The 488,094-nt window shown below is 44.2% G+C and overlaps 4 protein-coding genes across 15 annotated transcripts; 2 read left to right on the forward strand and 2 right to left on the reverse strand.

The window, feature by feature from the left end:
• Window positions 1–2,344: 2,344 nt before the first annotated feature.
• Window positions 2,345–134,768, reverse strand: HIPK2 (homeodomain interacting protein kinase 2). 3 transcript variants are annotated; one of them, XM_054189996.1, is made up of 16 exons: window positions 129,949–132,273; window positions 127,825–127,893; window positions 90,610–91,708; window positions 37,324–37,447; window positions 35,091–35,210; window positions 34,296–34,382; window positions 33,041–33,225; window positions 29,057–29,219; window positions 26,209–26,335; window positions 24,492–24,613; window positions 19,694–19,836; window positions 19,139–19,318; window positions 16,242–16,523; window positions 6,001–6,248; window positions 4,830–4,990; window positions 2,345–3,054 (listed from the first exon to the last, which is right to left on the reverse strand). In XM_054189996.1, exons 1-16 carry the CDS (start codon window positions 130,106–130,108, stop codon window positions 2,587–2,589), a joined length of 3,738 nt encoding a protein of 1,245 aa, XP_054045971.1. In that variant the 5' UTR covers window positions 130,109–132,273; the 3' UTR covers window positions 2,345–2,586. The 3 variants fall into 3 exon arrangements, with proteins under 3 accessions (XP_054045971.1, XP_054045961.1, XP_054045980.1); XM_054189986.1 differs by having other exon boundaries at window positions 26,209–26,428; window positions 129,949–132,270; XM_054190005.1 differs by lacking the exons at window positions 127,825–127,893; window positions 129,949–132,273 and adding an exon at window positions 134,510–134,768 and having other exon boundaries at window positions 26,209–26,428.
• A 22,091-nt stretch (window positions 134,769–156,859) lies between these two features.
• TBXAS1 (thromboxane A synthase 1) lies at window positions 156,860–423,769 on the forward strand. 6 transcript variants are annotated; one of them, XM_054188252.1, is made up of 14 exons: window positions 156,860–156,947; window positions 169,556–169,754; window positions 222,484–222,577; window positions 249,168–249,220; window positions 272,301–272,397; window positions 298,975–299,091; window positions 307,141–307,229; window positions 309,670–309,818; window positions 311,519–311,649; window positions 332,374–332,688; window positions 394,154–394,242; window positions 396,677–396,814; window positions 399,661–399,823; window positions 400,447–404,100. In XM_054188252.1, the coding sequence occupies exons 2-14, from the start codon at window positions 169,657–169,659 to the stop codon at window positions 400,519–400,521; spliced, it is 1,608 nt and encodes a 535-aa protein (XP_054044227.1). In that variant the 5' UTR covers window positions 156,860–156,947; window positions 169,556–169,656; the 3' UTR covers window positions 400,522–404,100. The 6 variants fall into 6 exon arrangements, 5 of the variants coding, with proteins under 5 accessions (XP_054044227.1, XP_054044216.1, XP_054044248.1 ...); XR_008464443.1 differs by lacking the exon at window positions 156,860–156,947 and adding an exon at window positions 423,754–423,769 and having other exon boundaries at window positions 169,521–169,754; window positions 400,447–400,611; XM_054188241.1 differs by lacking the exon at window positions 156,860–156,947 and having other exon boundaries at window positions 169,522–169,754.
• LOC128904208 (protein mono-ADP-ribosyltransferase PARP12-like) lies at window positions 405,367–421,819 on the reverse strand. 2 transcript variants are annotated; one of them, XM_054188226.1, is made up of 12 exons: window positions 421,426–421,635; window positions 420,127–420,204; window positions 418,694–418,988; window positions 417,602–417,700; window positions 416,021–416,144; window positions 414,241–414,436; window positions 413,512–413,632; window positions 411,887–411,983; window positions 410,831–410,909; window positions 409,387–409,517; window positions 408,556–408,707; window positions 405,367–407,736 (listed from the first exon to the last, which is right to left on the reverse strand). In XM_054188226.1, the coding sequence occupies exons 1-12, from the start codon at window positions 421,486–421,488 to the stop codon at window positions 407,462–407,464; spliced, it is 1,710 nt and encodes a 569-aa protein (XP_054044201.1). In that variant the 5' UTR covers window positions 421,489–421,635; the 3' UTR covers window positions 405,367–407,461. The 2 variants fall into 2 exon arrangements, with proteins under 2 accessions (XP_054044201.1, XP_054044193.1); XM_054188218.1 differs by lacking the exon at window positions 410,831–410,909 and having other exon boundaries at window positions 407,462–407,736; window positions 420,127–420,262; window positions 421,426–421,819.
• Window positions 423,770–426,303: 2,534 nt separating the features above from the next.
• On the forward strand, window positions 426,304–456,453 carry SPIC (Spi-C transcription factor). 4 transcript variants are annotated; one of them, XM_054188819.1, is made up of 7 exons: window positions 443,568–443,606; window positions 443,903–444,098; window positions 446,993–447,019; window positions 447,643–447,736; window positions 449,338–449,450; window positions 450,730–450,838; window positions 454,297–456,453. In XM_054188819.1, the coding sequence occupies exons 3-7, from the start codon at window positions 447,017–447,019 to the stop codon at window positions 454,722–454,724; spliced, it is 747 nt and encodes a 248-aa protein (XP_054044794.1). In that variant the 5' UTR covers window positions 443,568–443,606; window positions 443,903–444,098; window positions 446,993–447,016; the 3' UTR covers window positions 454,725–456,453. The 4 variants fall into 4 exon arrangements, with proteins under 4 accessions (XP_054044792.1, XP_054044794.1, XP_054044791.1 ...); XM_054188817.1 differs by lacking the exons at window positions 443,568–443,606; window positions 443,903–444,098 and adding an exon at window positions 426,304–426,426; XM_054188816.1 differs by lacking the exons at window positions 443,568–443,606; window positions 443,903–444,098 and adding an exon at window positions 445,147–445,426.
• The last annotated feature ends 31,641 nt before the right edge of the window (window positions 456,454–488,094 follow it).

Below are 488,094 nucleotides of genomic sequence, written 5' to 3' on the forward strand. Positions count from 1 at the left end.
GGGTAAGGTGCATAGGCTGCTGGGAGACCGCATCCTCATCTACAGTGTATTGAGCTGGAATGAAGGACAGGCAGGAGAAGAAAACTGTGTGAGGAGAGCCCAGGAACCAGAGCTGGCAACCAGGGAGGTTATTTGGTGGTTTGCCAGAAGACAACAGCCTCGTTGAACTGTCTATGCATAACGGGATCCCACCTTCTTCCAGGCCAGCCAAGCACTTACCACCCAACAATGTATTTTTCCTTGTCTTTCTGTCAACTTTTCCCGCCTGAGAGAGCCTCCTTCCTCACTGCCACCCAGGGAACCCATCCCTCGCCACCCCGCCGACGGACCTGCTATTTTCCAGCATCTTGTGAAATACCTGAATACTCCCTGCTCTAGTTACAGGGAAACGTAGAGCGGAACCGAGCAGCCACGTAGACTTCAGCTTTCACGGAAACACGGAAACATTCTATCAAACTCTCTTCTCTCCTTCCTCCCCAGGCCATCCACAGACATGGGTACCCCAGAGACACTTCCAAATATTGGTACACTGCCGTTAACAGCAAAACTCCCCTCCGAACCACACTCAACTGTGGAAGAGGATCTCTTTAGAAACCTGTTGGAAAACAAGACGACCACGTAGTGTTCCTCAGCATGGAGGGCCCACAGGATCACTGTGCTCTCCAGTTCGGGGGTCACTCTGCCGCTGCAGGCAATCTTTCAGGGGGCGGGTGAGAAGGGAGGAGGGAAGGCGCACACGGTCACAGCTATGTTAGAGTGGGTAAGGCCCGATGTATTACAATACTCTTTTCACTTAAGAAACCTGAGTTTGGCTCTCTCAACTGGATTTTCTCGTGCTTCCTTTGGGACTCCAGCCCTTTCCCGTCCCTCCTCCCATCGACAGACGTAGTGAGAGATGTCGGCAACAACTAGTGTTTCCCCCTTTCATGGGCTAAAGTTTTGTTCCCATTTCAGACACACAACCGGGACAACCCGACCGACAACTTGGGAGGACGCTGCCCTCCCACTCCACCGAGAACGTCGGCAAACAGCAGAATGAGAATTCAGTTTCTGGGGAAGAAACCTGCTACTTCAACAGGATAGAAACAGACCAGTCCACAGACGAATCCCCCAACCCTCTGGGAGACACCCCGGGTCTCACAACCGACCTGGTTGCTTCCAGCCCATCCAGTGCTCGACAAAACACCCAGCTATCCACACCTCCAACCCCGACGAGCCTCCCCAACGCCTCGCCAAGTGAGCTAAGATTGACGACGTGGTAAAAAAAACAACGAACCAACACCACCAGCAGAAGAAGAAGATCTGCAGTAACAACCCCCCCCAAAAAAAAAGAAAAAAAAAAGAAAAAGAGGTGAGAGTAAATTCCGACTAGCCTCAGTCAGTTCCTAGGAGTACCAGTGGAAGTAAACCCTTAAACCGCGTCTGTAGTTCGGTAAGGCACTACGAGGGAATGATGTAAAACTAAGACTGTGACAGTTGTAATGGCTGTGCCGAGGAACACACCACAGAGAGAAGGCAGCATCTGCACGCACACGCACGCACGCACACGCACACACACGCACGCACATACCCGGACAATCACATTTGTTACATGCCTATGTTATATCACTTTTCTTTGTGCAATCACATTGAGGAATAGTCTATTGGTATCGTTGAAGTTCAACACAAAATAGTAAAAAGGGCGTATGACCTGTATAGTGCTACATTCTACCGGGGCTGGGGGGAAGTGGGGCAGCTAAAATGTTTCCTCCTATACTAAAACGGCTAGGGATTGAAAAGGAAAATTTACGAATAAAATAAAATGAAACGCAACTGAAATCCAACATACATTATTAGAGATCTCGTTTAGGAATAGCATTTCTCAGGGATTTATCCAGTGTGTTCAAGGAAAGGGAAAAACATCCCCATTGCTTCTCCTCTCGACCAGTGCGGCGCGGCCTGTTTTGCCCGCCTGTGTTTAAGCGTAGCAGGGCTAGATCCGAATTTAGAGCACTGGGACAACATTTTCTCCTCCTCCCTCAGCCTCCCTTACCCACTTTCTATTTCCAGAAAAAAAAACCCAAACCTCATGTATGCTTTGGGATACGGACACCACTGCAAAGATGGGGCATAAACCCTTTGAAATGCTGGATAAATCCCTAATCCATATACCTACTGGATTAAAAACCTAATGGATTTCATTTTAGGTGTTCTGGACAACAAATTTCTAAATGTAGCTCACTATTGGATGAAAATAACCTTTAAAAGTCTATTGGTGAAGTTCTCCAAAAGACAGGACCCGCTGGAGGGTCCTTCTGCTTCTCTCTCTCTCTCTAGTTTGGTGCAGAATGGTTGGTTTTTGTGGTTTTGTTTTATTTTTTTTTTCTGTTCTTTTTTTCCATTTTCTTTTTTTTTTTTTTTTAAATAAAAAGTGTAGAATTGGTTCTCCCCCTTCTTTCCTCCTTCTCATTTCTTCCTTAAAGTCTCCTTCGTTCAAGTTTCGCGCGAGCCTCCCCATTGCATTGTTAGTTTGCCATGTTCTTCAGTACAAAAGCGGCCGCCTCACTCCCCCGGGACGGGTGCGTCTCTCGCTCCTTATTCCAGTGTTTAGATGTAAGGGTACTGGTTGACCTTGGTGGGGCTCAGTGGGTATCCAGTGTAGACTGTGGAGGCTGGAGAAGCACTGATATAGGTCTGGTGGGCAAACTGAGCCTGGTACTGACTCGGGTGGATGGTGGGTGAGGGCAGAACCCGCGGGCCCATGCTGACAGGGACCTGGTGGACGATGCTGGCGGGGTAGGTGGTGTGCTGCACGGCGTGCCGCGCCGACCCTTGGGAGGCCACCAGGTGCGCGACGGTGCCCGTGGAGCCCAGGGCGGCAGGGGCGGTGTATGTGTAGAGGTGGGGCTGGGTGGGCAGGTGAGCAGCGGCAGCCGCGGCCAAGTGAGGATGAACTGTACCATGGCTGGGACTATTGTGCGGGAAAGAGTACGGGGCCTGAGCTATCGTTGGAGTGATGTAGGCTTGCTGTCTCCGGTGACTCCCTGTGCGATCGGTCGTGATGTGCTGCTGGGCCTGGATAAAGACAGCAACAGTGATAAGCGGTTACAAGACAAGAGACGGCTCTTTACCTCCTGAGTGGCGCCTGGGAGCCTCCCTACGACACCAGGACGGCCTCAGAAAAGTCCCTTGCGCTCCTCCTGGCACCCTCAGCATCACCACAGTCCTCCCTTGGAAACAGGTGACGGCAAAGGGTCCCTCCCAAGCCCAGGAAGACCCTGCGTTTTCACACATTCACCAAAATGGCCCCCCAAAGGACAACAGAGTCCCCCACTTTGAGCCACGACCTGCTGGCACAGCTACCACGAAGACCCAACCTTGGACGCCCGGCTCCTAAGAACATCTTCCACGAGTCCAGCCGCTCACACAACAAACGCACGGCTTTTGCTAGTGAATTCTCTGCTGACAAAATGTGGTGTGCTGATAGCTCAGGGGAATGGACTTGCCCAACTACGCCTGGAACAGGCAATTTATTTTTGCTCAGTTAGGGTCTTTGCGGTTATCATTTCCTCGGTTAGTAAAATAACTACTTTATTTTTAAAAGATAAAACCCTTGGCTTGATCAGATCCTGTTGGTGCCTGGTACCCTCATGTAATCACCTATAGTTACTTGAGTACAGGCAATTTCTTGCAGTGGGGCAGGAGCAATGTAGTTTTTCAGGGATTTTTCTAAGTTTTTTTTGGCATTGTACAATAATGTCAACGAGTTTTCCCGGTCATTTGTAGTCACAGTATTACATAGCCAATAAAGTAGGAATTAGAAGGCAAGAAGGGCAATGCTCCACGTTATTTCCTTCTAGTCTTCCAAGCCTTCTCATCCTCTTTGTAAGCAGTCCCTGCGCTGTCATTGTGGTCTAAAATGCGGCAGCCACACGCCTCCCCCACTTTTGGAAACAGCACCTCGCCCACTTCCTCCATTTTCACTCACTTTTATTTCAAGTTTGCTTAAATTTTTAAATTTCCACTGCATTTTGAGGGGGAGGGGACATTCTTTTTATTTTTTTTTTTTTTTAAAAAACCAAACAGTTCTGCTTATATCCCGATCTGGATGCAAACCAGCGCTGTCCTCTGAACTCTCCAGGCTTTTTCCTCTTGAAATGTTGGTAACTGTGCTGTAACTTCCCTACTCCCATTACCTCACCTCAGGGTAGAGCGAGGCCCCAGGTGCAGTACGTGAAGAGGGTGTTATTTACTGAAGCTCCTGGTGAGCCCCGGGTGTTTTGATCACAGACTATGAAACATCTTGAGAACTGCATGCTGCCAGGCAACGGGATTTGCCCAGATCTCAGCCCAGGTTTATCATGGGATGGATCAAACTCATTACATGAGGTCATGTATATGCAGAGAGGCTCTGCTTTGCCTTGTCACATCTGATGGGGACTTCTCTCCCAGTCCTGCAGCCAGGCTGATGCACTCCCTTCACTTGGAAGATACTCTCCCCTTGGTTACCTCTAGCTGAGGAGAATTCAGTCCTTACAACAAGGTCCTGCGTTACTTCTTTGTGCCTGAGCCACTGCGCCTTCTCTCTCGCATTATTCCCACTTACAGTTAGATCGTCTGTCTTCAAAACACACGATTAAGAGTACTGCCAGCCCACTCGGGGGCGGGATCTGCACTACCTCCACTGCCCGAGCTGGAACATCAAAGAATGCAGTGAAGTTGAAACACAAGTTGACCAAACTTGACATGGGGCCCAACTATCATTAGGTCAGAACAGGACAGCCCATGCTGGAGGAGCGGTAGGTTACAGCTGGATGACGCACCACCAAAATTTGTCTCGGTTGACTTACCTGACTTAGATTAAGAGGCTGCTGCTGCTGGAAATGTGCTCCTGGTCGCTGCTGCCTATAGGCAACGGCTCCAGACGAGCTCCCTGAAGAGTGACCGCTGGTGGAGGTCACGGTGCTGGAGGACTTGGACTTGTAGGAGGATGAGTGGTGACTGGTGGTGACTGTGCCAGGAAAGGAAACACATTTGTAGCTTACATCACATTCTTTAATTGCTCACCCTACCTTTTCCTCACTGAATCTCCTCCTGAGTGGCTTTTGGGAGGAGACATACAACAGAAGCAGGATAAGAACATGGCTTCTCTTAATTAACAGAATACCTCAGCAGTGCTTCGTATACACGACCAGCCTGTTATTCTAGAGGCAGACAAGCAGACCCGATATCTGGACCCAAACCGGGCCCGGAGAAGGCTTTATAGATCCTTCAGAAGTGTGAGAAACTGTTCTGCCAGCAGAACTGTACGATGCAGGTACAAATCCCAAGGAGAGGAAGGGAAGTATAGTGTGCACAGCACAAAAAAGGCCTGGCTTGGCTGACCTCGCGGTGAGTAGGAAGGGAGGAAGAAGGAGCTAGTGGGGAGCTCACCCTCTGAGCCTTTGTGTTCACCAGCAGTGCGTCAAAAGAAAGGACTGCCAAGTAGCTCCAAGCCAATTGCTTTGGGCCAGACTTCCACCATAAGCCCCTTTTCAACACATCGTACTACCTAGCATCGCGGAGGCTCTGGGTGAGCAAACCTCATCAGTCCATAATGAAGATCCTGGGGGAATGTTCTTCCCAGAAACGTCAACAAGTTTGGATGAAAATGCACATGTGTTTTCAATCTCTTACCCGTTTTAAAGTAAACCTATGGAAAAGCAAGGCAGCAAAGGTTCACACTTGCATTTGGGAGCCTTTCATGTCAAATGTTGAGCTAAAGGCTGCATTCTGTTCTTGGGTTTGCACAGAAGTAACTGGGAACGACAGTTGCCCCCATGACTCCTGACTGTACCAGGGCACATAAATAATGCAATATGGCTCCCAAGAACAGATGTGTCACTTGAGAGAAGGGCAGGAGCACGGTTTCTTTGGAAAACAAAACAAACAAACAAACAAAATGAAACCGAACAATGAGATTCTTCCAAGATAAATCATTTATTTCTTACTAATTTTCTTGACGGAAGAGGTGCAATTTACCTGGTGCCAGGCTATCGCACTCTACCAACACCTCACTGGCCTGGGTTTTCAGTGGTGGCACGATGATCGTTCGGGGGTTCCCACTGCAGTGAGTCTCTGGAACCCCTTTGGTGTCGTAGGTGTTCCCGTTATTCTGCCCTGCGCGATGCTGCACGGCGTACGGGCTGTTGTTGCTGGAGGAATCGGAGTAGGGGGAGTCATGCACGGTGACACAGCTGATGACGTTCTTCCTTTGCTTGGACAAGGTGCTGAAACAGAAGCACACAAGTGGAAAGAGTGAATGGGCAACGGTCGACTCAGAAGCCACCAGAAAACTCTGCCTGCAGCAGACGAGCTCCGTAAAGGCAAAGCAAACTCTTCAGTCCTCTGCCAGAGAGGGGCTGCTTAAGCCAAATCCCAGGCTTCAAAACTCACTCGCTGCTATTCCAGGAAAACCTTCATGGAGGTCAAGGAGTGAGTAAGACATTGTGGATGGATCTTATATTCACACTGCCTAGAATAGCACTGAACCAGACTGCCAGATTTATTTTCAGACTGCTTTTTATATATGTGTGCAGTAGCAGCCCAGCAGTTATACTATGCTTTGTTGCAAGTCTCACCACCCACACAAAAACGCGGCGGTTTCTCCCAGCCTTCCAGCAATGATTTAATAATAGATGCTACGACTTTTCATGATTAAATCCCATGAATCTACAAAATACACTCCGTTCTATTTACTAATATGGTACAATAGGCATATATTCTCAATAAGCATTTGAAACTGAGGAACGAATGAAGAAAAAAATGAGCAAAGTATGCAAAGCTTTTGGTTTTCTTTTCTTTCTCTGAATAAGCACTGGGTCTCCTGACTCTAGCGTGCATTATCAAGGTCCTGCTGCAGCTAATCCATCTATGACATCAAAAAAGTGATTAAAAAGGAACATCAACACTTCCAAGATTAGTGCTAGAAGTTCATTAGAGTAGACTGCATGAGTACGATTGGGATTTGCTCTGCTATTGTGTCTAATTATTCCTGATGGTTTCTCCTTCCTGTTATGAGCTTGTTTAGGGAGAAAAAGAGAGAGCGAGAAAGAGGAGGGAGGAAGGGGGATGGTGAAGATTTGCTTAAATGGCTCACATCCTTGACAGTGCACAGACCTTGACTACAGAAAATAGCTGCTATGTTTCACTGATTGCATTATGTTGTTATGGCAACTGAAGTTTTTAAAATGATGAAAAGAAATGGATAGCACATAAAAAGCTAAGTAATTAGGCTTAATGGTGGAAACAGCCCCAACAGGAACAGAAATACCATGGAGAAAAAGGAATCCATCTCTTAACTTCTTGAGCGTGCACTTTAAAAAGAGAGAGAACCCTTTCCCTCCTCTCTGTTCACTCTGGCTGGTGCAGCCCAGGAAACAGCTGATTAATGCCGTCTTAATCTGGGATGGAGCCCTTTGTTCCCTAGTCTCAGCATCGCTTCTTACCCAGGGAAAGCTGGAGCAGATCCTGAGAACAGTTTCCTTCCAAGGACATTGTTTGCCGCATTTATTTTTCACAGTGCACTGGTCCACAGGAGCACTGGTGGGTTCCCTTCAACTTGTCTGTCCTAAAGCCCCTCCGCCAGCGTTCACAAGCTGCAACTCACCACCTCGCTCCCAAGACTTGTAACTGAAAAGCCATCTCCTCTCCCATCAAGAACGCCTTGGGGTGCTGCAGTCACAAACAAGTTACCGTCACACAGACTTTCTCTGGGCTATCATCACAGGATCCTGGCGTGCCCCGAAGAGGACATAGGACCATGTTGTTCTACGCACAGTGAAAAATATGTCTTGAGAGGTTCCTGATATCCTAAAGCACTGACACTTGAAACAGGGCAGATGACAGAGCAGGAGGGGAAGCAATTGCATAGCAACCTGGAAGCTGAAAGCAATCCTTGCGGGGACAGGTATCTTTTCGACAGGGAAGGTGTACCACAGCGAACCCTCGTATTCCAGCTTTCTGCAAGGAGCTGGAGAGCGTTGGATTAGAAATGGAAAGAGCAACAGCCTATCTTAGATGGACAACCACTGTATGTGAAGAAAGATGTAGCAGTTTGGATATGGTGCTAAGAAAGAAGAATATTAAGCTAATAAAAATGACGAATATTGCATCAATATTCCCCTCTCCTTCAGTAGAAATGCCTGTAATCACACATTTATGAGTACCCAAACTGCTTGCCCTTTGCAGCTACCCTTGGCTGCCAGTTGGGAAGAGATATATATTCTCTACCTCTGACAGTTATTACATTTTATAAAGAAAAATCAAGTCACTAAAGAGTTTTCTGACAACTGATAAGGTCTAGCTATTCTTTTACAGTCCCTTCCTTACATGAGTGGCTGAACTGCTGAACTGGAAATACTTGCTCTCGGCTGACACTTGACATGGGAAGGCTGAGCAGTAGAACTGGGAAGGTATTTTTCTGTGTAATCTGTGCTATTTATTGTTTTAGAATGGGCATATTTTTCAGCAATTTGATTGAGGGCTTGTCAAAGCAGGGACCATGAGAAGTCCCCTTCCAATATTATAGCTCCTTGGTTACAATAAGAAAATCAAGCAGATCTGTTTGGTTAAACAAATAAGTGACCCAAAACCCAAATCTTTCCAGAGAAAGGGACTGCAGCAGGATATTAAACTCATCCCATGGATGGGAAACTGAAAAGGACCAGAGTTACGGTCCTGCCAGGCCTTACACAAGTGCTCAGCAATACTAGAATGTGTCATCCACCGCAGTCAGATGGACTATTCCAGTAACAGAGCTAAAGCACATGGGTAAATATTTGCGGGATTGCGGCCCAAGTGATTAGCCTCTCGATTCATCACGTTGCATCATTTCAAGCGCACGAGGAGCCGCATCGAAAGCAGCTGGATTTTTGTCTTTAGGAAAGGTAACGACTGCGGTTAATGTCAGAGCAGGCAGTCGGGACTATCCACACGCCCAGCGCTTGGCACCTGCTGTGCCACAGCCTGCCCGGGAGACTAAGGGTGGGAATTTCAAAAGTATGAAACGCCCAACTCACGCTGAAAATCACCTGATTCACAGGCTTAGGGATACACGTTGAGCCAAAATGGGGGCTTTTGAAAATTCAACCCAGAAGAGCGAGCGCTCTCCCTTCTCAAAGCCTTCTTGCTAGCCAGCAACTGCCCTTCCAGCTCCCTCTGAGGACTCAGCTGCTCTCCCCACCTCGCAGTAACGCAGGAGTCGTCTGTGTGAGGCCCAGGCCGATGTAGCGCCTTCCCTGCTCACAAACTATCGGGACTGAGAGCTTTTACCTGTTGACACAGCACTTGCCTACTCAGCAAGCTTACTGTATTCCCATAACTCAGCCACAGCTTTTGGGGATGTTTGTGCTTACACAGAAAAATAGTATTGAAAGTCTTGCCCCCTTCCTACTAAGCTGATTCCGAGCCTGGTAATTGCTTTCCCTCCCGCAAGCACAGTAGCAGCAGCTTACGTGATTTAGTAGTGTTGAGAGTCGGCATGTGTTCCTGGTCAGCTTGTGTGCCTGCCTGCATTATGTGGGCAGGTGTATTTTAATTCTCCAGAGAAGGAAGGGGGGAAGATTACCAAAGTGGCATCTACGCAGACTGAAAAGCAATAAGCCAGGAAGGCTTTTTAACCCTTACCGGCTGGAGCTGCATCCTCCCTTTCAGAACAGCAGTTGGAAAAATATACATTGCTTTGTAAGTTTATTATTAGTTTATGAGTGGTAGCCCATTCCCACCTGGTCCTGAAGGGCTTGTTCTCAAACTTGAAACAATTCATGTCTGTCCAACGTGCAGACACAGAGCACGACCGTGCCTTCGAACATGCAGAAGCAGCTCTCGGAGACAGCCCTCTAACATATACCACGCTGGCGAGCGCACAGCGGAGAGACAGACGTGGGTCTCTATTCCCCACAGCAAGGAAAGATCTCCAGGAAAAGTCCAATGGAGGAAAGAGAAGATAGTCTGTGCACAGGCACAGGGCAAGAAACTAAGGTGGGCATCTCAGATACTGTCAATGGAAAGGTGCCGAAGGCAGATGTTGAGAATGAAAAGTGAACGGAAATTAAGGAAAAGAAGATTCTGAATTAGGTCTTAACAACAACATCGGAACCCTCTAAATAGCCAAGGACAAGGACAGGGACAGCAGCTCTTGTAATAGTGCAACTTGAGATGATTTCTACTTGCTGAAGGCCCAGCCCAAAAGCTCAGTATGTGATAGCATTGCAGGAGCAGGATCTTTTTTCCCTGAATACCTCAGAATATACCAGAATACCCTGAATACCCCAGAATCCCAGAAAAAGTAAATGGAGTCAAGCAGGGGCAATTTTTCAGCGTTTGGTTCACCCAAAGAGATACAAACCTTTCAGTGTGGCTGACACTACAGCAACAGAGGCTTTCAGCTCTCAAGGTCACCAAGGTGGCCTTCTAGTTTGGGGGAAGAAGGCACCCATCCCACAACTGTGCCTTTGAACTGGTGTGCATGTATACCATGGCACGTTAGCTTTACATCACATCACAAAAATTCTGTTCCAGGTCTCTCCAAACTTAATAACACGCAACCTTTTCAGTTTGCTGCTTCGGAATAATCCACCTATTCTAGGAAAGGATAGAGTCAGCCAACAAAAACTCCCACTACAACTGCAATCGCTCTCTTCACGTTGAAATCGTATGCCATGCATAGCTCAGGGTTGAGAACATGCCCCTCTCTCTTCAGCTCAGCCTCCATCCCGACCTGTTAATCTGCTCTCACCTTCTTTGTGAATATGTGATGGTAAAAAATATTTCCCGAGTACTACACTGAGGCCATTTTATTAGGGCCATACAGCACGTGCTGGAGCTATTTAAGTCATATATACTGAATTGCTTAGCAGGTTGTAAAGGTTCTGCTGCTGAAGGTTTGATCAGAGAGCTACTGTCTATCTCTGTTGTTTTAAGTACTAGCTGCGTGTCGGTGTGTCTTCTGGAGATAGAAGGCAGCAATCTTTTTACGAGATGACTGTGGTTAGTCAACGTATTGCTATGCAGAGTCAGTTCATTACTCTGCACAGCATAACATAGCCACAATAGGCCAGATGTCAAAGGAGAATTACAAATGGTATTTTGACCCTCACACATGCACATCAGCAAGTTGGCAAAAACACCTGGTTTTCGCCTGCCAGCGATTTCTGTGCGTAAGGGGAATGAAAGACCTCTGAAGTAGACTCCACCACCACTGCACTACAATGGGAATACGGCGAACAACTTGCATCAGCTCACGCTCAGTTATAAAGGTGAGACTCACACAGAGACTTCACCGTACAGTTTACTATTTTAAGAAAAAGCAAAAAAACACCCCAACCCTGCAAGAATTTTGTGCCAGTGAAGATGGCCAATGAGGCAGTTCCTCAGTACGTCCACATGACAGCTGTGGTCAGTCTTCCTTGCCTACAAAGACAGCGATTACTGTGAGGATCCCATGGAAAGCCAAGCTTTCCCACTTATGACACGAGTGGGGAAGAATGAGGGGCTCTCCTGCCTCTTTGGGGTGGAAGCACCCTCAAAACCACCCACCTCAAGGCCATTATGATATTGTTTCAAGAAAAGAGTCAGGTTTTCCTTGGCTTCTGCACTTATTGCTTGGATGGGAAGTCATCTAGGCACATCACAATGGCCACCTCCACTGCCTTTCCTTCCACTCCTTCCTCCTGCGACGTGGCCCTTGGCAGGACGTGGAAATAGCCCTTGTTGCATCACCAGCACAGCCCGGCATGTCCCTCACGCAGGACCGCGTGTGCCCTTCCTCCCTCCCATCACAATTCAGCCATCTCAGGGTGCAGTTGCGCCTCTCTGCTCTGCCTTTAGGTTGTTACTTTATTTTTCTCTGCTTCTAAGCTTCAGAAACATTTAATCAAGGGAGGATTTACATTTAAACCACTGCACCATGTGAAGTTGCGTACTGGGGAGTACTTAACCCCTACTACTTGCTACTTGCTGAACGGGTGCCCTGATTACTGCAACTGCAGTTGCACTGTTGGGCTGTCTGTCTGTCTCCTTGACTTTCTCGCTAGAGCAAGTAGAGAAACTTAAGAGGAATAAATTTGTAAGAAAAATATCAAGTCTATGATCTGTTTTCACTCTCTTCAGTGCTTTACAGGTCATGTTGAGACCTAAATTCTTCTTTCCAGAATAAGTAACAGTCAGGATATTCTCTTACAGCACAACAGTAAATAACTCTCTGGCCTATAAAGTCTCTTTGTAAAGGAGGCTCAACTGAGAAGTCTAGAAATTCACTGATGACAAATAACCAGGGTCACAAAATTGTTTCCCATTCATGTAATGCTTTTTATATGCAAATTTTTTTTTCTGCAGTTCTACAGGACAAAATGTCACATGCAAAACCTTGTGGGCACGTGTTTTTACCAGGTAAAAACAATTTCATTCAGTAAAAATGTTCCCTCTTTATTTTGAACATTTCAATTTTTTTGCTATTATTTCCTTACATTTTGAAAGAAAAAAACCCTCCTCCATTAAATCAGAAAAGAGAAGTCTTCCCCTTAATTAGCTAATCCCCTAACACTTTCTCCCCTATAAATAAAAGTTAAAACTTCTTGTAGTTTTGAAGCTTGTCCAGATTTCCCTGTGTTGGAGATATTACTAGAAAAATCTCAATGTAGCCTGCAAAAAGCCTTAGTTTTGCCAAACTGACTTTTTAAATCAGGAATTTGCCCCCTGAAAATCTCTGACCGTTTCTCTTGAGGACTGCCCCTGCCGAACTGTACCTGAGGTCCCTCCTCCGTGATTTCGCCCCAGGCGCGGGGGCCGGGGCCCAGCAGATGGCCCCCTTTGACAAGGCTCCATCCAGCAGATCCTCCAGAGCCCACCTCGCACCAGCTCCCCAGCACCTTTACCCAACAGGAGCCCAACATTTTCAGATGACTATTGATTTTAAAAAGATTACACCAAGCTACACTCATCAACAGTGCAAAACACATGCGAGCAAAGGAGGATCGTGCTGGCCTGCCTGCCTGGTCAGCTGCTATTTCATAAACATCCTACTCGAACATCTGTGCTTTTCATTAGGAAAAGGAAAATTCTGCCCATATCACACCGAATTCTTCAGATTTTTCTTTCACCAATAAAAAATTTGCATCCCCTGTACAAGAAAAACACTCTCTGCTGCTCTGATATTACAGAGAGGCTTTTCTGTCGGAGTAAATCCCAGCTGTAGGGCTCCGTTACCGCATCAGCAATATCATAATTTATCAGCATTACCAGTCCTTCTTAAACTGAGACTTACGAACTCCTACATCCTCGAAGGATCTACCACTTCTCACAGCCACAGGTAGCTCTAATCTCTCTTTGCTGAGCAATCAATAAAATAAACATTTTTAGTCTCAGGGGTCAAAAAGACATTTCTAACCCCACAGGAAATAAGAGAAGGAAGTGCTGTCTCAAATTCAGGAGTTGATCCAACGTGAGTAAAGTTAATGCAAAGATACCACTGCTATCAATAAGATGGGATCAGGCAATTAACTTGGATCTGTCAAGTGCCATATGACTTTGTATTCTAATCTAGAAGAAGCGAATATTGTTAGGATGTGACCAACAGCATGTTGCAAGTCATTCCTTATTTTTCACCCCCACACCACAGCTCTTGCCCAATAGAGTAATATTTGCATAAATATGGGTGAGACAACACATTCTTTGCACGGTTTCATTTTTGACTCAGATCTTGAACCTTTGGGCACCGATTATACTAAAGCACATACTTCACTGTCCCTCCCATTTTTCTTGGAGGAAAAAAAATAGACCAGTAAGAAAATTTGGAGGTACTTTCCCAAATGTGATGCGCTTTCAGTGAGAAAGACCTCAACTTTGGCAGGGGGAAAGTTCATTGGCATTAAATGCTGATTCAATTTCCTTGACTGGAAGCTACGTTGTTACTCCAGCTGAGAATCTGGTCTTAGACACGCCCAGGTTGAAAAGCACTGAACGAGTTGATTTCACTCTCCTGGAGACTTTAACCAAAAATTCTCATTCTGGACGTGCTGTTTTCCATCTGTGTGTCTGCTCCTAATTCTCCACTTGCTCTGGTTACATCCGCACCGGCAATTTAACTCACTCTGGAATTCCAAAAGGTGCCTGAGAACAGCCTGTGTCCGTGCAAAATGTCTCTACATGGCTCAGAAATTAAATCTAGTTCTTAAGCTTTGGCCTTCCAGGAATGCTGTCGCCCTGGCACTCTGCATAGATATGCCATATGGATACAAAAAGTAGCCAGGGATCTGATCCCAGGCAGGAACGTGTCCTGAATATGCTCTACTCATATCAAAGCCAGTTTGTTTATGTAAGTCTGGCTCCTGGGACTACTTTCCTAGCCCCTCGGCAGACCTTGCCTGAATATTTAAATACCCCAAATTCCCAACTTGATTTCCAGGTATTTTCCAGAACTTTGTTCTGTCTGTCCCCCTGGAGAGATGCCAAGTGAAGAAACTGGTCAGATGGCAGCAAAGTTGAAGCAGAGGAGACAACAATTAGCTGAAGTGGCTGTAGGATCCCAGCTCTTCTCTCCACCCAGCTCTGGACCCAAGATGATATCCAGGCGGTAAGTATAAGTATTTGCATATAATTTCCCAAAGCCTGGGATCAACAGCATGGGTAAACATGCTTGCACACAGCTCCTATGGCCCTTGAGATACCTGTCCTCTTCGTGCTGCCCAACCTCACACCCTTAGTTTTTAGCATCTCTTTTATCTTGCCCTTCCTTCCCCAGAAGAGCCCTGGAAGCGGGAACTCCTTATTTATAGTCCACCTGACTTCCACCCTGACCTTCAGCTCTGTCTGGAAAGATGCTTTCTTCTCCCTGTCACACTAAGGAATACTGTAGCAATTTTTTTTATTTTTAAAAAGCGAAATATTTTACGCTGCCCTGGGATCAATTCCCCACGATAACCATTGCATTCATGGCAAGCCTGAACGTGAGAGGCACTGAGCTCCCGCTGCCCGGTGGAGTTCGCTGGTAGGGAGAAGGGGAATGGGGAGCGACTGGCAGGAGGCAGGCTGAAATTGCAGCCCTTGGTGCCTGAACCGTGTGGCTCCTCTTTGCAGATTTTTAGCTCCTTGAGGCCAAATGCATCTCATCTGCTCTGTGCACATTTGTGGTGCTCTACTTATCACCGCAGTGCAGAGATGCAGAGATACAGACAGATATCTCCACTGATTAAAGGAAAATCTGCCATAGAGCATGTCCTAAATAAATAAAAAAACTAATTCACTCTCGACAATACGGGAGGGATAAAGTTAAAAAATTCCTAGCTCAATTACCAACATAAAGATGGTATAATTATTCAGCTGTCTGCAAGGCTACTTCTCTACAACTTATAAAGCAGAGTGATGTCTTGTGACTGGCATCAGATGGGAAACCTATACTGCTTGCATGTGATGAAAGGTGCTGAAAAGCCAGTCCTGGAAAATTAAGTTCTCTTTCATCCACAGTAGATGATCAGCAGTGGCAGCGGTCCTGGGCCGCACTGTTCACTCAGGTGAGTTAATTGTCTGAGGAGCAAACTCGGTCACCACGGTCTTTACAGCCTCATCTCTGCCTCTGCAGCGTCAGTCGAAAAGCCATCAGTTTCTGCCACTTAAGACAATAGTTCGGGGATGTGTTGGCAACACAATCAGTACTGAGCAAACCTCCTGCAATGTATTTACCATTATTGAGTGTTTATGAAACAACCACTGACTGGTTTTCAGGACCTTTTTTTGGAAAATAGCACATATGGAAGGTGTCATTTAATGCTCTTTACAGATGCCTAGATCACTCAGAAAGAGAAAAGGGAATTTTAAGCTACCTTCCTTCCAAGCCCTTCTTTTTGTCATTGTTATAAACAGCTATCTGACTTAAAGAGGCTCATCACTACAGGATCTCTACAGTTTCCTTTCAACAGTCCTGAGAGATAGACAAAACTATTATTTCCTCTAACAGATGAAAGACTACGGCACAGGGAGACTACTACACTTCTCCAAGGTCACACAGAAAATGTATAGCATGGTAGGTAGCGTCACCTAAGTCTACGGAGTCACTAGCTAGTATTTTACCCTCCCCATCATCTTTCCTCTCAAATGAAAGACGACCCAGGTGCTGAGACCCAGCTGTAGCTCCTGGGACCCTACAGCAACTCCTGGGATGCTCCAGTACTTCTCCGCCCCTGCTTCTCCCTCCTGCACACAGAGAAGTGCAGAGAGCCGCTGCTCACCTGGTGGGTGCATGTTTCTGCTCCTCCTCTTCATCTGTGTCGCTGCTGATAGTGATGACACTCACTGCGGGGCTAGGGGTGTCGGGAATGATTATCGTCTGCCGCTGCCGCTCCCGCGTGGTGCTGGTCGCCACATCGCCCCAGCCGCAGGTGACGGAGGTGCTGCAGGCAGGGCTGTTGTGCACCATGGCACAGCGGGGAGGCGTGTTTTCCTTCACTCGTTTCGACCGCTGAGGCGAGCTGATGGATTGAGAGGATGAAACTTCATAGGTGGATGCATTTCTGGAAACGGGAAAGCTTGTTAGTTGGTTAAAACTCAGTTTGCTCAAGTTGCCCGTCACCGTGGCTTTTGATTCCTGGTCTCTGATTCAGTGGCACTGATTTATGGAGTCTAGGAAAACTGCAAAATTGGCATAGTCACCTCTTCAAAGGACAGAGTGCCTCACATGAATTATTCATATAATTGGCTGAAAAGTAGTTTCTCCTAGTAAAAAAATTCAATTTTGTTTTCCCCAGAAATTTCCAAATGAGCAATGCTGCCTCCCAGGAGTTTGCGCTGGGAAGCAGAGGCTAGTCACACAGCCCAGACATACAAAACACAGGCAGGCACAGTATGGCTGTCACAGAAGAAGGAAGAATCCAAATGATAATCTCTTTCTCCTGTATCCTGCATGGATGCATCGTGACCAGATATTTTTTGTCCAGAAAAAGCTAAAGGTAAAATTAGAACTTGTTGTGGAAAACAACAATCATTTATCAGGAAAACTGCTTTTCTTAGCTGAAAAGTTAATTTTCTGTTTAAGAATCTTTTCAATGAACATTTCCTTCCCAACGCTTCATCCTCTAGGACAGTGGAGTCCCATGGATGGGAGCACGCAGATGGGAGGACAGATACTGTTTCATTTCATTCCCACGTGAGGCAGCAGATACAGCATATATAAATCAGAAAGAAAAGAACAACCTTTTTATTATGCAGTAGAAAAACATTCCCAAGTCCTGTTTTTTTTTTCCCCAGTCTTCCTACTTCAGCTTGCGGGCCTGACAGTTGGAAAGGGCCCACTTGGATCTGGGATACAAACACAGAACCTGTCCACCAAACAGTGCACCACAGGTCTGCAGATGGGAATATTTACCAAAGCACACTGGCTAAGCCCATTTCACTCATTTCCCACCTTTTCTTTCTTCCCTTTGTTTTTTTAAACTTGTATTTCTTCTGCCTATTGCAGAACATTCGCAGGTTCCGAAAGGAAACAAACAAAGTTCTGGTTTTGTTCTACAGTGAGGCCTCGGCGGCTGCATGTTCAGCTTGGCCCAGAAGCTAACAAAAGGAATAGGTGGCATCCATCAAAAGGAAGTCATTATGGACGTATCACGCTATATCAACTTACACAGGCTCTTTTGCATAACAAATGGCTGCACAGTAGCATTTGCAGTGCTTTTTGAATACCAATGAGCGGCACGGAGTACCCTCCTCTCCAGAGGAGCACGTTCCTCATTTGGCTACAACAGCATCACAATTAATGAAGCTGTAGAAACCCCGTTGCTCCGAAAGTGTCCAATTCCTCCTGGATACTGCCACCCTGCCCCTGGAGAGGGAAGGGAGAGGGGAGGCCCTGCGCGGGCACACTGGTTGCAAAAGCCTCTCTCTTTTGCTGGCTTGCTGGGGACGGAGCTGCCTCTGCTCTACATTACGAATGGACTAAGACAGCTGGAGCCCACCCAAAGTAAACGCAACACTAGAGAGCAGATAAATGGGAAGGATTTAAATAGTGGCCTCTTAACTAGAGTCAAATTGGTTGTGAACTCAGAGCTCCTCTGGCCCCAGTCCAGTCACCCAGGAAAACCACAAGCTCCTCTGTTTTTGCCACTGCACAAGTGGTGACCCATTTTGGTTCTCTCCCCTGCACTGTTTTGTTTTGGTTTGGTTTTTTTTAAAGAAATGTGCTAGTTTCGCAGCCCAGAGGACTTTCCCCAGAGCAGCTGCACATACATCTTAAACAGCCTTGTCCTCTAGGCAAGATCCCAGGCCTGCGACAGGCGCTGCAATAACCCTGCCGTTTGAGTTGTGCCACACAGCATAGCACGAACCAAAACCCAGTCTCCTCCTCCCAGAGTCAAATGGTCCTACTGAGAGTTGACAGATTTAGGTGTCTAGGGACACCCTGTATGAGATAGATACCCTTATAAAGTGCTCTCTGTTTTGAGCTGCCATAATAATAGGCCAGCGTGGGTATCTGTTGCTGGTGTGTACTGTTGAAGACAGGGGCCAAAACCCCACGTTAGGGGCTAGAGAGCTTGAAGATGGCCTAAAGCCACCCCAGTCCTCCACTCCGCATGGCATTAAAGCGCAGAAGGTGGCAGGTCATCATTCCATTGCTTTTGAAAGGGCAGATGTTGCATGCACACGAGGCAGGTGCTCCTGAAGATGCAGCCCCCGGGAGGTGCGCCACCCTGGGGAAATGCAGGCGCTGCACTCAGGAGCGCTTCTTCGAGATGATGTGGGAAGAAAAGGCGTGGCAACTGGGCACTGCGCCACGCTGACCTGAGAATACAGTTACATTTCTAATTACGGTGACTACAAGGCCTCAGGTAATCAGAAGGGCATAACGAGCTGAACAGGGACTGTGTCTCCCACCCTGCATCCCCTCCAGCCATTGACTCCCCCACAAAATGACGCTCACTGGGTATAAAATGCGCCTGGCTACCTCTTACAAAAGGTAGCTCACAAAAAACGTGATCTTATCACTTGTGGGCCACAGAACAAACTGATTCTTGCCCCAGAGATGTCAGAGACGACCGCCCTCGTCAGCACACCTGCACTGCAGGGACTGCGTTCAGAACCACCCACCTCCCCGATGCCACAACCGAGGCCATCGCCGGGAGCCGGGCACACTCACCGGGGCGCCGACTGGTGCTGCTTACTCTTCCTGGAGGAGGTGGTGGCGGCGGGCGGCTGTCGCATGACATGGGCAACACCCACGTTGACGGGCTGGGCTGCGGGGAGAGTCACATGGCTAGCTAACAGCGCGGGCTGCTGCATGATGGGGTTATAATGGCTGCCGTGAGCGTGGGTGTTTCTGCAAAGGGGGGAGACAGGCACACGTTTAAAATGCAACCGGCGGCTCCTCGGCAGGCGCTTCCATGGGCTCCCACCACCTTCACCAAGGCACCCTCCTCTGGGGCCCGTTGGGCTCCCAGTCCCCCCAGGAAGGAGCGTTTCCCTCAGGGAATTGACCAAAGGGAGCAGCGTGGGCACGGCACTCCGCTTCAAGGACCGGGAATGGAGAAGCTGCCCATAGCTCCCAGACAGGATGGCTGTAGGCTGCAGCCTCCTACCCTTATACTTCCAGTCTGCAGCCTTGCAAGACCCCATCCCTCCCACCCCAGCTCTTCTCACGCCTCCTCCAGCATCGATGGGTACTTCAGGGAGCCTGCCAGCGCCTCCAGTTTACCTCCAGTCTGCCAGTGGTTGGGTGCCCGCCATGGACTCCGGGATGACGGTGGCATGCTGGACAGAAGTGTGGGTGGCCACCCCGGTCAGCTGCTGCCAGGCAGGAGGGAGCAGGATCTGCTGAGTGCCACTGGGCCATGCTTGCTGTGGGACAGAGGAAAACCATTTCTTAACAAGAGGCATCCTACACCGAGTGTGGTGGTGGTCCATGCTCAGCTGGGGGGCTCCTAATAACGATCACGGTCATACTACCTAGCTCTTACCACTTTTCAGTCATAGATGACAAATACTTTTAGGAAACCACAGTAAAAGCAGTAAAAGTTATCAATATAGAGAGTGCAAAGGAGGGGAGAAAAAAAACCCTGCGATCCAAAGCAGCAACTGTGTTTCAGGTTAAACTGGGAACGGGAGGGATCGAAACTGATCGGCGTTTCAACCCAAACATCAAACTCTTTAGCACCTGTCAAGTTTGACTCTCCAGATCAGTTGGGCTCTATGGTGCCATTGTTATTTTCCCCCTCCTACAGCAAAGTTCCCTTCCCACCCCAACAGGACCTAAAAGACTTCAGGAACCTAAAGGAACTTAAAGAAGAACCAACTTTTCAAGGATCAGGAAAGAGAAAAGGGGGCTGCAAGACTTCAGTGAGGAGTTAAAAAAAGAGGAATTTGGGCATACCAAAAAGGAGTGCGTGTCGGTCACTGAGTGCTCCTCAGGAAGAACATCTTGCTACACAGGCCAAAGAGCCCAGTCACCTGCTTCCAGCTGACCAGGAGCCCCCCGGCCAAAGCAGAGTGGAGCCATGCATAGCTACACATCACGTGCCTCTCCTCTCCGTGTGCTCTCCAGCTGTTTCTGAGTGGGCCCCCACGCTTGCAGGGGTGGAAATCTCTGCCCTGTGAGTTGAGCCATCGTTTTGCTATGCAACCATCCCTCCAGCTGCGCTGCCACAGGCATGACTCAGGTCGTCCTGCTCCTGTGACTCCACACTGCGAGTCAGATGATTGGTTTTTTGACTTGGGAAACTTTTTTTGCTATGTGCTGCCTGAAGGTAGCTCTGGCAGCTTCTCACAGCCTGGGCTGGGGAATGCCAGGGTACTGGCTACGGCTGTCCTTAGTCCCAAACAGCACCCCTATATTGGACCCATGTTGTGTTATCTCACAGCTCTAAGCAGGCTAAATTTCAGAGGAGAGGCTTCTTCCAGACATGCATTTGTCCCCATCACCATCCTTCACAAGAATCCTGTTAACTATTCCTATATTCCCCTCCTATCCCCCAGTAAAAAAAAACAACCACCACATCACACCACTCCTCAACGCCCCCCTCCCCCTTTTCCCACTTCTGCTCCAAAGTTTGACTGTCTTGTAATTTTCCCTGTTGCTGAGTTAGATGAAAAGGCTGCTACGATGAGGCCTCTCGGCACCATCTGCAAAGGATGGACAGTCACAGGGCTCCTGAAAGCTCTTCATCTAAGGAGCCACAACCACGGACTGGTGCTGCTTGGAGGAGGTAGGAGGAGGAGGCAAAGACACAAAAAGATCAGGGAGCAAAAAAGCTTTTTTTTTTTTTCCTTTTCTTTTTTTCACTTTTTTCCCCAGCTTTGATTTAAAAGAGGAGACTAAACTACTGTTGCAGTCAGTCCCAGGGGACTACCTGGATTTACTTGCAGAGCGAACTGCTTCCTCCCTTTTCAGGAAGAGAACTGAACAAATCTAAGCTCCCTTCCCGACTGCAGTGCATAAATTTAGATGCACTATCAGGGTCCAGGCACAAATTCCTCACTTATTAGGTAAGGACCACTGAATCATTTAATCTGCAGATAAGACTTGTCTAGGCTGATGCACTAGCAGAGTGTGCTGTGCTTACACGCGGGAGGCTTGTGCCGGCAGCCACAGCCTGGTCTCAGTTATTGCATTACTGCGAAATTGTGCCACTGCGGCGCAGCACGGCACCGGCCCCTGCGCTCGGGAGGTGGTGGGTCCCCCAGTGGGACAGAGCTCCCGCTTCAGATGTACAGCAAGGATGACTAATGGAGTAAGCATGTTTGTTCTGAAAGCCGGTGGGCAGGACCTCCGTGGGAAGAAGTGGTGCTGGGAAGGCGTTAAAAGGAGAGAAAAATCAAGAATTTGGGGCATTATTCAAGGACAGGGGACAGTTCTGGGTCACGTTATGGAAGCCTGCCAGAAAACTGTACAGCTTTGTCTCTTTCGAGATCTGAAGCTGCAGAGAGCTATTTGTAAAGACAGGATCAGTCTCCTTTGACTGGTCTCTGTGCATACAGTACGTGAACCACACTTGCTTGAGAGGGTGAAAATAGACGCAGGGAAGTTACAAATAAGTTACTTTCACCACTGGCTCTGCATCTTGCAGGCTGCTTGCTCTGTCTAGCTTCACGCCACAGGCTGTGGACACACAGGTGCCAGAGATGATGCTCCAAATCCATCACTGCCTCTGCCCTGGGTCCCTCCAGCTCCTGGAGCTCCTTCCCCTGTCCCTCCTCGGGGACTGCTGTTCTCATACAAAATGCGCAGGGAGAGCTGGACACCGGCTGCACTGGGGTGCAGTAAGGCTTTGCCAGCCACGGCCACCCTGATGCGGGCAAGCACAGTGACCTGCACCGTGTGCTGGGCAGGGGAGAAAGCCCATGGCTACTCCACAGTGTTGGGAGCACAAGGAGCGGCATTGTGCCGCATCAGGGGAACAAGACAGGTCCCCCTGATGAGGCACAATGCAATAAGACAGGTGGAAAGACAGAAGTGGGCTCCGGAGGTGCTACGCTCTCTGCTGGGAACAGTCCCTCTAGTAGCTGCAGCAATCGTGCGGTCCGGTCTGAAGAGCTTTAGATAAGCAGCTGTGCATGAGAGGAATAGCTCTCTGCTGAGAGAGACACACGCAGCCGCTCAGAGATCAGATGTGACTACAATGCATTACAAAGAAGCTGTGTTTTTCCACTCAGGAAACTGGAATTGGGTACAGATTTGTTTATCAGACCAGCTGCTCAGCCCGAACCGAGCGAGGCCCGCGGACACCAGATGCCACCGGCATCAATCAGAGCGCCTTGCCATCAGAGCGGCAGCTAGCATTTCTCGTTGCGTGAGACAGACAGATATATCAACAGGCAGACTGCCTCTCTTTTATTAAATCAGAAATTAAAAATCTATGCAAGCGAGGAGTATTTCTCAGAAACAGCTGAAATTCTCTTGTGGAAGTGACAGTGAATAAAACGTCAGTAGAAAGTATGAGAGGGACAGCCCGTGAAATGGGAGTTCATGTAGCAGGGGCAGCACAGAAATTGGTAATAAAGCTCCTCCTGAACACTCCCTCCCTCCCACTGACCGCGTGGTGAACCCAACAAGACCACCTCGAGAAGAATGGAGCTGGAGGTACCAAGATCTCTCAGGATACTGCCGCCTTTGGGATGCTTCAGACCCGACCCTCACTCCTTCAGGCCCCACGTAACAGCACACCTCGGGAGGCCTGGCAGAATGGCGGGGACTTGCAAAGCTCTGTCACCTCCTTCACCCACTGCCTTGGCTGGCTTCTTGCACAAGCACTAGGTGCCTGCAACGGTGCCGGCACAGACTGCTTCTTGCTTTGCCATTGTTTTTATTCCCCCTGCCTGTCAGGCTCTCCCTTCCTACCAAACAAGAGAGGTGGCCACACAGGTTGTTAAGACAGGCTACAAGAGAGGTAGTAGGTTTGATGTTTCAGATGGCCCTCTAACAAAGATTCCGCTATCGGGAAGGGGCAGGGCACGTTAGCTAATGGAAGTCACACAGGCTGCAAGTTGTGTTTTGATCCGTCTTCACCAGACAAGTGTGGTTGGCAGCTGGCAAAGAAAGGCAACTGCACCAACAGTCTTACCCCAGCAATGCAACGCACGGGCATAAACCCTGAAGTCTGCTGGTACCTGATTAGGTATGAAGGCACTGGCATTAATTAAGGGACAGATTAACCAATCCTGAGTCAGAGGCATGCATTTTTGACTTGTAGGTCACCTTTTCCAGTCTGTACAACTTAAAACTAACTATACTAGGTGCCTTTTTTTTTTTTCCTGCCAGCAACATGCCTGATACTGGCAGAGATACCATGGCATCAGCTGAAAACCAGTAGGGGCAGATTCACTGAAGCCAGCGTAAGCAGGAATGAACTTCTCCTCCTTCTTGAGGAGCCGGAGTTCCCCTTGAGGATGTGCATGTGATTGGTGGTACCCATTCCCGTTCGGGGCTTTTCTGGGAGGAACCATGCTTTTCCTGTGAGTGCATTTTGGACAATTGTGCCAGTAAGCGCTGCTGCCAAGGAGAGCTGCTGGGCTGTGGGGCCCTTGCCTCTGCCCCCTACATCTCCCTCACAACTTAAGAGCAGAGGGCAGCTCATAATACAGAAGGGCGCAAACTTAAAGCACAAAAGATATTTATCAGCAGCGTGCAACTCCCTAGCACAACCCCTGGCCACAAACTACCACTGAAACCGCGAGTTCAGGAGGATGCAGGAAGGTTATTACTGGTTCCTCCTCAGCAGAGGCCTGACACAGCTTCCCCTGAAGCTTCCCACTGATTCCAGTGGAGAAGCAGAAGGAAAGAAGGTCTTGCCAGAGACTTTTGCAACATTGTCTTTGAGCTGAACAATGAACTGGGGGAGGTTTGGACATTTTGGAGAAAGCTGGAGACCGTTATATGGCTGCCCAAGTCTCTGAGCTGCACCGTAGAAGACTCTCAGAGAAAGCTACTCTCATGAGCCTCCAAGAGCTAAACAATACAAAAAATACCCACCAAGCTCGGTGTGTTCAGAGCTACTTACCTGTGCGAGGAGTCCTGGCTGGATCTGAAGAGGCTGGGCCCCAGGAGCCTGAGTGACAATGGGAACGGCGTTCTCCATCCGAACTGAATACCCAGCATGCTTCGAAGGGGAAGCTTGTAACCCTGTTCCACCAATACAAAAGGTACAGCATTAGCCATCAACAACACTGCTAAGAACAGGGGTCTGGTTTTCAGAGGTGCCGAAGGGCGTTTGCTGATGTCCGCTTGAATGTGGACTTGCAGTGCTCAGTCCCTCAAAAAAAATCAGGTTCTCAGAGCCTCACCTATTTCACCCCAGCCCAAAGATGCCCATCAAATGTTGATAAACATGACATACGCGTAAGGGTAGAGCAAAGATATTTACAAAGATATTAAGGGATTAACTGAGTTTCTATTTTTAGGGTACCTCAAATCTGTGGGAAACATCTCAATACAATGTGCACAGGGAGAAAAGGAAGAGAGGGAATGGCTTCTCTTCCCCCATGTTTTCTGGTTTGACAACAGAAAATGGTCCTTTCCAGCCAAAAACCATTGGTATGTGAGAATGCTCTCTTGTGACCCAAGTGGGACAGCGGGATGGGAATCCAGAATTGCGCACTCACTCAGCCTTGATCGGAATAGGTGATTTTCTCTTGCACAGCTTCTCAGGACTCATATTAAAAAGGCTCTGATTTGACTGCATAATCTAGTGCACCCCAAACTCCAACCGTTGCTGACTCCGCCACGCGTTAGCCTAACTGAGCTGGAGGAAACTTCCCTCTTGACCACCTTAGCATGTGGCACAGCCTATGCTACCTCCTCTGCTTTAGAGCTTTCTCAAGACAGCAAGTGGAAGACGTTAGCTTACATATTCTAGCAATACATTTCTGAAGTCAAACCCTTGAGATGCATTTTAACTATGTAGAAGAGGTCTAGCTAAACTCTCCTAGTTCAAAAGAGCTTTGATAATCTTGCAGAACATTTAACAAGTGTCTAGAGACTGATCCACAGACAGGCTTGTAGAAATGAAGAGCAGAAGTTGCACCAGCTGAACCAAGGTCTATTTAGACCACTTCCTACAGACACCTGGCTAGTTTTTCCAAATTGCTACAGCATGTAGAGTCAAGAGAAGGACAAGTGGCTGAATCTGATCATCACACAAGTTGTCTGACAATGGTACCTGCCACCGGTATACACAGGCAGAGCTGTTTGCAGCAGGGCTGGAGCTGAAGGAATGGTAATGATAAATTGTCATGAGTGTATGTTACAGGGGCAAACTCTCATCTCCACCAGCACCACAGTCGCTGCTGCATTAACCTCCTGAGTTCCTCTTTTAACAACTGAATCACTGAGAAGTGATGAACCCGTTACTTATGTACTGATTTATCGTTGTTGTGGGGGAAAGTTTTCAAGTTTACCAAAGTGACGTAGATGAGCCTCACACTCTGTTCAGGGCAAAGGATGAAAACTATCACATATTCTCCCCCAAGCCCTTCCCAGTGCCTGCCCCATTGTTTTAGAGCAGCCACCTCCAACTCATGATGTTGGAGGTGCCTGCAAGATCCTCTGTTGTTGCAAACGTTTCCATCTGCAGCAATCTCATTGCACTGATTTACTAGGCCAGCATTTTTCCTACCATACGATCTGCACTAAAGAAGCTTGTTTCCAACAGGAGCTCGCTGAAACAGCAGTGGGGAGGGAGCAGCAACTGGCCAAGACCTGGTGAGGCCGTTACTTACCTTGGAAGCCCGGTGGGCAGACGATGAGAGCTTGCTGGAAGGGGTCGGGCCGGGCACAGATCTGCGCTGTTCCTGTCTGCAGGGGCATGCTCCGCTGGGCCACCGCAGCCATGGACGCCGCTGAGGGCTGGTAGAGTGCAGATTGGTAATTTAGTATGGAGACCTCGGGGTTGGCTAAGGAAATAGTGGCACTGGAGGAGGTGGGAGCCAGGTTGGTGGTCTAAAGGAATGACGGGAATTAAACAAAAACAAACAAAAAAATGAGGGAGATGGGTACGTTGGAAGAAGCAAAACCCAAAAATAAAATAAAAAAGTAAAATAGAGTAAGATAAAGTAAAAAACAAACAAACAAACAAACAAAACCAACAAACAAAAAAACCAGCAAACCAAAACCAAAGAAGGGGGTAGAACAGGACACTGAGGAGTAGAGAGGCAAGGGCAGTGATGGGGAAAGGAGCACGATCTGCCTGAGTAACTGCAGCTGTACCACGCCACGGGACCTCCAGCCACGCAGCGCTGCTGTGTACCGCTTGGAGACACAGTGCCTTCTCCAAAGCAGAACTGTAGCCCCTTTTATCGCCCAACTGGCTCTGATTTGCAGCATACAGAAGATGGGTTCACAAAATGCTACTATCCCCAAATCATGTTGTTCTCTCATCATGCACATAACTCTAGAAGAAACGTACATTTCTTAGGTAAAAAAAACTCAGCACCTCCATGCCCTGTGGAGCCTCATCCTGCGAGAGGAGACTCATTCCAGCCTTTCCTCTACTAGCTATCTAAGACGGCACATGCCCCTTGAAATACGTTTTGAATTTGAAGGAATCAGAAGGCATAACGGTAGGTAATACTTTAAAAGTCCAAACTCCCCTTGGCTTGACTTTAAAACCTCTCAGAGCAGAAACTCCAGCGAGGGATGTTGCAAAGCCACAAAAATCAGCCCAGTGTACTGCAAAACATCTAGAAATCTGAGGGTGATTTCCTTTTCATTTGGATTGAGTTTGTAACAGCTGCAGACACTAACAACCCCTAAACAGCTCTGCCACTGCTCTATAAAAATACGCCCTTAGCATTCATGTCTAGGCAACTAGGCTCTACCAGACCAGAGCCCACCTTTCCCATCCAAACGTACCAGCATCACTGCTGGAGACAGGTGAGACAACACTTTTTCATGGTGAACATATGAACCCAGGATGAGGCTTTGATCAAGGCTGCAGGAGGCAGCAAGCTCAGTGTTTCGTGCTGCCCCAGTTGCCACTTGGCCTGGGAATGGTACCCATGCTGCACTGCCACAGCCACAACCACAGCCACAACCACAGCCACGAGGGATGTGATGGCAAAACATTTCTTCCTCCTTCTCCTCTCTCTGTGCAGAGGCAGAGAAGGGCAATCTGTTCCCCTGTGCAACACACCGAGTAGCAACCATGACAGGTCCCAAACTCCTGATCTCAGGAGTTGTAACTGGAAGGAGGCAATCCCCAGATATTTCGCCAAGACAGGGAGCACCAGCAAGCCAAGATGAGCGGTACGTTGAAGAGAATGGTGAAAGGTTTAGAGCTGGTTCAAATTAAAACACCCTTCCTGGAAATGTTTCTACCACTTCTAGAAACACTGGAGATACCGGTTCTGCTCACAACACACACTGCTTATGAGAACTCAGAGATTTCCACGGACCTCCCCAGCCAACAGCCAATCTTAACATCAAGGGAGTTGTGAGGAAACGAAAGCAAGTCTGCATTTCCTACTAGTGGTACAAATGGTGTCTCTGCCCTGCAGCTGGGACCTAGGCGAGCATGTAGCATGCATTTCGTTAGTCAGCATCTTAGAAACAGCCAAGAAAGGGAACTGGTGTTTGTAACTAATACCCTATCACACCAAGCCATGACCTATCTCTGTCTGCATCTGCTTAATGAATTGTTCCAGAAGACCTTCTGTGATCACATGTATCGAGAAATGAGTCATGAAGTCTGGCTTTCTGAGTGACACAGGAACACACTGTACGTTTACACAGAATCCTTTAGCTCCCTTGCTTTTCCAAGCACCATTTCCGCAACGCCACCTGCAATCTCTGGAGTGAATCTTGAGCAGCCGGTTCCCAAAAGGCTTAAAAGACAGTAGCTATTTCTTGAGCTTCAGTCTCCTAGAGTGCTGTCCCTGGAGAGTTTCCTTTCACTGCTGTAATACAGTACCGCAGTAAACAACTTAGCCTGCTAGTCACATCAAATCTGTCAGCCCAGCACCCCCCAACACTGGGGCACGTAAAACTAATACAAGAGTCCAAAGCATGATTACAAAGCCAGAGCCCACCAATGTAGAGTGCAATTTAGTCAGAGCGGGGGTACGTGCACAGGGTTTCCACGTCAACTGTGGCACCTGGAGTAAAACCAATGAGACATAAGAAGAAACATAACCACTAAACTTTTCTTTCATGTTGATCAGTTACAGTGCTGTGTCTGTTACAGAAGGGTTTAAATTCTTTTGACTTCAATGCCAATTTGAAGAAGTGCTTTAAGACCACAAATACTGCTGCCTGACCCAGGGAGCGCAGTCCTGCTTGCTGCATTAAGGGACTAATGAGCTTTTCCCCATAGCAACTTCCCAAGTAAGCAGGATTTATCACTCCCAACAACAACATAAACAATGAGGGCAACATTTCACCGTCACACAAAATGTCAGAAGATTACCGCTTGCTTGAAGAAAAGAGAATGAGGAAGAGCGGAGGAAGGAGAGTAAAAAAGTACCATCTATTTGCAGGCACGTTAAATGGGATGCTACTTCGCTTTTCATCGTCTAGACCCTACTGACATAATCATTTCAAGCACTGGCTGCTTCTGATCGATGCCCTTACCTGGTTGTGGACTGTGTTCAGCTGGTTGTTAAAAGTCATGGTCAAGTTGGTCGATGTGCTTGGGGCTACATGGGTGATGAATGGCGTCTTGCTCTGGTTCACTGTGTCATACATATTCACCCGCCGCTTGCAAATCTCCATGTTCTGGAAGCAGGACTTGACACTGTGTAAAAGGGGGACAAGGAAGAAACAGAAAATCAACCAACCGACCAACACAGGCAACAGTTCATCATAGTGGCCCTGCATTAGGTCTCCACGGCAGGCTTGGCACTTTCTAGGCTCTTAAAGCCCTTTGCTATTTTTTTGTAGGTCTCTCTTAACCAGTGAGAGTCAGGTTAACCCTGTACTGAAGAGGGCCAAATGGGTGTCAAGATGAGAGTGGCTGCTCTGGGACTCCTCGGTGCCCCCATGGGTCTGAGCACTGCGACGTAAGTCACAAATAGCAAGCAAATCTGTCGGTCTTCAGGTGATGGCAAGAAATACAAAGCGGCTATTTTAAGATAGTGAAAGAGACTGAGAGCAAGACAGAAAAATACTGGTTTCCCTGATGATTGAGCCTAAGAGGAAAAGACAGCTCATGCTTTCTGCCTTAGTGTAAGCCTGAAGGTAATTTTACAAGTCTTTTGCAAGGAAGAATTTTACTATTCTTGGTCACCAAGATCTCTGAAAAATCTTCGTTGTTCCTTTTAAAAAGTAGTTCACTGACATCTAAGTCCAGCCAAGCGGTTAAAGCATTGCCCCTGTCTGGCTAAACACTTCCGTAGATGCTTATCTTAAAGCACATGAGCTGTCCTCTGGCAGTCAACGGGACGATTCATATCGCAAAAGGTTATGCCAAATCAGATTCATCAACATCTCGAGGGAATCAGGTTCTGAGGTTATCTCAGACTGAGAACTGGATCTCTCGGGGGGGGGGGAAGATTACAGCTTCTTCCTCTACACAGATCTTCCTTTAAATGTTATTGATATAGCAATGGAAAAATTGAGAAGTATCATATTCTGTATCCCCAGTAAAGGAGATGAAATACTCTCTGCATTGCTAGAGCACTCTAGGTGTCTGGTACACGAAACTGCTGATATTTCATTTTTATAATTGGGATACCAAAGCATACGGAGTTTTAAGAGATAACAACATAGCAATCTTGAGCAAAACTGTATTTTTAATAAAATCTCATTTTCCAAGGACTGAAAACCAAGAGAGGTTTTCCACAATTCTTCCATAATAATTATTTTTACAACTGTGACCTCAGAGTCTGAAACACAACCCAAAAAAGTATGAAGGCATTTATTTTATTTCCGTTATCCCAATCCAGAAAAACAGAAAATCCAAGCAGTGAAAATCAGCTGTAGCTGTAAAAAATCAGCTGTATGCGTAATTTCTTTTGTAACGATCTAAGCTGTTAGAGGTAAGGGAGGTAAACGCATCCTCACATAACTTTTAAGAAACAAAATGTCCCTTCAAAAGGAAGACCCTTATATGATCCCTAAGGTTGGTCAGGAAGAGGACCTAGATCTTTTTATCCCTGTCTTGTCTCTTACTCACATGGTCATCTTTCTTCTCTTACAGGTAATATCTTGGTAACTGGATCTGTCCCATAAACACCTGCAGACAAGACAGGCTCAGGACACTGTGCATAGCGGTGCATTATGTGCATTCATTTACAGAACTATGAAATATCTGTAGGTCGCAGAACATTCAGAAAAATCAAACACTTATCAAACAAATATGGAAGACTAAAAATGAGCTGCATTTTTCCAGTTAAGTATGAATATAATTCTCCCTCCAAAAAGCAGAGAGCATTGGAAAGAGTATATTTTCTGTACATGGTAAACTGCGTGTTACCAAACGCTTTTATATAACAAGGTATAATCTCTACTAATGTAATACTGTGTTCTCTGTCTCTACTTTAAAGCGAAAGAAAAAAAAAAAGAAGGCAGTGACAGAGCAAAACAGACAGAAAGACTGAGGAGTACCCAACAATTTAAGAGCCAGGCAGTTAAATATGTGAAATGGGGAGCTTAACGCGCTTTGCTGTGTGCTCGGAAGTAAGCGGAACAGCCCCTCTCGGGCTGCTCAAACTTGCAGCCTCTCTGAAGCATGCCACAGCAGAGATTCCTTCCAGAAGCTACATCTTCCAAATATTCTCACTTTCTCTGCTGCCTGATTTACTTTCAAGAGAGATTACAACTCCCTGCATCTCTCGAGGCTTTGAAGTTTCTATTCACAGAACCACAGGCAGTCACAGACAAAATTTCCATCAGCTTGCCACGCTGGTTACGGCTTATTGCTCTCTTTACCAATCACCGCTTCCAACGCGGAGGGGCTGCGCAGGGTTACGCACCCGGCTGGCACAGCATTTAGTATTCAGAGATCTGATGCTAATTTTTTTTATTCAGGTAAAATTCTCACTGCTGTTGGCCACAGTGATATTTTCAACCTTTCTGGGGCTTTGCCTGAGCAGCCACAAGTGAGCACTTCAAAAAAGAAGATGTGATTATGGTCTGCTGCGTTAGCGGAAAGATTTCTGATGGCAATGCATTATGCCACAAATCTCTCGTATCTTGCGCAATCAGTTGTTGCACAGTAAGAAGGACTGCTGCGAATTAAAAGACTTTTGTACATGATGCTAACTAACACTGTTAGAAAATACTGTCATTTTTTTTATTTATGAATGTTCTTACATGAAACTTACTTTCTCTCTATTTAGCACAACAATCTCCCATCTTGTTTTCATTACATTTACCACTTACTATCTACTTATAGATAACAATGCTCAAAGATGTCTGTGCAGGGTAAGCCTGGGTGTATACAGACTGTGCACCCACTACCTTCTGGTAAGCAGCTGCTCTTATCTTGTGATAAATGTAACAAAAAGGCAGCTACAGCTCCTTCACAGAAGGAAAATTACCTTAAATGAACTTGAAAAGTAAAAGCACACATACGGACAGGAGAGGTGACTGACACCCAGTAACCTGTTGCTCTGCAGCATCCACACAAACATACTCTACGGCTTTTTAAGCAGTCCCCTTTCTTTTTGTACCTGAGCTCCTCACAGCCTTTAAACACGTGGTGCCCAATGAAGTACGGTGCTGTGCCAGTAACTGTTCTCTGCTGCCTGATTTACTTTTGCACAGCCTGCAAAAGCACCTTGAACTGCAGAGCGGGATGTAGAGCAGGATGTCCAAAGCTGGGTGTCCCTTGAAGACTTCGGAAAACTCCTGCTACGTGTCTGCCTTCACTTGCACCCGAGAAGCCTGGCCCTACGTGAACTGCCCAGGGGACAAGAGCAATGTGCTGGGCGCGGGTTTCCTGCATTTCAGGCTGCTGCGCTCCATGACACAGCCTTAGGAGAAGGGGGAGTCAGGCTTGAAGGCACAACACTTTTTCATATCTCCACCGGGCAGAGGAGTCCACCTCCGTTCCACAAATGTGTCAGCTGAGGTCAAAGCATGGCATTTAAGGTCACATAAGCGGGCAACAACAAAGCTGAAAACTGAACCCCTTGTCCTGTTGCCTGCGCCTGTAAACCAGCCTGCTGCAGAAAAAGCTCTTCCCTTAAAAAGCAAACAGCCCCAAACTGACCCTTGCAAGATGGGAAGGTTCTGGGAAGAAGGGTCGGCTCCCCACTGCAGATAAGGCTGATTACTGCAGTAACAATCAGGACTATATTACTTTGAGATATACTGATACTTTCAGCACTAATTGCATAATTTCTTCTGCATTTTAATGCAAACATATGTAATTATTGAGTATTTACATAATGAATGTAGCACACTCTGCGGTGTTTTAAATGCCAAGCACCTACAACACAACTCTTGCAACCTTAAGAATTGGCAATCCTCTTTTTCTTTTTAACCAGAAACAATTAAAACTTAGGGGTTAAGTATCTTAATAATGCCCCTCAGATACATTTGGTCTCCACCACAACCAGCTCTGCTCTTCATCCCTCAATTCAAAACCCAAGGGAAATGAAAGCCACGTACTGTGTGCTGTGAGGGAAATCGAGCAAGTGCGTCATGGTGACAAAAGGGTGGTTCAGAGTTTCAATGGGTGTTATTCTTTTATCTGCATCTATCGTCAGCATCTTCTTTAACAGATCTATAAACTCCCGCCGGTCCGCCTTTTCCACCAACATATCGCTTCCTTCCAAATCTGTTGTCATGTTCACCTAAAGGAGAAAGGACAAGGGTGAGCGCTAAAGGGAAAGAGCAGATGGTGAGGTCTCCAGCAAACCGTGTTTACTCCTCGCTGAAGCACATGCCCTGCAAGCCTCCCTGTCTAAAGGGGTAGTTGCTGAAGTCACACGGCAGACTCCGCGGTGGCTAGTCATCTGGCTTGTGCATGTCAGATCTCTAGGCAGACTGTTAAGTGTTCAGCTCGCTTGGGTCAATGGCTAATGAAACACTTAGTCACCCTCCACTGAAGATGAACAGCTTCCATGTGGTAGCAGGCAAGCTCTGATAATCAGTATATTTATCATATACAGGACTGTGTTATCAGACACTTAACTATGTGTCCTGTGAGCAAAAAAGACATATAAAATAAATAAAAATTGTCAGTAGGTTTAGAGGAAACATCCCATTCATGTATCAGGTGCCAGGAAAACAAAACCCCTTTATGTTATTTCATCCATTTATACAGTCCTCTGTTTCTGCATGTTCGCTTGTGTATGCTACAACACCTAGACTTTGCTAGCACAAGCTCCAGTTTTGTGCTAGTGTTGTGCCAGTTTTGCGCACTAGTTTGTTTGCTAGCACGAACTCCAGCCGCAGAAGTGGTTACGCTGGAATTAACTTTCACAACCCCATGGAACCGACACAATCAATTGGTACTCCCCGTTCCCCCAGATAGCCACGTTTTACAGGCAGCACACTCTTCTGCGGCCACCGTGATTATTTCCAATGTCACTGTTTTACAAATGGAAATCTTAAAGCACACAGAAGTAAGTGACTTGCCACTGGCTGCACGGAGGAGCGCTGGAGAGACAAGAGAAAACACAGGATTTTGACAGTCAGAGATTGACTTCGCTGTTTTCCAAAGCTGCTTTACTACATGGAGCCCACATGCCCCTATGTGCAGCTTTCCCTACCAACAAGCTGATTTGGTAGACCGAATTCTGGTATGTCTCAGGAGCTGGCACAAGAATAGCACATACAGAAAAATCATGTAGTTCCCCTTGGTTAGTGTTGCCTGAAAGCATGTGAAGCAGTCTGGCTGGTTACTCACCAATGCTCTTACCTGTGCCATATCATCCAAACAGTTGAAAATATACTTTCTTGCTTCCTTCGACTTAATCCCTGTCTCTGCCTCATGATCATCCGGTGTCTGCTCAAAACAGGAGACAGGCATTGACCAGAACTGCCCTGCAATCAGCTGTGGGTTTTATGCCACTTCCAGCTTCTGCCTTATCCTGCCCTCATCAGAGACCACCGTGTCTCTCTTGCCTGACCAGATAACATTTACACTATCTCTGCTATAGATATATGACATCTTTTGTGTTACAAGGTGATTCATCTCTTCTTTTTCAGAGGATCCTCCCAAGTACGGCGTGAGTCCCAGAGGTCTCTCGCGCTCACCCCATCCTTACAGCCAGAAGCCCACTGGCCTGTCCCCTTGGGACTGAATGCAGACAAAGACGCCGGTACAAGAGACTCAGGGCTCACTTGAATTACTAGCGGGTTTGATTGTCAGAATTAAAATGCTTTCTGTCCCCCCCCCCGCCCCCCAATGCATTAGATACTAGAGCAAAGTCTGCCCAGGGCTTGTTTCATTTAAACTACACATCAATTCATTGACGACTTAGAGGGAGATTTCCAGGTCAAACCCAGACTTACATTTCCCACAAAGCAGTGCCAAGCAGGTGGGCTGAGCGCCACAGACTTTGGGGATGGCAGTTTCACCTCAGGCTGTACCCACCCCAACGCCTGGGCTGCATTGCAAAAAGCAGAGACCTAAGCTTTGAGGTGACCTGAATGTCTCCTTGCTTCTGACCAACAACCGCAAGGTAAAAGAAACAAGGGAACGTCTTCTTACCTTCAGCCTCCACAAAGGATATGGTGAGTCTGTATCCCTGTTGAAAAACCTCGTAGTCTTTGTCCCTGCACTTAACAAATACTCTGCTGGTAAGCCCTGCGTCTGTGAAATATAGCGAATCTGTAAGAGAAGGATGAGAGGTCACTGTTCATCCTGTGAAGATCTCTGGAGGTCTTCCTTAAAGGAGAGCAGGAGGCATTTAAAACAATAGAACAAAGAAAGAGAAAATGTAGCGCGTAGTTAGAATTCACCAAAAAAAACCCAGTGCAAGGAATGACAGGAAAGAGAATTCCCGTACGGCATCCCTCCATTTATCACGTACATCACTGGAAACTCACCCTTACGGTACGCTACCACAAAGCCTACGGATAAAGGGAGGAAAGTCCCTACATTTTAGAGGTCATAGAGGAAGACCCACACTCAGATTTCAATGGGGCGTTTCACCGCTTTGCACCTTTTTATGTCACGCTCTCCTCTCCAGGAGGTAATTTCAACAATTTGATATTTGTGCTCTAACTTTTGCTGTTTTTTCCCCCAGCTGAGAGCACAGCCATAACAAGGAGCAGTTTGAAGTTCAAAACAGAGGACTATGAAGTGACTATCTTTGAACTGAGATGAAATATACACTCAAATGAACTGACACCCTCATGGTATGTAAAGTACTTCATCTCTACTGCCAACATGACTTCATTTGTTATTTGGGTTACTTCCATGAGTATGACCTCACTGTCACTCACACAGCTAAAAGATGCTACATGTGTGTTTCCAGGATCTCAGACTTTAATTTGTTTATTCAAAGGAGAAAGGGTCTGTGATTACACAATTAGAGTCTGATCTCACACACACCTGGGGTGCCACACGAAACCTTAACTTTGGCGTCTCCTGACTCCTGAATGTTTCGCTCTGTGAAATGGCTGCAAACTCAGCAAAACTACTAAAAATAGTCATCTACTCAGAAAATTATAGGGAAAACAATGAAAAGGCGTTTTTGAGAGAAGAGACGGGTAAAAAAAAATTAAATAAATAAAGGCATAAAAAGCAGCCGTGGTTTCTTCCAAGCACTCAGGATCTGGTTCACGGAGCGTGGCTTGCTTGGCTCTGCAGCTCCTTATGTCCATCAGAGCTCGTGCACCTGAGAAGCACCAGGATCTTGCCCGCAGCCCAGCGCCAGCGCTGCAGGACCACTCGAGCTGCAGCGAGGGGCCAGCATCAGCCCTGGCCCCTCTCCCAGCTCCTCAGGAGCCCTCACTATATTTCAATGGAGGAAACTTTCTGCTGGGCAGTTCAGCTGGGCAGGTAGGTATCATGATTTCTTTTTCAGCTGCGTGTTTTATGGCTTTTCGGGTGAGGCAGGGAGGAGAAAGAAATCTACTCTTCATGCTTGGTCTGTGATTTTCAAACGCTTGTTAGTTTTTCAGCTACTTCTGATTTCCTCTGGAATTGCTAAGGCCCCTGCTCTTCACTGCGGGTTATTTACCGTGCCAAATCTCACCTTTAAAGCTCTGACTAAAAAAATACTAGCGACCAAAAAAAGTCAAAGAAACATTTTCATATATGAAAAAATTATTTATTACCCTGCTCTTTTCTTTTAATTTTCTAAAAGAAAACAGACCCTTTCCAGGCTGCATTTACAGACAGTTACTATCAGCCTGAAGAAGACCATGGGAATGGAATGTGTTCTGCAGCCCTGGCTCTAGCAGCCGCTGTGCTTTTAGAACTACAAAAGGAGCATAAAAGCCTATAGGGAGAGAAGTACGACAGGTTATATTAACTGGAAACCTACACCGCTGTGAATGTTCTCCTTCTTGTCATTGCTTTTAATATGCACCCTCATAAAAGGGGTTATGAAAGGCAGCAGAGTTCGTGCAGTTTCTTCTAACAAATAAACCTTTATTCAACACTTGCTGTTGCAGCAGAGGAAGGGTGCCTGCTCTGCTCAGTGAGGAGAGACACGTACAGAGCTCTCCAGTCAACAGCAGCATTGACTCTTGATTGAGATTTCACTTAGTCAGTTCTTAAAAGCCAGTGTACCAAAGAGCACACGAGTTACCAAGAGTAAACACCCTGGGTGGAGAACTAAAAATTTGACTTTGCGGGGGGTAAGCATCACGTATCCCCTATTAGCAAAACAGAAAAAGTTTGCATCTGTTCACTCTGACAAAAGATGGGAAAAAAACTCCAAACCGTGAACATCCGTGCTCTTACCAGCATCCAGGGCAATGTCCGTACCCACCTGATCATACTCTGAAGCTCCCGGGTACAACGGCCAGCCCAAGAACAGCTCTGCAATGACACATCCCAATGACCACATATCGATTGCTTCACAAAATGGTAAACCGAGGATGATTTCAGGGGCTCTGCAAAGGAAGAGGTTAGAAAACATCAGCAATGGGAGCAGATCCCCTCGGCTGGCACAGGGAGGCCGGCGCGGAGTGCGACGCCCATGGAGCTGCCTGCTGCCAACAAGTGCCATGGCTCCTATGGAGCTCAGGGTCCCACTGGCCACCGGCAAAGCGTCTGCTAACCAAGCACTAGCCGGTGAATATCTATCCTTGCAGAAGTCCTCTGCCAGCGTTTCACCAAGAGACAGTCCTACGTATCGCAGCAGTTTGCAAAGGAGAGAACTACCATTATTTTAATTCGGCAAATTTAATTCGGTGGGCAAATAAAACACAAAATGAACATTGTGTGTTCAAGGCCACCCAATTAAGGTCCCCACTCGAGGCTCTCAGGCCCAGCTTGTCGGCCTGTGGAGGAACCGTGCGGACTCCCTGTGGTGAAGCATCCTCCCTTCACGCAGCTCGGCGGGCTTCACAAACAGCCAGACATTAAATAATCATTACAGGACTGGTATAAAAGGATTACTGACTTTTTAAACAAATGGATGCAACCATAAAACAGAGAAATAACGTAATTAGATCTATTAGACCTAAGCCTTTTCCTCAGGAGGAAGCAGCCAAGAAGCCTTCACTTCCCAGTCTGTCCCAGGCGCCTGATTAGATTCCCTCTTCCCTTACAGCCCAAACAGCCAAAATGTGGCAGCACTCCTGCTACGAATTTACTGCTGGCTTCAGGAGATGGCCTCTGAGGCACCTCTGTTCAGTGAGTTTCGGTGTTAGCCCTGCTGAGGAAGGAGAGGACAAGGTTGAAAAGGCTTTGCTTCAGCTCTCCAGGAGGAATACCAGCCAGGACGTGGAGGAGGTGCCCAAATAAGCAAGACCAGTCTCAGCTCAGACTTCCACAGGACCTAATGGTGCGGGTCATGTCACCTTTCAGGCAGGTAGAAGTTGGTGCCGAATCTTAGCCACGTACCATGCAGACCATGCAGTCAATGGAGAGAGACACACACACACACACACACACCCCCCCAAGAGGGATTTGTCCCATTGTCTTGGGACGGTTTGAATCTTTCTTCACTGAGGCTAGACAAGCTCCCTAAACTCCAGTGGCCAAGGTGAGAGAAGATGAATCCCCCTCCTAGTGCCACAAATGCTTTGCATTTCAAAAGCAACTTCTATGTGGAAGAATCAAAAGTATCTTACAAATACTCAAAACCTTATACAAAACCCACCTCTACGTACAAACACCTTCCTTACTTTCCCTACCTCAGCCCAGACTTCCATATGCAGTTAAGTGCCACAGTTCCTATTTTTTACACAGAGATCACCTAAGGCTTCTCTCCTGCTCTTCTTGCAGATCTTGCAACACTTTCTTCTAAAGACCCAAGTTCTGGTGCCAGGTGATATACAACAGAAAAAAACCCTTACTTTCCCATGCTCCTCTAACTATTAAAAAAAAAAAAAAGGGCGAAAAAAAGAGAAAGCAGAAGACAGATAAAAGAAATGAACATGCATTGCTTTAAAACTTTCATCATTTTAAAAACAGCCGTGGGATTTCTCGGGACATGAGGCATATTTTGGGAATGCCTGGGGTTGACTATTGAGCAAATCAAGTGCCACCATCAAGAGCTGGAAATAGGGCCCATGGTTCCCAGTTTCCCATCTGTCATCAGGATAAGATCTGACACTAGTGAGATCATACTAAGGATTACCAATTGCAGTGGAAAATATTATGTTTTAATCACGCCATTACATAGTCATGTGAAGACAAATCTTTAGCCAAGAAACCAAGCAAAATGGGTAATTTTTTCCAAGGAAACAAGCAAAGGCCCTGTAGCAAGAATCCATGCCCCATCTTCAGTCCACAAACCTCCCCAATTTTGGGTTGACCAGCAATGATAAAAGCCCCAAACTATCTGTTCTCAAACCAGCAACGCAAAACATAAAAATTACGGGAAATTCTGGTATTTTAAGGTTAGGATGCTTTGTGCCATTCCCACAGAAAACATGCCAGAAACTTAAAAAGCGGCTACCCTTAGCCCTTCTAGCTTCATCTGTGCTTGTTGTTCCCATACCCCACCGTTCTTTAGCCTTTCGTGACAAACTTTTTATTCTAACACCAATCTCTCCTTAGGAACAAGGGGTTAATTTTCCTCCCTTCTCCCCCATTCCGTCATCCCTGCACGCTACTCAACACCTAGACAAAATGCAGAGAGAAAAAGACAGCTATGGTGACCTGAATCTCATTACTATGTAAATCCTGCATTCAAAGCCATCTGCCTCTCCCTGTCTGCCTTCCACATTGTGAGCGAGATGTCCCTGGTCACTAATGAGAGCTCAGCCACGCATCGCCTGAACTTCAAATCCCTCCCACTAACTTAAGCGGAGGGGTGGACTATCTGTGGGATATTCCCAACGTGATTTTGTGTAGAAACCTCCCTGTTCATAAAAATCACTTGCACTGCTGTCACATGCAGCACACACCTCCTCCCTTCTCTCTCCACACTTGTGCTGCCAACACCTCCAGACCCCTGCAAAAAGGGATGACCTAGAATTTGAGATTCCAAAATTTCTAATTTTTTTTTCTCATGAGTCTTAGGCTGTCCAGAGGGTTTTCCTTAAAGCTCCAGCTTCTGGAATGCAGCAATTAGGAGAGAATTTCTTTTTCACACACAAAAGAAGTTTCGCACCTCCACTGTTGGGAAGAAAACACAAAAGCAGTGTCCGTACCACTTAGACATATAAAAGGCAATTAAACAGAATGTCATTCATTATATTAACCCACACCTATCATTGTAAGGAGGGGAGGTGGTGAGATAGTTTTGTTTTATTTTACCTTTTTGAAAGCTGGTATTTGCATTACTCAATCAAGCCTAAATATTAGTTACGATTTTTGCCTGGTCAGCCCCTAACAGACGGTGAGAGTGATGAGAGTCTCTGCAAGAGCGGCGCCAGATCAGAGTGATACGGTGCCCTATGCACACCACCGCCAGCGTTCGGTGCGGCTTTCTCCCAGCCCTGCCTTCGCGTCGTGACTGCAATTTTTCCACGGGGAGGGAGTGGCCCTAAGACAAAAAGACCTTGTTAACTTCATTAAACAATCATTAAGGCATCAAAAGAACAACAGGTATCGGACACCACACAGGCTTCCAGATTTTTCAGCTAGCAGACACCTCCCGTTTGCCGTGCGAAAGAGAGCTGGAGTCACCCCAGGAGGAGCAGTGGTCTGCCTGCCTGCTGGCACTCTCTGCTAATGGCCAACAGCAAGCGTTCTGGTGGAGGATACTACAAGTTCTGTAATGAAACAACTTGTCCACTGATAAAGTGCCTTCTGAACCTCTATCAGGTGGAAATTGTTCTGTATGGACAGCTATGGATGTATAGATCCTTCTGCACATAGACCTTTATCTAACACATGGAATTCCTCTCTTTCTTAACACAAACATGTCAATTTTTTATGACAAGGTGAGATCTTGACTTCAATCACACACTGTGGCACGGAGTTCCACAGGCAACCTTCTGCTTTCAATAGCATCTTAACTCAGTTGTTTAAAGACTGATTTTCCTTCATCAGGTTTAAATTTGTCATCTCTCACTTCATGTTCACATGGATTGTCCTAGAGGTGAAGACAGAAGCACTTTAATCACCTTTCTTTTAGCACAAGGTATTTTTAATTCTCTGCCCTGTTCTCCCTTGTTTGCAGCAGCTTCTGGCATCTCAGTGGTCCATCCCATGGATGTTTCAATCCACTTCCACCGCCTGGCCCTGCAACTCCTCTTCCTGACGTGACTGGCTGGAGACAGGCTGAACAGACCCAGAAACAGTTAAACACGAGGATATTCCCCAGACTTATTTTACACTATTTGCAGAATGCTTTCGCATTCCAGTCTTCCCTAAGCCTAATATTTTGTTTGCTTTTGGAGTGACACGAGGCATTTCAGCAGACGTTTTATCTGGGAGATCCTCTGAGACACATAGTCCTTTCTCCAGAGGAGCTACAGTTAATTTAGGACATAGAATTATGTAGAAATTGTTCAGTTTTCCTCTTCCAGTGTTTACTGTCTTTCAGTACTGTGCTGATCTGGCATAACGTTGTCGGTAATCTAGATCAAGACCCTTAAATGTTCCTCTTTTCTCCAGGCTAACCTAAGCAAGTCTGTGGTACCTGCACACCTAAGCACTTCGCTGCTGGTCCACCACTTTTTACAGATAATTAATATATTCAATAACTCTGATCCTAAAATGTGCATGCAGGCCACTCCATAACAGACCCTTTTATTCCTAAAAGCACTCAGATTTAGCTCAGCTGCTAAAAATGGTGTAATTTTCTTTTCCAAAGGGAAAGAAAACATTTCCATGTCTTAGCCAGTTCTTATGTGGCGTTTCTCCAGTCTGCAGCTGCTACCACTATGTAACAGGGGAAAACACCCTATTAAACGCTGCACATCAGAGTATTGTAATTATAAATCAGAAGAACCATTCACATGGCGGCAGGTCCTCCCAGAACAGCCCTGAGATCTTCAGCAGATCTCTCTCTCCATGGCTGTACAGGGAAGTGTTTTCTGCCCCGATAATCCTGCCTGTTTTAACACAGACTCACCAAACCTTGCGATTGTGGTGGGGATCTTGCTTGAAACCGCGCAAAGGCAGGCCGCTGCCAGATACCTTGGTACACGCAGGAACGTCCCCATTTAATGCTCTCTACCAGTTTTTTGGCTGTGCATCCACAGTGCCCTCAGCACAGTAATTCCAGCCTCCGGTACGAGACACACAGAGGGAAAACAGAAAACTTGGCCCTCCCGTCCTCCCTCTTCTGTGAGCTGCCTTCGACGTCTCCCAACGAAAGGCACTCCCCTTCTGTACACGCAGCCACAACCTGCTCTACAGCTCCCAGAGATCTCGCCAGCACAGACCAAAGATTTAGAAACCACTCACCATGAATCTGGGAGAGACCGAAGAGCCCCCCCACCACCAAGAGCCTGTATCTCCAGGAAAGAAGCAGCCAGCCTATGTCCACTCTACCCCTTTCCCAGACCAAATTAATCCCCTGGCCAGCAAAGAGCGACCTGCTCCTCAGTTCAGCACTGGGTCCAGCAAGTCTCCCGTCACCTTGGAGCCCAGCTTCAACGCGCACGTGTATACCAGAGAGACGCTGGTGCTGGATGCCAGGGACCCAGGACGCGCGGGTCCCCATGCTGGCAGCACCTGCAGGTCCCCGGAGGCAGAAGTGCCATCTCATCATTTGCTTGCACCTCACATATGACCCCATCCTGCTTTCAGGCCTGCCGCTGGCAGAGTATTTACTTTAGCAACCCTGCTTTGTGGCAGGGTAATTTCATTGTCTGGTGTTTCTGTCAGGAAAATTAATTACCAGTCTAGCTCTCTGGCTTTTTCACCCACACATCACAGGACATCATTAAAAACAAATGCCAAAAAAATTCATTTCCACAGACTTGGATTCGGAGAGCTGGGCTCTTTCTGAATTTTAAAACTACCCTGCAAATGGCCCTCCTCAGGGATAATATACCACCTCTGGTAGGGTCCCGTGGCCGAGCGTGATTGTCTCATGGACAAGTATACGTATCAGACAAAAATATAACTCAAAACTTGATACTTGCTGGCACCTTGAGCTGAGAGCGTGCCTGCTCCTTGCCTTCTAGAAGAAGGTTGTGGGCAGCTGCCAGCAGCGCAGACAGACCTACAGTGATGCTGTCTGCTGAGTCGATACACACAGCCCCCATCTTCTTCTACCTGTTAGTCTCTCCTGCCAAAGCCTGAACTTCAGGAAGCCATAGCTTTCACATCTCCATCCAGAAAGCCCTGGGCAGAGGCAGGGAGGCAGGATCTGGACCCCTGGCCTAAGCAGGCACGCTCTGACCAGGTGCATGCCCAGGGCTTCACCCCTCACAGCGCTTGTGCTTTCCCGTGCACCAAGATACGTCCAGGAGGCAGAACTACATCCTTCACGTGTCTTACAAAGAGGCTTTTATTCAAACGATGTGCCTCCATCTTCCTCCCAGTGGAAGCCTTTCTTCAGCATCTTTATGGACTCTTTCTCATACCTGCTCACTTGACCCTTTTCTATTTTGTGGAGGTATCCACTTTTTATTGCTGTATACTGTAGCATGCAGAGTACCCTTAGCTCTTAGTTAATGGAGATAGAGAGCATATAGCGCCTTTTTTTGTCCCTCTGTACCTCTCAGACCCCAAATCACTTCTTAAGTGCAAGGCTGTAAAAGGAGACAGGCTCATATTCTGGGAGTAAAAGGTTATAGTTGCTATTTCCCTCACCCCTCTACCTCTCCATTAGCACAGACACCAGGAAGGGATGCAGACATCTAATATGGATGACCCCCAGACTCAAGGCCTTCCTCCACTCCCGGGCTGGGCAGTTGCAGGCTTCCCACCTGTGAAAGAGCCAGCCATCAGGGCCAGAGATTAACACCTACAACCACCAACAGCTCCTGCTCGCTCGCTCACTCCCTGTCCCATGCAGCAGGCAGGAGAGCAGCTCCAGACCCCACCTGCACTTCTCCCACCCAGGGACGGTCAAGCTCATCCTCACTGCTGGCCTGGCTGCGGGACCTCTGCACTCCCCCTGCATCCCCAAGTGCTAGAGTTTGCTTGGACGTTCAGCTGAAGTCCATACAGAAGTGGTGCAGCCCTGCAGACTGCTCGCTAAGGCCTCAAGGGCTGCCATGATCTCTGGTCTATGTTGGGAAGCACCAACCCAACAGAACTGCAGCAAGGGACAGCCCTGGGGGTCAGGACTCATCCCAGAACACACAGGCACACCATGCCTTTCAGATTCCAGAATAAACTTCAAATCCTGGAGAGTTCCGTCAACACAGGGATATTCATGAGGGAGGGAAAGGGCCATTGAGGAATGTCACCCAATCTATCAGAGCACACTGTTTACCCACAAAGATGTTTCAGTTTGAGTTGTAAGGAGGGAGGGTGCCTCTAAAGGGCCTACTACAACACTCCCTATTTCACAGGTCAAACACAGCAACACCCAGTTTCTGGAAAGGACTGTGGGTGTAGCCAGAGCCATTTACAGGGCTGTCAGACCACCAGGACAACCACCACTAGAGGGTAGCTCCAACACTGCATTGCTCGCATTGCCCTCACCCATCCCTCAAGATTAGTTTGCAACACATCAAAAAATATCTGTATCAGCTCAGAGGACTGGAAGCTGGATCCACTCAGCCTTCGGTGATGGTTTATGTTACAGGACATAAATATAAACTGGAGGTTGGTAACAAGTGAGGTACCGCAGGGGTTTATCCCAGGACCGGTTTTGTTTGACATCTTTATCACTGACCCAGGGGAGGAGGCAGAGTGTACTCTCATCCAGTTCACGGGTGACACCAAACTGGAGAGGTCTGGTGATGCGCTTGAGGGCAGGGCTGCCACCCAGAGGGACCCAGACAGGCAGGAGGCATGGGCTGATGAAGACTTTCTGAAATGCAGCCAGGACAAATGCCAAGTCCTGCCCATGGGATGGATGAGCCATGGTGACAATACCTGGGAACCACTAGGCAGAAAAGGCCATGAGCACCTTAACCTGGGGGGTAGTGGGCTGAAACAAGGACCCTGGTAGCAGCTGGACAAACAGCCTCCCTGGAGCGGGGCCAGCAGATCAAGGAACATGATGACCTACCTCCAGCCACACTTGTGAAACCACATCTGGATACCATGTTCGGCCTGGGGCCCCCAGTGCATGGGCAAACTGAAGCAACCTCAGCAGGGGGAAAGACAGCCATGGGGGACCCGACAGCAGCCTACCCCCTTCTCCTCTGCCACGTAGAGAAGATGGTGCCAGGCTCTTTGTTCAGGTGGGCAGCAGGATGTGGAGATGATAGACATAAACTGAACCAGGGAACGTTCCCACTGGGAACAGGGAAAACACCTCCACTGTGCAGATAATGAACCACTGTCACAGGCTGCTCTGAGAGGCTGTGCAGTCACCATCCTTGGAGGCTTTCAAGACCTGACAAGACAAAGCCCCAATCTTGATCTCATGGCTGGCCCTACCTTGAGCAACAGGCTGGGCTAAATGACCTCCTGAGGCCCCCTCCCACCCGAGCTACTCTGACTCCATATGGTGCGGTAACTATACGGTTGTCAATAGGAAGGTCACCATGATCCTCCTACATCCAGGCAAAACACTACTTAGCTAGGAGTGTTTCAGGGGGTACAGGTGCAGGTCCCAGGGTGTTTTTAGCAAATATACACACACAGTTCTATCTGTCTTTTAAAAACAGAGAGCAAGTTACACAAGAATTACTTCTGGACTTGATTGGCATAATTATCAAACAAGCCTCGGAAGCCTATCATTACTAAGGGTATTTAATAGCAAATAAATCACAGAAGCAGACTAAACTACCCGCCCCTTGACACCGCTCATGTTCCACCAGGGTGCTGACTGGGAAGGGTGAAAATACTTCAGAGGACGGTGTCAGAGGCTGACAGGGCTAGCCCGGACCCCGGGAAGTCACACGCTCCCTCCCTGCCCTGATACCAGGCCATCCCATGCCTGTGTCACTCCTGGCAAGCGTTTAGCCAGTTTGTCTTACAGACCTCCCATGGTGGAGAGTCCATAAACTTTGCTGTGCCCCAAAGGACCTCACCCCTTGTAATTTTAAGGAATAATACAGCTGTGCATAGCTGAGTTTACATCATGCTTAATTACAACTTGTTGTCAATCTGGCATCTATGTAATACATATGGAAAAACATAACTTTATACATCTCACTTGACTTTGCCTATACCCAGCCTTCTGCCAGGCTGCAGCTCCTCCCTATCTTCACCCTGCCTTGGCCTCATTGCATACTCGGTACCTATAACCTTGTTTCTTTTTCTCTCCTGCTTACCTCTGTCTCCTTTTTCTGTCTCACCTTTTCTGCTATCTTCCTGCGCTTACCGTGGATGAATGGAGAGGTGGACATCACACACAAGGAGCACTGAAATGCCCGATGCCCATGGAGGTGGTGCAAACACAGCCCTATGCTGCTCTGGGGGCAAGCTGGGCAAGCACAGATCATGTGCACCCATCTTTAAAAATGGGGTTTCATGCAAACGCTTACACACCAGGCACCCCGATGGGATCCTGACGCTCGCTGTGACCGTCAGCACAAGGCTCTTAGGAAAAGCAATTTCCACGGGTTAATCCTGGAAGAGTTTCAAGCAAAGCACACTAGCATATCCCAAGCACTTGCCATCGGTACGCACCTTTCTTGGGATTAAGAAAGCCGGATTCAGCCACGAACAAAGCCTAGGTTTAAATGGGGAGGGAGGAGTCCCTGCCAGGAGGCTGTGCACCACTCTGTTCTCCTGTATACATTGCATGCATACATTCCTTTTAGGTTGGAGCCTGAAAGAAAACCTCCTGCTCTCTTCAGCGAGAGCATGCGAGCAAATGACTGAAGCCCTGAGCTGGAGAAAGCAGCGCAGCTGTTTGTGGAAACAAGACAAAAGATTTAGAAACAGTTGCTTTTTTCCCCCCTCTTCCGTGTCAGGCTGTTTACAGAAACCAAGGGATGAAATTTTGCAGACAAAAACACTGAGAGCAGCCTGTCAGTCTCAGAGGGAGGGCGGGAGAGGGAGAGGGAGGGGAGCGTAGGCTTCTTTCGGGATTATGGATCATTGCTAAATTGCTCTATCAATTATTAAACCCATCACTCAAAGCGCAGTAACCAAAATACAGCAGATAAAGCCTTTCTCATCCACTCTCTACCAGCTGCTCTTCTCCTCCTAAAGCCAGAGGGGAAGGAAAATTCCCGTAGTTTATATTTTATAAACATCATTTTCCCTGTGCCTTGAAAATAAAAGCTTTTTCGGACAAGGTACAGTAGAGCCGAGCCTGTGGCAGGAAGATATGAAAGGCGGACTCGCCTTTTCGATTACCAGACCCAAGGAATAAAACAAGGTCTCTCCAATCAATATGATTTCTTAGCGCTGACAGGTTAAACATTTATTTGTGGATAAATGAAGAGGCAGGCCCCAGCCATCAATAGCCGTTAGCTGCCATTTGCCTTTGCCGCTGGGCGGATCTGCTAGCAACGTCAGGGTGGGTATGGTCCCAGGAAAGGATGCGACATGTCTGAATGGTACGTGGCATTTGGTCTGGCCAGTGACTCTGTGGAGGGAGAAGCTGCAAACACCCATCCAGGATGAGAGAGGAAGCCCCGGAGCGGGCAGTGATGACAGTCAGCCATGCTGGGAGGAGGACCAGGACCTGACAGCCGGAAAGGCTTCCACGTGGCTGCCGATGTCTGAATGGACATGAGATTTTTAGCAGCTTGCTGAAGGCTGCGGCTCCAGTTCAGCGGAACCCTTCACCATATGCATCACCTGAAACAAACGCGTGCCTGAGTCCCAGTGAGGGCACTGGATGCAGCTAAAGTTAAGCCTACATTTAAGTGCTTTGCTGAATCTGAATCCGCTAGCAAGTCCTCGTTGCACTTGAGCTGGAAGTCTTAAGAGGCAAGAAAAGCTGTTAAGCCCAATAATGGAAAAGAAAGCCAGGTCCTGGGTCAGCCAAAAGACGTACTAAGCATGTCCCAGCCAGAAGTGCATCTTTGTACATCCCTGGAGGAAGCCCTACTGGACTGATCACAATCACGCTCGTCTCTTCGGACTCAGAAAAGCAGGACTCTCTAAACTTCCGAGGAGGTGCACCAGGCTGAGCACCACGACCATCGCCCCCGGGGGTCATCAGCTCCACGCTGACCCAGAAGTGCAGAAACAGGCACGGGGAAGGGGGGGGGGGGGGGGGTGATGCAACAACAGCTACATTCAGCACGGCGTGACCTCTGGTTGTTCTCCGAAACAAAGAGTAATGCACAGGGGGGGAGGGCTGGGGCTTTCCCAGGTTATGGAAGAAATCAGAGAATAGAAAAATCATAATTTGAAAACAAAAGGCTTATCCACGCCAGCCGGTGAATGGATGAGCCCCAACGTATTGGGTGCAGAGATCCCCTGAAGGAGGCATCTGATCAAGAAGGGAAGAATGCCAATTATGTGCTCCCATTCATGCCACTGCAATGAAAGCATAATTCTGACTCCGCTTTCTGACCTGCAGTATGCAATTTATGCAAATCCAAGCTGTTATCGCTTCCCTCAGAGCCAAATGTCCACCAATGCCAGAGCTGGCTCTAACTTTTTGTTTTCCTTTTCAAATCTATTGTTTTCACTGTTGAATATTTAAGACCTTTTGTTGTTGCTGTTGCGTTTCTTTGGAAATGAAATACTAATTTAAAAAAAATCCCAAAGCACACAGAGACAGTCAAGAGTTTACTTCTCTCCGACAGCCTCCCATTCTGCCATGCTTAGCTCCATCCCAAACCCTTATCGTTCCAGCCCAGAGCCCTGCCATGTACCGGCCAAGTGAAGCTCCTCGCGTCAGGTCTGTAATGTTCCCCGAGACTTTTGTTAACAGCAAATACTGAAAGTTGCACCAAGTCGCACGGTGGTTTTATGGGATTAGCCCCAACACCGAGCCAACTGCCAATATAAGGCTCTGAAAGGATTTCTACCCCTGGCTAGGAACCAGACTCAGGCCATGATCCTAAGATTGGCTTCACAGAGCAAGTAGCAGGTCTGAGGCTAAAAATATCAAATTACTGCAGCCTCCTTTATTATTTTTTTTTCTTTTAATCATGTCTACTGGCTGCTTGGGTTTTTTAATTAGAAAAAGACAAAGACAAAAATAAAGTACTTATCCTGCCTGCTCCTCGGAGAAAGGAGCATTGCCCTTTACTTATCTCTGAAAAGCCACGCAGATTTAATATTATTATTAGCAGCAACTATTTGTATTTCTGTAGCCCACAGAAGTCCCGGTGGAGACTGGAGCCCCATAATGCTAGACGCTAAAAGACGACGTGCTAAGGGACTGCGTCTGCTCCGGAGAATTGATGATCTAAGGCGATGTGTGGTGACAGGGGAACAGATTGGTGGAGCAGTTCGCCCAAGATCATACGGAGAGAGCACAGCAAAGCCAAGAAAAGAAGCGGGGTCCTTGCGAACAGTGTGCTGTATCTGTTGGACCACAATGTCTTCTACTTAGGATATTTGGGAACAGCAGTAATAATGCAGGGATTAGCAAGCTCTTTCAGAAGAGATGGGTATTAGTGAGGCAAGGCAGATTTTGAGGGAAAATGACCTGTAGATGTCACCCAGCAAGACAGTGTGTTGGGAACAGCTCACGAAATCCAAGGCCCGCTTTAATGCCCCGCTCGGTGAGTCGCAGCATCCCACCTATACTGTGAAGATCTGCCTGGTCTACAAACAAGTTTTAGGGAAAACCTGGGAATGCCTGCCCACCTGCACACGGAGGTATGCGTGGCTGGGAACAGCAGGGACGCCCCGGAGCCGCCCCACCTGGCTATTCCTGCTGCAGATTTCCACCTTTAACTCAAGCCCTGCTCGAATGAACACAGCTCGCAGAGCGACCTGCGGAGCAGGTGACAACAGCCCCCTGTACAAGCACGGCAGAAAAACATTCCTCTTCCACAGAATTGTCGAAACTCGAGCCCACTCCGAATTTAACTTATTTTTATTGTATTTATGCTAGGGCTAAAATCGGGAAGGTTTAAGCAGGGCCCTACTACACTAGATGCTGTAAACAAGAAAACAGTCCCTTCCCTAAAAGACTCACAACCTAATCAGGGATCCCTCATCACCCTGGAAATATAAACTATAGGGCTTGCTGGGGATCTGCAACCAAGCCTGCACAAAACATGGTCCCTGACCCACCAGGGTGACCACTGACAGCCTGGGTGCTGCAGCTGACAGGGACAAGAGCAAGCCCACGGATGCGAGCAGTCCCGCTGGGAAGCCCCATCAGCCTGGGCTCCTGGTGTCCTGCTGTCGGTTACGTAAAGAGTATAGTAAAGTAAGGCTTAAGCAAATCTGCAGGAAGGACAAAGGATCAGCGCTGAAATCTCAGGCTGCTGCTAACACATGCCTGCCCTCAACAAGCCAGCGCACAAACACCCTTCCAGCACGCACCGCGTCAGCGTGGACCTGTGGGGAGTCCTGCAAGGAGCAAGGAGTTGGACTCGATGATCCTTATGGGTCCCTTCCAACATGAGATATTCTGTGATTCTATGGTAAGTGCCCGAGGTTCTCAAGCACAAACCTGAGCACTGAGGGGTAACTGGGTACCCCCTGCTCCTCATGGAGCCCTGGGTACAGTGATAGTCACAAACAGCATCCGGAGGGCTCAGAGGGACCAGTGCCTTGACTACAGTGAGTGGGGCCCTGCTCCCCCCATACCATATCTCCCATGCTAGCTCCTCTAGTCTCTGCCCTAAACTCCAACTCCTCTGCCAGCCCTTGCTCCACTTCAAAACTCCACTCATCTCACCTGCACACTCCAAACAGCAGTTTATCTCCTCCTGAGATCCCCTCCTTCCCCATCCCTCCTCCTAGGTTTCACCCTTCCTGGACTAAGTGCCTAGGGAGCAAAGGGATGGACAGCACAAGCCTGAAACACCATCTCTGAAATGGTGTTTTCCGTGAAATGTCCTCTGCTCCCACACACACCTTATCTCACATGGGGATGTAGGCTACCACATTTTAGGGCCAAAGACTGCAATTCCCCAATTGTCCAGACGTGGAAGAGAGCCCTTGCAGCTGTTAGCAGAGGAACAACTCTGACTTTAATCTTTAATGCCATGCATCTTACAGGAGCTGGACAGAAAACCAGAATACAAGCAAGAATGCATGGGTGGTGTGCAAACAGTCCTGAAGGAACCATGATGCTTGCAGGAAGAAAGGGAATGCTTCAGAAGGAAGACTTTTGAAATAAAGTCTTCTGCAAAGCTAAGTTCATTCTTTATTTAAAACCATCACATGGAAAATTCAATTGTTCTCCAATGCATCTCTGTACCAAATCAGGAGACTAAATTCAATCATTAAAGTGTGAAGCTGATGAATTTAAATCCATAGTAAGTGCAAATTTCAACACAATTTGAAGTAAGGAGTCGCTCCCAACACCTTCATAGCATGTCAACACATAGTCATATATTTGTTTCTAGGACTCTTCAAATGTCTCCTTTTACAGTTTCATTTTTTTCTTGCCAAAACAAATTCTTAAAGCTATCCTAATGTTCTGAAAAAAATATAAACATTTCCCGCATGTTAAAATTTTAGGTGGCCATGACAGAAACTTTGGAGAGACAAAACTTGTGGAAAAAAACATCATACAAAAGAAACTTTTCCTCCTCTTCGCCGTACATGAGGGGAATTTGGAATGATTCCCGTCTGATTAATTTTAATTTCTAATTCGTCCTTGGATTGCACTGCAGTACGGATGTCATTTCTTAATTTGACTGTTTTGCAAGTAGCCAGTGCCGTCCTTGTAAAGGGCGAAGAAATCCCCATCCATCAGGAATGCTTTTGGCTGAGGGGAAGTTCAGTAATTACTCCAGAGAAATAAATACAACAATCAAAAGTACTTCCCAGGACATGAAGGCAAAGATCCACCCTTTCTTGAAAGAAGGGGCTCTCTTATGTATACATTTGTATCTTCAATTATCGTGCCTGCCTGTAACCATTTTAGCCCTCTGCCTAAGTCAACTGCAGGGTTCAAGAACATTTCCTGGCATTCTTTACATTTTTTTACATGCTGCAATTTTATCTGGTGTATATCATATGTTTCCCTGCAAAATGCTTGAAGCAAACCATCTTCCTCCTGACGGAGGAGTTCAGGGTTCTCAAACTTGGCTGCAGCTCTCAGAAACCTTGTCACTTGAGGGCTGCGTTTGAAATTACTGAAAAGCAAGTAAGGTTGGTTTTGACAGGTAAAACCGGAGTATATTCATGCAGCAGGTGATGCAAATTGAACAACATTTCCCCTTAAAGACACTTTCACCCAGGCCTGTGCCACCATTTCTAAGTCCATGAATTTATCACCCCAACGTCTTGGAGCTTGCCCATCCCTCCACCAAAAATCTTAGGGTGCACCTTTGGTTTCGTCACCTCCTTCACTGCACCCTTCCCCACCTCTGTGCCCGCAGGTCCCCCAACACCTATTTTAGTTGTGGAGGGTGGTCTTTTTGGTTTAATCGAGACCGCGACGGAGTCGGTGCCATTGCCCGCACCACGATGGGTGGGCAGCCACCAGCTGGGCAGAGGGAGGACCGAAAGGCCCCGGCATGAGGTGCAGCTCATTACACATCGTGTGATTTACTACCAACACACAGCAATATTTAGGGTGCAATAATAAGGCGGTACATGAGTGCTTTACCAACAAACATGATGGGGAAGGGAATAACTGTATTTCCCCTGTTATTCTAAGGGGAGGTTCACCAAAAGGTTAGCGAGAAAACAATGTAGGCCATCGATCACAGGCACAGCTAACCTAGAAAGGTTACCGCATGTTCCTGCCTCATTTTTCACATCTATAATTACCCCGCCACTTCCCCTCAGGTCCCACCCATCGCCAAGCACCAAATGCAAACCACCACTGCTTTATTAATTATGTATTTTGTTTACGCTCATTGTCACCGCCCTGCAACATGCCACGGCGGCTGAAGGATTAAGTGGCACAACTTCTGTGATCCCTGCAGGATGGCATGGCTAGGGGAAGGCAACTTGAGGGCTTTCCTGCCTTTCCTTCACCCAACGTGAGAAGCTGCCACCTCTCAGTGGAGGTTGAGGTGGGATGGAGGTAGGAGGGATGTGGGTCTTTACATCCACCACATGAGATGGAGAAGCAAGGCAGGGGCACGCAAGGGAAGACTGTTTCCATTCATGAACAGCTCAGATTTGCTTTTGGATCTCCATCCAACTGAAACAAAATGCCAATATTGCTGAACATACTTACACCTCCTAAAGCGCAATCTTTCTCCGAACGGTGCCTGTCTAAAAACGGCAACGCCAGGCTCCTTGTTTACTGCGTCTCCCTGATGCCTGATCTGAATTTCCCAGTTTAAAAGAAGAATTACATTTTTTTTTTCTTTTTCCTATCTACCAGTCCAGCAAACCTAACCAAGGCTTCAGGAGCCACTGGGGACTCATTTCTTGCACATTTATGCACGCAGACGCGGGCAGCCGAATTAGAGTTACGCAGAGATGGGCAGGGGAAGCGCAAGGCAATGATTTGAAGACAATGAATTTGTAGGCAACTTGGTATGTTTCTACTCGAAGTACGGCATCACGTTTCTGACGCAGGGAAGCCTAAGGGTCTTTTTTCATTTTTTTTACTATTTTTTTTTTTTGCTTTGGGGAAACCTAAAATAGCTTCCTTTGAGAACCTGTGCTCTCTAATCACCATTTCCTCGTTCTGCAGCATTTCTGGATCCAGGCTTTTGAGTTGTAGAATAATAGTAAATATGTATAAAATAAACTGCTGCTGCAGCAACAATAGTGAGAAATACTTTAAGCCCTCGATCTGAGAACTATTTTCTGTTCTTGCCTTTTTCTGTTCTACCAGAAATTATAATTAATTTATGCTCTAACAATACTAAAACAATTATTTTCTATTTGTAACCATATCTGCAATAGAAATCCGTACTGATGCAAAGTGGAATAGAAAAAAAAAATTGCTGACAGGAGTGAAAAGCTTGCAGGACAAAAGTCATGTAATAATATGCAGTTGTATGCATGTCCTGTTTTGGACTCCAGAAAAGTTCACACCCATTGAATGCTAATAAAGAGAGAATCACTCTGAAAAAGCCAGCGCAAGTAGTCTCAAGAAGAAATTAAATACAGAATTTCTCTTGACAAAGAAACACAGAAAGGTGAGAGCTTTTGCAGTGCCTTTGAGGCTACTGAGCTCTGAGATGCTCATCCCAGGGTCCTGATAGAAAACAAGGCACAGGTGGGATCTAGAACAACCAAGGAGGTGTAGGTCTCCTTCACACTGACAGGGAAAACCAAAAGCATGGCACCTGCTGCCCTCCGAGGCTAACTCGCTGTATCGAATGCAACCATGCTCAACCACACCATAATACTCAAATGCGTTTCCAAATGTTTGTGAAGCGTCCAAAAAAAATTAAAAAAAAATAAATCACAGCGCGTCAGCCCATCCCTAAAGCTTTATTTCTGAGTTGGATCCACAATAGACAGTGAGGAGAGGATGCTGGAAAAAAACTACAATGGACCACAATGGGTCTGGTTGTGGTTCCCATGTCCCGGAGGTGCCATGCAAAACCTCTCCTTCTCCACACACTGTGAGAGCCAAACCCTTTCTCAGCCAAACTCCCCACTCCCAATGCCAAGAAGCGCATACTGCATTCAGATGAGGCTTCCCTCAGCCAAACCCTCAGGAAAGAAGCATGGGATGGCTGTAACAGCGACCTGCCATCTTCGGCATTGACCGTGGCACAGATGTTCTGGCTATAAGCACCTCCAGTTCAGCTTTCACCCCCTGTTTATAGTTTCCCTCTCCACTCAATGGGGTATCTCATTACTGAACCCTTGTGGTGCTCCACGCCGCATCCCTGTGACTAGAGGTGATCCTGGCACCTCTGCCAGACCTGTCTGGCGGATGAGATCAAGGGAAAACCCGCCAGGACCACTGGCTTTTTGCACTGATGCCCATTCTGCACACAACCAAGGCAGGGGTGGCTCACGACCAGCAGTCAGAGCTACCACCAGTATAAAACCTGGATCCAGCTCAGGAAGGGCAGCCAGAGCTCATTTGAAGTCAACAGAGTAAAATCCACCTACTCCTACTGTGCCCTCCTCCCATCCACACCCATTGTGCCGACTTCTCCACAGTCAGGCCTGGTTTATCGTTCTCATCTCTCACCCAACGGAGAGGAACAGTGTCAGCGCAATGCTCATCCTCCCCCAAATCCACGAGGCAATGTTGACTCATCACACCAGCAGCAGGACCGACACTGTACCCAAGTGCAGTTTGCTGGACCAAGGAGGAGGAGAACTGACGAGGAGATGTCTAAAGCTTCTAGTTTTGACAATGGCCACAAGATCCTCAGGGACATCAGGACAAGAATAGGAAGTGCCCTTACTGTGTTTTCAAGGTAACTTCTGAGAAAATGTGAAGATCTCATATGTGATCAATTTTGAAGATCTAAAACTAAATGACGTGAATTTTCTTTCCCTCCTGATTAAGCCAATTTACAGTTTTTTTCAGGTTGATGGTTTGCCCATATGCTGGGGTATATATGTTGAGGAAAATGTCTTGGTTGTTTCTTTGAATTCTATTGTTTATTTATTTGCTAAAGAAACAAAGAACAAACAACAACATGGTACAGAGCTGCATGCTGTGGAGTGGAGCAACCGCCGCAGACCCTCCAAGACTGAGATGGGCCCTCTGAGGATCCATCTCACTCACTTTTAGAAAAATCCCTGCTTTTCCACTCTTCCTTGAAGCAGCAAACTAGATGGGGGAAGGATTAATTAGCTGATGTTTGTAAAGCCCTTTGAAGATGAAAAGTGTTATATTTATTTTCAAGTCTCACCAAAGGAAAAAAAAAAAAAGAAAAAAGAAAAGAAAATTAAAAAAGAAAAGGCCAGAGAAAGACTTCTGCTGTTTCCTACAGACAGGAGTCTCAGGACTGGCCTCCTGTGTGGAGACACTCCTCCAAGAGTATATATTAACTGGCGAGCTGACACTGCAGCCCTTCCCCCGGGGCATGCATTAACAGGGTCTCTGCCCAGCTGCCTATTTTCATGAAACATGTAGCACTCAATACCACTGAGACCTCTCCCCCTGCATCAAATTTGCTTGAATTTGTCCACCGGATTCAAAAGTTAAGGGGAACACAGCGGCAGTGTGATCACACACATCTCATTTCCTTAGAAAAGCAGACTAAAAGCAAATGAGGAAGGCCCTTGAATACAGATGCGGAGTGCCTGGCTACCCAGAACCCAGGTGGGCTATTTTTTCCTGAAGTGTAAATTACAGAAGTGATTTATCTTTTTAAAACACTTTACACCTACTGTGAGAATTTCTGTGTGTCCCTTTTATTTTTTGCAGGGTTTTTTTTTTGTTGTTTGGGTTGTTTTCACTCCCTGTGTCCTTGGCATCAGGAGGATGCACGCGAGGCAGGGGCCTTGTGGTGCAGGACAAGGATCCCCTGGCAGCTGGAGAGCAACAAGCAGCTTACAGGTGGGTGCCCTGCTCTAGGAAGACAAAAATAGCAAGAACACAGACAGGACTGCAATGGATTAGCAGAGCTGTGCTTAACACCTACGACAAGGACGACGACACGCTGTTACAGGTCAGGCCTGAAGTGAGCTGGCAGCCCAGAAGGGGAAGACTTGACGGCCCCTAGCCCATTACAGCTCCTTCAACTCCACACTCTCATCAAAATCTCATGACCACCAAAAATAAACAGCACGCTAGCTCTGAGTTATCCCATTGGATAACATCCGAATATTCATCTTAATGATGATGCCTAATGTCCAGCTCCAGATATCTTTGATCCCCCATGACCAGGGCTAGCAGCACCTGTCCTGAGCCTGCTTTCACCTGAGTTCCTTTCCCTGCTCTCAGCTCAGCAAGGCACAATGCGCAAGAGCTGTGAGGTCCTGCATAAAAACAGCCATCTGGTGAAGGGGCAGGCAGAACCAGTTAAAAACAGAGTAGCTCCACCATATGGAGAAAATAATTCAGTTGGGCAGTGTAGGAAGAAGCAAACCCTATTATAATAATTGTGTTGCCAAGTGATGTTGCAGACTTGTTTTTCCCCTCACGGCTTCTGCACTGATTAAGAACAGAGCTTCCCCCATAATGTGGCACCATCCCCACAGCAAGATCAAACTGTTCCCCCAAGCAACTTGTGGGATTACCAGGTTACCACCAAAATGTCTACAGCGTGAACTGAGCACAGAGACAGGAACATTGCACACACCCCCACCACCACCACCTTGCTTATTCTTCCATTGTGAGCTGAAACACCAAGACATTGGGAAAAGGTCATCCAGTTCAGCTGGACGGCACCCCAAGGAAAACGGAGACCTCAGAATTAGCACAGGAGGCAATTACACTAGTGGCAAGCCTGGGTTTGCAAGATTCTAGTCCACCATTGCCAACAACAAGCAATGTAAACCTGCTTGGGGCTAAGGCACCTCTCTTCCTCAGCACAGGAATTCTGGCGCTCCTGTACTCCCCCACAGATCTGGGACAGAGCAACCTGATCAAACTCTGATTATAAACAGGTCCTTCTGGAACAGGTCCCCTTCTTCAGACATTTCTGGGCTGTTGATAAAAAGGTACCAGGTGTGCAAGCTCCAGAAGTACTCTGTACCCTGCAAAGTGAATGCAACCCCTCCCTGGAGATCATGTTAAATGGCTGCCCCCGCAGGAGCCATTACTACTTGGGCTCTGAGGGTCCTACAATCAGACTATCATCTCTAGGAGCTGAGGCGAGTCTCCCAAGTCCCACCCAGGCTCTGCTGGTCACAATGTGCGCCCCTCTTGGGAATTCAGCTGGCAACAGATCCGTCTCTCCTGCTGCTCCCTGCCCACTCGCCACGTAGACTAACAGGTAGCCCCCCAGACAGCAGCGTAAAATAAGGTGCTAGCACCACGACCTGGGTTAGCACATGCTGCTGCTGAGCCCTGCACATGAGGTGGAACAGATGCCCAGGCTGGGCTAATTCTGGGCAAGTATGGATCTGGATGTTAAGTGCAGCCACCACGCTGAATGATGGCATGTAACCCCAACTCTCCGCCTCTGAGGGACTTACCCTTCTACCAAACCATTCGCTACAGGCGTGCTCTTTCAAGTAAGAGCAGCTCAGGTCCAAGTTCAAGGCCGTAGCTTTGTCTTGGTGAAGAACTTGCTCTTTCCCACTTTTTCCTTTGTTTCCTCCCACCCCCTTCCGCCTTTCTCCCTCTCATCTATTCCCATGCTGTGGCTTTCCACTGGGCTGCATTTATTTCCAGACATGCACAGTTGTAACCAGAGTGATTTCCTTGCACGAGCAGCCTTGCAGCTCCCAGCCGAAGTTGGACAAACCCACTAATGTCTCCGGAGGCGTGGAAGACAGAGCGGGAAGCACAGCCTCTTGCTGCAGACATCATTCCCAGGCAAGCAAAATCCCAGACCGAGGCCAGTTAACGTATTAGTCATTAATTCTGGATAAAAGGAAATTTATTTGCATGGCCCTGCTTAGACAAGACTGAAATCTTAACTTGCCCCTCCCCCTTCCCCTGCTCTCCTTTAAAACCTTATTAATATTGTACACCAGCACAAGCCAACATGCAAATAGAGCTCTATGCAAATACGGCTCAATGCAAAGACAGCTGCACTTAGCTCGGTGCGTTACTGCAACTCCAGAGGAACAGCCAGGGGAAAAATAAACCATATAGATGATAGAGAAAGCATGTCTTAACTTCCAAATTTCCATGGAGAAAGCCATGTGTGCGCATCTGTCAGAGTAGAGTTTACCAGGTTTCATCAAGGAGATAAGGTAGTTAATACTCTGCTTAATTAGAGGCTGCAGTGTTCTTTTTGGGACTCTGAGGGGATTGCCCTCCTAAGTGTCTAAGGCTCTGTCTTGCAAAACCTACTTCTAAAGTGGACTTAAAAGTGCAACTCTGCTCAGTAAAAGCAGTACTGTCAACTTTCCTATTCATTGTTTCTCTGTAATTCCACATCAGATACGCTTAGTTTCTAGACAGAAACCTTTTTATGGGTTTTCCCCGAAGCACAGTCCTGCAAACAACAGCCCCGAATATGAAAGTCATCACTTCCACTCCTTCCCAAGCACTGCTACCAGCATTACATTAATTGCTGCTGGCAATCAACAGGTCCCCAGGTGTAATGCTGATGAGAGCCAGAGGTATTTCAACCAAGAGTTTTGAAGAGATAGCTAACAGAATGAAAATTTTACCTTGACTCGTATGCTGTCCGCCCCCTTGGAGCAGGGTCTAGGTCAAGGATGTTCCCAAGAGCTGCTGATAACTACCATACTTGCCTGCAAGCAGAATAAACTTCCATTCGACTCCAGCTGTGAGAAGCAAGCCAGCGGGTCAGCTGTTGGGGTGTGGGTGGTATCAGAAAGACCCAAGCACTTCGTATTTCCATAAAGACAGCTGTTGGACTTTCAGAAACTTTAATATACCCAGGTAAGGCAAGCACAGTTTACTAATCCCACTTTATAGCTGGGAATTCTAAGAGAGATAGAAGAAAAATAATTTCGACAAGTTCACACAAGCAAACGAGAAAATAACTTCCTTTGTCCCAACCTTGTACGTTAGCCACAAAACCATCTTTAGATCCCATTGCCAAGTTTATTAGTAATACATATCACTGCAATTGGTGACCTTGCATTTGGAAATATTTCTCGCCTGTAAAGGACAGCTGAGAACGCATTAAGGTCACTTGGAGCACTTTTTGAGAACAAGCAGTCCAAGGAATGTCATTTTTGTTGAAGAACTATTTGGAAACAAGGTTCCCATCTGGAAAGCTCATCTGCTAGAAGTGACAAAGGAACAAGGGCATCTGCCTTGCCCAATAAATACAGAAACAACATGTCCCTGCTCTTAGCATAGGAATCATGAGTCTCCAAGGAGCTGGAGTTTAGGAAAGAATTAAAGCCCAAGACAGAGCATGAGCACCTTGCACCCCTCACCAGCGCCTCTTCCAGCTGACACCGCTTCAGCAGTGAGCCCGGAGGAAGGAATAAGGCTTCTTTCTGGATTTAGCTAGGCAAAAGGTGACATCCAGGAAGAATGCAGGCAACCTCTCTTTTTCCTCAAACAAAGCTACTGGGCCATAGTTGTAGAAGTTATCTCTGCGTGCTTCCTCCACGCATTGGGGTTTAGATGTTATGCAAATATCAGCTTCGAAATGAGGGAGAGAGGAAGGCTACAAAACAACGTAACAACTGAAATCTTTACAAAGCAATGTCCTGTCATCAGTGATCTTTGATTCAGGCCCAAGATGCATTACTTTGCTCTTAACTGTACTCTGTACTATTATCCCATATACTGCTCTTTATTACAGATAACTCTATAGATCCACGCCTGCTGCCTGGCAGTGCTTTTATTTGGAAATAACCATAGGCAGACATCTGGCATGTAGCAACACACCAGAAAGGGCCTCAACGATTTTTTTTATTTTATTTTATTTTTTTTTAATTTCAGCACAGCCACTCTTTCAGCGCTCTTCCTTCTTTATGTAACTGGGAAAGGGCTGAGGTGAGAAGGATCCCACACAGAAAAAGAGCTGGCTTGCAATGCAGAAGAATGAAAGCACTGCTAGGAAAATGAGAAGACAGCTGGCTTCCACAAAGGGTGCCAGACCTCCCGTCTAAAATTAAAGAATCTCATGTTCTGAGGAAAGCACCTAGTCTCACCCTTAAGTAGAAAATTAAAAAGCAAGAACTGGAGCACACCACGCGATTATTAGTGCCCTATAAAAACCTTACACAGGTTGGGAGCAGATTAAATCCTACGCATGTTGGTAGCAGCTGCTGGACTTTATTTTTCAGTGGTTTGTTTCAAGGCCTGCATGAATGGAGTTCAAAAATGGTTGGTCATCAGCCAGGAGCTGGACCCACCTTACAAAATCAGTCACTTTGGTAGCACTGTTGCGCAGCCGTGGAGAGGCCAAAGACCAAAAGAGTCATGAGGTTGGCTTAGCCCTTTACCATCTCTCCAGACCATGCAAGAGGGAAAAGAAAAAGAGGAATGGGCATTTCACCCCTGCTTCAACACCAGCCATGTTACCACACTGCTCACCTTCCTCAGCACAAGCCTAACCATTCTTGATCGAAGGGAGGCACCCTGATTAACTGAGACAAGTAACAAAGCAGGTACCAATATGGGCAACTCCTGCAGAGCTCTAGGCCAACGTCAACAGCATGCACCATCTGCAGACCTGGAGTCCCACCTCCACGGGAGGCATGGGGAAGCACACCCCTGGCTTGTCTTGGCTGTTTGTGGAGGCTGTGGTCTCCAAGTACATCTCCTGGTGGCACTGCTGGTTTAACCAGCCTCTGCCCCAAACCCCAGGTCCCACCCCTGCACTTTCCCTTGGGACAAGCTGGTACAAATGCTCACCGGGTCACGCAGCTCCGATGCACTGTGGAGGTAAGACGGGGAGAGGGAGGCAGCACTGTCACCAAAGGGCACCTATGTGAGCATGCCCTGAGAAGACAACTGCTGCCTTGGTGAGCTCAGGACCAAGCTATCACACACAGGTATGTAAAAATCAAGCCAGAGAAATGAGCAGGGTGACAGAGATCAAAGTGGGGGAACACACCACCAGCCCACGACTCATTTCTCCTACGCTCCCGGCAGCGTGGTCTTTCAGGTGGTGCTCAGTGGTTTGGACATTAATCACAGATGAAGGGTATTTTCTCTCACGTGAAAGCAGAAACCCCCCCAGAAGGCAGCCTGCCGGTGCAGTCGCTGTGACTCACTGGGTGCCTAAAGGAGGGGCTGGCAGAGGCACGCACCTCTTAAAAGATCACGGACCTTACACTGTCCCCCGTCCTCACCTGCAGAGCTGCCAGGGAAACAAGCTTTGCTTTTCATATTAACGCACAGTAAATTAATCGTTTTCTTTTAAGAAGGAAGGGGGAAATTGCATCACCTCCCCAGTTTCTCAGCACTTGAATCCTGAATGTATTTCTCACCAACACCACAAGCAAAGTGTCTCACATCCAGAAGGTGGAGAACAGCACAGAAAGGGAAATATAGAACTTGTCACTCCCCGTCAGATAACAAATATGGGGGGAAAGCATCCCTGGTAAACAGTCAGAAGGACTTGGGAGAAAATCTCTTACGCTTTACCAACCTCTTCCCAGATCGCTTCTGTTTAGGAAAAAAAAAAGTCCACTATCATTGAAGTAATTCTGAAAAATTAGTTTTGCACCAACCCTTCTTGCATTGCTTTTGCGGTGGCTGAGGAGACCACATACTACTTCAGTCTTCGTAGATTTTCTTTTAAGACATATTTTCTCCCTGGCTTTGGGCCAAGCCCTGGTATTCTTTTTACTTGGGGAAAGTCCTCACAGACTTGGGGAAGTCTGTCACAGATTTGTCTTGAATTATGGGTCTTTGCCTGGAAAGATTCATCTCTTCCCATTACTGACTAACACATGAAAACAATCCAGATCTGGTTGTTGGGAATTCGGTAGGATCACAGAAATTTCCTAGCCGCGGCAACCTTGGAAGCAACAGGCTGTGGAAATAACCTTCGCACCCCATGGGTCAAACTACAAGAAGCCACCTGAGAATTAATGTATGCTATTGATATTAATATGAGGATGAACACTTATTTCCCCTGCTCCTACTTTCCTGGAAGCTACACTCCTACTTTCCTGGAAGCTAACTACAGAGACGAGGCCCCAGGCGGCTTCACCCGCTTGTTTGGAGGGCAACCAGCAGAAGGTGGGTGCAGACGCTCTCCCTCGCTCCCCATCCCTCCGTGCCCCCCTGCCCAGCCATCCCCCAGTTCAAAGTCACTGGAGGCCTTGGTTCTTATCATGAAATGTTCTGCCAAATCAAATGTAAACAAATGACATGCACAGTTGACATGGCAACAAAGCAGCCCTGCACGCAAGGCGGCAGCGGCAGCATTTAACTCTGCCGGGCTGGGCACAAATTTGCAGGAAAGACCAGAACCATGGGGAAACTGCAGAGGTAGAAGATAGTATCTCCTCTCCTTTCCCTAGGTGCCTGGAAAAACACACTGCTCAGCACCCAGGGGTTTGCAGAGAGAACGGCCGGGCCATCTTCTGTGAGATGTCTCCAAATTTCCAGGCAGTTTTGGGTGCTATGGAAGAGCTCACACCCACTTATACATCCCAAAGCCTCTCACAAAGGAGTTCAGCATCTCAGACTAATCTTTCCTACTTGGAGACGGACAGTATATCCCTTTTCCCACGTGGCTCACCCTCGTGTAAGGGTTATTTGCGGGAGCAGAGCCTGGGCATCCACCACAGATGCAAGAATGATAAAAAGCAGCAAAAAGAATGAAAGGGCTCAGGGAAGGGACACAGCAGCACACTGGAATGATCACCTGGTATACAATAATGCGCTATTCGTCCCCTTCGCAGATCTCCCACCAAAATACAGCCCTAGGCATATACATATTTAATAAAAGGAGTCAGAACAGGAGTCACCACTGCTCTTGGGCTCCCCTTGGATTGTGCAGTTTTGTCAGCTCCCTTATAGTAAGTCAGATTCAACGAAAGCTTGGGAGCCGCAGTGGGCGTCTAACTGGAAGCACATTGGGACAGGGACTGCAACTGTGTGATTTGACACTGCTTTTCCCTACAGACCTCATCATCTTCTAATTTTAGATGCCCAGGACAGTTTTCATGCTCTGACCTAATAAAAAATACCGCACACTGTCAAAGAGCATCTCACTTTTATTGTGGTGGCAGCACCGTTCCAGGGAGAGGTGCAGGAATCCCTGCAAAGCCTGCACAGGGCACAGGTAATTTGGGAGTGTCAGCACTGGGAAACATCCTTTTTGGAGCAAACTATTTTAGTTTCGCCTCTCTGAGGAAGGCGTGCAATCTCTGAGCGCCCTTCCAGAAGAGCCTAGCACGGAACGTCAAGTCTGCAAGGCAAAGTCCCTTTAAATAAAAGCGGCTGCTGATGTTAAGATAAGCATCCAAGCAGTAAAAATAATGAAGCTGGCTCTTAAATAATGAGTGCTGATGGCCCCCTCTGCTTGCATTCCTAGCCTAATTACTTACATGGTTAGCTCAGCCCTATATGCCTTTCAAATGCTGCCATTTAAAAATGAAAGTTAAATCCACTTGGAGCAGACAGGAACTAATGGGAACTACCGTGTGTGCACACAGCTGCCAGAGGTGAGGGTCCTGCCACAGGGGCCCTTCCCCTCAGTCTCTACCATCAAGAGGAAAACCTGATTTAAAAATCAAACAAGTAGCCAGCTTACAGACGGAAGAATAGCTCTTTAAGATGGAGGAATCTGCAGCTTGGGAGCTTGGGAATTCAAATCGCTGCCTCGCGTGAGGCATTTAGAGGTTCAGGTTATGATGCTGATGCCAGGGAAGTCAGGGGGAGGAGGTCCTGACAAAGGAGCCCCGAGGTCGGGTCACAGCTCTGCTGCTGCCCTTTGCTGGGACCTCCTTCAGCTCTGTCCAGTTCCAGGGGAGCTCCTGCAGGTGTCTTCACACCATGTGGCACGTGCCCCACCATGTCGCTGCCACGCGGACAGGCCGTCCACTGCATACATACACGTACATGAAGTCCCACCAACAAATCCATAGGGTTCCTCGCACAACTTCTGAGACTGAATTAGAGGGTTAAGGGTTGCTCAAAAAAACAAAAAAAGAAAAAAAAGGAAACAACAAAACCCCAAGAATGAGACAGGACTGCACACACTGAACTGCGTCTAGAAACGGCAGGAAGGATGAGGGACAGATGATGGTTTTGGTGAAGAGGTCAGGGCCCAGAGTATTGCACCACCCCTCGCCCCATCGCTGCAAGAGGGGGGCCCACCAGAAGAAAGGCTGCAACCCCACAGGGTAGCACTCCGAAGGGTCTCTTGCACGTGCTCTTCCCATTTAGTTTGGCACCAACATTTTGGCTCCAGAAGCTATCCTGGCAACAAATTCTTTCCTGAAAATTTATCACATGCCTTTATACAAAGCTGCCAGAATCATTTATAGCCACTTATCTAACAATATCTGCTTTCGCTTCAGTCATTAAGGAAATAAACAGAGGCTGGAAAGAGTCAGTATGGAAAAGGGGCCTCTACTTTGGAGAAACAACAGCCTCGGACTACTGGAGAAGAGTAGATGCTGCCCTGCCTCAGGAACAGGCTAGTGTGACAACAGTGATGGATTACGGAGAGAGATTGCTTCTCAAAATGACGTCCAATTACTCTTCATGCCCAATCAAATTGGTTTTAAGTTATCCCTCAAGTGAAAGAAGCATTTCTGACCTGGAAGAGAAGGCAAGGGCTTTCCGTGTAAATAAATAATTAGAAATAACCATAGGCTGATGGTGCAGTTGCTGGGGTCTATCAGGGAAGAAACAAGAAAACGCAGCAGTAATGCATTGCTTTCTGTCTCACATCCGTAAGGATTTTTTTCAAGATCTGTAATTTATGACAGATTGTTTTTATGAGCCAGCAAACAATGATTTATAACATTAATAAGCCATGATAGGTAAGTTCCCCAAATACGATTCCCTTGTGTACTTCTCCACGACAGGGATGGAAAAGATTTTCCTTTTGAATAAAAAGACTGCATCTCACAAAAGCATTAGCGACATCCAATAACTATGAGAGCAAGTCCTGTGCCTGTCAGGGACACGAGCCCTGGTTGCAGCCTGCCTTTGTCCCCTTCCCCAAGCGCTCGCCCTGGAGCGAGGAGGAGGGAAACGATGGCTGGGCTCACTCACGCGTACAAGTCTGCAGAACTAGGGCTCCTGGATTGCGAGGTGCTTGGGGATGTGCTATGCCTTTTGTAAATAAAGCTCCAGCTATACATCCATGTCTCTGGATAAATAATGTATTCATTGCAAGCACTGCATATCTCTGGCGCCAGTTTTCCTGCATTTAACAACTCCAGAATGCCCCTGACCATTTCAAGAAGGGATACCGAGGCAGACCTGACAATTATTTTTCTTTTACAGCCTAGATTTGGAATAAATGGCTTGGAGGAATCCAGAATAACTCCCTTAGCCCTTTTCTCGCAAGTCCTCACAAATTTCATACCTGATAAAAGCCCCTGCGACCAGCTGAGAGCTCAGACATAAAATGTGGCCTTTAATGAAGATGTGCCTCTACTTCCAGAACGCAATTCGTTAGGAGAGGAGTGAAGGGGAGGGCAAAAAGAGGGAAATCAAAGGCAGCTCCCATAATGTTCACAATTACTCTATGAACCAGGAGTCCGGTTCTGGGGAATATGAGCAGTAAATTGCTGAGTGGCTTTCTAATCTAATTATTTCACTTGCAATTCAAATTATTTTCCAATTAAAACGAAGCTAATACATTCTGAAATGTAAATCAGACTCTATTACCTTTTTTTAATTGCAATGCCTACACTATTCCCCCTTTTCCCTTTAATTGATAAAAATCAGGGGGAGATTTCCATACGTTCTCCTGCAGTCCTGTAGGGTTATTTCATGCCAGCCTTGCTGGTCTCACCAACCTTCACCTCCGCCCTTCTTTCCACCACAGCAGAGGCCGACGCTCTCTGCTTAATGAAAGCAAAAAGGCTTCGAGAAGGAGGCAGAGGAACAGCTCTTTTCTCTTCATACGACAGCAAAGCCTTCCTGTTGCAGCAGCGCAAAGGTACGGACAAAAGATGCCCGTCAGGTGCCAGCTCTTGCCCTAGAAACAGGGTGTTTGTCCCCAGTCGGTGTGGACCAGCCAGCCCTGGTGCAGTTCTCCTGCACTCGACAGCTGCCTTCTTCCGAAAAAAGAAGAGGAAATAAGTACAGAACATTTTGTCCATCGAGCCAGCCAGGTCAGATATAAATACATAAAGAACAAGCAAGGAAGCCTCTTCCGCAAAGGGAAGCTATTTTCGATTTAGGCAGGGCCCTTTCCAGACTGACAATTTCTGAATAAACTTGCAACGTCTATATTACTTCCCTTTTCTATCTGATTGACAAAACTCAAGGGCAGAGGTAGTGTGCAGGGTTAGTTTCTCTTGCATCCTTTTCCCCCGAGTTTCTAGCAAGTACCGATATTAATTTTGAGCCCAGCAGTCACTCGTGAGCCCGTCCTGCTCCAGGGTGGGCATTCCCACTCTCCTCCAGGGCCACCAGTGACCTCCGCAGGAGCTGGGCCACCAGACCCCCGTGCAGGGCTGGCCAGCAAGGGGCTGATCACAGCATGCCCACCTTCCTGTAACACTGGCGGAGGGGCACAAGGCATTCGTTGTCGCCAGTGGTTTCATCCGCCCAGGATGGGAGCAGATATAATAGCAGGTAACTAACTGCCTGTTGACTCGGCAGTCCAGGTCTGCGTAGCCCCAGCCTTCGCTCCTGACCCCCACTGATCATAACGCGATGGATGGACCTGAGCAAGCCAAGGTGCCAGGCAGGGTGGGTGCCCATTCCAAAAGCGAGAGGCAGCTCCTACTGCCCACAGGAAAAGTGAGTGAAAACCAGTGGAACCAAGCAGGGTTTCATGCCCCCATCAGTGCGGGCAGCTGCTCCAGCCTCTTAAGTTTTTCCCTTCTTGAGCCAGAAACGTGAATCAAGGAGAAAAAAGAAAAAAAGACACAAGAATAAAGAGTGGGAGACGTTCAGCCTGGCAAACGGTAACTGTACTGACAATAGTGGCATGAACACTCACCTTTGTTCCACTGTTAATGGAATGAATTAATAGAGTCTGCAGACGTGGAAAGGCTTGCCCCGAAACCAGAAGGCGCCTAATCCAAAATCAGTGTGGATCTGTACTTCCCACAGCCACACTGCCTTCAACAGGGCTAATGGAGATATAAGTCAAAGAGAACTACCCTCCTCTCTGCTGCAAATACGCTCTTTTCTGTTGTTTAACTTTTCAGCATTACTTCTAAAATGCTGTGAGAATTTTCAAAATTCAGCTCCACTACATTCGGCAAACATCCACACTCTACCTGTGCTTTTCCTACAGTTTGATATTAATGTTTGGATTGCTTTGTAGTTTATATCACTGCAACATACTAGAAACCATTCGGAGAATACAAATTATTAATTAATTGCCCTCACACATAAGACAGAAAAATCAATGGCATATGGTTATTTTTTTCAGGTTAGTCCTCAAATGAAGAGTTTAATCTGAAAAAAAAATTAATCAATATTCTCTAAATATTTGAAGTATTTAATATATACATATAAAATAAAATAATTGAACTATGTATTATGTATTTAGATTCCTAAGGCAGAGAACTAGCCAGGTAGTTCGAAGGTGGGAAGCCTTTTGAGTCTGAGTTACCAGCACCCTTTAAAAATTATACGTGGAGATACTTAAAAAGACCTGTCCATAAGATACAGTTTTCTATAAATCATTTCAGCGGGTGGGTGTTGATCTTTTATTCCTACAGAAAGCTTTTCAGACGTCTATTTTATTTTATTGTTTAAGGAAGGTACAAAACAGACCCAAATCTTAGCTGTGGAAATCCCCATTTTCAAAGTACCGGGGGGAAAAGAAGAAGGAGGGAAAAAAAAGAAAAAAAAAGACAAGCATCCAACTGGAGGAAATTTTCTTCAAGTGTCAAACCTAACATTTTCTTTACATACAGATTCATCTTATTTGGGGCAAACTCATCTCCGGCAGAGCCCTGACGATTCTAGTAACCTGTCATACTTCAGGGACTAGCGGGATTTTTTATGTGTTTATTAACTCACTGGTAATCTCTTCATCATCCAGGTGACAGCAATCCAGCCTCTCTCCCTCTCTATGATTTCCAGTGGCTAGCTGCAGCCCTCCACACAGCAAAGACAATCCTCAAAGCCACTACACCCTGTTATGTTTTTGTCTTCTTGTTTTTAAGCCACGTGTTGCCTGCCACGGCCAGCCCGCAGATGCAATAACACTGCATGCATCCGAATCCCTCCTTCCCAACCGGTTTGCCGACCGCGGGGCGGTTTCGCACTTGCCGTCCCTCCCGGGTACCGGTGCATTCTGCGTTTTATTGCTTTGATCTCTTCAACACCCTCTTACTACAAACACATTTCTGAGAGAAGCAGCAAAGCATGGGGGCGAGCGTGTGGGGAGGCGGTGGCGGGTTTGGTACTCCGCGTTTGAAAACAAGGAGGTTTGAGGGAAAGATCAGAATGGGAATGACCCCATGCTTCCCTCCAGCTTCAGGGTTTTGTTTTGCACCCGGCAGCCCATCGTGAGGAGTTTCTGGCACAGGGCACATCACTTTCACCCTCTGGTTCTTCCCAATTTCTTCCCCCATGGAATGCTGAGGATTTCAAGGAGCCAAAAGGCTCTGGGGTGACTGTGCATGGAGACAGGATTTCCGCCTGAGCATCCCTCCGCTCTCCAAGGCCAGGGCTCACACCTAACGCCAACGACCCCTTTGTGTAGGGGATGCCCCAGGGCCTGCTCAAAGCAAGAGATATAGAAAGAGCGCTGGCCCCAGAGAGGAAAGTGCAGGCTGGGCCTATAAGAAGTAGACAAGCGTGGAAAAAAAATAAATAACATAGCCTAGACTTCCTCGGCAGCTCCTTGTCAGAATTCGGGGAAATTTTGGAAGAAGATTTTCCAAGAGCTGTCACTGCAGTGAACCTGAACCACAAATAACTCCACAGCTGCTGCACTGGAGATGCAAGGATTTAAATCAAGAGAGAAGCAGTTCCTCTGACTTCACTATCATGGAGAATCATAGAGGTATCCTTCTCCCACCTAGGCAGTTCCTGCAGGTTTTCTCCCGAGAAAGGATAACCTAAAAAGTCACCTGCCAACCTCCAAAATCACATGAGATTTTTTTTTTTTTCTTAAAAGAATGTATTCAGTCTCTGCTAAATTTAGCTTGTCTTGAAACTCTTTCTTGCAATAACACTGAGGTCTAGAAATGCCTCTCACCTTTTTCTAAGTTAAAAAAACCCCAGATTCTCCCAGGTAGGTAGGATGTAAAAAAAAAAAAAAAAAAAAAAAGAGCATTATAAGACTTGATGAAAACATAAGGAACTAACAATACTGGGTGCATCTACACCAGTGTTTCAGCTGAGCCCTTTTGAGACGGACGTCCCAGTCACTCCCACTTTTTCTGTGCTCACATTAGAGAGTGGTCTCAGAGCACAAGAACAGGCATTCACCCACTGAACAAGACCTAGTCCAAAACGGCCACCCCCAAAAACGCCCTAAACGTGGCTGTCAGGTCCTTGGCGCCAACTGATTTACTCTACTGCCCTGTTCCCACCAGGCCACGCTGCTTGCTAGGGCACACAGAGCCACCACCTCCCGGACTTCTGCATGGGAAGCTTGTTCTCTGCTGTCACCCATCAAGAGTCATTTTATGGTTTGCATCTCAGTGCCCACGCCTGGAACAGCCCAAGTTTCATTGTGCATCCCTCCACATGGGAGGACAAAAGCACTGGCCTGATTTATCACATGACCCTTCGTTAAACCCATTAAAGCAGTAAGAAAATTAACTGAAAGGGTTAACACACATCTGTAACAGGCTATCCTGGTTATGACATTTACCTTCCCCGCCACAAGCGAGTTATCCAGTCTCTTCTCTGGAGTAAAGATAAATGTCAGCAGAGATCAACAATCATGTATTATAAATATACAATGCATAATTTTTTTTCTCCTGCTGTTTTGAAGCACTGAAACTGCTTTAGATGACAGGCATGAAATATTTAGAAACCGTTGGAATAGGATGCTCTGAATCCTCCTAAACTTTTAATAACTTGCAAATTGTGCTGTCACCCACAGGACAGCACCGGGAAGGTGCCTGTGCCAAGCAGCAACAGCCGAAAACCAGCTCCACTTGCGCTGCACCGAGCAGGTACCGCTTCCCACAAAGCGGGCGTTGCGGCCCTTGGGTGTCGCTTTGCTACACCCAGACGGTGGGGTATTAAATGCAAAAGAAAATTTGCAGAATAATTCATCCGAATTCAGCAAAATCTTACAGAGAGCTCTCAGTTCAAGCGACGTTAACTTCTCCCCGTCCGGAGAAGCACACACAGCCCGCACAGGCAGGATCTGCTTTACAGTAGGCACACATGTGCTAGATGATAGCTGTTGTTTACTAGGTCATGTTGATTTTTGCTTTCAGCTATGTTTTCTTAGGCACCCACGTCTCTTCATGTAGGAGTGCCTTCGAAATTACAAAATATTACTCCCACTCAACATGCACTCGTGTATGTATACATTGGGTCTGTGTGTATATAGCTATAGAGATGCCCGCCACAAACAAACATTTGCATCCATGAGCTTTCGGAAAAACAAAGGTATTTTCCCATCACAGGGAAGTACCGCACCCGAAGCGAGGAAGAGCTACAGCCTCACCGCCCTCATCCATCCCCCTCATCCCAGCAGCGCTCTGGGATCCCAACTCTGCTGTGCCTCACTTCCGAAGGGACCACGCTCAGCACAGCCCTGTCGGCCACCTCCCTCCTGGGGCAGATGGAGGAGCAAAAGGGGACCCTGCCCCGCTGAAAGCCTTTCCCTGCAATGGAACTCGCTTGCAACTCAGCATTTCCCCACAGAGGGGCCTCCAAATGCACGGATAATTTCACTCTTCTCCTTCCCTGCCTTTGAAGCATCCCTTCTGCTAGCTGTGGAAAAGCCCAGTTTCTTGGAAAGCAGCAGATTCTTGCTTAAGATAGGAATTCCTGTTAAGGAAGCTGATCTGGATCAAGCCCTTCCCTTCTGCCCTGACCTCCACCCCAGTTTAGGAAACTTACCTTCCTGGAAATGCCTTGCCTATAAATACAGCCCTAAGAACAGCTTGTGACATTTTTTTTTTTTCCCTTTACTACAGAAACTTTCCGCTTGCCGAAACCATCCCAACGAAAGGCACCGCAGAATATAAGCCAGGGAAAGCGGCGCTTGGCCAGAGAAGCAGGGCGGGTGGCAGCAGGCGATGCGCAGGCAGCCCATCGGCACACGCCTCGGCACGGAGCTGCCTCGCGTGGGGATGTGCCAGACCATAATATAACCTATCCTAAGGATTCATCCCCTTCCCTGCCACCCCTTCTGCTCGGTACCCTTCCCCCCTCCGCGTTCCCTCCCTCGCTGTCACCCCAGGTTTGTTTCATTTTGTAAGCTATGGCTTACAGAAGCCACTCGGCGGAAGTTATTAACGCCGCTTTGGTATGGGGGAAATCTCATTAACGTCAGCAAAAGGAGGAAGAGTTCTGAAAAGCTCCCAGCTAATTTGCTTTCTTTTAATTTTCTTGCAATTACAGTAAGCAGTGTAGCGCTCTCCCAATAAATGAGTCTTTAGCATTGTGGCAGCAGGCTTCTCCCCGAATCAATTCTCGCTCAAACTTTTAACCCTTCGCTACATTGCCAGAGAGGAGAAATGACTGTGCCGTGCACCTTCCCAGAACAAATGGATTTCAGACATTTCCAGTAATTTATCCACACGGTGGAAAATCCCTGTTTTGGCTGTGCTTTTTCATTTTTTATTTTAAATTTTTGCTTTGCAGTCATCACAGCAGTACCAAGCTGGTGCTTCCCACATCCTTTACTTGGTATAAATTCAGTTTCTCTTACAGTAAACACAGTTCCTAAAGGCTGCAATCCAGTTCTTTTCTGAAAAGAGGTTCAGTGTAGCATATCCCACACACTGGCTGATTTTTAAAACTCGCTGTGTGATCTATTTTCCCTTACTGCTTTGGAAAGTTGAAGAGCAACAATTCTATTTCAGACTGCAGCTTATTATTTTTACTCCACTGCAAAAAAATAAAATTAAGAAATAAAAAAAAAAAAGGAAGAATGTTGAAGAATGTTTAAGCAGACAGTCTGAAGGGTAGTAAGAGGACAGGGTTTCGGTTTGCATTGTTTAAAAAGAAAGAAAAAAAAAGGAAGCAAAAATTGTCCTCTATATAAACTAAAACTGGATTGATTTTTCAACGACCAAAAATGTTATAATAAAGCCCAACACTAAAATTTCATGGTGGCAGGTTTCAATTAGAATGGAAAAAAGGTTGGGTTTTTTTTTTTTTTTGCTAAAAAATGTGGAGAAGTGGAATTGTAGAGGGAAGTCATGTTCTGATTAGCCCTAAATTAGATCACTTATCCACATCAAAACAAGTCAGGGAAGTCCAAATACCATTATTATTTGATGGCTTTTTTTTTTTTTTAAATTCTCAGCTGTAGATTCATCCAAGAATGTTAGCTTTTCATTTTAATTAAGTTTCTAATCGTTAAGGCTCCAACTCAAAACTTTACAGTATCAAGCCTAAAATCTAAAAAAAAATCCCAAACAAAAATAAAGAAGAATCTGTTATTTTTTTCTCCCGCAGTTTGACCAACATTTTTCCCCCGTTCCCATGACAGCACACAGGGGAAGCAGGGACAGCAGAAGCCCCTGGGTGGGAGCAGAACTCCTGCTTGGACATTTGGAAGTCTCTGCCCAGGTCCCACCAAACACCTCGAATGTCCAGCCCTATGTCAACACGCTGCCGACACTGGAGTGGAGAGAAGGGCTGGATCAAAGCGGGATGAGAAGTTTCTTGCCTTCACAGTTAACAGAGGCCTCTCCACAAAAAAACGACCTGCCTGTCCTGGGGACTTCATAAAGCAAGAAGAAAAAGCCTGTCCTGCCGCATGCTACAGTACACCGATTTTTTTGCAGAGCTCTGATCAGCACACCAGAACGTACGATGAAAACATTGTATTGTTTAAAAATTATATGTGGAAATTAGGTGGTTAAAGAACGGGTGTTTGACTGGACCCTTTGCTGAACACATTTCAGCCAAGGGAAGCTTCTTGCACTGATTTGCAAGTTGCAGAAAACCCGACTGCTGCCAACATTTGAAAATAATTAAGTCGGACCTTTGTTGTCTGTGGAAAGAAAAGAAGCCAATAAAGACACATTTTTAGCTTCTTTTAAAGGATATTTGATGATCACAAGCTTCTTGCATGGATAAGACTGTGCCTGCACAATGAAAAAGGGTGTCCACCAGTACATACATACATGTACCAAGCTCTGCGCTGTGAAACGATTCCTGCATCATTTATAGCTACTCTATGTACTTCATAATGTATGCATGGATAAGCTATACCGAATGCAGGATACTGAAACTGTCTCATTTGTCCAGGCCAGTCGCAATCACATAATTAAATGACGGCCATAAAGAAATCCTTACTCAAACCAGGGACAGCGGAGAAGGCTAATTTTCATGCTTGTTAGAAACGTGCCCACCCCATTTACAAGTGAAACCCAGGGGCAATGGGGACTTTCAGCACTGCGAAATCAAGAAATCTGAAGTGGGTTAGGAAGAGCAAACTCAGAGGATTTCACTGAAAAGTCACGCACCAAAACCCAGGGTTGGCACCCCTGCAGAAGTCGCTGTCGGGAACCAAATGCCAGCTCATGTTTTCCTCTTGGCTATGGAGATATGAAACCACCGTAAACACAACTCTTCCTTTCCACGCATCAGTACTCCATCCTCAGAGCTGACAGCATTTCGAAATGAACCCCATCTAGCCACGAAAACATACGGCACCAAACAAGCACATCTTCTGGTGGTGCAGTCACTGGAGGAAGGGTCCCTTCTTGCCACCCCTTCCATCTCAGGACCTAGAGCTCCTCAGGAGGCATTAGAAAACCCCTGCTGTCGCACAGCCAGAAATTTCTGCTTTCACTCAAAACACCGGGCTTGCTGTGCTCCTAACAAAGCGGTGTTCAAAACAAGCGTTGGCATGTGCATTTATGTGAAACGACTGAACGGCTCTGCAGGTTGATAAAAGGTTCTGGAGTCTTTCACGTACAACTAAAGTCGTCAGTTTGAACCCAACCCGTATCAGTGGTGCCTGAAACTGGCTGCAGCTGGTGACCTATCTAATAGAGTTGGTAGTATCGCTCTAACTCCTGCAAGACAAATAGAAAAGCTGTTTGGGGTACTTTGCACAGAGAGGTCAAATCTTGGAAAGGAACAAATTTTGAACCTCCTCTTAGTGTATGCTGTTTGTCCCACCAACGCAGCCTGCGGTGGTAGCTGGCAGGCTCTTCAAGCACATACAAGGCTTTTCATGGATCATGATACAACCTCCACAGCTAACTTTTAATTGAAAATATCCTCCATGTTGCCATTTCATACACTCCCACAAACCATCTACCACAGCCTCGTGAAGTGGGGCTTACGGAAGGCACTGATGTCTCCAAGAGAAAATGCTGGAAGAGTCCATTCCTCCTGCACCACGCAATAAAATCCTGCTACTGTTAAAACTGAAGATCATCCCTGAAGACGTAATAAAAAAAACCCAAACAAACTAAAAACCCAACACCACCCATCTGTAATCCGCCCTTCCCTTCATCTCCCAAGGCCATGACCAATTCTGCCAGTCAAGTTTCCCACGACAGCTCAACATTAGTAAACTCATTCCCCCACGAAAGATAAACACAGATACATAAATTCCCCATCCTGTTTGTTTGCGTACAAACGCTTAGCCTTAACAAAGCAAAACTGCATCCCTGCTGCCATAGCCCCTCTGAAACTCCCTTCTGAAACTCCCTTCTGAAACTCCCTACCAGGCCACCGTGGGACTGCCTCGCAAGATGGGGCAAACCCAGTGGTAAAGTCATATCGAACTAAAACACAGTTCAGATTAAACCTCATTTTGCTGGGATCTTCAAACCTCCTACTTGCCTGGTCCGGTTTTAGCCCATTTTTACAGCCCCACGCTGACCACCTTAAAAATCTTACTAACCTGATGAAAAGTGCTCCCTAGGCCCTACTTTCTAAACAGTACCAAGCTGCTCGTCAGCCCTTACTAAAATGACAGAGAAATAGCGATCCTCCCTGTGTGAGTTACAGGCTTCGCCCCTGCCTCGCTGGGGCGGCAAACCCTGCTGGCTCGCTCCCGTTCACACAGCCCTGCACATGCTCAATAACACCATTGATTTTGTTTGTGCAGGCAGAGAGAATCCAATTTTAAAAAGCCACATTGATTCCCACCCATTAAAAACAGAGGAAGCTGCAGTATTTGCTAAATGGATAGAAAAAGACTGAGGTCAGGGTGGAGGGGTGGGAATAATGTCATTACGCCGAGCTCGTTCTGAAGGATGGAGAATTACAAAAAAACAGACAATAAAGTAGTAACCGTTTGACTTTACATTATTTGTCGTAGTTTCTAAATCGCAAAAATAGCAATTCAACAACAAGGGAGTGCCCGGGCGCAGAGACAAGGGATGCACAACGGAAGGCATCCAAGAGCATGTAGCTGTGATTAGTTGCATTTAGAGCATGAAGACACGCACGCAGCGAGCGAGGGCACAGACACAGGAACTGAGAGAGAAGCCCTGCGAGTATCTGTGAGGGCCCTGTCTGCTTTTCAGTTCTTTGTTTTAGCACATTAAACAAACAGAGCCATCACACAGGTCACCGAGGACCTTCCTTCTGCAACTGTGGCCCCAGCTGCACTGCACACAAAAACTATTATTCTCTAATGGCTGCACCTTTTGGACAATGATTCAGTGTTCTTTTTTTTTTTATCTCCTTTTGTGCAGTGCCACTTAGTCTTTTGCTTCATTTTATGTTTTATTTGCACACTCTTGAAATCTTCATGTAGTGACTAAAAATTCATGAGGAAGCCATAAGTAGGAGCCACCCCCCCCTCCCCCCCACCTCCCCGGCCTTTTCTAAGCATAGTGAGCAGCTAAGTAGGTACTGGGCATATACTGGTGCTGCCGCAGCAGCGAGGGGGTGGGAGAAGCTGCGGTCTGGGGAGGGAGATGGTGCTGCAGCCCTGGGGGTGCTTCCTCATCCCGCATCGGGGAGCACGAGCTACAGACGATGCCCATGCAGGGCACCGTGGCTCATCAGAGCCCAGCAAACGTATCCCAGAGCGCAGACGCCCCACGCTCGACGCGGTGGCTGGGCTTCAGCTCAACGCTGTGGCACCACCCCACCATGAGCCTGCCTGTGCACAGCAGTCACTCATCTCTTCAACTTCAATCCGGCGATGCGAACAGGCAAGTGCTTGCTAGCATTAGTGAGGCTTTCATAATTGGCCCCAGCTGGTTAGTTGTAACACGCCTTGTTGTTGAGCAACTACCTACTAACACTGTCAGACATCCCCTGGTTGCATAAGGAGGGTTAGTATCATTATTAACTAGGAGCTGCCAGCAGCCTGTGCCACGCTCTGCAGATAAGAAAGCCTTTAAGCTCCTGGTCAGTCAAGGCCTCGTTGGAAAATCTCGTGCCAGCTTCAAGGAAAGCAAGCTCAGACCGAAGCCACAGCAGCCTCCTGCCCTTTCTATCACACTACGCTTCCTGCAGTGCCCTGGTCCTCTCTCCCCTCTGGCTGCTGCGGGGTCTGCTGCCAAGGCCACCTAGCTGCCAGCCCTCCTGCCACCACGCCGGCCAGCGTGCAGAGACCCTGGCTCACCGGAGAGCTGCGTGTTTGTGCACATTGGTATGTGCAATGCAAGCATGGCAGACATTTCAAAGCTTCATGAAGAAATGTACCCCAGTGCCCAGCCATGCCACTGATGAAAACTGTGATGGCAGCAAATACGATAGTGCGGCACAGCTTCAAGCATGACCTAAAAGCTAAGCAAGGCAACGCGATATCAAGCAAATGCACTGTTCCTGGTGTGGAAAGGTGTCCTGGTTTGAGGAAACGCACAACAATTTGGATCTTTCTCAGGAGGCAAAAGCATGGGGGAAATATAATGGAAGTGGCTATTTCGCAAGCTGCTTGAGCATACCAATGGCTCCGATGACTTTAAGCCAAAATTTGCAACCATGCCCACTCCCCAGCCTTCACTCGCCATTCAATTTAATCTCTGCAATACAGAGTCAGGGGCATTTTCCACAGAAAAACAAGCAGCATCCCCTTATTTCTGCCCTGTCAGGGGGCTGCTGTGACACCCCTCTTACAAAACTAAGGGCTACAGTTACATTCTGCACATAGGATTCTTACAGGACTTAAAACACCATTTTGAGGCCAGTAAACAGATCCTGTAGCCCCAGCCTAATGTAAAAGCTGTTCGTGTGTCTAGGAGCTAGAGCTCCAGAGTTACTCAAAAGCACAGACCCTGAACTGGAAATGAGTCTCCTCAAATCCCACATACGCCCACACTGCAGAATTGGGCTGAGAGGAGTGGTCCACATGGCTGTATCGGCTGTCTAGAGCAACTCTGGCCTTTCCCCTTCACGGCTTTCATCTGAACCAACCTCCCATGCTCTGGGTTTGCTCCTGCTTCTTCTCTCTCCAGCTTCTATTTTGACTGCCTTTAGGGCTGGAGAAGGGCATCAAGGCTGCTAGGAAAATGCCCCGGCAAACCTACAGGTGGGACAGGATCTGCTGTACTTCTTGAGCTGCCGCGGAGAAGCGGCTGGCAGTTCTCCACATCTCTGATGAGGAGGTTGAAGGCTTGGGCTCGATCAAGGTCCACATGACAGGACACTCCCCACCAAAGTGGGGATTGATCCTTTTTCTAAGGTGTGAGCTATCACCTCGTGGCATGCCCAATGTCTCCAAAAACCACACAGGAACAGCAAATACACTGCAATGCTTCATGCACGTTACCACCATTCCTCATTTCAGTGTAGCAGTTCAACACGTGCTTTAATGTTACCCATGTCTCTGGAAGCCAAGACAGCCATTCACATAAGCTTAAGCTTAGTTTCTTTTGCTGGATCATAGCTACTGATGCTGGAAGGTAGTTCTCTAAATCCAGTGTAAATGTTTAAAGTTTATCCCCAAAGGATTTATGTAGACATAAATATACAGATTAAAAACAAGCAAGACTTTGGGGGCTTTTTATTACCTTCTGAAGTAGCCAGGCACATGGATATTTTATCTCTCTTTTCTATCTGCTTTCTTCCAACTGCACAGTTCAGAGACTTCATACAGATCAGAGGCAAAGTTCAGACTAGCACTGACAATTTCATTAAAAAAAAAAAAAAAAGGAGAGAGAATTGTGTTTTCTTATGTTCTCTGCTCTTTTATTGCTATTTTCAAAATGAAGAACAGTCCCTATCAAAGTGCTAAGGGCTGAAAACATAACTCTAAACGATACAGGAAACCCAACTTTGTGCCAGTCCATTTTTATCATCTCTTTGTGGCCATAACAAAGCTGGGAAGAAGAGCTAAACAATAGAGAAAAAAGAGTAATTTCAACATAATTTTTTTTGCTGAAAGTAACATTGGTGACAATAACAAGAATCCATTCAAAGGACAGAATGTTATCTTCCAACCCAGTTAACATGCCTTTCTTTCTCTTGCTCATTATATATCTTACACATCAAGCTGTATTTTGACCTCGCTTACAAAGGAATTTGTTTGGAACCACCACATCTCTATACACATATTGGCATTGCTAAGTAAAATCCATCCCATGCTACCTTTCCCTTCCCTGGTCCCTCACGCACCTGCCAAGAAGAGACAGGTTATCAAATTGAGCCTCTAGAAAAGCGATCCCAGAAATAACAACATGGATATCTTCTGCTTTTGCTTGTGCTCATGCAACCTTCCAGAATCCAGCCCACTAATTTAAGTGGCTAACAATGGCAGGAGCTGTATTTTTGACAACTGTGGGGATGAGATTGCTTAGGTAGGCTTTTATTTTTGAAACAGACCTTCGCCATGACTTCCTTTTACCTGCTGAAATCAACTGGCAGTATTTCATCATTAACTTTTTAGCATAGTAACCAGTAAATTCAGCTAGCCTCAGCTGAACCTGTTTACCTTTTAGATTTCATCTGTCCCTCTTAATATTGTTGTGAGCATCCTCCATTTTCCTCTTGGATGATTATTCTCTGTTTGCAGTCTCCCACTGGCAAGTAAAACACTCAGATAAAATAAACTGAAACTTTTTTTAAGCCATCAGATACTCCTTCCACCTCACCACCCTTTCTTCCAAGTGCACAGCTCCGCATGGAAGCAACTAGTTGAAACACGAATTCTTACCATGGTGGATCTGAAAAAGGCCATCAGCTTTCCTTCTGCACACCAGCTGTCACATTAACGTGCGTGCTAGCCCTCACGGTCACGTGTACCATTATACTCTCTACTACCCTTTTGTTTAAGGGCCTCAGCCACAAAAATCTTTGTGCGTTGGGTGCTGTAAACACAGCCCCACTTCAGAAAACACGGCATCTGAGGAGCACGGCATAAGGTAAACGGTGACAGACACCTACACCTGGACTGGAGAGGACTGGGAGAAAGCATGGTATTGCTCAGCAGTATCACCACAAATCATCTAATCGTACGATCAGCACACAGTTAAAACACAACTCATTATAGTACTGCTCCTCCTGTTGTCAAGTTAACTGAAACATCGCTAACTTTTCCTTGTCTGCCTCCACATGAGCGCGAGCATCAGCTGCTGGAAAAGACAATTCTCTTCCTTCTCTAAAGGCTTCAGCTAGTGAGCTTCTTGGGCTCAGGAGCTCCACAAGTCACCAGGGTTACCTGAAAACTGTCCCAAGCCTCCCACAAAAGTTCACTGATGACACTGTGAAACTTTCGGCACTTTTCATGTCTCCCCAGGCCCAGGGTACTACAGAACTGTTTCAAACCAGCTAGGAATGGCAGTGGTTGGCAAAATGAAAAATAACAACAGAGTCAGCCCAACTCTTTGTACCATGTACTTTGTAGAAGTCCGCTACTCCCTGGCTAACGTAAACTAGTGGGGACAGAACCTGAAGGTGCACCCAAGCACTGATCCCACGCAGTCGCAGCAAAATAAAGTCAAAACCTCTCTGCACAAAATAACTTGTGTCTGTGCAAGTAAAACAACAGCTGCAATTACTTCTGTCCTTCAAGAAGGGGAAGGCAGAGGTCAAGCTGCCACTTAGGGACTCACAGTTTACTTTCCAGCCCAGTGCAGGAGAAGCACATTTTCCTGTTTGGAAATCAGCTATCTCTGGTTTTGAAGTCTCTAGATAGCAAGAAGAGTGAAATCTCATCTTCCTTCCTCCCACATCTTTCCTTATATGGGGAAGAGTGACTTCCAGGTACCCATCACCTGTAAGAGGATTTCTCCTCTGCCCTTCCCCTCTCCAAATTCCTAGAGTCACTTCCCTTTTATTTATTCCTCTTAGAAGCAAAAATTTCCCACAGTATACACAACGCATGCCTTTCTTCTGTCTTTTTTTTTCCCCCTTGTAAAGCACCACAGAATAACCATTGTATAACCTTGCCTAAAAGGCAAAGGATGTTTCCTTCAATCCTTCCTCCTTAAACAGGTAACAGCTGTGGCTCTAACTCCGCTTAAGTCAGGCCACAAGATTAGTGTTTTTCAAGCAAGATAACCACTCTCAACTGCTTGAGAGTTGCTCCTTTTCCCCAGCGTGACCTCGAGAAGGAAGCAGCTACTGAGCCTTCACCTGAGAATTAGGTGCCTTTACATTAGCTTAGGCTAATTTGAAGCATCAGTGCAGCAAATGGCTTGAGAAGATAGAAGCTTTGGGGACTGAAATCACAGCATTCAAGGGGGCTGAAGCTGGGAAATGTATAACCCCACACTAATTGTAGCATCTTTAGGTAATTTCTCTCTGCTGGTAATGACTCATTCGTTTATAAACCAACGTCAGTCACTTTTCTAACCCCATTGCCTATAAGCAGCAGAGCAGAAACACTTCCCAGTCACAAAATGCTCTTCAGTGTAATACAGCTTTTCAGTCTCACTGTGCTGGGGCCTGAAACTTGTGAACCAAATGAATGCACAGACACACGCAGTAAGCTTCCTCCATGTTACATTTAAATCTCTTGCCTGCAGTGAGGAAATGTACAGGGGGAGGCAAAAAAACTGATAGGATTTAAATACGTGGTACTTGAGCAAAGCATCCCTGAAATCCTGTGCAAACTCTGTTGCTAATGCTGCTTTTTCATATTCAGAAGTGTGGATGATGAATCTCACTACTTGTAATTCTTCTTATTTTCACACTTGGAGCACCGCTCTCACGCCAACAGCCCCTCACCTCCTTCTGCTTCTCAACAGCCACTGCTGCCATTAGCCAGCTACTGCCCTCACCCAAACGAGTGTCGAAATAAGCGGAGAGGGATGTGGAAAATCAGAATCCAGTGTGCGACTGCAGTGCCTTCTCCTTCACTGACCACCTATTGCCGGAGTGACATCCGTGGGTCACCACACCGCTCTTCCGATGAGCGGCTGCTGCTGCTCTGTCATCAGAGCTGAAAAAAAGAGCACCCTTTCCCCGCTCTGTTTCCTTGCGCTTGGCAAGGAAGCGACTTGAGTGGGAGGAGAGAAAGGAGAGCAAACACAAAACCACAGAAGTAAGCAACCAGGAGCAGAGACCAAACTTTATGTCTCTCATATACATGCAAGCAGTGGACTCTGATTGCCCTGCTAATTGTACCGTCACTCAGAAGTATCACTGCAGAAGCAACTCCTTGTCACCGTACTGAGCTAGGTTATTTCCCTGACCGTGCTCTGAGCACAGGCATCTTTACCAAAAGACAGTATGTCTTTTATGTACTACAGAGACGGAGTCTCAAGCGCTACAGCCAATAGCTGCAATAGGAGGGTTTTGATTTCTCTTAGGTAAATAGCTCTTTTAAAGTAAAACAAGCTAGCCATTTGTAGCTGTTTCAGACCTGCCCTGGTACGGTAAATACAAGAGCGACCTTGATTTTTCACATCAGTTCACAGGGCTGCAGCCTTAAAGGGACTTACTGTGCTTATAAAGTTTGAGAGAAGAAAAATAGACAGCAGGAAATCCTGTGACAGGCTTGTTTTGGTGATCATATAGAGATAGTAGCAAGAGAAACAAAAAAATACACCAAAAAAACTCTAAACACAAGAACACCTGTGGCCAACCTGCAGGTGGGGAGACTGGGACTTCCGAGCCTCTCGCTGATCCTGCTGGCATTACCAAAATGACTCTGGCAGCAAGTGTAGACACGGTAGGGATTAGTTTAGGATTCGGCGCTGTGTTTAAAAAAACCCAAAGGTTCATAGTTGTTTGCGTCAGGCGTACCCAGGTGACTTCAGGTAGCAGTATGTGGACAGGTAATGGAGTGTATCTGCAAGCTACCTCCTCTCTGCAAGCCCTCTCGAAAGCATGCGGGAACTCCAGCTCAGCCGCATTTGAAGACTATTTGTTTCCAAACCAGAAAGTTTTGCTTTCGGGGAGGTCAGCCCCAGCCTGGGGCTGTGTGGCACTGGGTGGTGAGAATGCCCGTGGAAGAAAGGTGTGCTTAAACAGGAAAGTTATGGGGGAGAGGGAGCGGAGGGGAAGGGGGAAGAGGAGTGCTGTCCTCTAAAACCGTGTCCCTCCAGAGCTGATGTGGAGAAGGGTGAGGTGAGCTGCCCCAGCGTGGGCAGGACACCTGTGTCAGAGCTGATGGTCAACCACTGAGCTCTGCTCCTGCTCCCTGCCCACGCAGCACTGCCCGGGCTGCGGGCAGCGCTACTGCAGGTGGGTGGGGCTGCCTGCATCCAGAGGGCTGCTTTTGCCTCCGTGGGGATCACTGACACGCTTGAAAGCAGCAGCAACCTTGGGAAAACGCTCTTTTTTTTTAAAAGAAAATTTGCATTTACCTTCTTTTCCCCATGTTTTGCTTGCTCTTTTGCACAACTGCCGTGTTCCTAAAAGAGGGATCTGTTTAGCCATTCACCTGCTCCTGGTGCTCATCCCCTCACTTGAGACCATCATCATCCTGTCACTTGCATTGGTTCCACTGGCAATCCTATCCCCTTCCCAAATCTCCTGCTAATGGGAGATTGTAACTTCAGGTGGGGAAGAGCAGCAGCCGGAAATTAGGAACTCTGAAGAAACACTTTTTCATGCAAGAATCTCTAGCAGTGACGAACAAGGGAAAAGCAACGTGGGAAGACAGGGTATGGTTAACAACAGGTGGCTCAAAGCCCAGATTTCAGGGTGCTTTTAGGGTCTCTGGTTGTTCCAACAATTAACAGTGAGTGTGGCAGCCAAAATCTTTTTATTTAATTTGTTGTTGTTGTTGTTAATCTGTGCTTAGTAGGACTTTGACAACCAGTTCCCTGTGGTGTTTCACCTTACTGGACCATGGCAGAGGTTTTGCAACTTCAGCTGACTGGTGAGCACCAGAGCCCCTCACCCGTGGGGTGGCACCAGCTGATGGTGGCCAAACAGTGGTCCCAACTCTGGTACCTGCCTCTGTCTGCCTTTCACGTACTTGTCTCTGATCTACAACACCCTTAATGGATTGAGCCCTGCCTGGATTGAGCCCTGCCTGTGGACACATAGGTTCCTTCCTTTCCAGCCACCAAGACAAAACTGCAGGAGGAATTAGTGTCAGTCCCCCTTCTTTGCCATATAGGAGTTGTTTTGGGAGAGGGGACAGAAGGGACTGGCCCAGCACTCAGTCGAGATATTTGATCTTCCGCCACTCAGACACGGATAAGTCAAAAAGGAGCAGCATAAGACTTCTCCCCCTCCTCAGGCCAACAGCAACTTCTCTTTGCTGGGGAAAGCCTCCCTGTTGGGTTTCTTGCAACCAGCCCTTTGTTACAAATAATCTTGGGCCACGAGGCATATAACTGAGCATATTTTATACACTTGGTTAATAAATAAACAAAGCCCTCCTGTGACGGCCATTCCGATTCCACAGAGGGACATGGGGCTCCTCTCGGAGTGAGGCCAGCATCATGTGCTGGAGCCGGGCAGGGAGATGCTGCGGCATCACAGGGAAAGGGGCAGTTATTGCTAACTTTGACAAGATAAAGGAGGAGCTGGCATCTCTGCTCAGAGCAAAATAAAAAACATCAAAGGATACTAGGGAGACTCTGGTCTGAAGATTGTTTAGGCTGAAATACTAGCTCTTCTGTTTTAAATGAGACCCCAGAAAGGGAGTTATTTTGGAATATACAGTGTGTATCTTCTGTTGGATGCACCACGGGCACAACACCAGTTTACCATCCCTGCTCTGGGGTGATTTATACACAAAGGAATTTGGCGAAGAACTATCTTTGCTTGAGTTTTGTAAAACCAAAAGCTACCCTGGCCTGACTATCACACAGATGGGACAAAGCCAAAAGTTTTCAGCTGAATGTCTGTTCCCTTCCAAGATCGGTGGTCTGGATGCAATGAAACCGAGATTCAATAAATCCTGGTGTTGGTTTTGCAAAAAAGAATTCTGCTGAATTTTGGTTATGAAAAAAACAAGTCCAAACTCCAAATGTCCTTGGGAAAGAAACAAAGAACTGCTTAAAACAGTATAGCTTGAAGTCTGCTTTCCTCCACAAAGTCTTCTACAATGTATTGCCTGTTCCCCAAGCCTGCAGTCCTACCAGGCGTGATCATCACTAAGTGAAACTGAGCTTAGACTTCATCCATGAACTTGGTGGTTTCGCTCCAGTACCCAGAAGAAACATTCCTCCTCAAACCATCTAGCCATCCTCCTCTTTACCTTGGAGAGGCAGAGTCAGTAAAGCAGCGAATGTTGCAGGTAGGACTGAAGCAGACTGGCAGAGCAGTGAGGCTCCCACAGCTGCAACAGCAGTCAAGTCTGAGATAGAGATGTTTTTGCATGTCTGGAATGGCAGAAGATTTTGAAATGTAAGTGCACTAACACTGTTATACAGGGACATTAACAGATGCCAATTCACTGAGTAAACTTACAAGCACAGCCTATCCCTGCTGCCATTACTACTGCCTCATTTAAAGGGCAGTTTTGGCCAGAATGACGCGTGCTCTGAGTCACACAATTGGGAAGAGGTCGTGACGCTGCTCGGTAATCTACCTTGCTTTGGCTCCCTGTCAGCATAGCTAGGGGACTGATACCTGTCACGGCACCATGTCCACATGTGGCAGACGGATCCAGTTTAGTCCCCTGCATCCCTCAGGACCCACACTCACCCAGCTAAGCATGTACAGCCAGTTAAAAAACACACCTGCAACACAGCCTCATATATACTCTGTATGGGCAGCTGACAATGTGCACATAGGTCTTTATGCCTGCATATTTTCTTGCAGTGTCTGAAATTAGACTGATAAACACCTCTTCAAACTGATACTCAGCTTCATTCTCTGTTATCCAAATATTTCATCAAAGGCAACTTACCTACAAAGCAGACATCTCAACCCATGGCCAGACATGCCACATACCAAAGCCTTTTGAAAACAAGGCACCAAAACTACATTTATCCCTTTACAGAGCAGGGGTGACAGCCATTATTTTATATCTGCAATATTTTGAAAATTCTGAAACACTTAAATCTTATAAGATGATTATGCCATTAATAAGTGAAATGCACTCATCCCTGGGGTGCAACACAGCAGCTGTTTCAGCTGAGCAGCAAAGAAAAGCCACGAGGGCAAGGCAGCTTGGTGGTAGTGCCCCAAGGAGAAGCCCTCCTGCTCCAAGCATCCCAATGCTGCCACCCCACGCTAGGGAACCGCTCTGGTGCCAGCAAGGGAGGACCAAAGCTCTACCACCACCCCAACCACACCCTTTCCCAGAGGTTGCTACCCGCTCTTTCCACCTGAGCGTGGGCTCTAATGGAGGGGGTGTCTGCTGCAGCCTCGTCCCGGCATTTCTCAGGACACGCATTTCCCTGGGAAGCTGTTCATACATGGATTATCAACCCAGAAGGCATCTCTCTGGTCATTCACTCCTCTGACCGCCTACAAAATGGAGATCACAGGGACTACCTCAATGATATCCCCTTCAAAATGCAGCATAAAAAAGGAAAAAATAAAATCCCATGAAGATACTTTTTCATCAGTTGCTCTGTGAAGAGAGCTTCATTTCTAGCCTAAGCACGTCTGGCTAAACCTGCCAGCTGCAAAGCCTGGCTCCTGCCCTGTGAGCTGGGCAGAGCAGCCCTCCATCAGCAGCTTCGGTTCCTCCGACAGGCACCTCCAAGACCATGGGTGTATCACCACATACTTCCATGAAAGGTCACCGATCAGGCCCAGGCTGACTTAGCTAGTGATAAGTGACAAGATGAAGGACTACGGTGACTGGGGGGCAGGCTGGGACCACTGTCCCAAGCAAGGGGAAACGCTTGGATGGCCACATGATCCTTTTGCACCACAGGCTGGAGATGGGTGGGAGGAAGGAGGCTGATCCTCTTCAAAGCACTCCCCCTTCAAGATGACAATTCTGACCACGGTGCTGAGAAAACCCCCGAGCTGGCCGGAGCAGCAGCCCGAGGAACTGCCGATGAAATTGGGATGGGGCAGGAGAGCCCCTGGCCTGGCAGGGAGCGAGGGGAGCGATGGAGTGTGACAGCCATCGGGGCCAGGAGACATGACGACGTGCCAGTGCAGGCCTGGTGGGCAAGAGGACTCTACCCTGGTTCCCAGCCTGCTCTGGGGTCATTCCCCTTTAGGAGTGGACACAGGACTGGGAGCTTTAAGCTCTCACAACAGCCATGTTGTCAATTCGGTGTGGAGCTGGTGGCAGGGCCCACTGTCCCTAGCCCTCCCACGCTCACCCTGTGCCCTTGGCACAGGCCTGGGGCAGGCACTGGGGATGCGGCCATGCTGCCCGACCAAAGGAGGACTCTGAGCCGCGAGGGGGAGTTCCTGCAAGGCCCACCTTAGCCTGGCATGTCCTGCCTCTCTCAGGCCCCTCCACAGTCAGGAGCAAGGGAGAAGAATCTCCAGAGTATTGATTATGGCAGCAGATACAGCCTGGAGGAGGCTGTCTCCTCTGACAGGGATGGGAGCTAAGTTTTTCTAGACTAAAGATATTTTGGTGACCATTTTTGATACCTTCTGTCCCACCCTGCCACCTCAACACCATTGTGATCCTTCTGGAGAGCACTGCCTTAACGAGAAATAGCCCTGGTGGGACAGAGACGTCCTGATGTTGGGGCGCCCAGTGAGGCCCCCGATACCAAGTCTGCCCACCATTCCTGTCACAAGAAACTGGGGTGAGGGATCCGGTTTTTCTTCAGGGCCCGTTACAAGGCAGCAGTGGTATATTGCTCACGTAAAGTCTGCAGGCAGCCCTGGGACTGTCTTAGCTTATGCTGGGCTATGCAGATTCGGGTCAAGAAAGAGCATGGAGTTTGTTTAAAGACACTCCTGTATTCCACCTCCAGGAGAAAAAGACCGGCCTATCATTTTATATCAAGAGGAAAGGCCTTACATTGCTCTGAGAATGAGCAGGATCCCACGCAACTTTCCTCACTTGAAAGGATGTGGCCATCGCATTCTTTGAGAGTAGTGTTAAACAACAAAAAAAAACAAAACCCAAACCAAAAAACAAAAGAGGGAAAAGAAAAAGCAAGTTGCTAATAAAATACGAGGACGACCTGCAAATTTGCTCCCAAAAGCCCATGATAAAAAACCTCCAGCTGAGAGCTGACCTCTATGTTATATTCCCCAGCACTCTGCCTCATCTCTCCTCAAATGCATGGGGCACAGGGCTTCTGTCACTTCTTTGGCCTGCCTGCTTACAGTCTGAGAAGTTTTACTCTGAAGAAGCTTTTCGTTCACATTCAGCTTAAATGTGCCATTTCTTGAAGTCATCCCCATGTCTTTTATACTCTAGCAAGCAAAACAAGTGTAAATTAAATGGAAGACACATGAAATCTTTATAAAGCCCTGTGTTTCCTCTAGCATGAAAGTTCCTTCTCTTTGGAGTGGAATGGGTCTTTACTCTGTGCTGTATTTTTCCCCATCAGAAAATGAAGAAGAATATAAATTTTCCTCATGACTTGAATTTGGCTTCATCAGCAGCCCCCTGCTGATGTAATTCAACCCAACCAGATTTTTCTTTTTCTTATTTTTTTTTCCCGGTGAGCTGCTGCCCCTTTTCCCCTCCTTCCATCAATTCAGACATGGAAAACAAGGGAGGAATTAGACAGACAGAACTTATTATCTAACAAGCTACAACTTCAGACTGGGCAGGAATAACATTTAAAATATAAAAAGCAAATTTTATCAAGCCTTTTCCTCCCCAGAGACTGCCACAAAAATATTCCTTGTTTGTTGCTGAGAATGAACCTTTTTTCTCTTTCATTTCTGCTTTCTGTCACATATTTCATTTTGGCTGCCCCTTCTGTCTTTCAGCTAGGGACCTAGGCTGCTAATGCAGAATCACAGATAACAACAAAATGCCTGTATTATCTTTTTTTTTTTTCTTCTACTCTGCCAGGTAATTGCAAACCTAAAAGCTTTTGCATATTTACCACAGAAACATGTCTCTCCTGGAGGATGGGACTGTCATCAGGTAAAATATTTCATTTAATAAGCCTCTTCTGAGGTATAAACTCAGGTTGGGGATTTTTTTCTGGCCTCCTTCAGAGCAAAGGACAAGCAGATAAAAATCAGCTGCTGCAGTGCTACACTGTCAAAGTTCCTGTTCCTGTGAAAGTTAACTCTTCCCAAGCTCAGAGCTCAGGTGGGCTTTGCCAGTGTGATGCTTATGAAGTAGGAAAAGGGTCTGTTATCAACTCGTCGTTTTTCTGTCCCCAGTCCTCCCCATGTATAAAACAGATTTCTTTCCTATTTACAAACAGAGCAACCACCCTGCTTTTCTGTAACCCATCTGATGAGTTGTGGATGCTGCCAGGACTGATTTTCATTAAATCAGTCATCAAGAAGGATCACATTTTCCCTCTTTGCCCCTGTTTCACAGTATTACAACAACAAAAACATGGCTCGAACAGTCCTAAATTCAGCTGTCATCTAAAGACAAATTCCACACACCCTCCCCCCCCACCCCTGAGGTAGCAGAAGAATTGCTTTTCTTGGTCCTTGTTATGTTGAATCTAGCTCCCTGGTACTGAGCAGAGGGAGGGTCTGAGGACAGCAACTACAGAGAGACTTTGTGTCTTGGAGTCAAGACAGAGGGAGAGCATGACTTCCAGGGATTACGGAAAGAGGCTGCTTTGCTGAAACTGTTCAACAGGCTGAAGAGGGATATAGCCGGTTCACACGTTTCGCTTTGGTCCCCCCTACACAGAGGTCAGAACTCCATTCTAGTACATAACATACCTGTAGTTAAAAGCACTGTGAGTGGGAATTGACTGTCTACGACAGGTCCTCGGTCCAGCTCTCCAACACCAAATTACTGACAATGCTCATTCATCCCTGCCAACAGATTCCCACACAAAGAAAGGTGTCTCCAGCCTGGCCAGGCTGCCTGCTCACCTGGAGCAGAGCCAACGGGAGCCAGCCAGAATACTCTCATTGATTCTAGTGAGCTCCACAGCCTGTATGAAAACAACTCCTTGACAAAGCATCTTCTACATCCATACAGTTTTCCCGTGGGCCAACCTTACTCCTGTAACGTCCCTGGTTTTACATATAAATAAAGAGTGTAAGACAGAGCTGATACATGGATTGATTGTTTACTGAAACCAAGAACCTACTTGCATTGACTTGGAAAGGAAATATGGACTCTCCAGATCCATGTCCTCTTCTGGAAACAGTCCCAGAGAGAACGAAGTTCTGACAGAGCTGAAAGGCTTTCTAAATTGTCACTGGTAAACGCTTGGGTTTTTACAACATTTTATGGTTATTTACAAATTTACCACGGTTTTCAATGCAAGTAAACTCCAAGAGGTTAGGATAACCATTTTTTCTGTCACCAACAAGGCATTTGAAGAGCCATCCCCGTTTAGGATTAAGGGATGACTCTCCTTCATTTACAGGAACACAGGAAAATTCCCATAGGTAAAATATTTATCCTAGTAACATTTCATGAGCCCAGTCTCTTACCTGTAATATCTGGATTGAAGGTAGGTAGAACACACAGCTTTAGACACGTGGCTAGCTGAACCAAAGTCTATGACCTTGACCCTATATGGCTGTCGGGATGGGTCTACCAACATGATGTTCTCTGGTTTGAGATCAGCATGAATCAGTCCCAGGCTTTTCAGCTTCATTAGGGCAGTTGCTACCTGCTGGAGAATTGGTCGAATGTACTTAAGGGGCAAGGGGCTGAATTTGTTTTGTTTTAGGAAATCATAGAGATTCTGCTCCAACATTTCAAAGACCAAACACGTGTGATTCTTGTGCTGGAAGCACTCGTACGCACGGACAAAGTTGTAGTCATCCGCACTTTCTGTGCTCAGCCGAGCCAGGATGCTCACTTCAATTTGGCCTTGCCGGGCATAGGAAGGATGGTTCTTCAGGATCTTGATAGCCACAATTTCATTAGTGCCACGTTTCCAGCATTTGACTACTTGTCCAAAGGTTCCACGGCCAAGAAACTCTAACACTTCGTACGTGTTGGTCATGGAACAGAGCACCTCATGTTGCACCAGCTGGTAATCCCCTTCGCTATTGGAGCCACTGTTTTTGGAGGTGGCCGTGGAGGTGGTGGCAGTGGCTACAGTGGCCCCACTGGCATTGTTCTGAATCATTGGTGGATGCTCTTCGATAATCTGCACGCTGCTTGTGTTCTCGATCTCCTCACTCTTGCGCTTAAGTCCACATTTTTGGTAGGTGTCCAGAAGGCTCACAGTGCTGCGACGCATCAGGTTGTGTGGCCCGCCCAGTGTTTGCCCAGACACTGCAACCACACCAGAAGTGCTGTTGGCGGATGTCACCACGATGTGCCCCGTGCTTGCTGGGAAGATGATGGTCTGTTCGTAAGGGATGCTTGGATTGGGGATCTGGAGGGAGGCGTTGACGGCTGCTGCGGCGGCTGCTTGGGAGGACTGCACGTTCTTGCTCTGGCTGTAGACTTTGCTGTGTGTGCCGTACCCAGTCATATCCCAGTTCGAACTCGGCTCCACTTTCAGTTTCTTCACGCTACAGAAGGCACTTGACTGAAGGGTGTGAGGAGAGAAAACTTGCACATGCGAGGCCATACCTGCAATACAACATCAGAGTGAATCCACAGTGTCAAGATGCCTTCCCCAGCTTTCTTCATTTGTTCAGTGGCAGGAAGGGAAAATGGGATACAGGCTTCAGATATAGCACACGCACACACACAGAAAACCAAAGTTCTTCCAGAAATATGTATTCAACACAAATAAAATATTATTATAAAATAAATCATTACCCCTGATTGAACTATGCTAACAACAACCAAGATTCCTGCTCTCTTGCTCTCCCCATTCTCATTTTTCATAACAGGAATGTAAATGTTATTTTTACCTCCTCTGCTTAAAGAGACTCCTATTCCCATTGTCTCCAGGAATATATCTAGCTCTCAGGAAGAACTGATGTCAAATACTGCAAAGTATTCTGCCTGTGGAGGCCAAATCTCAAATCCTCGGGCTCATCTTATACTAAACAGTTTGGTGGAGCTGACTTAAGTGCTCTGATTATTCCCATAAAACCGCCGTGTAGCTTCTGGCCTGTAGAGAGCCAGGATGGGACCAGGAGATGGTACACCATGACAAAATGGAGGTGCGCAAACAAAGTTGAGGAGCCAGGACAGAAGCGGCAGATGATGTTTCAGGTTGCTTGCCAAGTCTGCGTGTGGGAATCGCGCACAATGCTGGTCTGTGCTCAGGGACACTGGAGATGGGAGTTACACAACATGAGCTTCACTGTGTGCTCTCAGTTCTCCCAGATTTATAAAATTGTGTTCATCTATTCACAGTGGCAATACCATCACTGGAAAGCAGATCCCCTGGAAATGAACGGCATTGTTAATGAAGCAACGTACACATTAGCATGGGGCCGAACTAGGTCTGAATATAACTTTACTTTTTAAGAAAAGACTAAAACCTATTTTACTGCAAGCTTCTTCGGTCCTACAAGAGTTAATGATCTTCTACATCTTTATGAAAAAAAAAACCCCACCAAACAAACAAAGAAAGAAACCCACAACCTCATAACCAAAGTGAAAATAAAGTATCACTGAGACAGACTTACTGAAGGATTCTGAGTAATATTCCACTGAAACAGAAAACGTTCCTATTCAGAAAAAAAGTCGTGGTCCACAGAGAAGAGGGCATCTAAGTCCTGACTTGCTGACAGCTTTCCCTGCCCAGGGTAAGGATGGTACCGCTGGGACAAAGGTATTGTGAAGGGCACAAATCTATGGGGATTCCTGGGGAAGGAGTCAGCGCCAACGGGAGTTAAAGCAGAAAGGCACAGCCTCCTTCACCCTTCTATCTGTCATCAGTGTTTCTTTTTAATAAACCAGAATGACTAGGGAAGAAAAAGACAATATGCTGAGCTGGCACCGTTGCTGAATTATTAAGCACAAACATAACCTTGACTTGTTTTCAACTTTAAAAAGTTAAAAGCTGAATGAATGCTTCAGTGACAAAACCACAACAAACTCCGCAGTGCACATGGATGACTTCTTCCTGTGGAGACCTGAGAGTATCTAACACTCAGCTCCCTTTCCTAAAAGAAACCCGTTCTCCACTAGTTCGTGTTGCTCTTTGGAAGATTTTCTGTAGCTCGGGTGTGCACATACACGCTCACACAGATGATGCATAAACATATACACCCAGATAGAGAAATACAAATGTTACTCCACATAGCCAATGCTGAGTAGCGTGGTCAAGCAAACACACACAAAAACCATTTTCCACTTAATTCCCAGCAGCCCAAAGCCCAGGAACTGCTCATGAGAGGGGCGTGCTGGCGAGCCAAAAACCACTGTATGAAGCTACACAGAAGTAACCAGCAAGGCAATCGCTCTGGTTTGCTTCAACACCCCCACCTTCATCCCTGACGCAGTGATGAATTTGTGAAGACAGGGCAGACGCAGAAGAAAACCCCTATCAGGACACATGGGGAAACCCTCACCCCTGCTGGAAAACGCAACGCAAAACCCCACTAACCCCACTCTAGCAATGAAGCCCTGGGAAAACACAGCCCTGCGTGCCCTCCTTTGCAGACGTGACCCCTGACTTTAATATGATTTCTGATGCTGTTTGCTGCAACTCGTATTAACACACCCCCACCAACCTCCTTGGCAGCAACTTCCAAGGTCCCTATGACTGGGTCCATGAACCCCCGCAGCTCCCTGCCCCTCTAAGTGCCTTCTCTCCTTTCCACGGGGCGATGATGTTGCCGTGAATGCCGTAGCGTGTGGCACGCAGCGAGCTCAGAGAACCGCAGCGATATTACTCAACTTGTCATCCAGACACAAATATCGTATGTGAGTGAGCCGAAACTCTGTTTGTTTTTCCACTGATTAAGAAGAGTCACGGTGTTCCCTACAGTACAGTACCGACCTGCCTGGAGAGTGGGGTTGGTTTGATGTATGTTTTCCCCCTGGACGCGAATAATAAAGCAGATGTAATTGGTAACATATTGTGGACCTAGCAGAGGTGTAATTTATAGTTTTATGGCTTTCATTCCATGGCGTGCTTGAGCAATATCTCTTCATACAAAATAAAATGGGAAAAAAAAACACAATTGATGCAGAACAAGGAGAGAAGTTCTTCTCACACACTCCTCTAAAGATAACACCAGAAGACCCAGGCATCCCAAATTAAAGTCAGGGATGTGAAGCACGGCAGCTGCAACTTCCTCAGCGCCGCTGTAAAAATCAGGATAATTGCCACCATTAAGAGACAGACTTTCAACTGGTGCAAACTGGCAGGGCTCCAGTTGATATCAGCTGACACTAGAAACAAGGTCAGCAGTCACTCAATGTTGTCAACGTCAGATGGTCGCCTGTGCCCCTTGGTGAAACGAGCTGTTGTTAGGGACTGGTTTCCACATCAACAACCAGCCCCTTGCTGTCCCTGCCACACTGCTGGCAGCCTCAGCAGGGGGACAGGAACAGGGGACAAACACTGACCCACCCTGGTACCCCAAAAACGGAGGCGGTGGAGGAAGCAGGCTGTCTTGTGGCTAAAGGGAGGCCTCTGGGCTCCTCGGCTGCCACTTCCACCCTCCTCAGAGTTTATGTCTCATCACATGAGAAATATTTTTTTTTCCCCTAAAAGAAGAAGTATGAAATCTTCTTCCTTCCATCCAAAATAATTTTCTCACATTTAAGGTTTTAGGGGCACGTTGTAAGGAGAATAACTCGACCAGCTCTTCAGCATAGTCCAATACCAAGAAATTACAGGCTGATTGACAGCTTGGTGATGGGAAAAGAAGGCTTCTGCAGCGAAGTCATTTTTATTGCAAATTTGCCTGTGCAGCTAATGTGAGAAAAACACAACCCTAAATATCCTGAGGACACTATCAAATTGTGCTGGTGGCGTGTTCTTTTTTTTTTTAAAAAACAGGATCTTTACTCCACGGCAATAGCAGAAATAGTAATATATGTGAATAAAAGTTGGATGGTTTGTTACAGGGATCAAATTCCTCATTACAGCCTATAATATGATTTATAATTTCAGCCTTTTGATTACATAGGCTGACAATAGCTTGCCATGACGTCCATGAAGAAACAAGCTGGCAGTAACGGGGTGATCCATGCCAGCCAAGGCCTGTGACAGCGATGCCCCCCTGAGCATCCCCCAGGGTGAGTGGGGATGTTCCTGGGGAGCATCCTCACTCTTGGGGTCCTGGAAGGATGGAGGGGCCATAAACAGTGGAGGGACTGAAAATGGCCTGTTTCGCTTGAGAAAAGTCCTCTTAAACCCCCGCTCACAGGTCTGCCAAGAAACACCCTGTGGGAGGCTGGGCCTCTTTTGCTGCCTCCCTTTGCTGCAGGATGATCCTAGCAGACACCTTGCCACATCTTGCATGGGATGGCCCGAGGCTGTCCCCTAGCTTCTTGCCTTTTTGCTCTCCGCCAGAAACGGAGGGGGTGAAGATGCTCAGGATGAGCAGCCGTGCCCACTGAGCGCTCCCGCTTGCCCAAATCCTGGCTCAGCAGCCCCACCTGCACTAGCAAAAGCTTTGGCCGGACTAAGGCAAGTGGTGACTCGGACTGAACTCGCCTGGGCTCAGGCTTGGTCCCCGCTTTGGCAGGGGTGCAGGGCAGCCTCCCGCAGCCCCAGTTAGCCAGTCAGGCTGCAGACAGGACTCCGCAACAGCTAAATACAAGCCCTAAAGAGTGCAGGTCTAATTTTTATATCACCCTTGCACATGGCAAGTCTCTGGGCTGGGAGCAGAATCAAGGTTGGGCACCATGCATTAAATAAAATTGATAGTTCCTTTCTTTAATAATGAGTTTTAGTGTAGCCATTTAAAGCTGTCACACAATTGACAGTAACTGGATTTAATGGGGCCTCCCCGTCCTTGATACGACTCATGTAACTCCCCGTAGCATCCACATGAGCTGAAGTACGTAGTGTGCAGCCAGGGAAAGTGTTAAAACAGCCTGAATGACTTTTAGTAAAAGACTTGACTTTTTTCCTTTTTTTCCTGAGAACTCCTCCCACGTTAGCTTTCACTTAATAATAATTTAGCAGGTGCTATTTACAATTCAGATAGTCCTCTTCTGCATGCACACACAAATCACGCAGCCGCCTCACTTGTACTTCCAACAGGTTTCAGGAAAGCAAATGAGGTAAAGTTCCCTATCCACCCACCTCACCCCAAAGGGCAAAAAATACACTTGGGAGACTAAAGAAAGAACAGTTTGAAAGTCACTGATGTTTTCTTCTGCTTTACTCCTAGCACTTACTGCTGATTTATAAATGTGGCCTTTGCGGTGGCAAGAGACCAAGCCCCTGCCCTGTATTAAGTAGGCAGTAAGACCTTTTGCAGTACCTGCAGAGCTGCCAGTGCACTGTAACCAGAGGCTGCTTGCTGACTGCCGCCAGAACGACAGTGCCTGCTTGAAAAATACCGTCGAAAGCACATGGCATGTGTTCAGCATATAAATGATGCACACAAGACACTCCTGAAATAAATATCTTCCACTCCTCCCCAGAGAGGCACAAGCCTGCAAACTCATATCCACGCCCAGGTTAAGAAGGCAATGTAAAGGGGATCTGCCAGGTATGGTTAACCTATTGCACCTTGAAAATAGCCGTGTCTCCAGCACAGTGCTCCTCTTCACGGTGGCCCCTCTGTGGCCCCTTTTGAGGCATTGTCCCCAGTACCACTGTGCTTTTGGAACCTCCTCAAAATTTATGTCCATGGAGGATACACAAATTCCTTCCCTTGTGCTACTGAATGTTTGGAGACAACCTCAAAGTGGAGTTCAGACCTCAACAGCCTCAGCTCCTTCCTGTTCCTGGTGAGCAGAAGATGTCAAGGGAGCCTTTGTTCCAGGTGAAAATCTCCGTGCCTTCCTGCTGTGCTTTTCCTGTCCTGCTAGTTAAACTGTCTCGTCCTAATTAGTAGTTTCCTAAACACTTACGTAGCGGGTGCAGTTCTCAAAGATGTTACAGAGCCTGTTCCCCACACTGCTCCAGACCTGGCTTCACGTGGCTCCAAGCTGCCACATTTGATCCATGCCCCATAGCCAGACGAAAAAGCAAGACTTTCCAATGCACAGAGTAGCCATAGACAAAACCAACCAAAGCAAGCTAAGCATCCTTCTACACTCCCCCGCTCCTGAAAAGCACATCTCCTACTGCAGCGTGATGGTCAGGGAACTCTCATCACCATCACCTTCACACCCTGTATCCCCCTGACTATCCTCCTACTCATCCCTCTCCTGCATTTATAGCATCAGCAACCCTGCTTACTATTTCATTCTCCACACCATGACTTTCCTTTATAGGTAGGATAAAAGTTATCAACCAGGACCTTAGTTAGTACTGATGGGCGTGGAGGGGGTGTAGGCAATTGCTCCCTATCATGGCTTGAGCAGGTTATTTTGGCATGTGGCTCAGGATACTGCTGTCTCCCCTCCAAAACCATCTTTATTGCTTTCTTCACTTTCCTTTTTGACTCTTTAAATCCAGGGCGACTTGCCTGCTGGGTATTGAAAGCTTTCTCAGCTGACCAGGGCAAAGAGGACGCAGCTAATAAAACACTGGGGAGACCTTCCTCTGAGCCAGCCCTGTCCCTCCTGCTCCCTCCCCTGAGACTTTAGCTCCACTGCACCCACCCGCGGACACAGGAGCTGCTGGGAGAGGTGGTAAGCGCTGGCCGGGGCTGCTAGTGCCTATGTACCAATGCAGGATGAAGGCTGGTGAGATGGCACACACCGGCTTTCCCCTCCAGGACATCTCTGGTGTTGGGGGTGGTGGGAGATGGGTGCTCTCCACTGCAGAGACCCCACAGGGCAGCACTGCTTTTCCCAGGGCTATGGCATGGAGACTTTGAGATAGGCACAGCTGGCCACACTGGGTCCATATGCTCAAGGAAGAACCCCTGCCACATCAAGTGAGAGCCCTCGTGAGCAGCTCAGGGGCAAATGGGCTACCCAGAGCCCTGGCGCACCTCACACAGACCAAATGAGGCAACACTACCCTGAGCCCGACCCTGCGCTGGAGTCTGGAAACATCTAGGCTGCTCCAGCCTCATCCGCCCGCACTCCCCACAGCTGGTGCATCACTGCACAATGCTGTGTGAGCTGGATTTGGACTGTGGGCAACCACTTAAATAAGCCTGCTACACATCTGAAACACCAGACTCTCAGGAATTAGCGAATACAAGCCACCAGCAGCCACAGAACGCCCTTTGAACCACGTATGCTGTCTTTATTTTGTCTCTATAGAACAGTCTGTTACAGAGTCCCTGCAATATCAAGCCTTTCCTTCAGTGCTCAGTGACCACAATTTCACATCTTACCACTACAAAACTCCACTCTTCCATATCCACTGCAAGCCACAAAGCCCTAATATCTTCTTTAATCTAGAAACATCACAATTCTTATTCATCCTTTTGATGTGGGTTCAGGTGCCCACGAGCCTGAGTAACAAGCTGCAGGCTCCTCTGACATATTCCTGGTTTTAGGGACATGAAACAAAATCTCAGGGACAAATATATACACTTACATTTAAATCCTTGATTACACCTCAGTGAAGGATTCTGTCAGGGTCACCTCCATCTCCCACTTTAATGAATTGCAGTAATGACAAGAGATGTTACAGATTTCCTCAGTTAATCATGTGACTAGTTTATGTTTCACATTACAGTTAATTAACAATGCAACACCTGAGAACGCAGGTTAAAATATTCCTCACCAGAGGCTTGGCTGCCTCAGTACTTCCCTGCGGATGCTGCAGCAACTGGACCTGACACCAATTTCTAGATCTTGGTGTAAGAAGGTCCAGCAGTCAAGTCCGTGCTCCCCTGAAGTGGAAGGTAACCCCTAGATAACTTCCTAGGGGAAAACCCAGTGCAGTTGGAATAGTGCAAAACTTCCTCTCTCCAGGACACCTCAATGTCACTGAGTGGAATGCAAATGAAGGCAGTAAATGAATACCTTTGATAGGCTACAGCTTTGACAAAGCAGAATCAGACCCCTGTAAGTAAACCCCCTTCAGCATACCTGTCAAAGCTGACAGGAGGACTGTTACCTCTACAGAAATCATGAAATGATGCTGCAAATGCCAAGATGTCCAAGTGCTCTCCAGACGTATGTAAGAAACCTGGGAGTTTGCTCTGCCCATGGCAGGTCTTGGCAGCTTGAGAAGGCAGATACGTAGCCCTGCTGGATATACCTCAGTGAACAAAAGTCCTCCCAAGCCAGGGAGAGAAGCCTCCAACTCCTGTGATGACTTCTGAAGTGCCAAGAACAAAATGAGGCAATGAACGATAAAGACAGAGGCGGCAGCAGCACCCGAAAGCTTTCAAGGTCTGGATGAGCATGCAAAGGAAGTTATGCACAATCTCAGTGCAAAGACGTTTTAGGAAAGTGGGTGTCAATGAAGTCAGGAACAAGTTTTCTACCAAACACTCAGTACTCCCAAGGGCCAAGGAGGAGAAGAAAGTCTTCTCTGGTGTCGGGATGAGAAAAAAAGAAGATGAAGTCAGACAGGCAGGATCGACAGAAGCCCTGCTTTGAAGCTTTATCTTTGGAGGACACTGAAGGTTATCTAATAAAATGCTCTGCTGAAGAAATCCCTCCTTCAGTTTTCTCAGAGAGGGGCCCAGCAGAGCTGAGACATGTGCTGGGTGATGGGGGGACCACGAGGTGCACTGCATCTCCTTAAAGAGCAGGAGAGCATGGTAACACCCGCAGCACCACTCAAGATGAGGCATGACACACTGAGGGTTATATAATACCATGGTTAAATGAGCTCCTGAAATGCTGGGAATGGTCAGAGGATATGGGGAAAGCAAGCTACCGAGGAATGTTTTGTGCCTTCCTCATCCTGAAGCTGAAATGGAGCCAGATGAGCCTAAAAGCAGTTACTCAGATCAATGTGCCAGGTAGGACTGTTTAGCAACAGCACACGTGTTCTGGCCACCCTCCTCCCTCCCATCGTATGTCCTCCACGGAGGGGAAGTGGAACAAACTTTAACTAAGGCATTTCTACACCACCCAAAGTTCCCTTCGGAGACCTACACAAGATAGCCTGAGCAGTAAATATGAAACTGGCCAGGGCTTGCCTTGTAGGCCAGTTTAGCATGCGTGTGGGTCCGTAAGTTTAACCTCCAAACAGATCTGTAATGCAATAGCCTACAGTTTCTTACAGGCTCCATCTCTGATTGCTACTTGCTGACAGAGTTGCATCCTGAAAGCAGAACTGAAAAAAAGAAGGATCTCGGCACGGCTCTTCTTTCCAGGCAGCGTGCGTCAAGTCACTCAGCTGGGTCACTTCAGTTTCCATCTTCCAAACAGGGATTGACTACAGTATCCCCATCTTACAGGGGAAACCAAAGACTTCCTCAATTCCTGACCCCAGGTCCTACACCCTTCACTGACCACCCCACCTGGCCCTCTGTGATCTTAGTTCCCGCAAAAAGGTGCCAGGGCCTCTGGCAAAGGGACCAAAATCAATCAGTGTTTCCTTTTCCTGCCCTGGCTGTGCCCCCCTCACCCACGCAGCACTGGCACACTCGTGGCTTCCCACAACCGCCCCGTGGAAAGGATATTTTGGCTTTTCCCATCTACCACAGCTGCCTCCCCACCTGGATGACTTCCTACCTGTAAATATTAGCTTTGTAATGTCAATGACTCCAACTTGCCCACAAGTGTGGCGAAACCACAGGGAATGGCTGGCACCTCGCATACCTCACTCGTTAGAAGCAACCCTACTTGTGAAGGCAGGGCATGGGCAAGGCTTGCTGGAGTCCCAGGCTGAGCCTCTCCCTCCCACAGGATTTTTTCTTAAGTGTTTAATTTGCAAAGAGGCCATTGCATGACATTCAGCCCCTGCTTTGTTTACGAAATCTGAAACTCAGATCAAGCACTAGCTGGGCTGAAAAGGTCAGTTTGCCTGTTCGCAAAGTCCCTCCCTTCATTTCATTTCCATCAGGACACAGACCTGTTGGAGAGAAACAAGTCTCTGGTGAGGTCTGGATGAAACACACGCGATCTGGGCTGCAAAGGAAGACGAAGATGCAAGGGGAAAGGTGTGGAAGCTGGGCAGAGGGATCTGCCAAAGCAGAAAATTGAGATAGACTGATTTGATGACCTCCCAACTATCCCAAAGCCAGGGTTAACTACACCTCCTCGCTTCTGCAGCAACGTCTCCCTTTCAAATAAGAATGACCAAACACAGGGTTTACAGCACTCTCATACATTGAGGGCTATGGGGTGCTTTCAGAAATTAAGACAAAGAATACTGCAGGTTAATCACCTGACCTGCAGTTTTAGTAGTTAAAAATTCTGTAAATAACCTGCCCTCACACAGGCACGCAAACACACACCCGCACATAGAAGAGCCCTTCAGTTCCTCAAGGAAACACATCTTGAGCATGAATTTTTGACCCTGTCTTCCAGACTTTACCTTCCTTGTCACTTAAGACCAAGAAAACATCCCCAACATGATGGCCAAACAGTCAGAAATCTTTTTTGCTGTCACTCATGGCTTTTGGTTTGCATTCCAAAGTAAGACTATAAACCCAGAAACATATGACATGAAATGGGCTGGGGCCATGAGCTAGAACCAGGAAGGGCACAGTGGGACTGAGCCACCTGCCCCACACCAAAGACCGTTGGGGAGACACAGGGTTTAGGGTTTTGGTGTGGACTCATTTCTCCCCAAAATAACCCTCTTTGATTCACAGGCTGTGCCTGAGAAAAGTAACCCTCTAGAAAAGCGCCACTTAACTGTTTCTCTTACGATCCCTTCTCCTTTGAGAGTTGCGAGTAGCTCGTAGGAGACCATAGCGAGAGAGAGCTGTAGCAGTCTCCATGAGTCTCCCCTAACACGGAATGTTTGGGAGCGTAACCTTGGGAACACTGGTAACTGCAAGCATGTGCACAGCCAGCAGATGACCCATGAAGGCAATGAATCTCTTCTCCAAAAGAGATGAGAGATGCTGCCCCAAGTGATCCCCCAGAAGTGCCGCTGGACACCTCCCTGCCCCACTGCTGGCTGGCTGCTGGGGTTGGGGGCTGGCGGTACCTGCCTGATCTCCCACACTGCCTGATCACAGCAACTTTCTTTTTAAGCAAGGTCTAATAGGACAGAGGCCACTTCAGCATGCAGAGAAGAAACTTGTCTGGCCAAGGAAGGGCACCCCAGGCGATGCAGGAACCTCTTGCTAACACAGAAAGAAAACTTGATTTAGGCATGAAGCTAAACTACATGAAGGATTTCAGAGTGTTGAAGAGTAAACAGGAGCTCAGGAAAGGATATCTACTTGAGAAAGAAGGATATAAGGCCCTTGTGTGCGATGAAGAAGCCCAGGGACACCAGTAAGTGCCTGCTTCCCCTCAAAGCTCTAAAAGAAAAGAAATCAGAGGAAGGGAAGTCATTAAGAGAAAGAAAACAATAAAATCCTCCACCTGTATCAGCAGAACTCCCTGCCTACCAGCAGTCTCTCCCTCAGGTTTCTCTTTTGTGCAGGATATGATTATTTATCGACATACTTATTTACTGAGCTCTACAGTGCTTAATGGCATGGCTGCTGGGCTTCTTGTGCTGGCAAGACTAGATCATGACAGAAGAGGACCAAAGCTGAACCTGGAGATCACATGCCAAACGCTTTCCGCAGTGCAGCCTGAGGCATCCTACCGCTGTGATGGGCTAGAAAATGGGACCAAGCTTCAAAACCAGGCTCTAGGTGGAGACAGCCCCACAGCCAGACTGGGCGTACACGCTCCTCTTTGACCAAGAAAGAGCAAGCAGGTGATAACTTTGGTGGGGTGTACGGTGAAAGACAATCCTTGGTGTAACTTTGCTGCAGACCGCTCGGTGCTTTTGAGAGCTGGAAGGGCACCCTGCAGAGACAGGGGCAGCTGAGCATGCCTCACGCTGTGTGCGACTGCACTCACTCTTCGCTACCAGTACCTGCTGTGCGGCACTCACAGGTATGGCACAATTGCTGAAGCCAAACCCACAGAATCAAAAATCCACACTAGAAAGGACAGCTGGCTACAGATGACAAGACTAGCTAAAGAGGCTGTCAGGCCTCCTTCTCATCCATGATCCTGCATTTGTGAACTGGCGTGTCGCTATGCGCTTACCCCATCTCTTCTACAAGCATCTTTTTGGCGCTATTACAGCTGTTTTGCAGCCATGTCCTTTCAATCCAGAACACTCAACTCCTTCCTTTTCCTACAGCAATGAAATTAGAGGACTCATCCTAGATGCAGTGGGACAATGAGTTCAGAATGATCGATGTGCCGGTGATATCGCAGCCAAGCTGTCCACAGTCACACCTACGGGTTTCAACTAACGATGAAAAGGAAGTCTGGCCAAACTGAGTCAACGGGGAAAGCAGAGTTTCTGGGAAAGTAAGCTCTGTATGATCTTCTCAGAAGGAGCAAATACACCGCTGTTTTCGCAGGATCCAGAAAAAACAAATTAGTAACATCTTGTGGTCAATCACAAGAGCTTTCAATAGGTCTGTGAGAATCTTGGGCGTCTTAGCTTTGTCTAACATAGGAACGACTAGGGAAAAAAACGGCCTGGGGTGGGCCTATGGTTGTTAGTAAAATGATTGTGAGAATTCCAGTAAATGATGAGAAGGGGGAACTGCCAAAAAACCAAAACCAGCTAGGGGAATTTAGTACCAAAAGTCCTGTGAACTTTCATCAGACCGTATGCTCTCACTGACAGAGAGCTTTCCAATATCCATATGGATGAAGAATAAGAAGAGACTGGAAACTAGATTCCACAGAAGTACAGTAACTGGGGAAAGAATTTCAGTGGGAAGGGGTGAGTTTACACTCTGTATAAATACCCAATTCATTCGATGTTTGCAGTACTCTTTTGTGGACATACTCCTTGGGTTTGGTCGTTTTTCGTATCTGAAAATAGCCACGCTTCCCTCTTTAGTCTTTCCTGGGCTCATGGAAGACTGAAATGAGTCACCAGAGGACCAGCTGAGTCATCCAGCCAAAGCTTGGAAAGCGATGCAAAATTGGTCATCACATCCACAACTAAAACGTGGATGACAGCAGCCCTCCTAGCAACCAACCATGCATTAGGCAGCAGGGGTTGGAGACCACTGCCACTATGAGCCATTATTTTAATCCAGACAGAAAGCGGTCTTAAATGAAACTAGTACAATGCAAAACACGTGCTGACCCCTGGTTCTGCATCTGACACAAAGCCCTTCTCCATTCAGCATCACCATCCCAGTCACATTAAGGAAAAGGGAGTTCCTTATCTCAGAAATGGCCATTTCCATCTTCCAGATCACAGGCAATATCTAGGCAATTTTCCAGCTTCTACAAACCAAAGCCCTAATTCATTCCATTTCTTTAGAGTATCATCGAATCTTAACCAAACCTGTTTCGAAATGCAGTCTCCCTCAGGATCAAATAACTATGACCTTTTAAGAACACAGGTCTGTATTTCATTTTTACGTCTATTATCTTCAAAACAAAAAGAACTGCGGCAATTGCTTTTGGGCACAGAAAATGTATTTACCTAACAAGTTTTTTTTACAGTGATTACGAAAGTTTAGCGAGTGAATTCAGGAGAGCAGGGGACTGTTAGACCTGTCCCGAGGAGCTGGGCACACTGTGAGCAGATTCAGTGCAAGCTGCCTTGCCCCACACATCACTTGGACAGTGACAAGTGGGACCTCAGTCCCACAAATGTTAGTCACAGGTGTGAAGTTTAAAACAGACGTATTTATACCAGCACCTACAAAATCAGCATCCTGCCAACACAGAGCTCACCTTGATCTCTGTCCCCCTTTACGGAAATCTGGTAAAAATAGAAAACAGGATGTAGCTGAGTGACAAAACCACCGAGGGCCACAGAAAGCACTGGTATTAACTATTATGGAAATATTCACAAAGGAGATAAGTAAAAGGGAGAAGGTGTAACTTTAGAGCAAGATGAACAGTCGTTAGATCTCTAGGGTAAACACCTGTTCTCCCTGTGCTGTCACGGAAGAGCAACACTGACTTGCAAGAGCTGGGGCACACTGCACAGCTCCTCAGGGAAACCCGTCTCAGCACAGCTCGCCATTGCCCTCCGAATCTCATGCCACAAGCTACCACCAAGCCAAGCGTGGAGGGCTCCAAAGCAGCGGGCAGTTATGGGGACAGCATGTGTGGCAGGTCAATAATGCAGGTCCCTCTGTAGCTCACCCAGAAAACCTGCTGGCTTGAGGCTCCCGACCACACTCCTCTCACCTGCCCCTGGCAGCGGCGAATGGCACTGAGGGACTGCACGGGAGATGGCACCAAACAGGTTTTCATGAAACTGCTCTAAATTTCCCAACTAATGATGTCACTCCTGTTTCGTCTCGGTCTTTCCCTCCAGCTCATGCCTGGGTTTCAGCAAGACCATGGTGCATCTCCCTTGCTGTGCCTCTGCTCCCAGCATGCTGCACCTTCTCTCCTTTTTCCTTTACCCTACCCCCTCCAAAAAAAAAAAAAAAAAAAAAAGAGCTGAGAGGTTCAGATTGGCATCAGTGAATGAAGGACCCAATAAGCCAGTGTAACATTCAAGCCTTAGAGAAGACGGATGTCAAACAGAAGGAAGTGTAACTGAACATCTAGTCTTTTAAAGGCTTGGTGGTAGAGAGTCCAAGCTGTTCAAATGAAATGATAACCTACTCCACATTCTGCAGGGGCAGAAAATAAATATGAAACTGGATCCTGGCAGGATCCCAAATTGACCCTCCTGCTTTCTGCTCTGCCTGCTCCAAGGAACAGGCTATTCCTGGAGCAGTTCTAAAAAATAAAGCCCAAGCAAGTGTTCTCACATCCTCTCCACTTCCCAAAGCCAACGCAAGCAGCTCGCTTGAGTGGCCCTCCTACGCACGGCACCCTCTGGGTCCTGGCACTTGCTACCAACCCAGCACCAGCACCATGGGCTGCCCTGGTACCAACCACGAGCAGTGCAGCAACCGCAGCGTGCAGCTCAGCACACGCGAGCTCCAATAAACTTGTCAGACTGTGCAAGACATGAATCACATGGATTGCCACAACGGCAACACACAGTGTGTGCAGCCCTGCTAAAACAAACAAACAAACAAACAAAATTCCTAAGACATCCCAAAACACAGATGTAGGTAAACAGCCACTCTCCTGAGGCTGCCAGCACAGGGCTTGCCTGAAAAATAGATACCCTCCTGATGTGCAACACTTCAGAAATGCTTCAGCATGGCTGTAGCGGGGAGCCAGGGGAAAACAAGAGTAACACTCAGCCTCTTCTCACTGGGAACCTGGACCCTGACCAAGCAGACGGCTGGGTTGCGCGGGATGCTGGAGGTGTGAGAAAACACTTGTGGCAAAGGCTGCTCATCAGTCACTGGGGGCTGTGGATGCAGAGGTTGCGCAGGGTCTTTTGGAAAACACATCTCCAAGTGTGCTTGGTCAGCTGGAGGTGCTGCCTGTCTTACACTGTCAGGGAACTTATGTTGGAGAAACAGCAATGCCTTTTCCTGCTCCAGGTCCTCTCGGAGTCCTTGGTGCAGCCACGAGACTGAAACATGGAAATAATGCTCCAAGTGCATCTGAGGACTTTCCAGGCTGCCTTTGCCCTTTGGGGCCACCTTCAGAGTGGATCAGATGACTACTCCATGGCATGTTTGCAGGCCACCAGGACATACCGTTTCAACAATGAACCTGTCGCCAATAACTAGACTTTGGAGGTACATATATTTTTCACTTGTATCACTGCGATACGGTCAATGGGGACATTGACCATTTTACTATTCTGTTTTCCCCCCTGCTCTTTAATGATCTCACTGTGTCACCTCTTAAGCCACAGTCCTTCAAACACTCTCAGGCGTGCCTCACCTTCTAACCAGCAAACGCCTGTGACCCAAGAGATGAATCAGGCAGACGAAAGCAAAGAGGAAAGGTGTAAGGCCAGTTTGTTTGCTTTTCCTGGAAGATTCAGGCCAGAGACTTCAGCTTCTCCAGGTCAAGACAGTGTCTACATTAGAAAACATTCTATAAATTCTTTATTTAACTGTTCCCCTAGGGCAGCCGGCTAGACCCTCACACTACAAGCACGTGGGCCTGTGTCTGAGTTTAAGCACATGAATTGTCTTAACTGACTTCAGCAGGACAACTCACACATTGAAAGCTAACCACATGTGTAAGCATTAGCAGGATCGGGACATTAGTCATCTTCCCTTGTTTTCTGCAAGGGGGGTTGTGTATAAAAAAAAAAGACGCAAAAAAACCCCCCGCAATACTTGTGGATACACTTAAAGTATCCTAGTCATACTTGGATCTAAATTAAACCCCTCTCTCCCACTCTCTCTTTTTTAAAAGTAAGTCATTTTCTAACAGTTAAGTATTTGGTCTGCTGTCAACTGATTTCAAAAGAAATCCTGCGAAAGGCAGAGTCTCCAGCACACCCATGCCCACCCTAGAAGCTGCACACTCTCCTAAGACCTACACAGGCATTCCACGAGTTTTCTTCTCCTGGGTTTTCTTGCAGATTTTTCCTTCCCATCTTTCTTCATGACTAGCAATATGTATAGTCAAACATGCTCTCTGCACTTGGTAGAGCTTGTCTGCGGCTGCTGCTGCACACTCTCCACCTGGAGTGAAAACTCCTCTTTGTGACACCACGTTGTCACTGCAGCCAGCGGTGATGTCACAGACCGAGTATTGTGACTTCAGCTGGAAAAGGAGCAGCGGGAGCAGACGAACTCCGAAAACAAAGATATTGTTTTGGTGTAAACAGTCTTCACAGAAAAGAGGGAACAAAATTTAAAAAAAGAAGAATATATTAATAGATAATAAATAAAGCTTTCTCAAAGAAGCATAAATAACTATATGATAAATAGAGTTTTCTCTAGGAGATCTCTCAAAATCCCAACTAGGTACTGAAAAGTTTGTCATTTTTTTTCTGTCCTATTAAGAAACGGGGCCCTTGTTAGCTTTTGAAAGAAACATTTTCTATCCTTTTTTTAAATTTTGTTTTTAGTACCTTCATGTTTCATCATTGTCCCAGAATAAGCAAACACCATTGCTGAGTAAAGAAACAGGTCTCAGGAAATAACGTACAGTGTGTTTCCACACGCTTCATAAATCCACAGGCAGCTTGCAAATACTGCCTGCATTCCTCTGTGAGGGTGGCTGATTGTCATATAAGTCACGTATTAATTCATATGTCATGTCACGAATTAATTCATATTAATTCAATATAAGTCACATATTAATTCACGCAATTCAAAAAAACCCCAACCTTAACCCCATTCAATCACATCCCCTTCCACCTTTATGCTGAAACCCAGAGGTTATAATTACACCCAGGAGCAGGAATAAACTAAAACAAGCGCTAGCGCTGCCTTGTACTCTTTTTCGGAAAGAAAGGTGATCCCGTCCACCCTGCCTCGTGTGCTCTGTCTAACTCAGAACAGGGCTGGCTGGCAGGCAAAGGGGCAAAGAGTAGGTTTTCACGAGGTCAGAAATGAAAATGAGGTCATTTTCAGAGGTCAGAAATGGAGTTAAGCATCCGGTGTCCTAACACGTACCAGATCTTCAGAGGGGGGCGTTACCTCCACTACCTCCCCTTCTGCCGCCCAGGACATCTTCAAGCTGTGGCACCCCAGGAGCTCTGCGGAGGGGAGCGGGAGGGAGGGCACAGGCTCTTCACAGGTTAGACACTGTCCACTCCTTAGTAAGGGTTATTTAAAAAGTAGCACACCGTGACAAAGTCAACAGCCGGCAGTTTGGGTGGGAAACATGGGAGGTTGGGGCAACAGAGTGATGCATCGCAGTGGACTCCCAGCTGGGCCATGTCTGAGCCTTTCCCTTGCGCAACTTGATGCCATCTTTCAGAGGAAAAGAGCCTCTCCCATGGTAACAGCACCTTTTTACCAAAATCCCTGCTCCAGAGCAACTCTGCTTTCCCTTGCTAGGGTTACAGGAGATGGGACACTGGTGGTGATCCACACTGAGCATAGGTACAACCTGGAGGCATCCAAAGATGCCCACACCAGTGGCTGGCCTCGACACATGGGCACACGGTGCGTGAAGCAAGACCAAGGGAGTACAGCCCCCTCAATCCTCCCTCACAGGGCCCTTGACTGGAGCAGGACCACCCGCTCTACCCCAGCTTCTTTTCCAGGGTTTGGGCAGGGCTGAGAGATCTCAGCTCAGAGTTACACACTGAAAGCTACCAGTTAAAAGGGGGAGACAACAGTAGGGAATGTGAAAGGCATTTGCTATTAAAAGAAACAAAAAAGAAAGAAAAAGAAAGAGAAACTATCATCTTGCTAAAACACAATTGCCTAATGCTTGAACAACTGCAATAACCAGCCAGTGCTGGCAAAGCAGCGTCTGTCTTGACAGACCTTTCTGAAAATTCACATGTAGAAGAAGGGGAAATATTGGTAGGACTTCAGTTATCAGCTTCTCAGGGGACACCACAAATAATAAGCAGTTCCCTCCCCAAAGTACCCTAACGGCATCCTAGCTTTCCAAAAAATGATGCTTGAATATTTTTTCTGAAATATAAACTTGCCACGCACAGTCAAAATTAAAAAGAAATATAGGGCATTTTTAAGAGAAACTCCATGGGGAAAAGCAACTGTGAAATAGCCAAACATCAATTATGAAAACCACATCAAGAAGAGGCTCTTGTGCACGGGCTTTAGAGTTTAGGGATTTGAAGAAAATGTGCATCCTGGTTTGACTCATAATGTAGGCAGAGAATGAGCAAGTTTCCTCAACTTGTGCAGCTCGGTGAGTATGCTCCTGTGCTGAACCGTAACCCTTTCAAGTCAGCGTATCTATACAACTCTCCTGCATCTCATAGCTCCTGGTTCATGGCAATCTTTCCTCTCCACTCCCACCTCCTCTGCAGCATCCGAGCAACCAGCTCACTCCCATCCTAAGCTAGTGCAGAAGCAACAGCTGATACTACCGTGACACGGACAAACTTCTGCTGAAGTGTTCATCCCAGCCATCTAGTAGCTTGCTCACTGGTGGCATCATCATGATTTTTTTACTTCAAACTCTCAGAGCCACCTCCTCCTCCCCTGCTGCTGCCCACATATAACTCTCAAGCAGTAAGGGGCTGCAGGCAGCCCTGCTTCCTTCTACCTGATGAAACACATATGGCTAGAAAAGCAAATGATAAGAAAGTGAACAAAAGCAGAGGGATTTGGGCATGATTCTGCCTGTGAGTCAGGACTGGATCATTTTCCCAAGCTTGAAGATGACGGTCTCATGCATGTACCGCTTAGGATTTCCACAGGGCAGCAGCTGGGAAAGGGGGTGACCAGAACTGTGAGTAAAGCCAGGAAACACCTTCCCACAAGACCCACAGCAAAAAGCAACGTGAGATGATCTTGTCTTTCTTTAAAATAACTTGCAGGTCTGTTGGTTTGTGGCACTGCCGTTTAATGGTACGCAGCATTATTATAGAAAAACAGCATAAACTGAACAGTTGTCATAAGGGAAAAGAAGACATCTCTGTTTGTTTGCTTTTTTCCCCCCATCCCTGACTTCTCTCTATCTCGAGGGTCACACATGCTCCTATACGCAATGCCTGGATGCAAGGCTTCACCAAGAATTTTCCTCTCTGATGATGGATGGCACCAGGCGTTTCCCTGTCTCTTCTTCCAGGAGCAATGGCTGTTTATTATTCCTCATGCCCACTCCGCGTGATAGACAACTACACAGAAAACAGAAAAAAAGTGAAAGCAGGACTATTTAAAGCTGCAAATCAAGAACGCAAGGCTTAGGAAACCTCAGCTTCATGATTGCCTGTGTAACCTTCCTTTGCCCCCCCCCTTCTTGCCTGTGCTCGGTGGCAGAGCTGTTAATCACATAATCACAGGCTATTTTTCTACAGGACCGTGGCCTCACCCCGTACAGCAGGATACATGGTGCTCGCTTAGTGAGCAACTAGTCACTATTTCGTCTTCTCCGCACTGTTCAAGGTGTGGCCCCAAGCCTTGTTTACTAGGTACCAGCCACACTCTGCTTGGCAGACGGAATTAGCAATTTACTCACAGGCTTTCCTACAGTACGCGCCATTAGAGTAACTGAATGTTTCACAAACATAAAAGAATGTATTTTCACAATGCCCTCATAAAGCCAACACACTGTATTATCCATATGTCATGGGCAGGGAATTGAGGCACAGAGAGATTAACATGAAAAGCTTCCACTAATTTTAACTGCCTATTTGAAACTCTTAGGTCCAGATTCTTCAGGGATTTGTTTTGCCTGATGAGGATGTGAGGACAACCATATTTTAAGGCTTAAACCTTGGCCAAGTTTGGGCTGATGTTCTTGAAGACTGCAGAAGTGGTGCATCTGACATACACCATGTGAATTTTATTGGGTCGTTAAGGTGGGGGGTTCTTTTCTTACTTATTTCTACATTTATTATCTTTAGTCTCCATCAAAAATTTCAAAAAAGGTATAAAAGAGCTGTTTTCTAAATACACATTCTGAGGCAGGTAGCTGGGATGGAAAATTGTAGCCCAGAGAGCTTAAGTTTGGTAAAGTTGTGAACAACCAACAAGGGGGTCTTATAACAGGGAAGCTGTTGGATGGCCTCGACAGCAGGTCATTGCCATGACATACACTTTTCTTTCTCTTGGATTATATTACCCAGCTGTTGAAGAAACCACGCATGCCAGATGTTACGCTAATAGAATCATGTCAAACTTAAATGCAAACTGTAACTAAAGCTTTATTTCATATCCTGGTTCTGTTCAGATAAACAAGATTCGTTTATTTTTAATCGTAATGCACAACACAGTCTTGTTACTCGGTTCCAAACAGCAACTTTTTGCACTGAGCCCCACCTTTCCTCCTGTTGTCTTGGAAAGAGAAAGCAAGTTAAGAATCAGGTATTGTTGGCAGCAGCAGTCATAAACTGGATATAGGACAGATGGAAAGTCCTCAGAGGTAGTGACTCTTACATTGTTATAAACGCATCCTTTCCCTGTTTATACAGAAGGAGATTCACAAAATCCTAAAAAAAGACCCATCTAAAAATTCCAGACGGTGATTTTTCTGTGTTAACACCAGGAAAGAAAGACTGACAGACAAAAAGACAGATGGGGGGCGGGGGTGTGGGGGGGAAATGAGAAAAAAAATCAACCAATCCATGGTGCCAGCCTTCTTCAGAGCAATAAATTATTTTTAGAGACACTTTTGTAGAAGTGTAAAATCCAACCTTGCAACTGTCCACCACGCGCACGCAGGACCCGGGTGAAACAGAGTGCAACAATATGGGAGCTGGCAGGAGAATCAGTTCCTCTGCCACCTTGTGAACACGCAAGGACAACCCTGGGATAACTCCCGATGATTCCTCTTTCCCACCCAAGCTGTATTCCTGGTGAATGATGTTATAAACTGTCCCTCCCCTAGACCCATACCACACGCACGCAAAGGTGAACACAGACCCAGTTTCTCTGTTCTGCAGTGAAAACTCTTGCCGTATATCCCTGCTTTTCAGCTAGCAATGTCTCCTGACTGCACTCACATCGACTAATTTAGTATTTTTAATCACAGAGGGATTTACAGCACTGCACTACAGCGCTCTTTTTTATTATAGCCACTGTTTCTACTAGATCTGGGCACACTCTACATACAAAGTTGCACATTAGACAAATTACACTGCACATTAAGTAAATCTCTCTCTAGAAACAGGATTAGATGAAGAGGCAAATCTTCCTCATTCCTAGTGTATAAATTAATATCTCCAAAATCAATATGAAGTAAGAGCGCCACATCAATTTACGAAAAAAACCCCAAAAAAATAGTTTAAACGTTTTCCACAATGAATCAAATTTATGTAGGAGATGCATTCTTTTTCTCCTATTTTGCTTAATAAATAAAACAGCTGGTCTGAGGAATCAGGTCAATCAGTGTCTGGAAAAAGCCCCATTAAAGCTGCTATATAACCTAGTTTCTCAAGCTGCATGAGGCATCCTAATATTGGAGAGGCAGAAGTCCATGCAGAAACAGCCCGGATGGCTCAGCTTCTGGCCCTTCAGGGTTACCGAGGATATTAATCACAAAAGGTAGCTTTAAGTGAGGTATCTTGCAATCGTTCAAGGAGCAAGGCTCTGGAGGAGCACAACAAAGACAACATGATGCATCTAGACTTATACGTTAGATATGGCTAGTGATCTTGGGGATCTAAGTTGAGGTCATCCAACACGAGGGGATGGGAAAAGACCAGGTTTTCACATATGCTCAGATCCCCTCAAAGCTAACCTAGCCCTGCTGCCACGGTGGGTGACAGCACCTCTTCTCACGGCACTCGATGGCTATGCGGTCCCATCCCTTCCATGACGTGTGGCAGGGTGAATCCAGCAGTGCCCAAAGCCTATTCCAGTGCAGGCAGAAACCCCCCCGCATGAGCCTTCCTCCTCCTGTACAGTACGTTGCTGTCGTTGCGATGGCCCAGACCTGGTCGCCTTGGAAAATGTAGCCCTTCCTTTCCTCTACAGGTTTGTAACTGCATTGCAAAGGGCACCACAGACCACAGCGTATAGAGACAAAGATGGAGCCAGAAGAAAGCAAAGTGACTTGCTCAAGCTTAAAGAGCGAAGCAGCAGCAGAACTGGTAAATGAAACCTCCTGACCCACAACCCTAGGTTTTCGCTTCTTAAATAAGGATTCTGTTTCCTCATTAAAAAACTAAAAATGAGAAGAGGGGGAGGAATATTCTGTAGACACAATGAACTTGGCCCTCAGAGGGCTTATGACCTGATATAGTTTTTTTTTTTAACTTTCACCTCCATTTCCCCTGATAAAGTTACCGTTAACTTCAAGGACTATCCTTCTTTACTGGTTTACTTTAACCTAGCACGTTGACTCAACATACTTTTCCCAAACATCTGAAGCCCGAGACCGTCCTTCCCAGGGCAGAGATTACCTTCTCGCTTTCAGTCTCTCTGGATGTCCTCACAACGCCCTGGACTGAGACCACTCCGCTTTCTAGATCGTGCTGAGGGACACCAAAGTCCTATCTGCTGGTCTCAGCCTGCAGCACATGGCAGCCTAAAAGGGTACCCTGGAGGTAAAACCTGGTTCTTCTCTATTAATTTTTCATTTCAAGAATGGCTCCAGGGAAAGGAGGGAGATATAGGTCAGAGACTTTGGGGGCTGATTAGTAACTCTGTACATCTTTCTTTCTTTTTTTTTTCCCCTCTCTTTTTTTTTTTCCCTTCCAAATTCAGAAACAGAGGGTTTTCCCTCTGTATTTCTCATTTACTCCTTGAACATCATCAGCATTAGTCAGCAAACTCCTGCTGTTTCCTCCGCGAGCCCCTGACACTTGCAGAGTGACTAACCCTTCTCTCCACACACTTTGGCTCCAACAGTTGCATCTGTTTCCCCCCTGCAAAGAAAAACAGGTCTCCGCGTTGCACACGTGCAGTACTCCCCTATGGTCTCTGCCACATATGCTCCTGCTGCAAAAAATACAATTTTTTTTATACAGAGAGCTGAAGAGCCAGGAGGGGATGGCAGGGCCTGCATTTGGGTCACTTCTTAAGTCAGCATCACGGTAGCAGCGTCCCTCAACGTGGGAAGAGGTTAGCTACTGCCCCGAGCATGGGCATGTGAGGAACACAATGGAGGAAGACTCGACCGACCTAGCTGCTCTTTGTGGCCCTGCCAGTAAGCTGGTCTGTTGGGTCACGTTGCCTCCAAGTGCCTGTATTGGCCTTTCCTTCCCGGGACCAAGACTTTCTGCCCTCATCAAGGCACCGGGTGCCTGACAGCGTAGAAGGTCTCAGCCGGGCTTCTGAGGCATGAATGCAGGGTGAGTAAAACCACAGCTCCTCGTGACTCAAGGCTCATCAGAGCATGACAGAAGGCTCCTCCTGGCCAGGTGGGCTTGCACAAGATGTCCACCCACAGCCACGCGCACAGGGGACTTCGCATGCAACTCATGCTCACGGAGGCAATCCCACAGACCTGCCCACACTTTGCTCCCGGCACCATGGCTCAAGCAGACAGCAAAGTTGTTGCGTTCATCTTTCCAAGGTGGTGCACAGACCACCCTCCCCTACGTCCAACATGCAAAGAGGACACCTTGCCCCCAGAGCAAGGCCATGCCCTCAGGCTACGGTAGGTAACTCCTGCCACCCTTAATGGGAATGACCCAGAGCAGAGCACGTCAGTAAGGATCAGTGGAAAGGCTTGCCAGCTTGGTGATGAAGAAGTCCGTTCCCTGTTTAACCCTGACACCCTGACCCTGGCACCGACCCTGCCCCCCCGCTGTTACCTCCATCCCCATGGTAGGAGAGCCTTCTGCATCGCTGTGGAGGGAGGCATGAAAATAAACCACCGGCTCCAGTGCCACACTCCCTCCTGGCAGATCTGTTTCTCTCTTCTTAACTGTTTCCAAGTGCCTGGCTGTTTTATAATCCCCACTGAGCATTCCCTTAACTCCTTCCTCACTGAGCCCTTCCACCCTCCCTTGCCTGCTCTCTCTTAAAAGGCAGAAAAAGCCAAGGCGAGGTAGGGGGTACAGAGAGTGAAGGAGGGGGCCTGAATCAAAGAAGGAACAACTGAATCAAACTGCACATATAACAGAACCAGCAAATTAGTCATTTCCCCAGCCTTCTCTTACGCAGACAACTGACTTTTCTATTAAGATATTTCTTTTTTTCCCCTGTGGACATTTGTGTACCTTAGAAACTTACTTCTTTGCTAATCTCCTCCTTTTTCGTACCGTGAGGTCACATCCTTCTGCTGGCAGCACAACTTTGAATCGCATAGCAGCTTGCGCTTTGAGGTCTGAATCGAAATTGCTTTCTGAGATCACAAGTAAATATGAGTCGATGGCTTCGCGCCCAGTGTCACCACCGCCACATTTGTGCATGTTCCAAAATCCAAGAAGAACCGGATGGAAAGGACCTTGGCAATCACCGCGAGGGCTGTGAGAGGGCTGCGTGGAGGAGCTTGGTCAGAGGGACACAGCCGTCCCGGTTCTGAGATGTGGGACTTTGCAATTGCCCTGAAGAGAACTGGCGAGAGCCGCACGCACTGTCGGTGCTAAAGGCTGCGCATTGCACGTGTGTGTGCATGCCTGTAAACAAGAGCAGGTGGTGGGGAAGAGGGAGATATCTGGCCTGAGACATTTTAGGAGACCCATGGGTCAGATCTACACCAGGATAACCACGACGTACCGCAGGTCGCTGTGTGCCGAGGTACGCTGGCAGCATGGTGCGGGGCAGGACAAATACAGCGACCCAGCAGCTTTGGATTTCATAACCGCGATTACGTGCAAAGCAACGTCACAGAACATTCCGGTCCATACGCTGCTCCTGCGAGAGGATGAATAAAGAACATGGGGGAAAAGCAATGGCTTTCACACGTCTCCTCTCAGGTGGGAACGCGACACCTGCAGCTGGCTGCTGCTCTTTCCTCAAAGCCTACGGCTGCTTCTTCCAGCGTCTTGAGGTTACCCCTGACAGCTTACACTCAAAAGTTTGCCAAGGTATCTTTTTCCCTGACAAAATGAGCTATTCTGTCACACAAGGCTGGGCCGCAGGGCTTTTAAAAGCGGTTCTGCTGATGTTCAAAGGGAGCAGCTTGCTGTGCAGAGGAGTGGTAGAGTTAATAGTAGTAGGATCAGCACAAGCTCCTACCCTGCCATCTGCCTTCAGCTCAGCCAGGCCTTCTGCTGAACAGCCAATGCGGGCTGGGGCCACTGGAGTGAGCAGCAACTCAATGACATGAAAGACTGCCTGGGTTAGTTGATTAAGAATAAGATTAGGAGCACGGGAATCCTGTGTAACGCTGGTACTGACTCAGTCTGGGGACTTCATGGGGATATTTAAGCCCGGTTTTCGAAAGAAGCCTTTTATGTTGCGCAGGTGGGTGTTCGCGTGCCTGCTTAAACCAGCTCCATGAACCGATGATCCCAGAAACCGGGGTCACCTCTGAAACTCTTACGCTTTTCTCTTTGGTCGCCCCCGCTAGAAAGTAGGGATAAATACTACTTAACTACCTCACTCCCCTGTGATGTTTAACTCCACATTTATAAAGCTCTGCAGGAAACGCAGGAAAGCCCACTGGAACGGATAGGGATGCCCCTCATCCACAACTGTGGGTCGCACATCCCCCTTGTTTCCCCTGTGGACTTCTAAGTGCTGGCCCCTGCCAGCAGAGACCGGCAGAAGCTGCTTGGCTCTGCTCCTGCACATACAGATGGACAGCTGCCTCAAAAGCTTTCCCTCTTCTTTTTTTTTTTTTTTAAATAATAGAAGAGTCGCTTAAGGCTTGCAGATGACCTCAAAGTACCAAACTGCTTGACCTGCCACCGAACTCTGAGCTTGCCAGTGCAACCATGAAGAGCAGGGCTTGGTCCCCTTGAGATATGGTGAGTGCAAAATGGCTTTGTAGACCCACAACAAAATGCTGAGGTCCCCTCTGACGTCGCATCATTCTGTGATGATATCCTGCAGCACTTTAAAAGGACTGCTGTGGCTGGTCTCCAAACCCAGGAGGGGACAGGTGGAGGGACCAGCGGAAGGGTGCTGGTCTGGAAGGGGCACGGGGGAGCTGGGATGAGCGAGGGCACAACCTGCTTCTCCAAAAGCAAAAGGAACGGAGAGGCCCCTCCTTCCACAGACAGAGGAAGGGAAAAAGACAGAGAAGCGAAAAGCCTGGATTTAATAATGAAAAACAATAGCTCATCATTTATTTTCATATCCCCTCGCTAATGCTGGAATAATGCTAACAGTGGAATTCTTATGGCATGCATGTCATGCCTGCAAATACCAAGTGAATTACTTCTCAGCTAGGCTATGGGCTATGGCACTGAGCAGCACATTCGTTACAAGCGACTGGATGATGAACAACAGTTCCCAAATTCCTCCTTCACAATGCTACTTGCATTAGTTGTAATTTAATGAGAGAGAGAAAGAGAGAGAGAAAGTTTTGGCACAAACCACTGCAATAATACTGCCTGCCGCTGCTTCCCACTGGGCCTTGTATTAACTCACACCACCACCACCTCCACCTCCTCCTCCTCCTCCACCTCCTTCACCTCCTTCCTTTTCACACCTATCCTCAGGTGCTAAAAGTGGTGTCATGAAACCCATCAGCATGGCATGAGAGCATGGCAGGAAGCCCCCAGGCACATGCATTCCTTCTGGCTGAAAGGCAGGGGAGGACACAAACCTCTCCCTTTCCTCTGCCAAGGCATGGAGAGGCCTCCAGCTTTTCTTTGGTCACTTCCTCCTAGAAAGCTGATGCAGGTGAAAGACACTGCATTGTCAGCTCTGGAAACAGAGCACCAAGCACGCACAGCACGGCCCACGTTGGTGCGGAGCTCCCACCACGCACCCTTGCCAGCGTGTTCCTCCTGCCTCCTTGATGGAGCCACAGCGGGGTAGCCCAGACCCGTCCCTGCCCTGCAGGCTGTCTTAGCTGGTTTGTCTCTCTTTGTAATGATTTTGAGATCTGGTAAGCAGCCAGTAAATGCAAACAAGAACTTTGCTACAGGTAAGGTGGTGTGTGTGCATGTATATATATATACACACACACACATATATATAAATAAAAAAAAGTGGTACAAATGTGCCATCACTGATGACCCCCAGGGAACCTGGGAATCACTGCCACGGCTGCCTCCTCATGAGCTCTCGGGTAGGTCTGTACCTCCCGCGCCTCCAGGGCAGAAACCAAGTCACTTTTCTCTGCTCCACAGAGCCTGCTACAAAAGGGATGGCCTTTTGGGGGAGCCAGGGGCATCTTGCAGGTTTCTGTCCTGGAAGGAGCCAAACTGGCCAGCATCGCCTCCCACTCTTGTGGCAACATTGCCACAGAGCCGGTCCCCCTCCACATGGCAGGACATTTATCCACCAGATGACCCTACACCTAAGGTTCACGCCCGAAACATGACCCAGTGTGTGGGGTCTCATATGCTGGGGCACAAGAAAGCTAAGAGGTCTGATCTGTGCAGCAGACCCACAAGTAAGAGGCTGCAAATATCATTGCTGCTCTCCTGGTGTATCCCGCCTCTTCAGTGTTCCCCTCCGACAGCGTATAAATGACAGACATCCACAGATTCCTGCCACAAGGAGCATCCAGAATCCTCCTTATCCCCTCTGTGCCAAATATAATTTAAAAGCCCTCCACCCTCAGCCACATTTTGTGGTGTTTTGAAAAAAAAAAAAAACGAACCCAAACTAAATTTACCTGTTTCTGAAAGGAAGGTATAGGCAGGGGAAGGTAAAATACCCTCAGGATTGGAAACAAATGTTTTTGTGCAAATGAGACCTAGGATTTACAGTTACCTTCCATCCCCCAGCATTTGCTACAATCTTAGCTTTGGCTTAAAAAACACCTGTTTCCTTGTAAAGGTTGACAAACACCAGTGATCCTTTCTCCAGTGCACCGGCCGAAGTCCCATGGACCTGACCAGGGGAGGAAGATGGGCAGGATGCTCCCAGGGACATCTGTATGGGCACAGAGATGCACGTGTGTGCCTCCCAGCAATACAGCTGGCACGATGCTGGGAACCACCTTCAGGACCCACCCGACCCCCCCCCCCCACAAGCCCAGGCGTAACACGGCACACTCTGGGGCTTTCCTAAAACTACGACTGTGTTTTACGTGGTGACAGGGCTCTGAAGTAAATGAAAGCATCCAACGCTGAGGTGACCCCAAGTGAACGCAACGGCAATTGTTGCAAATAAATAAACAAGGATCACAGTCGCAAAGAAAAGGAAGAAATGGTGAACCTCAGGCTGCTGCGGCTACCCCTGTGCTGGGCGGCTCACCCGCTCCCATGGCATCCCCCGAGGGGCACCAGGCGAAAGGGGTCCCTGTGCGGAGACCAAGCGTGGGAAGGAGGGGACACAGGCAGGAGAGGGAAGTGGGGGGCTCCCCCGACGGAGGCCCACCACAATGGCTACGTGGCCTTTAGGAACCCAGCACAGGGGTGGTGTTACCTGCTACCACCTGCAAGCTGAGCCCGTTGCCCACAAAGAGAAGCAGTGACCAGGCTGGGGAGATGGAGAGTGGTTATAAGGGGAAGAACTACAGGCACGAACATACGTAACCAGACGTATGGAGACCAGCTGGGCTGCAGGCAGAACAGGCCCATTACTGCAGCAACTTCTTTGGGCACACAGTGAAAATCGCAGAGGTCAGAACCTCCAGCCACGATTAATCACATTTACAGTTTAAAACCCGACCAAATCCAACGCTTCTGCTGGGACCAAGAAGTTCAGCTGGAGGTTCCTGGCCCTGCCGGGAAGGCAGAGGCTGTCCTGCCCCTCGGTTCCCCTCTTGGCATGCTGTCATGGCTCAGGAAGGGTGATGCTCAGCCACAGCACTCGGTGCCACACTTCAGTTCCCTTTAAGCCTTCAAATTAGGGCTTACACGGGGCTTAAGTGCAGCCCGGCCCAACACAGGGTTGGATTTCACAGTTCTCATGTTGCCACCTCCAAGCAAAAAGGGGATGAGCGCCCCACAGGCAGCCCATCTGCCTGGACACCCCAAACAGGGGACGGGGACCGCCTGCCCCTTGCAGCCCTCCCCACGTCCCTGGTGGGCAAGGCAGGAGGGCTGAGTCCCGCTTCCCTTGCCTCGTTTAGCCAAATAACTCCCAATATCTGCCTTTTCAGCAAGCACTTCGTGGTGACCACAGAGTGTTTTACCCATGCGACTATGCCAGTGCCTCTCCTCCTACACACACCCGCCAGCCCCCCGGGGCTCACCCTGAGCCCCAGGGGTGACCACAGAGCCCCTGTTCTCATGGGCCCATGGCTCAGGCCATCTGACATGCAGCATTCAGCTTCCACAGGAAGTCAGCATGTTCTTGATAGGTGGCACGCTGTATCCATGGCCATGAACACCTCAGGGAAGAGGCTGGTGGGGACAGGAGGAAGGACAGGAGGACGGACACAAAATACACAAGCAAAGTAAAAGCCCCATCCCTTTCCACAAGCCCTACCATGACAACGGGCGAGATGGACAGGAGTACCAACCATAGTGAAACCCAAATGAGAAACTATCACCTGCAACTTGCTCCAGTGATGCCAAGTGACATGAGCGTGTTTCCTAGCTCACCCCCAGTGCTGCCACAAGCATCTGTTTTATTGCACCCGGTATCAAAAGCATCAGGCATTCCACCTGAAACCCTGCCTTACCCTGCCATTCACTCATGTCCCAACTTCTTCCCTCGCACATTATCTTCTACAGGCAACGTCTTTTTGGCAGGAGTCTCTGTGTCTGTTCGCGACAGGGCATGGCAAGGGAACGCAGACGTCTCCTTGTAAAGCATCCTCTTCCTGAAACTCCTTCAACCCTTCCTGGCTGAGAGGAAATGCAGGGATTCATAACGACTCAAGTGCTCCTCTGGGAAACAGCGATGATTTTGGAGGGACAAGAAATAACTTTTAAGCCAAGCTCAGTCCTAAAGAGGGGAACTCCACAGTCTGCAGGTCAAGTTCGCAGCTGAGCAAGAACAAAACCAGGGCTCGGGCACCTACCTGCAGGGATGCTGAAAAAGATACAGCTACTTTACTGAAGTGGTCTCACCTACATTAGATACGGTATGAGTGACACGGTAAACACATCTAAATGGATACAGATTCTCCAGGAGATATTGCATTTGCATACAGATGCCAGCTACACCACAGGACCAGGTCAAGACTGAGATAACTGAGGATACAGCAGAACAGACCTGAAACACATTAGCAGAGCTGCAGAGATACCAAAGAACTGGTCCAGGAGGGCCACCAAAACCTGGCACTGGGAGAGATGCGTAAAAGACGCCAGCCACATGGCTTTCCTGGGTCAGGATGGAGACGAGCTGGTGGATGTGGATTACAGATCACTCCCAGTAAAAATGTCTTGAATGATATTTTTCTCAAGCTTGGATTTCTAGTAACCCTTTTGTTCGGCCTGAAGAGAGTCACACATTGCTTCAAAAAAAAAAAATCTCTCCCTGGCTTTTGCAGGCAGAGTGGCAGTGTTCCCTCCTGAACACCCTGTGATTTACAGCCTTCCACACTCACACCGGCGACACAACCCCTTATGCAGAGACTGCAGACAGCACTCCTGCCAACACATACGCTGTCACAGCATCGCTCCACATAAACACCCTGCATTCACCTTGTTTATATTTCCTCCCGTACAGGCTGTGACAGCTCACAAACACACAGAAGGCCTAATTTATATTTATAATAAATCTCCCTTCTTCATTCCCCACAGTGGAAAAGAGCCCTGGTAGAAATGCAATTTGCTGAGAGAATGGCGTAATAGCTCTAAGGAGAATCAGGCCCACGTTACCTTCTGTAGACAAAGGGGATGAGGCCACACGAACACATGTGCATGCTGCTACACGTGCCTGCAAACATGGAAAGAGTCCCACATACACATACATACACACATATACTCCTCCATCTGTATTCTCACACAGACGGCCCAATAACAGTATCTGCCGTCCCTTCCGACTCACCCGTGCTTTCAGGCAGCACAGGCATTTGGAAGGTGCACTTCCATTACCCAGGTGCTCACGGCCTCAGATAAGCGAGGAGAAAAATGACACTACAAGAGAAGTATTGTCACCACCAATGGGACATGCTCGTGTCTAGGTCTCACACGCCCTTGTGAGGTAGTGCAGCTATTTTAAAATGGGGTTTACAACGTGTTTCCTATCCCCACTTGCTAAATACATACGTATTCTGCTGTTGAGAGAATGCAGAGGGGGAGTTTGATGGGAAGGCAGGTTTCTGGTGGTGCAAGTGATAGTGCTAGAAGAGATGAAGGGATTTATAATTGTACTTATGACTAAATGTGATCCCCACTTGCTTTGTAGGCACATGCCTTGGAAGAGTTATGAGGTCTTGGGTTTCTCCACGGTGTCCACAAACTCACTGTGGCCAAGAGTTGTCCTTTTGTTTCCCTATGGCTTCAGAGAAAAGGCTGTGATCTCCCTTCTCTCTGCAAAGGACCTTGTTCCAGCTTCCCTTGCCCCCACCACCCTGAGGCCTGGCTGTGGAAGTGCATTCCCTGCAGGACAACGTCGTCAGCCTGCTCAGAAAGTGGGGCTAGCGCGCCGTGCTGGCGCCGTGCAGGGGAAGCACACCCAACCAGTCCTCTCTGGTCTCTACTGGCTCCCAATAAGCTTCCGTGAAGGTGACCTAACTATTAATTCCTGCCGAAGTGTTCTGTGCTCACACACCTTCTGAGGAACTTTAACCCCTGATGGCACTGCAGAGTTTGAGTGACTCATGCGATTCCTCCTACATGCCAACTTCTCTCCATCCTGGCAGCACTAAGCTGGACCAAAAACTCTTTCATTCAACATGGCCACCAAGCTCACCCACTGCCAGCCCAGATGGCAGAAAGCTCCTATGCACTGACGTATTAGGAGCTGGAGGCTGGGCATCACCTAATCACAGTGCTGCTCCTCTGCTGACCCAGGGCTTGTCCTGCGGCACGTTGACGAATTCCATAATGGAAAGAGGCCCATTATGTGCTCCCCTACGCCATCACATTGCTAAAGCTAGCTGACACGTTACCTGTTACTGCTCTACTCACACCCCTCCTCTGCACTCCTCCCTGGGGCATCACAGTGCCTAAGTGTGGGATCAAAATTGTTTGTCAGTATTAAGGTTCTCAAGAGCATCACCAGAGATTTGCCATGTTAGAGATGACCCTACTCTGGGTATTTTAAAGACTAGCAATGGCCATTTAAGTCCCCAGAAATTTTGCCACAAGAGGAAGATTAAAGATTGCACACACACACACAGAGTTATGAGGACACCTAAGAGGGTTTTCTCAGATTTTTTTCTCCAGGTTCTGGAGTCAATCATCTAAATAGGAAAGTAGCAACGAGGGCCAGAAATTACCGCTATTTAGAGGCAAAACAGAGACCTGCTGAAAATCCTTGCCAAACTATTTGGAATTTGTCAACACTAAATGCTGCCTAGGAGAAAATAAAACCCCATGCATTTTAGCTGGACGTTCTTCACCTCCAGCCTTATGCTTTAAGCAAACAGATAGCCTTCCTACCAATGTAAGCACGAAGCAACGCGGATACTCATCCTTCTGCAATCCTGCTGCTGCCAGCTCCTGTTGGAGTGACAGCCTGAAGCCATGGAAGAACTATGCAGATGGTCACAAAACAGACTCCTGACCCACTACCGGCACAGCTCTTCCAGAAACACCACTGTGAAAAGCTAACACCCGGGTGAGGCTCAGACCACCTCCACCACGACCACTCTCTGGGCAGGCTGGAGCATTGTCTAGAGATCATTCTTCTGATAACACCCTTCTTTGGGGTACTTCCCTCTTCTCCCCATGACAGCTCTGGCTGATTTAAGCACCTGTCGCATCTTTTCTCAAGTACAGGTTGTGAGCTCTCTGGGGCAATGCCACACCACATTTGTCCATCTTTTGGAAAATCTGCAGCACAGAGATCCTTGACTTGAGATCCCAGCTGCTAGTAGCTACAAATAATTTGTAATTAAAATAAAAGTGAAGCTGCAGCAGGGGATTGCTGTGCCTCCAAGTTTTTTCCAGACTAGATTACCCTCAGGAGACACAGGAGAGCCACCACTGAGATAAAAAAAATAAATCTTAGCTTACTAGGTTTACACAGAGACCATCAAAAATATGCGTCGATATTGTTCTGACCTCCAGATCTTTTTTTTTTCCCCTTCGCTTTTTCCTAACCTTTAAAAAGCATGTAAGATAAACAGAGGAGAAACCAGGCAGACAACATCCTCGAAGAGATGTAGGAATATAATCAAGCCCTCAGACACACGCACACAAACACCATAATTTATCTCTTCCTCCTCCTGTTTGATATTATCCTCTGTTCTAGTATCATAATCTGTTGCTATGGAAACAGCTATGATGTCACTACGAGAGGTTTATGGATGCCTTGAACAGGAAGGAAAGGTACATGATGATGGGAGAGAAAAAAAAAACCACCTACAAACAGCTGCTGAGCAGGAGACGTTCCAGGAACGGCAAGTGTTAACAGGGAGAAGATAAATACATTGACGGTGCTGGCGCTGCTGCAGACAAGAGCAGAATATAAACCGTGTTTTAAAAATAAAGAACGCTTACAAATTTTGCCTACAAGTAAAAATATTCTGGGAAAGCTAAAGGAGCTTCCTGAAAAACTAAACTTTCTCTGAAATGTTCTGCAAGTTTTCTGGGACTGGATATTTTCTGAGCCTTGCTGCTGGAGTCCAAGTCTCCATCAACCCACTCCATCGTCTGCTGTAACATTCCCTCCAGCAGTGTTAGCGTAACACCCCACCAATGCAGCTAATAGTTAGGGAGCTTGCTGGCTACTCGCCATCCCGTGTGCCTTTACGATCTGTAACTAGAAAAAAAAAAAGTCATGTCTTCAAGCGAAAATAAACAGAGACACGCTGAATCCACTGGATCACATCCAGTAGCAAATAAACACCCTGACCCCAAACTATAAGCAAAAAAAGAGCTTTTCTTGATCTCTCCACCCAAGAGAAAAACCATAATCTTATAGACTCGCTGCCAAACTTACTGACATACCTGACCTGCTACTAGAGAAAACAGTATGTTGAGCCTCATATGCTCGAAACGCACCCAGCCTTCCGGCCACACACATCTGTGTGCGGCACGACACACATGGCGTTCTCGCCCATGAGCTCAGTCTCCGATGATTGTGCCTCTGCGCTCGTACCCGTTTCAGTCACCTGGACTGACGGTGAGAGTAGGGCAGACAGGGGAAAGAGGGTGGGACAGTCACACATGCCCTTAAAGACAGAAAGGCTGTGGGAAAATCTAGCATGCGGGGCCTGCCGGGGAGGAGGAAGGAGGATGCCAGATCAAATTCGTCCCACGTAGCTGCCTTCATTAGGGGAAGGGTAATGGCAGCGACCACAAGGATCTCAGATCAATGAAAAGTGACGGTGTTTCGGCTAATCTCTGCCCCATCAGAATTTCCTGAGCATGGACAGCAGAATCAGAGATCTTACAGGAATGCTATAATATCAGTTTTGCCTCTGGTCTCAGCTCCAGCTGGGGAAGGCCCAGGCAGACTCTGTGTCCCACCTATGTGCATTACAATATAGGTGGTATCTCCCATCCTCACCCACCTTCCCTTCCAAAGATGTTAGAGACAACTGCAGGGAGAAACCTGTGAGAGACGGAAGTCAGTAAGGACAGCCGCAAAAACAGTCCAAGCCGGGATCTCCAGCAATTCACCCAACTTTCTGTTCCTGCCGGCCTGGGCTGCCACAGCCTCAGGCCCTGTACTTTTGAGGGATCATCTCCCTCTCTCCTGTTACAGTCACTTGCCCTCATCTTCCGTCCCCACTTGTCTCTCTCACCCTCTTCTCTCCTGTTCCTGACCTATTTCCTTACTTCTTCTCAAGCTCCAGCCCACCCTTCCCTTCCCCCAAACAAACTCCTGTCAAAAAATGTTTAAGGAAACCCACACATTGTGACTTCCTCTCCACGAAGAGCCCAGCCGGTTTGTATAATCCACCCTCCTGTGTCTTCATCTACATAAAATGCAAATCCTTTTGGCGTGGGAACTATCTACCCCTTCCTATCGATGTCATGGCTAGCGCAGTAAGGTACTGCTTTTGTTTGGCACTGGCACTACTATAGCAAATACTACTGTTCTTAGGAATATTTCAAAAGCACCAAAGGAGAGTAAAAGTATAGAAGGCGTCAAAACAACGCCAAGTGTTTTTGTGGGTTTTTTCAGTTTCTTCTATATTTTGGGGGCAGGGTTCTGTTCCTATTTTTTAATGAAACAGTTTCTTCTCTTCTGTGCTTTCGACTTGGGACTGCGCAGTGGAAAACAAAACTGATCTTGGTGAAGAAACAGAGATTGTGCTTTTTTAAAATGGGCAGGTGACACCAAGCAGGAAGGGACTGCAAAGTCAAGGGAAATAAATTAGAATTCAAAACAATCCTGACAAATTGAAAGGTACAGGATGAAATTCAAACAGGACAGATACAAAAATCGTATGCTTAGGTAGGAAAGGCTAGCTCTGCACATACAGGACAGAAAACGGCTCAGGAGGCATCACACCTCTTGGACAGGATCCGGGATTCATGGCGCATCAGAAGCTACACACAGATGAACAACGTCACGGTGCAAAAGTTAAAGCAAACAGGAGCACTGCCTGTAAGAGACATGAAGGAATACTTCTGTAGATAGGACAAGGGATCGCAGCAAGCAAAGCAGAGTGGAGTTACAGAGGAGGTAAAATCTTTTTGATGGCAAAGACAGCCAAAGGCAGCGATGACAGCCTGGGCAGGCTGTGGACCCTCCATACATGGGGAATATGTTGGACACGCACGTTAGGAAACACGCTGGACATGCATACATTTGGTATAGTACATCCTGCTTTGAAAAACTCTTTCCTATGAAAAAGTTTTTTCTATGGCCAGTTCCTATGATTTCAATGATTTTGATGAGAGCTAAGTTTCTTCTGCATTTCAGCATAGCCCACTGACCAAGATAAACCTGTCAGTGTTTAGGATGAGGAGACATTAGTCTGCAGGGTAATGCTGTGTAACACCGTTGTTCCAGGTCTTGCTAATGCTTTTAAGGATTAAAGGTTATAATGAAGAGGGAAGACAGCTGCCCTTCTGAGGTTCCCAAGTATCTCTGGCAAATACCCCTGCCTTGCGGGGTGACCTTTCCCACCTTTCAGCGTAGGAGCTGTAAGCGATTGCTCTTCCTTCATCCTTCCAGAGACGGATGCCAGCAGAAACCCTGAAAGGTGAGCAGGACAGAGAAGGAGGCATGAATAAAGAGTGAGCTTCAGCTTCTCCAAGCAAATGCCCCATTCAGTGGGAAGTGCTGAAGAAAACCAAGGGAGCAAACCACGCCATCCTTCACTCAGCATAAAACTCTCTCTCCCTCCAGAACGCGACGCAGACAGGCCAAGGCTCGTCGCATGGAGAGCAATGTGTAACTCCCTGGGTCTCAGTAGCACTGTTGCTGATCTACACTATGATCACGATCCCTGAAATCAGAATCAAGCTCAGGAGCAGCTTGAAGGGCTCACACCTCGAGGACGCTTGCCTCCCACTGCCTATTTTGTACCCCCCACTGCAAATAAGTAAAAGACTCTGTTCCTTGGAATCATTCTGTCAGACAGCTTCTCTCCCTATAGCCCCTTGAACATGCACAGCGCTGTATAAACACACAATTTTAGTTTATTATTACTTCCATTCAGTAAATAAATTCTAATGGCATGGCTGTTTAATTTTTTTAGCCCTGACTCTGGAATCTCCAAGGCATTTTGAGATGTGGCAATGCCTTTGCCAGCCTGCGGAGATGGGGGCTGCTCCTCCGCTCAGATACATGGAGAAGTCTTAGAAGAATAATTTCTACCCTAGAAATTACCCAACTCGAAAGGCTACCTGAATTCAAGAGTGGTCCCAAGATACACACACTCGTGCTTTCCAGAGGAAGGACCTCAGTTGCTGATGTGGCCCAATGAAGGAGGACTCAGGTGCGCTCTCTGGGCTGTAAATGGGTGGAAGCAGTAATGTGCCTCTTCTCTTCCCCCATGACAAACAGACAAACTGCTAAATGCCCTATCTGGAGTGAAATTATCACCTGGGTTTATTTTCAAAACAAAAGCTGAACTTTGCACTGCTAGGGGGAATAGTTTCAAAAGAGAAGGCCTCCTGTTAAGCACCTAGGTTCATGGTAGGATATGTAAATAGCTGAAGAAACAACCTTTTCTCTAAATAGCGTTTAATTCTCACTTCTTGTTATCCACCAGTTAACCTCCCAAAAGCAAGAAAAAGCCCTATAAATAATATTTCACACTCAGAGGGCAGAGATTTCCTAGTAAGGGTGAGGAAACAACCTCATTTTTATAAATGGACTGATTAAGCTATAGAGGCCATGAGTCAGAAAGGTACTTCAGCGTGTGGCCAGCTTTAAAGACATAAACAACTCTAATGAAGTCAGCAGCACTGCCTGCGAGCTTAAATTTAGGCACAGACCTTAAAATATCTTCTTAAATTGGGATCAGAGAGGAAAAGGGTGGAACTTTCTAAAATATCCAGTCTCAGCCTACCCATCCTCTACGGACACAGGGATGGGGACACCACAGCAGCTGTCCGCCCAACATGGAATGCCTTTGCAAACTCCCCTTCTCAGGAGTCTTGCCCAAAGGTACACCCTATCCCAGTTATCTCAACTCCTGCACCTAAGAGAAGTGGTTTAGTCTGCCTCATACTGGTGTCTCAGCCTAGTTCGAGCAGAAGGTGGCTGAACTTGCCCCTGACCTTGCCATCCGGCAAGGACTGCTCTCACACCATCACCTGGGACCCACTTGGTGAGGCCCACAATCAGGACAGGGATTTACCTCCACGCCCAGAACACTAATCCTTCCATGATATGACTTCCTGGAACTTTCCTCCTGACCGAACATCCACATATTTTCACATGCCATTGCTGCGATGTGGCCAAAACTGAGGCTTATTTGTTTAGCCACCCAGGTATGTTATCCAGCTCCAAATAAATGGTCTAACTTCCAGGGTTAGAACAGGAGTTCAAAACCCTCACACGCATCAAAGAGGTCTCCGGGCTGTCCCCCATCAGTAGAAGACCTACACCCATCAGGGTGTACAGCCAGCCCTTACCCAATCTGATGAAATCACATTCAGTGGTTTCAAAGCACCACGTGAAAGTGGGCGGTAAATAGCAACCCCTGGGTAAGCGGGGAAACCGAGGCACGGGAAAATGAAAATGACTTCATTTTCCAGGCCAGCAGAGGTGCCCAGCTGAAGCCAAGAGGGTTTTCCCCACCTGTTACAGCCACGCAGAAGAACACGCTGCATGGAGTCCAAGGGACAACGATGGTGGCCAGTAACTGTGCTCGCCTCTTTGTCCAAGGGCGTTGTTTGTCTGCTCGCCCCGGCCCCTGGTCCCGGCAGTGCTCTTTCCGCTTCCGAAAATAAAACAGCATTTTTCACCCATTACATCTCAAAACCATTTAATTGCTAGACGCAGCAGCATGATAAGAACAATAATTATAACTGGTGGGGGCTTCCTGTTGTCCTGGCTATAGCCATATCCTGAGCTAATGAAAACTTATGCTTTTGGTCCCAGCATTGACTTAAGTTCTGGTTATTAATTCATAAACAGGAAGCGCCTCCGAGTTATCATCTCCCTGCACGAACTTTGGGGTAAAGACCTTTACTCCGCCTCACTGGTGCCGCCTCCCCAGCAAGCAAATTTTGTGTGCTTTAACGAGATTTTGAGGCTGCATTCAAAACCCAGCAGGGCTGGCCTGTTCCTGGCGTTAAATGGGATCTGATCCACGACGCGTCCGGGGTCAGAGTTTCAGGCTTCCCAGCCCCTCGTGTGACAAGGACGGTGTGCAGGCAGGTCCCTGCCTGCGCCGAGCTCCAGCAGCGGCACCGGTGGCAAGGTGCAATTTACAAATATTACCGAGATTAATTCCATAAGCCACCCACATAGAAAACTACCGACGCGGCTGCTAAAAATACACCGTGGGTTGCAACAAAGTTGTCAGGAATAAGTAAGAAAGCAAAGCAAAGAGGAACAAAACCAAAACAGAGGTAATAGCTGTTTAGAAAATAAAGGTTAAAGCATATAAACACCTCTTTTTACCCAATTCTGAAGGACGCCAGGTATGAGGCACCCAGGAAATCAGTGTGGACGCTTCCCCAGGGCAGAAAGCTACCCACCGCCCAGGCACTGGTGGTGTCTAGCAGTAAACTCTCTTAAAACGGGCTTTCTCCTAACCCACTGAGGCTGGCTCTGTTCTCTGCCCAGGAGGAAACGTCACACGACGAGCGCGCCGATGACGAACATCAAGGGCAACATCACCTACAGGAGAGTCCAAAGAACCAGATCCTTGCCTGCCTCAAGCCATTCGCCTCCTCTGAAACCGACACAGCCACCTCCGAGGAAGCCGCATCTCTGGTGCTGAGCAGGACGGTGGCCATTAGCGTGCCCCAACTCTGGGGCCGAGGCCGTACAGGAAGACACCTGACGAGGCCCGCTTCAAAGCCCAACGCATTTCCCCGCGTGGCTCTCAAATTGAAACGAAAATCCAGGTCAAACATTGCGCGGCGGTATTATTTCTGTTTTATTTCACTTGGTAGGTTTTTATGTCCTTCATTGTACTGCTCAGCTCTGCAACACTCGGGAAAAAATGAATGAGAAAAACCCATCACAGGAGAAGACGACAGCAAAAACTCCAAATTCCTTACAATGAATGGGAAAATTCTCCTTGCACAGTGCATGGAGGGGAAGGATTTCACACCAGATATTCAGTTATTTATCATGCCTCACCTATTAAGATCAGGTGAGGCACCGTTCTGCTTCCCAGAACCGGTACTTAAGCCAGCTGCTCTGCACAGGCACACACCGCCCTCACCTCCACGTCGAGAATCGCGGGTGACTTTGTGCATGTGCTCTGTGTTATCACCCACTTAAATTTCTACTGGAACCATTTCATAAGGCCTCTGAGGTGTCACATTTCCTCCCCAGGGCGCCTTTTCTGTCAAAGAGCCTATGTTCTGAAATCCCTATGGTGGAGATACTGTTTCACCAACCCCTCTCCCGCCTTGCGGTGGTGGCGGTGGGCGTGCAGGTGTGCCACCACAGACCCGCTCAGTCAAGGGCAGGAGCAAAGGATCCACTGCCGGCCGCGGCATGGATACAACCCCTCGGCTCCTGCGCTCTCCTCAGTGGCCTGGCTGTACCTGATGCTCCGGAGGAGGGATACAGCCCAGCCCAGCCCGGTCACACACGTAACGTGAGGCTCGTCAGGGAGGATCGCAGTCCTTGCCTCCTTCCAAGGAGGAAATCGCATCCCCTGCGATAAGTTAAGTTTTTATCTATGCACTGCGATATTGCAGGGAATTCTAAGGACCTCTTATGGCAACTAGGAGGCGAAAAACATTCATTAACCCCTCCTCCGCCTCCCTCGAAGCCAGCCAGCAGCAATTCAACCCGCAAACACATACTGCAACACAAAACAGAAAACTGATAACCCCTTATCAGCCTTTATGCTATCCACTGGCTCCTGCCATTTGGGATACGCACCCACTTCAAGGCTGGAGACACGCTGTAGAGCTTGGCCGCGGACGCTTCTGTACCAGCGGTGGGGGCATTTGTTTTAAGGGCATTTTTCTTTCCAGGGCATTTTTTTCCTCCGCTCCCTCTTCCCCCCCCCCCCCCCCCTCCATTCAGGCAGGAGCACGGGCGCCGCTGAAGTTGGGATGCTCTAAGGAACCGCTAAACTTCCACCGCACGCTTCGGTGCGGCACCGCCGCCACCTCCTCCCCGGGAGGAAGCCGGCGCCCTGCCCGCCCCGGCTGCGGCCGAGGCCTCCTCCTCCTCCTCTCCCTTCCCTTCCCCTGCCCGGCTCCGGGGAGGCGGCCGTGCCGGCGCTCGGCCGCGGCGCGCCGGGAAAGGGGGATCGCGGCCGGGTTGACCGCAGGCCCCGCGCCTCACTTCGCCACCCGCCCCCCGCTCCGCCCCGGCCGCTGCGGAGCCGCCGGGCGCCGCCGCGGGGGCACCGCACCGCCCCGCACCGGGGGATGCGGGCCCGGCGAGGAGCGAACTTCAGAGAGGAACCGCCGCATTACCCACCCTGCCGGCGGCGCCCGCTCGGGAGGGGCTGGGCAGGCGCCGCGGCCGGCGGTGCGGTGCCGGGCAGGCCTCACCGGCCCGCCGGTGGGGCCGCGCCGGGGTGGGGGGCGGGTGGAGGACGGGCCCGGCCCGGCGGGGAGCCGCGGGAGGGGGCCGGGCATGTAGGCGAGCCCCCGCCGCGGCCGGAGAACGGGGCGCGGCGGCGGCCAGGCGGCGGCCTCCCCCCGCCCGTTGCCGGACCCCGCGGCCGCCCGCTGCCGGTGGAGACGCCGGGGGCAGCCCGGGCGCGGAGCCGGGGCGAGGGGGGTGGGGGGGGCTGCCCGGGCCCGGGGGCCGAGGCCGCTCGGCGGCGCGACCGGCAGAGGGCGCCGGCGGCGGGCCGGCCCCGACCCGGTAGTCCGGGCCCGCCGCGGCCCCTCCGCCGGCACCGGCCCGCCGCCGCGCAGGGCCCCGCCGCCGGCACCGCCGCCGCGGCCCCTCTGCGCCCGCCATCCCGGAGGCACCGCCTCCCCCGGGCTCCGGCAGCCCGGTGCCTCGGCGGCGGCGAGGGCGGGGAGGGCCGTCCATCCTCCCTCCACTGCCGAAAACGTTCCTCTTTGTCTGCCTGCCTCTCGCCGGGTCCCAACTCCGCACCGGCGGCCAGCCCGGGGCTGCCCAGAAATCAATCACCCGGCGGGCCGGTAACTTTACACCGCCCGCCCGAGCGCCCTCCTCTCGGGCGCTGCAGCCCGGGCTCGATTTTCTCCTCAGATAAGTTTTACCGGCCTCACCATAGGGAGAAAAGTACCGTGTCCCCCTGTGTGTGTGACCCCTCTCCAACCCCCACCCCCCCCCGCCCGCCCGCCCGCCCGCCGCCGGGCGCCCGGGTCTCCGCCGCCACCGACCGAGCGGTCGGTCGGTCCCCGGGCGGGATGGGTCTCCCGGCGGGTGGATGGATGTCCCCCCGGTTTATGTAACGCTCCCCGGCCAGCGCCGAGCCGGCAGGGGTGACGGGGGAAGATAAACGCATGGCGGGGGCATTTAAATTAACCCTGATATATATATATATATATTTTTAATTGCTTTTTTTAAACTGCCACCCTGAAATACGCACCGATCTAACACACGCAACCACCACCTCCCCTATATATATATATTTATTTTTTTTTCCAACCCGAAAAAACTAAGTTGGGGCACTCGGGCTTCTCGCCGCAGCCCGGTCTGGGATGAAGGAGAAGCCGGAGGAGCTGACAGGCGGCGGCGGCCGGCAGCCCCGGTGTCCCCCGGTTCCCGGGCGGAGAGCCCCGGCGGCTGGGGGGGGGGAACTCTTGGGAAACCGGCGAACGGAGCCGGGGTGGCCGGTCCTAGGAATAGAAACTGCAGCGAGGGGCAGGGACACACACAGACACACACACACGGAGGCGCAGGGCAAGCTCCGTCCACCTCATTGTTCTGCTCGGCACCGGCACGGACTTCACCCACCGCCCCCCGACCGCCCGGGACCGCGGGGATGGGGGGGGGGGGTAGGAGAACGGGGGGCAGAACCGGGGGGGGCGACCCGCACCGCGCCCCGCTCCCCGCCGGGCAGGGCGGGGGTGCCCCGCCGCCGCCAGCGGCCCCCCCCCCCCCCCCCGCAACAACGCCGGGAAGGGGGACACGGCGAACCGCGGGCGGCCGGGGACCCCCGGTTCCCCCCCACCCCCCGTCGGCGGGGCGAGGGGTGCCGGCAGGGCGGGCCGTGCCGTGCCGTGCCGGGGCTTACCTTCGTACATGGGGGCCATCGGTGCAAGGACGCCTGTTATTCATGGCAACGCCGCCACGAACGACGCGAGATCGCAGCCCCCCAAACTCAACACACATCTGCCATCTTGAGCGGGTGTCTCTCGGCGGAGGCGAAGCTGCCGCCTGCCTTCTGCATCGCTGCCCGCCTCAGCGCGGGGGGAGCCGGGCACATCCAGCCCCGCTGCCGGCCCTCCGACGCGGCCAGGGCGGGCGGGCGAGCGGGCGGGGGGCGGCGGCGCCGGGCCGGGCCGGGCCGGGGCCGGGGCCGGGGCGAGGCGCGGGGCCGGGCAGGGGCGGCGGGCGGCGGGGCCCCCCCGGCTCGGGACGGCGGCGCTGGGGAGGGAGGGAAGGAGGGAGGGGAGGGAGAGAGGGAGGGAAGGAGAGAGGGAGGGAGGGAGGAAAGGAGGGAGGGAGGGAAAGGAGGGGGGGCTGGCGCGGTGCCCCCGCTCTCAGCGCGGCATGGCTGCGTGTGCCGGGGCGCCTGCAAAAGTTGCACTGGGGGGGTGAGAGAAAGGAAAGCGAGAGAGACGGAGGGAGAGAGAGGGAGACGGAGACCGAGACGGAGAGGAGGGGAGAGAAAAAAAAAAAAAAAAGGGGGGGGGGGGAAAAAAGCGAAGGGAGTTTGCAAATAATCAAGCGCCGATGGCACTGATCGCGGCTTCCCAGAAGGAGAGGGAGCGAGCGAGAGAAACCCTCTGCTGAGATTATGTGGGATCTTGTTTAACAACACATTTCAATCAGGAGAAAAAAGGAACAGTCAACAGAAGTTGGTGAAACACTTCTGTCTTTCCCCCCCCCCACCCCCCTTTATAGAAAAGAGAGGAAAGGAAAAAAAAAATAAAAAAGGCAGCTGATTGAAGCTTTGCAATTCACTGGCTGTGGGGATCATATAATTTGAGCTCGTGTTTTACAATAGCATGGAAAATTCCTACCTCTCCCCCTCTCCCCAAATAAATCTTCTATTCCCTCAAGGCATTTCACAATCTGGTTCACTGACAAAAGTTCCAATTTATCCTTTTTTTTTTTTTCATTTAGCTTGCTTGCAGTGTAAATATTTAGCGGATGCATTTAAAATAAACATACGTTGTTGCTTTTAGGATTCGGGTTGTGTTTTTGTTGTTTGGTTTTTTTTTTAAAAGGAACCACATCAAAGAAGTGTTTACTTACTGAGATTGACAGCCACTACTTCCCCCCCCCCCGTTTTATTTTAAAAGATCCATCTCTCTGGTTGAGCTCTTGCTGTAAGAACACCAACCTGACCAGCATCATTTTTGTCGGTGCATACGAAAAAGCTGTAGGTGAAGCCACGTTATCCGGAGCCCCCTTTGCCTGACAGGGGCTTTACAAAGGAAGGTCAGTCACCAGGTACCCATTACACAGACAAGGAAGCTGAGACTCACGCAAAGCCTCTGGCAAAAGTGGAAACGAAACCTCGGGCTGTGATCCTGCATTAACTCCCTTCTGGATCTGCCTGCCTGGAGCTCCTTACAGGCGAGCAGGCTGGGACCAGACCGGTGAAGACGTACTCTCTTCGTGCTTGCTGATACGGTCCCCAAAAAAGCTGCTTCTCGCTGCTCCTGGCACCAGCCCAGACCTCTCCCACCGCAGGATTCGATTGTGGCAGGGCTCCGCACCCAGCTGCTGCTCTTCAGAGGTCTCGAGGAGGAGGAGAAGGCAAGAGGTAACTTTTATTTGGGGATTTCAGTGAGAGCCAAGCGCTCTCATCAGCCTGGCCCCTAATCTCAGGGTGCTCAGAGGATGTCTACGCTGGCGGATGAAAGCCGTCCAGGGACTGACCCGTCCTGACCGGCTGATGGAGCAGGATGGCCGTGTCCGCACTGCGAAGGAGGTGATCCCCAGGCTCCTGCGGGCCCCCTTGTTTGCAAGGTATCTTCAGTGTTTTGCATGACTTTTTTCTCCCACTGAAAAATGCCTGAAATAACAGGAGGGCTGTCTCACGGCCCATTAGCATTCTGTTTACAACATGAAGCTGAGGAGACGTGTCGGGGAGTGGCAGGCAGGGCAGGTGGAGGTGGTTGAGGGCGCAAAGTCGGCTGGGATGGCACTGGAGGACTGTGTACAGCAGAGGGAGCAAAACCTGCTGCCGTCTCGTCTCTGCTTCATTTTGAGAGTGATCCCAAGACCAACCACCACCAAATCTTAGGAAGTAATGGAGCTGCCTCCAGCTGGACCACTGGGGAAGTCGAGGCCGGAGCTGAAGGGTAAGCGGTTCAGACAGCAGCGGGTGCAGTATTCAAACATACTCCTTGCCCCTCTTTTATTTAGCCATGGAGACCCTCAGGGTTCAGCTCTAGGCACCAGGTCGACAACCTCCTGTTTTCCTGAAGCACATTTCCAGTCATTGTCATTCTGCGCTGCTCTCTTCGTGTATGATGGAGGGAATTACCTGCTTTTTGAGGCTATGGATGCTTCTGATCCCAGCCTGCCTTCTTGCCCTTGATCAGTGGCAGTCATGGAGCCCTATTTCAGAGCCATGGAGGAGACATGGAAAAGCATGGGAGAAGAGCAGAGGACAAAGCCAGCGGGGAGCAGCAGGCTGCTAAAGGAACCGGCTTTGCTTCTTGTCATTGCATTTTGCTGCAGCATAGCTCCAGGTTAACCACGTCACCCCTGCTCTCCTCAGCTGTGAAGTGGGGGCAGCGGTACCAGCCTCTGCTGTGTGAGGCTGCGCTGATGGGTTCTTCTCCCTCTCCGTTTCACCCTGAGCTATCCCATAGCCCTCAGGTCTGCGTTAACTCCACGTCCATCGAAGCTAGTATGATGCGTGAGCTTAAAGCATAAGCCAAACTCACTCCTCATCCCTTTTGCCAGAAGAAAAGAGGAAGGGGTCAGTAGAGGGGTCTGCAGGACTCCCTCTGTGTGGCCTGGGCATGGAAGTGGTGCCTCCTGGCCCGGTGGCTGGTGGGTGGAGCACGGAGGGGGACGCAGGAGCAGCCAAACCTGTGCTGACATACTTATGCAAATGCTAAAGCTGCCTGGCTCCAAAGCACGGGTTCTCCTGCCTCTTTTAGGGGCAAGGTGCTGAACTTGATGGACTACTTGGCTGGCCCAGGACGACAATTCCTGATTGCCTTTCAGGTTCAGTACTGCCAAGGACGTGACCGATTCTCATCTGCTGTTAATACATCCGAAGATAGGAAAATTAATGGCGATGTTTTCACCAACTAGGACCATTCTGGTCTTACATATTTTTAAATGTTGTTGCCAAATGAGGCCAGAACACATTTGGTAAACAAAAACCAGCCGCAACAGGTCCTGACCTCGGCCCAGCTTGGCTGCTAAAACCCGGTGCACGGAGGAAGCTCACGGTGTGTGGGCAGGCAAGAGGGAGCAGGGGTTCATCACCTTCCTCCTTGGCTCACATGGGGGCCTCCCTGATGGAGGGGACTTGGGGCATGGGATTGGAGCTGAGGGGGGGGAGGGTGCGGTACAACCCCTTGCTGTGTTTTCCGGCTGCTGTGCACAGACAGGGGTGGCCCAGCTCTGAGCCTACTACCTTCTTTCCATCATCCCCAAAATCGAGCATCCATGCAATGATGCTACACCCTTGGACATCTAGGCCCCCCTCCGTAGAGTGACCGTACCGGCTGGCAGCATGGACGCAGCACCCCTGAGGCAAGACTGTTCTGCAGGAGAGATTGTGGTCCACTCCGTGCACACCTGAGACCACAGGACGTGTCACTAAAATTTTGAATCACAGAGACTTTCCCACCCCAACAGGCTATTTCTTCTCTTTGGCCCCTTCCCTCGGGAGGGGATGGTGAGCCAGTGCTGGAAAAGCACCTTTTAATGTCTCCTCTTACGATTTTTCATTTCTCTATTTGCATATTTGGGTCTACCATAAACACACCCGTAGTCTGTGTGCAAGTACAGGGCGCGCCCAGCCTTGTCAGGGAACGACGTGTACCACGGAGGCGGGAGCATCCTCAGCTACATCCGCCGCGGCTCCCAGGTGATGGTGGCAGAGACTAAGCCAGAGAAAGGAGGGGTGGCCTTTTCACAGCGCTGGGCTGGCACTCAGGGGGGGCTCATTTCCATTTCTGCCTCACATACATACACAAATCTCGGTGGTCTTGGGCACCGGAAAGGCACACGGTGTTTGACTGGTGTGTCTCAGGGGGCTGCTGGTAACAAGCCCAGCCTTATACCCAACTGCAGTAGGAGTAGCGGGAGTTACTGTTTCTTGATGGAAATGGTGAGGACTTGAGGTTCTTTTTCTTTTTTTTTTTTTTTTTTAAAGTTAATACAGATTTTGGAGGTCAAGGTGCAAGAAAGAAGGCAGGTGAGTTTTAAAACGTAGTTGTTGGGCACCATTCCTATTTTAGGGGGATTGCGCGAAAGGACACAAGGTGCCCTTTGGTCTCTCCGAGCCAGAAACGCTACGGTGGCATCACCTCCTCCTCTCTGCTGCCTCTGCCAGGCCCCAGCTGTGCCAAGAGCATGCGAGGGGCAACGCCAGAGGTGCCTGCTACTGACGTGCGATTTCTTCCTCCTTCTCCCAAAGAAAGCCGAGGGGGTTTGTGGCTCCCAGCTTTCTCAGCTCATTGTCCATCCACTCCATTTTCTTCTTCAGAAAGACCGAGCCTAAAAAATGTACTAATAAAAGACTGTAAGGTACTTAAAAAAAAAAACAAACAAACAACAAAAAAATATTAAACCCGAAAAGACAAGCTGTAAGCACGCAGGGTGAGCACGTCGCCTTCAATGACAACCTTTAACACCTGTTTGCCTTCATGGAGGAGCTGGAAGGCAGCATGTTGTTAACAAGAATCAGGCCCCAAATCTTTCCCATTAAGCAAAGCAAAATATTTTTGTAAACACCAGGGGAAGGTTTCCCAGTGAAATACACACAGATGTTTTCTTTTTAAATGTAAATCAGTGCAGGAATGGACAGTTTAATTAAAAGCAAAATTATTAGGTAAGTGCTGAGGGAATCTGCTTTATTTATTGGGTACACTCACATATTTTTACTGGTGAGTCAATTGCAATTTTTAATTTCTTTCCTCCTAATACGATCAGCTGCAAGACTAGCCACTGTGATGTGGAATATTTGGGGGAGGATTTTTCCACGGATAGCAGGAATGTCTGCTCTGTGTGCAAGTTGCGGGCACTCGGGCAGCCTGCTATGGTACACCCAGTCCCAGCCTTACGTCTCTGCTAATCGTTAGCAAACACTCAGCATGGGCGTCCCCCGTGGCATCACCTGGAGAAAATCCTGTCCCTTGCGACCGGGATTTTGGGTTGCTGCTAGTGACTGAAACACTGGGGCTTACTGCTGGCTGGGATGCGAAGGGAAGAGGGCTACAATATTAACTGACTTTACACCCTGCTGCTGCTCCATCGCTAGATTAAGCTCCCTTCGGTACCTCCAGACGCAACCATTTTCGCAGGCAAATGTTTTGCAGGAGACCCCCCTGCCCCTTCCCTCCATCCTGCATCTCCCTCTTCATCATGACAAGCGATACAGACTGGCTCCTAAGCACGTCAGGAAACAGTCAGCGTACTGGACTGGGACCATGACTGCTTATTTTTTAATGTTTTGGGTAAAAGCCCTTATCTTTGAATGCACATGGAAAATACGCTGCATACTCTAGTGGGGTTGAGGACTGATGGCCCTGTCATAGCTTAAGTTCAAAATAAAACCATAAAAACCCACAGCAAAATTATCCCCTGCACCAGCGAGTGGGACTCTGTAAGAACACAGATATTTTTACTCAGTCTGAACACCAGCGGCATCCGCAGTGCAGCTCATGTGATGCAAATGCCTCTTTCAGGGGGTAAAAACTGGATTTACGGTGCGGACATACAGAGGGATGAGGCTTAATTCCCGATATGAAACCAGATGATGCTGATATAACCTCAGTGGCTTCAGTACCCCGATACAGACGGGAGCGTGGCAATGAGAGACGGGACAGATGTTGGTAAAACGCTTTAGGTACCACGGATGGAAGAAAGGTGGGATGAAAGCGCACAGTCTGATGAGTGCCCCAGGGAAGGCAGAGATCTGGGTCAGCTCATCCATGCCTACCACCACATCTGATCACATTTCTGAACCTTGCTTCCCCATCAAGGGTATCGCTGAAATAAATGCCGTGAAAATGATGTGGCCTCTCCGTTTGAGGGGTTAAACACAATTTCCCATCATCAAGCTTTTGCAGTTGGCTCAGGTATTGTTGTCAGGGTCTTGGATCCTTTTCTTCTTATTATTAAAAAAGAAACTTTGAAATATGTAAAAAAAAAAAAAAAGTGCTTATCAGATAATGAAATTCTAGCTGTGGTCAAGTCTTTCAAACAACCAGGGCCATGAATTAATTGGAAGTAATTATAGTCTTTTCTGAAGTATAATTTTTAGGGTATTTTTTCCCCTGACATTTGCAGTGTGGAAATTAAAAATAAAACGATGTCAGAATCACAAGATTTCAATCTGCCTTCAAACAATAATGTGGGCTAGTGTCAGAGGTTTGTCCTTGGCTGGAAGGAGGAAAAAATCACGGGAGAAGATCCTCTTGGTGAAAACTGCCAACAGCACCTAGTCGTGCATTTGCTGTGCTCAGAAATTCCTGGGAGACCCCTGCTTCCCAGAGCTTGCTAGAAACCCTCCTGCCTCTGCAGCAATGGGAAAGGGCGCAGCAGTACCCAGCTCCTGAGAGCACCGCGTTTGCGATGCAGGCTTTGTTAATTATTCCACCAGTAAGGCTGTATTAAGAGACACGCTCACAGCAAGGAAAAAAAACCCCACACCATTCTACACAACAAAGATTAAATGCAGTCCTTATATCCTGATGAAAATAACCCAGAGCGTAACAAAGTTATTTCTATATTTCCCCGCCCACCACTCCAATATTTTCCCAATTTTTAAAGGAGAAATTTTTCAAATGATCCTCTTCTAAATTTTGCCCTGATTTCGCTTCATAATTTCTCAGCTTCCTTTGGTGAAACCACCATGCCTCCCCTAAACTCCAGCTCAAACACTCCCTCTTACCCAAACTGCCATTCCCAAGGGAGGGACAGCCTCCACCAGCGTAAACTCAACCTTTTTGGTGGCCAGTGGCATCAGCAGGGCCCCGTAGGCAGAGCCTCAGCTGCTACCAGCCAGCGCAGCTCTACTGGTATCAGTGACGCTGTTATGCCCGCAACAGATACGCATCTCCAAACATGGCCACTTGGAAGGACAATTTGGCCCAGCCTTTTACATCAGCTGCTCCAGACTCTGAATTTTTCCTGAAGGGATGCATACGCGCACGCGAGGAATCAGCTTGCACTCCGAACCCCGTGCTTCTGGATCTGAAATTTCAGATTTAACACTCATTCTAAACCCGTTCCTGAACACCAGTCAAAGGGAAAGGAGGAAACTATTTCAGATGAAAGGGCCAACATACATAAAAAAAAATGTCACTTACGGTCAGGCTGTGATTATAGCACTGCCTAAAGTGCCTGTAGAGGATTGTCTGAGGGATGCTCTGTTCTGCAAAGCGTGTTGTATTTTTGATGAGGCATTAGGTGAGGTCCCCTATCATTATAGACTCTCTGGAGTTATTCACCAGCTGAGTTACAAGCCAAATTCCCACTGGGCAACGCCTGCCTGGCCCACGCATGTACCCCACCTTGCTGCTCAGCTTTATTTATCCCATTCTCCGCATTCCATCTTAAAAAGACCCACTGCATGGCCTTACTGGCACAGAGCAGATATGTTTGACCCCAGATGTGGCTTCAGCAACAAGGGAAGGGACTTCCCTCTGCCCTTCAGCCTCTGAAACAACCATTTCAAAGAAAGGTATCAGAGAGTAATGTTAATTATTTTATTATACTGGAAGTTATGATAAGGGAAAAAAATTATGCAGACTGAGGTAGAATTTTGGTCAGGCTGTACGAGACAAACTCAGTGACTTCGAAGTAACAAAACTTTCTGTGGGGCTTTGCCAAAGCTGATCTTCCATACTTCAGGGATAAGTACAGATGTGCTGACAGGAACCTCGTGGCTTCCAACCCATGTGCTGTGAAGAGCCTCATGGGATTTTCTGGAAAGCAACCACTTTTCCTAAGTTAAACATTTTTATCCCCCCTCCCCAAATGGCCAGAAGACTATCAGTGTTTGAAAGACAAGCATGAGTGTTTACTTCCATGACTTTCACGCTGTCAACAGAAAATACTTGAAACTGGAAGCAAAGTTTCCAAGAAAGCAGAGATGGAGATTTTCTTTGCTTAGATTAAATTTCCCAGTACCTTCCAGCTGTCCTTTTCCTGCCTTTGCAGGGCTCTCTCGCTCAGCTGGGAACCTGGAGATCCGAGCCCATGACCTGACCACTGATTTACTCGGGGACTTTGTGCATGTAAGTACTGGGGGCCAAGGAGCACATTTGGTACACGTGGTGCCTGCCACGACACAGCCCTGAGCTTGGCGGCAGCCTCTTGGCCAGTGATGGGAAACCCTTGTAATGTTTACACTTACTTGACTATTTAATGGAGGTCATCTCCTTTTCCAGCCCAGATCTCCGTAAAAGCCAAACCTGGCCATGAGGTCCATCACTGTTAATGCTGTACTAATATTATTAGCTAAGCGATGGGTGATGGGTTCACACAACAGCGCCGTGCCTTGCTGGTTGGCCGCAGCTTGTGACTATGGCTTTAAAAATCGTGCTGATGAGGTCTTGTCTGGAGACCCCGCCACCCACCCGCCTCCATGCTGAGAGCGCCAAATAAATATTTACTACTTCTCATAACAACACCCAGCCACACTCATCCTTACCGCTGCAGAGTAGTTCATCTAATTGAAATAAGAATATAAGTAAACTGTTTGTCAAGGCAGTTTATTAGGAAAAGCATTGCTGTGTCAGGAGCTCCCTCACTGTGAGAGATGCTGTGTTGTCTCTCTTAATATTTAATGCCATTTTAATAATATTTCCCAGTTAGGGGCGCAGGCTGATGCTACAGACTAAAGGCCAAGCCTGCCAAAGTGTGGAGGAAGGAAAGCTCAGGGACTGAGGTCAGCTCAACTCCATTGACTTGGAGGCTGGGCAAAGGGCAATCCTGCTCTTCTTCCAGGGGACTCAGCTGCTCCCGGGTCCCCCTCTGGGCAACTTTATCTCAGATTTGTAGATATTGCCTTTCCTCACTCAGAAGGACACTTCAAAAGTTTGGGGCCACCATGAGATACCCACGCTTTTCCCTTGGCAAACCCATTTCTCATTGCGATGCCGCTCCTGTTGGGCTCATTAATCAGATAAACCATAAACTACTGAATTTCTCTCAGGCTTGCGATTGCAGCCGCAGCCACAGCTCTCTTACCTGTCTTTGGGAAGTCTTGTTTTGGAAACCTCTAAACCTCTGGGTTAAAGCCAGAGGTGTTTTTGCTGAAGGACTGGGGAGCAGCAGCTTAAGTAGCAAAGGTCCCTGCTAGTAAAGTGTCCACTGACGCTGCCCCCACGTCGCCCTCCAGCCCTCACAGACCTGCCTTGGCCACAAAGCTGCCACTTAGGTGGCACCCCAGTCCCCGTGCCACCCCCAGGTCTTCTCCCGGCAGCTGTGCCCAGCTCAGGCTCTTCCTTGTTGTGAAAGATTCCTGGCTGAGGGACCGGGGAGTCAGAGCCTTTTGAAGCTGCTGCATAATAAGCTGTATTTCCTTTTTTTTTTTTTTCCCCCAAACATCACCAGACAGTTCAATAATAATTACATGAAGTTTATAATCAGCCAAACCAGCGTAGGCATCCACCTGGCCTACACGTAGCATTCGTGAGTAATTTTACAGAAAGGGCAGGCACTTTTGAACTAAGTGCTCAGGACTTGCGCGCAAGCAGCTACGGGAGGAGGGCCCAATTATAAATAAACCGTCCTTAGTTGTCACTTTGCTGTCTCTGACTTCCCACGCATTCAAATGGTGAGACTGATTCATTTAATCTTACTCTAAAGCAGCAAGCCACAGAGGCAGTTTCCTGACAGTTGCTTAAAAAAGTGTGGCTGAGCTCTCTTAAAAATTGTCTTGCCTTGTATTATATTTAGACATTGTGATTAGGGTATCTGCCACGATACGCTTTGACTTTAAGGCAGAAGTTAAAGCCACCCTCTGAAAGCAAACAGAGAGGCTCCCAGGAGCCAGAGGGGCACGAGCGCCGGCGTTGGGCGTTTGTAGGTGCAGAGCTCTTCAGCGCCGCTTGCGCTGCCGGCTCCCCCGGCGCAGCCAGCCTTAGGAAACCTGAGTTTTCATATAAACGCAACATTATTTGCCGTAATGAGACTACGGGGAAGGGTGGAGGCAGACAGTGAAAGGCTTAGCGGCTGTTCCCGTGAGTCTCGGCAATATCAGCTGAGCAATTCTTACGGTCTTCCCTTCTCCCCTCCTTCCCTCTTCCCCCCTCCAACCTGGCTTTCCTTGGCGAAGGCTTGGATGCAAAATCTGGACGCTCCTGTCATACAAACAAGGCTTATATATGTTTGTGTTGCTGCAAAGCTGATTATAATGACTACACTTCATGCATTTTACTCTAATTAAGTCGGTGGAGGTTTCAACACAGATACAAACTCGATGTGCAGCTCTGCCCTTGACAATTACATACTGAAGAGAGTACCTGAAAGCTCTTGTTTTGATAAATATGCCATTTAATATTTTGTAATGCTCAGGTAAATACAGCCGGTGAACGCGAAGTCTTCCGCATTTCTATATTATTATGGAGGAGGTTATTACAGTTACGCTGAATGAGGTTTCATCATTACGTGATTTGCTTTGCCAGAGTGCTCGTCAGATACTGAACTGCAGGTTCCAGTCCTACTGACCACCACCTGTGAGGAGAAGACCACCCAAATTCCAGCAGGCTCTCCGCCGCTGCTCTGGATGCAGGAGCTCTACAGCAGGGCAGCAAACGTGACAAAAAGCTGGCAGGCAGGACACGGTGAAAGACCCTCTGGGCTCTACGGTACACGGGGAGACGGGGAGGGCTCTGCGTAGAGGGGGAAGGGTAGGGAGCAGATGCCGTACCTCCAACGCCTTTTGTTAACCTGGGATAAATACTGCTGTGGAATTTAACGCAGTCAATTGAAAGGTGAGTTTCTCCCACGTGCCAAATGCTGGTTTTTTAGGTTGGTGTAGGATGTCTGTCTTCCTCCTCTAGCTGCTCTACAGAGATCTGTAAATCTGTTATTGCTTCCAGATACCCTCATAGAAACTTGTGCTTTTAGTTTAGTATGTAGAAAACTTGAGGTCCCACATCCAGATCTTAATGTTGGTCCAAATGTGATTGGATTACCATTCTTTTAAGATCTGCTGTATTCCTTTTCTCTCAGATAAAAATGTCATGCTAGAAGCTTTCCACTATCCCCGTGTCTCTAGAGAGAGTCTTGGAGACGTGAAGGTGACTTTTCTGTGAAATGGTCTCAATAGAATTCCAAAAAAACTTCATAATTTGGAGCCTGCTCCTCAACCTCCAGCAGAGATCAAAGGGATCCCAGAAAAAAATTAAGCACCATGCATTCCTAGGAGCTGAGCCTTTAGCTGTAATGAATCAACCAACTACCCTTTTATCAGCCAGATATAAATTGACTTGGGGCACTTTGGAGCTTAAGGCTAGTATAAGGCTGCTGGTTTAGGCTTTATTTCCATTAAAAAGTTTGACTCCAGAGGAAGACCTTGGTTTTCAAATGGTGGTTTTTTTCCATCTTCTTGTTATTTTCACCTCCAAGCTTGCTTGGCCAGTTGGGTATGAAAAGCTTGTTCTCACTTCCTAGCGGCAAGATTATCTGTTGATGGTATTTATGGGGTGCTAATTACTATCTGTCATTGGTATTTATGAGGTTCCAATTGCTACAGTACCTAGGCACCAGGTACAATATTGAGATAAGCATAAATGTTATTGAATGTGGACTCTGCTCTTCCCATCCTTGCGCTTGGACCCTTTGACTTGAATACTTTTCTTTGTCCTCTCCCTCCCGCTCCTTTTTATATTTGTGAGGCATCTGAGAAAAGGTGAGTTTTGTGCTCTGCTATGAAACAACCCCGGTTCGTGAACTCACCCGGGGGGTACCCAGTGCCTGTGGCTCCATCTTGGAGCATATCGTGCTTCTGGCCCTCACACTGGTGGGTAAACCAAGGCACCGGCGCTGTGACCGGCAGCACCAGCAGCAGAGCCCGCAGCAGCCTGGGTCTGCTTTGCCTGTTGCCTCCATGCCAGCTGATGCCGAATTGTTTTCTGTAGGATGTTTTCCAAAACCCATCAAACTGCGGCATCTGGGAGAGCTGAAATCAAACCAGGCGCTGCTTCCCAGCCTGTGCACAGTCACAGAAGGTGTCCCGGTCAGAGAGCACGGAAGGCTTTGAACTCTTTGGACCGGGAGCTGCCTAGAAGCAAGTAGAGAGCCACTGGAGCCTGGCTGGCATTAATGTGAAGAATTTTTTCTGGCTAGTGGTGCTAAAGAGACAGTTTCCTGCTCAGACAAACTACAGTATTTGACCAACTTGACCACCTGCTGTGGCCAGAGACTGAGTCTCAGCCTGATTCTGAGACAAACACATGCCTGGGACTCTCTTTCTACCACTACAGAGAAATTAAAATGATCCCACAAGAAAGTAGAGATGAGATGAAAAAAATGCAGGTCACTGTAGCAGCCAGTTCCTTAGTGGGGCAGGCATAAACTTCTTTAAGGACATATGTTGTTTCTATTATTACCTGATTATGGGAGGGTAGAGGGAAATGTGCTCACAACCTCAAGAAAGAAGTGTTCAAAACAAGTTTTGAAAACATCTGAATTAAAAAAAAAAGCTAGGAAGGAAATTGAAATGAAGTATCTGTGAACATTTTTTTTCCTCTGCTTTTTGATCAGTTCTAACTCCTGTCCAAGGAGAAAGCTGGAAATGACTTCAAAATGCAGAAGAAAGAGAGTGCACCTTTGCTAAGTGCTGCATGTGGGACAGCAACCCCGGGACACGATGGAAATGCATAAATAAGGAAGGTGCCACAAACTGAGATTTATCTCCTGCTTACCCTTACAGCTATTTCCTTACCCTCAAATTTTCTGGAATGAAAAGTTGTAAGGATCAGTAATTACACTAAGGCTTTTCCTTTATGTATCACCGCTCACTCAAGACTTTCAGCCCATTACACAAATAGCAGCGACGTGCTTGGCCAGGAGCCCTTTGAAGCAGGTAGTGCCATTGCTGCCAGCTTGGCTTCCCCAGCAGAAAAGCGGCGGCGGTGGGAGGTGGAGGGACGGCGCTTGCAGCACCGGGATGCCCTCACCTTCCTCACCCCAGCGAGTGACTCGTGCCTCTCCTGATTTCCCCCTGCGCAGGTTTCTGGCCTCGTAACCCATCTGAGGGTCGGCTCTGTCAGGATGAAGGTGCATTGCCAGGTGCCCTGGTGCACCAGGAGGACAGCGAGTGGGTGCCCAGCACCCAGGGCCAAGCAAGCCGTCGATCCTGCCCCTTGATCGCCGAGGGCTCCTCCATGACGCCAGGAGGTTTGCAGAGGACAAGCCGGGCCGGAGTCAGGTTACGCTGACTCCAAAGGACCAGGCAGCAGCTTCCCAGGGAAAACACATGCCCGCGTAAATAAAGAGGGAAATAATTATAAACGACTAATTAACTGAGCAGAAGTAAAAACGGATAGCAGAAGCAGGACTGAAAGACAGAAGGAAAAGAAACGCGCCTGCGATTTATTTATTTATTTTTTTTTATACAGAGGTTTGCATTTTGCATCTAAAGAAATAGGGAGAGAAATTTAAATACATATTTAGGAAAATAAATATCAAATGGGAAATGTGAAAGGAACCGTGAGCTTTTGTGAGGAAGCCACCGAAGAGACAGAATTATAAATGCATAAATCCAAATATCAACCTTTGTTCCTTCAACAGTAAAAAAAAATAAAAAATTCATTTAGTACAGAGTGAAAGTAAGCTTTTGGGAAAGCACCTGAGGACAGTGCTGAGCATTGCTTACCCTGTTATCTTTGCTCCAGTCACTGGGCAGCATAGTGAGGTAGTTATTAGAAGTGTTATTTATTCCAAGAAAAATTGCATTCCTTTCTTCTCACCACTACCTTGCTTATAATCAGGTGTATTTATTGAAATGTGCTCAAAGCCCTGAGCTGCACCACCACCAGTCTCCCAGCACCGTTGGCTCAGCTGGCCAGCAGAAGGATAAAAGACCCCTACCTAGTGAGATACCCTTCTTCCCCATAGAATGGTTTGGGTTGGAAGGGACCTTAAAGGCCATCTAGTCCAACCCCTCTGTAACAAGCAGGGACACCTTCAATTAGATCAGGCTGTTCAGAGCCCCGTCCAACCTGACCTTGAATGTTTCCACGGATGGGGCATCTACCACCTCCCTGGGCAACCTGTTCCCGTGTTTCACCACCTTTATCGTAAAAAATTTCTATTTATATCTAATCTAAATTGACTCTCCTTTACTTTAAAACTAGTACGCCTTGTCCTGTCGCTACAGGCCCTACTAAAAAGTTTGTCCCGTCTTTCTTATAAGTCTCCTTTAAGCACTGAAAGGCTGCAATAAGGTCTCCCCGGAGCCTTCTCTTCTCCAGGATGAACAACCCCAACTCTCTCAGCCTGTACTCATAGGACGGGTGTTCCTCTGATCATTTTTGTGGCCCTCCTCTGGACTTGCTCCAACAGCTCCATGTATTTCCTGTGCTGAGGGCTCCAGAGCTGGACACAGTACTCCAGGTGGGGTCTCACCAGAGCAGAGTAGAGGAGGAGAATCCCCTCTCTCGACCTGCTGGCCACGCTTTTTTTGATGCAGCCCAGGATACAGTTGACCTTCTGGGCTGCGAGTGCACATTGCCGTCTCTTCCTTCTTCTTCTTAAGGAAAATAATAACCCCAAAAGCTAATAGCTGCCAGTGACAAATCTCCCTTGGACTCAGATACAGAAGATCGTTCCTAGTCCCTTCCTAGAGGGACGTCCTACCCTGTTAAACAGCAAAGCTGGTGGGGGGTGAAAGTGGGGCAAGGAGGTAAGTAGAAAATGGCTTGTCAGGGAAGCAGGATCTCACTTACAGAACTCCTGAACTGAGAGCCCAGCCTTTAACTTTCTTCCAAAAGGCTAGATGGAAAACAAGTCTAAATATGCTTTCTTTGCTCAACATCACAAGGTACCTTCTGTACTCTACTCTCTTATGTTTCTGGATGAAAGAAAATTGAGCAGGCCATTTATCACCAAATTAAAGTCACCGCTATCAAAATCATTCTGTATCCAAAAGAGCCGAACAAATTTGATCTTACTTGTAGAAACATATTTTGGGCAATGATAAAGAGCCTAGACCAGCTGCTTCTCGCTTAGCTCTTATGTGGGCAACACCTGCACGGATTTCAGTCGCAGACCAGCTGAGTGAGGGCTGGCCAGGGGAACTGCAGTGCAATGAGCTGAGCTGGAGATGGAGGGGCTGGCGCTTGGAGATCACACTATGTTCCTCAGCCTGGGATGCTCCCTGGAGACACGGCGGCCAGGTACGTGCTGCCTTTTTTCCAGCCCGGTTAGGAGATAAAGGGAGTGACCCTGTAGGGAGAAGATTCAGGCAATGTGATTTAAAAAAAAAAAAAAAAAGAAAGAAATAAAAAATCCCCTCCATGATTTTGTGGCTCTTTGAGCACGCTGGGTGGTGGGGCTGGAAGTAGAGGAGCACAGGCACAGACTTTATTAGTTTAATAAACTAGAATGACCAGCATATTTTGACACTCCATCACTGTAACTAGACTTCAGTGAGACAGGGTCTTCAGCCAGTGCTATTTCTGAGGATTTTCTTGTCCTTATGCTTGCCCTGCCTACCAGGCACATGGGGGCTGTGCTGTTCAACCCTCCTTCCCCTCCTTTATGTTCCCCATCCCCACACAACCCACAGGCAGAACTGCCCAGCAGAATTACTCCCCTCCCCCAAACTCTCCCTCTTTCAGTTGGTGTCACCACAAAGGAATAGATTATTACTGACACTGATCCAAATTTAATCCTTTCAATAATCTGATTTTTCCAAGCCTATTTATATCCTTGAAATGACAGTGGGGTTTAAAGTGATACAAATACCTGAGCCTAAGCACTGGTACTATCCGCACTAGCCTACTCCAGTTTTGACTCTCCACAATAAAGCGTAACCCCAAAGATTATGTGACAAATTCCTTCCCAAGTGATGGTAGCGCTAGACTGGTCCTTGGTCCCTCTTTTTGGTGAGCAATACTTTTCATGTATTTCATACAGGTTTATGCTGCGTTACACTGGTAACAAGCTGAGGTCCTGAAATAAGTTTTAAAGCTCATATAAATGTAGAATTTCTTTTCCCTTTGTGGATTTTTAATAACCTTCTGGTGTCTGGAAATGATCAAGAAGGAAAGCTTTCATAGCAATGTAAGAAGTATAAACCCATTCTAGTTTGTTATTTCATCCAGCAACTTGAGAACTTTTTTTATTTTCCTGGGCTTTAAGGTGATCAGCCAATGTTTTCTCCCATCCCCAATCTCCTTAAGAAGCTTATTAATGTTTTACATTCAAAATAAAGACAAACCAATCTGAAAACAAAGCCATCCTTAGGGCTGCATATTCTAAATTTGCTTGCTGGACTATTTCCACTATTTGTAACCAATTCATTTTAATATTGCTCCTGCTTTTTGCTAGATCTGCAGAACTTCAGTTCACACGTAGCCAAGGAGTAGTTCAACCAGCAGTCAGCAGGTTTTTGTTCTCTCTCCTCCCCCCCACTTTTTATAATTCAACGCAGTGACTTGTTTATATAACCAAATCCTTTTGTTTCTCCAAAAGGGACTTGGATATTCCACTGAGTGACGACACCCATGGTAGGTGATGGTCTGGTCTTTCCAAAGCAAAGACCTCAGTTTTCAGCAGAATTTACATTCCCGTAATAAATATTTAAAGGAATTATAATGGCACTGAAACAAAGAATGTCCCTCTGAAACACACACATGCGCGCACACACATACACACACACACGTGTGTGCACACACACTCAGAGTCCATTAGTCTGGGGTCGCTTTGATGCAGATGGTACCTGTGCTCAAACCCTGAAATAATTTACGTTTCTCCATTAGAAAACTTGGCCACTTTGGATTTTTAATACCCCATAAAAAACTTATAAAGTGCTATTCCTTACTGTCTATGTAGCAGATCACTCAAACATCTACGTCAAAGGCATTTGTGCAGCAGGATCCCTTTTTGCCCCTAAAAAGGTATAAGACAGAATACAAATCGTGCTGATTTCTTTTTGTCAGGTATGAGCTTTAAGATTTTCAATCAATCATCTCTATTTTTTCTGCAATGGGCTAAAATAAATGACAGCAGTATGGCAGTTTTGGAACATACCGGGGCTACACAACTACCGTTTGGCTTCGAATGTGTAGACTATTATTAAGCAAATGAGATACTGATGCACTTTTCCATTTACAAAGCTTGTATTTGCCCCTGTGGGCATAACACCAGGTGATGTCTTAATTAATGATGGTAAAGATCATGTGTATGACATAAACAAAAGAGCTGCTCTTTAAAAGTAAGGAAAAAGGAAATATTCCCACTCCCTTGAGGAAGAAGAATGAACCGATTCCAAAAAGCAGAATAACGAAAACCAAAAGGGAAAACAGGGAAGAATGCGGCATAAATATGGGAGCTACCCGCAAATGTCTCCGTCTGCAAACGAGATGGTATTTATTCTGTACAGTATGTTGCATCCTGCACAGCAGTTCACATTACTCATAGCATAACCTGTCCAACTTTAGCATTGACCCATGCCCGCATTAGCAGGACCGTGCCTGTATTATCCGCTGGTTGAGTATAGTGCCCACTGAGTGCTGCCCGCTGAGGAGGAGTCAGAGCTTGCTGTCCCTCCTCGTGCCGTGGACCCCCTGATTTCACGAGCAGCTTCACCATGAGGAGGCTGCTACCTGCGGAGGAGTTACTTTTGCAGAACTGACCCACTGAGACAACACGGCTTGATGGGGTCTGACATGTCCCTCTTCAGATTGGGAGGTGAAAATGCGGTGGTCAGTACTCGCCTTCACCCACTGTGTTATCCACATCTGCAGTGGTCATGTGATGGGAACAACAGTGATGCGTGCTTATCAGGGGAAAACTATTATCTCTGACTTTCAAAGCCTGAAACCTATAGGATGGGTGGGAGCTGCAGAAGGACCCGTGTCTCAGTGTCTCACCAAAAAAGCAAGTGAAAGGGATGAAGAAATGGGTGTTCGGGGGGAATCAGTCTTGGAGAGGGCCCCAAAGGTAAAAGGGCAGGAGGGAGAAGGCTTCATGTTATTTTTCCATTCATTCCTGTGTCCAGGGCTAAGGTAGAAAAGAGTACTTTGTCTCCATTTCCACCCCTATCTCAGATTTTTCACCTTGGGAATCTGGTCATTCTTAGCTCAGTAGGTTTAATTTGCTGTCTGACGTGAACGTACCCATCTTTCATGTTGATCCTGGCTTAAACTCAGAAACAGAAGTAAGAGTGGAAAATAACCTACTTGGCCACTACAGACAATAACACCAAACCAGTTTAGGAGAAATGGAAGGTGAGCACAGGTATGTGGGAGGTCTCCAGCTAAAGGTGGTGCACAGCCAAACAGCAAAAGGGTGGATGTGTGTCTGTGGACATGTGAGCATGGATACGCGTGCGCCATCAGAGAAGCAGGGATAACTTCCTACATATTCATCAACCCTCCTTGATGCGTTCAGCTTTCTGCAGGCACCAGCACAAGGAGGCAGCCCTGGAAAAGGTTTACCTTCATCTCTAGAGAGCTTTGTGATAAATCCTCCATCCAGAGGAGAGAAGGAGAAAGACCTCCTGCAAGAAAGGTGAGATGCCTCCAGGGCAGGGCAGGAGAAGTTCCTCCTGGGAGAGGGGCAGGTGTGGATGGAGGCAGGAGGACCTCCTGCTCCTGCAGCTGGCTCTTCCCATGCCATCCCTGCTCCATCTGCTGGCAGGAACAACACGGAGCCTCCCAACATTTGCCCACCGGGATCCAGCTCCTCCTGTGGCTTCCCCAGCCCAGATTCCCTCCATGGCCTCAGTTCATCTGCCGCAAGGGCCAAGGGTGGGAAGAGCAGAGGCTTCCCCAGGAACAAGGAGGGAGAACAACCCTTTCTTTTGGGTCACAGGATGAGGAACTGCCCTCCCATGAGCTTCCCTCTACTTTTGCTTCTAACATATCGAGGTTACAAAGGAGCAAATTAGGTATTGTGCATGCTGCCTATTTGCCATCTTATCTGCTGGCTGGGAACCTGATTTCGCTGCTCACTTGTGGCCAGCCAAACCCCCGTGGATCAGCTCCTGTCTCAGCAAGTGCCCAGGAAACCAGGGTGCAGCTGTGGAAGGTATTCAGGGGAAGCAGGGGCACTTCGGCTCGCTGGTTTGCTGCTCAGCACTTTGCAAGGTTATTGTTTTGGCTTTACCCACATTTTTTTCCCATGCCTACTGGGTGTTTAAGAGAATGTGCTGAGGGTAGCTCTGGTCTTTTAAAAATACGGAAGCAACACGGAAAGCTTTTACCATGTACGAGGCTGAATGGCATTGCAAACTTGACTCACTCTTCCCTGTGCAAGGAGACACAGGCTGGTTTAAGAAAGCTCCCCTGTGCAAGGCAGTGGGATTTTTTATCTCTGGCACTGCTGGCATTAAATGGTTTTTCCTCTTGTCCTGCCTTGTGCTATTGGGAAATCATCTGCACCTGGATTTTGCTTCTCTTTTCCATATGGGAAAAGAATCGTGTTTATCCTCCTGTGGTCCTTGCAGATGGCATCTCTTTCAGCTCTGCGTTGGAGGTGGTCAGGTGAATGGGGTGGGCTGAGGTTCCCCACATCAGCCGTTCCCTCACAGAGGGAAGAAGGGAAGCCAGTGTCAGACCAATATTTACAGAAAGTTTACTCTCCAGTGGATTTCCGTACTCCAACAAAACAATAGGAGGGTCTGGTACTATATTATCCACGCTTCCTCTTTATTCTGATTTTATCTGTGAATTCTTGCAAATAATAGATGACTGAGACCATTATTGTTCTGGGAAATAGGAAGATGAAAACACTAGAGAGACCTTAGCAATTTCAATGGACTTATTCATGGTGTATTTAGTTATGCAAGTCTTTGCAGAGTCAGGAACTAAAAAAATACCTGTTGGAATAAGTGATAATTCTGTGTGTTCACAGTTCTCTTATGGCTCATTTTTAATAAGACATACTGCCCGAGTCAACCAAATGCTATGGAGTTCAGAACAAAAAAAGAAAACAAACATCGCTCCACTCTTAATGCCACAAGATCTTGGGAAGCAATCCATTCCAGCTCTTCTATGTCTCTGCTCTAATACAGGCATTCTTGATGTAAATTGCATGCTGGTGATTAATAGATCTTCTATCAATTGAACTTGAACTGAAGTCAAAAGAACATACTCTTTCTTTTTTTTTTTTTTTCTTTTCTAAACCTGCATTAAAAAAGATTATTCAGAAATCTTGGAATGAAAAGTGCTAGGTCAAAACTCACATTTTTCTAGCAAGCCTATGAAAACTTACTTTTAAAAGTCATATACTGTAGAATCTCAATTATCCTGGAAGGCTTATCCGGGTTATGGCTTAAGTATGCTATTCATGTGCTGCCAGCTTGTTCTAGAAGTACAAGACGAGCTGTAGCGCCTTCCAAAGCGGCAAAACCCTTCCCTGGGCCAGGCGGAGTCGTCCAGAAGCAGCTGGATGGTTTGAATGGAGCGGAGGAGTCCTGCCGCCGCCCAATGGTCCTGCAAGGAGCAGCGTGGGTCCTCCACAGTTCTGGCAGGACTCTGTGTCTGCCTCCGCACGAAGTCCCAAGCTCTGGGAAGTCTTCTTCAATTGGGAACATTGCCATACGGCTGCACGGAGCCGGCTGTGGTGTGGTGCTGTGCAGAAGCTAAGAAGTCTTCATGGGTACCACCTGTCTGTGCACTAGAACCTGCTGCATCACTCATGTATTATTATTTTCCATTATCTAGGACCTTTCCTTCCTCTCCTGTTCACCTCAGGTAAAGGGGAGCTGTTTGTATATCCATGGGCTTAATACCTACTGATCTCGGAAGAACTCCTCTGCCTTGTTGTACGTTAACATTGTTCACATTTTTGATGCATATGCAGTTAATAAAATTTGGGCAAAACTTTCAAGCTTTGACTATACTCTGGACAGACGATGAATTTTATGTTCTCCATGAAGAATCATTAAAACTTGCTACCCACAAGGACTGATTACTAGGAGGAGATTTTATTCTGAAAGGAGAGCTTTCCCTCCTCTGCACAGCCTTCCTCTCGGTGTTAAGATAAACAAACATTCCCCTTTAGGCAAATCGGCCCATGCTCCCAAAGGTTTTTTTGTGGGTCTCATGGCATTTAGTGTTCCTATTGATCTCCCAAATTCAGGACAGCAGCGATTGTGTGAGAAACTTCACCTCTAGTTTTCAAAAGAAATGCCTAGCTTTTGGGAAGAGATGCCGAAATAAAGGCTAAAACCACAAGGTAAAGCCAGAACGTGCAGTTTAGGCTCACCTTGCCCAGGTCCATCAATTCAGGTGAAGGTAGTTTGTGAAGTGAAAGCCCGAATGGTGCAAACTAATTCAGAATAAAAGCAGTTTTGGTGTGAAATACATGTCCAGCACAGGGCAGGGGAGTTACGCAAGTGAAGCTAGTCTGCAGCAACTCCCACTGTGGATAAGCCCTTAATTACTTCTAAAATCTCACCATTACTAAGCCATGCTTATAATTTCTAGAGGCCTTGAGTTTCTGGAACAACTGGAGTATGAGATTCAATTGCATTCACTTCAGTGGACGATACAGTTAAGTATGGGCACGTTCGTAGGCTTGAGGCCAGTCATTAACTAATTAGTGTATGGGAACATTTAATTTTTTCCCATCTGATTTTGCAAAGTTATTTCGCAATACTTGTTTATGAGCCTTTTTTTTTTTTTCCCCCAGCTTTTTCCCCCCCCCCTTCCTTCCCAGCAAACCAAACCCCCACCAGAATCAGAAAGAGCACTGCAAGCACTTCCCGTTTTCTCCTACTGTTTGCTGAGTTTTGCTTTTTTTTATAAATACATATGTATATATAGCTTTTTAAAAAAATAATTACTGGGTTTCAGAGTGTTTGCTTCCTCTGCGGCCATGCAAAGCCTCTCTTCCCAGTACGGCCCTGTCAGCGGGAGCGGCGGGGGTGTCCTGCCCCGGAGGAACTACAACCCCCGGCGTGCGTGGCGAGGGGCAGCCGGGGAGGGGGAGGGCAGGGAGGCGCGGGGCCTTCTGGGAGTTGTAGTGCCGGCCGGCCCTTCCCAAGGGCGGCTCTCCAAGCACCTGTTTGGTTTTGTGGGAGGCAGCGATGACTCGGCTCCCCACCGCTCCCCTCGGGCGGTTGCAGTGCTGGCAGCCCGACCAGGAACCGGTGGAGGAGGCAGGGGAGAAACTGAGAGGTAAGGATCTCCCAGCATCTGCCGCGGAGTCGGCGGGGAGGGGGCTGTAAACCCTATTGCCCCCCTCACCCCACCCCACCTCGGTCCTCCTCGCTCCCGTCCTTTTGGGCTGGGAGGTTTTGCCCTGTCGCATCGTTGGGCAAAGTCGTCTGGCTTTGGCTTGGCTCGCGGGAACGTCTGCAGCATTAGCACGTGGGACCGGCCGTGTAGGGCTGCGGTTCTCCCTCGCAGCTGGGGTTAGAAGTGTGGCCGTTGGCTCCTTCATGTACAGGTTAGCGGGAATAAACAATCATTCCATCTTAGAAGAAGGTCGGGGAGGGAATCCCGTTCCCCATAGGGACCGGAAATCTTTCTCCAGTGAGTAAGGGTCTTATAACATCCAGCTTCTTGCTGAATTTAAGCTTGCTTTTTAACCTCTTTTAAATTTCTTTTTTTCCTTTTAAGTTGACTTTCTAGCTCTTAGTAGAGAGAAATAACCACATACAAATTCTGCGTAAGTGGCTGCAGCAGCCCCTGGCTGCGTTCTTTTCCTTGTCGCCGCGTTTCTGCTGTTTGCTGAGCTGGAGGCGACTGAAAGTCTCAGGCTGTGCAGATCGCTACAGTGAAAATCCTTGGAAACGCTTCAGTTTCATCCTGCTGCTTCATAAAACAGCGCAAGCGGTCAGGGTGGCGCGGGGAGGAGAAACAGCTTTGTGCGCTTCGTGGGTCAGGTAAAACGCTCTCTGGAACATTTCGGCTGTGATCCTCTGACAAGTGGGTGCCTGGGAAACTGTTCCAGCCTTGCTGTTCGTCCTTACGCCTGAGCGTAAATTTGCCAGAGAGTTTTGGGAAATACTTTGCACGAGGATGCTCTGCTGGCCTTCCAGGGCTGAATGTACATCAGACGGTGATCCCCGAGGCATGGGGACTGGATTCGATGACACAGTTATACCCTGATGCTCCTTTCCTACAAATAGTTCACTAATCGTGCTGAAGACTGCAGATTTGCCGTATGCACTACTTATGGCGCCTTGAGGGTGGTTCTCAGCTACTGGTTCTGGGGTGGGACAGCAAGCAGCGGGCACGCTGAAGACCGCAGGAGCTGAGTAGAAGGTTTTCAGCTAAAGCTACCGATGCAAGACTCTGTTTAAATGAAAAAAAAAGTGGAAGCAAAGACAGGAGTTAGTCCTATTAAAGGTCTCACCCAAGAGAAGCTGGGAAAGACATTTCTCAGTTCTGCTGGGAATTGCGTTGCCCTTTTAATGGTAATAAAGTAGCTTTGCCGTTAATCTCCCCAGAGGCTGCCAAATGCTGAACAGGTCTGGACAGTGAGGCAATTCCCTTCCTGCTGGCAGACTTGCTGCCTCTGGGTCAACGTGGGGGTAACAGCTTTTGGGCGTGTTGGGTTTGTGGACCGTGGGCAGCAGGGCTGCTGTCGTATGGAAAGGCGGAAAGGCAGAAAGCTAACGAGGAGGTGTCCTTCACGAACCAAACATGCAGAAATGCTAAACACGGTGCCCTCGAACAGTTACCCACAAGGAGGGAAAATACATCTAAAATGAGGATGCTATAGCTAACGTTAGAGGTGTTGGTAAGAAGTGCTAAACTTTCTGTCAACTAATCCATTACCTTAAAAAAACCCCAGCTGCTGTAATGGGGAGGGCTCGTGGGCTCCTTTTCACATGAAGTTTTTCATACACCTCATAGACTTTGGGCATAACTGATGCTTGCCCTGTTTACAGTGTTAGAGACGCTGCTAATGTGCAGGTAATAATAGAAAAATAATTTAGGGGGGCAGTGGCACCAAATCTGTAAACATTCCCTACACATTGAAGAAACTTTCCCAAATATGAGCAGCACTAATATCAAAAATGGGGGACCGTATCTGCGTGCAGCCTTGCTGAGCTCCGGGTATTTCCCTGTACAATGACACCACATAGCCCAGTTTAACCCAGGCGATGGGAGCCACCGCAGGGCTGGCAGCTCCATCTCCAGAGCAGGGACACGGCTGGGGCTGCCACTGCAACCCTGGGGCAGGTTCCTGAGAAGGAGGATGATGGTGGTGGGACCTCCTGTTGCACCGAGCCCTGTGTGTGGGCAGCGGCAGCGGCAGCGGCATGTGCCTCTCCCTGCTGGCGGCGAGGGCTGTGCCAGCAAAAACGCATGGACCTTCCTCCTCCACCTTCCCCTATCTGCCAGTCAGGCTGCAATGTCAAAAACTAGCATGGATTTTCCTGTTTACCCAACGTCAGCGTACCTCCCAAAAAGCAATTGCATGGGGTTTGTTTTCCTTTCCTCGTACATATCACAAGTCAAACAGCGTGATGTGGCTAATGGGATTATATTGACCCACCTCTGCCGTTGCTATTAATATCTGAAGATATTCCCAAATGCCACAGCCCCAATGACAGTACAGTTGCCTGCCCGTCTTTGTCTTGCCAAACAGATCGGGGTCTTTTTACGTTAGCAAGTCCAATAATTGCTAGTCCGAATTTTGGTCCTTGCTAGTGTTAAGAAGCTAGGGACCAGATTCTATATAGAAGAGAATATACAGAGAATATTCATTTTTGCAATGGATAGCAAGTTGATTTGTAATGCCATTTGAACAGTATCAAATAGTCAATTTTTTTTAAAAAAAAAACAAAACAGGAGGCTGAAGGGGTTTGGGAGGGTGGGTCGTATCTTCTTCTTGCTGACTGTAGAAACATAACCCACCGTTTTAAAAAAAGTGCATTCAGAATCCGACCCCGGTGCACAGGCTACTAAATTTCAGTTGCTGTTTTTTTGTCATTATTGCAATTGCAGTAACTCTGTGAAAGACAAGACAAAAGGTTGCTCTTTCCACTTTGAGCTCTTTCCATCCTCCACTTTTACAGCAAAGGTTACCCTGAGCAATGTGTACATCTGTCTCTTCTAAGTGTAGAAATACATATTATTCATACCTTGTCAATGTATATGCTGGAAAACAGAAGCTGAATTTATAGCTATATTTCCTCTCTGCTGGGGCTTTTAGAGTTGAGTGTTTCAGTGTTTCCATTATAAACTCCTATTTTCCGAGGTTTATAACAGTCTTCAAGAGTGTAGCGGTCTTGAACCATAATAGGAAGCATGTAATGTTGCATTTACAATACAGCTGTAACAGCACATTAAGGAGTGTAATCTTCTCAGTGTACCCACAATGCTCCAATAAGGTTAATTGGACTTACATACACTAAGAGAAAAACAATATTTTACCCTTGGAGTTGGTGTTCTCCATCCAGAGAGCTGAGAGCATCACACAGGGACAGAGTGCACCTGCCTGCACCAGATGTACAAAAATGCTGTTCCATGCTACACCGCTAAAACACACGTGTGCATCTGCAAAGGCCCCTCTCAGCACCCACTTCCCTCATTTGATGCTTCACTTCTTTACGGACTTGGCCAAGGGAAACTAAGGCAAAGGTGACTGGAAGAAGCAATTATTTTATCGACTGTAGGGTGAGGCTTTCGTCCTGTGCGATGTCGCTGCTGTTCCTGCCCTCAGCTTCTAGTCTTGCATAAGTATAGGTCCCATCTGAAGCCCATCTTCTCCATTTCCAGTCAGCTTACTCCATCTGGCGTCTTGCATTCATGTGTCACTTTGCTTACAAATACACAGTAAAGGAGTCACACTTGAGCATAACATCCCAGTGACCCCGGGCTGTCTGAAGTGGTCCCAGCTCCTTTGCCACGCACCGGGGTAGTTGCTGGCTTCTCTAATTAGCCTGAACTGCCACAGACAGAGCAGGGGCTCTTAAGGAGAAAGCCACCCCACACATTGGGGTACCTGTCTGACAGGTCTGGCTCTCTAAGCTGCATCTGTTCCAATTCACCCACTTTAAATTTTTATTGATGGCTGTAGGACTCTGTGCTGGACCAGAGATCCCATCGCGACACTTGGGTTGCCGTGTGAGTTTAACCATCGCAGTCGGGCGAGGGGGAAGTGACTGCAGGTAGTGGTGTTCTGAGTTAAAGTGAATACTTTAAAATGGATGGCGAGGAAGAAGAGCTGAAGTTAAAAGTGGACAGTTGCCAGGGCTGCTGGTCGTGCTCATGCTAGAGCTGATGTATCATTGCAGTTGCTCACTTGAGCTTGTTGGACTTAATTGGCTGAAGGTAAAGAAAGCAGCAGCACGTTCACAGTAGAAAGAAGCTTCTAAATTGCTAAAAAAAACACCTTCCAAGACTCTTGGAGTTTGAAGACTTTGTTAGGCTCTGTGGCGAGTACAAAGCAGTCCTCTCAGATCGTCACAGAGCCATGGTTTTCCACGAACCTTAGCTCTGAGCAGTAGCCAGTAAAAAGATAAAGTATGATCGCTAAAAGTTTTGTTCCATGAATTATTCTTTTTTATTTTTTTTTGTATTTCAGTGAAACTGAGAAGGATACATATTTCATTTTTGCGCTACCCCAACTAAAGTCTAAGGTTGTGCTTATCTGCCACTTGGTAGAGGCAACAGAAGGTAGGAAGGAGGTAGGAGGCTGAACGCGCTGTGAACCTTAGGCTCAGATCCCATCTACAGTCTGAGAGGGCAAGTTAACATGAGTGTCAGCAGGGTTGAAATCTTGTTGAGACTAAGTTCTTTTTACTGTTTCAACTCATATGTCACATTATTTAGTCTTCCACTTAACCTCTCTTCCCATGGCTAACAGGTCAGCTTATTGGGTTCATGGCCTTTTGCAACTATTGCTAACCTCAAGCATTCAGAAATCACAAATTTACCCTCAGATTCATAAGACCACAGGAAAAACATGCATTTTTTTTAACTGAGCAATTAAAATAGTTTAATTAGTATTTTATCCCTGATTCGAGTTTTACAGCTTTGGAACATTTTTTTCCTTGTTTTGAGGGCTTTACTGTCTTTGCCCCCAGTAGAATCGTATTTGTCACAATTGCACGAATGAAGAACTAGTGCTTTAGAAAAAACCTGAACTAAGCCAAGACTTGCAGTAAGAAGCTGAGATTTGGAAACGCTGGTTTTTGTGATTGTGTAAGTTCGCTTTTTCACTTTTTCTTTTTTTTTTTTTTGCCCCCTCACCAGTTATGCCTGCCTCTGTTACAGCATATCTGCTGAGAATGAGGGAGCTGAAAGGATTTCTGATTTGCTGAACTAGTGTACAACGGGTCAGCAGAAAGGGCTGCAAAAAAAAGTTATGAATGGGAGAGCACAAAAGGCTGAACTAGAGTAAAGCCATGGGTATGTTACCTGTGCTCTTCTCAGCACGTAAAGGGCTGCAATTTGCATGCTAGTTATCTGTACTCCCTTTCATATGGGTAAGAAGGTCTTTGGAATATTGGGCATGATCTACCAAGAGTTATTCATCATGCGATGCATAAGTTTAGGCAGTGAATATCCTGTGGGTAGGGGCATGTGTGAAGATAAGGCTTTTCAATATACTTTTTATTGCTCCCACATTTGCCCCATAGTGTGAAGGTGTTATATGTCTTCCTGCCACAGCTCCGTGTGTTCCAGTGCCCCATACGTTTTGTGTTCCTACTGCCATCTGAAAACATCCGGCATGATTGTTCACAGTGTAGTTATTGCCATTTTGAAATATTTATCACAGGGAACGGTTTTAAAGGCAAGAGAGGGCAACAGGGCACCAGCCTCCCCCTGCCTGTCTGTAGGAGTCAGAGCAGCATCACCAAACCCTGCACCTGGTGTTTGCCAGCAGAACTTCCCACATCCCATGAAGGGGGATGTTTCTGCAGCCAAAAAGAGAGGCTCTGTGGATGCCACTAAGGAATTGCTGAAGAACTGGGACTGGTCCTCAGTGATTACTTTGAACTGCCAGGTTGAGTCTGTGTGCAGTCATACTGCCTTTCTACATGTGGATGTAGACTAATAGCTCCTGGGCTTCTTGAATTATGAAAACCATTACTGTGGCAATGGTATTAGTCTGACTTGGTGGCTTTTGACCTTTTTCCTTTGTGCCAGCTTACTGCCTCTTCTGTGCTTAGACTAGATGGTGGCAGTACCTGAGTTGTAATGCCTGTCCTGATTTTGGCATGTTTGTATTGTCTAATACGCTGCACATTCTTTTGCCATTTCTTTTTGCTATCTTATTCATCTCAGAGGGATAATTGCATCCAATCCCTCTGATTTTAGACAATTAGAGATAAAGCATAAAGGCAGACCTGATACTGTCCACAGTTCCCAGATGGGACCTGACTGTACTATTCTTGTCAGCCTGAAGGCCGTAACCCATGGGGATGTTCTTTCACATCTGTGGAGCTTCTTCTGGAAGCATGTGCTATTTAAAAAAACAGTGGTGGGCCTCAGGTGAAGAACGCTTCTTTACGTCATCTGAGGTTCAAGGTTTTTTGAGACTTTTGGCGACTTACCCCTTTTGTCATTTTGACAGGGAATTTATAAATGTGTTATGTTACTCTTTCAAATACCCTACTCCCATGTGTCTGTCATTATCTTTTTACCTGTTCCAGGCCTTATTACTGAGCCTGTGAGGTCCCTAAGAGCAGCAATAGATCTCAATTGTCCTGATTGGCCTCACCTGAGACCTCCCCCCTACACACCCTGCCCATGGGCCCAGGAGCCCCATTGGAAGTTGACTCTGGAGCTTCAGTTGTTGATTTGACCCCTTGGTGGTCCCTGGTCCTGGCTCACCCCTTGCTGTGCTGATGGACCCTGTTACCCACCTCCTACGGTCATCCCGGTGGGCCTGCACCCCTTGGTGAGAGCTGGTCTATGTTGGGGGCTCCTATCCCCGCTCCCGGCCCTGAGACCACATGTGCAAGCTATTGATGGTCTGTATCAGCAACCTGATACTTTTGAAATAGGTACTAAGCAGCATATTCATCTAACTTTTGGCTTATCCTTTGCACAAGCGAAATACAAAGCGGATAGTCATGGCGGTCCTCCCATGACAGGGTGGTCAGACCTACCTTTCCTTGGCTGCTATTCTCCCCTTTGTCCTTTCTGTTTGTTGTTTGACTCCCCTTCTGCAGTTAGGGAAACTTGAAGGATGCAATGGCCAGGGTTTCTCCAGCTGGCAATCCAGGAGCCGTCGCACTGCTCTGTGCAATGCCGGCTGCTGTGGCTAATTGCCTCCGCAGTCACTGCCCCGCTTTTAAAGGAGGCTGCGGGTATTCTTTCTCCAAAGAAATCTCTTTGTTTCATGTTGAAAGGATTCCACAATAAAATTACTGAACCGCAAACTGGAGAGGTAAGGTGGGCAATGTAGTAGCTAGAGATAGAACATTGAGCTCTCAAAATATTTCTGTTGGTTGGGGAAAACCAGCGTTCTACATTTTCCTATTTGCAAAGTGCGGAGGAGGGCTGAGCTTTATATGTTTTGGTGTCAATCCCACGAGCTAATGGATGAAAGAGAAGTTGATAAGCACAGTTTAGTTAATTAAGTTATAGAACGAAGTGCTTCTGTGAAGTTTTTCGCAGTTCTTCTGACCCGTGGTCCAGCACTGAAACATGGTTTGGAGAATTCAAGCCTGGCGTTTGCTGTCTGGAGTAGCTTTTCAATCAAAGACGGTTAGGTATTTTTCATGGTGTTTAAAATCAGAACTTCGCAGAAGAAATTTCTTACCATGATATTGTTACAAAGGCAAACATTTATATGGCTCTCTGCAACTACAAGACTAGTCTAGGCAGGGTTCTTTGGCTTTTGCTGTCAATATGGAGCTATTGATCCACGAACATAAATCCTTACTTATCTCCAGTGAAGTTTATAGGACAATGAAATTATAGGATTGCTTGAATCAATCAATGTTTCTAAAGCAAGCTATAGAAATATAAACAAGTTACCGATTATTTAATAAAGTCAATTTGCTTAGAAATGCTTGGCCATGGGCAGCAGATGTTACATTAATTTCTGCTTTCTCTGGAATTTCACTGGGGCTGCAAGATCTTAATGTCACTATTAGCAAAGGTAACTTTATTTTAGAAACTCATTGCAAGCTCTCACAGCAAGAGGAAGAAACTGTCATTCCTTTTGACCACAAAATCTGTGCTATTTCTAAGTGCAGTTCTTTGAAATAACTAGGATATCTCACAGCTTGTTGCTTTAGAGGGGACTTAGTACAGCGGCACTACGTTTAGTTAGCATAATGAGTTTTTTAGCCCCTGTGATATTGACTGAGTTTGAAGTACCGTAACTTTCAGTCATCTAAGATTAAATTTGTTAGTGAAGTACAAGCTGGCATAATATTTTAGCTTTCCTAGAATTTTAAGCTGGGTGCCTGTTTTCTGAGAAGCATTTAGGTTAATATAATCAGGTTCTGACTTGGCAAAACAATTTGAGTATAAAAGTGTGTCTTTCTGTTTCTCAGTAGGAAGCGTCATGAAAGTGTCTTCCTCAGCGTGATTTCACAGTTACCATGTTTGCCTTTCGACATCCTGTTCGCTGGAGTGATTTTACTCAAGGTGGTTCAAGAAGCTTTCATGAGCCGATGGTGTTCTTTTGGTGCTCCCATCCATTTTGAATGCAGAGCAGTGTCCTTGTAAATGGACTCCGATGCCTCGGTGGTCTGTCTGTTGAGTAGTTTGTCATAGTTTATTACGGAAGAGTACAAAATCATCTGATTAATCTGCTTGGTCAGTCCTTGAACAGGGATAGTAATAATGAAGTCATAGACGGCCACTGTAAATCCCTCTGTTCCAATACATTAATATTCCCAGTACTTTGTCTATTAAGGTTGTTTTAAATATAAAAAATCTCTCTGTGAAATGTGCCTTTGATCTTTTTGATTGGTCTACCTTAAAGACGTTAAGAATTCATTTTGGCTTTGGAAAGGTTTTTGTCTTTAAGATAAATTAATATCATACATACTTACATAGTTTTGTACATGGGCTTTGTTAAAGCTTATTCATAAACTAGTCTCTGATTAATCTCATGGGTTTTTTTAAGCTGTTCTGTGGTATTTCATTTGCAGTATTTTGTGGCCAAGCTGTCTATAGAACAGAATTGTCTTGATGTGAAGACTATACTAAAAATTTCTATAGAGAAGGACTGCTATAAAATTAAAAATTAACACCTATCTAGGTTTCCTTCATCTATCATAAAGTTGGCGTGCCTCAACCTTAATTAGATTATTATAGACCTAAAACATACGAGGTAGAATAGCGTGAGGGGAGTTGAATTTTGTCATTAGCAGGAGTTCGTGGTTAGTCTACCTGGTTAGTCATTAGCCTCTGAAATACATGAGACTGTTTTCCATTTGATATGCTTTGAAGACAGGTCAAAATCCTTAACATGATTTAGGTCTACTGAGAAGGTCTATAATCCTGCTTTTTAATAAGCTCTATAGTGCATGTCCAAATGATACTTGTGTATGTCAAGCATTGCTGAGGCTCACTGCCCCACTTGTATTCACTCTGAAGTTGAAATGCATTGTTTTGGGAGAGCATTTACAGAAAATATTCCTGGAGTTAGAGCAGACAGGGCTTTAAGGCATGAAGGCTTCCTGGAAAACCTGGATTGTCTGTGTGCTGGGTTTTCTTTCTTTTTTTTCAGTGGAAGAACACTTCAACTTCTCACACTTTGAATGCTGCAATGTACTTCCCTTTTTTTAATATTTACTGCTGCGAATATCCGTGCAAGCTGAAGCTCTGTCAGTTCGGGATTGAACTGCTTCTGTCTTGTAGGTCTGCCATTTGCTGGGGAGCTCCAGGGCTGCAGTTACAGCAGTGCTGGGGAATGAAGGATGAGATGTGTGTCTTGAGCATAAGTTTGTGTTGAACACGGGGTTTTTTGTTGTTGTTGGAGTTAGTGTTGAACAAGTTGGTGATCTGCGGATTTTACTTGCTATGGAGGAGAAGAGCTCGGACGGCACCGCGTCAAGGAGCTGTGAACCTTGGTAGATGCAATCTTGAGTGAAGCCTTGTGGAGGCAAACGCAGACGGTGCTGCTGACTCATAGCAGACTGACAGGAAAAGGCTCCCTTGCACTTCTGCTTGTCTCTGGCTTCCTCCAGCATGTGATTAGTGAGAACTTCATATCTGCCTCTGGTAGTTCTTTGATACCCTTATCATCATCAGCCTGACCCGCGTGGCTGCACAAAAAGAACGGGAAGGTTGGTGAAAAATATCTGTGCTATTAACTAGTTAATTAGGATGGCATTTCTCATGTAAAGGACCTGTAGAGAGAGATACAGGAGTGATAAATAATCTGTTTTCATTGCTGTCCGTATCCCTTACTCCTTTCCCGCTGCCCACAAAGCATCATGTGGATTTTTGTGACCCTTCAGGGAGCTGAGATCCTTAAGTCTGGGATGATAACTGTGAGCAGGCGGGTCTGTGGTGAGGAGTGCTCCAGGTGGGTTTTAGGGTCAATGCTGCATGCCACCCATCCTAATGGTTGGAGGTGCTGAGTTAAAACCCTCCAGCAAGAAACAGGTGCTGAGGCTTAAAAAACGAAACAAAAAGAAAACCCCAACATCAACAACAGAGAAGGATAGTTGTTGTTGTTGGGAGCTTGATTATGTGTTCTCTTCCAAATTGGATGCTGATGTAAAAGCCTATTTTCTTTCATAATGTGTGTGTTTAAGAACTATTCATCCCACCTACCTCCCAGCGTGACTGGGAAAAGATTCCAGTACCTCTTAAAAAAATAAGTGAGGTCTGTAGTTGACTCTGTGTTTGCTGATAGATTTTTGCCGTTGGCTTTAATAGGATCACATCAGTTCTCTCCATGCAGAAAAATATGTCCTTTAATTAAAAAGTCAAGTCAAGGAAAGCACAGTGAAATTGGAATATTATTTTTTACCTCCTACACTTGTGGTGATCGGTTTAGTTTTTTGAGGAGACTTTAGTGCATCTGGATATTTGACTTTTTTTTTTTTTTTTTTTTTTTCTTCCCTTAAAGTCCCACGGGATCAGTTGCTGGTTGGGATTGGCCTGTGCCCACTGATTAAGTCCTTGCATCGCTGGTCTTGAATCTTGTTGCAGTTGTTCCTGGAGAACTTGGCAGCGGCAGGAGCAAACCGGCAGAGCTGTTATTGACCCAGAATAGCAATAGCATTGTTAATACAATAAGCAAGGTTTTCTGTGAACTACTGTGCTGTTCTGCGGAGCTGATGAGCTGGTTAACACCTTTTACTTAATTCTGCAAGGATCTGAGGCTGGAAGGGCATTAATGCAGCTGTGAAGCACGGAGAACCAAAATAGCGGTGATTCAGTTAGAGTGGAGCCAAATCTTCTTAAAATTAAACTCCATTGTGTTAGAGACTTTACTTTTTTGATACCTATATTATTAACTTCTCTGATAAGAGCAGGAAATGTAATACAGTGATATTGGAGAAGCCTTGCACATTAAATCTAAGCTATTATCTTGGGGTTGTATGAGAAGAAACCACTCTTCATCTGGTGTGTTATGGGAATCAGATGTTGCAGAATTTCTGTTTCTGAAGGTTACCATATAATTCACAAGCCTATTTTTTTGGGGTAGTTTTGATTTCCTTAACTTTCAAATAGGTTGTATGGAATAGGTGGGAAGGTTGCAGTACATCTATGGCTATTTCTAGTTTCATAATTAGAAAACGATACTGGACAGTTTGGGGAATTTTGTCCCAGGCAAGAGTGTTTACTTGCAAGCTGCTGCTGCTGCTGTTGTAGTCCTGAAGATGTTTTTGATAATAGCATTCGGTAATTTTGAGTGTAACAGGTTGATGGCCTTCTCTCACATAAATGCTTCAGGGTCTGCTTTCAGTTGACCTTTCTTACTGGGCTGAATCAGATGCTTGAAACAGGATTGAGGTTTGCACGCAGGACAATACGGAAGAAAGCTGAGGAAACCATATATGATGGACAAACCATTTCCTGAACTGCAGTCAAAGCTTGACAGCTCGTGTGGAGGTTGTTCAAGGTAGTGTGACAGCTTGACTGTGCCACGATGCAGAGATGGTAGATGTTAACCCTGATACTAGAAGTACAACGCAGGGGTAGCCAAAGTATCTCCGGAGAGGCCAGTTAATGGTACCTGGCACTGCATTGAGCCAGGAAAATTTGCTGTTATACTCATGAACCTGAGATGATACAAGCAAACAGTGCTGCGTGGACTAACCAGTGTGACAGATAATGACTTACCGGTACTACAGTTGGGTTTTCCTGCACATAGGTTTTTCTTTCTATATGTGTCTTCTAGTAGTCACATTATAAGAGTTTTCCCCTAATTCCTCCATTTAGTTGTGATAATTTAAAGTTTACTTTGTTCCATTCTTTTAAAGTATAATGAGTTTGAAGATCAAGTGCTAATGAAGTTTGATGTTGCAGCAGTGCTCTATTTTTGTTACTTCAGAGAATGCCGCTGTTCGTATTCCAAGGTACCACCAAAGGGTTTTAGATTATTCCATCACCTCTACCACGGTCAGGCTCTCTCCCCCTTTTTTCCTCCCCACTTTCCCGTTTCCCATCCTTGACGTTTAAAAACCTATTCAACAGCACTGATGTCTCAAGCGGTGGGTATGTAAATATTTACTGCCATGACAGTCAACAACAGCAGGAGGGGGGAAATTGCTACATCCTATCATTCAGGGAACCTTCAAGTTCTCTCTCAGAGTGTGCAGTCGACGAGAACAGGAAAGGTTTGCAGTTTGTGCTTGACTTGATGTGTTTTTGGTCTCTTGGTTCCTGTTTTGTTGCAGCTGTCATTCATATAGCTGTGGAAGGCTTTATCAGCTCTTGAGGAGACTTTCCCCTGCACACAAACTTGCACCACTCAAGGCTGGAGCTGCAGTGGAGGAAAATGGAGCCTGGAGATCTCCTGGCATTTGTCTCCACAGAAATGAATCGTACAACGGTCACCCTGGCTTTGCTGGTGGTCTTCCTGGTCCTGCTGTATTGGTAAGTGATGGTGATATGGGCTGCATATCAGACACAAAGCCTGCTGAAGCTCCCCCAACATCTATAGAGTCTTTTATTCTTAAAGTGAAACTGGAAGATGATTACCTACAAGGGACATGAAGGGAGAGTTGGTTTGGATGCAGAGGTTGGAATAAATACTCACAAAACTGATGATGCATTTTAGAGAATTCTCTCCTTGCAATATTTTCTTCTAAGTCCTTTATCAACGAACTGAAAACAAAAATTGTCTTCAAAATTAAGAACTTATTATTGTTGGTTTCTTATTAATTTCTGTAGGCAGCAGGAACATTGGTGCCGGTTAGAAAGAAACAGAGTACTTGTTGCAGGGTCTTGTTGGACTTCTCTGGACTATGCTGCACACTTGCCCCTCGCTAGGTTTCTTAGCTTAAGTGTACAGACACTTTAACTGCTGCTTGAATTTCCTCTCTTGTTCTTTCCACACTGAGTAGTGGATACAAATCAGAATAACCGCAGCCCTAATGGTAAGCACAGCAGGCATTGCGGTGAGCTGTGCTGAAATTAAAAACAACATCGCCCTGTCCAGATAATTTATTTCAGAAATTCAATAAGCTGAACTGGGAGTGCTTTTCTGTTTTTACTTGACTACCTCTTCAAGTCCTGCTTTCCAGTCAACCAATGTTTTTTCTGTGTGTTCAAGAAAATGTTTCAGGGACAGCAGTAGAAAAAGAACCTCTGACAAAAACCCAAAGCTAATGTGGAAGAGAATGGTGATGGCACCATGAGTTTAGCACAATTGTTGTGATAGTGTAAAAGATGGATCATTTCTGCACATTTCTTCATTCTTTGACCCTCTTGAGCTTTGTTCAACTTCCTTGTGTGTGAAGGGAGGGTCTAGATAGGCTAAAAAAGACTCTTTTTTTAGTCCAACCCATATTTCATGTGCATTGCCATAACAAGTAGGTGGGTGAGCCCACTTTCTTAATAAGACCTGCCTGAATCATCACAAAGGTCCAAGTCCTACTTCCTTTGAACTTTTCTGGGAAAAAGAATGGCAGGACTAGATCTTTCAGTAAAACCATGCTGTTTAGCTGCTGACCTGTGGTTCTCTGTAAGCTTAAGGGGATGAGAGGGAGGGCAGAGGTGGCACATCCACAGTTCAGAAATGCAGCAGATCAGCTGGTGAGACAGCTGCAAGAGCCTGATGCTTCCACAAAGTGCATGTCAAGATGTGCTGAGGTCTCTGAAGATGCAGAACTTCTCCGTGCAAATGTAGGGTACGTTCTGGTGGAGCCTTCTCCAGAGCCTCATTATCTGGTTAAATTTAAGGAAGGCTGTTCCTCCCCTTGAAGTAAACATGGCAGCTTAGTGCAGAATTTGGTCTTGTCATAAACAAACCTAGCTCTAATTGCAGGCTTAAGTCAAAGTTAAACGAGGCTCCCGGTTGTGGACGGTCAGCTGCTGAGTTGAGTGCTTACCATATAAGTTTCAAAAAGCCCAATTTGGGAGTGAGCTGGGAAATTGCCTTACAGTAGAGATGCTGTCTTTCTGCTTTTCTGTCTGAAGGTGAGTTCTGTGAAGGCATGAAGTAAAGGAAGCTGGAGTTTTATATGAGAAAGCGTTTTATACTTTTACCTACCAATGGTTATTACTAACCAATCTTGTTGATCTACAGATACAGGTTGATTTTAAGTAGTTTATTAAATACAGGTGCCTATACCTCACACTTCCAGTGAGAATCTGGTGTTTGTTAAACTTGTGATGAAATATACTGGGCAACATAGGTAAGTTTGCCTGCTGGCTAAGCTATTCAGATCCATTTATTTCAGTAAAATGCAGAGACTGAACCTGTAAGGTTAATGGCTTGAAGCACATCTGCAGGTGTGGTGGTTTTTGTTCAAACGTGCCAACCTATTCATTTGAGAGTCTGTTTTTCCTAAAGTTTTTTATACTGCATGTCTATTTAAACAAATGAGTAAAAACCAGTGCATGCTCACAGCTTGCATCATTCATGGCTGAAACCTTGGGTTCAAGGAATAATTTAAAGAGTACAGAAAGGGTTGCTAATAGAAATGCAGGTCCCTAATTCTAGAGAATGTTTTTATTACAATTATGTTGCATACACAATTGTCTGTCTCTTCTAGAAGTCAGAAAACACAAGTGTTATGTATGGCAAAAGTAATAATAAAGTAATAACATTTCAAGTTCCTTTGACGTTTTCATTCTAAGCCTTACTCTCATTTTTTAATAACTTCTGAATTCTTTTTCTAGTTTTTTCTGCCAGTGTTGTGTCTTTTCAGAAGGGCAGTCACGGAGGACGGGAGGAATGAATATTTGCTGTTGTAAATTTTGTTATGGTACTAGCTTATGATTGATCGGGGTCATATTGTGTCAACTGTTGTGTGAGTACAAAGGATAGGCAGTTTGTCCGCCGCGTTGGCTGTAAAAGGCTTACAGGCTAAACAGAAGGCAGTTGCAGGTAGAGGAGAGAGTCGATAGATCTAATGCACACTAGAATAGTAACGTGGTGAGGGCAACCGTTGTGTTATTGAGCTATTTCCTTAGCGCGATTTTTGTGGGTGGGGCTACTCTGTGGTTTAAATGACAGCCTTGAGCTGCTGCCTGTCAGCTTAGCCTTAGCCGCAGTTAGCATGTGTATTGTAAGGCCAGCCGTGATTTATCACAGTTCAGCTGGCAGGTGGTATCTTGCTAAGTTGTGATAAGACCAATCTCTTCACATTTTTGGGTAAGGTGAGGTCATATGAAGCAGGGAGAGAAGGAAGGGTTGATTGGGAAAGGGAGGAGAGGCTGTAGCTGCATAAGAACAAACTTCTAGAGAAGATACAGGTCTTAAGAGGAAACTTGGATGATTTGATAATTTATTTTTTTTAGACTGTTATTTATGGTACAATGCAGATCATCAATAACTCTTTACAACAAATCCTCTAGTAGCACACCTCTGATTTCTCATGCATTGTCATCAGTGTAATATGAAGGTGATGCTTGTGGTGCATTGTGTTGATTTTAAGTCAGTGGAAAATTCAGCGACTACAATGTCTCGGTGTTTATCCTCCACATGACCTTAAGTAAGCTATAAGGAGAGACTTTTTAAGGTAGTCGGTTTAATGTTGGGAGTAGAAAGAACAGAGAAGCTTTTGTGTACATAGTCTCTTTAGATTTGAAATGGGAGGAACAAACCTGAAGTTGCGTTTTTGGTAATCTGTTAATTTAACTGATGTTAATGCTCATTGCAGGGGGGGCTGGATTTGATGACCTTTAAAGGTCCCTTCCAAACCAAACTATTCTATGATTCTGTGTGCTCAAGTCTGCTTGCCATCCCCCATTCCTGAAGGACTTAGTTGTCCGCTACCCTCTCCATCCTTATTATTTGCTCTCAGTAGGTCAAAATCTCTTCTTGCAGACCTCATATCATGGATTCTTCAGTGGCTCTTGCTACCTCATTGCTATTGTGATAGACAATGAAATTACTGCTTTACCGACCACAAAAAGGCATAACATGTCTAAATATATAAAGTTCAGTAATACCAGTGGCACTACACTGAGCATCTCTTGTCCACGTCCCTCCCACCCCCTGTGATTTCTGCTAGGCAATCTGATTATCCGAGCAGTTTCTTTTAAGAGCACTTTCTTTTGCAATTGCAAGTACTGCTGTCTCTATTCGCTTAATCTCCGTGAATCTCAGGGTTTTTTTTCAGGCATGAAATAAAAACAACCACTTAAGGGAGGAATGAGGTTAACATTTACAAATCCCAGTGATATTCTCTATTGAAAAATACAGTAGTTTATCTATGCAACGTATTGTTCATTTTCATTTCAAACATACGCCGAGTTGGGTATCCCATGCTTGGCTGTAGCTGCAAACATTGCTTTGTGTCTTTCTTTTTGGTGTCTGGGAAGAGGTTTGATAAAATGAAAGCAGGAGTTTATCTTGCTTTAAAGTTTAATGTACCATAAGCTTAGCATTATGAAGAAGCTGTCACATCATTCAGATACCTGTGTTCAAACTGGATTATCAACTCCTTGTCTAAACAAACCTGGGTTTTTTTAGAAACATGGAGGTTGGATGGGAGGTGTTTGTTTATGTTTGTAAGATACGCGTCTAATTGCATGCTTTCAAACATAGCAAAACATACACTAGCTGCGTTCTTGACTGCTTCTGAAAAACTAAATCATTCAGAAAGATGCCACTTTTACGTTGAGGTAATATTGACGATCACTTGTGTTACAGAAATGTATGGAGAGATTGAGAGATTTGGGTTCCATTGGATCTAGATGCTGTCCACCCATTGCATAACAAGTCAGTCCTGACCCAAAGCATTTGCAGTCTCTGGTCAAAAAGAATGAAAACTAAACTTAGTATTTTTTTTTTTTCTGGCCTTAAGCCTAGACAGTTGCATACATTTCGATGCAGGAGATACTTAGACATGGGGAACAGTGTGTTAGACTTCATCACTTGGTACCGCACCTGTACTAGACCACATCAGAAGTTAATCTCAGGACAGGTAGTATTTTGATACAGGTGACTCCAAAACCACGGATGTAAAGTAATGCCAAACAAGCAATAGTATCGTAAAGTGCTCTGAAAGAGAAAGTTTTGAGATAATCTGTCTTTAAATAAAACTTCATTCTGGTTTTGCAGAACCTTGCTATTTGGGCTTGAGTTAGGCAAAACTGAGATCAAATAGATCTCGGGTGTTATTTTTTAATTCCAACTAGATGCCACCTAAAACTAGGTCTTGCAGCATTTTTTGCTCCTTAAAAAAATTAGTATTTACAAGAGATACTTGATTGCTAGAGCTCTAGGCTTATGGTTTGAGTGCAGGTATAGGGTGAGCAGGTTATTCTACATAACGCATCCAAATAATGGATCAGTATCCAGTATCAGGCAGTACAAAACTTGGATCCTTTCTAAAAGTAGCACCAAGTGTGGGTGGGTAGTCCCAAACTTTTCCAGCTGTCCCTGCTGCCATGAAAGGCACAGGGCTGCAAGGATGGCTATGGCTGGAAACAGGCCTGGGTACGGAGCATCAGTGTACGTCCATAAAGATGTACACAGCTCTGCTCTCACGTCAGGCTCGTTGACTTGAGAGGTTCAGAGAGGCATCCTAATCCTCGGATGTCAAAGCATGCTAGTTTCTCCCGTTGGCAGAAGGCACAGCTCCGGAGATGGGGAGTGCTGGGCTCTGCCTGCTGAACGCTCCTCCTCCATCTTCTACATCCCTCCCGTAGCCATGGCTGACCTCAGAGCTGAGCTCTAAGGTTACGGTCCCTAATGAGTCTTCCCTTATTACAACCTTGTAGCTTCTCAGTTTGCAGAGAACCCCACATCATGTTTACAGGGTCAGATGGCAGGGAAGCTTTATTTTTTTCATATTCTGTTAACCCCAGCTGTTTTTTTTCCTGAAATGGCTATTATGTCAGTGGAAGTCATTCTGCTTTCCTCCCCTTCATTCAAATGGCTTATGAAAGCTAGAAGGATCTGACTCAACAGGAAACATCAGCAAACTGCTGTTGATGACAGAAAAAAACCTAACATATTCGGAATTGTCTTTGTCACACAGCTTTACATCAAGCAAATCTGGAATTCCCACTAACGTGTCAAACATAATTTGATCCCACAGCTGCGCAATGTATGGCCTCCTCTTTGAGCTAAATCAAGCATCTCTAGGTGAGCCTAAGAAGGAGCAGAGTAAGCTACTGAATTAAAATTTGGAAAAGTGCCAGGCCACAAGTGACTAAATGCTTTCTTTCTCCGAAAACAAGGTAGATTTGATCATCCAGAATGAAGTTCATTCAGTGCCCTGATTATGCTGCTTTTAGGTAAACAAAATTCCCTTATTTTTTTGGGAGGAGTAGAACAGTTCTCCACCATAACTTTTGCAGCTCCAGAGTTAAATTCTCTGGGTTGTCCTCAGAGGCTGTTATAACACTTTGGTTATCCTGATAAATGTAGCTCAGCCTCTAGTGCTGTGCAGCTTTGGTTTTGCTTGCTTGCACTTCACTGCAAAACTCACAGGCCTCTTACGTTCAAGTTTGGTGTTTGGTTTTTTTTTTTATTTTTTTTTTTAAATTCAGAGATTACATGGCCAGCCATGTTTATTTGAAGACACTCAAGTGCTTCCTGATTTTTTTTTTTTTTTTTTTTGCTTTTGCAAAGGTGCATTTTACCCTAACAACTCTGTGTAAAGGAGTAAATCCTTGGCCTATGCATTCCTCATCGTCTTTGTTTTTTTACCTAAACCTTCTCATGCCTCTCCCTGTAAAATCCCTCAAGCACAATTTGGTTTTAGCGCATGGAGATTATAGTGTTAATAGTATGTTAAAGTTAGGGATGGTTAGGGATAGGCTAGCTTCCTTTCACAAAACAAGTTTATTTGCCTATCTTCTGGCATCGTCTCCAGATCTAGTGTCCAATGGAGCACGCTGTGAAGCTGGCTAATGCTCACAAACGCTTCCAGGCCAACAGGAGCTGGCTGCAGCCCTTGAGCAACCCCACTTCTCCTTTCCCTTTCTCTAGGGCTTGGAATGGACTAGGTCTGGTCTGGACTGGGTTGCACGGGCAGGAGAGACTGGCAAGGGGGGCAATTACTCTGGTTTCTCCCTCAGGCACCTTCTGCCTGAGAGTCATCTTTGGATCTTCATTTAGCTCTCACGGACTAATGCTTTGGTTTTAACTTCTGATCTGCTGCTTGCCTTGGGGCAGGTATTTTGTTTATCTTGGGTATTCAGGCACCTCGGAAACTAATGTTAGGTGCTCTGAATCAGCTTGTAGGAACTCCTGCCTGCATCTACTGACTGCATTAGGAACCCGAGGAACTTAACGCACTGCTCTTGGTGCACTAAATGGAATTGAAATTAGATGATGAAAGAAGGCAACGTAAACAACATCCTTAAAGAAGACTCTGCCTCTGTGAGCAGTGGGGCACTCCATCCCACTGCACGGGGGCTCTCTCCTGCTGCGTCTGTGCATTTAATTGCCAGGCTCAGAGGGGCCTCTCAGGACGGCTGCAATTCCTCCAAACAGCACCATGAACTCTGCTCTCCCTGGAACCCCAAGGGAGCATATTGGCAGTTCCTGTGACCGCCCTGCACGGGGGGTGACTAGTTTTACATCCTCATGTGCTCCGAGGGACGTGGACTTGTCACTTCACATCTTTCAGACAGCGGACCAAGTGTCCTGCCAGCCTGGCTGTGCTCCTCCTTAAATGGAAGTTAAATCAATGGGCAGTTTTGACAGGTTAGACTTCCTCAGAGTGCTGAAAAGTAAATCTGTGTTCTCCCTTCTCCTCTTTCCTTAAACACTGCTCCCATCATTAGAATAAGGTTGCCTGTATTCTTCTTCACTCCTCTTTGTCTTTGTATCAGGCTTGGTCAATAAGGGTGTTCAGTGTGTGTTGTCCTTATTGCTGGGGCACCGGTAATTAATGCCTGTGATTGCCATCCCTTGTTATTCTGTAAGGAAGTTTTATACAGTGTTTAATGGAGCTGTCTGAAAACTTTTTAAAAATAAAATATCGACATACTATTGAGAGATTGTCAAAATTTATCAGTTCCCCTTGACATACCCGAAACCTTTAGATGGATTTTTCTATCTGTTATCTCCCTAGGTTTGTTTTTGGCTTTTTTCCCCATTGAAAACAAAGTTTACTGTTCCATGAGCTCATTGTGTGCTAACTGCTGAGAAACAGCCCGCAGAAAAACCTCAAAGTATTTTCTGGTTTGGGTCTGGAAATGCATTTATTTTTTTTTTCACTTTCACAGGAATACTGGAGGAGCTTGAGAAAATGATGTTCAATGTCTGTGTCTCTATTCCCTCACTTTATGTGCCACTGCTTACACTGGTGGCAATTTCTTTTAAGTTCTGCGTATTTATTTTATGTGTATTTTCTATGGCTGGAGTGACTGTGCAGGTCAATAGGGATACAAGAGTTTTAATGCCAGGGTCATCTAGCATGTGGTAGATTCTTCATATCCATTCTTCTGAGAGTTTCTTCCCTGGCCAGTTGCTTCTTCCACGGTTCAGCAGAACCTGTGGGGTTGTTGGGGGAGCAAGGAAGCAACAAAAAAGGGAAAGGGCAAAACCTGTTTTATTGGTTTGTTTCTTGGATAGGAAAAGGAGGATACCCAGCAATGGATGGAGAAGGGCTGGAAAGAATAGGTGGGAACAGAAGGATATGATTCCATATGAGTTTGAAGTGGGTTGTTACAGACTGAGGCCAAGTAGGTTTGGGAAAGTTGAGGCTGGAGGAAAGTAGCTGAATCGAGATGTATGTTGGGAGCAGGGCATGCGGCAGCGTTCACAAAGTGAAGTCTACTGCCTTGGAAAGAATAGTTCCTTTCAGCTAGTGGAAACCTTGTGATTACATGTTGTGAGTTGAGGGGTATGGGAAGGATGAAAAGGCAGTGGACTCTAGAGGAGATGGGTAACTGGTAACTGTATGATCACAAGCTCCTGCTGTATGAATGTTCTTGGATGAGAACCACTGGCAGAGTTTTGAACCTGTAACCCTAAGTATTCTTTTAACTTATTCAGTAGCAATAAATCTGATGTAATCTGTGCATGCATGTTTGTGGTTTCTCATCCAAAAAGCTCCAAAGAGCTTTTATGTAAACACCCTCTCAGTAGAGCTATAACAAGATGAAGAGGTCATGGAGGCACGTGGTTTGAAATGTGGGAAAGACGTGAAATATAGCTACTCTGGGAGAGGAAGGAGCAACTAAAGGATCTTCAATGTGTCACATGCTATTATGAGGGACAGAAAAGGATGGTGGTCAAGACTGCAAGGGCCTCCTTCTAACTCTCAAAATATCGATGTGATCTGTTTGCTCTCTGAAGACTTTAAAAAGATGGTGGAAGGACTGTTAGAATCTGTGCCTTCGCATGAATCTTGTAAGGATTGGTGTATTTACAGTCTAAGGATGTTCATCCTGCCAAGACTCAGGCTGGGATTTGAGACTTGGGAGTTGAGTAGTTTGTCCCTACCTGGTGCCTCAGCTTTAGTAGAAACTAGCTATTAACAAGCATGGGAAGGAGACCCTAATTTCTATGATAGATGGTGGGTCAGTTCCTCTTTCAAGCCCTGACTGTATCGCTGATGGACATTTTTCTATTTAATTTTTGACACTGCTAGGGATTCTGTGCAGTAAAGCCTTTTTTCCCTCCTTCCCCCCCTTTTTATTTACGTTCCTGAGTGAGAGCATAGCCAAGCAGTGAGCTCAGTGCCATGGAAGCATTTTATATTTTGAGCAGAGATAAAAATCTCATTCCTTCTATAAACAAAACAAATCAACAGATGATGCCCAGGAGAACCATTTCTCTATAGCCATTTTCCTCCAGCTGCTTTCTATTCCGTGCAGCTTGCAATGCACCATATGAAATACGTGTGTGCTTTTCTGTGTGTGCAAAACACAGGTTTCCTCCAGACAGTGGCAGCTCCATCATAAAAAAAAAAACATAAACCAAACCCAACAAAAAACTCCACATTTTTTCTTTTACAATGCCGTAATAATAAGTTTGCTAATAAGGTTGAGATGTTTGGTTATTTAATAGTGTATATCTTAGCAAAGCACCAGGATATGTGGAGGAGCTCTGCAGTCACAGATGCTGTGTCTTCACTCTGAATAGGTTTGGACTATTGTTGTGGGAGGATGCGGGCCACATGAGTTTGAGTGCATCACAAGCATGGGGACATGAGGGTACAGCCAAAACGCCTTCTCGGAGTTTGCTGCCCTGTGTGTGCTTGCGTGTATCCCTGTGTCGGTGAGGAGTTCCTCTCTGGTGCTGCCACAGCTTTGTGGCCGGGAACAAGCCTGTCGCAGGAATGAGCCTGGTGGAAGGCAATGAGAAATGGCCCCTCCAGCCTGTTGGAGGCCCTTGGCTGATGCCACCTCTTGCTTTCCTGCTTTCATTTGGCCGTGGTGAACAGTTGAGAGGCTCAGGTGAATGGCCGAAAGCTGCAGAGGGTGAGACCCAGCAGGACCATGGAAGGAGATTGCGCATGGGAAAGAGCAGAGGGTGCTGGATGAGGAGCCGGTAGATAAAGTGCACGGTGAGGTCTCACGTGCTTGGGAACAGTTGCAGGTCAGGCCCTGGCAGAGATGCAGCTGCAGGTGTCTCTTATCTCAGCAGCATCTTTCTGCTCATCTCCCCCTCCTGAGATGTGCTTGTGTGCAGGAGAAGGGTGGCCAAGCCATATGTTCCTAAGGTGGGGCCCGGGGGAGTAGTATTTATCCTTGCAAGGGCAGGGAAAGCTGGTAAAAGTTTGAGCATTGCTAGGTTAATGGACTGTCTTTTTGCCATAAATAGTCAGTAGCCTCTGAGACGCTGAGGAACTTGGAGCTAGCAGGAGGGCAGTAAAATTTGGCAAGGCTGCTTCTGGTCGTCTTGATAAAGTGTGGTTTAGAACTGAAGGAAAATACTGTGGTTTCTCATCCAAAAAGCTCCCGAGAGCTTTTATGTAAATAGCCTGTATGTATACATGTATGTCTAAACATATGTATATGTTTATATTTATATCTATAAATACGTGGCAAGTGACTTGGAGCAAACAGCTTCTAAAAAAGCAGCAGAACAGAACTGATCTGATCCTTGGATAGATCGCACTCAGTGCCCAAAGCAACCCCCTTATCCCATCTCTAGCCAAATGACTTCTGGCAGCTAAGGAAATAACCTTGGGTAAAACCAATAGAACTTTTATAACAGGGACGTTAGCTATTGACCCTGAATGTATTTTACGACACCGCCTTGGTTTTGCCTTGTATATCTTCATTCTGTGGTTGATATGTTGTTCTGCGTTGTTGAAAAACTGCACTCTCCACGCAGCGCTCCAGTATCTGTCATTGCGGCACTCGGGCTGCGGGTTCACACATCAGCCCTGGATCATTCTCTAAGGCTGATCTGATCTGGACCAGGGTGGGCACATGAGACAATTTTAATTTAATTAATCGGAGTGCAAGGCAAGTGCTACTGGGAGAAGATAGGCTGTAACTGATCTGGTTCAAAATTCACCTTACATATTAACAAATGTGAGTTAACAGAGCTTGTTTCTACCAGATCGATGCTTTGGGTGGTTTTGAGCAGAGGCTTCTTGCCCTAAACCTGGATTTACTGTATCATTAATAGAGGGTCTCAAACTCTTTTGAGAACTCGGGTCCTTTTACTTTGTTCAATTGCCCTGGTAAAGTTAGGGAGCAGCAACAAAAGGTCACTAGAAATTTCACCGACTGCCAAGTGCACATGAATCAATTTTTTAAAACTTGTATTTGGGAATGCGTTTCCCAAGGTGATTTGCTTATGCCTGAGCATTTAGGCTTGTAGCATCTACGGAGTTTGAACTCAGAGATTTAAGGAAATGAAAGGTAAACATTGTAACATAGCTGATTCCTTTTTTTCTTTTTTTTTTTTTTTTTTCTCTCCAAAGAAGCAAAATATTTTAGGTGCTCGGTTCTTTTGAAAATTTTTCTTTAAATGGGGGTGATTAACAGTCAGAAGTCTTGTCCCAGTTGTTGGTGGCAATGGCTGGTTGTTTTTCTGCGTGACACCATTTTGTGTCAAGTTATAGAGCTGACTGTAAAATTTAAAAATGTTTTGGTAAAGTTATATGGACAGCTTGTCTTATTCATTATCCAAGAAATTCTGAACTCTTAAATAACTGCTCTAAGCTGATTTACTAGTGCAAGCCCTTTAAATTCATAGCTTGAATTTGCCTTGTATTGCTTGGACCAGTGATAAAAATGTTTGTTTGTTTTTTTTTCTTACCTGAGAACCATTAGAAATAATTATCTCACCTTTCAACTTTCACGTGGACCTTTTTCTGACTGAAAAATGCTGTTAAACATAATATTGATACAACAAAAGAGCAACCCACGCAGAAACCCAAGCTGCACCATAAATCCTTCTCTGAAGTTGCTCACACTGGTTATGTAAATAAAGGAAAATTGATGCTGTTTGCAGAATTGTAATGATACAGGGGAAATTGCTCTTACATGATAGAAATTGCGTGCGTGTATGTGTGTCCATCTATCTGCCCACCCGCCCACCTCCCCAACTCTTTGTTGTTCCATTTGGCTCTGTAGCTGGCGTACGTACCACGGAGCCGCTACCTGGGGCAGAAAATGTCCTTTTTCAAGGTTTCAGGGAGGATCATTACAGTGGTGGTTCTGTCTTTTCCTTGCTTGGCAAAGACCTTTTGCCTGAAAAATATATTGCTCAGTTCAGGAGGAATTACTGTATGTAGTCAGACACTAAAGACTTTCAGTCGAGTGTGGTGGTTTTGGTTCCCGTTCCAAATAGTTTGTAGAGATACAGTGCACTAAGGGACGTTTCAGCCCCGATGACGGTTGATCCCCAAGGATGCAGTTGATCTATCTATGTTTTTGTTTTGTTTTGTTTTGTTTTGTTTGTAAATTGCATTGCATTTGTAAATACCTAATGGGCAAAATCATTATCAGTGTGTTAATTTAAAGATCAGTCAGCATTTTCAAAGGCTGGACGGTTTCAAGAGCTTTCTCTGAGCAAGTTGGAGGCTTTGTCTTGTGGGCTGCGAGCAAATTGTTACAAAACACGAGAGAGTCGGTAGGAGTTTGTGGAATCATAATTAATTGACAATGGTTTTTCAAAAACCACATTTTCCAATTTAAAATAAACTGTTAAAATAATTTAGAACAGTGTTATGATAGTCCCTTGACACACGTGGGTAGCTTTGGGTTAAACATATAAATAAAGCTGAAAGGACTATATTTAGTTCCAGACTGAAAGAAGGACAACTGAAAAACTGAAGGTCAAATAACAAAACAAAGAAAAGAAAATTATAGCCCTCCTTGTTCTGTTCTGCAGCATGCTGCTTGGCAGCCGTGAAGGTTCAATACTGGGGAATTTGTCACATACAACTATTTATGATTTGTACTTTAAGTAAAGCAAGTAAGCATGAAGTGTGTGTACTTATTGACAATAGCACATCACTGAGTCTTGTCACACTGGATCTAGACAGCAGCTCCCGAGTATTACAGAATTTCTGAGGCCTGGATGTTAAAAGATCTGTGAAAGACCAATTAATCAACAGCTTTCCCCACACTCTGTCTTGGCTCTTGGGCTCTAGCAGTTTTTGTCTGGAACTGAGATAAAGCGTAACCAGGTGCTAAATGGCGAGCGAAGACCGTTGCTTGATTTTTACTTTTATTTTTTTTGTACAAGCTATTAAAACTGTGGAGCAAGAGGAACTTCAGAACTTCAGGTCACTACTGACTTGAGAGAATAGGAGTCTGTGCTTGAGCAGGAGTTTGTTTAAAGCGCAGAGCTCAACGCTTCCATTTGCAGAGATACAGCAATGAGCTTCAACCCATCTAAGTCAACCCTCTGCTGGTGGTGTTTTTTTCTTCCCTGGCAGGGGAACCAATCCAGGCAGGATCCAAGGTAGGTGCTAGGCTGTATTCTCTTCCCCTAGGCAAAGCATTTCACTTATGTGGCTGCAGGTAACACAGTCACTGTTAGAGCCACAAGACCAGATCTCGGTGAGTCGTGCCTATATGTTCAGCTGAAGATATGCACAAGGACGGCGAAACTCTGAATGCTCAGGCTGACGATAAATTCATGGAGATTGTCAGTGATGCAATTTGTGCAATCAGGTGTATGCGGTATTTCACTTGACCTAATCTTGCCAAGCCTGATCATGCCTGCCTGTCCTCTTGCGCAGCTCCCCAGCATGTCCAAAGCACTTGCCTGCTGGGCAACCAGGCCACGTTTCCTGGGGCCAGATCCCTTCCTTGGGGTATCCACTGGCCACTTTGCTCCAGCCAGTTGGCACGTTCTGACTGCCATGCTTTTATTAAGGGATTTTGGTAGTACACAGTGTAATTAACAGTTCTCAGGGCCTTTATTCCCTTTAAACTGCTTTCACACTAGCCTTCCTCTCCCTGAACTGCTTAAGAAACCTTATTTAGTTGAAACTGGAGGGTAGTATCTCACAGAATAGTGGGGTTTTCAAATTGGGTAATATACTTTGTATCAAATGTGTGCGTTGTATGGACAATGCCTATTCAGAGAAAACACTGGCTACCAGTTGGGTTAATATCAAATTCATCCTCAGTGGTCCTCAAAAATGAATGGGAATACCTGTGGTCCAACTTGTCTAGCAACTTGTCTGGAGATGGATGCATTCAACTCTGAAACTGCAACATTCAGAGAAACTGCCTTCTTTTCTTAGATGGAAACCACGTCCGTGTTCTTGTAATTTCACTTTAAATCTAGGATTTGCATGTCAGAATAATAGGAAACCATGATTTCTTTCCAACTGTCAGCTGGCTATCATTTATATTTCCTATGTGCAAATCTCTCCCTCTCTCTTTTAAAAATATTTTTGTGGTGGTGCATGCCGTGTCTAGAAATAAATTGAATTAGAGGCCCAGTAATTAGGGCCATCCCTTCAGCAATGAGTTAATCTCTTTGAAGAAGTGAAGAACAAATTGGGATTTTCCTCAGCCAGAGTCCCAGCTGATGCATCATTTTTGGGTCTGGTTGTTTCTTCAGCTTCTGAATTTATGATGATAGATTTAATCTTGATTGTGTTTCAGAACAAAATGTAAACTCAGGTATGGTTTAGGAGATGGGTTGAAGTCTTATCCTGGTGAGTGCCAGTGTAAACTGAAATACGAAATTTGGCCTTAGGAGGTTGTGTAAAACACTAACTCTTGCAAATGTGTGTCTTAACAGACAGTTTTCTAACAAATTGCTGTTTGCTCGCCTCTTTTTTCTTTCAATAGTAGAAGAAATACTTACATGAATGGTGTACCTTTTCATTAGTTTAGCTGTGCTGCTCATTTATAGCTTCATTTCCTTTACCTCAGAGTTTTACAGATTATTTACAGACTAATTCATTTCTGAGTTCATAAACTTAGATATGCAAACAGATGATTTTTTTTTTTTTTTTTTTAAACCACCAGATATTCATGATATGGGTGAGGAATCCCTGGGCAGAACAGGGAGCTCAGCAGTGCCACAAGTGAATGTTGGTACAGCTCTGGCTTTGCTTTGGTGTAAGGAGCGTGACACTTGCATGTGCGTGCACGAGAGGAGGAAGAGAAGATAAAGTCCCGAAACCTCCATTTCCCTTGCTGTTGACTACGAAAAAAAGGAATTAAAAAAGAACTCCCGGCCCTCACTATTTATGGTATGCCACCACAGCATGTTTTGGAGTTGTTTTTGAAGGGCCATTAACCTCACTATCTAAAAGCAAGCAAGCAACCAGCATGCTTTGAACTGCCAAATGCATGTTAAATGGATGCTTTTAAATTAGTTTTCATCTATGATGAACATTTTGTTGTTCATGTTTAGTCTGTAAGGGTGCTCAAATGCCGCAGTTAAAGTCAGAGCCAGCCGCATCAGGAGAAATAATCTTTACACAATGTCCTATCTAACTATGCATGCCTTTGTGATGAGAGGAATATACCTTTCCTAACAAAACCAAGTCAGAAATATCTTAGGAACATAGAAGGCTTGATTATGATCTTTATTACCTTGCGGTAAAGCGAGAGCAGCACCGCTGAACTCTGTGGAGTTGCTCTAAATTGAAGTGTGAGCTCTGAAATACAGAGAAGAATAAATTCATTTTATATACTTTAACTTGGAGAAGACAAGTCTCTGTGGCAGTCCCAGCAGGATTACCAGCGTTCAATCAATTCCGGGGCTTGTATATCCCGGCACTGTAGGTAGGCTTGAGAAGCTTATTTTGCGGTAGAAATGTTCCTGCTCTTCCACAGAATGCTCTGATAACAGCCAAACTTCCTAAATAATCGTCACCCCTACTGTTCAGTGTGTGAACGCTGGGAACAGAAGTGTTGGGGGAATCTTTCATAGTTTTGGCAGAAAACGTGTCTCTCGGAGAATAGGAGTCTTTCCACTGGCGCAAGTACTTACTTTTAGAGACCTGTCTCTTTGCTGAGACAACCATCTGGCCATCTCTGAGGGATGGGTTGCTGCTGCGGGTGGGTGTTATCTTTCCAGGTGGCTAGGAAAGCCTCTTACGCTTGCATGCCATTGCCATGGGCAGAATCCACAACTGCAGGATTTCGAATGCTTATTCAAACTCCAAAATATTGTGCTGTTTTGTTTTTTTTTTTTTTTTTGGGGGGGGGCAGGGAGGGGGTGGAATCCTAACCCTGATGACTTTCACTGTTGCTATTTAAGCCGTAAACAAGTCTTTACTTGCTCATAGTTTTTGGGACTTTGAGATTGCTCCAGTTCTACCTAGCAACCACAAGCCTAGAAACAAGTTTTTGTTGGAGCACTTTATCCATGCCCAAACTCCACTTCCTTATGCAATCATGCAGCTTTAATACTGGTGCTTTCAGAAAAATCCAAATAATGAGGGATTCATGATAAAGCTGTGAGATTTTGTTGCCACGTTTATTCTTGCAGAGCAGAACTAATAAAACTTTAAGGAAGAAGCCTTAGCCAAGTTTTTAAAAGTAGGCTATTTTTATTGTGAAAAACAAAATCGAAAAAAAAAAAACCAACCAAACCCAAAGCTTGGAGATTGAAACTCAAGTTAATTTAATTCATATGGCCAGTGTAGGCTTTTTGCTGAGCTGGAACCAAACAGGTGTCAGGTGCGTAGAAAACAAAGTAGTATCAGTATGTTGGCTATGAACTGAGCCCTGCTTCCTCCTCCTTGCATGCATGATATTATGTTGAAAGTTGGCAAAAGAAAATACGATTGCACGTGATTAAATGTTGACAGCCGAGGAACTTGGCTTTCTGTTTACAGAGGTAAAAACGACAAAAAAGTTGGGGAGTAAAGCTTCCTATGTGTCTTTACACAGTCCTGGAAAATATGAGCTGAAAAAATGTACGAAAGGCTGTAATAGCAATCTGATCTTTTTAAAAAAATAAATGTTTAAGATCTCCAAAATATTCTAATGAAAAAAATACTCTGATACAAATTGCAAGGGAAAATCACTGCTCCCCCCCCGGGGTGTGTGTTGTTTTCCAGAGCAATTGAGAAATGCATGCTAACGGGAAAGGGGTGACAAGTTTTCCCCTTTCCTGGACTTTTGGTATAATTATTTAGCCAACACTGAGAGAATCTCTGCATACTCTAAAACTTCAGTCATTTCTGAAAAATTGATCTGGGAAGGTCACTAAATTCCGGAGCTGGTGAGGTCAGGGTAATGAGATCAAGTGACAGGCCCAGTGGTACCCACTGATTTAGTTGTTTAGACACTGTAACCAAACCATGACCTTCTTGTTCTGCAGCCTCTTTGATCTAACTATGTGAAAACACAGCTGCTTACTGGATATCGCATGTTAGTATGCATGTAGGCGTTAGGGTAACTTTTTTGTGACATTTACTTCAATTATTCTGGGGTCAGATTATAAAAATTAGTATCGCCCACCTGCCCAGCCTTATCTGTTACTCAGAGCCCTGCTTTGCTCTCTGTTGGTATAATTAGAGAGAACACGACCATGCAGGGTCTGCAAGGTATTCCCCCATCTGTCGTGGGGGTGATGGGGGAAGGTAGAAATAAATCCTCCCGAATGATGCAGGGAGCAAGACCTAATCTCCCCAGTCCTCTAGATAGGTGTTGGTGGGAGGCGGGTGGAAATTACTGCTATTTTCAATCCTGGCAGCTTTGCCTGAAGGCTAGCCCTGGATCGAAGTCTCTTCTAACAGAAGGATGGCTTCAGGTCGCTGTGACTTGTGCAGTGGGCGCTGGCAGAGGACCCTCTGGCTCACAGGCTTTGCGTGAAGAGACTCATGGATGCCCCATTCCCATGCTCAGTGCCGATTCCTCGGTGTCTGCTTTCCCCTGCGATGCAGCCCGTGGTCCTGGTGTTCAGCAGGCAGGGTGAAGCCTCCAGCACAGGACCCGGGTCTGTTCTGGGCTCTGCCTCCATGTAAAACTGCCTGTAGTATGGGTCTGTCCAGGCATGAACCCGTGTTTTACCGTTCTTTGTCAGTCTTTGTATTTCTCTGGCTTTTGGATAGCTGTTCGGTTTTCAACATCTCTGCAACACAATGGTTCCCTCTGGAGATACTCTGCCATCAACTCTCTACTGCCTGTGCCAGAGTCCGCGTGGCATTTCCTTCCCCAGGCAGGAAAACACAGGTATGGAGCAGAAATTAAGCCTGCTAAAAGCTGCACCATGCTCCCGTGGAAATATCTACCCAGATCCATATGAGATCATACACTGGAGCCCAGCTGCTTCCTGCCCCAAGTTTAAACACCGTGAGCACAATAGTAAAGTTTCGTGATGTATGGATGTGACCTGGAATCACTTAGAGCACAGGAGCGGGATGGAGAATTTATGTCTAGCCCAGGGCAGAGCACATGGACTCCTGGCTGTTGTGTACTGTTGCCTTTCCACTTGCACACAAGCTTATCAAAATGTTTTTGCAGGCTTGCTCCGACTTTCCCGCACAGCTTTTAACTCTTCATTTGAGGACCTTTATGAACTAAGCAGTAGCAAAGAGGGTGCTCAAAGAGGGTGAGCAGGGAGAGGTCAGCCAGAGCCGGGCTAAAGAGCCAGGTTGCCGCTGAGCTCCGCAGGAGCTGGGACCCCGCAGCTATGTCTCTGCAGGCATGCTGACTGGTCTCCTTTCCCCACAGGCATAAGGGTAGATGGATTTAAAAAAAAAATAGGAAGGCAGCCTGCAGTGCCACTGTGTGTATCCCCCTGAGCATGGTTCAAAAGTATGCACTGGGGGAGTTTAGAGACTATTAGATGTATGGACTGGCATCAGAAATACAAAGTGCATCCAGAGAGGCACCGCAACTCCCTGCGAGGTCAAGCAAAAATAGTCCCGTGATAATTTCTCTCCCCACACACACACATTTCCACAGAGACTGGTGTGGGGGCAATGTGGGGAATGCTGGGGGAAACCCAGCCCCTCAGTACTGCATGCTGAACAGAAGATGGTTGCTGGCCTAATAATCTCAAATACATGGGAGTCCAGTTTAGTTCATCTTCTCTTTCCTGTGTACGTGTACATAAGGTTCAGATCCGTATGTACTTAAGGTTCAGATCCTTAAAGCATGTTTTGTGTTTAGTAGGGAGATGGTTGTCTTTTGAGGAAGGCAGGCAATACTTCAAACTTTCATCCACACTGAAGTAAAGAACTGAAGCACCTCCTTTATATGATTTTTTTCTGTTTGGTTTTAAAAAAAAACCAACGCTGTCTCTCCCACTTTGCATGTAACATTTGCACAGTGCACACATAAAGGGTGAGCAGAACAGTCACTCTAGGCACTGGCAGATTTTTGCACAAAGGTTTGGAAGAAGCAGTTTTGGGAATGTCTTCCCTCCTACCACAAAATGTCTCTTAGCTGCAGAAAAATAAATTATTTTAAAGTGGGAGGTTTTTTTTTTTTGCATGAGAGTGTAGATATTTTATGGTAAAATTAAGTGATTGAAATGCTCTGGTCGTTTTCTTTTTTCTATTTGTGTTTGTTCCTTGCTGTGGTTACCCATCAAGCACCGAACAAAACTGTTAAACATAGTACAACACCAAAGCAAAACTGCCAAATGTGGCCCAACTTCATAGCAAGGCAGCGAGTATGTGTGTGTGTGTATATATATATATTTTTTTTTTTTTTAAAGTTGTGGATATCTGAGGAATCAGCTGGGCATTTGTGAAGTACCCATCTGAGCTTTTATCATGTTGATTTCTAATGTGGATTTATATCAGAATTTGTGTAATGAATGAGCGTGGAGGAATTATTTCTGCTGCTTAGCATTATCTGTATGAAATACTCACCTAGAACAGAAGACCTAGTTGAACATTTCAAAGAAAAATAGCTTTCAAAGCATGCATTTTCTCTCTGTTCTAGGTTACAAGTGGTATGCAGCGGCTTAAATAGCTAGCTGTATTCTGCCCTTTCATATAATGCAATAGGGAATGATAATTTACTTTTGTGTTTAATATTGTGCAGCTGTAAAGACTGGAAGCGCGCTTACACCCATACGAGAGGTGGGTTCCAATTCCACTGTCTGTTGAAGAGATGGAAGAAATATTGCTAGAAAACTCCACAGAGTGCTATAAAACTGTGTCAGGAGCGTGTTGCTGCAGGGATCAAATAACTAAACCTGCAAAAAGCTGTTGTCTGTTCTTCTGATATGATGTGCGTAGATAATAGAGCACTTCTCAGAGAAAATTCTGAAATAGCCAAATTTGAAGGGACCGGAAAGTCACCTTGCAAAGCGGTGTGCAGTTCATGTTTACTTGCTTTGTTACTTGTATGCAAATTGAAAACACACACACACACATATATGTAGCCGGGAAAGTATGGCCAGAGCATTTTCACATGTGGCTCTCGAGGTGTTAAATCAGCCAGCACCTTGAATTGCTGCAGCGCAGGAAATTGGAGCTGGGTCCTGGTGCAGTTGAGGGTGAGGTGGCTCTGCCCAGGAGACCTCTCGCTGGAGTCAACGGGAGCTTTCATGGAGCGAGGTACCTGTCTGTAACGCGCCGTATCGTGGCCCAGTACACATCAAGGAAATGGATTTCAAAGATGGTGTAGTCAAAGGGAAAACTGGGAGAACGAAGGAAGAAAGTCGGTCAATACTGAGGTGCACGAGCAAGTCACTGAAAAAACGCTGTTGCAGTAGAGGGGTAACAGTTTTAAACTGAAAGAGGGGAGATTTAAATTAGATGTTAGAAAGAAATTCTTTACTCTGAGGGTGGTGAGACACTGGCACAGGTTGCCCAGAGAAGCTGTGGGTGCCCCATCCCTGGAGGTGTTCAAGGCCAGGCTGGATGGGGCTGTGAGCAGCCTGGTCTAGTGGGAGGTGTCCCTGCCCATGGCAGGGGGTTGGAACTAAATGGTCTTTAAGGTCCCTTCCAACCCAAACCATTCTGTGATTCTATGAAACTCTGGGGAGTGCTGGTAGTATTTTCTGCTTTACTAAAGATGGAAACACTTTGTTAAATTTAAACTCTTCTCTAACTTTTAGCTATCCGGTTCTTATAGCAACCCCATGAAGTGCGTATGTGATACTGAAATGGATGAGATGGGTTGTGATGGAGATTGCGGGATTAGAGTTCACTTTCCCACAGTGATCCTCTCGCTCTGGGCTGCCTTTTTGCCCCCTGTGCAGCTGTACCTGGCTATGGGCATGCTCCTGCTCAAACCCACCCTGGAGTTCAAAATGCCACAGTCTTGCTGGCATAACACTGGTGCGTGTGTCACCCCAGCAGGCTGTCGGTACAGATTCTTTCTTGGGATCCTGGCATTAAGGCAAAGTGCAAAACACACGACGGGAAACCAGGCAGGAGAGGGGAGGGGATGCTCAGGAGGGAGAGGGTGCTGCCATGAGAGGTCACATTTCTGTAAGCTTTTCTGTCAGCTTTGCTCTTCCCCAGTTTACAGGCTGTGCTGGAGAGAAGGGCCTGATGTACAGAGATGTCAGACTGTGCCAGGGCAGAGTTGTGTTCTTACATAGCTCAATATTATGCCGTATCTGGGAAGAAAGCCTGAATTATTCAGTCACTTGCATAACTGCGCATAAGAGTGTTTATAATCAAGGACTTGGGTTCTGTCCATATTTATGAATGACCAGGGCTGAGTCTGGGCCTAATTCCAGCACTGATACTGTGTGTGAGTTGCACAACTGTTGTGGATACATGACATTGCTGCTCCGTGCTAGGCCACGGGACAGACGGGACATCTGGCAGAGGTTGTGCTCCCTGCTTTGAACAGCTCAGGCACAGTGGGGACGGCTACTGTACAAGCATGCAAGCCCGGCGCACTTAAAAGTCCTTCTCTTGATTCCCCCACCGTCTCTGGTTAAATCAGAGATCCCTCTCCTTCAGATAATTTAATTAGTTACAAGCCACCTCAGGAGCCTATCTCCAGCAAAAATACTAATAACCCCCCCCCCCCACCCCAGCTATTAACTTCCTTGAGTACTAATTGTTGACTCTTTTTGCCTTTTATTAACAGCATATGGATACAGGGTCTTTACTGTACTTGATGAAATATTGGGCAAAGTGTTGCAATTAGTTCCACAGCTGCTTTGGTCGTTGATGTTAAACACTTGTACTTCTCTAGAGGCCACTTTAAATGGGAACCTGATCCAGGCCATTATTACCAAAACCTTTTGCTTTCACCTTCAGCTGAAGGAGTGGAAGCCTCGATGTTACCTGGGGGAGAAAAGCAGCAAAACTGCCGTGTCTCTCTCTCACTCACACCTCAAGGCTCTGCTCCGTAATGTGCTCTCCCTGCGCCACTACTGGGCTCCACCACGTCAGTGTATTGCTTCCATCCCCTCGTTACCACTTTGCAATGATCTAGTCATAGGCTATCTGTTTGTTAGTTGTGTTTTCCTTCTCTTCAAGGTCCCATGTGTCAGGTGGCCGGGTGAGAGCCACCGCTGACAGGACCAGCTCCCAGGGCTGGTCTTCAGCCCCTCCTGGAAGTAATAAGGATCCTCTCAGCCCCCTGTGCTGAGACCTTCTTGCTCTGCAGATCCTACGGTCTAAAGGAGAGGACTGCTGGTAGTGCTGTATTCATTATCAGCTAATAGCTGTTGGCCAGTGTCCTGGATGAAGGCTTTGCCTGCTGTACTGACATCCATCCAATTTGGGTAAATACTGGATTAAGCAAGAGAGAGGCAGCGAGAAAATGTCACGCTGATCTCCCAGAAACAGCCTGTGATGTATGACTTCTTTGCCTCGTCCTAAATGAATTAACACTGCTGTAGAAGAAAATGGAAAAAACAAGGCTCTCTATGCTTTCCACTTGTACGTAATAAGAGAGGAAATTTTCCTTCCTGACCACACTTTGGCAGGTCAGTAGATCCCTTTTGAAATGACACAGAATTAAGGATATAGAGTAATATTCCTGTGGTAGCACAAGATACTCTAATTTCACTTCCTTACCCAAAGTAATCTGTTTTTTTCAAGAAATGCAATTCCAAGTAAGTGGGAAGTTGCCCTATGTATTTCTAGCAACTATGAGTAACTACTGACAACACAAGAGGAGTTTGTTTCACAATTCTAGCATGTTGAGGGTCATTTGGCCATAAAAATGTTCTGTTGTTTCTCTTCTGGAGATACAACGGAGCTCCCTCTCTTGCTTCTAGAAATGTGCATGTACAAAGCACACAGCAATGGAGCTCTGAAGGAGCTCATCTGTCAAAGTAGGTGCTTATCCAGCTCCTTTTCATGTGTATTTTTGTCCAAAGCCAGGATGTAGCATGTTGGTTGTGCACTCTGCTTGAGGAGTTTTAATTCTTGAGAGTTCTTCAACGCCTGGAGCAGGGCGGCATGTCATTGTTCCCGTCCGGGGGCAGGGACACAGTCCAGCCCTAAACGGTTAACTTCCTCGCAGTGGTCTGTCACCAGTTATCAGGAACGGCACTTCTCTTTGAAGACTAACTCTCTTTGGGAGGAAAATGGTGGCTGCTGTTTTTAGAAAGCAAAAAATGCAATTACCTTTGCCCAAGGAAGGGAGCAGCTCTAATAGGTTTTTTTTTATCAGACTATTTTTTTAGACTATTTGGGTAATTCAGTGATTATTACTGCACAGCTCTTTTTCCTCAGGGGATGCCAGACTGTTCCAAAAGCGTTTGTTAGTTTACTTAGACATTAAAGGGGTCCTTATGAATTTAGATTATGCTAAAGTACTTCAAAGTGTCCCTAGAGGTCCAAGCTGCTTTGAACTTAACCTTTTCTGCCCAGTCTTGTCATATGTGTGAGCCCAAAGACTGTAAGCAAGAGGTCGGTGATTCTCAGTCTTTTGAATACTTTGACCTATGTTACAACAGGAAAAAATAAACAAACCAGATTCTTTCTGATCTAGCCAGGAAGAAAGAGAAGATGGTTTCAGTGGGCCTCTTTGTAACCCTCTTCTTAACCTGCTAGCTCTCTTGACCCATTAAATAGGACAACCAGGAAAAAAAAACAAACAAAACCCAACTTTAAATACCCATTGCCTTACTTGTAACTGCTTTTCTTTAAAATGTGTTTGGTCCTCAGGGAACTTTGAGATCTTAATGGTTTTTGGGTTTTTTTTATGTATAAAATTTGAATAATGAAGCATGTGAGACACTTGCGACTGGAAAAATATGAACTTTTATAAAGCTGGTCACGCTGCTTGTGAGCTGTATATATCACACAAAAATGTGTGGCTAGATCCTCCGCTGGGGCTGTTCAAAATAACTGCAGTGACTCCAGTGGCGCTGTGCTGATTTACGTGAGGTGAGAATCTGGCTCGCATCCCGTATTATCTTGCAATGTGACCGTGCAGCTGTAACGCAATCTTATTCAGCTCGTTGGGTTCAGGGGCAAAATAAGTGCCCATGGTTATTTTTAGAAAAGCACGTCATCAGAGGGGTTCATATGATTCTCTCTCATATATTTATTTTTTATTGCTGTTGACCTACCTGAGCTCTTTTGGAGACTTTAAAAAGAATAATTCAATATTCTTCTCCACTGAGGTAGCTGGATGGTTTGTTTTTTCCCCTTCCTATTGCTTCATGGTGTTGGAAGCTATACAGGCAAGGCATTATTTTGCACATGATGCAACACAGCTCTTGTTTTTCTTGAAAGATGGGTCTGACTGCACCTCTTTTGGTTTTCAGGTGTCTCTACACAGCCCATATTCTCCTTCACTCTTTAAAATAGAAATTGGACTGCTTGAGGGTTTTGTGGGTCATGTACTTCTCATTTTCCCATCTGAAATCTGAGCCCTCAGACCTTACAGTCATCCTGGCTACAGATAATCGTGATGGTTGTGTTTCCCATTTTGACCCTTTGCTTCAATCCCTGGGCTACAAAGGGAGCACGAGGGCTATCGGTGTCCTTGGGATCAGGGTCTGTTACTGATCAAGAAGCCTCTTGGACATGTGCATCCTGTTTATATGCCAATATCTCCCCTAATAGCATTAGGGAGGCGGAAATTTGGAGTGTCAGTTATTTTTGTAAGCAGAAAGTGCTGCCTGTTTCCCCGCGAGGCATGAGCAGCTCTTTAAGAACGTTTGGAAGCATGAAGCAACAAGGTACTACTGGGCATTATCACCAGCATTCTTCTTTAAACTATTTTTATTTGCACGTACTTTATCTCCAGCATTTCTTCAGTCTGAGACGATGAAGCAGACGCCACATGTACAGCGTAGCCCAGACAGCTAGATGACACAGTACTGTTTTGACTCGAAAGTCAGACTTCTGCTAAGCATCAAGGGGCAAACCTTTATCTCAGCACATAGTGCTGAGGGGTGTAGGGAAGAATGCATTCCCTCAGTCAGTGGAGCTGATCTAGATTTTCCATTGCAGTCTTTGACTGCGAGCCTGCTAGCTACAAGGTTCTTTTCTCCAAAGTAGCTCTGGGACCCCCCACGAAACTTAGATCCACCAGCCCTGTACAGGTTCCTCTCCCTCATCTATTTCTCCTCTGAAATTCAATTGCTGCAATGAAAGTGCAGAAGCCTCTGCTTGGTGCTCACATAAAGGTAAATGAAAAGTCTTTGCGTTCTCTTTCTGGCCCACCTCTTAATTAAGTGTAATCGCCACCTTGGTCCTGCTGGAATGAAGATTGCCAGCGGCCCGAAGGAGGTGACTGGCTTGCCCCCAAGAAATATGTAAATCATAAAGGTGGTTCTTGAAATGAAGAGCTTTGAAATCAGAATTTGTCAGTAGATTGTAATGTATTGAGTCATTTGGACTGACGTGGGTTCTGGGTTGCAGCTTGCTGTTGAGGGCAAAGTCTTGTCCCTTACAAAAACCCTTAAAAAAATATTTCTTTTTAAAAGCATGAGGTCATCTTGTTCTGTGGAAAGTTTAGTACATTTGTCTTCCCGGCTGCAAGGTAAGCATAAATCAGACTGTGTTATGATAGAGGTGCTCACTGAAACAAATTCCTAATAAAAGAATAAACACGGAAGCAATCCATCTGTACCCTCCGCATTCCTCAGTGAAGTCTTCCTAGAAGCAAGACTTGGAAGGGAACTGGTGGGGTGGACGGGGGATACCGCTTGCCAGTAAGGGCTGACAAATGAGGAGAGGTGTGTTAAAGTTAATTCTGTTTCTCAAAAAGTAAACCAGATTCCCGCTGTACTTTCATTTTGCCAGCCAAGGTAATCCAACCCCCACAAGCCTTTCCTTTCAAAAGCTAGGGTGCTAATGCAATGTGGAAAGCTCCTCCCATTAGCTCAGATGTGCGTCATCTGGACTTGCTGGTTGCAGTATTGTCCTGAATTTAGCTATCGAAGCTGGCAACCCTGCATATTTATAAATGCCTTTATTAACCTCCTTCCCTGCCTACCTTTTCTCCCCTTCCAAGAAAACCCCACCATCAGAAACAAACCGCCTTGTAACAGGTCCAAATTCAAGTACGCTATTCTATCTAGGTTAAATTTTGCATAGGCTTTGCCTGGGTTTGGTTTTGGCTTGTGGTCTGTCTTGTCCGACCAGAAGACTACATTTAAATAACGCCTGACAAGTGGATACTTACGACAAATGTCAAGAGCTGAAGAGGAGCATCCATGGAGGAAGCATGGAAGAGGCCTGACCAGTTTCATCCACAGTTTCAAGTTATCAATCCTAAAAGCTAAATGGATTACTGAGCAGCATTTAGATTTGAAAGTGTGGTCATTGAGAATGAAGAGAGAAGTGGCTGTCCTTTGTGGAAGAGGAGGACACAACTTCAGCGCAGAGTTATACTTCTTATACTGGTTTCTGCAGCACCTTTTGCTTTAAGACTTCAACTGTTCCATAACAAACCTGGAATTCTTGCCAAGAGCATTCTTTTTCCCATCTAAAGGTGGGAGAGCTTGAGCACAGAGAAATGATTTGCCACTGGTGCACAAGTCTATGGCAGAGCTGAGAGCGGACCTAAAATTTCAGGCTTTCTTGGCAGCGTACTAGCTCTTACGCATTACATTGTGCTTGTATGAAAAACGAGTACCATGAAACTATCTCTCCTCCCCAGTGTAGCTGCAGTGTTTCCTGCATATTGATAACAAAGCAAAGCATCTATAATAAATTCCAGGAACCCTATTTCATTTGTTCTGCAGGCGGTGATTACAGAACAAGGGGAAAGTTGTGGTAGCAATGAATGCCTTGTCACTCTCTGAAAGCTGACTCGGCTTGTCTGCGCCTTTCCTGCCCTGCATCGTATGGACTGAGCCGAGTTCCTAGCACGTTTGATGCACGTGTGTTCTCCTACATAAATGACTTGGACTGCAAGGAAGAATACGCAGCGTTCATCTCAACTCCATGCCCATCCTGGCCTGTTTTTGAAAAGGCGGTCTGCAGTGTTAGGTGGCTGCTGTTATTCTGTATTGTTAGAGAAAAGATAGCTTCTTCTCAACGTTTCATCGCCTGCCTACCTGTTGCTGCTTCGTGTAGTTTGTTTTACCATGAGGGCCCCCATGCTGGATGATTAGCGCAGTTATTTACCCTTGCAGACTGGGGCAGGTACCCAGAAGAGGTGGTCTGGAACCGTGATGGGAAAAGGGGGAGGCAGTGGCCCGAGGTTTGCTGGTACACTTTGTGTTTCCTCACCTATGCGAGTGGTGAGGAGCCACCACAGACGCTCCAAGGTGTCCTTTGTGCCGTGCCCGTGTCCTCGCTGGCTCTTGCAGCTCTGGCACAGCAGCATCGGTCCCTCAGTACCGTGGTGTGACAGCCAGCTCTGCCCGAATCCTGCTTCACCTCTCCCTTTGTAGGATCTGGTGGTACCTTTCCAGCCATACCTCACAGTACTGAGAGACCTTTCAGAAACAGCGTGTGTATGGGGGGGATGGGATGGCGGGAGAGAGGGGGAGGGTTGTTTAAACTGCCTGCAAGTAAAGATTTGCTCCCGCTGTCTGTGGTTAATATTGATTTAACATATTTTTGCTACAACTCAATTTAGTCTTTACTCTCATCCAGCTGTGGGAGCTCTGGTTTGCAATTGCCTGCGCGATTAATCCTTTTGTGTGTTTCTTTCGTTGTATGCATAGTGTCAACTCTCACCTAGCACATCACATGCTGAAAAAATCCAGAAACCTGCCTTGTTTTCATTTGCTCTGTTGTACATACACATCAGTGTGGTTTTTTTTTTTTAAACAAAAATATCCGTGAAAACAATGCTGTAGTGTTAAACTTATATCCCTCCCTCCTTCCCCTTTTCCCACACCCTTCCATCCTTCCTAAACCCGTTAAAGGCATATATAATCATTTGGCTTTCCTGGCTTACTGCCATATTTATTACACGAACAGCAATGCACAACAGCACCTGTGAGCTTTATAAAGGTCTTATTCATCTGATGGGCTTGCACGGCATTCGGCATGGAGATGAGGAATACGTACACACGGAGCGGGAGGAAATACTGAACGTGTGCTTACGGGAGAAACTACGAGGAGCACGGGAGGTAGGGTGAGGGGTTTTCTGGAGTTGAGGCCTCTTTTGTGTACTTTCTACTGATTGATGAAGGCGAGCGCTCACCCCAGCCGCTGCCCGCAACTCACTCCCACATAGGCACACATTCTTGCCTAGAGATCATGCTCCCCTCTGGATGTAGGCGTAAAGGGAAAACGCAGCCGTCAGCTCTTACCCCTGTCCCCTTCGGGAAAGGCACTGTCGCCCTGCCGCCACGCGTGCTTGGGAGAGGTGGCAGTGGGAAGCGACGTCTGGCTTTCTGTCCCCACTGTCACGCTTGTGCATCGGCAGTCAAACAGGACAGTAGTCTTTGTTGTGTTTTGCTCTTTCTTTTTTTTTTGGCACATAAGCAGGGGCTCATATAAACAGGGAAAATAGTTCATGGAAGCTTTCTGTTCCTGCAGGTATGCACACACACCTGCAGAGGTTTATCTGGAAGTTTGACATTCTTTGTACTGAATTAATAAAATTGTCACAAGGTTTTGTTGGTAATTTTGAGAAATAATCTTGCAATATTTTTTTTCAGTCCCTTTAAGGAAAGCCAAAGTGGTATAAATTAATTATGAACTGGTATAAAGGTGTCCGCAGTGTTGTCTGCAATGAATTTAATCAGTGGAAGTTTTATTTGAAGAACAGGATCTACTGAAATTAAATGCTCAACATCCTCCTCCTGTATTCTGCTCTGTTCTCATAGTTTACATACAGGTAGCCCTTGTTTTAAGATCAGTGAGATTCTTTTGCTTGCAGACAATGCAATTAATTAACTGAGGGGCAGTAATTCTGTAATCAGTAACCAGTGCAGAGTATTAGTAGCCCAGATGAAACAGCCTGCTTGTGTATCCTCCGGAGCAGCATCATCGGCATTTCTCCTTCTACAAAGAGAGCCTGCGCTGGTGCTGTTAGGCAGCAGAGTCCACTTCTGGAAGGGGTGGCGAGGGATCGTGGTAATGAAATTACCAAGACACAACCTAAAGGCAGATGTTGCCTTCACCGACTGGAAGCCGGGCACGAATCTGAAGCTCTGCAGTGATGTGCCACCCCTCTACTGCGAGTTCAAACTTTGATGGAGGAGTACTTTAATTTGAGGTGAAATGATTAAAAGAGCTGCGGATTTTTCCTCCCCTCTGCCAGAAGAGAAGCATCATCTGGCCAGGATAGGATGTGTCCCACCTTTCCATAGCAATGCTCCTTCCTTGCTCTCGGGGAAATAAACTGGGCTTAATGTACGATTCTATACTACAAGATGCGATGTGCAGGGAGTATGAAGGAGTGTGGTCCTTGATGGATGCTGGCAGAGCCTTGAGTGCCCTGATTCCCCTGGTAGAGCTCCACTTGGTCCTGGGGATGGTGGCCTTGCTACTCTGCAGTGGAGCATGGCTTTGCTAGTGCGTGGTGTGTGGTCGATGTGGTGCTCTGGTGATCAGTAAGGTCTTGTACTACAGTCATAGTTTTGCCATGGCTGTGTGAAGGAGAGCAGGAGGACAGCGTAGGTTCAGTCTTCCCGTTGCGACAGTTTTAAGAGCCCTGTGGTGCCTCTCCTCCGATCCCAGGCTCAGGCCTGATGCAGTTCTGGGTTAAACCCTCAGCAGAAGAGGAGAGACTGCTCAGGAGAGCAAGTTAGATAATATGAGGGTTGTAGAGTTTCTCAAGAAGCAGTTATGGTTTTGTTTGCCCTTAAACACAAATTAAGTTTTGGGGTTTTTTTTTTTCTGTAGAAGTCAGTGGAACTACGTTGTTATAAAATCCTATTAAGAAAGATCATACTTGAACACCGTCTTCTGGTTTTACTGGGGTTTTCTGGGTCTTTCTTAAGATTGTTTTCCCGTTGGTATGTCAGTGACAAAGACATGCATTTGGAATCTCATGTAGTTTGAGAAGCTTTAAAGGTATTTTCCACTTGATAAGGTCTGGGTTTGGGACCATAATGTGTTTATTACAGGTTATCAGATCACATCACTTATAATTTTCTCAGAAAAGCGATCAATTTCTTAGAATAAAATGGCATTGAAAAAAAAAACATATTCAAGTGTTTCCTAATATAGTGCCCCTTAGCCTATCTGTCGAAGTTTTTTTTTTTTTGTCTTGTAATATCTATTTGCACAGTGCCTAAGTGGTGAAGTGCATTTTCCTAGTGTTATGGTTTGCATGAAGTGTAACTCAGAAAAAGTGCAGCACACCCTCTATGAAGGCTTAATATAAGATCTAAGCGCTACTTAGAGTTTAATGTAAGCCCTGTTTTGATGGGCTGAAGTAGGATACCTGCTGACTCTCTGCACAGTGATGAATTTCACCTCTACAGTTTGATTTGCAATTGACGTTAATAAGGGGATGGCTTACAGGTAAAGCAGTCAGCGTGAAGACAAGTGTGGAGGCCCTACCTTTGACTGGAAATGATAATAGGTGTGGTGCTTTAAATTTGACACGGCTTTTTTATAGCTTTTGAAATACAGGAATGGTTAGGCCTGTCAAAAAATAAGCGAAGGCATGTCTTCTGCTTTCCAGTGCTTATAGTGCAGCCCAGGAATAAACAGCAGGAAGCAAGGCAAAGGTGGGTGACAGGGTAAGTCTGGAAAGGGGGCCCTTGAGACGCTGAGCCCAGTGCCCTGCGATTGCAGGCACCTGTGTTATCCCCTAAGACTTTTCATAAACTGATGAAGCTTTAAAGCTCTACCTTATTAGGTGATTTTGGCTCCCCTATGTGAATAAGCTCAATAACACATGTCCTTGTCTCCATGCCTCAGAACTCATTAATTTGAGGAATTTTTTTTTTTAAGAGACCCGTGAGAGATATTGTTAGGAAAGAGGTAAAGGAGACAAAAAATCCAGCTTGGTGGCCAGATTTTGGGAAAACTTTTGCAGGGGGGCAGAGAGGCGGATGGCTTGCTCATATCTATGAAAACAGGAAAAAGAAAAGATGGGAAGACTAATGTCTTCAGTAGGACAGCAAGGAGGGGAGACATAAAAAGAGACTAAGCGAAAGGTGTAGGAAAGAGTTGTGTGATTTCCCAATCCATAAAAGCGAAGATGAGAAGACTTAAATTTTTAATTCTGTTTGCAGAATATAAACACTGTGTTAAAGGTGAGGGGTTTTTTGATTCACTGATTGCAACTGGAAATTCAGGGACAGTCTTATAAAAACTAAGCACTGAACAGAAGGCAGCAGTGCTGACCAGTTGTGTGATAACAGTGACAACCGGCAGATGCAGAATGCAAACATCTGCTGCGCTGCCCAGCACTCACGGGCCAGCTTCTTGCCTGAAGAACAGGCCGGGGTCTGCGTGTATATGGTTAAGACTTTGAAATGTCATTGGCAATGGGGAAGGAAGCATATCTGAGTCCTCTACGGCATCTCCATAGAGTGGACCTCTATGGCACCAAAGTGGGGTGCGTCCACCCTAAGGGATATGCAAGAAAATCCGTTCGAGTGCAGGGAAAAAATTTTTTTTGTACCATTAATTAAAAAAAACCCCAACACTACTACATCTTTATCTCATCCTTTCTTAATTTCTACTTTTGTGTATGCTTTGTAATGTACATAATTTATTAATACAGTAGTACATGTATATAATCTATTAATAAGTACATATATATATTGGGGGTGTGTGCTCAAAAGTGTGTTAGTGTTAGGGTTGTACAATCAAAAAGGCTTGGAGATCGCTGTTCTATGGACGCCTTGGAAACAGCAAATGTAGTAAAATAATTGATAAAATATAGTATGACAACTTGGACAATGCATTTTTTAATGCAACTCCATAGCGTGCTGCAGACATTACTGCTCTGAAAGTCTTGCATAGCGATGTTCATCCATCAGAGAAGGCCAGAGGTAAAAGGGCTTCTTCATATTGATTTGGGATGTGTCTGAGCATGGCAGTGAAGCTGGAGTGTCGGTGTTGCCCATTTCTACATCTGGCTAAAGCCTTTACAAAGGAGGGGGTGTTGGGAACAGGATAACTGTTGTCATAGTAAATTTAAGAAGTGGGTAAATCACTTACTTGCTGGTGGAGAAGTAACCTTCCTGTTGCGCAGATTATTTACATGCTTCACCCTCGATCACACTAGTGCCTGCACAGCAAGGGCAAAATCCTCATATTGCCTTTATCATGCTCGAGCCTTGCTGCTGCTTTCCGTAAGTCAGATTTTGTCAGCCCTTCTCATGCTCTGCAATACTTTTTATTCCAGCAGCACAGCCAATTAACACAACCATATCAAATGAGATTACTTGCAGAGTGCGTCTGATCCGAACCCCACTGAGGTCAGCTGAGGAACTCCCATGGTCTTCAGCACATTTGGGATAAAGAGCTTGTTGGAATAGAGCAGTTGAATGAGTCCCTAGCTCTTTTCAATAGATTTGATTGAGCTGTGCTAACAGTTTTTTTCCAACTGGAAAAAAAATAGATAACAGCATGTTTGCATACGGGCTTGTGCTCTCCTCCTTTCTCTCCCCCTCCTCCCCGCGAGCACATGTATTTAGCACAGAGGCAGACGCGTGGTTGTGTCAACTAACTGACATGAAGCAGCATCTCTCTGATAAAACTGGGACTCTGTTTGATGTAGCTGCAGTCAAATGTGCTTGATTTGAATAAGAGATTTTTTGAAATCTATTTTTATGCAGATTTTAAAACCTGGAAGGTAATGAGTCAATAAGACAGCTATTAACGCTTCAATCTTTCTGATACCCAGAATAAGAGAAAGAGATGGATGAGATCTGGCTGTTGTAGATTTATCCAGCCTTTTCATGCTTGGGTTAAGCTAACCCTGCTTTATATGCTGAGTTTCGTGTTTGACTAGTTCCAGGTTTTTGCAAATGTGAGGTTCCACTACATGAAAGACTGTTTAGGTGCGCTGAGATGTGCACAGTGATATTTCTTGACTGCATCCTTCTTCCACTTCCACATTTATATTTCTCTGATAATGTCGTTTTTTCAAGGTAGTCACACAGTAACTTAAACTGACCTTAAAAATTGTGTGCTAGGACTGCCTGCTCATGACTGTCCTCGTGCTTTCTCTATATTGATCACAGCAGGCTTGAATAATGAGCTTCAATTTCTGTCATTAGTGCGGGCTGTGGAAGCACTGTGTCCAATTATTTAAAAGATAAAACACAGAAACCACTTGTTTATATATTTTAGAAAGGAATTTTCTGTTTTCATGTAAGGTCCCGGGATAAATGACATATACACTAAATCTTTTTTATTTATTTTGCTTGCCCTATTCAGGGTATGATCTTACTTATACTTACAGAGAGTCGCCTGCGTACAAACGCAGGATGCTATTGAATGTATGAAGTATGCCTAACATTCACATATTTACGATTACTACATGTTCAGACTGAGTAATTATACATGACAGTGCAGATAATTAGGGGTTCGTGTAGGCACGCGCTTGGTAAAATTGTGCAGACAGTTGGGTGTCTCAGCTGTGTGAAAATTGTGTCTCTACTCTGCAAATGAAAGCTTTTGAGGGCCAAAGAAATGTTATACACAGAACAGGTAGGGCAAGCCCAACAGTTGGGTTGTTGCCTTGCAAGGCACACAGCAGACATGCAGCCGTCCGCTTCTTGCCGACTCGGCGTTTCTCGGGGCTGACCTACGGGTCTGTCTGTCGGTGAGATGGGGCACCCCGTCCCCTGGGCCCTCTCGAAGCTCTGGCCCCCTTTCTAAGACAGACACACTTAACAAATCCATCCTTGTTCTCCCCATCCTTCCTCTCTTCTCTTTTCCGCTCCTATATATTTTTATTTCTTCCTTGCATTACTGGTACAGCTGCAGACAGTTTCAGCTGGGCGTTTCTGTCGTCTTAACTCTTCTGATCATTGTGGTCACAACTCCTTTCCTCTGCTATCCTCAGGGGTCTGTAGTTGGACACTTACATGTACATAATGTGGTGATTTATTCTTTCCTTTAGAAAAAGTTGGGTGCCTGCAACTTCCCTTTGTTTCTGGAGAATTTGTGTGCAATGGCTAGCTAAGCCCCTTTATTGGCTAAATGGCTAGCCCCTTTATTTGAGTAGCCAAATATAGATTTAGGAGCTTTGTCTTTTGACACCCAAGTTAGTTTGAAAAACGTGGCTGCAGGCAGCGATGCAAACTACATAATCTCTCTCCTTTTTAATGAGGGAAACACTGAAATACGTTTCTAATAAGTGAGGATAATGTGATGTGGAATATGCAGCCTCTGGGTTACCTCTTGTTGTTCTTTAATTAAATCCAGGAAAGTTTGTTTTGTTTAAGAACTTTATGAGCTGAGAGGGTTGTAGAGTACCAATTGCACGCAAAACTGCTGTTTTGCTGCTTGAACAGAAACAAGACCACGGCCAATTCACTGGCAAGGTGGAGAAGCCCGAGCAGCTAACACGGATGCTGTAATTACTGTGTACTTGGGGTGCCTCGGCTGCCTGAGCTCACATAGCATCTTTCATAGGCACTAAAATATCTTAAAAACAAGGAAAGGCTAACACATGCTTGCACTATCTGAGAGACGCGCAACCTATTTTATCACCAGCCGCAACTTGCTAATGGAACAATAGGAACCACCGTAGCCTCGGATGACTGGTCCGAGGATGTTTCATAAGGGCCTCTGAGTCATCTCCCATCTATTCGTTTCAGCGTTTCACCAACCAGGTGCAGGCAAGTAAGATACTCATCTGCCCTTTTGCCAACATGCCAGCAGCTATAACCGTAAAAACCTCTTTGGCTAAGCTCAGTCACAAGCACTCCAGATAACCCAGTCCCCAAATGTTGTCCCATCACCATGTACTGCCATCAAACTCTTGCTTTTTCTTTTCCTTTTTACTTCTCAATGCTGGTTTCTAACACCATAGGTCAGTCTTTCACTGCTTTGTTCCGTAGGAAGAAAAGCTATGATAGGGCACGTGTGGAAGCCTGTGCCAGTGGTCAAGCAACAGGAGGCAAATTGTGCACACACAAAAAAAGGGCTGTGCTCTGCTGTAAAATACAACTCTGCTCGAATAGACTTGTTTCCGAATCAAAAAACCAACTGTTATTCTGGCTCTTATTTGTCAGGAGAGACAAGTAATAGCACAACTTTAATTTTCATGAGGCTGAAGCGCACAGGTCACCTGCCCATAGCAGTAAGTCTCAGGTGCTTTGTATGTTGCTAATGGAATAATTAATCCTGCCTAATAATTAATAATTAATCTCACAGGGTGGTAAACTAGCGTGGGCACGGCTGCTGAAGGATATGTGGTCTCTTCTGGATGCTTGTGTTTTGAAGTTGAGAGTATACCTTATGAGGTCTAGTACCTAGGAGCAGGTTAGAAGAATTAGTTGTTTCTCAGTTTGTGTTGATGAGGAGACTTGGTTAGTGGTTCATTATATCAATATGTCTTCTAGAAAGTTCTCTACTTATTGGAAAGTGTGTCTGGGTGCACTGAAATGGTAGGTTTTGCATCTTTTTTTTCTTCCTTAAAAGTTGCTTTAGGTTACTGGTACTTACTGTGAGTGGAAACCATTCTTTACAGCTGTTTATACACCTACGCATGCTCATCCCGCTGTACAACCAGAGGGTTGCATGAAATCCTCCAACGACGTTGTGCTGTAGTTGTAAGGTTCAATTGTTGTGGTCTTGCATCTCTGTGATTGTCCCCTTTAATAATAGACATTCTCAATGCACCTGTAGAAGTGTTTCTTTTGTTGTTTCCCCCTCTTTCCTTCAAAAAATCACTGTTCACAATAGCTGCTTGGGGTTTTTTTTAATTGTTATGATTTTTATTTTTTTTTTTAAGTGGAAGTGGATGATTGGTTTCCCAAATAAGCTTTATTTGGTATGAGGAAGGGAGACTTGTCTTTCCTCACAGAGGTCTTTGTGGTGTCCTTAGATAGAAGGCTCCATGCTCTAGAACACATTTAATGAAACTGCACGGTAGGATAAGGTGCTAAAATAAAAGCCAAGTGCTAGATTCTAATAAACCTTTCAGTATAGAAAAGCCTAAACATGTCTGGGACTGTTTGGCTAATTGTTAGCTGGGTTGGTATCTTTGCTTAAGCTCCCATTTAAAGGGGTGAAGTATTTGTCTTTGCAGATAAGCTGTGGACAACTTCCAGCCAAAGCTTTTTTGTTGCTGTCTTTAGCTGCGTGACTGTATTGGTGTGGAAGGGGCCAGTTCCGTGAATTTGTCACTGATTTGTATTGGTAGCAGAAATCCCTCCCTGATGGAAGAGGAGGAAAATAGTCCCTCTTCCATCGATAGCAAACAACAATTAGAGCAATAGTTAATTGCTTGTTTATTTATAGACCAGAATGAGCTATGCTTCCATCTACTTTGACTTCCTGTGTATTCAGGCTGTGTGTTTTCCTTTAAACTTTGTAGGGGGAAGTGCTGTGTGCTGTGGGTTTTTGTTTGGATGTCTCCCCCCCCCGCCCCCCTTAAAAGAAACAAAAGGAGGGAGTTTTCTTCTAAAAGCTGAGTGCTATACTGAGTCCACTAGCTTCCCTGGTAAGCTGTTTTAATCTTTATGTGCCCTCCACTCCAAGAAATGGCATCTGAATTCAAGGTTGAGTTTCCATAATGTCCATACCCAACTCTGTGAGTGTTTTGGTTGCCAGGGAGGGTGGAAAGCTGCTTGCTGTCAGAGCGTGTTCCTGCGTTAAGTATTTGCAGGCAGCAGTTAAGGCACTTCAACTTTCTGTTCCCTGTGCGGCACTAACTGCGCTCCTTAGGCTTCCCATTTAAAAGTTGTTTTTTGTTTTTCTTCCCCATCCTTCGATCCCTTTCTTCAGGTGTCCTTTGAGCTCCCACGCCTTTCCTGAACAGGACTGTGTCTAACAGTTGATGGTTGTCTTACCTAAATGCTCTAAATGTTGTTTCCTTGCTTCTGCCTGGTAGCCCCTTTTTTTTATACCCCTGAGGATTACGTTGGTGCATCTAGCCCCACCAGCAATGCTTCCAGCTCCAATTGAAGCAGTGACCAAGGATGCATCTGTGACCTTTCCAAGCAGAGCCTTCCACCCTGGAGGTGTGATCTGTGTTTCTGCTTCCTAGATGTATCATTATACTGCCAGATGACTTTTCTTCCCTGCTGCCTGTCCTTTTTGCTCTGTGCTATCCCACCCATCTTTGTGTCGGTGGGTAACTCTGCCAGGAAAGAGCTTTAGAGCCACTGTGTCTAAGGGAAACATTTCACATAGTGACTGAGCTGACCTAATCGCTTGCAGCTGCCAAAAGGGATATTCCCCTTCCCATCACCCACTTGCTGGTGCTGAGTCCAGCGCTCCTTTGGCCCCTCGGCAGACTTACCCGGCTAACTACGCGGGCACCCCCCTCTCTCCTTCTAGATATAAAACCACCAGCAAAATAATTTCATTTCTCCTGGGCTGGTTTAGTGGCTGCATCAGCTCAGGCAGGGATCAGATGAACACAGGGAAAGCAGCAAGAGGGAATATGTGGAGGTGGGTGGCAGGGGGAAGGGAACAACTTTTTTCAGCGGCAGTGAGCTCTCAGATCGTCTCAGCTGCCTCCTGCAGCCCTGCTTTAATAGATGACCTGCTGCCTGGGTTGTACCCGTATAAATGCCATGGTGAGGATGGCTGTGTCATCGTTCAGGTGAGTGGGACCATTGCTGGCGGTCTGATGCCCAAAAACTATCAAACAGCTACCGGGGCAGATTTTGAACTATCAAGTCCCATGGCCACTCCAAGGGCTCTATGGCAGCAGGATGCTAGAGAGAGACCTGTGGACACATTCCTGAGCACAGAAAATCCGGGGTCAGTTATAAGTGGCTGTAACTCATGATTGCTTTTATTAGTGAGTAAGAAACTATACCTGTAAATCCTCCTAGTAAAAGTCCCACTGATTAATACCTCATGTTTATTGGCCGTGTTTTCTGGCGAAGATTTGAGCCAACTTTTAGCTTGTCTACTTTGGTATCGCATCAGTTCTCCGTGTCGTGTGAGGTCTTTCAGGCAAGATGTTATGTGGTGTAGTGATTGTAGTGCATTGGACTAGGCCAAGTACATGCTATTGGAAGAGTTGTATTTAGCAACCGTATCTATAACCCTGCCAAAAAAACCACCCTAGCCCAAAATGAAAGGCTCATTTGACAATACTGAAAGGCATTAATTACATTTTTAGCCTCTCTTCAAATTCCTTGTTGATGGCATCCCAAATTGATAGTTGTATTATTTTATGTAAGGATGATGTCAGGCTAATTGACTTATTACCTCTGCTTTCCTCTTGTCCCTTTACATTTCAGGATTATGCTGGCAGTCCTTCAAATGCTCTGAGTTGTATTAGTGTTCCAGGATTTGTTAGAAATCAGTATTGTTAGTACAGAGCATCTTAGCTATTTTGTTAGGCATATGTTATATGACGCTACATAATTTTGAAAATGTTCCCCTTCAACAGAATGCTGCCTCATTTTTTCTTTAGTTACAAATTGTACCTTTTCTATTGCATAAGTTTAAGAAATGGTTTTTGAAAGTATTGTTTGTCTAAATGCTGATACCTGTGGATGCAAAAGTGAAACCAATCAATCTTCTAAACCGCTTCAAGTTTGCAGCTACCCAATTCCTTCCTCACATGACTTCCATTTTCCGCTTTCCTCTTCCAAGAATCCATAAAGTTTGTTATCTTTTTCTGTTTTATCTTGAGGACAGGGAAATTACCACAGCAGAGAGCCTTTACACCAACTTGCAGGTCCCAAGGCTAATGTGGAAGTCATGGGCGGGTTCTGGCCCTTTGTACAGATTTGAAGTAAGAGGAGTTGAGGAGGGCCAGGTTCTCCAGTGGGCTGCCCAAAGAATACAATAGAACAAAACTAACTGTAGCTGGTGGGACTGTAGCATAGAAAATCTTCAGCCTTGCACATTAGGCTTTCCTTGAGCATTGTTCAGTAGGAGAGTTTCCCCAGGAGAAGGAAAACAGCCCTTTCTGAAGGGGGCTAATGAGAATGCTCTATAGCAGAGCGTCATCTTAACGCACCTCTGCTGCATGTGCATCTTCAAGGGACAGATGCATGTTAAAGATGGATGCTTAGTGTGAATAAAAGCATGAATGTTGTACAGAACCCCTTTTGGAAAAATGAACAGTATCCAAAACATAAAATTGTTAGGTGTTCGTTTTGTTCTGTGGGGAAATGAACGGATTTAGTGTGTGTGTACGCATGCACATGAACGTACGCATATGCTTGTGTACATAAATATAGAAGTATGGTTTCCTAAAGGATTCGAAAGTCCCTTAGCTTGAGTTAGCTATTCCTAGTGTATTGACAGAGTAAGTAAATAAAGCAGCCTCTATGCAGTGCGATATGCCAGGATGGGAGTGCATCCCCTTACCTGGGCCTTTACAGTGCAACCACTGTTTTCACTCACCACTTGGGACAGGCATTAAAATCAAAGTTTACCTTCAGACCTCTGGTAGGGGCCAGTGAGGGTCACCTTTTCCCAGGCTGCCGTGTTTGGCACGTGCTATATTAGATTTGTGCGCTACTACACTTTACGTGGTTCAAGTGGATTGTCCTAATGCTTTCCTGAGTGTCTTTTTCATATTCTTACAATTCAAATATTTCTGTCCATTGGTTTTTTGCCATGACTGGATCTTCCAGTCTAGCTTCTCTTAGGACAGGCACTGAACTCAAACTCTCCAACGATAAACAAAAGTATTTGTCTTCAGGCCTCCAGCTTCATGTCTTATGGTTAGATCCTAGGAGACAAACTAAAGCTGGAAATAATGATACAGATCTGTAATGAGCCTTAAAAGAATTTATCGTTGTTTTAGTTAGCACAAGAAATACACAAATCCAACTGTAATCATTAACAAACCCGTTTCATTGCATCAGAGTCTCTTCCTTATATGTGGCTCAAGGTAGCGTTGCCATCCTGCATCCCCTCTCCAGTACATGACTTCTCTGAGACTTTGCCTGGCTGAGCGGCCCTTTCCTTTCTCTCCACAAGCCTCTTTCTTCCTGCCAGGATTTCTGTAATTTGTCTCGTGTTGTGCTCTTATTCTCTTCTGCTCTCGATCCCAGTTCTGTTGTCAGTCCTTTTGTTTTTATCAGCTTCTTAATCTCTTTTAAAGCCTCTGTGTATCAGCATCTAGTTTCTTTGTTCTGCCTCTGGAAAATATCACTGATCTGCATCCAGGCGCTTGCAGAGAGAGTGAAGAAAACTCTTCTCTGGGCTTCAGCTCTCCTCTTACCTCTCTTTGAAGGTGAATCGTTCATGGTAGTGACTTGCTATCATTACCTCCCTGGTGAATTTTAGTTCATTGTGGTAGTTAAAAAGTAATCGAACGATAGTGTGCAGACTTCCCTCCGCTTTAGTTTTCATTTCAGCAGGAGCTACGAACCCCTGTCAAAGATCAGGGCTCCGCTGTGCACATGAAGGCTGCGCGATGTAATGGAAAGATGGTCGCTGTCTCAGCGAATTTGCAGTTGAGGGCTTGAAGCGTTTTACTTTCATGTGCCAGGGGCATTTGAGACGGTTTAACTGAAGGAGAGAGGGTGAGCTGGGACAGGGGTGCAGTAGCAGATCCTTTGAGGGACGCTGCGAAGGGGGTCTTTAACGGATTCGCATGGTACATTACTTGTGCAACAGTATGTCAGATGTTAAAAACCCCGGAGCCAAAGGAACGGGCCACAGTAATGGGCTTTCCTTTGCGAGCGGAGAGCAACGATTACAAATTGCATCCAGGGGCCTGCCAGATAAACAGCTCGAGAGAGCACACGACCGATCCGAGAGCAAAGACGCTTCATTAAGACGAGCTCTTCCTGTCATGTGCACAGCGGCTTCGTGGAGAAGAGGACTGCGGCTGTGTGGATTATGGACGATCCAGACAGGCAGGCTGCGGAGTAAGCTGTCATGTGCTATGACACGGGGTAATGCAAATCAACTCCTGTTCCGGGAAAGCCATTTCTGTGTCAGCCTTTACATGAAAATTATCTGACTTGAACAAGGGTTTCTTTATAAAGTTGAGAGAATTATTCTTAAGGGTTGGAATTTGTCTGTGTCATGGAGGAATGGCCAGAATGGACTTCAAAGTGCAGTCTGAAGATGAGATAATGTGCAACAAGCACTTTTTTTTTTTTCTTTTTTATAACTAGCAGCCCAGAGAGGAACATGTCAGCTTAAAAAGTATATTTCTGTCTGAACGGTCCAACCTGCTGTTTTACAAGTAATGCACGGTGTTACTGCATTTTTCAGTGATTAAAGAAGGAAAATACCTTTCAGTTCATTCTGCTCTGGATTTGACACTTCGTGCATACCCAGTGTTGCTATTCCCGCATGTAGTCAGTTGCTCAGTCTCCTTACAGCTTGAATGGGTGAGTCAGTGCTCCAGGAAACCCCAGTTGCTTTTGTTTTGCTTTTAATCTGGATGGTACTTGGGAGCAACACTTGAGCCCACTTTTTTGAGGCAGTTTTTCAAGTTCAGAGAATCTCCTTGAAGTTTGCTTCCTGCGATCCTTTCATTCAGTCTGTTTGAAATTCTGCTTTTCCTTCGGCTTTGTTTGGCATCTATTCAACTACCTTCTGTTTTGTAGTAGGTATCAGCCTTTGTTAGTGGCCCACGATAACTTACTCAGGCTGGTGATGGTGACTGACTGCTCAAGCACACTGAAAGGTGATTGAAATAATTAATTTTGCTGCTCTTTCTGTCTCACACCTATGGTTGCTAAGGGGTATTCTGCTAGTGCTGGGAAAGGGAATAAAAGTTATGCATATTCCTTGCTCTATCTACTTTGTCTCTTACAAGATGAATTCATGTTACGAAAAGGACTGAGTTACTCGTCTTTCCTGTGGGCTCACTTCTTGTCAGTCCGTAGGTACTCAAGATGTCATGAATAAGGTGCAAGGGAAAAAAGGAGGCTGAGTTTATCTTCTGTATTTCCACAAGCCTTTGAATCCCACTTCTGTAGTTCCACTCACTGTCTCTGTGCTTGAGCCTTGAGGAGGGAAGGATTGTCTCTTCTTCCCTTCAGGAATTAGTGATATTCTTCCCTGGTGACCGCAGTGCTTTGCTGCTTTTCACAAAAGGGAGATCCGGACACCCTTCACTTTAATTCTAGTGGTATTAAATCATGCAGCAAAACACAGAGCTCTGGACGCGCACTGTTTAGATGCATGCATGGTAGCTTCTCTTGTTTAATTCTGGGGCTTTTCAGCCAGCGCTGGTGCTGTTTTGTGATGTAGCAGACTGTCATTTGTTCCCTAAAGCACTCTCGCTTCCAGTGGGTCCTTCTATGCTGCTTCATGTGTCTGGTTTGGTCACCTGCCAGGACATGGGATCACTTCTTCAGAGGTGTTTGCGCCTCCTTTGTACCTGAATGATGTGAAAATGAAACGTGCGTCAAATGTAATTTAATCATTTGCAGTGTTTTTTATTTGGTTTTGGGAATGATGGAAAACGAGGGAAACAGAGGAATGAAAAGATGAGCAAGAAAAGAAAAACAAAGAGGCATCCTCTCTCCTTGTGGCATCAGAGTACTCCCAGTTTTCAAGTCATGGGGAGCAGGCAGAGTCTCCAGTATTAATTTCAAGTTTGTCATAGGCTGTCTGGTATGTACAGTATTATAGCATCTTTCCTGTAATTAAGGGTCAGACAACGTTGTCATTGTCACCCCTCCACTACAATGGATTAGAACTTGCATAAAATAACTAGCTATGAGCTGAGATTTTTATGTGCACTCTCAGACTGAGAGCCAGCACTTCCTTTATTTTTAATCTGGCGTACTTAATTATAGGCGGGTCTGAGAGCACCACAAATTAAGGCTGTGTGATGCCCCCATTATACAACTCTATTTTCAATTACTTACTGTTTTATCAAACTCTAAGCAGCCGGGCTTGGAGTTTTCCAGGGCTAGTGTCTGCCTTACGTGAAATTATTTAAAAACTTCAGTTAAAATGATCTCCATCATTTCTGAGACAAAGGCTAAAAAAAAATGTTGGTTTGCTTGTTTTATTTTTGAGATCTTTCTGGTTTGTGGTGTTTCGTTGTTATGGTGTTTTTTTTAATTATTATTATTACTCTTTAGAGGTGGTGTTTCATTTTTATATTAGCTTTGATGCAGGGATTCAATATTTGGTGAGAGGAGGTGTTTTTTGTCACTGGATGTACTTTTTGCCTTTCTCATGCAAATTTGGGCAAATTGTCAGTCTTTGAAAAATTGCAGTTAGCACACATTCACTGGAGTCTCTTATGTTTATATATAACTTTAAGCTAATATTTCTGATTCTGTCTTTGCTAAACATATTCTCACCCTGTGTCTGTGCTGAGGGTTGACCAGGCAGCGAGTCCCTGAGAGCGGTTCAGCTTGCTCCAATTACAGGGACTGAGAAAAACACTTCTGTAATGGATCCCCCATGTGATAGCATCAGTGAGGCTTGAGCACAAGAACTGCAAGCGGGGAGCCTGTCTCACCCCCTCCACCAGCCCTTTTCCCCTCGACTCACCCACCACCTGTGTGCAGCGCTGCCGGGGAGGAGAGAAAGGTTGTGTGCTGTGGGTGTCGAAGCGATAAGAAAGGAGGGCATTTGTGCAAGCGGTCCTGGGATGAATTGCTGCACGGAGGATGGCGAATGGCTGATATGAAACAGCATGGGTCTGTGTTGGGAAGGGATCGGTTGGGGAGCTCATGATGGGCGGGGAGGCAGAGGCTGGGCGAGGGCAGCAGTGCAGGTCTGCTCAAGTGAGAAGCAGAGACTGGGGCTGGGGTTGGTGGCGGGTCCATGGATGAGGAAGAGCGGGGAAGTGGCGGTGCTGCCAGAGGAGCAGATGGAGGCTCACTGGTAAGGTGTCAGCACCTAGCAAGGGGCCTAGCATTTTGGTTTAGGAACTCTTCGACTCTACTGGTTTTTCTCTCTGAGGAAGTATTAGTAAGACCCTCTGTCAGGCTGTGTCTCGCAGCTCCCTTGCGTGAAAGACAACCTGCTGCTTCCGTCAGCTCCGCCATTAGCTCACTTGGCAAAGGTCTCTGCCATAGTCCTAGGGTCTTTTGATGACCCCTGGGGATGCAAAACGATGCAATGTGATGGATTTTTAATGAGCGTTAAAAAAAACTGAGAACTTGCACAGAAAATTGCATTAAAGGCACATTATTGAGGTTGTAAAGTCAAGCACACACAAGTTAGAAAATGCCAGAACAAAGTTGGACTCTGGACCATTAATTTAGGCTCTGCACACTATGAAATGATCTCTGGCGCTCTGATCACATCTGTTTCTGATCAGCAGGACCTCTGCCACGTTCAGTGCACTGGATGGATGGTGGCCCCTTGATACTAACTTAAAAATAAATACATAAAATGATTATTTCATGTGCTGTATAATTATAAGGTCTGTCTGCATTTATCCAGAACTGTTTAAAAGGAGGTGAATTGTCCCTGCAGTCTGTCAGAGCTGCTCATTTGAGACTATAAATGGGGAAGATGTGTGGAGGTTTGTTCCAGTAACTCTTTTTGTCTATGCTTTGGTGCCTGCCATATGTATGCTGACAGGCTGGTCTTAAAAATGGAGGAAGGACTGTGTTCCCCACCTCGCCTTCAGTCAAGGAAGATGTCTCAGGCCCAAAATCACTGGGAGGCATTAAGCCTCTTGAAGCAATTTTGTCTTTCTGGGGCTTTCCCTGGTACGGTGCAACTCCATGCAGCCCTTGTGCCAGTTGGTTCATAATAGCACTGAGTGGCTCTGAACCTACTGTTGCTGTTGAGGAATGTGGACTTGAACTCTAAAAACAGTTCCCTGATAGCAACAGACATCAAGCAAGTTGTCTGATAGGTCAGAACTGCATGGATTAAAAAATGAAAGGCAGCCGAGGTACGTATGTGCTAGTGGGAATACAACTTGGCTTTGCCTGCACAGCACATCACTACTTGATGTGCTTGCTAGATAAGGTTTCAGGAATGCAGCCACCATACCATTGCAACCCCTTTTTAACCCTATGAAGTAATGGGCCAGTGGCCTAGTCAGGACCTCCTTTATGGCAATGAAAAGCCAGAATGATCAGGCTCCCAAGCAGACTTTCCTCCCTCAATTTAAACATGAAACTGCGTCCCTCGTCCATACCATTATTCCTGGTATGTAGGAATGGTTGAGATGCGTACAGAAACAGGTGCCATGTTTTCTGCAAATGGAGTTGCATCACTAGGATATGAACTTGCATCACAATTAGGAAGACTAATTAAGCTGAAACTTCATGTCCTTTTAATTATGCAATTAAGGTGTCCAACTACAAAATTAAGATATGTAATTATGTGGGGAGGAAGAAAAAAACTTTATGAAATTTTACTGTGGTTTCTGAAAACTGTGTTTCTAGCAATGTACCTGTTTATGCAAATATCAGTCTTCCTGGCTGGAGCAAGAACGTTTATGGCCTTGAGGTGGTACCATTTCCTTCTGTGTGCCTCACAACATCTGTGTGAATTAAAGGTGGGAAGAGGAAGTTGCTCCTTAAGAAAGGTATGGTGGCAGTGGTCCTAGGGAGCAAAAGGAAGGCTCGGCCTGTGGTTAAGGCAGCGGAGCAGTGACATGGGAGCTGCACTTAGCTATCAGCTCTGACCCAGGCTTCCTGTGGGCATCATGTATGGCCTCACATATGCACCAGACCTTGGATCTGCTGTGGGCACTCCTCCTGGTGAGGAGACCACCCTTTGCATCCCCAGGGTGTGGAGGTCCCACCTCCTTTCCTAAAGATATATGTTGCTATAAGGAACTAAGAAACTTTTCTGTGGTTGACCTCCATCATCTTGTTTAAAGGTGTTGAGCCAACAATGAAGGGCTGAAGCTGTGGATTTATGACTCTCGTTCATTTGCTCTTTATTTGGAAAAGTCACCGCCCAGTGTGAAGGGGCTGCACTGTGAGAGAGGTGATGAAATATTGTCATTGGCCTGCTGTACAGACCATCTGTTTCTCCCAGGGCTACTCTGGAGCATGGTGAAGTGTGTTGCTTTTCTGTATAGGCTTTTGGACTTTTTCATTTAATTGGCTTTGATTCACTGCTTTTTTTTTTTTTTTTTTTTAATCAAAGCAATGCCCGAAACTTTAAACACAGTGACACCCTGCATCCTTATTACAACCAGTCCCTTGAGCCTATCAGTTCTCTTGAGGTAACAGACACTAAAAAAATTGTTCAGCAGACCAGAACAGTATGGATTAAAAAATTATTGTCAGCAGATAGATGATGTATAAATTTAATATTGGGCATATAATTTGGCCTTTTCTGCACGCTATTCCTGGTGCATTAGCAAGTGTTTCAATGAAATAATCATCCTATGGTCATTTAGCTTTTGCACCTGGAAAACATTTGCCCCTGTGGAGGCAGATGGTGCAAGTGTGTAATGTCTGTCTTTTTCTTGTGCAATTATGTCAAAATTAAAATACTGGGAGTGTATGCAAGTGATTAAGGAGAGCAAGCATTACACGGATGTTCTCATTATCTCTGAAATTTGTATTACAGCCCTACAAATTCATAGTTAAAAAGTATAGACTCGTTGGGCTTGAAAATGAAACTGCAGTACTCAAAATAGCCTTATCCCAAACCTGCTAAAGTCTCTTTTGAAGCTTACTTCTAGAATATACTGAAATTATACTTGTGGATATTCTGTATCTTGGGTTTTTTTTTGTTTGTTTTTTTTTTTTTTTTTCTTTTAGGAATAGTAATAATTCTTTGCTTTGAGCCTGGTATTTTACATGATGAAGTGTACTTCCTTTCAGCAAAAACCTCAATTACCATCAGTGGTACTGCTAGGTAACAGTAAAGGGCAATTTGATGACCCTTGTTGACCAAGGTTGGTAGAACAGGTTATGAGGGAGATTTACTTTCCCTATTTTTCTCTCTTTGGCTTTGTGAGAGAGTGCTTCAGGACCTACCTGTCTTTTGGGGATGGACAGCTGATATAATTTAGTGTTTTGTTTTTCTTTCAGTGAGTACGCTTTCTGGAGGTAATAACCAGAGGTGGTGGTATACATCTGGGGTGGCATCCACTTTCACTGCAATATTCACCCACTCGGAAGACCTGGGTTTTGCGTGTTCCTCTATCAGAATGGGACCAGATAATGATTTTCTATCTTAAATATTCTGAGCATCAGACAGGAGGAAAGACTTGTGTGATGGCAGCTCTCCAGTGACCCTGCTGCAGTATTTGTAAGGCAAAATTTCCCAGGGGGAGCCAAGAGCAGAAAGTCCAGAAAGCTCTAGCTAGCCCAGGGATGATATCAATGTTTTGGTGAGACTGTGCTTTCTAGGCAGTGCTCCCAGCAATGCTTGTATATTTTATATGAGCTATCATTGTACTGTTGGGGAGGCTACCATTATTTTGTGTATTATCACTACTTTGTGAGCAAAACAAATCCCAGTGTTTACTGGGAGCTGGTATGGGTATATGTAAATAGAAGCAAACAGGTGAAAATGCACGATGATTATCTCTTGTTTGGCAGGAATGATTTCCATTATCTCAGCAAAATACTTTGTTTTCCCACTCAGTCTTCCAAAGTAATGCACCTCCCAGCTCCCAACAATGAGATTGAATAACATCACTTTTTAATCTCCGAGTGTCCTAGTTTATAGCTTTCAGATATTATTAGGTTGTACATTACTTAGATGTAGAAGGAATGACGCACTTTCTCTATTGAGAGAAATTTGGAGTAATTTCAATGGTATGTTGAACTCTGATGCAGAATTGGCAACTCTGTAATGTTATCTGCTACACAAATTGATTGCACTTAATGGTAGACTGTGTAATACTTTTTCTTGCAGTACTGATCAGTACTGACCTGGCTGGGCAGATGTCTAGTTGTGTTGATTATATATCCATCACAATTTATGTTAGTTATCTGTTGATTTTTGACTCTTTCTCCTTATTTTTTGCATGGTGCTTTGCGGTGAGGAGTTCGTATTTCTGAGAGCTTAAATCCGTCGTGCTGGCCTACAGGAATGTATTTGGCATGTTAACTTTCTTTTAACAGTCATGTTTAATATATACAGAGAGCATCTAGCTCTGAGAGGCCATTTGAACGTCTTCAAAGAGTTATTGAATTGTTTATTGATCTACTTCATTACTGCCTTTCCTCTGGTTCCTTTTGATGTCTTGTCACTTTGTTCAAAATATAATGCCAGGGTTTTAAATTAATAGTTGTGCAGGAAGCCCTACGTGTGTAAATATTAGGGTATGTTTCTCCTTTGAGTGAGAATGTGCTAGATTGTCCAGTAAATATTGCTGCCATCAGAATTTTATCCTCTTTCATGCTCCTCCCTGTGCACAAAGGCTCCTTCCTCTCTTCCTCTTAAGAAAACTGAAGTGTCTGAGGTTTTATCTTTTAGGTTTTATAACAGTCTAATCTCTTATTCTGCTATTGGAAGCTTACCAGACTAGCTCCCTGCTTAGGAAAATAAATTTGATTAATTTTCCCTCTTTCCCTTTAATCTTCCCATATGTCTCTCTTACATTTGTTAAATTCACGAATTAAAAGTGCCTACTGATTTTTTTCCTTTCATTAATTTATTTAATCACTTTTTGAAGCTTTTTAAGCTTCTGGAAGAGACAACATCCCATGGCAAGGAGTTCCATAGTTAGTATATTGGTTACTTGGAAAAGTGCTTCATTTTTAATCCTGCCACCTGAATATTCATTTGTGGGGTTTAATCATTTTTATTTAATAGTGAGTAATAATTCTTTACTTATTTTCTCTAAGCCATGCGGGATCTTAAACATATTTGTCATATCTTGCATCAGTTGCATTTTTTTCCAGCACTAAGATTATTGCCTGTCTGATTATTCCTTGTACGGAAGTTGTTCCATATCTTTGGTCATCTTGGTCAACTCTCAATGTCTCTTGTATTTCCAGATTTTGCATTTGACTTTGGTCTTCCAGTCCATTGGCTGGTTGTCTACCCTTAGTGTGCACCCTCAGCAGCAGCAGGAGGTTGCCTGATATCAGATTAATTTTTGTGATAAATTAACACAGAAGTGTGTTAAGTGGCAGAGTGAGAACTAAGACTTCCTGCTGGTTATAAGGCAGGCTCAGAACTGTTTCGTTCAGATGTGCGGCTTCTGCAGATGAACACGTTGTGACTGCCTACAAGGCCACCCTGCCCGTTTGCCCTCTTCCAGCCTCTGTCCCACTCCCCTTCCTAGCAACAAAACCCGGCCACTGTTTTCCCCCCGCGCTTAGCACACAGCTCGGCGAGTCACTGGCCCAGTGTGTGTCATGGGTGTGCTGAGTAGCCCAATCACATAAATTAGCCTGTTACAGTTAGCGGTTGCTTCTGGCTGAAAAGACAAAGGTTTGTTCCACGAAGCTGTCAGATTCACGTATTGCTGATGTTCATCGCGTGTTACGCTGGTCAATTTTTATTTTCTTCTTTTTTTTAAAAAAAGCCCCAAGTGACTCCTTCCTCTCTCTTCCCCCACGCAAAATGGTGGGAATGAGCTGAAATATTGCAGAGGTGGGAGAAAAGACTCTTAAAATACTATTTAAGGTTGTAGAACGTAAGCTGTTACGTTAGAAATGGCCAAAGTCGAGATTACCTGTGCAATGTTAGATCTTCCTTCTTTTGTGCATGCAGCACCATCAGTCTTTAAGCACTTGCATACTGTCATCTTTTCTGAAAAACTGCAGATATTTTGACAATACCAGAAATATTGTGAAATCATAGGGTAGAGCTAGGTGTGTTTATTGATGAGATTTCTTTTTTCCTGCTGGCCCTGCACTTTCGTCGTTGTATTTCAGTGTGTAGCTTGACTACAGTGCTTCTGTTTCCCATCTCATTGTAAACCGTATTTCCTTACCTTTTGAAAACCTACTTCAAATGTAACTGAATAAAAAACATCGGGGAAAACCACATTAGGAAGGGAAAAAGGAAAGCAACTCCTCAGCCGTATGGAGCTGCCAGTAATGTTCAGAAGCTGACAAAGATGAACTGCTCATCTAAGCATAAATTGTCTTCTGAATCTGGGTGTTTCTTGTCTTGTGAAACTGGGTGCACTGTACTCATTATTTTCTTTCTTTTTTAAATATTTGGCGATCATATAATTTACTTCGTGTAGCATAAGGCTCTGTTACAGTCACATTTCACTTTGCAGGACATGAAGATGAGGAGTCTGTAGAGTGTCCAATCTACATTGAAATGAGCAGTTAACTGTAGCCTGGCCTGGTGTTTTCTCGTCTGTGATGTATTTTACAGTGAAAACATCCAGGATCAAATGCTGCAAAATTGATGGGTTTCCACTGAGAGAGATTTTCATCTTTTCCACTGTTTACATACAGAAGATGAGGATTTTGCTATGACACAAAGACACTTTAGGAAGATTTTAAACAGCAGCAAAAGATCCTCTCTTTGGGGAAGAAAATGTATTGTGTAGGCTGTTTGTCGTTTTGAAGTTAAAACAGTTTTTCCCCCAGGAGTATTATCTGTTTCAATAAGGAAAAACTCTTATATTTTTTTAAAGCGGTTAAGTAGCCAAAAAGTCAATAATATGTATAAAATGTGTAATAAATGTCAACTTCTGTGCCTTTATTCCATAATACCCTGTCACACTGAAGTAGTGCCCTGGCATAGACTGAAGACACATCATTTCTATTGAAAGGGTTTGTGTTTTTGAAGGTTTGTACTGCCCCATAAAAAGAACATTGTTGCTATTTAAGAATCATCAAATCAGTATTATGTCAGTATGTTCAAGTCAAGCCTAGTATTTGGGCCAGATTATGATTTTTGTAAAATAGCTTCACAAAAGAAAACCCATTAAGAGAATCAGTACTGTGCTGCAAGAAATCTTCACAAGAAACAGAAGTAGAAAAAGCTACTAACTCAAGTCCCATTCTGCTTTGCTGGCCATGTGAGATTTAATTCTTTTAATTTTATATATTTCATTTCAGAGCATCATTCTCTCCAGCTGGAGGAAAGGACCATTTTCTGACACCAACTGTTCTTTTCTCTCCCCCATCCTCCATGACCCCCAGGAATTGTGCACTGTTTGCCCATTAGGTTAAACCAGAATATTCCTGCCTGCATCATAAAGGGCATTGCAAATGGGGGATGTGTCGATTACGGGACCTGAAGCAGGAGAGATCCAAGTCATGGCAATGGGTTAGCATAGTCTTCAGAGTCCACAAGGCTGGACACTGGGATTAAGAGGGAGTCAGCCCATTGGGATATGAGGGTACAGCTTCTTCTGTCTCTCTATTATGGCATTCAGATGACTTGCAGACTTGACAGACTAAAGTCGTTGATATCGTGACCCCTACAGTATATGCAGTCCACAGTTTCCATTTTGGGCTAGATGTAATTTGCTCCCCAGGACTAAATGGTCTCTCTGCGCTTGGGGTTCAAAGCTGATGGACTGTTTATTAGTTCAGACCTGCCTGGCGGAGAGATGGATTGGAGCAGAGCTTCAAGTTCAGTTTCCTCTCAAAAAAGTGTGGTTGCGTGTGCCAAAACTGCCCCAGACGTGGAACCGTCATGCAGGGGGAGAGCTTTAAAACTATACTATTGCTCTGAGCTAAGGTGTTAATATAGACACAGCCTTTATTAATCTTAAAAATCTTTTGCCCTGATCCTCCTAGTGATAGTGTTCAGCATGATAGTATTCAGTATTATTGTGTCTTTGGCTAATCAAAGCTTCTGCTGTTAGCTCCTGCTCTTTCAGGTTTCATTAATTGAAGTCCACTGACGTAAATCCATTGTTTGTATTGAGAAAGGGGGAGGGGAGAAAAGAAAAAGACTTTGGGGTTGGGTTTTTCTTTTTTTCCTTTTTCACCACTATTGTCCCTGTCAACATGCCACAGTTTCATCTGAAACAAGGGATGCATGAAGCTTTTCAGTCTGGGTTTTGTTTCCCTGTATTTTTTATCTTTGTTTAATTTGCTGACTGGCAGCTGGAAAATCACTTAATCAGCATATCTGGCCCAAATACGAGGCTTGACTTGAACATACTGACAGTGTCTTGGCTCATGCACAACTGAGACTAGTTTGAATTCTTGTTCTGTGGTCCGTATAGGTGGAGGTGATAGAAGAAGACAATAATAGTCTGAAAATCTGTCTTGTTCCTTTCCCAGCTGCGCCATAGCAGTCAAACCCCAAATGCCTGTTTTGATCTTGTTTGTAACCTCACGTAGCTTTGGAGACTCACTTCTGACTTACAAGACCCTCTGTGGGAAGATGGGCAACGTGCTATTTCCACTGCTCAATTTTCAGGCCTGTGTTTGCATCCCTTCATTCTTTCGCTCCCTCTGAAGCACCCGTGTATTGCAGTTATTTCTGTGACCTGAGGAGCTGCTGAGCAATGTCACCACATTGGCAGTTCTGTGTGACCAACGCAGAAAGCATTTTCTACCTCTCTGAATCTAGGGAAGTCATCTGAACTAATTATTATGGCAAGTCCTATCCAGACAAGATCCAAAATTAACTTACTACCTTATTTTTTCCAGGTACTCCACATCTGCATTCTCCAAACTAAGCAAAGTAGGGATCCAACATCCTCCACCTCTTCCTTTCATTGGAAACCTGCTCTTTTTCCGCGAGGTAAGACATAATTTTCTTTGTGTCTGTGAAAGTCATGGGAAGAGTGCATAGGAGGTAGGAGGAATTGAAGGGAATCCTACACTTCAACAGTACCATCTCTTCAAGCATCTCCTTCTGGAAAGAACAAGCAAAACTCATCTTTTTGACTGAATATGTAGAAGAAGTTGTGTGTGAGCAGCTCTAATTTCAGGGTAAAATAAACTTAAGGGAAAGAAAATGTGTAAGCGCCTGCAGTTAATTACTTGAGCTTTTCCAAGAAAGTTCATGCCCTCAGTGAAACAAACTTAGTTATGTGAACAGAGCAGATTATGTTAACTAGCCCCAACTGGTTTGTTCTGAGTGGTTTTGGCTCCTGTGACCTTTCCGTTTGTTTGTGCTTTTGCTGATTGTACACATTTATTTTAAAGCTTGTAATGTTGCTTGCTTCTAAGCAGTAACTAGAATTAGGTACCACTGAATGCTGTTGCTCTGTGCACCCAGTGTTGCCATCCCAGACTGGAAGGAGGGAGGGAGGGGAAGTATTGGGATTCTGCCTCCAGATTTTGTTCCCTTGGTTTTTTTTTTGCCCATCCCCTTTCATTAGTCTGCTGATGCTGTGGGTTTGTTCTTTGCACAATTTCAGTAATGCTTCCGAGGGTCCACAATCTCTTAATAACAAGGAGCTGCCATTTCTCTGGTCAGATCTTACAGTAAGATCTTTCTTGTGCGTTGCTCTTGCTTGCAACAACTTTTCAGGAAATCTAGGCTAACTCCAGCTGCTGCCCAATTTCCTCTTTTAAGTGCCTGGTCATCAATATCCATGCTGAGATTTGAATTATTAATGAGAATATAGTGCCTCTTACTTTGGTCTTCATGGTGATTGTTCTGTCAATATCTGACTCGTTATTAGATAAAACGCATTTAAATACCAGTTTTACATGTACATCTGATTTCATTTAGAAAATAGCATAAAAGGTAGACTTGATCTGCTCTTTATTAATCTGAACTGGAATTGACAGGGTGGCTTTAACATACAGGGGATGCTGGTGGTATGGTACAGACCAGCTCACCCTTGCTGTTCTAGTTTAAATTCAGCTGGATGGCATGAAGTTACTTGTTCTGTAGCTCCTTGGTGACAAAATCCAGTTATCATTAGTCACCTGCTAACACTTGCTGTGGGAAAAGGTGTCTGGAGACTGTTATTTTGATATGTTGCAGATAGGCTTGCCCTGTACCAGCATAGAAGTGGAAAGTTTTTGCGAACTCTTATCTATGATCTGTTAGGCAAATTTCATTACCAGAGCTGCATCCACTTAAAGCAAGCTAATGAATAAAAGATAAACTTGATTTTACTAACTTTTAGGAAAAAAAAAATATTGAAGGTAGCTGTGAAATTGTGTCTTGGAGTAGCAAGAAATGATTCCCGACAGGATTTTTAAACATAGTTGAGTGATGCAAAACCACAAGCCCTACCAGGCTCTATGTCCAGCAGTACAACATTTCACCGTCTGTCATCTCTGTAGTCCTATCGCTGCCAGTAGGAAGAGGCAGGGATGAGTCCAGGCTCTCTGTAATTTTTCTTTCTTCCCTCATGTATTTTGCCATGTTTTCTGGATCTGATCCTATGGCTGATTTCTTGGAAATAGTGCCCATAGCAACACGCTGGTAATAGGAGGGCTGCTTTTATACTGCAGGCTGTACTCTATGAGAGCGTTTTCAGGGACACAAGTGCTCTTGCTGCACTCAGTACAGGACAGCTTCCACTTTCTCTTCCCCAGCAGGGGAGAAGCAGAGGCTGCCCATCACCTTCCTGGGGACGCGGATGGTTTTAGGGGCATAGCTGCGAGGGGCACCGCTGTGCACGAGCAGTGTTTTGTTGGGGCTGGGGTTACCCTTTTTATAGGAAGCAGCAAAACGCTGATCTGTCCTGTCGCTACATCTGTAATGTTACAAAGTTCTTGCAGTTGCGTGTTCACGCAACCATGGCTTTTCACTGAACTGGCTTTTTAGAGAGTCTTTTTTTAAGTAAGTTCCTTCTTGGCATCAGTAATGCTGTGCAGGGAAAATGCACAAGCTACACTCTGAAATCACACACATTAAATCATTAGACTAGCTGTTTTCAACCCATGAACCCTTTATTTCAGAGGAGTTCGTGAATGGTGACTAAGAGGAATGAATCGACATGTGCTGTATGGGAATCTGCATATGTGTAACTTATACGCTTCCAGTGATGAATTTGGTCTCCAAATCAAGACGGGTTGAAAATCCCTGCACAACGATGAGATCTAGAAGAGAAAGCAAAATCAAAACACTTCAACGTATACAGCTTTCCTGTCCAAAAACTGTCCCGATATCAGGCTTTCCTCTTAGAATATGATTGCTAGAAACTTAAGGAAAAAATAAAGGAGGAGAGGGAGTCTCTTTGATATAATCAGGTAAATCTAGGAACTGGGGATTGAAGAAAAAACATTAGATATCAAAAGCTCTCAACAAAATTGTGGGAGTAAGCAGTATTTTTTCAATAAATTCAAGGATTTGCTTGTCTTCTCTCTTTCATGGGTGTAACTCTATTCTACTGAAGTGAACAGGGGTTCCTGTTTTGCTCAACTATACATGTGAACAGAGCATCAGGCTGTATCATCCTTTTTTTGCTATTCTTCTTCTGTCAGTTTGCCTGAAAACAAATGAACAATGCAAGCAGGATTTGGCCAACAGTGCTGCGTTGTGAGGTTTTTAATAAACTTTCAAATGTATTGTAAACAAGAAAATGATTTCTCCATGAGATTTTTTTTTTGAAAGAGTTATTTCAGGGATTTCTCAAGTGGTGTATTTTCTTTGGGTAAAATAAGAGTTGCTGTTAATGTAGTGTCTCCGAGAGAGGAAAAGGAACTGCTGGAAAGTTAAGGGGCTAAGGGAAATGCAACAGGAAAGACCTGTCTCCATCAGAGAGAAGCAAACTTTAAGAGCTGACTTGGGGAAAACAAAGTTATTTTACTGTAAGTCACCCCTTCTCTCTCAAGTACAATAAAGGGAGGTAATCGCACCCTGAAACTAAAATGTATCCAAGTTAATCGCTTATCTCAAAAATTAGAAGATAGGAAATTATTGCAGTTCTGCAGCTGGGAAATTATCCGAGTCCAAGATATTAGATTAAAAATTCTTCTATTGCATGAGAACAATTTGTGGTGGGTAAGTCTGATGTATTAGTAAATATGATTAGGCTATTTTAAAAAAAAGCAGCATGTTCAATTTTCCCAATAACTGAGTGGACTTGCAGCAGACAGACCACTGTTTTGCTAGAAACTCCTGACTGTTCCCCCACCTCCCCACATACTGCGTTTTTCCTACCAATCTGTGGAAAAACATGAGGTTTGTTTGTGATAGCCACATTAAGAGGAGACAGAAGGGTATACACAGCATGGACTTTCACACAGGGATCTGCATGGGCTTCAGAGCAGCAGGTTGAAGGGAAAAAAAACTAAACAAAACTCTCCTATTAATTCCCAGGCTAATGATTTTATTATGTGACAAATGCACTGAAAACCGAAAAGCCACACGCGCCGCATTACCCTTCCTCCCATAGAACCGCGGCAAACACTTGACCTGTTGCTATGGCTGTGTTGTGTTCCCCCCCCGCCCTGCTTTCCCATCCCATTTCTAAAAAGGCAGCGAGGCTGTTTTTAAATGTCATTGGCTCTGACATTTGCACGGTTCTGGTCGGTCGCCTGGTACTGTACCTGTGTGCACCGTTCCCTACTCAGCCTTCCGGAGTGCAGCGCTCTGCTGCTGCAGCCCTGGGGATGGCGTCTCTGGTGTTTTGGGGCGGTGGTAGGTGTGCGGTTGGCTGCCTTGTTTTGGTCCTTGGTAGGCGGGACATGCAGTCGCGCCCTGCGTACAGCTGGGTGCTGTGCTTTGGGTCCTTATAATGGCCCGATCATGTGTCGCTTTCCTCCTCTTACTCCTAGCAAGCTCCAGCGATGCTTTTGACTGGCTGTGTGCTTGTATCCCTGCCTTGCATTCTAATGAAAGACATCGCTCCCTTTAGCCCCTCTCCGCTCGGACAGGATACTCTTTGTTTACTCTGTTTGTTTCTGTCTGACCTACTTGTAGAGCCTGGGCTACCCTGGAGCGGCCCATTTCTGCTGAATGGAAGTGGGGGCTGTGTGGGTGCTTTGTCTTGCCTTCACTTTGGGATCTGGCTGGGCTGTGTTGTTTTATGGCTGATGGGTGGGAGTGGAGAAAGGGGGGAGTGCAGGGAGGAAGCAGAGAGCAAACAAGATCTTTTTTTTCCACTACGCAGCTGCCAAGAGCATCCTTTGAGTTGGACGTAAAGAAAAATAAAAGGCAGAGTCCTTGCAGGAAAGAAAATTAACCCCATGTCTAATTGTCAGCCTAGCAGTGTGTCAGTGCTGAGAGAGCGAGGCTGCAGTGTTTACTGTTCTGGAATTTAATGACACAGCATGTAAACCCAAACAAGGTTGGAGAGAGGCAAATGGTGAGGGGAGCAAAGAGGGGAGGAAAGGGGGAAGGGAAGAAGAGGAGCTCTCAGATAGGCTGTGGACTGGATTTAATTACAAGAATAATACGGCTTACACTGACAGTGAAAGCCTGCCTGTGGTTTTGTGGTGCTTCGCACAGACACACAAGAGACGAATGAGGTAGGGAGCGTGTGTTTTGCCACTTGATAGCTATCGGCATGGAACCAGAAAGGGCAGCCATGGCATCACCAACCAACCTGGCTTTATCTCCCCCAGTCGGCTGTGCACATCTGCCGTGGGCTGCTGACTGCCCAAACAGACCCCACGGGGTACCTCAGGTCTTCTCTTACACCCTGGGGAACCCCACGTGAATGGGAGACCTGTGTGTGCATGCAATTCATGTGACACGAATACATGCGGTGCAGATCTAAACCTAGCCATGTCACAGCCTGCAACATGACAGAAAACCTGGGGTTAGACGTGTTTTTATGTGTGTATTCATACGTCTATAAAGCCAGTCTCTCTCTCCTTCAAATACGTGTATTTTCCTAGTTTCAGCTGATACTCTGTGCTACCTCCTTTGATCAGATGTTAGCGTTGTCAGATACCCTGACAAAGTTGGTGCAGTATCTGTTTGCGGGAACCTAACGCAAGGAATCAAGACATCGTAATTAGCTGTCTCCCACGTGACTAAAAGCTAAGTGCACCCTTCAGCGAGAGCTGGACCTCTGGTTTCTCAGCAGGGTGTTGGACAAGGGTGTGCTGTGGCTCGCCCCGGCTTCTCCCTGAGCTTGTGGGACCTGAGCAGGGTGAGCCTGCCTCTGGGGGAGCAGTGTGTACGCCTCAGGAACCCTTCTGTAGAGGCATGATGTTCACGGCTTTTTTTGCACTCAGTGTTTCTGGTAGCAAGGTATCCCTGAATGTGATGTCAACTTTAAATAACTTTTATGGAAGCTGGAGACAGCGTTAGGATACACAAAGCATCTGGCAGGTTTTACGTGACAGAAAAAGGGGGAGTGAGTCATTGCTGCTTTGCTGGTGAATAACGATGACCCAAGCGATGAAGGTGGTAGTGGACGTGACAAATGCTTTTGCTCTTTCGGGTGATACTGTTTTTCCTTTGAGGGAAGAAACAGGTCCCCTTCATATTCCAAAGAATGCCATGTTGACTGTGTGGCTTCTGCCTAAAGCTGCTGCCACATCTATTTGCTGTGAAGGGCGGAGAGAGCGTTTCCTGTGGACCTCAGCAGTTGCCCCTAGAAGGAGATGCAGACTTTGTTGACGAGCAACATCATAGTTCTGGTATTCTTTAAGTATGTTTTGGTGGCTCCTTTTGGCATACTTTACGCTTGCTTTATTAAACATTGCATGAGGTGAAGAGGCAATGGCTGAGGCAATTGTTAGCTCTATGTGAAGGGCTTTACCTGTTAAGTGGAAAGGGGATGATGTTCTCCATGTCAGTACAGCAAGTGAGAAGAGACATCATGCTCCTGGCTTTCCAGCAGGATGGGATTGGACTAAATAAAATCTTTTAGTCCTTGAAATTAAAAAAGAAAGCAATAGACTCAGGGCTGCAATGAATAAGAGCAACCTCTGCTGTTTTAAAGGAAGTTGTAACTTGCTCACATTACCTGTAAATCTGGACTTCAGTGGCATCATATGCTGCTCACCTTCTTATTGTGATGTGGAGAAATCCATAATCAGAAAAGCAGTTCTATGTCAGCAGGATCAGTACATATAATAATGGCCAGGTATCAGTTGTAATGCTAAAATTATAGCAGGCTCGCATTGGTTGTTGAGAACAGTTGTTATCCATGAGCCAACAAATTTAGCTGAGTCTTAACTTCATTAGCAGTGTCTAAATGCATTAGCCATATGCTCCTCAGCATATGGGTAAATACATAACAATTTATTTTCATTAAGGTTTTCTTACAAGTGCTGCTAACCCAAGCTCTGCTAGAAATGTTTACAACATGACACGTCTCTTCAGATAAGAAGCTGGCCTTCTGTACAGCAAGTCAGCCTGAAAGGGTGGCAAACAAGATACTTCCCCTGCCCTTTCTGAGAGTAGGAAGGTACAGCTGCTGTGGGTCTGATCCGCTGCAGCTAGCCAGGCTCAGTTTCTGCAAAGCTTTATATTAAAATGAGTAATAGAAGGCTTTGGAGAACTGCCTGTTCAAACGTGTGCCATTAAATCCCCGGTATTACAGAATCACCAAATGGTAGGGGTCAGAAAGGACCTTCGGAGATCATCTGGTCCAACCCCCCTGCCAAAGCACGTTCTCCTAGAGCAGGTTGGACAGGAACGCATTCAGTATTCACGTATTCATTGTGTGCTGTCTTCTGGACTGCCTACGGTGCACCTTGGGTGGCATCACCTCCTGCTAGCTTTATCTGGATGTAAGACTCATGACCCTCTGGGTTCTCCCCCCTTCCTCCCCTCCCAGTCAGGATGTAAAGATGAAATACAACTTTCCCTAAGAGGGGCTGAGTGTGAAATTGGGTCTTAGTCATGGCCTGTAGTCAAATGGATGCAGTGCTGGCAAAGGCAGGGTGGGTTTGCAGGAGGGGCACTGGGGCAGGGCTTTAAGGGCTTCAGTAGCTGTGGAGATGGGACAGATGCAAAGTAGCCACTGCGTGCTTGACCTTCTCTTAATTTTTCAGAAATATATGAAATATTATTTTCTGGAGCGCTCTTTTTTTGGTTAAATATTTATGCAATTTGATCCAGAAATGCAAGTTGCCTACAAAGGTGTGGAAGTGTAAGAAAGGCCCAATCTTGTTGAAGAGGTATAAAGATCTAAAGCTACTCTAATTCTCCACATCCTCAGAGGCATCAGTGCATGTCTAAGTGTAGATGATAACATGAAACCAGAGTTGGATTCTAATCAGGTTTGTCTGAGAACCGACTGGGTTTTTTGTGTGGTTGGTTTTTGGTTTTGTTTTTGAAGAAAAAAAAAAAAAGAAAAAAACCCCAAATTTTTCAACAGGAAGTCTAAACAAACCCTTGTGCTTTTAAACCAGGTATTTCAAATTGCTGGTTTTTCTTTCTGTTTTCACCGTGCGATGCAGTGAAATGGATGATACAGGCTTGGGTTGTCCTTGTACTTTTTAACTTTTCATTTTGTTTCTTTGTTATTAACCTTTTTCTCCTGCTTCCATTTTGTAATTTTCAAATATTTCATGAATTTTAGATGATTTCTATTACGGCAGAAGGAAAAGTGAAATGTTCTTTGGACAGGTGCACTGGTGCAACTTTGAATATTCAGGTAGAAAAAACAACCCACTCACTGAACATTAGTGATTTTTATCTCACCCTCTGACAAGAAAAAAATAAAATTACAAGCAAGAGAAAAATAAACTGAAACCTCTCTATATATATGTTTAAAAATACTCCCAACTACATATTTTCATAATAAACTATGCAGAAAACCCATTAAAATAATTGCAAATTAGTCTTTACTATTTTATGAGCTTCCATAGCTTCCGTGCATTATATCTGATGGCTTTTTTCAATTCTGGGCATATGCAAAGCTGTTAACTTTTCATAGGTAGCATGGTGCCAGAGGTGATTTAGGTAGGGTTAGTGAAAGCTGGGCTACAGGAGCCATAAGAAGTCACATGTGATGCTAAGTTAAGGAGTTTAAGTATTCTCTGGGAATCTGAGTGGGAGATTAAACATGGTGATTACATTCCACTCAAGGAAAGGGAAAAAGATACATGGCAAGAGCAGGGTTTGGAGGGAAACGTCCCTTTGGACACACAGGAAAAGGGGATAGGGAACCCCAAAATCTTAATTAATTTGCCTCTGTTTGCTTTTATGTCTATATATTGAGAGGAAAGAGCAAGCCCTGGATAGGATGAGGCACATTGTGGCTTTAGATGGTGGCCTAGAAAAGAAGTACAAAGAGGTATTAACAAGAAAAGTGTGATTGATATATGATTTTTACAAAGGTTACAGCTTGCAAAGGGGTGAACAAATCTACCTTGATCTGTTAATACCTGGCAACATATTATGTGTTGTGAAAAGAGTGTGGCAAGGCAGCCGGAGAAAGGGTGGCATTTGAGTTATCCTTCTTTGTGTTCCACATCTGAGGACAGTCTTGGACAGGAGCACCTTGCAGCCAAGGTGGGGTGGAAAAGGTTCTTGACTCGCACACAAAGGGGAAATGGGAGAGCTTTGGGGAAAAAAAAGCTACAGTTAATGACCTTATAGCAGGGGTCTCTATTTTAATAAAGAGTCTCATATAGTTCACGACAGATAGAATTAGGGACCATGCAAGTATCTTGTAGTTATATTTGTGTTTATATTTTTCACTACCTTTTTTTTTTTTTTGCCCCAATGCCCCAGGGAGTCATCTCAAAGACCTCATAAACGCAAGATTTCATTTTCTAATGCTATTTCATTTCCTGGATGGAGGACCTGCCACGAGAAGACCAGACCTCAAATTATAATAGCCCTATAAATAACTCCCTAAGGCAAAGGGAAAAAAGAAAGCCTTTGAAAGACAACCACAAATGCAAAAATGGAGGTGTTTGGGTTCTTGCAGAACCAGACTAAGCAACTCTAGTTAGGACATCATTAATTTAGTGTAAATTTTTTTTTGGTTTCCCTGTTTCTCTCTGTGCGCTGTTTACTTATAAACCTATATCTAAAAAGTCCTGTGAGATCTTTTGCTTGAGTTTAATTTTCTACAGTGTTTTGTTGCCTCTTGGCCTGTCTTTAGAGCCTGCTAGAAAATGGAGTTTCCAGGTAAAATTGAAAACAATCCAACAAACTGACTAAAAGAAATACAATTGTGAATCGAGTAAAAATAGTCTGAAAACACAACTTTTTCTTCTTTCTGGGTGAAGTCGTTTTATTTCAGCAGACCCAGACTGTCTGCCTGCTTTCCACTGGAAATCTGTGCAGAATTGACACATCGACTAGAATAAAAACATTCCCGAGGAATCGGCATATTCTGTCAAAACATTTGAACAGCTCCCGTCTCCCGGCGCACAGTGCTGCTGCGGAGCCGGCAAAGGGAGCTCTGCAGTGCATGGTGCCGGCTTCCCCCCCAGCCTCCTGTGTCGAATCCACCTTTTTTGCGTAATTATGGGCAAAGTGCTTCAGGTTAAATTATGTTTAGCTGTGGTGGGAGTAGAGAAGGTTTGTGGGGTGGCCTATGTAAGGGCTGTCCTTTGTCTGTTCCCACTAAGGCTGTGTTGTATATGTGAGGAAAAGTCAGGAAGGTCAGGCTATAGGAGCCCAGTACCTTCCCGTAGAAGCCTGGGTCAATGTACTGGCCAGGGACAAGCCAGGCTGGCAAAGCTGAGCTCCAGGAGAAGTCCCGCTGTGTAGGGACAGGGATCCTCCTTGACAGATGCCTCTGTGCCATGCTTCTCACCGCTCCATGACTCTCTGCCACATGTGAGTTCAACCTCCAGCAGCAAAGTTCAATCTGTGTTGTGTAATAATGATAATTTATTTTTCGTTATGACTTGATTATTTTAAAAAAATAAAAAAAGAAAGAAAGAAAACTGTAATCTTTGGCTAGAAGATACACAGCAATTACAGAATGTAACTAAGGGAAGTGTGATTAGCCTCAACCTTGGCAGCAGGACACTGACTACTTTACTTTTGCTAAGTAGTGTCTTAGTCCTCTAGCACTGAGATGGAAGGGGTCTCGCCAATAGGCTCTACTCGATGTGAATGAGAGCAGTAAAATCAGGCCTGCAGCCAATTTACTGGAGGTGCTGACTGCCTGTTATTGAGACCAATTGCTTAGGAATGTAATTGTATCATTCTTGTTACCAAAATTGATATCCCCCTGACTGACAGCAGCTAAATGAGTTTTTATTTTGCAGAATTTCTGGGCTGTTGCATGATAAGGCATTGTGGTGGACAGCGTGCAGTCAGTGGTTTGAAACAAATGAAGTTTTTCTTCATATTTGAAAATGGGATGTGTATTAAGCAATGTTTTACTGTGCTGATGAACTAGCAGATGGTGTCCTTTAAGGCTGCACATGGGAGAGTAGCCTGTTTGAATGAGCATCGTACCTACTTGTCTAAGCTCCATCCATCAGAAAAAAATCCGTTATAAAATAACATAGAAGTAAACAAGGTGGGAAGGCGAGCAACCCTACATATGTGCTTGTCTTATAGACCGTGGCACATGCCCACATAGCAATTCAGGGCCATTTTGATAAAAGTGGCATCACTGAGAAATGTGGTGGAAGAGAATTGTCCGTGCCCTACAGAGCAAGGAAGACTTAAAGGGGTGGCTCATAACCCAGCCCTAGCTCCGCTCGGGGTAGTGGCAGCGCAGCAGCCTTATAGCGGGTGGGTTGTGAATGTTACATTCCTAACTCTATTACTTATCCCCTGGGCCAGAGGGGCCAGATGTGTTGCATAGGCAACATATTTAATCTGTGAATGATCATTCCTAATGGATCCCCTCCAGCCAGTCCAAAAGTTACATTACTGGGCCCCAGCCCACTTCAAGTAGAAAGACAAGACCACCCAATCCAGAGCCTTCAGGGAAGGGAGAAGGTGGAATTACTGTGATTACTATGATTAATAATTTCACATTTTATGCGAGCAGTTCTACACTCTCTGGCCAAAATGCTTATATACTGGTGCCTAACCCAAGGCAACTAAAGCCACCCTGTGGCACCTAAAAGCTTAATTAACCATATGATTCTTACAGGAATTAACAGGCATTCTTACTTTCAAATGTTGCTATAACTCCCTTTATTTAGTTACGCAAAGTCTAGCATGCTGCACATGTAAAATTTGGCCTAAGCATAAACTACGCTGACAAAATATGGTCACCTCTGGGGCTGAGGTGAAGGCAATTTACCACAGTATGGCTATGTTGGAGAGGAAAAACCTGTTAAAATCCTTCTACTGACAATTATGGCAAATATATGTTAAAAGGCTTTGAGACGTTGCACAATGACGAGCCCATCTTTTCCTAGGAGAGGGAACAGGCTGGAATGACGTTGTCAGTATTTAAGGCTCTTAATATATTATATTACTGCCTCACAGAGGTCTAACTGAGACTCAGGTTTGTGCAGGATTACTACTGTCCTAACACCGGAGCAGTCACTTGATTTGTGAAAAGCTTATCCTCTACAGAGGCAGGTGTGGAAGAAAGGAAGAAAGGGCCGCCCTGGGCCTGGGCTGGCGCAAAGATGGCGGAGTTGCAGGGGGCCGAAGGCCTGCAGTGCCTCAGAGCCCCCAGCCCCGGCACAGCCAGCCAGCCCCGGCTGAAACCGATCACCAGCAACCGGAGGGGCTGCATTGTTGGGGTTGGAGGTGGCTCCGCAGGGGGAGGGAAACAGCAAAAGTGCCATAAATGCTGACCTGGATGCCTTTGTTTCACTGGAGCTGTCGGCCCAAACCGAGACCCCGCTGGGGCCAGTTGTGTGTCAAAGCTGAGGCATGTTTAGAGCACAAGTGTTATGAGGAGCGGCTGAGGGAACTGGAGTTGTGTAGGGTTGTGTGTGTCCTTTTCCTGGAGGAAAGGAGGCTGAGGGGAGACCTTATCACTCTCTACAGCTCCCTGAAGGGAGGGTGCAGCGAGGTGGGGGTCAGTCTCTTCTCCCAAGTAACAGGCAATAGAACAAGAGGAAGCAGCCTCAAGTTGTGCCAGAGGAGGTTTAGGATGGATATTAGGAAAAACTTAATCACTGAAAGGGTTGTCAAACATTGGAACAGGCTGCCCAGGAAGTGGTGGAATCGCCATCCCTGGAGGTATTTAAAAGATATGTAGACGTGGTGCTGAGGGACACGGTTTAGTGGTGGTTTTGTCAGTGTTAGGTTGATGGTTGGGCTCGGTGATCTTAAAGGTCCCTTCCAACCTAGACGATTCTGTGATTCTACGAAGTGTTCTCGTGGTATTATGGTCAAGGAGATTAAGGGCTGTGGCTGTAACAGTTTTGCTTCACCACCCATTGAAACCACTGGCCAAGTGCCCGCTGTCTTCGCCGGGCACAGGAGCAGGTGGCCAGTGCCTCCTCCAAGCCTGCGTAGAAAGAGGTGGTGGCAAGGCTGAGAAATGCATTTGCATCCAGTGGGCTCCAGCTCAGCGCTGCAATCACTGCCGCCTTCTCAGAGCCTCCTGTTGCTGCAGTAAAAGTTTATATTACATGGAGGAGGATAACACCTCAAAACATCCCTACTGGTATAAGCAGGCACCTTAAGTCGAGAATTCAAGCATAACTTGCTTTTCTACTACTTCTCTAGTCAGTCCGGTAATTTTTGTTTGGCTTAGGAAAAATAGGAATAAGTGTTAAATTAATGCTTAAAAGATTGCCTCTCTTCAGAAAAATTTGTTATCCTTTTTCTCATTTTCAACAAGGAAAACTTGCTTTTGCAGCAGAGATTTTGACATTAAGTGCCTTGATAGAATAATAGGCGTGAGATGGATTGCAATCTATTGCCTCCAGACTTTGCCAATCATAAACTAAAATCAGTTAATGCATTGAGTTAAATCTTGCTATATTGTACAATGTGCTAGTAGTATTAAAAAAATCAATCCAGAAAATATATTGATTATATTATCTCCATAGCAACAAACAATAATGGGATAATGTTAGCTTAATAATTGTGCTTTGTGAAAACCTTTCAGAATAATTACTGCATTGTGGTCTTTTCACAATGTGGAATGCAATAACGCTTCTTCCTTGACTGCAGTCACCATCAGCACTGCGTCAAGAGATGCTGTTTTTGTGTGCATGCATATGTATTCATGGGTAATTTTGCTCTGGGTGAAACAATTTAGCAGACTATTTTGGGATCCATTTTTAAATGGTCAAGACCACAAATTGGCAATTGTTTTCGGTGTGGTTTGTTTTCTCCCACCTCCTCTGACAACTGCCTACTGTAAAAAGAGGCTATTAATATTCTTTATCCTGTGTCTTTCTTTACATGGCACAAAGATTTTGGCATGTCACAAAACTAAATGTCCGGCTTCAAAGCTGTTCCTTTAATTGAATTTCATCTGCCATCCTCTAGAAATGACCTGTTCTACAGGACCTGAGATATTTGCTTGTGTATTGGAGGACCTGATTCTCTTGTGCATCCTTCATTGTCACATAAATAACTTGAGGTTGTTATGAATAAATATATATATATATTCTTACATATAAGTAGGGGGGTGTGTGTATAACATTTTTAGCTTGAAATTTTAGCAGGAGAGTCAGAGGAAGAGACATATATGCTCTTCATCTGGGTCTTGCTTTAATTTTTACTTCCAGATCCACCCCATAATTTTGATCTTGAATGAAAAAGAGGCACTGACCCAAGTCTACGATGTTTTTAGAGTGGTGAAAGAGAGGCCAAGTTTTTAAGAGTAGTGAAAAAATCCCCAGTTTAATCCCTGAAGTTTAACCAGCCCCTAAACTGTCCTGTCCCTGTGAAAGCTCTCACGGACCTGGCAGTGGATCAGGAGTCATTTCACCTTCTGGTTGTGCCACTGTTTCCTGATGTACCTGTTGCACAAGGGCTGGGTTTAGAGATCAGCCAGCAGACAGGAGGCTGCTGCCACATCTTGCACCAGCAGGAGATTCTCTGTGGCTTTTGTAGGGTGCCCTTCCACCCCCAGTGATATGATGGGATGCCCCTTTACTTCCCAGGGTACGAGTGGATGCCCTGTTCTCCAGCAATCACTCCTCCAGCCCTTTTTCTGGGGGACAAACCAGGGACAAATTGATGTCTGATTAAATTTTTAGTGTAACTTTTGAACAGTGCATCATATTATTTAGACTCTTATTTCTGGATGGAACTTGTCCTTCAAATGGACCATAATTTGATTTCTTACCATTTACCAGACAGGGGTCCCTTTTTCTTTCAGGACCCCCAGCAGAAAGCCCCTACCTTGGAACTACTAATTACAAGATGGGGCCATCTTGGAGCCAGGAATGTGCAAACCCTGAACTCTGTAGGTGGTGGCACTTTGGTACCATATACGTAAGAAATGCAGTACAGTGCAAGCGCTGACAGTTTTTCTCTCTGAGATGATGTCTTCATGAGGAGCTTGATTGTGCTGTTGTCCCCTGCCGTTGTTTTCCTCTACGCTCCCTCCAGATTGTTGCTTTATGGGGAGGGTGGGATGGAGGAGTTGCTTTCTGTCCCAGGCAGTGGTTACTTTCTGCCAGTGCCCCGGTCCCCTAGGAATGTGGTTAATTCAAAAGGAGAGAGAGGAGCAGTGGTTGCTCTTGACTTCGTGCCATGTGCCAAAGCATCTAGTTCTGTATAGCTGTTGTACTGGATGAGGGTGCCAAGCCTCTCTTTCCTTTCCTGGGTACAGATGAATGCAGTTGTGAAAGGGCAGCTAAATGTATCAGTTCCTCTGGAAAATATCTGATATTTGCAGGTGTGTAGCATCATTCATTAAAAAAGAAAAAAAGCTCAGATGGATTGACAAGGTGCTTTTTCTGATGCTGCTGCAGAATCCAGCCCTGTCTGGTGATCTAGAAACAGAACCGAATGGCTGACACGATACAATTAAATCCCCACCTCCAAAACCAAGCTCTTCTCTCTATGAAATTGTCTCAGTTGAAGCTATGGCTGCGCTTTTGCTTGGCAGCCCCCGTGCTCACCCTGGGTGCTGGCCAGTGGCCTTGCTGATTGCTAGAGCTGTCCCAAATTCTCATTCCATCGTTCCACTGCAGCCTCCCGTTCAGTTTCCTTGTGCTATCTCAGCTCCTAGTGCTCTCTGCAGTCCCTCTCCAGCCCACACAGGGGTTGGCGCTGTGTGTTTCTGTCTGCCTTCTTCCTAATACCTTGTTCCAGGGAGGCCTGATAAGGCTTTCTAGTGCATCTGTTTTCCATGCTTGGATCCTACCAGCTGCCACATGGGTGGCTGGGTCTTAAATGGTGTTTGGCTTCAGGACAGAATATGAAGAGTAACTTACCGTATGAAAACAAGGAAATGTTGGAATAATTGTTTTAAGCTAGGCAAAGAGTCAACTGCCTGGTGTGATGTGGCTGTTAGGGCTGCAGCTGGTCTTACTCTCAAAGGGATAAAACTATTCTGTTCTGTGTAGGATCTCACAACACATTTCTGTCCATAATGGTTTAGGGTAGGTCTGTCCTACCTGGCGGACTGTCAGTCTGGGAGCAGGATGAAGCACACCGAGTGTCTGTTTACATGGCTAGGGTGAAGATGCTTGTAGCTTAGCAGCCACGTGTCCCCTTGTGCCCTGCTGAATGTATGGACTCACCTCAAGGCTTGTGTGTGCATCAAGCTGACTTGTCTGCCCTTAACCTTGTGGCTTTTACAGAGGTGCCATGTGATAGACGGTAGTAAAAAGGGACCTGTCATGCCTATGCCTGGCCTGTCCATGCTACAGATAGCAGCATGCTCTGTTCTGCATCAGAGGCCAGTACAATCTATAGGGACACTTTTCTGCTTTCATGCTTGAGAGCCTGCATCCATACAAGGTGGGAATTAGACAAGAGGAAGCTGGGCTTGTCCAGCTATGTTAAAGTACAGAAATAGTCCTAGTATCTTTCAGTAATGCATTAAGTGGCACGATTAATGTCTGTCACGTGTAATGCACTTTCCAGGTCTCTTCCCTTCATGGGGTACTCTGCATGCAGCGTACTGCTTTGATTTCAGCACTGTTTTGTGTCTTAGTGTCATCATGATAAAAGATCGAAATTTGGGAGTTGAACACAGATGGAATTTGTGATAATCTTTAGTTCTTTCAGAATAAATGTTTCATAGTTTCAAACTCAGTGGTCACAGATAGTTAAGTGGCATTGATTCTATAATCAGTTCATAAACAATGGTAGAGACCCCTAGCACTATACAAGGGCAATGTCTCTAAGGAGGCCAAGGTATTATCACCCACTGAATGAGTAATGTTGCTTCCTAAAGCTGAGGTTTTCTTGAAATGCACCTGTCTAAATAGTATCTGCTTAGGCACTAGAGAGTTAAAGCAATATGAGATAGCCCAGAGTTTGCATCAGAAAAAAAAAAAAAGCTTAAACACTGCGATCCTAATTCTGTAGGCAAAGATGCAAGATTTGCATGTGGACATGTAATTTTTCCAGTACTTATTTCAAAGTCTGTTTGCACTCTATGGCACCTAAGAGACACTACTGCACAATGGGGTTGATTAATATTTTTTTATCCTTAGAAATGACATTTTCATAATCTGAAGGAATCTGCTATTAATGGATCTGAGAAGGACGGGGACACTCTTCAGAAGTGGAGAAACTCCTTGGAGAAAAAAAGAGACTCCCTGTCTCCCTTTCTTGGGAAATAAGTCAACTTTCATTTCTCCAGATGCTAATTTGTTGCCCCCTAAAACAGTGCTGTGTTGTCAGAGTACTCCCAAAATATTTGCTGTCCTTAGATTTAGCTAGCATGTCTGTCTGTCCTACAAGAAGTTGTTTCCATTTCTTTAAATTATGTAATTACTGTTTTGCTTCCCTTAAGGGAGGCCAACCAAGAAAACTAATAAAATTCATTCACCATTAGTAAGATGTGCTGAATGCTTATGCTAATTCATCTGAGAGACATTGAGCACACAGTGAAAATACACATTGCGATGGTCTTCTATTGCACAATGAATTCCCTCCTATAGAGACCACTGCAATTCTCTGCTTTTCTGTTGTAATTTGAGGATGTGGTAATATTAAGAAAGGCAAAAAAGATGGTTAGCGATCCAGTGGAATTACATCCAAGAAGAGATTGTGTGGGACAGAATTACACTCAGTTTGGAAAGAAGACAACTTATAGAATCATAGAATAATTTGGGTTGGAAGGGACCTATAAAGGTCATCTAGTCCAAGCCCCCTGCAATGAGCCGGGACACCTTCAACTAGATCAGGCTGCTCAGAGCCCCGTCCAACCTGACCTTGAATGTTTCCAGGGATGGGGCATCTACCACTTTGGGCAACCTGTGCCAGTGTTTCACTACCCTCATTGTGAAAAAATTCTTCCTTATAGCTAGTCTGAATCTACCCTCTTTTAGTTTAAATCCATTACCCCTTGTCCTATTGCAACAGGCCCTGCTAAAAAGTCTGCTCCCATCTTTCTTATAAGCACCCTTTAAGTATTGAAAGGGTCCTGTAAGGTCTCCCCGGAGCCTTCTCTTCTCCAGGCTGAACAACCCCAACTCTCTCAGCCTGTCCTCATAAGGAGAGGTGCTCCAGCCCTCTGATCATTTTTGTGACCCTCCTTTGGACACGCTCTGACAGGTCTGTGTCTTTCCTGTGCTGAGCGCTCCAGAGCTGGACACAGTAACTCCGGGTGGGGTCTCACCAGAGTGCAGTAGAGGGACAGAATCCCCTCCCTCAGCCTGCTGGCCACGCTTCTTTTGATGCAGTCCTGGATACTTAGAAGGGATTTAGTGGAAATTACATAGTCTAGTAAAAAAAAAAAAAAAAAAATCCATCATTCCTTTCTCTTTTTTCTAGGTTTTTTTGACTTATTATAAATATATGTTTATCACAGAATCAGAAATTGCAGTGAGCCTGTAAGACCTCATATAGAGCCTTTCATGAACACACATTGCACAAATTGTATTTCTCTTTGTAAATGTCTTCATAATGACATGTTTTCTGTTTTTGATAAAGGTTCCTAGAAGCCTGAATAGGTGTCTTCTGTGACATTTACTATTAAGTAAAATGAGGGCCTAGCAGGTTTAAGTGTTATCTAGACAATAGTCCTAATAAAAATAGTAAGGTTGCAATTATAGCTCTGCGGCAGATATAAACAAGGTCTAAGCTAATGTCATGCAACTTCCAAATAGATAAAAAGGAGTATTATTTTAGCCAGTGTAATCAGTCTGGAGAATTCATCATTGCGAGAATCAGGGAGTCAAACACAGCAACTGGAATAATTTGAGGGTCTGGATAATTTTATGACTAATTACATTTGTAGCTATGCATATTGTGATAAGAGTAATTGAATCTTAAGCTAACAGCTGGGTGAGGAAGAAACCTCCCTCTATTTAAAGCATTTCAGAGTTAACCATGTACGTAGGGTTGTTTACCTCTTGCTTTTCTCCAAAGCCTCAGGCACGTGATATGTCTGAAAACTTGGAAATAGATCAAATTTGTTGATATTCCTATCTCACATGCTGTCTGTGTTTCTGTGGCAGAGAAGGAATGGTTTTGTAAGATACCAAGAAGGAGGACTGAGAAACCTGCAACTTGTCTCTGGCTCTGCCACTGACTTCTTGTGTGGCATTTGGCAAATTGCTTAATCTTGCATACTTCCAACTCCCCACCTGTGACAGAGGGGCAGTTACCATCCCAGAGATGTTGTGGAAGTGAAGTTTGTAAAGTGAAATGAGATTGAAAAGAGAAAGACAAAAAGAAAGCAAGAATCATTGCAGTATGCCAAATTAATGTCTGAAGCCATATTTATGTGAGAATGCTTTGTAAAGTTAAGGTGAATCAACTAGAAGTGTGAATGCAGCGTGCACATATGAAAGTGCAGTAAATCTTTTCCACAAGAAGAGTTTCTCTTATTCTGGAAGTGGCTGTGCATGTATCACCCTGAGGGGCTGGAGTAGATGGGCTAGGTTATTCATCCTACACTCCATTTTTTGTAAGTATCTACATCTTGTCTCCTGTGCCTCAAAACCCTCCTTGAGATTCTTGCCCCTACTATTCTGACTGGGAGGCTGTTCTAAAATCTCACTACTTTGATAGTCAATAACTTTCATCTAATTTCTAGCAACATTTATCCATGGCCAGTTTATAATCATTTGATCTTTTAGTAATGCGGATCTTTATATTAAATAGATATTTTTCCCTCCCTGATGATTACTCCCAGTACATTTATAGACAGCAAGCGTGTCTCCTCCCTTTGGTCTTCTAAAATGAACCTTTGGTTTGCTAAAATGAACTCTCCTAATTACTACTTGTAAGACAGGCCTTCTGTTCCCTGAGGATCCCTGTAACCCTTTTCTCCACTCGTTCCATTTTTAATTCATTCCTTTTGAACGTTGCTCATCAGATTTGCATGCAGCATTCCAGAGAAAGCGTATCCCAGATATTCTACATCTGTAGTTTCCATCATACTTGTTGTTCATCACTATCCTGTGGTTGATGTGTCCATCCAGGTTTTTCCCTTCTCTGTCATTTTCAAACGATAATCTACTACTGCAGAAATTCTTGGAGTTAACATGGTCCCTCTGAGGGCACGACGCTTTGCTTTCAACTAAAGACTCTCCTCTGTTGCAGTTGTTCAAGTTCTTTAGGCCATCCAGTTCTTCTGATATGACAGTCTCAGTCTCTCTGCATGCTGAGGAAAGAATCCGTCTTTCAACCCATAACCATGAATGTACTTCACTAAAGTCTGTCTGCTTTTTGTGCCTAAGTCAGTCCTCAAAACACTGAACAAGGTTTGTCCCAAGACTGACCCTTGAGAAATATGAGTTTCTTCTTTTCGTGCCTGTATTTTTTCTTTCAACTCAATCCATGCTTATTTCCCTACAGCTTGCATATTTACTGTCTCTCAATTTTTATCTTCATCCTTTTGGGTGTGATGACTGTTCGCCTGCCACCAGACCAAATGCATTACTTGAAGACTGAGTACGTCTTCCACTGCTCCCTCACCTTGAAGATGTGTTATCTTCCCAAAGAAAGATAATGTGCAGTGTATCCCATTTCCCATTCCTCTGACCCTCTTTCCTTCAGGTATTTGCAGTGCAGCAAGGTGCCAGCTTGTTACCGGTGGGCCAGAAGTGGTGCCTGAGGGACTGTCAACTGGCTGCAGCTGCTCCGTCCAGCCATGCCGTTTACGCAGTGCTGGTGCTTACGACTCAAATGTTAAAAACATATGGTGGGGTTTGTGAGAAAATCTGAGGACTGTAGGACTGTGTGTGTTCCATGCACTGGGAAATCTTGCATGCTATTGAGGTCAGGCTCGCAATTGTGTATTTACTTGCTTGGCTTCCCCACCCTCCCGCCGTCTCTTCAGTTACCAGCCTATTAGAATCAGCCATTAACCTGGTTAATGGGGAGAGACAGCAAATACCAGAAAGGATGATGTGCTTTTCTTAATTCCCTCTTGGAAACCTGACTGTTTTAAACTGTAAATGTCTCAAGCAAAGGCTGAAAAGGGTCCAAAACATGTCTTGCTTTTGTAACGCAGGCACACCCAGGCAGAGGAGAATGAGATGAGGCTGTGTTCTCCTTAGGACTTCACTGGGAAGGTGAAGTCCCTTTGGGGGTGAAAGGGTAGTCCCCTGCCAAAACTGCCCAGGAGGCTTTGAGCTGTCTGCATGCAGGCTTTGGGGTGGTGAATTGGCATGGCTGAATCGTATTGTGCTTTCTGACCCTTTTGGGTGATATAATAGGCTAAGGTGATACCTCAATGCCATCTGATCCTTTGGGTCGATCGCAAGAGCCTCTGCCCTCCTTGACCAGGCCAGGTGATGGACAGCAGAAGAGGACGATGAAAGGCATGGGGTCAGGGCAGAGTGAAAGGGAGAGCTCATGCAAGAGGGAAAACAGCCATCTTTGTGGGAAGGACCAGTTTCTCCGAATGCTGATACGACAACTCCTCATTTCAGACAGCAAGGGCTAATACAGCACACAAAAATAATCCTGCCCACTTAGTTTTTATTAAAGATCTGAAAAGGTAGAAGGAAAAAATTTACAATTTGTTTGGTATTTAATTCAGGTAATTTTTTTTTAATTGTGTAATGAGAACACATTGTCCAAATTTTCATATGCAGATTCAATTAGTGTTCGGTTAATTAGCCTTTACAGATGAGGATTAACTTAATTACATAACACTAACCTCTCTTAATAACTATTAAGGGTAGGAAGGCTGCTTTTAATAAATTTGGAAGGGCTATATGTGTTTTTTAAAATCTGAAATGGCATACACATAAATTAAACCAAATTACACACAGAGGACAGCCATTAAGGGTAACGATCAAAGGAAACAAACTATGTACATGGCTTGAAATCAGGCTGGTTAGAAGTTCATGCTGTTTTCCTCCTCTTGTCTGCTGGCATCCTAGTGTTTTCACTCGGATTATTACTGGAGATGATGTACAGTCTGGGGTCATTCCTTCAAAGTGGGCTGCAGTCTGATACAAGGTTGCTTTAATTAAAGGTTAGCTTGTATTAAAAAAAAATCAATTTGGGTACTAGGTTATTAGCCGTTGTGTTTTTTTTCCAGGTGGTCTAAGGAAAAAAGACATGTGAAGCCCATTGAATACTAAAAATCAGATCCATACATGTAATTCATTGTCATTATGTACCATAAATAACTGCATAGATTTTTGTCTTCTGATATGATGTGTGCACTCAAAGAATGATGCTTTGATTATTAATATCATAGTGAAATAGCACATCGTGTCTGACTTACAGGGTGGTGAGAGTGGAGCGTGTATGGGACTAGTGATGGGATGTGATGTCTTTGGCTTCTGAGTCACAGGTTTGAATCCAGGCTGTTTTGGTAAGTGTAATGTGTGATGCTCTTCAGAAAGGGGCAACAAAAGAAGCCTTTCTTTTTCCCTTGGCTGTTCTTCCATGGGTAATATTTTCTACTTGCAGTGGATTTTGATGGGCACACCACATCACTCCCCACATGGCTCAGTAGCTCTTGAAGCATTCATTACACTACAAAATTCAAGGGCAACCCTCATGCATCCTGGAAGTCACTTTTTTGTGGTCCAAATTTTGAGCTACTGTCAGGAGCATGCATCTGCTGGATCCCAACTGTGTCCCCTTTCAAACTGTTTTATCTAGTGACCCTTAAGGACTTAAGGACCCTTAAGGCCAAGTTCATAAACCACGTGATTTGTTTTCCAGCTGCAGCAAGCTGAAATGTTACAAAGCATCCTCCAATGCAGTCTGGGGCACTTCAAGCTTGAGCTTAAGCTTAAAGTCGCTTAAGTTCCCATTTGCAGCCGCGAGATCTGCAAGTATTGAGCAACAAATAAGAATAGGTTGTATATGCCTCATGTTAGACACCCCAAAAATTGAAATACGTGGTACAACTGCCTCGTTCTGAAAACTTTGGCTTAGTGCCTACACCCATTTTCAGCAAAGAGGGAGGATGACATTGCTGCAGATTTTTCCTTGCTGTGAGGAGCTAGCAAGGTGAATATGCAACAAGGAGGAAATTGCTGAAGGATCTGTCTTGCAGTGGCAGAATCTACTGAAAAAAAGAAAGGGGATACTTGAGCCAACAGAGGCCCTTCTGAAGCCCTTTCACGTATGTGCTGCTCAGGCTGGAGTCTCAGTGTTCGATATCTCAAGATAGATGGCTGGCAACGGCCAGGCTTGGCTCTGACTGATGCGGACCCAAATCTTGTTCCCTTCCATAGGGGTTGCACCTGTATCCCTGAGAGCAGGATCTGGCCTTGGGAATGGTTCTACCCACAGATGCAGCTGATGATACATGCTCAGAGGAAGGGGAGAATGCAAATTCCCTGTAGGGAGGCAACCGCCAGCCATGTAAACAAAGAAGCCTTCTGGGTGTGCAGCAGTCAGCCCACTTGAGCTGCTGTTTCCATGGTGTACCAGATGCTGTAAAATATGCTTTCTTCAGGGAAAGAAGCTTTTCATACTCCTGCATTATCTTGTTTGATAATGGGCTGTCATCAGGCGGGTACCTCACTGTAGGGGCCACACGCAGCAAGTCCCCCCTGCCCCAACCCTTTTCTGAGTTGTTGACAATTCATATTCTGCAGCTTCCAAACAAAGAAAAAGCTAAGTGATTTTTCTGACTTGGAACAGCATTACTGACTGTGTTTTTACATTTCATTGTTACAATTGACTGTTTAATGTGCTACAGCTCCTCCTGATGCACATGGTGTCATCTCGTAATACCATGCATTGTTTTGCTTTTCAGTTTTCTTCTGTTTTCCTAAAAAAATTAGAATAATGTTTCCATTTTTCCCTGTTTCCTCCCTTCCTAACCCCAGCATTGCTTCATTATAGCTCCTGCCATAAGACAGGCTGTTTAAGCCACTGGGTACATGTGGCCACTGGGTACATTTCTGAATTTCCTTCCTCTCCTTGCGTTCACCCTTTGGGTGGTCTTGAGTCAGAGAGGTCTCTATCTCCATGTTCTTGTCGAACAGTTGCTGCTGGTGGGCGGGTACTTAGTTATCCTGTACGTATTAAGTACAATTGCAGTTATAAATCTGAAAAAACCTGCAATAATGAGCCTTGGAGCAGATCGACCTCAGCTAGTGTAAATAAGTTACCAAAAGCACTTAGGAGGCTTGCTGTGGTTCTAACATGACTCATAGGAGGAGAAGGACGTTTTGCAGCTACCTGTCTACTGGAAGGGATGTTCAGGGATGATGCTGCAAAACTGGCAGAGCTATGTGGACGTGGCATATCCCCTCACTGTGTACTGAGACCATCACAGGTTCATTGGCCTTCCTGATGGCTATTGAGGAGAAACTCAAGTGCCTTCATATGACCTCCAGCTGAAAGGCATGCCTTGGCTTGTAAAGGATGCACAAACATGTTCCCTCTGCATTGCCCGTGCTCCGGCCACCGCAGCCTTGCAAGGCTCTGCGCCGGCTATTTGCTCATCTTTCCCAGGTGTCCCAATGAGACCTCCTCCCGGGTGCTCACCATGCCTGTGGAGAGGGCCAGGAAAGCAGTGGGTACTGGGGGTGGATGGCAGAGGCAGGCAGTGGTGTGTATGTGCATGCAGTCATGCAGGATGGGAGAAAAGTGTCCCAAAGTGTAGAGAACAGGGCTTTTTCTTACTCCTGAGGATGCTTTCTCACAATCTCTCCCAGATACTTTTCAACTCCTTCCCTCCCCCCATCCTGTAGGCTTGTACTTCTCACTTTAGGGAAGAAAAACTAAGTGTGGTTAATTTTAAGCCAGTGCAATCATTTAGGAGACCTGGAGGTGGAAAACCAGTTATTGGTTAACAGGTCTGATTTGAAATGTGTTCTGCCTGACCCCTCTACTGTAGTGAGCCAGGAGCAGCGTTTCCAAGAAGCTGGCTTTCTGGAAGCCTTTTTCACTGAATCATTTAAAGCCTAGGCTTCTTGTAAATGTTAATATCCCGCTGGCTTGCTGGAATGCAGCTGGTGGATAGAGCAAGTGCAATACCTATGTGCGTGCTCTCAACCAAAGCAAAATTTAGTAGGCGAGGTTTAGGCTGTCGTTGCGGGTGGCCTCACTGAAGGCTCAGGCTAGGAGGAAAGCAGGATGGAGGGCAGACCTGGTTCGGCATCGTCTCACAAGACTGGAGGTCCCTCTGCCCTGTGCAGCCGGTGGCGTTGTGAAGCGGCAGTGCTTTGCACGCCCCGTGTGTGACTCTGCCCGGTAACCTCGAGCAGTGCCCTGGGTCGCACTGGTGCCTCAGGGGGGCTGTAAATCTGTCAGCGGGGTTTAGGCAGGTTGGAGTCCCTCTGCCAGGCAAAGCAGTCAGACGAGCAGTGACGAGCTGAGCCTGCTTCATGCAGTCTTAGATGGCCGCTTGGAGAATAGAGCTGGGGTGGGGGGATTTGGCCCCAGGATTTCCCCTTGCACCAGCGGGGGAAGGCAGTAGGCAACCTCTGTAATGCTGAAATCATAACAATTGCAAGCTGAAATCCTGCTACTGCTGAAGTATCGCTCTAGCAAAATGCAGATCGGTGTGAATGCATATGTACCTTTTCCCCTCCCTTGGCGTCTACAGATAAAAGCCTTTTTGAGTTAGCTGTGTGTATTTTTGTGGTATCACAAAGGCTTTGTCCACCTTAGTTTTTGTGTGCTAATGGATGAGACCTTTCTGCTTACCTTAGTAGTAAAGTATTTTTCAGGTGAGAATATATTTTTTTTTTTCAGGCAATCATCTAAAACACCTCTTTCGTTATTTTATCTTTAGTGTGTTTTCTTATATGCCATCCAGTGCTTTAGCTTTTTGTAGCTCAAGGAAAACATAAAGTTCTTGCCTTAACCTGGAGACATATTGTCCTGTAGAATAAACATATTGAAAGTGCAGGATTAAAAAAAAATGAAAAAGCACAACTGTATTAAGAATAAAAAACAACTGAAGGGTTCTATAAGAGGGGGACTGTAGGTCGTGGCAAGTACTTTGTTAATTTGGGTGATAAGTTAGCACCCAAGGATGATAAGTAGGATAACTACTTTTGATCACCAGATTTTCTTCCGCTTAGTGTGGTAAAATGCTTCCAAAGCATACACACATTACACGGTCTTGTTTATTTATGTCTATGGTTAATGCATTTACAATAGTTCATATTGTTCTAGCTAATGTTCTGCAGTGTGTCATAAAAAATAAGAAAGATTCAATATGAGGCGTAAGTATTCTACTTTGTTAGTGAATTTTCTCTGAAGAATGAAGATAGATCACAATAGTCTTTCTTGAATTAATATAAATGCAGATTAATGCAGTCAAATGTGTTATTTTTCCATAGACAAGTTACAAACACAATGCAGTATGATTCTCAAATATCGCAGTTTTGTTAAAACAGATTTTTTTAATATTCATTTTTTGGGGATACATTTTGCACGCCTTCTTTCGGATTAATCAATTTGAATTCATTTAGGACACCAACAATTTAGTATAGTGGCAGGTTTATTTATATAAATGGATACCAATTTTCATCAATTATGAAAATGAAACACACAGTAAAAATTCTAAAAGTTTGTTAAAATAAATCTGTTTACTATTCTGCGGAGTGTCCCAGGTGACTTCCTCACGCTAAACTCCAACTTTGCAGGTTTGGGTAGTTTTTTTTAAATAATATAACTAAAACAAGACAAACTCTCCACATTCTTTGTATTTTTCTTGTGTGTAGTTAAGTCATATACTTATTCTGTTATTAATTTCCCTGTCAGTTTTTCCGTCCGCACACATATCAGAAAAAAATTGTGAATCAGGACATCAATCATGGTATTAGTTTAAAAACAATAATCATTAAGTGGTAACACATTTTGGAGTGTAAAACCCTGATGAAAACATGGATTTCCACATCTTTTTTGGGGTTGGGATTTTTTTTCAGTCACCATTTCTAGACTCTACTGTTACAGATGGACAACGAGAGAAAGTTGAGGTTATGAGTTAATACCGTGGTTCTCCTAGTTGAGGTTCAAAGCTTTGGTATGGGTGTTGGCAACACTGTGTAATAGAGTTTCTGTTAAGTACTGCTCTAAAATACTTTGTTATTTTTCTTTTATCCAGGGCTTTTGGGAAAATCACACAAAACTCATAACGGAGTATGGACCTGTTTGTGGGTAAGCTTACCTGTGCCATCAGCTTTCTTCTTTTCTGACTGTTGCTGTTTGGGTTTGTTGGGTGGAGAGGAGAAAATGCCAAGATAAGATGTTCACCAAAATGCGGAGTGCGGTATTTCAGTCCAGGGGACAGAGGTGGAGGTCGTTTGATTACATGCAGAAAGTAACCGTGGCTTATTTTAGTTCAGCATTTGGTGTTGGACTTCATTCTTCTCTTTCTAATTTTAATTATGCACATAAAGTTTAGTCTTTTTCAGAGCTAGACAAAGCTGCCAGCCTTCAATATTCTCTTTTCATCTGCATATTCTTTCTACTTATGGTGAACAGTGGAAATAATAATTTAACATCTTAAAACCCCTCACCTAGTTTATGAAATAGTATGAATTTGGTTCAGCTGTTGTTATCTATATTTATGCAAAATTCCTAAACTTAAAATACAATGAAGTACAGATCAGAAATGAGGCATTCCTCTCTTTATAGCTCAGCTGTGCTATCTTAGCGGTTTATTGCGAATAAAGAAGGTTTCAGAAGTATATACCCTTCATACAAGCCCATCCACATTTCTGTGAATGTCATTTCTGTTCCAAGAACTACATTCCAGTTGTCATCGTTTTAAGCAGAAATGCAGTTATTTCATGGTAGCTTTTATTGTTGTGGTCAGTTGGTGTTTCTAGCATAACTGTTATTTCATTATATAAGTACCAGGCAATATCCACAAAGTACAGACAATGTCAATGTTGTTTTCCTGTGTTCTGCAAGGGGTTTAAGGCACTTGTAAGAGAGTATATATGAATGTATGTGTGCATATCTGATCATAAATGATATAAATATGCTTTGTATGCTCTTCCAGCAAAAAAGCTCTATCAGAAAGAAGTCAGACTCAGGCATACGAAGCATTTGATGCTCCAGTCACAGCCGCCTTGTGGCATTTATGCTCAGCCCTAAGGACAAAGTGCTGTAAGAAGTGATGGAAATAATGAATTCCGAGGGTTAGGTACTTGTCTAAGAGGAAATAATACAGTGTCTTGGCTGGCCAGGATTGGAGAAAGATATTAATTAACACTGTGGCAATTTGTATGTTGTGTAACAAATGGAAAATGACTGAGGCTTATTATCTTCGTGACCTTTGGTGTGATGCCCTTAAATGACAATAATGTAAGAACACTGGCATTCATTCCTCAGTATATTTCCCTCCTTATTAATATCAGGCCTATTTTTTTCTAAGCTGAATTCAAGACAAGTTGCTATTTAGTCGTCTGTCTGCTCACTCAGCCGGGCAGAGGCTATGTCATCGGGGAAAGAGATGTGTAATTACAGCCTGTGAGTGGATAGATAGAAAGTTTCATTTTTCCAACCTACCCACAGCTGTTAGGGAATGAGACCTCTGTGAGACTTGCATGGGCTGCAAAGCTGGATGACGGTGGTAGTGGTCACTCATGACAGTTCTGCCTCTTTGGGATCCTGTAGATAGGAGGAGTGAGCAGATTGAGCATAACTATGTCCCATTTATTGTGTCTATGAAAAACTCAATTTGTGAGGGATCTAGGAGGCTGGCAGAGAATAAATGCTGCTTTTTGATATCTCCCAGGAAAACAGAGCTGGCCTGAAACATTGCTGTACTCGAGGTCAGCTTTATTTATTGTTGAAGGAGGATGTTTTAAAACCTGGCTTGTGAGCTGCTGTTCAATAGGTGTGGTATTTGTTGGGGGGTATTTATCATGGTCCTGTCAATTAAAGAAATTCCTTCTCCTTGCCTATATGTCTTCTGTGTCCTTTGAAATAGGCAATAAATGGTAGGTATGTTTATGTGTACAGTCTCAGCAAAGTATTGGATTTGGCAGTTGGAAGAAGATGTGGCATTTTGCTTTTTTCAGATTGAAAACTGCTTTCCAATAAGCATAAAGAGCAATGATCTTTATTTCTACAGTGGTGAAGTGAGTTGAATACAAATCTTTGGAACTGAAGCCTTTTTTTCTTTCTAAGGTCACTTGAATAGTCTGAATGATACCATCACAACTGTTTTCTTTTGTGTGTGAATTGGTTTCCTTGACAACAGGATGTCAAATCAACTTTTCAGCTTTAATCAAGTCAAAACAATATATCCCTTCCATTCCAAAAGGCCTCAAGTCGTAGAGAATTATTTCAAGTAAGGCTTTTGTAGGTCACAAAAGCATTTTTTTTTCTTTGCTCCCGTGTGCGGATCCAAAGGAGAGGTGATGGTATTACTCTTTTATAGAGAGAGACAATGCAAATAGTCTTCAGTTGTGAGTGTGTGCTGTGAAAACTGTCTGTTTTCATACAGACATGGCCCAAGATGGAGGCCAAGGCAGAAACAAGCAGCTCTGTTTTGGTGCAAAAGCAGAGCTGGAGCATTTCTGTTCAATGGGGGTGTCCGAGCCACTGACACGACTTTTGAAGCAATCCTGCAACAGAGTGGTAGTTTTTGGTTCAGCTATAGTTTGACGTATCTTCTATAAAAATACCTCCTCTAAAATATGTGTGCTGATTATCTATACCAAAAACAAACAAACAAACAAAAGTGAAAAATATCCTATTTGGAAAGCAATGTATTGATACATGTTAAGATTTGTGTTGAATGTTCTCCTTCTTATGGTAAGAGTTTTGCAGGAAAGTAGTCTTGGTTTCTGTGGAAATTAGTTACTTACGTCACTTATTTTTTTGGATGAACTTTGATGTTTTGACAGGTTATTTTCACCTATACCATGTCCAGTTGTTCGATTTCAATTTTAGCTTTTGGCTACTGATTGGAAATAGGTGGTAAGAAGAGACAGAGAAACAAAGAGCTTCTGGGTTGAAGAGGAGAAATAAAGGAGGACAGTATACTTTATGGAAGCAGAAAAGCAGCTGCTACAACATGAGCAGAGCTGTAGAGGGGCAGTGAGTTGATTTTCCTTTATAAACACACTTCATATGCATTTGACCACTCTACTGTGATTGCTTCATTATGACTTTACAGCATACAGTAAGCATGTATGGCTGATTTGGAGCTGGAGAATAGTGCCAAAATAAGTAATATATTCCTGGTCAAACAACACACCACGAGTGAAGGAACAGAAAATATGATACAGCCCCAAGCGGGCAGGTGATTGCCTCTGGGATGAATGAAGCTGTTCTGCCTTCAACTGCAGGAATGCATTTGGATGTGGGGAAGAGTGTTAGAGTTTGTAACATAGACCTCAGTGTGTATAATCAAAGAGTAAGAGCAGAAGATTAAAATTCAGTGCAATTTGTTGGTTGACACTCTTTCTTCGCTTTCTTTTGCATCGGAAACAGCTTGTAGCCGGTCAAACCTTATTCTTATTCTTCCTTCACCTGAACTCTCAACTTCAACCTGCTGTGAGGAATCTGACCAACTATGTAGTAGAATAAGTGCTAGGAAGGACAAGAACAAAGTAAGGTAGAGATGAAGAGATGGATCTAGGACAAGCAAGACAATAGGGTTTGGATTAAACCACCTCTAGAAAGCAGATGACAATCACGTCATTTGAGCCCAGCGTTGTCAGGCTGTGAACTGGCAAGGAGAGTCAATGATCTCAAAATCTGCATTTTTTTGATGGTGGGAGGAACTGATGAGAATGTTTCTGACAAGACCCAGTACTTAGCCACTCCCAGTCCCTAATAAAATCACCAGCAGCAAATTGCATGTACCCAAATGGAGCCTCTGCAGGGCTCCAGCATAAGCATCCCAGGATCAGCACAGTGCCACAGAAGGAATGTCAAAACAGAAATGGGTGCATGCATGCACTGCTGAAGCATCTTGTGAAAATACGGATGTGAATGGAGCTCCATTTACATATAAAGAGTATCTTGTTTTGCAGTGGGTTACTTCAACACGTTTTTAAGTAATACGCAGAAAACAACTTAAAATAGGACAGGTGATTTTTCTTAGGGTGTCTATGGAATTACTCAATGTCTGATCTGCGGGTGGTGGTGTTTGTTTGGGTTTGTTTTTTTTTTTCTTAAAGACTTCCTGATATTCCTTAAATGATTTTCTAATAAGTCATTATTGGAACCAAGATCAAGCCTGGTCACTTAAATGGTTGAGTGGTTTAAAGGATTAGGCTAGATCACGGAGCCAGTCACTAACTTGAAATGTGTCCAGGGGTGAGTTGTGATTGTAAGCTACGCTGGCAGCTGACAGCTTTTCAGGAGTCTATGCAGCCAGAGTTGGTTCTGTCTTAACGCTTGACTTCTCCTCTCCCACAAAAATGTCGCTGCAGATGGCACTAGTTAGCATTTCTGCAGATGAGTCCATAATCAAACGGTTGTGAACAAGAAATAGGCTTTTCTCGCTGCTGCCCCTGGCCTCTGCATCAGGGCTGAGGCACACTGGTTAGTCACTATGGAGGTTTGAGGCTTTACCCTTTTGTGGACAGAAGAGGGACATGCGTTTCTGGGATTTGGGCATCTGGAACTTTTCTGAAAGCCTTATCCTTCCTTCTGCTTTCCTCAAGCACCCTGGGGCAAACCTGCTGTGGATAGGGGCAGGAAACAACTGATGTCTTCATCATACAGTTAACTTAACCTGAAGAAACAGTGTCTTTATTGCCCTTTTAATTTCAGAAACTTTTTTGTTTTTTAACCTCTCTGTTTCCAGCCAGAGTAATCCCAGGACAGGTATTCTCATCTTTGTCTCTGAAGGCTCATGTAAAGAAATAATTTGGTTTCATGAAACAATCTTATCCTGTTTGATTTCCTCTTTTACACTGGCGTTCTAATGGACTTACTCCCTCTCCTGTGGTCCTTCCTTTATTTTGATATTTTAAACAATTTACTTTTCATATTTCAGCTAGAGAAAATCATGCCTGGGCAAGGAATGGGGGAGAGAGAAGAAAAACAGGCTTCCTATTTCTGATCTATAGCTCTTCATAGTCTGTTTCACATTTAACCTGATAAAGATTTTTGGTAGCCTCATTTGCCTGGATTTTTGTTTTCTTAAAGAGCAATATACTTTTATGGCCAGAGTCAAGTCTTTCATATTCTCTTAAGACTTTTTTTCCCCTCACTGTGTTGCCTCATTTATGTGTTGTGATAAGGTTCTCTGACTCTATAGGATTGTTGATCATCCCAAGAATTGCTGTTGTGAATTACAGTTATCTTTTTCCTTTAAATACCTGCAGACTGTGGACACAGTACAACAGAACCCTTGAACGTGTGTCTAACTTCGAGCACATGAGTAACCCCATTAAAGTCAATGGTGTTACTCAACATGCTTCAAGTTAGGCAGAAGTTTATCTACCTTGCTGAATCAGAGCCATAAAAGAAACAATTGCATTTGTGCCTGAAAAATATTTTAACTGCTGTTGGTACACATAAACACCTAGGTTTATTGTAGCTGAAAGAAGTTAATGGGGAGAAAAATATTTCTTCCGCCTCCCCACCCTCTCTTTTGACAGCACTTTGCATGTAGGCAATTTTATTGCTCCTCTGTGTAATGTGCTAGCCGTTCTCTCTGAAATAGAAATGATTACCTCAAAAACCGACTGAACAATAGGAGAATCTTAATATTCTGAAGGTAAACTTGCAGAGCCCTTCTTTCTGGTTTGTTTTTTTTTTTTTTAATTAACACTTCCAGAATTTGTTAATAGTAACCTATGTTTTAAAAACTCTCTTTTAAAAAAGAACCCAAACCCAACAGTATTCCTGGCTAAAATGTAATCTCACGGTACAATGCTACACCTCCATCTGACTCCCCACACTTAACCATAATTAGGTATTGGTTCTAGTTAGTTTAATGGTTAAATCAAGCTGTTGGAACAAGTCCTGTGAATTACTTGTGGGTATATCATCACCAGTTTCTCCTCTTCTCTCTAGAGCTAATTGGTCCTAAAAGCATAGCCTTTTATGGGACTGATGCCTAAAGATTACCCAAAAGGTGGCATACCACACTATTTTGAGAATTGGAGTCTAGTGTTATTGTTACAGTTGTAATAGTTTTTGTGGGTTGCCTGATCATTATGGAGCATTTTACATTCTGCATACGGAGTCCTGTGGGATGCAGTTTATAGGCAGAATTTATGGTAAATTAGTTGACTAGTTTAATTCTGGCATGTTTCAAATGTACTTAGGTCTCTGGAACATTGAGAATTGATGCTTAGTGTACTAGTAATGTTGAAGGCATTCATTAATGAGCTGCTCTCAGCCATGGACAAAATCTTATGTCTTTACTATGACCTCCCATGAGAACCATGTCTACTCTCTAACGGCTGTTGGTTTGTCACTGTGACTTGCTGTCCCAGTCAGGTCCAGGGACGCTCATGTTCTAGGTATTCACAAACAGAGACTCAAAGGCCCACCAAAATGGGACAGGCCCACCCCTCAGCACAGGCGAAGCCATTTGGGTGGAAAAGTTTGATGCAAGTGCTGAACTCTTCTTTGTGCAAAGCTCTTCATCTCCTCTCTGAGACTCCAGACGTTGTCCTGGAGTGGCGGAGGTGCAGGCTTGTGCTCCCTGCTGCGCTTTTCCCAAGTTTCTTTCCTCCATCCATGACTGCTCCATGACTCTACTGCAGCTGTTTAAGCCAACGTAAGTCAAAGACCTGATGTAATCTTTTACACCTCTGGAAAGCGTGTGCAAAATCCAACCAAATGTGACAGACAACACTTTATATGCAGTTGGCAAGGCAGCAAAGGACAGTGCCTGTCACTTGCGCCATGTTCCTGATGCTTGTTTCTGTACTAACAGCAGTTTAAATTAGTGTTTACATAGAGGGAAATCCCCTAGTCAGCGTGGCTCCACTGAGACAGTGTTGGCCGTATGCAAAAGGCTCTATGAGATTGGCCAGAACTGTGTCAGCTCTGAAGATTGACAAGGGAAGCAGCGGAGCGGGCCCATGTACTGAATCTTACCTAATTAAATCAGAGAATATTGGATTGGAAGGAACCTCAAGGATCATCTGGTCCAACCTTTCTTGGCAAAAGCATGGCCTAGACAAGATGGCCCAGCACCCTGGTGTCCAGCTGAATCTTAGAAGTGTGTCCCATGATGGGAAATCTACCACTTCCCTGGGGAGATTCCTCCAATGGCTGATTGTTCTTGTTGTGAAAAATTTTCCTCTTGTGTCCAAACGTAATCTCCCAAGGAGTAACTTGTACCCACTACGCCTCATCTTTTTCATGTGACTCCTTGTAAAAACGGAGTCTCCATCGTCTTTGTAACCACCCTTTAAATACTGGAACATGGTGATAAGGTCTCCCCTAAGCCTTTTTTTCTCAAGGCTGAACAAAACGCAGATCCCTCAGCATTTCCTCACGTGGCAGGCTTCCCAGTCTTTTGTTTGTTTTTGTGGCCCTTCTCTGGACCCTCTCCAGTCTTGGTCTGCTTCTGCATGTGCAGGTAGCAGCTTTGGCTGAGAAGTGATTTCACCTCTGTTTGCTCCTGGGGAGGTGTTTCTTAGTTCCCCTGTTTCCTTGAATGTTGGTAACGTAGCACTTAGCTGTTAAAGCATAGTCCTTGTGAGCTCCAGGTTGAGATTATTTGAAAACTGAAGTTTCTTTTGAAAACATGCTGCCTGAGGAGCATTTTACACCTAATGTATGACATGGGTGATCCTTGGTCTGTACTGCCTGCTTTTTAGCTAATTAATGCTTAAAATCATCATTTTAAGGGGCTTGGGTTGGGACTACTAAACAGATTGCTTTTTCTTATCATGTAACACTTTTATCATCAGCACCTGCGTACCAGACTGTGTCATCCTAATTTAAGGCAATGGGGGGGAATATTCTGAGTGAACCCCACAGTTATAAAAACTAGTTTGCTAGGCTAAATTTCACCTTGATCTACCCTCTTCACCGTCTACCAGAGCCTGAATTTGTTAACCTTCTTAACAGGCTGTAAAGTCCATCTTGTATTTCTTTCCCCTCTTTCCACCAATTGGGAAGAAGCAAGCTGAGGGCTTTTAAAAGGCTGAAAAATCTGGCCATTATTTTAGTATACCAATTCTTTTTGAAGATTTTGCTGTGCATATTAAATGCTTTCATTAGAATTGCCTACAGCACCCAGAAGTATTGATGCAAACCTGAAATGGATACACACAATATGTAATGTCCAAGAGGTATTAATGCTGTCTGACTTCACCAGCTGTGTATATGATTATGAACTGGTGTTCCCAGTGTCATGCATGGCAATTTTTAAATAAAGTCCCCGAGACATTTCCCCCTGCTCTACACAGAGGGAGGAAAATGCATGATCTCCCCATGTCCCTTGCCCACCCCCTTCCCTTTCTTTGCATCCTTTGAAGCAGATAAACTTTAAACTAGTGCTGCAATTCAGGAGCTTCTGCTGCCCTCCTTGGTCACCCAACTCTTCCCAGGAGAATCATCTTACTGCCTCTCCATGTTATTCCCTACTACTGGTTTACCCTTCTTTGTGGCAACCTGAAGAAATCCAAAAGCAGCTTGTGACTGCCTTCTCATGTGGGATGAGAAGCATCAAGCAAAAGGGATTTCCCTTCCCCACATATCCCCCACTGGGGGCTGGAGAAGAAGGATGCAGAGACGAAACTGCAAATCAGCAGCCTGTTGCATGTTCTGGTTCTCTGTAAGCCCCAGCACAGGCTGGAGCATCCATGGCTCTGTCCCATCCTCATGACCACCTTGCTAGGAACATCAGGAAGAAGACTCAGATGCTGGTTAGAACCTCTCTCCCCATGCTGGGGAGTCCTTAGGCAAGACCTCGTGGGGCCTCTGCCCCTTAGGACACAGGAATGGATGGGGGATGCCTCTTATTTAGTTTCTTAGTCATATTTGCTGCTTTGCCCAATAAGTACAGAGGCACTTCCCATTCCATTGGTGTCTGTTGTCCTTTGATGGTGCCACCACTTTGTTGGCTCTAGGGTTTGTTCTGTTCTTTTTACTTTGACAACATTGTCTTGTGGGCTTTGTATTCATGCTTCTTGCTGGTTTTCCCCCTCTTAAATATTTGCCCTGGCTTTGTTTTCTTTCTCATGCTTCTCTCCGTCCTCTTCACCCCTGTGCTATCTTTCCTCCATGCTCTAATTTTTATTCCTCCCTGGTTTACTTACCCACGTTGAGCCGAAAACAGTAACATGACCTGACAATTTTTACGTCATTCCAAGGTTTTTATGTACCTCCGTAAATCTCTTCATTACTTTTTTATTGTTTTGTCATATATAGGTTTTAGTTTTTCCTCTACCTTATTAGTCTAGGGATCAATTTAAGTCTACTATGTTTTATTAGTAGTAAGGAGAACAAAATATCTCCTTTTTCTTTGTTGGTTTGGCACCATCTTCAAATTACCCTTTTTTCTCTGTTCGACTACCTCTCTTCTTTCCCTGGAGAGTCTGCTTTATGTCAGACCCTTCTGCCGATGAACTGGGTATGATTTCATCAGGCAATAGGCAAAAGTATACCCCGCTGCAGAGAAAGAAGTTGTTTTCAGCTGTTATTCTATTTATTTTTTTTTTCCTAACTTGGGAAATGTGGAATGAGCTGAGCCACCATTACCCTGGGGATTGTGAATCTTTCTATCCTTCCATTAAATCTGGTGGCTAAACCTGAAGGCTTGTCTTGAAGGAGGATTTATTGTAGTCATACTGATAAAATTGTACTGGCATAATTAAACAACTATAGTAATGTCAAAAAAAACTCCCATGCACAGACACAGCAGTTCTGGAATGACACAAACATCAGGGAAAAAACTGACCATCTCACCCAGCAATTATCGAATCAATAGGGGTGTGCTCCCATAGGAGATTTTGTAGTCTAACTTTATTAAGATTCAAACCACATCTTGTCCCAGAATCTCCTCTCTCCCCTATGTAAACAAGCCTGAAAATAGTGGTCTGGACCTTCAAGCTGTTGTTTACTTCAGTGTAGCTCCATTAAAGGCATAGAGCCGTGACTATTTGAGGATCTTGACCCAATGTTTCTAGGTCTCTCTCATGTTATATAACTTCGATTTTTGGATGATGGTGTCTATTGAATAAAATTAGGTTTTGTACAGCAAATTTTAAGATGTATCCAGACATCTTAAAGTAGTTTACAGAAAAAGGAGTGAGTTGGGAGCAATGTTCTGACTCTGTAAGGGCTAGCAGTAGACATTTTATCACTCAGCAATAATCCAAGCTTTTCTGTCAATGTTGGAATCTATTTTATTGAAAAAAGAACTTGGCAAGGACACTGGGAATAGCTGCAGAGTCTTTCAAAGTGACATTATGAGAAGATCTTGGTTCTTTGGGACCTTTTATCGCATGGAACATCTTATGAAATACTCTGTGTGAAGGGCCAAAGTAAAATGTTATCAAAGTAGCTTAACAAATTTTATATGTCCACTGCCTGTCCATTTGGCCCAGTAGGAAATAAGCTACGCGTGGGGCAGAAAAAAGAAAAAGTAGGTCTACAAGTGCAGCACAGAGGCAAATGTTAAAATAGGTCAGATGGTAAGATAATGTCACATGGAAAGGCATTAGCTGTTAAATACTAAATTATTTTCTATTCAAATAATTTAAATTCTGATCTTTGAGGCAGAGAAGTGTGTTGCAAAATAGGAAGATTAATACTTGAAGTTCCTAAACTTATTCTTACAACAGACCCAACTTTGCTCCCACGTCAGTGGCATTTTATTTGCTTTTGCCCAGTAACTAACACAACTGGATTTTCTTGAACAGTGAAGAACAGGATTGAGTTTGTGAAATTTCCATAATTTTCCTCGTGTTCATTTTCTTAGCGAAATATTTAAACAAATACACAGTTTGTAAGCCCTCAAGTAGCCCCTCATACCCCTTTGATATGCCACTGTGTTAATACGTACTCACAGGACTGCTCTGGGTGTTGCACTCAGCGTATTTCCCCATCCCGTGCTTCTTTTGAATGCTATTTTGAATATTGGATTTATGCAGGCAGTTGTTTACATGATTTGCTCCAGCTCGCACCCCCAAAATCGGGAGGCTGTCCTTGTCGGAGGAGTTGAAACAGTGGATGGTGCGGAGGTCGGAGGAGAAGCGGGTGTTTCTGGCAGCACTAGAGCTGCCAAGCAGGCAGCGTTGCATATTTAACTGTAAGGTCTCTTCCGGATTAAACAGGCTCCAGGAGAGGAGAGCATGATCGATAATTGCAAATATTAAAAGTGGTGCCTTCTCTTGCTTTCCTACCTTTTTCTGCTCCCTTCTTTGCCTACAGGACACGAAGCATCTGAATCCCCCAGATGATTGCTCGTGCATTTACATTTTCATTTGCTTGGTTTACAGCAAGATTGTTCCAGCTTTTGGGAGGGGCAGCTATCAAAGATGTACAGGCGCTGCCATTGTGTTTTACTGTTCCAGTCCATTTTTCCCTGTGAATGCAGGTGGGAGTTTTTCAGTGGGTTGGTTTTGTGTTTTTGCTTTCTCTTTCTTCTAAGCATTTATAACCCTTTTATTGTCAGTTTTCAATCATTTTTGATAGATCAATATATTTACTTCAGTGATGGCTCATCCTACAGTTGTGCTTGTGGGTTTTTTTGCTTTGTTTATAGGAGTTATGAATAGATTCAGTGGGTTGTATCTCTGCTATACCTCTATTGTTGCGTGAGGATCAAGTCGCTTGATCTCGCCCCAATACCTCTATATTTAGAAGGAATATGAAGTGTTTACATTGGTCTGGTTTCATATCTATTTGTTTTCCCTTTTTCCTGCGTAGACTTTGAGCAATTAAAAATGCAATTTTTTGTTCAGAAATTGCCTCCTCAGAAATCCTAAGTACCGCTGCTGGTGTTTTATGTGTGCCTTGAACTTCTGGAGGGAAGGGCGCTAGGAAACAGCTCCAGCAGACTCCAGAGATCCAGAGGGCTTGGGGAGTAACATAGCAAAGCAGTATTGGGTGATGACATTTACTCAGATGACTTAGAAATCAGGCTGGTCCACGGGAGTCCTGAGATCTTTAGCCACGCAGCTACGACCCAGACAAAGAGGAGATATTCTTGGGCCTACACCTCGCTCATGTCCCTGGGCAACCAGATGCAGGCCAGGGACAGATGTTCAGTGCAGCTGTGAAGAGAGCTCCAATGTGTGCAACGTACACATGGCAACTGGGTCCCAGCATTGGTGTGATACGCTGCGCCTCGGCTGGCCATCAGAAGAAGGAGGGGGGTGAACAGGACCTGCTGCACCTTGGTGGAAGGGTACGTCCGTGGAAGAGGAGAGGGATAAATGTGCTCCTCCATCCTCCGGGATCTGGGTTGTTTCAGAATGCGGTGATATATATACCATCTGTTATACAATTGCTCCCATCTACCCCCCCCAATAAAAGGGACCAGCAAAAGAAGCGTGTTTGTAACAACTGATAATATGTACAAGGTGGTAAATGGAAAATAGGTCAACTAGGTAGTGCTCTTACTAATATTACTGTTTGAAACATGATCTATGTCTTATGACTGCGCATTAAATATTGTGAAAAATCCCTGAATGTGCATAGATTTCAGTGAGGTTTAATAATTTAAACCAGGTGAGCATATTAGCTGTTTGCAGGGTGTTATCCCCGTAGTTGCCTTACCAGAGCTGTATACATCCTGTTTTTCAGTATGTCCATTTTAAGGCTGAAATAATTTGCCGTGTTATGAACGTCGTGACTCAACTGCTTCTCAGCAGTGTGTTGTCCATTTGTAACAGCAGATTTTCCTGGAAGTTATTACTTTGGAGTGCCATTGTCAGCTGTACACATCACTCCTGCTCCTCTCGTCCTTTGTGGCGCAGATTTGTCCATTGTTGTTAGCGAGGATGTTACCACTGATGCACAAGCTATCAGGTTTTTCCATTCTTTTCTTTCTTTTCTATCTCTCTTGAATTGCAGTTTCCTTTGTCTTCTGCGTGGTGCACTGAAAGAGGTTAGGAAATTTATCATGGTTATTTTTAATGGGTTTTTAAAGTCCGGCACAGCACAGATTGAATTGATTCAGGAAAATTTCCTGGAGCTGCAGCATTTTTTACTATTAAAAATATTTTTATCATTGCAATTTTTCTGTAAGAAAAAACCTCTATTTTTTTCTTCTAGTCCTGTAACAAAGCCCTGCTTTCTAGCGTTTCCACATGGTCAGATATTAGCCATTTCCCAAGATAATTTAGTTTGGTCATGTGTACGGCTAGCATTTTTATTGTAAAGAATTCTGCTAGTGGTTTCATGATAAATGCATAAAGCTTTGGGAAATGACTTTTATTTGGCTTAGTATGCATTTAATAATGCATTAATAAAATTAAATGATTTTGTGTGTATGTGTGTAGATCTTAAGAATGTATAGAAAAAGTACACACTACCATAGGTATGCAAGGATTTTAAAAAATAAATCTCTCCTGTGTGCATCTTGTATGCTGTAGCATAAAAAAAGTACATTCCCAGGAGCTCAGTAGGTGGTTACTATCCTTTTTTGCTTTGTTTCAACATATATATTTTTTTTAAGGCAGATTGAGAAAGAAATGTTAGTCCCAGTGCTGTCCCCCTCGTGGCCAGTCTGGCAAACCTTTACTTGCCCAAGTAAGGCTGCCCACTGTTGGCTGGGATCTGTGTCTTTATTGCACACAAACCAGACGAATGGGTTGCCTTGCTGGGGCAAGGCAATGGGAAGCCCATTGCTTCCCACTTATGGAGCCCTGCTTTCATTTCCTTAAACTTCAGCTGTCTTCAGGCTAGTAGCCATGACAGGGTCGAAGAGTCTTGTTTCTTATTCAACAAAACAGTGTATGCATGTGTAGTTACGCAAAACTCAGTTGGGCTTACTCATTTCATCATGTTACGTTTATGATGCAAAAAATCAGTATATTGATCCCTATCTATCATTGAGGAATTAAAATTTTCTAATATTAAGACAGTATTATTTCAGAAATGCATGCATCTGCATTAACATAAACAGAGCAAAGGAATAAAAAGGGATGGTGTGCAATATATTGTTACTCTCTCATTGATTTAAGATCAAAATGTCAGCAAGGAGGAGTAGACTGAAAGAAAATTATGTATATGTTTATTTCAAACACACGCAAAAGTAAAATATTGTATCGTCCACCACTGCTGATCATATTTACAGGAGGCAGATGAGCTGTCTTGCCTACAAAGAAATAAAAGATGAAGTGCAGAATTAAACCAAACAGAAACAGCCTACTAGTTTTGAATGCCTCTGTTTTGAATGCTTCTTTTGAAGATACGTATGAGGACATGACTTCTCAGCAGATAGAGATACTCAGTGTTTTTTGAAAGCCTTTTCTTTCCTTTAGGGTGAAAATGGCTAGCCAAAACCGGAGATGTGAAAAACTCTGATCACACTTGAGTCCTGGCCATGACACGTAAAGTATATATGAGATGAAGGTTGCAGAAATACTGGCTTATGGATGGCTTTTCTTTATACCCTGATGTCAGGTCTCAGGAAGGAAAAATAATGAACCCCTCAATTTTCCCGTGGTCAGAAATGCTTTCTGAGAGGCAGAAGTCAGATCACACAGGTTTTGTTTTAGTCATCTTGAAGTGCGTTTGCTTATACAAAGTTTGGTGATGGGCGTGTAACTAGCAACTTTATTACACTTGTGGTTTTATTATAGTCAACCCATTTTATAGCTTGCTGTATCTTGCGATGTCGTAGTATCACAAATTATATTTAAATCCTTTGACCTCCTTCCTGTTTTATTTTCTCCGTATGGTGGTACATATGCTCTCCTCTTTTTGTCCCCTGTCCCCAAATTTTCCGTGGAGCCTGCACCATGGCATGTGCATGCTCTCCGCCTTTCTGGGACACCGAGGATCCTCCCTGGCTTCATGGCCACCTGCTGGGATGGGTTGTCCCCCCCTGCTTTGCTAGAAAGCAGCCTGGCGCTTGCACGCCCCTCTTCTCCATGTTCTCTCAGCCATATTATTCGGTGTAACATCACAGTCCCATCCCTCATCTTCTTCAAGTGCGCTGCTCTGTCTCCATTTATCTTGTCTGAAATGGCTGTAGCCCTGCCAGGGTAATACTGCCTGTTGTTTCCCAGAAATTGCTTACCTGTCTGTCAAGAGAAGCTGCTTAGAGCTTCTGACTAGAAATCAGGATAAGCGCTGAGCAGATCCCTCTCCCTCCTTTACGTGGAAAAAAAAAAGATGGAGAAAAGACTGCCTGTGTTTAGCCCGGGTAACATTGTCTGCTTATCCTCCTCAGCCATCTTGTAGTCTTTTTTCTTTCTTCACTGCACTGATAAAAATAGGTAGCACTGTTGAATATAAATAATAGACTCATATAAATCCATACAAATGAGCAGTGTGTAAATGGTAGCAAGCAAAATTGGGAGACACAGAAAGTTTGCCATCTCCCAGATGTACCCTTCCCTAGAAATAGTAATCCCATGTTCTGGAAATAGTTTTTTCTCTCAGGGTATGGCAGAAGGTGTACTTTGGTAGTGAATTAGGTGCAAAGAGCCCGAGATGAGACTGCTCTCACGCTGCATGTTGCGAACCCACAGAAAGGCCGGGCACAGGAATATGCTGAAACCCACAGGAAACGCCTGCTGCACCATCACATGAGGTCAGTCAGGCATACCCTGCTTTAACCAGCGCAGACAAAACAAGCTTTGCTGCAAATGTTACAGTCTAAACACGGGTAACAAAACACAGACTAACACAGCCCAAGCCTGGTGGGAAACACCATGGGAAAAGATTTAGAAACCACCTTCTGGCACTCGTGCCGAGGTGAAGAGCTATGAGCGCTTCCAGCGTCACCCAGTAGCAAACAGCACCGCGCGCCCAGGCAGGAGGAGCAACTGGTTTCGTATTAATATCGCAGTACTTCTCATTTCCAGTAGCATCCTATAAAAGCAGTACCCTATTTACAGCTTTCATTTCGCATTAATGAAGTGGAATACTGATGTTAGCTAATCAGCGCTAGCGGTATGATGCAAGCATGCAGAGTGGTGGCGGTGGCAATCATCTTAGCCCAGGATAAAAATAACCCCTGCCAGCCCTGGGATGCGGCAGCTCCCCAGCTGTGGAGGAGCACAGCCCAGGACCCTATGGCTCCGCGCTGCCCCGGCACCCGGCTTCTCCCACAGCCCACCTGGAGCAAGAAAAGAAATTATTCTCTTATCCCCGTCCATCCCCTTTGTCGCTTCTCTTCCCAAACCCTAAACGTGGGCATGAGTTTTTGAGCTTGCAGTTGGGTCTGGATTCAGATTTTCTCAGAAAACCAAATGGACATAGATTGCCAAATATGCTTGTATAATTCAGAGGGGCTGGTTTTTTACAGGTTTTGGGTTTTTTTTTTTTCCTCTTCATGGCACTTTGTGAGCTTAATTTAATCCCTGTCATTCCTTATATGTGGGTAAATGTCATCTACTTCATTTCATGAATGAATTAACACAGCCGTGCAGAGTCTGCATCTCCCGCACTGCCACCCTTGGAAGGGGGAAGGGATTAGTAAATGTGTGTGACACCCTCCAGTTGCTAAACCCCAGCCGGGGTTAGAGATGCCCAGAAATAGATCTCGTTTGCACCCTGGTGTAAGGTACTTGAAAGACTCTACCAGCTCTGTACCTTGTAATGGCCCCAAAGAACCCTCCTTCTCCTTATTGTCAGCCCTAAATATATTACTTTCGTACCACCGGTCTCTTACTGCACCTGACAAAGGAGGAGCTCCTTTAAAAGTAGCTGTGCTTTTGGTGGTGGAGAGAATATAAATAATCCCGGAATTTTCTTCCTTCTTTGATACTTCCTTAAGCATGTCAGAAAGCAGAGGTCTTTTGGCAAGGTGCAAGTTTGAGATAGCGCAGAGGTTCTTGGTATGTAGAAGATATAGCATTCTTAATCCCGGGTATGTGGACAAAGAGGTGGATGCATAGCAATACAGAGCGGCGCAGAAAGTGTGCGGGAGTGCCTGGGCATCTTGTTATATGATATTTTTAATACAGTCGGGAATTAAATTAATAGTTCTATGTGCTCATTTTAAAGCTTTCACGGCATGAAAAGAAGTGTAGTTCATCGAAAAAGGAAATGAGGAACAATTTATTCTTAAATAGAAATCACTGTGGCCATGTCTTCTTTTTCGTGAATTTACACAATGGGTTGGATTAGTCTCCGGCTGAGGCATCCGTGTGTGTGTTGGCAGCGCTGTGCTTTGAAACTTTTCTCTGCACCTGAGACTGCTCAGTCCTACCACGTCTTCAATATGTGCAGTAAGTTCACCTGGTTTTAGGGTGTTGTGTTTGGGTTTTTTTTTATTATTTTGATTTTTCTTAAGTGGTAATGTGCATTTCTCAGTTCTCTAATCCGGAGATACTCAGCTTGGCAATGCTTTATAACAATAGCCAGGAAGGCACCCTGCCAGCTAGAGTCCCAGCCTGGGACGCAGGAGAAGTGGCACGGGAGTTAGCTCCCGACTTTCCTGCAGACTTCCCCCTGCCTGAAGAAAGCCGGCCTGGGATTTACAGTGTATACAGGGCAGCTGAGGAGCTTTGTTCCCACAGGGAGTCAAAAAAATAATAGGTGATTGCTGGCAATTCCAGGCTCCTCCATACCTGCCTGTGCCCTAGTCCCTCAGATGGAAAATGGAGGACATTGTTTATTTTCCCCTCTGTTCGTCACTCCTGTTTATTTTAATTGTGGACTCCACAGGCCTAGAATAAGCCTTCTACTTATGTACAACTCCTGCCTAATTAGGACCACGGGACCCTGGAGGCCTCTAGCTGCTAATATAACATAAATATTAGTATTGGGATTTATGTATATCGTAATCCCAAATACGTATAAATGTAAATGGGACTCACAGTACCTGACAGTTTTTTGTCCCCTCCTTTCCTTTCCTCTCAGCCCAAAGTAAATCTTCTGTAAAGATTGTGTTTGGGTTTTGCAGCTGTTCGTTACTTATCGCTTAGTCCTACAGAGAGTGAATCGCCTGACAGAGCTGGAAGGGGACAGGGCTCATGACAAATCAATTTGCTGACTTCTGAAACAGTTAAGCAAGTAACGCCAGGCTCGAGTCCTATTTTAAACAAGCAGTGCACTATTTGGTTTTCACATTTGTCTGCCTGCAGTGAATGGGTGTCTAAACAAAAGAGGCAGAGGGATCAAGGAACTTTTTTTTTAAGGAAATGTGTCCCAAGAAAATTAGCTTTTTCCCTTGTATCTCTGTGTCTTTGCATACCACTCCTTTTTTTCTTTTCTTTGCTCTTCCCTGAGGAAGACAGAGATAGTAAAATTTTCTGTTTTCATATAGCTTTCCAGATGATCTTTGCGTGCTTTACCAGACTGCGACATTGAAAACAAAGCCTTGTTTATTGCCTGGCAGCATATATGTGTTTTATGATTAATGCGATGTGTTTGTAATACGTGGGGACTGATAATAGATAGGGAGATCAAAGTCTTCTGTGAATTGACAGCAGTGCTATAAACAAGGTGAAAGGGTTGCAGGTGTTTCCCACACAGGTGTTATACAAAAACATATGGCCCTTTGCCATGACGTACTGCATGTGCACTCCATCTTTTCCTGCCCAACAAGGCAATGTTGCTGTGAGCTTTGCTTAGAGAGCGCATCCGTGGCTCAGGACTTGGGGGATGCTGTTGGCAGCAGATGACTGTGCAGTGTGACCAGAGTGATCCTGGGGGCACAGAAAGGATAATTATAATAAATTGGTCCTTTAAATCAAAAGCAGTTGATTGATCCGCTACATCACCCAAGAAGAGACATCTGTGTTCCTGGGCGTCCCTGGCAATTGTGGGAAAGGGAGATGGTGTGCTTGGGTGTCGCAGGAGGGACTGGGCGCTCCAACGTGCCTCTCATCCCACTGCTCCTATCTGGGCTCATGGCTGGACCTGGCAGCTCATCTCTCAGGTGTCTCTTATCTCCATGGGGTAACTTCTGTGGCCATGGCCACAGCAGGCATTTAGTGCAGATTGCGACGCCTGGGCCACATCTCTGCAGAAAGCAATGGCGGGGCACATGCAAAACAGCAGAAATCATTGTTGGATTGCTGCTTATTCTTGACAACAAAAGAAATTACGCTTTTAGTAAATGACTAAATATTTGCAAAGAGGACCTCAACCTCCTGGATGAAACCTGAACATGCGTCCGAAGTCTCTGTCCCTTTCATTAATTGCCTTAAGAGTGGTGCTTGTCTGCTCTTACAGACCAGACTGCTGCAGCTGAGCGTGTGTGGTGTTTGTAGCCACTTCAGTTATTAAAACACTCCGAATCCGGATTAACTTCCTTTGCTCCATATACTATAACATAACCACCCCCTTGACCTGCGAGCCCTGTGGCAAACACACCGGAGGGCAGCCTGCCTTGCCCACAGCTCCTGTGAGTAGATCCATCCCCTCCATTGAACACTTACAAGAAACTCTTTCCCTGGCCCTCCTGGGACGGTGCAGCACAGGGCTCCCCGCTTCTGCACCAGCAGACCACTGGGCCGAGGGCTCGTCATCCACCTTTTCATCCTCTGGAGGAAGCTGAGGCTGCCCTCATGCTGTCGATGTACTGATACCAGGTCTTTCTTGTCTCACCTTCCAATGGAGCTACAGCTGCTGGTCTAAAAATACGGATTTTTTTCTTCTGCATTTTAAACAGAAATTTAGTAGAAATTGCCCCAACAGCATAACTTGAATAACTGAGGCCTCATTTACACAGGAAAATTACACTCATGCACGGGTCATGAAATTTATTTTTACCAGTAAACCGCTGTTACAACAGATTCCCACGTGGACAGAGTTGCATTGCTCTGAAGACGCCATACCACGTTCACACATTTTTGTTTCTGTGCAGGAGTGAGCTAGATGGTCACGAGAGTGTGTATTACACCCTGAATGCCCTACAAGAAAATGTTACAAAAGGTTGGGTCAAGCAGTATAATGGTACTGTATCGCTGTAGTTAAAGGTAGGACTTCTGTGTGTGGACAAGCCCTGTGGAAAAGATTAACCTAGAGAAAGTTAATAAAAAGTGCTGTCCTAAATTATTCATGAATCCATTTGTAATGCACTTGCCGGGAGGCTTTTGTTTTTCTCAAACTCTTATTTATTAAAATCTGACAAGAATATCGGGTTTTGTTCAATAATAAATCTAAGTCTATGTGAGGCTGGTGATATCCTCATGTAGTAATACAGAATCAAAATGAAGTTACATGGCAGGGGTGAATATGTTATTTACTTGGGAAGAATAGATTATTGTTCAGGAGGATTTTATCTTTTACTTGCCATTTCAGAACAAGTTAAAAAAAAAATCTATTTGGGAGATATCCTGTTGGTTCGCGACCAAGGCCTCAATCCTGCAAAGGATTTTAAATACGTTAAAACTTAGTTAAGCATATTTCTGGTGGCTATGCAGATTCTGGACCTGTGTTTGCTAAATGAAATAGCTCAGATGATCTTGTTTCATACATAGCTGTTCTTGTCCTTTTTCCTTAACTTCAGGGGAAGATCCTGGAAGTCATGCTCTAGCCTGTGGATTTTGACTTCCAAAGCATGTCCACACACACCCTGTTCTTCTTGTGTCCTAGAAAAGGTTAGAAATATTATATACAGAAAGTTGAGGAATGGAAAAAAGCCAAGGAGAGAGCTTTTACTGTTTGCAATACAACAGGAGATGGTAGTCCATGTGTGCTTTAAAGCAGTCATTCCTTAAAAGCAGTTAGAATTTTGCTTAAAAAGCAATTAAAAAATTTTTTTCAGTATTTTCAGTTTATTAAATTCAGGAGATTTTTTTCCCCTTCTATTCTTTCTCCTCCTTTGCCCTTATTTATAACTGGATTAGAAAAGGAAAAACAGGTGTCTATAGATAGAAAGTTAGAGAAGAGTAAATAAAAAAGAAAGAGCTTAGTTGTGGAAGCAGAACTGGGAGTTCGGGTGACTGGTCTGAGTTGGAGGATGATGAATAGATTTGTTTGCATAAGCTTGGCTTGTGAGTCACTTTCTCATAAAAGCAGCTTGAGTAGGAGATGCTCCTGTCCCAAATTTTAGTCCTGAATGCTTTCAAGCACAAAGTGCACTGTGACATAAGTGCTCTCACTGAGACTACTGTCCTGTTATTCCGGTGGACTGGAGCTGGAGCTCTGCAACTTCCTAAGTTTGAAATAAACTAGAATTGTCTCTCTCTCTCACACACACACATGTGCTTTGCATGATGTATCGTGCGGTGCCTCTTGGTGGTCAGGATTAAGCTGTCTGGGTAGACATAATCGGCTTCTGATTCAGATCTGGAATCTGGTGCTAGAAATTTGGTCCCTATGAAAAGCTGTGTGTTGGAGGACCATTGGTCACTAACCGTTAAATGAGACAATGTGATGAACTTGGGGAGGGAAGAGAAAAGCAAGACGCGAGTGTGAGAGGTCAGTGTTCATGGCTGATCATCCTGGGTAGGTTTGGAGCAGCACGGGTCTTCACCTTGGAAGCTTGCTTTTCCTCTCTAATGCCAGAGAAAATGTACAAAGTACATCCAGAAGGGGCATGTAGGGCATTATCCTCTTTTGCCAAACACTGTGATCAAAGCACTCTTCAAAATGAGGCCTCAGCTCTTTGTTATGCACCTATTAGGATTCTGAAGAAAAGTTGGACCATTAACAGATAGCTGCTTTGCTGTTGGTTTAGCAAACTGGGAGAGGTGAAAAAGGTTTATTTTAATAGAACGTACAACCGGTATCTAAGGTTCAAGTGGACTGGATTTGGGAAATAACAGCTCCCTCTTGAAATCCAACAGAGAAGAAAATAAGATCTCTTCCTTCTTGAAGAAAATTATTTTCTTGTTCTTCTCTGCCTTTTGTTTATTATGAGTTTTGGTGGTACAGGGGTCAAGGTGGACTGTGAAACCCTGCTTTGGAATCAAGATATTTGTCTGACTTGTTTGCCCCCGGTGAAATCAGTGCTGCTGCAGCTTCATTGCCATGGGAACCTCCAGTTACTAAATTTAATTCAGCCCAGGGTTTGCTTGTCTGTTCTGTTGCTGAAATGTAGACAGGTGATAAGCAATATATTGGTACTAAGCTGTATCATACCAAAATGATTAGGCGTTGATATTACCACGGTACTGCAGCATCTGTGGCATTGCTCTTGTGTTCTGCTCTGAGCTGCCCGGCCCTTCTGTGCCTGCCTCCAGCCTCCTCTTCTTCTCTGTTGGCAGAGCAATGGCAGCACCACCTGCATAGACTTTCTGGTCCAGCAATCGGCAAAGGTAGGGACTGCAGGCAACCTCTGCTTGCTGGTGGTACTCCTTCCTCCCCCTGCAGAGCAGCCAAGCACGGAGCACCCATGGGCCTTGGGGGGGAATGCTGCTGGAGAAGGGACCTCTGCACCCCTAGGAGTTGTGGGGGTGGGGTGGGTCCCGGTACCTCTGGGGCATCCACAGTGATGTAAAGTCCCCCAAGGACAGACCCTGACTCCAAAGATCATATTAAACTGGAAGCGGGAGGTAGAGGGTGTATGAGCAGAGAGTGAGAAACCCCTGTCTCACCCAGTCTTCTTCTAAAGTTTCTGAAGTTTTATTAATTTCTTTATACTTGGTGGACTTCTTTTTGGTTTATTTTTTGTTTCTTTTTTCCTCATTGGTGTCATGTAAGGTTCAGATGGTATCAGTTAGAGGGTTATGTTTGTGGTAATGCAGAGCCTGGGGTCTGACATACGCTCAGTTCCAGTGCTAGTAGGAGCGGTGGAAGTGTGCCTTTACTGCAGCCACGCTGGAGGGACTTCTGGAATGGCTCATTGTAAACAGAGCTTTGCCATGGAAAGACATTTCATGCGGCTAACTGCAGGATAATCGATTTTGTAGGTCTTTCATGATTGTTTTTGTTGTTGGTTACTAATGTTTTGCCCCTCTGTAGTTTGTGTTCGTGATACTTTGTATGGAGTTCACAGTGCACATAGAGCGTGTGAACCTGTATATTAAAACATTGTCTGAGCATTGATTAATCAGTAAAAGGTTTTTAACTGTTTCCTTTAAATTCCAGGACCATGCATCTTAATTTAAAAGTTGAGAGCGGTGGGGAAAGATATTTATTTACCCAGGGGAATATATTTTCTGTGATACTTGTTCATGGCAACTGTTTTCAAGGCGACAGAGGTATTTCAGGGAAGGTGACGGTTCTCCAGTTGACATTATCTGCTGACATGACCCTCTGCTTTCTTTCTTTGTAGGTACTACATTGGTCGCCAGATGTTTGTGGTGGTCTCCACACCAGAGATGATCAAGCAAATCTTAGTGACAGAATTCAGTAACTTCACCAATAGAACTGTAAGTAGATAGAAAGGTTGGCTTTGTGGACGAAGCAGGTAGTGCTGTTAATCTGAGCTCAGACCAAAATTAACTGCAAGGGAGCTGGAAGTAGAGAGGGGGGGGAAAAGTACAACATGGTTCAATGAAATTTGAAGGTGTATAAATTCACTATATACATTTCAGTCAAAGACTCCTCTTACCAGGACACTCTGAGGATGAAAGAGAATGTCCTTAAAAGATCTACAATGCCCTTGTGACTGAGGCACCAGATGGACGCTGAAGAGAGAGGCTTTCAATACCCAGTTTTGCCACTGACCGCCTGTGAAATCCTGGGAAAATCATTTACTAGCTCTCTTCCTTGTTCTTAGTCTGTAACGTGGGGACAGTGTTATTTGCTTTCTCCCATCCGTGGTCTGTTTTGTGTTTTTAGACTTTCTAAGGCAGGAGCAGGCTGTTCGGGACAGGGACATGCCTCCTGCAGCTAACATGTGTTGCTTTGTCATACTTAGCACTCTGAAAATAACAAATGGCAAAGAACGAATTTGGGGTTAGCAAGGACTCATACGTATGCTGTTGGTTACTTATTTTACTTATCTATATGCACATATATATTAAAAAGCTCCTTTTCAAGTACTCGTTAGAACAAATAATGAGAGGGGAATGACCAGAGGGATAGTAAAGATTTCCAGTAGTTCCTCTGCGTTTTACAAGGAATTACTGTCACTGTGACTGCATGCTGCCTCAGTGCCGTCCATTCCCTCCTTCCTTCTGGCCCCTTTGTATGCTCAAACCTGCTCAAATAAACTAACATGTATTCAGGAGGGTTGTTTGTGTCCTCAGGGAAAATTTCATCTCTGATCAGCTGTCTGTCTCCTCTGCCCCTCTGATCCTCTCTGCAACCAGACAGTCTCTTTGCAGACTGCTTGTCTCCTTTGCTTGCTTCTTTTGGTGCATGAGGTTCATCTTGTGACTACCTGTATCTTATTTAATGACCTCTTGTACCAGTCACCCTCCATTCTGCCTATAACTCACATCTGAATGGAAGAATCTCAGTGTGCAAGCTTCTTAGGCTGAAGTTGTTGTGTGTGGCAAGGGTCTTTTCCCCATTTTCTCTACATTTGAAGGAATTTCCCACCCTTTCCCTTCTTGCACCCCCAAGCAGGAACCCTACTTCCTACTTTACTCCTGTATATTTGACAGGAACGCTATTCCTAGCAGTACCCACTATTCATAGCAGTAGCTGGTGCCCAAGTAACACCTCCCTGAAATTACAGATCATTCCTTCGAGGGCACATTCACATATTTGTTCTGCTCTTAATTTCAGTCAGTCTTGTCATTTGAATATATCTGTGCATTGTCACCCTTCTTATTTGGCAAAATTTTTCTTTCTCTCCAGGCATTTATGGTCAGAGGTTTATCTCTCTTTCTTGTGGTTATACATCTGTCTCTCATGGTCTGTAACATTTGTGTTCCTCTCTAAAGTTCAGTGGGGTCAGGTCACTATAGCCACTCTCTCTCTCTCTCTCTCTCTCTCCCTTTTTTTCTTCATCAGAGAATCTGTTAGGTAGAGCTGTCTGTGTAGGTTCACATCTTGCCCTTATCACTTGACTGTCCCCTGAACCATTTGTGTCTTTTCTTCACAACATCCTGCTTTATAGGTGAGGAGCTGAGGCACAGACTGACATCCCCGCCACTAATCAGAAAGCCTGTGGCAGATGAGAAAATTTAACTCCTAGACCTCTCTTTAACAAAATGAGCAGTATCCCCCCTGTGCAATGTTGCTATTTCTGGCTCGCTTAATGCCCATGAGTCTAATTCAAGTGAACTTGCTTCATCTTACATGCTTTTATCTGCTTGTTCCATGCTCTTCTCACACAGCTGCAATCTTTGAGTGTTGTTATTTCTCACTTGCCACTTTGTTCCCCCTGTTCCAGCCATTGCAGGTAGCCTTCTGTTTCTGGGTCCTTCCATATCTAACCTGGGGATCTTTTTCCCCGCTTGAATTTTCACACTGGAATCTGCCTCTCCTCTTTAATTCACAATCAGCTCTCCTGGTGAAGTGTTCAGCTATCCTGTACACTAACAATTCTATATGAAAATATATAATGCTGGATGATATGTAATGAAGGCGAGTGGAATTTATTCAGATGTGATTTTAGTTGTATGTGAATAATGGTTGAAAGGTGAGAGTGAGAAACACGCTTTCCAAGTACTAGAATTCATTCTTCTCATATTGACTGAAGAAATGTCATTTTAAGACTTTTAATAGGGTTGCTTCTGTTTGTATATTTTAAAATTACTCAAAGCAAGCTCCTCTACTTTAAGTGAGGGTTTCTATTTGCCAGTGGAGAATTCAAAATGCAAAATAGATCCCCCTACCTTATTTTACCCGTTCCTTCCCAAGATGGTCTACTGGTGAGTGGTTATAGAAATGACTTTGGAGTCAGTGCTGTTCACAAAGCTAGGCTAATATCTTTCATCCAGACATGGCACACGCTTCTTTCAACCCAAAGTCTTTTTTTTAGCTTGAGTGTCATTTTTTAAGGGTGAGAAGGATGGGAAAGAGGGTGAGACCACTGGGTTTGAACAGGCCTTGGGTTTTCTTTGCTTCCCCACCTCCTCAAATGCATTTCAAGATTGGGACCTCATCCACCAGAAGTGAAATGTAATGTGAGTTATCTAACCCAAAGTGCCATAAAGGCAGATTATTCACCAGACTCTGTAGCCGTTGTAGGGATTGTATGTTAACAAAGCGTCACTAAGTTGCAGGCTGTGCAGGACTAATTCTAAAAGTGAAGTGTATTAGAGGGTACAAGTTGTTTATATTCCATGTTTATTTTGCTGTTCTTTCAATTAATCTTAAAATATGTATATATTAGAGTAAGAGACAATGGGAAATAGGACTTGTGAAGAGTTGGAAACAGTGGATGATGCACTTGATAGACAGAAGTGGGTAAGATGATGACTCAGTGAACTCCGACCTTTTATTAAAGCTGTCTCTAACACTGTGTCACAGTTTTGAGGGCTCATAAGAAGAATGACCTTAATCTGGGATTGTGCACTTGCTGGCTGCTTGCTGGGAAGTCATCAGAAGAACTTTATGGAATCAGGCTGGTTTTAATCTACTGAGAGGACTCTTTTGGAAGCTTCTTGTGTCCTGCCTCCACATCCAGAGATGCCTGGACCAGTTGTACAGTTCTCTCACATTGAACCTATCTGCTCACTCCTTATGTGGACAAAGTGGATTTTGCATGTGAACAGACGCCAAACTCCTGTTCATTTTATGCCATTATGTTTCCCTTTGGTATTACACATTTCACATCTTTACTAAGAATATCTTTTGAATATTGCTGTAAAAAACCTTTTAGGTTCCCTTGCCCTCTTCTGTTGTTTCTGAGTAACTGATTAGTAATTCTTGCAGCAGAAGTGTATGGTGACTGCAGATCAAATCTGCATTAAGGTTCACTTCCTTTTAGAACAAGCAACCAAGTCTAGTACGCAGGGTGTTATTCCCCTGTAGGCATGGGGTATATTTATTGTTAACTGTATAATCGCAAGAAGGCAATAACGACATTCTACTTTCCCACTTAATTAAGGTGAGCGTTGCAGCCATTTAAAAACAAAAATATCTACTGTAGTGTACTTTCATACTTGAGGCATGTGAAGCCTTTTCCCTGTGTTTTTAATTACAGTTGCAGAAGAAAAGATGAAAATTAGCTTATAGACCTTCAGCCAAAAAATATGGAGTTGATTTTAATTTAGGTTAACCATAGAAACCTCAGCCAGCATTCTAGGCGGGGCTGTGCTGCAATAAATGATACCTTTTTCTCCCAACTATGGTAAGTCGTCCCTTGAATAGAAGTTTTCTTTTAATAGCATTAAGCCCATTTTTAGCTGCATTACTGTGCTATGAGTGAGATAGGTTTGTTTGTTGCATTCTGCCATGCGGGATAATGATACATAATCTGTTTTTGGATTGTTTTTAATTTCTGCATTCAAAATTTGTTTTTGAATTAGTACTTGAGAATCATTAAACTGTACTTTTAAAAATGTAGGAGCGGAATTTTAAGATGGAGCAGTGTGAAGAGAGATACTACCTGGTATGTAATTTAAATGATGCAGAAGTTGTAGGCCAAAGTATTTGCCAAAAATGTGGATCAATACTGGCTAGTCAAGGTTTGTCAGGCTGCTGGAGTCAGTGCTGAGCCAGGATCCATGTGGCTACCACAAGTGGAAACAAGTAGTTGATCCAGCCCAAATTCTTAAATCTGCTTGCCAATCAGCTGGAGGAGGGTGACATTTTAAAATACAAAAATCTACAGCAATTCCAATAGCTGTAAGAAAATATCACTGTTTTCTCATCAGGAGCTTTGCTGCTACAGTGGGAAAAGTAACAAGGGATTAACAACAATTCATACTGAAATGGTAAAAGTAAGAACAAAATAGTAGCATGGAAGTTGATATAACACGGCAATACAAATTCCTTGTATCTCTCTTGAAGGAAAAGACAGTTGCCAGAACTGCTTTTCTTTTCACTTCTGTCTGTCCTTCCCTTTCCCCTCCTTCTACTTCATCTTTGTGGGACATTATTATTCTTTTCGCGTGTTGAATTTGCCTGTTACACTAAGCTGTTGGCCTCATCTTTATTTTTGCTAAATCTGTGAAGCTTCAGGCCTACCTGTGGCATTAAACAAATAAAATACAGCCACCAATTAGGAAGGAGCCTATTTTCTGCACCTTTACCAGCTGTGGTCCAGGACAGCTGCCATACCCCTGCACTGGCTATTCTTCCTGGTCTCTTGTATATTGCTCTGTCAAAAGGTCTATCCAAATTTGACAAAAGATGCCCTCCAGAGGTCCCTTCCAACCTCAACCATCCCGTAATTCTGTGAATTTTGGGTCAGGCCCTCAGCCAGCATAAATCGGCGTACTTCCATTAACTTCAGGCAACCCTACGCCAACTGATAGTGATTATTCATCTCCAGAGCGGGACAGGGATGCACAACTGGCTTCAAACAGCTCAGTTTGGTGCCTCAGGAGCTGACTCTGTGTGTGTGTGTGTTCTTGGCCTTTTGCAACTAAAGGGTCACTTGCGTGTCTTGTGCAAGATTTTACTTGATGCCTTCCGCCTTGATTTTTAGAGTGCAGGCACTGCCTGTACGCAGCAGCCTCGCAGATGTGCTGTCAGTCAGTAAACAGCGGTAATTCAGTTGTGTATCCAAACCCATAGTCCAACCCAGTTTATGGGCTGGGCTGTTTCTTCAGTGCCTCTCTCACAAATATGTTTTTTGTTTTGAAAAATAAAGCTCCAAACATATTCATTTGGAGACATGTCACGTAAAAATAGTTTAAGAGTGAAAAGTTGTGTACTGTTGCCAAAAAATGCATATACATGGTTGACCCTGTACCCTTGGTTGTTTGGTTTAGAAATGTTTCTTTTCTTCAGATTAAATGTCCTGTGATTATTTCCGGTTGTGTCAATGCCATCATCATCATCCTTTCATGTGAATTTCTTAGTTTATTTCCAAATTGTTGTTCGAAGTGCAATGAACTCAGTTTGTAAACAGATGAGTGTGCTTTGTTGGAGGCTCACCTTCTCATGGGCGTGTGGTTTGGAGCACTAGTGACGCACAGTATGACGGCGGGCAAGTCAATATTTGGAAAATGATTCAAAAAAATGGGAAAAAAAAGGTGAAATATATATAACGAGATCTTCATTTTTCCACCCTTTAAAATGACTGTTCAGTGGGATGGTTTAGTACACGAGCGATGTTCCAGTGGGTGCTAATAATTGATTGTGATATTTAGTTTTAAAAACAAGCTGGATTTTGTGGCAGCAGAGAGAAGGAACGTGCTTTAAATTTGTTCACTGCCTCAGTCTTTTTAGATATATTTTGTCATTTTCCCATTCCTTCATCTTGTTTCATCTTGGTTTTTGTTGGGTTCACATAGGACATGGAAGGTGACCAGCATAATGCTTCTGGAGCCAACGTGTCCCACAATTGGTTGTTACACCTGCATGTGTGTATCTTCATGTGTATTTATGGATGCATACAGATGCACACAGATTGATTTGGGGTCTCTCTGTGATTTGAGGAGATGCTGAATCTCCAGTCCTCACTAGAGACTTGTGGGCATCAATTGTGCCATATCTTATTATGGAAACTTGACAAAATGTGCCTCTTTGTACATGCCGTGGTGACATTTCAGTTCCTGATGCAGCACAGCCAGCACATCTGGTGGCAGGCCGTGCCATGAACATCCAGTTCTTTGTGATACGGAGCTGCGATGTTCTTTCCTCCCTCCCTTTGTAGGACAAAATCTAGCAAGTGTCGATCCTGCCACGTGTGCAATAAGGCTCAGTCGCATTGAGCTGAGAATATTCAGTGCTTCCAAAAATCATTCTGTGCCTTACGAGGATAAGTGAAAAGGTGTTCTAGCAGTGAATTTATTAAGATTTACTTTTTTGCCTCACAGTTTTCTACAGCTGCTAGATCATAGTTGGTTTGAAATCTTGGCTGGTACAGCATCATTATAGAACGGGAATTATGCTAGCAGGGAATGCGTTTGGCTGTATAGCCCTTAACTGTTTAATATTAATTTGTTTGACTGCATATTTGTGGGTGCTGTTGTACAGTCATGTGAGTCCAGATGCCTGAGTGATTTTCCAGTGCCAGTTCCTGCCAGGGAGCTGAGCAAGGGCTCTTATCCTTGGTTTGACCTGATGGTTCTCACTGGGCTGTGCCAGAGCAGGAGCTCCAAGGCTCAACTACCATAATGATGTATCTGCTTTCTTTCCCCAAGTGTGCCACCGTGGCTGTCTTCTAGACATCCTGGGATACCTTTCTAGCTTGCCTGATGTATATGTAACTATTTTGCTGCCTTCTTTAGCTGGTAAAATAGCTTTTAATTCTGGATTTATTTTTTTCGTTCCTTTTTTTTCTTTCAGAGCTTGCCGCTTAATTTTTCTGAGCAATTAAATCCAGTTTTGTTTAAATGTTCTAAAGTAGCAGCGCATATGCTTGCAAAAGACGCTTTAAAATTAAAATAATAAATATTGAGAGGGTCATTTCTTTCAGACTGTGTATGTCTTTTTATGCATGCACAACAAATTACCCCTTATTCCCCATATCCTGAAGCTAATAGCACAAAACTAATGTTGTCAAATGATCACTGCTATTGACTGTAAAATTAATCAGACTTTGGCTTCAGTTAGCCTTAAAGAAAGACTTGACATATTAGTAGACCGTGTTCTGGAAACCACCTGATCCTCTGAATCCCAGTGAGATGAAGTCTGGTTTTGTGATTAGGGCTCTAGGTTGGGATTTAGGAGCTCTGAGCTTAGTTTTTGGCTTTGCTACAGAATTCCTGTGTCCACAAGGGCAAATCATTTGGGAAGTGCTTTGTCACCTTAACAAACGTAAAAAAGTACATTGGGAATTTCCAGCTGAACATTATCATTAGCGAATGTTAGTGCTTCAGAACTGATGGCAAAGGGTTGGGATTTGGTTTATCTGTTAATTCAAATAGTTGTGGTGGGAGGCTTTTGGGGTTTTTTGTTCTTAAAAGAAGCTTCAGAAATATAGAGGAAAAAGGTTTATTGAAAAGCTCTTTTTGTTCTTTTTTTTTTTCCTTTTAAGTAACTTTCTATTTTGAAGTATTTAAAAAACCCCTGAAGTGGTAAAGTTAATATTAAAAGATTCAATTGAATGAATTTTGAGAATTATCTTTTCTTAAATTTGTCATTTTTATTTGTAATTCTAATTCAGAAAAGGAAATGAAGCGAAATCTGTCCTGCAAGGTGGAAAAGCGCATTTGTACCGATCTAGAACACCTGGCATGTGCCTCTGCTGGCTACTATTCATAAAAAGATGTTAGCATTTACTTAACTTCTGTGCACATTCTTACGTCTCATTGAATTCAGTGGGCCTTGAGCTTGTATTTACCTATGTTTATTAATAGTCTGTCCACAATGGGAATGTTTCCTTGAATAGGAGCCTTTTTTCCCTTGCATGGTAAAGAGGGTGAACACGGTCTCTTCTCACACATTTAAGTATTTGATAAAGACTTCTGAACGTTTAGGAAGATATCGATAACAATAGTTTGGAGTGCCACAGAACGGCTTACAGGCAATCAATCTAAAAACGCTGACTGCAGTTAAGTCCAGTTAGTTTGAGGATGGTCTGGCTGACTGACTTGGAAAGACTCCGTTAAAGAAGAGAGCCTCTAACTGACATTTTCTTTCCTTTGAGCGGTTACATAGATGGTTTGCTGTTTGGAGGAAGGTTTTCTGTGTTGTCATGGCTGGAGGGAGCTCTTCTGCAAGGGGTCAGCGTATCCCCAGCTGTGGTGGTCAGACCATGGTTGGGCTTGGAGAAGGCCATACTTGTAAGGGGACTGTTTTAACCAGCTAATATATTGTTGTCCAGGTAGGTCATGTAAATTTGTTTGCTTGAGATTTATGAATCTCAAATTGAGTAAGCAAACACTAATAGTTGTCACATTTCCAGGTAAGGCAGCAAATAAAACTGGCTGATCCCTCCTGTATGAATGGCTAGCAGTGATGGTGGAAACAGATGGGTTACACACAGATGGAATACAAAATAAAAACTTTCCACTTTTTTCTCTTTTCCAACCATGGGTTGTCTGTTTTCAGATGCTATGGGCCATAAACCTTGGCAATATAAAAGCAATGCAATTGACTGTAAGGAGGCTAGAAGGCTTAAAAACAAGTTTCCTCTTCCCTTGCCCCCCATCAAGACATGATGAATCAGTGGGTTGCGACCACAGCTGATGTTGAGATGCACAGTCATCTTATCTTTTACAGGATTTATTATGAAGTGAGTTATTTTTCAGCATGGGTCTAAGTATTTGAATCTATCCCTGACTCTTTCCCTGGTTTATTAATGGGCTGCAGTGCTGCCATCACCATGGTATCCTGCTACCTCTTCCCCTGTGAAGACTGCAAAACCGCATGTTGATGAAATTTACATTTTTAATTCTCCCCTCTCCACGCCTATATGTATAAAAATGGTTTGCAAAACCATGGGGGAACACAAACACAAGGACAATCTGGTGTTGAGAAATTACTAGGGTTGCTGGGTTGTTTTGTTTGTTTTTAATGCTCTTTCTTTATGTGATTATACTGCAGCCATCATTGGTTCAATACCTGCTCCTAGGTAGACACCAGAACACCAGATGGATTACGTACTTTACAGCACTAATGATAGTGGCTGATAATGTGTGCAAATCTCTTCTTTCACTGATTGTTCGAGGCAGTTAAGAAATACTGAATACAGCTGTACATAATTACGCTTCTTTTGAAACTAAACCAGCCTGTGAAATCCCTGTTCCTGGAAAATGGTCAAAATTAGTCAATAACAAAACCAAAACAAACAAACAACAAAACCCCAAACCCTTTGCATGTACTTAGTTAATGGTATATTGTGACATTCTCTTTCTTAGATGCAAGGCTTCCCTGCCAACTCTATTGAGACTTAAAGGAGGGGAAAAAAAGCTGCATAATGAAACTACAAAAAGGTGGTTTTGCTGCAGGTGTAGGAAGATGCTGATTTGACAATACTCTGTGCATATGCACTTGTCTATGTCAGAATGAGTTTGTGTAGGATTAAGTATGTAAGTATGCATGTTGCAGGTATGTGAAGGGACATTTCCTCTTTCTACCCACTCCCTGTTTCTTTCGCATGTTTCTTTGAGTTACTGTAAGACCAACTTCTGAAATGATCTTTTTTGACTTGTTTATCCTCACCTTTTTTCCTTTCTTCCATCATTCTGCAAAATTTCCCTCGCTAAACGACTGAAGAAAACAAGATCAGAGTTTTATTAGGTTTTGCCTTCCCTTCCCCCAGTTTTCTACCGTTGAAACTTGCCAATCACTGTTAAAGCCTACATTGGGCTTTTCTGCAGCACAGGAGATATCATTAAGGCTTTAAACCCACTAATGAGGGAAATGTGCGCTGCTTGAAGGCTCCTGCAATATTAACTACATCCAATTATGTTAGGTAAACGTATGAGTATAGTCAAAACAGGATGAAAGTGTATCTTTCTATTCAGGCCAAAAGCAGTCTTCTGAGCCAATCTTTCATCAAACTTACATTGGCTATTTATTTACGGGCTTTGCAGCACTTTTTTTTTAATGCTGCAGTGCTCAAGACAAACAACACTTACAGACGGGAAAGGACTATCTATTCCCAGGGCTCTGATCCTTATTTAAAGAACATGTTTTATTGCTGGGTAAAATATGTGAAATCTTAAGGGTGATAAATATTTTCTCCTGTTTAAATACAGTATTGCTTCCTTATCTAATCCTGTCCTTAGCTGACTGCGTTATGAGTAGGTGTGATACATGTGGAGTGGAGATGCAGTTTGTGCTGGTCTTTGCTGGTCCTGACCTTTGATTTCTGGTGGTTTGTTGTTCTTTAAAGAGAAGTTCAACTTTTCCTACTTCTTTGGGCATATGCTATGGGGATATTTTTTCTGAAGTTTACTCAGTCTGATAGCACAGGTTTTCAACAGTCCCTCATTTCTGACTTCTGAAACTGTTATTTGTCAGTAGCAGATTAGTTGTTTTGTTTACAGTTTTCTCCCTTTTCCCCTATTCTTGATGTACAGTAGAGAGCCATGTCCTTTGATTCCTGCCTTTACCAGTCTGCTTTTGTTAGGAGAAGAGCCATTAGTTTGTCACTCGTTCCAAAATTGATATAGGCTCAGATCACAACATTCGAGTTGGCATTTTTACATACTTTGACAATCAGAGTTCAGACCCAGTGACATGCTTTGTTTTCATGTCTTTGTCCACATTTGGAGCTAACTATCTGCTTGTGAACGAAAAGTTCTTTTGAAGTATCTGATGATAGAGGAACCCGTTGAGGTCTGTACAAGTGATATTTCACAGCACAGAGAACTGATATACATGTCCCTGCCTAGAAGTTCAGCCCTGAGCCTTGGAGCAGATGTGACACGGCAATATATGATACTTTGAATGGTTGTCATATACCATGCCTAAGATCTGCATAGTCTAGCTGAGTGTCCTCTTTCAAATGTGGCCGGCAGCAGAAGTCAAAAGACTAGCATGATAGCAAGACAGACAGTGAGAGTAATATTCCTTCTTGCTTATCCGCCCAGCCTACAGCAACCAGTGCTGTGGCAGCTTCCAGGGCTAGAGGTTGCATCTGGGCATCATTTCTGCTAATGGCTCCATTGGCTCCAAATCAGTTTCCCCCCACCACTTCTGAATCCTTTCTATTAACTATTACGCAAGCAGGTGACTTTTTTTCATGGATGAGCTCTTTCTTTCAGATGCGATAGGAGTTATATTTGGGGACTTGTGTGTGAGCAAGTGAAGTTCATTCCTCTTCAGTGAGAGTTAATGCGATACATGTGGGTATTATTATACTAATCCTTGCAAGCCTCTGCTCTTCATTTTAGGTCTTTTAAAAGTAATATTATCATCTCAAAAATAGTGGGAATAATTCTCTCTTTAGTCATTCATTCAGATAGCTTAATCCATTTACCTGCCTTTTATGTTTATATTTGAACTTAAACAGGTGAAAGGTTTTTTCCTTTCCTTTCCTTTTTTTTTTATATATATATAATGATAATATTCTTATCTAGTACAATGCTAACAACCTTTTGTTAAGATGTCTTAGCTGAAGTTACCATTCTCACAGCAAGACCTACAAAATGGATCATGTGAGCATTGTTCATCTGGTTCAGCTCAGAAGCTAATCCATCTTAGTTTATGTATCAATGTGGACTTTTTCAAAACTATGCAGGCTGACTTGGCACTGAAGCAGATGGTGAGTGCTCGCACGGGCTCTCCACCAGCTCCATCTCAATGGTGGTAATCTCCAATAGATAGGGAGTGGCAAACAGCTGATGAGGTAGTAGCATCATAAATTGACGCAGCTGTTTTTGTAGTGGTTCTCTGACCAAAGCCTGGAAAGTTGTCTTCTGAACTTTACAAAATTACCTAGCGCTTAACTCCAGTAAACTTGTTCTGAGCAAAAAATTTTTGCTATCCTGCTTTTTCTGCTTGTGATCGTACACTATGTAATGTTCATCCTGCAAGAGTAAGAACTCTATGGGAAAGGGTTTAGAGACGATGCACTCCTTACCACTGACAGCGTGTTGCAGCTATAAATCTTACGGATCCTAAGTGAAAAATGAGTCGTCAGGTCTTATTTTTGTCTCTAGTGAGAATTCGTCTTTGTTTAAATAGCAACCACATACCTTGGCACCATTTGTTGTAAATAGTTGATAGCAAATAGTTGGCCGGCCGGAGCCTTTGGAAGGGAACGGGCTGTAGCGTGTCATGCAGGTGCAGGAGAAACACTGGGCTGTGCATGCAGCGCTCCTGACCACCACCAAGGAAAGTTGCAGAGCACTTGCCAATGCTGCTGACTTTTTGTCGGTGTTAAATTTACTACCCTTAGAAGAAGAAGGAAAGAGGAGGGGGCTGTGTATCAATTCAAGCCTTCACACTGCACAGCTCGCTCCCAGCTCTCCAGTGTAAGAAGTGCTCCCTGCTTTGAGCACCCTTGGCCACCGCTCATTTTCACGTTGATTCACCTGTTTCTGAAGGCTGGATGATGGCCGGAGGAGGCTTCATTTAGCCCCACAGACACATATGCAGCAGCAGATAGAGACACGGATCAGGAAACAGCTATCCTGCAGTAAAAGAAAAGGACTGTTGATTGTTGTTAATTATTTACTCCTGCCAGTCTCCTCTCACTGGTGTTAAGCAACAGAAACTAAAATAACTACATTCTTTACTGAAATAATGTCCCATTCTTCTTCTTTTCTTCCCACGCTTGCTCTTGCAGAAAAGGGTTTGGGGAAATAAGTAGTAAAAACAAAAACTCTCTTGCACTGTTCTCCTCTGCTAGATTAATTGTAAGTTGAAGATACACAAGTTATTCTTTTTTTCCCTTTTCAAGGCAATTGCAAAGGACAGTTTCCCCATTTCCTTTTCCATTTTCATTATGCGCATTTAGATGAAGCTAAAACTGCACTCTTGCACTTTTTATGCAGCTTTCCTAAAATAATTCTGAATAATTTAACAATGGCTCAGAAACATTCCAGTTTAACCAGTCGTTGACCTTCAGTCACATTTTAATGTCATCAGGACTGTACTGGTATTTCGTCAGTTCCAAGGAGGCTGTATTGTAGCAGAGGCAAAGGTGATATCTATAATTAAAGTTGCCCAGTGTGTTCCATTACAGTGTTTACCTTTCAGTAGATTATCAAACTTTAACTGCTTCAATTAATATTTTCCATTTAGAATTTTTCAGTCAAAATGGTCTTGCTATTTTGGAGAAGAAGCCTAGGGAAAAGATATCCATTGTGGGGAAAAATAAACCCAGAGTCTTTTTCTTTGACTTTGGCTTTGTTCCCTCTGAGTGTAAGGGCTGGAAATAAAAACCACTTTGAAAATCTGACCAAACTGCTTAAGTTTATAAGGCCCTGAAGAATCTCAGTAAACACAGACTCAACAAAAATTATGAAAGAACAAGGAAACTCACTCGCTAGTATCACTCTCTTGTGACAGGGCTCTACAGATCACTAACTTCTAGAAATTGTCATGTGAGCATGTCTAAAGGTTGAGAATCCTGAGTTTGTGACTGATTCGTTTCACATGAAAGTTTTTTTTTTTACATGTAATATTAAAACCTTTCAGGACACTGTTTTCTTTATAAATGTTACCTTTGCAAAATCAAAGCGAGATCCTGTGGGGGAGAAATAATATAGGATAACATAACTAAAGAATTGGACTCATTTTTGCATATATATTGCCAGCATCAAGAATTAAAAAAAATGTATACCTTACATGGCCCTTAATGTTCTCTGAGATTTGATTAGGAAATGTGTGGAAGATAGAAGTTTCATATTGTGGATGATTTTGAAGAGTCAAAAGCCAAAATAAAAATAAGAACTTGATTAGAATATTTTGTTTTGGTTACAGCTTCTAATGTAAAGTCAAAGTTGTTTCAGTTTGCAAAGTTATTTTGTTCCAAAAACATATATAACAAAATATTTTGTTGGAACTTTTCTCCATTTTTTTCCTGGAAAAACAAATTGATTTTGCCTGGAAAAACAAATTGATTTTGCAGTATTTCCAGTTTCTCTCACCCATGCGGCTTTATTTAAGTTTCTCTAACCAGCTCTGTTTTTATTTTGTTTAATGTTTGATTTGAGTTTTTAGGGGGAACGCCCCTTCTCTAATTGATGTTTGACCATGTCAGATTAGATGTTCTCTGGATGCCCTGCCGGCTGCTGGATGGCACAGCCTTGGTTTTTCCCCCCTCAGTGGTCAAGTGGGGCAGCTCTCATTTCCTCACTTCTTTCAGCTCTTCCCTTGGCGCTCGTGGTAGCTTTTATATTGTATTGGCAGTGCACGGTCAGTTTTGGCTGTAAGAACTTAGGCTGGCCCCAGGGTTAAGATTTATTCTAAGTAAAAATTTCAGCAAGGTTTTAGACATGCTGCAAAGGGTTATTTTTTTTCCATTTCGAGATCGCTTGTATTTATCAGGCTGTTGGATACTGGGGGAGGAGGGGATTCGGCACTGACTCCAGATGTGGGGGAAGCAGCTGTGCAGATGCAAAATGAGTTCTGGTGATGTGGGAGCTCGTGCTGCACTGGCCAGCACCGATGGCTGGAAATTAAAACCCCTTCCCCTTCTCCCACCCGCCAGTAAAGCTGTGCTTGGAAATGCAGGTACCGAACAAAATGGAAAAAAAAACGAGGTGCATGCGATCAAGCGTGATGTGCACGCTGAATAGGGGTGCAGCCGGGTAATTTCACTGGACGTGTGGTCTCCCATAGAGGAAGTCCTCTATGGGAAGTCCCAGCAGGCAGTACTCTGGCAACTCGAGTTCTTGTCATCTTTCTGTGTGTGCCTGGCTGTTGTGGGGTTAATACCTAGTGAAAGCCTGCAGGTCTTTCATTCTCACAGCTGGCACATGCTCCTTCCCTGGGCACTCACTAAAAGGGAATCTAAATCCCAAATACTGCTCTGTCCTAGTGGGCATCTGCTGAGCTTCCAGCTTGTCTACAGCTGAAATGCTTTTGCTGGCTTTTTGGGCAGCATAAGGGGGCAGAATTCATGATCTGACCCATCCCGCTAGTTCCGTGTCACGGTGACAGCGCAGTAAAACTGAAGCAATGGGGTGGTGAAACAGCCCCTCCAAATGCTGCATCACCTGGAAGGGGGCCTGTTTTGCAAGGAAGGGATCGGTGAGCTTCGGGGCGTGGGCTCCGATCTGTGGGGTTTTTGGTTGTTTTTAATTTTTATCTTATCCTAGAACTCTTAAGATGACAAGATACGGCGGTGTGCTTCACGCTTCATAATCTGCACTGCTTGCTATTACAAGCCTAATACGTTTGAGAATGCAAAAGTAGCTAATACTGTTAATTTATTTTGAACAAGGTACTTGCTGATACTCAGAGGAGCATTTTAGCTGCTCTCCTGGAAGAAATCAAATAAGAGCAATGTGAGGAACAGTCTGGTTACAGGTTGTTTGGGAAGTGAGGCTGTTTCACTGAAATTGCGAGCTCCGGGGAACTCATGATAAGTCCTGTAACATTATCTGTACGCAATAGGACTTTATTATTGTTGGAATTATCTTATGACAAACACTTAATTCTTGATGTGCTCAAATTAATTTGTGAGAGTCAAACGAACAAACGCTCTTTGGTATAAGCGTGTTTTGACATACTTTGATAAATTAGGATTTATTTTTTTCACTTGAGTGAAACCAGACAAATAACCACAAATATGAAATCTTGGAAGATAAAATCCTGAAAGTGTATTATGCAACTACTTGCAAAGTTTTATAGCCTAGCTCTTCTTGAGGGACAAATAAATGAGAAATGAAAGCAGCTACTACTATCAGGAAAATGCATTAGTATTTTGACGGATAGATGTGGAGATCTTAATACATGAAGTTTGTTTTTTTTTCCCTGATGTGTAAATATACACTTAATGTAATTAGAAACAATTGTGAAATAGCAGGCAGGGAATTCAAATTCTTCAGTTAAGAGGATATTGCAAATGTGATTTGTTGACAGCTTGTCGTGCTGCCATTACAGCTGACCTGGAGTTTTCTTTCTGAACAACTTTTCAAAGGAAAGCTAACAGAAAAAGAGACATATTTGGCCAGGGAGTGCTCTTTCTCTGACTAGCAGCAGATGCTCAGAGAAAAGGCAGAAGAACAGGGCAAGTGCAGGGTGGTGTTGCCTGTGGAATAGCCCCCTAACATCTGACTGTCCATGGCTGACTTCTTGAGCTGGAGGTTGCGTCCATGGTTTTAATTTTTAATAGCCCCTTTCTTCCAGTAGTTTGATTTAAATAACATCTTGAACCCATTTGTATTTTTGAAAACCACACGGAGTCTTCACAAGCAAACTTTTATTTGCTTTGTTTGACATTGTTTTCAAATTTTCATTTTGGCATTAGGGGGAAAAAAAGGTAAAATACTTTTTCCTTGAGTTGTTCCGCACATATTGGATGTCATTGGTCTGAAGTACTGATTCCAAATGCTCCGTTTCAAATTAGATAAATGAGAGTTTGAAGTGTATTTTGTATATCGGGATGTTGTCACACAGGAAGTGGTATATTAGGCATCAACTTTTAGGTGCTACATAGGAACTTGGAAGACAGATAGCAACATTTTGAAAAGACTCTCAGCTTTTGGCCATCGTTTACTACTTACTCACTTGTTTACTTTTAGTGTGTCTCAGGGCTCTGAGATTTTAAGCTAGATTGGCCTGTTTAGAATTTTATTTCTGTATTACAACATCTGAGTGAAAGAGATCAAACCAAAATTGTCAATAAAATATGAAATACATGAAAAAGGGCCTTTTTTATATATATACTCTGCTCTGAAGAAAAGTTTTGCATACAAGTAATATTTTTAAACTAAGCTATTGCTAAGCTTCCCCTTCGCATGGCTAGCTTGCCTCTGCCAATCATTAGGAAGTCCTAAGCATTTAACCCCCATTTGAGGAGCTTAGTTTGAAAATACAAAATAAAACCTCTTGCGCAGCCATACCTAGTACTTGGAAGTGCCCGATTCCCTTGGAGCTGGTGATTTTAACAGCGAGGTTTCTCAGGCACCTGCAATTCTTTTTCTAAGCATGATCAGAAGCACTTTGGTGCCAAAGCGCTCAGCAGTTTTGAGACCTACCTCATGTCTGGCCTATGACCTATGAATATGACGTTTTAAGAGGAGAGGGACCTCACAGGTACCTTTGAAACTGGCTGGTGGTTCAGGCTCTGAAGAAAACGTAGCAGCAGCAAACACGTTACTTTGAGTCAACAAGAGAAGGTGATGGAACTGGGCCTCTTCAATACTGCCCACAGTGACAAGGGGAGTTGCCCAGAGTGCAAGGGAAAGGCTTCCATGCATTTTTCTCCTGGAAGTCATTCCAAGGTGCTCATCTTAGCTCTCTGGGAAGTGCCCTACCTAGCAACCTATAGGTGATTCTTGGGAAAGATGCACTTGCAGCCTTATGTGTTGAAGCCACTCCACGTTCCATGCAGTCCTTGGCATTCATGGTAGAGAAGTTAGTGAATCTCTGCAGCCTAATAGGGCAGTCACATGGATCAGGGAGGCCAAAGTTTCAGATACTACTACAAAATATTGCTGATCATGGAGGCCAAGGTTTCAGATAGTACTGCAAAATATTACTCATCTATCTTTATCTAAGGATAGTGTTGTATAAACAAACCTTGGAGAGGAACTGGGACTGAAGCCCTTTTTATGATGGGAATGAATGCTCGAAGTCCAGCCCCAGTCCCAGTTCACTCCTAAGTATTCCCTGGAAAGGACAGGAGGGTTTAGGACCATCCCTCCCTGCACCTTCCCCTAACCTGTACCCCTGCTGTGATAGTTCTTTCCTTCTTCACTATTCTTATTCCTTACTTTTCTTCCCATCCTTATCTACAGGAAGGAATTACAACTTTTTTCCCCCCGTATGTGAGTTCAGTTCCCCCTGTGACACTATGAAAGGGAATTACCACCATGACTTCCTTCACTGTTCAGTTGAAAGAAAGAGAGTAATCCCTGATCACAGCTGTAGTGGCCTCTCTTTCTGGAGCGCATTGTGTTATGATGTCCATGAGAATGGAGGTGGCGAGGCCCTAGGGAGGTATGGGACTCTCCCTGAGTTGCTGTCATGGCAGCTTGGACTGCTCCGTGCTCAGCTTTGTTGAATTCTCTTCTGAGGTATCTAACTGCATACCCAAGGCATTTGGGTCAGGATTATGACAGGGGTCAGCAGCCTAAAGGACGGGCAGTGGGAGGCTGGGTAGTACTTACAAACTCCCTTGGTAGTCTCCAGAATCTCCAAGGGTATTGCAGAGAAGTCTCTGAATGAGCAGATTATGGAATATGATGTTCCTGCGTAACAGAAAGGTTGAGCCCAAGTTCTTATGGACATTGCCTGCCATTCCTGTGTACACCAATGATTGAAAGAATGGGAATATATCTGTAGCAAAAGTTATTGAGGACTGTTTTTCTCCAAATTCTCCTTGCAATCTGTAAAAGGAAACTTCCGGTCCTCAACCTTTCCTCTAGGAAAATTGTGCATAAACAGAGAGGCTTGTAATAATCTTATGACTTTATCCAACATTAAAAAGTCCAGTTACGTCAGCTGAAAAGTAGATTTAAACATTGTGTTTAAAAACTGCTTCCCAGCACAGCAGAAACTGCGTATAGAGCACAGGTTCTCCAGTTCAACTTGAATTTGTTTGTAATACTAAAACTCCTAATTAATTAACAGTGAATACTTTTTTCTTTGGTTTGATTGTTTTGACCCCAAATACGCAAACTGACAGCCATATGCAAAGTGATGAAGGCGGGGACTTAATTTTGATCTTGCTTACACCAACAAATGGAATGATGTGTGACTTGCATCAGTCTGGGTCAGACTGCAGGAGGCCATATGTGTTTATTTTAGCATTTATGAATGGTTATATTTACCTCATTGCAATGACTCGCTTTGGTTTCTATTGACAAACCCATGACTTAAGAGAATGTTTGCAAAGACAAGAACAGATGTTTCCAGGCTGCTTGCCACAGAGGAAAAAAGGCAGTATTTACTAGTAAGCTAGTGTCGGCTATGCCATTTTTCCAATGAGTAATGATGAACAGTAGCCATTAGTCAGCTGCTGAAGATCCTGACTTGACAACAAAGGAATGGGCTTGGAGATGCCTTTTTGTATAGTCTGATCTATTCAGTAGAGTGGAAGCCAATTGCTGTAATCACTGAAACCAATTCTACCTTGTAACACACTTTTGACGTATCTGAATGACCAAGGGGAACCTGAAAGCTTAATGAAATAAATAATGCATGGATATTTTCTCCCCTCCTCTGCAAGCATGTTGGTTTCAAATTAAGCTAAAAACTTTTACTAGACAGTTTTATGATATTGCGAAGCAACATAAGCTTTTTGGAGTGAGCATGGTGATTTTCTTTTTCCCTCTGCAGCCGTAAGAACACCTCCTAAATCATAGATACTAAAATCAAACCTGTTTTAAATGGTCTTTATAGAGGGGAAATAAGGTGTAATAGACTATCAGCAGGGTTAATGGGAGGGTTTTGGGGAAAGTGTTTGTGAACAAATGTGCGTGCACAGTTTTAACACTCAAGGAAGGACTGAATTCAGTCACCTGGGAGCAGCAGTGTGGGGTGTGCGGCATCTGAGGATTTGGATAGGGAGTTTTGGAAAGGCAAATGAAGCGTGAGCCTACTTTGGGAGAGACAACACCTGCATGTAGTGATCGTCTCTGGGGTTATATGGGTGGGAGGCCCCTCACAGGCAGAGCAGAGAGGTGGGACAGACCCAGTGGTCTCCCACTCTGGGGCGTGGTGCTCAGTGGACAATGCCAGGCCTTTGCCCTCCATGAAGGCTGTGATCTTTGGGGAAGGAGTTGAGTCTTGCTCCAATACGATGATGATTTGTGAAGGGAAAATGGATACACGTTCTGAAGAGATGTGGCTATAATGTCTCTGTAAGCAAGAACCTGCTAGATGGAAATGATAAAGAACTACAGGGTATATTGCATAGACCAACTCTGTTTTGTTTATAACAACATGCAACACGGTGCTCTCCAGGTTCAACCAGAAGCCACTACACAATGTGTCTTTGAATGTCATGAATGCAGGGAGAGTGTGAGCATGACTCTTCCTCTTACAAAACACCAAGGAAGTTTGAAGGAATATACCATATCAGTTTACCAACGGGGAATTTTTAAAACTAATATATGGAGGCGTCTTCTGCTTTCCCACTTTCATGATCCACTTACTGCAGGCTTGGTGAGATGTATTCCAGGAGATACCTCAGGAGAGCTTTTCTGCTATTTTTTTTAATAGGAAGTTTTATGTTGATCTGTAAGTGTCATGCCACTGCCACTGGCTGAATGAAATACCATCTGAGCGGTTCATGGGTGTACTGGTTCCACCTGCTGGCTGAACTGGTGGTGATGACCTGTCAATCAAGTGGTACAAGTAGGGTTGAAGAAGTAATCTTATGGAAATGTTTTACGAATAATTCCTGTCTGAGGGATGGGGATAGAGTCTTTTCTCCATACTACAAACTTTCTCTCTGGTTTTTCATTAAATTTCATGTCATTAAATTAAATTTAAAAATGCAGTTTCTTAAGCAGGATGGCAATACCTAATCAAAAGTGCACTTTTAGAAAGACAAGGACAGCAACCCTCTTTGAAAATAAGAGAATGAACAAATTAACCCCCTGATGTGCCAGCGCTCTGCCTCCTCAATGCTGCTGCCTGCTCATCCCTTTTGGAGCTCACCCAGGGAGAGAAATTCCACACCTATTCCCTGTAGAGCTATCACACATACTGCATGGTATGCCCAAGGGCTGGGAGGATGATGACCCCGCATTGGGAACATACTCCAAAACTTTCCCCAAAGAGGGAAAAGGGTGGGGGTGGAGGGAACTCAGAGCTGGACTTAACTCTGGATGCTGTAATGTCCATGGATACAGAAGAAAGGCTGGATGTGAGAAGAGCAAATGGCTCTTGTTAGCATGGGTTAGCATTGTAGGGTTGAGACTAGCGCTAGAGTTCAGGGGAGCATGGACATTGGATTCCAGTTAAAACTAGATCCTGCAAAGCCTTCAGGGCTAGTAGAAAACTGAGGCTGTACATGAAGGCAAATGGTGTTTGCTAGGTATGAATAATGCCAGAATTAGTGTTGGAGTTACTGTTAGGGTTGGGATTTTGGGTACTCTAGAGCTTAGTTTCTTGTTTGAATCTCACCAGGCTTTCAGTGCTGGGGGTTGGCTCCAGCAGAAGTAAATCTTTTTTGATTGGTTTTGTTAGCGCTAGGTTATGATTAAGTCTAAGTTTAAGATAACAAAGTTTCTGAGATCCTGTTTTATAGAGTTTAATTTCTTGCTATGTTGTCAAAACACGTGGAGTAGATTAGCAGCTGGTTCTATGGAGGTAAGTGGTTTATATTATAGGTTTTGGAGCTAGTAGGTTTTTAAAGAACGCGTGACTGCATTAACTTTCTTCTGCTGGTTGCAAACCTTCATCCCTCATTTTTCTACCGAAGGAAGAAGAGAAGGCTTCTGAGGGAACATTGTGGTGCTGCTATCCTTCCTTCTGCTCCAGGCAGTCATTGCTGGCTGCCAGAGGTTCAGTCTAGCCTGCTGGTGACAAACTCATAAAAGGAGCAAATGATTTATGAATCACACAAGGCTACAGTTATACTTCAGAATAAAACAGATTATTAGTGCATGAGTTGGTCCTACAGATGTCCATATTGACATGCTGCTTAGCATGATTTTGTCCTGTATTGATTAGTTGTCCCCCAGGCATGGTCTGGGCACAGTTCAGGAGGTGAACATGCACAATGACCAGAAGTAGTTTGGATATGGCCATTCTCTTCAGGAAAGTGATTTAACCTCAGGGACAGGAGGTGTTCTGTACCACTTGGCTTCAAAGCCAGAGAAGAGTCACTTCCCTGAATTATTTAGTAATACACAGCAAGCCAAATTGACTCAGGGACAAACAAGCCAATAACTGGGTCTGAAGGGTCAGCCTAAGGAACAGCTTAATGGGGAGGGAATTCTTGCATCAATTGCAAATATGCTGCTCATCTGCAAACATGATTTTGTTTTCTGTTTTAAAAGCCCTGGTGTTTTAAAGGATTTGTTTGGAAGCAAATGCCTCCCGTTTTCTTTGTTGTTTCTGATGGCATGTCTGTGATTGTGAGAACTCAGTAGCACTTGCAGGTACGCTGCAGCAGATTACCGTGCTGCCAGTAATTTTCGTGCAGCATCACTGTACCGTGGTCAGAAATGGTTGATTGCACAGGAGAAGGAAGCGCAGAGCAGTTGTTGAGTATTTAGATAATGCTAGATGGAATATGAGTCTGATTGCATTTGACTTAAAAGCAACCTCCTTCCCCGCCTAAAAACCAAAATCCCACCCCTGAAAATATTACAGCTGCCTCCCATGGTAATTTTTTTAGTGATTTTTATAGGCTCGAGAATTCTCAGATACAGCTAGTACTTCGTCCGTTCGGAGAGAGGTGACACTTCATCTTTCACTAAGATACTTCAGGCTCATTCTCATACCAAATCCATTTTCATTCCTCCTATGTGAACCTGTAACATAGGTTATGCAATTAGGAGGAAAGCATTTGCAGAAATGATAAGGAAAACCTGATAAATGAAATCTGCTATACGCTGTCAGTCACGCTGATGCTATTCCAATAAACACAAACATGGTTTTGTGTAGCCGGTTTAAAGAGACAGAGTAAAATAATTTATGGCCAAAATTGTCTTTCCTTCCTTGCGGTGTTTATATGTATATAATGCTATACACACCAAAAATATGTCAAGGGAGCATTACTGACATAAAGTGGAGTGCTAAAAAGGCAATGCTATGGTTAGTGTCGTAGTTATAGCATTATAGTTAACAGGCTTTTTGTTCAGTAACTGGGCCCCTCTCTGTGAATGCGCTATGTACAGTCTTTATGCAATTAGGAGCATTTTTTAGGGTGAATATTTGGGTTTAGGAGGCATTTTTTCTTTCAAGGCAAATGCAGTCAGATTTATATTGCATCTGTTATTATCTAAGTGGAGCCTTGTCTTCCAGAGCAGATTTGTCTTATAGAGTGCAAGATCGGGCAGCCTTCAATTTAGGAGTGGATGCAAAATACTTTCCGAAGTGTTGCCCTATAATTTCCCCTCCCCCTTTTTTTTTTTCCCCCCTGTACTAAACCTCACTTGGAAGACAAAATCAGTCATTTCCTTGTGGGAATTGTTATTCTGCTCTTTCGCCGCAGTTTCTGAGTGCCTCACAAATGTTAATGTATCATTAGCAGTTCTGAGGAGGTGATGTGGTATCTCCAATTTATAAATCAGGAGTGAAGGCTGGTGGTTGAAGTACAGGTCCAAGAGTGTTTGCTAATTTCGGGGCTCTATTCAGTGACCTGATTTCTTGGACTAATGCATTTCATGGGGTGAAGGCACATTCCCTGTTGTTGATTTCAGTGACATTAGTGAGTGCTCAGGAGTTCTGTGATCTGGGCCTTAGGGCTTGAAACTGAAGACCAAAGGTATAACGAATACTTATTTGGTGACCAGCCGAGTCAAGATTTAGTGTAAAGGGCTTCCCTAGCAGCACGTAGGAACTGTAGAGCAAAGGCTAGCGTACAGTACTTGCTCCAAGGATGATTCTCATTTCCAGTTGTCCGGGACCTCTTTCTTCTGATTTCTGCTGTGGCTTTGAGTATTTGTAACAAATGAGGCAGCGGTCCAGTGAGTGATGGTCTCTCTAGCTGCACTTCTGATCCTCAGAACAGATACCTACTGACAAGTTAGAAAATAGATAATTTATTTAAAGACGATACTTAGAGAAAGCAGTCCAAACCACTTCAGCTTTGCCAGCCTGTCCCAAGTTTTCCTTATTATTGGACAAAATAGGATAGTCTGTGTATACATTAAAAATGTGCCCATATTTTATCTTATAGTAGTCGTCTGATGAGAGTACCTGAGTTAGTCTCTTCCTTCAGATAAATATCCTGCTACGTACTCTTCTACTTGAAAACAGCTCATCTTTGCTCAAAACTGGTCTGTAGTGTCAGCTCAGTGACATTAGTTCACTGCACTGGGTGGTGTTGCTGAGAATGTAAAACTGTCCCATTAGCCTGTTTGCAATATAAAATAGGCTTCTGCATTTTACAAGCTTATGCAGTGTAGCGAGATTCTGGCATGTGTAAAGGAAAAAGGTGTTAAGGAGAGCTGGCAGCTCCTTAAAGAGAAGATATTAAGTGCAAACTCTTCCAATAAGGAGGAAAGTTAAGGAAGTGCAGCAGAAGACCAGTGTAGCTAAATTTTCAGTTCTTCATGGCCCCTGAAGAGAAGAAGATTTTTTTACGGAGTAGGAAGTAGGTCAGATTTCCAAGAAGACAGATAAAAAAGAAGCATGCAGGGACAATAAAATCAGAAATCTTGAGGCACAAAATGAAATGAAGGTATCCAGGTGTGTAACAGGTGCTAAGAACTCATTTTTTGTGTACATTAGTAATGAAAGAAAGACTGAAATAAAATGTTAGAGGGTGAAAGGGACCAACAGATGACATTGGGAAGACCAAAGTGTCTTTTCTTTGTTTGGGTCTTTCCCAGTAAGTGGATGCTGCTGCTACTGATAACGTGGGGGACTGTACTGCCACTGCTACCATGGGCAGGCAGGCAGGGGCCTCGGTGTCAGAAGATCTGACGTGCACAAATGACTGTCTCTGTACAGCCTGATATTTACAGAAGTGTACAGCTTCTACCCCAGCCCACCAATTTTAGGATGGTTTGTCTGGAGGCCATTACAGTACGATACCTGAAATACGGATTGAAGATGTCTTTGAAATTGTCTAGAAACAGTCCACTGTCAGAAGGGAAGTATGAGCTGGGAGGCTCCCAGAGGTGGCTTCTTTGCAAGTGCTATTCTGTACTTTTGTTAATGGGTTAGATGGTAGCACTGAGTATGATAACAATTTATACAGAAGGCACTAAGCTGGTAAGGATGAAAGATGCCATGAAAGAAACGGCTACAATTCAAAGTGGTCTTGATCAGTTGGAGAAGTAATCATAAAAAGAATGGTCACAGTTCAACGAGGACATGTTCTACATATGACTCTTAGGAGTAACCAACTTTATTGATAAAGGCTGGGGAATACATTCCTAGGGAGTAATTATTCAGAAAAACATCTGAGAGTTGCAGGGAAATGCAAGTCAGTACACGAGTCGACATTGTCATGCTGTGGTATGTAGTATTTTGGGGTGAATAGAGAGGAATATGGCCTGCAGAACACATGAAAAAGCACCCTCCCTGGCTGGAGTACTGTGTCAAGTCACAGGGACTATATCTTGAGAAAGGTGTAAATCAGCAAGACTATGCAGAGAGACAGCGACAAGACTGAACAAACGGTCACAGATAACATGACCGAGAAATACGTTTTGAGCGAATTGGTGTTGTTTGGGGTAGATGGCAGCAATAAGATTAGTGATTGCTATAGCCTTCTGTAGATATGGAGTGCTGCAAAGAGGGAAAGAATAACCTCTTTTCTGTGCCTGTTGATAGCACAAGGACTAAAGACTGTAAGTTCCATCAGGACAGATGGTGCTACCATGGTAAGAGTAGTCCAGCAGTGGAAAAGTTTGAGTGGGGAGGTTATTGAATCTCCATTGTTGGAGGCCTTCAAGAACAATTCAGAAACATCCTCTGGCAATAACAAAAGTTATAGGAGATTATACTGCGGGGCTGGACAACACCTGATACCTCTTCCGGGCATAATTGCATTATTTTCTGACACGCTTCCTCTTTCTTTTTTATCCTTTTACTCTTTGGTGAATATTGCTATTGTCTGGATAGGGATTTCTTAGTTGGCAGGGGGGATGAAAGTTTAGCAAATCCATAGCAGTCATCCTGGTACAGAACTTCATGGGGCAGTGCTTTAAGCTACTATGTTTGACTAACTGCAAATTGTAAGAGTCCCAGGCCACAACTTCTTAGTGAGAGTGTTCCTTATAGACAGAGTAAGGACTTGCTTTCTAATCAACATATTTTCTGAAGACTTTTAAAATGCATGTAACAGTCTAACATACCAGCTGTCACCAGAAATCGTGTCCCCCACCAACACCCACGTGCAGTGCGTTGGCACTCATGTCACACGGAGAGGGAGTGTTGACAGGTCCTCTTGGTAGTCACCTTAGAAAGAGAAGAAAGAAGCCAGGGTTCAGCAAAGGAGAACTGGCAATTGCAGGAGAACACCAGGAATGGCAGAACTAGAATAGTCTGAGCAAGGAGTTACTGGACTGGTCCAGGGCTTTTTCACAAGTCCAAGGGGAAATGCGTGCAGCAAAAGGCAAATTTATCTCTGGCCTCATCCATGTTTAGCTTGGTGTTTGGGACCTATTGAACCTCTCTCATTGTGGGAAGCAGTGCAACACTATTCATGGCCAATCTTTCCAAGTTCCAGAGTCTCAAGTAGCTCTAGTTGCATTTGTGTGAAAACTAAATCATGTTTTCTTTTGATTTAGAAGCCGAACTTGATTTCAAAGCCAATGCTTGACAGCATCCTTTGTCTTCGTGATGAGAGATGGAAGTATGTCCGGAGTCTCCTGGCCCCAGCTTTCAGCGATAGCAAACTGAAAGAGGTAAGGTGTAGGCTGTGTTGCTTTCCTAATTTAGAAGATATAATAGTTTTCTTCCATGTAAGCATCTACTTTATATAGCTCTAGATCAAGAACTGGTAAAAAACTGCTAATTTGTGCCAGTTTATTTAGACCTGAAGAGCACATGCAGTTAAGCATACATACAGCGTGATCCAGGTCAGAGATTGGTGAAAATCAGAATAGCTCATCTGAGAATATGATCCTCTGTCTTTATATAGACCAGTTTGTCCATAAAAGAGTAGCAAACTCAAAAAGGAGCCTTACACCTTCCTTCCCCCGCCCTGTTAGGAGTAAGCTAAAGTACGGGAAAGGTTATTGCTCCCAGTTGGAACATAGCTTTTCGTGATTTGCAGAGTCAGCAGCTCTCACGTTAGCACAGGAACTGCTGTCAGTCTATTTTCATTTCTCCATCTCCTTCCCCCCTCCTCCTTTTATTCTTTAATCCTTTCATATAATAAAATAAGTCACTGGAACAGAATGTCATTGCCAGATAAATACCTCTGACTGAAAATAAATGTCTCCGTGCTGACCTGCTGCTAATTTTCTATAAATGTCTCAGCATTTACTTAGCTATGGGAACCCATTACTGGGTAGCAAAGTCCTATTCCAGTGGCACGATATCTCTTAATTAAACGCAGATAAATGATTGACTGCTTAAAGTCTTCTTTCAAGGGGGGAAAAAAACCAACAAAAAACCCTCCAACACCTCTTCCTTTCTGTATTTTATTCTGAAAGGGAGCCATGCCTCACCCCGGTGCCCAGTCCTGGGTTGTAAAATTTTCCACTGGGCAGACGCTTGTGTTGTTTTGACATGCCGCTGTCGAAATCCACAGTAACATCTAAATGCGTCTGGCTTTCCCAGCTCTATAGACAGCGGTCGCTTAGCAACGCCGGCTGTCACCTCCTTATTATGGTAAATTCTAATTGGCCGCCAGCCTGGAGGAGATGTTGATTAATCACGACTGACAACGCCATTGGTTATGCGCCCCGACATTTGCTCTGTCACCGGCTCCATCGTGAAATTTTAGCAAGGCTCAGGATGTTTAAATATGCAAGCGATTAGTTGCTCATGGCGTTGTGGGGAGAGGAGAGTTTTGCGTTTTCCTGGCGGAAATTAATCTGCTTTACTGCAGGTCACCGGCTCTTTGCTGGTGGACTAACAAAAGATAAAGCCGCACTCCCCTCAGTTTGTGGAGAGCCACCTCTGCCAGCGCTAGCCGGGTAGACCTGATGGAAAAGATCTGTGAGGGCGAGCAGGCGGAGGCCCTGGGTGTCGTGCTTTGGGGCCGGGCAGGCACGGGTCTGCAGGGTTTGACTAATTAAACCAGGGTGGGAGAAGTCACGGTGCTCACTGTGCACTGCTTGGTGATGGAGGTGCAACACAGGAGGAGGATAATGGTAGGAAGTAAAATGAAGAGCTGGCTAGTGCCTGGTAGCTGTCTCACGTGCACAATTTGATATCTTTGTTTTTAGCCTGATAATGAGTTTTCCCTGTGCTGCCTCTTCCAAACTCTGTGGAAGGGGTGTGATTGTGCATGGTCTCAGTGTGACCTGGAAACGGTCACTTTCTCCTCCAGAAAATGGGAAAACGAGGAACAGGGAAGGTCTCTGAAAGGCCCAACTTTTTTCCTCTGTCCCATGTCTTCACCAGAAGACCATCCATCCCTATACAGACAGATGCTTGCAGTAAGTCCATGTGAGATTAAGAACCTCTTTTGAATGGATGCGCTCCTCAGCCTTTCATTTCATTTTCTAGCCAAATACATGAATGGTACTGGGATTTGAAGTTAATGCAACTTAAGTCCTCGCCCATGTGCTTCTCTTGCTGTTGCTTAATTTAGAAGCCATACCAACACTTCTCAAAGGAAATCAATGCTCATTAATTATGATCTCACTTTTTAACTCTCCCATATTTAGTACTCTCTCAGAACCTCTATAGCAGCATGAAAATAAAAATACCATGTTCTAGTATTGGCCATACTACAGAGTACTCAGAGTTACATAGAAGACATCCTGTTTTTTTAAATAAACTCTTCCTCTCTTCCTCAAAGGAGTTACAAATAAGCTAGTTTTGGTATTAACTTATTGCATGAGAATGCGGATGTGTTGTTTTATACAGATTTATAAATACTGCTAGACACATTCCTCATTTCTTCTAATAAGACATTGATTCCTTTGCCACAGAGGTCTGAGCTCTGACAAAACCCAACACCGAAGTCTTCCTCTCTGTGTTCACTCTGGATCTCTGCCTTGCCTTTGTTCCCCTATGCAAACTCCCCAGTGACACTAGAGAGACTGCAGACCTCTCGAGTAGCTTTGGAGAGTGGTTCCCCTTGAGCACCGCAGTCCCTAGTGCCAGTCTAAACGTCGACTTGTCTGTCTGGATGCTCTGAGACAACTGGGAGCTATTAGCCTGTCACAGAGCAGTAAATGTTAACAATTCCCTGTGCTCCCCATAGCAATCACTTCAGATAAAAGATGCACGGAGGGCCGGAGAGTTGAGCGTAGGTTCCTGATATCTCCATTTCAGAAACACAAGAATCTACTACTAGGCTAAAGGACAGCTTCAGCCACAAGAAGCCACACTTTGACCTGGCTGCTGGAGGATAAAACCCAAAACAGACCTAATGTATGTTGCTAAGGTTTGACCAGCAATGCCCCGCAGAGGCATCTAGCAGCTGTGGCTGGGGACAGAGGCATACTTTGCCCTTGTCTCTCCATGGAAGTGGTGTAGCGTCAATGAGAAGTTCACTACACTTGAGGAATTTCCGCTTAGTTTAGCAAAAAATCTCCAACAGCTGGTCACCAAATGAGGAAAAGTTGATCCCAGAAATTTTGAAGCTTGTAAAGTTATGAGCAATTAACTGAAACTAGAGGTTATAGAGCTGTTGGGTAGCCAGTGTTGTGATTGGTGAGTGTATGCAGAGAGTTGTTTTCCTAAGACTTCTCAAGATTTTCTAGCACCTTCTCCAGCTTTCTCTCTCTGTCTCCTCAACTTCGCTTTAACAGCTGTGCACCATTTCATTGTTGCTTTTATGGATTTCTACACATTGTGTGTTCACCCTTTTTAATTTTCTATTTCTAACGAGTATATAAAGATTAGTAAAGCAGTCCACTCCAACTGAAGGCAGGTTTGGCCTCAGATAACGTTGAATTAAAATACTCTAGTGGCGAGCATAGCATAAATGAATAGACTTGTAAGCTTGATCCGGCAGTAAGATTTGGTAGCGTCCCACATGAGATGCCACTTCAGTTGGTAGCTGATCTGATAATAAGCTCTTTCCAGTGACATCCCTGAGTGGACCTCGTAGTGCCCTTGCTATGGGAACACTAAGAACGAAAAATGAGAGATAGGAGGCAGGAGACCCAAGAAGTTTCACTTCCAGCTCTGCCATTGACTGCCTGTGGGTGACGTGGCAGAAACTACTTAAATTCTCTGTGCAGAAACTACTTTCTTCCATTAAATGGGAATAATACCGACCACTGAAAGTTGATCCAAGATGTAGTTCATTGGTGAAATGAAATACCTGGAGGCCCTTAAGTAAAAGGTGCATTTCCTGATGTTCCTGTCATGCTCTCCTCAGTTATTATGTATTGAAACAAGCTGATATGTTAGTGATCTTGCTCTACCAATCTTGATGCCCTATTTAGTATTTCTTATTTTGTTCCTCCTCTTTTTGCTGTGGTGCCTGTGATGATCCTGCAGTTCTGGACCCCTTGTCAGACTTGATAAATAGCTTTTGCTCTCTTTTACAGCCAACACCAGCAGAAAACCTATTGATTTTTATTTATTCTGATGGTGCTGCAGCGGTCTTGTCATCTCCTATCAGTATGTCGGTAATCCTCTCCTCCATTAACCAACCATTAAAACAAAACAGAGCACAAAAATTAAAGAAGAGAGCACAGCATAATGTAGCATTTTCCTAAATAACCTGCAAAGTGGAGTTTGTGTTGAGGCATTTTCTTTCAAATGAAGGGAGACACAAAGCAGAACTTGCGATAACATGGCAGAATAGTGCAGGAAAAATCCTCCAGTGTCAGTCTCAGGCATGTAGATCTTCCAAGTCCCAGTAGGACATAAGATCTGACAGACCAGCCACTGAGGTTTCTTTGATTTGCTCTTACTCTGCCTGTGCACCTTGGTCAGAGGCATTTTGGATGGGTCTCTGGAAATTGCTGTTGTTACTGAACAAAGCAAGTGGGCTCACTTGCGACAAAGCAAATCACTAATGTGATCGCTAAGCTGATATATGAAATATGCATATCCTTGAGCCACAAGTCAGTGTCTGGTTGAGTTGCTCACTTTGGTTAAGTTATGCCCGTGAATAGCAGGGCCCCACTGTGAAGTGATGGAAACAAATCCTCTCCCAAGCATCTTCCTGATGCTCCACTCTCTTCTTGGTTTTAATTAGGGAATTGAAATCTGATACAGAAGCAATTCTTATGTCAGGGATGTATCCTTTTTTCCTTCTCCTTCCTGTATATTTCATCCCATTTGTGGCACAAGAGGCCCAACACGACTTCTGCGTACTATGTGTGAACAGTAAAGTCTCCAGCGTGTCTGTCTACAGTGAGTATGATCCAGCCTTCTACTCTATAGTTTGGGTGCTAATAATAAGACGAATAGTAATAGGGAATACTGAGGACCACATCTAACTAGAGGAACGTGACTCTGATGCCTTTGAAGAGTGCAAACATCCCCATGCACTGTGCGTACGCAGAATCAGAAACTAATTGTTGTTATGTGCCAAATAGCATATTGGCAGGATTTATACAGCAAAGCCCTTGGCATCATGAAAACCCTAACCCCAAATGCTCTTCTTTGGCAGAAAGCAAGAAATTTGGACTCTGGGCTACTCTTGCTATTAGATAACTGGTAGATCAAATATTTACAGGGACCATATTGTTTAGATTTTTCTTCATCCTGTTACTCTCAGCCAATCTGAACACAGAGCATCTGGGGTTTGTTTACCCACCAAGAACTGAATCTCAGGCAGGTTATGCAGCTTTTATGTTCTGACTGGCAAATGAAAATGTATAGGAAGTTGCTGATACCCGAGACGGTGCAGATCAACATGTCTGTTTCTGTGCCGGTTTTCAAAGTTTTGTATAGTTCACCTCCCCCAACCCAACTCTATTTTTCTTGACAATTGAACAAAGTGTTTAAAATGTTAAGGGACTTGAGAATGTTTCAGTCTGTGGTCTTTTTAGTTAGCAATCTTGGACTAATTTATGGCCCTCAGGGGAATAAAAACCCAAACCCAGGATTCCTGAGTAGATATCCCCCGTAGCTTTCATATGCAAATAATTGTCTCCTTGATATGACTCTGTCCTATCACACTAACAATAAATCAAATCCATGTGCCGCCCCTCCTCCTCCCTCCCCCCCCCCCCCCCCCCCCCCATTTTCCTGGTTAGATTTACTAAGAAAAATATCTTGTGGATAGAAATGAATTGCAATGGTATTTTGAAAGGCTGGTGGAATGGGGAAAGCTCAGAGGTGCTGTGAGATGCCCTGGCCAGGCATACGTGCCCCTGCCATCTCTGCCAGCTGTTGGAAAGCAATAGTAACCAGCTGGGTGGTTGCAGGTCTGGTGATGTGATGAAGAATAAAAGAGAAAATAAGGCAATAAAAGGAAAATCTGAAATGATCACCATCTGTTTAGGAAGCATCATACCTGTTAAAATATGGGTTTTCATTTTGTTCTCCTTAGCTAGTTCAGTTCATTGGAGGGGTTGGACCCAGAGTTTATAAAGCATTTCACCCTGATTCAATCTGTTGAACAGAAATGCGTTAATTTTGTTGAACCATTTGAGAAGAAGCTCACTGCAGGGGACCTTCTTTAGAAAGTCAAAAGGGGAAGAAAACTGCCACGTAACGTGGTGTTCACCTCCTAAACACATACCAGCTACTTTTACCGAATACTAATCTGGCTTCAGAATTGTCTTGTGAGACTGTGGCAAAGCCCAAATCAATCCGGCTTTGAACTGAAATAGCGACAACCTGCTCTGTCCCATGTAGGTACGGGACCTCGAGAGCAGCTAGACACATTCTTGACTCAGACTTCTGCCTTTGGAAAACATGTTGGATGCTCCCACGTTGGCCTTTTGACTGCGTATAGTCTTGCCCATGTGTTAGGATGGCAGTGTGCCTGTGCACAGAGTGTTATGCCAGTTTCACAGAGACAGAAGTGCCAAGCAAAATGGACTTGGCTGGGCAGGCTGCATAGCTTTCGGAGTGTGCTGAGAGGCTGCAGTAAGTCTTTTTTGGTAACAAGAGTGGCAGAGGAGTAGGACAAGTCTGTTCTCATGTTTGTTGACATCCGTATGCTGAAGGAGGTTGTTCAGGAAGGAAAGGCAGGTTTCTGTGTGTATGTCTGCTGATGCTTGGCATAATTGTTGAGGCAAAACTGTGGTATTAAATTGTAGGCTATAAGGATCTCTCCGCAGTCTATACTGAGAAAAAGCCATAGCAGATAATGCCTTTAGGGTCACGGCTGGATTGTTGCTACACCCTTCCTCTGCCGCCCTAGCAGGTGTGCAGGTGTAATCAAGGCAAGTGTCTGATGCCTCTCATATGTAAAAAGTTAAAGAGAAAGAGACTTTAATGAGTTCTTGATGGTTGCCTGTGTCATTCTTTCCATGAAGCACTAAAGAGGAGACTATTGCATTATTAGCTACAGCCAGGTTGTGGGTAAGTCTGCCTGACCATCAAGTGTCAGTGACTGGAAGAACCATTAGCTGAATAAATTCATGTGAATGTCCATTTAATGGCATCACCGCTCCAGAATCCCCTTTCCTCAGGTAGCAATAGAAGTTTGCCCTCAGCAACTTGCAGTGGTATACATGGTGCTTTTCTAATGTACGTGTTTTTTATGGTTTGACGAACCCACAAAAATTTATTGTCATTTAGACAATTATTCCATCGCCTGATGACTCCTCCCCGCCTGGGAAGGGGAATCAGGGAAAAAACAAGGAAGACCAAGGACTGAAATATAAACAGATTTAATAGAATAAGACTAGATAACTAACATTAATAACACTAAAGAACCAATATTGATACCGATACCAATATAAAATATACAACAATTATACTCAGCCAACTCTATCAGCAGGAAGCTGTGCACTCCCAGCAGTGGGCAGCAAATGTTGGACACTGTGAGCGCTATGGCTTCGGGAGGAAGGGAAGGGCTCGGGGGTCCAGCACCGGGGCAAGAAGTTTTGAGTATTGCAGCTGTGATAGGAGAGAGAGAACTCCTCAGCAAGCTTTCTAATTTATATTGAATGTGACATTCATGGTATGAAATAATCCTGTTGGGCAGCTTGAGTTGAGTGCCTGGATCTCGCTCCTCTTTGTCCCTGCACCTGTCCAGCTCGAAGACTATGAGTCCTTGAAACCCGCACACCATAGCTGGCTATAAAGTAAATATTTTCACAAATTCACACACTAGAGTCTTTTAAAAGTACAGTTTTCCCAAGCATTAGAAGAGACTTTACTGAAAAATAAAATTACTGAAAGAGAAAATAGTCCTGTGTCGCTCAAACCATGACCATGTTAAATCCCTCAGACTGAGGGACAGCAGGATGGAAACGCTGGGCCTCTGATGCTAATATCTTTACAGGACTTTGGGACTATGGAAAATATTATTCCTTCTGCCCTGGAGTGTATGTAATCTAGATGTAATGTACTGTAAATATGGATAAATGATCAGTTGGAACAGGGAATGATTAAAAAGAGAGGGGGAAGTCTTTGCTTGATAGCTCTTGCACAGGTGTGCAAGAAGAAAAGATCAGGTAAGTGACAGGGCCTCTTGTGTTTAAGCCCAGAGCTGGAGGAGGGCATCCCTGTAATGTGTAGGTTTGGTTTTAGCAGACATTTCATCTTAGCGGTGCAAAAGTGCCCAACCACACCTGCAGAGGATCCTGAGAGCTCCCTCCCATGTACTGGATAAAACTAATTTAGAATAATTGATTTTTATTTTTTTTTTTAACATTTTAATGTTTTTCACAATACAATGTGTTCCTTTCTAGATGACACCGCTAATAAACCAGGCCTGTGACGTCCTGCTGTGTAACTTGAAAGTCTATGCAGATTCTGGCAAAGCTTTTGACATCCAGAGGTATGTTCAACATGCCAGAAATTAGTAGCAGATTTAAAAAAAAAAAAAGTCAATAGCAGCAGTTATTCTAAATATGCGCTTACTGTATAAAAGAAGATTTTTTTTTTCCTCCCTTGTTTTTATAAGTGGAGATCATAGTTTAATAGAGGATGTGTCTGATAGATGCCTTTTCTTCCTGGGGGCAGCCATTGCATACTTGAAAAGTAATTTTGGAAAACCATCTAATGTATTTCTAGCTGTTGTTTAATGAAGTTTTAACAGCTGGAAGCAGAAAGGAAAGCTGCATCGCTCCCTGTCCAGTCTGCTCTCTACAGTCTGCCAGTAATGTACAAATATGGGAACAGATCTAGTATCAAATCCCTCTAGCCCATCACCTTCTTGCTTTTTTTATATGAGGTTTTTTGAGCACTTAATCATTCTTACCACATTCCTCCTAACCCCCTCTAATGGCACGCTAGCCTCTTGTGAGACGATGGGATCAGTACTCCAGATGAGAACGCACCATTGATTTATAAAATGACACTAATATTTTCCATACTGTGCTTTCTCCCATTTGTTATGCATTTAGTACCCTATTATCTTTTTTTTTTTTGTGTCGCTCTATCATCAGAGGCCTTCACTGAACTGTTCACAACACTATCTAGCCCCTTCTTTGAGAAGATGCATTTCTTCTAGGACCCTGTATGGTATATGAGTAGTTCAAATGCATTCTTTCTAATAGGCGCTATTTTGCATAAACTTCATTTGCTAGGTTGGTCAGTGGCCTCTGAAGTTCTTCGTGATTTTCCTCAAACTGGAGCAGTGCAAATAATTTCGTTTTATGTAAAGAAATAGATATTTAGCCACAATTCATCCATCTATTTTCAAGTACATATGTGTGTGCAAGCATATGTGTATGCACAGAGATCTCTTTATTAAACATCTGAAGAGATGCTATGAAACCTTGAGATACATTACACTTAGCCCAGTGCTCTGATGAAAATTGACCTTTTGAGTCCTTCCAGGCTTTTCCCTTTTTTCCATTAGTCCTTTTTCTTTGCCTGGTCTTTTAGCTATTGATCCATGATAGGGTTTCACCTCTCAAGAGGCGCTTCGGAAAAGACCTTTTGAGAGTATAAATGGATGATGTTGACCATCTCAGAGTATGATCTTCCAGTTGTTTTATCATACCACCATTTCAGCAGGTTTGACATATGTAAGTGTGATTCTCATTGCACTGCAGAATTCCCAGAATTTGCTTGGGAGATGTTGTTTTTTTGGATGTAAATACCCTATCTGCAACCTCCTGTCGACTTCTACATTAGTTGTCTTTAGCCATTTTGTGTTTCACCAACAACTCAAAATTTAGTTTTTAATCTTTTTCAGTGCCTTGGAGAGGTAGATGACTGAGTGCTTCTGAAATTATTGTTTTATTGCAGTGCCCCCTCTTTTAACATTTCAACTTCTAATAAAGCTTTTTTTGTGTGTGTGTAAGAGTGGAAAACTCAAAGACATGACTTAGCTTTTCAGTACTGTTGTTATCTTCCAAATCTGCTCTGGTGTCATCAGAATGACAGTGCCCAGAGATCACAATATTTATACAGGTTGTACTGGGCCTTATCCTGTCGTTCTCTTTAATACATACTCACTCAGGTTAAAACACCAGAGAATTTGATATTAGCCTTTTGTAAGGGAACACAGAGAACAGTCATTGCAAACTTGACCACAGATCAGAAGAATCAAATTTCTAGGATATTTCACATTCTCAGTCCATTTATCTCAAAACTAAATATAGCTGCTAATGCCCAGTAGAAATAAAGATGGTGAGACAACTGGGTAGATGGTCAGATATGCAGGGAGAGATTCAGTAAGTTCTGAAGTTTCTATATCATGGTCCATGGATCATTTATAGTTCTCAAAGCATTTGCTGCTCCTCTGCGGAGATACAGATTTCACATGGTGTCAGTTCCTGTTGTTTTTGACCATGATTTTACATTACAAAAGAAGACAAAGGAAATCCTTAATAGGAAATTTTACTTAAGCACTTCTTGTCACTGAGAGTTTAGACTAGGATGGTAGTAGATGTGGTTTCTGCAGTTTAAAGTGAGAAAGGAATGATCTCTTATTAGGTTGCATACTAAGAAAATGCTTGTGAATCTCTGACTTGTTGCATTTGATTTCTAGGTAATAACAAATGAAATTGTTTATTTTTTATAAATTTTTAGTGGAATTATTGAGCTATATGAAAATATATTCGCTTTGTAGACAAAGAGAAGGTGATCATTATTAAGCACCAGCATTTGTCAGAATGGTGTAAACATCTCTTATTGGCAAAGCTCAAATCTAAAAGCAAAAAGAAAATCAGAGGCAAAAATTAATGTTATGTGATGTTTGTAGAAGCAAGGTATTAATGGATATGTAATTTGTAGCTAATGATTTATCATTCTTCAACTCAATGCAGGTCTTACAACTGCTTTACCTTGGATGTCGTTGGTAGCGTAGCTTTTGGTACTGAGGTGGATTCTCAGAAGAATCCTGATGACCCATTTGTTAAGAATTGCAGAACATTCTTTGAAATGTCTTTGTTTAAGCCCCTCCTCATTCTAATCCGTAAGTATAGTCTACCTTTGTCTATTTCTTTATGGTAATTTTCTGAAAGTCATTCTCAAATTGCAAAACATGCTGAAGCAGGAAGATGTATAGCAGACTTTACTTCAGAGGTGTTCAGAATGCAACCTACAGGCCAAGCATACCCTTGAGATTTCCACCATATGCTCTACAGCTCTTGTCACCATTAACGCAACTTTCTCCAGAAACTGAGAGTCTGGGAAGGCAATGCTCCAGGTTGATCTGAGGGGAAGGTTTCTGAGACTTGTAGTTTCTATGGTATCTCTTTTAATACACTTCTGCATTAAAACAGAGTAACTGCTCTTCAGAGCCTGAGAATAAAGTTTTTGTGCGCTTGGTTTCCTTGGTAGAGATTGAAATCCCATCCATAAACAACAGTGGGTTAGTAACCCACTAAAGGAAAGAGGTGAAGAAATATAAGCAGATAGTGTAAGTCCTCCAAATTTTTATTTGAATAGCAGCAGCAGCCTGGTTGATGGCTATAAAGGATAAAGATGTTAAATGCTAGCAAAGGCTGTTATTAATAGAACACATTTTTTTTTCTGGTGAATACATAGGGAATGCAAGAATGGGGTGTAAAGCCATTTAGTTCTCAGGCATGAAAGCTAAGGCTTCACAGTGTCAGTGGCATTCTTAATGCAAGGGTAGTGAGAATTGTAGCTGAGGAAGCCACAGCGTAATCAAGGTTGTTGAGGTTTTACCGTCTTGCTATGTAGACCTGCTCACAGTCATGTCAGGTGGCACAGTGGCAAAGTTTCCTGTGCCCATCTGATCCTGCTGGCATTACAGATTGCGCCTGTACTAGCAGTACATAAGCTGTTTCCTTCTGGAGTTGTGTATCCAAAATGTCCTGGGGTTAATGTTTAACCTGATTGCAAAGTGTGATTTGTGACTGATTTCTGAAGGGACAGAAATATGCTCCTATGTGTCTAAAACCATGTCCTTCATTAAAGAAAGTTTCTGTAGGCGTTGGTTTCCTTGGTCAATCTCTTTCTACTGGTGCATTATGTGGTCTGAATTTCCACACCGTGTTGCCCTGTTGGCAGCACAGGGCTGATGTGACTAACAAATGACTGATTTGTTAGTCTTAAGCTGTTCATAAGTTAACCAGGGGTTTATTAAGATGCAAGACTTCACTCAGGTTTCTAGTTCCTGACTATAAAGGCCATGGGCTGGAGATCATCCTTGTGATAACATCCCACTTCCAGAGTCTGTGGCCTGTTTAGAGAAGCAAAATAAAATAGCAAACCAATATCCTAATATTGGAGAACTGACTACTACGCAATTTCATGGATCATTGCCATAAGCTGCCAGGCTAGTTCAAGATCCCCCACCTTCTGTATGTAAGTGTTTGAGCAGGCAGGGAAAATAATTCTCCCCTTTGTTGTGGTGGCTCTGTGACACCAAGAAGCTGAACTGAAATCCTGAAGCATTGTGGAAGCAAGCTTGGAGGGCATGTGTCTGGCAGGGAAGTCCCAGCAAACATGGAATTTCTAAAAGGAAATCCTTTATCAGCATATGGGTGTGGAAGTAGACGAAGAGGGAGAGAGAAAGAGGAAAAACCAGGTCTCACAGAAGTAATGCATCCTATTTGACGAGTTTTATAATATTAATGAAAGGAGGGGGATCTTATATGCTTTTACAGTCTGATTCTGTGTTTTCCTCTTTAAAATCTCTTACAGTTTCTTTCCCATTCATAATGATCCCATTGCTCCGGATTTTGCCCAACAAGAAACAAAAGGAATTGAATGGATTTTTTATCCAAACCATAAAAAATGCAATTGTCTTTAGAGACCAGCAAGATGCAGCTGAGGTAAGGCCATTTCTGTGATAAATATATGGATAATCAAATGTTTTGAGGAAGAAAAACTGTAAGTGGCATAAGCCTCAGTTGAAAAAGGTAACTCAGTCTGTTCAAACATTCAAAGCAATTTAGTGAAGATTTTATTCATTTTTAGCTTTAGGTACCATCAACCAGGGTTGGTGTTGATGCAGTATCGTTAACATATTACAAGAAAGACTGTTTCTCTTAGTGTTTCTGTTCAAATAAGGATGCAGAAAATGTTACATCTGGGATGACTTTCCAACCCAGTTTCTAGATGGAGAAGGAAGAATTCACCTTGTAGAATTTTTTCTCGTCTTAAAGTCAGGTGATTTGTCTATACTACTTTTCCTTAATGGCTGGAGAAAGGGGAGCCCCACTGAGTGTTTCAACCCAGTCATTACCTAGGAGCTGAGGTGGGTTTTGTGTAGTCCTGTGACGGTTCCTACTGCTTTGGAAAATGCAAAGAACCTGAGTGTCTGGTTAAGAGCAGACACTTGATATTGAGATGGCTAAAGAGAAAGGTACTAAATTCTACCTGAAGAATGCAAAATAATGGGTATGCATTATTAGCAAATCATTTGTTATCTATGTATTTCTCATCTGGACATAAAGCATTTCTGGGTTTTTTTATTTTGTTTCAATCACTGTTCTTTTATGAAGCATCTGAAAGCACACAAATTTTCATTAAAGTCTCTCTATTTTTGATATAAAAAGCATTTAGAATGTAGGCATGTGCTTCATTTCTGTGATGAAAAAGTTCTTTAGGTCTACTTGTCGTTTTGGACCATTGTTTGCTGCAGGCTGTACGTAGTATCCTTAAAAATAAGTTAACCACTTAATTATGGATGTGTAGTGAGAAACAAAGAACGTACATGAGAATTTCATTTTAAAGGTAATTGTGACTAGTTTTGCATAGCAATTTACATTAAACACGCTACAACATACACATTAAGAAGCTGTTGATATTGTAAGGGATGTTTCTTACCACTTTGAGATGAAGAGCAATTCTGATGGTGTAACAGCACAGGTGAAAATGGACCTCCTCAGCTTTTTCTCACGCCTTAGCCCCAGAGCTGTCACCTTTCAGGAAAAAAAATGGATTTTAGTTTACCCTACTTTACATCCAGGACACATTTAAAAGTCAAATTGATTTTCAAAGATATTGATGCTCTTTGCTGGGTTGCGTGTTCTGCTCTTTTTCTTTGACTTTTTCTGTAGTGAAATCTCCTTCTTTACATCCAAAAGGCTGTAAGCCCCACTGACCGGCCACAAACAATTCATGATTCATAAACATGTTTCCTGCCCCAAGCTGAGCGCTGGAGGAATATTTTCTAACAGGGATGGTGTATACAAGCTGCTGCACAGATCCAGTGTGAGCTTTTAATGGCGTACTGGTGTGACTTTATGTATGGACACTTTTGAATCAAAGATTTATACTGAAGGGGTCTGCACGAAAAGTCTATTCTGCGTATCACTTATAAAAGGGTAAAAGGGATGATGAAACAATTTAATGTGGATTAAAAGTATGTATTAACTTTTGTTAATACATGTTAAAAATGTTATTAACTACTATATTAACTACTGACTAAGTTAAAAAAATGTATTAACTACTCTTAATAAAATGCAATGTATTTCTGTGGCAGTAGCACTGAGGGCATCAATCATGGGCTAAATCCTTCACTATAATTGAGATGGGCTCTCCCTCAAACTGCAGACTAAGATAAAGCACAGCAGGTGGGTATGGTTAGGAGAAAACACAAAGGAAAGCAAGGTGGTAGTGACAAGACCAAGAGGCAGCGTTCTCTGCATAGGCAGCCTGTTTGCAGGTTTCAGTGGTTGATGGAGCAGAGGTTTAAGGTTATATTGGAAGGGATGTTGGGAGATGCTGTAAGAGATAACACATGGCAGTAGCTGCCCGGTATCAGGGCAGCGTGGAGGGAAGTACAAGGTCCATGTTTGCCTTAGCAGTGTATGCACAAGTCCATGACTGGCTGTGGTCCCGCCTGCTCCTGGACTTTTGCCTAGTTTGCAAAATTGGCATATGAGGGTGTATTAAGTCCCCTTTGCAGTTCAGAATCATTAGCATGGCTTTCAAAAGCAACTGGAAAGTTTGGAGTTTCTTTTTTCCCCCTTTTCGCTGCCTGTCTCTTTATGCACTCTTAGAATTTTGACTATTTTAGGTTGATGGCACACGAGTCTTGTTACAAGTATAGGCAACTTAATAATTTGACAGGAACATAAAAATGGTATGTGAAACAGATCAAAATGCAGCTGTGTCCAGTTTAATGCAGAATTGTAATCTGTAGATATTAGGTATCCCAGATAGCCTTGCACTGAAGGAGAATTATGTCCTGTGTTCTAGGTCTTGAATGATGAAATGTACCCACTGAAGTCAGTCAGAGTTTTGGCTCTGAATTTTAATGGGGCCAAGATATACCCAGTAGCTACTGGTTCTTTGTGCTAATAATGGGAGCTATAAGCAAAGTCTTCTGGTCTCCCTTTGCTGCATTAGGCCAATGGGTATTCCTAAATTTGCCACATTCCTAGATGTTACATTGTGTGCATCTTTCACTCTTCATTGATTTTACCACCATTAAAAATGCCTTTGTTTTTTTTCTTTGGGCGGGGGGGGAAGGAAAAAAAAAAGCCTTTACAGCAAACTGTAAAACAATTAAAAGCTCCACGAAAGTGGTTCAGCTGAAGCTTGTCTTCCTCTCATCTGCAGCTAATGTGAACGAAGAATAAAGAAAGGCCAAAAAAACAATGTGACAAGCAAAGTCAGCCTGTTATCATCCCTGTTCTATCAGTAAATGAAACAATGGTTCTGAATGCCTAAAGATAATCCCACGGGCAGATAGTAATTTTACAGCCAGGTTTAGATCTAATAACACGCTTGCAGCTTATATGAGATCTGTGATGTCACTTTCTCTCATCGCATCGGTTGGTGCTGCAGATGTCATTTTAATTATATATTGTCTTTCTTTGGTCAGTCAAATAATTTCAGTCCTGGATATTCCACTCATTTGGCTTATGTACAAAAACATTTAGTGGTCATACTTTAGAAATTTTAATATATTACATTTATTCATGGATTCAAATTATCGTAAAATGCTTTCCCCACTATTTACAGAAGAGCAAATTCACCCTGCTCAGAAGAAACAGCACAAATTTAATGCACCACTTAACACCTACTTTGAAGACTCCAGCAGGATTTAAATGTTCAAATACCTTATCCTGATTATCTGCCCAGGTTTAAATTTTTCCCTTAGGCAAAATGTTTCCAGAATCAGGGCAGATAGACTGTTTGTTTACTTCAATAAATGATAGTTTGATAGATTTTCATTTAATAATCTGATATGTAAATCATTAGTCATGTAAGAGTTGTTTTTCTGGCATGTTATAGCTCAGTTCTTAACCTACCAGTCTGTTTTAAATGATGCTATCTAGATGAAGGAGTCTTTCATGGTGCTCAACTAAACTAGGGGTTGAAACTAAGCCCCCTCAGCAGATGAAAGGCCAGAATTTCATTTGTAATCCATAGTAGTAGTAACAATTGGAATGTAACAATTTAAGGATATTGCAAAACATTATTTTTGGAAAATCACAACTGATCTGTGGGAAAATCCAGTTTTCAAAATATGCACCCTTTAACAAGGAGAATTGGAGAGTTCATAGAGGCTGCAACATATTCTTCTGACGTCTCCTGATTTTTCCAGTCATACTATCTGCTGTGAATGCATAATTCAACCCATCCATACCAGGCAGGTAGTGACCTGCTGATGTTTCTGATGATGCCCAGCTGTTTCTTGGTGGTGTCAAGCCAATTTGAAATGAGGGGGTGACAAAGCACAGAGAAGTATCACCAGAACTGTATTCATTGGCATCTCGGTTGGTAGTTTAGTCAATCTGGCTGGAGACCTACGGAATACCTGAATGCTTTTAGTGTAAGTGCAGAGCAGACGCAAGGAGCAATGGGAGAAGAGTGTGAAGGCTTTGCTGCTGAGAACCATGCTGCCCATGAGCCAGGTGGTGTAAAGCCACAAAGAAGCTGTATGGTGCTGTCAGTCCTGGTGATGATACGCCCTCCTGTGAATTGGTAAGGCCCTGGGATGCTCTGTGGACCTTCTGTGCTGGGTCTAGATGAAAAGAGGTTTTCCTCTGATCAGCAATGGCTGGTGAACAATTGCAACCCCCTCCAGTTTTCCCCACTTCTCACCCTCATTCCTACCAGTCCTTTCCCTGATCCCTGGCAAGTACATTCACTGGCTCTACTGACCGCTGGCTGCCCGCACACCCAGGCAGTGATTTCTGGTGTGTGGAAATCCTTTGGTTTTCCAGCATCAGCCATAGGACCCTAAAAAGGTTGGGAAACTAAATTTTAAGGAAGTGTGAAACTAAGCTGTTTAGATGCTTGCAAAGGGGAGAGAGCTGCCCTTTCACTCCTGGGTAGCAAGAGTAATAGTACTATAAGGAAGCGGTATCTTTTAATATCTTTCTGGGAAATGATGGCCTGGTTAAAACTTTAATCTCTGCAACACTGATTCCCAGGGAAAAACGTGCAATGAGCTCCCCTAAACGCTTTACCTAAGGGGAAGAGGGACATGTGTGTGTGTACCTGCATTCTAGAGGATAAGGGACAATCTGAAAACCTAATTACTGTGGCACTCTGTTCTTCTCTCTTCCTTCCCCAGCAGTTCCCTGGAGTTTTTCCTTTTCATGAACTAATGAACTATTTTATTCAAGAGCTGCTTGAAATGAGTTGAGCAGAGGTAATCCTTCTGAAAAAGTCTGATCCTCTCCTTGTCAAGGGAAAACTATACAATTACTAAGAAAACTTAGTTAAAAATTTGCTAAATACTGTGTACATTCCAGGAGCTATGTGTGTGTTTGAACTGTGGAAATGCAGTACAGATGTTAAAAAGTAAATATTTTTCTAAGGAAACAGCAGATGGGAGGATTAGACACCTTCTAATAGTGTGCAGTTTTCCTGCCTTTGTAGAAAACCAAGCAAAACTTGTTTAAATTTGAGAGAAGAAGGTGTCCATTTAAGGATACGTACTATATGGCAATATTAAATAATCAATTTTTATTGATTTATCAAGTCAGTAAAGCAAAGGATCAGTCTGGTCCTTTTGTTTTTCTAAGTCTGTGGGAGGGATGCTACAATTCTGTTCCGCTGGGCTGTTCTCACAGTTTGATCATGTCATTATCCACTGCCTTTGTCGGGAGGAAATGTGAAGTGGGCTTTCCAGAAGGTTAAAGAGTGTCTTAAAGATATAGAGGGAATTTCTGCTAAATATGGGATTTGAACCCAAATAATAAACCTGTATCTCTGCTGTTTAAGCAAAAGTTTATAATTTCTCTACTACATGTTAAAAATCTTAGGAACATTAAATCTGGTGTCTGTGCTTGGGCAGCACGCAGTGATTCTAAGAGGAAAAGAAAGTGGCGTTATGTTAAAAGGCATTTTAGTTATTCACCTTCTTTTAAAAATCAAGCCATGACTGCTTGCTTTAAAATTGTATTCCTTCCCACATTTGAAGAAAAATCCTTTTTTTTTTTTTCTTAAAGATTTAATGAATTTTATAACTTCCTCAGAATTTCTTAAATGGGTGTTTAAACATAGCAAGGCCTCAAAACCTCAAATGGAAATGAGCTCAAAATCCCTATTACTTTTGGTCACCAGTTGAAATTTCTTGATCAGTCTGTTGTTATCTTTCCAACGATGAATTGCAGGCCCAGGAAATGTGATCTTTTTGGTTTCAAGCCTGGGCTGAAATGTCTGGCTGAGTTGCTTTCATCATGAAATGCAGTTCTGCAGTCTCTCTGCTCAAAAGAGATCAAGGACAGAATAAGTAACGAGAGCGGTGACTTTCTCACCTCCCCGAGGTGCGTTGATGGAGAAGCAGGGAGAGTTTTGCATTACTGCTGCATCTGTCCCAGTTTTGCAGCCCAGCACACCTGTGAGCCCAGTGCTTTAGGAGCACTGCAGTCGCAAGAAGATGGCGAATGTCTGCTTGGTTACCTGCTGCCAGCAAACACGTGCCAGGTCTGCTTGCTATCGCTCACCCTTTGCTCTTATCAAACAGTTTCTACTGCCTCCTCAGTTATGGATCAGAGTGCTTTATGGATCCTAGACAAGGAACAGGCAGATGTGTATCGTATCGTGTATATATATTCTTTGCCCCACTCCAGCAAACCCTGCAGCAACCGTAACAAAATAATCTTGGCATCTGGGACTCTTTATCCAGTGCCTCCATCTCTCCCCACTCCCTTTTAGTCTTTTTCAACCACCACTGTGTATCTTCATTTCGTCTTCAGGGGGTGACAGGAGCGGTGTCCCTGTCTCATATTTCACATTTCCCACCTCAGCTACGATCTGGGGTCCAAACTGCCATCATGCACCTGAGCAGTCACATTGACTTCTTGGAGCACTGCTCACTTGCTGCAGTTTGCAAGAACATAGACTTGTACCAAAGGACAGAAATGAACTCAAAGGACCAGGGTGTTCATATTGATTGAGCTGGTGAAGTTTTTGGGTATCCAGAGTTGCCAAGAATGATCTTGCAGACAGTAACTGGGAAAATGTGAGTATCTACGCAGGAAAAAGCTAACCTCTCTTTCTAAGAGATGTCTGGTGGAGCTCCTTCAGAAGGCCTTCCAATGGTATTTTTACCCCTTTCTGGGCAGAACAGGGGAGGTTCAAACGCTCCCTGTAGCAGCATTAATCCGCAGGAAGTCATTAGGCCAACAGGATGCCTTCAGAGTTACAGGGAGGAAGGGCTTAAATGCTTATGTCCATGAGGTCTTCATGTATTTTTCTCCTGTTTTCACCAGCCGGTGTGGGAAGTGAAGATGGACATTTGGCTTTGCTGATCTACAGCGTATGAGAAACACCTTTTAATTGAGAAGGGTGGGATTTTTTAGTGTTGAAAAAAGGCTTTTTCATCCAGAGTAAAAATAAATAAACCCACATGCTCAGTTGTTAGTAATGTCAAGGGTTTTAGTGACTTTTTAAAATTGTGTTTATATGGTAAAATCAGTCACTTAAAATATTGTTTATCAAAAATCCAGGCCAAAAGATAGCTTAAGGACTCTTTCAAATAATATTTGCAGTAAAATTTCTCTGAAAAACTGGAGGAGGAAAGAATTAAAAGGCAAACCTGTCTTTTTCAAAGAAACTGCCCCATCCTTGAAGGGGAGATCAAAAGTCCTTTTTGGTTTGTGGTTTTTTTTGTCCAGCTCTGTGTACACCTCCCTCTAGATGCTGGCTGTCGTGGTTATACCCTTTTTTTCCTGGGTTTGATACTGGAGGGGCAAGGGTGGTCACAGCTCTGTTTTATGCTTCCATAAGAATAAGAAGAGCAAGAGCTCATTGTGCTTTGAAGCTGGTATCCAGCAAACACTGGGTCTGTGCTGCTGAGCTTTGTGGTGGGTTGACCAGCACAGGTGGAAAAAGGGAGGACAAGGAAGCCAAAAAGAAGGTAGTTTTTCCTTATAAGAGCCTGGGGTCTCTTCCTTCTCCTCTGTAAACTAGACCTGGCCCACCCTATAATGAATTTTTTGCTTTACCCTCCCTTGTGATGGCAAGGGGACCCTGTGCTTGTTATCCGGAGAGAAGTTCAAACATTGAAAATCCTGTTTATGCCTGTGGTAATTCCCTGTAGGCAATCACGTCAGTGCTGGCCACTTGTCCCAGCCTGATCCTGTGCTAGTAATGAGTATTCGCAGCATGCATTTCAATGTCTGATTAAATCTTTCTGAAAGGCCATCTGTTTGAGGAGGATGTGGCATAGGCTTTAATACTTTTTATACCTAGTACTCGATACTGCTGTTTCATGACCTTAGTCGTAAAGTTTGTCCCCTGGTTAGTTAGCATCTCTCCTGATACTCCGATCAGAGAAAATAATTGGATCAAGGCTGTTGCAACCTGTTGGGTCACTGTGTGTCTTTGGGGAAATTTTCCCGGGTATTGGGTCACAGAAGTTACACAGATCCAGCAAGACTTTGCTATGTCCAGGGCTGAGAAAACAGTATCTGTTTTCTGGGAAGGGAGTAAACCATCTCCAGCTGCCTTTCTTTTATAGGACTCGGGGCAGAATCTGATGTAGTCATATATCTGTTGATATACGCCAAATCAGTAAGTAATCTGGCCTTTCTGTTGCATGTTCTCATCTGTGCAAAATACGCAGCCTAAGCAATGTTACATCTGTCTTGCAGGGTCATTTTCCTATAAGATTCGAAGCAGTTTCCCTTTGCAATTCCCTCAGCATAAAGTAAATCTTCTCCAACGTGTCTTTTCCCGCCTCCTGTCATTTGTTTTTCCTCCATGGCACGGTCTCAGTATTCATCTCTTTGGCTGAAAGGAAAAAAAATGTCATCCTGAAGTTGTGCACATTCCCCTTCTTTTGTGACTTCTCTCTCTTACAGTTCCTCGTCTCTTCTGTACATTACCCTTGTGGTCTGTCCCTCCCAAGTTTCTCAGAAGATCCTACTTTAGATCACTGAAAGCCCTTCCTTTTTCCTGTTTAATCAGTGATCTGGTCTTCATCCAGCGTGTGGGGTTTTCAAATCAGCAAATAAAGGGAATCTTGCCATAAAATGAAATCATCTGGAGATAAATTTTCTGCATAACAGGGTGGTGACCTTTAATGCCAAGGTGGGATATAAGGTTTACATAGCCTTATTTTTTTTCACTTACTCGTGATCTAAATCTGCAAGAGATTGGTTGACCGGGACCGGGATTTTATGTGTTTATTTTACCTTGCCATCGAGACCAATAGCATGTTTTGAGTACTTTCGCTCTACAAACAGGCTTTCTTCTGACATATATAGCTAGAGCGTAGCTTCTAAATTCATAATTTAGAGAAAAAAATCACAGATTTACTGACCTAATTACAATAACAGAGCTTTCCCTTTCTCTGTCAGTTTTAATATTTTCAGTTTTGTCTTGTCTTTCATATTTCATCCTTTTTTTTTCCTTTTATCTGTTCACCGTCCTTCCTCACGGAGTCGCTCCCAGAACTAGGAGGGGAGTAGTCATAGCACTTGTGGCATTAGTGGGTGATTTTCAAATTTTTCTCTGTTAGTCTCTCTGTGTCTCTATTTGCCTACAGTGACCTCTCTCAGCCCCACACACTGCCTTCTTTTAGCAATACAGTATGACCTTTTCTGAAGCAGTTATGAAAAAGCCGTTCCGTGATATTTCATTCTGGTTCAACCGTCTTGTCCATCTGTTGGCATGTTTTGATCTCTGGAGGTTTTTCCCTTGATCTGTCTCAACTGTTGGTATCTACTTTGCGCTCCTTTGATATTTCTCCTTTTTCTCTTGTGTCTACTTACCTTAGCAGATCCATACTCCTACTTAGAAGAGACACCGACAGCCCGCCTTGCCAACAGGAGAACCATTTATGTGGCCACCATTTGGATGCCAAGTGCATGAAGTTGCTTTTCTTTTGATTCCGGTGGCAAGTCAGTCTGACCATCTCAATGCACAGAGGTGACCAGCTTTCTTTGCCGGGGCAATTCTTTTCTTGCCACCATGCCCAGGCTGCCCTGGGGGTTGCCTCCACGCTGCCCCCAGCCTGGTGGAGACCCCATCCGCTTTACTAGACCCCATCCGCTCATGACTGTATCTGGATTTTGAGGATATTTTAACATTGGAGTAACTTATTATGGAAAACGACAGATTGTCTGTCACTGGAAACCTTGAGGAGAGGCTTTCTAAAACGTGCCCTTGATGTCAGCTGGCTGCGAGGCAGGAATCCCTGCATGGCGTTCCTCCGTCTGCCTTTTGCTAAAGAGCAGCCTGAACGATTGTCGCGATTCCTCTCCCTCCCTGAAAATCTGCCTAGGAAATCCTGCGTCTGCGGCAGTCAATGGCAGCTTTCATAACCCGTGACTGTGCAGGGCTTTCTCCACTTTCTTCGCAGCGACTACCCTTCGTTCTTCCTTCCCGCTGGGATAAGCAAGCTATATCTAAGAGAGACAGAGAGCAGAGGGGAGCCGAGCACCTCCTTTCTCTCTTCAACAGAAATGTACACTTTTTAATAATGTAATCTCAATTAAAAACATACCAATTAAAATGGGCTTTTTAGTTGGTCTCTGGGGAGAGGGAACCATAATTCACATTAAAATGTAAAGCTTCAGAAGCAGGGAGAGCTAGGTGCATTGCAAGTGCCCAAATATTCAGCGATTTTAATTACAATGGAAACTTGATAAATTGCTTTGTGCTGCAATCCATTATTAACAGCTTAATGAATATCACTGCTGCCTGTTTTAAACTGCTCCACGGTGAAAATTGTTGTCAGTGTTTCAGTTGTGAACTCTAATTTTTAGCACATTTGCAACTTAGCCCCTTAAAAAGGGGAAGAGGGTGAAAGTCTGCAGGCTTTGGGTCTGGGTAAGTTCTGCTGGCTGCGGCATCCCGAGAGAGAGACGGGAGGAAAGATGGAGCTTTTGTGTTTCACCAGTACTGGGACTGGCCAGGGGTTCAATCCGCTCCTTGCACAGTTTAAGGGCGATGTCCCAGCTGTTCTTTGGGCACGCAAAGGGCCGTTCTGCCAGCTGAGGGGTCACCGGAGCACGGGGCTACCTTTACACGTGCTCTGTCTCCTCACAGCACCCATTCGGCTGAAGGGCTGTTTGGGGCATCTGCTCAGGAGTAAAGGGGAGCAATAGTGTCATAGCCCACGATCAAGCACGCTGACAAGCTTATTTTAGGGTGAGCAAAGTGCAAGTTGGTTTGAATTTTCCAAGTTTTAGCTAGGAATGGAATTAGGCAAGTCCTTTTGGAGCTCTGAAATTTAAACTGTGATTGTGCTCGGCTTTGAACAGGGACAAAACATTTTTTTTTTTCTTGACAGTTATTATGGCTGTAATTGTGCTAATGGCAAGATGCTGTATATTTATTCGTATATTTGTAGTAAACTGGTCCCTTTCTACCTTTCCCCCCCCCCTTCAAAGCAGCTTAATATTTCAAGGATAAAGGTTATTAATAGGAATGTTATTATTTTAGATGCTAACAGCAGGTAAGGTGGGCTTATTGTTGTGCCCCACTGAAGTTTTAAGCTGTAGGAATTTAAATCGCCATGGTCTGGCTTCTATGAGATTTATTATTTAGTGTGGGTGTTCTGTTTTCACTTTTCACTTGATTGTGTGGTCTGACCGGAGGGTCGCAATCCCCAAAGTGGGGTTACTGCCAGGTGTTTGACGAGATCCGAGTGAGACGCAAGGTAGGTCTCAGGACAGAAATGACTGGGAACAGCTCTCTGATTCAGAGAAGTCACAAGCGTGTATATGGGATAAACATGATTTGTCTGAATGTAATTAATGTCTAGGGTTTTGCTATTATTATTCTGATTATGGTTTTCTGGAAAACAACAAAAGCGTATTCACTTTCCCCATCTCAGAAATGGCAGCATTACTCATAATGATGTTAACTTGCACCCTGCCAATTACATAGAGCTCTCCTGGTTCATTATATCAATAATTACACATAGGATTATTTTTTTTTTTGTGAAAAATCTTTCATTGACAGAGGAGTAATGATGCCTGTAAGTTGCTTAAGTATTGCTCAGTCAGGGATCTGGAAGATGTGGGAGATGCCCTCATATTTTCGGGGAGAAAGACAGCTGGCATTCTGGCATGCTGTTAATATTCATGTGTTTCTGAAGTTGTATTTTTTTTTTTCAGTTTGACTTTAGGAAGCATTCCAGACCACAGGGCTGCCTGACTGTCATTTTTCATGCATCCCTGTACTGGCAGAGGACAAAGTGGCATGAAATGTATAAAATGCCATTTAATTTTTCTTTTGTTCTTTCATTCATGCACACACGCTGCTACTGTGTGTTTGTCAGTGTGCACAAAATGCCTATATTTGCAAGATAATGGCTGGGTAAATATTAGAAAGTTGCCCTGAAACTCTGTGAAGGAAAGGAGAGCAGTGGGAGAATCCTTCCTGCTACCGAGGAGCCATCTATTGGATAAAACCCATAACTGAACCCAGCATCCATGAAACTGCAGAGGATAACACAATTTGTTATTGGTCAGTGGGTAACTGAAAATAATCCTTTCCTTTCCAATACTGCTTTTAACCACTGTGTTAGGAATTTGTACCCCTTCATGCACACAAGTGGAGGGTCAGATGTAGAGGCGATTTATGTGCTATAGGTAAAAGCCAGTTTAATATAGCTGAAGATCCAGGATAAATCCTAATGTAGGGTGCAGGTGTGATCATGAATGGATAAGCCAGCAGTAGGATTACTCGCCAGCAGTGGAGAGCAGTTGCTCAGAGAAGTAGTAAAAAGATAAGTGTTTTTTCCATATCGTTAATAAAGAACATAAAGAGCACTAACTGTACTTTTTGTTGTAACAGTACATGTCATTTATTTCGGTCTCCCAGACATGATTGGTTTATTTAAAGAAAGGAAATATATTATTTTAGTTAACCAGAGTTACTTAAGGCCATCACAAAACCAAATAATGAGGTGTTCCTTCCCTCAAAACGTATGCAATCTATATGTAATATGATTGAGAAAGAGAGGATCTTGAACAAAGCACGGGGAGAGGTGAGGGAGGACAGGATGCAAACAGGAGATACCCAGGATGGCCCCGAAACGTCCTGATGGCTGTTGGGAGTGAGTGGTGGGGCTTTGCAAGAACGTTAAGGAGAGCATATGGGGCAGGAAGAACGAAGGATAAAGAAGCAATAATGAGATTCCTGTGCATTTTGTTGGATTTCAGGCAATTGCTAAAAACATAACTGAGTATTAATCAGGAATTAAATTTAAGCAAATACGATTATAATCTATGGCAAATAGAAAAAGAACGGAGGGCTGCAGGCAGCAGCAGCCTTTAGTCAGCAATTTGAATCAGCAGAGGGTCAAGCTTCTGGGTGTCAGACACTTTGCCTAAAACACTCCCTTCCTGCATCCTCCCTTCCTCCTGCGAATAGTGGGAGGGGAGGCGTGTTGAATGGTTTACTGGGAGGCCATCTAAGCTTTGGGAGAGGATGGGTGCGTACAGCGTGCAGCAGGGTGGTCAGCTCGCTGCTGGCTTGTGAGTCAGTGCCCGTTGCACACACTGGCATGCATGGCGCGGGGGGGGCCAGCCCAATCTGTTCTTCTTCCCCAGCGCCCGGTTATTTCTTTTCTTGCTGTATTTGCCCACTGTGTATTCTGATAACCCCACTCCTCCACCTCCAAGCAGCAAAACACGTGTGGGGCAGGAGAAGCTCAGCTACCGCACACACAAATCCAGTATTTATTGTTTGTACTCTGATAACGCCAGGAGTTGTCATCGGAGTGTTGTTATCCTAAATGTTTTGCAAATACAGAATGAGAAGGTTGGAATCCACTGTAATTTGCTACCATGATGCCAACTCTACTCATGAGACTCATGATGCCACTCTTGCTCACCACGATGCAGGGATTGGGAAAGAAGCTGGATGAGACTCGCTAGCCATTGCATTTTCAGCTGAAGTTTTCTGAGCCTTCCCCATGTGTGCATGCGATGGAGGGAGCTGTGGTGCTTGCACTGTTGTGCTGTGCTTTGGGCGGAGGCTGCCAGCCCAACGTGGCAGAGATGCCAACCAGCTGCCACAAAGTGCATGACACTTGTTTACCTTAGACTGAATTTCATGGAGAATCTTAGTGCTTCTCTTAGGCACCCAGCTCATTTTGCTCAGCCTAATATTGGAAGGAAACTCTTCAGAGTCAGAGACAATGGTCAGTTCATTAAGGGTGTAAATGGACCAGACTGCAGACAATCCCTTGGTTTTACACTGAAGAACTACTGGAAGGGTTTCCAGCTCTCTAGGCAAGCCATAGGTTTCCCTGTGGGCCCGCGTAATTAATAAAACACTCAAATAGGTGTGTGCCTTATTTTCGCTCTCCCATAATTGTAGTATCTTTTCATCCTACGTATTACTTCAGCCAAGTTAGGCCTCCAGCTAGGATCTCGCAGCTCACAGTCAACAGGTGCACACACTTAAGATTAAAAGCAGCCTCCTTCTACAAGAGCCATAAAGAGCTAGGTTAAGCTTGTCTCAACTATGGACAGTTCTTTATTCTCTCTCCATTGAGTAACAATTAGATCTGGAATTCAAATTTATTTTCATTCCCGGACTGTGTGGGAACACCTCTAGAAGGAGGTTGATGTCTTTCAAGATATGAGTCCTCTACTGCCACTTGCAGCAGTTTAAGCTGAAGGGAGATAGGTCCCTAACAAAATCTTGTTTTTTAAGAATTCCTCCCAGCTTTATTATCAGGTTGAATTAGGCTTGCCCATGCCTCTATAGATTGCTAATGCTCTTACTTTAACTTTGCCTTTTGAAGGTCAGAAAGGTGCAAAATTTTTGAGGAAGAAACCAGCAGTACCTGAGCACTCCTCTCTCACCTCACGAATACTTTGTTAAAGACCTACTGAAGTAATATAGAGAGAGAGAGACACGTACAAAGTTCAGGTTATGGAGCCTCAGAGTTTGTGGGTGTAGCTGGGTGAAATCTAATGATCTGCAGTATCTGCAGTGACTCACCGGAGGAGGGGAGACCTCTCCAGTGATGAAAATGGTTTGGTGCTGGGGTGGACTGCCTGGGGAGGCTGTGGGAAGCAGGAGTTTGGCTGGGTTTTTAAGAACAGGTTAGACAAACAGCTGTCAGTGTTGGTTTGGCTGATGCTGCCTCGTGGCGAGGGGATGGAGTAGATAACTTGCTGAATTCCTTCCAGGCCTCTCTGCCCCATGTGACGGTGCTTATGCCTTAAACTCTGTGAGTCTGTGTAAATCTGTTTTCATCCTAGGTCTTAAAGCGTTTCCTGAGATCATCATTAGCATTTCCTCATGGGGTCTTATAAGATTTGATGCGTGTTGTACCGATTTTACAGATGGAGAAGCTGCACCAGTTATAACTGTGATTTAAAGGCAAAAACGGGAGTGCTGCTTTGAGCATCCCAGCTTCTGTGGAGGTCAGTGCTTTAACCAGTAATTCGTATTGGCTACTCTGCAGATTTAGCAGCAAATTCAGCCAATAAAATCCATGTCATACTTGAATTTTCACTTACTCTTGGTTTTTTATTTTTATTTTTTAAAAGAACATTGGTCACATATAGAAGATACGTTTTGTGACCATGTTTCATACTTTCCACACTCAGGTGCTTTCATCTGTTTGCTGATGCACCTGCCCCTTCTGGGCCTGCTCAGCATTTCACGTAGCAATTTTGCAACATTATTGTAGGGACACTTTTTTCTTTCAAATAGGAAGCACAGGCATTGCTGTGGCTTCTGACATCAAGTGTGGTGTCATTGAATACTCACAGTGCTCCTTCATTGCGGTGAACTACTGCCAGAAACTTGCACAGGAGCTTATATATATATATATAAAAATAACAGAACAAGTCCAAAGTTATGCAAAATCGTCTCAGTCTGGAGTTTCGCTACAAATGTTAAGATCAGGCCAGGCTGGCAAAAGGCTGCTCCACTTTCCAAGTGGACACTCAGTGAATATATTTTTTTGCTTTAAATTTACTCAGGTTTTTAATGCAAGTTGTGTTGTTTTGTAAGACATGCCTGCCCGCAGACATTTAGCCCATTTACAATAAAAACATTACAGTGGTTTCACCAGCTGATGTTAACGAATGTAAACAAAAGAGGTTTTTCTGCCCGACTGAAAGCCTCCCAGCCGCTCTCGAGCAAGGGCCGTACCCTGCAGTTCAACAGACTTCGGGTCCTTCCAGAGCTGAGCATCCCCCGTGAGAGCACCATGCCCTCAACCTTCAGACGCACAAATTTAAGGGCTGTCAGCTCTGGCATCCCAGTTAATTCCAGCTTCTGGTTCAAGCACAAGAGAAAAGGACCATCACTGGAATGTTTTGGGACTGGATGTTTTGGCAGAGAGACTGGCTTTTTTTTTTTTTTTTTTTTTTTTTTTGTTTCATTGAGAAACCATATTAAACCTGCAAGGGTTAGGGAGAGGTTGAATTTGATACTTTCGAAGAGGTTTGGCAAAAATGATAGTTCTAGTGGGACTGCATTTTGTGCTTCTTTTTCAAAAGGATCTGGGTGACTATTGCAGCCTTTACTGGTAACTTCAGGGTGACATGGGTTTGTCTCACCTAAAAAGATGGTTGCTAAATCAAACTTACAAAAAATGACCTGGATATAAACTAATACAGCAGTGTTTGTACAAGTTTGTAGGAAATTGAAATAATACGAGATGTGAACTTTCTACCTGTTAGATAAGGATTCTGAAGCTTAGCTTCTGCTTTTTTGAGCTGCCATCAGAGCATTTGAGAAAGGCTAGGAGGGTCTGCACAGTTTATGTGAGTGCTATTATATTAGCAGCATCACATTTGTATGACTTTTGCTCCACAGCTAGTGCTTTACAGAATGCCAACCAATTATGTCTTCTAGTTTGGTTCCCTGCTTCAAGTTGCTTTTTGTAGTTCTGGGCTCTTTTGAACTCACAATGGGGAACTGAACTATCAGAGTGGTGCAAAATTTGACTATAGTTTGCAGAAAACACAACCGAAATCACAGCATTAAGAACAAAAATTCCAACTGATACACATTTGGTAGTTTTCCTTAAGTAATTTTTGACTTCGCCTTGCAGAGAAGTTGCATGGCTCAATCTCTTTACTGAAAGCATAACCCAAGGGTTCCCTGGATCCCCGCAGCAGCGGCGAATTTGCCAAAAGGTCAGCGGGTATGTCAGTCGTAGATGTGAAAACACCCTTTCCTTTTTAGGATGGAAAGAGCTGGAGACATCCCCCTTACCCCAAGACCCTAGCCTCCCATGAGAAGAGTCATGATGCATCACGCATGTGAGCGATACATCTCTCTTCTTCTGACAGTTGCAAAACTTAAAAGCTGTGACTTGGGGAGGGATTGGCCTTCCCCAGTATAGCACATGTCTATTCTTCCAGTGTGCAGCACATAGCTCGTTACAGTTCTGTGCAGAATGATTTCTCTGCATGGCCAGGTGATGTTTAAGGAGACTAATGAGAGAAATGATACGGCCCAGAACACTGGTGTCAGGAAATATATTGCAAGGTGTCTATCTTGGGGAAGCTGAAAGCGGCGCTTGTCTTATTATATATTTCAAAGGGGATGTCTGTGTCACCACCAAGTTAGACATGCACCCTGTCCCATACTGCATTCAAATTAGATTTTTTCAAATAGTGGCTTTCCATTCAATTTTCATTGACTTAATGATAGGCTCTGTGTTGTGCGGGGGCAAAACAAGAGTCTGCCGCATTGGCACGCCGTTCTTTTGAAGCGAGAACTTGTTTCTGAGGCCATTGTAACATAACTATGCAAGTGTCAGAGGACAGGATAGAGGCTATTATGGGCTTCTGCTTTTTGTGAGGAAAATCAAACAAATGTCCCCGATGGAAAAAGGAAGCCAGCAGCTGTATGTGATGACCAGAGAATGGGTTTGTGCAGTTACACTGTCAGTATCTGGTGTGTTGTCAAACTGAAAAAACTGCCCTTTTTTTTTTTTTTTTCTGCTGTCAACCTAAGTGAAGAAAAACCCCGTGAATTTTCATGAGATACCTTTTCCTCATTTCCAACACTTAACAATCCAATTATATTTGGCTTTATGCTAGTGTTTGCCTCTATTGCCATTGTTAGGTTTTTGAGTCAGAGTGATTTTTCCATCCTGATGGTGCGGAAGAAATATATGTTTCATTATGACTGGTTGTAACCCTGGAAATCTTTTCTCTCGCTTGGGTTGATGACAATTTTTTATGTTGCGTTCTATACTGATGCCTAAAGTGAAGTAGAATGAACCATAAAGAAGAGAAGCTTCGCTAAAATATAGCTCCTTCCAATGTGTGGAATTATCTTGAAAAAAAAGCTTGCATTTTTCTGATTTTGTGCTTTTTTCCCCCACTATTATTCAAGTAGTTTTTACAAATGAGTGTTGTTTTTGTAAGGATTGTTTATGAAGCCGTTGCTTTTAGCAACCTCTGCTCACCTGTGAACAAATTACATGGCACAGATCGTTGTTTCTCAATAGGGTGACCTTATAAACAGATTCTGTAACAAGACAAGCTTTTAAATTCCTAACCAAATATATTATGTGAGTAATAAAAAGAGCTCCTCAAAATGGCCACAGAGGCATTTCAGAGCACGTTCTTGGGAATATTCACTTGTGCTAGCATTCATTAAGTTTGCTTTCAGCAAAAATTCTCATGAATGAAATTTTATTCAGTAGTCATTATGATTATTACTTTACTATCATAGCAATAAGAGGATGCTTTGTATAAGGCTGGGACCTGATTTTGTTTAAGGCTGGAGAAACATCTTATGGGGTCTCCAGAGAGCGTATTGCCTAAATATAAGACCAGGCCCAGCTAACAGCTCACGACGGGGGACTGCAAACCCTCAGAGGGCAATGGGTTTGCTTACAAGAAAATTCACAGCTAGAGAAGGATGAATGCAGAACCATAGCAAGTGTTATATCATTTGAACTATATTATGTTACAGTGTTACAACTCCACTGAATATGAATGTAATTATACATTTTTATGTTATAAAGGTAGTTTAGCTGATGATGACTAGTCTTATGGATAAACGGGACTATCTCTACAGGTGCAGTTCATTACTCTACTGGACTAGTTTATCCACACACTAATGAACACACTGGAACTAGACTGTTGAGGTTTTTTTTAATTTAAAAAATGACCTAACACAAATATATGCACCAGGAAAATCCCTGAAGCACAGGCTATACCGAAGACTTGGACACTCAGTTGTGCGATACGTGGACTCCCAGAATGTGAATAAAGCCCTTCCTGGAAAAGTTAAATGAGTTTTTTAGCTATGCACAGCTGAAGTACATGTGAAGTCTTGTTTCCTCCAGTCTAGAGGAACATGAAAGAGCAGAGGTACATACCACACTGGAGGAGAATGACTGTGGCAGGGCAGTTGCAACTTTTGGCTTACTGTGTTAGAAATGAGAGACCAAGGAAGCATGGGCAATCTGAATATGGAAATTGTGCCTAAGTCTAGGCACAAGGAAGTATTTTCAGAGCTGGAGCTCATTTGCTGAACACAATGTGTATAATGCGGCTTTGTGTGCCTTCACTTGAGGGAAAAGCACGTATCCTGTGCCTTGGAGGTGATGCAGAGGTGATGGCCAGTTTGTAGAGTCCTTCAGTGTTCAGTGACCAGCAGTGGTACTGTCTGGAGCATTGCTTCTTGGGCGCACCAGGGTGCAGGATGCCCTGTGGTCATGGGGGTAGGAGGTGCCTAATGTACACATGGAAAATGAAACGATTCTGTGGGGTGGAGGGAAGGAGCTGCTAAAGAGGCAGTGTGCTAATCCCCCTTGTGTTACTCAAACCTCAAAAGAACCATTCCTCTCTGCCTGTAGCTCGGTCAGAACAGTTTGTTGGCAGCAGAGCTGAGCACAGGATGCTAAGTATTTCTTCTCTTTTGTTGTCTCACTGCTTTCTCTTCCCATGTTGTGTGAAAAAAAAATCTGATTAAGTCCTTTGACATCTATAATTAATTAGTCCTTCCTTACACTTATCTTGTTTGCCTATCCTTTTCTTTGGCTTTTCCTTTTTCCACTTTATCTCTCAATCATCAGATCCAAGTAATCATTCAAATGGTTTATTTTTAACAGATAAATGCAGCTTTACAGCATTTTTTTTTTCTTTTGAGGAAAGACTTGGCCCCTTCTTTTGTCCATCCCACTGCAGAAGTTGTCATGTTCTGGCACTGCAGTCACTTCTAAGTCCTTGAGCTATCATGTATTCTGTTGGTATTTGAGGAATTGAAAATCAATCACATAGCCTTATGGCTTAGGTTCAGCACAATTCTATTATGCCCGCTCCCAAAAGTCAATTCAAACCTTTTGGGTTATATTTCAAAGCCTAATCAAGCTTGCTGTCCAGACTGGTTTGGAGTCAACTCACTCTTGTCTGTAGGTCTGTTTATTAAGAGTTTTTCTGACAGAAACTAGTGTGAAAGAAAGCAGTTTTCATAACAGCAGAACAATTCAGTGGGCATTTTGCGAAGACAAGCCACCCAAACAGGTTTTGTGGTAGAGGAATGCTTAGAATTGTAATGTATTTCTGCAAATATGTTTAAAAAAACTAAATCCTATGTTAGACAAGTGTTCGTAACTCTACTTTCTCACATAAAGATGGTCCAGTTTACTGAGATTAGTTTATAGTCTTGTCTTGTTAAGCTGTCACAGAAATTATTGTAGGTGCAACCCTAAACCTAGGTGGTGACTTTCATGCTTTGGACCATGTGAACAAATGAGGAGGGTGCTTCCAAGCAAATGGGCCACCTCCTCCAAGCATGAGTTGTGCCACCTCCACTTGGCGGGTGCAGATGGGGCTGTGCATTGACTATGTCAATCCCCTTACCTCCAGCAAGTGCCAAGAACTCACCCTGAGGATGAAAGAAGCTCTATATGGTGCTGACCATTAGCAGTCCTCTGTGAAAATATGAACCTGTTACGTACTGGGGGCAGATCAGTCTCAGCCCACTGGGAAGAAAGCAGTGACCGGCTCTTAGTGATGGCATTTCCAGCTAATTTATAGAAGTCCCCTTGTTTGGGGAAAGGCTGGTGGCCATTCTGTGGGAGCCAAGTGGGCAGTATAAATAGGAAACAGCTCTCTCCTTCCATCCCCCATGGGTAAAGGCATTGCTTTGTGACTGATTCTTCATGCTTCTTCTCATTCTGTATTCTGCAGAGGCGCAGAGATTTTCTCCAGTGGATGCTCGACTCCCGCGACTCAGCTGACTCCCTGGCAGCCGGGTGTTTTGATGTGATCAGTCCATCTGCCGCTTCCAGACAGAACAAGGCACCTCTTGCTGGCAGGGCCCCATCTGAAAAGGTTCAGAAGACGTTAACAGAGGATGAGATAGCAGGCCAAGCTTTCCTGTTCCTGATCGCTGGGTATGAGACCACCACTAGCACGCTGTCCTTTGCCACGTATTTGCTAGCCACCAACCCAGAGTGCCAGGAGAAGGTGCTTCAGGAGGTTGATGAGTTCTCAGCAAAACATGTGAGTATGATGTGCTGGTGCGGAGCTTCATGCAGGGAGGAAGGCAATGTAAGTGTCGTCATGCAACTGCAGCACCTGCATGACCCCGATTTGTCTCAGTTCTGTATGCATATGTTAACATTTTATTAAGATATTCATCAAAAAAAATCAAAACGAAGCTATATTGTTTGGGTTTTTTTGGAAACTGTTAAATAGTCTCACTTTACGACAACTGAAGAGATGGCCCAGAAACTTTGTGTCATAGTGAAAGCTTAACCTTTACAAAATGTTTTACATTATTGATATAAAACAGCTGTCACCAGACTCTAAAACTGCACATTTCTATTTTTTCCTCTTTTCCAGATACTTTTATTGGGTTTGAGGTCAATTTTATTTACTGATCTTTGTAAGGACATAAACAGTGTTCTTACAAACCATAAACTGCAGTTTTGCTTTAAATGTTCATACTTCATTTTTTTCTTCAGCAGCAGAATATATGTATATGCTTCAAAAAAAAAATCACAGTATTTAATTCTCTTATACCGTGTTTAAATTACATCTCCTTCAGTATCTGTACTTACCATGGGCATTTGTGTTTCCTTGATAACCATTGCCAATATTTTGTATATCTAGCAGACCGTGCGGCAGCCATTCTTTTACCTTACACTCTCTGCACAAGTTGTTAGTTATGAGAATTCAGACTGAGGGTCTTTCTCTTTTCATGAGTGCTTTTATAATGGATCACAAGGCTAACAGGAATAAAAGGGCACCAGGCATGGCTGTCTTGCAGGATTTTAACTGCTGGATTTGTATGCTGAAGTCCTTCACTATACAATTTTGGGAGTTTCATACTTTTTGTGCGTTCCATGCTCTGTGTTGCACTTAAAGAACAAGAAAAGAGAGTTGTATAATTTTCTGCTTTGCTGGTAATACAAAATTCTCGACTGTGCAGAAGCATGCCCATTCAAAAGCTACCATTTCCCTGCTTTTGATTGTCCAAACATAAAAGCCAGGATTTGTGTACGCAGAAAATATCTTCTTTTGTCTTGCATGGTGAGGTTCTGAGCATGGTAGTTCCCCGTCTGCGATTGCTTTTGCTCTGAGGGTGCAGAGGGATGACACCAGGGGAAGTTAGGACTGCACAATCTGATCCACAGAGCTTTTTCTCGGTGCGTGCTTCATACTTCTGGCGTGAGTTAACTCAATGCAATGAAACCATTGATGTGTTATGTTCTAATTTATAGGGTTTGGATTATATTCTTAGGTTATTAGCTCTACAACACTCCAGCTGGAGCGTGTTTACTTGTTTCATTCAAATAACGGCAGATCTAATTGTGCCTTTATGTCCAGTTAGTTCAACTGACTTCCTTCAGGCCTGCAAAGATGTGAAGGGGCAACTTGGCCTGGAGTATGTGCGGTTTACTGGTTCATACTGGTGGCAGAGTTGCACATAGAAACCCCTGTTATGCAGCCCCAGGGAAAACATGGTTCATCTCCTCATCAGTTACTGAAAACTGACAATCTAAGAAACCAAAGTGAAATTGCTGGGAGAGGTATCCAAAATGGCCGGTAAGCGATGTCATTCATATCTGTGTGTAGATGGGTATATGGATTAGTACACTTGCTCATGTAAGTGCACAGAAAGCTGACTGCAAGCAGTCATCCTTGCTCATTGTAGGGAGGTTGGACTAGATGACCTTTCAAGGTCCCTTCCCACCCAAACTGTTCTATGATTCTTTGATTAACCAGCCAATTGCTTCCAGACATTTCACACAGGGAGACCATGTGTATGACTATGTCTATGCTAACAGGTATTGTGCTCCTGTAGATGCAGATTTGCCATCTTGCGCAGTTGGTAGTGAGGACTGTCGAGTGCACACTGTACACACCTCAGGAGTTTATTTTGGGTTAGTTCAAGTCTGGCCCAGTGTACCAAATTCTCCTTAGCGGTTGGACCTGGATCTTCTGGTTTGGTTCCAGTTAAAGGAACCCTTGCTGTGCACCTGGAGACTGCAGTGTGAACCAGTGCAAGACACTTGCATGTGAGTGTGCTCCTGATCCAAGCTAGAGAACAAAACGGACCCTATACTGTATACGGTCTGTCTGAGCTGTCACTCACTATTAGTAGTGTTTCAATAATAAACCAATTCGAGTGCATAAAGCTTGACTCTCTTGGTTCTCTAACAGGAATATTTTGCTAATAATTTCAGCTCTTGCAGTGTCTAGGAGAGGTTGTGGAGCTAGGGACGCTTGCGGCAAAGAAGTTAAAACTTGGTGTGGAGAGATGGCACACAAATTAAATGAATGATTTTTGCAGGTCAGCACGGTACACAGTCCGTGTGGTGCCTCAAGCCAAACCAGCGGCCTCATCCCAAACCATGCTGTCCCATGTCATATATTGATTGGAAGTACCTTTCAAATCCCTTCCCCATACTTTACTAGTTTTCAGGTTGTCCTGGTTTCAGCTGGGATAGAGTTAGTTTTCTAGTGGTTCCTGTGTTTTCAGATTTCATGTGAAAGGACTGTCAGTAGTGCATGTTGTTTTAGTTGTTGCCAGGCAATGCTTGTATTTTTCAAGGACTTTTTTCAGCTGCCCATAGAATCTGAGAAGGAGCATAGACAGAAGAGTAGAATGGCCAATGGAATATTCCGTACCATAAACGTCACGCTTGGTGTATAAATGGGGTTAGCCAGGGGAGGGTGTATTCACCATCACTGCTCGGGACGGTGGTAATTCATCAATTTACTGGGTGGTGAGAGTGACTTGTGTCTTGTGTATTCTTTTTCCATTATTATTATTATTGCTATTTTCCTTTTCCATTATTGTTCTATTAAACTGTCTTTATCTCAGCCCATGAGGTTTTTTTCTTTTCCCTTTTCCCTCCTTTTCTCCCGCTTCTCCCCACCTTTCACGGGGGAGAGGGCGGTGAGCGAGCAGCTGCGTGGTCCGAGCTGCTGGCTGGGGTTAAACCATGACACGGGTTTAGCTTTACATGATGCATATATAGCTGTATGGCCAAGGAGAAGAGGGAGAGAAGGATAACTATTCATCTGCTGTCCTTGATACCAGGAAATTCATAGATCTAATCTGTGCAGCCCCATCCTTCAAAAGGTTTCCTATTATAAACAGTTCATGATTTGAACAGGGGGGACAATGCACTGCTCAAGGAGCCCATCCCAGAATAATGAAAAGGATGCAGTGGTTCAGTCCCCTTCGTGGCTGTAATTAACTTCCTTGAGCCTAGAAAATAAGATCTATGCAAACGGGTTGCAAGTTACGGGAGCAGAGCTATTTTAGAACTGGGAATATATAGATGCTGTGTTCGGTTGTCATGCAAGGGAGAGGAAGGGAGGGGGCACAGCAGCTACAGGCTCGCAGTTAGTTATCAAGTCAGTTGCTAAGAAATTTGATTAGGTTGTTGCTTGTGCTCAGCATATCATCAGCTTTGGTCTTATCAAGGTGCTTTGCAATTTTCAGAAAGGGCTTTAGAAGGCCAAAACACAGAGAAATGGTACAGTCAGGTTGTTTTGACAGGTGGTGGAAGACTGCTTTGATTTGCAGATATGCAAGTGTTAAACACAGTACTCTCTTCAAGCAAATTTATACTCAGGTAATTATAACTACAAAATGCTCTCCACCACGTCCCCCTTCCTTCCTCCAACCATTTCAGTTGCCTCATGCAGCATGTTTTATTGCCCTGATGTGTGGTGTAGAGCTGCGGTCTGATTTTACAGCAGCTGCTGTGTATCATCCCAGAGATGGCTGCGCTTTGGTGGCGGACAGAGTGATTTATGTGTAGATAGCTCAAGTTTATACACTCATTTACCGAAGTTTATAAAGACACGTGAGAGCCATCTGAGAAAAGGTGCTATAAATGACAGGCCCGGTTCCAGGTTTTTTGGCACACCGGTCAAAAACTTAAAGCACAGTGACCTTGTGATAGGCAGTAAGGAGAGCAAGGTCAGTCCATCTGGGCGTACAGCAGTCTTTTGGTGGCTGCTGTGGGTCTTGTACTTGAGGATACCCCTGAGTTTGCTCTGATCTTCATCTGTCTTGCTTGCACAAGGTTACCTTAGCAGAATGGGGCAGCATGAAGGGGAAGGAGAAGTCCAAGGCACTGCTGTCTTACAGATCCCCGCGCTAGCTTGGTGCAAGCTGCTGTGGTGTGGTGCAGAAATACAAGATTAGGTGCTGGAAGTGGTGTAGCCCCAGCTCTGTGCTGGCAGTTGGGAGTCCAGAGGAGAGGCAGGTCTGATTGACCGTGTTGTACTGCTGTCTTGTGTCTGGCCAAGTTTGTTCCAGAGCTCTCTTGGGAGACCTCTCTGCCTCTCTCCACCACACTGCCTGAATACACTGTAGAGATGGCACTTCCAGGCAAGTGTCCTCAGAAGACAGTGCTTGGAACAGGTTATAGATTGTCAACTCTTTTTTTACCTCCAGAACCTTCCTCATCTGTTCACTGAAGGGCTTTTTGGGTCTTTTCTTGGCTGATAGCTCAGTGTAGAGGCTGGATGAGGTTTCTTTCCCTGGAAGTGGGAAGAGGCATCAGGCCCATTTCAGAGTCTGCGGACAGGCAAGCAGGAGAATCCTCTATCCTTGGTTATTGTAGAGGCCAGGACACACAGGTTATTGCCTTCCTCCGCTCTGTTCTGGATCTTTGGGGTGTCGGTAAAGGGAGCGCACAGCTTTTCATCGTCTGTGTGGAAGCAGAACGACAGGGTATTGACTGGGAGACTACTGGCACCACGCGCTGCATCTTCCCATTCTACCTGTGAATCCCTGTGTCTGCTCCAACTGCACGGGGAAAGGCAAGTTTGAGCATAATTCCTTTAACAGATGGACTGAAATTAAAATCGTAGAAACTCTGACCTGGTCATCTTCATGAATGAATGCCTTGGGGATGTAGTACGTGCCCTGCAAAAGGCCATCCACTGAAAGATGGCCATCCACATAAGATGCACCTATTTGCTGCAAGCTTGTTGCTGAGTCTGCAGCTTGCTTTAATACCGTGAAGACAAAATAAACAAGATGAAAAGAGAGTTAAATATGAGCTAGTGGGGGCAGGACGCCTACATCTGTGTGTGTATAAAAGAATATTATGTTCTGCAGGGACCATGGATCTGTTTCCAGGACAGCAGAGAGGGGTCAGATCTTTAGAAGGTTGTAAACTGGCACAACGTATTTGGTATAGTATGATATATTTGGTATGATGATACACATCAGCTGAGAAGCTAGCCTTTAATTTGTATATGCCAGTAAAAGAGGACAGGGAAAAAAAACTGGTTGCTATTTCAAGACCAGATTATTTTATGGGGTTTGTGGCTAAGCATCCCTAAACTCTTAGAGGCTATACAGTTGTGAAAGAGACGTTTTAATCCACATTAACCAGGTGAGAAGGAACGCACCCATGGTCTTCACACTCTTCATTTCAGTCAAAAACGATCCCTGTGTGGAGCTCTTAAAGGGTCCTTCAGAAGGCATGTGCTTCATGAACCGTGTTTGCACTTCTGACTGGTTATTTTATGGTAAAAACAAGCTGCTTTTTAGATGTTTTTTGTGTGTGTGCTTAGCAAAAGCATAGTAAGCCTGCAGCACGCATCCTTTCTGAGCAGATGGACACTCGCCTTCAAGTCCCACTGCACTCTGAGCTGCTCTGTGTGGTTTGTCCTAAGCTACGGCGCTTAGGGCATGCGAAACTGCGGCATCTTCCATGCTGGGGATTCCCTTAATATGAGGTCTCTCTTTCTTACCTCTCTTCCCGTGTTAGCATTTAAATGTCTCCGTCCCTCCCTTCTCCCTTCTCTCAAGCCCGAGTCATTCACAATTATAAATTATATGTATTTCTTTGTTGTTGTTTTGTTGGACTGCACAATTTCAGACAGGAAGAGTAGTGGCACAAAATAGCTTGCAAAAACATTAGGTGGTCAAGTTAACTTGACTTCTTAAGAAGTTATTTGTTGCCCTTCGGTGAAATTTGGTTAAGTGGCTACGTATGCGTTCCTGATGTGTTGCAAAGTAAACAGATCAGGTTGAACCACTGAAATGAGGTCATTTTCTTGAGGGAGGCAAAGCAAGTATGCTTTGGGGCAGCTAAGGAGGGCAAAGGAGGTCTAAGAATGAACTGCTCTGTTTCCATGTGATAAATGCACACTTGAAGGTGCCAAGCGTAGAGAAATCTGGAACAAGGAGCACCCTGAATTCTAATCTCAGCTTCAGGAATAATTTACTGCACATCCTCAGTAATAGACAACATGCATTAACAAAGGGGAAAACTTGGTATTTAACAAGTTTTGGGTTTTATCTTATATCTACGTTAACCTTTTATTGCATAAAGCACCACGTGAACCAGTTGCATTGGAGGCCTACTGCTAATTACAGAACCTCAGAAGTGTGTTGCTGCGCTGATACGCAAGGCTGCAGCGGCTCCGTGCTAGCCAGCAGAGGTCTGGTGAAGCTCAGGTGGAGTAGCAGCTTGCTCCTCCTTGCTGCTAAAGCCTACGAATACTTTCAGGATCCCCAGCAGAGGTGAAGGAGAACACAGGAGTCAGGAGGAGTAGAAAAGTAAGTAAAAGTAAATAGATGAAAGGGCAACTATTACTGTAAAACGTTAGTTGGAGGCTGCGAGACCAACTGTGTTTTCCATTCTATTTTTATAATGCCATGTACAGCTTGTATTTATCACTGCTTGATATGAGACTTAGAAACGTCAGCGTGTAAAGGAATGAAGAATAGGCTAAGTCCCACCATGTCTCTTCTCCATCCCATTTCCTACCCACAGAAAGCACTTGCGTTAACTATCCAGTGCTGGTGTGACTTACCAATGTTTTCACCACTGCCTAGAGTCCATAAGGTTTAAAGAAACTTTGAAGTCCTGTCATACTCTCTCACTGTTTAAATGGAGGTTTCGAGGTTATTCTTTAATGGAAAGGAATCTTCCTGTTCCTGTAAATATTTACTTTTCTATTGCTCTGTGGCCCAGGAATATTTTCAATACGTCTAATTGAAAACGTTGGCCGGACTATGTTTCAGCTGTATCCCTTCACATCAATAATATTGAATGATACCAGCCCAAAGTCATTACAATCCATAGATTCATTTATGAAAAGGTACAGTTTAATTCCATTTTAACTGCTGTGTGTGGTCAGTTGTGAATGGGCTGGGTTGAACTGGACTGATACGTAAGCCCCTCCTTTATGATTTATGACTTTGACGCTGTAATTAATCAGACAGACGGGGTGTGGCAGTTGTTTATCTGGGGTAACTTGGCACATCGTCATTGACTTCAGTGGAGTCGCAGCATTTTACACTGGTTTATGATTCTGTTCTTCACATTGAAGAGCTCTTTCGCGAGTATCTCTGCAGTCTAACGGAGGTGTCTTATTGTAAAGGAGATTTTGCCGTTTCAGAATTGTCCCTTCCCATAAAATTCCCAGAGAGCAGTGAGAAGTAGGACCATTTTTATGGTGTCTCTGTGCCTGATCGAATACTTTAGATTTTTAAGCTGTTTATGCAGAGAATCTCCTTGGTAGCGCAGACTGCTTTCTCTGAGCGTTAGTGAAAATGAGAGGTGAAAGTCAGAGAGATGGCACTGTCGGGGAATTACCACAACAATTTGCATGAGTTTGGCGCCTTTCATGCAATATCTCAAGGCGCTGTGCTCTCAGAAGCTTGCAACTACAGAGACTAAGCTTCACTAAGCAAATATTGCTGACGGTGGAGGCTTGCATTTATCAAGGGAGCCTGAATTGTAAATAGTTTGTAGAAAAAAGTCCACAGAAGAGGGTTGCTGTTATACATGCATACGCATACACGCACAAAACATACAAAACCAGTAAGCACAAGCAATATTGTATGGTGTTGCTGTTTATTCTATTGACGGAAATGACCCTCTTTGATTTCTTTATTTGTGTAAAAAGATGTAGCAGAGCCTCACATCGTTCACGAGTGTCAGCCGTTAGCAATCAGTTGTGTTGTTAACAAATAAAAAGATGCTTTTAAAGATGTAGAGACTGAATGCTGTTGGGTTATATTTGTGCAGTTCTTCATACAATTGCTCAGTGTCTGAAATCAGTTAATTATTTTTGTCTTATGTGCCTCTACATACAGGCTGAAGATTGATAAGTTAGAAGACAATAAGCCCTTCCCTGCATTTCCCCCCTTCTCTTAGTACCTAGAACCCACTGATTTGAATGCCAGCTTTGGACTTCAGAGACCCACAGTCACTTTTCTTGGGCAGAGGTTATTTTGCTTCCTAACTCTTCCTAACTTTCAACCCCTTAAGGGCCTCTGAGACTCGGGGCTTTGGGCTCTTCACCGACTTGTGTCTATACTGCATAAGGAGGGGTAGCTTGAACAAGCTCCTGAGCCCAAGCCCGCCTCGTATTTGCCCAGTTCGCCACAAGCCTGTTCCTAGACTCAAACGCTGAGGTGAAAGCAGCTCGGGGGGAAGGCCTGGGCTCGGTTTGCACACTCTACAAGCCTTAGCAGGTGCCTGTTTGCACGGGTTGCCTTCTGTCCCAGGCACCCTCACAGCGCCAGCCAGAGAAGTTGTCCTGGAGGCCTTTCTGGAAGATCCCCATTGCTTGCTCCCGCTTCGCAGAAGCTGTGGTTTGTAGGCAGCCACAGTCATCCTTTGGCAGAAGCATGGGCAAGCAGAAAGAGTGTGACCAGCCAGGAGCTACGTGAGCGTAATTCTTTTTGCTTACCATGTATTTGTACTTCTTACACTGTATCTATAGGTCTCTGCTCTCCACTGGTATCTTTTTAAAAGATAAGCGCTTCCTGGAGAGTCAGGTTATTTATAGTATGGAAAGAGTTGAGTCAATCAGCTGGTAAATCCAAGGTCTCTTTTAGAAATGTTTTGACTTTGCTTTTTTTGAAAAATCTACTGCTAGCTTATAGGAACAAAGTCAGGGTTTTAAACCCCAGTGATATCTTCAGGGAAGGGGTATTGTCCCCCTTCCTTGGCTTTTCCAAGAACCCAACCAAAAAGACAACCTGGGTATGAAAAAAGCTTCTTTCTTTCCTGGGGAAATCCTTTTGACAGCTGAGAACCAGTGCTTCTAAGTGCCCTGGAGTGAGGTGTGGTTGAAATGGTTAATGTGCCCATATTTCAAGGAACTTGCTGTTGTTGCTGTTGACATTGCAGGCTTCATTTACCCCTCTTCACCAAAGTTAAAAAAAAAAAAAACAAAACAAAAAACTTTTATTTTTCCATTTGTTCAATTCAAGCTTATCAGTCTCTTGCTCATGAAGACTAATTTATCTTTTGCCTGCAGTGTCACATGTTGCTCAGTGGCTCTGCCTTATTGCTATTCTTGAGCAAAACGGAGTCTCAGGTAATGTATGCTAGACAGATACTCATTTTCACCCCTGAATTTTCCTAGTATTTTGCCATCCTCATAATAATTGACCCACTATCACTGCTACAGGGTTCGTGCTAAAGAATAAATTTTTCTAGTGACATGGAACATTTAATGGTGAAGATCTTAATAACACAGTACTATAAATGCGATTAGACAGATTTATTTAAAGAGGAAGGAAAGGGAAGGATGCATCTTCACTGCCTTTCTATTCCTTCCCCCCCACCCTCCATCTGAAGCTTCTATGGAGGAAAGAGCATATTTGCTTTTAATCTAAGGAAAGATATAACTAAGTGCTGAGTAAAAAAACTGGTTACGGTTTTCTTCAGGATTTTTATTCCAACTGTTCCTGTGTACCACTCTGGACATTATATGGCAATCAACATACTTCCTCCAGGGACAGAGAAAACCAAATTCATACCAATATCAATGTTTAATCAGTACTAACTACCAGTATGAGAAAGGTGCACATGGCATGACTTCTTCAGAATGGGAATGCCCTTCAGGGGGGTGTAAATGCCTGATCTTTAGATGGCAGTCTGTCTATCGCTCAGGAGTTTTTTTGTATGTGAAGTAGAGGTCAAGTCCAGAAAGGTATTATACTAATATATATATATATATATGTATGTATACTGAGTTTTTTTCACGGGAGTTAGGAACAAAAGGTTTCCCGTAAGGTATATTCTGATGAATTGTAAATACCTAGCAGCGAAAGGGAGGACAGCCAGCCTGTCTGAGGCACAACCTCAGATGCAAGAAATCAGAGCAACCAAACCATCCGGCCCTGAGAGAACTTACAAATGAGAGAGGGTGGCCTTGGACATCTGCGTCACGACCCCATACTGGGTCTCAGCATTAGCAGCCAATCACATTCACCAGGCAGGAACTTGTCTCCTGGGGAATATTAAACGCTAAACTAAGCAAAGAAGCATTTTCAAGCTCTATGTTAGTTAGCATCCATTTGGAATGAGATCCTGACGTGTCTCCAGCATAGAAGGCAGATTCTTCAGGGGATGAAGATGATGGTCAACCCTGGCATCCTCGACTGCTGTGGGGATCTCCACTGACCTCTCTACTTCTGAGATGCCTTCAAGACTCGGGGTTAAAAATCTTGCTTTAATAGCACTTTTCCTGGTCAGGACAATAGCGGCTCTTGAGATTTGTGGAAACAAGTGTTTCCACACTTTCTTGGTAAGGACTTTTCATGGGCAGAGGAAGAGAAGGAGAGGTACTGGGGAACAACTCATAAAACAAAAACAACTAACAAGTTGTGTGTGTGTGCACATGCCTGTATATGAGAGTGAAGAGGAGGGAGAGAATGAATCATGGCTGAAGAAAAGAAGGTCTTTTCATCTGAAAGTTCAACACAGACTCCTGAATTGCACATATTATATGCATAAGGTGCGAAAGCTGAGCTGAGGAGAACACATGCCTAATTTGTTAAGAAACAGCAAATCCCCAGCAGCAACCAAGATGAAATTAAACTTGTATTCAACATATTCATAGCTTAAAACTGATCTTAGCTTGTACGAATGCGAGGTCAAAATGGAATTTTTCCTCCAGGTATGTACATAAATTAGGTAGCATTAATAGGAAGTAACCAGTCCATTTATTTGTCAATAAGCATTCAAAGTGAAGGCTGAATGAGCCTGTGCCAGAAGGAATGGAAACTAGTTTGCATTTCATGATTATGTAAAGCAGTTCTTGGTAGAATGAACTTCTTGTGACCTCCTCCCCCCCTCCTTTTTTTTTTTTTTCTTTCTCTACCACCCTGGCAGCACGTACGTATTTAGATAATTTCCATTTCTAACAATGTGTTTGTGTGTTACATTTAATCAGCATGAGATGGCTTTTGTATTGTTTGTCCTGCTTCAACTTATGCTTCCCTTTTAATATGGAAAGACAGAAAAACTGGTATTTCTGGGTGTGCCCTTGCTCTAGAAATGTGGTGGTCTTCCAGTGATAGGAGTGACCGTTTCCTTACTTAACCAGATAGCAAGACTGGTGCAGAGGGAGTAGTCAGGAAGGTGCAAAGAAAAGTAGGAAATTAATGCTATTTAAGGGTTCTTCCATTTCACACCAGTTAATAGATTTTACTGTCTCAGAGAACTGGATGATACCTGTTTTTTAACTAGTATTGCCAGCTAATTTGATGCCTAATTTTCAGAAGACGCCTTGCAGATCTTTTCCAAAATCAAATCCTTTAAAGCAACCAAAAACTTGTACCTCAGTGTAACTAGTCGCATTTTGAATGTTTTGGTCAGTGTCCCAGAATGCTTTCTATGGAAGTGGGCTGGACAGAAGTGGAATTTCACCGTTATAGCAGCTGCTGTGATGGGCATTCAGTACCTCGATCTGGGGAGACTGAGAACTTTGATACACTAGAAGGCAGACAGCTTGTTCGGACTGGACTGTCGGTTTCTAGCCCACACTGAGTGGATAAAGAGGTGCTTGAATGAAGACTCATTTAACAACTGGTACCAAATTCTGCAGTTTCCTTATTCAGGTCTCAGATGTAATGGCACTGAAAGCTCCGTTACTTTCTCACTCCTAGGAATTGTCCTTCCTGGCTGCCACCGAGGCACAGTGCATTAGGGCACATTGTGCAAGCGGAACAATTCATTCTTTGGCACTCTTGACTTAATACTTTCCATCTGTGCACCTGAAATCTGTGCTTTCAGAATTCAACAAAATATTCATGTTATTTTACGTGTAAGAAATTTAGATTTTACGTGCATCTTAAACAAAAAAAATTGAGTGTCAGAAAAGTTTCTGTTAATAAGTGTGAGAAAAAAAAATAGTGCTTTTTTTTTTTTAATGCTTAACACACCCTCAGGTCAAAAGAAGGAATGCGTTAAAATGATTTTGACCTTCTGGTGCAATAGAAATTTTGAATAAACTTTAATATCTTTCTCAGTAGTTCTAGTTACACTTCAAATTTAAAGGAGAAAATTGAGAAGAAGTGGAAAAGTTCTGAACATTGGGCAACTACCCACAGCCGCTTGCTGCTGTTGTTGATCTAAATGAAGGAACAAGGAAGTAACAAGATGTCAGAACGTCATTGTATTGTGAGCTGGAACAAAACACTTTAAGGGCTCTTGCTTTTTTGAATTTGTTTTCAAGATACGTCAAGTTCGTATGCGCTCAGGATACGATATGAAGAAGATTTTGTGCAGTCAGGAATGAAGATTTAATAGCCTGATAAGTAGAGAACCTTACAGATAATTTGAAGGTGTTAATCGAACCTTGCTGTGCCTTTAGTCTTTTGGCGTTCTGGAGAATGTGAAAAACAAAAGCTGACTGTTTTAGTATCATACAATAGTCATGGAGAAAAAATTTCTTCCAGCAGAGCAGCTTTTAAATAAATTATTACTTTTTTTTTTCCCATGGTGGGGAAAAAGAACTGTAAGATGGATTTAAAGGGAAGGGAATTTACTAAGTGTCCTGCATCTTTCTCTCTCGCTAATTAGTAACAGTCAAATGCTCTTGTTCTGCAGACAGTGACTACAAAGGAAAGGATAAAGAACTTGGGAAAGACTCTAGAGCCAAAATAATTAGGCAATTTATCATTTAGGGTAATTGGACTTGTGCAAAGCAGCATTATTTACCACAGGTTTCCATTTCTTCTAACGGGTGTGAAAAATACGGCTACATTGATGGGGAAACACTCTTAGTGCTTTTTCCAATATGCATTGTGCCAGGGACGTTCAGTTCAAAGTGTGGTGTTCCTCCCAGTGATTTCTTTTCCCTCAGTGATCTTCAGAAGCAGCCTTCAGCTTCTAAAACCTCAAACCAAAATTAGATTAAAGTGCCCAATATGGGGTCAGAAATGGGAGGGAAAGAGAGAGGGGTTTCCACTGGGGAATTTTCACTTAACAAATGAAAGCCTTTGCTTTGTTTCAAAGGAAAAATTGCCAAGTGGAGGCACATCTTAATCACATCGGTAGCCAGCTGAGATGTTTATGCTAATTTCCAAAGGTATGTAAGTACAGGAATCAGGAGGTCCCAAACTCCTGCCTCTGTGATGTGAAAAACACAAGCATTTAAGCACCACCGGCAGATACCTCTGATGTTGTTTCAGTGTAAGGGGAGAGCGGGGGGAGTAGTCGCAAGGGGTTTACTTAAATTTCACTTCACAATTTGCCGGCAGTATGAATGCCCTTTCACCCAAAGGTGAGTTTTTCCATCGTTTTTCCAAGGAGGAGGGCCCAGTTACCTCTTTGTGGCTTGTCAAATTATGGCAGTCTCCCAGCTTTGTGCCGTTGCTCTCCACTCTTGGAGATTACGTCTTCACAAGCGGCTTCACTTGTGGTGGATGCTCCAGAAACATTCGAACTCCCCGGATTTCCCCACCTGAGTCTCCGGTACGAGGTGACCCCAGGGCTGACTTTCTGCCAGACCCCAGGGGTGGCCCGGGATGTCACATCCCGCTCCAGCATATTTAGCTTTGCACTGCAGGTGCTTCGTGGTGCTGGCACCCCAGTGCTCCGATACGTGTCCCCAAGCTTCGGGGAGTCGAAATCAAGTAGTGGAAGAAATTGTTATTTAAAAGTGATCTCACTCTACCTGCCTGGTAGAAACCAGCCAGCAGAGACCCCCACTGGGAGGAGAAGTGGGGGGAAGAAGGTGATGTTTAAAAGCATTTTACTCCCTGCCTGTAAGAAATTCACAAATATGCACTGCCGGGCTGTCATAGGTGGGTGCCGCAGAAGTGCTTTTAAGTGGCACAGCTTGACACCAGTTGCATGCGTGACTTCAGATGGTGTCACAGGTTGTGGGTTTCTCCCCCAACGGCTTGTTATTTTAAGACATTTGTATGTGTTTGATACCTTCTTTAATGAGAAAGTCATGACTACCAGCAATTTCCCACGGAGATACAAGGAGCAAGTAGTAGTAGGTTGTTACCTAAACTGCTGCCTGTCGCCTGAGCAGGCTCAATGTGAGATAAAGCGCACAATTTGGATGCAATCTTGGAGTGCTTGATCCACTCACCAAAGGAGGGTCTGAGCTCCGGTACTGAAAGGCATACCTCTGTGGATGTGGCCACATTGTCAACCAAGAAAAATTCCAACATTTCTCAGTTATTGTGCCATATCGTAACTTGTTGGCTGTTTACATTGATTACTTGTGTTGAGCAAAGCAGCCAGCGGAAATTTCAGGGCCTTTGGGTTGTTTGGCTTAGAGCTAGGATCCAAATATCTTTGAATTGACCCTACTTATTTACAAGGAATGTGCAAACTGTCTTTTCACCCAGCCTGGCAGGAATCGAGCAGCAGGACAAGGCTCCCGCGCTCACAACTCCATGGAGCGACGCGGACGGTGGCGGTCCCTCGCCAAGCCGGGATTGACGTACTTCTGAGACAGCGCCTGGTGCTTCCTCATCTCCTTCTTTGTTTTCCTTTTCTGACCCTTTTCCTTCTTGCCTGAACACACAGGTCTGTGCAGAGAACTACCCGGAGAAACCACTCTGCCCCCAGATGCCTTGCGCGTAACCTTGCTTGTCATTTTGCATGGCCGACAGTCGCCTCTGCGGCTTTGCACAGGGGCTGTAATCCTCCTTAGTCAATTCTGTAACGCAGCTTATCTGTTGCTTATATTTACCCAGAGAGGCAAGTGGTTGCTTTACCTGCAGGTTTGAACAATGTTTAACCCAAACTGTGAAACTGTTAGGCGAGCGACTTTATTTTCTTTAGGTTTGGTACTCCGCCACTTCGGCACTGCAGACTTCTGCCAGTAGGAGCAAAATACTGTATCTTTTCCAAATATTTTAGGTTATTTTAGCACTTCTCATATGATAAGACCCAAATGATACATAAATACTGACCTCTAAATGTACCTACAACGCTTCTAATATTAATGGCCCTGCTTTTTCAGGGTGAGGCACAGAGAATTTAAAAGTTTTGGCATGGGAAATAAAGAACTCATCAAGCAATATTTTCACGTTCTGGTTAACTTATATCCCACAAGGAATACTTTGTAAAATCATTTGGTGTTTCCCCTGTGGGCTGAAGTGAAAATACACTGATTTTCATCAGAGGTCTGAATCACTGAAGTCAGTAGGTCTACTGGTGTCCACAAATTAAAGGGTGCGCATGCATCACCCTGTGCAAGGACAGAAATGCAAATTGTGGTTTTGCCAGTGTTTTGGGTAGTCCCTACATAGCACACTCCTTTCCATTCTGTAGAGGGGAAAAAAAAGAGGTATTGTCTATGAAATTCATTAAACCATAGATTTTAAGTTCAGGAGTTTGTTGTTGTGCAGTCTAGTCTTGTGTACAACCAGGGGCATAGGACTTCACCGAATTAATTCTGTTTAAATTAGTACATCTGTTTAAAAAAAAAACCTCTCACAGTTGTTTTAATTAGCTGGCATAAAATGTCTTTCCTGACTTTGAAAATGAAGGATCCCAAGAAGAACAAGTGAAACAAAATGCTTTAGTAATCTTTTTAATTATCCTTGTTCCATTGTTGCAAGTTTTGCTGTTCTAGAAACATTGGGTGAAACTGTCTTTAACATGTTGTCTTTATAGGATTGTGGAACCTTCCACCATTTTGCGTTAATTAAACATATAAATCCTACAAACTGTATCCAGGGTAACTGCAAGCCAAGAGCCTGATTCTCAGTTTACATTTATGCCTTTTTTCACCGCTCCTGTAATGGGAATGGACTGTCAAGGTGTCTGTACATCATCCTCACACTTTATCTGCAGCAGTATTATTATCACCTCATTCCTGCGTGATACTCTCTTGTTAACATATAAGCAAGTGCTTGCAACTATGGTAAGGCCTGTTTGTGCTGCCATAGTAGGACCTTAGTGCGACTGAGAATCAGGCTCCAAAGACACGTCTCTTGTTCTTACAATCCAGTTATTTAAAGGAAAGGAGCAGTACTCATCTTGCTGGCAAGGAGCACAAAGCAAACCAGTAATTCAGAACATGATAAGAGAAAGAAAAGACAAAACACGACACACTCCATTAAGTTTTCCTTCTTTATTAGTGGGAAGAACATGGATGTTTTTGTCACGTGGCGCACTGACTTTGATCTAAGAAGTGTAAGCCCATGCAAAATAATAGATTTTCTTATAGAAGTTAAAGACGGAGTGGAAATTTTTTTTTTAATTCTTTTTTGTTCACACTACCTTCTTTTATATTCTCTGTTGGACTGAAGTATGAACCTTGATATAGGAATGCAGATAATTCGATTAAAGTTTGGATCTTACTGGAGATTTAAGTTCAGCTTGTAGAGTAGTGACATAGAGATGCCTGTCATTTAGGAAATCTGCAAAGACTTGACCCAAACCTTCGGGAGGGTGTTGCTTTGGTTCAGATCCTGAGTGAGGGCAGTGCTGTGCTTTTATAATCAAGAGGCTGCTGTTGTTGGGCTCAGGGTTGCAGTTGCGGACTCAGCCCCAAAGGACCAGCTGCTGTGCTGTAAATTGGGGCTGGTACTGAGGGGGAGTGAAAGACACAGTAAACACGCGGAGTAGCAGTAAATGACAAGAGGATATGATATGTAACATTAACCAGGCTCAGTGTTTGCTTAGGTTGTAGAATGGTCTTTTAAATCAATCTTTTATTATCAGTGGAGCCTTAGAAGCGCACTTAAATGGAGAACAATGCAAGGACACGGAGACTTGGTGCAAAGCGAACATCCTGCCTTCTTTTCCTAGCTCTGATTTTACAAGAAAACCATAGATAGATCCAGGTCATAACATTCAGATGCGAACTTTTTCCATGTTTGGCAACGTTTGGAATTGGGCTCTGATTTCACCCCCATTCCTGCCATAAGGATCTCAGTCACCAGTGCTGATAAACAGCATAAACAGGGCTGACAATGTCATACAAGGGGTCCTCCTGCTTCTACTCTAACCTTTCTGGCAAGAGTGAATTTGTCATGATTTAGTTTAATCTCTTCCAATAGTTAATTATCCTTCTCCTAAATAAAGATTAGGTTTGTTTCCATTTTCAATTTATTGCCCTCGGATTCCCCTGAACTTCCATCATTCTTTGGCTGCTGTACAAAAGACCCTTTGCATAGGAAAGCTATTTTCTCCTTATTGAATGTCTATAATCAGAAACTGCAGTGATACCACCTGTTACTGTTCTCCTGTGTTAAAATTGCAGGTTCCTAAGATTTTCTCTTTGTAGAATGGCTTTTTTTTTTTTTTATTTAACAAGTTGGACAGTATAGAGGGTTTTTTTAACATCCTTTGGAAATGTGGATATCAGAATTAGAGTATTCTAAAAGCAATCTCCAGCAGTGTGAAACCTTACCAAATTTATCTCACAGATCTGGTTTTGCTGAGTGCGCCCTTATTTCGAGTATTGTAGTTCTTGGTGGAGCTAACTGTTTCTAAGTGTTGTTCGATCTTTTTGCCAATGTATTATTTTTGGGTCTCTATAGTTCTATAAATACACAAAGAGAAATCAGATGGAAAGTAACGTCACAAGTTGGGGGTTAAGGTTTTGTTTTGTTGGAAAACAATGTTACCAGATCTCTTAAACTCCCACTGAGTCAAAACTAATTGCTGGAATGCTTGTTTGAAACTGAATTCAAATCTGAATAATCTCTTCTATATTTTTATATGTGTTTCAGATTAAGAAGTAATAATTTTAATCCCACTAATGCTCAGACTTTGCAGAGAAACGTGGTAGCGTTGAGACACTTGGTGTGCATAGCCAGATATGCAAATTCTAAGCAGTGCATTGGCAAACACTACTAAGCGTTTCTAATGTGCATCTTGATGTATCTAAACATACGTACGCTTACATATCCTTCAATACTGGATTATGCTATGGGGTGGTAATTATAGACCAGGTCATTCTTAGTAGTAGAATTTTTTTTCAAAAAGCTTTTGGGAGAACTTCCTTTTCCAAGTCAGCGATGGGGGAAAAAAGGATTTAATTTCAATGTGTTCTCCAAAGGGTGCAACTCTTTCGTGGTGCAGTATGCCTCATCTCCTGGTCCAGCTCTGCATTACTGTCAGCCATGCAGTAATCAAACCAAGCTTATGGCATTTTAACCTCTTCGCTTCTGGACTGAAAGAGGCCAAATGGAGAATCAAATGAGCCCACATTTCCAGCTGGCGCTAGGAGGTTTCCCCACTGAGCTGAGAGATACTGGGCTGGATGCCGGTCCATCCAGCGCACACAAGAGATGTTAACTGGAGCTGTTTGGGTTTGCCACAGAAGGGAAAGCTGTAGGGAACGGATTCACATTGTTCTTCCGAGTGAAGTAGGAAACAGATCTTGAAGTTAAAAATCCAGCGGTGCTCGTGGATTTATTCTGCCTGGATTCGGAGCAGGGAGAAGCAGAGCCACCAAAGGAACGCTTGGAGATGTGATGTGCAGTTGAACCTGCAGCACTGGTAGGACTGGACAATCGCCAGTTAAAGCTAGTTAATTATTTAAGAAAAAAATTATGAAGTATAAAATATTCAAACTGTCTGTGCCTGACGCGTGCCATTGCCACAAAGGCACACACACCTGGGTTTTAAATTCTTGCCTGTTTGTTACATTTTTAAAAAAGTAAAGATATTTCAATACTAATGATGGAATAATATTTGTGAAACATTAACAATAAACAAAATATGGGGGAGAAACTTTGCTATTTGTTTCTCCTAAAGGGGGGATATGCCTGCTTTCTTTAAAATGAAAATCATTTACAGCGTTTCTCAGCTCTCCCGGAAACGAATAACTTACTAAGTGTGGTGATAATTGTGCAGAGAACCCGCTACGGTAACACAGTGTAGCTACAAACTGACTGGGAAATTGGTGCCTTGAGTCTGAAATTACACGTTGCAGTTACCAGGCGTCATTTCAGATTAGCTGTACCTGTCTCGTGGGCAGCTCGTCGGGAGCCGCGCCGGTGAGTCAGAGACCTACCATTTTCCGCTCTTAGAAGCCGGCCTGGCGTGGAGGGCTTCACTTAGAAACAAAGACGAAATAAAAATCAGGCTGCGCCGAGCTGTTCAGCCCGGAGACAGGGTCTGCTAGAGAATCAGTTTGTTGGAAACCTCAGCAAAAAAAAACCCCAAAAAAACCAAAAAAACCCCACCACCCCACCTCCTGCAAAAGCTTGGGGGTGGTGTTAGGCAGCTTACATACCCAGTGACAACTCTCGAGTACCTGGCACTCGCCTGAACTCGCTGTCGACATCTGTACACCTGCTCTTAGCAGGCAGAAGGCAACATTTCTCTGACTGTATCTAAAAATGGCATTTCTCACAAAAAAAAAAAAAAAGGAAAAAAAAGGCTGTTAGTCGCGGTATCTTTGCCAAACTCCATTTACATGTTGGCTGCTTAAAGACCCATCTGCAGCGTCGATCGCCTGACACCGGTTCACTTCCTGTCCTAAATTACTGTAAAATCCCAGGGCATAAAACGCTGGCGCCGCGGCTTTCAGTCAAACCCGTGACCTTCTCCCTCCCCGTGTCTGCTCTGCGTGCTCTCAGCTCACCTTCCCTTGGCCTGCCCTTCTCAGGTCTCAGTGATAAAGGTGGCTCCGTGATAAACCTCAGGACCTGGCCCCGCAGACGGCAAAGCTGGCACTTCCCAGCTTCTCTGCCTGTGATGCCCCATGTGCTTGTATTTCCGTAGCCGTGATCTGAAGTCCTGACCCCTAATCTGGAGACCCTTGCTGGGTGTGCACAAGTAGTTCGAGTCACCTTGGGGAGCAGGACTATCTGCATGTGGAAGCACACGTTTTGAAAGCACACTGAGATCCTTCAGGGTGTAAGTTTTATAAACGACAGATATTATAAATCCTGACTGCCTGATGGCAGGCACTGGAGTGGAACATTTTGTCATCAGTACTTATTATCTCAAGATTCTTAATTAGTTTCATTGATAATTTTGTCACACTTGAATGTTTCAGATGATTAAATATTTCAGTGCTTGTTTGGTGGAAAGTCTCTCCGTTGTGTACAGCAGGACATAATACCGAGTCCAGATAGTTGGTGGAGAAGTGGTGTTCACCACCCCTTTTGGGACGTGAAGCTCCCTTAGTGGGAGCTGCTCTCTGAGCGCTAAGGTTGGGTCTCATCGTGGCCGGTTGCAGAACACCAAGGTGGCTGGTTTAGTAGTGCCAGAAGGGGGAATGGTAAAAAATCCCAGCTTTTCCTCTCAGCTTTGAATGCGATATTTTTCCTCCGCTCTCTAGTCCGCCATTCAGGTGTCCCAGCTGAACGCACAGGAGTCATTCACCCGATTCCTGCAGAGACAGATATTTCAGCCAGATGGGTTTTCCAGATTTAAAGAATTATACCTGGAGGAGGCTGACTGCAGTTTTCTTTCCCTCTCCTTCACCCTTGTGCTGAGGGCAGCGGCTTCCCATGACACGGCTGCAGATCGGTGAGTCTCCATTTCGCGTTCGATGTGCACGTCTTCGACTCCTGCCCACCCTCCTGGCCGGGGTGAGACGTGACTCCAGCATCTGCTGGGGCCCCATCAGCCGGGGCACACACGCACCCCAGCCAGCAGAGCACAGGGCCCGTCTTAATCCCTTGAAACACTAACAATAGCTCGTGTCCAAGCTAAAACCTGTCCTGAGTCACAAGGATTTTCACCACAGCACGTGGTGTGTTAGTTTATGTAAAAGAAAAAAGGGAAAAAAAAAAAGAAATCAGCAAAATCCTTTAAAATGCCACTTCTCATAACTATTTACTCAAGCCATAGGCCTGAATGCTGAATGTCTGCTGTAAATTGATGGTATAAATTCCCTGTTTGCTTCAGCAGAGAATTTGGCTCTTTGCCTTGAGACTTGTAAGAAGAGAATGTTTTAAACCTATGGTTAGGAGACGCAGCACATTCATATCATTGCTTTAATCAGATTACTTTTTTCCTTTTTTTTTATTTTTTATTTTATTATTTTTTTAGACCAAGTTGTGGTGTTTTTTTCAGAGCCCTGTTCTTTGAATGTTCCCCATAGGTGGAATGTAATTAAACTCCACTGGCATCTCCCCCTGCTGGGATTTAGACTGGGGACAGATCTTTAGGAAGCATAAAACAAATACTGTGAAAAAAGAAACCTTGTTAGAAGAGTTGCCAGAGAATCGGCTCTGCTCCATTTACAAGCTGATAGTTTTGAAAATCTGCCCCTTTCTCCTTTTGTGAATTGGTTTCTAGAAATTGTTGATTAATCATTTAAACACCGGGGGCAGGGGGGAACCCACGAATCTTTCGCAGCTCTTGCTCTGCTCGCAGGCCGAGAGTTCACATGTCGAGAAGCACTTTCTGCCTCAAACCCTGGTTTTTCCTTAAAATAATTTGGTGGTGAAGGCACTGCCCTGATGGTGCTGAGGAGGGAAAGCCTCTGACAGCAATGGCAAGCAGATGGATGCTTGAGCCCTCAGCACACTGGCGTGACGGTGACCTGTTCCCTGGGAAGGACCCATCGCTGAGGATGGGGGGCAGCTTTTTCCCTGGCCAGGTTGGAGCTGGTTCCCCTCCGTGTGGTCCTGCGAGCATGGATGGGCTCGTGCTGCTCCTGTCCATGAGGGACTTCTCCCTTGCAGCTCCCGTGAGGCTGTTACCACACTTCACCTCGGCCACCTCCAGCTGCAAAAAAAAAAAAGAGAGAGAGAAAAGAGAGATGTGACTCTCAGTTCTGGGGGTATAAATACAGAACAACCTAGTCCACTGGGGGGTTTACTGTGCTGGAACCAGGAAGAGAATCTGTCCCCAGATATTGCTTGACTAATGGCTATCAAAGGCGAAAGTGAAGTGACAATAGTTTGGGATCAGCTCCTAGTGAGCTAGCGTCTATATTGCAAAACAAACTGTACCATAACTGGGACTGCCTTTGATGGTTCTCCTGCCTCAGTATTTAAGTAAGATGTTCTCTTTGGAATGAGGAAAAGACCTAACGCTAGGAATTATGTATTTCTCACCTGCCTGATACAAGACTGCTTCCACTTTTCTACACACTCTTGCAACAATGACATGGGAGTCCTTTTTTCTTGGTGGGCGAAGCCTGTTGCTGTGGATGGTGGAGCAGAGCTCTCAGCCCGGTGGAGGAGAAGGGCGTTGTGCTGCTCTCCTCAAAGGGCAATGACTGCAGTTGCTGAGACCCAAGGTGGGTGCAGCTCCATCTCAGTTGGGAAGTACGTTGTCTTGTAATAGTCATTTGCTAGGTGCTGATAGAAGCAGTATTAAGGGATTTTTTAAAACCAGTTGGGGAAATGCATACCGTATGCAATGCAATGGCGGGGAACACTTATCGCTTGTAGTCTGGTCCAAAGCAGTTTTTAGCGGTTTATCTATTAACCCTATTGATACATTTCCCCCCCGCCCCCCATCTTTTTATCTATGCAAATTTGCTTTAGCTTCTGGGTGCCGGGTGTACAGGTGATCACCACACTGCTGGGGTGTAAACAGAGTGCAGGTCACCGTAAAGTCCTTGCTCCCCCCTTCTCCCCTCCATTACGTGTCCCCTCTTCCATGCTCTGTACCTCCTTCTTGCTCTCCTTTGCGGTCTTGGTCTCACCGTGGCCTCTCGTGCATGAGGGTGCTGGGCTCGGCGCTGCCCCCTCTTTGGCGAGGGACCGTTCTTTGTGTCAGTCAGGTGTAGTGTTAGAGTGACCATACAGAAACAGGACATTCCTGTAAATGTTGTGATCTGAAATCGCGCTTGCTCCGGGGGCCACACATAATTTAAAAAAATAAATACCCGAGTTCACTATGGAAAAACAATCCAATCTGTGCATCTGTTCACCGCTATTAGGAGTAGTAGTTTTCAAGAGCAATCCATTATTCTGTGAAGTACCTTACTTTGTTAGACAAACAAGAAACCCCACACTTTTAATCTCCTGAAGCTTTTAATGGCATCACAGGATGTAGGTACTTGAGACACTGATACCTACAGCAGAGGGATGAAATGGCGTTAGCTTCTCCGTACCATTGGCCTGAAACCAGCAGAAAACAGAGCTGTGCCATTTTAAGAGGATTTTGCCAGCAAGGACATTTTTTATAAGCACATCAGGTGCATGCACTTGGGCAATAAAGGGTATAGACGAGAGAGAGGTCTGTGCTTTGAGTGCTCTGAATTTTCTATAGCTGTATATTAAATTCTAAGTAGCAGTCTAAAAGCGTACCTTCATCGGCAGAGACTGCTGAAGGGGGGGAATAACGGCGGGGTGGGAATTAGCTGAGGCCCCGTCACCTCGTCGGTGCAGTGTTTTGGGGGGCCAGGGAGGCTTCAGCATCGGCTGCTAAAGTACGGCAGGAGGGAAAGCAGCAGCAAGCTGGGGAGCAGGCTGCTCACCTCTCTGTGTAGCCAGAGATAAATTGCTGCAGCAAAATTGCGAGCAGTGTCGTGTAAAGAAAAACGGAGGATCTGCACTGGGGGCTGAGGGAGACGAGCTGTTTTCGGGGGCTGTGAGCTTTTTGGGAGCAGAGTGAGTTCGGGGTGTTCTGACATGTGCTAGCCGCAGCAAAAGTACAAAATGGGGATGAGGAGGCTCACCCGCAGCCAGGCATATTATTATATTATAATTGTATTATAACTAGCTATACTTCATGAATTGTCGCTTCGTGTTTGTTTGTGTGGCGTGTGCACGGTGTGCGGATGTTTCTGTGCGCACGAAGTGGTGAAGCTCGTGTTTGCTGCCATGCTTCTGCATCTTCTCTAATGATCGTTGTAAATTTGCCTCTTCCCTTTTTGAACTACGCAGCCAGCACTGTAATAAAATGCTCTTTGTGAAGAGAATATTGAAGAGAAGAAGGGGAAAAAAGAGGGCACGGGTGTGCTTAATAAAAAAAGATTCTCTGCGCTATCGCAGGTGCAGTTGATGCTGTTTAGAGCAGTCACTCATCTTGCTCCAAATAAATAGTAATGACTGTTTCCTGTGACTGTGCTGTGAATCATATTCAGTCCATGCAGGGGAGTAGAAAATAAAGCTGCGTGCAATCCACACGAGATGATGGCTCTTGTAATATTCAGCAGTTGGGCCTGGTTAGAAGCGTTTCATTATCTCAGAATTAAGAGAGAGCTTCCTGCTGTCGCAAAAGCTTGTTTATTCTTCTGCCTTCCCTCCCCCTCCCTCCCTTCGTTCTTTCTCTCTTTAACATATATCCCCTCTGCCTTTCTCCTGTCTCTGAAATGTTGGCTTAATGTTTTTGAGCAGAACTGCAAGGTCAAATTAGGGACAGTGTCCCTGGAAGTACATTAGTAGTTTATTGCATGGGTTTTGGCTTAATAGGAGGGTGCCTGAATTTTCTTTTATCTTTTGCCCTCTGCTTCTTTTCTTAGCTTATACTCAAAATTTATCAGGAAGAAGCAGAAGAAGCTGACTTTCTTTCCCATTTCTGAGTGAACTTCAGAACTTTCCTCCTTATCTTTGTCTTGGTCCAAAGGTAATCAGTGGGAGTGTTTCAGTGAACTCCAGCTGGCTGTTGCCACCTTAAGTCACGACGCAGTCGCCTCTATCAAACGGCTGCTCTGTGGGTGCAGATCCGCTTGCGCATAAGCTGGATGTTAGATGTCACCTAGCAAACAGATAGTGAAACCAGTCAGATTCCCTCCTTGACTGGAGGGCTGGGCCAGAGTTTCTTGCCTAGACCCTTAAGGAGAAGGCCAAGAGCATTTATCTGGACCTGAGCAAAGCCTTTGACACTGTCCCACATGACATCCTGGTGTCCAAGCTGATAAAATATGTGTTTGATGGGCTGACAATTCAGTGGCTTGACAGCCGCACCCAAAGAGTGGCTGTCAATGGGTCCATGTCCAAGTGGAGGCCAGTGACAAGTGGAGTCCCTCAAGGATCAGTACTGGGACCGGTCTTGTTTAACATCTTCATCAGTGACATGGACAGTGGCACAGAGTGCACCCTCAGCAAGTTTGCCGATGACACCAAGCTGTGCGGGGTGGCTGACGCGCTGGAGGTAAGGGATGCCATCCAGAGGGACCTCGACAGGCTGGAGAGGTGGGCCAGTGCCAACCTCATGAAGTTCAACAAGACCAAGTGCAAGGTCCTCCATCTGGGTTGGGGCAATCCCAAGCACCGATATAGGCTGGGCAGCGACTGGCTTGAGAGCAGCCCTGAAGAAAGGGACTTGGGAGTGCTGGTGGACGAGAGGCTCAACAGGAGCCGTCAGTGTGCCCAGAAAGCCAATTGTATCCTGGGCTACATCAGGAGAAGCGTGTCCAGCAGGTCGAGGGAGGTGATTCTCCCCCTCTACTCCACTCTCGTGAGACCCCACCTGGAGTACTGTGTCCAATTCTGGAGCCCCTACTACAAGAATAATATGGACGTGCTGGAACATGTCCAGAGAAGGGCCATGAGGATGATCAGAGCGCTGGAGCACCTCTCCTGTGAGGACAGGCTGAGAGAGTTGGGGTTGTTCAGTCTGGAGAAAAGAAGGCTCCGAGGAGACCTTATAGTGGCCTACCAGTATCTTAAGGGGGCCTACAAGAAAGCTGGTGAGGGACTTTTTAGGATGCCGGATAACTAACAATTCTATGATTCTATGAGCCTGCTTTTCAGGCTCCACCATCTCTGCAGTGTGGCAGCATGAGGCAAATAAACCCATGTGAAGCTCACGTGAACCTACATGATGGGCTCCCTTAGCAGTTGGTGGGGAAGGGCACACGTAGAGGGAAATGTGTCCTGTCCTAAGGTCCAAATGATCCCCTGTGGACTTCTCTTTCCCTGTGGGCTAGGGAAAAAAGGAGCCTAGGGTAGCTGTGTTTCTAATATATGTGACAAAATAAGATGGGGTGAAGCTGCATGTACCTTGCTACTTCAGAGACTGTGGAGGATGAGACACACACAAGTTCCCAATCTCATTGTTTGCCCTATTTAGAATAAGCATGGATAACACTGTGCCTCGCCAGTCAGGATTGCTGGGGTGTCCCACTTGCGTGGCAGTCACAGTCAGCAGAAAGCACACAGCTGGAAAGCTGAAGGACCATCTCAAGCCAGGTGTGATTCAGGAAACATCTCATCTCAAGAAGAGCTCTGATTCAGGTTTCCACAACTGGCTGATCACTTTGATTCCTTATGGGTGAAGGAGGACAAGCTGTGCCGCGCATCCCTTGAGCATGGCCCTGCTGCGTTTAGTGGCCAGCACATTTAATGCTAAATGGGTGGAAGCCAGGGCCTTTATGGGGTCTCCGATTTCAGCTCATGGGGTGATTTCAGCATCATGAGATGCAGGGACTTGTGTGATCCTTCCTGGCTCCTCTCCAGCAAGTTCTGCAACCAGAGGAAGAAGTGTACTGCCCTAAGGACACTGGCTTTATGTGGACGGTGCCCTCCTGGAGGGTGAATACGTGAATAGTAATGAATTCATTAAACCTCCTAAAGCATCCCTGTTTCAGTAGTGTTTGCCTCAGCAGCAGTCAAGATGGTTAAAAGGCAATTGCAGCCACTGAAATATGTAGCAAAACTATTATCAGAAGATGTCATTTTTCGTAAATGTCAGTACGTAGATTTTTTATGGGGATATGGTGACAGGTAGTGAATAATTTAACATAAATTTACATAATATAGTGCAGCTGTTAATTTATGGCCGTATTAGACTACAAGGTTATGTATCTAATGGCTTTTGGTCTCTTCTTTCTTTTTTTTTGAAAGTTAAAACTTTCCCTAAATTGTCCCACTTTACTCATAATTCATGAGACACCTGTCTTCCCTCCCTTGTGCCGTACAGAAGGCTGTGCATGTCATACCCTTTTTGTAGCCATATGATTCACAGCAAACTCATTCCCACCTCCAACCTCGATCATTTCAATTCAGTGTTTCCCTGTTTTTATTCAAAGCAGGCCTGTGAGGGGCAGGAAGTGCTCTTACTACTGGTTGACTTGTATTCCTCAAGGCTGAGCTCTTGGACACAGTGAGAGACGTGCATTGCTTCTCCCTTGATGGAAAAGCTGGAGACAGGCAGCTGAAGCTAACTGCTCAGTAATTCAAGGTCTCCACCTGCCTACCCTTTCCAAAATAGTCAGTGAAGGTGGCTTCAACTTGGTGCTTGGCATCTGCAATTGAGGAGAGATTTTTTTTCCAAACATTTGTTTGCTGACTTTCCATGGTACAAATACTTGCCTAAATGTTAAGAGAGAGGTGTCCATCAATTGATCCTTGCTGGACACTATTATAGAGGTGAGGCTTGAATCTAGAGGGACTTGTCAGGGCATAATTGGTGGCAGGGCCTCTCGGAGTACTTGATCTCTGGAGTAGAGATTACGGACCATTCTACTGCTTCCAGGCTAGCCTGAAGCTCCGTCCTCCTTCCGTTTTACCCAGCTGATGTCCAGCTTATGGGGAAGAGCAAGAAAGGCGCGTGCCAAACTGCATCTGATGCCTCTGAAAGTTTTTCCCATTTAGGTGCTTGAATAAGACTTTGGCTTTCAGGGTGGCTGTGTGCATTTAGCACATAGTGATACCAGTATGATACCAGTATGCCCAGCTGTTTGAATATCAGATGTTTGGCTGTCCCTTGCATGACATCTAGGTGGGAGGTGTGCTCTGCTTGGAAACCTACTGCGGAAATAAACCTTCTGAACATCCAAGACTCATTGTACAATGCAAAGCTCAGTAGTGAAGAATTATGATTAGAAGTCAGTGTTTCTAAGTTCTGATTTGTTGGGGATATTACTTGAAATATTTTAAAAATGCGCAACTGTAGCTTTCCTCCCCTCCATACACCTCCAGGTGGACTTGAGAAAGCATGATTCGCGTCCAGCAGGTAGGTTTGCACTAATGTATATTTGAATAGGTTTAAACTGTACGCAGTTTTTACACATAAGTTTTGGTAAAAGGGAGTTGGAGCAAAGGGTGAATATTTGTCCTTTTGTCCAGGGTGATGGAGTGAGATTTTTTTGTTCTCTGCAGAGAACAGTAATCATTAGCAATTTTTATCAGATGATGTACAATGTGTACAGCCTCACACCTCCTTTAGGAGAGTGGCATACGCCCTTTTGTATTTGCAGGCCTGAATAATCCTGGGGGTGGGGAAAAAGAGTGGTTGTTCCATTTCAGCCTTGTCCCTGCCTTCATCATTGCGTCCCTCTCGAGGCTTTTGGGAACAAGAAAGTCCTGTGTGCCCTTGACCTCAGGGACTATGTCCTTCCTGCATGGAGTCACGGAAGAAGTCATCTCCTCTGCCAAGGCAGGTGAAGTCCTGAGAGCAGCGTGATCGCTGTTTGTTTATCTGTACAGCACTGTGGGAAATGATGGGTGTTTTAAAGAGCAAGTAAGAGATGTGTAATTATGCTTTACTGTCTCACACCAGAGGGGAGAGTGAAGGAAGCGTTAGGTTACACACAACAGGGTAGTTCGTATTCCCTAAAATGAAATATTGTTCCTTTAGTTACAAAGTCTCCAGCAGACACTGACTTCTTGTCTCTCCTCTTGCAGCCAAGAAGCACGTTGCTTTGTTTTCCCGAGATGCTTCTCCGTATGCTTTGTTTCCTCATGAAACATGAAGCATCATGTGCTCTGTTACCCCTCTGAGGCTGAAATGTTACACCCGTGGCTGTACCCAAGGCTCAGTGCAGAGTTAAATCAGCACGATGGAGCCCTGAAGACCTCCTCTTGGAGCTCACCGTGGCATAACAATGGCATGTGAATGCCTGTTTGCCTCTCTAGGGAAGGGTCTCTATTAAATACTCGATATGTTCCTAATTTTTCCATCTTGCTACCCCACCTCCGGTTAAAGCTCCTCATCGTAGCCAGATAGCAGGGAGAGCTGTGGTTAAACACGATCTCCCTGCCCCCACCCCCCTCATGTCGGTTGTGTTTCCAAAACTGCGGATTCAATAATATATTAGGTTGATTCATACAAAAACAGTGGACCAAATGCCTACCTCTCTTCTCGTGTTTCTACAGGGCTTCCAGGAATGAAAAGAATTAGCGCACAGACAGCCAATTTCTCTAGCATACCACAGAGCTGTATTTAGTGTGGCCTCAAACCTAGACTGGATTCCCACTGGACACGATACAAATGTTTAATAATTAATGTCTCTTCTTAAAAAATCAAAGGGGGTGGAAAGAGGTTGATCTATCCCAGCAGTTCTTAACTGAGAGATGGTAATGGATTGAAGAAGCCTAAATTCTTACTACCCTCTAATATTTCTTGTCAGGAACAGTAAACAAGCCCCGCATTTTTGGGACAGTGGTGTTCAGCGTTCCTGGAGCACTAATTGGAATATTAAGTACAAGACAGCTATGAGTCACTGTGGTTCTTATTCAAGTCAAAAGCATAAATAGCACTTCTCATATATCCACAGTGTGTCAGTCAAAGATACTGCATTTCCTTTCCCCTCTGCCTCTAATAAACATCCGCCGACCTTAAGCTGCTATATACAGGAAACAGCCTGTTGGTTATTGTGTAAAACTGATAAGGTCCCCTGGGATGCTTTATCTGTCTCTGTTGCGTGTATAAATTTAGCTTCAGTCATTGTAGGTTTTGTTCTTTTGCCCCTTTTCCTCTCCTCCTTTTTTAATGCCTGCTAAGTAAACATGGCATTGTGGAAAAGGGGATAAAGTAATTTTTTAGCATAATAAGATCAACATCCAGAGACTTAAGAATCCATCAGTACACTTTGCCTTTCAGTTCCTCTGCCTGCGTCTTCCTTACAAATAATGGGTTTCTCTGTTTTGAAATGTATACCTGTTATTTGTTACTGTACCCTACCCACACCCCTATTTCGTGCAATTGTAAACTGCAGCAGACCAGAGTGCCTGTCACTATGATTTTGCTCTGAGACATGATGGTATTTACAGCAATTCCGTATTCCTGTCTGTGTTTATGGCAGGTTACGGAGCTTTCCTGCTCAGCACAGTGCTGTGAGATGGCAGCCAGAATTATCTTTTAATGCGGCTCTCTCAGGAGGTTGAGTTCTTGAAGATGCGGAGCAATTAACACTCTTAGTACTTCCAGTATTGCTTAAGGGTTTGGTGTTGGGAGGGTGGAGCTGGGTTTTGGGTTTGCTGTTTTGTATGTAAGAGTCTCCTATCTCTCATTCTTAATTATTGGTACATGGGCCAAACACATGGACAGTGGTGTCTTAAAGGTGGCTCCAGCTTCTGGGTGGGATGTGTGTGGAGCAATAGCATTGTTCCTCACTTTTGCCTGTGGTGTGCTCCGTACTGAAAGCATGTTGGAGAGCTGAAGGATGTGGCTGGATGTAGCAATCCTTCCTTACTCTGCCGCTTCTCAGGGGCCATTCAAATTCAGTTGTCCTGAGGTGACTCGAGCTCTTTTTAAGGTTCACTTACTGCCTTCTGTTATCACCCATCTTCCATTTGGGAGTTGGTGAGCCTGATGCCCTGTGGTCTGTCTTTTGTGTAATTCCTTCTAACGCAGCTCCGACATAAACATCTCGAGGTGTGCTTCATGGTCTGTTTTTAAAAGTAAGACTAATTCAGCAGGCTGCTGGACAGAGAAGATTCAGGCCAAACATTTGACCAGCTACTTCTCAAAGGCTGAAGTGGTAGTTTGGCGAGCTAGCTGCCAGTTGTGCCTTGAAAAATCCCCAGCAATGTTCTAGGCTATTTCTCGCTGTCCTTTGGTGGAAACTGGGCACCTGCATACTGGGTTTGGCTTTCAAAATGTCCTCTTTGGTCTCTCTCTCTGAAGGTGGATGAGTGACTCCCTTTATTGCTGAACAAGCCAGCGGGGTCTTGCTGCTGCTCCTGTAAATACTCTTACAGCTGGTTATGGTATGTGTTGAGGGCCAGCAACGTACAGTACGACTACAGGGCAAAAAACCCAAGCGAGGAGCATTCAAAGGGCCATGCCTTTACCAGCTCCAGACACACAAAAGATGCTGGATGGGGCCAGCTATGTATACACTCTGTGTTCAATAGCGTGGCTGCTGCATAACCACGATAAAGGGTTTTCTTAGTTTTTGGTTAGCTTCGCCCAGACAACAAACAAGTTAATTATCTGAGCATTAACCTACTTACTCAGGTGAGTTCCAGCTCCCACTGACCTTTCTGCTTCTGGTGTGGTTTCCATTACTCTTAGCTGGCTCAAAGCTAGCTCAGCAGGTACGTCCACATTAGTGGCCTTAACTGCAGGATAGACTTCTTCTAAGAAGCTTGGTGTGGTTTTCAGGACAAAGGAGAAGGGATCAAAGTCTTAAAAAATTGTAAGGTAAAAAAGATGGAGAACATCCTTTTCGCACCTTGTCCTTGTGTCAGCTCCCCTGGAGAAAGGGCTACACCTGCTTTAATACTGAGAGCCTTGGGAAATTTAAGTGAAAGCAGGATCTTCGGGGAAAGGCCAGATAAAATGTTCACAGCACTGATGCTTCCGAAATTTCCCCATCCCAAGGTAGTCCTTGCATTTAGGCTTGCAAGACAGTTGTTGGAGATCTTCCACAGTGTTTGGACAAGGAATTTGCCCAAGCCAGCCAGGGGTGAGGATCTCGTTCTGCTTTCTTCAAAGATGATTTTGTCATGAGTGGTGCATAAAAATGCATTAGCACTTTTTGTCAGTAATGAACTTCTTTGTTCATTAGGTTAACATTGGCTGCTGTCACTAGTAAGTACATTTTAATGAGGAAGAGAGCATTCTGAAATTGTGGAAACCTGGCACTCTTGGGTCTAATTCACAGCTCATTGAAGTCGGTGAACAGATAGACTCCCACTGAATTCAGGTCCCATTCAGAGCTAAGGCAATTTACCCTGGTTGAGGACCTGCCCCTGGTTTCCCCACGTGGCTACTCAAGTGCAAAGTGCAGCTGCCGCTGGCAGGTTTTTTTCTTCCATTTAGAGTTCTGAATCCGTCCGGTATTATTTTCAAGGCAACAACACAGCAATTGAAGTTTTGTTCTACCTCCCCAAATTAAACATAATTCTCTTACATCATTTACTTCCACTTGCTGGTTTGCTTTCATTTGACCTGCTAACCATGTCACACAGCATTAGCTTTGTAAATGCTGTCACAAACTTGGTTTGAAGGTTTGTGCCAGGTCAGTTGTAATTCCCTGTTTTTTTCTTGCGTGCCAGAACAAGCAGAGAAATGTATATCATGGGTGTGAGCCCAAGTTTGCAAAGCTTTGGTTGTAAGTAAAATGAACTTTTAAAATTCAAAGAGTTTTTTGCTAGTAAAATAATTGAACAGGTTCTCGGTTACTGTCGTATTTTAAAGCTTCTATTTCTCTTGAACGTCAATCAAACTTGCTTTGTATCCCTGTTTCTGGTGTTTCTGATCGAAAAATATTTTTTTTTTAAAAACAGGCAAACCAGACTTTCACAGTAAATAATTCTGTGCCAAATGCCACTTGTTGTTTTGTGGAAAAATTACGGATGTGTTTAAAAAAGCTCCTTCTTCATTATTTCCTTCTCTTCTTAAATAACAATTGTACTTATTTTCATACAAGCTCTCTTTTCCTGCACGGTACATTTGAATAATTTACACATCCCTGCTGCATGGGAACCAGAGAGCAAAGCAGACTTCCTGAGGGAATGTTGCTGCAATCCGTATTCCTGTGATTATTGCTACAGTACCGCTGAGAATTTCCACCCTAGATCTGTGTTTTATGGGAGAAAACAATGTTCAAAACACCTAATAGAACATAGATTCTTAAAAGGTTGCGGTGCGGTCTTAAACTGACAAAAGAATGTGAATTTAAGGCTGTGTATCGCTGTTAGAGATGTTGACTCCTTTCCTAATACGGGAACTGTAGATGGGTATACCATTGCTCTTCAGTGAAGCACCACTGAACTGATTAGGATCCTGAATAAGTACTCAGGTTCCCATCGTCCCCTCTGTGGTACTAGAGCCTGGATGGTTCCCAAGGTCACCATCAAAGCTTCTGACTATGGTCACATAGTCCTCCAGATGCGCTTGAGCTGGATGCAGGACAGCAAGAGTTGGTCAACCAATTTTTTGCCTGCACCACAACTTATATTGCTTTCAAACGTGCAGGCATGAGTAGTTGCCCGTCCCCCCCACCCCCACCCCCACCCCGCCGCAGTCAAAATGCCCCTATTTAGCGTGAAGAAATTTTAATTTAGTGTAAGACTTTATGATGAAGTAGTAGGGATTTTGCACTGTGAGAGTGGACAGCAATTACCTGAGCTTGCAGTTGAGAGTGGTGATGAGCAGTGGAAGCAGTAACTTTGTCCAGCTCAGGTGCGCGCACAATGCACGGTGTGCCTACGAGACAGCCATGTGCTGACCTGCCCGATTTACTACCACAAGGCAGCACTGTCTCATAAAGCTGCTGCCAGTGGTTTCTGTGGTGCATTCACATGAGGGCGGACTGCTGAAATGAGTCCACTGCCCATTCCGAGTAAAATTCAGGAAGTTAAAGAAATAGCATGCAGGGAAAATTCAATCTTAGATTTTTGCACTGCTTTCTTAAGAACCCAGGGAGACCACACGGGTCATCGCAGCACGTGCCTTCATGTGGAAGTAGGTGCTCAGAGTCTCATTTGAAAGGGCCCACAAAACTCCTTCTCCACACACTACCAAGACATCATGGAACGTGTCCCAGGCCTTCGTAGCCATCTTGAAACCTCTATTAAAACATCACTAGCTGCAATTATAATGTACCACAGGAAGGAAGAAAGAGAGATCAAGATCTTAAGTCCTGGCAGTAACAGGGCATTTGTTAAATAAAACTCATCTTTAATGATCAAAGCTGTTATTAGTACATGGGTGAGCACAGATATCTTTTTAATGGCTTTCATTTTGACATTAACCTTTTAATAGTGAGTGAAATCTTTATAAACTATAGAAAGAAATTATATTTTCACAGCTTACCGTGTAAGAGGAAGTAATAAAAAAGGGGCCTTTTCCAAGTGCTAATTTTTCTGAAAATTGAATTTCTCAGGATGCTCCCATTAGGCAACGGTTGAATCTGCCATCACACAATCCAGGGTCACTTCCCCAAAGCCATCAGTTTACACAAGGGTTCCCTCAGATTCCCATAGACAGCTGCTGCAAAGGATTCTTGCTTAACTTCTCCAGGCTCATGTGTTGTTTGGTTGCTCTTTTAGTACAGCCTTGACCTCCAAGGTCTTCAGATAGGAAGAGTGTGCATCACAGATGGGATATGTTTTCCTTAAGGGTATTGTATTGTGGCCCTTTCGTATGAGTGGATTGAACTTGAATTAGGGGGAGCAGGAGTGGAATGAAAGGGATGTTTCAGTTTCCTAAGGGAAAATGAAGTGAGCTGTGTAATCCTAACTGTTTGTTTTAACGCTTGCTGCAGTCTCTGGCTTTCTCTAAAGAAAGTCCTTTGTCTGCTGGCAGCGACTGCAGAGTAGTTTATAGCTTCCCATGCTTTAGCTTTGCGTTGTAAGAGAAGTGGTACATATAGGCAGCGCTGTAGGCGAAGCTTTTTATGTTTTAGTGGGGAGGGTTTTTTCCTTTAAAAATGTCAAGCTTAATACTGTGATGCAAAGAAGCAGGGCCTTCATTAACCCTCCCCAACAAGGAACGATCCCAAGATCCTACTAGTTCTTTATTAGAGCAGTGGGGTTTCCCCATAAGGCATCATTTGTTATATTACTTCCACCTTGTAAATTACGTTTTCTTTTTTTTTCTTTCTTTTTTTTCTTTTTTAAATTATACTCTGGGGAGGAGAGTGGAGGGAAAGGCAGGGTATGCCTCTGAATTAGGGTTTAGGGGGTGAGGTGAAGAAAGGAGCACCCTACATTTCCACCCAAATGTAGGGAATAGAGCAGGCTCAGTAAGGAGAAAGTGCCTTGCAGAGACGTGCAGAACAAAAGAATTTTAGGAGACATCTCGGATCAGCTTCACTGGGATAGTTTTTGTCAGACAGGTTAGGTGGTTTTGGAAACATACAGTGTTCGCGCCTTTATTTTCCATGTAGTCGATCCTTTCTTCTATTCTTGGGAGGGATCCCATCACGCTTAGCATTCTTGAATGCAGCCAGAAAACCGGAGATGCTTTGTGCTAAAATGATTTGATCCACCTTGGAACTGCTTTGCTGTCAGTGGTTGATGAATCTGTCATTCCTCCTCCCCTCCCCTGAAAACACACTGAGGTCTTTGAGCTGGTCGACGACTACTAAGACTGGGGATACTGATTGTTAAGCCAAAATGAAGGAATGAATGCCTCAAGAAAGAAAATGCATATAGCATCTGTAAGCCTGAAAGCACTTCTTAACAGCTTCTTTGGCCAGTATTGGAGTCCCTTCATTCTCCCTTTTGCAAGCAGAAATGAAAGCAACAGGGCTAAAACCTAGTCAGGGTTTTAGCAACATCTGTCTCCATGAGGTGTTTTCTTGCATAAACACGTTCGCTTCCTTATGTTCTTCCTGGATGCTATTAACTTAGCTGTGATACTGTGATGTCATGTCATGTAAATCAATCCTTACGCATACCATCGTTGATCGATTACACAATGACTGTTAAATATTTATCTGGTATTTTTCAATTGATCCCACAATTTCAGCATCCAGGTTCCTTGCAAAGAGTAAATAATCTCGGTGACCTTTGAAAATACCCAATTAAATTCAGTTCTTTACTGTTCGTGTTACTGGCTTCAAAGGAGCTATGCTGATTTGTGCCAGTTGACACTCCGGCCCAAAGCCTCACGCTCAAATCCAGAGGGTTCACAATGGAGAGGGACATGTAGCCCAGAGGCAGAGGACAACCATCTCTGCTGAGGCAGGCTTTGATTTTAATGTATTAGGAAGGTTTTTCAGATCCTTTAACTACTTTTAATAATCATAGTCTTGAAATCGTGACGTTTAACAGTTGCGACTTCTCCTTATCTATTTCTTCATTGTCATTGAAAATAATGAATACCGGATCTTTAAAATCCCGCTAAGGCAGGTAAATTGTAATTAATCATGAGCCCTTCATCAATAACTAATTATTCAATTACATTAAAGGTAATCTTGTTTTCAGTGAATATCAATCATTAAATGAACTATTGTTTATTTCTAATTCCTAACATCAACACTATTAATTCTGTAATTGCAAGTGTCATGAAATGGCCAGAGCATAATAAAACATACATGCCCTATAACCCCCATATTAAATCAGAATGTCATTCTGACAGATACTGTAGCATTGCAGATAAGTCACCCTCTTTGCAGCCACCTTTTTCCAGTTGAAATAGCTGGGATTAAATGAGGAATAAATGCTGCCTGTGTCATAGTTAAGCCCGTTTGAAAAGGTCTAAAGAAGCAAACTAATAGTTAGCAGACTGATAATTACATACGTTTAAAAATAGATATGTAGCTATTTGTGTCTGGAGTATTAATAACTTTATTTACAACTGGAATAAAGCTCAGCTGGGAGTGCCAACCCCTATATGACATTTCCTTCCTCCATGTGGGTGTAGAGGTGGCTCTAATAACTGGTGGAAATTTCACCAGAAAATTTTTCAGCAGATGTTGTGTCTGTATGCATGCACAAATAAAGTGATGGAGGTTTGAGAGGGCATTATTGTACAAAACAAAAACGGTACAGGTTATTCATTATCCAAACAGTGCAAACAAGATGAGAATATTTTTTTGTAATACACTGGCAAGCTGCGGAAAAAAAAAGCCCATTGCCTTGTAAAGGACCTTGTAACTTTTTGCAACATGCCATGTTTACACCTACCCCATGTTGCCATATGCTTGTCTTTACGAGCTTGGAAATGGCCAGGGAAATCCTTGCTGCAGGCTGCTGTACAGGTCCTGCATCCTTCCCGCTCCAGCGTGTTGTGGTGCCGGCTGGGTGCCTACCACGGACATTGTCCCCACTCAGCACAAGGGGGAAAATGGGGCTTGCAGAGATTCTACTGAAGGTTGTGACGTTCTGGTGGGGCTGGAGGTAAGAGCCACTTCAGGGTGGGAGTAAGAAACAGGATGCATTCACGCAGGATTAGGGGGCTTGCATCAAAAGAAGCGTGGCCAGCAGGTTGAGGGAGGTGATTCTGTCCCTCTACTTTGCCCTGGTTGAGACCCCACCTGGAGTACTGCGTCCAGCTCCGAGGCGCCCAACATAAGAAGGACACGGATGTGTTGGAGTGAGTCCAGCGGAGGACCACGAAGATGACCAGAGGGCTGGAGCATCTCTCCTGTGAAAACAGGCTGAGAGAGTTGGGGTTGTTCAGCCTGGAGAAGACAAGGCTCCAGGGAGACCTTATAGCGGCCTTCCAGTACCTGAAGGGGGGCTACAGGAAAGATGGGGAGGGACTCTTTATCAAGGAGTGTAGTGATAGGACACAGGGTAAGTAATCATGTTAAACTGAAAGAGGGTAGATTTACGTTAGATATTAGGAAGAAATTCTTTACTGTGAGGGTGGTGAGACACTGGAACAGGTTGCCCAGGGAGGCTGTGGATGCCCCATCCCTGGGAGTGTTCAAGGCCAGGCTGGATGGGGCTTTGAGCAACCTGTTCTAGTGGGAGGTGTCCCTGCCCATGGCAGGGGGGTTGGAACCAATTGGTCTTCAAGGTCCCTTCTAATGCTAACCGTTCTATAATTCTATGATTATCATCGTTTAATAATTTGGGGGCTCAGGGGGTGATTCAGGTGAGGTGATCTTGCAGGTTGAGCACTGGTTGCCCAGGTCCAAGCCCCCAGAGCTCAGTGCCAGCTGCTCAGTGCCCACAATGCCAGCCCCAGCAGCGCAGGTGAGGAGGCGGTTGTCTGTTCAAAGGCTGGTGCCGGTGATCTTTTAATTCCCGTCAACGTCTGGTTTTGCTGCTTCAGCAAGGCAAGCTGTTTATATTATTAGAAGACGGGTATTTGAATTTGCAAAAGCAGTTTTTCCCTGTCTCATTCAATCTTTCTGCTGCGGCAGCTTTGGTCACAGAGCAGGGTTTGTGTGTGTTGTTAACAGGCAGTCACGGAGGAGGCTGGGGGAGCAGAAGGGAGAGGAGGGAAAAGGAAAGGCTGACCCTTTTCCATCCACAATCCCCACCACCCCAAACTGCCTCGCTTTTAACGCAGGCAGCCAGCTGCCGCGTGGAGCAGCCCTGTGCTCACCGAGAGCCATCCAGGGCTGGTGGGCAGCCCGGCTCCCTGTGCTGCTTGAGGGCATCTGCAGGGCTGGTGGAGTTCAAACCCTCCATTTCTATCAGAGGCGGTGGACCTGCTCAGCAGCAACGTAACTACCAGCAAAGCCAGGGGTGTGAGGCAGTAGCTTCTTGTGTCTCCTAGGTGAGATGGTATTCATCGCTCTGTTAATGAGGGCTTAACGCTTTCTCTGGCCTGTGCTGCTGTCGTGGCAGGTGTTGGTCCTGGCCCCAGGGTGCAGAGGGTGCGTTGCCTCTCCAGCATCGGGTTTGTATCTGCTCAGGTCCTCTGCCAGTGAACGGGCTGAATTAAACTCACAGGTCTACTTTCTCACTCCCTGAACTAGCCAGGGCTAAAGCCTCCACAGGAAGAGCCCAGGTAGTTTGCGATGAAGAAAGGCTGCCTGGCGGGGCCGCAGCTATCCCCAGGTTGACCTAGGGACAGTCCCAGAGACCTCAGGCAGGAGACTCATCACACCCAGCCCTTCATCCTGGCCAGAGGAAGGTGCCAGCAATGACTTGCTGAGCAGGAGCCTGCGTGCAGCTTTGGCTGCTGGCTCCTGGCAGTCAAACTGTGGTCAATACAGCTCCAAGGGGGAGAGGGTAAGAGTTCAAGGGGTATAAACCCCTCCATCTCAGGTTTCTGGAGTATGTCAGAAGTTGTGTAGCTGTTAAAGTTAATGATTGCTGAGACATCCTTTATCTCTTTTCTCTCCCTGATGCGTGCCACTTTGGTACTGTTGGTATATCAATGAACAACAAAGGCTTTGTTTATTAGATTGATAAAGCAGCGTGTAGTTTAACTGCTTAATAAACAGTACTGCTCATGAAGCTCTAACAAGCTTCTCCTAATGGCCGCACCCTGCTAGAAGCTAAACGGTTAATCCCGAGGAAGAGAGATGGCTGCACAGCAGAGTGGCGAGTCAAAGGGCAGACCCACCGTGCCACAGGCTTAGTTGCAGGATGTAAGAGCTGGAGTGGGTGACAGAGATAAGAGCATCTTCCGAGTCAGAAGAAGATGTGGGCCAGCCTTTTTGTGCATGAGTGCCCCTCCTACCCTGTGCCAGCTGGCACTCGGATCATCTGCAGAAGCATATGTTTGACCAGCCCTCCTGCCAGGGGAAGGTGGTAGCTTGGGCTGATTCAAGGAGAACAAATCAGTAAAGAGCACAGTGAGCAACACAATTGTTTCCTTTATCAGTATGGGGGTTTGTTTTTTTTAGTAAGCTCTAAGCTGAAAATATTGTTCCCTTTTGATTCAACTTTGGCGTGCATTCAGACCTGACCTGTGGCATAGTAGTCAACATCCAAGGTGTTGGACTTCTCCGAAGGACCATAGCTAACGTGCTGAGAGATGTGCTGTTCGTCCTCCCCTGCGCAGAGAGGGGAAGGCTGGTTTCTTGTTTGGGGAGTGGATGCTGGCTAGCATTACTTGAACTCCTTGTTTCTGACTTTTCTTAACTTCTGACTTGCTCTAAGACCACGGCCTCTTCATGTGGTAAATGGAGCATGCTTATATTTCTCTTAATGGACGTTTGAGATTCTCGGCTGAAGGGCATTAGGGAAGAGAACATATTATTATCATTTTATTATATCTCCTGCTTTTTCATGACATGATGGAAAGTTCATAGTAGGATTTCAGCATCAGCCTACACAAATAGTATTTAGCAGTGGTATTTTCAGTCATGGGTGCCTGAAGTTAGGCCCCCAACTCTATATTTAAGCACATAAATAGGTGCCCGAGTTCGTTAGAAAGACTAACCACCGGCAATCTCCACCAACATGAATGAGAGCTTTCAGTGCCCTTTAAGACCAAAACATTTATTTGTGAGGGTTGTCCTAATCTGGCATCTCATTTTAAGCATCCAAGTTTCACTATGGTATTTCATCGCTGATTTTGTCATCCCGATTTTGCCATCAGCATCTACCTGCAAAGAAGCAATAACTAAGTGTCAGTGCAGTTTATGCAGTTATCAAAGACAGTTGGTGTCTCTTTGGGGCTTGTGCTTAAATCATCCACTCCAGGAAACACAATTCACACGTTTAGCAGTGCTAATGTAAAAAATACTGTGTATTTTTGAATTAAACCAGGCCCTGAAGTGTTTTCTGGATCTAGAATCACTTATCTTCCCCATCAAGGTGCACAGCAGTGAGCGCAGCCAGGCTGTTATTGCTTTTACTGTATTCTAAACACGCACACGCATACACACACATCTGTATCATCAAAATCTGGCAAAAGTATTTGTTGTTGTCTCTAAGAAGGAGTAATACTCTCCTACATTGTGCAATTTATAGGCACTAGTTTTTGCTGCCTCTTATTATAAAAACAATTCATCTCACCGCAGAATGTGTGCTTAATTATAATTTGCTAATGCCCTTGAGTTTTTTAAAGTCTAATTTATTGCTCAAGTGTACTGTAGCCAATATTATCTGGTGACAAAGCAAGGGAATTAGCTTAAGGAACTCTGATTTTTCTAGCGCTGAATTTGTGATCTGTGACCTTACGCAGAACATTTTCCCTTTTTCATGAGTCAGCTTCCCCATCTGTTTTTTAAAAAACGGCTGGAGATTACCAGGTGAAAGGTGCCATATTTTTATTTTGTTAAGTGTCACGGCACTGGATATAATCGGCACGTTATTTATAATAACACAGTAGCTCTGCATTTGAAACACCTCACCATATTTATACTTTTAATTTAGCGTTACTTTTGCTATTGTTGCTAAACACAAACAACCCGCAGATTAAGGGCATGGATGTTCGTAGTAGTCTAAGTCGTACCAGTGATTCAACCTGAAATGAGTGGTATAACTAGTCGGCACTGCCAGTGGTCTTAGGGCTCGATGACAACAAAGCAGCGTGAGGAGTGAAACCCATTTTTCTCTTGGCATCTGGTTCGGACCAAACCAACATCAGCCTGTTTGGGCAGGGGCTGAGGCACATGGGCCACATCCACGTGGTGTGTGGATCTCGTCTGTGCTCTTCCTCAGCTCCAAAGACCCTTTATCGGCTGTGCTGAGGGAGAAGAAAAGATGAGGATGTTGTGTGTGATGGGAAGGAGAGAGAGGGAGAGGTCAGCTTTTTTCTCCAAAGACATGAGCTTCTTCTAGTTTGTGGCAACTTGAAGTAGCCTGCTAACAAATCTGCGCTGCTGCTTCTGTTGCAGAAGGCTGTGGATGTCAAGTCTGTGACTGCTTTCGGAGCAACCCCAGGGGCATTTGAGTGAACGTTTCCTCCAACTGTTGACATCTTGGTGGCCTCAGAAAGCTGGCCCCCTGTGGCTCGTAATGGGATGTTGGCTGGATGAGATGAAACAGGGCGTTTAGACAAACCACTGTTGTTTTTCAGTTAAGCATTCCTGCTTAGCTGTGTATACACATTATATCACATAATGCATCTACATCCTGTGAGGCACATGTAATTGATAGAAAAATGTCTTTGATGGGAGTATGCAAAGAGGTTCCACTATTTTTTAAGCAAAATTGCCCCGAAATCTTTGCCTTGCTGCTGACAGCGCTGAGATGTTTTTTTCTTTCACAGCTACAACGTGAGTACCATTGGGGGAGCACTGTGTGCCCCGGGGGTACGCATAAACTCCTGACCCTGCTTAAACTGTGCGGCGCATGACACTGGGCACATGTCAGCAACATTTGTGTGTTCGGCACCCCCGTACCAAACCATGTGTTGTAACACATCATTCATACCCAGCCGACTACGGGTCCGGCAATAATGTCGCAATTGCTGGTCCTGATCGCTTCCTGCCAAATAACAAACACAGCCTGTCCTCCCTAAAAATAGAGATCTTTCTTACTGCGCAGTAATCCCAGCGCCAGCACCAGAACCGTACCTCTCCACAGTCTGCATCAAGCCTTAAAATATTTTTCTCCTACTTTCTTTCTGGCATAAAGCACAGTTTGGGAAATCTATTAGAGCTATTCATTTTGTTTCGGGGAGCGCAGGGGTGCTAGTGTTTTATTAACACAGTAGCTCTGCTCAATGGCAACATCTGGTTTTCAGCGAGGTTTCGGGGTTATTTTTTTTACTCCATTTTCCAGCTGTGTTGACTCAAGTCAGAAGGCAGTCAGCCACTTGTGAGAGTGAAGTCTCCAAACACTTAAAGAGCTGAGATATTCTTTGAAACTCCTGAATCTTGGAAAATTAGGGCAGAATCTGACAATACCAATTTTTCCTCTGGAGGCTTCCAGCACTCACAGTTCTGGTTCCAGCCAGGACCAGGAAATTAAAAATCACATGGAAACTTTTGCAGCGCTTTCAGGATGGCTGTAGGTTAGATCTGCATGGAGGCAGAAAGTGCAAGAGGGAGATTTAAGTTTTCCCAGGTCCTCTGTGTTGTGTTGTTCATGTATCCTGAAAGACGATTCACCCTGCTCAAGAAAACATGTAAGTCAAAAGAATAAAATCTAGGTTGTCTGGAGCAAAGAATGAAAATGCAGCTTCGGTGTCGAGGCATTAACAATTCCTGTGTCCCAGCAGTGGGGCCAGCCAAGAGGCAGATACTCTTATGGCTAACGCCGGCTGCGTGTCTTATGTACGTTATAAAGCCCATCCCTTTGGGACTTTCCTCAGCCAGGTGTGGGTACGCGCCTGTGCCTTGAGCTCATGAGTGGCGAGAAGGACTCATAAAATGTGCTCCTCCACGCGGCTCACTGGCCCTCCCGCCCTCTGCCCCCCAGCGCAGCCTGGCCACCAGCACGGCCCTGGCCCCAGCCCTGTGGCACCCTGATGCATCTCAGAGAAAGGCTGAGGTACCTGAAAGGCTGTGACCGCCGGTGGGGTAGCTCCCCTGCCACCTCATCCACCATTGCTTCTGTCCTTGTTTCCTTCTCTCCATCCACCGGCACCCACTTTTTCTTCATCTCCCCTGTTTTCTCTCCTTTTGGGTTATCGAGCTCTCCTTCTCTGGCGGTGGTTTTGCCTCCTCTTTTTCACCTCTCAGCTCACCACGCTCCTTGTACAGGAGGAGAGCGGCAAGCCATGCAGTACGGCCTCGTAAGCCACAACTAATGGCAGAATGGAAGGCAGAGGAGGGAGGGCAGCTTTAATACTCACCATCCGAAAATTAAATTTTTTCTTTTTCTGTGGTCAGTTTTGTTAGAGGAGCTCTGGGGTTCTTGTTCCTGTCCCAGTTACCTGATTGAAGCAGGGGGCTGTGCCAGCTTATGATGTGGACTTCAAGCCCAGGCTCTGCCTCTGTGGCGCTGCCCAAGCCCAGAGGAACTTCACTGATGCAGCAGAAACTTGCCCAGACTTAAGCTGGTGCAGGCAGCATCCACTGGCCATGACGCCTGAAGTGCTTGGTTTTAGTTATATTGCCCCAACTTTTGCCCTACTCTCAACCCTCATTTTTTTTCCTGCAAAAAAAAAAAAGCATAGCCGAACCTAGGAAAATCAGTCTGCAGTACAGGAACTGCTGTTGAGTTGTTTTAGGGTTAAGTTACAACCGTGTTGGTTTTTTCCATGCATGTATTTTTTTTTTTTCCTTTCCCAGACTGCTTGAGTCCTAAATTCCCCCTGTAAATCTGCTTTCTGTACCATCAGTTCTCAGAACAATGAACCACTTGATATACCTGATAAGAGTTAACATGAAAAATGAATAAATCATTTGCTACTCCCTTTTCTTTTTTGCTGTAACTGGGTGTTGGTCTATAAAATGAAGGAAGTTACATTGAGCAGGAAGTTTAAAAATGCTTAGACAGATGTCATTTAAAAAAAAAAAAGCAAAATTGGCTTCCTGCCAAGTGACTGTAATTAAAATTATTCCTCTTAGTGAGAAAAAAGCAGATGCAAAGGGAGGTTTCCTGTCTCTCAAAGTAGGAAATATAAATAACTGTTAGTCTCTCCTTTGTGTGTGCATGTGTGCACGCATGTACGTTTGTGTGAGTGTGAGTCTTAACGTAGGACTCTTGCTTATTTCTGAAGCGGCTTGTGATTGAAAACTTTAGTCAATACCATGTGGATGGGTGCTTTATTAATCTATCCTCATTTTTTTGGTCTTGTTTTTAAATTAGATCTTTGTTGAAAAATAATATATATAAATTGCAGTATATAAATTTCCCTTTCTGTATTACAGATTACTCAAATGGCTGCTCTTACAGAAAAGAACAGTAAATTTCTGTGTACAGTGTTGAAGGAAGAACAGGATGTGGGTGGGTGTTCACATGTGTGTATAGCTATACACATCTATACACATCGTATAGCTATAGCTGAGAGCTATATTAATTTAGAAACCAACGCAGTTAATGCCATGCCACTTCCTAGCATACATGGAAGTATACAAGTATAAAACTGCTGCTATCAGCATAACTTCTTTTTTCCTGTACAAGCATCTTTAGTTTGATATAATGCCTTTACATTATACTTTAATTTCATTTTAACTACAAAGGTTTCTCATCTGATATAATTATACAAATTCTAAAACAGTCTATTAGCCAAATTAGGCAAGCCTACCATCAGGGGATGTGCTCTATGGCTCCTTTCTGTCACCACCGTTTAAAAGGGGGCTGATTCCTCGTCCTTCCTCTGCAGAGATAGGCTAACGGCTTACACAGGCTGAAGAAATTCTATCAGTCTGTTTACTGTGTTTCTTTCAGATGTTGCACTGAAGTTTGTGTGTTTGTTTTTGGTTTTGTTTTTGTTTTTTTTTTTAAAAGAAGTTCCCTTTGAGGAATTGCAGACAAGACACGGGCATGTGTTTCAGTGTTGGTCCATGAGAGCTGGTAGACGTTGGTGAAGCAATCCCCCTCGACAGTTGCTAAGGCACCACTGCACATTAGTTTGTGTAGGGTGTGTTCCATGTACGGATCTGGATGGGACAGCGTTGACCGGTTTCAGCAGCCTCATGTTTACGCGGGTCAGACGAACCATGTGGTTATTGCACCAACTCTCATTTATGAGCCTTATTATTGCATACGTGCATTGAGATGTATCACAGCATAAAGACAGTTCCCTGGCAAAAGTGTCCTGGTAATATTGTTTCTTCTCCTCACTGTATTGGGATAAATGGGTCCAGTGAAAGGAGTCGGTAAAAGTGCACTTGTGTTGACATGGGTTTTCCTGATGTATTATGCTATCTAACATTTTTAAGTAGACTATATGTGAATTTACCTGCACCTGTGAAAGTAAGGTTTATCCCAGCACCATTCTACCAATCAGTACATACCACTCTAACGTATATCAAGTAGCGTATCGATACGATATGCCGTATGCTATACAAATACACGTGCGGGTGCAGTGTTTGATATTAAGCGCATGAAATGAGGAGTAGGCTGCAGCAGATAAGTCCCCCAATGTAGTTTGGGGGTGATAAACACAAGCAGGCGTATCTCTCCTTTCCCATGGGTGCACGACAATACAGAGGAATAGATTAATTTTCCTGCTATTTTCTTCAGGACTCCACAACTGCTCAGCTTCTCTTTGTGGGCAATAAGATATCTGCAACAAGAACCACTGCTTATATTGATAAACCCCGATTGACCTGAATATCAGCAGCTGGATGGCATGCTTGTGCAGTGTGTACTGACCTTTGTAAACAATTCCTCCCTGATTTTGGCATCTTTGAGTGGTCCTGGAAAAACTTTCCTTGGAACAGATAGCAGAACTCGCTTCTGTATTTTGAGTTGCCAGATTCTCTGGCAAGAGAGCTGCTAAAAAGAGGGTACGAGAACAGCTGAAAAAGAGCAAGTACACGCCTGCTGCGAGCAATAGAGCAACTGGCACGCACTGAGCAGGAATAGCGGTGATGTGAAAGCATGCAAGAGGAATATGGGCACGTACATCCGATGGCTGTTGCAGTGCTGCGAGAGCTGAAGAAAGGCCTTAATTGCTTGGAGAAATACAGAGGGACTAGTCCGAATGGACGAGGAACGTAGGCTTGGAGGTGAGATCAGGTTACAAAAATCTATCCCCAAGAACGCTGTTGGAAACTTTAGCAACAGCTAAGCTTGTAGCTGTTTCAGAAAATGAAACAGAAACATTTTAAACTCACAATCCACTTTACAGCACAGCCCAAGGCCACAGGTAATCCATCTCTGCCAATCCTAGGATGTCCTCAGTAAGCACATGCTTAAGAACTGCATTGCAACAAACCTCCTTGTGTCCTGAAAAGAGATTCCCTTCTCTGTTGAAATCCAGAGGCCCTAAGAAAAGGTAAGGAAGGTCAAATGTACAGCACAAACCACGAGAAATCCCTTGTTGTTCCTCCAGTCCTGACTCCATGCTCTTCTGGAGGGCAGTTTGCCTAAATCTAATCCAGTTGGGTTTGCAGTGATGTCTGCTACTGCTAGAAGTCTACCAAATGCACCTTTCAGAGGCGTCCCAGGCTGTCTGCTGGAGAGGTTTTGTTGCTGCTTCCCAAGAGGGAAGAGGAGCTGCATCGAGAGTAAATAGCTGCCTCTGTGGCAGCACCTGCAGCTGGCAAAGTCTCGTCTGATGCCCTAGGCTCTGAATCAGCAAACACTTAAACTCCTGCCTTACTTTAAGCTGCTGAGTCGTTACATGGAAAAGATTAGACAGTGTCTGCTGCTGGCAGTGATGCCCTCCTCGCACGCTTCCCCAGCATTTGGGGAGACGAGCTGTGAGGGGAAGGGAATGGAGCACTTTTATTTGGGGCAGGTAGAGGCAAGACTGATGCTTCTTCTACTACAAGTGTCAGAAAATAGATGGATGTTTTTCACTCTTGTGCTGCTGTGATGCAGACATTTTGTGAGCAGGAAAGGAAAGCGAAGGAGGTTTTTTGTTGGTATTTTGGCAAAGCATTTTCATGAGAACGGCTGCCCATTGGAGGCATCTGTTTAAGCTCCCAACCCAGGATAACAAGGAGATCTGGGCAAACATTTGGGGCTGCTTTTTTCCAGCAGGTTCGCTTACGTTTCGTACATGTGGTTCCAGGGACGAGTAACACATGCCCTGAGCAGGGATGGCCACTGCTTTCAGCTGAAACACGTGTTTTGTGTCTGGCACATGGGAAGGAGATTGCATTCCTGAGAAGCTCTTTTGAGGAGTGCTAAGTAAACAATAAATCTCTCCACAATGGAATTTATTCTGAGTGAATTATCAGGGTTAAAAAAATACTCTGTTGCTTTCAGCTCTTATCTTTGTTTACCATATCACCAAGGACAGTGACCCGCGTTTGTGCCCTAATACTGAACTGTCAGCAAGAGGGACAGGAAATGCTGCCTTCTCTATAGGCTCAGCATATAGGCTTAGTGAGAAGAATAACATCTTAGCAGCGGTTGTTGGTTTTGCTCAGTTTGGTTTATTCTCTTTTGTTGTCTTCCTTCAGCAAACCTAGATAATCTTAGAGGGAGGCCATTGTGCCAAATTTCTGCACTCTGTAATTTAGTGACCTTCAGATATTTAAACATTATTAAAACCAAGTCGAGCTGACAAAAGAGCCTATATCCTTTTAATTTCCCATCGAGGCAAGCATGCCGCGTCCTGTCTGGAGCCCAGCCGCAGGCAGCGCTCTCTGAAGACGAGCCGTCTTTCAGCTCGAGCAAGGAGGGAGCGCGCCGACGCCGAGCAGAGCACTGGTAACGCTGGGTTCGCGGGATGCCCCATTACTCCTGGGACACCCGATTAATAGCTCCCCTTAATGAAATAAGAAATGCGTGATGGAAAAAATAATCAAATAGGGAAGCGCCGTCCAGGCTGGAGCAGAGATGCGCTGGTAGTGCCGCACGCGGTGGAGTGGCATTGCCTTGTCCTGACAGCATCCCCTCTGGGTTTTGGGGAGCGTGGGACCTAAGAGTGGCACGAGCCTGACTTCTGCACCCTGACGCTGGCTGCAGGAGCCCATACTGGTGTCTGCTCGGGGAGCACTTTGGATGTGGCTCCTCTCCCAGGGTTCCCGTAGCAGCAGCCGTTTCCCTGCACGGTTCCTTTCTCATAATTCGAGAGGACAGAGGTGCGGGGAGCAGGGAGGATCCCCACGGATCCCCACGGATCCTAACCTCTGCTTGGGACCCAAGGGCATCATAGATAGATAAACCTTGAAAGCAGATCCCTTAAACTTCAAATTACAACTACTTTTTTTCCATGCAAAGGTAGGCAAACAGTGAGTTTCTTTGCCTGTTTGTTGCTGGTGTGTGGGTGAGTGTGTAACACCCATTACAACATTTTTCCCCCAGCCATTGCACATCGTAAAGTGAAGCTTTAATGGCGGGTTAAGTTCACTTCTTTATTTACACAGAAGGAATGTGTAAAATTTCTGTTCCGGTAGTCTGTCCACAATTTTGTTGTCCATTCAAGATTTACCTTTATTTCATGTAATATTAGTATTAACTGCCAGGACTTACCTTACCCATGACTTAAATATTTTTTTTTTAAAAAAAGAAGTGTAGTTACCGTTAGTACTGTGTAACGATTGGGCTTTGAACAGGACCGTCACATGTTGCCTGCCTCTGAGCATGCCAGCAGTATCCACACAATCCCATGATTAAGGTTTACTGGTCTTATTAAAAGTGCTGGAGGAGAGGAAGAGACGTTCCCAAATTTGCTTAGAAAGCTGCGTCAGGACTTGACCTCCTGACTGCGAGCCCCGTGGCTTTGCCACACAAGGGCTACTCCCCGCGCTCCTCCTGCCCTCGCAATAATGCGTCTGGAATCTGACCCCGCGTTTCCCGCTGTCACGTTGGTATCAGCTGGAGATAAATGAAGCCTTTTGTTAACTTGTTCCTTGCTTTGCAGGCGGCTTTTCTCTTCTGGTTTAAAGAAGAGGCAGTGGTAATGTGGCACTGAGGCAGAGCTACGTGCATGCACCGACTGCCAGCACGGTATTTGTAATGTGCTGGCCGAAGCGTCTCTTATGGTAGAGATGAGACAAGACTCCATTATAAGGAACACGAAAGGGATTTTTCTGTCAAGGCCACTGGAAGCAGGGAGCAAGCCGTCGTCTTCCCTGGCTCTTCAGCTCCCAGCCTGTGTAGTACCAAGGAGCAAAAGTGGTGATGTGCATATGCAGAACACAAAAAAAAAAAAAAAGCCTTCCCACACCCTGACCTAGATAAATAGGATTTGGAATGAATTTTCTGACTTCGCAGCACTGACACTTCGAATGTTCTGAAATTTAAAGACTGGAATTTTTTTTTTAGTCATTTTTATACTGCTTCAAATTGATGAATGTGTTACAGAAAATACACATGCATACATGTGTGCACCCGTGAAGAGAGGCCAAAAGTACTAATACCAATCTCTCTTACTGTGCCATAATGTGAAAGGCATGAGAAGCCAATGTGTTAGGAAAAGCAGTGGGTATGGACAAAAGTGCAAGATGTTCTGGCTCTTCTGAGCCGCATCACAAATGCCTTGGGAGCTAAGGCAGGGAAAAACACGAGGTTGCTCTAAGTTACGCTGGCAGAAGGCAGGGCCAAGTATGCAAGAAGTGCAAAAGGGAATCGCATCCGCTTGCAGTTTTTCCCAACATCTTTCTTACAAGAGGTGTAATTCAGGCAGAATATGACCCCAAGTAACCTGCTTTCCAGAATCTTTTCCTTCATAATTCATCCAAACTCCATTTTTTTTTTAGTGCCTCATAGGTATTGCATGACTGGGACTACCAAGATGTTGCATGGTGTTATTTAAACTAGAGCAGCAAAGTCTGAAGAGCAGCAATGTGCCATTGGCTTTGTGATTATCCTGCTTGCTCACCGGAAAGAATTGTAGGTTTCTTTACACACATGGAAGTCAAAGAAATAATAAGCACCCTTCATCAGACAGATAGTCTCTATTTAGACGTCAGGGTAGGTGTGGGAAGCATGAAGTCCTATTTTTTCTCTGTTTTTTTTTTTTCATGCTGATTTTCATTTTTTACTTTTTAATTAAATTTCTTCATTTAGAGTCACATAGCTGTCTGGGCTTTAACCATAGATAAGTGGATCTGCGTATGACAGCAGCAACCAAAATTTATCTTTCTTTTCCCCTCTCTCCCCCTCACTTCCTTCCTTCCCCTCACCCCCCCGCCCCCCCAGTACCCAGCAGAAACAAAATGCTATTTATAGACTCAGCACAGTTGTTCCCCCCCCCCAAAAAAAATTACTTTGTCTGCATGTTTCAATTTTGTTCTCTGTCAAGCTTTGCCAAGGTACCAAGTTTGGCATTTTCAGAGGAGGTTGGATGCTTAATCCCTGAGGCGCCTCTTGCAGTAACACCCCTCTGCCCCCCAAAAAACCCCATGTGCTCCAAAACCGTGGGCACTCTGAGGGGCAGCGTACCACAGGGATCAGCTCATGCTTATGTGGTGTTTATTCACGTGAAGTTGCCGGTCCTGTAGACTTCTTTTTTTTATTGTCTTTTTTAAAAAGGTCCGTGTGATTCAAGCCGAGCGCTAGCAGCAGATGGCCAAAGGGCAGGCAGGGGGATGGCCCATGGTGCTCTGTAAATGGAATATTACCAGCATCCTGCCTTCGCGCTGCGAGTCTCTGGGTATTTGTTTTGTATTCTCTCAAATCACTCGACACTGAAGTCAGGTGTATAACCAGAGTCTCATCTTTCATTATTAAAACAAAAAACAAGCAATAAAAAAAAAAAAAAAAAAAGGGAAGGAAAAAGGTTTCCAGTTGAAAAGGTAATACTGAAAACATGAATCCCAGTTCAGAAGCCAGAAGGCAAATGAAGTTCAAAATATTATTATTTGTCATAAATCTCATGTGTTTTCCAGCCAATTTCTAAGTATGCTGGGGCCTCGCTCATAAAGTTTGAGCGATCAGGGTTGGTAATATTCTAAGTATGCCTCTTGTGCGTGTGACAAGGCCTTTAAAGGAAAAGCCTACAGCTGTGCTCCATCTTTGTACTCTCGAAAATCCTCCTGCCCCCCAAATTAGCCCATCTATAGGTATCCACAGATCCTTGTGCCACGGCTCACGGTAAAAAGGGCAAAGGATACCATATCTTATTAGGTATTTTATATGGGTGAAATTGCTAGTGAATGCCCTGCAGACCACTACGGCTCATGCACTTTTCTGGCTTAAAAGTGCTCTTTCGTGCTAAATGATCCAACAAACGCATCCCTTTGTGGGTGCCACCTTCGTGTCTCAGTGGCATCTGGGTCAAGTGGCCTCCGCGCCAGGGCTGGCTCAAATCCATGTGGGTACCACCATGTTAGGCAGGTTCTCCTCTGTCTCCATGCTGCACCCCAGAGCTTTTGTGACTGGATAGAGCAGGACAGAATTTTGAAAATTAAGAAGAAAGGATGAAATACTGGGTATCAAAGTAGTGTGGCCATGAGTGAAATGACAGCACAGAGGTGAGGTGTGGGGAATTGTAAAAATAAGGGTCTCCTTGGAAATATGGAGAGGTAAATGAGTGAGGTGGCCAGAAACTGGGACAGGAAAGGGTCAGGTTCAAGAAGCAAAAATATCCTTGAGAAGTAAGAGGGAAAGAGCAGCAAATTGGTCTTCACACCAGGATCATTGTGGGACTGTGAGGTAATAAATAAATAAAGGCCAAAGCAGCTTATTCATAAAGCAGAAGAAATCGTGAGCAATACTTTCCATTTGCCTTCCCTGTAAAGTCTTATATCATTCTAAAACATGCTAGAAATGACCTTGTTCAGATTACAAATGAATTCTGTATTTTCTCACTGCTGACCCTGTGACTTCATCCTGCAGCTTTTCGAGTTGTGGGTTTTTTTCCTCTCGCCCCCGAGTGCTCACCGGGGCGAGTGATTCCATACGAGCAGAGGGGCTTCCTACCCATGGCAATACGAAATGCCCCCCAAAACGGCTGCACCTCCCGGGTCCGTCCTCAGCTGGTGCAGACTGGTACAGTTCCTCTGACTCTGTGATTCGGGTCCGTGCCAAAGGAGACCACGAAAGATGTGGCCTCCTGAACTGCACGTTGTTCTTTATAATCTCTTCTCCAATACGCGCCTTTGAACATCAGAAAGACCCAGGACTCCGTTTCCCTTCTTGTCTTCTCTTCAGTTTTTGTGGATCACTTGGACAGTGATAATTGCAGAAGAATCCCAGATAAAAAATTAAAGTTTTGTCTTTCCTTCCTGGGATTAAGGACAGGAAGGCTCTCCTGGGAGAGGCCCTGCTGGAGTTTTTCCACTGGCCTTTTTTGATTGGAAACGTTCCCATGATTTGGATACAGTTTGAGTGTCATTACAGAGGTCCAGTTGGCCCTCAAATAACCTACTGTGCCTATCAGTGTAATTGGGACCAAGTCATTGTGTGAAGTAAATCATAAACAGATGGACAGCCGTGCCATGCTGCTCTACAAAGGGTAGAGGAAAGCGAAGACACAAAGCAGCGCCAGAACATGACACCATGATGGCTTCACTAAATCTAAGCGTGAACAGGCTTAGGGAAATCTCTGTGTTCCCAGATGGAGAAGAGATAGAGCAAGGGAAGAAAGGGAAAGAAATCCTTGAATAGGCGCCTGCCAGGATTCGTCGCAGACAGCTTTATCTGAATATCTAGAGAGGTTTGTCATAGGATAGTGTCATGGTAGCAGACACCCCTGATCACAGACAGCTCCCCACGGAGCTTCGGGTAGTGGGTTTTGGACTGGCATGTAGTTTTTTTTTTAAACATCCTCTTCATGCATTGGAGGGAGAAAACACAAAAGCTGTTTCAAGTGCTATCAAGTTTTTTTTTCGCATACCAATTGTAAATTGCTTTGTGGTACCCAAGGCAGTCAGCGCTTTCCGGAGCAAGCAGAAGAGGAAGAAGCATTGAATAGCTTTGGTCAGAAAAGAAAATTTTCCCCTTTCTTTCTCAATTTTTCATATTTTCAGCTAAAATGTGACAATTTTTGACAGGAACAAACTTTTCCCTCGTGCCTTTTAGGAAGGCCATATGCTAAAATTTGGAGCTAGGACTGGACGTGGCTTTTACCTGTAGATTTTACCTGTATGAGGTAGGAGGTGCAGAAGTCTACTGCAAGGAATTGAAGCTTTGACACCAGAAAAGCTTCTTCACTTTCTGTACTTTTAGTACCATCGGTGTCTCAAGGACAGGCTGAGCCCTGAGTTACGATCTTGGCAGCTAAAAATAAACAAAACTCCTTTTTGTTTAAGACATATTTGAATGCCTTGCAATGGATTTCTTTCTTTTTTGGTCATTTTCCGTCTGTGCATCCAGAGCAGTATTTGCCTGCTTGCTCACAGGAGTCATGCTGAGGCTTAAAAGCGAAAAATCAGTCTACTTATGAAGGCTCAAGTTGGTGGGTGCTCGACTCTTAAGGTTGTGAATTGTTGGTCTCAGTCTCCAGCACCTCTGCTGGCCCTGTGTGTACAGGGAGGGAGTATTTACCAGGAGCACCTCACACATACATTTGGAAGATGACCAACTAATTAATGTTTGCTAAACACTTCGCGAGCCTCAGGGGAAAAGCAACTATGGAAAGGGAAAGTTTTATTATTGTTGTACTGCACCTAATGTACATAAAATGTTTTCAAGGCATCAGGCACTACATAAATGTTGTATGGTATTAAAACTGACCTGCCCTTGTCGGAGCAAATAATAATTACGCTGAGTGATGGAAGAATCTTGCAGTTTCTTTGCTGTGAATATTTGCCTGTTTACTAATTCAGAAAAGGTCTCATCCAGCGACTGCTGAAGCCAATGACTTAAGCAGCCACTGGCTCAAGCCCATATTTAAGTATCTGCAGAAGGGCGAATTACCGAAGTAATTTATTTTGTGTAAAGCTCTGCTCTCCTCATAGGTTGGGCCGTGTTCTCTGGGGCATATTCCCTCAAACTGCAGGCCTGGGGCTGAGCTGCCTCAGTCTGTAAGGCTGCCAAGCATACAAGGCCATAGAGATGAAGAACGACCGGAGAGGACCTCGCTACGTAGCCCATATGATAGCCTCTATTTGCAGCATGAAAATTCATGCTGATGCCTTGTAATATAAACATAACGTGAGGAAATGAACATTTGATTAAACTAAACACGCGGGCCTTTTATATGCAAGGCCCTAATTTAAAGCACTGTCACCTCCATACAGAAAATACCAGCTGGAGCAGGAATGATTAAATTAAATCATCTGGTGCTTATGTGATACCATGAATGTCTGCTGAGAGGGGAAAAAAATCCCTCCTCTTTATTCCCGTAGATCTGCAACAACCACCAAGGGACACTTCTATAGCAGGAAGGATTAAGTCTTGCACGAACTTCAGTGCTTAATGTGCTTTGGACTGGTGACATGCCCTTCGGACAGACCTACCCCAGTTTTATAATTCTCTTTCTCAGCCTGTTGGGCCTCTGGCAGTCCTTTCTCCTGTTTAATTTCCTCCTTGCCTCCCTCCCACTGGGATCCTTCACCATTCAGCATTTCTGCCACCCAAGTAGAAATTTTGATTGTGTCAGACAAGTGTAGAAAAAGAGACTTTCGAGCCTCGGTGGGCTGAGGAGAGGACGCGGGGTGGGGGCGGGGGGTGGGGGGCGAGTGGGATTTCCTGGGAGCTGAGTGGTTTTTAAGGAGGCAAGAAACGGGCAGTGTCTGTGCCTCTGATGGGTTTAGCCTGCTACAATGCCTGGCCAGGGATTATATCAAATCCACGAATAGCTGGAGCGAGGCATGCGTTGCATACAGGTAGGGAGCCACTTCTGCAGAGGGGCTACTCGTCCCCACCAAACCTAAGTTTAAAAAAAAGTAATAAGAATAGTATAGTGAGGGTACCTGTGTACCAAAAGCTACCTGGCCGGGCGGGCACTATCAGCACACTGGGGACCTGCCCCCACACTTCGTGACAGCGGAGCGCCCCGGGGGCCCAGTCTCGCTCCCAGTTATTTATTCGCTCTTCATTCAAGGGCACCCACTTCTCTTGGCATGGGAATCTGGAGGATTCATGTGGAGCTGACAAATTTACAAAACCAAGATTGAAACAGAATTGTTTTTTTTCCTTTCTTTTCATTTGTAGCTTGCCTTATAAAGGATTTCCTTAGTGATTTTATTCTCTTTCCCTGCCTTTTTTTCCCCAGATCTTCTACCTGATGGCACTCATTCTGTTCTTGCTGATCACCATGTGTCAGTAGTAATGTAGGTGGAAGAGAATTTCTGACTGTTTTGGTTGCAGCTTTTGTGTTTATCTGTTTGGGTTTGGGACACTGTTCAGTTTCAGGAAGTATTTTTATCTCACACAAGTTTCCTTGTGAACAGCGATGCTACAAAGACCTTGTTTTAGCACTGCGAAAGCTACTGGAGGTAGTGCAGGTCTGTCTTCTGTCAGGAGCTAAAGTCTTTGATTCGAAAAGTGAAGTAACATTAAAGAGTGTCGACATTGGTGTAACGTTATACTTTCTGGCTCTTTCCCCAGCACTATTGGGTACATACTTAGAACCACATTTTCCTCTTCCCTTACACTGATCCAACCCCGGGGAGCTGCGTGGATTTGCACCAAAGTCACGGAGGGAATTTGGCTGCAAGGCCTGCGTGTAATGTGGTTATCAGTGCGTAACTGGTGTGCTGGCCTTTCCCACCGCCTCTGAACTTGGCCTGTGAATCGGCACCTGCCTCCGCCTGCGCTCACGTGACTTGCGGGGCCATGGACCAGGCGAGAGGGGAGCGGGAAGAGCGGAGTTAGAGGAGGTGTGAGGGTCCGTGGCAGGTGACTGGAACAAAAAGCTGTAGTACTAAATTTATTTGGCACGCACGGTCCTTAGGAGGAGCCGGGAGGAGTTTGTGGGAGCTGTCTGAAGCACTGAGGGCTCTTGCAGCTTGGGAAGGGCCTCAATGAGCAAAGTATCCCCCGTGAGCATCCATCAAAGGTGGAGGTGAGAGCCTTTGTGCTGCATTTCCATTTGAATGACAACCCAAGCAGATGGGAGATGTGGCAGGCAACCCAGGTGGAATAAAGTAATAAAGGGAAAGTTTGGGAGTACATGTTTTGGATGGCCTTTGCTTGCTTCTGGGGAAAGAGACATGAGGAGATGGAGCCGAGGACTTACTTTAATGTTCATTTCTGAGAGGATTCGAGAGGAAAGGCACTAGGCAGCTCAGGGAGCTTCTTGCTGCTTCATCTTAATCTGGAAATCAGGCTGCTTGTCCTATTTTTCGTTCCTGAACCTTGTTCTCAATTCTATAGTCGAGAACTTAATATTTTGCTAGAAGCAGCTCTTCTGTAGGCCCCTGTCACTAGAAATGGCCAACCGACACTTGGTTATTTTACATAGGCTCTTCTCTGTCTTAAAGCACTGTGTCTTAAAGCAACACCTCCCGCCCTGCCTTGCCTCCTGGGATGAGCGGGGCTCAGGAGCTTCGGGGTCCCATTTCCCCAGCGGCAAGACTCGTTCTGCCTGGTGCTGTGCCTCAGAGAGACACCTCACTTGGCAGGTGCAGGCTGGACTGCAGACAGCCGAGAGGGAGATTTTGCAGTAACTATCGCATGAGGACTGCCATAGGCATTTTTTTTAGTATTTGTTCTACATTCTGAGGATAAAGTAAAGAAATTTTACTTTGTCAACTTTGTCCCTATTTTGCCGCCTGAAAGTGTAGGGAGGTTTTAGTTTGGCGCTTTGCAGGTATTCCAGCATGTTGATGTGCAAGTGATAAAACATGAGGCAATCTTTCTTTAAGCAAGTTGAAGACAGGTGCCTGTTGAACCACTCCACCACTTTTTTTCATTGATCCGCATTTTGATCTCTCTGTAACCTTTCATTTCGTTATATGGTTGTTAGCAAGGATGTCATGGGACAACCCCAACTTAACATCGTATTCTTGAATTTCTTACCCCTCTCTTAGGCTGAGTGTGACACGTCTAGTTCTGTTAGGGCATGAGCAGCTCCTAGAAGTGACCAAAGAGAGGTCAAAATCCCAGGCAGATTCTTTGATCTGTCAGCAGCTTTTGATCCATTTGATAAGAAACATTATTGACCTGTTTGTGAATCCTAGACATGGCTGTGGTCTAAATAGCTCTTTTGGCAATTTGAAAGGGGGTGTTCGTGAGAGTCACTGGGGACAATGCTGGCTTGTTTTTGACTCACCACCTCCTATCCCATTGCTATCCAAAGTCTACATTTTGGGGGAGAGCTGATGTGGGCTGTGTAGCCATGGCTACACAGATCACTCATGGAGCTGCATCTGCACTTAAGCAGGTCTGCACGTCATCTCTCTGAAACGGACTTTGTCACAGTCACACCTGCCCATGAGGCATTTGATTTGGATTGCAATTTCTCAGAAACCGCAGCCGGTTCAGTCTCAGGCCATGACTCAGCAGCGCTAGTTATGAGGAATGTGGTCTCTGCAGCCTTTGCTGCTTCCAAATTGATTTCAGGTGCACGTCACACTCTGTCAGCTACACAAAATTTTCTCTGATTTTTTTTTTTTTTTTCATTTCTGGTTACTGAGCACTACCAGACCATGACCAAGAGGATAAGTGGAAATCTCTTATTCACTGATGTGTACTTGGATTACCATTCCCAAAACAGAGGTGTTAGGGGAGGATCTGTGCCTTACTCGACAGCTACTTTGGGGAAAAGTTAGTATCTCGTCTTAAACTGTCGCTGAAGATGGGTTCATGCTGGACGTTGTATGGAAGCAACGGAGGTGCAGGCATATGTTCCCTTCTGCTGACTTGGCTGTGGTGACGCTAACCACAGCCAGCAAAGAGGAGCGAGCAACTGGGAACAGTAACATCTCAAACTGCAGCAGAAAGGTTGGCCAGACCTCTCCTGTCAGCACTTGGATTCCCTTGGTGTTCATTGAGGAATTAAAAGTTAACTGAGGGTGGTGGCAAAAAATAGATTTTCCTGCCTAGAAAATGCTAAAGCCAACATACTGAAAAGCAGAGGTGGATCTGAAGGCAGTTATCTGTCTTGGAATTTATATGGGGATTAACACACGCATCTTCCTTGTAGCACATAGGCAATTTTATAATCACTGCTGATATTTCACCTCAGGGTACTCTGTGGGGTGAAGAATTAATTTCCCACCTTTTCCTAAGGAATTGAGGGCTGGGATTTGCTGTCAGTCGCAAAGAAGAGTTTGCGTCCAAAGTGGATGCTTTCTGGACCCCAGAAGCGATTGAACAGTCTGGGATGGGTGAGAGTGGACCACCACACCTCTAGAAATGAAACCAGGGAAATATGCACGCAGAGAATTGCCACAAGATGTTACATGGCCATTTCACTTCCATGTCAACAGAAAAAGATACTACAGGGCTGTGCAAAGCATAAGACAAACTGCCGTGCAAAGCGGTGGCCACAAGATTAAAATATAGAATATTTTATTACAGGCAATGTGGTTCCTCCTTTCACCCCCCACACCTCTACTTGTTACAGAAAGGAATCTCTTTCTTAATGAAAAAAACCAAAACAACAAACAAACCAGACCAGTCTTCAGTAAGAGGCAATGTAGACATTTTTTTTTGCAGGGGGTTAAAGTGGCATCTTTGCACAACACCACCCCCTACCCAGCAAACCTGCCAACAGTTGTAAGATATAAATAGGGACACTTAGGGAGAAAAGCATGTTTAAGTTCCTTTGAAATGTGCTTGGCTAAAGGAATATTTTGATGAGAGGGAGTGGAAAAACAAATGGAAAATATTTTCTTTGAAAGGAAAAAAAAAGCAGCAAACTGTCCTTCCTAAATAGAGATACTTGGCTGGTGTGTACTTTATGCAGCCCTGGGTCAGACCTTGTAAACAACTACTAAATTAGGTCCAGCTACTTTGATGCTAAAAGCATGGAAGTGCCAATAATTAAGTTGCATTAGATGTAGGAAATGACTGATGTGTCTGCCACGCTCACGATAGCAGAGTTCACCGTGCTGCCATTTGACCGACCCCTTCTTCTTTATGTAAGCAAAAGGAATTTTCTTCTAAGGAAAATCAGCTGGTTTTGCACCTTGGTTTTGTTTTCTGAACTGCTAATCCCCTGAAGGTATAGAAGCTATTTGAAAGAGCAAATCAAAGCTCCCATAATTTAGTGTTATATTATTTGTTGATGTATGGTTTGATTTAGTGGCTACTTATTATATCAGGTTACCATATAATCACCTTAATTATTGACTCCAGAAGTAAGTAGAGGGATTATGAGAGAGACAGGAAGGCCCAGTGGAAAGAGCAGGGCTCAGAGAATCGAACACATCACCATGTGCTCTTGGCTCCGTCACTCATTTAGTTGGAGCCTGAACTCTTCCCTCAGCCAACCCAGCCATGAATCAGGGGGGAACGCAAGGACAGGACTCAGATGCTGACCCAGGAGTCAAAAAGGTGCAGGAGAGCAAGTATAAAAAGGACGGAGGAAAGTTCTGAAGGAGAGGTGTAAAATGAGCAGAAAAAAAATTTATACAGACCACAGTGTGCATTAGCATCAAAGCACAGAGCAGCTATGCGGGCATGGAGAAGGGTCGTTTTGCCACAAAGGCCTGAAACTAGAGTCTGATCACAGTTCATTTCCAGCCTCTGCTACTGATTTCCCGTGCAAAATCAGGTAGCCCTCGAATCCCTTTCTGCAAAACGCGGGTACTAAAAATCATTCTCCCGTCTTTGGTTTTAGCTATTCAGATTATTGGGAGCACAGCTCCTTGCACAGCCTTCAGCCATGGTTCTCATGACATTGCTGCCATTTGTGTCTGTTTTAGTCTCCTTTGTCTCATAATCATCGACCAAAGCCAAAGGTTTGAGTTAGTAGGCACTACTGCAGTATAAAAGGCTGTCAGTGCAGTCTGTATTTCCTGTATTGGTAATATTTGACATGCACTGACAAAATACTTCATCTATTGACAAGCTGAGTTGCATCTTTTTTCCCTAAGAGGGGAGCAGACGCACTGGTTCTGCTCAGCCTGTGCAAATTACTTTCTCTGCTTTTGTTTTTCTTTCCTGAGCCAAAAAATGGAGATAATAGAATGTATCTATTTCCTTCCTAGAAAAGATCAGTTAATGTGAAATGGTGCATGGTGGCTTAGTGCTGAATAAGTGGGATACCCTAATCCAGCAAGGTATCCTCATTCTATTGTACGCCTTTTCTGCATACCATCTGGAGTTGTTCTCTGCTTAGTATTTTCAGTATGTACCATATGTTTTTGCATGAAAATTCAATAAAATATGCATTATACATGAAAAGTGCTGTAGTAAATAAAGGAAGGGTGGAATCCAGTCCCCTTTGTGAACGGCAGGGGCCCCAAATCTTCATAAAAGGTTTAGTCTACTCTGACGTCTGTGCTTTCCTCCAGTTTACTCCGTGTCAGTCTTTCGGAGATGCTCTAATTTAAAACAAAACTCTGCTTTCCTGACGAGGTTATTAGATGTACTTTGGCTGCCCTCTGCTGAGAGTCCTGAATAAGACAAGGAAAATGTTTTTCCAAGGAAGGTAAGAGTGGGAGAAATTCTCCGTTCGTCCATGCTCTGAGTCGTGTCACTGCTGCTGCTGGTCGTCCATGGTTTGGTGTCTCTCGCTGTCTGTTTGCCACTTGTCAGAGGGCAGAGTCTGCTGAGACACAGTCCGGTTTGGATTTTAGCACCCACCATTCATTGTCAAGGGGCAGGTGGTTCTGTAGACTTAGGAAAATGGGCTCGGGTATTGCCCGCCATGCCAAATTAAGCAGCGTTGCACAAGGGATGGCCAGGGGAGGAAAGAGGTTTCTCTCCTCGGGTGCTATTGCAATCCTGCCGGGTGGGATGTGAGCTGTACCTCAGCCCCCTCTGCTCGACAGAGCAATTCGCAGCTGTGTGCCATTCCTCATCAGCGTGCCAGTTTCTTCCAGTGCCGCCTCCCACCCCTCCACAGACTTCACAGCACTAGCACTTTGCTTTATTTCTATCGCTGGGAAGGGGCAAAGGGTTTGCTCCAACAAGAATAACTGAAGGACTTGCTGTTTCTTGTGAACGTAATGCTCCTGGTCTGCCACGCTCTTGTCTTTGGGAAGAAACAAGGGTCCTGTGCAGATTTTAGTGCATGTATAAAACAATAGCTCTGTTGTAGCTATTAATGCTCTCTGTAATGCCCTGTTTTTAATACTTCCTAGCAAGTTGATTTATTATTGTATCTTCAAGCTGGGCTGTGGACCAAAGTGTTTTGATGATGAAAGGAATGTTATACACACATTTAATTACTGCCCACATTTTTGTATAATTTTATCATTTACTGTTTTAGATGAGACATCGAGTTCTTCTACAGGAAAAAAGCCCAGTAAAAAATAGATGATTTAAAAGGCAATCTGAGATGAGTTTGGCACTTGAATGTGAGAAAATGTAATTGTTCCTTTCTTCCTGCCTTTTCAGATGGTCCCTGATTATCAAAATGTACAAGAACTTCCTTATCTGGACATGGTGATTGCAGAGACGTTGCGCATGTACCCACCTGCATTCAGGTATCTTCCCCCCCGCCTTCTTATTCTATAGGGTATATCCCTGGCACTATAAAATGGAAATCTGCTGTTGTAAGACCAATGTGCCCTTGGTCTCTGTGCCAACATCAATACTGCTTGTGCATTTGAAAGATATTATGTGGCCTTTTTCAGGAAAATTGGCTAATGCTGGTATTTCTAAAGCAGTTTTTTATAACAGCTTGGCCAATATTGCTTCTTCACCATTCTTCACATCCTCCAAGGTTAGAGGATGGAGTGATTTTGCAGCAGAAGTGGCCTTAGAAAGCCAGACGATGATGCTTCTGTATGTCTCGGGCTTCAGGGATACAGAGCAAAGACCTACCCTAGCCTGCTGGCTGGCGGAGGAGTTACCCTGATGGTCATCACGGCTCTGATCTGTGGAAGGGTTGCACATTCAGAAGGCTGTATTTTACACGTGTTTTTAACTTGGATCCCTACCGTTTTGCACTTAGTACTGTGTTATACTAATATAGCTAAGCTAATGGCTACATCCATTCAATTTTGAAAGTTTGGCCCCAATTCACACAAGACTAATTTTACTAAAAGTTATACTGAAGAACTGAAAACAAGGGGAAAAGAAATTAGAAAACTGTGTGATTGTCAAATTTCCAAGTTACCACAAGCAAAAATGCAAATGCTAAGAATGGAACTTTTCAAAGCAGTCAGCCAGTTGCACTGCTTCTCGTGAGGCCGGGGGAAACACTCAGATGACTGGAAAGGAGCCAAAGCTGAACTTGCTGTAAGAGCCTTTGAAAAATTTACCCCATGATTGCAAGCACCTTGAAAAACAAAAGCTTAAAGTCATATTCCCTTTTATATGTTCACAAAGATCGGGAGTCAAGATTTTTCCATGGACTTCTGCAGGACTGTTCAGAGAGTAAATGTCAAGGATCCTTGCTCCTGGATGAGATGACTGGGCTTTACTGTGTTATACATGGTATACAAGCAGAAATTGTTTTGCCAGTTAAAGCGTCAGGGATCTTTGAGTTTCAGCTGGGAAACAATCAGTGTTTGTCAGATGGGAAACAGAATGAGAATGGAGAAAAGTTGTTCTGAAGTTTCAGCTGGCATTGTCGGTGGTGTTTATTGATCTGGCTTTTACTCTGATGGATGTGGAATGGATAGGACAGCCCAGTGCCTCGGAAAGATGCTAATTGCCTATGACAAGGATCATGCTGAGTTAGGGGAAAATTCAGTAGCAGCCAAGCTTGTTATAAAATGAGTTGGGTTTTTTTTTAGAAAAATGAACTTACTAGCCAGAGAACTTTCTTTCCCAGAACGCATTTCCACTATCACCAAATTCATGTAAGGATGAGAAGGATGCCTTGTCAATATGTTTTTTAGCATGCCAGTGTTTTGTTCCAGGTTTGGAGCCTCTGTTATTTCTTTGTCTGCGAGAGAGAGAGATATGGGTGACAGCGAGGAAAGAATGTGTTCCTGGAATGATACCAGACAGACAGCCCTGAAACTGAAATCTTTGTTCAATATTTTAGGCACGGGGCAGGGAGCAGCAAAGGGAGCTCCCACACGTTGTCTCACCCCTGTGCTCCCGGCTGGTGCCGGGGAATATTTCCTAGGCTGAGATAGTAGGACACATACCTGGGCCTGGGCTGGCTTGGGGTCTGTAGCGACCACCAAAAGATCTAGATCAGGATCTGCCACCACACATGCACACCCACACACCAATTTTTTTCAAGGTCTACAGACCCAAGCTCGACTTTGGCAGGTGGCTTTTCCCAGTCTTCTTGTCACGATGAGGTTTCTAAGGACAGTCCTGTTCTGTCACCTGTCACCACAGGGTGGGAGGAAACTGGGAAAGTTTTGCTTCTAAAATCATGTCTATCTTTGATAAGTGTATGTGAAATGCAGTTTTCCAAGGTTTGTGAATTCGTTGTATTTTTGTAGCAGTAGCAGAACACTTGGCCCTATTATTCAAACCATCCCTTGCCAAGTTTCAGGTGCTGTCCCAACATGGGGGAGCTTCTCAAATAAACAAACTCAAAACTATATTTGATGTAATTTTTTCCTGAGAGCAAACCAGCATACTCTTTCTGCCTGTTATTAGAGATGACTGACACATTTTGTCTGCAGTTTTCATAAAAAATAAGTCTGAACCCAACATTAGCAGCAAAATTGCAGTTTAACAGTTAACGTTTTGGAAAACCGTAAGCAACCAGAAATGCTTTACTGTGAAAAGGGCAAAAGTTAGCCAGCTGGGTTGGAGCAATGTGCTTCTAGGTGGAGATGATCGTAACCTGAGAAGACACTAGCATCAGCAACGGTTGCTGTATTTATCTACTGGGAAAATGTTACTCCCAAATTACAGGGAGTCCAGCTGAAGAGACTGACTTTTATGGTTCCCTCCTGCTGTGTTTTTACCTTTATTAATCATCAGGGACACATGACACTGTTGCAGGTTCACTCGGGAAGCAGCTAAAGACTGTGTGGTGCTGGGGCAGCGTATTCCAGCCGGGGCTGTCATTGAAACCGCCGTTGGACATCTCCACCACAACCCTGAGCTCTGGCCAGAGCCTGAGAAGTTCATTCCTGAGAGGTACGTGAAGTAGTGCTTTTCATTCCTAGGTTGAAGCCCTTATTTGGGCCTGTTTGGATCAAAGCCCTGCCTTAAATGCGGTTTCACGCATTAGGGTGGGCACAGGACTCCAGCCTGTCCAGTGAAGATACCAGATCCTGCTGCTCCTTCACAGCCACAGTCACCCACTGTTCACCAGAAGCAGTATTTCCACCAAAAGGAGTACAGTTTAATTTAGATCATAAAAATGTGTTACTTCTTCCACATTAGTCAAGTGGTGAAAGTGGCACATCCCACAGAAGGTGCGAGGTTTGGTCAAGGTGGAAATGTGGCACAGGTTTTCAGACCTGTTTCCAAATCAGATGCTGCAAATAGTGTCACCTCTGGATGCAGAAATTCTGAAGTGAGACGGCATATTCAGTGGCATGGAGGTACCCAGCAAACTCCTCCAGCTCCTGCTGGTTTAGAGCAGCCTTTTCACCTGAGATCTTGTAACGGTGTGGGGACACTGTGAGTGGGGAACCTATCCCATCTCCCACTGGGAATTTGCTCTCCATCCGTACGGTGGGATCCTGGGTTCTTAGCTCTGCTTGGCAAGACATATTTTCACGTGGAGCATTTATTCTCTTCAACTGCGGGGGGCACTGTCAGGTTGTGTTTGTGTACCCTGCCCTGTCTTGCAGATGCTGAGTTGAGCTGACAGGGAGAGTTTCAGCTGTTGTGGTGCTGTGTGGAAGCACAATTGAGTTTTGTGAGCAGCTATATTTGAAGCTGTTCAGTGGGCAGCTGCATTTTAAGCTACCACCACGTTGAAAAGTCTACTAAGAAAAAAAGTGCATGCTCCACGAACAACTGGGTGCGATACAGGCAGCCCAGAACCATCTTTGCCAGTAGGATAACACGTGTGGTGTAGGTGGGTTTGCCCAATGCTCCTCCTGGGGCAAATCTTGGCATATGGTCTATCAGGCACCTCCGGCCCTGAAGAAGAGAAATGCCACGGTTGGAGAAGCCCAGAGCTTTTGTTGGGGAGGAATCTTAGCAATAACTGGGCATCTAGGGTGATTTTTTTAGCAACTCTTATCTAGAAATGCTGTCTTAATTGTTTATTCACCCCTTTAACAGTAGTACAAAAGCACATAACAGGGTAAAATGGATAGTGGGGGCTGCAGTCCCCTAGACTCATACGGTGCTGTTTGTTCTGAATCTGAGATGAATTCCCTTTTAAAATTTCCCTGAGGAATAAAGCATAACACTCTCCTCAGCTTGCATCAGTTGGTAGCGTTAGTAAGAATTATAAAATAAGAGCTTAACAATAAATAAATTAATTCCGCTACAGCCTTTTATCCCCTAATATTTCATTTTGAAATCTGCCTCAGGAATAATACAAGGAAGACTTTAAATTTACCAGAATGGTATATGAGGGTGAGCAAGGCAAGAATTGCATTAACCTGTTTTGCAAGGGATATGCAACAGTGCTCGGTACATGAGTTAATGGTCCTTTAGTCCCAAATTATGGGCTTCTATAGTACTATCTGCAGTACTATCCCGATCTTATTTAGGATATCTAAGCGTGGGGGTGGGGTTAGCAGAAATACAAAATATTATTTTTTTTTTCAAACCTCAAAATAGCCTGTATTACCTCTCATCTCTTTCTACCCTGCATGAGTTCTCTGGACCTTAGTGGTCTAAAGTTCTTGCAGACCGTATCCAAGCAGATGAGAGATTTTCAGGAATGATCCTACACATGAAGGACAGAAGCTTTATCCACATACAGAATTGGAAAAGTAGTTCTGTACTACCAGAACAGCTCCAAATACCTTACAACATGGGAGGATTATGTAGGTTTCCAGGGTAATGCCATTGCTGTGAAGGTTTGTTTGTTTCAAGGAACCACCCTGATCAGTGACTCAGCACAGGCCGTGGTGAGCCTCAGCTGGTTGATTATGCATTGTCCCTAATAACTGGTACTGACTCAGAGTCTGCACTCTTGTCTGTACATATTCTGTCTAGTATACATCCATCCTTGCAGATTTGGGCAAACAGATTTTACTTTTTTTTTTTTTTTCCTTTGGACTGCTATTCAAATAGGAATTTTGTTTCCTTGGGGAAAAAAAAAAAAAGAGGAAAAAAAATGAAAGAAGGAAAAAAAAGGCTCATTTTTAATAGGTTGATCAAGTATTTTAAAGCCAGCTAGTTGATTTGCGTACAGACTGCCACATTAATCAACCTTTCCGATTGGACTGAGGTACTTCAGCTCTAAGAACAGAACTGTCTGCAATTTCAGTGCTTCCCAACTGGGAACCCGGTCTCTTTGGGCCAAGAGCAGAAAGCAGGGCTGTACTGAATTGTAGTAACTGTGTTCCATGGCCTGTCCAATCCCATGAGATTTCATCTCCTCTTGCAGACTTCAAAGAGAAATTCCCATTGATCTGCACCTGTGGTGCACAGCAGGGAAGCCCTGTTGCTAATTTTAGCTAGTTCACATTGCAGCCCGTTAGTTTCCTCTTAGCTGTAATCGCTCCCTCATATATGCAAAGGTCTACACAGCTAGCATGTCTGCACCTGAAGTTATCGTTTTTCACAACGTGGTCATCAAATGAAGGCAATTCATTAAAGATAGACTGGTAGTAATACTAGTGTCTGTCTGTCCTCTCCTGGAATCACCAGCTGACAAAGGCTGATGGCCATAAATCAATAATCTGTTTACTTAAGGGTGTCAGCCCCATCAGGACATAATCTGTCAGTAGTACCCCTGACCTGTCCATTAAGACCAATTGAAATAACCACCTTTTGAGATGTAAATGAAAAACATGGAATCAGGAGCAAAAAGCATTTCCTGACCCGCTTTCCATCTCTGCACCTTCTAGGTTTACAGAGGAAGCCAAGAAGGAGCGACATCCCTTTGCATACCTGCCCTTTGGGGCAGGACCCCGTGGCTGCATTGGCATGAAAATGGGTTTGCTGGAGACAAAAATTACTCTGCTGAGGATTTTGCAGAAGTTTCGATTTAAGACCTGCCCAGAGACTGAGGTTTGTCCATGCAGAGGCTTAAAGGCCACACTTGTTAACCTCAGGGAGTTGACAGTGTGTCCTAGACAGGATGACTTTGTGACTTTCTCTTCGTTTGAGAAAACTGCTAGAGCCACTTCCATAATAAGGAGGGACTAGAGGCCTGGACTGCATGTTTTAATCAAAACGTGGTTTAACCTTTATGATTTTTTCCAACAAAACAAAGAGTTACACAGCCCTGCCTTAGCGGAGAGCAGTGTAGCATCACCGCAGTCAAAATACCGTGATTTATACAGGGTGAGAATGGGTGTACGTCTTTCCTGGGATCTCAGCACTTTAGTATATGCCTATAGCTATATACATTGCACCTGGCACTTACTCAGCAGCTCTAGAGTTTACGGAGTTAATTTCTTTCTGTTCACACCTACAGTATACCTGGGCAACCACTGCCTCAGCCTCTGGCTCTAAATTCTATTTAATGTTATACTACCACCGCTGACTGTAAAACAAGTGCTTTACAGCTCCCACAGTAATCCTGATATGAGCTGTTCCCCCCAGCAAAAATGTCTGTCTGTATGTGGTGGTGTTGTACACACATAAACAAATACATACAGCTGTATGTAAGATGCTCTTTTTATTTTCAGATCCCTTTGCAGCTGAAATCAAAAGCCACACTTGGACCAAAAAATGGAGTCTACATTACGCTAGAATCTCGCTAAAAGAAAATATACATCCTGAAGCCTCCTGGGATGGGACCGCTTGTTCAGTGACTCACTGGGTGTAATTATTTTTCAAAACCCCAAAGACAGGTAGGAGCCTAAGTCCCACTGATGGTCAGTAGGTGCTGCCTCACTGCCCTCCTGTGGGAGAGCCTCCAGTCACTTTTTCAAATGAGATGTGGGCTCCACAGTCTTTTTGGTGGTTTTCAAATTGCTGTGAATAGTATCTGTAAAGAAGCATCCCACTTTCACTTTCTTTTCTACATTACACTTCCTTTCACTCATCTTTGAGAATGTTTTCTTCATGTTTAAGTTCAGTAAACGGAGCAGGTGTTAAGAGTACACACAATTTACAACAGATTTTAATTACAATTCATTATCTCACACATCCTTCTCGTGCACTTAGAAGTCTCTACTCTAGAAAAAGCCCAAGAGGCACCACAGTTATAGCAGAAGACCTGGGATCCAGTGCATTAGATTTTAGCATGAACTCTGCTAAAAATCAAAGCTGAGTGTCCTGCACAATGTTTAATCTCTCCCTGTGTCCGTAAATTGGAAGGACTTGCACCTTCTTCATGCTTTTGAAGTAATTTGAAATACACTTAAATGAACAGTTTGCACCTGACACATTGCATCTACACGACTGAAGAGTAAAGGCTTCTCCTGCTTACCAGATAAGTAGCTAAGACCAAAGAAATGTGGTGACAGCCATTTTTCTGTCTACCAAACTGCTGTTGGAAAGGTGGAGAAAGAGAAGATAGGAATTTAAAGAAAGCAGGAGGACCAGAGGAAATTTAAGGATACTCAGAAGGTGTTGGTACAACACCTGCTTCACGCTGAGGCCTTTCGTCTCCAAGCACTGCAGTTGGCACCATCCTTGTCTAGCTCAAGGAAATTAAGAGCGTTGCATGCACTAAAGCCAACGGCAGGGGAGTGGAATCCAGGATCATCAGTCGCAGCAGCTCTCTTGATTCCTTATGTGACGCTGCAGCAGGTCACATCCCAAAGTGCCTCACTTCACTCAGGAAAGAACTTGTCTGATTGCCAACTGTAGCAGCACCTTGGAGTCATTTGTATGACTGTGAACATGCATTTTCACAGACAAAGCAGCAGTACGCTTCCACTCGTCACATTCCCTCCATGCTCTTTCCTGCTCCTCTACAAAGCCCTTCAATCACCACACAGCTAGTGGAGCATCACACAGCAATGATCAACTGACCAGAAAAAAAAAAAAAAACAAAAAACATTTCCTTCAGTGGGCACCGCAAACTGGTTGGCTGCACAACAAAACCATGAGAGGAGACGGTCTCAGGCTCAGGGTCCTTTTTTTCTTTTTTTAAGTTTTTATAAACAGCAAGAATTCTTAGAGCATCATAAAAATAAGGAGGCACCTTTTGGTTCTTTCCAAGCGTTGACCTTCTGCCTGCCGACATACTCTGCTTCAGGTTTCTTTAGGTACAGCATCTCTCTGGGTGGTGTGCACAGAGACGTGTCATGGCAGCAGGAGGAAGAGGCTGACTGCTCAGCTTCATGGCAAGGATTGCTGGAGGGAGCCATCTGCTCACTGATCCCTAGCTAGTTCCCGAGTTTCTCTCCAGCAAGCACCTTTTGCTGCCTTCTTCCCACATGCTGCCTTAACACTGATCATATTGCTGTATTTTGCTCCTGGAAGATTTTTGTCTTTCTCTTTCACGGGATTATTTTTTTTTTAAAACCAGAACTGTACAGGTAGTAGTAGTAAAGTACCAACCTGGCAGTCTCGGAATTGTTTGTATTTCCGTGGAGCATCTCTGGCATGCTAAAAAGTGCCCTGTTACAGATACGCTGATTATATAAATTACTGATGGAGTGATCATTATTTATTTGAAAAGCAACAAACTGTATATATCCTCATTTTTACACATTATCCGTAATTTTTCCCTCTTGAAAATAGTGTGCTAGCAGCTGATTTACTGCACAACTTACACATACAACTGGCAAAAAGTTGGATGGGCCTTGCCTAAAAACTCTCACCTACCTGAATGAGCAGGAAGCTCGTGCCAGTCTGAAGTCAGCTGTCGAAGGCTTGTTTGTCCCTTCAAAATTTTTTTACTGTTTTTCTTCCTTATGTGAATCAGCAGGTCATTGTGTGCTTCATTTTTGACCAGATGCTCCAAGCCTAAATCAAGCTTGTGCCTTTCTTCCATATGGACATGTATGGACTGTTCTACAGTGTGTCTGAATGCTGTTTATATCCTCAATATTTATCCAAGAAAGTGCCACTAACATGTAGAGTAGCTGAACAACTGATATTTCTGTGTCCAAACAGAGCATTATTGTCTTGCATACCGTGTTAACTCCACTGGAATAAAGCAGTACTGCAGTGGCTGCAACTGGGCATCACATTTTAAAGGCTTGGAAAGTGCACCAAGAGTCTTTCCCAGCCACTTATAAGTTGAACACGGACGGTATGTGTGCCAGTAAACTCACTTGACTCTGCACTGACATTTTTTCAACTGTCCTGCGAAGTTTTCCGGTTAGGAAGTATTATCTGTTTCCACCTGTCAGTTTGTAGTGGTGTGGAATAGAGGAATTATTTTTGCAAGCTGACTTGATTTCCAGAAATCAAGTCAGATTTCTGGAAGTGCATCATCCCTTGTTCTACGTGCAGGCCTAGCGAGACAGCTCGAGAAGCGAGACGGAGAAAAGGCTGCCAACTTCCTAGTAATATAGCAAGAGCCCGAGCCATCTCCTCCTTTTAAACAACGGCTGCTGATACAGTCACAAGACACTGCATGGACATTTTACCAGGACACTTAATGATGCTGGCCCTCGCCCTGGCTGTGTGGGCTCAGCAACATACCTAAAGAAAGAGCCACGCTGAGGGACCGGCGCTGCTTTAGCCCCTCTAGAAAAACACATTGTCAAAAACATACGATGCGAGACTGACAGCAGCTCTCCAAAACAGAAACTGGTAATATCATGTTAATCACAGTGTGTCTGCGCATCCAAATGACGCAGTCCCAAACTGATCCTGAGCAGTGTTGCTTTCAGGATTCATAAAAAAAGAAACCCTACCAAAAAAAAAAAAAAAAAAGAAAGCATTATGTTTATAGTCGCAACCTCAAAACTTAACTTTATATCCTTAAGTTACGGTGACGTAGCATTTGTGGTGCAGCACGCTTCAGTCAACAGCAGTTGAGTCTAGGGAGGAACAAGGAAGCTGATTTAAAATAATTTCTCTCCTCAGAAACAGTAAGTGTGTTGTCTCGCATTGCTGCGCTGTGGGTTTGTTTGAAATCGGGCATGTCTGTTTTACAAAAGGGACTTAGTCACTCTCTGACAGCTGACACGAAGCAAAGGCTGCTTGGAAAAGGAAAGCTTCTATTAAAAACATCTGGGACTTCGCAAAGATTACAGAAAGCTATCAGTATAAAATGGTATTTTTAATGAGACTGCTGATATAGAAAACCTTTACAGTTTTGTACTTTATAAATAGTCTGTCTAGAATAATGGAGCTAGGTGTTTGAAATTATTATGCTTCACTGATTGCAAATTTGAACTATCTATTCTTACCTGGCATTAAACTGCAGAATTTCCTCTCCGTGTGTGATACTTTCTGAAATGACCACCTTCTCGTTTCCCTTTCGTTAAATGATATTTCCATCTTGGACACAGCATCACCTAATACCGGACTCTTCTGTGCATTTACAGTAGTAAATACGCTAAAAGAATCTAAAGCTGACTTATAAACTGTTCATTTCATTGCTTGGTTGGCACTGGCCCCACTGTCTTTCTTCTGACAGAGACTGAGCAGACTTTTTGGAAAGATGCTTGCTCCCTGCACTGCTGGGTGCTATGGCTGCTTTCAAGGCAGGGGCAGGAGTCCCTCAATTGCTAGGATTTTTGCAAGTAGAGAGGAGTTCGTGACCAGGCCTCAAACAAGAAGTATGGGGAGCTATTCTAGCCCACGAAGCCTATCCTCGGGTAAAAGAGGTGAGCACCAGTAACTCTGGCCATGTAACAGCCATCCCTCCTGGATTTTGTGCTGGAAGTGCTCCAAGTAAAGCAGCATTTCTACAACTCCCACTTGCCCGTTGGCTGAAAGGCAGCTCTGAGCAATGGCTTCTAAGAAGCAAAGTGTTTTCCAAGCCAAGCAGCACTGAGCACACCCCCATAGCCGGTACATGCCATCCACCTAAGTTCCTCTTATCTACCACCCGTACTTCACCAGGCTGCAGGTATCCGAACTGGGTAGCGCGCTGCCACTCCCTTGCTGCTGCTGTTGCTTATAGACAGAATTTTTGATACCCACATCTTATGAGACCTAAGCAGAACATCATGATGAACCTGACTACAGGTGAAACTCATTACATGGTGTGGTGGGTTGACCTTGGCTGGCTGCCAGACCCCTACCCAGCCCAGTGGGTGGGGGTGGTGGGAGTGTCAGGGGCTCATAAACAACCATGCTCCACTGCTGGGGAAGCAAAGTTGCTTGGCTTCTGCTGGCTTGCCGTCTGTCTTGCCAGGATGGATCTGTTACCAAAAACAGAAACAACCTTCACAGCTTATCTTTCTTCTCACGGGGTGTAGGAGTGAGGGAGAGATTACTACACTGTTCCTGATTAGCTTCTTGTCTTAAGCAGCCAGGAGATATCCTCCCGACTCAGAAAAGAGGTTCAATATCAATTTTCATCTAAAGTTTAGATTTAATGCAAACAACTCTTTAATGTGTTCATTTCCAAATACAAGCCAAGCAGCTGTACAGGGACTCCACTAATAAACAGCAGCATCTTTAAGACAGTCTCCAAGAACTCAGAAACATGGTGCTTTTAGTATTGAGAGAGAGAAAACCATTACAAGGAATTTAGTGGTTTGAATACCTCTTTATTTACCACACACAAGAAAGTTACCAGTACAGTTTCAAAAGTGAAAAACATGGTAACTTTTCTGTGTGTTAATGGCGAAATAACAGATGACAAAGTATCACAACCAGCCATTTTACTCCAGTTATTACTTACACACATACACACACCCTTACGCCTCCCCTCCAAGAATGAAGTTAGAGGTTTCAAAAATATTACTAGCCATCAAAAATGTTATTAAAAAATATCCCAACTCTTTGCATTAAAAAAAAATGTTTGTTTCAATTTTCTGGCAAAAGATTAACATGACTTTAGCTATTCCAGTTTTTAGCCGAAATGCTGGTTACGTTCAGAGGAAGAAAAGCATAGTAGCATTATTCTCATTTGCCATGAACGTGTAGATGAACACGTTTTTTGTTTTGCCAGAAAAATCTGCACAGATATGAAAGCTTTCATACATCATGTTATCCTCCTCAATGAATGTAAGATTTGCTTACGTGAGATTTATCATGTATGTTCTATTAAAAATCTTCCAAAAGAAAGAATACAGACAACTCACTTTTCCACATTCCATGTTTTACTGGGTTTAAACACGAATAGGAGTATTTTCCTTTAGATAGCACGCTGCCAATTTTACATATAAAACAGAGTTCTGCACAACCTTACTCCAGCTAATCATGGCTAAGCTCCTGCTTCACAGTGATGAAGTAATAGTTACCCAGTGTACACCTGTCAATCCTCATCCAGATGAATTAAAAAGAAGTGCTTCTACAATACAAGTAGAGATGAGCTTTTTTTTTGTCCTATACAAAGTATATCTTAAGGCTTTTGCGTACTCTGTAGCTAACATAGTCATTTAAGAGCATTAAAGCTGTGGTAAAGTATCTGTCTATGCATCAGCAACTTTAATCATAAGAAATGCTTGACAGTTCAAATTTTTTTATTATCTGCCTACATGTATGCTGACAGCTCAACACTAGTAACATCTTTTGCTGGGAACGATTAAATATTCAACTTAGTCTTCAGATTTTTAAAGGTTTCAGCTCTGTGGCTGAAGACCGCGCCCAGGTAAGCACAGTTTTCCTGCAAGAAAGTCCAAAGACACCTTGATTACACAGGTAACCAGTGTATCTCCTGCAACCAAAAGGGCAATGCACCTAACGAGAGACACTCACTCAGAGAACCATAAAGTTGCTCCACAGAAACCGAGTACTGCTAATCAAGCAGTGCAAGCAGTGTATTTCACTCCTAAGTATTATATTCTTAAATGACAGGGTGAGTTGCCTGCTTGTCTTCCCCCTGGCACCTGCCAGCGCGCTCTCATTTGTAGGCACAGTGAAAGTCATGAAAAACTTGTGTTATCACAGACCTAAAACACATCATTTATTTAATAGAGTAAGTCAACTGAGTAGGGCACACCAAGAAACCCCTGCTATGCTTCATGTTTTTGATACTTGTTTTAAATGAGAAAATTAACAAATATAAATAAGTCTCCGTTCCTTTTCAACAAGTAAGTTTAATTTTTGAGGCTTTGTTGGTGAAGATTAAGTAGGGACCAAAAAAACAGTGCTGCTAAGAATTTATGCGATGAGTAGAGCATAGAGACAAGGACTGTACAGTCTCATTTGCAAACACTTGGATGTCTACTGTTACAGGAAACAGATTATTAAAAAAAGTGGGTTTTATCAAATTTTGAGTTAAAAAGATAAACAGGTAGAAGGAGACAACCTCTGACCAACAAGAACATGTAAAGATCTATCCTGAAACAATTATAACTAAATATTGTCTAAACTTGGCAGTCATAACCTGTGCTCATGTTACAACCATCAGTGAATTCAACAAATAAAAGTCACTAGTAATGCCAGGAAACATGATATCTGCTAAAGAACAGCAGACAGACATTAGGATTTTAAGAGTTCTAAGACATCCTGTGTGTCTTTTTACCCCTTGTTTTCTATTGCGCAGGAAGGCCAGAGCATGTTTCTGAACACTCACCTACTAATTACACAGCTTCTAAAAATCACTTTTTCTCCCCTTAAGCCAACACTAAAAAAAATGTTTATACCAGCTAAACATAATGATAAGAGGTTTTGCTGCTATAGCATTTTTGCGAATGCCTGGTCAGTGTATTCTATGAGATATTCTGGGTAAATCTGCTGCTTCTCAAAGATGACAAAGATAGAAGGGTTTGAAGAGCAATTCACACAACTGTCATAAAAGTTTTGGTTGTCCTTCAAGGGAGGCCGAATATAAGAAGAAATACCAGGAGTGAACTCTCCCACCAGCACCCGTGCCAGAAACATGGTTTTGGTGTGTAAGTCTTCCGTGCAGTAGTTGTCAGAATAAGATGCATCCCTTGCAAAATAGCTTCCTGCAGAAGAGACACCAAAACAGAGTTGATAAGACACCAAAATTGCATGGAAGGGAGTGATACAGTGTGAAAGCAAACTCATAAAATCTAGTTCATTAACAGCCTTTCCAAAGACTTCACTTATCCTGTATGTCCTTCTTAGTGAAAATGACCACGCTTTCATTTTTCACAGCACACGTATTTAAAAGCCACACAAGTAATGTTTTAAATGTTATCATACTCCTCAAAAAGATTTCTTCCTGATCTTAGTCGTCCACCTTCCCCAATCTCACCCCACTTCCTTTCCTGACAAATGCTACTAAAATTCATTAGAACATTTCTGAGAGTTACAAAGTATTCAATCAGATGGGTGGGTAGTCAGTCAGTGAGCCTGTCTCTTGGCTAATTCCACCTGGTATGTTGATCCTTTCCTGTACACAGAACTATGTAAAGGCATATAATTTGCTAACAAGGCAAAAAGTCTGTAACCAGGATAGCATTTACGTTCCTGAAAAAAACACAAAACCACAAATAATGCCACACTGCCTTCTTGTAGGAGCTTGGAGAAACTGGAACAGAAACAAGGCTCGACTCTAGGAAAAAGCAGCTCTGGAACTGGCCTCTCCTAAGCTTGTCTTTTCTTGCAAGGACAGAGTGGAGCATAGAGGCCACGGCCTTTCAGTATGCCTTAGCTCCAAGTGATCGTTGCCAAAGTCACTTATGTTGTCCACATGATCACAGAGATAAGCCCTAGATTGGCTGAATACCCTCTTTCTAATGTTACACCTCTGCAGTAAAGAGAATTTTTTAGCAAGTCTAGCATTAATGAAAGAGACAAACCTTTGCCGTAGACTGTCCCATGAAGGCCACAGATCCTCCAGTCAAAGTTTTGCTGACAGATGGCATGAATGTATTTTTTACTGGTCCCATGAAATAAAAATCGCTCATCCACGGCCTTTCCACCATTTGTCTTCTGCATTTGTTCCTTCTGCCTGCAATGAGAAGCAGTATCTTCGCAGTTCCACGGTGGCTATACCCAGACAGGTTCCAGCCATACTCAGAGACAATTTTACACAAGGGGTACATTCTGAAAATGTATCTTGCAGGGTATCTTGCTATATAGGTGTGTACAAACATGCTTTCTTTATACAAAAATGCCTCCAGATATTTAATAATAAAAACATTCTGTTCCATTCACTGCCTGTTGGGAGACGGGAAGGAATCTTAACATTTATATTTTTTCTAAACACAGGAGTTCAGGTTAAGGCTTTCCCTCGGTGAGTTTTGCATTTAATTTTGAAGGGTGTTTCAGTTTTGACCAGCTACAGACTAGTATTTGTGCCAGATAACACTCATTACTGGCTTCAAGGCTTTAGTGGAAGGCAGCTGTTCTGGACACAGGCCTGGCAGAAGTCAGACCCACTTACTCAGGCGCAAGGATTCCTCCCACAGAGCTCATCTGACTATTCGAAGCTCTTTGTCTTGACTGAGTTTTGGTTTTGTTGGTACCTCTTTTATCTACATGTTGATCCTGGATAGGTATTTCAGCGGGGGAGTGGAAGCTGATTCTTAAATGCATTTCAGGAATGCGCTTGTCTGTCTTTAGCATACAGCTAACTGCAGAAACAACAAACTTTACGCACACATACCAGAGCAGTATTTTACACATACCATTGATACAGTTCCCAGAGAGATGGGTTCTGAACTCTACAAATCCTTTTAATAACTTTTTTGGGCATTGTGCGTTGAAAGTCCCCCTTGACTTTCTTGTATTCTTCAGAAGAACTGTCAAGCTCAACCAGCTGTAAGGAAAAGATTAAAAAGCTACTCTCATCTTTTACTAAACGATAACAAAGCCACCCTTCCTAGTGCACTACTCAGACCTTTACAGTATTTTCTGTGAAGCAGAGGTACGAGCAGCAAAAATACTCTTGGAAAAAAGGCAGATTAGAGATCCCCACCCTGTAAAAGTAAGCTCTTAATGCAGGGAACATTAACTCCTGTGATTTAAGACACATAGGTTGCACTCTCACAAGACATTAAAGGAGCTGCAAGCTTTTGTGCAGCCACCTAGCCCCTTTTAATATTTGGGCCAAGATACATTTGCATGCATATGTCAAACAGTACCTAAATACATAGAAGTGAGCACATAAATAAAAAAAGAATGGAGAATTTATTTTGCAGCAAATCAAAGAGTACCTCCACACCCATGCTTTTTAAATCTTCATAGTTTATACTCCCTGCAGCCAGTCAACACAAACTGCGCTGTTATGTTTTTAAATAAATTGAAAAGGCTTTATTTGATCAACCATTTTAGGGAAGAGTAGGGACACACTGCCAAAAATCAGTTCATTACATGATATGAAAGCAAGCAAAGTTTTCTACTTGCATGTTTTCCCTCGGAACATCAAGAATGTCAATGTTAGCCTTTCCTACTTTTTATTGACGATTTCTTGAGGATTTGAATTTTGCAAGTTCGTAATTTTGAAGCTTCATATAAGAAGATCTTTTCTGCAGGCATAGTTACTAGAGTTGACAGAGGTGGTGGTGGAGGCATGTAGGAAGTCAGCAAAGGTAAACAATGCAGATATTAACTGGGTGTGTTACAAAGGTAAACAAGTTCACTTCATTGGAGTTACGGTGTATTTTAATAAATGATCCCAGCCTGAACCCCACTGATTTCAGCATTGCTCCATAGATGTACAACAGTCTACTTGTATACAAGTCAGGGAACGGCTACCCTGAAGTTTAGAGGCATCAGATTTCTCTCTGATGCTTCAGCACATGTTGGACTTCAAAGCTATGTATCTTGGGCATCAGTCTTGCTAATACAGCACAAGCTTCAGGCAAATTTGCCAAGGAAAGGGATAAATAGTAGCAGTGAAAGCCGATGTTGCCATGGTTATACTGCCGCCATTTGTTAGTTTAAATTTGGATGTAGTTTCACCTCTAGGTCTGCCCAGTGTGATAGCAGGCTCAAATTTACCAACACCTCTGCATTGTTACAAAAGAAACAGGCATCTACAAAGGCATAAGAAAAACTGAACTGGTGAAGTAACAAACCTGTATACGACAAAACTGATGGAGAGAAAAAATAAAACAAAAAGCTCCAAACCTTGAATCCCAGTTCAGGCAGGGCAGATTTGTCCCAGTGAGCTGGAATGCCCCTAAACTCTTCTGTATGTTTAAAGCCCCTGTACATTACAAGACATTACAAATAGGTAATTAAGACAAAACAAATCCCTACATTTTACATCCATATGATACTAACCATTTTTGCCAAGTTTAGGGAGAATATAGGCAACTGAACAACATGAAAATACTTATTCCAAATCATCATGTCAATACTTATGGCAGGAAGCAGAACGCCAAATGAGAAAAAACAAAGTTAGATATACACTGAACTAAATGTGAAAGTAGTTCTCTTAGTTGCAGAGAGTTGAATGTATACATAAAAGCTCTGCTACACTGGGGTAGATAAATAAAAATTCATCCAGTATCATAACTGTATGACAGAAACAGGATAGATACAGCCCTCCCCTCTACTTCCATCCCGATTTTATTTAGTGTGTTTAACTCTTCTATTCTGTGTTGCTTAAGCAAGCACTGTGTGCTGCAAAGGAATGCATAAAAAAAGTTGGCTGTTACATGCAATTATTTAAAACGTCTCCCTTTGCAGAATCCCACCTTTTCCTCCACCTGTAACAAGTACTACTTTCCTCTCAGATTATCAGATTGTTCTCAAAAGAATTGTTTCTAAACTTCTACTTAGCTTTGAAAATTACTGATCTCAGATGTCAGAAAGGGATAGTGCTCATAAACATTATTGCTTAGAACTGTATAAGCTCCTCTAATAAGATAGCTGCCTCTAATAATCAGCAGCTCCCTGCAACATTGCTACAAGTTGAATTATTTTCTATGCTTCCACACTTTCTGTGGCCAAGCCCAAACTTCCTTCATCCCCAAGGCTCTTGAGCTGCTTGAAAACTGTTGGCCAGGCTGCAATACTATCCTGGCTAGACACTGTTGTAGGAAAGGTATGTCCCTTCCCCTCTGAATTTCTTTTACAATTGCCTTAAAAGCTACCCCTTCACCTTATTAACACCCTTGGAAGTTACTGCATTCACAGTGCACTAGATCCATCACCTCAGAATGAGCAGTTGCAGTTTACCTTGCTCTTGTCATTTCTACTTCTGCCTGTGAGACAAATTTAGGTCTTCTGCAAATCTCTCTCTCTGTTGTGTAGCGAAGGTTTTTCTGAATCATGGCTGGGAAAAAAAGACAACACACAACAAAAACCCGAACAATCAGAAAGATGTTTCACAAAGCCTTCAGACTGCAGCAAAACTTGCCACTAAGTTGTTTTGTCAAAAATGTCGACAAAAAGTCACAGAGCTTTTTTCTTGCTACACAGAAGGAAGTCAGAGCAGGATGTGGAACCCACGGTCTATTTGTGTAAATCACTGAGCAGGATTTCAGTTTCAGTTTTGCTCTTAACTTTAGAAGGAATGATAAGACATTGGTAGCTATTTTCCCTTCATTGTTCCATCAACCACACTTAACCAAAAAGGATCATTGTAAAATAAGTATCTACTTTTGCTCTATGGATTGCATCTCTTTCTTCTCAATTTGCAATCACGATACTGTCTTCCTACATTTATTTGTAGATTTCAAACCCTATAAATGCAACCTAACAGCTACCACAGGCCACTCATTTTTATTGACCACCAACAGAAACAAGTCACAGCAAACTCTATTTTAGAGTCATTCTGTCTGGATGTTGGAAACTCTGTAGCTACTGCCATATCATACTGGCAACTAAGAGTCAACAGCAGCCAGCAGAATGAGGCCTGATCTTCAGAGGGAGATGCACAGGAAGAAAACAAACAAAGAAAAAGCCTCTTGGTACCACCAAGCCTAGAAACTAAGTTTTGGAAGACGTCTGCATTGCACATGTTTGCCTAAGTTACTAAAAAAGCCCAAACCTTAGAAAAGGGATTGATCTGCTATGCAATTTCCTCTTTTAAGCCAGACAAGTTTCCCAGGCCTATAGAGAAGACTACAGAATTGCTTTCAATTAAATCACAAACAATGTATCACATGAGACCGTAATGGAGAGTTGGATCAAAGGCAACTATACCAAAATGATGGTCTAGGCAGGTTGATTCCCACCACCACTGTTCCCCATGATTTTGGAAGAGGATACCTGGAAAGGCAACAGCTCAGAGAGGAGAGTGCCGTCACAAGTGGCTTAAATTTCCTGAACTCTTGGAACATCTTCCTACTTTGACAAAGTCAAGCTATTTCCTCAGCCTTTCCAGACAGGCAGAGCTACGAAAAGAAAACAGCTACATAAATATTGCAATGCTAAGGACTGTCTGGACCCCACACCTTGCCCAAGTATTCATTTTTCTGCAAGTCAGTGATTAACACAGACTGGAAGCTGCCTTGCCAAGTCTTCCAGAAGCTTCTCACCGTTTGTGTTGGTGCCAGCATCAATGACAATGTCACACTTTGACTTGCTGACATACATTTTGAAACCTAGCATAAGAACTTCTCAAAAATAAAAGGTTTAGAGGAACAGGAATGCCACTTTGCTTATGTGAACAGCTCTTATCCTGAGAACTTTGATAGAAGCTCTGTCTCTGTAAGCATTGCACTTCAAAGTTCAAATTCCTCTCTCCTATCTCCTGTACTAACGTAGTTTAAAATCACAAAAGACCTGGGAGGAAGGGAGGGAGGGAGGGAAAGGGAGAGAAACAAAACAAAAATACCCGCAAAGCAAATGGAACATACCTCCAAAATCAACTTCATATTCATGTCTTCCAGCTTTGAAGTTCAGCTTTGGAGAACTTTCGGCTATATAAACTTTCTCCAGGTCTTCACTGGAGACGGTGGCAGCTGCATGATCATCATCCTGTCAGGTCAAAACCAGATAAAAAAAAATTATTCTCCTGGTCTGTTATACACAAGCAAGTTTGAAAACCCACAACTGTCATACGGTATGGTGGCTGCGGTCTCAGCCTTTGTGCATGATAGTGTATCAGGCAAAAGCTATGTAATTAAGCAGTTGAAACTGCCCCTAAAACAAACCAAGCAGTGCTATGAAGCCTAAATTTACATTGCAAAGTGCATGCGATGAACACTACTACTGAGTCTGCACATTCACCAACCAGACCTTAGCAAAGACACACAAAGTACTATGGGAACCTCAGAAAAGAAAGTTTTAGTCAGGAGCAGCGAAAAGAATGTGTTAATGTGATCCTATCTGACATGACTCACTGAAGAATTATCTGTTGATAATTTTTGTGACTCACCAGTGAGCACTTTCCTACATGAACCAGTCAAATTCTCAGAGAAAAGATCCCATTAGGCCTCTAAAGTCCATCTGTACAGTATGAGTGAGAGGGAGGAATGGGACAGTGTGGAGGGTGACAAAAGAGGGGAGAATATAAACACCGTGTACTTTTCAGTAGTTCTGCGCTTTTAATAGAGTTGAGAGTCTCCCCATTTCTCCACACTTACTTTTTTTCCGTACTCCTTCCACAGGCCGTATTCATCTTTCCAGTACCAGATCCATTCTGTTGTAAGAATGAAGTGAGAGGGTTTGGTCACAGAGGAGGGTGTAGAAAGACGTCTAACCTTTGCAAACCCACAGCACATATTCACAAAACAGATACGTGACAACACAGAGCTGCTTTCAGTAACACCATTATTAAATCTGTAAAAAAAGGGAGAAAAAAGAATAGCAGAACTGTTTGGGAAGCTTTATACATAGGTTCAGAAGTCCACCACAAATCTGCAAATTAAGTCAACATCACTCAAAAGCAGAACACAAACCTGCAGTTTCCACAACAATCCCAATTCTGTTTTGTTTTACATATTCTGCATTACAGTATTACGTCTCAGTAACTGTTATCAACTTATAAATTAGTGAGTTACATAAGATGAACAGAAACAGTGGAAAGTGTACACTGCCTTCTTCTTGCTAACCAACTATATTCTAAACAGAACACATAACTTAAGGGCAGCTTGAAAGAGCCTCTGATGTAACATAGGAAGGCTAGGTAACTTTTCCACTACAGGACACGGCACACTGGTATGAGCCTCTTCCAATAGCCTCTTCATCCTACATAACCAGTTCCAAACTCTTAAAGGTATTTCCATATTCTTAATGGTCCTCTGCACCCAAGAGTATTTCTCTCTCCAGGTACACAAGGTATTCTAGTAGTTCCACAATATAGACTGGGGGGAGGGGAAAGCGGTGAGAGGGGCAAATCTCATGCTACCTTTCCATCCTCCATCTCAAAAGGTGAAAGAGAACATTACTTCTGACCACGGGGTAGGAGCTGCATATTAACAAGCTGCGTATTGACAAGCTCTAACCAAAGACAGATTCCCACAAGTATTTGTGATAAAAACACCATTCTCTGAAGTTTTCCAGCCATTCTTGTGAGGATTAAGACTTCCTATGGTAGCAGCAGTAGGAAGTGTTTATACATTTTTTCACAACCAAGAATACTAAGAGCGTACAGGTCAATCACATAAAATAACTGTGGTGGAATGACCCTGGCCAGCAACCAAGCATCCACACAGATGCTCACTCACTCCCCTTCCCCTCCCCTGTACAACAGAGGGCAGAAAATAAGGGCAAAAGCCAGAAAAGTTGTGGGTCAATATAAAGGCAGTTCAATAGCTGAAGAAGGGGCAGGGGGAGTGTAAACAAACAAACAAAAAAATAAAGCAAAACAAATTGCTCACCACCAGCCACCTTGGAAACCAAAACCCCAACCCTCTTCTTCCTCTGCTCCAGGTTTTATTGCCGAGCATGGTGTTATATGATATGGGAGATCCCTTTGGTCAGTTCAGGTCAGGTGTCCCGGCTGATCCTCTCCCAGCCCCTTGCCCATCCTTAGCCTACCCACTGGGGAGGAGCAGAGAAAGGGAAAGAGAAGAAGCCCTGACATTTGGGCAAGCAACATTTAGAACATCGGTGCATTATCTGCACTTTTAGTCACAAATCCAGAACAAAGTACTATGCGCGCTGCTATGAAGAAAGTTAACTCCGTTCCAGCCAAACCCGGTACAGTAACCCAGAGGGCCACAGACAGACTCCAGGCACAAGTCAGTCACACGGGATCAGATCTCCAGCAACAGCAGATCAGCAAAGTGAGGTCAGTAGAAGAATACCGAATGAAGCTACTTATGTAATGACTGCAATAGAACCATAGCAATTTACAGCCACTAAGAGGCTGGTCCAATATAGCAAAGTCCAAACATTATTAAATTTTTTAAGAGTTTATACCTGGTGTTATGGGGATCACAATATGCTTTTTCTATTTCTTCCATATTCTTGAAGTCCTTCCAGGTATTACCATCAGAGATCTGCCATCTATATGGCAAGTGAAAATGAGTTCTGATACACTTGTCTATAAAAATTTGAAAATAAAAAAAGAGATGCATTATTTTTAGAGGCTATGATAAAATCTCCAACATCTCAGGGCTGCACACCTAGCTAGTGAAAGTATCAAATGCGTAGCTATAGAAAGTGGTCACCTACAGAATCATTACATGCGATAGTTCAGAATTTTTCAGTGTGAGCAAGCAAAACTTAATTTTTGAGCTTAGGCAGATGTTCAGTTTCTGTACCTACTAGCTGCTCTTTGTACATCAAAATTGATAGCAGGAGCTTAGCGGTGAAGAACTGTTTTGTCTTCTCAGTTTCAGAGACAAAAATTTACAATTAACCAAGATCACAAACTCACACAAAGCTATTATTTTATATATAGAATAACAGTGTAGACTCAAATATCTATGCTTAACCACTCAGTCCCAAAGTGGTATAACTCAGGAAAACAACAAACCCCCCCCCAGACACCCAAACACACCAAATCAACAACTACAAAACACACCAAATCAACAACTACAAAACACACCAAATCAACAACTACAAAACACACCAAATCAACAACTACAAAACACACCAAATCAACAACTACAAAACACACACAAAAGACCCCACCAAAACAAAAAAAAAACACAAAAAAAACCCCCAAAAGTCCCACAAACAAACCCCCAAAAAACCCACAAATAAAAAAAAAACAACACAAAAAAACACCAAACAAAAAACCACTAGTGCTTAGTTTTAGGATAGGAGGTAGCTCATTTAGAGACTTCAAGAAGTCTCTAAGGATCCAGGCCTCACCAGGAAAAAGAGTGGTAGCAGTGGCCCAGGTATCACAATTGTTACTCAGAAGTCATTCAAAGAGACAGTATGCAGTCACTACTCAATAGGAGTGAAGATCACATCACCAGTACACATAAACTCAAGGCTAGCTTTCATAGTAGCACAACAGGCAACTTAACTACAGGGAAAGTCAAGGAGACCAAACCACACAGTTCGTATGAGAAGGTGGGCAATACATCAGGGAGCTACTACAGGTCAAGAACATCAAGAAGGAAAAGGATGACAAAAGATCAAGAAACAAGCTGGCACAGCAGACTTTTTCCTGGACAAGTTGGAACATTTTGAAAGAGAGACAGACGGAAGAGAAGAAACAAGGAAGAATGTAGAATTCAGAGTATCTTCTGTAGCTATTTGGAAATAGGACTCCTATCATTCAGCAACAATCCCTAAGGTGCACACAGGTAGAGTAGCCAATCTCCAACACAGGCTGATATGATACATTTCAGAGTAAAACAAAACAGCTCCTTTGTTTGGTATACGAGGTTGGTCAAACACTTTCCTACTAGCACTCAAGAGTACAATGAGATTTAACTAAAGATAAGCGTAAGTTCTGAAGTTTCCCTTTCTGTGAAAGATGTCTATCACTTCCTCTTTATGAGAAAAGGAAAACAGACTAGACTTGCTACAGTCACAACCTACCTTTAAAGCCACAACTTCGGTACAGGTGATATAAACAGATCTGTTCCAATCCATCACCATCTGTAGTTGAGGACTCTCGGCTAGAACTGTGTTTTCTCTCTACAGGAGGGAATTATAAGCCTTATTAAAACTCTTGTTTCAACAAGCCCTCTCAAAAGTACACCTATTGGTAGAGAAGATGCCAAAAAAGCAGCGTTTATAACTATGTAACTGCATTCAGCTCCAGAAAGACACTGAAGTCTTTGGCAACCTTGTATACTCAAAAGTCTTGTCCCTTTATCCATCCTTTCTGAATTTGACTTTCCTGTAACTGCTAAATTCCTCAGATGCAGTTTTTAGCTATCACCGCAAAGAAAGAATAGAATCCAATGCCTTTACATTTCTAGATGGACTTGAGTTAACCGTGCATTCCACATAGCTGTTCGCATTGGCAGCTATAAAATCTGAAGTCTCAAAATCTGATACTTCTGTAAATTAATGTACACCTAAAGAAACAAAGAAGGGAAGAAGGAAACGCAGGGAGAATAGCAGAGATGAACACACACACTCGGATTTTCCATTCTGCTATCCTTTTCTTCCCTGCTAAACTATACTTAACTTACAATTTTAGGGAACTTCAAAAGAAAAGAACAAACAAAATATTACACCTCTGAGAAGTATCTAGGATACTGCTACCTGTGAATTCTTCTGCTAGACAATCACTACATTAAAGAAAAAAAAGGATAAAGTAGTTTATAATCACACAAGTAAATGCCACCCCTTTTCTTAAATAGTTCTTGACACTTGTTTGTGTTTTTTAAAAGAAAAAAATTATAGAGCTCCATATTTCCAGTTCCTGTTATGTGTTTCTAACTCCAAATTTAAGATTTTTATAAACACCAAGCACTTTACTTCTCAGGAACCATTAATGTCTTGAAATCTACTTCACTTGTCAAGACACAAATCTCTGTCAAAGGGATAGGTGCAAGGTCCCTCCTAAAAGACACGTCAAAATGTGAATTCAGTTTTCTATTTCCTAGTGACATCTGTGAGAACGTTATATTCACTATACTAACCCTTCTTCTGGTATTTTCAAAAGATGGTATCATTTACCTTTGCATGGAGAAGACTTGGCATCTTCTACGTCACACGTGTTCCTGTTGCCATTTTTTATGTCATACATATTCCTATAAATGGAGGGTAGTTTCTCAATAATGTTTGAGCTCATTCCCTGTCTCTCCAGTTTCTCATAACATTCTGACTTAAATAAGTCATGGGATCGCTTGCAGCTGCTGCCAAATCTGCACTGTCCCTGCAAAAAGTACTGGCAAACATGCAGTTTGGTGCAGATCTTCTTATAGGTACAAGATCCAGAAGGTCCATCACCTTTGTTATAATGCAAGCACACCTTGGGTAGAGGAAAAAAAAAAACAACAAACAAACAATTTAAAAATTAAAGTACAATGTGCTCATACAGACTGTTTGAAATTATGATTTTTTAATTTTTACAGCTACATATTTACATTTCCATTTAAGACTTATACAAGTTTCTTCTTTCCTCTTGTTTTCCAAATGATTACTTGATAGTTTTTCCTTTACCTTGCTAAAGTCTAGAAAGACGTTTCAGCAGACAACAACCTGCTGACAATGAAAATGTCAGCATTGACATTTTCATTGTCAGCAGGTTGTTGTCTGCTGAAACGTCCATGACAGACATTTTCAAGCAGATGGGATTTTGTTCTGTCACATAAATATAGGATAGTGGATTTTACTGTGTCACTACCCAATCTCTTTTGTTTTCCAGTTTTGGAATAGTGAACTTTTTTGTCCTGAATTTGATGGTAAGAGGTATTGGATCTGGCTAGGATGGAGTTAACTTTCTTCATATCAGAACAAACCATGCTACGTTTTGGATTTGAGACCAAAACACTGTTGATAACACACCAGTGTTTCAGCTACTGCTGAACAGTGCTTGCACAGTGTCAAGGCTTTCTCTTTTTCACCACTTGGGCCCCCGCAACCCTGGGTAGGCTGGACGTGGTCAAGAAACTGAGAGAGGACACAGCTGGGACAGCTAGCCCAAACTGTCCAAAGAGATATTCCATGCCATATAATGTCAAGCTCAGCAACAAGAAAAGTCGGGGAGTAGGGGAGCCGGGTCCTTCCTACAAGGTGGCCCTTGCTCAGAGACTTGCTGGGCATCGGTCTGGTTGTGGGAGATGGTGACTAACTTCCTTTGCAACACTTGTTTTCTCCCTTCTTTCGTCCACTTCCTAAACTATTTTTATCTCCATCCACAAGTTTTGTCACTTTTGTTCTTCTTGTTTTCTCTCACCTGTCCTGCTGTGGGCAGGGGAGGGGGAAGTGAGTGAGGGTCTGTGCGAGTGCCTAGCTGCCAGTGAGAACAGAGGATGCAGATTTAAAGGCTTAGATTTGCATTACGCTAACTAAACTGACACCTAGCATCTCCATCTAATATCAAGCATCTTCCACTTTGTGATGCTCACTGAAACACAAAGCTAAGGAAATGTCACAGTACTACTCACCTCTGGTAAGAGGGAAGGGTCATTTTGAAGTAAAAGCTGGCGAAGTTCATCACTGTTTAAACACTCAAGTCCATATTCCTTTAGAACACAGAGATTGTGGTCTGAGTGGAAGTTGTGAACAAACCTGCATTCCTTCCTACAAGTCACGAAACCAAAGTGCAAAATGAGCGCAATGGACTAGCAGTATTTTGCTACCCCTTCGGTATTACACTAAACAATTTAAAAAGCACACCAAATTAGCTAGTTTCAGAAAATTCTGTAGCACTCCTTCATAAAGTAATTATGTGATTTGCTAAGCAAATTACATAATTACTCTGCAGATAATTGCCATGCTATTTCTGATTTACAGTCATTATAGCATTAGCATAGTCTGCCAACATGGGCAGTTTTTGACCGGCAGCTCACAACCACGACGACAACACCGAAATCACCAGGGTACCGTTCCCTCCCATACAAATCGATAAGCACATTCCCCAACTTTGCCCAGCAGAAAGCAACACGATTTTTTTGTGGGGGCTGGGGGAGGGGTGAGCTGGGGGAGGGGGGTGCTTGGGGGTCAAAGCTTTCACCCTCGCGGGGTCCCTATGTGACGGTGAGAGGAAGCGACGGCGGCTGTGTGTTGAGCTGGGGAGGAAGTGGTGCAACCCAAAGTCTGCCAAACGACCCCTTGTGCCTCTCTCTTTTGGGGGAAAAAAAAACAACCAACCCACACAAAAAAAAAAAACGGAGCGGGAGGGGAATAAGGTGGGAAAAGCAGCATTTTCCGACTCGGAAAAGGGCAGCAAGGCTTTTACTGAACCCTCCTTCTTCTGAAGGGGTCACGCCGAGCGCTGGGCCGAGCCCCCCGACCCCAGGACCAAGCTCGCAGCCGCCACCCGCCTGCACCGGGACAGGCGGCCCCCCCAACACACACCCCCGGCCCCGGCACCACGGCACCCCGCCTCGCCAAAGTAACACGACTTTTCTCTACAAAACACCTAAACGCGTTCGGGGAACGCTACCAACGGCAACAGGCCGCAGCAGCGCCCAGCCCCAGCTCCATCCCCACCGGCGGCCTCGCTTCGCGGCCCCCGCGAGGCCGGGAGAGGCCCCGGCCCCCGTGGGGAGGGAGGGGAGGCCGCCGAGGCCCGGAGGGGAAAGGGGGCTCCGCGGAGGGCAACCGCGCCCGGGGGGCAAGGAGCAGCACAGGAGCCCCGGGCAAACGGCCCCTCGCAGTGCCGGGCCCCCGCCCGGGCAGCACTGTGGGGGTCCCCGCCGTGGGGGTCCCCGCCGGCGGCCCCGGCGCCCCCCACCTCTCACCTGGCCCGCTGGTTGCGGCAGAGTCCTTTCAGGTGGTACTTGCAGAGGTGCAGCCGCCCGCATTGCCCCTCGCAGCCCGCGCCGTGCTCCTGGCACAGCCGAACGGGGCTAGTGGCCACCACCACCGTCGCCGCCCCCGCCTCGCCGGTCCGCCGCACCAGCGTGAACCGCTGCGCGTCCCGCAGCACCAGCGCCATCTGCTCCGCCGTGGGCCGGCCCGGCAGCCGCCGCTGGAGCTCGCCTTGCTCCAGGCAGCCGCCGCTGTCGCACAGCAGCCGCAGAACTTGGACGGCGAACGCCATAGCCGCTGCACCGGCTGCCTCCCCGGGCCGGAGCTGTGCTAAGCAGGACGGCCCCGAACAGCCCCGCCCCGGGACGCTCCGCTCGCCAGGACGAGGAAACGAAAACGAAAGTGGCGACGCGGGGCTTGGGTGGGGGCAGTGGGCGGGTGGCGGGGCCGGGCCGCCCCCGGGAGGGGCCGCGGGGTGGAGCGGGGTGCGCTGCCCTCCTGCCCCGTCTCGGTGCCGTGGCTTGTTCCTGGCCCCCGTGGGGCTGTCCCTCACGCCGCAGGGCTGGGTCGCCCTGAGGGGGCAAGCCTGAGGGGGGGCGGTCCTGAGGGGGGACGGTCCTGAGGGGGGACGGTCCTGAGGGGGGCCCCAGCTCCGGGCACTCGAGGTGCCCTGGCTGCCCACAAGGCCAGCGGCTCCCCTGGCCTGCTGAGATGCTCCCGGATGCCCAAGGTCACCCAAAAGGCTTTTATATCTCTTCCGTGTGGCCTGGGGTGTGGTTGGTTTGGTTTTTCTTTAACCAGACCGCAGGCAGTGAGACCCATGCAGTGGTGCTGCGTGAGGGCCTGTCGCCTCCCGCCTCCTGCTGATTTTGTGGATGTTTTTAACCAAATTCGACCACAAAGGGGTGGCAGCTGCAAACTCACACATCTCCTATAGGAATAAGTCATCCAGGGGAGAAGAGAGGCCACAGCCAAATCTCCTTCACCACCTTCAATGACAGGAAGAAGGCTTGTGTGTGAATTCAACCGCTGTTAGGCACTAGAAAAACTTCTCAGTTAAGGTTTCTGACCTGTGTCTGTTTTCTAATGATACATCATGAAGGCCACTCTCACACTCCTTTGCTTTCAATATCTAAATTAAAAGCTCAGTCATGGGCACGCATCTGCTGGACATGTAACTGCCCTGGGTGCAATGCCTGTAGTACCACCTGCGACACAGTGTCACTGCGTCCTCTTGCGCCGCAGCCATGGCAGCAGACCCTGGACAAGCGGTGTGCTCACCCGCTGGGACCTCACAAACTCCTTAGAAGGGGGATCATCTTTTTAGTTTTTGAAGTGCCTTCCTCTTTGCGTCATTTCATCACTCCTGGCGCTGCATCACATTCACACAGAGGCATGCTTTAAATGATGGTGAAACAATAATGTAAATAACATTATCTAGGTCAGACTGGCAGCTGTAGGTATGGGCACTGTTACAGTGGATGGTGATTCTCACTGAACAAGAGTCCTGCCTGCTTCCTTCTTTTGCCAGTCAGGTTCTGTTGCGCCTTTCCCCTTGTCTCATCCTATTTCCTGCTTGCCCTGTGAGATCAGGAAGGGAGTGACAAAATGAGAAGCTAGACAAGTACATTGAGCAGAACAGCAGCTATATTAGGTCAGCTAGAGGTTCATATAGATCTGTAGCCTGCCTCTGACAGGCTGTCGATAGATGCCTAGGAGGCAACATGAGAGGCTGTAGCTTTACTGTCCTTCATCCCTCCCTTCTAGGGTCCACTGATTAGATTTCCTGAAACACAGGAAAAATGCTATTCACTTTCTTGGTTCAATTTTTGATTTTCTATCCACTGATTATATACCCCTTTCTTATCTCCTTTCCAAATGGAGAAGTTTTGGTCTATTTTCGTCTTTTATTGTATGGAAGTAATTCTATATTTTGGTCTGTCTTTGTCTTCCTTTCTTCCTTAAGACAGTCTTTCCTAAAGGGGCAGACCTATAGATGGTATGCAAGATGTGAGTGTGTGAAATGTGCACAGTGGCTTTTCAGTGTTTTTTGTTTTGTCTTCCATTGCTTTCCTACTAATCCCTACTGTTTGATTTTGTTGATTACTTTTGAAGCTGGAGTGTCACAGTTCATTTAGATATCTCAAATTTTACAGGACAGCATACTCTGTAAATTGAACTTTATTTCATAAGCTCATTAGGAAAGAAGACAAATAAGCATGTCGCACAAGGGCTCAATCCCCTTTTGTACACACTTGTCTAAAATGTGAATTCACTAACTCATCGCTTCATTAATTTATGAAGTTTCTAACTCACAGGTTCTCTAATTCATAACTTGTAACTCATGCACCTATGAACAAAATGGTTACCTAGCTGGAGTGAGAGTGCTCATCCTTCCTCCTTCGTCATGATGCGGGTGTCCCCTGTATCACACCAGGAAGCACAAAAGCCTCAGCAGTCCAGCTGCTGTTGGATCAGCTTCAAAAGCCTTTCAGGTAAGCTGATGGTATTTATACCTTCCAGCTTGGATGTTTGGTCCTTGCCATTTCCATAAGTTAGTGGGTTCTGAAGAGACTTCCAGATGAAGAATATGCAAGAATGTGGGAGATGATGTCTGCAGGAGACAGCGAGCTCCAGGTGGTAATGGCTGCGTAATGACTTTTAGCCCTTCCTGTCCATCCTGCCCTGCTGATGCGTTGCTCTTTCTTTGACCTGATGGCGCTGATCCCAGGATGAACGAGAGGACACTGGTGTTTTCGTAGAATTATCCCATTATCCCTAGATCTCTTTCCTGACTGGTAATAGTTCAGAAGCCGTCACTATCTATATGAAGATAGGATAGTTTCTGCCTTCTTGTCTAAATCTACATTGAATTTCAGCTGCCATTTTGTCATCCGGTGATGACTATAGGGTCTTTCAGCAATTCTTCATAGTTTTCCATAATCACTGTTTTCCTGAATAATATAGCATTCTCAGTAAATCCTGCTGCCTTATCCTCTTTTACTGATGATTTATGAGTGTGTTGACTAGTGCAGGGCTGAGCAGGCCCGTACTGGGGGACTGCCCTCTGCTGGGAAAAGCTTTTGGAAGTCTTCTGACACTTGCCTACATACTTGTTCATGCCCTCAAATAGTTCCAATATGTTTCTGAGGTATAAATTTAAAAAGGCCTTGCTGGCTTTTCCATAGTATTTTCTATTTCCAACACCTTCTGTTCCAAATTGTAGGTTTCAGTGATCTGGCTTCCTGCTCTGCAATTCTCTGGATTCCCGATGTGATCCAGGTGCCACATTTGCTATGTTCAAGTCCTCTAGTGCCTATGCATTTCTGAGTGAGAGATCACACACCACAAACAGTAATTGGCAAAATCACAGAGGAGTTGATGTTGGAAGGGGTCACAGGAGGTCATTTGGTCCAAACCCAAATTCGGCTATTTCCTCCCTGGGTTGTTCAAACAGGCATGGCAGCTTCTTAATTTTGGTGTGTTGCCTAATGTTTTCATATTGTTGGGTAGACGTGTATACTGCCACATTGGTAGTAGATATCTTGACTGAACCAAGACTCAGGGAACATTTAGAGTGTAAGAAAGGCAGGTATTGCTTTTGCAGAGGAGAAAAGCTGTTTCCATCAGAGGTGACATGATAAGGGAATGACTAAGACAAAGAGGCTCCAGTGAAGGCTTGTAGAACATCGCTTATCACACAGACAAAAGGACAAACTGATTCCTACTGGATTAGTGTCAAGAAGGGTAGTCAAACATTTAACCAGGGCTAATGACATTGAGCAAACTTTTACCAAAAAGGAAAGAAATAAACTAGCCAGGTAATCCCTTTAGGTGTAGCATAAAGAGAAGTAAACAGAGGCAGGACATGCGGGAAGAATTTTAGGCGCCTCGGACAGACTGTGAACCATGGAGTACCTAACCAATGGGAAACAGGGGAGGGAAAAATTCATCTGGGATTAGGGAATAAAAAGGTGCGTTTCAAGAACTGAAAGTGTGCCTACTTGCTAGGTCACCCGCTCTTGCAAGAACGTGAATAAAAATGTGCTTCACAGAGGATTCTGCCTGAGCCTATTTCATTCGGACCGGAACTTATTTCTCACAAGAGTAAAAAGCATTGAAGCCAGCATGGTACTAGACAACTCCTGTTCTCCCCAGTAGGCCTCCATTTCCTTTTGCTGTCCAGTGCCCTAAATCCATCCTATCTAACTGCCTCCAAACCTTTTGTATCTTAAAGACCTGTCCCAGCATCACTGTGCAGTCCGTGTAGATGTTTCAACTACATCTCCCCTCCACACTTCACTTCCTCATGCATCTGGAAAAAACCCACTCATTTGGCAGAAAAAGGGCATTTTTTCCATCATAAAATTTATATGAATGACTATGCCAATGCAGATGGCAACATTATAGAAGGAGAAGTACAAAAGGGAGCAATGTAAGGTCGGGGTAGGAGGAGTGTTTGCAGGTAGCTTTACACCATTGCAATTCATTCCAATGTGCTGGTCTGTGTATCACAAGGAAGTTCACATTGCTGTTCCTGCTTTGCAGCCAGAATGAGTTTTTCGAGCTCTGGAGCAGAGCTATCATTCTATCTCTTTTCATGAGAACAAAAGTAAAACTAGGAAAACAGTCAATGATTGACGCCGAGAGAAGATTTGCAGAGCTGCCTTTGAATTTAAGTACCTTCCCACCCCTGAATGCGTACTTGAAGTAAATCATAGCTTATTCCCTCTCACACAAGTTTCTTGTACTTTGTTTTGTGGCATGTTCCTCAGGAAGAAAAAAAGTACCTCTTTGATTTGATAGAACTTCCCCACCTATGAATTATATATAAGCAAAATTGTATTTTCTCCTTCAGAAGAATTTTCTGCTAATGGAAAAGTCAGTTTTCATTTGTAAAATTAAGTACCTCCAATGTAAGAAAAAATGTGCCCCTCAGGGGCACGTAAGGCAAGTGGCTCCTCTTCACCACTCAGATATCCTAATTAAAGGTAAGGCTGGAACTGTTTTCTTAAATGCCATTGTAGCATAATTGTGTATGAGCTATTCAACCTACAGTTTATGACTGTCTTGTGCATTGGCCTTGTAATAAGCTCCCTTTAAACAGTTCTTATGGTTTCTGAACAGCTGCTGGACTCCAAGCACATGGATTTTTAGTAATTGTGGGACTTCAGGGAATGCAGTTTCAGTGAGCCACCTTTGCTAACATCTGGTGTGTTCTGCTATGAAAACTTTAGAATTTTTCAAGTGTCAATCATTAGACTAATATCTTTATTTTTAGGAGTAGTTGATGTATAATTGTGTTTATTTGAATTGTGACATCATTTCATAATTTTGCATGCATCGGTCTTCAAAATGTAGTAATTTAATGATTTTCCCATGAATTTTTGTAAGCAACTTTAAAATATCCATTATAATAGTGCATGGTGTCCCCGCTTCCCACCCTGTACACCTGGTTTATCCCTTCTCCTAGCTAACATGGTGAAGCTCCTAGCTTTGTGTTGTCTCTTCTGGTAGATGATGTAATGAAAACAGGCAGAACAAGGCAGATTTTAGACACAATTGTGAGTTCTCTGGTGAAACATCACCTTCTGTTTGATAAAGCAGCATTGCTGATTCTCAGCGGTTCAGAAGCCTAGAAGTGTGATGTTTGCTTGTGAGTGTTTTTGATTGCGTCTTAATGTACATTTAAACACACATTTTCCCAGTGAAGGTCTGACAGCATGGTTACTTTTAAACACTTGGCTAAACCTTCAGTAATTTTGTCGGCAACTGGTTCCGTTTGTAACAGCTTGTATTTGCTATATATTATTTCTATATACTACTCCAATTTCTTCACTTGTTACTTGTATTTCTGAAATCTGGACGAATTGACGACATCTCTGCATACCAATCTTACAGCTACAATCCCAAGAGCTTCCCGGTGGCACACTAAAAATCAACCAGCCAACAGGTGACACACGCACCCACAACCGGAAAGCGAGAAACTGGAAACCCGGTTCTGGTGCAGTACAGGAGTAGCACCAGACTGTGGGGCTGTTGGCTGTCCTAGAGATCTTGCAACCTCTGCAAAGAGCAGGATAAATCCTCATTTTATACTGCTACCTCAGGAATGAGTTTATTTTCAGATACAAGCAGTATAGTCTGGAGAGAATACAGGAAAAACTGTCTATTTTATAAGAATAGGCCAGCCTAATGGTACGTGCAAGAATTTGTATTGTGTACAGTTTGCCTTGTTGCACAAATATGTTTCAAGTGGCTTTGCTTCTGAAAATAAAAATATTTTCAGGCTGAAAATTCACGGTATAGTTAGTGATGCTGTTATTTTCATTGGCATACCTCTAGTTTTATTCTGTTAAATTTTTGTTACTTGGTGCAGGTGCAAATGTCTGTTTATTGTGTGAGCCATAGGTTTTTGTTCTTCCTGGATTCATACCTTCAAAAAGGTATTATATTCACACAGACCCATTACCTTCTAAATTACCTTCCTCCATCCTTCAAAAACCTCCTAAAAACCTTTATTCTAGACTCTTCTTTCCTCTGCAGATCACGCGCCTCCCCTACTTTATTCTTGTAAGGAGTCGTGCACTCCAAGGTCTGATCCTAAACACATGGGGGTTAACGTGGGAGGGAATCTTTCCATTACTTTTGAGGCCACAGGTCTCAATCCTGGTGGCTGTTTCTCTGATTCAGTATTTCAAGAGGTTCGTCTCTTGCTAGAAGAGCAATGTAGAGCCCTGTCAGCTCACATGTAGGCATGCCCCTAAAACTTGTGTGTTTGCATCTTGAAGCACAACTCTCTTCCAGGAGTTCTTAACAGGGTTAATGACTCCTTTAATACTACAATGATCATCATATGAGCAGTTAAGTGAGCCATACCCTGAGCAGCAGTATTTTGATTCACCTATTCGGAGAAGCTGTGTGAGTGGTAGTATATATGTTGGCTACAGCTATACAGGATGTCCTTAACAGATGGCTCTGAGTGGTTTTGTCCAAATTTCTTGCCATGACCATTTTGATACCTGTTAAAATGCCTTAATACACAAAGTAACTTTAAAGGACAGGGAAGGCATCACAATTATGATGGGGGGGGGGGGGAGGGGGGAAATTCCATTGATTTCATCTAAGTTTTTATGTTCCTGTTTCTCTTCACTTAGAATAGAAATTCAGGTTGAACTTGTGCACAGTGTGTGTGTGGGGAAGCATAGGAACAAACCAACCAAAAAAAAGTTTATTGAAACATGCAAATAGAGAGGGCCAAAGTCTAGAAGCCTTTTGTCGTCTCACAACAGTTTTGCCTGTGTTTGTCACCACATTATCCATCAATGACGTCTACTGTCCTAATATATGGAATCTGAATATGCCTGTTAATTCCTCCTTTAAGCCTTCACCTTTCTGATGGGAGGGAGCTCCCTGTTGACAGCTAGGGAAGAGCAATTCTATTTTCATTAAGGTATGAGTTGCCACCAAGCCATTTATCTATGTATCACAAATCTTTGCTCAATGTGCATGCATTTAAATTAGCAGTTCCAACAGTTCAAACAGTTCTTTTAAAGTTCAGTACCTTTTCAGAGTTTCTTATGATTAAAAAACCATAATTTGTCAGGAACCAGAACAGTTATTGAAGCGTATGTCATGTTTCATTTTGCACTGCAATTAGCAACAGTGCAGAAGTTGGCCTCATCATATGGTGTTTCATCCTGTCTTAGACAAAATATGAAATTACATTGATAAGGACTTACCTCTGGCTCTGATCAGTCTCCACCAGCAGTATGAAAAGCGATGTAATAGGTGTGAGTGAAAAATTCTATGTCTGCACATACTAGTGCAAAAAAGCCTTGCTAGATTATTGGTATTTTTGTAACACCAAACTGATTTGGAACTTGGGACAGAAAGGGTCAATTACATTATCAATTCTTGTCCCTCACAATCACAAGAAACTCATTTTTCAGATGTCCAATTCAGAAAATTCCTCATCATAATCAACAGACACCCTGAGCCCCAGAAAGCTCTTTAGCATTTTGCAACAAATTTAAGACCTGTAGCCTCTGAACACACCAAGGAAAAAGCAGGACCATCGTAGCCATAGGAGGGGGCAATAGATTTCAAAAGGAGTTGATATGTTTCTCAGGCATTCTGCCCAAAACTGTTGAAGACAGCAGTCAACTGTGTATTGGAAACACCCCAAGCAAATTTTAAAAACCCTTAAAACTATCTTTGCAAGACGTCAGAAATTTTTATTTACCAGCTGCTAGACCCTACTTTCCATTGAAGCATCCTAGTTTCAGTGAAAACTTTCTGAAGTTTTCTTGTGACCTTTTCTTCTGATAGTTCATCAGCTAAATGCACAATTGTTCACGTGGTAGGTGACACATCACTTGGAATGTCACAGGGAAATTATTTGGAGATCAGTGGCAGCTACTTATGGTAACAGGTTGAACAGAAGGAGTAAAGGATCTCATCAAAAGCAAGCAACATTCTGTGCTTTCAAATGCTTCTGGCAATAGGATACTAAGGTATATAACTAGCATATTCATACTACCTTAAAATGCTATCTAGAATCCAAACTAAAACAGATCCTTCATAAAGGGAGACCTAAATTATACATAATATTTAAGTGCGTATACTTTAACGGGAACTGAAGCAGTGAAATGGAAATGTGTTCAGAGATATTCACTATATACAGGACATTCTGCAGAAAAGTACTTCCAGTAGGACCAAAGACAATATGCTGTACAATACCATTTACTACGGGTGCAGAAAAAAGCATAATTTCAGAGGCGTCTGGTGCATCTTCCGTTCTTTAGTCAGATGAGCCGCCAGGGAGGATTTTTGGCCAGGTACCCATTCCAGCTGGCAAAATAGGCTGGCTAATCCAGATTATCTGTTGTTGATCTGTGCAAGGCAAACCTTCTACATTGACACAGAACAAGCATGTGTATCAGCTGAACTGATATTCCCTTGTTAGCCTTGTATTCCCTCTTGCCACACTCCTCTGTCCATATCAAACTATTTATTGGGCTATGCAATACCTTATAATTTCTGTATAAAAATACATTCTGTGTATTTTTTGTGTAATGATTGCTTTTACTTCTTCAAAAGAATCTTAGAATAAAGCTAATATGTCTGCTGAAATGTAGGATGTGGAAATACTCATTTTGTTCTGCGAGAATGGTGCTACTATATGTTAGCAAGTTTCGAGTTCTATTAAAAAAGGAGGAACTTATTTGTAATAAACATTATGCTGAGTCATATAAATCTTCTAAAAGTAGATTTTCAATTGTTTCCTAGCATTGTCTTGGGAATTCCATACTTGCAACAGAGATTATTTCAATCAAAGCTGATGACAATTTTTTTTTTGTAATTTTCCTTTCACTTGGTACCTTTCAGTTCCCCAGTTATTGCTGGCCTATGTCATTTTCAGAAGCAAATGTTTTTTCATCAGTCTTTGTACTCTGGAATAGCAAAGAAAGAACTCTAAAAGGCCACTTGTGGTATTTATTATCACTGATGCTTAATATTTAACCATAGGCAAATAGTACTGAATAAGAGACAATCTGATTACTTTGAAATGATATGCAGAGGAAAATATTGCCACGTTCTTTTTCTGTTTTGAATTTTGTTTATTAAAAAAAAGACCTGACGTCTGTTTCCTCATCAGTATATAAATGGAATGCTTTTGCACTACACCTATCAAGATCTTCATGTCGTGTTTGTCTTAGAAGACCGTGGACAGCTAGAAAACACATGAAACCATTAAATGAGGATAGCAGATGTGCCAAAACTGTGGCTTCTTAGCCACAGGCACAACTCAAACTCAAACTGCATTTCATAACTAGCTGGAGGCTGTACGAAAACAGAGGCTGATTAGTAATCCTAATTCCTCACATGGTGCTGCTGAGGTTGACGTTGCTTGGAAATTTATTTGCAAGCTCAGCCCAGACACTTTCCCAAACGTAGCACTAGCAATGTCATTGTCATCTCTGACCTGTAAACATGCCCAGAGATTCCCCTTCCTACAACTTTCTGAAGTATATTTTATGTGTTTTGTGCCTGTAATTCATCTGGTGTTTTGTTGTTTTGGTAATTTATTAAAATAGACATGAACACTGGGAATCTGAGAATTGAGGGGAAGGCATTTTTAGCCAGTTACATTTTTTTTAATGTTGCTTTATATGAATATCTCTATCTATCTGAGTCAAAAGCCTTCAAAACATTTTAGAAAAAATTTCGTTATTGCTGTTAAAGCCTTTCATATTTGCATCTTCTGGTAAGGATCAAGAAGTCACTTCAAAAGTCCATCATTTTCTTAAAAAAGGAAGATGTGAGACTATATTCTGAAGTCAGAAATTAGTAAACACACAACCCTCTTGTCTGTGCACACAGTGAAATCTCCTTTAAAAGGATATTAAGATTACAAATTAAGTAATCAAAAGTTAGTTACAACATGGCAAAATTAAGTTGACTGGTACAACTTTAATTTGCCCTCACTGTGTATCTGTGTTATGGTACTATTTTGACATAATCACCACCTGTTTCTGCTACAAGATCAGACCTTCATTCAGTGCATGTATGGGATAGTGCTCTTTTAGTGACTAATTAGCCAGTGGGATTTCTTTACTGATTGCATCCCCAAGCCTTATTTGCTACACAGTCAGATGTTGCTTTCCAGGGAGAATTGCTAACCCCTTTATAGACTTTTTTATGCTTCCCCCATTACAGCATATGAATGCTATATAAGCATTAAGACATTTATACTCATAAGAACGTAGTGATGTGAAGATAATTTTATTATCCCTGCTTTACAGATGAACACACAAAGAGATTAAATTAGAGAATACCCACTAATTTTGTGTATTCCAGATAAGATACCTAAGAACTCATGCTTTAGAGAGCTCAGCATTTGTGGGTAGTTTGTGGGCTCAGGCCAGTGCTCAGTGACTTGCAGCTGGTACTGCTCAGCATTTCTGCAAATCTGATACTGGGGTCTCAAGTCAGAAATCCCAATAATGAGGAACATACAGTTAGTGACCACCTGTGAAAGTTTGTTCAAAGGGACTTGCCTAGCATCATTTGGGAACTCTGTGGTAGAGACAGGGTCAGAACCCACTTCTCCAGGGTAGCATTCAGCTGCTTTAATTTTGAGAGCATCCTCTCTCTTCCTTATTCACTAGACAATTTATAACTTCTGCAGCAGATGCAGCAGGGTTTCTGCAAATTACAGTCTCATTTACTAAACAGTCCCAGTTCACCATTAGAGCAAGACTTATCCCATGCACAGAAAAAAGTAGGGTCCTTCATTGGAAAATGTTAAAATATACACCCACGGAGGAGGGAAGGGAGATGACTATGTTTTTATTTGGTATTTTCTGTCTTTGGAGTGCTTCTGCATTGTCCTCGATGAGGCTCCTACATGCCCTGCTTTCAGATTCCTCAGTTAACAACAATAACATTTGGAAAAAGGCTGGCATAAAAAAGTCCCTTCAGTCTGCCACCTGCATTTCCACCATTTGAGTGAACTGTTCATCCGATAGCAATAGCAGGTTCCTGTCTCCCTATTTCACAATAGAATTTCACGGATCTTTGCTGCAGCAGGGAAGCATTAAGTGTCCAGGTGAAATCTTGGTCTCTACTGTAGTCTTGTGAGTTTGGGAGTGGGAAGAGGACATTGGTCCTTCCCCTTCCATTCCTCAGGTTTGCCTCCTCCTTCCCTTATCTTTCAAAAGCTGGTCTTCCCTCTCCGCTATCTTTGGCTTCTATTCTTTTTGCCCCTCTCCTCAACCCAAAACATGTTAGCCCAGGCTTCTTATCCCCAATCCTACTCTCTTCATCCAGGTCCCACAAAATTAGCCCAGATTCTCTTATGAATCTTAGCCTTCCTTTTATCTTCTTGGGAAATCAGTCCCAACCCTCTCTTCTCAAATCCTGGTCAAATCTCTTTCTGGCACCTCTCCCCACAACTCCACAGAGCACAATGGAGTTCAGAGCCAGTGTCTCCGATGACCTCCAGCTCCCAGTCTTACTTCCCAGCATCTTTTGCTCTTCTAATTACCATTTCATGGTTTCTTTCTTACGTCTCCCCTGGAGTCCTACATAGCAGTCTCTGGTACTGCTTCCTCCCAAATTCAGCCTTTCCTGTGCCTGTATTCCAGTCAAGCCGCTACTTGTCCCATGGAGCTCCAGTGCTGTTCAGGTGGCAGTAGAAGAAAAAGTTGATCTGAAAGAGCAGGGAAAAGACAGCTCTCGCACTGCTAGTGCTCAACTGTGTCCTGGTACAAAGCTTCAGTTACAGGGCAAGTCCTGATTTGCCCCTGAGCACTTGTTCACAGCGTGTGCTGGTGGAAGAGAACATGCACAGTCCTGGGCCTGGGAAGAAGCTAGGAAGGAACAAAGCACACTCTGCTGCCCAGGGTCCTCCGGCTTCCGATGCTGAAGTATAAAAGTTCATTGAGTATGGGCGAAGAATTGCAGCGGCTTGCAATGTAATCTAAATTCAAATGAGTTTCTGTGGAACAGAAAAAAGCATGTCCCCAACACAAACCATACCACGTGTGAGATTTTGTGTGTCTGATCAATAGCATAATTAAACAGTCCTGAAGATGTTTTTTATGGATGACGCAGTTCTGCTTGCTGTGAATTTCAGCTAGCACTGTTGAACATGTTCAACATGAGGCACACAGTGACATAAAAACATAACATCTAGCCAGTTATTTCTGTCACGATTTGCATTTACTGACCTTTATCAACATGTATTTAGAATCAACCTTGAAAGCAGGTGAGAGTTATAGGTCATCCCCCACATTGTTGTAACTCCCTGACATGAGATGGAAAAAGGCTTGATCTCTTTGACTGTGTGTATGAAATACGTAATGTTTCTGTTGTGCTTAATTTAAATGAACAGGTTCTATATTCCCTGAATCAAAAATTATTCAAGACACAAACATATATTTTGCACAGATAATGTTAAGAGCTTGGCTTAAAATGAGAAAAATATGGCAGATGCAGGTCAAAAATACTATTTAAGTTGAAGATTGTTGTAGAATATTTCTCATTTTCCCTTTCTGCATCATGTTAATGTTGTAACTTGAAGGGTGCCTTCTCTAGAATCCTATTTATATTTGTTTCTGTAAAGTGTCTGACATCTTTTTGGGGACCTATTAAAATACAAGATATTACCTCTTACCATGCAGTAATCAGGAGCTCAACTTATCTGGGCACGTTAAGCACATCCTTAGTTTTAAGTTAAAATGTGCTTCTGATTAGGCATGAGTTCAAGACAACATCCGAATGTTTTCTAGAACTGGGTCCCTAGCTCTGAATGTGTTTGAATTGATCTTTAAAGATGTTACGTTAAATTAAACCTCTCATATCTTTACTCTAGACTCCTGTATATGACTGAATTAAGCAGTTAGCTGGCCAACATCTTCGTAACAATTTCATAAAACAGGCAGCCAGAAGCCTTAGCTTATAAACCCATGATTCCATTTCTCAATTCACTTCATGTTTTTTCATGTTTCTTTTGTACCTACCTTTGCCAGATACATCCTAGAAAACTTGAGTGAGCTAGACTCGCTGAGATCCTGTTCTAGGTGTGGGTTGGGGGAATTCCATGGGAGACATTTACAGGACATATGTAAGGCTAAGGTGTGGTGTAACTGTCAGGTCTCTTGCTTCTGTGTTGAATTCAATAATAATTCAAAATGCAGTCGCCTAACCTTCTTCTGCTGTAGGCCTCTCTCAAAGGAATTAGATTTTAATGTGTTTTTTTGATTCTGTGGGCTTCTGAGGCTGATGAGTGGAAGTTGGAATGGCAAGGTGGCCAAAAAAACCATCCCTATTATTTTTATCTTAACTGATAACTTTTCCTCTTATATTTCACTTTTCTAGCCATTTCCCCAATGGAATGTAGGAAAAGACCCTCACAGACAAGTTCATTAGATTTTTTCATTTCTTTTACCTCAAAAAGAAACTGAAGAGTGTGTCCGTATAGAAGCCATTGCAAAAAGACGTCTCATTTGAAATTTTAAAAAAACACTCAGCTTTAAAAATTCTCTTTCAAAAAAGATTCCAAGTCAAGAAACAATTTTACCAACTTGCCTCCTACCCTACCAGCAAGATACAGGATTTCTTTAACACCAGTTTGTAAAAATCCCCAAAGCCTAAGTGCTTCTTCAGCACTTCCCTGGTAATATAGGAAGCATTTATTTGCTAGTCATAGCATTTTATGCCCACATAACTGTTTGTCTCATCAAAGCATAAAACCCCATTATTTGTGACAGCTGTTTTTCAGTCACCTTCAGAGTATAGTAGAGAGAGGAATTCTATTTTTAAAGAATTTCTTTTACCACTCTGCAGTTCCTTAAAATGTATTTCTTTTATCTAGAACTGTGTCAGAAATCTGACCTCACTCTACTCCTTCAATAAAGACAGAAAGTGCTGGGTTTTCTTGTAATATGACAATTATAACACCAAGAATGGATTTAAATAGTTATTGTATTTTAACTACTTTTATTCAGGGCATTTGATTGTAAGGTCAGACATGTTTTCATGTCTCCAACTGAACTAGATCTACTGGGTAACTCCCGCAAGTATTTATTATTATGTTCCTCCCAACCATACAGCTTCCTTCATTTCAGATGACCTGTTTTCAAGTCTCTACTACTCAGCCCCGTGTAGGAAATATCTGTTCCACTCCTTGGTGGGACTTAATGTAGACATCTGTCCCTGAAAATGGACATTTTGTCAGAGGCTCAAACTGCTGTGCTTTTGGTGGTTGCATGCTTAAACCTCTTCTTAACTTTTTGGTACCAATCGTGCAGCATGGTAATAACTTTCATGAGAATCATGTCAAAATGTGATCCCACATTTTGCCTTAATAGAAAAAAACAGGAGCATATTCACTTTGCAATGCATCTGCCTGGGAAGGGCAGTTTGCCTACCTGTTGCACATTGCAGGATTTGGGCCAGCCTGTCAGGGTACCCTATTTATAATTATTTAAGAGAAAAGTACCTGCAGCAGAAACAGCTAGAGGAAAATCCCTATGGAACATTTCATCTTTCCGTTGAAAGCCCAAACTGATTTCTCTTTTTGGTTTTCAGGTGGTTAATGCCAAGAGTAACATAACTGTTACAGTTTACTTCTCTTGGCCTTGTGATGAAATTGCACATTTTCCATGAAAAAGATGTGCAGAAACCCTCATATTTGTGTTAAAAACATTTTACTCCCATTTTAATTGGACATTTATTTCTTTTGTAGTGTCTCCATACTATTTCTGCCCATATCGAAGTTATAAATGAAATACATACACTTCGTAGGCCTTATACTAGTATCCTCTAGAGTATTCCATTTCATTTAAAGTAAAGGTCAGCTTGTATTCTTGTAATAAAAAAAACCCTTGTATTCTTATAATGATTAAAACGGATACTTTCATTAACATGGCACTAATTATTTCTATTCCCAAGCACAACAGACTAGACTGGCCCCATGATTTTCTTCCACCACTTCCTGTATTAGGCATATTTTTCCACTGCTGGTAATTTACAGAGGATTTAAAGGTATTTTGGAGCTTGCTTCATAATAGGTGCTGATTTTTCTTCTTGTCCAACACCTAAAGATGTTGTCCGTCAAGAGATGCTTTTGTGCCTGCCTTAACCTGGTATGTGTCTTGTCTTAAAAATGTTAGGATTACATTACATTTATATTGTTTGCTTCTGTATGTCTGCTATAGGTCTTTTAGGGTTTTGGTTTTCTTTTTCATCTGCTACAGAATTTCTAGGACCACCTTCTCCTTTTTCTTTAAATCCCTGTCCTTTTTTTCCAGTTATGTCTGTTTTGTGATAACTGTCATCATTGTATCCAAAGCTTTGGTGCAGATCCTTTAAATTCAACCTATTCTGAGACTTGATAATAGCTATCAGTGATTATTCTGCTTTTTTTCATATGAATGTTAGAATAAGAGATTCATGGAAACAAATACGTTAGCCACAAGGAGGTCTGTGTGCAACTGATTGCTGGAAACTAGGTCTCTACGCTTCTCCTGTTCTTACACCCTTCCTTACGCATCCAGTGTGAGCAACAATCAGTGATGGGATACTGAGCTGGATGCACTTTTGGTCAGAGTCATTTCAGCCATTCTTGACTTCTTAAGCCTTGTTCTTAAATGCTGGCCCCCCCCCCCCCCATCTCACAGCTAAAGTGGAACACATTTTGCATTTCCTACATACTCTGCTTTTTGAACTACAAAACGAGTCCCACCAACAATTCCAAATTTTTGCGCTGCAGCCAGCAACCGTACTATTACAGGTTTTTATTGGTTTTCTTAGAGGGCATGTATATATTCTGAGAATGTTTCCTTTTCTTAAATAGTCACCCCCTCAGATTTGTTTCTAGGCTTTACCTGGACATATTATCATCAGGAATTAGTCCTGCACTCTTACCCAAACTGAGCTAGAAAGCGCTGTTGTGCAGTTGCCTAACTCTGTAAGCATTTAATTTGATCAACACCTCTCCAGATCCTTTTGAGTTTTCTAGGTGATTAGATATCTGAATGTAACAGAAAAATACCATAGGGGTCACCATGTGCAGACATCTTGGCATTCCCCACAGATTTATAGCTTAAAGAATTAAATGATACCTCCATATTTAATAGCCCTGAGTAGATTTTCCTCCAATTTCTTTTTGAAAACATATTATTGATTAGTTTCTGCAACATCCTGCAGATAACTGGTATCTTCTGTAAATTAACCATTTGTTGTGTGAAGTACGGTATCCTTTGCTGGTTGTTGACTTACCTCCTGTGGTGTCCTTTAGTGATCCTTCTAATATAAGGACTGTATTAGAACTGTAATGTATCTTTTTCATATTCTCTAAGTTAATACTGATTATATAGATTTCTGCCACTCCTCCTCTATTTTTTTCCAGGGTGAAGAAGCAATGCTCCTTTTATGAATATCTAGAAATTACCCAGTCTGACTAGATCAGTGCCTTCCTTCTCCCTAATGCTACGCAGGATCCATCCAGATGCTACACTTTTTCTTGTCTGAGGTCCCCTGCATGGTCCCAGTTGGTAGCTGTTAACGCTAATGATAATAACGATAATTTCTAACGCTGATGAACAGGCCTTTCACCTAAGGTGATTTCAGACACTTTGTTTTAAAAGGTGGGTGAGAGCAGCCTATTTTTAGTGCTGTGGTTCAGTGGTGAGAATGCTTGCTATGGAAATAAGAGCTTTGGAAACAGTCTTTTCAATGGTTAATGGAGATTCGAACTTAGATGTCTCACCAAGGCACAGCTGCAAGAGGAAGAAGTGCTGTAGCCTCGATTTAACATACAGGTCTACTGTTCAGGGCATTCTCCTGAATGGTGGGGAACGTAAGGTTAAACTCCTGAAACTGAACCCACATCCCTAGTGTCCAGGGCAGCACTGCGATCAGTGCTGTAGCTGTTGATTCAATTTTGAGGTACAAAACTGCCTCCAAAAGCTTCAGAGGGAGCATAAGGAGAGTAACATATTGCATTCTGGAGGCAAGGCACCAAAACCACATGTATTTCATTACCTTAATTGTAAAGTCTGCCTTTTATTGACCTGGCCATAAGTCTATGCAGTGGAAAGGCAGGGTTTGGAGGTTGTAGTATGATTGCAGATGCTACAGCAGCTATTGTATGCCTGTCTCGTCAGCTTTTCCAAAATAGACACCGTTTCTTCCTTCTGTTCTTTGGAGTTCAAAAGTCTCTGTCACCTAGTCTTAACGTTTGTAAAATCTCAGCTATATAATTTAGGGGGAATGCAGTTGAAATGGGGTATTGAATTAATCGCGAATGGTCTAGATGCCAGTTGAATCTGAAGGTGTGTTTCTTTCACAAATAGCTCAGTTACTTGGAAAATGATTAGTTCTTATTTGGCTTCCCCAGTTTCATCATTAAGAAAGTTATTAAAATACTGTGTTCTTTTTTCTATAGGCTTTCTCTTTAAGTAAAAGACTTCCACTTTTACCCTTTATCAGGCTCACCTACTATTGATAGTCTTTCGTTTATCCATAGATATTTTTATAAAACACTGTCATATTATTATTCCTGCTTATTATTATTGCTCTGACAGTTTTCCATGGAAGTATTATTGGCTTGTAGGTGTTTTAACTACCTGAATACTTAAGAAAGTACTCATTATACCTGTACATTAATTAAAGTAAATATTTCATACTTCACTTCAAAATCTTCTTTTAGTTAGGGTTGGTTGGTTTGGGTTTTTTTCCCAATGCCCTTTTTGTTATTAGTTCCCTGTGCTTCTGTTGTGGTTTCTGGTTTTCTATCTTCATGGGACTTCCCAGCAGAAAGTCACTTCCTTTGGTTATATGGAGCCAAAGAAGAAGCTTCCTGAGAAGCCCTGCTGACACGGATAACTGGACCAATATACTGGGTCTAGTTGTAAAGTGGGGGCTTTAGATGTGGGTTTTCCATTGAAGAGCTGATCTGCCCTCTTTCACAGCTTCAGCCTTCGTGCCGCATTTCTCTTTTTTAGGCCCCAGAAGAGGTAATTCAATGTTTAGACCTAACCTCTGCAATGATTTATCCAGATGCCTAATTTTGTGACTGTAATTACTTGATGGTTCTAAGTGAAATATGTTAACGATGTAAATTTAGCCAAGTAGATATATCTTTTAAGATTGGATCTTAAGTTCTTAAAGGAGAAAAACATTACGTTTCAAACATATCAGTGGTTCCATTTATATCCTTTACATTAAGATAATCATATGTTATTCTGAAACAGTCTAAAAGTAGAGAGTATCTTCTTAAGAAATAGCAAGACATATTTTCTTTGGAACTATAAAGTCCAGAAAATTATTAACTCTAAAAGGATTAAAGCATTTTTAAAGCAAAATACTTTAAAGCAATATTAAAATTTAAAACATGATTCTGAGATCAGAATCCCAATGTGACATGCAGAAGTTTCATATTCAAAAGTAAGGAAATGAGTCTGACTGAGATAATCTCTCATTTTAGGCTTAAAATTCAATTTGTAAAGCATTTTCAATATCTTTTTTCTTCCTTGAGAAGAGAAAAAGCTTCATATATAAGATGTACTTGGAGATAATGGTTGGACAAAGCTCTTTTAAAAAATATTGCCCTGTAAGTAACTATAAAGAGCTTTTACAAGGATTAAGATGCAAAAATGCCACTCTTTCTGTTTAACCAACTGTAGTGCTTTATAAGGTAGCCAAAGAACTAAAACAAATCAGGAAGTCAGGGAAGAATGTGCAACATTAGTGCTGGCATAGCAAGTTTCCCTTTACTGTACTGAAAATAATACTAGTGTCAACTATGAGCCAGAACCTCTGTTTGTACAAATCATCAACGATCCTTTGGCTTTGGTGGCTCTATACCAATTTCTGTGAGGTAGCGAACCGATACTATAACTCCACCAATTACAAGAAAATTTATATTTTGCATTGCAAAGAGTTTGCCATTTGTAGAATGACTTGTAAGGCAAGTGAGGAGTTTAAACTCATGATAGATCCTCATCTTCTGGTTTTGAATAAATGATTGATGGGCCCCTCACCACAAAAAAGGCATTGAGGTGCTGGAGCAGGTCCAGAGAAGGGCAATGAAGCTGGTGAGGGATCTGGAGAGTAAGTCTTATGAGGAGCAGCTGAGGGAGCTGGGATTGTTTATCCTGGAGAAAAGGAGGCTGAGGAGAGACCTTATCACTCTCTACAACTACCTGAAAGGAGGCTGTAGAGAGGTGGGTGTTGGTCTCTTCTCACTAGTAACAGGCCATAGGACAAGAGGAAACGGACTCAAGTTGCACCAAGCGGGGTTTAGACTGGATATTAGGAAAAATTTGTATACTGGAAGGGTTATTAAGCATTGGAACGGGCTGCCCAGGAAAGTGATTGAGGCACCACCCTTGGAGGTATTTAAAGATGGGTAGACGTAGTGCTTAGAGATATGGTTTAGTGATGGTTTTTGTCAGAGTTAGGTTGATGGTTGGGCTAGATGATCTGAAACGTGCCTTCCATCCAAGGCAATTCTATGATTTATGATTCTATGATTGTGTTTATTGAAATGCATAGACTAAAGTCTCCCAACACAAATGAAATCATTAGAGACCCAGTTTCATCATCTGATTTGCTTACACAATATGATGCCATAATTGTGTTTTTGTTTTTTCTGTTCCCTTTCAGGTTTTTTTTCTGTATGTATTCTACACTAAATTATCTCACCAAAATCATGGCACAATACACAATAGTACTTTGGCTGATACTAAGGAGCATTTATTTCCTTTTTGTGTTTGCTTGGTGTTTTTTTTGTTTTGTTTTGCTTTTAAGGAGAGTTTTCATTGTATTCCAGGGGTTTGAATGTGAATTCAGGCATTTTCTGAGCCTGCTAATTTGAAGTTCAGATTGCAGACTGATTCACTCTGAAACACACTGGATTACCACTGCACTCTACTGTAAAAGAACAGAGCTCTCCATGTGTTGATCCATGTTCTTGCTATGTAGAGGAAAGGCTGCATCCTTGCTGCAAGAAACTTCCCAGTTTATTTTGAACTTGAATGGATCCAAAGGAGCATAATGGCAGAGATATGAAAGTTTGCTGTTCAACATGGTTAGACTCAGGAGGTGAGCACAGGCTTGGAATCTCTCAACCCTTCCACTTTCAGGGAGACAGCATCTCTGGTTGTGTAATTATTGTGAACCTACACCCATGAGGATTCATGACAAAGATTTCTACAGAGCTGCATGGATAGAGGAGGAGTGGCAAAGGGTCTGCCAAGGGCCAGAACAAGCGTGTAATCACAGAAGCTCTCTCTGGCTGTCACATCCACCAATTTCTGATTTTTGGAGATTGTTGAGTTGGTAAGCAGTCTGTTCTGTATGGGCAAATGACTCCCTGGAACAGAGTCATTTCTACAACCAATTTGGGTTTTTTTTCTATAAAATGCTTCCTATCTTCAGTGGTATATCTGTGTTATTTGGGCAATTACAAATTGCCTGACATTAAAAAAAAATCTGAGAAAGCTACAAATGCCTGGTGAGAAACCTTGCCCTTTCAAGTTTTACATTCCTTTAGGAAGGGAGAGACTGTTTCTTATTCTACATTTGAACAATGCCTCACACGAGAGTCTATGCTTTCTCAAGCCCTCCAACAAGTGCTATAATACATTATTTAGTTCTGTCTTTTATTCAAGGAGAGGTGAAAATGCTTCTTGTGTACTATTACCATAAACTAGCTTTATGTGCCAAGCAAGGATGAAAGTTATGAAACTTAAAATATCATTCTGTTGTTGGAAGTTTATTTTTATAACATGGAGGAAAGAGAAGAGCTTGATATTCAAATTTTGATATCAGGCACATCAATTGTTTGAGACATTAAAATGTGAATACAAAATTCTCTTTCTCAGGCTTGTCTCTGGAATCCATCTTCTCATGCAATGGAAAAATCAAAGCAGGCTTTCTTCTGTAATTACATTTCTTGGTAGAAGCCAACCTGCTGCCTGCCTTGGCTGTACTGTGATTTGTTGAGGAGTGAGCAGTCAGTGTTTGCTGACACTCAGTCCTGAGCTGTGCCTTACTCTGCCTCTTCCAAACTCTTACAGGCTTCCTGGGGAGGTAGCCTGAGCCCTTGGTCTGAGCTTGTGACGGGCCAAAGATGCAGTGTACAAATGTGTTACGGAGTTTAAATCTACCCTGTTGAGACGGTGTTTGCTCTCGTTTTTATGCTGTGTGTTTGTGCTATGTATGGCACCTTCCCATTTCCTCTGAAAACAAACCTTGTGCTGGCCCGCCTTATGGTGTGGCCTCTTACTCGAAATAAGAACATTCTCATAGAGCAATTTGATTTAGGAAGATTGATTGTTTTAATGGTGTTAAAACCATTAGCTTTAATCTCTCAACCTTCACCCTCTTTTACTACTAGGGTGTGTTGGCCCCGGCCAGCAGCCACACACCCACACAGCTGCTCGCTCACTTTGGGAATTTAACTTAATTTATTGCCGTAATATATTCAGTTGCTGATTTTGATATTGGGAAGCAAAGAAGACAAACATTAAAACATCTTTCCTTCCCCTTTCCCAGGCTCAGCTGCACTCCAGACACATCTCCTCCCTCTTGTTATCTCCCCAGGTTACACTCAGTGCCTTTGGTGAAGCAATGGGTGGCACGGGGGACTGAGGTCAGGACATAGTGGTTTCTCTCTGCCTCTCCTTGTTTATCACCCTTTTCTTCTGCTGCTGCATCCTTCTTACTTGTTTTCTCTGCTCCAGCGTGGGCCCTCCATGGGTCACAGTCCCTTTTGAGACATGCCTGCTCAGTCATGGAACACCTCCAACTCCTCTGACCTTGTTTTCCCTTCATTCCCTTGTTTTCTCTCCTTGTCACCTTGTCCCCTTGTTCCCTCCTCGTCCCCTCTGGTGTTACCTCCCAGGTTTACCTCATCACCTTTGGCATTTTCTGCCCTGTCCTCAGTAGGTTTTCACAGAGGTGCCACACACATGGCTGATGGGCTCTGCTTCGGCATATGGTGGTTTTGTTGCAGAGCCAGCTGGAATTGGCTGTGACCAGCACAGGACAGCCCTAACCTCCTCCACAGGTGCAACCCCTGCAGTTTCATGGCCAGCATAAATGAGGAGCACAGGAGGGTCGAACAGTAACTGCCCAGCTTCAGGTAGGGATGTAGGAGTACGCAGGTCAGATTGCACCATCAGAGGGCCCATTAGCATCATTTATCATTTATTGGAAGGAACCCAGGATGGATCTCGAAGCTCATTCATAATTTTAAATCCAATACACACTTCTTCAGGAAAGAACTGAACCATGAAATCTGTCCTTTTCCATGTTCAAAGTAAAGTTAGCTGTATGTGGAAAGGAAGTCACTTGTGTAATCGTATTTTGGCCTGAAATTCAGTGCTGAGTCACATTTTGATGTTTTAAGAGCAGAGTTGCTGATTAATTTTCCTTCGTAAGCCCAAGTCACGCCAGAGAACTTCTAAAAAATGGAACTTGTAGTTCAAAAAACCACATACACGTATTGATGTATTTCACTAAAAAAAAAAAAATCTTCTGGAACTTTGTGGTGCAAATTTTGAAAAGGGAGTTTGCATCCGAAACCAGCAGATAATGGTTGATGCTAACATTGGCTTCAAATTGCTTCCACTCAGCACTCCTAGCCAGGCTAGTTCTTCACTGTGGTTATGGGTTGAGGGAGTACAGATAAATATTGTAAGAGGTGCTTACTACTTTACAGCAGTTTCATGGCAAATGCTGAGGAAATTTTGTAAAATGTGCCTCTGAAAGACTTGGCTGCAAAGAGATGCAGCTCAGGATAGATTATGTCAGCAATAAGAAGTTTTCTACTGAAAAACATAGAATTCTCATCCTGTAGGATGCGACATCAGGGGTTGTAGCTGCTCAGAATGTCTGTGGCATTTCAGGAACTACAGCTTGTCTGAATCTGTCCTGAATGCCATAGTAAATGCTTTAGAGCTGGGCCTGGGCTACAAACATGAGCGTTGAAACAGAGTTACGAAATTTCCTCAAACTCTTATTTCGGGGTCTAGTTTGGTCTGATACTTACACTGAGCTAAGCAAGAGGTTTCAGATAAAACCACAAGGTCTACTGCAGTGTATACAGGACAGATGAGGGGTATGGGTTTGAGCCCTAGACATACTGTGTCAGTGACAGATTTGTTAGGATGTGCCATAGCCAAAAGGAATCTCTCCCAGTGCCTAGAACCTGCATGTCTTGGACAAAACTTAAAACATTTAATTTTATTTTATATCAATATAAACGACCCTTCTTTTGCGTAGAATGAAGGGCAATGCTAGCAGTGTACTATACCTTTTCTCTCAAAAAAAATCCCTAGCCAAAACACTTCCCTAAAATCAGCTATTTAATGCAGCCCCTTTGCCAGCCCATTGCTGTGGGAACTCAGTCCTTCATTTATTTATGAAACCAGACAGATTCTTGTGTTGCGTGTGGAATTGAAATTCTAGGTAAGTGTTCAGACACTTTTTTTTAAACTAACTTAAGGTGAGACTTTTTCTTTTTTGGCATGAATTCAGCTGTGTAAATGGTATGACCATTCAACAGTACCTTGCTAATACTTCTACCTTTTTAGGCTTTAAGAGGCATCAACAGTGACTGCAGAAGTTCTGTGAAGGTTAGCAAGTATCAGTTTGGAGTCTGAGTTAGACAAAAACAATTTAAGGAAAGTGAATTACTTAAAATTAGGGGAACACTATGTGAGGGTCTTTACAAAGGAGATTCATGTCTTTAATTTCTACAGCTCTATACCCCAAGAATCTGTGGCCATTACTGCAGCTAAAGGATTAATATGGCCTGTTCTGGTTTTAAAATAAATGGAAATTATGGAAATACTTGCTACACTGAAGTCAAAGAAAAAAATCCGATTGACTTCAGTGAGGTCAATTTACTGGATCGCCAGGATTTGACCATATATGCTTGTTCATCAAGACTTAAAAAAATTTTTACAAATTTTGACAGTACTTTATAACATACTTATAAATAAATTAACTGAGTCATAATTACCACGTTAGAACATTCATGGCGAGTACTGGATAAAATTCTATCATCTCATTTATATTTAAGTATCTTGTCTCTTCTTTGCCTTTTAAAACATCACACAGACACCAATATTGCATCTGCTGAAATCACTGAAAAAAAATTCTAGTATTTTCAGTAGATTATAGTCAAACCTTTAATGAGTAAAGTACTGATGAATACATTATTATTATTACAATTATTATTATATTTACAATTTTGAAATAATAATGTAAATGAGAACAGGAAAAAAAACTGCAAGGCAGCAAAACCTGATCATTATAGTCTGTAACAAATATCTGTTACAAATAAAAAAGGAAGTAGTAAGGAATTGTTTCTGAGTAATGTTGTATATAAAATATACTCCATGTTAAACTGACTGAAAATGTGTCTATTTTCACTTTTGTTTATTAAGCAATAATTAAACAACAAACAATTAAACATTTATTAAACAATATTGCAATATTGTTTATTAAATAATCAAATTTGGTTCTGGAACTCACAATTAGTCTGAGAGTTTATGTATATTCATATACAGTCATACACTAGTCTTCATTATGGAAAAAAACTAATGTCAGAAAACCAAAAAGACTTAAACACTTGCATTTGTTCAGGTTAGTATTTTCTTTCGGAAATTAGCAGTTGTGATAACTAAGACTGCCAGCAATAACACATTTTCACTTCATAATGTCTTTAAAAGATGTGTTTACAATGATGGGTATAGTAATCTAAAAGTTACAGTATTAATGTAACTGGAAACCTTATTAACGAAAAATAATATAAAATAAAAAAAAACCAAATACATTGTTACAATTATTTAATTTTATTAAAATACCACTTTCTAATCCTAAATTACTTTTATCTGTATTATTAGGTATATTTTATTCCATCACTGGAAATAATGTATAATTATTTAATTTCATTCATTTTATTTATACTGAGAGAATTACTGTTTATTTTGAAATATACAATTTTAAACTATTGTTTATTTTAAACAGGATTCAAGTTTTGAGATCTAAATAATGGTAAGTTTAGAATGCCTTTATTGTCTTTCATTACGAGTGCTTCAAATATATTACAGAAAACTCTTAGGCAAACTCAGATTTGGGGGGATGTTTTTAGCCTTCTCAAACAAGTTGTTCTAAAATGACAATAAGCAGTTTTCTGGAAATCCACACTTGGTTTCTTATACTGGCATAGTACAGCATTTTGCATAACTACTTCATAACTTGTGCATAATATTTTTTGTCATGTCAATGTTATTGAATGATAACTTTGGCTTCGTAAGTCATGCTACACAAGTGATACATATGTCTGTATTACACACTATAAAACACTTCAATAGCGGTAACACCCTTTATGTAAACTTCTGCTGCAATTTAAGGAAATGAACCTTGAAACATTTGCACAAGTGAGTAATGTTACCCGTGTGAGTTGTCCCACTGACCTCAAAGAGGCTTCTCAAAGGAGTGAGAACTTTCTCATAATAGTAAATGTTTATGGTAATGCTTTGGTGCCTGCAAAATACATATTCCAGGAGGATGTATATTCTGCATAATCACTGTGTTGATTTGGGATTTTCCAACTGACAATGTGGAAAGAACCAGCCTGGTCTTCCCTGGCTCCTGACGGAAAAATGTTCTTGCAGAGTTTTGCTGACCAAGACTTACTGGGCCAGGCTTTTGAAGACGCGCTAGAAGTACTGCAGGAGCACTCTGACAGAGAAATGCCCTATTCACCAGGTAAAAAAGACCATTATTCCATTCCGTTCATCACCTTGTATTTTTACAGGAAAGTACATCTTGAAGCACATAGGTGGGAGAGTAATTTCCCAGCGGTGGTTTAATGGACAGCAGAGGGGTATGTTGGGAGGATGGAAAGGGGGAAGAATATTTGGTGGGTTTCCGCCCCTCCATTAGCACTGCCCAGCGTGGCGTGCATCTTCCGTGTCACAGCACAGGGAAGCAGTTGGACAGTCTCCCTCTAGCTTCCCCCTCAGCACTAGCCTAGGTGCACTGAGCTCACATTTCCTGTAATCGGAGGGTATATGAGGATGATATATATGGCAACAGCCATTTTCCAATTTTAATGTTTTCATTGAAAGATGCCCTTCTGTTATGCTGTGAATAAACTCATATAACTATGAATTCCAGTGCAAAAAAAAAAAGACCAAGAATTCAACAGGTGAAATTAATTTCCATAATTACTTTTTTTACATTAAAATATAAATTTTAGATATTTTGATACATAAATGATAGTTTGGGTCTGGACAATTAATAGAAAAGTGGGGTTTTTGGCTTCAAGAGTTTTCTACTTTACAAAGCTTAAAATACAGGCAAGCTGTAAATTGTCCCAGTTCAGGCAAGGTTTCAGCAATTAAATTACTATAAAATTCAAAATCTGGTTTTGGTGGTTTTACATTGTAAATAGAAATGGTAGGAAAGGAAAATAGGAGGCTATATCCTCTCTAAGTCCAGAACAAAATATCTACTGTCTTCTGTGTGGAATGCATTTCATATGAGGAAGTTTTTTTACATACTATCTATTATATACTGAAATGTAAATAAGACCAATTGGGCCATATCTTCAGCTGTTGTTAATAAATTTTTGGCTGCACTGCATTGGTAATTTACACATGCTGAAAGACCTACTATATATAATTTCTTGCAATGTTCTTGCCCGTATCTGTTGTTAGGGCCAATGGAGAGAGTTTTAAACACTTGCAACTCAGTGTTTAGTATGTCCCACAGCTGCACCCACACTTCCACTTGCAATAGATGTACCCTCCAAAATCTTCTTCTGACCACCTGCAGTGCATAATTTATTCCAAGTGCCTCAGTCCAGTGTTCTTTTAAACATCCTAAGGTCTTGGGTTCCTTCCGTGTCATTCTTTCAGGCACTGCGGGTGCTCTGGTGCTCCTTCACAACTGGGGACTCTGACTCCCGTTGTACTAATGGCCTGCAGAACTGCGTGACCCTTTTCCCTTTTCCTTTCTAATACATGTATTATCGTAGTCTATGATTATCCTGTCCATTATGTTTGGTGATCTGTTTGGCCCTCCTTTTTCTATTAACCAAACTATTTTTATGATACTCTGAAATATCTGAAATTTTATCTTAACAAATATTGCTTTTCATCGTGAAGGCAAACAAAACCAGCCTAAGGGTGCGATTAGCAGTAACAGTACAGATTATGCTGAATAACCTGTTGATATGAAAGATCGTGGATCTGGAGACTTTATTATCTAGAAGGCAGCCATAAGACTGTTTGCCACAGTGGGGTTTTTTGCTTCTTCTCTCCCTTTTACTCACTCAGTTTTTGCTCCATTCTCCTAATTCTCAGGTTATAAAAATTGCCTGACTGTGATCAACCATCACCACCACCTCCGAGCAAGTCCCAGCTACTCTGCAGCACCATCTACAGAAGACCAAGGGTATAGCTGGAGAAATGTGGTTGTAAGTGAATGCATCATAGACTCATAGATTCATAGAATTATAGAATGTGTTGGGTTGGAAGGGACCTTTAAAGGTCATCTAGTCCAACCCCCCTGCAGTAAGCAGGGACATCTTTAACTAGATCAGGTTGCTCAGAGCTTCATCAAGCCTGGCCTTGAATGTCTCCAGGGATGGGACTTCCGGCCTTGAATGTCTCCAGGGATGGGGCCTCCACCACCTCTCTGGGCAACATGTTCCAGTGTCTCACCACCCTCATTGTAAAGAACTTCTTCCTAATGTCTAATCTAAACCTACCCTGCTCTAGTTTAAAACCATTGCCCCTTGTCCTAACGCTACATACCCTTAATAATTACTAATACCGAGAGTCAGACATAAATGGAACAGTGGCTGCCGATTTTCTGTGATTTCTAAGACAAATCATTTTACTAACTCTAACAGAAATTCAGTCTGGACAGGCATGATTCAGATGAAACTTCCTTGGGAAATATTTGCAAAACATGTTTAACCGTCTTTTTCTAGGATTCATCTTAGCTGTTTGCCTCTCATGCTCCTCTGTAGTTCACCATGTAACATGACAACTAACAAAACAACCTACATCGTAGAGTAGGGAAAAGGGCTTCTATTACCTGGGAACAGGCAGAGAACAACTTTCAGCCTCCACATAGTTTCTGCTGCTGTGAGAAATTACCACACCTTTGATTTTTTTCTCCAGCAGTTTGCTTTAAGAGTTCTGGAAAGTCCAGCATTATCTGGACTCTGAGCTCTGCTTCAGCCTGCAGAGTGCATATTCATTCTTAAAAACACCGGGGCTGTGGCCTCCAGGCGTGATGGAAAATGACTATTGCAGGGGAGATAAATTCAGGTGAATAGCAACAAAAGCACATTTCAACGAGCAGATTAGTGACAACGTGACAAACAAACTACAGAGTCTGTAAGGGCCACTGTCCAGGTGTCCCTTGTCTTTTACTAACTCTGGAAACAGCGTCCGCTGTTCCTCCTCTGCTTCCAGCAGAAGGGCTTGAAGGTCCAGGGTGAGGCAATTACTCTGTTTTCCCTTTTAATTTCTTCCCTGGTGGGCAGTCCTTCTCACTGGCCATAAACTGGTGCTGCTTGTTACTGGTTCAGTACACTGCACGCCTTTGTGGCTGAGAAAAGTCTTCCATGGGTCAGGTGATGAAAAGCTGCATTTTGAAAGCTTCAGGCAATTAATTACTACAAGTTTCTTTTTCCTCAGAGAATGTACTCTATTAGTAACTCTTTGTTGTCTTAATTCTTGAAGAACAGTGCAGGGGATTTTTACACAGATGAGACTGTCTACCATACGCTGCAGAATACTCCAGAAAGCCAAGTGATGCATGCTGCTGCTGGCCAGCCAAAAGCAGGGAAAGGTGTGTAGAAAGAGCGTGTCTTGATATGTACATTATATTACTTTTAAAAATCTCAGCAAATCATGCTTTCCCTTCTTCCTAATTTTTTTACTCTTCACAGGATAAAAAGTAAGTTAACATTTAATAGTAACTAGAATACAACTGCTAGTGTTCAATTCCTATCTGCCAAATCTCATAAGGTAAGATAAATCTGTTATCTTATTTGGTCGTCATGTTTAGTACATGGAAAACCAAACCAGAGGTGTATTTCACTCCAAATCTCATCTGGGATGAAGTCTGATGCACAGAAGTCTAGCTATCTAGCTATCAATAACATCTTTATCCACTTTAATAGCTTATTTTATTTCATGTGGTCCAACAAGGACTGGTTTTCTTGAAGGTTTTTCACGTACATTAATATTTTTGCATCTGATTTTGTGCCTTTCTTTGTTTACTATTCAAATTACCTCTTAGCTTTTGTCACTTCCACTGTGTATTTTCATAGCTATTTTTGTGCTCCTTTTGGTTGACTTTATTTGAGTGGATATCTATTTTGCAAAGAATAGATGCGGTGACATTGGTCCGTAAAGTATTTCATTTGTTTATTGCATTCATTCTTTGGTTTTTGTTTGGGACTCAGCGTGCTTTCTATGAGTCTGCTAGATGAGATTTACGCAGCTTCCACTCTGAGCTGTTGCACCTACTTTTGACTATCGGGTCTTTTTGAGTAGCTTCCTGGATTTGCTGCTTTTCGAAATCCCCTTCTCTCAGCTTTAACCACTTGGTGTCAGTTTTTGGTATTGTCTCTTCCCATTGATGCTGAACACTGCGGTTTCTGTTGCTTAATAGCTACTACTACTACTACAAATTCCTTGGGACCATGGGAAGAGTAGCCTCTCCTTTCAAGTTCTGTACTTCTAGTGCTTGAAATGAACCATTGCAAATGAAAACCTTTCAATCCAGAAATGTCGCTTTTCTAAATCTTACCCAGTGTTGCACTGGGGAATTTGACATGTCAGTGTCTGAATTCACCTTCAGTCATTACTGCTCTGTTAAACATAATTTCCTATTTCATATTTCTTTTACATTATTATCAGTGTTCTTTTCCTGAAGGCCATACTGCATAAATTTTCAAAATGACTGACTATTCTTATGGGGGTTTTTTGTGTCCTCTTAAGGGTTTCTTTGTGCCCATGGCCACAGAAACTGTGATTTGGGGGACTACTTGCACTCTATCTAAATAAATTTAGTCCTCCTGGCTTCTTATTGAGACATGAGACTTTTTCTCTAAGTCTACAGAAAGTAGTGTGGCCCTTTAGGGATAGATCTGTAGATGAAACAATCAGTACTGAGGACCCAAAGTATGTGTTTAAACTGTTTCACAAGGGTTTATTTAGGACAATCTCTAGGCTGTCTGCAAGTTCTGAAAGCTGCAGTGATTCAGATATGCTTCTGGAAAGCATCTTTGAGTTCAATTTCTTCTGAAAGGAGTCCAGTTCACGCACATCAAGCCATTCCATGATCTGAACTAAAGCTCTGTGAGTGGAGACAACCAAGCGAGGTACTTAAAAATGCACCTGAATTAGACACACCCGGAGAGAATTAGGCTGCTTCGGGGAAAATCAGCACAGAAATCTAAAGCAGACACTCTGAAACACCTTCTGAAGGACCCCGCCTCTCTCCAGTGACCACATAAGAAACCTGCAGACTGTAGACACATAAGGAAGACTGCTGGCTTAGACTGATGTTTAGGGCCTGGTAACAAACACCACTAGTTTATGCAACCAGGTGCAGTACAAAGATCTGTGAACTAACCCCAGCTCAAACTGGTGCATCCGCATTGTGTAGCACTTTGGGGATAACAGCTGAGCTCTAGAAACATAGCTGCATTAACACATAAGAGCAAATAAGCCCTCTCGAACCAAGATATCAGCTAGAGACGATGTGTCTAGAAATAAAAGCTTGGGCAGAAATGACAGCTGAACTAAGAGGACAGACAGCATGAAATCAGATGCGGCTGCAGCCATGGCTACACTATCATTTTCCAGCGAAGACTCAGTCCGCAGCAGTCTGCAGATTTTCCCCTGATCTTATTTGTTCTGCCATAGATTCATAGGTTTATAGGATAATTCAGGTTGGAGGGGGCCTAAGGAGGCCACCTACTAAGAAGTCTTTACCGTGACTAGGCAGTGTCCTTCAGCGGTTTGCTTTTAAGTTTCTCATATTGGTAATACTATATGTGTTTCCAGTAGAATATGTACTTCTAGTCACAGGGCAATTTTTATTTAGATAATGAAACTTATTAATTTTTTGGAAAGTACCTCTGATTTCAGGCTCTTCTTCTTCCCAGTCTGACTGTCACTTCTCTCCTCTTTCCTTACCACCAGATGCAGAATTACTGTCATCCCTAACAGATGTCTTGGCTTGACCTCAGTGTTCCTTAGCAACTGTCACTTTTCCCCTGTTCCTATTTTAAAATAGCCACACAAGACAAGACTTTATGAACTTTAGGTGCAGCTGCTTGTTTCCACTTTGGTTAAAGTGGAAGCCGTTCTTCTGCATGCACTCCCCTTTCTGCAAAGTGTTCCTCTTTGTCTCATAATCTTCAATTCTTCCTTCTTATGGCAACTTCTCGATCACCCTTGGCTTTGTGAAGGGAACTAGAAGTACTTCAGTGGGAGGGATCCACAAGACCTAAGTGAAACTAAGTAAGCCTCACTAGTGAACTTAAGTTTGAGAGCTCAGCCTGTGGGGAGAAGCACTGAGTTAACCGAGAGATATTGCAGTACTGAACTTGCTTTATTCTGCATGGGAATGCAAGTTGACACTTCTGTAAGTTTTTAGAAAACTGCAGCACACCAGAAGGTCTAACTCCTTATTGACTAGGTGAGGTTTATGGTTCAAAACTAGCTTGCTCTTCCTGCTCGCTCACTCACCCTTTCTTATATCAGAGACTACCTTGCATCCCCAAAACATTCCTGAAATAGACCTGACAAAAATCAAGTCATCTCGAAATCTTTGAGTTTTTATTTAGCAGGGAAAACATTTATTCAAAAACATTCAAACTGGCTTTCCAGAACCTCTTTCCTGCATTGTCTGAGGATGTAATTTCCTGCAGTGGGTTCCTTGACCATGCACCTGCACAGCATGTACCTGAAGACTGCTGAAAGTGGCTTCTGAGACCTACCACACAGTGAAGTTGCCAGATATTTGTCATGATCCCCAAATAACCTGCTCTTGAAATTCTAATGAACAAATCCCTTTCTGTCACCACAGATCTGTACATTCCAGAGCTATCATCCCATTGGCTGTTGCTGGTCTTCCATTGAATAGTTTCTGCTGATCTTTTAATTTGTGATGGGGTATTAGGTTTACCTATGCTTTTGCCTGTAAGATTCTTTCCAGGAAAAAGACAACTGTTCATCTTTTTAAACAAGTATGAGCTCTGTTCCGACCTTTTGTACTTTATTTCTTCATAGGTAGAAAAAAACTTCGACTGTTTGAGTACCTCCACGAGTCTCTGTATGATCCAGCTATGGCAAACTGCATCCAATGGGTGGATAAGCCCAATGGTGTCTTTCAGTTTGTCTCCAAAAACAAGGAGAAACTTGCAGAGCTGTGGGGAGAAAGAAAGGGAAACCGCAAGATCATGACATATCAGAAAATGGCCAGAGCACTGAGGAATTATGGAAGAACGGGTGAAATCATTAAAATTCGAAGGAAGCTGACATACCAGTTCAGTGCTGTTGTTTTACAGAGACTTGCTCCATCTTACTTCTTGGGAAAAGAAACAGTTTATCATCCGTACATTCAGTCTAACCAAGAATATCAGTGTGCAGATGACTGGATCAGTTACAACAACTACATGTATAACAATGGTTATGCATTACAGCATGCTAACAGCTAGGCACGTCCTTCACATAAACAGGCCTTTGTCAGCTAGTAATACTTTCCAGCACAGGAACTCTTTTCTGTACATAGCTTTTCCTTTAAGATACCATACAAACACATGAAGAGGAGGGTTTTAAAAATGATGTTGGCCTAGTTTTGCTCCTTTGAAGTTAATGATAAATGGTCATTGACTATTGAAGAAAACCAGCAGCTGTAGGGGACGTTCTATTCTCCATGACATTAATCAGAGGAATTACTTCAGATTTAAGCTGGTATATCCAAGATCAGGATCAAGACTTTTGTCTGTTAGTGGACATCAAAGACCCCACCCTGATAATACTCATTGGAAGTTTTATGCATATCCCAAACTTTTCCAATCAGAATTTAGTGCATGCATTCTCTATCCATTGGGTGCATGTGAATTAGAAAGAGAAGAGATTTGCCAACTGCATGAAGCTACTGTGTGCTTTTTCATCAATGTTCTTTATTAAGAGACATTTTCTGAGTGAATGCCTGGCTGAACAATAGAGTCCACATGAAGGCGCACCTGTTGGCTAAATTGTTAATCCTTGATCACTTAAATTAACATATCTTAGCACAGATCCTGACATATGGTATTAGGATTGCCAGGTGCACATTTCACTGCTGGCAGTGGATTCACTGGGCAAGTGACCATACCATGAGAGGGTTAGTAAAGGATTATGCTTTTCATGAAGTTATTTACAGTTCTTCTCCCACTAATATGAGAAGCTGCACTTTCACTCACAAGTTCTGTACTCACCTAACAAACATAGCTTTGTTATTTATAACCTCTTTTGGAGTTATAACATACATATAAATACAATTGCACTTCTCCAGCTCTTTCCCTACATAGGAAAGTAGCTGAAAGGCTCAGTGATTTTATACTCTCTTCATGGGGAAGAAGGACTAAATTTAGGTAAAAAGAGAGTACTTGCCCGTTACACCAGGATGATACCTATAAATCTACTTTGTCTCATACTTCTGTTGCCTGATCAACTTGTATCATCATATGAATTGTCAGTTGTGCCAAAATACTTCCACTCAACTGCATTCAACTCCAAGTCCTCCATTTTCCTTCAAGTGAGTGCAGGTACAGATATTAATAAAGACAAAATTAATTTCTGTGGAGAGGTATAAATGGTAGCCTGATATGTTTGATGAAATTCGCTGACTTTGACAGTTACCCCTTGCTCTAAATCCTGCTGACTTGTAGAGGGATATCATTTTATGTAATAGACACAATGCAACACTCTCTGAAGCAAAATTCAAGGTTTTGAGTTAGCACTTTGCTAAGTGACGTAGACTCTTAGAAATCTGAAGCATGTTATATAGCACTAAAAACAGACCTGCATTTTAAGTCAGTAAACATCTGCCAAAATAAGAAGGTCATAACTGTGTTGTTAATATTTCATTTTGAGTGTAGTGTCTTGTAAAATGTAAACATTACTACAAAACAGTCCCAAGAATGCTGCTGGACTTATGGAACTGAATCTGGATCCTGCTGTAGCACTGAACACAGTCGGAGTCTAAGTCTTACAAAGGACTGAGAACTTTCAGTTGGGATACCTTCACTGTGTGAGCAGAAATGTAAATACAACATTTCAAATATCATAATGTACATAAATTTGCCAAGAATCTGCACAGTTTAGTTACTCCGTATCTGTCACCCGTTGCACACTAACTTTATGTCATTTACAAAGCTGGTAAGAGACACTGGGTTAAGAGTCTGCTTTGTGTGAAATGCTTACTTTATTAATATGTTTAGATTCACTTGCCTCAGCCTCATCTACTTGCTAAGCAAATAAATACTTATTCAGATTCTGTGCTACCTTTTTAACTTAGGGATAAACATCAGCATTTACTTCCTATAGAACTCGTAACCAGGTGTAATGTTATAGATTCAGCTGGGACAACAGTATAGGGCTGAAAGAGAAGAGCATAAGGGGTAAGAAGAACTGAAGGAAATTCAGACAGAGCAGAAACGAGGGAATCGTAATATTTGTGGATAGGAAGAGACAGATTTCAGCTGCTGGAGTAACCATGGGGACTGATACCATTAGAAAGAGATTCCCTTGAAAATAGGTAGCCCCCTTCCTTCTGCTCCCTCCAATCAAATGTACCTGGAAAGATTTTAGAAACTCCTACTGTAGTTCTGTGGCTATACAGAAGGATATTTAACTGTGCAATGCACTGATATTGGGCTTACATACAGAAAATATTCTTGACTGTTAGCCATGCTTTAACCCAGCAAAGACAGGTTAAATCATAAGCAAAAGCACAGGGTTACCAAATATCTGAAGCACGGGCTTAGACTTACTGAAATAAGTCTGAAATAAGTTGTAGCTGTTTTTAACTGTGCAAGTGTTTAACCACCGAAACAACACACCAAGGGTTGTGGTGGATTCATTGTTTCTCAACGTCTTTAACCCAAGACCATATCCATTTCTGAGCTGTGCGATACTTCAATAAAGTCATGGTAAATTAATAGCCATACCACAAGACACAAGACCAAATGTAGGAAATCAGACTACTGCTAGTCTCAGTATTTGCAGGATCCTGTCGTGTAACTCCATGTAGGAAAATTCCAGGCTATGTGTGGAGATCTAAACAGAACTGAGGTGGGTGCTTGTAAGGCATTTTGATTCCCAATGCAATCCCCTGTGCACCTAACCCTCTATCACTGTCTTCCCACCTTCAGCCACTGCATTGCATCTCCTCCCTTCCATCTGCACAGGCTTGGAGGTGTGATGGTGCCAAGCACCCAGAGGAAACATGAAAAGCGGCTTCCAAGACAGCAGCTTTATGCCATCTGTGTAACTCTTGGTAACTGGCCCATTGCTGCCATTGCTGACTTCGCCTCTGTAGCTCTCCTGTCTCCTTTCCCCTCACCCCCAGTAGCCAAATTGGGCCAGAAAGCAGTCTGCCTGCCCACCCATCTTCCTATATTTCATACTCACCTCTGATTTAAAGGCTGTATCTTGCCTCAGAAGAGTCTGGGACAGGGCCTAGGGGTGGGGAAAGAAGTTGGGCTCCTCTCAGCTCCCACTCTCAGTACCCTGCTTTAAAGGATACCCCAGTCTGATCAAGGTGCCCCATACTGAAGTTCTGCATGTAACTAATACTGTGCCTCATGATGCTTCAGGCACTTAATGAGGGCACAAGCCCTTCAGAGTGAAGTATGCCTCTGAAGGGATGGCAGAAATCGTCTTGCATAGGAGTAGCTAGACATCTGGGCAGTCTCCTTGCTCACCCCTTGTCCTGACTTTGCAGCCTGGTCCCTGTTCGGACATGGCAGACAAGATCAGAGAGTCCCGGGTGAGTGCTGGGCTGGTGCCTCTCCCCAGCACACAGGTCTCCTTTGCTCAAGTGACTACAGCTCATCAAGCCTTGTGTATCTGCTGCAGCTCCGGTGTTGCCTTCTGATGGAAGGTCCCTGTGCTTCAAGCCAGGATGGTGTGAGGTGGGGTTGCACCTTGGTGGGAAGAGCATTGCCTCTTGGGCATGGGGGTGGCTCCGGGCCCACAAGATGGCACTAACAGACAGCTTTTCACACTGCATTTGTGATGCTTGCAGGCCTCCTGGTCATCTACTCTCTACACATCCTTTTTCTTTTTTTTTCCCCATGTTTAATTTTTTTCATCTTGGTGCACAGCGCTGCTGCAGATGTGGCAGAAGCAACACCTTTCCTTTTGAAGTTATTACCAGGAGAGCTCCAGCTGTGGCAGATACAGAAAATGTTGTGACTGAGATGATGATATGAAAGCCACAAATTAAAGCAGGTACATTACATCAGCAGATCCACAACTCTGCGTGAACTACCTTGGACAACAGTCAGTTTTACAGCTGTAGCTCAGTGCCTTCTCCCAAATAAATATGGCTGCAGTGGCTTCCAACACTGCTGAGGGTAACACACAAAGAAGAAACAAAGCTGATCTTTCAGATTTAGACTTCTGAATTCCTGTATGCAGGGATTACATTGACAACCTTACAGGCTTTGTGAAGGAGACGGAACCAGAGCATTTTTGTAATGTATTTTATCTACTCCATTTTGCCCAGCCTATGCCATACTTATATATAACTTGTGCCATACTTACGTATATATATCCTGTTCAGCAGACCAAAAGCAAGTGCGATTCTTAGCTTCCAGTGGGGCAACTGTTTGATTTGATTTGATTTGATTTGATTTCATTTCATTTCATTTGATTCCAGTGAAACTTTTCCCTTTGGTGGCACTTTGAGCAGATATCAAGAACATGCCTCCACCTTGTCAGACGCTTACTAGACGTGTCTTCTGGTGGCAGATGGGTCAGATGGCCCCATTGTCCCAAGTGCAGACGGATGCTCTCTCATGGAGTGCGTTGGGTTGCCAATTCCTACTTTTTACAAGGTGAGATCTCCTGTCCTATCACAGAGCTGCACGTGCTGGTTTAACACCAGTACACTGCATAGTGAGTGTAAAAAGGATGGAAAATAGTACAAACAGTGGTGGGGTTTTTGCAAGAAACTGCCCCGTGGACTCTTTCCTGAAAAGTATCCTGAGTGCCAGATGTAAACAAAATGTGTAATCTTCTTTTTTAGTTAATGAGAGCTGCCCCTGCATTCTTGGCAACCTCTAAACAACCATAGCTAATTGCCAAATAGATGAGTGACCACAAACACTCACTGGTGTATCAGGGTAACACTGGAGATCAAGTTGTGTGTTCAGGCTCTCTTCTAGTTAGGTTTCATTGACCTTGGCAATTTTCATAGTTTCCAAACTTTCTTTTACAATGAAGCTGAAGGCAAGCTCCCAGACTCTCTCTAAACTGCAGGAGCAGATTCCTACATCTGTGCACAAGCTCAGGATGATGGCATTGCATGTGCCTGCTGCTGTCTGCATGGACAGATTCACTGGAGGGAGTTTAAGACTATACAAAAAATATTTGTATTTTAAATCTTTTTTGGACAATGGTTTTCAGTTCTGCATTCGGTCAGGTTTACAGAGATGCTGAATTTCAGACTGAAACATTTCCTGTAGTATTTCGTTAGACAATTTGATTAAGGCCTCACACTTATTACAGAAGACCTGGAAAACTGAGTAGTCGGTTATCTACGTAGGGAAATCCATTGTTGATAGTGACAGCAGAGGGCGTTTGACAAAATGCATTGTTTTCTTGGGGTTTTTAGGTTCAGCAGAGGCCTCTGAGAGTTACCAACTGGCCTCCTGCAAGTGGCGCTTCACAGGCAGTTACTATCTACCTGCGTAAGGACCTCTGTTGAGATCTGCCACTGTTATAGGGCCTTATTTCATCCAACTTCTAGTTGTCTTACTTGCTGACATGCTGTGAGTTTCATGTGGTGTATTTTGGACCAAAAACTGGCAGCAGTACCTATGAACTCACCATTGGTTTATTCAAAAGAAGTGTGGACCTCTAACACCAAAGTGCACCACTAGCAACACAATGTCTATCTTCTAATATGGCTGTCTTACCATGTCTTTTATTATATCACCTTCACCAGCATATTTCAAAGGACTCTGTAAAAATACCATTGTATCAGCCGGTAGAGCAGAGCACGCATGAGACACAATCAGATGTTCTTGGACTCACGGCAGGCGAGTGACAGGGCTGGGAGGAGAACACCGGCACCCTGAGCCTGCCCTGCAGCCAACAGCCAGATCCACCTTGTGCTGGTCCAGCTTCCTGCTGTTTCCGAGGCATCAAAAGAAATAAGTGAAATAATTAGCAGAATCCTATCCATGCATTGCAAGTGCCCAAAAGAGAAGAAAGGAGTGCTCCGCTGATACACGCGGCAGCCCTGGAGGCACCACGAGCTTTTCCTGTTACTCAATCGCACACCTGGGATTTGGAATGTGGGATGCGCTAGAGCAGAAGGGCAGTCCTGAAGCAGATGGGCACCTTTTTGCCTGAGCAGAGTATTTATTTTGCTGTTTTCCAGTGTAGGAAGTTATATCTAATTATGACAGTCAGGAGCTTCAAGCCAGACAGCCTCGGTCTTGGGCACAGATTTTAAAATACCAGTCTCCCAAGGCAATACGGTGCCTAAGAGGCGCTGGCCACCTTGTTAGGAAGTTGCACATTGAACAGTCAGTGTTGATACAATGGATTATAAGGTGAATTACAGTGCAACCAGGCTGTATTAGCAAGATGCCATCAAACTGCATGCAGGGTGTAAACTGATGGATGGAAAAGTAAATTCCTTATTTGACATTCCAGAGACACATAACCTGAGCCAAGGGTTCAAGAACCACAATGAAATAAAAAGAAAGACAGGTGGTTGTTTGTCATGATATCTCTGTGTAGAATTAGAGGCATTAATTACATATGGGGAATATTAATGACACTTTAAAGTGGAATGTAGCTAATCATTACTCTATCTCCAAGCAGAGCACTGGTGAAGCCATGTAATACTTTCTTTCAGAGGAAATGAAAACTCAGCAATTCTATTCGGAGTACTAGCAACATGGAGTAGTCTGAGGGTCTAGGTTGACTCTTCTGCCTCGTTAGAGCAAAATTCAATCACAATAAGAAGACACAATTCTTTGCAGATCTGTCTAAGCCCATTGGTCTTGCAGAGATCCAGAAAGCCCAGGTGATGGCTTAAAAATCATGAGATTTGCTTAAAAATATTAATATTTGAATGATTTTATTTATATTCCAATTTTTAAGCTCCTTAATTTCAGGTTTCCAGCCTGCATCCAGCAATGTTGAGGCTAACACTAAAAAAAAAAAAAAAGCCAAAGACTAAGAGAGCTGAGGTTGCTGGAAAAGAAGCACTGTTGGAGAATAGTGAGGAAGAATAGCGAGGAAGACACCATCTTCTGTACAAATAGCAATGTGCTTCATAATGGAGGCAAACCCACACATTACAAGGGGTCAGGGACTTGCAGTCAGAGATGAAGGGAAAAAGATGCAGCAGCCAGGTTCTCCCTGACCGCTGGAAGTCTGTGCAATCACCCAGCTCCTGCTGCCCTGTTTCCTCTTGGCTGGTTTTCGGCAACTGGATTACTTTGGACCTCTGAGGTCTGCCGAGCCTCTCAGTCTTCATAGGCTAAGGCAAAGGATTTAGATGGCATTTCGGCATGCTGGGACAAAATCCAGAGAGTTTAATTGTCCATTCTACTAGTTTAACAGTCTGCAGTATTTAACGCAGATGAGAATCAGGCTTAAACATCTCAAAAGGCCTTGGAAGGTCTGAGAATCTCCCCAAGAGCAGGAAAACTGCAGTTTTCACTTGGTGCCGCTGTGAGGTTATGCTGTGTCCTGTGAAAAGCGCACTAGGAATGGAAAGTGCTCGGTTGGCTGCAGAGCATCAGGGCCCTGAGTGCACGTCCCCTTCTCCCGCGGGTTTGGCTGCCCGGGCTCAGGGCCAGGTTCGATAAACAGCTGTCCGGCCTTGAAAACGTTGTGAAGAAAGAGCTGTTTGACGAGAAGCTGAAAAAAGCCTCAGCAGGAGCTCCCCCCTCCTCTGCTTGGGAGCTGCATTTAGGATGACTTGGACTCCGCCTGAGCTGTGCTGCACCCATGCCCTGCCTGGCCACGCACCTTGTTAATCTAGACCCTCACCCTGACCCACAGACAGGCTTCGTCACGTTACCTCAGACCTTCCTCATCGCTGTGGATTTGTCTGGCAATCACTGGACTGTGTCTGACCTGGTTACCACCAACAACTCTGCCCTGCTCACCTCGGTTGGGTGCTGTGGGACAGTGCCCTTGTCAGCAAGGTCTCTGCCTGGTCCACCTTGTTCTGCTCAGCATCCTGCCCCCCTTCCCTTGCAGAGCAGCTTGCCCTTGCTGCTCACAGACACAATGGCAGCCAAGGTGCAAGTCGTTAAAATTTTCAGTCCAAAAAAATGAATGACACTACCGCATCCTGGGAAGCGTAATGCAACACAGTCTCAAACGGAATTACCTGAAAATAGTGTCTAATTGGTCCTTCAGAGTACTGTTTGGCACAAGGGGAACATTTAATTCTCTCTCTGACCTCTGGCAAAAAAAAGCGTCACCTCTGACGTAGCTCCTGTCTACAGAGGGAAGTTCTCTTATCATGTGCTAAACCCAGAATTTAAACCAAACTTGTTACACCAGTGTTCCCCTCTCCTCGTGTGAATTCTTATTCCTCGTGGGTCTCTGCCAAATCCACTCTTACTCTGGAATAAGCATTACACAAGTAATGTCAGTGGTATAAGTGGGAGCACTTCCTCGTCTGGACTAAGCAAAGAGACGTTTTAATGAAACGGCTCTTGTAGGAGTTGGCCTGTTGCAGGCTGCAAGTGACTGGAAACATAAGTCTTTTTGCTTTCTCTCAGAGACAGCATGCTTTAATTTCCAGTGTGTGTCCATCGGTTTGATTTCTTCTCGTGTTTTGGAGTCCCTGGGTGGTTGTAATTCACCCCTTGACTTGCCCTCTGGCGTGGTGAGGACAGCAGCACGTAATCAATGGCAGGCTCCCTCCTATTAATCTTGTTCGGCGAGGGCCTGATCCTCTTTCTGCGAAGGGCAAGAGGACAGTTCACACCGACTTCAGGGTAGGCAGGAGAGTGCCCCAAACACTTCAGCTTCAGCAGCAGGTGTTCCAGGGCACCCACATCAATCTTCCCTTTTGTTGAGATTAAGACTTTTGCCACCACCCTGGGCTGGGCTGGAAGTCAAGTACCCATATGCAACCTGACTCTCCAGCAGTAGGTGTGAAAGGTGTTGCCACGCAAAGCTCTCCACTCATTTTAACTGAAAGAAAAATTAAGAGCTAGCCCACTTGAAAAATGAACGCCTCTAAAAGTACTCACAACTACCTTAAACTCTCATATTTAATGATCTTCCGAGATTGGAAGGAAGAAGCACTATATCCCATGAGGAAGCTGATATTTATTACTTTCCAGTGGCAAAAAATCTCCCTTTCTTATGTTTCTTAGGCCTGGAACTAGGTACAGATGTGTGTTTGGGGTCAGAGAAATGGCTGTTTTTTCAGCCTGAGAGTTGGGCGGGAGTCATTTGGAAGCAGAGGAGCCCTCATTTCACAGTCTCAGTCTGCCAAGACTGTGAACTACCTGCACTGGGGCTGGATATGAACAAAGGACCTTGTACTACTGGGTCGTAGCTATTTTTTTAACAACAGCTGTTCAAAGATACTCAAAGGCCTGGAATAGTGCAGTAATTCCCGAGAAGGTAGATTAAGCTCCAGTTGTACACGGATTTCAGCCTGTAAGTCTTATTTTTGTATCGTGTAAAACATGTAAGTTCTTCTAGGCACAGGCTTGTACAAAGGACACCCACGGAGTGGGCTAAACGCAGTCCAGCTGGTCAGGAGCTGAAGAAATGCACAAGTTATACAATTACACAACCAAATGTGCCATTTATTGCATGTAGGTTTCCGAACAGCTAGAAGCATATGTATGTGCATAACTCAATCATTCAGTGTCTAGCGCTTAAGGGTTTATATATTTGCATCGTTTATCTTACATAATGCAGAACATAAACATGCACATAAAAGTTCATATACGCAAATGGGCACAAAAATAATAAATATTTAGATTTTCTGTATAGATTGAAACAGAAAGAGAGAAAGGCATGGGCTATTTGAACTCCTACATTTAATATGATATATGATTGCTGCTGTTCGATTGTTGATGTAAGTGGTTCAGCAGAACTGTATCTCATGAAAATACTTTTCATATCATGCTGCCCTTTGAAAATGAGTCTATTTTGAAACATTTGTATGATTTATGCCTGTTTGACAGAATCTATTTTTCATTTCAAGGTAGTGAGAGGTGTGAGTGGCTGTAGATACACAGCAATTTGCTTACCGTAATTCATTACAACTTCTAGTAGTACTCAGAGCTGTTACTTTCTTTTCATTGTTTTGAGGGGCTTTGTATTATAAAATGGAAAGAGTTAAGCAACTGAACTTTATTTTTGTAACTGTACTGTTACAACTGTACTGGTGGAAATACTTGATAATAGATGAATAAAAACTTTGTGGAGCAGTTTGAAATAAAGTGATGTGTAATTAGATGTTTGCCTAGAAGTGGAAGAGAGTGCTGCTTTGTCTTGGTTGGAAATAATTTTACTCAAATGCAGGATATAAGGGATATTCCTCATGAATACATATAAAGGAACCACATACATTTATAAACTTTACATACACACTCACATCATCTTGTAGATAAAATATCTGAATAAAATTTGTGTTCTCGTATTTATTTCCTGATTCCACCATGGGTAAATAGTTAAATTGTTCAGAGTGACTTCATGTCCCTTTGGGAAACCCAGTTTAATTCCTGTTCCACCGTGTGGACCCGAAGCTCTGAGTAGTGCTGAGATACCATGCTGGGGACAAGGTGAGCTGAACCCCAAAATGCCTCCTAATGGCTTTTGTTCAGACACTAGAAGTTAAAATAGAAGTGGGAGTTTGCTCCAGTTAATTGTTTTGTAGGCACCAGATTCACCTGGGGCATGTTTCAGGAAAAAATACCTGGGGTGGTATTTTTTAATCCTCTTGTGTTTCATGCATCTGCCTGTGAAGGTAAAGTCCCACCCACCCTGAGCCACCACGTAGCAGCTGCAGAAAAGGGAGCAGGGAAGGACGCTGGGGTCCCCAGCAGCACCATCAGGGCTTCCAGGGCAGCCTGGTGGGGTCAGTCCCTGCTGTTTAGAGGTGCATGGGTACAGGCATTTTTTAGGTTTGTTTTTTTACTTTTTTTTTCTGTGTCAGCAGCTGTGACTGCCTCTTCATGTTGCAACCGACTCTCATGACAGGTGCGGCAAGGACTGCCGGGCTGGGCTGCTTCAGTTTCTTGTTTCCAGCGATGGCCCGTGCCACACGCCTGGGGGAAGGTGCAGGGAAGGCTGGCAGTGGTGGCTGGTGAGGACAGCCCGCGTCTCTGCATCATGGGCATCTCTTCTTTGGTGCTATTTGGTAGGTGCGGCATTGCAGGAGGTTTTAAATTCTTTCCCAATCCTGGAGGAGTTACAACTATTTCACCAGAGTATTTCATAAAGAGGCACGCAAAGGCTTCATATACTGCTTTGATCATGATATGAATACTCCCAGTTAATTAATTCTCTTGTTATGACTAGTCTGGCCTAGGAGTCACAAAATCAGCATTTCAAATTCCAGAAAGCAGTGTTGCTTGGTGTTCTCCATTTAGGGACGAGCACACTGGGAAGTTTGTATTTGGACCCACCTCCCTCGCACCGAGAGTGAGGAGTATTAAAAATCAGCGTTTGCATTGGATCCTCTCTTCAGCTTAATGTTGCCATGGAGCACTCTTTTGGATGGGGATATTTATTCCTGTTTGCTTTTCAACCTTTTTCTCTCTTGCCCTGTACGGACACGTGTCCTGTTCCTAATACCTTGCAAATATACTCACGAGGTAACAGAGAAACAATGCAGGCTCTTGCCAGTTGTCAATCATATGATCAAAGCACAGCACTGTATGTCCCAGGTCAGCGATGAATTTACATCCAGTCTTGCCTAGCACTTTCTTACTCTGCATATTAAAGAGAGTATTTAGATGTGGAAAACTGGAACCAGAGACTCTTTGCCACAAACTTATGAGTTTACTTCCTTCACAGCTTGCTGCAGAGATCATTACTTTTTTTTTTCCTGAGCCAGGTAGGAGAAGAAATGTCACCTTCACCACTTTACCCTGCATGTGACTTCAGTTGATCTTGAGCCACAGCCAAGATGCTGAGTGCTAGCTTTATGATTCAAGCTATGGCATGCTGAGGATGGGAACAAAAATGTAAGACTTCAGATTACACTTTGGCAAGGTCCGTAAAATTCAACACTAAACCCCTTTAAATCCTTTTGGTTAAAGCTTTATTTTTTAAAGGTTAGTGAACATTTGATCATCAGAATGAGTTGCTGCTGCAAGTAAGGAGCATAAATTAGACCACAAAAGAGCTACTAATTTTTCTTTCGTGCTCTTTATGCAATTTAAGCTTTAGCTTTAAAAGATTGTTTTACTCACATTGACAGAATACTTGCCCTGTTTTCCTTTTTAGGAACAGAGTTGAAATGCCAGCTAATGGACAACTCCTGCTTGTAGTGAGTTGAGAGCTCCATTACAAACTGTTGTCCATTGACCTTGGTTTTAATGTATTTCCAGCATGTAGGAAAGATAGGATGCAAATAATGCTCCCTAATTTTGCTAAAGATTTATTTCAGAAGCTTTGGGACATGAATATCTATGGGAAGGAAAGATTACCCTTTCAGTATAAAGCGATCATTGCAGTGTTGTCCATGAGCTCATGTCTGTAGTATTTCTGTAAGGAAAGTTAGGCTAACGTGCCCAGCTCACTGTGCTGTTAACATTATTCCTAACAGCATTCCCTCCATCCTTTTCCCTCCTCTCTGGTCATCCTCCCATGCTTCGACCTTTTCTGATCCCATGTTCCCCTCCCCCAACACTTGCTAAAGTTCTCTCTCTGCAGTGCTCCCAAAAGCTCCTAGTCTCTCTGTCTACCAGCCTTCAATAGTATCGGTTCATGTTTGACATTGGATGGACCTAGACAAAGTTTTAGTATGCCTTTTATCCAGGACAACTCAGTGTTCAGTGTACTAGCAGTGCCAACAGATCAGCTTTTCACTTTTCCAGTAACTGCATCACGTATCTGTGTGTAAGGTACACCTCATCTGTTTCCTCTTGCTAGACATGAATGTTTTATGGCTTTGTATAGAATTTTTTCAGCAATAGAAATAGAAACACCGATGTCAGTTCTTGATAAGTAACTCATATCAAATCACATCCCACTCGTAATCTGGCATAGCTCTTTCTTACAAAAGTATTAAATGAATGGATGCCCAAAATAACTTTTGGTGTTATTAGGAGTATCAAGGTCTCATCTGTAATAACAATAACTACTGAAAATCCTGCAGGAATAAAACAGATGATGGTTCTTATATAAAAAAAAAACAAACAAAAAACAACCCAAACTTGTGAGTTGCTTTTTAATTTCCTTGTGTGACACAATTTATGGAGATTATTCCAACCTCATCATTAAATGTCATCAATGATGATATAAACTTCAGAAAAAATAATCTTCGTGAGGGTTTTCAGGTCTTTTCTCAGTTATAAAAATTATATAAAATTCATTTCATAAATGCTGAGATAGAGTAAAAATTGCATTACTTTCTCTCATAGCTCCTCTGAAAATTTTCCCTGAAACCATTACATCTGCCACTTAATAGTCAGCATTTACCACTATGGTACCAGATACGTTAGCACGGAAGATTCAATTTAGCTGTTAGGAAAAATTTTGGGAGTGTGGGGGCAATGAAGCAATGCAATACATCTCTAGGGAAGGTACACATTCTTCAGCCCTGGAGGTGGTTTTGGTGAGGTTAGAAAAAAAAAACCCAGGAGTCATACTGTGATAGGCGATCTTGCCTTAGCATAGGGGCTGCATGAAACAATCTTTTCAGATTTCATTTAGCCCAATTTTCTTATAATTTTATGTTTCAGCATTTCCTATTTTAAATATTTTGTAGAAGTAATAAGTAATAGTAAATAAGAATTGCAGGATAGGAGCTGCCAATAACCATTGAAACCTCTAGGTACAAGAGAAAATAGTGTCAGAACATATGAAAAGACCGAAACAAATTACTAGTGTAGCTGACTTAATTGAAATGAAACTAAATGCAGCCAAAGGAAGCTGAAATAAAATTCTGAGGACACCATTAGAAACCTAGTGGTGCTTTTTTTCATGTCTAAATGCCCATTGATATATATGTTTATATATACACACACAACATAGGTACATATAGCTAGGGATTTTTATTTGGGATGGATGTTTGGGCATAATTATATGAACATAGGTCCTGTAAGTCACCTTTGAGATTAACTTGACTGTCAGATCGTAGGATGGAGAAATGAAAATTTGGGTAATGTTGGTTCTGTCCTCAAAATACGCAAAGGCCTTCCTCTACGTAGTTGTGCAATATGTGTAAGAGAAAGCTGTGTTAAGTCTGACAGGGCTCTAACTGCTTAGGCACAGTTGGGAATCGGTTGGGGATGAAGAATCAATCATTTGCCCAGGGAAGTGCTGGATGCCCAGGGAAGTGGTTGTCACCATCCCTGGAGGTATTTAAAAGATGTGCTGAGGGACATGGTTCAGTGGTAACTTGGCAGTGCTAGGTTAATGATTGGACTTGATGATCTTCCAGGTCTTTTCCAACCTATGTTTTTATGATTCTATGATTTGGGAAGGCATTGCTAGGCCAAAGCTAAGAAAGCAACCTGATCCTACGTGATTTTGACAATTTAATTTTCATCATTAGTCTCTGGAAAGGAGGATGTGCTGAGAATGAAGGATTCTGCTGCTCAGAAATTACTAAGTAATCCTTGGTATACAGGTGAAATGCAACATACCTGTGGGATTCACAAGCCTTTCTTAATCAAGTGCTTGCAAGGTTTCCTAGAAGGGGGAAAAACTGTACGTTTTTTGCCAGCTTACTGTTGTTTTGGCTTCGCTCCCAATTTCAGCAATAAAATCTCCATCCAGGCAGAATTATTCGGGGCTCACCACAGCCTCTTGCCTGAACTGTTGCTCCCAATTTTGATTAAGTCGCAATTCCTGCTCTAAAACCACTACGCAAAGAAGGCAATTGTATGTTCACACCAGAGCAGAGCGCGTGAACTTTCCCTTCGCGTATCGCTACATATGTCACAGCTGTGACAGCTACTCACACTGTGGTTCTGCATTAAACGTAAGACAGAGGGCAGTATCCTGCAAACGGTTGGTCTGGTCAACATACTCATTCCCTTGGAGAGTCATTAAAGCCAATTCTGTGGAAGATTGTCCGCAAGGGAGTAAAACTGGTGGGTGAGGCAACCCAGGTGGAAGGGCTTCCGAGAGGACTCATTCTCAGAGCTTTCTGCAGCTCTGCACAGTGCTCACAGAAGTCACTGCATAAAATTTGCAGTGCTAGCAGGGACTAAATCCTCTGTGCCAGACACAGCCATTTTTAGAAGCTTATCCTTTGATTTCTTTTCTTTCTTTTTTTTTTTTTTTTCAATCATAAAGGGCAAAGAAATTGATAGGCAGCGGTTAGGCACAGAACTATGACTAATCGGCAGTCTCTATGTATTAGATTTCTGTATACAAATTCATAAGCAATGATGACATTTCAAGGGGTTTTCTAGAATTTCCATAACCTTTCTGTCTGGATCTGCTGTGTATGCTAACCGAGATATGAGTACATACACTATAACACCAGCATGGCTGTTCTCCTGAAATTTTGCCCATGATCTCTTCCATCTAGCCCTTAGAGGTATCCAGAAATCCTAGAGAAATTTATAAAGCTCTCAGAATCTACCTGGGCAAAATTATTAGAGCAAATAGGTTGTGTCAGAGAAACCATAGATATATGAGAAGCTCGGTTGCTGAGGAAGTCGTATTAAAATGTATCAGATCTTGATCACGCACATGCAATTACCTTGCATTGCTAGTGGGTAGAGAGAAAAGCAGAGCACAGCAGAGAGAATGGCAACCTCCCGGCGGCCTGCTGTCCGCATTGCTTTGTGCGAGGCATGAAGCTGCACCACAGCAAATAGATAAAGCTTTGTTTGAGGAGAGTGGGGAGGGGAAAATTAGCCAGCCCATGGGTGAGCTATGGCGGCAGCTGGGGCCAGAACATTCCTTTTCAATTGAATTTTCCTGGCATGCAGCTTCTAATGTGTTCTCTCCTAGAACTGCAAGAAAAATCAAAGTGGTTTTAATATCTTCCAACATGAAAAAAAGAGGAGGCATTACCATGCCATTCCATTGCTTTATTGGCTTATGGAAAGAAAGAAAGAAGAATTTCTTTTGATCCCACACAAGAAGAACCATGTCTGTTTCTCATTTTGAATTCAAACCCCACAGACAAGGAAAAGGAAACTAAACTTGCCATAGCTCCGTCCAAGGACGTGTAAGGGCACACATATAATGCCTGATTTTACCAAGAAATGCTTCCCACTGAGCCCATCCCATATAGAGTGGAGTGGAGGTGGTCTGTTCTGACTTAGTTTTGAGTGACTTCAGTAATGCCATGGGTTTATTGCAATAAAAAAGTTTGGTGTGAGCATTGTACCCCATGGGTGTAATTCATTAGTAAATTACACACTGATTTCATCTCTTGAGACAGTGAAATGTTGAGTTTGTCTTTCTTTTGAGTCCTTCTAAGTGTGCCCCTTCAACGTAGGTCATCTCAACAGCCTGCAGTCGGCACCTCAAACAAACCAGTACGCATGAAGGTGTGTGTTTTTATGCAAGAGCATCTATGAGAGAGGGAAAACAGGGGAGAGAGAAGGGAAGGGAGAAAGCAAGAGAAAAATAAGAGGGGAGAGAGAGATATATAAGGAAAAGGGGAGAGAGAAAGACAGAGAGAGAGAAGGGGTGAAAGAGAAATAGAGCGCAAGAAAGGGAGACAGAGGAAAAAAAGAAAGAAAGATAAGGAAGGAAGGAAGGAAGGAAGGAAGGAAGGAAGGAAGGAAGGAAGGAAGGAAGGAAGGAAGGAGAGAAAGAGAGAAAGAGAGAAAGAAAGAAAGAGATAGAAATGTCAAGTTGGAGACTCTGCTATCTTTTAGCAGGCCTGTCCTGTGTTTATTTTCTGAATTATGTTGAGCAAAACTCATTTTGCCTTATTGTAGAGAAAGCACCTGGGTAAAAGGATACCCTTTAAAAAAGTGCAAGGACTTTCTGTACGGACACAGTATTCATGTAAAGTGCTTGCTCGTCACTTTATTGAATTCTTATCCAGGCATTATTTAATCTGTTTCCATATGGCACAGGTCTTTTTTATAAAAACCCACCCACTCAGATACCATATTAAAAAAGGCTATCAGATTTCTTTGGTATTGTCTGATTCACAAATCCCTCTTGGCTTTAGGCCAATAGGTTTGTCTGCTCTATCCACCTAAAAATAAATGCTCCTCTCAGGTTTTGCTAATATTTTACCTGGAACAGAAGTCAGGCTGACAGAGCTAGAGTTACCGGGTTTTCTCTCTAGTCTTTTTAAGGATCGCAACATTTCTGTTCTTTCACTTTGTCTCTTCTAACTTTTGACATTTACAGAAACTTAAGCATTCTTCTGAACATGTGTAGAAGTGCCAGCGTTGCTAGAACAATTGTCTGCTACCAGGTCTTGAATCAGAGCTTTGGCTTCTTTTTCCATTATTGTACCCTTGTAAGAATTAGAGTTGATGAATTCTAAATCTCTTGTTGCTGTTATCCTCTTGCATCAGCGCAGTGCTGTCCTCCTCTACAGATCAGCGAAAAGCTTCTCCTATTTCCCGGCTCCTGTGTAATGTAAGAGGTTCCATCTTTTTTGTCCCTTTCTCTTTTTTGATGTAACTGGACTTGACTGTAACTTTCGGGCACAGCTCTGAGGAACAGGTGGTGGATAAGCTGGGCTAGGACAGGAGCGAGCTGGCGGTCTGAGCTGGAGGAAAACCTCTGAGCAGGAGGATCCTTCTTGCATCATCCTTGCTTCCAGGAGCTACGGAGAAGAGGAGAGTAATTTGTTACTAATCTTCTTTCTCACGCTAGCTTAACCACTCTGCACGGCAGATAGTGGTGAGGGGACGGAGCCAACCATTGCCTGTCTCTTACTCACCAGCTCCAAGTTGGCTCTATTGAAGTCTGCTATCTGAATCCACAGCCCCAACTGCCCCTGCTGGGTGGAAAAGGTTTCTCATTTCTCTGTGCAGACATTTAATCTGAATTAGACAGTCAGAGAAGTGTCTAGTTTAGATAAGCACCAAACCTGCAGTGATTATTCAAATCTTGTCAGAGTCTCCTGGCAGGAGTTATCATGAAACCTCTCATGAAACAGTCAGTCTTGAGTTTTTGGCATGGTATGTGCTTACAGCTTCTAGCAGGGAGAACAGAAACAGCTACTCTTCCTCCAGAGTTCTGGCCATAGCCAGCAGTGAGGAATACAGGGATAAATAAAAATTAAAAAGACCTTTAAAACAGAATGCAGGAAAGCCAAGGGGTGTTGCAAAAGTTTGAACCCATTCCTATTTTATCTGACTGCAGATATATCCCCTCTGATTTCTCCACTTCCAAGAGCACAGTGGCTACTATGCAAAGTAGCCCTTGCCTACGGCTGCCCAGACAGCAAGTGTCTCCTGTCTTGCAATTCCAGGGATAGTACGAAGACTTCCATCGTGCCATCAGCTTGACATCATCAGGAACAGCAACTGCTTGTTTTCTTTGTGATATATTACTCTGAAACAACATAAATGTCAACTGGCTGCCTGCACATATTACACTGGGAGGGAGAAAACAGCATTGCTCCGAACCTCTAACTTAGCTTGTGGGCAAACTGAAATTCTTATACCTTTAAAAAATTAGACAGAGGTAGAATATTGCCACCCAAGAAATCATTAAAATCAAATTTGCTTCTTATTTCTTGCGCCACCTCCCTTTTCACACTGCTGGGACAATTCTCCATACATTCTTACCTCTTGGTCCCAGCCAGTTTCACCCCATTTGTGCTGGTCTTGGCCATTGTCATCAGGCTGTGTTCATTTTTCTCAGAACTCTGTTTAGTGATAAAATGATCCTAGACAAAAAATGCTAAATGTTGTTATCACCCTCACTGCAACAGATGTCTTGACACCTCATTTGGTTTTGATGAAAATGGTTTAGAAAAAAAAGTGAAAGCCAGTCTCTGTAACATCATCAAACTTCAGAAAGGGAACAAAGGGCTTGGCTTGAATGACGGGATTCTCCTTGGCAGGAAAATGTATCAAATCACGGAAATTAAATAGGAATCTTTTTATGCTCCATCAAAGACTTGTTATATTGCTGTAATGTCTTTGACAATTTTGTACAATATGGGTTCTTTTTATGGAAAAGTGTGTTTGATCCAGCATTGTTATCTTAGTTTGAAATCACATAAATCATTGCACACGATAAACCCAGTTAATTTTGAAGAGTGCACTTAGGAAAACACAAGTTTAAAAATTGTCTCTTAAATAGGCTTCCAGCTTCGACAGTGAACCTATGCCTTTTTTTTTCAGTTCCTGGCTGGGATGGTGGAAAGAGATTCATGACAGTTCTCAGGACAGTTCAGAAGCAGTAGGTTAGAGTTGAACCACCAGATATTCAGAGATTAAGTCTGCCCTGGCATGGCCGCAGTTTTAAGAATCATGGCTGCAGTTTTAAGAAAACTATTTCAAGGGCTGATTGTAGTATAAGTCACAGTATCATGGAGCTCTGCTCAGACTGCAAAGCCCCTCTAAATATCTGTCCAACCTCTTGCATGGGTTTTGCAGCCTGTGCTGTATTCCTGGCTGCCACAGCTAAATCTGCTACCACTACCCAGTTTAAATACCGGGTAGGTATCCTTTAAATGGGTAGGTTTACATGGCAGGACCTACAGCCCTGCCATCACTGGAGTGCAAATTTTTGTATTTAAGTTAGCGGAGCTATTCTTGCAAGCCAAGTTACTCATATGCTTATATGTTTGCTAGGTGATGCTATTATGCATGGGCCTCTTCTCAATAAACGGAGAGAGTCAGCAAACTGGAGTGCAGTTTGCATGTACATATCTGTAAATTAGAGGCACATGAAAAATTGTACTCACCATACATGCAAGAAAGATATTAAGGCTTCCAGGAATTATGCAGAAACTAAGAAGCCTGTTACTGTCTCCTTAAGAAGACCTGATAAATTAATGGAAAAAATACTACAGTCCTGAAACACTCCCAGTGCACAGTAAAAATAAATTCAAGTAACAGCAAAAGATTCCATTGTAAAGATGGCTACATTACATTATGTGTTATATTATGCTATACTATATTTTGCAGCTCTACTATTATATTTTCTGTCTTAGTTGTTTTTATCTTCACCCTGCAACAGGGTGTTAGCTTTTGTTTTGCACTTACTGGTAACCGTGCAATTGGTCAAAGTCGAGGAAGTCAGATGAGCCGTGACCGTAATGCATTGCAAGAGACTTGGTTTTTTGGACTTTTCTTCTGATGCCATGGAGGCTGTATTTACCAGGATAATTTAGCAAGTATAGTTTTGTCATAATGCTTCAAAGTAACTGCAAACCTCGGACAGCTGCAGCTGTTTTCAGAGCCTGTAATGAAATGGAAGATGAGTCAGACTGACGCTGTGCCAAGGGATACTGCCAGCGCAACACAGCCTCCGTGATACCTCCAGCGAGGAAAGCAATGTCAGTGAAGAGGAGGTGTCTAGAAAGGTTGAGCCAAAATATGTCTCAGTGACAGATCTCAAGAAAGGAGCTACATCCCCTAGAAGGGAAGTTAGTAGATTTAAACCTGTTCATCTGGGTTTGACACTGTCAGCCTTAACAGCTGAATGGGCACACCGTGTCTGCTCCACAGTGCTCACTGGAGAACATACCTGAAGGCGTGCACCTCTGCAGGTAGCAGGAACAACGAGTTTGAAGGGCCGCACTGATTCACAGGTGTGTCCTCCAGTGCCTTCTTCCAGAAGCTTCAATGGGTATAAAGCCATAAAAGAAAAATGTGGGTAGACTGGGAAAATGAGACAAATGAACAGCATTAGAATGGTGGGCTGAACATATGAGGTAGCAAATTCCAAAATGAAGATTTTTTTACTTCAACAAAAAGGAGGAGGGAAAGTGTAAAAAGTGACTGTGGTAGATTCCGTCAATAACAGAACAGCATATAGGGAATTAAAGCCAGGGAAATATAAAGCCACAACCCTATAATATTTGCTATGTAAAAAATATTAGAAAACTATGAGGCTTTGGAAAATTATTGCTCAGTTCTCAGCATTATGAGCTTTTATCATAAGAAACCAGCGTGATAAGAACACAAGAACTCTCTGGATCCTGTCAGAGGCTATTTAGTCTGCAGCATTTGCCAACATGAGATCCTAGAGATAGAAGGTTAAAATCTTGTTTACGTCAATGTCTGTCTGACTGTGGGCAGTTGGATGTTCCTTTACATCTTGAAACACAATGGCTGGTATATCCTCATTTTTTTTAGCTTGTCTAACTGTGGATGAAGTTATTTAGACTTCAGAGAAATGGGCAGCTTCAGGGACAGCTGAATTTGTTCTGCCAAAACCTTTTCTTCCTGTGTAGGAATCGAGACCTGGCCACCCTTGCCTTTCTTTCTGCAAGTGCAAGGAAATGACACCCTTACCTGGAGTGTGGCAGAGTTTCTTCAGGGAATGATGGATTTTCACTTTTCCTTGAATTCCCAGGGGCCTCTTCATACATTCCCACCAGCACCTGCGTTGAGGAGCACTGCTAGGTTCACTGGGACAAGTACCTGGGGAGAAGCATACCTTTGTGTAAATATGTTTCTTCACCAAAACTGTATGAATGAGTATGGCTAATCTAACCTGTTGGCTGGCATTATTGTGGCTTCCACTAGAGCTATTTCAATTATTCAGTTATTCATATCATCTTCAGACTAAATATCCCTTTGTGCTTTAACCTCACTTTATAACCCAAGAGAGGCTGAAGTTATCAATAAAATCACTCAATTCTTAGGTAATTTGCATCACTTTGAATCTTTTTACTCCTTTTCACTCCTCCTTCTTCATCATGCCGAATTGCATTTCATGTTCTCACTCTCCTAAATCCTGAAGATTCCGTAATCTAGCCTTAACTTTATTCGTTTGCATCTCTTTCATCCTTACCTATCATAACACACAAACATTGTCTTTCACAACTCTCTCTTTCTCTAAGGCCTCTTGTAGAAATGGAATTACCTCTTAGTTCTAGTTTATAACTCTTTCACCTTCTTGTTTAAATTCTTCCTTAAGTTCTTATTGTCCTGAAAACCCTAACTCCCTCTGAATTAAGACTATGAGTGTGTCAGTAGCCTTCTTACAGGTGTCTGACTATCAGGACAAAGAAAGACTGTCTTATCCTGAGATTTACACAACTCCCAAATCAGGATACAAGTTGACCTTTGCGGTGTGCCACAGACCTGCATGGTGACAGGGAGAAGGATATTAACTTTCTTATTCATTGTATAACTTGCTCAGTTCCTGAGGATGCCTTAGCCATTACAGTTCGTGCGCTTGGCAGCTTTAAGTGACCAGGAAGCCAGAGGTGGGCTTCTCTCACTCAGTTAAACGATTTTCATTATCACTGGCAATGGGAAATGGAGATTTTTCATCCAATTTCCTCAGTTCTTTAGGTATGAGAACTACAGCAAAGACTGGCTTGCTCAGGGTGACAGTGGTAGAGGGTGGGATTAGAAATTCTGGTCTGCATATTTATTAGTAAGCAGTATAAACTCCACTGTGTGTATCTGCTCATTTTTATTAAAATAAGACTAGGATTTTAAAAACTGGGAGCCTGAACTTGGCTCAGTAGTTCAGATTACTGTGACTAATTTTGACATTGCGGCATAGATTGCAGCTCTGTGTGGCAATTTAGGGCTCCTGAAAACTAGACTGAAAATGTAATATTGGGTTTGGTACCCACCTTTAAATTCTGTCCTTTTTTTATTTTGTTTTAAACCAGGCACAAGCATATTCAGGAAATTATGTGACATTCACTAATGTGACATTTATCCCTATTCATAACATTTAATGCCAAGGAAAAATGATAGTGCTACACAAAACCTACTGGCTGATCCTTTTGACATTGCAGAAATCTGATAGTTTGTTTTTTCCCTCTATTTTTATAGTTCTCTGCAGCTTGATCCTTGGCAAAAGCACATAACAGACAATAACTGCAGAGCACTAACAAAAGAAACAAGAGAGGCTGAGAGATTTGAGACAGGAGATAGGAATGAGCAAGAATATGAAGGAAAGACTTAATAGTCTCTCCTGGAATATACTGGAAGTCCCTGGACACCTTACCTAGGTGGCTGCTGGTGAAACTAGCAGGAGGGTTTAAGTGACCATTTGGAGGTAGTCCCAAACACCCGACAGCCTGAGAATACGCAACAGAACCTGAGAGTGTCCCTGGTCCACTCCAGTGTGCAGTTAGTGACGCCACCTGAGAGATCAGTGCTGAAGCTACCTGTAACTGCCAGAGGAAGGTGAGAAGAAACTAGCTGAAATTATAGTAACTCTTTAAACTGCTACCCCATACCTGCAAGAAGGCAGTAGTAGAGGGAGTGCTGAGTACCATCCAGGTGACTTGGCCAAAATGCCTATAGGAATGCTTTGCTGTGTGACTCACAAGGGTTACAGTGTTGGTGGATAATGGAAGAGCAACTGATGTCATCTACCTGGACTTACGGAAAGTGTTTGACGCTTTCCCACACGACATCCTGGTCTCTAAATTGGAGAGAAACATATCTGAGGGATGGACCACTCACTGGATAAGGAACTGGCTGGATGGTTGCACTCAAAGAGTCAACGGCTCAATGTCCAAGTGGAAACCAGTGACAAGTGGTGTTCCTGAGGGGTCGGTATTGGGACTGGTGCTGTTCAACATCTTTGTCAGAGACATGGACAGTGGGATTGAGTGCACCTTCAGCAAGTTTGGTGACGACACCAAGCTGTGCTGGAGGGGAAGGATGCCATCCAGAGGGACCTTGACAGGCTTGAACAGTTGTGGGTGCCCCATCCCTGAAGGTGTTCAAGGCCAGGCTGGATGGGGCTTTGAGAAACCTGGTCTAGTGGGAGGTGTCCCTGCCCATGGCAGGGGGGTTGGAACAAGGTGATCTTTAAGGTCCCTTCCAACCCAAACCATTCTGTGATTCTATAAGTGTTGTGACTGACAGTCTGGGACTGTGACTGTGACTGTGGTTGGTTCCTGCTGGGCAGGGCAAGAGATGCACTGCCACTGCCTGCCTGAGAAGTTTATACAAAAAAGCATTTTCAGCCATATAAATTATCATTTTACTGCAGATATATTTCAAGCCACAGAACATTTTTTGAATTTAGCACTTGAAATGAAACTTTGTCATGTTTGTTTAGGTGCCAGTAGATGGCACACAGTCTTCCTGTTTATGCGGTTAATATGCAGGGAAAAAGTCCTGCAGAAGCAATCCCAAGAGGGTTATTGAACTGGTGATAAGAAAGCAGTGACAGCATAGTGCACAAACGCTGTTCAGCCCCATTTGGGCTTCTCATATGTTTGTATTGTTACGGTTCCAGACTGCTAATACCTTAAGCCTCAGGCTCTAACTTGAGCAGGAATGGTTTATTTTTGGAAGAAGAATTTTTCCCATAGATGAGTGCCTGCAATACCAACTTTTTTTTTTTCTTTTTTTTAATAAACCATACAGTAAAACTTAGGCTAATCGGAAAAGATTTGGGCCAAAACATCATTGTACCACTGAGAAAGGAATAGTCAGAAACCAGACTGTAAAGTCTGTACACTGAGATGCACTGCTCTACCAACAGTGTGTCTAGGATGCAGCGGTGGAGAAGAGATGGAGTTGAGTGGCTCATATAAGCATTTTGGCTGACATGCAATTCTGTGGGTGCACAGCCACAGTGAGGGTGAAAAGCCAAACTGGGCTGATCTGCTGCAGCCACTCAGGGAGAAGCTGCACAAGCCCTGGGGCTTGGTACACATGAGGTAGCAGCTCGGAGGAGGCTGTGGAAGAGGTGGGGAGCACATGAGAGGGCCCAGTTTTGAGCATCCAATGTATTGTTGTAGTTATGAGCCTAACAATCTCTCATAATCATTAATCTCTGTGAAAGACGCATTGGGTAGGGCTCTCTGGAGATTTACACTGGAGCACTGACATGTGGGCCGGTCACTGTTGAAGTCCAAGGTATGAGACATCTTATCCTAAAATTCACTTCTGCATTGCTCTCTAAAATCCATTCGATAAGGACTTAGTTCAGATTCCTAAACATATGTGTGTAGTGCCATTAGGGGTGCCTGAAATTACGTAATCATATGGAAGAGAGATAGATTTGACACCAGACTTACTGATGACCTACATGCTGTGCAGGGGCAACAGGAGGCCATGACGGAGACGAGAGAGCACTCTCAGATGGCTGCATGTGATCATGTTTAAGTAACTGAACTGAGCCCGATGACTAGATCTCCGCTGACTGGACAGCTGGGAAAGATGAGTTCAGATGCAGAAGCTGTCACTGCACTCACTAAAACTTAAACGCAAAGGATCTCACCCAAAAGGTCAAAACAAGTGTCTGTTCTGAACTTCATATGTATAGTCCATGGCAAAAGTGAAATATGTCCCCTCGGGATTTGTCTTCCAGGGTTCACAGATCCAGAAAACAGCATATACCTTACACTAGGAGCCAAGGGCAAAGACTGAGAGCCATATCTCTGGGGTCCTGCCCTTTGACCCAATACCTTACATGGATCTTCAAATCCCGTGACTTGTCCCCATTTATTCCTTTATATATAAAATATTCTTTCTAGCCTACTTTCACCAGGCTGTTTGTGAAGCTTAATTAATGCAGTAACTCGTTAACTGATTCTAACAGTCTTTTTTAATGTTTAAACTTATCACTTCATGTAACTTTTCGAATTACAGCCTATCTTTAAAATTCATGCTGAATGTTCTCCAAAAGCTTCACATCAGAATCTTCCACATACAGGACTTTCCCCAAGAAAATCTCCTCAACACTCATTTAAAAGACATAACTAATTTCCAGCCCTGTGCTGACTCAGAGTGAATAGAGGTTACAAAGACTTGGAAATACTAGTGGAAACCAGCACTGTATTCCTTTTAAAGCCAATAGCTGTTCATAAAGGAAGCTACGGCGGTGCTACTATCGAGTTTGAGGGGAACCACAAAGTTATGAGGATTGGTCAGGCTCATAGAGCAAATGATGAAAACTAAATAACCCTCGTTTCTTAGTGAGAAGGTGAAGGTCTCCACCAAAGTGGAGATTCATGGCTAATTATTGCAGGATTTCTTTGTGCTCCCAGTGGATGATGCTGCCTTTTGACTTATGTCCCCTGCAGACCCTGTTCACTCTCCTCTGTGAATCAGTGGGACTCCCCAGTGGTTCATGGAGGGTTGAAAGGAATTTGATTTTTTTCATCCAATACAAAGGAGGAAAGATTTGGGTAAATTAAAGAAAAATCTACCTCCATGCAACAGACGTTTTTGGAATTAAGAGATTAATATGCTTCACACGTATCTCAATTATCTTCCAGAATAGGAAGCGGATGTTTATAAACTGGACCTCTGACACAACGAGGGTATAATTTCCCGTTAAACTTAACACTATGTGTGTGTAGGTTGCAGCTAAGAGGGACGGTCCCACTCCCCTGCCTGCTGCTGTGCGCTCCCGTTGCCTCCTATCTAGCGATCACAGGGCTGCTAGAGAGTATTGCTTCAGCTAGCCAAGCCAGCAGAAATAAAGTACCTCCTGCTCCAAACGTGTAGGATTCACTCAGCTCGGTAAGCTGAACTGACTCATCCTGCATAGTCACTAGGTCAAATGCAAGGAAGGGAAGGAGACGTCCTTGTTGAGGGAGGAGGAAAAGAGAAAAGAGGGGAGAATGGGCCCATCCTGCTGGCAGCAGTCTGCAGCTGCACTGGATTATGCGTATCAGGGAACTGTACCATTAATATGTCAAACAAATTAGCCCACTGTGTTATACCGTTATAACTATACTGCAGTTATGCTAAGAAGAGGTAATTTAATAGACAAAAGAGACTATCTGCCCCACAACTTGGTACCTTTTATTTCATCTATTTATATGCAGCGGTATTTTTTAGGCACTGTAAATAGTAATAATATATCATAGTATCAACTGAGATTAAGGTTCCACTGTGCAAACAGGTGCAAACAGGTGGAACATGCACACTCCAGAGGCTCTCTAAGGAAAAAAAGGCAGCGTGATGATAGCTACAGGGTAAAGGAATGGGTTATCATCCCCACTTTACAAAGGCAGAACTGAGGTATGCCCCAGTTAAGGAATCTGCTTATGCTGAATGATGCGTATGAACTTCTTTGGACATGTAGGAGTTGAATGTATTTCTGTTAAATACCTGCATAGAGTGATGAGTATATAGCGCACGTGATCTTAGATGGTGGCAATCTGAATAAGAACAGCCACTTTGACAACATAACCAGGCTAATAAATTGAGTGAATTTTAAAGTTTTATTTTCAGCCCCTCCGTGGTTGGGACTTGGATGCTTTTCTTTGAATGCTGATGAATTATGACACTTGGACTTACATCATTCATTCTGAATTGTTGAAATATTTATCTACCTCTATGAAGTATTAAAGTTTGCAAGACTGCAATATTTAAAATTCTAAAGGAGACCAAGTAAAGTTTTTTAATAGAAATATATTTCTAATACTTTAGTTTGGAGACTTGTGACAATTTTAGCATTGAAGACTGGCATTGTATAAGCACTAATTGCAAACTCTGCCTCTGTCATTGCAATAATTCTAGAACTGTCTAAGAATCTTTAATCAAGGTTACTTGGAATCCCCTGTGCTAGCATTTCCCATAATACATCCCATAATACACAAAGCTGTACATCTTTAGGTTAAAGAGGTACCTGCAGAATTTTGACAATGGAACATGCTAATTGTAATCAGTAGGGAAGCAGACTTGGAAAAAATAATTTGGGAAAATTTGTGCTATTATTGGGATAGCTATGGATTTCAGGAATTTCGAGGGCAAAATTTCTCCAGGCATGTTTTTGAAATTTTGCAGACTTCTAATAAGACCAATCAAATGCACTGAAAATAATTTAAAATTAATCCACCAAGTTCAATGTTGAAATGCTATATTCAAATCAGAAAACACAAAAAATGCAATTCTAAGGGACAACCCGAGATTAGAGTTCTAGGTTTATAATGATGAAGGAGTGTTTTCATCATCCCAAGCCTCATTGGCCTGTGCTGGAGACACCACACCAGCGTGATACACCATAATCTGCTGGGCCAAATCATGTGCTCTTTGTAAGCTGCTGAGGTAAATTTCACATGCTTAATGAACAAATCAAATCAGGGCCAAAGAAACTTGTGTTTGTTACACTGCATCAGGCCGTCACAATTAGGCAGTTTTCAGCACGACGGAGCATGGAAACCCAGCATGGGTCTTGCTTACCTAGGCATAGCTCAAGTGAGGAGCTGCTCCCAATCTCACCTGTGGAAGTCAGAACAAAAATCTGGGCCACAATGTCTCTTTCCTCTCCTGGCTGCAGGGTCCTCTTTCAAGTTTCCTCTTAAAAACAGAGCGATATAAGCTCTGGCTCTCCTGAAGTCAGTGGCAAAATTCCCATCACTTTTCCCTTTTAGCAGCCCTCATCTTAATTTTTTTCTGACTGACCCAGCCAAGCAACTGACCGAAAGAAGCTGCTCTCCTACCTCCTCCTGCCGTTTTGCCTGCTGCCCTGACCTAGGGACTAGCTCTTGACTTTGGTGCTGAGTGCCTCAGTGCGCTGGAATTTACTGTCAGAAAGGAAACACTCTGACTGCTATAGGACACCATGGGGCATGTGTTGCTTACAAAGTAATGTCACCCTTTGGGTCATTGTAAGGCAGAAGGTAAAGCTGACAAGTGGTGTTTATCTGTCAACGACATCTTGTACATGCCTTGAAGTGTCTCCAAGCCGACTGTCTTGGAAAAAAAATGCAATCTAGGCTTTAAAGTTTAATCTTCCCTCGTCTTGCTACATAGAGTAAGACCCCATTTGTGGAGGCTACCTTTATACAGAAAGTATTTCTCATCACTTCTCAACCAAGGTCATGTCTTGTTTACATGGCAGAACAGTAGAGTGCATGACAGAGCAGGAAAGTCTCTTTTTCTGGTGGGTTTACAGTGCAAAGCTGGGATTAAACTGAGCTGGCCAGGTAAATCCAGGTGTCTTTCATCAACACCAGGAAGGTCAGCAAAGATGTCAGACAAAAAGGACTGCCTTCACAAATTAGATGGGGACTTCAAAAGTAACAGATATCCTGAGATGCAGCATTCTGCCATGCTGAGGTCCTTCTCTCTCTTGCAAAAGTAGAAGTTGTGCATTTTTCAGTTGTACTTTGTCAGTCTTCCACTTGCTAGCATGGTATAAATTGAAATAATTGATTTCTTACTTTCATTGGTAGAAAAGAAAAAATGCTCTGCGAATCACCAGTAATAACAAAAGAAACAAATTCACCAAAATCTATAACGTCATATTTTAAATAGCATACATGGCAAAGGCAGAATCTGAGCACAAGGTGATGTCACTATAATGCGATTCTGCTATAGACGTGGAGAACAGGCTTTTCAGGCCCTGTGCCTGGTGGAAGGGGACGTGGGACTTGGATGGGGCTTAGGCACTGTCAAACCTCATTCCAGCATCCTCCTGGAGAAGCATGTCTATGGGTTCCTCCTGATAGGATGGAAGGCTCCGTCTGTTGCCACTTCTTATCCTTTGTCCTTGGACTCAGTAAATAATTGATTCCTAGAGGCTCCAAAGCTCTAAGTATTAAAACTGGAGAAAATGGCTTTCTGTTACATAAGACTTCAAAACTTTGGATACTTCATTAGTACAAAACTAAGATGCTGTTTATTTTTAAATGAAAATGCATAGACATGCCAGCATTTTGGGGGTTATTTCCAGGTTTTGTCCTGTGTGGACAGGGAATCCTTTCTTCCTCTCATCTAAACTGTTAGTTTCTGTCCAGCGTTCTTATTTCAATCGATCACTTTTTCTCAATATCAGTAAAACCTTTCAGTGGAAAATTTTAAAATAGTTTGGTTAAAGATTTGCCTCTGAGGCCTTCTGGGAATGTCCTGATCCTTTGGCTTGGTGACAAGATGAAGATTTTTCTCTGGTAACAAACAGTGACTTACTAGAATAGACACTGAAGTAAGTGAGAGAGTTCAGTCCTAGGAATAGCAGCAAATATGAAGTTATGGATGCAGATCTAGCAGCTGCAAGAGCAAATAAGGGCTTTGGATGTTTGACCAAGGGAATTTATTAAAAACAGACAAGAGAGAATGATTTAATTATCTGACGCCTTGGTTAGCTGCTGTTTGGAAACTGCTCCAGGAGCTGAATGGAGTTAAAATAGGAATCTCATGTTTTGGAAAGAGACCACAGAAGATTAATTGGGGAAGGCATGGAAGGGAAAGGCTCAGAGAGCTTAGCATGTTTGGCCCCTGAGGTGCCTGAGAAGAAGGCTTACAGTGGTACACAAAAGCCATACTGCGATGAGGATAAATTTTGGTCAGATGACATTCACTTTACGGAAGGGCAAAATACAAGGTCACAAGCCAACTTATGGAAGAAGTATATCAAGTTATGAGAAGAGTTTCCATCCAGAGACATGAGGCAGCCTGTGCAAACAGATGTGCTCTTAGCAATAGGGTAAGTTAATGAAAGGACGGCTGGGGATGGCACGGCCTCTAGTTCTATCTACTGAAATACAGGAGGTGGGCTAGAAACAACGTGGAGCTCAGCTCTTTCCACCTCACAATTTCTGCAAAGGTTCTGGCTCAGTCATAGGGCAGGTAGGCTGGCAGCTGAGTCAGAAGGTGGTTTGTGGCCTTTCACATGCTCAGGAGTTGTGTGTTCAGCACAGAGAAGCTAAATGCTTCCTCTTCTGGCTCAGCGCCTTCACACAAGGACTTGCAATCAAATCAGCTGAGTGATACAGGGAAGAAGAGCAGGACTGCAGGAAAAAAGTACTTACAAATCTGAACTTCATAGAATGAATAGATAAATGCTTTTATTAACATACGGGTTATTAACGTACAGGTTGGCTAAATGGATAATTGTAAGTATGTTTAGACATACCTGTGATCCAAGAAGCATAAACTTAGAGATGACCAAAATGGAAAAAAAAAAACTGAAAAGGTCAGGAATTTCTGTGCTTTCAGTTTTTTCCTTTTTTTTTAACCAGTCTTAAAGAAATTTGGGCAATTGTTGGCCAAAATCAACACCTCTGCTGTATGGAGTAATAAGGCAAGTTTGATGACTACCATGCCCTTCTGCAAATGTGGAAAAGGAGTACAAGAAGGCAAGCTCCGAATGACATCTACCCAATAGCACCAAAGTACTAATAACTGTTACGACCCAAGCAAGATGGGGTCAACGTTGTGACAACATTCGTGCAGGAAGAAAAATGAACTAAAATGCCTAGGTTGTCTTAGACTGGAGTATGAAATATCTGCAGGTGCTTGAGGCACGGACTCAGCTGGGAATTGGACTGAAACAAATAAAATATGGCTTCCTTCCTTAGGAAATAAACTGCTTTCCCTGTGACTGCTACTGCTAAGGTACACTGAGACATCACAGCCTAAATCTACCTGAGTGGCATCTTTTATAATACAATTAAAAATTACATTACAGAAAAGTTGCAACACAGGTATTTTTTATGAGAGTAAAAGAGGACGTAATGTGAAATGCAATGAATTATGCAAGTATAATGTCAGGGTAGGAAAGAGTCAAAGGATAAGCAAATTTTCAGATGATCGCTACTCCATAGTTTCCATGTATTTTATGCAGTTGAAGACCCTTTTGCTTGCACTCTCAGCTGGTCTTTACAAAACAGCTCTCAAGAAAAACACATTTATCGACACACTACAAAGGCAACTATAGTGTTTCGTGACCTTTTTCTACACATAGCCTATCTTCCCTTCCTGCCTAGCAGAGGTTATAGAGCCAATTTCGTTTTCTAGCCATGTCTATACCCATAAATAAAGCAGGGCTAGGGCATGGGTTCAAGTGTTGTCCTGTGATTATTCACACTGACGGATAGTTAGCACGCTCCCTGGTACCATCTTGGCTCAAGCCAACTAACGCTCTCCCACCTTTGCCTAAGCATAGCTCAGGCACATGCCAGGAGCCATTCCCTGTGGATATTTTCGCTGCAGTCTCACTGCTTTGGGGTAGAGAGTGAGTTTTGCTGTGTGGATGAAAACGGCACACTTTCACTTGGCCTCTGGGGCAACAAGTGGTCTCAGTATAGATTAATTTAGTACTATAAAGTAGTCTATGAGTTAGAATTCCTGAATATTCTTCTTCCTCTTCCTGGAAAGGAAGTCCTTTAAGCCTTTAAGGATAAGCATTGGCCTCCAGTCCTTCCTTACCATGGGATTTCAATGGAAGTCCTCTCTAACTCATCCAGTGCTTTAATTTTATTTTTTTATTTAATCCTGTTTGTATTGATCTTCAGAGATGCAGTTCTCAGCACCTTTTGGCGCACGACGGGTGAAGTCCAAAGCAAACTTTCTTTATATCTTACAACAGCCCACTCAGCAGACACCATGCCGGAAAGAGTCAGCAATCGCTCCTCATTCACCTCTGGTTCCACCCAACACAGCGTTGGTGCCTGGATGTGAGTAGTAGAAAGGGGAACGAGAAAACATGATCTCTGCAACGTTATTATCTGTTCATGCACCGATTCCCCACTGCCACCACAATCACACACATAGGTACAAAATCCCCAGTTACCTACTCAGGGTAGCGTTCTCTTTGCTTTCGAAGGACAGGAATTATTTCAGTGATATAAGGAGGTTTACCTAGATAGTGATATAAAACAAAGGAGGAAAATAGCTTTAATATTCCTTGTTTAGGTTTCTGTAGGCAGGGGTCTTGCCTTTCTCTATATTTTATAGGCACATGAATCAGTCAAATAACAAAACACTACAACGAGTAGAGCAGAAAAAGCCACGTCTGGTCTCTCAAAAAAAGGAATGAAGTGCCCATCCCTTATAAGAGTATATAAAACAACTAAATAGCCAGAAAACAACAGATTGTAGAGGAAACAATCATGCATTTGCTAAAGGATAAATAGGCACATGACCACTCTTCAATCTCTATCTCATATTCAAAGACATAAAATATGTTTTCCGTAACATTTGGGTGTATTTAGACACTGAGCACTCTATCTAATAGCATAGTTCTTATTGATAAGTGATAATGATATGAACATGTGTTTTAATAGCACGAAACCCTTGAGGGCCACTTCATCTATTGCACTAATCACTACAGTTTTGTCTCAAAATCCTAAATGGGCATAAGAAAATAAATCCTAGTACCTCCTGATTAACTTGACCTGCATTTCTGTTGCCTACGTATTCATAGTTTAAGTAGGAGTTTAAGAGGAGGGCAGCCCAGTGGCTTAGTTTAGTGTCTTGGTGCATGTGCTACAGATAGGATTTCCATTCCTTCTGTCTGATTTCCTGGCTTGGCAAAGGCAAGGAGTGTTGCATCTCCTGGATGAGTGGAAAAGAGAGTATCTCGTCTCTCAGCAGTGACCTCTCCAGTTAATGAGGTAGCAGTGCTGAAAGCGACATTAAAGTCTCTACGGATGACAAAACGAGGGTGGCTATGGGGAAAGGACCCAAGAAAGTATAGCAAATGTAAACAGGAGGGAGATATGGAGGGTCTTCACTGCTCCAAACAGGAACACAATAATCCTTTTTTCATCGTTAATATTGCAAAGTACTCCGCTTCTCACTCCATCTTTGCTTATCACTTTCTCTTAGAGGAAGGAAATGAAGTTTCACTGAGGCATAT

This window comes from Rissa tridactyla, chromosome 1, assembly GCF_028500815.1.
Source record: "Rissa tridactyla isolate bRisTri1 chromosome 1, bRisTri1.patW.cur.20221130, whole genome shotgun sequence".
In the NCBI taxonomy this organism is placed as follows: Eukaryota; Metazoa; Chordata; class Aves; order Charadriiformes; family Laridae; genus Rissa; species Rissa tridactyla.

Excerpts from the sequence above, each read along its gene's own strand:
- HIPK2 (XM_054189986.1), bottom strand. The coding sequence starts at position 130,108 with ATGCTGTTTTATTTTCGGAAGCGGAAAGAGCACTGCCGGGACCAGGGG. Across the intron at positions 127,894-129,948 it reads CTTCTGCGTGGCTGTAACAG|GGTTTCTGCTGGCATCCGTC; the intron begins GTGGGGAAAACC and ends CTCACCTTTCAG. Across the intron at positions 37,448-90,609 it reads CTTCAATCCAGATATTACAG|AGCCCCTGAAATCATCCTCG; the intron begins GTAAGAGACTGG and ends CTTCCTTTGCAG.
- TBXAS1 (XM_054188252.1), top strand. The coding sequence starts at position 169,657 with ATGGAGCCTGGAGATCTCCTGGCATTTGTCTCCACAGAAATGAATCGT. Across the intron at positions 249,221-272,300 it reads GAGTATGGACCTGTTTGTGG|GTACTACATTGGTCGCCAGA; the intron begins GTAAGCTTACCT and ends CTTTCTTTGTAG. Across the intron at positions 332,689-394,153 it reads ATGAGTTCTCAGCAAAACAT|ATGGTCCCTGATTATCAAAA; the intron begins GTGAGTATGATG and ends CTGCCTTTTCAG.
- LOC128904208 (XM_054188218.1), bottom strand. The coding sequence starts at position 421,727 with ATGGCGTTCGCCGTCCAAGTTCTGCGGCTGCTGTGCGACAGCGGCGGC. Across the intron at positions 413,633-414,240 it reads GGAAGGAGTACGGAAAAAAA|GATGATGATCATGCAGCTGC; the intron begins GTAAGTGTGGAG and ends TTGACCTGACAG. Across the intron at positions 408,708-409,386 it reads CTCTGGGAACTGTATCAATG|GCAGAAGGAACAAATGCAGA; the intron begins GTATGTGTAAAA and ends TTCTCATTGCAG.
- SPIC (XM_054188815.1), top strand. The coding sequence starts at position 447,586 with ATGTGGAAAGAACCAGCCTGGTCTTCCCTGGCTCCTGACGGAAAAATG. Across the intron at positions 449,451-450,729 it reads ATAGCTGGAGAAATGTGGTT|AACAGTGCAGGGGATTTTTA; the intron begins GTAAGTGAATGC and ends TAATTCTTGAAG. Across the intron at positions 450,839-454,296 it reads CCAGCCAAAAGCAGGGAAAG|GTAGAAAAAAACTTCGACTG; the intron begins GTGTGTAGAAAG and ends ATTTCTTCATAG.